Source organism: Falco rusticolus, chromosome 15, assembly GCF_015220075.1.
Source record: "Falco rusticolus isolate bFalRus1 chromosome 15, bFalRus1.pri, whole genome shotgun sequence".
Classification (NCBI taxonomy): Eukaryota; Metazoa; Chordata; class Aves; order Falconiformes; family Falconidae; genus Falco; species Falco rusticolus.
In genome coordinates, this window is record NC_051201.1 from 21,917,278 (window position 1) to 22,354,356 (window position 437,079).

General features: G+C 49.5%; 20 protein-coding genes, 1 long non-coding RNA gene and 2 other non-coding genes across 63 annotated transcripts; 12 read left to right on the forward strand and 11 right to left on the reverse strand.

The window, feature by feature from the left end:
- Positions 1-1,088: 1,088 nt before the first annotated feature.
- POLR2C (RNA polymerase II subunit C) lies at positions 1,089-8,889 on the reverse strand. Of its 2 annotated transcripts, none has more exons than XM_037408879.1 (9): positions 8,738-8,889; positions 8,410-8,459; positions 8,105-8,173; positions 7,871-7,923; positions 7,619-7,747; positions 6,514-6,565; positions 5,846-6,014; positions 2,250-2,324; positions 1,089-1,582 (listed from the first exon to the last, which is right to left on the reverse strand). In XM_037408879.1, the coding sequence occupies exons 1-9, from the start codon at positions 8,821-8,823 to the stop codon at positions 1,438-1,440; spliced, it is 828 nt and encodes a 275-aa protein (XP_037264776.1). In that variant the 5' UTR covers positions 8,824-8,889; the 3' UTR covers positions 1,089-1,437. The 2 variants fall into 2 exon arrangements, with proteins under 2 accessions (XP_037264776.1, XP_037264775.1); XM_037408878.1 differs by having other exon boundaries at positions 6,457-6,565; positions 8,738-8,878.
- Positions 8,890-8,921: 32 nt separating this feature from the next.
- COQ9 (coenzyme Q9) lies at positions 8,922-17,148 on the reverse strand. The gene is made up of 9 exons (XM_037408877.1): positions 17,064-17,148; positions 15,895-16,063; positions 15,163-15,298; positions 14,661-14,803; positions 14,317-14,401; positions 13,034-13,138; positions 10,900-11,055; positions 10,436-10,489; positions 8,922-9,037 (listed from the first exon to the last, which is right to left on the reverse strand). The coding sequence occupies exons 1-9, from the start codon at positions 17,125-17,127 to the stop codon at positions 9,002-9,004; spliced, it is 948 nt and encodes a 315-aa protein (XP_037264774.1). The 5' UTR covers positions 17,128-17,148; the 3' UTR covers positions 8,922-9,001.
- Positions 17,117-25,180, forward strand: CIAPIN1 (cytokine induced apoptosis inhibitor 1). 5 transcript variants are annotated; one of them, XM_037408870.1, is made up of 9 exons: positions 17,117-17,199; positions 19,490-19,665; positions 19,979-20,131; positions 21,511-21,587; positions 21,861-22,029; positions 22,239-22,312; positions 22,638-22,753; positions 23,280-23,349; positions 23,913-25,180. In XM_037408870.1, exons 2-9 carry the CDS (start codon positions 19,509-19,511, stop codon positions 24,021-24,023), a joined length of 927 nt encoding a protein of 308 aa, XP_037264767.1. In that variant the 5' UTR covers positions 17,117-17,199; positions 19,490-19,508; the 3' UTR covers positions 24,024-25,180. The 5 variants fall into 5 exon arrangements, with proteins under 5 accessions (XP_037264767.1, XP_037264766.1, XP_037264765.1 ...); XM_037408869.1 differs by having other exon boundaries at positions 17,138-17,217; XM_037408868.1 differs by lacking the exon at positions 17,117-17,199 and adding an exon at positions 17,201-17,219 and having other exon boundaries at positions 19,484-19,665.
- A 5,606-nt stretch (positions 25,181-30,786) lies between these two features.
- Positions 30,787-37,295, reverse strand: LOC119157705. 5 transcript variants are annotated; one of them, XM_037408866.1, is made up of 7 exons: positions 34,963-37,287; positions 34,283-34,570; positions 33,412-33,684; positions 32,986-33,039; positions 32,495-32,599; positions 31,944-31,990; positions 30,787-31,651 (listed from the first exon to the last, which is right to left on the reverse strand). In XM_037408866.1, exons 1-7 carry the CDS (start codon positions 35,021-35,023, stop codon positions 31,463-31,465), a joined length of 1,017 nt encoding a protein of 338 aa, XP_037264763.1. In that variant the 5' UTR covers positions 35,024-37,287; the 3' UTR covers positions 30,787-31,462. The 5 variants fall into 5 exon arrangements, 4 of the variants coding, with proteins under 4 accessions (XP_037264763.1, XP_037264764.1, XP_037264761.1 ...); XM_037408867.1 differs by lacking the exon at positions 31,944-31,990 and having other exon boundaries at positions 31,529-31,651; positions 34,963-37,289; XR_005107627.1 differs by having other exon boundaries at positions 31,578-31,651; positions 31,944-32,599; positions 34,963-37,295.
- Positions 37,296-37,735: 440 nt separating this feature from the next.
- On the forward strand, positions 37,736-52,733 carry GFOD2 (glucose-fructose oxidoreductase domain containing 2). Of its 6 annotated transcripts, none has more exons than XM_037408850.1 (3): positions 37,736-37,880; positions 43,291-43,634; positions 50,479-52,733. In XM_037408850.1, the coding sequence occupies exons 2-3, from the start codon at positions 43,376-43,378 to the stop codon at positions 51,375-51,377; spliced, it is 1,158 nt and encodes a 385-aa protein (XP_037264747.1). In that variant the 5' UTR covers positions 37,736-37,880; positions 43,291-43,375; the 3' UTR covers positions 51,378-52,733. The 6 variants fall into 6 exon arrangements, with proteins under 6 accessions (XP_037264747.1, XP_037264748.1, XP_037264749.1 ...); XM_037408851.1 differs by lacking the exon at positions 37,736-37,880 and adding an exon at positions 44,244-44,442 and having other exon boundaries at positions 43,528-43,634; XM_037408852.1 differs by lacking the exons at positions 37,736-37,880; positions 43,291-43,634 and adding an exon at positions 44,437-44,562.
- A 7,965-nt stretch (positions 52,734-60,698) lies between these two features.
- Positions 60,699-73,159, forward strand: ENKD1 (enkurin domain containing 1). 3 transcript variants are annotated; one of them, XM_037408858.1, is made up of 8 exons: positions 60,699-60,831; positions 65,262-65,386; positions 65,681-65,905; positions 67,170-67,342; positions 69,316-69,477; positions 70,598-70,767; positions 71,688-71,824; positions 72,321-73,159. In XM_037408858.1, exons 2-8 carry the CDS (start codon positions 65,302-65,304, stop codon positions 72,479-72,481), a joined length of 1,113 nt encoding a protein of 370 aa, XP_037264755.1. In that variant the 5' UTR covers positions 60,699-60,831; positions 65,262-65,301; the 3' UTR covers positions 72,482-73,159. The 3 variants fall into 3 exon arrangements, with proteins under 3 accessions (XP_037264755.1, XP_037264756.1, XP_037264757.1); XM_037408859.1 differs by having other exon boundaries at positions 60,701-60,831; positions 65,236-65,386; XM_037408860.1 differs by lacking the exon at positions 60,699-60,831 and adding an exon at positions 61,971-64,749.
- PARD6A (par-6 family cell polarity regulator alpha) lies at positions 72,786-81,172 on the reverse strand. 2 transcript variants are annotated; one of them, XM_037408847.1, is made up of 3 exons: positions 80,901-81,172; positions 79,457-79,679; positions 72,786-76,728 (listed from the first exon to the last, which is right to left on the reverse strand). In XM_037408847.1, the coding sequence occupies exons 1-3, from the start codon at positions 81,087-81,089 to the stop codon at positions 75,944-75,946; spliced, it is 1,197 nt and encodes a 398-aa protein (XP_037264744.1). In that variant the 5' UTR covers positions 81,090-81,172; the 3' UTR covers positions 72,786-75,943. The 2 variants fall into 2 exon arrangements, with proteins under 2 accessions (XP_037264744.1, XP_037264743.1); XM_037408846.1 differs by having other exon boundaries at positions 72,786-76,731; positions 80,901-81,170.
- A 2,390-nt stretch (positions 81,173-83,562) lies between these two features.
- LOC119157997 (skin secretory protein xP2-like) lies at positions 83,563-85,108 on the reverse strand. Its single transcript, XM_037409450.1, has 3 exons — positions 85,021-85,108; positions 84,292-84,897; positions 83,563-83,677 (listed from the first exon to the last, which is right to left on the reverse strand). The coding sequence occupies exons 1-3, from the start codon at positions 85,106-85,108 to the stop codon at positions 83,619-83,621; spliced, it is 753 nt and encodes a 250-aa protein (XP_037265347.1). The 3' UTR covers positions 83,563-83,618.
- HERPUD1 (homocysteine inducible ER protein with ubiquitin like domain 1) lies at positions 85,089-90,983 on the forward strand. Its single transcript, XM_037408856.1, has 8 exons — positions 85,089-85,238; positions 85,644-85,721; positions 85,808-85,882; positions 86,997-87,118; positions 87,466-87,588; positions 88,200-88,541; positions 89,279-89,384; positions 89,993-90,983. The coding sequence occupies exons 1-8, from the start codon at positions 85,107-85,109 to the stop codon at positions 90,155-90,157; spliced, it is 1,143 nt and encodes a 380-aa protein (XP_037264753.1). The 5' UTR covers positions 85,089-85,106; the 3' UTR covers positions 90,158-90,983.
- Positions 90,984-96,047: 5,064 nt separating this feature from the next.
- On the forward strand, positions 96,048-105,274 carry LOC119157694 (cholesteryl ester transfer protein). Its single transcript, XM_037408831.1, has 16 exons — positions 96,048-96,255; positions 97,263-97,377; positions 98,138-98,272; positions 98,790-98,860; positions 99,920-100,007; positions 100,136-100,205; positions 100,509-100,569; positions 101,191-101,282; positions 101,555-101,734; positions 102,153-102,203; positions 102,547-102,714; positions 104,214-104,281; positions 104,385-104,427; positions 104,513-104,582; positions 104,931-105,016; positions 105,110-105,274. Exons 1-16 carry the CDS (start codon positions 96,105-96,107, stop codon positions 105,182-105,184), a joined length of 1,524 nt encoding a protein of 507 aa, XP_037264728.1. The 5' UTR covers positions 96,048-96,104; the 3' UTR covers positions 105,185-105,274.
- A 1,457-nt stretch (positions 105,275-106,731) lies between these two features.
- NLRC5 (NLR family CARD domain containing 5) lies at positions 106,732-155,353 on the forward strand. Of its 5 annotated transcripts, XM_037408786.1 has the most exons (49): positions 106,776-106,829; positions 107,770-107,922; positions 110,411-110,576; positions 111,129-111,429; positions 113,362-113,424; positions 115,875-115,940; positions 117,208-118,957; positions 120,731-120,814; positions 121,172-121,255; positions 121,341-121,424; positions 123,101-123,190; positions 124,061-124,111; positions 124,932-124,997; positions 125,694-125,777; positions 126,761-126,844; positions 127,272-127,361; positions 127,964-128,029; positions 129,061-129,138; positions 129,867-129,950; positions 130,987-131,067; positions 132,301-132,390; positions 132,512-132,559; positions 133,120-133,194; positions 134,248-134,331; positions 135,129-135,212; positions 136,112-136,201; positions 136,304-136,366; positions 137,433-137,516; positions 137,995-138,078; positions 138,711-138,800; positions 139,750-139,815; positions 140,316-140,399; positions 140,476-140,559; positions 141,181-141,267; positions 141,722-141,802; positions 142,314-142,397; positions 142,777-142,860; positions 143,513-143,596; positions 144,258-144,341; positions 144,434-144,517; positions 145,220-145,303; positions 146,235-146,318; positions 147,173-147,256; positions 148,171-148,254; positions 149,235-149,318; positions 149,486-149,569; positions 152,118-152,201; positions 153,316-153,399; positions 154,533-155,353. In XM_037408786.1, the coding sequence occupies exons 3-49, from the start codon at positions 110,571-110,573 to the stop codon at positions 154,615-154,617; spliced, it is 5,583 nt and encodes a 1,860-aa protein (XP_037264683.1). In that variant the 5' UTR covers positions 106,776-106,829; positions 107,770-107,922; positions 110,411-110,570; the 3' UTR covers positions 154,618-155,353. The 5 variants fall into 5 exon arrangements, with proteins under 5 accessions (XP_037264682.1, XP_037264683.1, XP_037264684.1 ...); XM_037408785.1 differs by lacking the exon at positions 107,770-107,922 and having other exon boundaries at positions 106,732-106,829; XM_037408784.1 differs by lacking the exon at positions 106,776-106,829 and having other exon boundaries at positions 106,956-107,922; positions 111,129-111,433; positions 113,366-113,424.
- A 1,001-nt stretch (positions 155,354-156,354) lies between these two features.
- Positions 156,355-216,392, forward strand: CPNE2 (copine 2). 4 transcript variants are annotated; one of them, XM_037408817.1, is made up of 16 exons: positions 156,355-156,558; positions 173,315-173,511; positions 180,877-181,056; positions 184,295-184,369; positions 187,494-187,565; positions 191,605-191,688; positions 194,519-194,608; positions 194,850-194,948; positions 196,911-196,997; positions 197,739-197,798; positions 200,197-200,330; positions 201,164-201,218; positions 205,829-205,880; positions 207,049-207,182; positions 211,758-211,994; positions 213,027-216,392. In XM_037408817.1, the coding sequence occupies exons 1-16, from the start codon at positions 156,375-156,377 to the stop codon at positions 213,132-213,134; spliced, it is 1,848 nt and encodes a 615-aa protein (XP_037264714.1). In that variant the 5' UTR covers positions 156,355-156,374; the 3' UTR covers positions 213,135-216,392. The 4 variants fall into 4 exon arrangements, with proteins under 4 accessions (XP_037264714.1, XP_037264716.1, XP_037264715.1 ...); XM_037408819.1 differs by lacking the exon at positions 156,355-156,558 and adding an exon at positions 159,217-159,305; XM_037408818.1 differs by lacking the exon at positions 156,355-156,558 and adding an exon at positions 164,977-165,123.
- A 109-nt stretch (positions 216,393-216,501) lies between these two features.
- On the reverse strand, positions 216,502-231,232 carry PSME3IP1 (proteasome activator subunit 3 interacting protein 1). Of its 2 annotated transcripts, none has more exons than XM_037408882.1 (7): positions 231,149-231,232; positions 228,164-228,309; positions 227,874-227,972; positions 224,405-224,526; positions 220,431-220,561; positions 218,384-218,448; positions 216,502-217,251 (listed from the first exon to the last, which is right to left on the reverse strand). In XM_037408882.1, exons 2-7 carry the CDS (start codon positions 228,291-228,293, stop codon positions 217,034-217,036), a joined length of 765 nt encoding a protein of 254 aa, XP_037264779.1. In that variant the 5' UTR covers positions 228,294-228,309; positions 231,149-231,232; the 3' UTR covers positions 216,502-217,033. The 2 variants fall into 2 exon arrangements, with proteins under 2 accessions (XP_037264779.1, XP_037264778.1); XM_037408881.1 differs by having other exon boundaries at positions 231,059-231,160.
- Positions 231,233-231,412: 180 nt separating this feature from the next.
- On the forward strand, positions 231,413-270,529 carry RSPRY1 (ring finger and SPRY domain containing 1). 3 transcript variants are annotated; one of them, XM_037408824.1, is made up of 17 exons: positions 231,420-231,526; positions 236,711-236,827; positions 242,924-243,112; positions 245,233-245,730; positions 249,393-249,445; positions 250,899-251,011; positions 253,680-253,806; positions 255,225-255,283; positions 255,637-255,703; positions 256,414-256,545; positions 257,863-257,978; positions 258,743-258,886; positions 261,711-261,822; positions 262,822-262,924; positions 264,153-264,305; positions 266,706-266,810; positions 267,759-270,529. In XM_037408824.1, exons 4-17 carry the CDS (start codon positions 245,384-245,386, stop codon positions 267,853-267,855), a joined length of 1,728 nt encoding a protein of 575 aa, XP_037264721.1. In that variant the 5' UTR covers positions 231,420-231,526; positions 236,711-236,827; positions 242,924-243,112; positions 245,233-245,383; the 3' UTR covers positions 267,856-270,529. The 3 variants fall into 3 exon arrangements, with proteins under 3 accessions (XP_037264720.1, XP_037264721.1, XP_037264722.1); XM_037408823.1 differs by lacking the exon at positions 236,711-236,827 and having other exon boundaries at positions 231,413-231,526; XM_037408825.1 differs by lacking the exons at positions 231,420-231,526; positions 236,711-236,827; positions 242,924-243,112; positions 245,233-245,730 and adding an exon at positions 245,941-248,262.
- Positions 270,530-270,784: 255 nt separating this feature from the next.
- Positions 270,785-280,219, forward strand: LOC119157714 (ADP ribosylation factor like GTPase 2 binding protein). Of its 5 annotated transcripts, none has more exons than XM_037408888.1 (7): positions 270,785-270,841; positions 271,704-271,817; positions 274,064-274,125; positions 275,803-275,909; positions 276,587-276,672; positions 277,898-277,994; positions 279,116-280,219. In XM_037408888.1, the coding sequence occupies exons 2-7, from the start codon at positions 271,783-271,785 to the stop codon at positions 279,176-279,178; spliced, it is 450 nt and encodes a 149-aa protein (XP_037264785.1). In that variant the 5' UTR covers positions 270,785-270,841; positions 271,704-271,782; the 3' UTR covers positions 279,179-280,219. The 5 variants fall into 5 exon arrangements, with proteins under 5 accessions (XP_037264785.1, XP_037264786.1, XP_037264787.1 ...); XM_037408889.1 differs by having other exon boundaries at positions 270,821-270,891; XM_037408890.1 differs by lacking the exon at positions 270,785-270,841 and adding an exon at positions 270,858-270,969.
- Positions 280,220-281,515: 1,296 nt separating this feature from the next.
- Positions 281,516-286,572, reverse strand: LOC119157716 (plasmolipin). 2 transcript variants are annotated; one of them, XM_037408894.1, is made up of 4 exons: positions 286,482-286,572; positions 282,799-282,972; positions 282,240-282,359; positions 281,516-282,159 (listed from the first exon to the last, which is right to left on the reverse strand). In XM_037408894.1, the coding sequence occupies exons 1-4, from the start codon at positions 286,569-286,571 to the stop codon at positions 282,049-282,051; spliced, it is 495 nt and encodes a 164-aa protein (XP_037264791.1). In that variant the 5' UTR covers position 286,572; the 3' UTR covers positions 281,516-282,048. The 2 variants fall into 2 exon arrangements, with proteins under 2 accessions (XP_037264791.1, XP_037264790.1); XM_037408893.1 differs by lacking the exon at positions 286,482-286,572 and adding an exon at positions 285,251-285,414.
- Positions 286,573-286,660: 88 nt separating this feature from the next.
- TRNAL-CAG lies at positions 286,661-286,743 on the forward strand. Its single transcript has one exon. It is a non-coding gene; the product is annotated as a tRNA-Leu (tRNA).
- Positions 286,744-286,888: 145 nt separating this feature from the next.
- Positions 286,889-286,971, reverse strand: TRNAL-CAG. The gene has a single exon. It is a non-coding gene; the product is annotated as a tRNA-Leu (tRNA).
- An 8,970-nt stretch (positions 286,972-295,941) lies between these two features.
- Positions 295,942-302,615, forward strand: LOC119157699 (nucleoporin NSP1-like). The gene is made up of 2 exons (XM_037408849.1): positions 295,942-297,425; positions 299,055-302,615. The coding sequence occupies exon 2, from the start codon at positions 299,660-299,662 to the stop codon at positions 300,842-300,844; it is 1,185 nt and encodes a 394-aa protein (XP_037264746.1). The 5' UTR covers positions 295,942-297,425; positions 299,055-299,659; the 3' UTR covers positions 300,845-302,615.
- Positions 302,120-310,805, reverse strand: LOC119157721. The gene is made up of 3 exons (XR_005107633.1): positions 310,682-310,805; positions 302,609-308,801; positions 302,120-302,201 (listed from the first exon to the last, which is right to left on the reverse strand). It is a non-coding gene; the product is annotated as an uncharacterized LOC119157721 (long non-coding RNA).
- A 760-nt stretch (positions 310,806-311,565) lies between these two features.
- Positions 311,566-402,879, reverse strand: RANBP10 (RAN binding protein 10). Of its 9 annotated transcripts, none has more exons than XM_037408806.1 (14): positions 402,595-402,869; positions 401,567-401,678; positions 382,533-382,585; positions 359,452-359,619; positions 351,784-351,806; positions 344,597-344,781; positions 338,179-338,291; positions 335,396-335,504; positions 334,251-334,399; positions 332,922-333,117; positions 331,434-331,558; positions 330,530-330,675; positions 329,935-330,046; positions 311,566-315,890 (listed from the first exon to the last, which is right to left on the reverse strand). In XM_037408806.1, the coding sequence occupies exons 1-14, from the start codon at positions 402,797-402,799 to the stop codon at positions 315,841-315,843; spliced, it is 1,746 nt and encodes a 581-aa protein (XP_037264703.1). In that variant the 5' UTR covers positions 402,800-402,869; the 3' UTR covers positions 311,566-315,840. The 9 variants fall into 9 exon arrangements, with proteins under 9 accessions (XP_037264703.1, XP_037264701.1, XP_037264700.1 ...); XM_037408804.1 differs by lacking the exon at positions 311,566-315,890 and adding an exon at positions 320,046-320,617 and having other exon boundaries at positions 330,530-330,672; positions 402,595-402,879; XM_037408803.1 differs by lacking the exon at positions 311,566-315,890 and adding an exon at positions 320,046-320,617 and having other exon boundaries at positions 402,595-402,876.
- Positions 316,085-317,734, forward strand: CCL17 (C-C motif chemokine ligand 17). Its single transcript, XM_037408896.1, has 3 exons — positions 316,085-316,345; positions 316,953-317,058; positions 317,402-317,734. Exons 1-3 carry the CDS (start codon positions 316,279-316,281, stop codon positions 317,490-317,492), a joined length of 264 nt encoding a protein of 87 aa, XP_037264793.1. The 5' UTR covers positions 316,085-316,278; the 3' UTR covers positions 317,493-317,734.
- Positions 402,880-428,472: 25,593 nt separating the features above from the next.
- Positions 428,473-436,809, reverse strand: LOC119158044 (hydrocephalus-inducing protein homolog). The gene is made up of 11 exons (XM_037409564.1): positions 436,574-436,809; positions 436,136-436,250; positions 435,290-435,494; positions 434,704-434,933; positions 433,944-434,116; positions 432,793-432,985; positions 432,143-432,251; positions 431,294-431,557; positions 430,567-430,712; positions 430,008-430,229; positions 428,473-428,827 (listed from the first exon to the last, which is right to left on the reverse strand). Exons 1-11 carry the CDS (start codon positions 436,807-436,809, stop codon positions 428,672-428,674), a joined length of 2,049 nt encoding a protein of 682 aa, XP_037265461.1. The 3' UTR covers positions 428,473-428,671.
- Positions 436,810-437,079: the final 270 nt, after the last annotated feature.

Sequence of the window (437,079 nt, forward strand, 5' to 3'; positions counted from 1 at the left end):
ACCCTCCATCAAACAACCCTGAGCGAAACAGGATGCCAGCTGCTGTCACCCCTAGCCTCCAGCCGCCTGCGGCTTCAGGGATGGGCCAGGGCACTGGTGGCTCCAAGTCCTCAGGCAAAGGACTTTCAAGCCACTCCATCTCCCAGCTCTCCCAGAACTGTGCCAGTTCAGTTACTCACACCCTGACTGCCTGGCAGAGCACTGGCCTCAAGGTAAGACAGCCATGCCAGTTGGGGTGGCGCTCCCTCTGGGGACAGGGAAGGCCCGGGGAGTCATGGCACAGCCGGCTGTGCCGCAGCAAGGACACCAAAGCAGCAGCTCTTCCCTGGAGGAGAAGGCAGCACTCTCAGGCTGCTCCCTCCAGCTCAGCGTGAGCACCCATCCCCACTCATTGAGCCATCCCTGTGCCCCACACCCACCCTGGGACGAGCACAGCGGCACACACAGCTGCTCCCTCCCGGCCACCACGGTAAGGAAGAGGCAGGTCTCTGCAGGGAAGTGTCATAGAGGAACTGGTCCCAAGTCCTGCTGGGCACCGACAGAGGGGAGGGGAAGGGGAAGGGCTGAGCTAGGCAACTGCTGGAAGCCTTCAGCCACTGCCACGATGGTCACTCTTCGGGACCTGTACCAAGCTCCAGCACACGACCCACCTTGGGGCTGTGGGCACACTGGAAGCTATCAGCCAGGTGTTCCTCATGACAAACTCCCAGCCATACCATTCCAGCACCTAACATAAATATTGTATAGCACACAGGCAGAGTCTGCTCCAAAGGAGTTTTTAAATACAGCTAAGCCTGCCTGGCCCACCTGGGCTCCCCTGCAGCACTGCCTTCTGCAGCATCTCGCTTACCAGCCTGGCCTCAAACATCTGCGTTAAACATAGCACTGGATCAGTAAATGATGGGCTACCAGCTGGAGGGGGTTCTGGTCTCCTTAGGAGATAATGTCAAGAGCAGCAATCAGCGGCAGAGAGCAATGCCCCCTTCAAAGCAGATCTCATTAAGTTAATGTCTATTGGAGAGAAGTAAATGATGTGATGCCTCCTCCTGCAGTCCTGGACAAGCTTGCAGGGATGACAGAACACAGGGGTGTGTGTGTAAGGCTTTATTCAGCACAGTAAGAAACAGACATGCAAATAAAGTAGGGTTGTGTAACGGAGGCGCACACTTCCCAATCCCAGACACCACGTGGCCATAATCCAAAACTCTGGCCTAAACCCTGGGACCACTTGGAGACAAAGCCTGTCCTAGCAAAGACAATCACCGATTCCCTTCCTGCTATACCCCACACATCACAATGGCTTACCCTGGGAAGGAGGGCCAGGGATGAAGGCAGAGGGAGATGGGGAGGTAAGAGCCTCAGCTCAAAGCACTGCCGGGCAGAGGCAAGGACCTTCCGCATCACTCACAGCTGAGCACTCTCTTGCAAGAGGCCACCTCAGTTTATAGTGAGGACATCACTCTGAATTTCATGGCTCAGCTGGGTCTGCAGGTCGCTCAGTTTCTTCTTCAGGCCAGACAGTGCAGAGAGAACGATGGTCTCTGGGCGCAGAGAACCGCAGGACTCCACATTGTAATAAAACCTGAGGTTACAAGTCAAGGGATTAAGTCACCAACTGCTCAGCAAGGAGGTGCAAAACCAGAGAGCACTTGCAGAGCAGTACCAGCCTGTTGTGACCCACCACAGAGGGATCTGCTGGGAATCCCAACCATCAGCATCATTTACCTCCCCAACCACGCAACAGCCAGTGCTGCCCCTCTATAACTGTCACACCAACGCTTGTGAAATCACAGGCTGCAAGAGCACTTCTGAGATTTTTTCCTGTTCAGCACCATGACCTGCGAGTCACCACAGAATCTCTCACCAGGGACTAAGGCTGGCTTCAGGCACTTCTGCAGCACAAAGAACCCAGGAGAGAGGGGGTACCACCAGCAACCAGAGCGTGAGCCACCCACATGGGTGAATAGATATCCTAAGCCACTCTACCCCGCAGGCCTCACACTTCACCGAGTCCTGCACTGCTCTACTTGATAACATGAACTCAGGATATCTCCCAGAGGGGAAAACCTGCCAGGCCTGGGCATATCACCAGTTAACTCCAACTTGTGCGCTGCTTTTCAGGGAACACCAGCTCCCTGGGCTGGCAAACTTCAGCAGATAGTAGATACTCGCGTATTCACAAAAGCTGATGAGATGCACCCAGCTGGTTCTCTCATTTTCTAGCTGCAGCAGCACATTCAGCTTCCTACCTCTCTGGCTTCCCGTTGGGGTCATAGGGAGCCTGAGCATCCTCCTCATCAATCTCAGAGTACTCGCTCTTGGGCCTGGAATGAAAGAGCAGGAGCGGTTAGCACACAGCCCACACTCTAGCCTGGTCCCATGCAGCCCCGGTGCTGAGCGGCACTGTTTGGCCCCACAGAGTGAGCACTGGGGCTCACATCCAGCAGCAAAGGAGCAGTCATCAAACATCAAGTCACAGAAAAAAAGCTCAGTCCTACACTAACCTTTCTAGCTCCTCCTTAATGCCACACAGCACCCCGCAGTGCTGGAGGAAGAGGATCAGCCCTGCTCTGACCAAATTCAGCGAGCCCTGTGCAGGGTACCGTGGCCCTGTCCACCTACACTGCCACAATCAGCAGGTGGTCACAGCAAAGGGATGCTGATGCCTGAAGGGACTGTGTTTATGGAGTCTGGATGCTGTTTATGGAGCAATGGACCTTGTGTTATCTCTTCTTTCTACTCTTCACTGGGCCAGGAAAACATCGGAGCACTCCAGCACTCAGTCTGTGCAGTACAGCTGAGATAGGAAGGCCCAATCATCTTGTGCCCAGCAGGAAAAAAAAGTCTCCTGTACTTCAGACACCAGCTGCATCAGTGAGGCCCACCTTGATGTCCTGCATCTCCACTCCTCTACACACATTGCTACGAAAATCACTGCAATACCTGTGCATCTGCTAGGCCAACACATCTTTCTACCCGCTGCATCCCTTGGCTTATAGGGCATCCCATCAGAGAGACTGTTTGGAAGCACTTAATCCATGTAAGAAAACCCAAAGTCCTGAGCTGTCCGAGAAGCCAGCACAGAAAACCCTGTGCCCACCAAGGTCTCCTGCTGGCCTTCCTCTGCCCCAGAGACGTCAAGAAATGCTGATCCTAGCACCCTGTCGTCAGTTGCCTTAAACAAAACTCCACTTCTCAAACAAATCCTCTGTCTGTAACAATCCACCAAGAGAGATAAACTGTTAATGGAGTTGTGTCTTCATGTTACTTGCAGAACCACCCATGACTAAAAACAGGGCAGAGGTTTCCACCACCATGACAGCTGTTTTGAGAGTCCAGCTGCGTGCCAGTGCTCTGCCAACAGCCTCAAAAAGCAACTAGCATGAAAAACCAAACCAAAAATTATAGCTAGCCTTGGATAGCAGAGGACTTTGTCCTTGTATTGTCTTCATGGGGAAATCAGATGAACTTGGAAAGACAGACTTATCATCAGGGAACAGGCAGCTCCGACGTCAATCTTCCCTTGGGATTTTTCCAACTTTCACATATATTATGCCAAGAACTTCTCAAAAACTGTTTCCAGGTACCCAGCCTGTTGTGTAACACACCAAGTTCCTGAAAACGCAGCTGACTGCCACCAAACAGAAGATTCCCCATTAGCAGCTGCCTTGGGCCACCCAGCCAGGGAAGCACCTCATTGCAGAGGTACACGTGCTCAGCCATGCAGCTGGGGCTGTCTTCCATGACACCACCATCTCCTAAAGCGCACACTCTCCAGCAGTCACACTGTGACATTCTCTGTCCAAAAAGGCAGCAAGCCCAATGATACTTTGGCCAGCCTGGCACCTGCCTGTCCAACTTGAAGCAGTATGTCAAATGTGTCACTTCATCAGTGTCAAAGACTTACTAGCTAGCGTTACAGAAATTAAACCAGAGAAATTTTACAACACCAAATTGAAGCCTAAAATGATTTCAAATCCCAGTTTGAAATTTCACATCACAGAGATATTCCTGCTTCTCATGCATCCAATCTATCACTCAGACAATCAACTAAACTTTGGGGCAATTTATCTGCCACAAATAATTTGGAAACTTCAAAATTATCCAGTTCCACCCCCAAAACCGCTGGTGACGAGGGACAGGCCAGCACATCAACTCTTGTGATGTGCTCCTGACCACAAAACTGCTGAGCAGCACCCTCCTTGGCTCTGCACCACCTCACCGCAACCAGGCTCTCATGGACCTTCCCCCTGACAGCCCGGTCTGTAGCTGGCCATTCCCGAAGTCCAGCTTCAGTCCACACATACAGATCAGCAACACTAAGGAAAATGCCCATTTCCAGATTTCTGGCACTACCAGCCAGCCTGGTTCCTACGGCAGATCCCAGAGCACCGCCCTGACAAAGTGCTGAAGGAGCTGAACGCCTGGCACGTCCCGTTCTCACCCAGACTGACTGAACCGGACCTACGAACGCACCCTACAGAGCCCATCAAAGCCAAGCAGGGTACACTCCTTCCATCCATAAAATAGGGCTGGGATGGCTGCAGGCAGATCCCAGCCCATTTCACGCATGTTACGGATTCACTTGCAACTCCACACTCAGTGACAAAAGGCTTCTCAAGTCTCCTAGTGTGAATCCAGCCACACAGGATCTCTGTGACAGCTCCTGAGCAGAGAGCCCCTGGCAGTCCAGCTGAGGTGTGAAATCTAGGCTATCCCACCTCCACCAAGCTCACTTGGCGAGGGACAGCGTAAGGCCATGCTCTGCGACAGGCCAAGTGCCCAAGCTTGAAGCAGACAGTGTGGAGGTATGACAGCCCACCACTTGCCTGCTGCTGCTGGCAGCCATTGCAGAGTCAAATTCAGCAGCGCAGGGCCTGGCAGCAACAGGAGGAAAACCCACTGAGCCCCTTCTGCCGCTCAGCCGCCTCTCCAGCTGCAGCTCTCCTCAGGTCTTTGCTCCCGCTTGCTCAGCCCTGGCTTCCTGCGGTCCCTGCACCAAATCCTGCTCCTGTACTGAGGTCTTTCCGACCTTGAGCACAGCTCTGGCTGCTGCCCCGCTGTTACAGCAGCACATCCCTTGCCCCCTCTAGTCCCTGCTCTCAGCCTGCCTTGGCTAAAGTACCGGGTTTTTCACTCTGCTGCTGGCTCCAGCATGCTTGATGGGATGTCTACTAGGTGGTCACTGGTATGCTGAGCCAGCAGCAGCTCAGGTATCCACTTGTGGAAAAGTGCTGCTAGATGAAGTCCTCACCCTGGCCAAAGCAGGGCAGCAGCCTTCCAAAAGCAAAATCATGTCACTTTCAGCTCAGATGCAGCATGCTACCGGTGCAGAATGGTGCATCAGAGCAGACGCAAGGGCCAGAGAGGAAAACCCTGTTGCCAGAGCTCATGCTCCAGGAGCAAGATGTACAGGGGAAATCGGAGCCACACACCAGGCTTCCCCAAACAGGGCTGCAAAATCAGTTTTGCAACCTAACCTTCCGCTCTTTGCTCTTGTAGCAACATCTTCCACTTCACATGGATCTATCCCTTCCTCAGACTTTATCCTGACCTACATACTATTTGTTCCTGTTTTTTCTTCCTTGCACAAGTGGTGGGAAAGAACATAAAAGTGAGGTGAAACAGCAGTGACACTACGTGAGGGGCAGACAAGAGGTGGCCACAAACCAGGCCACCCTGTATGTAGCTGCAACCAAGTGACTGGCCTTGGCATCCTAACACAGGAGCAGAGTCTGTAAGGGGAAGCAACAGGCACGCTCAGGATCACTTACTGACCCAATTATCCCCAGGGCTGAGCGCCTGCTGGAAAATCTTTTCCATCTCTCCAAATATTAGAACATACCACTCCTCTGGTTTGGGGTACACTGTGTGCCTCAGCGCGTTGTCTGGGTCATACTCGAAGGCTACACCTGCTGTGGGGTTCCACTTGGCGTGCTCCTTGCCAAAGCCCTTCTTGGCATAGGCTCGCAGTCTCAGCTCCTGGCCCTTCCGCAGCTTCACAATGAGGATGTCTGCAGAAAAGCACACGCCCATTTGAGAAGGCTGCAGAGGAGAAATTAGTGTGCAGGATCACACCAGGGCAAAGGCAGGAATTTTCAGTGCCCAGGAAGATGTCACCAGAAGCCAGGGCTCACTTGGCTTCTCAGAAGGACTCATCTGTGTCCTCAGAGTAGCTAGGAGACATTCTGCCAGGTAAAAAGGAGTCGTGCAGGTTCCCAAGCAACAGCAGATAGCACAGTGTTTTGCATCTTTGCTGTCTCTAAGCTCTCACAAGGAGGGACAGAAGCACCCTCTGACCCAGGGTTGAGTTCTGGGGATGATCTTTAAGTGATATCAAGGCAAAATGCTAACCCTGCTGATGCAACAACACTGGTGTCCCTCAATTGCCAGTTTTACAGCTGCCTGTGTAACTACAATTACATACCTAGTAAAGGAAAAATGAGTTCAAAGAACCTGAAAGACAAATTAATTTCCTTCTCCAGCTCTTATTCCCAGTGAAATGCCGCTTACCGTCCTGCTCCACATAGTCATTGGGGTCATTGTCTCTGCTCCGAGACGTTACCTGCAGAAGAACAAAAGCAAGCAAATTAATGCAAAATCAGCTTTTCTCCCCACATGGAACAGCAGCTGCCCACAAAAGTTAAGAGACTGAAGAGGGCCAACTTGAGCAACTTACAGCAACAAATCCAGCCCTACTTAACGGAAGTAAAGCACAATTCAGGCAGCTGCAGGCAGGTATGCAATAACCCACTGCATCAGCCGGCTCACCTCCCGAGCTGCTCTCCCCCACAGGCTGGTGGGGAGTGCTCCAGCCCAGCCCAGCATAGCTGCTTGGTTCTGCAACGCAGCCCAAAGTCACTCCCACAGCTGCTGGCAGGTGACACACTGCACTCACAGCATCTCAGCTGGAGCAAGCAAGAGACAGCAGGCTACAGCTAGGCTTTAGCCAGGCAGAAACTGCCACTGGACATCAGAAGCAGCCCTCAGGTTGTGGTGACATCTGGATGCAGTAATAGTGTTTTAAAACATTCTCTGTTAAGTCTCTCTGCATCTGTTCTGCCTTGGCTCCACCAACCCTCCTCAAGGCGACTGAGCAAGAGCTGTTTGGCAGCCCTGGCCCGGCCTGGGGTCCTCACAGCTGCTGCACTGAGGGCCAAGAACCAGAAAACCAGAGGCCTTGGGGCTGTTGCCAAACCTTCAAAGAGGTTGACCATGCCAGAGCCCTGGCAGCAAGCAGGCAGGAGAACACAGCGACATGGCAGCAGCACACAAGTGCACAGGCTCCGAGTGTTTGAGGCGAGGTGGAGGGGCAACACTAAAGCCTCCCAAAAATTTGAAATGAAGGGTGCAGGATGAGGCTTTAAAAAGGCCATACAGCTTTGACACACGATCAGACAGCAAGTGAAGGATGACAACGCAAAGAACAGGACACTGGCACACACGACTGTTTCTGCAAACATTCCTGCTTTGCTCTCCCGCTACGGTTTAAGTGGGGCTTTAGGCAATGTGAAACATGCTCAGAGGCCTTATTTTGTCCCAGTCCCACGTGTTTGCTACCCTGGCCTCAATGGGAACGTAGAGAGGGCTCACTGACAAGCAGAGGGATTGCACTGACCGGTATGACCCGGGGGTTATTGGAGATCAGATCGCGGGATGTGACGTGACGAGTCTGGTCTTCGTTGCACCGGACATCAAGGGTGAATTCCACAGAGCACTCTGGACAGAACTCATCACATGTGCAGTCCTGGCACAGATACGGGTCGAGACCTTTATATCAAACCTCTCCCAGCAAGAAATTAGTAGTGCTTCCCACCAGATCAGATACCCACCACCACCAAAACAAGCACCCACATTTTGCTTTACTCACTCTGGAATATTGCATTTTATCCACAATGTCATCGCTGGTGAGTGGGATGAGACCTGTGGGAAGAAGGAAGTCAAGACAACGTCTGAGTGAGACCACAGGAGCACCGATCCTCCTGCCAAGATGGGTACAGGAACAGCAGCCTCCTGACAAAGGTGCATTAGCATCTCTGGACTGATTTTGCCCATGACCTCTGCCTTGCTGCATATCTTTGTCCTCCGCACACACGGCACTCACCCAGCCTGTGTGCAATGAATTCATCATGGAGCACAGAGGAGTTGGCGTCTATCTGGACCCAGTCAATGGCTGCAGAGAGGAAAAAGCCACAAGCTGAGAAGTATTTCAGAGGAGAAAAGCTGAGCAGTTTGCAAGAGCACAGAAAACATCCCAGAGACTGCAGTGAAGCTGAGCCAACAGCCGGTAAGACAGAGTACTGGCTAAACGTGGGTAAGGGGAGCTGACAGCCGCCTGAGCGTGCGGGAGGAAATGGAGAGGAAGCGGTGAGAGCAACGGGGCCAGCAGCCCAGGGGACCGTGCAGTACCTATGATGGGGACCTCCGCGATGAACACTCTTCGAATGGAGTTTGCCACCCTGAGGGAGAGAGACACCTGTGCCCAAGCCCGCGGCGCCCCATGGCCTGGGCTGCCCCTCGGGGGCCCGGCCGGGCCGCACCGGCGGCACCCCGCGGCCCAACAGGGCTGGCTGCAGGCCCCACCCGAGACGGGGCGGTCCCCGTGGGGCAGGCAAGGCCTCCGCGGCAAGGCAGAGCCCCCGTGGGGCAGGTAGAGCCCCCGGGGGCCGCCCCCGGGGCCTACCGCGGCCTGGCCTGCCCTGCCCCCCGCCCCGCCCCGGCCCGCGGCGGTGCTCACGCCAGGTCCGTGTTCTCGATGATGAACTTGACGTTCTCGTCCGTCAGCTCGGTGATGCGCACCGTGGGCTGGTTGGCGTACGGCATGGCCGCCCCGCCGCCCGCGCCGCCACCCGCGCCCCGGCGGCCCCGCCCCCCGGTCCGGCCCCCCGCCCCGCCGGTCCGCCCCCAAAAAGAGTCCGTGCCACGCTGGGGTCCGACTTTATTGGTGCCGGGGAAGGGTCGGGCGCGGCCCGTCCTCGCTCCCGCGCCGCCGGGTCCCTCCTCACCGGCGCTGGTTCAGCCCCGCCAGGTTCTTGATCTGCGGAGCAGAGGGAGAAGGGGGTTAGGGGCCGGGGCACCCGGGCACCCGCGCCCCCCGGGCTCCTGGCCGCAGCGGGTCCCGGCGCTGTTCCGGGAGAGCCCCGTGTGCCGCGGGGCCGAGCGGCACCGTTGGCGGCCAGCGGACAGGGGTGGATGCCAAAGGAGTGGAGCAGGGTGGCCCTACCCTGCCCCAGGCATCCCTCCCACCTGAACCTGCTCTCTGGGCTCGCAGGTGTCAGCTTGGTTTGACTTCTGCAGCCACGCAGACGCTGACAGTGAATTTAAGCTTTCGAGGCATTCAGCTCGCTCGTCCATTTTGCAAAGGCCTGGCAAGCTCAGCACACCTGTACCACAGCCCGCTCCATACACCTATACAGCACCCCGGGGTGCAAGAGGTTCCCATGGGTCATCCCCAACAGTGTAATGAGATGATTTTGCCCTAAAACCAGCTGGCTGCCAGGCACACACACCCCAGTAGCAGCCCAGTTCCTCCCATTGATCTGAGCAGCAGATCTGCTGCAGGGACAGACTCAGCATCTGGCAACGGGAGGGGTACAATCTGCAGGAGAGCAAGGTGCCGATGTCCAAGAGCACAGAGTTTCCTCTAGTGGAGCATCCTTTTGGCATATATGCAGGTGTGAAAGCTGAGAGAGGCTGAGAAACGCTAGAGATAAGAAACCATTCAACCACAGGGGAAAGGAGGTGGGAGAAATTCTTGAGAACTGCTTTGTACAGTAAAAATTATTTCTAAGTTATGCTCCAGCCTGTTTGTCTTGTACGGGGACAAGGAAACTATTTCTGATAACAAGGAAATCATTTTGCTGGGAAATGCAATGGGAGTTGTCCAAAAATAGAATCACAGGAGGCCCTGAAGCCCTTCAAAAATAATTCCTGGGTACACAAAGGTTTTTTATCCCAGAGGAAGTGCACCTCCCTCTGCATGGACACAAAGCAGTCCAGGATGCTACCAAGAAGCAAATGAATTATTGGAAGGCCGCTACTGTGGCTCAGGGACAGGTGCCACCTCCCAAGCATCCATGGGGGCATGGACCTTCTGTGAAGGTCTCCAGCGCAGAGGCTGCCAGAGGAAAAGATCCTGTGACAAGCGATGGAGAATAGTTGTGTTTATTCTGATCGCCTGTCTCTCATCCCTAAAGCTTACCCTGCAGCTTCAGACTTAATTTTTTATGATCTATTACAAGTTCTTTCACCACAAAACAGTGAACTAACTCCAAACTACCCAGAAAAATCATCTGTACATGTAGTTAAGTTATGAAAGACAATTCTTTTTCATGCTGCTCTCTAGATTTGGGGAGAAAAACATGCTGGCATTCAGCATGGAAGGGAACAAAACCAATTCTGCCCTTGCAGCACTGCTGGTTTCAGCATTACTTACAGTAACTGCAGCTCCCATCAGGCCCTGGACAAGTGCTTCTCCAGTTGACTGTACCTAGGAGACACAAGAACATTGACCTTTTGCTTTCTTCTGCAGTTACACTTGTGGCCACCCAAACACAGAGATGTAATGCCCAACAAATGTATTTGCTACAGAAGGGTGCTGACAGAAGCCAAGCACTGCAGACAAATGATAGCCAGAGATAAGAAACATGGAAGAGTTTTCCTGGGAATATACATCTCCTAACCATTGGGCCATCTGACAAAGTGAGCATCTACACATCATTTTTACTAGAAAATACATGTTTACTGCTGTTGAGCTGACAGCATTTATGCAATCACCTGCCAGTACAAGGTGGTCTCTCAGCAGATGTGTGGTCTGCATGACTGAAAAGCCAGGCCTGCCTGCACATGTATTTGGGGAGAAGAGGGACACTGCACGCATAACCTTGCCCGTAATGTTACCTGATGAGCTGCATTGCCCATGTTCATGGCATCAGCTACTCTGTTTTCCAGGAAGCGCCAAGTCTCCTCGAAGTCAGGGGATGAATCCTGCATCATCACCAGTTCAGTGGTGTTGTAGATGCCAGTGAGCACAGCCCGACGAGTGTACCAGTTAAACTGCAAGGGCATGAAATGAGAGGGAGAGAGAAAGGTGTGACCTGAATGCAGACCAAGAATGCAGCTCACGAAAGCAGACCAGAGAACGGCAAAGGAAAATAGCATACCGACTGCACATTCCTTCCCCACTTAAACTGTGTAACTCGTCTCTGTGATGCAGTGGGCCACCAGCCAACACTGACATCTGACAGCACAGCTGCTCCTGTGGTAGCAGACAGACGTCACAAGTATGGTGTCTAAAACTGCTGAACAAAATCCTCACCCCCTGCTTCTGGCTGCAAGCAGGCACCTGCAGCAGGCAGCAAGGAATTCTTCCTTGCCCAGCTAGCCTGTGTGCACTGCACAAGAGCTCATCTTTGCTTTACAGACTGCTAGCAGGCACTGCAAAACTCCAATTCCAGATCTGATTAAATGAGAAACAGCTACATCTAACACTGAACTTGAGCTTCAGTTGGCACCAGATGCAAGTATAAAGAAAGAGAACAGAGGATAGAACTGTGCAAGGCATCACACACAGATACAGAGATATACCTTTCCCAGAGCCTATCACTGAAATACCAGTACTGCTTGCTGAATCACTAAATGCATCAGTGCATTGCTGGCAGCAATGCTGTAGGATGCGTTACAACAATAGGTTACACAATGCAAAGATGCACAAATAACTCAAACTCTTCAGTTTTTCCAGTTGCACTTGAACCACTGGCAGACAAAACATACAAACGTTTTTAAAAACAAGTCTTCAATTTCATTTGCTGGTATTATCTAGAAAAAATTCTGGTTGTTCCATTCATGATTACAAAGCAAAAGAGAAATGAAAATACAGGCCTAGATTTTGAAACCAACAGTTGGATAGAAAGCTCTACTGTCTGCACCATGACCTGCAAGCTTTGATGAGGGAAGAAACATGAGGGATGTTGCCACTTGCAGCTGCATCTCTCAGGTGCCCAAGACCAAACTCTTTCTCTTGATTCCCCTCCTGCTCTGAAAAAGCCACCTGAAGGGGTCTCTGAGGCCTAGGCATACTCTGCCTAGCTGCTGGGGTTGTGAAAAGGGCTACACTGCGAGTGACATTAAACCCCTTTACTGTGAAAGAGGGAGTGGGCTCAGAATCACAGCTTCCCAAGAAAACTCGTAACCCATTGGAAGGCACAACAAAAGACAAACTTTAGAACCTCTCCTAATTCCTGTGTTGGTGAGGAGACATTAGGAACTGCTCAGTGCAGACACAGACTCTGACACGTCGATTTGACTTTCTTAACTCATAAGGGACTTGCAGTTCCTGATGCAATCACAGTCTTTCAGTTCTCTTCGGGTTTATTCCTTTAATTTTTCTGTCATCTTGTTTATTTTTCACTGCAGTAGCTTCTCTTTTATATACAGATAAAAGAAGCTTATTAAAGTAGTTTGTTAAAATGGTCCATTTAGCTCTTCCCATCTCTCCCTACACCTACATGAATTAAAGTAATTTATTAATTGCTTTAATTAAGGTTGTAATTTTGTTTTATTACCTGCCAGAAAGATGAAAGCTTTAATAAGCTACTGGTATTTTTAGGTCGGTTCTTTAAAGGTTTTCAAGTCTAATCTGTAAATGCTACTGCTGGGGAAGAGACAGCTGCTTTGACAGAGACAATGAACACCGGATCAACTTCTTAGTCTCAAAATCTCAACACTTTTCTCTGTCTTCCAAAAAAAAAAAAAAAAAAAAAAAAAGAGCGCTTAAAAGAGCCTAGGAAAATAGGTCCTTTTAATTTGCACTCATCCCATTGGCATTAATTTGCACTTAGTCCCATTGGCTCCTAAGTCCCTTTGGAAATTAGACTATAGTTTATAAAGACCCTTGGGTGCTTCTGAAATTATCTTCCTCATTCAACAAATGGGTCGTTTCAAGAGAGGCATGGCCCGACGCCTACTTCAACCCATCATTTTGCTCAAGTACAGAGGGGTGGAACCAGCCAGTCTGCAAAGCACAAAGACTTACGTCTGTGGACTGGTCTCCAGCATACTGCCATATATCATCAATCATGCTGGTGAGGAGGTTGAGGCTGGAAGGGATGTTATGTGGGAGCAACAAGATGCTCAGAGCCTGCAAAGGCAACACACAGATAAATGGGAGAGTTGAGGAGAGAAGGACATAGTATTACAGCAGCCCAGCAATGCTCTGCCCTATTATCTTTTCCCTGTTGCTGCTGACTTGCCTCCAACTCCTAGTGACAAGTCCTCCCAACTCTTTTCAGCTAGCACCACTCTTTCCAAGCAGCAGGATTTGTGGGGAACAGAGTGTGGCAGCCAAGCTCAGGCCTTGAGCTTGGCTGAGCCCAAAGCTCAGCTCAAACGCCACTGTGTTGTCTCTAACAAGCTGTCTCTCCAGGCATGGAAACAGCACAGGCTGAGCTGACTCACACTTGTGCTGTGCCCCTGTGGGCAGGGAGTCAAATCTCTCCTTTCTCTGAATTTGACTTTGAACTCAAAGTAGCTACGAAGGGCAGAACAGACAGCCATAATGGCCCTACTCGGATCCTGCAGCCTTTCAACATAATAACACAATGCCAGGAGAGTCACAAACCACCCACATCCTTTGCAAGACAAGTTATGCTAATTTAGAACAAAAACATGAATCCCATCTCTCTCTGCAAGGAGCGCTGGACTCAGCTGCCCAGAGGCCAGCAATGACTCTGTACAACAGAGGCTGACTGCGCAGCAATCTTTGCAGCCCAAGGTTGGGAACCCTTTGCTTCTTACTGTGGCCATGATTCAATTCCCTTCCTACCCTGGCAAGAATGGCTTGAGACTTAAATCTGAATTTTGAAGCATGGAGCTCTCTCTGTTCCCAGCTCTATCCTCAGGTTGTCGAAGGTTTGTCATTCGCCCACTGGGCAGGAGGTTTCCTGCAACAAAGCAGTAGTTGTGCATTTCCAGGTATCAGATGCAGCCAGAACAAGGCTGCAAGGAGACTGACTTGCAGTGACACTGCAAATAGGACTGAGGAGAGACACAGGTTATTCTCTGGGGATCCCACATGGGTGGAGTGAACAATGGGGAGGTTTGCCTTTCCAGAAATGCACAAAACAGTTGTTCTAAGGACATCTTTAACTGTCCCCTTCCAAGGTTGCTCTCCTCTTGAAGGCTACAAATCACTTGAAAAAGCAAGGGTTTCATTTACAACTTTGAACTACTCTGGTGGAGAGACTATGTTAAAGACCACAGGGTGTTTAAAATACACACACACACAAAAAAGAGACAATCTTCCTATTCATTTCATACCTGGGGCCATTTGTCAATATATGGAATCAGCATCCTCAGTCTGGCTTCCACAGCATCTCTCAGGAATTGATCTGTAGACTTCTTTCTGGGTAAACCCAAATATGAGGAACGTCCAAGTTAAACTCATTTCAGAACTTGAAAGATCAATCTCTTGCCTGCCTTGGCAACAGATATGCAAAGTATTATGTATCCTTCATGCCTCTGGTCCAAGTCTATCTGGGAAGGTGGTTTCATTTAGATAAATTACATTTTTTATTTGAAGTATCTGTGTCCCAGGTGGCCTCTCTGCCTATGCAGTCCCGAAAGTCTGCCAAGGAAGATGTCTTTTCATACCCAATACTCACTCTGCTTCACCCAACTGCACTTGTTTTTGTTCCTGCTCCAGCAGCTCTGTCAGCTTGGTGTTGCACTGAGATACAAAGTGCAGGATCAGTTCACCTCCATCACTGTGAAACATCCCTGCAGCAGCGGCAGAGAGACCCAGGGTCTGTAGGGAAGAAGGGAAAAGCACAGACCAGGTCATACGCTGCTAAGCAGGATCCAGCTAGGAAAAATCTTGTAATTGTTTCTTGAATGAAGTTATATGAATTTAAACAAAGCAATGCTGTGTTAAAAAGCGCTTCCTGTGCATGTTTTCCTCTCTTTAGGATCACTACTCTACATCGTGCCTTAGTTTAACTCTGTCAGGGTTATCCTGCAGTAGCCATGATGCATTCCTGCCCGGTACTATTTGCTGACTAGTGTGCATCACCCAAGAGTATGTGGGGGAAGCATGCAGGCCTGGCTGTCTTTGGACTTCAGCTCCATCCAGTTTTCAACTGGTTTGTTGCTTCTCTCCCCACATACCTTGGCTCCCTCTGCAATGGCTTCTGCAGTCCAGCCATGTTCAGGCACAAACTCCAGCGCTGCTGTGAGGATTCGGTGCTGCAGCTGCTCCTCGCTCTCATAGTCCTCAGACTCCTGGCCGCCCTGGCCAGTGTAACTATGAGAAGGTATTGTTACAGTGAGGGGAACATCACCATCAACCATCAGCAACCTGGACTCTGCCACCGCTGCTTGTAGGCACGCTTTGAGTTCTGCTTAGTATAAATCTCCTCCTGCTGTAAAATCCTTCCCTTTCCAGAAAAAGGATTCTTAATGAACCTTTGCCATGAGAGGAGAAGAGAAAAATAAGGGAGAGCTCAATCTAGGTGCCTACCTGGAGGCCAATCAGGCTTAGATTCCCCCTCTTTTACAAAAAAGCTAAACTATAAGCTTTTCCAACAGGGACTTTATAGCTATAGGCATAAGGACAACATATTGTCCATGCTTTGTGTAGATTTACACAAAAATCCAGAAGCCAAGGCTTGAGCTTTGCAGACCAGAGAGGTTCCTTCTTGAAAGCAAGTTGCATCCTATCTCCACAGCGGACAGTGGAATTTGCTCTGTGACAGCAAACCAACTCTCCGGCTGCTGCAGTCTGAGGCTCCGTTAACTCTGGATCACATTGTCTCCAAGTTTCAGGTGTGAGTTTCAGGAAAGCAAAGCCTTCCGATCCCAGTGTTGGTAGGACAGCACTAGAAATAGCTAGTGAGTTACCTGGGGCGAGGGCCCTGAGGTTCCTGTTCAGGCCGGTGATCGGTTGGATGTGAATTGAACTGCTGCTGAGAGGAAGATGCCAATGGCTCCTTCTGCTCATCAGAGACTCTCTTCAGCACAGCCGAGGCCTGGAGAGCACGCTGTGGTGGGTAGAGCTGGCACCTGACCACTGAAAGAGAAACCAAGAGAGTCAGATGTCTCCTTCCGACAACAGGAAGCTCAGAAAATTAAGGTGAAGACGACAGTTGTAAGAGCTGAAAAGGCACAGGAATTTGTAGAGACAGACTTTTTTTACATTTCCGACAAGCACCCCTCTCAGCTGAGCTCACATTTACTTGATGAAAATAAAGTGAAAATGTTTTGTGAGGAAAAGAACCATGCAGATGGCAAATATTGCAAATAGAAAGGAGCTTCCCAATCTCGTACTGGAAACCAGGCACACAAACATGCACTGACTCCCCTGCAGCACGTCCCCTCTCTTCAGTCCCTGATGAGGGAGAAGAGTTAAGACGAAGGCACCGACCCCTGAGCTCGGGGCAAGAGGTGAGCGATAGTCTGGAGAGCAAGCAGTCCTAACAGCTACAACACGCTGATCACGAGGTGTGTTTCTCAAATGACCCAAAGGCAACACAGCTTTCAATTACGGCTACTTTGTGAGAATTTCAAACTCATCCGCAGTGAGGTTTGGTGGGGTTTTTTTAATAAGCTTGGGTTGCGTGGCCCACACTTTAAAAAAGCCCGCCACCAAGCAGCCCCTGCCGAACCCAGCCCCTCCCTGGGTCCCCCCCACGCTGCGTGGGGCAGTCTCAGGGCCGGGGAGGTGTGAGGGGCTGGCCGGGCACCGGGCCCGCAGAAGGGGTCTCCTTCACCCAGGCGCCCCAAAGAGACCCTCAGGGCCAGGCTGCGCCCCTCCAGCCCCGCAGCCTGCCCGGGGCCCGCAGCCCCCGGCGCCCGAGCGGGCCTCAACCCGGCGCCACGGCCTGGGCCCAGGCGCGGAGCGGCCCCACGGCCCCGTGTCACCCCCTAGCGGCGGCCCGCCGCTGCCCTTCACCTCACCTTCCCCCGCCCCGCCAGGCCCCGCCCGCCGCGCGCGGGCACGGGCACGGGCACGGGCACGGGCACAGGCACGGACACGAGCACGCCCCCCAGCCGCGCCCCCCGCCTCTCACCCGCGCGGCCCCGCCACAGCCGCCAGCCCGCCCGCCGCAGGCCGCCCGCCGCCGCCGCCGCCATCTTGGAAGCGGGCAGAGGCCGATGACGCCACGAGGGCGGGACGCAGCGGTGACGGCGTCAGAGGGAGACGAGGCAAGCTGCGGCGCGGCGGTAGGGGGGCGCGGGGCCGGGCCGGGGGCGCCGGGGGCTCCGGGCCGGGTCGGGCGCGGGGGGCGCCTCCCGTGTTGGCCGTAACTCCCCTTTTTCCCCTTAAAAAAGGCTCTGCCGAGGCCTGGCCTGAGGCGGCCGCGGGGGGCGGGCCGGAGCGGGGAGCAGTCCCCTCAGATAGCGCTTCGCGCGTCTCGTTCCTAGCCCCTCCGCACCGCGCCCGGCTCGGCCGTCCCGAGGGCTGCTCCCTGCTGGGGGTGGGGGTGTCTAAGGCGTTCCCCTGCCCGCACCGCCGTGCCCGGCAGCCGGGGGTCGCGCTGGGCCGCGGGGGAGGCGCGGGCTGCTCGGGAGGCCCGGGCTCGAGGTCGTGATGTGCTTGTACGCGGCAGCTTTTTAATCTGTTGAAGCTGGAAAGCCCCGGTGTTGTCTATAGCCCCTTCTTTGCCCTGTTTTGGGCAGTCGCCTTCCTCGAGGACTGTTAAATGTGTGTGAAATTCAGACAGGGCTGGCCCAGCCCCAGCCCTTGGGCCTCCCCCCGGCGGGGCACCCGCCCGCGGTGGCTGAGCAAGCCCGGCCCTTGTGGCCTACAGCTGGAGACACTTCAAAGGAAGACGGCTGGTAAACAAAGCCTTTCATTTTCAATATATTCCACCTACCGCCGGAAAACGTAAGAGGGGGGGGGAAAAAATACCCTCCCAGTCGTTCCATCAGGAACGTGACTGCATGCTTTGATGGTAACTTAACTCCTACCCTTTACACTGACTGAAGGCAGATGTAATGTGTCCTTGAGGGCTACGGTAGCTTTCCACTTTTTTTACATTGCATCTGAAGGGGTCGATGTAGGCTGGTGTTGCTGTGATGTAGTTTGGGCTCTGATCTTGAGCCTGCTGTTCCAAGAGGAAGGTGTGACTTTGGATTTATTTTTTTCCGCATTAGCCTAGCAGCTTATTTATCTTTTGAGCTTTCTACCTGGGGAAGGTGACTTTTTAATGGGATTAATAATGTGTGTTTGGTAGTGTTGTTATCTGTTGCAGTTGCTTAGCTTGTGTTGCATATGCATGCAAGGCCAGCTGTGAGGTACTATAACCTACAGCATACATCCATGATCTTTCATGCTGTACCTGGTTGGCACTGTGGGCTGCGTTAGCAGGAATTCTTGCCAGAGTAGCTCAGACAAGGTGCAGGGTTGTCCAATTCTGAACTTGTTTGCAGTTTCCAGGAGAGAGGTGTCCATGGCCCATAGAGCCAGCGGAACAGTGGGTCAAAATCCACTCCATGCCTGACTGCAGGCAACTGAGTTAAATTAGGTACAGCATATCCATAAGCTGTGCTTTCGTGATGACGTGGTGGCAATAAGGCGTTACCCAGGATACCTGATGTAATGATTTCTGCTAAAGACCTTGCTTATAACAGGCTCTCCCGAAGCAAGTCTGTGGTTTGCAGCTAACTGAAGATACACTGGGCAACTAGCGTGCTTACTGGTGCTCTCTGTTGTCTGTGGTTGTATTAAACTAGAAAGAAAATAGGTTTGCATTGGGTGAGTAGAGTGAAAGAGGCTAGGTAGTTTCAGTAGCCAGTACTGCTATGAGTACAGGTGATGGTATGATACTATTGTGACACTTCTGTAGTGCAGATTTTCTTCAAAGTCTGTCAGGAATACAAGCTTTTATAAAACGTTAGTGCAGATGGGTTTCTCAAAACTGACTTCACTGTGCGTTCTGTTCCCCTCCTCGCTCTGTGTAATGGCTCGCCCAGCGCCACCAATGGTTAAGAGTTGAAAGATCCTCTCTGGAATGCTGGGAATGCCGAAGGTTACTTTTTTTTTCTTCTCATGTACTGTGGAAGCAAACTGCGATAGGTTGTGTCCTGAATAGGAGAGACAGGGCCGTGTTTAATGTTAAATAGTTGTCAGTAGTCTGGAAATCTACAAATCCTGTGTATGTGTCTATGCAAGTCTTTAAAAAAGAGACCAGGCAAGTTTTTTTGTTGGTTGGTTTTTAGGTTCTTTTTAAGCATGGCTTGCAGTCTCTCCCTGCAAAGCTAGTTGCTGAACTGAAGAGAAATTGAATTTTCCCTTAAGTGTAGCTATTTCTTAATGCCATGTTAATGCTTAACTTGTGGGAACTCTGTGGTGTCTGTCTCCAGAAAATAATCCCCATTTATTAAAACAAGTTGATGCTTTGCGATTCACAGTCCACAGAGGTTCATGCAGTGCTCGGTTCTTGCCCTTCTTCTTTGTGTCCCCCTGACCCATTTCTCTGTCTGCTGCTCTCAGGTTTGCTGCTGCTGTGGAAATGGGGGAGTATGGGGTCATGCCAGGCCAGCGCGTGGCCATCATCTGGGACAGCTCCTCACCAGTTGAAGCCCTGAAGGATTTGGTGGATAAAATTCAGACGCTGGTGGGAGCTGATAGTCGTGTCTCTGTGGAAAACATTAACCAGCTGTCTCAGTGTAAGAATGAGCTTAATTTTTCACTGTTTCATTTAAAGGGAAGAGGATGCTTCTGCTGTGTGAGCTGACATCTTCCCTCGTTTGTAAGTCGGCATTCAGAACAATAGCACCTACTGCTAGCTCTTGCCACGGGCAGTACAGCAGAGAATGTGATATACCCTGGTCATGCTTCCTATGGCTCGTGTCTCCAGTCAGTTCTTGCAGTTGTATGCAAGCATGAGAGATGAAGAGGGAGGTGGAACTGATGTAATGGGCAAAGCTGTTTATGTACATTTGTAAAAATTGTACCATCATCTTCTTTCTTTCTTTTCAGCGGCTCACAAGGAGTCCAGTTTTGACATGATTCTCTCTGGTGTGGTACCAGGCAGTACAGCACAGCACAGTGCGGAGGTACTGGCAGAAATAGCTCGGATACTTAAGCCAGGGGGGCGCGTCCTCCTGAAAGAACCTGTGGTTACAGAATCAGGTGAGAGAATCTGCATCAGCCTTACTTTCATGGCAACATAGCAACTCACAACTCTTGTGAGGATTAGGCCAAAGCGGAAAGGACAGGAACCCTGAATGATGCTCAGAGATTTTCATTCTCCTGACACACTAACCTGAATAGCAAGGTTTTCATCCTTTGTTTAAGCTGGCAGCCGTCAGATGTTTGCAGTCACTCTCTGTCTGTCAGAAATGCTGGATAGATAGTCTTGTTCTTAAACTACATTGTAAAGCTCAGTGGACACTGGTCTTCTCCTAGGGTGTGTAATGTTAAATGGTTGCAGATGTGTGTTTCTGAGGAGCTTCTAAAGTGATTTTAAAAATGGGCAACAAATGCTGAAAGAGCTTGCCCCAGAAGCCAGCAGAGAAATAGTTATCCAGAAAGGGTAGAAGTGTTTGGACTAAGTTTTAAGAGTAAAGCCAGAGCACCTGCCATGGGACAGCTGGAGGAGCACACAAGGAGGTGAACAGAAGATTGTTTTTCTGTCTTATACTTGACCTGCATTCAAGCCTTGCTGGCATAGGGTGGAAGTGGGAAATAATATGCCACCTGATAAGAAAAGAAGCATCTATGCTGACAGTGTTTCTATTGGCACACTCTACAGTGCTGAAAATAGTAGTGCAAGTGGCAGAAGAAACACCTTCTTCAGGCTGGGGAGGATTTGCCAACGTTTCAAAGCTGGCAGTGGCTTTGTGTTGCAAGTGGTACGTTAGGGGCAGTGGAGGAACACCTCTGGGACAGAACAGAGAGCATTGAAGTCTGGAGTAGATGACATTTCTTTTTTCCAAAGTCAGTCTGACAGGCTGGAATTTGGTGGACTTGGAATGAAGTGCAAGTGGGACTCATGAGAGAGGGTGAATGGATTCTGTTCAGCACAGTCCTGTGCCCAAGTGAATAAGCCTGTGATGAGTTTTTGATTGAACAGTGATTGTAATAGCTTTTGCCTATGAGAACAAGGCTCTTGAATGTTATGTTTCTGAATGTATTGTTCATTTAGGAGTCCGTGTTTTGAAAACTTCACGAGTTGTTCACTTTAATATGTAAAAATGTTTGGCGGGGGGTTTGTTGTTCGGGTTTTGGGGTGGGTTTTTTTCCCTGATTTTGATGGGTTGAGGAATGTTTTGTTGTAATATAGAACAGATCTGGAGGTAGAACGGCTTTGTGACCCTAGACTCTTGTTATAGTGAACAAGCTGCTTATGCATTTTCTGGTCTATTCCTGTTGTCAACTAGAAAGGGCCCAATTTTAAAGCAGAGGTTTGGCTTGAGTACTTCCTTCTGAAACTCTTGCACTTCCATGTTTTTCAGTGACCTCTATTCTTGTTCTTCCCTTCTCCTACTTCCTGGTTTTGTGTCTTCCAGGAAACAACAGCAGAATTAAGACAGCAACCAAATTCCTCACAGCTCTGACTCTCTCTGGGTTGGTGGAAGTGAAGGAGGTACGTATGTACTGACCACTTCCAGAAACTCCCTCATGCAGTTACCTTGAAATGTAGATGGTGATTCTGGTGATTGCTGGGTGACAAGGTGTTTAGCTACCCTAGTTAACTGTAAATGTGCATGGATACTGCCTGCCACAAACTTTCGTTACTGCAAGGGCAGTGTTTTTCTTCAGGATTGAAAATACTAATTGTCTGTGTTCACTGGAATGCTGGGCTGGGTGCTGAAATAAGAGGTTCTGTGTGAGGTTAACCTAAAATCTTGTGTTGCAGCTGCAAAAGGAAGTGTTGACCCCGGAGGAGGCCCAGTCTGTCCGAGAGCATTTGGATTACCAAGGCAATGACCTTCTCATCGTTCAGATAGAAGGCAGGAAGCCTAATTTCGAAGTGGGATCCTCGAGTCAGCTCAGACTTTCCTTTGCCAAAAAACTTGGTCCTTCAGGTAAGGAGTGGTGCGTGCTAGATGTCTGGATTGCCTGCCTCTCAGGTGACAAGCATCCCTTGGAATAGGGAGACAGTTCTGGGGTGGGGAGTGCCACAGTAAAAACCTGTGAACTGGGGCTTTCCACAGTTGTTTGAACTCTTATTTGATGGGAGTGGATGGGGCAAAGGCTGTAGTAATTACTATTTCTTCCTTTGTTTTGGCTCCAGGAAAACCCTCTGTGGACCCAGCCACTGCCAAGCTCTGGACACTATCTGCCAATGATATGAATGATGAAGAAATGGTATCTGGCTTTGTTTGTGAGGCTTTGCAGTTGTTCCTTCTCTCCTTTCCTATTCTAAATCGTTTCAGTCGTGCTTCTTGGGAAGCTTTACAACTTAAGAGGTAGAAAAGCATTCGTAGGGCAAAATATCTCATCTAGTAGGTGAGGTCTGGAGAGCCCAGAGGTGTAGTGAGGGCAGAGAGGAGGTATAAGGTAAGAGGGCACAGCTGTGGCACTTTAATGCTAGTGCTACAGAGGGCATCATGTCTTTGAACATAACGCAGCAACATCATTCTCTACTGACAGATCAGTTTCCTGCATGTTATCTTCCATGGTATGTTTTCAGGATCTTTTGGACTCTGATGAGCTGTTGGATTCAGAAGATTTGAAAAAGCCAGATCCATCATCCCTCAGAGCTCCATCCTGTAAAGAAATGGGCAAAAAGAAAGCCTGCAAGAACTGGTCAGTACTGCAATTAGCATAATGGTGAACCTTTCAACTGTAATATTAAACCCTAAGAGTTGGATGGATTTTAAAAAGATGGAAGGCAATTTGATGTTACAGAGCATAATTCTCTTGGTTCATGGCCTTTCTTATCTTTAACTACTTGAATATAAATCCAAATACTATGAGAATTAACTAGCCACGACAAAACTACAAATTACCACACTGATATGATCAAAAGGTGACTACACAGTTTATGCAGCCTTGACTAAAACCTTGTTTTCTCAGATTTCAAGGAGAAATAGCACACATAGCAAGTGCTGTAGAGTCCACTTCCCACTCAGTTTAAACTTGAGTGTGTTTCAACACTTGTTACACAAACCATGGTGTTGAAGAGCAAGGTGAAGAGCATGAATGACCCAGAGTGAGCTGTGTTATGTTGACAGAGTGAGGGCTGTTGCATGTGAGTAGGGCAGGAACAAGTAAGTGTTGGTGACTTACAGCCTTTAAGCAGAAAGGTGCAAGTGACTTTGTTTTCCTACAGCACATGTGGCCTGGCTGAAGAACTGGAACAGGAGAAGAAGAGCGCACAGCCCAAATCTGCCTGTGGAAATGTAAATGGTCATTTTTGTTTCTGTGCTGTGGTTTGCAGTGCATGATCTCTGTCTAAAAACTGTGTTCTCGAAGTGACTGCTTCCTGAGCTGGCTCGCTGCTTCCGAACACGGCTTGTGCAGAGCTTCAGCCTGGTGCCCTGTGCCCACGTGCTCCATACCAGTGTGCACTGTCTGTTCCAGCGCAAGTGCTGCCCCTGTAGAAGTCAGAGTGAACGGCGAACCTTTACTTCCCTGCTCGTGTGCTAACCAGCTATCTGTTCAGGGCAGATTACCTTAAGGGAGTCCAGGGGACCCCGCAGCGGTTGGGGGGCTGCCTCAGCCCAGCATGCGGTCATGTCTGGGCGTACTGGCTGGGATGGAAACTCACCTCTTCCATGTGAGCACAGGGCCCCTGCACAGCCCTGTTAACCATGCTGACCAGGCATGTTGAGAAAGGAAGCGGTTTCTGTGCTGATATGTGCTGGGGAGCTTGTCATCTCTTAAGCTGGAAAATCCCTGTGATGCGGGGAGAGAAGTGAAGGTTGCCCCTTATTACAGAAGGTGCTTCTGTTTCTCTTGCCAGTGCTATCTGGGGGATGCGTTCCGCTGTGCCAGCTGCCCTTACCTGGGGATGCCCGCCTTCAAGCCTGGGGAGAAGATTCTCCTGAAAGGGAACCAGCTGCATGATGCCTAACAAAGATCTCGATGTCCTGCGAAGGACTCCTCTGCTTTTCCATCAGTGTGAGGTTCTTCCTGCAGTCTTCCTCATCCTCTCAAATTCATGCTCTCCGGCCAATACTCCTGTGGGGAGGGACACTGTGGGCACTGACACTGCTGTGAGCTCATCACTTGTAATCAGCCTTGAGCTACCTGATAATCTTTGGTAACAGGTGGTGGTCTTGTATGTATCAGACTTCATGTTATGCCTTGTTTTAGCTGGCTTGACTTGATACTGCTGGGACGCTGGCTGTCACAGCACGTCACACCAGCAGAGGGAAGTAGAATCAAGTGTCAAGTTGACCTTGTGTGTCTGTGACAGGACCCATACTTCCCCGTGCCCGTTTCTCTAATTTGCCCTAATGAGCTGGCAGCTCCGGCTGAGCTCTGAGGGTGACGCTGGGCTCCTGCTCTCTTTGAAATTTGAACCTGCAGTTCCTTACCACATGATAGGTGGCTTGGCGACTCCTGTTGAAAGTCAGGAGTAGTGGGTACACTTAGCAGTATGTACTCTTAGCAGCATATGTGAACTCCTTGGTAAAGTCTGGCAGGCATGATGAATCTCCACGTGTTTTGGGAGCCTGCCCGCGATATCCCCTGCCCCCACCTATTTCTATCAAAATGACAAAAGATTCAGTCCCGCTAAGAAAACCCCTGCCCTTAAGGCAGGGAGCAGATTAAGCAAGATCTGTCTTGTCCTCCCCCACATTTCTGTCCGACATTAACTGATAACACAAGGGCAATCTGAGGCTGGTTGCCATGTGAGTCTTGTCTAATAAGTAAGAACATAGCAATAATGTAATTTCTAAATGATCTGTGATCACTGTCTGCTCCTGCTCCACAAGACTGACTACTCTTTATTTATTTGCATAATTACTGCTAGTGAAGCAGGTGCGGGATGAGAGAGCTGTTCATGTTCTGTGCCAGGCTTGCTTCTCACCCAGGGAGGGAGAGCAGGAAAACCCAAAGCCAGTGTCTCAGAGGGGATTGCTTTGTTTGGAGCTCTTGCTCTGCAGGATGTGACTGCTTGTTGTTGTGCTACCTGAGTTACACACTGAACTTGGAGAGGGAGCTGGGATGAAAGTGCTGTTCTTGAAATAAAAGTGACCAATAGTAAAGTGTTTAAGACTGGTATTAGTGGTGTTAGAAGTGTGTCTCTCCTCTTACTCAGCCTCGCAGTGACTTATGGAACTATTTAAATGTTGGGTTGTATCTTGGAGTTCTGCATAAATTGTGCTGTTGAAAACATGGCTTGAATACGTGATGCCCATTGGCAAGTACCGAATCAAGCTGCCTAGATAAACTTTTTTTTACTCAGTCTAGATTTCAGAAAGAGAATTTCCCCTGGTTAAGTAAGCAGAAGGCAGCCTGCAGGGAGAGGAGGAAAGGAGTCCTTGAGATGTGCAAAGCACCCTGTGTGGATCAAGGGGCAGGTGCTGCCATGTGAGCTGCTTAATACTCTCTGCTTACCTGGGAGCCAGAGGGGAATACAAGGGACTGCTGGCAACAGAGACCTCCGAGAGCTTGTATGTAGAGGGGTAGCTGCCCTCCAGTGAGAGCACAGCTTTAGACCCCTTCCTTGCCCCCCTCCCGAGTCCCTGCCCCTCATCAGCAAGAACAACTCCCAAGGAGATGCAAATCTTAGGGTAAACCTCCTGTCCAACAGACCTGTTGGCTCTCCTGTCTTGTGATCTAAAGAAATGGGTAAAAACCTCTGCACACCTGTGACCTTTTGGGGTTTAATTGCCTTTTTTCAGCCTCACTGGTAGCGAAAGATCAGATCTCTGCACATCTCCGTGTGAAAGCTCCCGTGGGGTGTGCGGGGCTGACCTGTGCGCTTGCATCTCTAACGGGGGTGCTGAGAGCAGAAAGGACAAGCAATCACACCGCTCCGCACACAGAGCAAGCCATGCATGTGCTGGAACGGGGCTTCTGGGTGCCTGCTGCCTTTAGGCCAGACCCCTGAGTACTGGACCTGGCCATCGTCTGCCTTCCATCATTCTGGTTGTGGACTTGCCCCTTGGTCTGCTACCATGCACTTTTTTTTGTAAGATCTTTTACTTTTTGTGCGATGTGTCATTCAGGTGGTTTTATTGCTTTTGGGGGATTGCATCATCCTCTGCAACGGATGAGATCTGGGGCTGCAACGTCTAGATAAGAGGGCCAAGGGTGTGGGACTTGGTGCAGGACTATAGACAGGAATTTGGTGAGCTCACCAAATTCCTATTTCCACTTCTGCAGCACAAAGATGGGTGGGGGAGGAGGGGAAGTTTCCAGCTGCAGAGGCACAGAAGGCTGTCCTAGGTGAGGAATGCGGGTCCTGAGCGCAAGTGGCTGTAAGCAGGAGTTGCAGGAGACTGGGAGAGGCCCTTGAGCAGGGGGGTGGCTGCGCGCCTCCTACCCTGTTTGTCTGGACAGGCTGTTCCCTGCCACCAGCCATGCCCAAGGGTTTTTTTGCCAGTTTTCCTGCTCCAGTGCCTCCCTCCAGCAGTTGCACCTACTCGGGATCACCTGGCCCTCATCCCACCAGCTCTGTGGACACTAGCATGCAGCAAAGTCCAGCGCCCTCAGCTTCTCCCAGCACCACTGGAGCCTGTCCTCGTGAGTGTCATCGTGGGGACATAAAAATAGTCTCATTTACAAAAAGGGGGGATTAAAATAATCGGGAAGTCTCCTCCAACCCTCCCCAGCAACAAAACCCAGTGAATTGCCCCAATTTCCCAGGGAGCCGTGAGATGCAGCCCTTTGTGCTGCAGGCCAAGTGCCTGGCCAGGCACTGTGTCATGGAGCTGGACGTCTGTTCCTTGTGTTCCTCTTGCCAGATGAGATCAGCAGGACTTTTCTCCCTTCTCTTCCTGCCTCTCAGCTTCCTTTGAATGTCCCTTTTTACCCTGGAGCCTGTTCAGGAGATGATTTACGGAGCCATTCAGGGAGAAACACCCCAGTGCATCTACCTCTGCTTCCGTGTTCGCACCATGGGATGTCCCCTTGTGTGGCTTTGATTTGGGGAGGCACAGAGAGCCATGGAGTTCAGTTCTGGCTCCATGTGCACGCCTAGCTTTCCTCCCCTTGGATTAGAGCAGCTGCTTTTCCTCCTGCTGGGAAAAGCATGGCCGCATTGCTGGCCTTCAGAGGCCCATTGGTGCAAAGACCAGGAAGCTATTTCTTTGCATCTTTGCAGCTTGCTTTGCATGTGCTACTTTGCTCTTAAATAAATGCGATGCCTGCTGGTAACCTTCTTTGCTGGAGAAATTTGGTCTCCTGGATGAGATGTGCTGCAAGACAGGGAGGCACGTATGCCCTCTGCAGAGCAGGGAATAAACCTCTCCTTGTACCTGGCCCAGATGACTGAGAGTTTCAGGGGTGTTAAAGTCCAATGAACTTACCAGCAAAATTATGATTAATCACCCAACAAACTAACTGCTCTTTTTTCCCACAGCAAAGTGAGGTCAGTGCTTTCCTTGGCCTGAGCCATTTTCCTCCCCCAATGTCTTCTGCTTTTTCTGACTCTTCAGTGTCTCCTCTCCTCCTCTTTCTCCACTCCACTTCCTTCCACCTCTCTCGGTTCTTTCTCTAATTCTCTTCTGTTTTCTCTCATCTCTTCAATGCTGGCCTCTCCTTTTTTCACACCGTCCAGTTACACTGCAGCCCTCCCCACTGCCACCCTCACCCATCCCCATCCTTTTCCCTTTCCTTCTCTTCTGCTCCTTGGCTTGTTTCTTCTTTTTCCTTTTGCTCTTTCTGGGTTTTCCCATTATAACCCAGGTCATGTCCCTGTTCTTTCCCTCATGGATTCCTGCTGCTCTTCTAGTGGGCAGGGTGCATTGTGGAGGCCAAGCCTCTCCTGTGTGCTCTAGCTGGGCTGCAGCTTTGCCCAGTACCTCGTGTCCTGCCGAGCCCTTTCTGGGGGAGGTCCAGCTGAGGGCCATGTAGGAATGGGGCCGGCAATGGCTGTGGCACTGAGGCCTTGTCTGCCAGCACGCAAAAGCACCATCACAGTGGACCTGAGGCTTGGGGACCACACTAGGCAGCAGCTCACAGGGAGCTGCAGAGACCTCCCTGGCTGCACCTGCTGGTACCCCTCTTCTCCAGGTTGGGTAGTTCCTCCATGGCCTCCCCAGGTGCCTGCTGCTATGATTCTGCCCTAAAAAAAATATGTAATTGACTAGGAGAAGCAGCACTTTTACTTCTGATTCGCTCTCTGAGCCAGGCTTCCTCCATGCAGCAAGCAGGGCTTGCAGGCCAGCGAGGGCACGCTCCGTGTTCCTGGCACAGAAACCCATCATGGACATCTTGCCCATCTGCTGTGAGCACACATGGGGACGACAGGGACTTCCATCCTTACCGAGGTGACACAAACATGTTTGGGACAATGAGGGCATTGGGTTGATTATTGCTTTATTTCTTGGTTAACCATTGTGATAGCATCTCTGTGAGAACTGAAATTCTGACGCTCAGCTCTGGCCACAGCCACTTCACCTTTCTAAAAATAGCTGATGCACAAGGGTGCTGCCCCCACCCTTCCTGCCTGCACTTGCAAAAGGCCCCGAGATCTTGAGAGACTGTCTCAGCGAGTTCCTTAAGCAGCCATGGCTGCATTTCTTCACCTCTTGCTCACTCGTATAACTGCTCTGAGGCTACCCCACAGCTTCTTTCCTGGTTCCTTGTTAAAAATGCTGTCCCAGATCTGATCCCCACTAACCCTGAGCGTAAGGGGGGATGCAGAAGCAGCACTATGAATGCCTCAGCTTTCTCCACCTCAGTTGGTTAACAACTCTTCCTTGGTGAAGCAATGGGCCAGACTTTTCCTTCCTCTTCTTTTTTAAGGCAGTTAAACAAATGCAGAGCCTTTCACAGCCCTTGTTAGTCTTAAATCATTCTGTACCTTAGCTTTCTGATTTTGCCTCTGCAATTTAGTGATGAAGTCATTCAGTTTGTGTCCTTTGCGTTTTTCCTTTCCTCATGGCCTTCTTTTTTGACCAGTATGATGCTGAAGAACAACTCTGCAGCTGTATTTACCCCCTTTGAAACTTCCCCTCTTGCCTCTGCAAAGGATAACCAGCTGCCAAGGCTTTTAATACAGGTTTCAGGCGTTCTGCTCAGCTCTTCCTGGAGTCACAAGCTGTCCCTTTTAGTGGAAGTCAGCTCTTTTTAAACCCTTTTCTCCTTAAAAAAACAACATTGGTCATTTCATGCTGTAGAAACATGAGAAGGGCTGTGCTGGGCCACCCCAAGGGCCACCCAGCCTGGCTATATAGAACCACAGGATCATTCAGGTTGGAAAAGACCCTCAAGACCATAGAGTCCACCCGCTAACCCAGTGCTGCCAAGGCCACCACTAGCCCACGGCCCCAGGCACCCTGTCCAGGCATGGTTTAAACACCCGCAGGGCTGGTGGCCCCACCGCCTCCCTGGGCAGCCTGTGCCAGTGCTTCAACACCTCTTCCCTCCCAGGGAAGAAACGTTTCCCGATACCCAACCTAACCCTCCCCTGGCGCAGCCTGAGGCCGTTCCCTCTTGTCCCGTCACTTGTTACCTGGGAGCAGAGACCGACCCCCCTGCCTACAGCCCCTGGCAGGCAGCTGGAGGGAGTGAGAAGGATCCCCCTGAGCCCCCTGCTCTCCAGGCTGAACCCCCCCAGCTCCCTCCGCCACTCCTGGTAGGACTTGTGCCCCAGCCCCTTCCCCAGCTCCGTTGCCCATCTCTGGACGCACTCCAGCTCCTCTATGTCCCTCTTATAGCAAGGGGCCCAAAACATCCCACAGGATTTGAGGTGCAGCTCCACCAGGGCTGAGTACAAGGGCATGATCACAGCCCCGGTCCTGCTGGCCACGCTGTTTCAGATACAAGCCAGGACGCTGCTGGCCATCTGGGTACACCAGTGTCTCACGTTCAGCTGGCTGCCAACCAAAAGGTGCCCAGCAGACACCCCCGCTGATCCCCTGTTGGACTTCTGCCCCAACCCAGCCTCCCTGGCTGCCCCGGTGCCATGCCAGGAGGGTGCAGGGTGGCCACCTCATGTCCCACCCAAGAGCAAGTGATGGCTCTCCTTGCCACGAGGATGGGGCAGGAGCTGTAGCTGAGCGGTGTTTGCTCTTAACCAAATCCTGTGGACCTCCAGGTGCATAGGTTGGAAACAGCCCCCAAGGAGTGATGGGCAGGGAGGTGCTCTGGAGTTCCTCCACCTTGCTTCCTTTCTGCAGCCAGGAGATCTGACACATCCTCAAACCCCAGTTCCTCCCCCAGCTCCTTCAGGAGCTGCTGCCAAGGTTTTGGCTGCATTTTGTACCCACCCATTTAACTTAGGCCTCCCCCTTTCCAAGCTGGGGCACCCTTAGGGACCCTCCTCCTCCTCTGTGATGGCAGGTAACCAGGAGGAGGCTGGTGAGGATGTCCTTGCAGGTTGGTGGAGTCTGGCTCTACTCTGCATCCCTGGGCAGCATCCCCCAGCAGCCTTGATGCTTCTGTGAGCCTCCCTGGTTCAACACTGACCCCTCTTCCACTGGTTGCTCCCCCTAAGTAGTTGGAATTTTTTCCCCGATTTTTCACTTTCTGTAGCCCTTGCCCCTGTCTTCCCAGCCACACATGACCAGAGCTCTACCACCACTGCTTTGGGGATGTCTCCCATGGTTGCTGCTCTGAAACTGGACTGAGTGGGGAAACCAGAGTCTCCAGGACCTGGTGACTATTCCTGCCGGACTTCAGCTGGGTTCCCATCAGCAGTACAGAACTGGAAACAATGAGGGAAAAATATGACCTTTTTTTTCCTCCTCCTCAAATTACAGGAAAGCTCAACATGCATGAGGACACCCATCCAGTCCCGGTACAAAGCAGATACACATAGACCACTGCAAGAGCACTTGTGTTGCACATCCACAAAGCAAATGATGCCTTTCCAGCCTTGCTCCTTGTGCTTTGAGTGAACCACAGCAAGGTCAGCCCATGGCATGGCAGGTGCCTCCTCCAAAGAAAATCCAGAAAATTGCTCCAGGACCTTTACTGTGCCGAGAGGAGCTTCCCATGGCCACCCTACCCAGCAAGTCCAGCACCAAGGAGATAAGTGCTCCCTGGATCACAGTGGCCACATAGTGCACAGTGACACTGCTGAAACACACAGCAAGTTGCTAGAGGGGCCATTGGTGACCAACACCATGAAAGGAGGACTGGCCTCCTTGCTGAGGCTTGGCGGTGCTTGAGGCTGCGGGAAGGCAAGGGGAAAACTGGCTGGAAGAGCCCTGTCCTCACCACGAGAGATGGCTTCTTCCAGGGGAACGTAAAGCACAGTGGTGCAGCCATCTGAGGGTAAACAAGTGGCTTTGGTTACCAAAACTGTGCTTCTGTATAAGCTAACACTTAGTTTTCGGGGATGATGAACCCAGCAGGCGTACAAGAAGCTGCCCATCCCTCCCTTCTCCCTCATTTGTCCTCTCCCTTGGGGGAGATAACCATCCCTGCGCTGGCAGCACCCGCATCCCTGCCACACTGCTTTTGCTGTGATGGTTTGATCTCGGTGTAAACAACGTCAGAGGAGGCGGGTTTCGCCCCCTTCTTTTCGAACTTCAGGTTGGCGTAGGTCAGGTCCTCAGTCCCTGTCACCGAGGATGCCTGCAGGGGAGAGAGCAATGAGGAGAGCCCTGGCTTTCCCTTCTGCATCTCCCCTGCTATTATTTTCCCACTGGCACAACTATTTGCACTGCCCAAGCATTATCCAGCTTGCTCAGAGGTGCCACCTATTCAGAAGCTCATAAGCCCCTATTTAATAGGAATTAACAAGTGTTTAGGACCACGTTTTCAGACAGCAAAGCTGATTTTACTCTGAAATCCTTTAAACGGGTATTCAACAGGCAGTGATTTTCAGCGACTTTCTTTACAGGGAGAAGGAAACAATATGGTTTACCATTCTGAGCTGATCCATCTCTACCACTTGCCTGCTTGTAATCTTTCCTGAAAAAGGAAACTTAGTTTAAATAGTAGTTAAAATAATGAAAACGATCATTTTTTTAAATGAAGAAAACATCTGCATTGGTCCTGCTTTTGTTGCAGGAAAGGATGGGGCTCTGCAGCTGGCTGGCTGGCTCTGAAGGTGGCCAAGGGGCAGGAGGAACTGGCAAGGATGTAAAAGCTCTTGGAGGGGCTGGAGAAGAGCTCTAAGCTGGACACTTCTGGAATGTGATGAGGTACAAGATCTGTTTCACTTGCACCACAGCTTGTGCCATGAGCAGGCTCTCAACCAGCAACTGGCCAGAAGAAAGGGAGGGGTGAACCTTCTCCCCACCCCGGGACAGTTTGTTCGGGACAGACCTGTGCAGGGAACCCCAAGTGAGCAGGAGCAGCAGGATATCAAAGATGGACATCTCCCAAGCCTGGGCTTGTCCAGGCCAGCAGGTGAGGAGGAGATGCTGACCAGTTCCCACAGCAGACGGAGGCTCAGCGCGGGCTCAGCCTTACCTTTTCTGTTCCTTCTGCACCGCCACACCAGAAGGCCAATTACCAGCATGTAAAGAAGCGTCGCCACTGCTAAGCTGGAGATGATACACAGGGGGAAGTTGAGTCCTGCACCAACACACATCACAGAGGCACCTGTGAGCCACCGTCACGCCATGCCGGGATGCATGGTGCCATTGCTTTTTTTGCAGAGGAGGGCAATTCTTTTCCAAACTTGGGCTTTCAGACCTCGAATCTTCCCTCCCTCCCCCGAAAAAATCCTGTGGGGAACAGTCTCAAAAAACTCATCTAAACTCAGCCAGGGGCGTGGTTGGAGCATCAGAGCCCCTTCCCAGCATCAGAGTCTCTGATCTGCTGGTGCCTACTCCAGTTTGCTACCAGCTCCCACCCACTCACAGGAAAACATAAGGATGTTTCCCCCCTTGTTGCTCCTCTTTCTCTCTGAGGACCCCTCCTGCCCACACCCTTGTGGCCATGGGGCTGTGGGGACTCACCTGCCCAGGTCTCAATCCAGGTGCCTTTGGCCTGAGGTGCCCCAGGGCTACAGCCTGGAAGACAGAAACACAAGTGAGAGACTGCCCAGAAGCAGAGGATGCCCTCTCCCCACTCCACTTTGGGGCAGGGACCTGGGCCCTACAGCCCTGGTGGTCCTGCTGCTGCCACCATGGCTTCAGCCACCCCAGCACCCAGCTGATGCGCCGCAGCTGGAGGATGCGGCAGGTCCTGTTTCAAGGACCCAATGGCCAAGCAGCTCCGTGGTGGGATGCATCTGCAAAAAGGGCCACGCTGGGTCAGCTCCTCCAGTGCCGGGGATGCTTTCCGGGGAAATGGTGCACGGGAGTACCAGGGGGGAGCGTTGGGCATAGCATCCTTCTCTGCCCGCTCCTCACCCCCATGAAAATGGAAGCAGTGCCACTTACTAGGAACTGTCCCTTGCGTACCATTTCCAGTGTCTGTCAAGTTTACTCTTGTGATGAAGACCCTACACCCACAGATTCCTGTGCTGGCTGCATGCATGCCAGGGCTGGTGAGGTTGGCACAGTTTTCTCCCAGAACGATGGTGTCAGTTTGATTCCCCACCTCCAGACCTGCAGGTCTGTACCACTTCACGTGTACTGTGAGATTCTCTGACCAAATCTTGAACCTGCACTCTGTGGTGATGACTGACTCTCTTGGCTGGCTGGCGACTGTCCCTGGAGGACAAAGAAAAATAAGTGATAAGTGAAGTCATATATATGACCTTGCAGGGCTCATATCCCACCAGCACATCACTCATGAAGGACATGGTGAAGTAACCATCCTTTCCTCCAGCTCTTTTCCAAATGCAGCTGCTAAATGTTCCTCAACACTGTATGCTGAAACGTTGCATGTTGGTCAGTGCCACCCGATTCTGTGCAGCGCACGAGCATTTCTCATCTCAGAAAGGACTGAAAATGGGAGGATCAGGGGGAAGATACCTCCTCCTGCAACCTAGGCAGAAGGATCTTCTGGCACACAAGCAGAACATGCCACCATGGCCACAGACTCAGGCTCCATGCTCCACGGACTGGGGGGCTAGCTGTGGGGAAATGGTCAGCCCTAGAGAAGCAAAGAAAATGCGGTAGACCCCCTTCAGCCTCTCTGGCTTCATCCCATCCCCTAATGCTTACTCTGGAGTAGTTCAGAACCACTCCTGAGCCGCCGGGCTGAAGTCGCTTCACACCTCAGCAGAGTCCTCCCTCTCTTCCCTCTCTCCCTTCCTCAGTCCTTTCTCTCTGCTCCTGTGGCTGTTGGTGGACTTGTGTCTCTTACCATGAGTGTTCAGTTTGGAATCTTTGTTCCTGGACGTGTTCCTCATGTTCTCCATCCTGCACGTGTACATTCCTGAATGTGCTTTGTTCACACTGGGGAAGACGAGCTGGGCAGAACCATTTTTCATCTCCACACCATCTTCATTCTGCTTTTCTCCATTGTTTTGTGTGGTATTAAACCATTTCACACCCCTGGCAGTGCTGTTTGAGCCTGCCTGGAGCAGGCACTGCAAGATGAGATCTAACCCTACCGACACGTCAATTGTGGCTGAAATCTGGTGAGACAGTCCTACCGGAAAAAACAACCACAGAGGGTTGAGTTCGTGTTAATGAATACCTGCATCCTCCACATGAAGCTGACCCCCTTCGCAGTCATCAGGCTTATAAGCATCTCTGTTTCCTTCCCCAACTGTTTTCTCTCCCTGCTGCTGCTGAAGGCGAGGCTGGTTCAAAGCCCCAGAGCCTGAAAGGGGGCCTTGTGGGCAGAGCCCACAGCCTGGGCACAGCATTGCCGGGGGGACCCCACTGCAAGGCACATGGCAAGGTGCTGGTGCAGAACAGAGGGGGTTAAATGCCGCAAGAGGAGAGGAAAAAGCAGCAGCAGCCATATCCCAAATCTCCTGCAGACATATGCAAAGATGGAAGAGTTCAGAGCAGAGGCAAGGGCACTGGGGAACTCACCAGCAGGCAGCCAGGCAAGGAGCAGCAGGGGCAGAAAGCCGCTGGCCAGCTGGACCTCCATGCTGTCTTCCTGATGGCCTTGTGGTGACGATGCTGGGCACCCAGCAGGACTGGCTGCGATGTTCCTGTCTCTCCCTGCAGCACGAGGGTCACTGCTCAGCTGGAGCAAGCTGCAGCCCTGCCAGGACCTCACCTCTGCGCCGCTTGGCCCGGCAGTTCCCTCTGTGCTCGCAGGCTTCCGCTCTTTTCCCCTTCTCTTGCTTCAGTCTGATTGTTATCTCCTCTGTTCACTACTTGATTCCTCCTGCAGTTTCATATTGCCACGTGCCCTTGGTCCCGAGAAGGAGCCAAATAACACAGCTGAGCACCGCTGATGGCCATTTCCCAGTGGCTCAGGTCACAGCCCAGCAGCTCCCTGTCACTGGCATGGGCGGGTGCAGGGGAAAGGGCTTCCGCAGCCTCCTACCGCGCTGCCTCCCTGTGCCACCCTGGTCCTTGTCTTACACCAGGGAGAGGACCCCTCACAGAAAGTGATGCTGCCATCACGGCGCGGTGACAGGGTGATGTCTGCCCTGTCCGGCGTGCTAGCTGAGCTCAGGCAGGGATCCACACACCCTGCCAGGCTGCAGACACTGAGGACAGCTGCGGCGTGGCATGGAGATGGGCTTGGTCAGAGCTTTCTGGTTGTTCACACATGGGATGTACAAGCCCCAGCCAGACAGGGACCCCTGCAGCCCCCTGCTCTGGCCGTGAGCACCCATGTCCCAGCTCCTGCCCTGCAGAGATGGGGTGCTCCAGGCATCCTGCCGCATCCCCCTGCCACCAGGACAGGAACATCCACCGGGCCAGACACGGCTCACGTCACCCCTGCCACCGAAGGGATGTGGGCAGCACAGGCAGCAGGCACAGGCCCCTCCGTCCTCAGCCTCTGTGGGTGCAGTCTCTGTTGCTCCCCACAGGTTTTCCACTGCCTGCCACTGCTTTTCCTCTTTTGTGCTCAGAGCAAAACCTGTTCCCACCTGCCATTTCCTCCCCCTTAGTTTCCTGTCAGCATTTCCAGTAATCACCCCCCTGCCCATTTTGGCTCCAGACCTGACATCCTCCCTTCCCTGAAGGCAGAACCCCACATCCCAAAACCTCCACACACACACCACCTGCCTGCTTCCATTTCCCTTCCTCCTACCCCTGTTTTCTCCCCATTTTGAGATGACAGAGACCAAACTGAGCATGCAGGGATGGGGGCCCACCACCACAGCCCTCCCCAAACAGTCTGGGGGGTAGTATCCTATTGGGACCATCTTCTATCACCAGTGAGCGTGGTCGTAACACCACCTTCATCACAGCTCAGGGAGCAGAAGGGCATGGCTGAGCCTGTCCCACAGGGATGCTCCTGGGTCAAAGACAAAAGGAAGGTTGCAGAAAGCTGGGAATTTGGAATGCTGGCATGCCCCCAGGCTGATCCTGCAGCTCTCCACATGGCGAGTGTGCTGCCAAAGCTCCACAGGCATCTCTGCCAGAGAGCAGGCACAGTCCTAGACACTTGGCTTTGGCTGCACCTCCCCGCACCCAAGGTCTCCCTCAGCCCCACTGCGCTGGGCACGCACAGCCCAGCCATGTGCGTCTCCTGGGGGAAAGGGCATTCACTGGGGCTCTGTTCCACGGCCAGTGGAACCTCCCAGCTGGAGCACAGCAGAGGTCTCACCTGGGAACCAGCCCACGTGGGGAAACAGCAACATCAGCAGGATACTTGCTGAAAGGGTCATAAAGCGAAAATCTCATGGTACAATATCCACCAGAACGACAAGCAAGAGGCCCTGTGCCTCTCTTGCTCTCCCCTCTGGACTTCATCTCTTCCCATGCTCTTTGCGGTGACGGTTCCTCTCTGCGTTTGAATCTCCCTCCCGCCGGCACAAGGATGTGCACCAGTTGCACCCTTCCCTTCCCTTTCCATCCCAGTTCTCACGGTCACTAGCACGGATGAAGCCGATCGGACAGAGCCCCCGCGGGCAGCGCCCCCCCAGGGGCACCCACGAAGCCGAAGGGTCACGTCGGAGCCCCTCCAGCCGCAGGGTCCCGGCGCCGCACAGGAGCCCGCGGCCCCGCAAGCCCCCGCGCTGCCAGGGCCGCCCCGCACGCACGGCGGAGGGAGCGAGCGGCGGCGGCAGCCCCCCCGCGGCCCGCGAGGGAAACGGGGGCGCCCGGCGGCCTCCACCGGGGTCCTCCTGCCCCGACCTCCGCAGCACCGGGCGGGCGGCAGCGCGGGAGCGGCGCTAGCCTCCGACAGAGCGCGGTGCTCGTACGGGGGCTCCTCCGCGGCTGCGCGCAGCTCTGCGCCCCCGCCGCCCCCGCAAGCCCACGGCCGGCCGGCAGCCGGGACCCTCGGCAGCAGGGAGAGGCCGGCTACCCGCCCCGCGGAAGGGCGAGGGGGCAGCCGCAGGGCTGCAGGCCGTGCTGCCCGGGACCCCCCGCGCCGCCCGCAGCGCTGCCTGGGCCGGGCAGCCACCGGCCTCCGGCGCGGCCTCCCAGCGCCGTCAGGAGCACGAGTGGGCGGGGCTGCCGCGGGGCGGGGCTGCCGCGCGGGGGCCGCCCCAGCACAGGGGCCGCCCCAGTGCGCGCCGCGCCCGCCCAGCGGACCCTCCGGGGAGCGCATCGTGAGATGACGAAGCGCCATGCTGGTCTCCTATTGGCTGTTGGCGCTGTCCGTCGGCCGAAGGCCCGCCCCCCGCCCCGCTCAGCGGCGGGATAGGCCGCGCTCCACACGGCCGGAGAAGCCGCTGCGGGCGCCGCCATTTTCGGAGCCGCCGCCCTTGCGCCTGCGTCGGCCGGGAGCGAGCGGCCGCCGCGGGAGCGCGGCTGGCGGGAGGATGCGCGGGGGGTGAGGCGGGGCGGTGGCGGCTCCCTCCGCCGGCCGGCGGCAGGTAAGGGCAGCTCGAGGCGCTCCTCGGGGCCTCCCGCGGGGCCGCTTAGCGTCGCGGAGGCCGCGGCCCTCTCAGGGGCGCAGGGCCGGGAGGGGCCTGGGTGGTCTCGGCGGGACTCCCTCCGTGCAGACTGGCGCCCTGGGGTGAGGCGAGCGGGGCCTGCCCGGTGCGGCCTCCCGAGGTGCGATGGAGGCTGCCCGGTGCGGCGCGGCGGGGCGGGGCCTGCGCGGTCCAGCCCGGTGAGGTGAGGTGAGGCCCGGCCGTGAGGGTCCCGCGCACACAGAGCCCGAGCCCCGCGCGCCCGGCCACCGAGGAGCCCCCCCGGGCCGTGCTAGAGGCGACCCCGGGGGTGGCGTGAGGGCCGGTCTGGCTTCCACGGTTTTCCAGCTGCCGCCGCCGCTGAGCTGGGTGGTGCTCGGCGTGCCAAAGGGGCCGTTGCCGTTGTGGGTCTCGACCGGGAAGGATGGAGCGAAGGTGGCGGTGGCCTGAGGCGTGGTGACGGTTCCTCAGGGCTTTGGACTCGTGGATTGTCACACAACCTGCCTGCACTGAATTAAAATAAAAGCACATTTAGTAAAGAAAGCGCGTCAATCTCTGACTTCAACACACGAGCAACGTGCATGCGAAGCATTACCTGCAGAGCAGAGGTAGCTGTGTGCCAGAAGGCTCGATGAATGGTTTGGCAGGAAGAAATGACCTCGCGTGGGAGGTGACCTCCAGCTTCTCAGGTCGGTTGGGTAAAGTTCCCTCAGCTCTGTTCATGCTGGCAGAAGAGACCTTGCTGGCTTTTGGAGTGATGCCTACGGCCTGCATCAGCGTTTCTGTCACCTCTGCTGGGGTCGTTGTAGAACTGACAGTTCTGAGGCTGCATCTCTTTTCACAGGAGGTCTCTGCAGTGTGTTATGTCACAGGTATAAGTCCTTCTGCAGAGTGACAATCTGAGTAGTGCCTGTGTAGGTTTTGTCAAAGATTCTCATGCGTCCCAAAGATCCGTGAGGATGTTGCAACCAGTAACAACTTTTATTACTTGTACAGCCCTTGTTATTTGTATTTGTTTTCTTTTCAAACTCAGTAGCAATGACCAACTGGATGAGGACAGTGCCCCTGTTGCTGGTGTGCTCTTCTTCCATACGCCTCACATTTCTGGGAACCAAAATGGAGCCTTTTAGGATGAGTTGGAGAAGCATGAATTGCTTTCTCCTTCTGCAGAGCTGGTGTTACTCTTTCACTATGTTTTGCCATCTGTAATGGTCCACAATGATCTTGGGCCTCTGTAGTCCTTGGCTGTACTATCTAGTTTTTGAGGGTTATGCTATCTGAACTCCCTGGCTGCTTCATTGTGGAATGCAAATAGATCTTGTAGGAATCATCAGGTTTTTCATTGCTTTGGGTCCCATAAATGCCTGTTGCTACGTCTACCAAAAGACTCAAACAGCTCTGTTCTGTGACTAAGATGGAACTTCAGACTCGCCATGAAATTCAGCAAGAATGGAAATGTTTTGTGGCCACTGAAAGTAATGGCAGCTAGCAACAAGATTAAAGAGCTTTAAATGCTTCTATTTGGAAATTTAAGTTCAGAATGGCATTGCAGGCATTGATTATTTCACCTCTCTTAAAAAGGAGATTGATTTGTATCTCCTGATGCCCAAGACACCTCTTTTGGTCTGTTTTTCACCTCCAGGTAAAAGCCCTGCCTTTTGTTTCTGTGGAAGGGTCCTCAGGAAAGTGTTCATTCCAGTGTTTGATCACCAGAGATATCAATGCATGAGGATTTTAATTTCTGAAAGATTGGTTTATGGAAGGCTTTTCATGGTTTACTCAACTAATTCAGTGAGGATTGTTTGAAGGTTTGAGGCTTGCTGGATCCTAGAGTAAACATGTAGAAATTGTACCTGATTTTTAGCTGGTGTTGGTCACAGTTTCAGATGTTTCTATCTCTGAGCTATTTCCATGCTCTGCTGGATGGAGTTTTTGCTAGTTTTTAAGCTCAGCTACTTGTCATGCTAGATGAGACTTCTGCGTATTTGGCGACCCTCAGTAGATTCCTTGAACGTGTATAGTTTCCCTTTTGACTCCTTGTAAGTGGCTAATGTCGTGTCCTGTGGCAAGGCATTTCAGTTTACCAGTCTGATGCAAGAACCACCACCTTCAGGTTGTTTTGATCCTGCCTTCTCTGGGCACCATTTGATTTGCTCTTGTATTGTGAGACACAGTGAAAAATTGTTTTTTCTCCATCCTAAGCCACTTCTCACTTTATTATCTTCTGTGATGTCTTTTCCAAACTTGGGAATCTTTGTTTGCTTAGGTCTTCCTTGTGTAGAAGATGTTGTATGCTTTTGATCGCCTTTGTCTGCATCACTTCCAGCTCTACTTTCCTGTCTGCCCTCAGATGAGAAGTATCAGAAATGCATGTAGAGCTCCAGAGAACGGTGCTCTGGGGGCTTCCATGGTGGCACAGTGCTGTTCTTTTGAGGTCTCTGTTAGTTCTTTGTAGACTGTTAATTACAGCTGCCTCTTTCCTCAGCTGTGGCCTCATTCTGATAACTGGGTTTTTAGATTGCTTCCTCGAGGTGGCCTACACTGGGACGTCTCCTCTACCAGCACTTGAGTGCATCTGCAAGGTCTATGTGCGGGAGGGTGGGATACCACTGTGTACCCCTTTTCAAAAGCTCTTGTTCAACCTCCCATCAACAGCTCTTTCAGCATTTACTCTAGTTCTGCTTGCACCACATACACTCTGTGACTTGCCCTGTGCAACAACTGTGTTTTCACTGCCCTTCAACACCCCCATCCATCCCACTGTGACTGTCCTGAGAAACCAGGACTTCCCAGTTGGTGAAAGACTGGAGAGGGAATAAGGGACTGTGGGTGGGCCTCGGGTGAGGGGAGAGAAACATGCCCTCTGGGCAGCGCCACTCTGCAGGGCCTGCTGGCTGCAGTGTTTGTAGGTTCTTGAGCCCTGCTGGGCCACATAACTGTGCAAGCCACATCTTCATATCCTGAGAGTGTGGCTGCTTTGCTATGAGCAGTTACTGAGGATGGGTTGGCTACTTGATTTGTTGTGGTAGTAGCAAGCTGGTGCCCTTAAGGTCCTGTATCATCAGGAGTTGGTCTCCATGGCAGTAAATCACTAGCTTTTGTGGGTTGTGGCAGCACCTTGTGTTTTGGGAATAAGTGAGGCTAAAAATAATTCCTCCTGAGTGGGGTTTTTAAGAGGAAGTTGGATAGGAAACAGAAGAAAGTAAAACTTAAAATGAGCAAGTGTTACAGAAATCAGCTTATTTGCGTAGCAGAAGTCCCCCTCTGCATGTGCTACAGTGTGCTCGTACTAGCATTTTCAAAGGATTCAAGCTTTTCTGAATTTTTGTCATGTGTAATTTTGATGTTGTTGAGCACATCTGTGCAATCTGGTGCAAGCAGGCACACACCTTGTCTCTATTCCATCTTGCTTAGTTTGTGTCTCTTCAGAAGAAGACGATGCTCTTTTTAGTGCAAGCATTTTTTCTTACTGCAGCCTATAAACTGCCAGATACGGATGTGTGGGGACTTCAACAGTTACACTTACTGTCCATCCGGTTGCAAGATTTTATTTTTGTTTGCATCACCTACAGAAAGCAAGCCTTGAATACAAGCCATCCTTCCTGCCAATAAATTACCCTTTTATGTAGAATAGTAAATATTTTTCAAGATTCTTTTAATACCATCGTTATTGGATTGTTCTGGTAAACGTTGGATAAAAAGTTAATTCAAATTAACTTTGTTTGTCCTGATAAAGAAAGGCAATGACTGTATCGCTGCAAACCTAACATCACATAGAATAATGAAAAAACATACTGAATTAATTTGGTAAATATTTCCTAAGGTGTTTTATAGCATCTGTAAGCATTTGTGTGTTTTGCAAAATAAATATTCACAAGTGCTGCCATTTCCCTAGTTTAGTGTCTACTACAAAAATACCTAGAAGGTCAGTCAGGGTTGCAGTTTTGTTATGCTGGTCAGTCTAAGCACCCCTAGACTAAAAAAACCTGCTGATTACACAGAAGGCATTTGCACTGTGGGTAGTTTGACTTTCATGCTGATACTTACTTCCCAGTGCTGTGTCAGGATTTGCTTTCACACATTGTAACAGCAGGAGTATTTTAGGATGGGGAGATGAGTAACTGTCTCCTTTCAAACAGATGGTGGTTCTTGTTGCTTGTGGGACTTTTTTCCCCAAGGTATTGATCTGGTATTGGTGCCAGTTCTCTCTTTAAACGTGGTCTTATAAACTTCTAAAGAAAACTGAATTTTAAGAAGAAAACTTTCTTCTTAAAAAAAATTAAAAATTCAAAAAGGGTCAGTAGTGGGTGTGGTAGATAAGAATTCAAAAAGGCACAGAACAAAAGCCAGATTGTAAGTTGCTGGGGTGCCACAGGTTGAGGAGACTTCTGACATCTCTCCTTGAAGCTGGCATTAAGGTGAATGCTAAAGGCAGTTTAGCCATTTGTGGCCAGAAGCAGTTCCAAGACAAACTGGCAAGTAGGGATCCGAAGGGATTAATTTACCAGGAAATACTTAACAAAAGTAGTGTGACTTAAACAAATGTTTTTGTCTAGGGAGTATAATTCTGTGCAAACTCCTGCATTCCTGGAGATTAAATGCCATGGGCAGAAGGAGGTATTTTTAACTGTCCTAAGTAAAACTTTTGACTAGCCATAGTGGACACAGAGGAGTGCCCTTTTCCTTTCTGAAAGCGGTTTTCTATGTATTTAAACACTGACATCATCTCTCCTTGTAGCCTTCTCCTCCCCAGGCTAAACAAGCTCAGTGAATCCAGGCTTTCCCCACAGGACATATTTTCTTGATGCTCTCTGGAGCAGCTTCACTGTTTGCCATAAAATTACTAAGCTTCAAGTAGTTGGTTTCAGTTTGTGTATTTAATTTGTAAGAAAGATTTACGTGTCCAAAAGCTTGCCTATTATTTCCAGTTATTTTAGTCGGTCTAGTAAAAGATATTACCTGATCTCACAAGCCTTTATCTCATTTAGAGACTTACATCATCACAACTACAGCAGCTCTGCTTTTACTGCTGGTGCGATAGACTCTATGTCATGTCCTCTTGAGATTTCCTGTCGCTCCCAGTTTGTGCCTTGCTGCCTCTGGTTTGTCCCAGTGTGTGTGTGTTTTTCTGTATGTGTGTCCTGAGTTTGGAAGCTCAGGAGATGCTCGTGACTTTGTCAAGCTACTTTCTTGCAATTGTTCTGAAAGGAATGTTAGACTTGTCCCTTTGGGGGGGGTTTGGATTTTTCATTAGGATCTTTGAAAATTTTGAATGCCGTTTTGAAGGATAGAAGCTAGCGTTCAGGCTAGATGTGTTTGATATCAAAATACACCTTTTGTTGATACTGATTTGTAACTTTTCATGTTTTAGGAACTGTGGATGGAACAGAAAGCTGAGGAGCCGAACATCTTATTGAATGCCTACATGTAGACCCTGATGCTTGAATGAATGCAGAATGAAAATGCTTCCTGGAGTGGGTGTGTTTGGCACTGGCAGCACCGCCCGGGTACTGGTACCCTTGCTGAGAGCAGAAGGCTTCTCCATTGAAGCGCTTTGGGGGAAGACTGATGAGGAAGCCAAACAGCTGGCAGAGGAAATGAACATCTCCTTCCACACAAGTCGGACTGATGATGTCTTGCTGCACCAGGACGTGGATTTGGTTTGCATCAATATCCCTCCACCACTAACTCGGCAAATTGCTGTGAAGGCTCTAGGTACCTTTTTTCTTTGGAGTGGGACCAAAAATCCATAGCTTGTTGGCAGATTGACATTTGAAGCCAGTACCCCAGTACAATTCTGGTTGCACCAACATGCAGATGTAGTGCTAAAGGTTTTGTGGAATTGGTAGCACCATCTGCAAGAGAGGTTACCTAGATTATTTTTTTTAAAAAAATACTGTTTATAATTGCTTACAGCTTTGCAAATCCTGAACAAATTGGGCTAAAATATCTCATGTCTTCTCCAGACTGAAATTATGGTGGTGGGGAGGTTTTAATAAAAACAAGCTGTTTCAGAGATAAGGGGGTAAAATGTTTTTATGCCCATATAAAAAAAAAAAAAAAAAAAAAAAAAAAAACAAACAACCAAAAAATCAACAGTGACAAAGCCCCCCAAAACCCCAAACAACCTAAGTTGTTTAATTCATTTCAAATCTTCCCATGTTCTTCAATAAGAAACCAAGATTTGCCTGGGGTGGGGGGTTGATCAGCTCTGCTTTCTGTTTTCCCCACAAATAAAAACAAACTTGTCTGTTAGAAGCCTTTGAAAAAATGTTTGCATGCACTCAGCAGAATCTTGTGAGTTAGGACCTAAATTCTCTGCAGGTGCTGTTTTCAGCCGAAGTGCTGTGACCCTGGCCACCACCTGGAGCTCTCTTTGGACATCTGTGTCCGTAGCAGGCTGGTATGATCCTGGGTGCAGACTGGCTGGAGAAGTCCTTCCACCTGATGCAGGAGGGCAGATGTTGGAGACAGCAGGAGGAATCCAGCAAGATGGGCTGGGTTGAAGGTTCTGAGACAAAAGGCACGACATCCCAGACTGGTTGGGCAGGGAGATGGGAGCCAGCTGCCTGGGCATCCTGACATTTCTTAATTCTCCAGCATGTGACTTTGTAGTGTTAAATGTCCTCTCACATAGTACAGGGTGGGTGTGAGTTTGCGTCTATTTTGTAAATAACAAGTGTGATAGTCTTACTGTGTTTACAGGAGATCCACATGAGTTAATTTCAGGCTGGGTAATATATCAAACAAACCAGGGTGGTTTGTTGCTCTTGGCCTCTTCCTTCTACAGTAATTTGATTTGGAAGTAAACAACTTCCTGCACAAACATTTGCAGTGCCACTTAGATGTGCAGAGGGAGATTTCGGGCTTCTCCCCCCCACTCCCTCTTTTTTACATTGTTAAATCTGTTTACCTTGAGACTACTGTCCTTTTGAAATTAAGGTATTCTAATTTTTTAATATTTGAACTGTAAGTTAGAATTAATCTCTTTAAATATGCTAAAAGTCCTTTTAAATGCTTGTTAAGTAATAAGTGTTTCACTAGTTCTCATGGTTTTTTGGTGGTGAAGTGGGCTAAAAGGAGAGAACTGAACCTTTTCTGGCAAGTTATTAACTGAAATGGATTGAGATTCTTTCTTCAAATGCTGAGAACCTGCAAGATGGTGTTATCCAGAGGAGGAAAGGGGGATAAAGGTGGTGCAGAAGTGGAGAGGCAATATGTATGCTTGACTGCAAGTATAGATAAGCGGAAAGCTGAAAAAGGTAGGGAAATGAATGGATGAAACAGCAAAAGGTGGTTTATTCTTCACATCTGTCTGTCTTGAAACGTTCTGATCTGCAAACTGATATAAGCATCTCCGACCCACTGTGGTACTGACTTTGTCTTTCAGCTTTCTAGGTTTGTCGCAATGGTATTTACAGATCCGCTACCAAGTATGTCGTGACATGTTTTAAGCCAGTGCTGGATGGCTTGCTGTCGTTGAGCCTTCTGAAGGAACACAAAGTCAGGGTAGGGCCAAAGATGGCAAGTAAATTTTCTCTGAAAGTTCAGATTGATACAGGGATGTTTATAATTGGAGAGTTATTGACTGTGAATTGTATATAATTGGTGGTTACTGGCAGAGAGATTGGGTTGAAGAAAAGATGTGGTGCAGTGATAATGGTCTTGTGTGTTTTGCTTTGTTGGGGTTGGTTGGTTTTAAAGTGCTTACACTTTTACTTATTTGTATATGTGTTTTATACTTTTTTTATTTAAAAATGAGCTTAAATTTTTATTTCTGGCAGAGAGAAGCGAGAGACACCCAGTTTTTCTAGGCAGTGCAATTTCCTTGCCCAAGTTTTACTGACAGACATCCATAAACAAGCCTAGGTGCAACTTTGTCATGATGGGGACAAAGCAGTAGCACTGGATTGAGTTCATGAACCAGACATAACAGATCAAAGCCCAGAGGATAATTCAAATTAAAATAAGTGTAATCTTATGGTTTATCTCCACAACAGGCAAAGCAAGAAGCTATCCTGAAACTTGTGCTGCTTTTGATCTCAGAGCAACTAAATTAATTTCACAAAATGTCTGTGTTGTGGTTCATGTCCCACAGTTAAAATGCATCCACCTTTGCATTAGGTGAGCACAGAGTGGAGTTACCAACTGGAGTGGAATGTAAAGTATGAGATGTTTGTGCATGAGGTGAAGTTCAGCGAGGCAGAGCATGAGAAGTCCTCGGAGTAAAATTTCTTTCGGGATGCTAAAGATAATGCTGCTGCGTGTACTGAGCCCAGCCATCAAATGGATGGTTTGTGGAATGGCTACAGAGGAACCTTTTACTTGTCTCTCTTGGTTCATGGTGGTTGACTACATCATTTAAGGCATCTTTGCAACATAGATTGTTTGGCCTCCTGATTTTGTGGAGTCCCTAAAAACTGTAGCATGTATATGTTAATTATGAAGGAAGGAGTCAGAAAGGTCACTGTCACTGCTTTGTGTTGTGACAAATCCAGATTTCCTGTTCTTGAAACAGGATGAACAAGCGTGCTGTGGCTGCTCTTTGCATACTGTGCTTCCTGTCTCTGTAAAAAGTAGCATGGAGGTCTTTTCAAACCACAGGCAAACAAGGAATGAGATGGAGTGTGTTTTGGAATGAGTCTTCATTCACTGTGAGGCTCCCAAAGCCAACTACATCCAAAACAGCCGGTTATTCAGGGAGACTCCTCAGACATTCCCAACTTCTTATGGTGGACAGAGCAACGGTCTGATATGCTTCAACAGCGGCCAGTTGTACACCTTCCTAGGCTCTATCTCAGGTATCTGACATTATTCAGGGGAGTAAAGATCTGGGGCTTCAGTTCAATGGCCATACTTATGTGGGACATATTTACCACGTACGTGGTTTGTACCCAGCCTGAGGCATAGAGGACACCCTGGCTCACGTGCATGTTGATTGCAGAGAGAGCCAGCTCTTCAAGGTCTGGGCTGTGCTGCTCCCATCTTTTCATGAACAGTCCCCCTCCTAAGGCCCTGGTGGGTTGCAGGGTCTCTTCTCCTCCCTCCGGCCCGTGCTGGCACCTTCCCTGCCAGGAGGGAGGAGTGGGCTGGGGGGTCCTAGCAGTTGCCGGGGCCTGTGTCCCTCCGCAGCACCTGTGATGGCTCTGAGCAGCATCCACCAGGTAGCATGAGAAAGCAGTGAGTCTTCTGTGCTTGCATTTTACTAACCAGGGCTGTAAAATACTTAACGTATGGCAAGTTTTGGATGTGGCATGGCTAAGCAGCTGCAGGGGAAGCTGATGCCTCAGTGCTGATGGACAGTGTGGATCTGACTAGAGATGTAAAATTCCTTTGGGAGAATTTTTTTTTTCTGCTGTCCAATAAGTCTCAACTCCACCTGTTTTTTTTTTTTTTATTACTTCCATAGGATGCAAACATGCTTTAAATCTGGCATTTCATTAAGTGAGGCTATGATTTGGCTGTATTACATTAATGAGAGTCAAAAGACTTCTGTTTAAATGTTCAGTTTATTTACTAAATCAGGAATTGGTTTGAGAATTCTTGGATCCTAGCAGGTACTTTTGTCCCTGAGCACAGGGAGTAGATTAGGTTTGTTTAAGGACTGCTGGCAATGGTGACCTCTTACTCCTTTTTTCACTCCCTCTTAGTGCAACAACCAGTTGAATAGCAGTAGATAGAAGGACTTAAGTGGAGCACTGGTCTGCAGATGCTGATGTGCTCCCTGCAGACAGGGTTCATTCTGAGGTGTGCACAGAGAAGACCATGAGGCATGTTGTTAGGACAGCCTGGAGCTGCTGTCACTACCTCCGAGGTGGGGAATCCCAGCTCCACATCCTTCCTTCCAGGTGTGTAGTGCCTTCTGTAGGGCTTAGTCATCTGTGAGCTGATTTAACCTGCCTGCTTGGAAAGAAAAAGCTTCCTTTCCTAAACTGAGCTCAGCTGGTGAGCTGAACTGGCTCACAGAGGACTCTGAGGAACACCAGAGCCACATGGTAATTCTCATGTCTCCTAGCTGGTGAGGACCTCAACAGAAAATTTTGTAGGAGTGATCTAAGAAAACAATACGGTTAAAAGTTCAGGTTATTCATTATCAAAATAATAGTAACAAGACAAGGGTTTTAAGTTGCTCTGCCTCAGAAGACGGAAGACATGGCCATCACATCAGCAAGGGACCTTGTAGCCATTTCCGACTTGGCCCTTGTCCTTGCTGCACGGCCGTCTCTGTGAGCCTGGGGCAGCTGGGGGGATGTCCCACTGAGGGCAGCAGCAGGGTTATCCCAGAGACTTTCTGGTGTGGTCAGCTCTCCATCCTGGCACCCCAGCGCTTGGCAGCGTGTGCTGAGCTGTTAGAGCGCTGCGCCGACTGCCATCCCAAAGAAAGGCATCAGTCAGCTTCAGCTCTTCAGGTGGCTCAGCCTGCACTGGCAAAAGGAGCGCAGTGCTGACATGAGGCTGCGTGGCAGGCAAGGGCAGCCTGCTGTGACAAACCAGGCTGGAACAGCTGTCCCTGGGTGGCAGGGGTGGTCACCTTTGGCTCAGCCCTCTCTGTTCCCAGTCCCCTGCTGCAGGGACGCAGCCCCTTTTGTGTGGACACTATCGGGCTCCCTGAAGAGCCAGCTTGGGGCAATAACCTGCCAGAAAAAGAGCCAAGATGAATGAATATTTCTGTGTTGGGTTTGTACCCTGAGCCAGGTCCTGTACCGCCAAATACGTGGTGGAGGACGGTGGGGTTGTGCAAGGAGGGGAGCGGCACCAGCAGAGCGCTGACTGCTGAGCTGTACCCTGCGCGTACACGGGTTGAGAGTTGCTTTTATTTTTCACAAACTTTGAGAACTGGATATCTGCTTAGGATGCTGTGAAGGTACTTTTGGTTTTTGTTTGTATTGTAATGTAACCTGGCTTGAGGTAAGTGCATTTAAACAAGGAGGCTGATAAACAGGGCACCAAAGCATCTCAAGATGCTTCAGCTGGCCCTGCACAACATTGAACAGTGTTGTGCCAATCTCAGCAGCAGAGACTGGGGACGAGGGAGTTGGAAATGGTCCCTGGAACAGGGGCTACCACTAGGCAGCCAGGGTGTCCCCAGGGAGTTTGACCTTACCCTCTGTTCATTAAAGCCTCTGTTGACTCGCACCAGTTTAGGGGGTATCTTTGGAAGAGGCCGCTAAAAACTGCAGTCTTGTCGTTTTCTGACTGGATTTTGCTTGTGTGTATTGGAAATGTAGGCTGTGAGTTTTCTCTAGCCGTAGTTGTCCCCTGGCTGAGCTGGGCACAGCACTGTGTCACTGAAGCTCGCTGGCCCCTGTCCCACTGGGAGGGTTCCTGAAAGGCTTGCTCAGTGCAGCCAGGAGGTGGAGCGCCAAGAGCAAGAACTGCAGCGGGGGATCTGGCTTCCCCTCTCCTTCGAGAGACTGATTTAAGTGCTTGTGCTGGTATCTTTTCATCGGGGAGTCAATTAAAAGCTGTTGTGAGCAGGGAGCGCAGTCTGCTGCTGGGTAAGAAGCAGCTTTCAGAGGGGCGCCTACCACTGTGTGCAGCAATTCCCACAGTTCTTAGGCAGAAACTGGTGTGACGTGACTGACCTTTCAGGTCTGACATCACCAGTTAACATCTGGAGACCTGTAGGTATGCCCCTGATTGTTACATTGAAAAATATATAGGTAAGTTTTATCGGTCATATCAGATGTATATGGAAAAGTAAAGCTGTGTCGTGAGAAAAGGGAAGATGGCAGAGGAAGAGGAAATACCAACAAAACATAAAACGTAGGATTTTGGTTGAAGCTTGCACTGGGATGCTCTTTTATATTACTTTCTTTCTGCTTTAAAGTTAAAATACGAGTTACTGACTGCCCACATTGATTCAGGCTGAGCACAATATAAAGTGCATCAGTAGGAATAAAAGCGCAGTAGGTCAGCTTGTGAGCGCAGCTCTCATCTGTGTAACTCTTTATCACCTTTGTAGTCTAATTGTACGAGTCAGCTGTATGTGCAGACCAAAATTTTGCTTTCCAATCAGCAATGCTTTTAAAACAATCCACTTAACAAGAATTAGAAATAATGCTTTGGTATTCTGTACACAGACCACTAAGTATCTTCTATGTCCCATTTAAAATAATGAAATTCTCAGTGATGGTGAAATGCAAAGCGTAAATCAGATGTCCCCTTCGCTCACCTCTTCCCTGCAGGGTACATGATGTTTTTTTCCTCTGGCAGTACAGGCATTCAAATAATTTTATAGCTACAACATGCAAATTGTGTCTTGTTTTGATGCCACGTGATGCCATTTGGCCAGTTATCTTTCATGATGTAAAAAATCCTGTCTTTATTTGGAGCCTCTCTCTGTGGGAGTTTGTCAGCTCTGCAACCGGAACATCTTGGAAGCAGCTTTGAGCCTTGCTGCACTTGGCATTCCTATTTTAGTTCCCAGACCTTTGCCTTTGAAATTGCAGCAGGAAAGCCTGACTTTTAAAAACATCACTTCTCGACAACCTTTGGGACATCTGAGCATGTTTTGCTTGTGTGTGCTATTTTTTTTTCTTCCCCATTTGTGCTGCAGGAATAGGGAAGAACGTGATCTGTGAGAAAGCTGCTACCTCTGTGGATGCCTTCAGGATGGTCACAGCTGCCAGGTATTACCCCAAGCTGATGAGCATTGTTGGCAATGTTCTCCGTTTTTTGCCCGCCTTTGTGAAGATGAAGCAGTTGATAGAGGAGCACTATGTGGGCAGCGTGATGATCTGTGACGTACGAGTTTATGGGGGAAGCTTGCTCAGTCACAAGTACAACTGGATCTGTGATGAGCTGATGGGAGGAGGTGGTCTGCATACGATGGGAACCTACATTATCGATCTCTTAACTCACCTCATCAGCAGGAGAGCAGAGAAGGTCCATGGTTTGCTCAAGACTTTTGTGAAGCAGAACACAGCGATAAGCGGGATCCGCCATGTCACTAGTGATGACTTCTGCTTTTTCCAGATGCTAATGAGCGAGGGTGTCTGTTGCACTGTGACTCTCAACTTCAACATGCCTGGATCGTTCATCCACGAAGTCATGATTGTTGGGTCTGCTGGGCGCCTCATAGCTCGTGGCACGGACTTGTATGGGCAGAAGAACACTGCGCTCCAGGAAGAACTACTGTTTACAGACTCTCTGACTGTCAACAAGGGCCTTTTGGATAAGGGGTTTAAAGACATCCCGCTGCTTTACCTAAAAGGAATGGTATACATGGTGCAAGCACTGCGGCAGTCTTTCCAAGACCAGGAAGACCGTCGGACATGGGATCATAAACCTGTTTCTATGGCAGCCTCTTTTGAAGATGGTCTGTACATGCAAAGTGTAGTAGAGGCCATCAAGAAATCCAGCAGGTCAGGGGAGTGGGAGGCTGTGGAGGTGATGACTGAGGAACCAGATGCCAATCAAAACCTCTGTGAGGCGCTTCAGAGAAATAACTTATGAACACTCCTGTTTTGGAAGATAGGGCAATTAACACTTCTGGCTGTAATGTAAAAAAAACCTCCATTTTTAAGATACGTAGATTCTTATTTAATAGTCTTGGTTTCTTGGGTTTTTTAAACATGTAACATGCCATGTTCTGATAGAAACTGTTCTGATTTGTTTAAATGTTTCTGGTTTTGCAAACATTTAATTTTTGTCTTGGAGACTGGTAGGAAAACTTGAATTGCCCTTTGCACTTGCAGTAGCTGAAGTGAAGCATGGGAGCTCTGCCATTGCATGGCTTGGAAATGGGACACAACCCTTGTTGCACAGGTTGCTTATTTTAACAATTTTAACATGAGAGCACGTAGAACAAGATCAGGGAGTATCTGTTGTTCAGATGCCTTTTCCTTCTCTCTTGGAGACTGATTAAGTTTTACTCTGTAAAAATTTATAAAAGAGTTTAGTGATGTAACAGGTCTCTAAACTCCTATAGGACAATAAGTAAAAGGAATGGATTAAAGTTTGTAACATAAGGGTCAGCCTTTTGGCTTCCTGCACGTGGCAAATGTCTTTCAAAGTCATTTAAACTGGTGTTTTATTTAAATGATGCTATGAATTCTGTTGACAGTGTCTTGGCAGGAAAATCTTCAGGAAGTCTGTGATGATTTGTGCTATTCTTTTATATCTGTAGGCATTATTCCCTCTACTCCAGAAGCTGCCTGCACCCAGCAGGTTTTTTCTCTAAGCTCTGTGTCCGTCGGTTGTGTTTACTGCCCGGCAGCACCAGTGCTGTGACTGCGGGGCCACGTTCCCGTTTCTGGGACTGTTCATAGGTGCCTCCCAGGGTCACGGGATTCCCACAGTGTCGTGGGCAATGGAGTTGTACAGCATTAACCTTCTGGGGACCTGAACATGGAAGTAAGGAGGTGTTTCCTACCTCTGGCAGCTCTCTTAATGTGCTGGCGGGGTGATTGTCACACTACATGCATCCTGATAGTTGAGAGAACGGGGACTGAACTGTCATGGGTCAGTCAGCTCTTAAATCTCAAACACTGGACACTGACCCTCTGGCCCTGCCCGTCCTCGTGCCCTCCTGCAGCTTGTGTCCAGTGGAGAGATTGGTTGGCAGATGGTGGGTGGAAGTTCCTTCCACCTGAGAAACGTTTCTCTCTGAGGCAGGTATGTGGAAGGAGGAGTCCAGTTTTACTACATTTATTTTGTGTACTTGAAAGTTTTTTTTAATGTATTTCCCACTAAACTGTAACCCTGTGTATTTATACATATTAACATGCCAACTGCTGTTTCATAAGCTGGTCCTTCCTGAAAAGGAACTTGTTTTCTACAGAAATAAAATGTTGTGTTTGTTGAGGGAAATTATGCAGCTGCGTGCTTGTGTTTGATCTGGTCAAGCTAAAACCATCTTCATAAGTGTGAACAGGAGACTTGCAGCTGGGGCTCAGGACCTGTGGGGTCCTTCCCTACTTTTGTGCTCTTTTGTTGCCAGCTGAGTAGCTCGGGGGTGGGAGAAGCTGTGTGATACCTGGCGATAGAGCTCTGTGCTATCTCAGCAAGTGTCATCTGTTTATCACCAAGGGAAAGACCCACCAGAAAACCTATTTCCCACCTCTTTGCTCTTTCCCTCCGACTACAGCTGCTGAATAGCTGGTTTTGGAGATCCTCTTGCCTACCTTGGACTCACAGTGTTAACTTTTGTGATTAGCAGGCTCTTTGTTTTCCTGCCTGACTCATTGTAGAAACTACTGGAAGACCAACTAAGAAGCAAAGCCCTCGCAGTATTGATGGGCCCACTTTCTTTGCTTACTGTGTAAATTGGGCATTTACCTTCAGGTATTTACTTTCAAAGCGCTAGAACTCTTAACAGAGAGAAGTCTGCTGACATGCTGTCTGAAAGGGCAGGAGCGTGGCTGCTCCTGTGCTCTGTGTGGTCTCATCTCTGCTGTGAGCTGGATGAAGGAAGCAAATGCTTGAGATGCGTCCACTGTTCCCAGGTGCAGCAGTGAAAGCTGCATCTCTGCAAACCTTCCTTTGCAGGTGGAGGGTGGGTGTTCCTGCGACAGCTCTGGGCATCTAACCTGTGTGCTGTGTGGAGCAGGTGAGAGAATGTCTCCTGAGCTCACCTGGAAGTTTCTGCCTGTGTTCAGACAGAACAGCTCTGGCTTCTTTCATGCCACTTTTGGATGTGTTGTGAAACTGTCCTCCTTGGACTAGCAGCTTTCCTTTGTGCCTTTGTCAGTGTGTCTGTACCAGGCAGAAAATCCTAAAGTACAGCTCCTTCTGCAGAAGAAGGAAGCACCAAACATCCCCAGGTGATCCCAGTAAAGGAAGGAGGGTGCCAAGACTGTGGAGATGTGACTGCAGAATTGTGCAGAGGGGTGAAATGGGCCTCTTGTAGGCTGGCTAAGCCTCCAGCTGGCCTGCACCGGCAGAGGGATGGTGGCCAAGGGAGCAGTCCTTTGGGCGAGGCAGTGCCTGTTGTGAAACCTCGACTCCCCCACGCAACCCCCGGCTGTCTAGCAGAGGTGGTGGAAGCACCGGCTGGTTAGCGCTGCTCAAGAGGGGGACTGACCAGGCTCTGCCTGCTGGACTGAAAGGCAGCGCCACACCATCCCCTCCTGCGTCCCCTGCGCAGGGTGATCTGCGGCAGCTGGTCCCCATCTTCCTGCTTCGCACACACGAGGAAGGAATGGCAACACATGCATTGTAAGACCAAGTGACACACAGCTTTTATTTTACGATGAAAAATTGCTCTTCCCTCGCCCCCTCCCTTTTATTTTTTTTCTTTTCCCAAGGCAAATCTGGTTTTCTGCAACCAGGGAAGAAAACCAGTAAGCCCGCAGCTGTTTGTATGGGTGAGGGGATGATCACCACCCTGCAGGTTGGGCAGTAGCCAAATGGGCAGCAGAAAGCTGCGTGGCTATTCATCCTGAGGAAAGAGCAGTGTCATGAGGTGATCTGCCTGTGCAAACAGCCTATCGATATCAATCTCCATGCATTCATCACCTTCCTCTGGGGCTGGCATCTCCAGAGCGCTGCTGGCCCAGGTGTCTGCAAGGGGAGTGAGTGCATCAACAGTTCAGCCAGCTCCTCAGAGACAGGCTGAGTATTCGCACCAGCAGGATGTCAGGTCCCAGCACCATGGGCGGGATGGCCACTCTGGGTCTCCAGCCTGGCCTCCTGCTTGGAGCAGGCCTGTCACCAGCTCCAGCTCAGGCTGGCCGTGGCTTTGGCCCACCATGTCTTGGAAAAGAGCTCTGGAACCCGGGGACTGTAGGAGTCACAACTGAAGAGTGCAGTCCTAGGGGAAAAGGTCCTACTCTGTTCAGCTGGGCCACCTAAGAGCTTCAAGAGAAAACCTAAGGGCAGAGCTGCTGCAAATGGTGACCCAGAGACATCCAAGCTGCTTCTCTAATAGCTGGGGGCAAGGGCAGAAGAAACACGATAAGGTGACAAAACCTGCACAGGCAAGGGCAAAGCCTTTGTTTCTGGGGGTCAAGCTATGGGGACCTGCAGGTCGCTGGCGGGATGAGGCCTGGGGAATATGGGGGCTGGGTAAACCTTGCTGGAGCTCACCCTCTGGCTGTGGAGCAGCTGTTCCCCCAGGGGTTGCAGGGCTTGGCTGTGCCAGCTCTGGGACTTCATCCTCTCCTGCTGACGGGTGCATCAGCTCTGGCACGTCGAAGTTGATATACGAGGGTCGCTTGCGGCGCCGTTGTTCTGGAGAGGTACAAGAAGAGCCCGATGCTGACAACCCCTTCCCTGCCAGGGCTTTGCTCATGGGCTGCAGCAGCCCTGGGAGGAGAGGAAGAGCAGCACCCCTGTGAGGAGGGGAACGGTGCCTTTGAGCTGAGGCCGCCTGGTAGGATAAAGGTCAGGGATACACGGCCACATCCCAGAGACAGAACAGCAGCTGGAGGGAAGAGCCAGGGCGAGCCTTCCTGGGAACCACAGTGCCCAGCTGAAAACTCACTAATGGCAAAGCCCCCATTGTCACCTGACCCGCGGGGAGGCTGCCAGGTCTGGGAGAAGCAGAAGGGCTGGGGACCACCCTGTTGTACTGTGGATCCAGCCTCAGACCAGCATCATTCCTGAGACAAGTCAGCTAAGGCACACACACCATGCCAGCCCAGCCCAGCTTGCGTGGCTCAGCCACCAGCGGTGCTCACCTGGCATGTCCGGGGACATGGCTTCTCTGGAGACATGTTTTGTTTTCTGCCTTGCCTTCCGCTGCTTGGTGGAGGGGCCAGCATCACCTCCAAGGCTGCCCGGCCCCTTGGCGGTGGGACGCGCCCTCTGGAAATCAGGGTGCCGCAACAGGAGCACTTGCACGTTGGCCCTGTGGGACAGACACGGGCTGCGGGGCATGGCCAGCTCAGGGTCCGGCTGCAGTGGGACACGGAGCCCTGCAGCACCTCGGTGGGGGGTGCTCCATGCCCTGGCACAGGAGCTGTGTCCGAGGCTGGCCGGCGCCTGGCTGCTCCTGCCCTGTCCGTGCTGGCTCAGCTCCCTGGCTGGACTTGGACGTGGCTGCTGGTTGCTGACTGTGGCTGACGGATGGCTCCAGGCTACTCACTGCCACAGGTGCTGTTTCCCTTTCTGCTGTGAGCCCCCAGCTCTTTGGGCTTCTCCCTTCCCACACTTCTCCGGTTTATCTGCTCTTTTAAACTCCAAACAGCTCTCAACATTACTACAAACTGAGCTCCTCGATTCTCAACAAAATAAAAACCAAATCAGAATGATATCCAGCCAGAAATCCTCAATACTAATAACTCCCATCCCATGCTCATCCCTTTTTCCCAACCTTGTTCCACCTTTGTGCAACGCAGCCCACCCAGGGCAGACGCAGACCTCACACAGCGAGCCCGGCAGTGCTGCCGCACGTCGGCTCCTAAAGGAGACGTGGTGACTTACTTTGCCTTACTGAGTTTGAAACCATAGGCTAGCATCCAGGCCTTCAGCGCCGCGACACAGCTGAGATCCGCCAGCTCCGGGAAGAGCTCTTTGCTCTTCGACATCTCCTCCTCGTACAGCTCAGCATGGACACGGACGCCTCGGCCATCCTTGGACCACTGCAGCAGACATGGAGGACAGCGCTGACAAGCGATGTTCCTGTCCTGCCAGTCCCTGCACCTGCTTTCCTTGGGCCCTGGTGTGGACGGCCCTGTCATTGTGGCTTGGACCCTCTGCTGGCCACTGGTAACCACCCGGATTTAGGGTTTTACACCCAATGTGGCCCCAAGTTCATGGAGGTGAGTCCGGCTGGCTGGTGACTGGGAGAAACGGTGTTGCTGCAGTGGCTGGAACTGCAGGGCTAGGTGGCCACACAAGTCCTGCTGGCCCTCCCGGGGCAATGGCTGCCACCTTGAGCCCCCACCCCCTCACCCACAGTGGCACCACCAGGCCCCAGACAGCAGCTGGGAACACCCTTGAGCATCCCACCAGGGCAGAAAATAGCTCTACAAGGAGCTGGCTGGCAATTACTCAGCTGCCATTTCATGCAGCTTAACCAGAAACTCACAGATAACTATTTGGGGTCATTTACTCCAAGTTTCAGAAAGACTTGGGAGTAACATCATGCTTTTTGTTTCTGGGGAGCAGATCCTGCCCCAGGGATATCCACCCTCTGCAGAAAGGAGCTTTTCCCGTTCCTTTCCCCTCCCCAAATTTTGGCACGCATCTGGGCCCCCTGTTCTCGCACAGGGGCAAGTGCTGTGCTTGTGGCACCTGGGAGCAAGGCCCGTGCTCATCACTACTCCCACATCCGACACAGCATCGACCTTCACCTCCAGAGCTTTGATGTCTGGGCTCTCCAGGGCTGCAGACAGCTGAGCAAGGATGTGCCCAGGCTCGTGGCCACCATGCTGTCCCTCCTCGGGGCTCCCCACCAGGGCAGGAGGCTCCGGCACCAGGGCTGACATGACAGATGCTCTAGGCTGCTGCTGGGGGCTGTGTGCAGGCCAACGTCTCCATGAGCGTTTGGTTTGGCATGGCCGCTCACCCCCATGTGCGGTGCTTGGCCCGGCCGGGCCACGGCGAGCCCCCACTACAGAGACACGGGCACTGGCTGCCTCTCCCTACAGAGCTGCCGGGGTGGGGGGTGGGGGTCGTCGTCCCACCACCCCCTCCCCACCCCTCACCCCCAGCCCTGGGTCTGGGCAGCGGGTTTGGAAGGGCTGAGCTCTACCCAGCACAAGACAAAGCAGCGAGCCCGAGGAGCTCTGCTGATACACCTGGGGATGCAGGGAGGGGAAAAGGCCAGCACATGGGGTGCTGCAGATCCCCACCCCACCCTGAGCTGCCAGAAGGCCCCAACCTCCCCAGCACACCTTGCAGCTCTGCCTTGGACCTCCTTCAAGCCACCCGTCAGCACCCAGCCCCTGCCCAAAGCCCTGCCGTTGCTCCCCTGCTGCTGAGGCGATGGTTGGCCCTTAAACCGGCGCCCGCAACCGACTTCAGCGGTGCCACTGCCCAACCGCAACCGCGAGAGGCTGCGGGCATCTTACCCGCCCCGAACGCCTCACCTCTGGCCTCACACGTGCTGCCTGCCCTTTCCAGCCAGCAAACCTCGGGCAGAGCAGCCCTGCGCCCGGCAGGCAGCGCGGGCCGGGCTGGCACAGGCCACCGAAAGCCGCAAAAGCCACACAAGAGGTGCGGTAAGAGGATGAGCAGTGTCACTTCGAGGTGTGAATCTTGCATCAATGTATGGACATATCTCAAATCAGAAAGAAGTATGCATTGTTCTAGGAAGTATTGACTTAAAAAAAGACACTTAATAGAAATAAAAGCTTAATATGGTCTTGGTGTATTAACAAGGGCATAATACTGGGAGGCAGGAAAGAAGTGATGTGTGAAAGGAGTAAGAGTTGCAAAACCAATCTGAGTGATAGTGGGCATCTGACATTGAATTAAGATTGGTTTAATCCAGATTTTTTGCAATTTATGCCTGCAGGGAAATTCTGATTCCGTGATAAATAAGGCTGGAAAAAAGGGGCTGGATAGGCTCATTTTCCAGTTGGCCTGGTCCATATGGGAGTTTTAGGAAAAAATGACAATACTGTTTACGAAGAAACTGAAATAATCAAATATATTTCAAAAGGTAATATCTTGCACTACTTACCAGCAGAGAAAACTTAATGGAAATAACAAATCATGTTTCTTAAGTTTAATGGTATTTTTACAAGTACCTTCAGAAAAAACATCCATATATCTCCTAGGAGACTGTTTCTTCAGACAGCCATACAGGTTTTGTTCAGCCTATGAAGCATTCCGTAGGAAAATAAATAATTTTTATTATTTTAATAATAAATATATTTTTATTTTTATATATAATAAATAATAAATATATAAAATAATACAAAATATTTCCATAGGAAAATAAGGGTCCTCCCCACCGCTCCCCTTAAGCCTGCTCCAGGCTCAGCTCTGGGGATGGGTTTGAAGGCGCCAGTTGGGCAGGAGATTGTAGAAGACCGTTAACCCTCTGTGAAGGCAACGGGTCCCCGCGTCGGCGCTCCTGCGTGAGAAGGGAGGCTGAGAAAATACGGAGGGCCCAGGGGATGCTCCCTGGCCCCTGGGGATGCAGTCAAGCCGGGCCAATGGGGCTGGCTGTGGTGGTGACAGATGTCCATGGCTGCTAGGGACGCTGCAGCCCTGGGAGGGGTCACCAGGAGGTGGGAGGTCTCCATCCTCAGGGACAGCAGGGCTCCCCGGGATGTGGCTGTGGCCATCCCAGCCTGGCACTGGTGACAGCCCTGCTCCGATGGGAACAAGGGACCCCTGTGGTCCTGGTAGAAGGCTTAGAAATAACTAGATTAATAGGATACGGAAAACTTAGAATAATTAAAACTCTCTTTGTTTTACAAAGAGGAGCTTCACGGTATGACTTTGCAAATTAGGCCCGGTCCTGGGGCCCTTTGTACTGATAAGATGGAGCTGGGATGCTCGCGTGCTGACAAGAAGACACTGGTATGCGAACACCTGTGCCTTGAGATAGGAAAACCGGATCTGTCCTGGTTTATGGTTTGGAAGAAACTGGAGACAAGGACCCCCATGACCATCACCAGGAGACAAGCACAGATGGGAGGAAACTTATGTTAATGACTTCTCTTCTCGGTAAACCCAACCTATTCTCAGGCATCTATTGAATATGTATGAATGTATACTTTAAATCACACGTGCACAGAGATGTCGGGGCAGCAGGTGCTTTTGGAATTGTGCACCCTGATGCCCACTGGTGGATTAAACATACCTGCTTTATAACCTATCCTGAGTTATAAAGTTTAATTCCGCACATCGGTCCCCTCCTCACAAACGCTGCTGCGGGGTTTGTGATGACCCACACCAAATCCCACCCCTCAAGCCAGCAGCCTGGAAAATGCCAGGATTTTGTTTGACTTTTGCACCCTGGAGCGTTTAGGAGGGGCTGACTGTGAGCGGAGAGGTGGCCTCTGTCTTCGTGGTACCATGGTGCGAGAAACATGCCCGCGCACAGCTCCTTTCTAAACACCACGGCATTTTATAGCCTGGAGAGAGTGATGAGGCAATGCAGGGGCTGCTGCAGGAGGCGAGGGCTGGCCCCGGCAGCTCTATCTCCTCCGCTCAGCAATAAATGCCCCGGTATTTGTTTAACCACCCAGGTCCAAAGCCACGGCAGCGAGATGCACTGTCCTGCGGGAGAAGTGTGGCTCTGGGCAAAAGCAGACCACGATGGTCTTCTCGTGCAGCAAACGCGGCCGGTGCAGTCACTGCGCTGCGCTGGTGTGGCTGAGCCGTGGATCATGGCCACAGGCAAATTGAGTGGGGGAAATCAAGAGTTCAGCTGCTTGAATTGGGAAGAAAATGGCAGAAAGGAGACGGAAGGTCACACTTGAGCCAAAGCCTGAGGAACCCCGTCCTGTAGCCACCCCGCAGCGCTTTCGCCCAGCGGCTGCCCCATCCTGGGCATCGCGGCTTTCCGGGGCTGCAGGGGGCCTCGCCGGGGCGCTGCCGCGGTGGCTGCGCCCCCCTTGCCCCCGGCTGCCGGGCACGGCCCCGGGCAGCGGCGGGGGGGCAGGCGGCCCCGGTTCTAAGGGGCTGGGGCGCCTGGGGGCCACTCGGCCGCCAGCGCCGTTCCGATCCTGCCCAGGACCCCGGTGCGGCGGAGGGCGCCGGCGGAGCGGGGCCGTGCTGGGGGGCGAGCCCGGGCCGCCCTGCGCTGGGGCGGCTCACGGCGGGGCCCCCGGGCAGCCCCTCGCCCCCGGCAGCCCCCCCCCCCCCCCAGGCACTCCCGCGCCCCCGGGCACCCCCCGCGGCCCAGCGCGCGCCCGGCCCCTCCCGGCGGAAGCGGCGGTTGCCGAGGAGCGCGGCGGGGACGGGCCTGCGGTTGCCGGCGGGCGGGCCCACGTTAGGCCCAGGCCCAGACCGCGGCCTCACAGGCCGGGCCGCAGCTGCGAGCGCTGCCCCGCGGGCTCCCTCGGTGAGTCCTCTCGGGGGGGCCGGAGAGACCCCCAATGGGCCCGGGGCCCCAGCCCGGGGGTGTCCTTAGGGCGCCCGGCGGGCGGCGGAGCACCGGGACAGGCGGAGGCTGCGGGGCGCCGGGCCGGGGGCCGCCGTGCCCCCATCCAGGGCAGCAGGGGCGAGGCCCAGACCCGTCCCCCGCCCCGAGGGTTGCGGGGATGGAGCGCCGGGGGCCGCCGGCTGCGAGGGCAGCCCCTGCCGCGGGGGGACAGCCGCCTGGCAGGACTCTGTGGGGGCGCCCCGAGCTGCTCGGTGGCCGCTGGGCTCAGCACGGGGCCAGGCCGGTGTCCCGCGGTGGCACAGCCAGGGTCCTGGGCTCCGCTGGGCCCGGGGCTGCACGTTGGGCTGGTGACCCTGGCACGTGGCGTGGGAGCAGAGCCCTGCGTGCCGTGGTGCCTCTCCTGCCTTCCCTGGCGGGCCCCTGCCAGCCCCTGCCAGTGCCAGCCCCTGCCCGGTGCCCTGTGCCTGCCGCCCCGTGCCTGGCGCAGCTGCATTCGCCTCCTGCCCGAGGCTGCTGCCGCAGCATGTGCACTTGGCTCCGTGGGCAGGCTGCACAAGCTGGCTTGGCTCCTGATGCCTGCCCAGCTCCGAGGGAGCGTGTTGCAGAGGCCAGCAGCACGCTTGGCTGGACCTGGCCCTCTTTGTTGTCCGAAAGGCAAAAGAGAAAATGGGCCTCTGAGGCTGGCAGGTGGGGAAGAGCTGGTGGCACCTGCGAGAACCTGCCTGGGGGATAGTATTAAAAGGAGAAAATCTCTCCCACTGCAGTCTGCAGGGGGGGGAAAGCGTAGGCATGAACGAACATGACTGGGTAGGTTTGTGGCACATTGACCTCGTTTCCTGACCCCCGATCCTGCAGGAGCTATGGACCTAGATCAGGGTGCCGCCCTCAGGCATGGAAGTTTCTCTGGTGCTCCTTTCCATTTCAGCTGAAACTACTGAGGAAGGAAGCAAACAACCAAGACCAGTTGCACAGAGATTAGGCCTTTGATTTGCTGCAGATGACTTGCTGCTCTGCTTATCACAGTTTATCACAGCTGTAGGACTCCGCTCCCCCCCCCCCCCCCCCCCGGCGTTTTGCAGAGGTTGACTCATAGAGGCATGAAGCTGGGCTTGCTTCAGCTCTGTGTGTGGTAGCCGCTTCTTGGCCAGGGACTCGGGCACAGTGAAAATGTGATCTGTGAAGAGGGAATGCTTCAAAGTCAGACACAGCAGGTTCAAGGCTGGGAAAAACACCTGTCAAAGCCTTGTCTGTTCCCGTTTTGTAGTTTCCTTAGCTACGATGCTAAAAAAGAAGCCACAAAAGGAAGCTGTGGTTCATTAAGGCTCTGAAAGATCTCAGTTTACTGGGGGGATAAGCAGCATTTTTACCGCTTGGTAAGCTGGGGCAAAGTGCACAAAGAGTGGAATTAATGGTTCTTAAACTTACAGGGACACTTTGGGAGAGGTGTGCCTGCAGCCTTTATTGTTTGGCTCCTAGGCCAGGATTAAACTGTGGTCCTGGTGGGGAAGCTAGCAGCCAGGGTAAGTAGCAATGCTAACGTCTGGGTTGCTTTGGCAGTTGCCCTGTGCCTCCTGTATCTGTGCAGGGCAGGGAACAGGGTTGGTGCAGGCCGGTGGCTAGGAGCAGTGTTGCTGCTTCCCTAGCGAGTTCTGCAGCCTAGCAGGGGGTTAAGAAGAGAGAAGAATTGCACAAGTATGTATCTGTTTACCTGGACTTAACCAGACTGCGTTTGCAGAGCTTGCCTGCATCTCATAGCCAGCGAATGCTCCAAGTAGTGCGTTTCTGGTGGGAACAGGTCAGAAACTATTCTCGACATTTAGGGTTCTAACATGGTGATAGAGAAAATTCTTTCCCAGGTACAAATGAGACAGTGTGGCCGAGCCAGCCATCAGGTCACTGCTGAAAGGGCTGACCCTGTTCCCTCTTCCTCTCTCCTCTGCATTCATAAACACGTGCTCTTGCAGTATTTCCCTTGTGCTTGCTCCAGTGCTTCTCTAACCCCCCCCGGAGGTGACAGCCAGGTTATTTTTGGACAGAAGGTTCAATGCGCAGAAAACTAAGCAGCAAAAGAAGTGGCTTGTTTCATGCAGGGGTAGTGAGTTGAATCGGCTCAGCACAGGACCATTTGCACCTTGGAGCTGTCACAAGAGATGAAGCAGAAGGATGGGAATGGCGGCAGGGAAGGTCCGCACATCCCCTTTTGGCAGAAGCGAGCCATGAGGTTCTCTCGCATGTGTCCCCCAGATACGCCCATGGTTGGCAGGAGCAGAGCAGCAGCTTGGGAAGTCTGTACTGATCACTGGTAACCGAGGCTTGGCTGCTGCTTCTCAGGGCTGGGAGGCTGACGCTAGGGGCTTGTGTCCCACGTTAGGTGAGTTTGTTAGATAGGCAAGATGCTTACTGTTGTAATAAGGTTGTCTGATCTTGCAAGATCGCAATCCAGAGGTGATGTGACTTGCAAATCAGGGAGTGGGTGTCATTTGCAAATTCCCTGCGGCGGGGCAGGGTGCTGTTGGGATGTGAAATGTGACTTGTGTGAAGGCATAAAACAATCCTTCCATCCCCCGCCTCCCATCAACTTGCCTTTCCTCCTTCAGTCTCCCACAGTAATTGTCTGCTCTGCTACAGGTCTTGATTTCAGCCTGTCATCCTGCATGTAAATTACTGGGTTTGAACTCGAGTTCAGATCAAGATCAGATGTGAACTTCAAGGCCAGTAGTGTGAGTGGAGTGATCTCATGGTGAACGCTTCTTTTTTTTTTCTTTTTTTTTAGAATAAGAGAGCCTGTTCTGGCCTAGTTGGATCCATTATCAAGGAGATTAAATAATACCAAGACAATGCCCTTTTATCTCAGGCTGAGAGTCTGTGTCTGCTCTTCAGAAACATCTTTTCCAGAGTAGCTGGGTACAAACTATACATGCATGCTGATGTGCAGTAGTCAGCATTGCTTACATTGCCTCTGCAGTCGTGTCTGGGAGATGAACAACAGCTTTTTGCTAATGGGTCTCATGTCAACAGGGGTGATTTAGCAAGGAAGACTGCAGTGCATTAGTTGCTATGACTCAGACTCACTCAGCCTTGTACTGATTTTGTTTATTGGTTTATAAATTAAACTGCAGATGCTGCGTCCCGTCAGTGCTGGCATGTCAAGGATCCTGAAAGGAGTTCTTCCCGTAGAGTTGTCTCAGATATATTTTAAATTACTGCCTCGGGAGTCAGAGCATGCAGGTTGTAGCCCCAGTTCTTACAGTTGTGACTCCAGCCAAGCTGCCCTGGTGCCTGTCAAAATCATGGTGTGACTCCTGGGAGGTATTGAGGCTCTTGTGGCACCTGCCAACAGCTTGCCAGCAGTCTGTGCCTGTTGGTGCAGCATCCTGCATCCTCATTTTCTGAGCAGGGAGCAAGTCCCTCCAGTTTCTTGTAGGCAATAAAATGCTGTCCACAAGATCTTTGTGAGCATTGCAGGGAAATAGATACTGGCTGCTTCGGTGCTGGAAGGATCTGTGATCCTGCTGTCGTGGGGAGGAGAGACACAGCATGGACCAGTGAGGGCCAGGGCAGCAGTTTGTGGGTCTGTGCTGGTCTGTTGTGTTGGTCCACATTGAGAAGTTCTTTGGAAATGAAACAGATATTTTTCTAAACAGGTGACTGTCTGTTCTCCCTGGGGCACGAGAGACCAGCTGGGCTCTTTTCATCTCGGGGCTTTTCCCCAGCAATCCCGCATCTGCCCCTGCCTGATCCTGAAGCATTTTGTCTTGGGTGCTTCTGAAGTTCAGCCCCAGCCTGCTCCCGGGTGGTGGCAGCCCCGGTGTGTCTCTTGCAGAGGACAGATCAGAGGGTTTACCTGTGTGGGGCAGGGCCTTCAGCTTGCGTTGGGTAGGTTGTGTTTGAACCACAGGTTCTATTCAGAAAGGGCTCAAGGTGCAAGATAATTCAAATCTAAGGCTAAAATGTGTATGATGTCCAGATACCTTGTGTTTTCTATTCACTAAAGGCACACAGGGCGGTTATAGCAGCTCAGCTTCTGTTTGCATGTCTCCATTAAATGTTCCCATATGGGAGAGCAAAGCCAGGAAGGATTTTCTGTACTGAAGATACCGATATTACAGCAGCCATGGACATGTCAGGTTCAGCGCTGGTAAAAATGCTGATTAGCCCCACAATAGGGACCGTGCTGCTGGATGCCTTGCCTCACCTGCTTGGAGTCCAACTTGGGGTGGTTTCCTACCTGCTGTAGGTACCTGCCATCCCTGTATCTGGGTGTGAGCTCTCTAATGAAGGTCAGAAGGTCACCTATTTAGATACATATATATATGTGTGTGTGTGTGTGTGTGTTTATAATGTCGCTTTTCGGTGGCTCAGCGAGCCCGGTGCATTTCTCTTCTCAGTGGTGGCTGGTTTCTGTGACGGAGGCAGAGTGACGGCAGGATGTGTGAGGGGCCATCCAGGATTTCTGGGCCAATTCCTCCAGACCCTACGCTCTTTCCAAACTATTACAAACGCCCCTTCTCGGGTGAGTCCTTGATACTTGTTATGGATGTGCTTTGTACTTTGGCATGGCACAGCTCACCTGTTAGATGTCCTTATTCTTTGGTGTCCTCAACAGTCTCCACTCAGACTGGTGCAGGTGATTCTGCTTCCTCATGGGTGGTGATCCTAAAGGTGGTCTATGGAGCTGGTTGAAAGATGGGAAAGCATGAGGTAGAGGTGGAGAGGGGGTCTTCAGCATTGTTTGTAGGCTGTGGGTGAGGAAAACCATGAGATAAAATAATTTCCTGATTACCTCCTCTTTTTTTTTTCTCTGTAGCTCGAGGGAGGTTGGAAGGGAATGCTCAGAAGCTGGATTTTACCACTAGCCCCCTGGACCCAGTTCCCATCCCATACCCAGCTTTGGGCAATGCCTGCCAGGTTCAGCCAGCCCCTCGCATTCGCCCCAGTGGGAAGGACTTCCTGGAGAAGGGACAGCAAGGGACACTCAGTCTCTTACTGCAGCTTGAAGGGGTCTCCCTTGATGGGGGGCTGCCAGTCAAGAGTAAGTACAGCTGAGTTGCTGCTGGCCTGAGTTGTGTCTGGGGCCAGGGATGAGGCATCAGGGATTTGGGTGGATTCCTCGGCTCTGCTGCCTGAGGAGAGGTTGAGCTCTGCAGGGCTGGTTGCCCCATCTCCTGCGTTTGGCCTGGCAGTGGCTTGGCCTCCAGCCATTGCCCGGGCTGGAGCTGTTGCTGCTGCAGCCTCCCTGATTCCAGTCGGGCCCACGTCTGGAATGGAAGAGGGACTCTAAAACAGATGCTGTTTAATTTGGACCTGAGGAACTAGTTGTGGAAGAGAGACTATTGAGAGATGCTGGAAATAAATCGAGCCCTTCTAGTTTGTTACCTCTGAACATAACCAGTATCTTTATAGTCAAAGATGGATCAAGTGTGTTCTTCATGTACAGAGGATGTTTAACCTGGGGAATTCCTTGTTAGTGAAGCCAGGCAGGATTTGGGAAGACTGTCTGTATATGTGGATACTTTGCAAAAGATGTTCCCTTTTCCAGAGAGGTCACCCAAAGTACGTTCAGAGGTCCAAGAAGGAGATAAGGCTGATGGCGGGGTGTAATTTGATTTATTCCATGTGCTGGCATTGTCCCTAGCCCTGCCTGGTGCCAGCATGGTGGTTGCCAGCTGCCACAGCTGCTGTTCCAAAGCAGAAGGGGAATGGAAGAGGGTCTGGTTGTGTAAGCTGTGATCTTCCCTGTCTTGGGGCGCCCAAGGAAGGATCATTTTTGATTTGAAAACAAAAAATACAATCCGTAGTCTTGATTATGTCCCCTTGAATGTGGGACAATGGCTGACACTGAAATCAGGAACAGCACAGGTTTAAGGCTTGGCAACTGCCTTTAACCAGCCCTCTCTTTGCTTCGGAAGCACCACAGGATGCTGAACTGGGAATTGACCTTGCTCTCGAGAGGATGCTGATATGGCTTGTCTGGCATAGTCCAAAATGGGACACATTAGCTATGCTCGCTCAGAACAAGGGAGTCTGTGGTCACCGGCAGTGTGCGCAGATCTGTGCCGGTGCTCATCTGGGCACTGTGGGATCCTCTGGCAGAAGAGGGTCAGTCTGGGAGCGCGCATCTAATGTGGGAGAAATGCACAGATTGTCTAGTCTGCAGGAGAGGGGAGAGCTTGCTATTTCCGTGGGCAGCTGGACCAGCTTTGGAGATGGAGCTGTAGGCTCTGGTGTCAGTGCTGCAGGAGCCTGCATGCCTTGGCAGTGTCTGAGGGGTGAAAGCTGTGTCTCCACTTGTGCAGGGAAAGAGTCCAAGGACCATGAGAAGGTAAATATGAGGCGAATAAAGGAGATTCAGAAGAAGTGCAAAGAGAAGGAGCGAGCCCGAGAGCATGGCCAGCCCAAGCCTGTGAAAGCTCTGTGGAAGTCCCAGAAATATGAAAATGTGGAGTCAAAGGTGAAGGCCAAACTGCAGGTCAGTACCCTCTGAGCTCCTGAACTCTCTGGGCCTGGGATGCAGTTCAGGGCAGATGTGACAGTGGGGCCATGTGGGAATGCGTGGTTTGGGTCCAGAGAGTGATTGCCAGAATAATCCCCATCCTGCCTGGCCAAGTGGACCCCCCATGCAGGGGAGGCTGAGAGAACAAAAATCCCATCACAACCCTCTGCCTGAAGGCTCCTGTTTGGCCCTTCAGTTGTTAGGGATCTACAGGCGGTTCCCCCTCACACCATATTCCCTGTCCAGAGGTGCATCCAGCTGGCTTTTCAGCTTCTCAGTGTGGGGGCCAATGCTTGTCTGGGGTTTGTGCCAAAAGGCTGTGGTGTTCTGATCATGGTCTTCAGAGGTGGGTCTTCAGGCTGCATCAAACCTCAGTTCAACCCTTAACACCCTGTGGACCCACAGTGGGCCGTATATCTCCAAATTCTTCTGCAAGCAATCATCCTGGTGAATAACCACTGTGCAGTGGCGGCACACAGACGTCTCTGGGCAGAGACCTCGTAGAGCAGCCCAAGCTGTGAGGGCATGCGTACCTCCTGTCCTCTGTACACGGCGTGCGTGCGGGAGAAGGGATGCGGGGCTGTGCCTTGTTTTTCTCAGGCTTTCTCAGCTGCTGAAGTGAGTGGGTGTCTGTCTTTGTGAAGGTTTTGTTCTGCTTTTGACTTCTTTCTTTCTTTGTTTAGATAATTTTTTTCTGCCCTGGTGAGTTTCTAGTGAGGGCTTTGCTAAATGCACCAAAGCCCTGGTAGAAGCATACCTGTTTGTACAGGAAGTAAAGGCCCACTGGGAGAGGGAAGGAAAGCTCCAGCACTATCTTTGGGTGAGCCAGTAGTCATCAGTCTGGATCTGGGAGACCCCCATCATCCAGGCGAACTCTGTGTTCGGTTACCCTCTTATTTCATCCAGAAACAGGCACTGCAGCTCCTGTGGATGGGGTGGGCTCCTGCTGCATGGCAGCAAGCAGAGGGGTGTTGTGCCTGTCCTTATCGTAGTGACCTCCTGGAGGAGCGGCCTTGGGGGTCCCTTCCAGCTCAGCCTTGCGTGGGGGAAGCTCCTTGAGGCAGCAGAAGCGCAGGGCTGCCGCTGCCTTTCCAGAGTAGCCTCAAACTGTTAGATCGTACATTCCCATTGGCCTCAGGATTGTTGGCTGCCAGGAGAGGGCTTTGTCCTTCCACGAGTGCCTGCTAGCCTTCATGGTCTCTGACTCTGTTCTGTTTTTGCAGCCAACCACAGATTTGAGGTACTGAGCAGAGCAGAGCAGCACTCGAGAACAGCTTCTCAGCAGTCAGCTTTGTGCCTGCCTCTGCCGTTTCATTAAACTCGCTGTAGCAGGGCTCTGCAGCATGCTCTGGATTTATGGAGGTGGGATGGCTTCTTCTAAGAGTTCGAGTCCTCTAGGTTTGCCAGCAAGGGAGACTGGCATGTGTCTCTTGACTTGCGGCACGCTTTCTCCACTCTGCCATTTGCCCTTTTCACAGGAAGATTTCTGCTTTTTAAGGAGTCGTGGTCACTGTCAGTATGGGCTGCCCATCCATTGCGGTTGTTCCTCGCTCTGGTAGGCATCTCTGCTGGGTTATCCAGCGTTGCTCTCCTTTCACACCTGCCAGATTAGTCAGTGAAGACGGATTCTCCAGTCAGTGTTACACACGAATTTGATCCAAAGGCACGTTTCTGCAGATTTTTTCCCCTTGTTTTTAGCGTTTCTTTACAAGGTTCAGTTTCCAGGTCTGGGTTTGTTGCTGTAGGCAGTCTATTTGGCCTTTGCTCGCTGAGTACAGATTGCCTTCCCCCAAGAGCTTCTGCCAAGTCACAGCAGGAAGAGCGTGCTGTCATCTGTCTGCTGGAAACTTGAGGTTGAGCTTGTGATTGACCACCCAAACTTTTTTGGGTGTGTTTCTCTTTGCTCCAGCCTCCTTCCACTAGTGGATTTTTTTTTTTGTCTTTCACAGGAGAGCTCCCCACCTCCAAATCCAGAAGCTCAGAAATTCCTAAAAGCATATTCTCGCTGTGGCCCTGGGATCAAGCCATGCAGATCACTCTCCCCAAGGCCTGCCAGAACGAAAGCAGGAGCAGATGCAGAGGCTCCAGAGGCACTGGGTGCTGAAACCAAGGTGAGTTGCGCACTAACGGCATCCGTCCCAGGTGTTTCTGGTGCTCATCCATCCTAAGGGTTTCTGGCATTTAACCTGTTGCTCCTGCTCTGAACATTTCATGTGTTCTTCTGAGGCTCTGGGTTGGATCTGCTGCGTGAGCAGAGAGATCTGTAAATAATGTTCCTGGCTGAAAGGAAGAAACAGGGTCTTGGTCACAGGGGCGATGAGATGGGCATTGAAAGATTTCTAAAACTACCTTCTGGCTTTGCCCTTGCTCATAGTTAAAGAGATAATGAAGTTCCCTTTGAAAATCCTGCCTCCTCATGTAGAAGTGCCAATAATCTCAAATCTGCTCTTCCTGGGGCTTTGCAGGAAGTCTTGGGGATTACTGCTCACACCGTAATTGAAGGAACTGTGGTTTCTGGACATTAGATAAAAATTTGGGAAATGCATGCGCTTTTTAGTAAGGAGAGTTGCTTACACTGCTCCATGACCCATGTCCCCTTTCTTTGGCAAGCGTAGGGTTGTCAGTTTCTTGGTTCCCAAGTGCCATGGAGGGGCTTATTTTAAACAGGGCATAAACTCCTAAGGAGGAAAACCCAAGAAAAACCTAAAACTCAAATCCAGTGACCTTCTCCCCTGTCTTGACCACCAGAAGAGCTGTGATAGAGGGTGCTGTCTCTGGTGAAATGCCTCCAAGGACTTGCTAGGCTCCTGCTCTGCCAGAGGTTCTGTTGCATTTACTGGCCCAGCGAGGGCTTGACCAGATTTTCCTCTGACTTTCTAGCTGGGCTCAAAATGCACCAGTAGGAGCCATGGGGACTATGTCACGCCTGGTTCTTTCTGTCCTTTTGGCTTTGAGGGCGCAGGGTCAGCTTGGGGACCTTAAAAAAGGCCGATTTTAGGCTTGGCTTTTGGTGCCTGACGTCTCAGACTGTGGCCATAGCTCCTGCCTGCCTGTGGCCTTGCACCTGAGATGGGCTGGGCTGGGCGTGCGCGGTATGCCTGTCCTGCTGCGGTAACCTGCAGTCCAGTGGCTTGTGCGGGTGCCTCTTTGCTTTGTCCCTTGTGGGGACAAGGGCAGCTGCCTGTGTGCATGCGGTGAGCCAGCTCCTCCTGCCGCCTCCTCTTCTTCCAGATCCAGGTGGAGGGCAAGAGCATTGACTTCATTAAGCACAACGCCTGCAACGCCAAGCGGGCCCTGCTGCGGCGCTCCCAGTCCCTGCAGGCGCTGGCCAAGCTGTTGGAACAGAAGCACCAGGAGCAGGAGGAGTACAACGCCAAGCAAAAGGGCCACATCCCCCAGTAGTATGTATGCCCCTCTCTGGTCCACAAGACTTTCTGTAACAAGCCCACTTCCCTTCACCACGTTCCCCAGCTTCTGGCGTAGAAAGACGGGGGGCTGGGGACAGAGGCACTCTCACCGTATGCAAGCAGTGCAGTTTACTGTGGCCTGGGAAATAAATGCAGTCCCTCTTGGTTTCTTGACTTAACAAGCATCCCATGGCTGGTGTGACTGGGCTCAGAAAGAATTTTGTCCCTTTTTCCCTTGTTTGCTGTCCTACAATGATGCTGACTTGTGGACGTTCTGTGTGCTCTGAGAAATGTGCTCCTGCCCCTTTGTAAGCCTTGCTCCACGTGGCGCAGCTTCAGCATAAAAAGCTCTGGTTACGGAGAGGCAGGTAGCTTGCTCTGCCTCCTAAGTGTTCATCCTGTCTTGGACCCAGAGTCTGAGGAACATCCAAGTAGTGGCTTGCATTTTGGGGTTCTGAGTGGAAACCAGTTCCTGGGTGACCCTGTCCTAGGACTTACGGCGGTGTCAGTCCTTTGGCTGTCTGCTGTGCCTGCTGTTCTCTGCCAGCATCCCTGCTGTGAGCAGTGTTGTCCAACTTCATTCCATCACCAGCACGCAAATGGTTTGGAAAGGACTCAGTGGTCTGGGCAAAAAGCAAGGAGCAGAAGCCGTTGTCTCCGAAGAGCTTGTGTAGGCCTCCGTGTGTCCCTTCCAGCAGCCCTTCAGGGCATGTAGAGCATGTTGACTAGTCCATGCGTGCAGGTGAAGCCCTCCACAGCAAGGGTGTGTGCCAGCAGCGTGGGTCTCTGTGGTCCTTGGGCAGTGACATGGAGACTAGCAGGGTTTGAAGGGCTCAGTTCCTGGCCCCTGCCTGCATCCCTGGGCGGCTCCTCCCGCCAGATGCGCTGACGCGTGCTTTCTTGTGCCTTGCCAGCCTGCTGGAGAGGAAGGAGCTGTGGCGCAGGCAGATGGAGGAGCAGCTGCAAAACCTGCCAAATCCTGACACGCCACCTGGTCATACCAAGATGCCAGAGAGCCAGCGGCTGGAGACCCTCGGCGATCTGAAGCAGAGTAAGAAGAAAAGAAATAGGGATTCCAGCTCAGAAAAATAGGTGATCCTAGCCAGGATTAGGGAGAAGGGGCCTGGGGCATGGATTCCTGCCACTTGAAGAGTTACCTGGAATAAGGCATGTAGCTGGGATCTGAGCTCTGTGTGAGGAAAGATCAATCTCCTTCAGGTTGGTGGGACCCGCAGGTTACAGGACTGGCTCTCTGGAGCAGGCTTGTCCAGTAGACCTGATGTTTGGGTTACTATTGCCTTTAAAGTGACAGATTTTGGCTGGAAGGGACCTTCAGAGGTCTCTAGTCCAACCCTTAGTTCTTCAAAGCTGGAGCAGGTCACTCAGGTCCTCCTCCAGCTGAGCTTTGAATTCAAGGACGGGTATTCCAAGCCCTTGTTCCAGTGCTGCCACCATTTTCATGACTGAGGATGAGGTTAGGAAAAGGATGGATTTCTTTGCACTTCCACTAACACAACTTGTTTGCTTCTTTGTTGTTTTTTCTGTAGGCCAGGAGCAGCTGATAAAGGACCTGGTGATGCTGCCAGTGGGCACAGACACCCTCAGAATGCAGAAGAGGCGGGTAGAGCTGGAGAGGAAGCTCTCCCAGATAGAAGAGGCCATCAAAATTTTCTCGAGGCCCAAGGTCTTCATCAAGCTGGACTCCTGAGCTGGTGGGGCCAAGTGTGTTGTGCTGCTCTGTGCGAACATCCTGCATCACCGGGAAGGGACGATCATCACCTTGGGAGGGAAGGAGAGGAAGGCAAGTTCAGAACCCTGGGCCCATGCAGGTGCCAATACAGCGTCCAATATGCAGCCGGCACCTCCCTGCCCACCCGCCAGTGGTGTCTTGTCCATGGAAAAGGGAGGGAGATGCCCTAACACACTTTCCACCCTGTGGTCTGGAGAGCAGTTGTCTCTCTGCTGTTTGACTTCTCAGAGATTAGTTCTCTGCTCTGGATCCATGGCATCACCTCCTATTTTCCTACTTCTGGAAACTGGTAGGGGATCTCCCGTGCTGCTACCAGTGGTGTTCCTTGTCCCCCTCGTGAGCTGGGCCATGGTCACGGCTCATTCCGGGCACCTGCACATGTCTGCCATGTGTGCCCTGGTCCCGAGCGCTGACCCAGCCTGCTCACACGGCTGGTGCCTCTGCACCCTCTGACCTGCTGGCTGGGCTCAGCAGCTCGGGGACAGCTCAGGGACAGTGGAGAAGTGCGGAGCTTCAGTCCTTCCTGCCCAGGGCGGAGCTGGGCTGGCTGCAGGGTTATCTGGCAGGTTGTCTGGAGAAGCCTTTGTTGTCTGTGAGGCAGGATGTGCTCAAGTAAAGCATCGTTTTCTTCTTTCAGTGTGTGTGCGGCTCCTGGTGGGCTCAGTAGGGCCGGAGGAGTGGTGGTGGGCAGCCGAAACCAGCAGCATTGACGTAGTGCAGGCAGGGGGAGAGCCGTGGGTCCTGGTCGCACGCTGCAGAAGCGTGACGTGCCCGGGGAGGTTAGGTCTCACTGGGCTGCGGCACTGGGACGTGGTGGGGCACTTGGAGTGGAGAATGCGCAGAGTCCTGCCAGATCTCAGTCTACAGGCCGGCAGGGCAGGGCTGGGCAGATGCCATCGTGGAGGTGAGCTCGCTGCCCCCTTGCCTTCAGGTGCTACACCGGGAGCCAAGCAGACCTTTTCAGAGATCCTGCTGTGTGAAGTCTAGAAAGATTTAAGCTGGAAGGGATTGCTGGAGGGCTTCGTCCCTCTCCTGCTCAGCACAGGACCAGCTCCTCAGCCTGGGGCCTCATCCAGCTGAGTCAGGAAAATCTCCAAGGATGGGGCTGCTGCCACCACCTTGCTGGGCCTCTGTCCTCAAGCTGTGCCACCCTCAGGGGGAACACTTGGCACCTTTTCCTTGAAGTCCTATCAAAATTTCCCTTGCTGCAGCTTGTGCCTGTTGCCCCATCTCCTTTTGCTGTGCAGGGTGGGGATGCTGTGGATGGTTGCCCCAAGCAGGTGCCTTGTTGCATGAGGTTACTCCCATTGCCGGCCGGATTTTGCGGGGTGGGGATGTTGCAGGGTGGTCCAGCCTAGCCCATGGTACCCTGGGATGCAGGGGGCGACGCTGCTGCCAAGGGCCAGAGAAGCTTTTAATGCTGGAGGGCTGAGGAGGTGAGGTGCCAGCCGGAAAATCACCCCACGCTCCCCTGGGGCCACCCTCAGGGCAAACGCTGCAGCCAGGCTGAGCCGGCTGGATGAGAGCGGTGCTGAGAGCAGCTGGGGGCCACGGGCGCCAGCCCCCATGCACCTCCCTGCCCTAAACAAGTCTGGACTAACCAGCCCTGCTGTCTGCTTTGCTCTCTGGCCTGTCTGGGCCCCAGCTGCGTGCTGCAAGTGTTGTGCTGCTCAGGAGTGACGGAGCTGCCAGGCTCAGCCCTCACTGCTCTGCCTGCCAGCCGCCGGCACGGCTGGGGCTCCGCAGGAACAGCCAGGACCTGAGCAGTCGGTGCTGCCCCTTTGGACCCCAAGAACTGTGGGTCCCCTTGCCCGGTCCCACCACATGCCACGGGCAACAGTGCCGGTGAGAGCCGCTGTTTGCAGGGCCCTTGGCAAACGGGCTGGGAGAGCTGCCGTGGTCAGGCCCTTGCTGCTGAACCAGCCCAGCGGCTCTTGTGCAGCTGCTGGTAAGGTTTTGGTGGTGCCAGCACGGGTGGTTTGGTTCTCAGGGGTCAGCGAAGGCAACAGGACACAATCCACCCTCCCCTGCCGAAGCCGCCAGCTCTGCCACCGACCTGGGTGCGAACCTGTGCCTGTGCCCAGTGTCACCCCACAGGAGCCGGGCCAGGGCACCTGGCACCACCTGTGCTCGCTTCCCACCGGCTCTAATCCAGGGGCCGTGGGGGAGCCCTTACGCCACAGAGGGCCCGGCACAGTGCCAGTGCCCTAGGTGCCCCAGCACACGTGACCAGCTCCGGGAGCGGGCTGGAAAAGCGCTGCCCCTGGGTGCATCCAACCTGCCGGGCCTTGTGCCTGGGCTGCTTCACCAGAAAACACTGCCAGTGGCTGCGGCAGGTGGGGTAGAGATGCTGGTGCTGAAGGCTGATGCTGTGGGAGAGGGGGCGAAGGACCACGGGGACAGCCAGCTATGGTCTGGCCAGGAGAAGCCATCACCACTGTGAGTGCAACAGAGCCAGCAGCTGCTGGGGCATCGCTCCATCCCTGCGGGCAGGAAGGTGCTGGTGCCGGGCTGGGCCAGGCCAGCAGCAAAGCAAAGGCAAGAGCTGCCACCAGCGTGGCACTTCAGCGCTGAGAGGGGGACTGAGGGCACGGGGAGCCCCAGGTGGGCAGGAGGAAGATGGAGCTGTACCACCCCGGTGGTGTTTACTGGGGCCAGGTGACAGCCAAGGTGGTGCTGCCAGCCCGGGTGCCACCCAGCTCCCTGCAGATGTCACTGAAGTGTCCCCTGAGTAGTGAGGGCACTGCAGCGGTGACAAGGTGGGAACTGGGGGGCCAGGCAAGGCTCATTGTGTCGGGCCACCACGCCAGGCTCGCTGCCCAAAGCAGCCTGGGCGTGTGCCATGGGACAGGGATGTACAGGGGGAGGGACGTGCTCCAGCATCCCTCCACCCCCCCCTTTTCCCCACAACGGGCCTTGCTGGGGTCCCCACCACCGCTGTCCCCCCGCTCCCAGGGGACCTGTAGAGCTGGTCACAGGGCTTGTGCTGGCCCACGGCATGTGGGATGGGGCAGTGGGGCTGCGGGACGGTGTGCCTGCCCCGGCCTGTGTCTGGGAGGGGGCTGTGCCCCATGGCTGTGGGGGGCCGACCCCTGTGGCGACATGGACCAGGGACAAGTGGGGTGCTTTCTAGAAAAGGTTTTACTGTCCATTGCAATATATTAATTGATAATGCATATTTCAATAAAACAATTAAAAAACCCCACTTGCTTGGAAGGAGGGGGGTAGGAGGCAAGAGGCTCGGAAGGGCAGTGCCCAGCGGGGGCCGCAGCGGGGCTCCCGGGGGCACGGGTGGCAGGAGGGGCAGTGGGCTGCCCTGCTCTGCCCCTGCGCGCCAGCCCCCTCATCACCCGCTGCGCACGACCAGCCCGGCTGCGCGGGACCCAGCCAGCCACCCTGGGGTGGCGGGGGAGCCGGCGGCTATAGGGTGAGGAGGGTGCCTTCCTCCCGCCCGCTGCCCCGGCCGGGGCTGCCGTCGTGGCTGCCAAGGGACTGCAGGGAGCCCCGCGAGCTGTGCGGGGACAGGCTCCGCTGCAGGGGTCTGTCCGTGGGGCCCCCGTTGGGGCAGCCCCCGGGGATGTAGTGGGGCGCGCTGTCGCTCTCGATGACCAGGTCACCCTCCTCGTCGCTCTCGGCCGTGCTGTAGTTGCTCAGGTACTGTGAGGCTGGGCTGGGGGTCTGCTGGCTAGGGGTGCTGTCCGTGGACATGCCCGAGCTGCCCGAGGCCTTGCTGCTGCGGATGACGTTGTTGCGCTGGTTGGCCGGCTTGACGGTGATGATGAGGTTGTGGCTGTTGGCCACCATCATGTCTGTCACCTGGTCCAGGGACTTGCCAGCCACATCAATGCCGTTGACCTCCAGGATCTCGTCGCTCACTGCCAGCAGCCCCGTGCTCTCGGCCAAGCCACCCTTCACTAGGCGGGAGATGAAGATGCCGGGCACCTTCTCGACACCCTGCGGGGCCACGCGCACGCTGACGCCGTCACGGATGTAGAAACCCAGCGGCTTGTCGGAGCCGTGCTTGTGGAGCCGCACACGGCGGTGGGTCTCCGGCAAGATGTCCACATCTATGATGGAGGAGATCTGGCGGAAGTCCTGGGGCATGCCGATGAGGAGGTGAGGCTTGGCTCGGTAGTGCGCGGGGCGCAGCAAGCCCTTCTTCTTCCGCTGCAGGGAGTTGGAGGCGAAGACACCAGCATCGGACTCTGCTGTCGGGAGCGAGGGAGAACACGTGTCAGGCACCACAGCTGCTGGGGGCATAACCATGTGCCTGTGGCCCCAGGTGTTGGGGGAGCCAGTGGGAGAAGTGTCCTGCTCATGGGTCTCGCCAGCTTTTCCTCCCCCGAGCATCACCCTGGCTTTTCCTGCAGCCTGTCTCCACCGGGCCCATCTCCCGGGATTACCCAGCGTACACAAGGCCAGGATTAGTGGGATCCAGGCGGTGATTCAGCCTTAATCACACTTTAAGCCAAACTCTGCAGCTTAACACTAGAACTGCCAGCCCTGCCGGCCCAGGAGCCACAGCCGTGCCCCACTTTGGGTCTGGGGAAAGGGACCCCCTGCACAAGGCGGTGCCGTGGTGGCAGCCAGCTTCCCGAGGGTGAGTCCAGCCCCGTGAGACAGCATTGGTATCCCCTGCCCGTGCTAGCGCAGGGCCATTGCTTGCACGGGATAGGGATGGCCACAGCTGTGTCCTGCAGAGCCCAGGGACAGGGACACCCCTCCTCCCCAGGCCTGCAGCATCCCCAGGGCCCCTGAACATCCCAAACTGTGATTTGTGCCACTGTCTTTTATCCCATCGTCTGGCACCACCATGGAGAGTCTGACTCCACACTCCTTGACCCTGCCCTAAGGCTGCTCCATGGGGCCCAGCTCCAGCATGTCCCCCCCTTGGCCACATCCACCAGGTGCCAGGGAGCCTCCCCTGGGCCCCCTCTGGTTTCTCCCCGTCCCTTTCCACAGGGAGCCCAGATCTGGATGCTGCATTGCTGGCACGTTCCCCACAGTGCCTCCCACCAGCACCCAGACCCTGCTCCAGCCACAGGGGGGCTGGGGATGCCCCCGGGCCCAGGGGATGCGGGGTTTCTCCCTAGCCAAGCCAGCCTGCCAGGGCTCCTGGGTTATAAATATCTCCCTGCACACGCAGCCCAGCGTATTTTTAGCTCGGCGAAGGGCGGTGGAGGCTTTCCCACAGCTATTTCAGTGCACGGCTCCTCTCCGAGGGGCACAGAGTAGCTGGGCCAGGCAGGTCCAGCACCCCAAGGATGAGCCCACCGGCGGCCCTGGTGATGCACCGGGCTTTCCCCTGCCCTCCCCGAGGGCCAGTGCCACCGTCCCCGACAGGCTGCCCCACAGGGGTGGCTTCTGGTGGCACCGAGAGGAACCAGGCTGCGGCCTTTGCTTTCTGAGCCCCCGTCAGGACCCGGGGAGCCCACCGAGGGGTGCACACCTAGGTACGCACGCGTGTGCACAGCTCCCCCACGCCCGGTGTGTGAGAGACACTGCAGCCGCATTCCTCACCGACCCGGACTGGTTCAACGACAGCCCTGCCTCGGGATGACCTGGATCCATTTTAAATCAGCTGTGACTCAACAGGGCTTGCTCCTGGCCTCTCCACTCGCCTTCTGTGGTGCTGCTGGTCCCATGGGCCCTCTCCTGCGGGCACGGCCAAGTGCCAGTGCTGCCTCCTCATGCTCCTTATCACGCTGCCCACAGTGCCAGCGCTGTGGCTGCCCGCTCACTGCACCTTTCCAGCTCAGCCCAGTCACCCACAGGCCCTCGCAGGCTTTTCCCAGCAGCAGGCAAGGCGGCTCTGGGAGCAGGAGCAACGCTCCCATGGCAGCCCTGGCACACTCAGCCCCATGCCGGCTCTCTGTGCCGCAGCCTGGGTCCAGGCATTGGTCTGGGAGCAGGGGATGGTTCAGCACCAGCATCTGTGCGTGCCACAGGCTCCAGCTCCTTCGCACTGACATCCTGGATCACCTGCCATCCCCCATGCTGCATGGCCCCTGAGGAAATGCACGTCCAGGGCATCCTGCACCACCCCGATGCAAGAACCCAGGGAAACTGGCACAGCAGCCGGGGCCAGCCGCCGGCATCCCTCCTTGCCCGGGGGCTTTGCACACCACTAATGTGCACTAGAAACACAGAGCCACCCCAGGCACTAAGCCAGGGAACTGGGGCTTTTAGATCAGGCTCCAACTTTGCACGCTGTTGCTTGATGGCGCTACTAAAGAGAAAGCCTTGGTGCTATTAAACCAAGTGGAAGGGGAGAGGCTCATCTCCCTGGCGAAGAGATGTACCCGGGGTGCGTGTCACCAGCAGGCTCTCGCCCTGGCTGGGACACTGCTGTCACGGTGATTTTGCACTCCTGGGCGAGGAAGCTGCTCTCTTGGAACGCACCACTAAGGTCAGGGCAAGCCCCTGGGCCGCCAGGGAGGAGAGGAGCCTCCTCCCACCACCAAAAACTCAGCAGCACCCAGTGCCCCAAGAGCTTTGCCAAAACCATGGTTGCCACCACCTCAGGGCAGGGAACCGGACTGGGCTCCCAACACGGCACTCAAGGGAGCAACATGGTGTTTTCTGGGAGCCCACGCAAGGCCAGCTGGAAAACACGACTTCAAAGGGGTGGATCACAAGGATTTGCCTTTGCTCGCTGGGTCATGCAGGGCTGGGCTGGGGCGGGTGCCCCTCGGTGCAGGCAAGGACTGGCAGGGAGAGCCCGTGGGGGGGCCACAGCCCCAGCAGGGCTCTGGGAGCCTCCCAGTGCCACCACCTCCACCTCCATCCACCAAAGTGGTGGCCGGAGAGTACGTGACTGGCCACATCCACCACCAGTACAGCCCAAACGTGGCACCAGCGATGCCACAGGATGCAGTTCCTCTCTCCTGGTGGGGAGGACAAGGCCAGTGCCATTCTCCAGATCCCGCTTACCCTTCTTCTGGATGATGACCCTGAGGAGGGGGTTGGCAGAGGACAGGGCTTTGTGGTAGTTGTCATCGTTATTAATGGGCAGAAGGTCACCGTGGACATCTGTGTAGCCCAGGAGCACATCCACCCGTGGGATCTGGTGCACCGTCTGCAGCAGGCGGTAGAAGTCCTGGAAGCTGCCCGCGCCAGAGCGCTTCATGGCAAAGCGGCGAAATTCGGCGTCGAACTGCAGAGGAGGAGGAAGAGGAGGAGGAGGGTGAGGCAGGGCAGGGCTGGCTGTGGCCGGCAGGACCAAAGCAGGCAGGGCACGGTGTGGAACCACCACAGGGCAGGCAGAGCCAGGCGCTGCCAACCCCAAAACCTCAGCAGCAACAAGGTGGCGGTGCCTGTCAGCTAGGGCCCATCCCAAAAGCAAAATGAGAGGACCGGAGCCGTTCTCCTGCCCAGGCACCGCAGTGGCGGGGTGGAGGGGTGCCCAGAGGCAGAGCCTCCCGGCTGTACCACCAGCCATGGCAGGAACCGCGCTGCCGGGAGGCCCTTCCCTGCCACACGGGCACTGCCATGTCACCTGGTGAGCAACAGCGTTAATTATGGCCTCCTCCTTCAGTCACGACGAAGGGGAAGCCAATTAAGAGCAGGCTGAGGAACGCTGCGAGGATGGCGCTGCCGGGGGTCACACCCTGGCTGCTGGGGCCAGCGGTGGCCAGAGCACCCGGAACGGGGGGCAGCAGCACCCACCTGGGGGTCCGGGCAGGCAGGGCACAGCTGGGCAAGGGTGCAGCAGGGGAGTGCACACATCTGGCTGTGCAAAGGGCTGGGTGGGTGGGCACAGTGGGCGAGGGTGCACATCTGGGTGGGGGTACATCAGGTGAGTACACATCTGGTTGAGCAGACACATCTGGGGGATTGCATCTGGGAGGGCATACAGCTATGTGAGGGTGCACGGCCGGGGGGGATGTCACCCGTGGCTGGGGGTGCACATCTGGGTGATGGCACAGTCGGGGACGAGCGTGCACATCTGGGCAAGAACACATCTGGGCGAGGTGTGTGCCCGGGATGGCCGTGCACCCAGCACGCCCGGGCCGGCAGAGCCAGCCTGCACACCGGGGCTACTGGCACGGCGCATCGCGCATCTGGCGGGCGCTCCCCGTGCCGGTGACGGCCGCGCCGAGCGGGCCCGCGGCCCGGCAGAGCCCACGGTGCGGGACGGCGCCGGGCCGGGCTCGGGGAGGCCCCGGGCAGCGCCGCCGCAGCGCAGCGCAGCGCAGCGCAGCGCGGGGGAGCGGAGCGGAGCCCCCGCACGGCCTGGCTCCCGCGCCGCTGCCCGGTGCTCGGTGCCGCCCCACGTGTGCTGCCCGGCGCGGGGGCGGCGCGCCCGCTCCTGACCCGGCGGAACCGGCCCCGGCATCGCGCCGGCGCGGCACGGCGCGGCACGGCGGGCGCTTACCTTGCTCTTGACCTCGATGACGGGCTCGGCGGAGCGCGCCGGCGTGCGGTGGTGCTTGGCCATGCTGGGGCCGCGCCGGGCCGCGCCGGGCCACGGGGCCGCGCCGCCGCCACCGCCGCTCCCGCGGCCACGGGGGATTTTCACCGGCCATGACGTCACCGGCGAGCAGGCCGGGCGCCGGGGCGCCATTGGCCCCGGCCGGCCGGGGGGCGGGGCCGGCGGGTTGCTGACAACGTCGCCGTGGCAACGGGGGCGGGGCCGGGCGGGCGGCGGCGCATCCCCCCGCCGCTCCCCCGCCCCGGGCCGGGGCCCGCTCCGCTGCGCCGCACGCCCGGCCCCGGCCCCGGCCCCGGCCCCCCCGCCCGCCCGCCCCCCGGTCCTCCGCGGCCCGCCCCCGGCCGGCCCCGGCGCTGCGGGCGGGCTGGACGGGACGGCCCCGCGCCCCGCTCCGGTAATCCCGGGCACCCCGCCGCTACCAGGACCCTCATTAGCGGCACGATCACGCCCCGCAGGGGCGGGCGCCCGCCCCGCTTCGGGGCCGCTGGGCCCTGCCGCCCGACCGGCGTCCCGGCGAGTGTCGCTGAGGGGGCCCCGGCTCAGCGCGCGGATGCTCCGGCGCGTCCCCGCGCTGGCAGAGGGGCCCGGCCGGGGCCGCCCGCTCCCCGCCGCCGCGGCCCGGTGGCCTTGTGGCCGAGGGCAGCCCCGGCAGCAGCCGCCGTGCCGCCTTCCCCGGTTACACGCTTCCTCCGGCTGTGCCCCCCGGCCGGTAGCAAGGGTTGATGGCACCGGGGTCAGCGCGGACCCGGGGGGGGGTCGGGCACTTCGGGGACGAGTTGCTTTACCGGGCAGCGGAACAGCCGAGCGGAGAGGGGGGCTGCTGGGGCACCGGCTGCACGGCAGAGCGCTCGCCTTCCCCTGCCCGCCCCGGCACCAGGCTGCCACAGCACGTGCCCCCGGTGCTGCCGGGCTGTGCCCGCGGGTGACGCCCTCGGGACGCGTCTGCGGCAGAACTGGCTCCGTTCAGGCGCGGTAATGCTCGAGAGGCGCGGGCAGCCCCTGCCCTGCAGAGCCCTGTGCGATGCCGGAGCTCCCTGCCTGCCCGCAGGCTGCCAGCACCGGGGCACCTGACAAGGCTGAAGTCCTCGCAGGCTCCGAGGGAGCTGCCACACCAGCCGAAGGGGCCATGACAACAGGGTCATGAAACGCTTTTTGAAGCCAGACACACAACACGCTTCCTACTGAATAAATACATCTGAACGCTATCCCAAGAATCAGCCCGGTTGTTTGGATCACGCTGTCCTCCAACCCTTACCCTATCCTGGCCTGTGGAGCAACCTTTGGACGGCACAAAATTGCATCAGACTCTGCTATCGCCACCACACCAGGCCTGCACAAGCTGGCCCGCGGCTCCTGGCAGGCTCTTCCCCTGCGTCACTGCACCTGGGTGAGCAAAGGGCTGCGAGGCCACGGGACACCTCCTTGTGTACCAGCAAATTCTCCACTGGCTTCTCCTGCTGTGCCGAGTGATTGCCAGGTGGTGAAAATGAGCCTGACTGCACACAGAACTGTAAACTCATCAGCAATTTCCCCCCACCCCCCTGTTTTTTTGTTTGGTTGTGTTTGGTTTTTTTAAACAGGGTAATTGTGTTGAGGTCAGAGAGATAATCCTGATTTACAACGGGGTTAATATTTACGCAGGCACCAGTGACAAAAGAAGCTTGCAGCCCTTCATCTCCAATTTTGGTAAATCAGAGCTAATTGTTCAGCGGGACTGTGGGGGTGACATGCTGGTCATGCCTGCTGTTTTGTGCCATGTCCCCAAATCTGCTGCTACAGAGTGAGACCTAAGCTAAGCAGACAGTATCAGGGCAGGTATTTGTTTTGCTGGAGTACCAAGAGCTCTGAATCAGCCCCTGGGACAAGAGCATGTGCTCCCAAATGTCCAGACATGTCCACTGACTCCAGATCCACTTCTGTGCTGCTTTGGGTGATTGGAAGTGAGAGCCTGACTCTCCAGGGGGCTCAGCACCCCCTGACCTGGAGGGGGGCTGCCAAGGTTTAGGACTCAGTTTGGCAGGCACCTCAGGAGGTCCCTCTTCCACCCCCTGCTCAAAGCTGGGTTGAGGCAGGAAATGGGCAGCGGGCAGTTCAGGCAATCTCTGCCTCTCTTATCCGTGGACACTGGGGAGAAACACAGGAATCTGAGCTCAAGGCAGGATTGGCACTGTGACTGCAGCTACTCACCTGGTCCATGGGCCAGCAAGCTTGCAGGGAGTCCCAGCAGAACACACACCTTGAGCCTGAGAACCTGGTTTGATACCAGTATCTCCACAGCTTTACCCTGTCCCTGCCACCCACGGAGCCCTCTGTTCACTCTGAGCAAAGGCTGCAACCTGCACAAACAGCAAAGTCACCTTGACCTTACTAGGGGACATTGGCAAGGGCAGCCTTGGACACTGTATTTGTCTTTCCCTCCTCCACTGCCATCAGGAGCTGGGGGACAACAGATCAAGGTCCCTGTCTGCAGAGGAAGAGCAGCACATAGCTCTGACAGTGCCACCTTGGCTTGGTGGGGATGCAGAGCTGAGGCTGGGGAGGGAAAGCCCACCTGAGCGCTGAGCCTGTCCAGCCAGGACAGCCAAGGGCAGAGCAGGCAGGGAGCACTGCCTCAGCTCGGAAGTGATTCTTGCTGCTTCGGTGCTTGTCATGGGGAGGGATTCAACACGGGAACGGGCTCTGCTGCTGTCCTCCATCCTCACAAGGACATTCCCTGACAGCTGTGGAGAGTTTGTTAGACCAGATGTAGGCTCACTGCATTTCTTTGTGATTTCCGTGCCCAACCCCCTTCCCCCCCCCCCCCCCCAGCTCCCAAGGCAGCAATGCCCTGTGGCACAGCTCTTCCCCAGGAAGCTGCAAGGTGATGCACCCCCATGGCAGAGTGTCTTTTCTGGTTGCAAAATCTGGTACTGGCTGCAGACTCATCCATGCCTTTGGGCAACAGGTCTGGCTGCCAAGGAATACTGAGCAGCTAATGAAACATGCAGGGTAAATATGTGATGCTGGCAGACAAAACTGACTTCTCACGTTCCTACAATATTGTTTTAAAGTACCTCCTGGTTCATCAGGATCATTACTACTGATGTTACCAGTGCTGGATCACATCTCAAAGGAAGATGGGTAAGGGGAGGAGGACTCAGAAGCTGCTGTTCTAAGTTTTTGTGTTTTAGGGGTTTGTCAGTGATAGTTTCTTGAATTACCACCTCTCCACAACACCCCTTCACACCCCTTTTGGCCCCGCACAGAAGCATGGTGGGTCCTGCCCCCAGCTCAGCAATAAACCTACTGAGGTATAGGCCTATCTGGTAAAACCACCACAGGGAAAAGGTTTCACCTGGATGCAGCGTGCGCAGGGCCCCACAGAGGGCTGTGCTGCTCCTGTGGGCGATGCGGGAAGAGTGAAGCCTGGGATCCCTAAAGCCGGCGTTGCTGCTGAAGCTGGTCAGGAGGTTGCCGCGAGGGGGGCCTGCGGGGAGCCCCCCTGCCTTCGGGGCTGGAGGGCCAGAAACACACGGGCACCCGCGCTGCCGGTGGTGGGCGCACGGGGCGGCGGCACGGCAGCAAGGCCGGGGCAGGCCGGCAGGACACGGGACGGGTGTCTGAGGGACAAGCCGCTGCCGAGCACCGGTTACGCATCCCCTGCTCGGAGCCCAAGCGGGGGCTGGCCCGGGCCCGCTGAGGCGGCCGGCTGCGGCCTGGCGGGCGGGCTCAGCTCCCCCAGGCCCAGCGCGGCTCGAGTGGGTCGGGCGGCCATCGCGGGGCGCGGTGAGGCCGCCGGGACCCGGGGGCCGAACGCGACGGCCGCCGCCGGGCGGGACGGAGGGCAGGGGCCGGGGCCTGGCACCGGCGGAGACACCGATGGCCGCCGGCCCCCCATGGCGGCGGCGCCAGGCATCGCGGTCGCCATGGTGAGGCTGTGCCGAGAGCCGGAGCCCCGCCCCTCATCCGGCGCCGCCCAATCAGCGCCTGCGCCTCTCGTACCTCCCTCACACTGATTCGCACGCGGGGCTGCGTCCTATTGGTCCACGTAGAAGTCCCCGCCCCCTCCCCCGCCGCGACCAACCGGCCGCAGCCACCGCGGCCCTGCGGCAGGGCGGGGCGCGCCTATAAAAGGGCACGGGCGCGCAAGCCCGGGCTGCCAGTCCCGCCATGGAGCCGCCGCTGCAGCTGGTCGTCCGCAGCCCCACGCAGAGGCACCGCGACCTGCGTCTCTGCGCCGCCCCCGCCTGGACCGTGCGCCGCCTCAAGGCCGAGCTGCGCGGCCTCGTGCCCGGGGCCCCGGTGAGTGGGCGGTCCGCTTCCCGGTGCCGGGAGCAGTCACCGGGTGGGCTGTAGCCGGCGCGCTTGGCGTTCCCGCCGGTGCTGGAGGGGCTAGTGGCGCTCCAGGCCTGTCTCTGGGAAGCACAGGTGTTTTTGTCGGGACCCTAGAAGAGCCGGCATGTCGCGGCATTCTTTGCCGAGGGGGTGTTTTAGGGCCTGCTGCCGGGTCGGACCGCGGCGGCGGTGATCTCGCGCTGCAGTGGCTCTCATCTCGTTAGCGGAGTTTAATTGCGCACGGCTGCCTGTGTGCCGTAACGCGTGGGGTGTTCCAGCTGTGCCGTTGGCTGCCCGCCAGCTGTGTCGGTTCCCGCTTGCATGTGCTCGGCAGAGCAAGTAATCCTGTTCCTTGTTTTTCTTTCTTCAAAGCCTGAAGAGGACCAAAAGCTGATTTATGCTGGGAAGCTGCTACTTGATCATCATTATCTCAGAGAGTTGCTGCCAGAGGTACAAAAAAGTCTTTTACCATGTGCTGAAATATATCCAGAAAAGTGATTTTGTTTTTTTAACATGTCTTCTCTTTATGTTTTTAGCATGGGGAGTTGCATGCTCTTCACTTGGTGTACAACTTAAAGACTCCTGCCAATGCGCAAGAAACCAGTGCAGAGGTACCCGTACCACGTTAACATACTGCTTTGAATTTTGGGGTAGTGAGTAAAACCAGGAAGTGTTCAGTGGCTGTTTTAAAACTTCACTGGTACCGCAGAATTTTCCTACTAGTGCAGTGGGAGCTTTAATTTGTGATAATTTGTTTAGGGATTTGGGAATGTATTTGCATTAAGCTGAGTAAAGAATTGACTCTATGGGTTCATCAGTAAAGATTCTCATGGCGTCTTAAGATTAACATCAAACCTATAATCTAGTTGTAACACACTGCTTGGAGTTGAAATGCTTTCTGGTAAATCCAGTTCTGTTAGATAGTGTGACTTGTCATGTCCCAGGCTCCTTTGGACAGAGGCTGTGCTCGTGGGCAGAAGACCTAGTAGCTCAAGTGGAAGTGGTTCTGACCTGTCTATCAGATGTGGGGCAGGAAGAAGGCTGTTAGCTGAAGACACTATAATTGCTCTCATTAATAACTCTGCTTGTAAAGAGGAAGCCAAAGCTGAGCTGTGGTGCTTGAACTGAGTACTTACAGGTCCTAAGGGCAAACGGCTAAAACCAGTTTTTACTTTCAAGTGGATGTGCTAATGTGTCTAGAGGTGTTTATATTGCCCATTATAGGCAATTTGAGCATATCCTACTGATGTCTGGTGGCTGCTAGATGTGAGCCAGCTTTGGTCTGGATATTATACAGATGTATCATCACAGCACAGCTCTTGAGTTCTGTGTATGGCAGTTTGTGTATGCTTAACCGTAGCTAAAGTCAAACTGTCTTGAGTGCAGTTCCATCTGTTTCTTCCAATTACACTTTTATAAGCAGATGGGACCTGATTACATGCATACAAAGTAATAAATACAGGTGTAGGTCTGGTGAAAGTGAAGAGTAACACCAAGTTAGTTTTACATGCCAGTCATTTTTTATGGAGCTTTAAAATAGTGATGGAGGTGGCTGTGGCATGGTGCCCAAGAGCAGTGTCAGTGTCTAGAGGTACTGTGCAGCGCAAAGGGCATGAACTGTGTAGCACTTATAAAATAGGAGCTTATTCTGTGTGGTGTAATGTTTTTGCATAAGGCTTGTTTAGTGTCCTGAATAAACCTCACTAATTGCATTGCTGTCCCTAGATTAAAGCTGATCAGCCAAAGTTCTTATCAGAAGCTAGACAAGAACCATCTGTATATTCCCCAAATAGTGAAAACCCAACGTACTCTTCTGGTGGCCAGTCGTCAGCAGAAGCCAATAATGGGTAAATACAACTTTTACATACGTCACTGAGATTTTTAAAATGTTGGCTTTGTGATGAATGCCAGTTCATGTAGTCTTTTAAGTAGACCTAATATGGGCCAAAGATGATGAGGTTATATATGGAAAAGCTTTAGTGAACATGGAAGAAGCTAAAGGAAAATGCACTGTTCTGACAGTTTAAAATCTTCCCTTTGTGTGAATAAAGAGATTTCTTTAATATACTGGAAGGAAGAATTAATTTTGCATTTGTATGCACAAAGTGGCAGGAGCTATTTACATTCTCCTGTAATATATGACTTGCTGTCTGTCCACTGTTTCTAACGAATGTGTTCAAACTTTTTAACCAAGGCTGGAAACATCTCGGCATCCCTTCCAAAGCATGACTCCTGGCTTCTCATCTTACACAACCTACAGCATGCTTCAGATGTCCTGGTTTCAGCAGATTTATGCAAGACAATATTACATGCAATAGTAAGTTTTCGGTCTAGAGATACCAGTAGGAAGTAGAAACTGTAATACAATGAAATAAAGAGCTTCTGGCAGTTCTTCCTCTTTTGATAGTGGTTGGAAGACTCATTGTAACTTACACTGGATGGTGTGGGAATGTACCTCTAACTCATGTGGTGCTTGGCTTACTGCGTAAGCCAGTGGTTTTGATTTTTGCAAATTGCAGATCTCTTGATTTGAAGGGCAGGTGTCTGTAGAGTTAAATGTAATCCTGCTGCTGAGCCTTAGCTCTTCACCACTTTTTTTGGCTGCTTAAAGCAGTGCATAGAGCACTGACTGAAATCAGTGACAGAGCCTCAGAAGCCTTCTAGATTACTCTGAAGACCTTTATTTTTTACAGAGTATTGAAATTATTAGTGAAGTGAGAGCTGCCTGGTTTGACTTGCTGAAGTCGCTATACAACTGGTGTTGTGGGTAGAACTGAAGCTTGTTCTTAACACTTCTGTAGCCTCTAAACTTGATGCTTTATGCTTGCATGTGATCTGATTCTATACTTAGGCACTGAAAATTTGTCCATCTGTTAAGTGTGGAAGAACTTGGCTAGCCTTATTCTGTACTTTGTTCTCTGGTTTCAGCTTGGCTTCTACTGCTGCATCTGCTGACCCATCCCACACACAACGTTCTCAGGAGATCCCAGTGGCACCAGTGACTCCACCAGCTCCTCTCCCAGACCCATTTCCTGCACAAAATCAGCCTGGAAACCAGAATGTTGCTGCCCAGGTTAATGCAGCGGCCAACCAGAACTTGCAGATGAACGCCCAAGGGGGACCCCTCATGGAGGAGGAGGGTGGCAACCGAGATTGGTTGGACTGGCTCTACTCAGCAACACTGTTCTATGTTTTTGTCAACATTATCTATTTCTACTCCAGTGTCAGCAGATTCCTTCTGGTCATGAGTGGCACTGTTCTGATGTATCTGTAAGTATGGTACTAATATTTACTATTGTATTCGAAATGTTTTGCTGAAGTACTGAGCGCTGTACTGTAGCCAGCTTTCTGACAGCTGAACTTCAGGCTCTTGTACCTGGAAAGGGTGAACCACTCTATCCTGTTATAACTTGGTATTTAGCTAATAATATAGCCTTGTGCCTAGACCAAATTATATGAATGAGTGGTAGTGGGTGATCTTACCGGTTCTTGTACTAATGATTCTGGTGTTGCTGGCTTTTTCTGCTTGAAACCTAAGTAGTTGTCTAAGGCCCCAGCACCTTGGCAGTGTAGAGCAGACAGACCCGTAGGGTGTTAGGAGGTGCAGGTGCTGTAGAAGCACAGAACTAGGAAGGTGTATGTGACCTGTTTTGTTGGTTTACCTGTTCTTTGTTGGGCCCCTTTTTTGGGGCTGGTACAGGGAAGTTACGCTGGGGCGTACATAACATGGCAGACAAGCAGGCTCTTAGTACCTCTGGCAGCATGCCAGATGCAACCTGGATGTAGTTCTGCTTATTTTGAGTGAGCAGATGCTCAGTCTTCCCCTCCTATGTTGTGGTTTGCTGCTAGCAGGCTTTGAAAGTACTTACTGGTTCAGGGCAGGAAGAGACCTTAATATGCCGAACTTGCTGTCTGCAGCTCTGAGCTCTCGGATGTTACTGGAACTGCAGTGGTAACAGGGAGTAATGTTTAAGCAGTATTAATAAAAATCTTCCTGCTTTCCCCAGGCACCATGTTGGATGGCTTCCATTTAGGCGAAGACCAGTTGAGCCCTTCCCAGGCAATGTTCCTCCTCAAGCTGCTATTAACCAGGACCAGAACAATAACTTACAGGTATTGCTATTTTTTTAAACCATGAGCATGAAGTTTTACTTCCAGTTTACTAATTACATGTAATAGCAAAGGCTTTTTGCTAAGCTTTTTGTTAAACTATTTTCCATGGGGGAATAATTGCCAGCCTGAGTCCTCCTTTGGTGTAGCTAATTCCTCTCCTACAAAATATTTCAGGCTGAAGTTACCTTTTGGATGCTGCAATGGAGAATGGTTGGTCACAGGCTGCGCAGATCTGTAACTGCACAGGGTTTAGATAGCACCTCGGTGGTAGGATTTGAGTATATAAGCAATCAGAGGCTTGTGTTTCAAGCTGACACTTATAGTTGATGTCAGTGAAAAGTAATCGGTTGTAAATGCATACCTAGTTCACCTGTCCTGGTGCTTCATGTTTGTCCTGAACAGTGTTCTTGGACACACAGTACTAGTGGACCACTAGTACTAGTGGTTAGCTTGTGGTTTTTTTTATTTTGACTGTTGTCTGGAGATACTTACAAGCTTTTTGTAGTCTGACAGTTACATCTGGGTAGTAATACAAACAGTTTGACACCTGATTCTTCTAATGCATTTGTGAAATGACCTCATTTACCAAATATCCTGTATGTTGACAGGGGGAAAATGCAGGCAGAGCAGATGAATCTGAGGCATCTCCTGATGAGGGACAAGTTCAAGAACTGCAGACGACTAACCCATCATTCATGAGCACAGCATGGGTTTTTTTCAAGACTTTCTTTGCATCCCTCCTTCCAGAAGGGCCTGGAGTGACCCACAACTGACTTGTCACCAGTCTGCTGGTCTGAAACTGCAATGGGCTTAGTCTATCCAAGCACATCATTACTAGTTCCAAATGAGGAGTGAAAGCAGATGGTACTTCCTCTGGCTTTCACTGACCAAGCAAAGCTGCAAGAAGCCTTAAGTCACTAAAGCCTAGAGAAAAGATGCTTGCTCTCATTCCAAAGAACTTTGTTCTGTAGCGTTTATTAGGTACCTATGTAGAGGTCTGGCATTATAAACTTGTGCACTAAATGCACAGGCTCTAAGCAGGTCTGCAAAAATGTGCAGAAGAAGCCACTTGCTTCTCTTAACAATGTGATTCCTGTTGGAATGTTTGAAATGCTATTTAAATTACACTGAGTGTAGGATCTCAACAAAATGCTAGATATGCATTAGCAAATTTTTAGGAAAGACCTATTAAGTTGCTTCAACAATAGCTTACATTTTCTGTGTAAATACTTTCCTGTGAAGGATCTATAGTGCAATTTACTTGTGGAGGACTGTAAGACAGTGACCTCTCTAAGCAGTTGCCTAGGTGGAGTTCCAGGCTAAAATTCATGTTGCCAAACTTGGAGAGTTTAAATGAGGCTTAATTTTTTTCCCCCCCGCTAAATGATGGGAGAAGTTATGTTCAGGTCTAGCAAGAATTTATGCAAGATGTGAACTTCACTGCTTTTGGATGCAAAGGTAAAGCAGTCTAATGCCTGTATTCAGCTTTGATGCATTCTCGCTCCAGAGCAACTCTTGTATTACTTTGTTGTGTTACTTTTAATTTCTAATATGGTTAAGGGCTTTGACTCCAATAAAATTTGCAAGCATTGATATCCATACTTGTGTATGTACAGCAATCAGAATACTACTTGTGCAAAGCACAGGGTGTGCTCTCACCTTGTTTTTATTGGAAAATCACAATGAATGAATTGGTATACGGGGGGAAAAAGGTGGTTGCAGAACCTTAAACTCATCCCTCTGACTAACCATATTTTTCAGCAACCTTCAGAATTTAAAGTGCCTTGGATAGCTTGTAGCTTGTGTTTGCTCACTGAAAGCTGCTGGCATGAAGGACATGGGCATCCTGATGCAGGAATCTGGAAGGTTTGGAGTTTGACCCCTTAAGCTCAGCATGTGACTCCTGGTGGCATTGCAATGCTTTGTCTTGGCTTAGGATTTGAAGTGGCTTGAAATGTCTTCTCTTAAGAACAACAGCCACTTGTGAAACTTGAAATGCTTTCCCTCAAAGCTACCTGAAGCTGGCAGAACTGTTTGTTTAGGAGTGTCTAGTCAAGGCTAACATACATGAACTGGTACAATCAGTTGTAAGAGCATAACTGGTAATGTTTGCTCTTGCCACGTCAGATCAGGCTGATGTAAGACATTGCTGGTGTTAGTTAAGTAGCAAATTTAATCTTGGTGATGTGCTCTTTGGCTTTGAACAAGCTTCCTTTTCAAGCTTCTTGCCAAGTAGTTTGTGCCACATCTTCAGTTTTGGGGAAGATGAGTAGGGCAGTGGTAAAAATCTAGTAATGAAGTCTTTAAATATGTGGAATTAAGTAATTTGAGAGGAGGTGAGTTTTCTTACTTCAGGTATATTCTGCATAAGCTTTTGAGGATGTTCTTGGAGGTAGTGTCCCCTCTTGCCTTCCTAGTGGCAAGTCTGCCTGTGTTCAGCACTTTTTGTGGATGGTGGATTTTTTTTCCCAGGTTGTGTACCTAATCATCAGTCCACTGTCTCAGCAAAGTGCCTGCATCAACAGATGTGCTTGTGTCCCTCTCTGGAGGAGAGGGTATTTCTTGGCAGCCAGAAATAGAGTGCCTTGGTCTGGCTTAGGCAGCAAGCACAGGGTGCTGGATTTCTTGTGAAATCTCTCATTTGAGAAGTCACTGGAGACAGCAGAACATCTGTTGTATTGAGGCTTTTGCTGCTCCCACAAGTGGGCAGATTGGTTTAAAATTAGCTGGAAAACTAAGTGTAGTTAATGCCACTGGAGAGATGTGGTGAGGCTCCTGGGCCTTGGAGAATGTTTCCTTAATGGCTTAGTGAGATGTGCAGCTCTGCCTTTGGGATGGGGGGAAGCTGTGACTGTAGCAGAGGACACTGGGCAAGCAGGAGGGTAAACGCCATGTAATTCTGCAGGGGCAGCTGCTGGTGCTGTGCCTGGGAGCATGAGCAGCGCCTGCCGGGGGGTGTGTGGGGCTGGGAGAATGGTGTGGCCCCCACTCAGCTTTGCCTGAGGCAGCCCAGGAGCGAGGGGCAGTGACTGCGGAGTGGGAGCAGTGGAAGGAACCGAGGCAGCTCACCATAGAGGAAGGGCAATGTAAACTGATACATAGTGATGCCAAGGAAGGGGATATAGCCTGTACCAGCTGTTGGTGAGATTGAGAGTGTGGGCCTTAAACTGGCTGAGGGAATTCAGGTTAGACATCAGGAAAGAGAGCCTTGAAACTTCCAGAGCTTCAGCATGGGAATCCCAGAGATGTTTTCTGGGAATAACATGACTCTGTGCTGGGGCAGAAGTTTCAGAGAACCAAGTGCCTTGAGGGTGTGGATTTAGGAAGCCAGGCTTGTCTTGGCTGGTGCTTCAGGCTGTGTGATTCTGCTGCTAGTTTGTCCTCCTCATGCAAGCACAGCTGCTGAGAAGGGTTGGGCAAGTGTTGGGAGATGCTGCTTCTAGGCCCATGTCTTGTCTGCTTGGCGGCTTGTGCTGCAGAACAACCCAGACTTCTTATATTAGCACTGAAAGTTGTATTTGCTGCTTTTTCAGTCTAGATTTGGCAGTGCAGGATTGCTGCTGCAGGAGCACAGCTGGCTGCTCTTCCAGGCTTTGACCCAGCTGCCCTTGGCAGCCTCAGCTGTGAAAAGCCTGAGCTGGCCTAGGGTGATCTGTGTGTGCCAGCTGGTTTTGGGAGGTTGTTAGGGGGGATGTAGGGAAGAGGAGAAGTTGGGTTGGTTACAGGAGAGTTCTGTGGAAAACCATGTGGAACTTCATTGTTCAAAAAAACCTTGTGGGTGGCTTACCTCCAAAGTGACAGCCTGTTGAAGTCTTGCATTTCACAAACTGGAGTTTATGATTTTATTTGCTGCCTAACACCCAAGCCTGTCATGGTCATAATTTTTAACTGTAAGAAATGACCTCTTGGAAGCTGAGTCTCTCTTCAAGCCCAGATTCCTGCTGGTGGGGCTTGACAGCACAATGTGGGACAACACAAGGCATGTGGTGGTGGGCTCCAAGGGCTGGTGCTGGATGTGTGGGGCTGAGCAGGGCGTTGTGCTGCTGAGCACTGGGGTCGCTGCAGGATGGGAACAGCTGGCTTTGGGCTCACCCTCCTGCCATCCTGGGGCTGACCTGCTGTGTGAGTGCCGAAGGTGGTGCTGGAGACCGTCCTGCTGACGGAATGGAGCGCAGCCAGGCTACCTGGAAGGCTATCTCAGGAAGCAGCTGCAGGGTAACACTGAATGTTTGGGTCAATGCAGCACAAAGATTAATGGCACTGTGGTGTACCTCCGCTCTGGATAGCGTGGAGAAAAACAACCCCAGTTACAAGACAGTTGCCAGCAAGGTGGTGAGCACATGTGTACGTGCAGAGCCCTCGTAAAGCTTTACACAGCAAATACTTATCAAAACATCTTCCAGCACCCCCTTTGCAAGCACTACATAGCAGCTTGGGCATTAACATTTCTTTGGGTTTTAAAGCCTGCTCTCTGCCTCCTGTTAACCAAATTTAGCCTTTCTTTGGGATTTTAAATCTGACCTGCCTGCTGCTAGCCTGACCTAGCACTGGGAGGAGGTTGGGCTACTGGGTCACTGCTACTCTGGCCTCTGCCTGGTTACTCCAGGGCAGGGATGCTTGCAGCATCTTCACATTCCGTGTGCTTTTGCTATTGTAGGCAGAAAGTTTCCAGCTTTCCTGTTCTCACTGGAGGTCAATGCCCGGCAGTCCCCTGTTCTCCCTTGCTCTCAGCTCAGGTCTGCCAACAGCAGCCTCTGAAGTGGTGATGGGGCTGGGGCCTGTGCCTGTAAATGTTTGGGTCAATGCAGCACAAAGATTAACCAGGACCAGCACATTGGGTCTGGGTTCTTGGTCTTTCTGCCCTTATCTACCCTGGGACACCAGTGGCAAATACCCCTGTACCAAAATGCTCTTGCCTGCCCTTTCCTTCGTGCTGGTAGGAATTGCTGCCCTGGGCAGAGGGGTGACTGTGGTCTCCTGGGTCCTGCTCTGCTTTAATTTACAGTGACTGATGCCAGCCTCAGTGAGGCTGCTTCCCTGCAGTGTCTCCTCCAGATCTGTCCCAGTAAAACTTTAAGTATACACGATGCTCCTGAGTTTGCCCCCTGCAGTAACTGGGAGTATGTTCCTCTGCTGGAAGCTGTGCTGAGGATGCAGGCAGATGTGCTCACATAACACACAGCAGAACTGTTCAGTGCTGTGATGCCTGGGGTACCCCCCCCAGCTGCAGGACTCCCTCATCCAGGGTCTTGGTCACTGCACCACTATCTCCTGAACTGTGAGCTGCTGCGGAGGGCTGCGTGTGTGACAGCTCTGAGCTGAAGGACAGGTACCAGAGCTGTTACAAGGTTAAAGCCTCTTGAATTTAAATCCTTTTGTAATGCATCTATACCCTTTGGAGCTGCCCTGTAAAGAGGCCTCCTAGCCAGGGCGGCCAGCGTGCCTGGGCAGCTGAGATGATGGGATTGGGCTGCCATGTGGGTGCTATGTTGGTCAGACGCCTGCTGTCTATATATTCTTCCAACATTTAATTGTCCCTTTATAATGTAGTAACGGCTTGCAGCAGGCAGCCTGTCCTGGGGCGCTGTGCTGTTTGCCTGGAGAAGTCTGTAGGAAACCTGCAGATGCTCAGTTTCCCTCAGCGGGTCAGTGACCGTGAGTGCCTCCCGTGGGGTACCCAAGGCCATTCACTTTCTCAACTCAGGAAGAAAACAGCACGGCAGGGTGGGGGCTGCTGGACGGCGGGGGCTTCCTGGAGGAAATGTGCTCACCTGGTGCAGGGAGGGCAAGGCATCTGCTGGGGAGGGGGGGCAAGCTGGCACCTTTTCTCACTCGGGGGCTCCTGTGGCATTGCCAAGATCTTGCCTTTCCTTCTGCATCAGTCTTTGCTGGTGAAATGGTTCACTGGAGCTGCTGTGAGCCTCACTGCTGAAATAACCTCACTGTTTTGTCCTGGAGCTTGTTTTGGGATGGGCCCCAGCACCACAACAGGGGTGGGGGGGGATGGTGGCATGCAGGGCAGGTGTGCACAGGGAGTGGAATGGGGTTTTAGTTTTTCCCAAATAGCAGCGGAGAGACTAGGTGCATGAAGAGCTCCAGCTTAGTGGGTCCTTCCCCATCTGGAAGGTGACATACCAAAGGTGGCCCACAAATGCAGCCAGGATGCAGACAGCATCCCAGCCCTGTGGTCAGGGAGCTTTCTAGGGGTAGCAGGAAGGGCCCCCTTTCCAGGAGCATGCCTCAGTTTCCCTGTGATGTGCCTAAAATCAGTGGAAAGGGGAGCAGTTATTAACATAGGTACCTTCTGAACAGGACTTTGCTTGGAAATTACTGCAGGAATGTGAAATATGGAATATTTCTGTGTGAAGAGAAAATGATGAACTGGCTGGAGACAGAGTGCAAGGCTGCTCCCTTTACTTTATCCCATCTCCATCTCCCCCCAGCTTTCTTCACCTGCCTTGATGTGTGCATGTCCTGAGTTAAAGCGGTGTTGGCAGAGGCACAAAGTCCTGCAGCCCAAGTGCCTGCTGTGGGAGGAAGGCAGCGTGTGACTTGAAGAATGTTAAGGAAACTGTGGGAAGATTAGGAAATGTATGATGAGTTTTGATAACCAGAGGAAGCAGGTCATGTCCTGCTTCGAATGAGCTCTGCTTGGAGGTATGAAAGCAGCCTTTGTCACAGTCAGGAATCAGTCAGTCGTCTTGGCACTCTCCACTCTGGATGAAGATGCTTTGTGCTGGCAGGATGAAGCTGGAGACCTTTGGGATCTTGCTAGTGCTTGTCCACACATCAGCAGCCTGTGAGTTTGGTCCCTTTCCTTACAGTGTCACAGGGATTGTCTGCAGGATGACCAAGCCTGCGGCATTGCTGTGTAAGTATCTGCTGTACGGGGCTGCATTTCCCCCCTCTTCACCAGGAGAAAGTATTGGTAGAACAACCAAGTGAGGGGGTTTCTTGCTTCCCCAGCTCCTGTGGAAACTGTTTACCTAGTAAGATGCATTAACACCTGCCTGGGAGCACGAGTTAAAGCATGGGCTTCTGAACTAAATGGGCACAACTTCTCAAAGGAGCTAGGAAGTGGTCCCCAACCCCTCTCCTTAGCCCAAACTTTCATCAGTGTTCCTCACCGGGGTCTGGCGTGATGGAAGAAATAGAGCAAATGTGTTTGATGTCTCACCTTGCTGCAATCTCATCTCTTGGGGTTGGTGTGCAGAAGGGGAAAAATCGGAGTTCTCTGCTGCTGTGGGTGTATTTGCAAGGGTTTGGGGGCTTTGCAGGTGGGGGAAGAATAACTAGTGCTTCTGCAAAGGCTGGGAACAGCTCTGTCCCATTCCCCTCTGACAGCGGTACATGCAGAGGATGCTGGGCCAAAATGAGAGAGGGTATTTCTGGAAGAAAAAAATCCTGTGCAAGCTTGTGCCTGAGGCTGAGGCGGGAACGGGCTGGATAACATTTGGAAAATGGGTTCAGAAACTTGAATCTCAGTTTTCCTTTGGAGACCCAACAGCTGACCGCAATACAAGCAAGCAGCAGCAGAGGAAAGCAGTGGGGTAAAGCCAACAGTAGCCTTGGCCTTTCCAAAATCTGTCCCGAAGGTGCAGGTGAGGTGTGTGACAGCTAGGCTCAGTTCCCTGGAGCCAGTCCTGCTGGTGACCATTGAGCCACACACGCTGCTGTCCCCAGCTGCCATCAGCTGTTAAAGAATTTTTATTTCTTAATTTATACTGAAGATACTTCTAGTGCTTCCTTAATCTAATGGTATTGCCTTGGATAAAGCTCTTCTGTAGTGCTTTAATCCAGGGTGCGGACCCAGCTTTGCAGCCAGGAGACAGACTAACTTTGCAGTTTGGTATCTTTGTCCTTTTCTTCCACTGACAGTGAACCAGGAAACAGCACAGGTCATCCAAGCTGCATTCAGAAATGCCAGATTCCCAAATATCACTGGGGAAAGGTCCATGCGGCTCCTTGGCAAGGTGGCTTATGGGTTGACCAAGTGAGTATCTCTGTGTCTTTGGGCCAGGGGAGGTATGGGCTGATAGAGGGGAATGGAAACTGGCCTCCGAGGGAGCTTTGATCCAGCAGTTCCTGGTGAAAGCAAAGGTCTGGGCTGGGGCAGATGCATTCTGACCTATGTCATGCAGGCTACTTGCCCGTGAAGGTTTAGGTTGCTGATCTATTATTTGAGTTTTTCCAGCTTTCTGGGCAGCCAGTGGTGCACCACGTTGAGCGTATCTCTGACAGCAGGGATGGGGGGTCTGCCCCTGCAGGCTGGAGCTCCTGGGGCCCATCGCCGACAGATGGTGCCCATGGAACGTTGAGCAGCAGAGGGGACTTGGCCATGGCTGCCATAGCCACCCTCATCAGCAGGATGTCACTTGGTCACGCTTTGGCAAACAAGTTGCTGATTCTTATTTGAGGACAACAAATGCAATGGTGCAAATGCAGGATGTATTTCCTGCTGTGGCACAGAGCACTGCGACAAAACGGGGCCGTTTCTGCAGCACGTTGCTCTGTTTCCTGTATAAGCATTACCCCTGCCTTGTATCCAGACATTGCAAGGAAGGAGCAGTGCACTGAGGCTGAGCAAAAGCACTGTTGTCCTTGTGTGTGGCCCCTGTGACCTGCAAAACTCCTGTGTCTGGAGTTGGCACAGGCCCCTTGGAGACCCCCTGTCCTCAGGAGCAAACCTGTCTTGCCTGGTCACAGAAAACAGCCCCGGGGTTGGGGACAAACTGGGTTTCTGTTGTTTCCAGCATCCAGGTCAATGACTTGTCCATAGAGCAGAGTGAGGTGGAGCTCAAGGAGAACGATGCCATTCACATTGCCATTAAAAACGTGACTGCCTCCTTCAAAGGGACCCTGACCTACGGCTACGCTGGGGCCTGGTTGTAAGTACCTGGGGGCTGGCTGCTGCCGAAAGACAGGGCTGGCCCACAGCAGGATTAGATGTGGAGGGGCTGTGGTCCTTTGGCTCTTTAGTGACGGCAGCATTGCTTACAGCCTAAGCAGAACAACATTTCATACACTAGCAGCACTGCTTAGCCCTGTTACTGCTACTCTCACCTTGCTTTCTGCCTTTCCATCCCCACTGTTGCCCCTTGCATGAGGAGATGGCCAGAGCATACAAGTTGACTTCTTCCCTCTCCTTTGCTGCCCCATAAACTCTGACTGGGGGGAAAAAAGATGCTTAATGCTCCTGTTCTCCAAAGTGCTCCTGAGGCAATGGTTTGGAACGATTTAAAGTCAGAGTACTTGAGGTGGGCTGCTGCATGCTGGGGTTTGGCACACCACAGTGCAAGGACTGATGTGAGAGGTGTTATAAAACCCACCCCGTGGCTCATGTGTGGTCAGGAAGAAGCTGCTCGCAGCACAGGTTGCTAAATGTCCTCTCTTCTGCCATTACAGTTTGCAGCTTTTTCATTCAGTTGATTTTGAAATAGAGTCCTCCATTGACCTCCAGATAAACATTAAACTGAGTAAGTAACAGCTGGGGATTGCTAGCTGCAGGGGTCTCCGTGTGTGTGCTTCCTCCAGAGCAGCGGGACAGACCGGGTGGGGGGCAGTGAGGTGGGGCTGGCTCTGCTCACCTCTGTGGGGATAGGATGGCATCTGGAGGTGGGTCTCTCCTACCCAGTGTGCCCAGGGCGGCAGGTAATGTGGCCCTTGAAGACCTCATAGTTTTAAAGGATCAAGCAGAGGAGGCTGGTATAAGTCTTTTCAGCAAATGCTGATCTACACCAGCAGCAAGTGAAGAATGGTCTGGCCTTCTGGACTCTCTTTGGGACCAGCTTTTCATGTCCTGCTGTTCAGGATGATTTGAAAAAAACAGGGGGATGTTTCGAAAGAGTGAGCCAAATGAGGGCTTTGGTGCAGGACATTTGAACTTCCTTTTAGTCCACTTTTTCAGCTGTCTCCAGATCAAGGCCCAAGGTGTGCTCTGGGAAGTGAAGCCTCTTCCTTGGGGAGGTCAGTGGACTTGGATTAGAAAGGGGCAGAGGCAAACTACACCCCTCTGCTTCCCATAAAGGATGAGAGGAATGTGGAATATCACACATGCCCCAAAATAAATTTCCTGCCTCAAAACACATTTTCCTGGTAAGGTCCCAGAGGGAGAGCAGCGTGAAGCTCTCAATGACAGTATATTGCAGTTTCCAAACTCTTTGCAATATGACTTAATTCCCTCCCCGCTCCGGTGTGTCGGTTGCACATACTGCCCAGGTTCTCCTGGGTGATGTTAGGGGACAACACTGTCCTTGATGACAGGAGCTAGCGAAACTGGCAAGCATCCAAATGAAGTGTGAAGAAAGGTGCCCAGTAGACTAGCTCAGCAGGAGTTGTTGAGCAGAAACCCTATGTTCAGGTGTAAGGTAGCCCATCTGCCCTGACTTTGCGGGGTCCTGAATCTTTTGGAAACATCACACACGAGGTATGGGGAACTCTGACTGGTCCAGGTCTGCAGTGTCTGTAAAGTACACTTGTCCTCCTCATCTCCATAGCAAATTAGCAATTTTTTTTTTTCCTTTCATCCCGAGCAGTGTGCCAAAGGGACCAAGTGGCTGCTGATGCCTCAGACTGCTACCTGACTTTCCACAAACTCACGCTTCATCTCCAAGGAGACAAGGAGTGAGTCTGTCCCCCTTCAAAATCAGGCTTTGCTTGCCCCACTGCTGGTCCCTGAGTGCTTCAGCCCAAGTGTCACCCACTGTGGGGACCACTGGGCAGTCCTTGACAGTGCTCCCTGTCTGACGCAGACCAGGCTGGCTGAAGCAGCTCTTCACAGACTTCATCTCCTTCACCTTGAAGCTTGTTCTCAAGAGTGAGGTAAGATCAGCCACTTCTTGTGGACGGAGGAAAGGTCGGTTTGTATGCTAGGCACTTCTCTGCTCACATGTGCCCACAAGATAATAGCAAGGTAACTTTAGTGCCTGCAAAAAATTAGACAAATAAATAGAATCCACAAAAAACCCCAGCTTGGACCAGGTGAGAGGCTGTGCTGACACTGGAATCTCTGACAGTGCCAGACTCTGACCAACAGCCCCCAGATTGCAGAACAAGGCCAGCTCTGCTCCACAACCCAAAATCCTAACCCCTGCCTTCAGTTCTTCCCCTCTTTTCCTCTTGTAGGTGTGCAGCGAAATCAATTTTCTTGCCAAGATGCTAGCAGATTTTGTACATGATTTGGCCGGTAAATATCCTTGATTTTCTGCTTTCTTTTTTTTATGTGCAAATTTTAATATTTGAGCCCCAGCAGGTCAGTAGCCATACCCATCAAAAAAGTCCTTTGAAAATGTGTATGGGATTCCAAGCCCTCAGAAAACAGCAAAATAAACCTTAGCAATGTTATGTGTTGAATTTTCTGCATTGGGCTGATTTTTTTAAGGGTGATTGCACTGGCTGAAATGCACGTTTCAGTTCATAAGGTATTTCTTCATTGTGTGTAATGACCAGAGGTACAGGATAGCTGCAGAAGGATCAATGTTGGCTAGGAACAGGAGCATGCATTGGCGTATTGGGGCTGAGATATTACAGCATCTGTATCTGCCTGTTGGAGGTTTTCCCATGGTTCCCAGTCCCACATACCAGGGAAAGGAGCAGAAACTCAGAGCAATTACTCAATTTCCCAGTGGAAAAACTGAGTCAGTGAGCAGTAGCAGGATCAGCACTAGCACGCAAAGGAGTGGGACACCCCCACCAGTCCCATCCCTGTGTCCCAATCATCTTCTGCAGCAAGTCCTAAAAGTGACTGTTGCAAGCTCTGCTTAAGGTCATATTTCTGGTGTGAGGTTTTTGTGTTTTCTTCCTGCAGCAAACTTTGTCCGGGATGAGGATATCAGTGTTGATATCTCCCTTGCATCAGCTCCTTTAATAAAAGCAAATTACCTAGAATCACATCACAAGGTAAAGTAACCCAGGCTGCTCAGAGACCAAAGGTTTTGTGCTCATGTTCACTGGAGGGCTGAGAGGGGCTGGTCCCTTGCTGCTGTGCGGTGCTGCAGCCAAAGGTGAGCCTGCAGCAGGGTCATGCCAGCCTTTCGCCCAGCCGCCCACCTTGCGCTCTGCTCCGAGGCCAGCCTGCCCGGTCTGCGCCTCGCAATGAAAATGCAGGTATTGACACGTGGTCCTGTCTCCCTACTGCTGGTTGTGGCCAACGTGCCTGCTTTCCTTTAAAGGGCCTTGTCCTGTACAAGAACTACTCTGATGTCTTCAGTGACTCCGTTTTCTCCCCGTCGCTGCTGACCGAGTCCCGAATGCTCTACTTCTGGCTGTCTGAACACAACCTCAACGCTCTGGCTTTGGCAGCTTTCTTAGACAAGCGCCTGGTATTGACCATCGGAGGGGAGAAGCTGCAGGTGATTTCAGGGGTGGTTTCCTCCTTACCTCATGCAATGTACTTTGGGGAGAGAGTAAAAAAAAATCTCTAAATGTTTTTTGGTGAGAGCTAGTTTCTGTAGAAGATAGAAATCTATAGTCAGTCATTACATGTGATCCTGGTTAGAAATCAGTACCTTCTTAGTGAGCATGTGCTACCAGGCAGTGTTACCCCTTAGAACAATAACACCAGCTGGCAGAAAACTTGTCTTCTGAATTGACAGGATTATCTGTGGGAGTACTGAAGTAGAAAAGCGGTGAACTCAGGAGGAACTCAGCCATGCCTCTGAACTGGCTGCAAACTACCTGTCAGCACTCTGGCCCATTCAGCTTGCACTGGGGCTGATCATAACCTTGTCTTTCATTTTTCTACAATCTATTTCTGGTTTGTTTCTGAAGGCGCTGTTTGAAATGGAAGACACAGAAGCTCAGCGGAAGGCAGTGCAGATGGTAATTTTTGCTCCTATTCAGAGCATTTTATGTCAAATAAGGAATTTTTCAAATGGATTCTGTTGCACTGTAACATCTCGTCCTTCCCTCAACAGCTTGAGTCTTGGGTGGGCCTGATGGGGAAAACCAGGGGCTGATGGAGAAACTTGTGCTTTGCAAGGAGGATTTCTGCACCATCCATGCTGGCACAGCTTCCCTGAAACCTGGCTGGGTTATTTGGCTTATGTGAACTGGAGGAGGAATTGGGGACTACAGAAGAGATGCAGCTGTGTGGCAAGTTTGCATGAAATTGGAATGTGGTATGGGAAAAGCCTGACTCTTCTGTTCCTCTTTACTTGACCAGATTTTTCAAGGCACCTCTTACAATGACTCTGTGGCCAAGGTGTGGAGCGTCGCCCACCCCCAAATCTCCTTTCAGCCTGAAGGAGCAGTTGTGAAGTCTTTGGTAGCAGTGGAGGTCAGCACCCTTTCTGCAGGAGAAGAGTCCCTGATGCTTCTATACATGGAGAAGGTTAGTTCTTGCTTCTTCCGACTGTGAAGACCTTGGGATAGGCTCTGTCCTGAGTCTGGACTGCTTCTGGTGTGCAGGGACAGTAATGGCAGGGAGCCCTTTGGGAAGGGTGGGTGGCTAAAGCACGCGAAGTGGCAAAGGTGCATCAGTTCCTTTTAACACTGCCTTCTATTCCCTCAGCATTCCCCTGGGAAAGGCGATAGTGACTGTGCTGACCCAGAGCCTCCTCTATTAGGCCAGCCCATCGCTGGTATGCAGGGGGATAAAAGCAGTGGAAAGCTCTGAGCCCCCACTAACCTGTATCAGAATGGTGAAACTCCTTTAGCTGAGGTATTTTAGGAGAGAATGAAGAGAGAATAGGATATTTAGGAGAGAATACATGGGAATGTATTTGTTTTGAAATCTTCTCATTCCCACATTCTGGCTCTGGCCCCCACTTAGAGGATGGCTGTCTACTGAAATGAGGATACAGCTCTGAAGAATGCAAAGCTCAACATACAACCTTTTCCTCTATGTATGCCTGTACAAAAGTTCCTGCTTACACTGTATTTTACCCCAAACTGCTTTATACTGAATCTAAGGAGGCAAAAAAAAACCCCTCAAACCCAAAACCCAACCAAAACCAGCCTTGCTGTTGTGGGTAATGTGCCAAACAATCAATATGTTTGTCCAACCTTGTAATTATGGGCTGCTATGGATGCTAAACATTGCACAAAAACAAATCCCTGCCTGAGGGTAGACCACACTATTTAAAGGGTTAAGCTGTAATCAAGAATAATGCCTTCCCTCTGCAAGTATCCCACCTTAGCAGGGTGTTACTAGGAAATACCAGGGATCTTTTTTGTGCTCCAGGAGGTACCTTGAAACAAATTGTTAGTGGGACTGCAGAAGCCCTGAACTAGAGATTGTCTCTAAAATTGTGGCTCTCAGGATGTGATCCGCTTCTGGCCTGCCAGTCTCCTGGTTATGACCTGCAACTGGATCACAAAATGTCCATTTTAAGTGAATGTTTGCATACAGGAAAAAGCAAGAAAATGAGCCTAAATGGCCGTAATTCAGAGACTGCTTTATTTTTTCTTTCGGTTACAAATGCAAACACTATGGTGACATTACCTGTGGTAGCCCTGGCTACCGCTGGGACTGTCTCTCCACACCCAGTCTGATATCTTTCCTTGTGAGATGGATGGTCGTTGGGAACCAACACTCTAGATAACCATTTCCTTCCTAATGCAGGATTTAGTTCACGAAGTGGCAAAAGCATCAGTCCTGTGGATGAGCCAGTCTAGAGCCCCACAGGCTGAGGCTGTGGGCATCAGGGGGGAATTAGTTGCGTGGAAATGGAGAAGGAAAATACTGACCTTCTCTAGTAATACCTGGAGGTAAAGCCAGCAGAATGTTGAACTCCGGGTCATAGAAAATAAACCAGAATGTCCAAATGCAACTCCATGCTACAAGGCAAGATGAGCTACATCCCAACCGTGCTGTTCATCTCTGTGCAGGAAATCACAGTCACCGTTCAAGCTGCCTACGCGGAAAAGAAACTCATTTTGCACCCTTTGGACTCCAGGTTGGTACTGTGGTCTCTTGTGGCTTTCACTGCCTCTTTTAGCTTATGTCTGAACAAAAAGAGGATCTCTCCAGCCCTTAATGAGTTTTTTCCTTCCCTTCAGGATAGACTTTAAAGTCTTTAAATGCACAGCTGATCCAAGTGGGGTAAGTCCTAAGAAAGTATTCTCTAGGCCATTTGTGGCTAAACGTTGTCTTTAAATCCTTTTTGTATGAATTTTCTGGCTTTCAGAATGACCCATCCATAAGAAACTTCCTGCACACAATGATCTCAGTTGTTGGGATCCCAGAAGTGATTTCAAGTGAGTTTTCCCTTTGGGGAAGTGCCAACCCACTCCATAAAGTATCTAAGATCAGATGTCCTAAAGTTAAACACTGACAAGATACATCAATAACCCTGACAGCTGGAGGGGGGTCGGGGGGGACACTACGTTACTGATGCAAGTTTCTGCTGGATTCACTTGGGGAATGGGGAAGCCTTTGTAAATGGCTGGGACAAAGGAAAAGAGAGTTTTCCATCAGGCCAAAGGTCATGGGGTGTTGAGGCACAATTAGCTTTTGGCAAAAGGCAGACAAAAGGCTGCAGTACATGACGAGCAGCAAGCCAGGATGGCTGTATCTGTAACTGGATGGGTTTACTGATTCCATAGAGATCGGAACAGCTTTGACTTCACTGATGAACAGCAAAGGGCTTAATCTATTTGAGATCAAAAATCCCGAGATCATCACAAGAAAGGTAAGCAGAGTTCAGAAATACCTGGCTCTCAAAGCCCTTCTTGGGAGTGTGGATAAACTAATATAATACTTTTTTCTCTTCTCCTTTTTTTAGGGATATGTAATTGTACAACTTGACTTTAGCTTCCCAAATCATTTGCTGCTTGATTTTCTTGAGAAGAGATTATAGAGCTGATCCCTTCATAAAGGAGCATAGGAACTCGTTACAAACAGAAGGGTTGTATGTGAACCCATTAAAAGATCAGCTGATTTAAATATGCTTCGGTTTAATTTTCTTTTCCTGAGAAATGCTCCAGTCTCCATGCAATTGCACTTGTGCAGAGCCTTTCTTCTGTGAAGATCCTGAAGTCCGCACCTCTACGCATGCTACTTTTTCCAGGATCTTTAAAGGACTTGTGTGCTTAGGAGTAAGGGTTAGACTCCTGAAGTGCATGGGCTCTGGGTTAGCACTCATGGAGATGGCAGAAATGGGCTTTGCCTACTTTTTTGGCATCTCTGTTCTTATGTTTTGGAAACGTAGAACCTTTTGTGCTGATCTGGGTTTTGTTTCTGCCATGGGCCAAGAGACCCCTGACGTTGACAGACTTCAGCAACCCAAATGATGTTACCAAGCTTCAAGTAAGCTCAGAACAAGTTATGCTACATGACAGGGGTATGGCTGAAGAAGGTAAATGGGACATGAATTTACAGTGCAGTCCAATAATGGAGTGGTCTTGTGCCCTGGCTGCTTTCTTTACAGAGCCTGTAGACTCTGTGTAGAGCTGTAAAGCAAATTGTTATGCCAGTGTTGTTGAGACTGTGGAAGCAAACTTGAGAAAAGCAATAACAATGATAAGGATGCCAAAACGATTGTAAGAGAAAGTGTGTCTGGTCAGACAGCAGGTTCCTGTTCCTTCCTACTTCAGTGCAGTAATTTCTCTGAAGTGGCTCCGTTATTTTCCTGTACCGATTCATGCTTCCCTTTTTTTAATTTGTCTCTTCATGTGGTTTGTGGCTCTGCATTGCCATGGATGCTGTCCCCTATCCCACTCAGCACCTGAGGCCACCAGCCTGTCCCAGCTGCTGGGTTAACGTCTCTTCAGTGGTCATGGTGCCCAGCGGGGGGAGAAGGACGGGGTGTGTGCGGTGGGCTGGGTTTGCAGGTTGCTCCATGGCAGCCAGGGAAGGTTTATCTTGCTGGGTCTCAGCTGGTTGTGTCCATTACAGATGGGAAAGGTGTGTGCCGTGGTGTGGCTAACAGTGGCCTGGAGGAAGCCCAGGCGCAGTGGGCAGCGTTCCCCCCCTTTCTGCCCCGCTCCCCTCGCTGGCTCCCGGTACCGACTTGGGCATTGCCCATACCCCTCACTGAGGTGACATTTCCCTCTCTGCACGGCGATGCCCGCCGGACACCGCGGGAGCTGGCTTCTGTCAAGCCACGGCCCTCTGGTATGGCGTCCCGCTAGAGGGATGAGCGTTAATGAAGGAGGAATGGCAGAGCTGCCTTGGGGCCGCCTCGCCCTGCCGGGGGGAAGGTGGCTGCTGGGGACCCTGGGGGGTGACAGGCTGCCCCTGCGCGGGGGCCGTGCCCAAGGGGCCAGCGGCCGGGAAGCTGCGGTGGCCCCCCGCCGCCCCCAGGGCCCGCGCCTCGCCGCCAGCCCCCGCCAGCCCCCGCCGCACGATGGCGGCGCAGCCCGGCCCGCCCGGCGCAGAGCGGGCACCGCCGCCGCCGCCCCACGTGCTTTCCCGGCAAGGCCTCGCCGCCGGCCGGTTTCGGTTTCGCGGCGGCGCGGGCTGAGCCGCGCTATGGCAGCGCGCTGGAGCGGCCGGGCGGCCGGGTGAGTGCCGCTGCAGGCGGGGTACGGGGCTGCGCGGCGCCTCGGCGGCCCCCACGAGGGGACCGTGCTGCCGGGCGCTGGCGGCTGGCGGCACCGCGGCCGGTGCTGCCTGGGGCGATGCGCGGCCGCCGGCCGGGGGATGCTGGGGGCTCTCGGGAGGGAGTTTGGCCGCAAAGGGGTTGCGAGGGCCACGCTGCGGCAGCCGCTGGCCTGGCGGGGAGGGAGGTGCGATGGGCCGGGGCGGCAGGCGCAGCCTGTTGCCTCCCCAGCTGCTCCCACCCGCCCATCGCGCTGCAGGCGAGACCCCCGTGGCACCCGTCTCTGCCCAGACCTCGTCATTTATTGCTTCGTGGGTTTTTTCTGGTAAACAGGTCATGAAACGGCACTGTGTGCCAGCTTGACTTGCCTGGGACTCAGAGACAGACCACATCCAGCTTCCCCGTGTAGCTTCCAGGCATCTGGAGAAATCCTAGTAATGTTTGCTTGTTGCACCTTACCTGGAGATCGCTGCATGCACAGTTCTATCTAAAAACCCGGGATTTTTCCTCAAATTGTTTACATCTGCTGCATTCTTACTTAAACCTTTTCCCCGCTCCAAAGGAAAGACAGGTTGCTTTTTTCGCTTAGGTGTGATTAGGCTAAATAAATATTTCCCCATGTGCCAGAATCATCAGATATATGCATATAAATAAAAATATTCTAGTTGCAAGACCATTAACAGCAACCCAATCAGAGTTTACTCCACAGGGGGTGTTTGCCTCCAGGTCCCGTTTCTTTGGACCACTCCCCAAAAGCTTCACCTAAATTATCTTTTAGCTATAGATTTTAGAGTAGTGTAACACTCATCAGTTGTTCTGGTCGGGTGTGTTTGCCACTGGTCAGTTGCAGTTGGGGAATTCCTGGATGTCTTCACTTTCAGTTTGCACTGTCTTTTGTTCAGCTGGTCCCTAAGGCGCAGGAGGGCTGTGTGCCTCGGGAGAACATGGGGGTGGCAAGCAAAGAAATCAACACCGTGGATGTTGTCCCCCAGTTCCTCAGTTTTGTGACACCCCCCCTTGTTTTTGGTGCTGCCGCTCTGTTTCTGGGCTTTCAGGTAAGGAGCATGTGATTGTCCCATTATGCAAGAAGTTGGTAGATTTGCAACAGGGAGCTTCACCTTTCATTTTTGTTTTCCCTGGCTGGGAGTGGTGTGAAAACCAAGTTGGGCAGGGGAGGTCTATTTTTGCGATGTGTTTTAATGATGTTTCTGCATTTGAAGGGTTAGGGCAAGGCCTAAAAGTTTTCTGGCTCTTCTTGGGAGTTTTTTGTGCTTGCTTTTGAGCTCAGAGGCATTTTACTGTAGGTTGCTGCCCGTTATTTCTGATGGTCTTATTTAGCAGACCTGTAGCCGCTGTGCTGTGCACTTTTGCCTGAGCATTCATCCAACTTTTCAGTGTTGTTTTGTTCTTGAATATGAGTCCTTAATTCATGTGAGTCTACTCTTTGCCTGAATGGCTTTCAGTCTTCATTAGCGTTAAGGTCGGAGTTATTTATATGTGAACGATTTCACTCTTGGTCATCAGGGGAATAAAGTCAGGGGATTTCTGGTTCTGGCTGGAGGAAAGTAAAGTGAAAGTTCCTAAAAGTTGACCCATTAGCCTACTGGGACATGAAGTTTGTTTTGCAGGAAGCCCTGTTATTTTGGCTTTTGCTTAAATTTGAGATGTTTGAACATTTTCCTTTAAGCTTTGCAGTTAATTGAAACATTGTTTCTTTTATTTTAATGCATGTGTTACTGTTAACATTCTTTATTTATATAATTGATAAGACAAGGTGTTACATAACATTCCTGCTATTTATACATTTTATAAAATGTTATATTTTATATAACATTTATATTATAAATATATACGTATATATAAAAAATACTAAAACATTTGGAATGAAAACTTGCAGACTCCTTTCCAAGAAGGTTCAGAATTTCAGGTTTTCGCATCATTTTTAGCCTGAGGAGAAAGCACCTGGTTAAGCCCAAATTTCTTGGCATTTCACCAGGAACTTTTTTGTTGTTCTTGTTAGAATATTGAATGACAGGCATTAAGAGAATTTTTGCAAACTGGGGCTTTTGCAACCCATGTTTTGATGGATCCTAAAGCTGCCTCACTTTTTATGTAATGCATCCTGAAAGCTTGATCTGGAATAGGAACCCTGGATAAAGTATTTCTTCTAGGGATACTGTAGTACAACAGTGTATGCTGAAACTGCATAATAACCACCCTTGACATGGTTTTGATCTGAAGAGTGAGAGGTTCGTTAAAGAGCATACAGTGTCACCAGCTGTGCTCTTATTGGTTATCTGCTTGGCTTTCAGAGCACAGGAACAGAAGAGGCTGATGAGGTCCCTTCCACCCATCTGCAGCACTCCTATCACATCCCTTTGCTGAATTTGCCTCAGTCTCAAAACGTGCAAGGTTGTTTGAAGAGGCAGTATGGAGAGGGCAGAGAGTGGTGCTGGATTATGGGGTAAAGGGGTATCCTCTTACACATGAGAAGGACAAATATCTTGAGGAATTTTACCTTCAGTGCTCCAACCTTTGTTTTGTCTTCAGCTTCTAGGTGCATTCCATGCCCAGCAGCGATGTGGGGAGGTGATGTTCTTTCCATGCAACGTTCCCCAGGGAGGGGCATGGCTGTGCTGTGAGGTCACCCCACCACGAGCATAACTTTCTGATGAATTAGGAGTTGTCCCTGCTCAGATGGGAAAGTCTTGACTCTTTCCATCAGAGCATCCTTCTGTCTTCCACTTCTGTTTTGAATTCTTCCCTTGGCTCCATAGGTGTCTCCCGCTTTCCTCTTTGGCCAGGTCAAGAAGGCAGTAAAAATAAAAAACCTGAAGGCCTGTGGCTTATTTTACTGTAGATTTGAATGGTTGGTGTGGAGGAGAGCATGTCTGATAGGTGAGGGTTGAACATTAGGTGGGCTCTCCAGCATGACTCCCCTGTCTTTCCTCCCTGGTTGTGGCTGGACAGGAAATGTGTTCAAAAAATGACAGCTACTAGGGAATGCTGCTGTGAGCACCAGCCTCATTAGCAAATTAAATTATTCTACCCAACAGGATGCTTCCACTCAACGGTGTTGCTGTTTTTTTGCTGGACTAGGTTGGCCGCTGTCCCGTCCCCACCCCACATAAACTCAGCTGTTACAGTAGCTGGGGGAATTTTTCCCACACCACACACAGGAGTCTGAGACCTACTGCCTGACTTGAGCAAGCTGCTGCATCAATGTCCGTGGAGGGGCTAAGAGGAGCAGGCTGGCATAGAAGACTAGTTCAAGTCGGGCAGTGACAGCAGGAAAGCTGTGATTCCCTTGAAGTGATCCTGTAAAGCTTGCCTTCACTTGCATCTTAGGGTATAAGTCTCAATCCTGCATTTTCATCGCATCAGTAGTGAATCCTCAAATGCCCAAACTTTGTGGTCACTGCTGGTTTGAGTTGAGGTTGCTAGAGGTGAAAAGCTCCACATCTCTGCCTTTGATTCCAGAATCAGCTTCTAGATCTGTGACCCTTTCATAGCTGCGTTCTGCTCTGTTGTTATCATCCCTAGGCTTCTGCACTGAGTGAGGCAACTGTGTATTGACATGCACCATGCGTTGGGGTGTCACTATGTGCTGAAATACTGCCATTAGCAGATCAGTTCTTCATTGAGGTATGGAGCAGAAGCCACATTTGCACTTGACAGCTGAAAGGAGGTGGACCGCACAACAATGCAGGTAGGAGACCATATGTGTGTGGCTTTGCTGAAGGAAAGAGGTGGAAGTGGAGGGTGACATTGTCACCAAAGCAGAAATGAGTTGTTCATCCCCACAAAACAAGCAGCCAGAACAGCTGCCTGACCCCTTTGTCTAGGGAAATACTCTCCTCTTAGAGTCCCATGCCCCCCAGAGGTCCTGCTGCATGTGAAAGATGCCTGAGGTGTTGTATTTGGCAGATGGCCACTGCAGCTATATAGATGTCAACAGCTTCTCCCTGACTGATGCCAAGAGAGAGTGATTCCTGTTGTTTGCTCCTGTCCCTTGCAATACCACTGCATTAGGGACTGTGCACGCAAGCACTGTGGTCCTTGCACCATGTAATGGCTGGGCTGGGTTTTACCGCGCAGCACTGTGAGAATAAGGCAGGTAAGAAATTCTGGATTAGACCAAGGGGCAGAAAAGCAGATCAGGTTGTCAAGGGCTCTGCTGGCTGCTCAACAGCAGGGCTGTGTGGTTGAAGAACTCCTGCTCTGATGCCCATTGCTACCCTTTCTGGTTTCATCCCTTTAGCCCCCACTTCAGAATGATGATCTAGACCTGGAAGCAGCTGTAGCAAGTGCCTGCCCCCAGCTAGTGGAGTTCCTCAGTCACCATCCTAACTGGCTGCTCACGACCTCCCGGCGCTTCCTCCCAGAGGTGGCCCTGAGTGGCCTGGATGGCATCACTGACCACAAAGAAAAGGTCTCGGTGCTCCTTGACCTGCTGGAGAAGGCTGGCCCTGCCACCTGGAAACAGTTTGCACAGCACCTCTGCATGGATTGTGACCTCCCCCTGGATCTGGAGATCCTGCTCCTAAGTTTTGCGGGAGAAGGTAATGGAGATCGGGCCAGCTTCCTCTGACCGTCTCCAAATACTGCCAATGCCTTGGCCCCCCACAGCCAACAGACCAGTCTAGGCAGTGAAACCACCAGTGCCCTTGCTTGTGCTGTCAGTGCCTCGGCAGTGAGAGGTGGCAGTCATCTCCATTGTGTCCAGGCAGCTACAAGCCTTTTTAACCAAGCCACTTAGTTTAAAAAATGATCTGACTTTCCTTCTGGTTCACCCTGTCTGTCTTTCACCATAATCTCTGCGGTGAGATCAGTCCCTTCAAAAATAGTTATTGCCAGCAAACAGCAATAGTTCACGTTTTCAGATGTGCTTTTTCACCACTGCTATGCCTTGCTGGTGTTGGTGGGAACTTTGTTTGCTTTCAATACAAATTAGCCTGATTTGAGGATGGAGGGTCCTGTGGACCTGGTGGGAACCTGCACAGTCATATCATCTGGATTCCTGAACTGGAAGCGTCCCCCAGAGCAAAGTTACTTTGCCCAGAGAGAAAGTAGTGTTCTTGAGTCTATTTGAAATGTAGGGGAAAATCTGTGCTGTGCTGTAGGGGTTCCCACTTGCTTTTTGTGAGAGTGAAGAGAGAGTGTCACGATAGCTGTGAGAGATAAAACTTTGATGCGATAGTAGCTCAGGAGTTTGGCAATAATTTTCCTTAATCAGAAAATTTAGCTTCCGTCCATATTTCCTGGTGAGCAAGTTTATTTTGCCAGGTTTTCTCTTCCAGATTTCTTGAAGGAAGATTTTGAAACTGCTGAAATTCGTTGTGGTATTTTTTTCTTGGAAGTAGAACTTTTGGCTTAGAAATATAAGTCGAGATAAAAAAAACCCAGACCCCCAGACACAAAAAGCCAAAAACAATAAAAATTGTGTACCCCTTCTCCAATAAAGCTAAGATGAAATTTTTTGATAATTTCAAGGTTAACTGTTAGATTGCCTTAGCTGGAGTGACTCCTAAGGAAAAGAGTTTCTGTCTGCATGGTGAGTGAGACTGGAGAACTGATGCAGACTAAAACCAATCCAGGGGGTGACCCAAGCAGTGCTTAGGCTGTGTAGTGGAGAAATAATGGGATCAAGTCTTCCAGCACCGGAACTGGCTTACTTTGCTTTGCATGGCACATGGGCCAGGAGTTGGGATATTCGAGCTGTGGAATGGATTTTGTGTGAGACTGTGGCACAGCAAGTGTGCCCATTTGGAGTCTTATTCTTTGTTGCTTTGCGCTGATGCTAGAGCTAGAAATACCAGCATACTGGCCCGCCCTCCCAGCTGGGAAATGCTGGAAACAACTTAGTTTCCAAAATGAATTAGCGTATGAAGGCTTCCCATCTGATATTGGAGAGCAACGCTTCCATTTTTCACTCTAAGCATGAGTTTATCTGAACAGAGTGTCCTGGTGGTATGTGGACTCCTGTTTGACCTGAGCAGGATCTCCCTCTGAAGCTCTGTAAACATTGTCCGTGGGGCTGGCTGTGCTGAGTGGGGTTTTGTGGCAGCCTGAGCCATGCAGTGAGTCAGGAAAGGCCCTTGACTGTGTTGCCAGTGGTTTCATCACAGAAACGTGATACAAAATCCTTCTTTGCAGAAATGGGGAGGAGTAGGGCTTCCCTTTTTAGCTACAGTATGGTTTTAGATTAGCCAAAGCCATGCATGCTCCGAGTTTGCATGTATCTTAGAGAAGAGTGGTTTCCCTCCTCTCTTGAAAGCATAGGTTAACTGTGGTTTAGAGCAAACTGAAAGCAAAACATCAGATGGGGAGCCTGAAACCTGGCTGTGTTGCATCAGCCCTTATACTGAGTCTTGGTCTGTGCCACTGTGTGTGTTGTGAGCTGCTTGCCCTTTGGCTTTGGCCAGCAGCACCCCAGTTTTCAAAAGCAGGATGCTTGCAGTAACTGTATTTAATTTCCAATTCAACTCCTTTAGATACCTTAAGCCAGGAGCAAGAAGCATGCAGAGATGTGAGTGCCTGCTCATCTGTGCCAAAAGGTAAGGCTGGAACAGAGCCTGGGGTGCTGTGTTTTTGGAGTTTATCTTCTGTGCCCATGGGCTAGACAGGGCTACAAGTGTCCCACGTATTGACCACAGTGCTGGCAAGTTGTTGGGAAGCCACTGCAACTTCAGGTTTGATATTCTGTTCTTGGTGCTTTCCAGATGAACCTCCTCTCTTTCATTTTCTCTCCCTGAATTTCAGAAAAGCCTTGTTAGCCCTGATTCTGCCAAGGAACTTGCTCATTTTAGCTTCTCTAGCCAAGGGAATCTCCCACATACTTTGCAAAATCCCCACTTGTTGCGCATTTACTGTGGTTGGCTACTGGTGAGTGGAGGAAGTTGGTCTGGTTTTTAAAGCAAGAGCACAAAGGCTATCCGGGAGTTGATTCAGCAGAAACCATTGCAGAGTTATCAGAATCAAAGCTTAAAAGAATGGATAGTAGTAATTCTGGGGCTTTCTTCGGGGGTGGATTTGGGACTGAGGCCTTCCCACTCAGTGCAGATCACGAAATGAGGGATTTGTTTTCAAGGTGCCTCCTCTTCCCCTGGCACTTTGCAGCAGCACCTGTCACCTGGATGTCAGTCAGAAGCCTTTGGTGCAATGTGAAAATACTGAAGGTATGTGCCACCACTGAGCGATGTCCCTCATGTGACAGCTGCTGGAATACCTGCAAGCTGCTGAATTCTGAGTCACCTCCTCAGTCACCAGATACTCAACTTCCAGAAAATGAAACATCAGCCCAGGTCCTCCCCATGGGAACAGCCTCACATCAGAAAGAGAGAGAAAGGGTGTGATTCTGGCATCCAGCTTGGCGAGAGGGTATACGGGGGAGGCAGTGGCAAAGGGAATCCAGATTATCCCAGAAAGCTGCCTTCAGTTTCCTGCGTCCTCCTGAAACGTGTGCTCGGGGAGAACGAAGCAGCAGGAAATGAAGCCTTGTGTTCTGCAGGCTGCAGCACAGAGGAGTCACTGAGCCAGCGCCCTGGCCATGCAGAGAGCAAAGTGCAGCCCTTGTCTCCGTCGAGGTGCTTCATGTTGGTGGCAGGGAGTGACTTGCTGCTGGACTGCCATTGTCACAGGGTAACGGAAGCAGTTCCTGTGTTCAAAGCAAGGCAGGTGCATTGCCCAGCCTACAAGAAGACTTACCACTGCGGTGGTTGTGGTCAGTCTTGGAAAATGCAGGGCAGCTTTTCACAGCGGTATATGTAGCTGCTTCACCCAGTGCTCCGGGGGCAGCTGAGCTTGTGGAGGCTGACCTGGCAGCTGGCTGCGCTCACGAGGAAACTTTTGGTGGAGCTGAGATATGTCTAGTCATTGATAGTTCCTGCTCCTGCTTTCTTTCAGGTCCATCACATGGGCTTATCCTGCTCTTGGGTGGACTAAATCCCGAGGAAGGAAATTGGACTGTAGGCTTTGCTGAGTGTAGCTGGGATTGGCGGTACTGCTGTTTGGTTTACCTCTGTCTCAAATGTGCCAGGCTTCTTTCACGTGCACAGAACCACTTCCTCCGTGCCCTGTGTAACTTTCCAGTGCTTGTGGTGTAAGTCTGATTAAGGCTGTCTGTAGCCCTTTGTGCTCTCTACTTCTGCATGCTCCTCTGAACCTAGAGTTGCATATACTTCATTTTTTTTCGCTGTGCTGCCAGTAGGGTCATTTGCTAGGATGCTTTTTGCTGGGCTGTTATGATAGTTTTTTGCTGAGGTTCTGGCACACTGTGCCTCTAAGCAAATGAGGGGATTCAGTAAAAGGGTCTGAGCATTGTTTGCTAAACCTGATACATTTCTTTCAAAACATGCCTTTTAAAATTAACGTGGTTTCCTGCAAGGATTTTCAAAGCCAGGCTTCCACCAGAAGCTTGTATCTCCCTGTTTCTGATGTCCTGGCTGCTGTTGGCTAAGAATGGTAAGATTTGGATATTAACAGCACTGTGAATTACAAAGTCATATTCCAGTATTAGATAAACATTGAATCCTTGTAGCTGATTGTGTGTCCCAGGGAGGAGGAAGGATCTGCTTGACTTCTTTGAAGAAACGCTCAAGTGGAAAGTAGTAGATCACACTGTGGCAGGCAAGATATATAAATAAACTGAAGTGTTGGAATTAATTGCCTGGAGAAGTTTAGGGATCTCCGTTACTGAAGGTCTTTAAACCAGCCCAGACCCCTTGGTCACTCCTGAGAGCTGTAGCATATTGGAGGTGGGACAAGAGGATGGATTAGCCTCATAAGGATCCGTCCAAGCTGTCTTTCTGTAGCTAAATGCAGCTCTGCTTTTAGTTCAACATTTGCAAAATCAGTTCTGTAAACCCAGCTTGAATTTGCAAATAGTTTTGTTTCTCTGATTTTGCCTCTTCCACCCCTCAAATGTTTTGCTGGGGAGTCTTGCCCAGCTTTAATAAGATGTCATTCAGCATGCTTTTTTACATGTTTCTGACTTTGCAATTTTCAGGCTTTGCTCGATGTCGCCATGACCGCGGCTCTGTGAGTGATAAGGATGTTAAACGGCAGCGACTAGGTATGTAGATGTTCCAGAAGCAGAGCAATGGTGTGCTTTCCTCTGAGGGAGGACCTATTTAACTGCTTTGTAGAAACACCCAAGAAATCAGCCTCCTCCATTGAGGCAAACTTTCGTTTAGTAGCTGCATAAACTCTTAATGCAACAGGTATAAAATATACAGACAACAGGACCTGGCAAATAACAAAACCCATCCATTTCCATTTCAGAGATACATTAAATCTACCTGAGAAGAAGGGATAGAGATGGCATAGGCTAAGAACTCCCTTAAAGTGTGATATCCAGTAAAGCATTCAGTTGCAGGTCATCCCTGTATTTGTTTGCTTTTCTTTAAGCAAGTCAGGAGGCCTACTGACAATTTAAAACCCCTTAAAGGCTCCACAGTTTCTCTGTCTCACAAAAAACTTGTATGATTTTAGCTCACTCCTAATTTAGAGATGTCATCACTCATCTATTCAGTTACAAAGTTGAGCCAGAGTAATTCCAGGAAAAGACTGGGTACCCTGAGCAGACCAGTGGGCTGCATGAAACCAGTGTCCACATCCTTTCCTTTATCATCTGCCCTTACTTACCCTTTTCTACCTCTGTTTTTAGCCTTGCAATCCCCACGGTCCAGTGCTGCCCAGTGCCTGGTGGGGGAACACAGAGAGAATGGCAAAGCTAGCAGCTGCAGCTGGGCTGAAGCCAGTTTTTGAATGAAAGTTTGCATAGAGAAAAGTTCATGAGGAGATGCTCACGGGAGGCCAGGTGGTCTTGTCCCTTGGCAAAACTTGGCAAAGGTAACAACAGTGAGGATAGGGTTCTTCAGAAGATGTTCAGCGCCCTTAATTATCACCACTGCTCTCTCTTCAACAGAGAAGGGCTGATACCATCAGTGATCTCAAATTCTTAAGAGCAAAAGCTATGTCTGTTCCCAGGTGCAAATAGCCGAGCAAGCATGGCACAAGGCCAGCATGGGTGAACAGGGAATTATATGCCTAATACACCAATACCTAATTAACATCTTAAAGAGATTATATGATTTAATATCGATATAAAACTGTTTCACATTTTCCCTGAATTTTCTTCTTCTTTAGCCCCTGTGCAAAAACAGGAAAAACTATGGGTTATTTTCATGTGTTTAGAATTCATCATCTCCACCTAGCTCTGTGGAGCAGCCTCTGATAAGGGCCATTGGTTTTTTGCATATAAGAGGTCGTATTTTGGGTCTGTCATGTCTCAGAACTAACTTTTTCACCCTTGTACTCACTCTGTTGTCTTCTATCAGATTCACCTGAAAAATACCGGCACCTCCTCATCAAATCTATCTGCCAGAGATATGGAAGCAGGAGACCAGCAGCAGCGCAGGAACAAACACAGCCACTAGCTTTCAACCAAGCCTTTGTCAACCTTATAATTCAGCAGAGCAAAGCCTTCCGCTTAAAAGAGAAAACAGATAAATCCCGAGAGGATGTGGCAGGTGCCCCTGAACCTGAAGAGCATGTGGATACAGCCATGAAAATGTCCGATCTGTTTTGTAATGTGGTCCCATCGGGCACAACGAAGGTAATCTTTTTGTTTGGTAAACCAGGTACAGGCAAGACCATGCTGATGCACAGGATTTGTCAGAAATGGGCAGAAGGTGCCTTACCTCAGTTTCTCTTCGCTTTCCTGTTTGAGTTTCGGCAGCTGAATTTATTAAAAACAAAATTCACTTTGAAGGAGTTTTTGTTTGACCTGTTCCTTCAGCCAGAAGACAGTCCTGATGCAGTGTTCCAGTACCTCCTGGAAAATGCCTGGCGTACGCTAATCATCTTTGATGGGCTGGATGAGTTTGCAGCTAACATGGATGTGTCATCCTCTTCCAGGGGAGGCCCAGCTCTTACCTCCCGTATGTCCATATCTGAGCTCTTTGCAGACCTCTGTCGTGGCAAGCTCCTGCCTGGTTGCACGGTGTTGGTTACTAGCCGACCTAAGAGACTGCCCAACTTCCTATTAAACACAGTAGGTCTGCTAGCAGAAGTTCGGGGATTTGATCATGAGAAGGTTGAGGAATACGTCGGCCACTATTTTCGTCAGCATTCATTCAAAGAACAAGCCATTGCTCACCTGAAAAACAACACCAAGCTCCTGAGCATGTGCCTCATCCCTGCTCTGTGTAACGTTGTGTGCATCTGTTTGGAGTATTTGCTCCTTAAACACCAGACGAGTGTGGAGCTTCCTCAGACTATGACACAGTTTTATATCAAAATGCTGCTCATCTTCATAAACAAACAGCAGGGAGAGTGTGCAGGTGGTGAGGAGACTCAGCTGAACTGTAACAAGGAGGCCATTTTGGGCCTGTGTCATCTTGCACTGAAAGGCCTGGAAGATAAGAAGCTTGTGTTTTATGTTGATGATATTCCAGAGCACGTGAAGGAATTTGCTTCCTTACATGGGCTGCTGACTGTCTTCGAGGTGAAGACAAGTGGCACTTGCCCAGAGGTGGGCTATGCCTTTGTGCACTTGAGCTTGCAGGAGTTTTTTGCAGCACTGTGTCTCATGGTGAGTAAAAGGGTGGACAAGAACTACCTGAAGAAGAAGTTCTCTTTGAAGTCAAAGTGGAATTTAAAGAATGAGGCAAAGACCGAATTCATGGAGAGTTTTCACATCTTCCTCTCAGGCTTGTCATCAAAAGAATGTAGGACATTTCTCATGCTGCTAGCTGAGCAAGATGAAGCTTGGGTGCAGGATAAGCAGGACACGATCCTGCAGTCTCTCAAGAAACTGGCAGCCACTCGTCTGACGGGGCCCAAGGTCATTGAGCTCTGCCACTGCACGTTTGAAACACAAGACCTCAAAGTAGCCCAGCACATTGGGAGCATGCTGAGTGTCAAGTACAGGTTTAAAAACTTCAGACTGACACCTCTGGATGTGGCGGCTTTGGTTTTTGTCATAAACTTGGGCCCGGATTTGAGTGAGTTGGATTTTGCAGGATGTCTTGTGGATGTTGACTGTTTGGAGCTGCTGGCTGGCTGTAAAAACATAGAGCACTTGAGGTAAACACACTGAGTGCTGTGAGCTGGTGGATGGAGAGGACTAAGGGGTTGGAAGGGCTGGCATAGTATTTCTTTAGAAGGGAGGGAAAGAAGATGTGAGAAATTCTAATCTGACCAGTATAACTTCAATACTGAAGAAACTGACAAAATAATTTATGAGGGATTAAAGGATATAAAGGTGATAAATCCATTCTGGCTGTGGTTTTTGGTATGTTGCTTTGTTTTTATTAAAACAATCAAATAACAGGGTAGTTAGTGCAGTAGATGAAACAGAAAATGATAGGCATTTCTTGATAATGCAAAGGCAGGGCGAATCCTGCAAGCAAATAAGAAAGCTGTGATCTACGTGAGATCACCATAAACCAGATGAACAGGAGGTGACAGCTGCACTCTCGGGTGCTCTCCATCAGTGCTTTGGTGTAATGCTGAAAGGACTTTTCCAGGAGGATCTCTTGGTATCCTGTTGTGGAACAGGTCTCATCCTGTATTCCCGTGAATGACTTGGAGGAATATGTGTAGAGTTTGCTAATGTGGAGAAGATGGGGAGCAGCCAGGGTGAGAATTGCCTTGTCCTGAAGGGAATGATGTTGTTTACTGTGGAGCAGAAACAGATACGTGAAAACTGTCATTCCTGGATAGTGATATCATTGTAAAAAGGACAGTAATCAATTGTTCTCTGCCACCATTGAGAAGAGTAGGAATGCTATTTAATTTACTGTTAGAAAAGCTTTCTGATGCTACATCCTAACTCTAAATTGCTAATGCAGGCACAGGGCAGTGCAAGGAGTCCTCTGCTTTCGGAGACCAGATTAGCAGATGCCTTTGCATTAGGAGAACAGAACAGGGGATTTTTTTTGGGTTCTTCCTCAGCTCATATGCACTTGAGTCCACGCCTGCTCTCGTTCATGGTCTGCAGGATACTATCTCTTGGAAGGGTGGGCAAAGGGCAGTGGGACCTCAAGCATTTCTTGTACAGAACCCATCTAAAGGAGCAGCATCACCTCAAGCATATTCCTAATGACTGTGGGCCATGTCTGTCATGCCACTGCACGTCTGCAGCTTGTTCCCGATCCCTCTGGTTCAGGGGAGGGTGGCACTCGGGCAACAAGGCTGTAAGTGAGTTTCTGCTTGGCCCCCAAACACATGGTGGGAGACAGGCAGCCAAGGTGGTTTGTATCAATACCTCCTGTAATCAAAACATTCTGCAGGTGATTCAAAGGAGAGCTTGTGTGCCTGAAAGCTTACCTGTTTGTTTGGTTTTTCCAGCACCACCGGTTCCTTCTATAAAAGAGGTACTTCCCTGAAAAACTTTGTGTCTTATATTTTGGAAAACTCTGGCTACTCTGCCATCCAAATTTAAAGTATCTGGCCTGAAATCAACCCTCTTGTAACTCATCAGCTCATCACATGGGAGCTGTTAGACACTCTTTGTTTGTATGAGTTTGGTTTGCCCCTGTGTGACCTCCCTTGTCTCCAGGGTCCTGACTGTGGTGGGACATGCGATAGGACTGACTCTTAGCTGTGGTGGCACTTACCTGTGGTGTCACTATACCTGCCTCTTGAGGTATTTACAGTTGATGTGCAAGTGTAATTGTTCATTTTTAAAAAAACCTAGATATTTGAAAAGATAAAGATGCTGCAAAAAAGAGCATGATACAATGGCTGTTAAGAAAGAAATTAAATGCTTTTTATAATCATGTTTTAACCTGCTCTGTGTGCTAGCTTATTTTGATTTTTGTTGTGTTTATGCTTTTCCCTTTTCTCATGTTTTAGCTTTCATAGTAGGAGATGCGGCAATGACTTTGCTGCTGCTCTTTCAAAGAGCTTACGAGGAATGGAGAGCCTGAAGAAACTAGAGTAAGTCTTTGCTGTAAGGTCAGAGCCTTCTCTCTTCCCATCTGTCCCGTGTTTCTAGCTTCCAGTTTAATTACACCTACTCACTCAAGGCTGATCTGCTCTGTGCAGCACTGTACAGAGTAATGCAGTGCTATGCAGAGCAGCAGGGATATGTGTGGCTCTGGTTTTATGCTGGCATCAAGTATTGCATTGCCTGCTTGAATAGGAACATAAAGTTGGTTGCAGGTGGCAGAATCGGGCCACCTCCTCTCTGTGTTGGTGTGCTGGGAGTGCAGTGCAGGAATGTATCTGAGACAGGCTTGCCATGTGCTGCACGGGATCCTTCTGCTTGGTTTGAATCATTCTTTCTTTTTCCAGGTTGACAGGTGGGAGCATCACAGCTGAGGGGATGACTGACTTGATCCAGGCTTCATCACAGTGCCTCCAGCTTGAGGAAATAAAGTGAGTGTGTTGTGGCAGTGACCCTCAAATCAACCACTCCTTCCTTGGGGGCCTGGAATACTAATGAGAATGAATCTGTGTACAGCTTGCAGGACAATTGGATACGGGATCCAGAGGTGAAGAGGGTGATGGACCTGTTTTCCAGAATGGAAAAACTGAAGAAAATAGAGTGAGTAAAGATGGCTTAAACCTATTAAAAATGGTAGCCCCTATGAAGCCAAGCATAGCATCAGAAAGAGTTATATCCTCATCAGAGAAGAGTTGCTGGATGTCCCTGTAAGGGGTGACACTTACTCTTAGAGATGCCTGTGGGGGACACGCGGGGCACTAAGCTGAGGCACAGACATTTAAGTGCAAGCAGGGATGTGCTGGAGGCCTGGGTCACTTTGAGATGGACTCAACCTCACAGTTCTTACCCAGGTGTTTTAAAATAATCTCAGGAGAGTCCTGACACCACTGACACCTCTCCAGGAATCACAATGCACGTGCTCAACTTGGTGCCTGGCATGACTTTTTCCTCTTCTGCCTCCTCAGCTCTCTTCCCCTTGGTCAGGCTCAGGTTGAGATGCCTCATCTCTGCATAAAAGAGGATGGCTCCATCCCAGTATTCCCAGCCTTCTTGTTAGCCCTCTTCTCCTGTACCGCTTGCAACACTCTTGTAACAGCACAGTGCTGAATGAGAGGGACTGATTTCTAGGAAAATGCCTGACATGGATCTGCATCTTTTTAGGTGGAGAGAACCAGCCTGATTTGTGAAGGGATTTCAAACCTTTGAAAAACTGTCATGGGCAGTTTAAGCAGCAGCAGCAGGCAGAGCAGAGCTGCTGCAAGTGTTGGAGTCTCAGCGTAGTTTGCATTACAGGAGAGGGATAGCCACACAGCTGTGCTGCTCCTGCAAGAAGTCAAAGCCACAGCACTGCCTGCCTACCTGTCAAAAGGGAGTGACTCTGCCTTTAAAGGTCTTCCACATACACCCAGGTGCAAGCAAGTGAATCCAAAAATACCTGCAGTTACTGCTGGATTCCATCCAGGAATTAATTACTGGCTTTGCAGTATGATTAGAAGTGTTTAAAAGCATGGCGGAAAGAGGGGGGAAAGGGGGAGTGTACCTGCTCTTCTGCTTTCCTGGGCTTGCTGTATAACAGCTTGTGGTACATGCCAGCCTGTCCCCAGTGAAGCAGCTTATCATATGGAAAAGGCAGGAAGCCAGTGCAATTTTTAAGCCTCATTCCTACATGCATTTCTGTTGCGCACATACAGTGTTGTCATGGATGATTCCTTTGAAGCTCACAGGAATGGTGCTTTGTGGCCCTGAAAGCCAGCAGGGGATTTGTAGAAGCAAGACCTTATGTTTTGTAGTTAATGAGGTCCAACAAGTAATGAAACAGATTAAACATTCAATTAAAAAATAAATCCTCAGAGGTTGCTAGTATTGTGTCTTCAGGGATGTTTTAAAATGTCAGGGTTTAGACCACACTAGCATGCTGTACTTAAATTGGATTTGTTATAGCAAGAGTTGTAACTGCACTGTGGATCGATTGTGTAATCATGCAGGTATAACGGACATCTACCTAACCCGAAACCAGTTAGTGATTCTTCTGTTGCACATAAAGGACCTATCTCTGATTCGAAATTCGTGGGAGCTCTAGCTGGCAGAGAACAACTGTGGTGTGATAATGCTTTTGTTGAGTCCTAAATGCAACATGCTGAAGTTTTGGAGAAATCCCCTGACTAAAAGAAAGTGTGCTTCAGGGCGTTTGGGGCGCACAGCAGAGGGCATTTGTGTAACCAAGTGTGTGCTGTTGGGTCCAGCAGCTGAGGTTGTGTTCTTCCTCATGTTTACAGTCTGAGCAACAATGATCTTTCCTTGAACGCTGTTGTTGTTTTGGCAAAGGAAGTCATCGCATGTCAAAACGCTACTGAACTGCATGTCAGGTACCAATATGTGAGAGCTGTTACAAAAGCCAATATCTTGTTTCTTTAGATGCTGACTTCTTAAGTGGACACTGTTTTACAGCTTAGTTGTTGGATAATCAAAGTCAACAAAACCTAATTTTACTCCTTTTTCTTTTCTGTTTGGAATAAAATTTGAATTCAGCATATTGCAGGCTTCCTCTTTGTATTTTTTTAATAGGTCATTTTATCCTTGGTCTATATTTGATTTGCAGAATGTAATATTTCTTCTTATAATAGAATTTAAACTTGCTTTTAAGCTCTGCAATATATCAACCTGGAAATTCTTTTACTAGCTAGCATAAATCTGCTATAAATCAGTTAAGTTTGCTGAAAAGGTGTGGATTTAAGTAGTTCTAGCTCTGTTCCTTCAAACTACAGGTTTTGGTGTTTTCATAGATCCAGGATGACAGAGAAAGGGTACAATTTTTAAATCCTAGCTCTTATGGTTGTCTTATGTTGTAAGTTTAACAGGCCAAAGTAAACCTTGGTGTAACTCAAGGGAAGTCAAATTGCATACAGCTTTTTCTTTTTTTTTTTTCTTTTTTTTTTTTTTTGTGCTGGAATGGAGTTTCTACCGAACCTCTTTCCAACAAACTGAAAAAAAAAAAAAAATCTCAGCCCAGTCTTCTTAACTGTGTTAGTCTCTTGTCCGTACTGCAGCCCCAGTTCAGCGTGCAGGGTGTCCTGCTCCCTCCAGCCCCATGGCTGCTCTGTGGCAGTGTGCTAGCATGACAGATGTTCAGGCCCTCTAGCATCCAGGCCACAACTTCAGTCCTTACTGAGCACCTCTGCTAAAGAAATGGTATCCTTCCACCTGTCCCCTAACATTGACTTGAATCTCTTTTTCAGGAGGAACACCGTGATTTTATATTTTTCTGGCCCATCTGGGAAAGTTCCACGGTGAGAAACTTACTTGGGGTTGTGCTGTATTTGGTTATGCTTATTCAAACCATCAGCTTGGTGTCACTGTAAACTACCCCAGCAACAGGGGTGGTTGCCTCTGCCCTTGCATCTGGCAGAGCTGGATCCACCGGAGCAAGGAGAGAGGTAACCAAAATAGCTGGTCTTTGCACAGACCTTCCAGCCACTTCCACAAAGGCAGCACCTTGGTGCCTGTGTAAGCTTGAAGTGCTGTTTTTCTGTTGCAAAACTGCTGAAAAACAGTTGAAAATGAGGATGAATGAAGGAAAAGACTGTTCTTTCTCTGGCTGGATCTTATTTCTCCCTGCTCCTGCATACGTTTGAGGGAAGGGTGGATTTTACCTTAATTAAGAAACTACAAAGCAATCTCTTGTTCCCTGGTAGGGAACTTATCTTGCCCTGTGTTGTGCAGTCCTCGAGGGACCTCACTGCCTGAACAGTCATCTTGTGCTGTTGTAGGCAGCCTGGCACAGATGGATATGTTTGTCCCTTCCTGTGGTGGCACAACCCCACATGGAGACAAAACATCCTGCATCTTAGTAGTGCCTTTGAATTGGAGCTTGGTTGTCAAGTGGATTCAAATATACAGTGAAATCCCGTGTGGACACCTGGTGTGCTCCCATCTCCTGACGGAGCTCTTCTGGATCTTGAAAATCACTTAACCTTGCATGGTACTGTTGGGCAGAACACAGAGCTTGTGGTTTCTTCCGGGAAACCTCCAGAAAATACTAACCAGTGTTCAAGTTGTCAGATATTTGGTGAAGGCATATTAAAGGCCATATATTTTGCTTGTTTGCAGATCTTTGGATTTGAAATGGGAAGAGAATAAGGAACATATAATTCCAACTAGATGTGTGAAGTTATGGTAAGAGAAGGCATTGAAATTCTTGCTGGTGAATGTGATTTTCTGATGACAGGTCCTACAGAAGGACAAGGATAGCAGATGTGTTGGTCCTTAAGGACAGAGGATATTTCCACATATGAAAAAGTTTGAAATAAATTTGAATCAGTAAATAAAAATAACAATAGAAATTCCTGTCTGGCCCAGCCAGTGGCTTTATTTCTTGTGTGTTGGGCTCTACAGCCCTAGAGAGGCAGAGGTCCCCTGATAATGCCCATCTTGCCCTATGTTCTTATAGCTACCAAAGGCATGAGTTGTATAGTTTTCTTTCTTGCCTGGGCTCCAAAAGAGAGTAGTGGCTTTCACAAAATAGAATTCAGGCTTGTTATCTGAGCATGGTAAAGCAAAGAAATGGCCTTCCCTTATCTGCTTCACTTTCCCTCACTACTCTGCACAGTGGGAACAATTACACCCGTCCCCTTCCCATGCATGGCGGTCCCAGGCAGCCCTTACACATGGTGTTGCACTTGCACAGCACCCTGCAAGCGCATCCCTCTGCACTCCTTTTGCAGCACTGGCTGCAGAGTAATGTGCCCAGGATTGTGTGGCAGAGCAGAGTTATACCTCCCTCTCTTGGTACGGCTGCTCTGTGCCCTCCTTTGGAGAGAGATGCCAGAAATGTCTAGGCCCTCACTGCTCCTTAATGCTTGCTGTTCACAGCTTGCAGGATTGCAGCCTGTCTTCCCAACATGTGAAGGAGATCGTTGCCATTCTCCAGAGCTGCCCCTGTCTCTCTGAAGTGGAGTAAGTGCCTCCTTTCTTTCCTGTTGAGTGGCTGCAGGTGGGTGTTGGGGGACAGGGGATATTACATGTAGAGGGCAGTGAGACGTGGGGCTTGACCACAAGGAATGGTACCAGCGCTCAGTTATCTCTAGTGGGGCCCTGTTTAGGGATTTTTGTGAGGTTCAGCAGGAGATGAATGCTGAGCAACCTTCAATTCCTGTGCCAACTGCAGCCTCTGGCTCCGAGACTGTAACCAGAGATGCCAGTTGCAGAGCAGACCCTGCTTATCAAGCAGTACTGCATGCTGGAGACAGGATGGGGCTGTCCCAGAGGCACAGCTCCTCCAGCAAATCCTCTGAGCCAGTGAAGTGACACAGATTGCTTTTGTGTTGTCCCTTTCGTCTTCTGAAACTATCTAGCTCTATTGGGAGAAATGAGTGGAGGGAGGCAAGATATCCACTTCATGATGTACACGTTGCATTGAGTATCATCCCTACCTTCCCTTATTTGCCTATATATGAGGCCACCTGGATTTGGCTGTAAAGCTCTCATAGCCTGTGTGCCCTGGAAAATGGAGGAATATCTGTTGCAAGACAGTTCAGTCCGGACTGTAACTTGAATTTAGCTACATCTCAAACCCTGTTTTTCTAACTCACTGATTTGAACTGGGATCTGGAGATCTTTGTCATCCAGTGTTTTCTGCCTTCCATTCTTCCTTCCAGGAGGACAGTAAACACTCACTTGTTTGGTTTGTTGGTTTATATTCCCACTTAGGTTTTCTAAAGTGAGATGGGTTTGGGGCTAAGGCATGAATCATATTGTCCTGGAGATAAAGCTCTTTGTCTGAAGTTGCTTCATGCAGAGATAAGCAGGGAAGATTGATCTGGGACAGAAAACCAGTCCAGGCAAAAAAGCAATTGTAGGAAAGGGAAAGCAAGCAGATTTTGAGGGCTTTGTTGTTTACACTGTTCAAAATAGTCCCCGCTAACTGGAAAATGCCTCAGTTTATCAGGTAACAACCTTGGAGATGAAGGCTGCAGTTACCTGCTGGAAAGCCTCCCCTGGATATCAATTTCAGAGCAGCTGGAGTAAGTGTTGCCTTGTACAAAACCCAGATAACCAAATTGCCCTCTTTTCTTGAGCCTGGCAAGGACCATACAGAGATGCTGAGCAGGTGTCTGGGTGAGGCCTTTTCCTCCTGGATTAGTGCTACAGAAGCAGCTCTGAGTACTCTTAAGGAAGGATGAGACTCAGCCCACAAGACTGTTCAGGCTGAAGTTAAGTCACTTGCTCAGAGCATCACGCATGGAAACTGGTATAAATGCACCTGAAGTGCTGAAGTACCCTTTCATTAAAACCCCTTCCCCAGGAGGAGTTAGTGGTCCTGTGTGTTTTCGGCCGTGCCACTTCTGAAGTGAAAGGGGATCAAGCCTGCAGCATGCTGATGACCGCTTCTGCCAGGGCAGTCCCGTGTGGTTTCAGTGACCAGCTAATTGCCTTTTTTGTCTTTCTTAGTCTCAGTCAAAACCGCCTCTCTGTTAACGGCATTTGCAGTCTGTTGAAATCAGTAAATACCTGCCAGACGATGATAGAGGTGCAAGTCAGGTATGTAGGTCTTGACTAATTTCTGAGGTTAATCCTAATATACAAGTCTGAGAATTAAGTTCTGAGGTTTCTGTTGAATCACCTCAGTAGCGGGGCAGGTGAAGAACATGTTCAAAGATGATTACTAACACTGACACTTGGTAATATTGTTGCTGTAAGCTGATTTTATCTGAGCCATCAACCAGAATTTGAGAAGGTACAGAATTGTGTACCCTTTCATGTGCGGGGGCAGTTTTACACTCTTTCCTGCTCTCTGCCCTGGGAAGTTTTGGAGTGTCTCTGTGGAGTCTGAGAACTGGTGACATCTGGAGTAGAGCTGGAAGTTCTCTCCTATTACTTCCCCTTGGAATCCTCCTGGCGTTCAAGTGTAACAATTTTGTCTGCACTTTCTCTAACAGTTCGGAGAAACTAGGTCATCTGATACTGCATAGTTTGATCCAACCAGGATATAAAACTATTGGAGATTATTTTTTGTTGCTTTGGGAGTGTTTGATGTGATTGGTGTCACCAAAGAGTTTTGCAGAGCAAAATCAAGCATTCCTAAAATAAGAAATCCTGTAAATAAGACAAATGTGACAGTGATTGATTCTTTCTCTTCACAGCCTTTGTCGTGAGATTGCAGTCCTGAGGTTTTCAGGAGACAGAGAGTTTGCTTCCCATCCTCCCAGGTAGAGTGTGTGCACACAAGTGGTGTTTTCTTAGCATCTCATTTAGTTCTTGCATCCTGTTTCAGTACCGAGGGTAATAATTCATCTCACAGTAGTTCTTTCCCCCTCTCCCCTCAATATAAATGTTGTACTTTCTCCTGGTTTTCTTAACCACTTTTGAAGTTCTCCACTGCCTTCTATAGTGTTTGATCATGTTTTATCTCTCTAGGGAACACTTCAACCCACAGCATCCTAAGCAAAGCAGGCTGTTTAATGTCAGCTGTGCTATCTGATAATAGCGAACAGTAAAACTAACAAGTGAACCCCACACCTCCAACCCACATTCCAAAAAGATTCACAGATCCGTGCACGTTTAAAGCTATCTAGTTCATTCCACTATGCATTCTGGATCATGGTACTCCTAAATCAGAATGAATTTGGAGGTTTATTTTCCCCAGAAAGTTATGGTTAAAGTTGCTTAACAGAGATGTTTTGACTGAGAAATCGTTTTCTGTTGCTCCTGGAGCTGTAGGTTCATTTATTTATGCATTAGTTCTCCATGGACTGAGCCCACTGTAAAATAGCATTTCCCACAATACACCTGCATCCCACTTCTTAGCCAGGGAGAACAGCAGGGCTATCATGGGATGCATCCCAGTTGTGCCTACGCTTGAAAGAGAGTGGCAGCCTGAGACACACGATCTGTGACTCCTTTAAGGCACCAGGTGACAATTCTAACTCAGCTATTTTAGAATTTGGATGTTCCATTTATTTATGAAGTCATTTTTTTTTACACAGATGTGGACTCTTCACAAAACGTGTTTAGGCAAAAGCTGAATTCTCCATCAAACTGTAGGTTAGATGGGAAAACTGCCTTTTCCCCTTCTCCCCAGTTGCCTGCATGCTCAAGTATTTGGCTAACCACTGAAAGAAAGAAGAGTTTGCTATTGGCAAGATACAGGTGTGGGCTAGAGCCAGGATAGCCCCAGGAACCTGCCAAATTGCTAAAGCAATGAAGTGTTTTACCCTTGTCTGGTTTTTTGGTCACTTAGGGAAGAGCCTGTGTTGTCTGCTGATGGCCAGCGATATGGAGAGGAGAACCAGATGCCTACTACCTCCCCCAAAATAAGGTACCATGGCAATTTTCATTGTATTTCACACACATCCTATCTCTGGATCCTATAGCTGATGTAACCTGCATCTCCAGGTTTGAATAGTGACTCACAAGAGAGCTGGTAAAGGTCCCTTCAGTCAGTCGTTCGTCACTGTGTTCACATTCCCAGCTTGCAGCTCTAGGAGCTCTGTGGTTAGCATCTGTGGTCTTCTACAGGAGTGAAAATAGGTTGTGGTTTGTGTATCTCAGCCACAGAACTGGCATGGTGATTGTACAGTTACTGCTACATCAGCTCCCATCATGTGGGAGCTGGCGGTGACAGACCTTGTGATGCTGGGGGGGGTTCTCTACTGATACTTGGAGGAATGCATCCTGAGCTGGACCTCTGTTCAGATGCATGTCAGATCTTGCTCTTACTCCAGCACAGAGTCCACCTGTCTGTTTTGTAGGCTGCAGTGAAGAAGGAAGAAGTGTGTAAACCCTGCTAACCAGGACCTTGGGGCTCTGGTCCTTTGTTGTGTCTCAAGTTTACTTTGTCTTTTTATTCTCTGTTTGCAGGCAAGAGCTGAAAGTACAGGTTATCAGTTGTTGCAGATGAAAACCAAAGAAAAGCAAGATATTTTAAGGGGTTTTTTAATTTAATTATTGTCTTTTCATTTCTTCTCTGTTTTTCTGAAGGATTGAAGTTTACAATCTTGTTTGCAGTCCTTCAGACCTGGCCTACTGATTTCTCTTTCCCTCTAGACTGACAGACAGTCATTTTCAAGCCAGTGACCTGGAGAAGTTGTGTGCAGTCCTGAAAGAATGTAGCAGCATCTCTGAGCTGGAGTAAGTCCTTCTTAACTCTTATAGTCTCTATCTGCAGTTCTTTGGGATGTGGAAGAAATGCCACTCGTTTGTTCTGCAATGTTATACGGAGAACAGGGTAGAGATGTAGCCTTCTGAAAGGCGTAGCTTCACATGGGCTAATATCCTTTGCCAAGGAGACATACGGTTCTAGTGCTCTTTTAGGGCAAAGGTTACAGGACATAAAGTCTAGAGAGGCACTGTTTGATCGCTTCGCCTGACTTCAGGTATTACAAAAGCTGTAAAACCTCGTCCTGCCATTTTTGTCTTTGGGTCATTTGGCAGCAAAGCTGCAGAGGCTGAGGAATCCCATCCAAATCAAGGGTGCGAGCCTGCGTTTTTGCTGGTGACCCCACATATGGTGTACAAGGACCATCAGCACCAAAGCGCTTTCTTCTGTTAGCGCTGCGTGCGGGGAGACATTCTGTTTGCTAACACCAAGAGGTGAGCAGGCCGAGCCCAGATGGAAAGGCTAGCCAACACCCCCCCGGCATCTAGGTTTTGAGGACAGAACATGGGCCAGCACTAGCATGTAGTATATGGACCACCACCTGAGGGCTGGCTATTCCTTAGGCCTGGCAGCCTGTGGAAAGGTTTTTAGGCTTTGCTCTTCTTAAGCAATCGTGTTCCTTGATCTCACGTGGGCCACAGCCCCCTGCAGTCCTTAGGCTCTAATATCAGAGCCTAATATCCTTTTCCAAGACTAACCCGTGGCTCCTCCGTAGGGCCTGTCCAGGTTGATAATTTCTGAGATTAATTCTGCATTAAAAGGCGCTGTCAGTCCAGGGGAGTCTCTTGGTGGACACGAGAAAAGGATGAGCCTTGACCTAAGTTTTTGGCTGTCTTGCAACGGTTAATTCCAGCCTCTGGCTTTAGTCTTCAGTGGTGAAGGGCAGTGTGTGTGTTGTTTTGATTAGGGTGCCCATGTTCTGCTTTCAGAGCTCTTGTTACAAAGAGCTGATTGTGCCTATTGGCTTTTTTTTTCTATTAAAATTAAATGCCTTTCTTTCAATCCTAGCCTATCACGTAATCATCTGGGAGATGAAGGTTTGCAGATGTTACAGTTCCTCCCAGATCTGAAAATGTTAAGTTCTCTCAAGTGAGTAGCTCCTGTTTCTCCTTACTCGTGGATGTTTTTTTATGGGAGTATTGATTGTGGAAGCACAGTCCACATTTGGGAAGGGCTCTTCAGAATCGAGTGCAGTTATATTCAGTATCTATTAAGGGTAGATCCCCACCTCTAGTCCAGAACAGCTTGACTCCACTTGAAGCTTGATTCAGATCAGTGCCCGAGAGCTTCTGTACTCAGTCCTCCATGAAGGAGACGGGAGTTCTGGTGTGCAGCCGTGGCACCTGGTTTCTAAAACAGGCTGAGTTCTTTAGCAAGCCACTGAATTTTTCCTTTCCTGGTTCCTCAACACGAGGGAGAGCAGTCCTTCCTCTCCTGAGGTGGGCACCTTTGGATGATAAACGCTGGGGAGCTCCAGTTTCAGCAGCAGAGCCTGCATTCAGCTGCAGTGGTGGTTATGTTTATCTGCGTGTTTTCCCTGACATTCCCATTGCAAGTGCACTGGACAGAACTGTGGCTTAAGGAGTATAGCACCATTCTGCTTTATTGAAAGAGATATTTATTGTTCCTGTTTGGTTAATTGAACTGTTCTCAAGCCAAGACCATTCCAGTTACTAAGAGTCTACACCCTCTTGTCATGTCAGTGCAATGAAACACGCTGCTGTTACTTCTCTGTTTTTTTTTTTTCCCAGCGTCAAGCACACTGCCCATGGTCACACTAGATACTGTGATAGACCCAACAGACCTGACCATGATCTTAATTAGCGTGGGTTTGTACTGCCATGACTGCAGTTACAGCTAAAGAGTTGTTTTCGCTTTTCATTGGTGTCTTGAAATACAAGGAATTCCATTTAACCATAAGAAAAACTTGTGTGGGAAGGAAGCTCCATCACTGGAACAGATTGCCCAGAGAGTTTGTGGTTTCTCCATCTTTGGAGATGGTAAAAACCCAGCTGGACACTGTCCTGGGTGGTCTGCTCTAGCCTAACCCTCCTCTAAACAAGGGAGTTTAAACAGATAATCTCCAGAGGTCCATTCCAGCCTCGTTATTCTGTGATTCTGTGAACCCTAAAAGTGAGTGACAAATTTTAAAATATACTGGGGTGAGTTGTGTTTGCAAAACTGTAGCTGGAAACACAGGCAGAAGGTGGCAAAGAAGCAGTCTCTGAGAGTGTTGCACAGCGATGGCTGTTATCAGGTGGTGCAGTGTAAATTGCTAGTAGTTTTGCTTGCAGCAGCTGATTTCATCTCTTCTTCCTGTAGGCTTAATGACAACCAGATCTCCCTGAACTCTGTGTTTTTCTTAGCACAGTCCTTATCTACACTGGAACACGTTAAAACAATGAACTTCAGGTATGACTCATACTTTTCCTATTTGTTTGCTATTTAAAACCTCAAAGTGTGGTTTTTGAGGAGTGATACAGGAGTGTGTGTCTTCAAACTCCACCCTAAATATGCTCTTCTCTGGTTACAGCTTAGGACACACACAAGTGGTTCATCTAACCTTTTGGGAAAGAATCAGGTAAAATCATACCCGCTCATCTGTCTAAGCCTTCCAGAATCCTCCTTATGAAATCTTAAACAGGTGGTGATGTGTCAGTCCCTGAGGTGTGCCAATTAAAGAGCCATTTGGCTCCAAACTCCAGCCAGGGTGGTGGAAGCAGGGTGAGCTGTTTCGTGGTCTAGTGGAAGGTGTTCCTGCTCATGGTAGGGGGTTTGGAACTAGGTGATCTTTAAGGTCCCTTCCAAACCAAACCATTCTATGATTCTGTGATTGATTCTTAGGGCTAATTGATTGACAGAAGCTTGCGGGTATGGAGCAGACAGCAGTATTCAACTGCTGACTGGAGCCGAGTGCTGAGGGGGTGCAGAACTCTCTGGAGGCTGGAAGAGAGATGATAAGGCTCTTTTTATTTCTGGAGATGATGTATACCTAATTCTGGCAGGTAGTGAGAAAAGACAGACTGGAGCATGAGGCCATTGCCACCACCTCACCCTGTTCCCCAGCTGCAGTGCTGGGAGTCAGCTACGTGGGGGCAATAGCATCAGCACAACTCACGGGGTAAACCGTTCTTTCCGCAGGGGCAGAAGTACCAGCAGATGGAGAAGTAGCTTCCCGGCATATCCCAAACATGACGCAAAAGGACAGTGCTTTTGGTATGGCACCCCCAGCTTCCTTTTGTCACCCAGGAGCATAGGGAGAGATGGCTGAGGGGTCTATATCTGTGGCATAATGTGTGGAACAGACCCATTGCTCCAACTGTGTCTCCTCAGAGAGCCGTCTTTTGCCTTGCCTGCCTTTGGCGGCAGGCTTGGCTCTCCTGGAAAGCAGATGTTCCTTTCTTCTGCTTGTATCCCATCATGACTGATTCCACATGAGGCACTTCTGGAAAAGGTGCATCGTTAATATATCTCTCTTCCATCCTCTTCCCTGCTGAAACTGGTGAGGGAGGCCAGTCCCTTCCAGTTACAAGGGAGAAGGTCTTGGGTGGTGTAATTTGGCAAAGCCTTGAAGAGATTGGGCCAGCTGGTGTCAACCCAGGCCAATAGGCGTTTGTACTTTGAGGTCACTGGAGGGGCACAATGATATGCCAGAGGTGGCTGGGTGAATAATACACCCTTATGGGATAGAGTTGGGATGTCCACTGCTATAAGCATATATGGGGAAATAGAGCATCTTTTGCTTGGCTAGGCTCAAGGGGATTGTCTGGCTTTCCTGCAGAGGAAGTTTCTACCTGTAAATCATGAGATACAGATCTGGCTGGCTAGTACATTCATCCCATGGAGACCTGCCAGCTTGTCAGCCAGAAAGGTTTCTGTGTTTTCCTTGTTAGAGAAGGACATAGAAGGCACCATTCCCGGCCTTGCTCTGGGAAAGCTGAGACACTGCTGAGCAGGGAGAGATGCTGTCCAGTCTCTGAGACAATTTGAGTACCAATGATGCGGCTCTAGGGAGGCAACACCCAAAGTGGTGTGGTATTTTGGTGGTGGACTGGCCCTCTTGAATCAGCTCAGAGCTGGTGAAATCATCTGGTTGTCACAGGTTTTGACTTCTCAGTCCTAGACTGTGGGTAGCAAAATATATATAGTGGAAGTGAGGGGGTTGTTATGGGCCTTCTCCTAGGATGGGAAGCTCTAGGATATGAAGGAGGTGTTGCCAAACCGTGGTCGTGGGAAATGTTTAGTTCCTGAGTGCTTTGTTTGCTTCAGTCTCAGGGATTGCAGAGTGAGTCCGGAGGACATGACCAGGCTGTGCCAGATACTGGCTCAATATCCGCAGCTGACAGAAATTGAGTAAGTGTTGTGCACTTGGCAACCCTGCCTGCCTGTCTGTGTCCCCAACCTGCAGGTACAGTCGGTGTTCAGGCTAGCAGCTAGTGTAAATTGGCTCTCCTCTAGCCTCCCAGAAATCCCCACAAAACTTCATCCAGATGCTTATACAAACCCACCCCTTCAACTGCCCTCTCTGTTTGGTTTGGCCTCTCCTAAGTCCTACCATGTCTGTGTTTAAACACCTCAGAACACGTATGTGTTCTTATAGTCTTCCTCAATCATGTGGCTAGACACAAGTGTTGTCACCAGTTCCTCGAGACCCCGGCTTGCAGTATAGCTGGAGCAAGAGCACCTGGCTGACTAAGCCATGAACCAAACTCCTGAAGAGCTGGTCACTCCAGACAGGAGCTGGGCACCAAGAAAATCAGAATAATACTAGTCAGAATAAAAAATGAGTAATAACAAATAAAAATAATGTAATCTTTTTTTTTTGCCACGCCATGCCATGCATGCCATACCCTTGGCGCATGCATGAAATGCATCAGTAGCATCATTTTATAAATTTACAGTAATGGAAAAGTAAGACTTTTAAAACTGGAATGTTAATTGGCTGTAGGATGTAGAGAAACATGGAGATCAACCTGTAAGGTCTTAAATCTTGCTCAACTTTCAGGGCATTTCTAGACATGCCCTTTCTCAGAATTTGCCCATAGCACCACCATGCACGTGTGTGTGTGCATGTCCATGTAGATTTTATAGAAATATGTACAAATTGTCCCAGTTTTTTCTTGGAATTTGTTTCCTTCCATGTTTTACAGTCTGTGTGGAAATTCATTGAGTGACCAGAGCATTGAGAAATTACTGAGATTCCTGCCATACCTCTGCCATCTGAAATTACTGAGGTAATGTTTGTGGTCCCTGCTTTGATTGCTGACATGAAACATTGGTTTGGAGAGTGCTAATACCACAGCATATTTTAAGAGCATTAATTAGTAATTGTAGATTAACACGCTGGGCAAAGAAAATGCAGAAACTCACACCCATTCATGTCTTGCTTCTAGAACCAAGGCAACACTGAACCTTTTTTCCTTTATGATCTATAGAGTGGGAAAAAAGGGACAGGAGGAGAAACACCCACCCTAGAAGGAGCATCCTGGGTAATCCTCACTGAGCAGGTCCCATGGAACATGTCTTCCAGCATCCATAACAGATGTAGGACTTGCTGGTTGACACACCGTGACAGCACACCACCTGTTTGTGTGGTCAGCATCTCATAGCTCTGCCCCTGCGTGGATCTGGCATCTGGCCACACTTGACACCAAGTGTTTCCTGGCAGCATATCAGCCATGTAGGCTGGGGATTTAGGCTAGAGAGGTGCTGTAAGGGACTAGGGCACTCCCACCACATGGACAAAAAGCCCAGAAGGAGCTTGACCATCTTTTACAAGATGCAGCATGGAGGAGCTGCAGTGTTTGGAGAGACCAGATTTACTCACTCAGGAGGTTGCTTCCAGTCTGGGGCATCTCTAGTCCAGTAGCCCTGAAGAGGAGTTGTTCAGTGTAAACCCTTGGTCTGTACTCCCTTTTTAGTCAAAGGAGATTAAAGTAGACTCTCCCTTAGTTCAAGGAACGCTGGGTGCCAATGCTCAAAACTTAGATCTTTGCTCACTGATCTTGAGTTAAACAGGGTGGGTTCAGCCTTTTGTATCTCAGAGTAAACAATGGGAAAATTGGGCCACGTGTGTCAGCACCTTTCTTCTTGGGAACTGATTTTGTTGTTCTTTCTTTCCCTTCCTTTTCAGTATTAGGAATAACATGTTTTCACCACATTGCACTGTTTTACTCATCAACTCCATCAACCTCTGTGAGCGAATCACAATAGTAGAAGTCCGGTAAGACAGACTGTTTGGAGCCCAGCTCGGCTTTAAAGGGTCTACAGAGCTTGTCATCCTTGAAGAGCATTGCTGAAGGACTGTCTTTTGTGTTTGCTTCAGGTCAAGTGAAAATGCTCTTTTGCATTTAGGAGCAAGCATGCAAAGCCGAAAGACATCCTGCAGGTACTGGCATACAGCATTTAATTATAGTTCACTTGTTTTGATTAGGTTTGAAACAGTAGTGCAGGTAGCCAGATCTCCTGTATGAAGAACTCATGGGCTGGTAGTCAAGGAGCTTGGGCTGGTAGCTGAAGCTCTGGGACTCAGTTCAGCTGCCTAAGTGCAACTCAGTACCATTTGGATGCATTGGGATGGCACAGTCCCGTGCCTTTCTTGAGTGGCTGCTGGACTACTCATGATCATCCTGAGTGGCACCAAATTCTGTTGCACAAGCAACTGAACTGAGCCCCAGCCACTGCATTTTCCAAAAGCGTGCCTCAAATTCTGGGTGATAATCTCCATATGGAGTACAAGTCTTATGAGGAGCAGCTGAGGGAACTGGGCTTGTTCAGCCTGGAGAAAAGGAGACTTTGGGGAGACCTTCTCACTCTCTACAACTACCTGAGAGGAGGTTGTAGTGAGGTGGGAGTTGGTCTCTTCTCCCAAATAACAAGTGATAGGACAAGAGGAAATGACCTCAAGTTGCACCAGGGGAGGTTTAGAGTTGACAAGCACAGGGCACAGGCTGCCCAGGGAAGTGGTTGAGTCACCACCCCTGGAGGCATTTAAAAGACATGTGACACTTAGGGATGTGGCTTAGTGGTGGACTTGACAGTGCCAGGTTAATGGTTGATTTGATGATCTTAAAGGTTCTTTTCAACCTAAATGATTCTATGATTCTATGATTGTATATGAGCACCAGTGTGATGTGTATACGTGTCTGCAGCTCTCTGGGAGTCATGGTTGCTGGGTGCCCCTGTAAAGACTGTAACATGTCTCCAGTTAGGCACCAAGGAGACGGCAAAAAAATGAAAAGATCTGTTTCTCACTTATGAAGTGGGGTTTGTCATTACTAACCTCAGGGAGGTGTTTTGAGAAGTACCAAACACTGGCACAGCTAAGGGCATTCATCTCAGTGCATGCTGCACAGAGACTGGTCTGAAAATGCAACTGCTGATGGGCAGCTCTCGCTGCTCAGGCCGAGCCTGGTCGCCGGCGTGCTTTAACTCTCTTGCTGTCTCATATGTAGGCTGACGGACTGTGCCATCGGTCAAGGGCAGATAGATGAGCTCTGCAGAGTCCTGGAGCAGCGTGGGTGGCTGGCAGAAGTCGAGTAAGTGGGGTTTGGGTTGTTTCCATGACCTTGAACAGGAGTCACTGAGGGAGAGCTGGGTTGGGGTGGTTCGGCATCGCTTGGGGTTTCCCAGCCTGTCCGTGCATGTGTGTGTTCTTGTTCAGACTATTTAGAAACAAAATTCATTAGTAATCATACAGGTCCTTTATGTATATGTTTTTTAAGAAGGCTTGAGCTGGTGGGACAACTTCCTTGGGTTTTTCACTCTGTGGCTCTTTTGAGGCATTTGTTGCTTTGCCTGAGCTCTGAGCTTGTGTTCAGAGCTCTTCATTTGAGCTTGCTCTGGAGCTTATGCACGAGGTATTTTGTAGGGTAGCAGTTTGTTTTATACAGACCTATTGGCCAAGCTGGGATTTAAGTCCAGGAATTTTAGCTTATTTCTTCAAAGCTGCTCAGAGGAGCATTGCTGCTTAAAAGGCTGAGGTTTGGTTGGCCACCTTGTTCTTCTGCCTTTCAGTCTCTCCAGGAATCAGCTGGGAGATGAGGGCCTGAGGTGCTTCTTGGACCACTTGCATCAAGTGCCTGTTACCTGCTCCCTCAAGTAAGAAAATATACCATGAATCTGACATGCCCTAGCAGAAAGGTGTTCACACAATCCCTGCTGAAGCTTGTTGTCAGGCTTCTTGCCCACTCCTGCCTTGGGAGGTAAGGTCTGAGTGATCCTTGAGCACAGCTCAAGACCTCCAGGCCAGGGTGACTCAGGGTCTGATCCAAAACCTGCTGAAGTAACTAAAAGTCTTCCTTTTGGCATCAGCAGGAGATAACGAGGCCCAGAGTGGGGTAGCGTGACAGAAGTTGGCCCAGTCCCCCAAGTTTTCCGTTCATCACTTTTCTGTGTATGTTGTCCTCTTTGAATAACCGAAGGGCCATAGGTGCTGTGAGCTTAGCTGTGCCCTATGTCAGCCTCTCCCCTTCCCTTTCTGGGGGGGAAGCAACTGCTCCAGCAGGTAGCTGCCTCTGCAGTGCCAGAGGCCAGTTGCACTTGCTGTGTCACCCAAGCTGTCAGTGCTGTGCCTTGGAGGGGTTTGGTGCATTTAGCGCAGCCAAAGGGGCCCAGCACCCCACAAACTGCTCTGCCTTTGGTGCCAGCTTGAATTCTGCCTCTGTGGCTGAGGAGCCTGGGGACAACCCTGAGTCTTAACACCTGAAAAACCTTCCTTCTCTTCTGTGCAGTCTCAGCCATAATAGGATTTCTCAGGATGGAGTTCTGCATCTCATAAATGCCTTTGCCACATCTGGAAATACCAGCGAAGTTCAAGTCAGGTGTGTGTTTCCCCTAAGTAATTTCTGATTATTCACTGCATGTTTTCCTCTTAATTATCAAAAGATTTTGATCTTCAGGTAATAATGACAAGGGCCATATTTTCATATAAGTGCATGCAAAGCTTATGTTCATGTCTGTTTCTACTGGCCAAATGTAGCTGCCAAGGAGGAAGCAAACAGAAGCGTTACTCCATGGGCCAAGTTATTTCTGTGTACAGACACAGGTATTCAGCTGTAGTAATTGTTGTCACGTATATATCTGTAAGTGAACCTCTTTGAGGCAAAAATCAGTGTTTGTTTTCTGAAAGTGTGGTCCCTGATTCACATCAATATATTGAGATTTCAGAGTGAGTCTGTTGAAAACAATTTCTGATGTTCTTTACTTGGATTTGTGTCTTTTATCTCCTTTCCTCTCTGGCAAAAATAGCCCATGGCTCCTGGGCTTGTTGCACTGGCATGAACTGCTTTTTCTCACAGATTCAATTCACAAGGCTGGGCCGCACTGCACATCTGCCCTTATCAATGTTTATGTTCATGTAGACCAGCTGGTCTGTCATGAATCAAATTTAGCCAGGTCATTTCCATTCATTCCTGCAGTTAAATGTGAGTGCTGAATCTTTTGGCTGGGCTATTTTAGAGCAGATCCGTCTCCTGTTTTAGCTCTCCCCATGGCTTGGCAGAGAGTGCAGGGACAGGAGGAGGCAGACAAAAGCAGATCAGATCAGGATTGCTTCTCCAACCACCGGTGCTGCTTTATGCTAATTTAGCATTAGCAAAACCTTATTGAAGCATTTTCCTGGGCTGGTAGGGGGAGGTGAGCTGGGTCAAGTACCTGTGTCACTGCTGCACTGTGTTGCTTGTGCAATTTGATGTCTCATTAAGTTCTGAGCACCGGGAGAAATAGTTTGAATTTCCCTCCAGATCTTACACTTGTGTCTTCTCTGTGCAGTTTGTGCTCCAAAGCAACTTTAATCATCAAGTTGACAAGCAGAGATGACCCAAGAAAGATTTTGAGGTAACAGTACAGATTTTTTTTGTATATTTTCTTTGACAAAGGCCATGTCCTTTTTCTAGGGATAAGGCAGACAAAACCTCTTGTAGTCCCTAGCTCCTGATGTGGTGGTATTTTACACGAATAGATGATACATTTCCTTTGATTCACATTTTGAGAAGAGCTTTCTCACATCACAGAGGATCCCACATCCCTTTTCTCTCACTGATCCCACACTGACTGTTCCTCACTTTGGAACCTGTACATGAGCTCACAGTCCCTGTCACAAGACAGGGTGCCACAAAAAGCCGCACCATTAGCATACACACATGCTGTATCAGAAAATCTCAACAGATGCTTTTGAAGTGTTGCCACAATCTTTTTTGAAAGCCGTGCAAGGCATTTGTTTTGCTGCAATCCTGCTTTCTCGGTGGGGAAAGGTGGTGATGCCTGAGATTTCTGGGTCAGAAAGCCTGAACTGTTTGTAAGGAACTAAGACTGTTCTCTCTCTTGCATCCTTTCAGACTCGCAGAGTGCAACTTTCAGCCAGAGCATTTGGAAAAGTTGTGCTTGCTCCTGGAAAAGTGCACTGGTCTGACAGAGTACATGTAAGTTAGTGGCTGCTTGGACCCATTTGAGTGGGCTCATTAGTAAGCCTTTCATTACAATGACCTTTGGTTCTAGATCCTCAAATAACAACGTGACAGTCCAAGCTGCAGAAAGGCTTTTGCTTTCACTGAGGAAAAATCTGCATCCTCTGAAAATCAGGTACTGTGTTACTGTGCTGTTTTAGATACTGATGTGGGGCTGGTCTGATCACCTAGGATCTCCTTTCATCAAAACCAAAAGTGAACTGTGCTTCTTCCAAAGATAGGTAGCACTGGCCTGAGAAATCCCCATGGATGACTCTGAGTTATTGGTATTTTGGCTTTATCTCCTTGATTCCTACTAAGCATCATGTAAAGCTGTGGCCATAAACTGTGCTGTCTCTGTAGACCTCTACCTGCCTTTACAAAGAAGGTTGCTAGTTCTGGGGAACACATTCCTACTGTGTCCTCACCCGAGGTCTTGCCAGAGCATCCCACAGTTTGCCTGGGTAACAAATTCTTTGCTTCTCCCAGAATGTGTTGCATTAGAGCACAAAGGGCAGGCTCCCTCTTATTGCTGTCAGTGGTAGGTGGGCAGAAGGGAAGCTGATGCTGGTGTCCTCTGCAGGGAAGCTGCTTCTTTGTTTGTTCCCAGTTTGCATCCTGTTTCCTATGTAGACATTATTGTGATGAGCAAAGCAGCTTTTCCATGAATATTAGAGTGCTGTGCCCTCAGCTTGCAGAGGCAGAGATGGATCTGTGCTTGTGAGTAAAGCAGAGCTGCCTGTATTCTGCTTTGCAGCATAGAAGAGCCATGGGTGTGTGAAGAAAGTGTCATGAACCTTCTTGAGCTGGCTGTGCAGGCCTGTGGAAACATTACTGAGATCACGTAAGTAGCACCTCAAGTTCTGGTATCTTTCAGATATTTTCTTTTAGCTCGATACTTTAAAGGGAATGCTATTCAAGCCAGCACTTTAACTCGATCTTCTGTTCTTTATTCACTGTCTCCAGTGCATTTGTAAGCCATTAGCCAGCTTGCAGCAAGTTTGACCCGAATGTCTGGCACAGAGAAGTGATTAGGTGTGTGGTTGCACACTTCTGAAGGTTTAGTGGAAGGGAGACCATGTTCCTGGTCTCCCTTGGGAGAAAGGGATGCCCAGACTAGGTTGGCTTTGGAACTGGTTTAAACATTGCAAACCTCTTCAGAGATGGTTGGTTAGGATTTGTGCACCAGCATAGTCCTGCCCCATCCAGTCCTCCTGATTTTTCTTATGAAAAATGGCATTTGCTCTCCCTCAAGAGTTCACAGGCTTATGATGTTTTCTGGTGCTCCGCCTTTCCAGGATATGTAAAGATAAAACCCTCTTCCAGCTAGGCGTAAGGTTCCCACACTGCCCGGAGAAGGTGGAATCAGTCGTTAGCAGGTGAGAAAGTGACTATTTGTCATGATTTTCTGCTTGTTCTGAAACTGGCCGTGGGGTGAAAAATATCTTGAGTGTCTGGGGCTCTGGTCTCCATAGGTTCAGTCTCTGAGTGCCTCTGTGCCCCACATGTGGAAGGAACCTTATTCACGTGCATGTGTCTTTCAGGCCACCCTTCTTCAGGCCTATACTGGACCTGCATGAGGTAAAAAATCTACCAGCCTCCCCCACAGGACCAGGAGCACTCAGGAGATATGAACGTGTACAGGGAGAACAGCATTAGTGTCTTATTCCCTTTGTGTGGCTGAAGAAGGCAGCAGCTGGTTTGTGCAGTTGGCGAAGGGTTGTTTCTCTACACTGGACTCTGTGGTGTAGGTGGAACATGGCAGGAGACCCCAGGGTGGGCATTTGCAAAGCTGTGATCTGTTCCTAACCCTGGCCCTAAGGGGCACCAGATGCTGCAGCGACCATCTGCTGGTAACTGGCAGTTGTGTTGTGTATTTGTATCCTGCAGATTGAATCTGTACGAGCCAGAAATCAAGCACGCTTGCTTCTACCGAAGAGTTTGCGAAAAATGTGCTCAGCTTCAGGAATTGAGGTGAGTTGCCAGGCATTGTAGAGGATTTTTTGGGGAGGGGAGTAGCTTGTCCTTGTGTTTGCAAGAGAGCACACAGCAGGACAGGGCAAGGTCCCAGTCCCTGCAGTCTGGGTCCCCTACTTAGAGTGTTTGGATGGAAAATAGAAAAGACACATAGACCTAGTGGCTTCCTGGGCTATCCTTTGAAGGCATCTAAATCTCTCCCCTGCGCCCAGATAACCCATACTCTCTTATCGTGACTGGGAGGTCCCATAGGACCTTGCCAAGTATCAATGTTGTGACACTTCTTTGATGTCCCAGTACTGGTGTGCTTTAGTTGTGGGCTTGGTACAAACCTTTAGTCATCAGTGGACATAACCCAGGTCTGTTGTTCTTGCAGATGGTCTCATGTTGAGCTCCACAACGATGAAGCAGAAATGCTAGTCAGGATTTTGCTACCTCTTCCAGAGCTGAAGAGGTTTGGGTATGTCCCCGTCTATGGTCCTTTCCACATCTTTATCGTTTGCTCCGCTCTGTGCCTCACCCCGATCCTCTCTGAAACACGCTGTCTGGAATATGGCCGTGAGCTCTGTGACCTCTCCTGAGCTGTGTCTATGTTGCAAACTCAACAGCTCTCTACAATTCACGCTAAAAGTGGTTGTAGGGGCACCATTGTGCATGTCTAGAGGTTTTTTCCTCTCCCCTTTTTTGGAGTGAAAGCAATTTGAGACTGAGACCTTGGCTGTTGCTTACATTGTAGGTAGCTTTATGCCACCCTGCTGTGTAAGAGGGCTTCTCCCGGTGTTGAATAGCATTTGGTGCTTTTCACAGCCCTCTTAACGGCCTGTAAGCGAGAGGCAGGCTTAGAAAGGGCATCTCTGCTGAGAAGTGCTGAGGGATGGCTGGCCTAGGCAGAGACTGTGCTGCTTGGTTCAGGTACATGTGAACATTTCTGAACTACCTAGTCCTCATAGTCCTGCACATGGGAGGTGTGGAAATATCTTCAAACTTACTGGTCCCCAATGCCTGTGCTGGCTGGGGTTTGGGATGGGGCAGCTGGCCTGTCAGTCAAGTAAACTCCTCTTTCTCAGTGTGCTGAGACCGGACCTTCTTACTTGACCCTTGCTGTTTTGCAGGCTGACCTCTAGCAGCATTACACCAACTGGAATTGATTACTTGATCATGGGCTTGCAGAACTGCCAGGCCATTGAAGAGCTCAAGTGAGTGTAGTGTTATTGAACTGTCCAGAGTCTGCCGGGTCTTTCTAGAAGCTTTACTTAAACTGCAGCCTCTCTTCTGCCTGTACTGTGAACAGATGTAGTTTTGCTGGTGGCTGGAGGACTTCAGAGAGGAAAGAAGAAACAATTCCTTTTTGTTTGCAGTGAACAATGAGTGAGAGAGATAAAGGGAGATCAGTAGTCTGGCAGGGAGTGTCCAGTGGAAAAATCAAGTGTTTTGGTAGTGTTTTTTGCATGGATTTTGTCCCAGCTTGGAGGCAGTGTTTCCTGTGCAGCAGTCCCAAAGCCAGCATTTCAGTCCTGGAGGGTGATCTGGTGGCCTGCACACAGGTGGCTTTTCCAGGCACCTACATCCTTCTGTTATGAAGTGCCTCTGGACCATGTGTGTCATTGTTGTGAGAGCTTTGCCATCTTGTGGTCACAGTGGCACCTTGCTCCATGCAGGGCTGGGTTCCTGCTCCAGAGGTTTGGGATTCTCTTGGTATTTTATCAGGATCCAAACATGCTGAGTAGAATTACATTAGAGAGCAAAACTGATAACTATTCACAGGGACTAGAATACACTCCCACTTCTCTTCCACCCTTGTTCTGATCTCCTCTGCCCGTGGGTAGTTAGTTGTTCCTGTGTTATTTCATCTTTCAGCCTGGGCTACATGAAACTCAGCAGTGCTGCCATTTCTAAGCTTGCGCTGGGACTTCATGGAATGCCATTTCTGAAAAAGCTTATGTAAGTATGTGACCGCAGCTTGCCTCTAGCCTGGGTTGTGATACTGAATAACAGGAGCTTAATGTTCATTTTCCTGGTGATGTTGTTTCCAGCTTGAACCATAACAGTATTGGTGATGATGGCTGCTCCAGACTCACAGAAGCTTTGAGGAATATGCACTACATGGAGGAAATCAAGTAAGTTCCTTCTTTCTTGCAGACTTTCACCAGCAGAGAGGTGACCACTAGTGCCAACATTTGGAGAGACCCCAATGTGCTTATATACAATGTTGTAACAAAAGCAGGGAGGTTGCAGGATACTTGTGTATAAGGTACCTTAGGCTCAAGGAAATCAGAACTCGATGTTCAGAAGAGGAGAATTTGGTCTAACCCCACTCTATGCAGTCACGTAGAAAATGGATTAAACAGCCTCTGGGTTTAAATCTCTGGAATCTCAAATCCAAAACAGGGCCAGAGGCCCCCTTCTTTCCTGGGAAAGCCTCAGACCCAGCACTTCCCCACTCTGAAAAGATCTGAATCCTGAGTCAACCCCAGGCTCGCTTTGCCTTTTTTTCCTCTTTCTCCAGCCAGATGCTGTCCATTCTCCACTGTAGTAATTTGGAAAATAATAACCACCTGTTGCCTGTCTTGGTGTTCTGGCTGAAGTAATTGCCCATCCATTTACAAGATCCACTGATTTTGATTGTTCTTTGCAATTTTTTTATAATGCCTCATTAACAGCTATTAGTATTTCACGAGATAGTTGAAAGAAGCAGCGATTTGATTCTGCTGCCAAGATGAGAGGTGTCATCCAGCAGATGGGAGATACTATAGAAGATCTTGTACTTTGTCTGGCACTTAGCATTTTCCTTTACAACAGCCTGCCTTTCTTCTTTAAAGTTTAAGCCACAACAAGATTGGAGATCCAGGCCTGATAAATCTAGCTGCTGTCTTGATGGAAAAGCAAAACCTGAAGAGAGTCGAGTGAGTCCCTCTGTTTTGTTTGCAGCATTTCAGTTATGGCCCCAGTTGGTGAGGAACCCTGTGTGGGAAGCCCTGTGCTGCCTTCATTTATACAACATCCTGCCTTCCAGTGTTTTCTATGTCGCGAAACCCTGATTCAAAATTTACTGAAACAATGGAAGGTGTTCCCTCCTCTGCCACCCCCACCTACATCTGGGACTGGCAATGACTTCTTCTGCCAGGGCAAAGAGTGAAGGTTATGGCCATGTCCTCATGCAGTCACCCCCAGAGACAGCGGTGGGCATGTGCCAGCTGTCAGTAGCTGTTTGAATGGAGAGGTCTCTGGCTCAGTTGTGTCCTGGAAAGTAAATCTGCAAGCTTGTGGGGAAATCATACACATCTCATATCCACACAGTGCCTTTCCTCGGGCTGTGTAGGGTTCCCACTGTGGCGGCACCCAGCATTGCTACACTGCTTTCTTTTACTAGCAGAAGTAGAGGTGAAATTGAGAATTTGTCAAAGCAAGGATGCAGTCTTTAGACAAGGCTGTCTCTCGGAGACATGGATTCAAACTGTCCTTTCTCCAAGGGAACAGAAATCAGAGCATCCAGGCTGTTTGTTAGGCTCAACTCTGGGGTATGCTTTGTAATTTTTTGAAATTAAATGACTCGAACAAGGAAAGGAACTTCCCAGTTGTGTCTGGGAGAGGGGAAACTTCTCCTTTCCCCCAGTACCTGCAGGGACAGGAGTGACAGCACTTGACAAAACCACACTACAAATCCCCGGGTCGTTTTCCAGACACCTGTGCCTCTGGACACACCATTGCAGCCCCATGCAGTCCGTCACTGCAGTGACCCAAGTCTCCCATCACACCAAGCAAATAGGGTAATATCTTAACCTGGCACATTCTGGTTCTTGTTCAGTCACTGAGAATCTTTCATGCTTATTTTAGCCTTTCAGGGAACAGTCCTAGTCCTGCTGGAGGGAAAAAGCTGATGGAAGCTTTTGCCTATTGCAAACACATCGAGGAGTTACTGTAAGTGTGTCATTTCCAATGTCCTTTCAGGAAGCTGGGCAAAAATCAAGGCACAGAAACTAAATCTAATATGGCTCCAGTAAAGCCACGATCAGTTTTACCACTGATTCTTATGAGAGCAGGGTAACCCCTCACAGCTACATGGGATAGGAATGTGTGGTGCTGGATGTGGGACACTTAGGGATTAGATGTTCATGGAATCTCTCAGAGATTCCCCAGAACCGTACAGACCGCATTAGTAGGGAAGAACTGAACCTGCAGTTTCATGGCAGTGTCATGGGCACAGGGGCTGCGCAGTGCCTGTGTTGCTGAAGAAATCACCATTGATCTATATAGCTGCAAAAATGAAGGGAAGATCACAGATAGAGGCTTTACTCGGCCAGATGTATAATCAGTCATTCCATTCCAGACCACTTCATAGAACGTACGTGCCCTGCCGTATTAAATAAATAAAATTTGAAAAACAACAAATGAGAAAAAGTTACAGTTAAAATCTGGAGCTGTTCATTTAACCTTCAGGTTACAGTGTACTGGACTAAGGGAACATATTTAAAAATGCAGTTTCAGTTTAATCCCAGCTCAGGACAATTCAGTCAGAAAGGGACATCAGCATGCTCCTGAGAAGTACAAGTTAGTTTTACTTCCATGTTTAACTTCTGCTGCAGGATTACAAAACCTTGTTTTCTTTCCTCCCACCCTCAGTGTCCTTTGAATCATGGACATGAGCTCCTTTCAGCATAGTCCCGTGCACGTGTGGGTGAGGAATGGGGGTCCTGTACACGTGTGGGTGACACAGGTGAGGAATGAGGCTCTGTAGTTCATTGCCAATAATACTTTATTTCTACTTCTTCCAGACTATCAAGGAATGGTTTTGGAGACGGGACGGTAATGAAACTTGCCCTCTGTCTGCCTCACATGACCAACCTGAAGATTCTGCAGTAAGTGTCATCTTCTGCCCCAGGAAAGCTGGATATTCTGGGAATATGTGGAATGGTTGAAAGAAGGCATGGGGAAAAGCATAGACTGCAGTAGTGCACTGGTCTCTTGTTTAGACATTATTTTAAGTGTCTCAGGATTGGGAAGCCCTCCGCAATTACTCTGCTGCATCAAGTCACATTAACTATTCTTGCATAATCTCTGGCAGCATTAACTTTAGAGATGAACCAGGTATTGTATAATTGTAAAATAATTGTAAAATAACCCTTAAAACTGGTTTTGAGTTTGTTAGCTTCTGATGCCTCTGGCTGTCCTCTCATTCTTGAGTAATGTAAGCATAAATATGAGCACCTTTTGTGGTCCCTCACTGTTTTGTGCAAGCACCTCTGATTCTTTTTTCCCCATGAACTCAGTGGTGTTATATTTTTAAACCTTTTATGGGAGTCTTTCCAGGGGTCTACAATGTAGGTCTTTCTCATACTGTTTTACAGTAGCAAAGCAAGAAATTGGTGAGCTAGAAGAGCTCGTTGAGCTCAGTTAGCCTGGTGGTGTGTTTTGCAGCCTGTGCCTAAGGTATTGGTGGTACTATGCAGCCTTTGCTTTTCAACGACTGGCTGACTGTGCTCCTTCCTTGTGAGCATGGGCAAATTCACTGAACTTACATGTCCTTAGGGCCAAGCGCAGCTGACAGCAACAGGAGCTATGTGATGTGCTGGCCATGTTGCTGGCCCCCCACTGTTGCCTCCCTGTTTTCCAGGCCCCTTTGTTTAGACTAATCCACAAGGTTCCCAGGTTATTACTAGCACTGGGCACTGGTTCAAAAGAAGTAGCAGTTATCTTCTTGGCAAGTTAAATGGAGCTTTTGTTACAGCTTCATTCTAAAATAATCTTCCAATGCTTATGTTTCTTTTGTTAGTTTGCAGAACAATAACATTGGGCCAGCAGGAGGGATGGAGCTGGCCAGAGCCCTGGTGGCATGTGGGTTGCTTGAAGAGATAAGGTAAGGCCATGGCAGGTGCGCTTGGGACGGTGCCAGATATGTGGACTGGTAACTCTGCGGGTGGAAATCATTTCAGCTCAGAGGCCTGAGGCTGTCCTGTAGGCTCTTCCCATGCTCAGGGTGACTCTGCAGAGGGCGATCCCTCCACCCATCCTAGACACCTTCCCTAGGATGAGAGGAGATGCTCTCTGAAGGCCACTGCTGCACCCAGCCTGCAGAGCAGCTTAAGTCACTTTAGATGTTCAACCTTGTCTGCCAGTGCTGTTTGCTGGGCTTACCTTTGAACTGCTGTATGCAGCAACCTGGGGGGTGATAGAATTCCTGACTGTGGAACTGGAAGGGTGGAGGCAATGTGAACTAACTCTTCCTGCTGCATCCTTGATGCCACCATTCTTTGTTACATGTTTATTGTTAAATAACAAGTTGGATTAGGGTGTTGGTAATTCAGGTGTGAGGTATGTCAGAGTAAGAGAGGTATTGCCATGGATTGCGTTTGCTGGTAGATGAGAACAGAGCAGCACACCCTGGTAAAGGCTGGAAGGCAGTTACTGCTGCCCACTGAGTCTTTGAGACCCATGTCCTCTTCCCACTCTTCCTTATCGTCATTTCCTCTCAAGTCACACCAGTCATTGACTCCAGTATAATTTCTTATTTCCAGTTTCATGTGCAATACACGATGTGCTGCAGGTCTGTTCATCTTAGCCACTGGTATAACCCTATGTTACCATCTGTAGGCAATTCACTGCTGAAGGGACTTATGTTGTGAGTTAGAGCAGGGCTGTTCCCATTTTACCAAGCAGGGAACTGACCCTGGGTTGCCACGTGCCAATCTGGCTTGTCCCTACTGTCCAGAGTCCTCACTTAGTCTGGGTACTAGTTATTGTCTTGCTAATTCACATAGTTACATCTCGGTGTTGGCTTTTCTTTGACTGTACCTGCTTTTTATGTGGCCACTCAAAGTTTTCCCATTACTCTTGCAGTTTATCAGAAAATGACCTTGGGGAAGGAAGCATCCATGCCCTGTCCAAGGGGCTGCCATGCTTTGAACACCTCCGGAGGATTGAGTGAGTACCAGGGCACCGAAGGCTGCTGGGCAGAGCATGGCTGGCTTTGTTCGTAGCATTGCCAGGGCGGGAGGGCAGCAGACAGTGCTGGTGCTGGTGCTCTATTTCCCACCAGTTCTGATATCAGCACATTGTGCCCTCTGTTTTTTCTCTCCTCTCTGCTTCAGTCTGAAACTCTGTGGAATCACGGATGATGCTTCAAAATCACTTTCTCATGGCTTCCAACAGTGCCCTTCCGTGGAGGAGATAATGTGAGTGTGGGATGGATGAGGACACCCTTCGACACACGTGTCACTCTTGCTTTAATGTCTGCTCCTATTTTCAACTGCACTAGGCTTGTGATCCTGCTAAAAACTTACTGATACTTACCACTAAGTACTTTTTAGTGATAAATCTAATAGTAATTTACCAACTGATGAAATTCACTGCCAAAAGTTTCCTTGTATAACTAACAACTTACTGGAAGCTGAATGTGAAGAGCTGAACAGAATATGGGGGGAAACACTCATCTTCAAATTCTGCCTGTTATCTTTGGTCTTTTAGCATCTGCTTTGCAAGGCAGGGCAATTCCCCATCTTGTTCTCCATGGTCCAGGTCTTATCTCCATTTTTTTAAAAAGGTGGCCACAGCTGGCTCTCAGGGAAGGGCAGGAGCTTCTCTGTGCGATTGTAGAGGCTGAATTTCGAGCTTGAGGCAAAGTGAATTCAGCCTGTAGCCGAACAGGGTGGACCGCCAGCTGCAATCTTGCTCTCCACACTGGAATAAAGGGGGTTGCTCTGATGCTTGGATGTTTAACATGTTTTCAATAAGAAGCATAGATGGGCTAACTACATTCTGACATGTTCATCTGCCCAAGAGAACCCCAGCAAAGAGTCTGCTGGGAACCTGCTCAAGCTCATGTTGGTTTAAAAGCAAATTGCTCTCGTGCAATTTGCCCCATTGCACTAGAGGTACCTTAAATTTAATTCTAGTACACAGGATCCCTCAGGGTCAGTAGTGGTCTGTGGAGTGGCTGGAAGACAATGGACATATTATGAGCAATCCAGACCAAGTAACTTTGTTGTAATAGCAGGCCAGAGCTGTAACAGGCTGCAGGTGTTGTGAAGGACATATGCAAGGCCAAGGGAGAGAAAGAAACTGTGTATTTGCAGAGAGATAAGAGAGTTGGACAGAAAGATGAGAAAAAGCAGGATGCCTGCACAAGGGGGGAGCAGCGTGTGGGCACCACACCGGGACCAATCGTAGGGGAGATGGAAGCGTGTGAACAAGTAGTTTAACCTGTCACCTTTTACATAACAAAGCCTGCGTTGAGTGTGTATTTTTAGCTGGGGATATAAATTGGTGTGAGCCTATTAATAGCATCTGTAGAGTATAAATTGCTGTGTATCCCTTAATGAAGTGGCACTAACTTGATCACATTGGTCGTATAAGTTGTGTCCAAGCCTTCTGTGTCAACAGTGGTCTCATCAATCCTGAGCTGCCAGTAGCTTTAATGCAGGCTAACAGTGACTGAGGTGCTGGCAGGGCACAGACCTCCTAGGCTGACATCACTCTTCTATCAGGATGCCAATCTACAAGACCTAGGCTCTCTAGGCATCTCTGCTGTGGCCAGCTGGGTGGCACTTGATGGTCATGCTGCTCTTACGTGCCTCAGTTCTGCGAAGTCCTCATGGATGGCTTGAGTAAAATGATCCATGGGTTATAAGCCCACCAGACTTCCCTGTCCCTACCCCAGAAGGTATTTGTGTGGGAAGAACAGATTCTTAGGGCTCAGGGCATTAGGTCAAAGCCAGGATTTTATTGCCAGACCCAGGAGAGGTATGGCAATAATCCAGTGAGTAATGGGATGAGTAAAGCAAGATTCAGTGCATAGGTGTGTTGCTTGCAGCATGGCCCTAAGACGAGTTAACCAGGTAGGTGCTACTCCTTCATTACTAACAGATAGGCAGATTCTCCTGTAATAGTGGTGTAAGGAGGGATCTTGTCGTGTCCATGGAGGCACAAGTGAGTTCTGTCATTGGGAAATCTGAGTGACATGGTGAGCTATGTGCAGATACCCATGAACTCCCAGAACAGGCTGTGAACTTGTTTGGTGGAAAGCCCCAGTTCTTGAGCTGGATCCTGTCCTACCTTTGTTTTGGCTCCCACATGCCATACAGAAATTCTGGAGTTCCCCAGTCTTTCATAGAGGAATGGCCCCAGGGTCATTCAGCCGAGTGAAGCACTGACTGGTACTGTGTTAGGTTTCTGTTTTCCAGGTGAGAGGGAAAAGGCCAGGCTGTTCAGCCATTAGCAAAGAAAGGATCTGAAGAATTTTCTCACTTGCTAAACATCAGAAAGTGAAAACTCTAGCCTTTCAAGAGCCCTGCAAGCTATCCTTCCAAAGAGCTCAGAGTCAAAAGGCACCTTTAAGAGCAGATCTGAGAGGCACCTTAGCTGTAGCAGCAACACCATCAGCACAAGGAGGAGTTGCCCTGGGATAAAGCTGTGTGCTCAGCATTCACTTCCATCTTTTGCATCTCATTCCCTCGGCCTGCAGGACTCCAGAGATAACTACAGTCCTCAGGCTCTGTGGTGACACTCCCTGATGCTTTACCATGCATGGAAATACATGGTGAAACTGAGGAAACTCCTCAAAATTACACTTGTAAAGCAGGGGAATATTTACCTTCCATGATAAGGGGGTGATAGGCTCTTGTTAACAGGCTAATCTATGGAGGGTGGTGGTATCACAATGCTGCTGTTGTTTCCCTTGTGATTATCGAGTGACTCACAGTTGGGATTTCTTGTCTGGTTTAGACTGTCTTGGAACGCCCTTGGAGACGGAGGAGCCCAAGAGCTGGCCAGTGCTCTTCCAGGGATGGAAAAGCTGAAGATGTTAGAGTGAGTACAGCCCTGAGAGAAACCCCAGGAAGGCTTGTTTTTCTGTCATTGAGCCTTCAGCCACCGGACTTCTGAAAAGTGGGCGTACATTAGGAACAACAGACAGACAGGCTTCTGCAGTTTAACTTCTTAGCCTGCTCCATGCACCGAGGGCCAGTCTTGCTTGGGTGATACCCAGGCATTAAAGTAGCACTTGTTTTATTTAAGGTGCTTGCAGCTTAGGTATCTAAGCAGAAGCTAGTCTGTGAGGCCGCCTGGTTGAGGTAGGGAAGACAAACTAGTATTTCTAGAACATGACTTGTTGTCACCTCATGACCTCCGCTGCGCAGCTTCCTGCAAGCTTTTATGTCTCTTCAGTGTCTGGGATGATCTAGGTGGGTACTGTGCTCAGAGAGCCTTCCTTTGTGAAAACCTGCAGCAGGGCAAGCGGTCCGTCCCCAGGACATGCTGGGTGTTCAGCCACAGGAGCTCACAGGAAGCTCAGATGCAGCTCCTGTGCTGGAACTGCAGGGACAGGAGCAGCTGGGGTCGATGTCACCAGCTTATGTGTTGGCCTGGTGGCAGCACAGCCCAGCACTCTTGATGGGAGAGAGTGTCATCTTCTGCTCAAGAACTGTCCATGGAGCTTTCCTCCCCTTGGCCCTTTGGAATTCGTGGTATGAGTGTTCTGTCTTTCAGGTATATGAAAATATTAGTCTGTGGGCCACAGGGTCAGGAACTGAGTTTTGTTTGTCTTGAACAGGGAAACCACGTAGCGGAGCCTGGCTGTTTTACAGGTGCAAGCAAGAAGATTGTGTCTGAGGCAGAAGAAGTCATAACTAGCATTTTTTGGCACCGAGCTTGCAGTAGGATCTGTTACAGTACTCCAAGGGCAAGAGACATGCTTACAAGTCCTGTTGCTAGGAGGAGGCCATAGGGAAAAGTGCACACACACTTCATGCGCAAATAGGTCCACAGTGTTAAAGATGAGGCTGGGGTAACTTGTATGGTATTGCTGTGCCTGTGCAGAAGTGTAGCTCTTTTGGGACAGGAGGAGGAGCCAGTGATTATTCAGCTATTTTCCACTCTTGGTTTGGTTTTGGATTTTAAAACTCTCTTTTTGTTTTCAAAACAGTCTGGAGAAGAATCGCATTGGTGCCTGTGGGGCCACGAAGCTTGCAGAAGAACTTGCCAAGTGCCCAGAAATTCAGTTCGTAAGGTGAGCGGGTGTCACGGGGCTCGGTGGCCGGGTATCGGCTCAGCAAGGGCAAGTCGAGTAGACCAGTCTTAGGACAGACATGATCCATGACCCGTGCCAGCCTCCTGCGCTGGCTTAGCTGGCGTGGGATAGGGTATTGCAGGGAATGCAGATACAAGCTGAGTCAGCTGAGGTGTTTCTAGGCCAGCTGTACCTCCTCAGAAAGTCCTGGGAAAAAGGGGTTGAAAAGCTTCCTGGCTTTAAATGAGGCAAAAATTAAGACCCAGTTGCATAATGGCCCCATCAGGAAGTTTGTTGCATCTTTTCCTGTAAGTTGTTTTTTTTTTTTCTCCCATTACATCTGGTTTCACTTCTGAGATAAATTCCTGCCCTGTCCCACTCTGTCCTGGGATTCTTATCTTGCAGGTACTTCGACACCTGATTTTTTTTTTCACTCTTTGTCATTCCATCTCCAAACCCTATCAAACTCCACTAGAAACCTCTCGTAGGAGAGATCCATTCATCCTTCACTCATTTGAAAATCATTGTTCTGAGAGTGCCTCTGATAACTTTCTGGTAACACGGGTCCCAGAGCCAGGTATCTGCTCCTACCTGACTTGTCTCTTTGGCCCAAAACTGGCCCTCGTTTTCCCAATAGTGAGAACAGCCCAAGAGCCACTGAGGAATGATTCTGGACGTGGCTGGAGCTTGGGCCCCCCTGTGTGCTTGCTCAGATTGGTGGGCACAGCACGCAGTGCCTTTGACTCCTTGGGGCACTCTTCCTCACAAGGTAGAGGCTCAGTATGGGCAGCTCTGGGGTAGATTCCACCAAATGAGGTAGATGAAGAAGGGTGTCTATGTAAATCAGGTTGCTTTTGTGGAACGTGGTTCTTCCTCCACTTTCTGAGATCCTCATGGCCTGAGGACTTTTCAGAGCCCTAATCTTTCTCCCAGGCTGGATGAATGAGTCCATCTCAGTGAGCAGACAGCTGCTGAGTTGCTGCTGTGTTGCAGAGATGTGGCCATACCTCACTCCTGTCTCGCTGTCGGACCTACTTTGACAAAACCCCAAAGCTGCCTCTTCCACTCTCTCGCATGCCACCTCCTCGCTCACCATACCAAGCCCTACAGTAACACGTTTGCTGTCATTGTAGGCTGTGGGACAATCCGGTGCCCAAGGGCCTCGCTGAGAATTTGACAAGCCAAGACCCAAGACTGTGTTTCTCCTTCTACCAGTAAAGAAGAGCCCTTGCCTGACAAGGAATTGCTCTCCATCTCCCACTGCCCTCAAAATTTGCACTGAAGAACCCAGGAAATCAAAGTTCCTATAACTAAAGAACTGTAACTGTTAGGTCTTCCTTCACTGCACTGAACCAAGCGTGAACACTTCCTGATGTTTTGTTTCTTGTGAGCTTTTATTGTACAGAAAAGCAAAAGACTGTAAAGAATTGCTGCTGAGCAGGCAATGTTCTTGGTGCAAAACCACTGAAACTCACAAGTAGATGAGATGCATCTGCTCAGGCATTCAGGAAGCCTGCAGAGTATTTAATTGTCTTTAATCAAGATTATAACACCTACAGGGTGTTCCAATAAAAGAACGTACATCCTCCGGGAGAGGATGTAAAATTATTTACAAAATTGTAAATTGCTGATGTGGTTACAAATGCACTCAGACATGTTGTTTGAAAATTGTGTATAACTGCGTGTGAAATGCCTCTGTGTTTTTTAGGCAAAAATGGTAATATGTGGGGGTTTTGTGCTTCATAGCAGGCTCCTTTTCATACAGAATTGCCTCAGTTTCTCAGTAGAAACTTCAGAACTTTTGAAATTTCAAATCATTGACCAAAAATGATCAGTATTTATACTGTGATAACATGGAAAGGCTGATATCACCATAAATTCCAGTGAGAAACTTTAAAGTACTGAGGTTGTAAAACAATTTGCAAGAAAGCTGTGACTATTCTGTGTGAGAGTATTTTCTCTACTACTGAGTGTTTTCATGTGGGGATTTTGAAGACCTTTGTGGGGTTTTATTTCCATCCTGTATTTTCAGATACAGTTTGCAGTTGTAATTCCTCCCAGCACCCATAAGAGTGTGGCACAAAAGCCAGTGAGACCATGTGCTGAACGTTAGCTCTTCACAGTTTTCAAACTGAACATCTTTGTCAGCTGGGCTCTTCTTGGGCCCGGGTCTCCCAGAACTTCTTTTGGAAATGCAGGAGGTTGGACAGAGTTTGCATTAGCTAATGGTCCGTTTCGATCCAGGCTGTGAGCTGAAAATTCATTTTTTCCTGCATGTTTGGAACACCATTTTGGTCAGACTGAGTGCTGTCCCCAAGCAGGTTCATTACCCAGTGTGCAGTGCCAGGTATTCCATATTTTTTTATTTTAGAGAGCAGGGAGCAAGCCAGTAACCCACAAGTGCCTAGCTCCCCGATTGCCAAAACGTTACACTATTTATACAGCTTAGCGTGCAAAGACATCAGTCCTCACTGGCTACAGATCACCCAGCTCCTTCACTACTTGGTACTCTGTTTCCCGTTTGTCAAATAATTCTCTGGCTTTTCATGTTACTGAGTTTGCATGCTCAGCCTCCAGTTCTTTTGGGTCTGGGGGGTTTCCTGAGTCAGTGGCAGGCGTGTTGGTGGTCGCGATCTCCCTGGGCCACCGTTGCCTTTCCCCTAGTTTTGCTGAGCTTATTGCCCAGGAGGTGCTTCCTTTGTGAAGGTCCTTTGCTGAAGGGAAGGCTTTGCTCTGAGTGTAGCAGGGCATGCAGAGTGCTTGTTGCTTGAATTAACCACTAACAACTCATTCCCTCCAACTGTCTCAAAGTCAAACTGCCACCCCCACCTTCAATTCCACCAGCCGCCCGGTAGCGTGGGTACTGCATGTGGTAGATAACAGAGGCTGAGTTTTACTCTGTCTGAAGAAGGAAAGTATTGGAATTGGACTTTTTAATGCATTTGAATTTAATTTAATGCACTTTTTAATGATTGATGGCTGTTTTGTCATCTCCGATGGCAACCACAGCCAAAGCCTCTTGCTGTTACCACAGGCCTGTGTACCGGGGGAAAACCAGAAAATATCACTGTCAAACTGATCTTTGTTCAGCTCCATCGTATTGCCTCCGGCTGCCCCCCCCTCCGGCTGCCCCCCACTCCTGCATCTGCATGTGTTCAGGTATCACGACAATTTACTTTCCTCCTTTAGTGGTGTGAAACATGCCTCCTTGCTTACTGTTTTTCCTCCTGTTTTGATGATGCTTTAGCTGAATAAATGAGAATGCTGCTCGGGTGGGTGCTTGACTTTTCAGGTCAGTTTTATTTTCACAGTCTTGGGTGCTAGCCCTGAACAGCTGCCTTGGGCAGCACAGCCACTGCAGGGAGAGCTCCGGGGTTTGAATCACCCCGTTGTTTCCCCCTTGCAATGAAACGCACTATTTGAAAGGAGATTGAGGTTCCTCCGTGCAGTTTCACCAACTCCCGAAGTTAGGAAGCTTTGTGGTACCACAGGGCATGCCACAAATACCGCTGCAGCGCTTCTCCTGACTTGAGGTGTTCAAGAGTGCCTCGGAAACCGAAACGCACGCCTGCATTTCTCGGGTTCTTCCCTAGATTCAGGATTAGCTCCCAGACACATCTGACCAGAGAGGGACCATCATTCCAGAGCGGGCCAGGGAAGGGAGCTGCGGGAAGCCAAAGCATCTTTTCCTGAACACCAGGTGTCAGCAAACCCCCAAAAACGGGAAGCGGGGGTCTCGTCCAGCGATTTAGGCTAAACCCGGGCTCTGTGCTGTATTTTGAGCGCGTGGGTTGCATTTTTAAACCCCAGAGATTTGGATGGAGTTGTATGTGAAACAGGACAACACAATCGGTTCCTAGTTTGTTCCTTACATCGAATGCCAAGGACTTTTGGGCCACCCTTCCCCAGCGTGCTTCCCATTTTGATTGCGCTGCTGATGTCCGTCTTCCAGCTTGTGCTTGTGTCTGAAAGTTTCCTAGGGGAACCGGGAGGCTTTGACCGGTTTTGAGGGGTTAAATGAATCTTCTGGCGTGCAGGAAGATGTGAGGCCGTTGGGGGCTGTGCATGATGGCTGAACACCAAACTGATTCCCAAATAGGTAATTAACGTGGGCCATTTTTAGAGTTGTTACTATTAGATTTCGCATTTATCATGGTCCAAAAATGGAAATGTATCAGGACGCTCCGCACACCCCTATTGTTTCAGGCTGCCTGCAGTTTCTGGGAAGACAATGTCTGAGCTAGTCAGTACTGGTTTCGTACACAGAAGGGATTTTGCCCCCTGAGACCGAATCTTTAGAAAGAAATACACTGCTGTAAGTAAACACAACTGCTGGAGGGCAGTGAAGGAGCCCGGATTTTGTGCTAGGGAACAGCCAGAGCCAGGCTGGGCCGTGATTTTGCAGATGATGGCTGCTGTTCTGTAGGGCTGGAAACGCAGCCGGCTGTTTCCCCTCGGCTAAAACCAGCTCCAGGTAGCGCAGAACCTGCTGTGACTTGGAGGCATCATGCTGGGCAGGAGACAAAACACAGGAAAAACTGATTCTAGAGAAAACAGGCACATTGGTATTCATGAAATACTGTCTGCCTCTCCCTTTCCCCCCCAAATTGACATTTTAAGCCACGGGCACAGAGGTAGGAGGGCAGGTCTGGGACAGACCTTACTTCTCCTACTGAATCCCTCTTTCACGCACAACCACGTCCCTTCCTGTGATGGTTTTTGGCTGGGTTTGCCCAGAAAGAAGGGTGTTGCTCCTGACACTAGGCTCAGTTTTTAGCTGGCTGTTGCCTGTGGTGTTGTCCGTGCTGAGCGTTTGTGAGCTGTGAGCCCATGGTGCGTCCCCAGCCCCGCTCCTGGGGTGCCGGGAAGGCAGTGGGGCTGGCGAGGGGGGGGCTCACTGATGCCGAAAGCTGACTTGGTGCCTTCAAACACCTCTGCCTTTAACAGCTCAGGCTGCAGGAGAGCGGAAAGCTGGCCAGGGGGAATATGGGACTTGCTTACTTTGCCTGTGATTAAATTTAAAAGCATGAACAGAGCTGCGTGCGCTTTGTTCAAATAAAGACGGTTTATTTAATCTGAAGCCTCAGAGGGAGGTTTCCGGTCTTATTACCCTATCTCCATATCAAAAACATCTATATAAATATCCCTGACGCCTGATGATGTATCTGCCAAGCGTCAGGTGAGGTTGCTAATGGTATGTTGGGTGCAAACCATGGTGGCACCGGGCTGGAAGGGAAAGCGTGCTGGTGCCTTGGGTCGAGCAGGGTGGTGGGAGGGTGTGATGCTGGCCAGCCCGGTGGCCTGGGCTCCCTTCCACCTCTGGGGTACTTGGTTGGGGCCCACCCGTTTTCCTTGTATAACCAGCTTTTCCCCATGGAAAGCGGTGCCAGGCACCCACCGTGCCTGGTCCTGGTGCTCAGGGTCCTGGCCCGGCCCCAGGCCTGGTTTGGGCAGGGTGATGGGCAGCACCCGCGCCAGCTGCGCAGGGTGAACCCCGCTGGCATCCCAGCAGCACAACAATCAGTGGTTTTGGTTCAGAGCGAGGGGGGTCGAGCCCACAAAGTTATGCTTTTGTTGTAGCTGGGTGGATAACATGGAAAATAATTTTCCAGCCTTTCCACGTGTTGTAATTTTTAATTTTTTTAAAAAAGGTTGTTTTTTTTTTTTCTTTTCTTGTACGAAGAGTGAAGCACAAGCAGCCAGCTGGGAAGTTCTGGGGTGGATCCTTTTCTTTTTAATCCGAAACGCATGATGCCGGCCCGGGGAGGGGGAATGACAGCGGGGGGGAGCCGGGCATGGCCGCGCCCGCCGCCCGCCCCCCGCCATCACCGCCCACCCGCGGGCGCGGCGTGGGGAGGCGCTGAGCCCGCGGGAGCTGCTCGGCCCGGCCGGCCCGGCCCGCGGCGGTGAGTACCGGGGCGGGGGGCGGCGGTGCGGAGCGGAGCGGAGCCGTACGCCGGGGCGCGGCTGGCTGGGCCCGTCCCGCGGCGGGGAGCGACCCCCGTGGGTCGGGTGGGTGGTGACGGCCGTGGGGGATGCACCGGCGGTGACCTCGGGTGTCCCGGCGGGAGGGGGGCTCTGGCTGGCCAGCGTAACCCCCGTGTCAGCCCCCGGACGGGGACCTGCGGGGACGCGTCGCCACCAGCTTCTCCCAGAGCCTGCGGTGTCCCTTCTGCACTCCATCCACCGGGACAGACCCTCCGTCCCTTGGGCAGACCTGCCATCCCTTGGGACACACCCTCCAACCCCTGGACCGGACCCTCCAACCCCTGGACCGGACCCTCCAACCTCAGACAGACCCTCCATGCCCTGGGGCAGCCCCCCCACACGCTTTGCACGCCCACGCCCCTTCCTCAGCCCCAGCCCCTCTGTTCGTGCATGGTGTGAAGTCGTCCCGCCTGCCCCCACTCTCCCTGCATCCGCATCCGCTCCTAGAGATGCCAACCGGACACACCGGGGCCTGGTGGCCTCGCCCCCCGGGGACAGGGACGGTTGGTTCCCCTGGCACTTGCCACAAGCGTCTCTGCTCCTCCTGCAGCCCCGTGGCGCGGGGGCACCGGCGAGCTGGAGGCCGAGCAGTGCCCAAGCGCTGCTTCGGGAGCCCGTTGGCAGCCTGGTGCTGCTCTGGCTGGTGATGCTGTCTTTGTGCAGTGCCTTTCGGGGGGGCTGCCCCTCTCTCCTCCGCGCCTCGGCCTCGGAGATGGCAGCGAGCAGCGCGTGTTGCTCAGCGGTGTGAGGGGCTTGGGGGATGGCAGGCAGGGGGGTGTTTTCCCATCAGCTCCACCAGTCTGAGGACCTGACGCAGTAAGGGTGAGTAGCCCTAATTTAGGTGACTGGCTGGAGGAAAGCTGGTGGGGCTGGGGGGCTTGGTGGGCTAACACCCCCTCTGGAGCTGGTCACCGTGAGGAGGGTGGAACAGGAGACAGAGGTGAGTTGAGAGCTGAGTTTTGGTGGCAGAAATGTCTCCGAAGGACTTGGTCCTTGCTGCTGGCTCCCCGACAGCCTGAACTGCTTCACGGGAGGGAATCCAGAGGATCCCTGTGAGCCCTGAGCCCCAGGTTTGAAGCCTCCTGGAGATACACCAGAACCTTCTGGAGAAGCTGGAGTCAGGATCAGGCCAGTGTGAGCACAGCCCAGGGGCGCTCAGTTTTGGGATGCCTGTTGCTGGCATTGCCTCCTCCTGCCAGCCCCGGTATCAGGGGATACCACTGTGCTTTTCTGGGGCTGGTAAATGTCTTATTATGGGCCAGAAAATGCACCCCATTGAAGCCCGTTGAGGGGCTCGAGCAGAGCAACGGGAGGAGGAAGGCTGGAACAAAAGCTCAGGGCACGTGGAAAGGATCTTTTCTGAAGAACTGAGATGGTGGAGGATGTTTTCCTGGAGTGGCCTTGGGGAATCGCTACATTTGCTTTGGTTACAGCTGTGTGACAGCCTGGGACATACATTTTCTGGTGATGTGTGTTTTTGTTTCTCTGCTGTTGCCTCTGGAGCATCCTGGCTGGGATAACGTGGAGGGAAAGCACCCCATGAGGCTTCCACATGTCCCCCAAACTGCACCTACCTGCCTTGCAGGCAGCCCCTCGCACTTGCCTTGGGCAGACAAGCAGTCCCGGAGCTGCTTTCGGAGAGCCCAGCATCCATCTTCATGCTGGGCCCGGGGTCTGGCAGCCGCCTGCCTCCCTGGTACCACTGGCACATGCCGCACTCATCCTGGGACCTGCTTGGTCAGGGACACAGTTTGCATCTCTCGAAGGCGTTGCAGGTGTTGCACCGTAGCAGTGTGAAGGTGGGCAGGGCCATAGGACTGCTAGTATTTGAGATGCTGGCTGTGACACTTCTCCCTCCTGAGCTCGACCTGAAGAGAAATGAGATCATCTGGAGCTGCATCAGCGCTTTGCCCCGGGGGGAATCCTTGCTCTGGGGTCTGTGCTGGTGGGCAGCGAGGGACCCTGTGCTGGTTGCTGGCAGGCTGGCGCAGTGTGTAGAGCCATTGCTTGCGGGGGTCAGGGGGAGCCCAGTGCCTGGCCAGTGTGTGCTGGAGGAGCGGGCACATGCCCCATGCACGGGGGCTTCCATTGCAGAGAAATCCTCCTAGTGTTCAGCCGCCCTGGCTGAGCTGTGGGTGGAAATGCTTTTTGCCCTGGCGGATACATCAGCCGTGCAGCCCTTGGCAGTCCTCATCCCTGCTGGTCCTCCAGCGATCCGATCCTTTCCCTCGCCCTGACAGCGGGCTCACGCAGTGCTGGAGCAGCCTCTTGCTACCCTGTGATTTACCAGTCTGTCCAGTTATATACTGGAATTGCACCGGCTTTTTTCACCTTTTAGCAGCCTCAGTGTGGCGTGTGAAGAGTCTGGGAGGAATAACTTCTCTCGTTCCCATTACACCCAGTGGAAAGAGTTTCCCACTGACTTCAGTGGAAACCTCTGCCCGGGGAAAGCTGGCCGGAGTCGCTCACACTGCTGTAAATCAGGGCTTGTTCTCCGGGAGCCGTTGGCGTGCCGAGAACGTAATACCCGGTTAATTGATGAAAAAGCAACGCTTGCAGTCTCCTGTCCTGGTTCTGGGTTGTCAGCTCTCATAAGGACCTCTTTATGTGAGAGTCTTGGCTTGTGTTCAGAGGCAGGGTGGGGGGGGGAAAGGAGAAGAAAAGGTAAATTTTCTGGTGCAGTGGAGTAGCCAGGCATTTGAAATGGTGCTCCTGGCAGAGCAAAACCGCAAAACAGCACGGAAAAAAAAAGAATTGAATGCTTCCCCCCCACCCCCCGAAATCTTACAGTTTGTCTTTTAAACCTCCGTAAAATATTTGTTGAGGGACCTGAGTCATCACTTTTTGCTGCTTTGACTCAGTTTCCTGGCTGCTGGCTTTGCAAGGTTACTTGTTTGGATCAGAGAAGCAGGGGCAAATAATAATTCCTGGGAACTCAGGTGAGCTTGGAGGTCATAACAGTATTGTTAAAATACCAGAAAAACAAACAAGTGTCGTATTCAGCAGGAAGGGCTCTACTTTTATTTGTCTGCTGCTTTTGCTGAGGCTTTGGGAGCTGTCAGATTTTCTGCCTGTAGCCAGCAGGGAAAGGCTCGCGTCTAAAATAGTCGCTTTCCCCCCCAGCCCTGGATTTTTCATCATCACGTGATTCCAGAAGCTGAGGATTTAGGAAGAAACATCAGCCATTGTGGGGCTGATTTTGAAAATTAGACAAGATGGGAATGCAAGTTTTGCTGTTAAACAGCGAGTCCAGTGCTGCGCAACCATTTGAACCAAGTTTTATATTCTTTCGAGTTGTGTCTAAAGCTGTTGGGAAGGGGTTGAAAATTTATCAGGCATAATTCTCGTATAAACCGCTGGATTTTTTTGTATCGCTGGCATACAAAACCATCTCAGAGTGAAGCTTCACACGTCGAGTGGCAGCATCTCTCTGCTGCAAAGCAGGCCAGTAAAATTATTTAGGAAAAGGTTGGATTGTAGCGATGAAAGTCACCTCTGTGCAGGGTAAAGGTGGGCACGTCATCCAGCCCGTGGGCACACCAGCAGTGCTCTGTGTGCCTCAGTGCTGGCATGCCTGTGCAAACCGGTGTTGCACGTAGCTACCCATGAATTAATATTTATTTATGTTTTTGGGGAGGGCTCTGAAGCTCTGGCTGCTATGGGGATGAGATGGCGCATGGGCTGGAGGGAGCTGCGTGCCTGTCCGCTGCTGGGGCCGCTGGCCTTGCTGGCTGCCATGCTGGTAATTTGGCGTGCAGTTACGTCAGCAGTTACAGATATTTCTCATCGCTTCAGTGATGTTTTTTTTTTTCTTCCCCTTTCACGTGTGATAGATGGTGTTGGCTGGAAATAGGAATTCAATTAAAATTCAGAAAGCCAGCATTTTTGTTTTCAGTAACTTAGAAAAGCCTTTAATAAGTTAAACAGCCAGTATACATTAAGTATAATTAAAATGCAGGAGGTTCACTCTGCACCTGTGAGGGAGCTCCACTGGCTGCATGTCCTTCGCAGCCCAGCCGCCCTCCTCACGGGGAAGCCCTGCTCCTTTACGTTTTGTTGGGTCCAGCTTTAATGAAGTCAACTTTTTCCTCCAGATCTGGTTGTTGAAACAGATCTATCCCCCCTCACGGTGACAGCGTGCCCAGCTCTTGTACAGCCGCTGCAGCAGCAGGATGGGACAGTTTTAATGCCTTGGCTGGATGTTAGAATCCACCCAAAACCCTGAGGGTGCCTCGCGATCCCTCCTCAGGTCCATCGCCCGCCGTGAGCATTGCTGCCAGGCGGGGGGCAGAGATGCCTGGCTGGCACTGGCCTCCGCTCGCCCACAGCCAGCAGGCACCATCGCTTTCTGCTCCGGCATGGCAAAGGGCAGCAGTGGCCCCGGTGGTTGGCAGCGCGTGAATGCGGCAGCCACAGAGCTGGCGTGTAAACCTTCGCCTTGGGTCTGCTTCGTGGGGCTGTTGTGTACAGGGTTTGGTGCCATTGCCAGGATTCGCTGCCGTGTCACCACATTTTCTGCCCTAAATCACTAAATCGAGCCCCAGAGGAAGCCTGTCGTCAAGCGAAAACGTGCGACCTCCTCCGTGTATCTAAGCCAAATACATGCCTGCCAGCGGGGACGAGAATGGGGTCGGTCTGTGCGCTCGGCTGTTGCTGTACGTCCTTCACGGGGGACGCTACTGCCTCTCGTCTTGCCCTGCCCCTCGCTTGCCCTTGCTCCATTTCTGAGCAACAAGCCCAGAGCCGCTGCCTCTCTGGAAACCATACAGAGATTTGCAAGCAGGGCATGCCGTAGGCACAGGACGTGCAGCAATCGCAGGGCACGCAGTGAGCACAGGATGTGCAGTGTGTGCAGGGCATGCAGCAATTACTGGGCACACAGCGAGCATGGGATGTGCAGTGTGTGCAGGGCATGCAGCAATCACTGGGCACACAGCGAGCATGGGATGTGCAGTGTGTGCAGGGCATGCAGCAATTACTGGGCACACAGCGAGCATGGGATGTGCAGTGTGTGCAGGGCATGCAGCAATTACTGGGCACACAGCGAGCATGGGATGTGCAGTGTGTGCAGGGCATGCAGCAATCACTGGGCATGCCATGGGTGCAGGACGTGCAGCAATTACTGGGCACGCAGTGAGCACAGGATGTGCAATGAGTGCCGGGCATGCAGCAATTACTGGCCACACAGCGAGCATGGGATGCGCGGTGAGTGCAGGGCATGCAGCAATCACCGGGCGTGCAGGAAGCACAGGATGTGCAGCGAATGCAAGGCATGCAGCAGTCACTGGGCACGCAGTGAGCACGGGATGTGCAGTGAGTGCAGGGCATGCAGCAGGCACGAGACGTGCAGGGTGTGCAAGGGAGGCTGGGCTCTGCCTCCCGCAGAGGCAGCCGTGGTACAGTTTGGTAGCAGCCGTCAAAGGCCGTTCAGTTTCTCTCCGGTTCAGAGGCGATACTCTGTGTGTGGTTTTTTGCCACTTCCCGATTTTCTGAGCGCTCCCCCAAAAGGCGCTCAGCCTCTGCAGCTCCTCCAGACCCCGTCAGCAATGGTGCTGCCTCCCGCCGCACGTCACCGCTGGGTGTGGAGGAGCGAGTTTTGCTTTCGTTTGCCGGGCTGGAGCCCTTGGCTTTCCGCCGGCTGAGAATCACGGAAACACCTTCGCCGCTGGGACCCGGGGCCCTGAGTCTCCCGAGCACTCGGCGCCCCTGCTCCGCGGGGCTTGCCTTCTCTCGCCGGTGAGCAGCCTGAGATACTTTGGGGACAGTGTAATGACTTCGTCGGGAGCGGGTGGGAGAACGGATCCCGCTGCCCGGTGCCGCCGCGGTGCCCGGGCCAGCTGTGCCCCCGGCCGCCGGGTGGGTGCCGGCCAGCGGGCAGACGAGGCTGCTGGCACGCTGCGCGGTGGTTGGTTTTGCTCTCATGCCCCTGGCTTACTGGGATCTCCAGTTTCAGTGCCTCGGTGGGTGTGAGCCCCTCTGCAAGGACACGGGTCCCATCCTCTGGTCATGGAGCACTGACTGTGGCTCTGGCCTCCCCCTGAGCAGGACGCTGGCACAGTTACGGGACCGCTGCCGGGGCTCGTGCCTTTGCCTGTGCCCCCCTGGGGGACAGGGCTCCCCGGCTGCTTGGGGCAGAGCAGCCCCAGGCCCCTCCAGGCTCTGCTTGGCTGGGGGAAGCAGCCAGGGTGGTACCACGGGGGGATGCGGGGGGACCCTTGGGCACATCACCGGGGTTACGGGATGGTGCAGGGGGGATGCGGGGCAGGGTGGGACTGTGTGGAGGAGTCTTGCTCCCACCCTGCGGGTCCCTCGTTGTGAGCTGGTTTCTTGACTGTTGCCACTCTTCCCCGGAGTCCAGCAGCTGCTGTGGCACACATGGGGATGGCAGAGGGGCAGCTGGAGGCTGTGGATCTCTGCTTGACATCTGCGGTGGCTGCCTCAGCTCCGGACCGGCCATGGGAAGTGCTTTGGAGTTGCTTTTCTGGTGGTGATGTTTGCAAACAGGGCCAGCAGCGGATGGTGCTGACACCCCTGGATGTCACGGGCAGCACAGGGAGGCCCTGTCCTGGCTGGTCCAGCTGGGGGGATTGTTACTCCATCCACCCAGCTGCTTCAGAGCATCTTCCCTAGCTCCAGCTGCTGACAGCCCTCTTCATGGTCCTAAATCCCAGAAGGCAGTGGTCAGCCTTGGGCTGGACCCCCGGGTGGGGGAGAGGGGAAGTGGCACAGAGCAGCGAGGGGCTTTGCCTGCGGAAAAGGTCTGTGGAAAGCAGAAAATGAGCTGGCCCCATCTCCAGCTGTGGGGGGATGGCTGTGTGCCACAGTGAGGTTGGGGCCGTGGTGCCTGCAGATCTCTCTGCCTCTGCTTCTGTAAATGGGAGATGCTGGTCTACAAGGGTCTCTGATTTAGTGAGAGCGCTGTCGGCTCCACTGCTCACCGTTTGCACCACACGACTTCCCAGGACAGTGTTAATGCTGCCATTGACAACTGACGTGGTCTGCGAGGTCTTCACAAGTGCTCATGCCATTGCAGGGGATGTGTGAGCAGCAGAGGACCTCTGCCAGCATGATGAACCGTAAATAATGTTGTCTCCTAATCCCCTTTCCCTTGAGGGTCTTATGTGCCAGACCTGTTAATGTGATTACACTGGTATTACGGTGTGATATATTATGCTGTTATGATACCTGTCAGCGTCCTGACTCCGCGGGGCACCAGGGAAGCTGATGCTCCAGCACCTTTGGGTGGATGGAGAGGGCATCCCACGGCATGTCCTGGGAAACAGCAGCTGGGCAGGGGATGCCCCTGTCCCCTGCCTCTTCGGCGGGTCATGCCCGGCAGCCCCTGCCAGGCCGAGCAGGCTGTGGTGGCTAAGCACCCAGGCAGGGCCACCAGGCAGTGGCACCATTGGTGGGACAGGCTGCGTTGCAGCCCCCCTCCACGCACCCCAGGTGCCAGCCGGCTGCCTGGCAGGGTCCCACAGGCAGGGCTTCAGCATCCCCGAGCAGGGAGCAAAGGCTTCACCCAGGGGCTTCCTAGGACAGGGGCTGCTGTCCCTCGTCCCCAGTGCCTGGATTGGCCCAGATGGTGCCTTTGCACCAGTGAACAAAGGAAGGGCCAGGGCTGTCGCTTGGCTGGTGGTGGCCACTTTGTGGTGTTGGGCATGGAGGGACTTGCCCGGCCCCTGGCCCTGACACAACCCATGAGACCAACTGTAGTTTGGGGAGGTCTTCCCGGGGTGGGACCTGCTCTTCGATGGACATTGAGGGTATGGGACAGGTTTGGGCTGCCCTTTGCTGAGCGATACTCTCTGGGGTGGGTACACGGGAGGATGGGGCTGCCTGGGTCAGGTGGGGGCACAGGAGCAGTCCTGCTATCTTGGCCAGCCCTGATCTGGCTAAGGAGCGTGATTCAGCCCCCCTGGGGACCCCAAGGAGTGGGCGGTCCTGCCGGCTGTGCAAGGGCTGGGGGTTGGGGTGGCAACCCCCCTATGCTTCTCACTTGCACCATGTGCTTTTAGAAAGGATTTTTGGGATGTTGGGTCAAGCCTCGTATTACTTTCCGCTAGACTGCCCCAGCTCCTCGCGTGTGCCCTGCCTGCCAAAGCTGGCTATTCAAACTCAAACTGATGTAGAGCTATGCAACCGCAAAAAAGGTGTTTGAATCCTGTCCCAGACCATTACAGCAGCCTCCCACTCTCTCCCCTGTGATAAATTCATTTAGCTACTGCCAAATGGCGTGGTACCATACCAACCCAAAGCAGAGATTGCAGTGAGGCGGGAGACGATGGGATGTTTCAACCCACCGAAGACCTCTTTCCCTTGAAAGTGCCAGAACTCAACAAGTGCCGCCAGGATGGGCTTGTGTTTGGTGCCTTGGTCTGGGACCCTGGCTCATCCTCCCTTCCTGCCTGTTTCTCCCTTGGGCTTTTATCCCTGTTCCTTGCATGAGCTGCAGGATTCAGGAGAACTCTCTTGCCTGTCGGGGCACGCTGGCTGGGAGGTTGTGCTCTTGCACAGCTGGTTGGCAGAGCCCTCTGGGCAGCATCTTCTTCTGCTGACTGGGAAGCGGGATGCCATCTTTCCGCAGGGGCTGAAATGTAAGCTGCCTGGGGAGCCCCCTCTGGTGCTGACGGGTTTGCCTCAGGGTTTTCCTGAGATTTGTGACTCCCAGGTCACCCCGAGCGACTTTGCATGGCTCCGCTGATCATCACCCACCAGGGAAGCTCGCTGGTGCTGCCCGTGTAGCAGCTGGCGCAGCCGCTTGGGGTTTTGGCAAGGAGGGCACTGCCTGCACCGGCACCAAACTGTGCCAAGACCTGGTGGACAAGGGCTTTTGTGGGGACAGCAGAGGTCTAAGAGGAGCTGGGCATTGGGGGTGACTATTGCTTGGGCACAAAATGAAGAAGCAGCCACTGTAGCACCAAGGTGGCCACCAGCCATCGTCACACCTCGCCTGGGACAGGGTTTCGTAGCACTGGTGCAAGAAATCCAGCTGTTGGCATGAGAGCATTGCCTTTTGAAGCACCTTTAGGCACTGTTTCTATCAGGAAGGGTTCAGTGGGGAAATTATTTAATTAATGTTGTCCCGAACCCCTTTTTCCCCGCTATATCAGCCACCTAAAATATCTCGGTACAGTCCCCTTGCCTTCTTTTATCAGGCAGGACTGTGGGACTTGCTCATGATGTGCCAGCCTGGGCATCCCCCTCGGCCAGGGCTACCCTACATCTCCTGGAATTTGGGAGAATTTGAGCTCGGTCCCAGCCATGCTGCCCACGCTGGGATGCTTGGAGGCAATTTTCAGCCTTTCCCTGCCTCGCAGGAGAGATGAAGATCCTGTGATGGCAGCAAGTACCCCAGGTACCCCGTTGCAGGGCGTTTTCATGTGCAAGCACCCCCTTTCTGCTTCCCCCCCGCCTGCTCGCCGGCAGAGGCATTTGCCGGGGAGGGGACCAGCAGCAGGCTGCTGTGTACATGACTAATTGCACGTGCATTCAGAAGGTAACGAGGCTGTTATTAAGACCAGGTGCAGGCTGGTGAATCCACCGTGTTGCCTAGGCAAGGCTGAAAGGCAAACATTTTTGCTTTGCAAAATAATTCTGGAGATGACTCTATTTGTTGACAGGAGGGAGCGCAGCGGCTGCTGTGGGTTTTGACGGTGTGGGGAGCTGCGTTGGGCACCCGTCACGGTGCATCCCGGCTTTCCCTGGTGTCTCCAGCTCGGTGTGTGCTGCGTTTCAGCTTTTCTGCTGCTCTGGGCAACCGGTTTGTGTCTTCCTGCTCCTCTCCTTCACTGCAATCTTCTGACAACCCGTTTTCACCTGCTCTTACATCCTCCCTCGGGTACCACTACTCTCCCGCTGCGCCTCCACTGCCTGTGGACTCAGCTGTGTGCTTTATGGGACCCCAAACGTGCCTGTTTGCTACTCACCTTTCTCATTTCCCCTTTCCAGAAAGGAAATTTGCTTCTACAATTGCATTAGGCTGCAGTGGGACAGCCCGAGCAGGTAAACTGAGTCACAGGTGACTTCTGTGGGGTACTACAGAAATCATGGACCATCCCGAAGAAGGGAGGGACCTCCCCAGGAGGGACCCAGAGGGACGTTGCATCATAGCGCTGCTGGCTAGCAGCACCTCTGGGGCTGTTTTAAATATGCCCTGTGAAAATAAGTCTGATTTCTTTAAGGAGAGGAGATCACTGATGTTTGAGAGCACTATGAACATTTTAAAAAGCTGCCAAAATGTGTCACTTAAAGCACAGCTTTATTTTTTTCCCCTCTCTGTTTTTTCCTGTTAATGCTTAAAATGGGGCCTTAGCGTGGCCTGAGCGACTGCTTCTGGTGGGGCTTCACTTCTGTGGAGGGGAGGGGACCCCCCCCAGGCAGCAATTAGCGGGCAAAACAGAGATCTCCTTCCCCTCCTCCTCTTTCAAATAAGTGAGGAAGAAGAGATCCCAGGGCTTCCAGACAGCCCTTCTGCGCGTGCCTGGTGAATCTGCTATAGAGTGCAGGGGAGGCTGTGGGGTGAGGAAGAGGAGGAGAACATCTGTGTGCATTGCTCTGGGTCTCCCAGGTGTTCATCTCAGATGTCCTGGGCCCAGGGCTTGTGCGTGCCCCCAGCCAGTGAAACCCCTCGCTGTGGGACATTGCAGGCACAGAGCAGCTTGGGGGGGGACCAAGCAGTGGAGGAAGGAGTACTTGAGGGTTACGAAGCGCAAAGATGTGTCTGGCTCAGGAGGTCCTGGAAGCTGGAGCCCAGAAAGGATTTGGGAACTGTGTCCCTCCACCCGGGTCCTGCTCTTGTGAGACCTCTTCAGGCATCTGCTGTGGCCAATGGCAGGGGGGACTGTAGGGCAGGGGGAGCTGTGGGGCAGGGGGGACTGTGGGGAAGATGGGCATTGGTGCGTGTCCCTAGACCTCTCATCGGTGGCCTGGCCGTGTTTCAGCAGGAGCCCACGTGTCCGCATGACCAGCACAGAATCAGCAGCTGGGATTGTCCATCAGGAGGTTCTTTGGCCACAGATGCTGAGCAAGTCACAGGACTCTGTTCAGGGTGGCAAATGCAGGGGGAGGAGAATAAAAAAAGGAGGAGAGACTGGAATACAGCCGGTGGCCCTTTCGGTGCCAGCTCAGACACCCCCGAATGTAAAGCACTTGGGGGTTGGAATGGCACCAGCTTGCTGAAGCCTGGCAGTGCCTTGGGTGGGAAGATGGGAAGCCTCTGAGACAGGGGGACCCGTGGCTGCTGCTGAGGCCAACCCCCTGCCCTGACTTTTTCATTTAAACCAATTACTTTATGGCTGAATCGGGACGGTTACGCTGCTCAAGGTTTTATACCGGGGCTGCGGCTGGGGGGAAGGAGTAGCCCGAGCGGTGATTCAGGAGAGCTGCTCATCTCTTTGGCATCTCCATCTCTGGTGAGCTGGCTGGACCAGCAGCTCCTCAGTGGAAAAATCATCTTTACTGGGATGGTGGGGAAGGGTTGGCAGCATCTTCCTGCTGACCTTTGCCTTCTGGGGGAGGGGCAACCATGGGATTTTATGCTTGGCGCTTGTGAGATGTTATCAAGCTCTTCAGGTTGGTACCTGGGGGAAAGGCCAGTGTCCCAGTCCCGGATTTTGGGTGCCCAGGTGGGGAGTGTGTCCATGCAGGGGATACGAGTCCCACCAGGTCTCTGTCCTCAGCTGGCCCTGGCTGGTGCTGGCCACCTCTCCTCTTCCGTGAGCCTGTGTTGACCATGGGCTCCCTGGGGAGCACAGCAGGCTGAGCGCAGGGGCTGGAGCACGGGCGATGCACAGTACACCGAGAGGATGTTCTAGTGCCTGCCAGCCCTGGGAAAAAGCTTTTCCACTGAGTCATCTGCTGCCTTTGGGTTTTGTGAGATGACGCCAAGATTTGGGGGAAGAGGAGATGGAAAAACCCAGCCCAGATCTCCCTGCTCCAGCAAGACCAGGTCCACGCCAGCACAGCTGCCCCGTGTTTGCTTTTTTGGAGGGAGCAGCAGACAGACAGCGGCATAAATAGAACAGGCTTGCCTATTTTAAGACATCAATTACATGATCCCTGCATTAAAGGAGAAAAAAATAAAAAAATATCTTAGTTTTAGCTGCAACTGGCATCATGGGCTTAGAGGAGCAGAGGCAGCTCCGGCAGGGATGGGTGTCTCGCAGCCATCGCCCCGGCAGCCGCAGGAGCTTCGTGGTGGATGAGCCATGAGGACTTTTGCTTTCACACGTGTTTCTCCGCGAAGTCATGGTTGATGGATGGTCGCCCACACATGCCACCGTTTTACATTGTGCTGCTGTGGACAGGGAGTGACGGCACAGGGTGGGCCTGGTCCAGGCAAGGGGAAACTGCGCTTGTGGGAGGGGTGTGGGTGCTGTTTCGGTGATGTACAGGTGTGTGCGCCACCAAGGATGGGGATTTTCTTCTTCTGGAGATGTTTCTGGGTTCTTATGGAGCTGAAATGATTGCCCCACTCTTGCCCTGAACAGCAGTCTGTGAAGAAGAGTTTGCATTTACTGTCAGGGATTAAACTCAGGCTTGTTTCTGGTGACTTGGTGTCAAGCAGAGATCTTGGCAGGCCGGGGTGGGGGGTGCTCAGAGCCTTGGAAGTGGGAGCTGTTTTCTGCTTAGTATGCATTGCAGCTGGGGCCGAGTGCTCAGGGTGGCCAGCGGCGAGCCCAGAGCTCCCTCTCCCACAGCCGTGCTGGGATAACCCCATCCCTGTCCATCCCCGTCCCGGCGCGCAGGCTGAGCCGCAAGGAGAGAGGGCAGCAGCCCAGCTCCCAGCAGCACAAGTGCTTCTACATACTCGTGCCACGGCAAAACAAACCAATAATATTAATTGGCATTTCAATGTCAAACAGCAGCAGATGGCTTGTCAGGGTGGGGGGAAGGGGATGTTTGGGGTTTTCATATAAAACCCTGAAAACTTGCGCTCTTGAAAAAGAGGGTGAACGGTATTGAAGCAGCAGCTGAAAAGAGCTCTCTCCACTAGCAGCCCCAGCTACAAAATGTCATTAGTATGAATTAATCTGAAAATGCTTTTTCTTCTCTTTTTCCCCCTCTTTCCTCTTCTCTGTTGAAGACCGTTGGTGGTTCTTGCTGAGTAGACAGCACATCAGAAGGCAAAACTGTCACGTGGGATGGGGTTTTGCACTAATAATGGTATAAAAGACATTTATCTCTGCAAAATGGCTTTGGTAGCGGACTTTTGCTAAGCTCTTCTTATGTTACAGGGTGTTTTATCAGGGCCCTGTAAATCATCCTGTGCAGCAGGTCCTGCAGGGGCTGTCACATTTCCCTTGCTCTTCTGCAAACCAACTGTGGCTGCTTTTTTATTGCTGCCAGAGCCGCTGCTTTCTGCTGGCCTGGTGAGCTGCATGGAGGCAGGGCTGGAGCTGCCCTCCGCCCCAGCCGTCCTTATAGCCTCACTCTCACATAGGGAGAGCCCTATGAAGGTTTGTGGGGCAGAGCTCGTTTGGCCCTTGTAGCTTGGTCCATGGCTTGGGACCAGCCAGATAACGACCACTTTTCACATTGAAAGATGATGTGGAAGTATAGTTCCTCCCCACAAAAAACCCCAGCATGCTGGAAGAAGAGGCTGGGGGACCCCCCAGTTCCTCGGGGGTGGGGGGTAAGCAGAAGATGTCACCTTTCCTTGAAAACCTGTTACTTACGGAGCAAACCCAAGGCAGCTTGTAAGTGCTGTGCTGGGCTCCCACTCAGGACGGCTGCCTGGTGTGGTGGCCACCACGTGGGTTGGTGGCTGGGCAGGGCAGGGCAGATGCTTTGGAGCCAGAAAAGCCTCGCAACATACCGAGTGTGCCTTGGAGCACGAGGCCGTGGCTGTGCCCAGCCCCTGCTGCCGCAGTGCTCGCTGCCCTCCCGCTTGCACTGAAGTCTCTCTCCGTTCTCGTACCCACAGAGTGCCTGGAGCTGCTGCCGTTGGTGTCCATGGCGTACACCATGACCCCCACACCGGCGGGACCCGTCGGCTCCCAGTACTGCGTCTGCAAAGTCGAGTTGTCCGTCTGTGGCCAGAACCTTCTGGACAGGGATGTCACCTCCAAATCCGACCCTTTCTGCGTCCTCTTCATGGAAGTCAACGGGAAGTGGGTGGAGGTAAGTCCTGAAGCTGCGTGGATCTCCTCCTCTAGTGGTTTGCCCATGCCAGTGCCTTCCCCCTCTGTGCTCCACTGCGAGGCCGGTCCTTGTTCCTCCCCGAGCAGGGGTGGGAGCTCTTCTGCTCCTCCCAGGGCTGCGCGCGGTGCCAGTGTGTTAATGATCCTGCGTTCTGCAGCCAGCCTTTTCCCCCGGACCGCTCTGCCTTGTGCTGGGTGGTCGGTGTAACGGCAGACTTCAAGTTGCCAGCCTCTGGCAAGGTGCGTGGCAGACGTGGAAGGATCTTGCCACCTTCAGGGCAGTCCCCACCCTTCTCAGGCTGCTGTGAGCTGCGTGTGCTTCGGCTTTGAGTGCCCAAAATGCTGATCCCATGTGACAGTTAGGTGTTGTGAGGTCCTGCTTGCAACAGGTGTGTTTCTAGGTGTGTGAAGATAAGCTGGTTCTTGGATCCTGAGTTGCATGGGAAGCTGCTCTTTGGGTTTTGCTTGAAGAGTGGCTCTTCCTGGGAGGCAGGAGCGTGCTGGATGAGGGTCTGGCCGGTCAGTCCAGTGGAAAAGCCCCATCCAGGGCAGCTTACGCTCTCAACACCCGTGGCCTCCTTCAAGAGGTATATCAAGGGCAAGAGTCCTTAAGCCAGATGTTTCATGGACTGGTGGTGGGGAGGTCAGGACCATGGGATGGGGAAGGAGACTGTCGGGAGCTGGGTGCATGGGGGGTTGGATCGGTTCAGCTGCAGAGAGACAGCACCCATCTGGCAAGTCCCATGTGAACCGTTTGCAGACACTGGCCTGTCCTTCTTACCAGATACCTCATAAATTGGTGCTTCAGCTGCCATGTCTGATACTGGGAGGCCCTGGAAAGAAACCGCAGGTGGTTTTGTTATGTGGTTGTTTTTGGAAACTGGCTCCTTACAAACAAGAGAGGTAATTCCTACAGGAAGGGAGGAGGAGGGGAGGCATCATGATGTATGCAGCAGGACTGAGCGCACCCTCAGCAGGTTTGCTGAGTGGTGGAGCTGGTTTCCTTGAGGGAAGGGACACCGTCTGGAGGGACTGGGGCAGGCTGTGCGAGTGCACCTCTGCCAGTCCGTGAAGTTCAACAAGGCCAAATGCAAGGTCCTGTGCCCGGGTCAGGGCAGTCCCCAGTACCTATACAGCCTGGGGGGTGGGCGGGTGGGGAGCAGCCCTGTGCAGAATGACCTGGAGATGCGGGTGGGTGACAAAGTGGATGTGACCCGGCAACATGCACTCATAGCCCAGAAAGCCAAGTGTGTCCTAGGCTGCATCACCAGCAGTATGGCCAGCAGGTCGAGAGGGGATTCTCTCCCTCCACTCTGCTCTCGTGAGACCCCACCTGCATCCAGCTCTGGAGTCCTCAGCGCTGGAGAGGTATGGACCTGATCGAGCAGGTCCAGAGGAGGCCACGCAGATGATCCAAGGGCTGGAGCAGCTCTGCTGTGAGGGCAGGCTGAGAGAGCTGGGGTTCTTCAGCCTGGAGAAGAGGTGGCTTGGGGGAGACCTCACTGTGGCCTTCCTAGATTATAAGGGGGGCTTATAAGAAAGATGGAGAGAGGTGTTTTACCAAGGCCTGTAGCGACAAAGCAAGGGGCAACAATTTTAAACTGGAAGAGGGTGGGTTTAGGTTGGACATAAGACGTTTTTTACAGTGAGAGTGGTGAGACACTGGCACAGAGAAGTTGCGGATGCCCTGTCATTGGAAGTGTTCAAAGTCCGGCTGGACAGGGCTTTCAGCAGCCTCACCTAGTGACCAGTGTCCCTGCCAGTGGCTGGGGGGTCAGGCTTGATGAACTCCAAAGGTCCCTTCCAAGCCAAACCGTTCTGTGATCCTGTGGCTCTCCCTGGCTTTGGGGTCCCTGCTGCACCAGGACACCCCACTCAGCCGATGTGCGCGCTGCTGGCAGCCTGTGGGCGCTGAGCCTGTGCACGGAACAGAGTGCTGGCACGCTCCCGCGGCGTGGGGCAGAGGCGTATTTTTATTTTCCTTGCACGCCTGAGGAGCGGAGAGCTGCATTCATTTCCTCTGCTTCCCTACCCACTCCAACACAAGCTTACCCTGGGGCAAGACCCTGCTGATAAAAGGCTGTGTAAGGACAGGAGGGCTTTCCATGGCTGTGCCAGCCCTGGCAGCGGGTGAACACAGGATAAACGTGCCCTCCCTGAGATGCAGAGAGTGCACAAGGAGCCCTTGTGTCGTACCCAGCCCTCAGCGGGACGAGGCTGCCGCTCACCAGGCTAATGGAGCGCGAGGGAACTGACCCTCCGCAGCTGTCTGAATTGTTTTGTAGCATGAGTAAGACGTTGGCTCCATCCCAAATGCTTGCTTTGCAGCATACCCACTGACTGGATGTGGCAGGGAAGGGGCACAGGGGTATGCCACATCAGGGACCAGGTGCACGCACACTGCTGGCGCCACGGTTCATCCGGGAGTGCCCAAGGTGGCTTCAGGCAGTGTGACCTCGGCCGTTGCCAGCAGCGCTGCTGCGGTGGCAAGAGACCCTGCTCAGGTGGGCCTCCCAGACAGAGGCACGGCTCGGGCTGGTTTTGCCATTGGGGTGTGCACAGAGCAGACTGGGAACTCCTGAGGATGGTTTTTGTGGTGCTTTGTTTGACTGTTCAGCATCCCACATGGAGAAGCTATAGTCCTCGTCATCTTCTGTGGCAGTCCAAGGTGCCCTCTGCGATAAAATCAGTTTTGTGAATCCAAACTCCAGAGTCTGTGCAAGAGCGTTTAGCTCCGTGCCTAAGAAAAACCTTTTGGCTACAGGTGAAAAGACTCTGGGCTTTATGAAATGCTTGAAAAAAAAAAATAATGGGGATTTAATTTTATAACTGCAGCTGTAGGCAGCGTAGGACCTCTTCATTTGGTCTGGGAGGGAGCAGGTAAGCAGAGCTTGGGGGTGTGATGGATGGATACAGGCACCGGTGGTAGGGTGCAGTACAAAATGAGCAGCTGAAGGGCATTAAATCATGTAAACCAAACAAAAATTGTCCCAATCCCTGGGAAATCAGGTGGTCTCAATTTTTAGATACTTGGACTAGTTGGGCAGCCTTTGAGTGCTTGGCCAAGGAGCTGCTGAGCGAATGGGCATCACCTAAGGTGTCCTGCAGCTGATCCTGCTGTCAGTGGGGAGGGTATAGAGCAGACCTCACCTTGCCATAGTCTGCAATTAACTTTGCTCAGCAGCCTGGATGAGCCTAATGAGCTTTCCAGCCTTGATAGGTGTCATCTCTTTGACCTGACTGTACTTTTCTGGATCTTTTCTTTCTGTCAGTAATGTCTCGGTCCAGCAGTTTTGATTCCAAAGCTTCTTTTACAATACAAATGTGTGGTGGTTTTATTATTTTTTTCTTCTTTTTCTCTGCTATTTTTAGCTTCTTTTTAATTGGCACAACAGGCACTGGACGTCAGCCTTGAGCAGCAGATTGCTCAGCGCTCCGCTGCTGTGGTTTCAGTGGAGATTAGTGTGTTGCACGAGCCAGCACGTGGTGTGGGGTGCTCGCACGCCATGGAGCTGCCCCTGTCAGCTGGCACGCCGGGGGCACAGCTGGCACCGGGGTCCCCCCGCTCCCACCCGTGGCCGTAGCAGGGGTTTGGGCTGCAGCTGGGGGACAGGGAGGGCCCAGAGAGGTGGGCTTGCCCACCAGAGCCTCTCTGGATGGGACCCTTGGTAGACCCTTGGCAGCTCCTGGCACCATGGTTTGGAGCTACCCGGGGGTGCCGGCGCTGTCCTGCGTGGATTTTGGCTGCACAGACATGCTCCTTGCCCTAATAAGACAATCTCTTTTCTTGCCTGAAAGCGGTGGCCTCAGAAACACGTCCCAGCCACCGGACCTGGGTTAGGAGGTGGGTCTCTCCTTCAGGACCAGCCCCCGCCGCTGTGGTACCAGCGTCTGGACTGGGTGGCAGGGCTGCGGCACCAGCTGATGCTGACAGAAAGATTTCTGCTTGTTCTTTCTAGCTGTCACACTTGTTCCCAAATACAATTATTTTGTCTTGCTGAGCTTAATAGGAATTAAGACATCTTCGTGAATCAGCCTTGGAGGGGGTGGGGAAGGGAGGGAAAATAAACCACAGGCTGAGAAGTGACACGAAGGCAGGTGACTAAGTGTCCTGCCGGATGCCATCGGCTTGCAGGAGCCATGCAAGACCTGGCCTGTGCGGCGGGGAGCGGGGACACATGACTCAGCTGTGCCGCTGCCTTTGACCCACTCAAGTGACATGGCCGGCCCCGCGCCTTCAGCGGGAGCTCGTGGGGGCTTTGGGGACCACCCCCCGTGTGGGCACTTCAGCGTGCTGGGGTGCTGCACCTCTCCAGCTGCCTCCCCTTGGGTGCTGCTGGAATCTCCGGAGGCACCCACTGAACACAAGGGCTGTCCCTGGCGGTGATCTCCCAGTTTCGTGCTGGATTTGCAGAATCAAGACTCTTAGCCAAACAGACCGCGTTAATTAGCCTGGTTGCCTCTGAGAAACCCTCGTGCTTTTCTGCTCTGGGGCAGCAGAGCCACCCCTGCAGCCCTGTAAGTGCTGGGCGAAGGAAAGGGCAAGAGCCCGTCTCCCAGCGGAGGGGGTGTGAAGAAGCCTCGTGCATGATGATCACTGGCAAGGTGACTGGTGCTCACCAACCAACCAACTGGTGCTGATCCAACCAAGGATCAGACCATGTGCAGCGGTCACCTGGGGCCTGTGATTTTGTTGTGCTTCACACTGCCAACAGGCAGGAGATCAACCACTGGCTTCTAGCTGGGTGTTGAAGGATGCTCCATCGCTACAAAGGGTTAGCTCGGGACACGGTGGCTGGGCTTTTCCTCCCCTTCCCTGGGCCACCCCTTCCAGGGCAAAGCTGGAGATGGGTCCTCAAGTCACCTCCTTCGAACTGGTGCCTGAGAGCGAGAGGACTGGTTTCCCTTGGTCCCTGTCTTCCCAGCATTTTGGGGAATAAGGAAGGAGCTAAAATCCATCCCTCTTGCCTGCACGGTCTTGTCTCTGAGCCTTGAAAGGGGATTTGCATGTGTTGTGCTGCCAGAATAAGGCAGCGCTCGTGGATGCCCACCGCTGCTGCCCACCGCAGCTCCAAGCACCTGGTGCCCCCGGGATGGGAGGGCATGTCCTGCGCAAGGCTGTGCACCCCAGCCAGCAGGCAGCCCGCTGGTGCGGATGTGTTTGATTCCCTGGTGTGTGGCAGGTGGCTATTCTGGGAACGCAGCATCTACTTTAGTCGTTTCTTGGCAATTAAGACAGACTAAGCAACCAACTTCACAAGACACTGCACAAGTCGGTATATATAGCAAAACCCCACATTTCCACTCAGTCCCTCCAAAACCTGCATCCTGTGCTGAAGGAGTTTCTTTGGGACTAAGGCATGTGTTTGCTTTTTTTTGTGCTTTTTGGGGGGGCTTTTTTTCTGCTCTGCCATGTTTATTCTTGGCTCCACAGCTCTGGCAGACATCCCACTGTCCCGTGGCCCGGCACTGCCCAGGGATGCCAGCGCAGGAGCTGCCTTCTGCAGGGGTCTGGCCCTGGGACCTGGGATGGCAGGTGGCTCAGCCTTGCCTAGGACCAGGTGCCCTGACTGCTGGACGAGCCGGGACGCTGGCCAGGGCTGCGGCATAGCTGGAGGCTCCATGCTGTCCCGCAGGCAGATGGGATGGTCTTTCCAGGCACCAAGGGCAGCAGCTTTTGATGAAATCACACTGGCGAGCACCTGCCTTTCTTTCTCTTTTAATAGCCCATTACCATCTCCTGGGATAACAGGGCAAAAGGCTGCCAGCTCCTCTGCCGGCTCTGGTGGGTGTGTGGCCCTTCCAGCTCGAATGCTCGGAGCCATCAGTGCTTCCCATGGGGCTGCCCAGGCAGGGAACCCTTCGTCAAACCAGCTGCCACTTCATATGATATCAATATGATCTCAGTAGCTGTTCTCCTGACAGAAGTCCTACTTGGTTTGCTTGCTGAAGGGTTTCCACCAGGCTGTGGGTGTTCCTCTTGTTCAGCACTCAAGCTGTGCCACCAGTGTCCTTTCTGCCTGTTTTGGCTTCATAAGGGAATGTTGCATGTTGGGCTCCAAACTTGCTGTTTCCTTGTATCTCTCAGGATGGATGATGGGTCCTGACATGAGAGTTCAGACCTTCCTTGGCCCAGGAAGTATTGACTCCCAGAAGTAAATATGCCAGCTTTTCTCAGCGTCAGTTTCTCAGTTTTTCCAGTTGCTGCCACTTTGGCTAAAATTCTGCATTGCTGCCTCTGTGCGCGTCTGTGCTGGGGCCTGACTGGTGCCACCATCCTCCCAGCCCTACTGTGGTCTAAGTTATGGGGTCTGGGACCACAGCTCCATTACTGGAGGGCAGTGTCCCGGGATCGCTGCTGTGGCTGTCCTTGGGATCTGCTTTTTGGCTCACGCGAGGCGTTCTGTCCACCTGTGCCATGCTGTGTTGTAAACCCACACTTCCACCAGCTGCCTGCCAGTTTCCTCTGCTCTTATCTCTGCTCTTGACTGTGGGATGCTGCAGACCGCTGTGGTGCTTCCCCTCCGACGGTGGGTTCCCCGTGTGCCTTCCAGTTGCCATCATCCTCTGTGTGCTTGCCCTTCCAAAAGCGCAGTTCATTTCTTCCAGATCATTTCTTCCAGCCTGTTTGCAATAGCTCAGGATGACAAAGTCGTTCAAACTTTTGTCTTCTGGGTCCTTCCAGCTTCTTGTTTCTCCTAATGCTTAATGAGATCTGTGAAAAATGGCCTGTAGCATGGTTTTTTCCCCTAGGGTTTTTTGTTTGGTTGTTTGTTTGGGTTTTTTTCCCCCATGGAAGGCCAAGAAAGAAGAAACCAGATGAATGGTTTGGTTTGAAGTCTAGAGGGAAATGCTGGAGGGTTGCTGTTCTGGCTGGTGACACTTTTTCTTCTTTTGCTTGTCCTTGCTGTTAGCTGCACGGCCTGAAAGAAACAAGCTTGGCGTTACAGCTGCGAGGGTCTGGTTGAGGATCAGAGGTGTGTGAGAGCTTCAGCTCCTGGGAGAACAGGGCTCAGGAGCAAACGAAATGGCTCTGGCTTCACCGAGTCTTGAGCCCCAGCAGGGTGGGCACTGCCGTGCCAGCTGTTGGCGGCGGTGGCCTTGTGCAGCCCCCCGTGCCAGGGCTGCAGCTCTCTGCCCGGTGCCATCACTCATTCAGGCAGATCCCACCTTGCGTGCACAGGTGCTGCAGCCCAGGGAGCGAGGGCTCTGCCGGGCGCCTGCTGTGTGCTGATGGGTGCTGCAGGGTCCTGGGTGCCTCTGGCTGAGGCCAGGGAACAGGTGCGGCAGTGACAAAGATGCAAGATGCGTGTGCCTAAATGCCTCTTTTTTTGTTTCTTTGCAGCTCGACAGGACAGAGACAGCAGTGAACAACCTCAACCCAGCTTTCGCCAAGAAGTTCATCGTTGACTACCACTTTGAAGAAGTGCAGAAGCTGAAGTTTGCCCTGTTTGACCAGGACAAATCAAGCATGCAGCTGTACGAGCATGACTTCCTGGGGGAATTCTCCTGCACACTGGGCACGGTGAGGCTCTGAGGTCCCTGCAGCTCGCTGCCTGCCAGTGAAGGGACCCCACATCACATCAGCCACAGGCGCACGGGGGATTGGAGCTGCTACTCTTACCTGCTCTGAAGTTTGCTGGGTCCTTCCTGGCAAAACTAATTTAGTTTGCTTGTTGTGCTGCAGCTGTTGAGGTTGAACTGTTCCATGTTTGGGCTGTTGGCTGTTGGCTAAGCCTGAGCCCGTCGCGGTGTGGGCTGCTGCTGGTGCCTGCGAGGAGGCAGCAGCTGGAGGTTTTGGAGGTACCTGTGTCTCACCATGTGTTATAGTCAGAGCCCTGATGGCCTGCTTGGATTTGGACTTTGGCAACTATGTTTAAAGTTAGGCTGCATTGTGGTCTACCTTTCTGTCTTGGTTTTGGGGTTTTTTTTGAAAGCCACGTCCATTGCCGTTGTGTAGCAAGTCATGTCTCCCACTTCAGTGTGCTGGCGCAGGAATGCGCCTTCTGCACTTTCTGCGGAAAAGCTTGCAGGACACAATGCCATTTATAAGCCTTTGGAAGGTCTTTGTGTTCATGAGCCCAGGCCCTGTTAGAAGCTGGCAGCTACATTCTCTAAATGCCTTTGTCCTCTGAGCTTGCTCTGACTCGGAGGCAGGGAATGAGGGGGATTTTTTCCATTCTTCCGCAGCACCCAGTGGCTCGGGGCTGCTGTGGTACCTGGCACAGGCACAGAGGCTGGGAGAAACCGTCTGTTGTGCTGGGTGCCGGGAACTGGGAGGAAGGAGGCACTGGAATAGGTAGGTCAGCATGGAGAGCCGGGCCCGAGGTGTTCCAGGAGGCTTGTGAATGTGGTGGCTTTACTACACAGACTGCGCTATGGCACTGCATGTGGCTGGGGGGGGCGAGTGACCTTGCCATTGCCAAGTCGAGAGCTTGACGTGTTAGAAGAGCACTGACATTTACAGAGTTCGAGGTTTAACGTCTGGGTTTTTGGAAGTGTTCTGTGATGACCTAATTCTGCTCCTGAAGAAGTTGCGAGGCAGTGCAGGCAACAGCCCTGGCAACAAACAGCAGGCAACAAACCCACCCTTTGCCTTTGGTCCTCCCGTCACTGAAACACCCCTGGTGTGGGGCAGTTCAGCAGTGCTTGCTGTGAAGGTCATGGTCTTGGTGGAAGCTGCAAGCAGAGAATTTATGGACATAAGGAAACAGAGCCGAAACCCAGCTGTTCCTAAACGTGGCTCTGCAGGCATCCAGTGCTCTGCAGGCTCATGCTGGAGAGGACCTTTGTCCATGTGCACTGCGAGGGAAGGGGGAAGAGTCTGACCCAGCTCATCCTGCTTGTTGGGTCCCCCAGAAGAGCCCAGCCCTTCTGGTGCTGTGAAAGGTGATTAGCTAGGAGTGTGAGATGGGACAGACCATCCTGGGCGGTGGGAGCGGTGGGGACGGACAGCTGGTGGCAGGTCGCACATCCAAGGGGCTGGCTCAGACCCCTTTGCTGGTTTAGCCGTGATGGCTGATGGGCATGGCGTCCCTGCCTGCTGTGTCTTTAGGCACAGCTGGTGGGCTTCATCCCTCAGAAAAAAGAGAGCTCTGAGCTTCTGTCACCTCATGCAAACATTTACACTCTGCAGAAGAGAACTTGGCTTATTGTGTGCCTGGTTTTTGTAGCGGTTCCCATGTGAGCTTCTTGGTGACCTTTAGTCCACAATGAGACACTGGCTCGGAATGCAGGGATCTTCTCATTTTCCTTTTTTCCCTGAAATTGTTCTAGCCCCCTCTGCCTGTGGCCAGCGTGGGCTGGTGGCACAGCCCGGCCGTGGGGCCGAGGGGGACTGGAGGGGCAGCACGTGCGTGAGGGCACCTGGCGAGGAGCGGGGTGGGACGGAGCAGGCAGGCTGGTGGGTGCAGCCACCCTGCTGTGCTGCACCCCTGGTGCTGGGGTTTGTCTGGGCACAGGTGTCTGTAAGCCTGCCCATTTCGGTTTTGAGGCACCAGCAGCCCTTAGAAGAGGAAGATTGCAGCTGCGGGCAGCAGCAACCACACAGCAAGCATCTGACATTTCAGTTTTGATTTTGCATTGGAGCTCTGTCAGATTAGCTGGATTGCTTCATCGCAGCTAATTAGGTCTGTGGTAAGATTTAGAAGGATAGTTGGATCATTCGCAAGCCTGTAATGACCTCTGTGGCCAAAGGAAAGGCAACAGGGGTCACACTGCAGGCTGGAGGGTGTCTGTGGTTTCTGCTAGCCAGGCTTGTGGGGAGATTTGGCTTCCCTGCACACGGCGTGGCACAAACATCTCGGTATGCTGGCTGGTGATTCCTGTGCATTTATGGGTCAAAAGCACCAGGATGTGGCTGGGTAGCCACAGCAGCAATGGGGTTTTGCCCTGAAATTGCAAGAATCATAGGATCACAGAATGGTTTGGGTTGGAAAGGACCTTTAAAAGCCATCTAGCCCAACGCCCTGCCATGAGCAGGGACACCTCCCACTAGCTCAGGCTGCTCACAGCCCTGTCCCTGCCCTTGGATGTGCCCAGGGTGGATGTGCCCATCCACCACCTCTCCGGGCAACCTGGGCCAGTGTCTCACCACCCTCATCAGAAAAAATGTCTTCTTTAGTTTAAAACTGTTCCCCTTTGTCCTATCGCTACAGGGCCTACTAAAAAGTCTGTCCCCATCTTTCTTATAAGCTCCCTTTAAGTACTGAAAGGCTGCAATAAGGTCTTTAGGCGTGGAAGCAACCAAAACTCAGTGAGCTGGGAAAAATCTCAAGGGGCTTAATTCAGCTCCCAGATCATCCTGTCCGGCCTCTTACAAGCCAGAAGTGCAGGGACAGACATGCCTTTGCGGATGCTGACCCCTGTGCCTCGTTACTGCTGGTGGGCATGTTGGAAGTGTTTAAAACGGGGTTTGAAAGGCTGAGTTGTGATTTTGTTGGGAACAAATCATGGCAGCTCCGGCTGTGTGAGGGCTCGCTGAGCCCCTCGGCGCCGGGGGCTGGTCGCTGGGTTTGGCAGGACGTGATGCCTCAGCTTCTTGTGTCACCGCTGCTCTGCGCTGCTCCACTGCGCGGCTCCACTCCACGGGCTTGGGTGACCGTGGCGATGCTCACAGTGTGGCAGTCATCCCTAAACAGAACGTCTCCTTCTACTGTTGTGAATACTTAATGTGAATTAACTAACATAAGCGATGATGAATTTCTTGAGTCTGCTTTTGATCACTTGTACAATCATGACTTTATTTTCTTTGGCTTCCCTAGATTGTCTCCAGCAAGAAAATAACAAGGACTCTCCTTCTGGGGAACGGCAAGCCAGCCGGGAAAGGGATGATAACGGTATGGTTACTCCTTTACATTACCTACTGAGTGTGTAAAGGCAGATGATAACCGAGGGGCAATGCAGGGCACTCACCTGGGTCCAGGAGACTGGGGTTTCTGTCATGAACATTTTCCCCTTTACCTCCCTGCTTTGGTCCTCCTGCCTGCTTTGGTCTGTTTGGAGGATATTTGGTGCAGGGACCACCTTGCCGAGTGTCTGCCTGGTCCCCAGCATGTGAACCTTCAGCCTCTGCTTCAGTCTTTGAAATCAGAAAAGCCCCAATCTGGAGAAGTACAGGATAAATCTACGCTGCTGCTGTTTGTTGTGTGCTACCACATGCCTGCTCAGCCCTCCCTGGAGCCGACGGAGGTGCGAGGGCTGGTTCCTTTGCTGGCTGATGGGTGGTTTTGTTTGTAGGAAGAGGATGGAGCTCTGCCGTAGCAATAACTCTCATAGCAACAGTCACTGCTCCTGATGCAGACCCCTTCAGGCAGTGGCCTTCCCGCTGTGGATCTCTTTGGTGATTTTTTTTTTTAAAAAAGAAAAGACTAAATTTAGGTGTGTTTCCCTCCTGCCACATCTCCCGTCCTTTTTGGCTCTCTTCTGTGTTACGGGTTTTGCGAGATGTGTAGCGGGGCAGCAAAAGTGTGGCAGAAAAGGCAAGCAAGGAGTTAAACTTCTGTCAGATTTGAAAGCACTGGAAAGGTTTAAAAGCCCAGGACCTGGCTGCTGCCAGGGCATCTCCACTGCTGTTTACTCTAGAGGCTGGGAAGATGCTGCCAGTTTTTCTCTCTTAATTGCTGCAGTTAGTCTTCAAATGCAAGAGGAAAAGCCGCAGTGAAGTTCATAAGCGGTGCCTGGAGCCATGTGCTGGCCCCAAGGAGTGGGCTCTCGCCACCCTGTCCCACATGTGACTGGGAAGGGCTGGATCAGATGAAAAGTTTCTAGTCAAGTTCAAAGGTTACACACTTTAAAAAAAAAGAAGGTCTGTCACTAATGTGTCATTCAAAATCAAAGGGTCTGAGACATCTGCTTAATTTTGTACCACTGATGAAATTTTTTGATCTGGGTAGGTTTTTGCCCTGGCTTGGACTGGGTGATGACACAGGGTTGTATGTGGTAGGCGCCTTTCCCTGCTGGTGGCATGGCACTGGAGCGTGGGCTGCGGGCACCACTGGAGGAGCAGGCTCCAGCTTTGGACTCACACCTATAAGACATGGAGTTTGGAGCCAAAGCCTGCCTTCCTCACCCCCATCCCCTTTGGATTTGCCTGAGTGTCCATTTTCTTAGCTGAGGTGCTGCAAGGATGGATGCAACAGAAGAACCTTGGCTGGGTCGACAGAGGTGCGGGGGGGGTGGGGTGGTGGTCCCTAGGTTTGAAGAGATGGGGAAAACTCCAAAGCAAGCCGCTGTGTTTGCAGAAATCAGTGCTGAGGTCTTGCTGCCTGCCTCTGCCGCGCACGGCGGTGGGAATGTCGTTCCTGGCCATGCTGGCCAAGAGAAGATGCCCCCAGCAGCCTACAGCAGTGTGCCACAAGGACATCCCTGGCGTGTCTGCACGGTCTGGCTTTTACGTAGCCTGCAGTGAGCCCTAAAATGCTGGACACCAACTGGACCTGCTTTCGTGGGGATCAGCCAAGTGCAAATTTCATTTTCTTCCCTACAGCTCCTCTTCCTCACGCTGATTTTGGTGACTGTATGCGCCCACCATGGACTAGACGGGAGAGAAAACTGATGCTGTGGCTTTGCAGCAGGGAACGTCTGGCTTCATGTCTATATGGAGCAGAGAGGAAAATGGGGTTTTGTGTGCGGTGAAAAGTTGTTCAGGAGCTGCGGCTCATCCCCTCACCCAGCTGCCCAGGCAGATTCAAAAGCTGCATCTCTGGCTCCTTGTTTCTGCAAACTCCCCAGCTTTCTTAAGTGCCAATAACCTGATTGCTCGTTCTGCAGAAAATTGTCCCTTGATTTCTGCAAGTTTTTCTAAAAGCCTTGCTGTAATTAGGCCGTGTATCTCCAGTGAAGGACAGCCTCCTTGTGAGAGCCAGCAAACGGCTGTCCGCACCGTGCTCCCGGCTGTGCTGGTGCCGGCTCTCGCCTGGGAGGATGCGGGATGCTGCGGCTGGGGACAGCTCAGCCCACCCTGGGGAGCGGAGCAGGGAGAGGTGGGGAGCAGATGTTCGAGCAGGACACAGGCTTGAGGAAAAAAATACGAGTGATTCAGAAAATGGCTGGTAACAGAAATGAATAAATGTGGTTTTTTGTTACAAACATTCCCTTTCTTAAAATACCAAGAGACTCATTAGACCACGTTCCAGACAAAACTGGCCCACTGGTGGTTGGCAGCCAAAGCCCTTCTGGAGCTTATGTGAGTAAAGTCTCTTAAACTGAAGTAATCTGGGCTGCCCTTCTGCCTGCTGTAGCACCTCAGGAGCAATGGTGGAGTTTTCATCCTTGGGGCCATCTCGCCGGGTGACCCTGTGGAGACGTGGCTTGAGTCCTTGGTGCCACCGGCATCTCCCCCAAGGGGTGGGGCAATGGCTTTTTGCCATGCCCAGCCAGGGACATGGAGGATGAGGTGACACATCTTGCTGCCAAGGGGTTTTATGGCTCCTGCTTCCTTTTTGCTTGGTCCTTGGAGGCTTCTCAAGGTCCTGAATGAGCCCTGGTACAGAAGAGCCTCGTGAGACCAGCTCAGGCGTGACACCCAAGGAAGGGAACGAGTTTGTTACCAGAAGCTTCATTGTAGAGCTGATGGCACACAGACCCAGTCCCAGCAATGGGAGGGTCGGAGGGTGTCCCACCATGCGTGGCCCTGTGCTGGTTTAAAGCCATCGCTGCCTCGGTGCAGGGTAAACGGCAGAGCCCATCCGGAGGGAGGCCTGGGCTTTTTCCATCCTTCTCCATTCCCGAGAGGAGCGGAGAAGTAGGCTTTGATCCCAAATTGATCTGCAGACGTCAGTTTAACCCCTCAGCTGTGCAGTGCTGCGTGTGTTAGCTCATCCAGCCCTGGCCGGGCCGCAGGCTGTGTGGGAGCGGCGCGGGCATCCTCGGGGTGCGTGTCCTCAGGGCCTGGTCTCCCCTGGCGTGGGGTTGGCCTTCGGTTTGTGCTGGAAAGGAACGCAGCCTTCCCTTCTCTTTCAGATAGCTGCCCAGGAGCTGTCGGATAACAGGGTGATTACTCTGAGCATGGCCGGCAGAAAACTGGATAAAAAGGTGAGTGGGGCTGTGTCTGAAATGTTAAACCTCTGTCCTTCGTCGGCTGAGGGATCTAACGATGTCTCTGCTTTTGGGTATAGCAGTGGCAGAAAGTACCGCTGCTGGAGAAAGCGTTGGGGTGAGGCTGGAGGGGGTTGCATCCCGGCGGTGCCGCTGGCTGCCGGCTGCACCCGTGCCTCAGTTTCCCCGTGCCACAGTGTTGCTTTCTTCGCCACATGCGTTGAGGTGGAAGGATGACACGTGGCACAGGATCTGTGTACTAGCACGTCTCAAAGGTGGCCCATTTGCTGCTTCAGCAGCTGTGCTGTGGAGGTGTCTCCTGACGGAGCTGGCAGTTCTCCTGCCCCTGGAAGCCAGGCTTGTCACCTTCAGCGCCTCTGGAAAGGGAGTGAGCATCTCCTTGTGTACCACAGAGTAGGGCCCGTCTTTTCTGAGGCAGGAGTGCTGCCCGCACGGAGGCGGGTCATGTTTGGGTTTTGCTTCAGATGTGGTATGTAGGAAACCGTGAGCCTTTCTGAACAAAGCCATCTGACCTTATTTACCAGGCAGCCAGAGCTATTCGTCCTAAACCAGTGCTGTTGCTAAGCGATCAATGGGAATATTATTTTTTCCTTCTTCCTAGCCTCTCCAGAGCTTGCGTCGGCAGGATGGCCCCCAGTTTTCAAACCAGCATAAAGCAAGCATCCCGGCAGAAGGGTCTTTGCTGGGGCACAAGATGTGGCTTGCCCAATCCCATTGCCCAAACCGAGTGATGCCTGGTTTATCCAAGTGTTTTTCCCACCTGTTGGGAATGGCTGCTTCCTCGCTCTCCTACTTATCCTGCCTAGTGCAAGGAGCCAGATGCCCCTGTTAAGAAGTCCCCAAATAACTCTATTTCATAAATGGGCTGGAAGATGTCCTTGAGCTGGTGGCTTCCTCTGAGATGGGGCCAGGGGCCACCCCCCTGCCTGTCAGTGAAGACGTCCCTAATGCAGCAGTTTTCTTCCAGCGCCCCAGGAGGCCTCTGCTGCCTTGCAAAGCAAGGGATGGGATTTCACAGCAGGCTCGGTGCCCGCCCTTTGTGCTTCGGGGTGGCTTTGCAGCTGTGGCCATTGTGAAGGGCAGGGCTAAGGACCTGGGACCTCCCTGCAGCGTGGGTGCCTTGGGCATACTCCCGCTTGTTGGATCGGCAGCATCAGTGGTGGCATCACTTGCTCCATGGGCAGAAGCTGCCTTTCTGATCTGGTCTGCGGGCAAGTTCCTCTGCCAGGTTATGCAAAAGTGACATCTTTTGATGTTCTTCAACTAAGATGTAACACCTGTGGGTCTGCAGCCCTTTGGACCCACAGTCAAGGTGTGGAAATTCAGCATCTACCTGGTTACACTGGCATAAAGACTGTGACTATTCCTGTTCTCTCTGGGTCTCCAGTTTATCGATGGGTGTCGGCAGAAAGCTCTGTCCTCGGTGACTGCCTGCTGTCACCAAGGGCTAACGAGGTTTCTTTGCCGATTCCCATGTCACAGTGCAGTGTTGCAGTGCTCAAAGTCCTGCTCATGGGCAAAGGATGTTCATGTCACTTCATGCACGTTAAAATGGGCTCTGAACAAGACATTGGACAAAACACAGTATTTTTAGGTCGTTATTGGTCATGGATGAAAAGCAACTGTGGGAGCTGTGTAAGACTCGTTTAAGCTTAGGAAACACAGCGGAGAGGTGGCTAAGCAAAACACCCATGGGAGTAGGGCTGCAGCCCTGGGGGAGTAAGGACCTCCTGCACCATGCGACACCTAGCTGGGGAGCACAGCCAGAGGCTCGGACATGGTGTGAAGGGATCAGATCTCACAGGATTCCGTGGTGGGGCTGTGGGATCATCTTGCTGCACACGCCGAGCCACAGCTGCGAGCATCCCGTACCAGCAGCTGTGCCACCAACCCAGCCTGGAGCCGTGCTCAGCCCCAGGCAGCTTCTCCTGCCGTGGCCACCCTGAGGCTGGGACCACTCTCAGGCTGCAGGCAGGTTCTCCTCCCCATCACACATCCATGGTTTCTCCACCTGCAGCTCGCTACCTTGCTTTAAATGCTGCAGCTGCAAAGCAGGAGCATGTCAGCAGGAGAGCCAGCCTGAGGCTCTTACACCTTATGTCAGATCAGCTCTTGGAAGAGTTCTTTTAAGAAAAAATATCTTGTAGAAGAGGAGGGGTTTTCAGCTGGGACCAGAGCCATGCGTGCCGTCCCTGCTGCAGGGATGGCAGCAGGGCGGCGATGCTTTGGCACAGCTCGGGGGGAGCGAGCGCTGGCAGCCAGGGTTGGTGCTGGAAGCTGTGGTTTGGGGTGCTGTGCCTGGTAGAAGTGCCACCTCCACCCTCCTTGTCCATGGTGTGTAGGGACCAGTTTGGATGATTTAGAATCTTGGACCAATTTGCAGGTCGGTCTGGTCTGCTGAGCTCCTTTGGTTGCTCAGTTTCCCTCTCCCGCCAGGCTTGCAGGGGTGAGACATTTGTGGTTTTCACATTTTAAAATAGCAGCCCACAATCCTGTGGCTTGGAGGCATCTCCCACCCTGCTTTGAATGGAGCAAGGCTGCCTGGACTTGCAAACTGGGCTGCTCTGCATGGGATGGCAGCAGGGATCCTTCAGAGCTCCCTGCTGTCATCTGAACTGGTGCCTCCACCAGCCCATGCTGGGCTGGCACTGGTGAGTCTGCGCTGTTTTGCAGGTTTGGCCAGCACAGGCGGGGTCAGGTACCCACCACTGGTTCTCTAATCCATCAGCGAAGCCTGCAAGTGCCAAGCCCCGGCCGTGGGTGAGCAGGATCATAGCTGTGCCATAATCCTAGCCCTGTGGAAAGAATGGCTTGGGTTCCTCTCCTGCAAACACGGGAAAAAGGGCAGAAGAAAAATAGCCTGGTCTCACCAATGAGTGCCCCTGCAAGCCTGTATGGTCTGCTCTTCTGGAAGAAGAATTTTGACTGAAGCAGGGTATAGTTTCTCCAAGCTGCAACATTTTGCAGCAATTTACTTTTCCAGCTGGCTTTGGAAACAGGTTTTGGATAGAAATGTTGCTGGGTTTTCTGCTGGGGCATCACTGGAGCCTGTGTCCATCCCAGCTACCACCTCCCAGGCTGGCTGTGGACAGGGGCTCCTGGCGCATCCATGCAGCCCTTTGCATCGCCACCTCATCACTTGGGAGCCCAAAAAGCTTCTGTTCAAACCCATAAGAAGTTCTTCCAGCTCTCTGCAGGACTCGGGCACCCACCTCCCTCTGGGAAGAAAACCGAGCTGAAACGGCTTGAGTTCTTAGTAGATCATCTGGAATATTTTGGGCTTGATTTCTTGTTAGCCACTTCTTAGCTTTTCAGAATGGGAAGTTCTGCTTGGAAATGCTGGAGTTCCCCGGTGACAGTGCCTCCTCTCCTGGCTGCGGGTGTCCCGATGTAGCCCCCATGCCAATACCCAGCAGGGACGTGCACGCGTGTGTGCATATTTCTCATAAAGCAGCAGCCCTTTATCAGGGGAATATCTAAGGAGACGCTGGCAGAGAAGGCAGCACGCACTGACTCAGGGCTGCGTATCTTGGAGGGTGTTACATGATCTCTGTCAACACCAGGGCAGCTTGCTCCTTAAAGATTTCCTCTGCTTATGCCTTACCGCTATGTGTAGGAGGGTGTTTTTTTTCCTTTTTCCCCCAAGACACTCGTGCACTTCATAATTCTGTTTTTCCTTTGAAGCTCTGGATGTTTTTCCAAGCCCAAACGCAGCTGCCTCCCAGCTGGGGTTGTTTTCCGCGGCATCTGCGTCCGGAGAGCTCAGCGGGTGGTGGGCGCCCGCCGGCAGCTCCCAGGGGTGCGCCAGGGTGCCAGCCCACCCACCGCCTCAGTGCCGAAATGGTGGCAGGGTGCTGCCTGTGGGCGCTGCCTGTCTGTCAGCGTGCTTGAGCCGGTCTTGTGAAGACACGAGGGTGCCTGCCGGGTTGGTACTGCCGGGGAGAGGAGGTCTCCCTCGGACCGGCTGCCGCCGCTTGCAGAGCACCGGGTAACCCATCCTGTTCTTCTCCCCCAGGACCTGTTCGGAAAGTCAGACCCCTTCTTGGAGTTTTATAAACCAGGTGATGATGGAAAATGGATGCTGGTCCACAGAACGGAGGTGAGCATGACTCTAACCCAAGCTGCTGAGACACCACCATCCTTATATCAGGTCCTCTGGCCTTTGTGGCATTACCTCATACATCACCCATAAAGCAGGTGGGATCCAGGCTGCCTTCCCAGCGTCCAGCTGAGGCTGCTGGACTCCAATGGATGAAGGTTTACCGAGGCCAGCAAGGTCTTGGGATCTTTTCTGTACTACTCACTACTGTGTCTTCCAAGCAGAGAGGTAGATGGTCGTCTAAGCTGTGTTAACCTCTAGGCTCAGCCTGGGCATGGGCTGAGCCTTGGACCACACTACCTACACTTGAAGGAGCAGCAGGATGAGCTGTGACCTGGTGAGAGGTGGTGAGAGGTGGCCCAGGGAATGGTAGTGGGGAAAGGTTACAACGAGCTTTTGCCAGATCCTCAGCTAGCCTGGGAGGGTGCTCGGGCACCTCCAGCTGCAGTGAACCAGCACTCAGCCTCATGTCTAAGTGCCAGAGCCCTGGCCCAGGAGGCAGACACCAGGGTCCCAGGGGGTAGAGGCAGGGGAAGCAGACCCCTCCCTGTCCCTCATTTATATCTGCTGTGATATTTTGGTCTGAGCTCCCTTCTGATTGTTATCAAGCTGCTAAAGCCAGTGATATTATGGTTAAGAGGCACAGCATGGGCAGGGAGAAGCAGGCTGGCTTCTGCTTTAGTACTTTTAGTACTAATAAGTACTTTTCAACAGCTTGGTTTTTTCCTTCCTCAGAGCTTGTTTCAAGGCTTTTTTTTTTTTGGCACGTAGCTCCTGGCAGCTGGCAGGAGGAGGAGGGGGTGGTCGCTGCAGGAAGGGCTCACAGCAGTCTCTGTGTCAGAGGGCTCTGTCCACCCCATCTCACGCCCCTTTTCCCCATCCCCAACTCCCACCTCTCCCTTTCTTCTCTCCCCCACCCCAGCTTGGTTAAGGAGCCCATTGTCCCACCGCAGCAAATTGCTGTAACAACACGCATAGGAACTCACGTGGAAAGATGGGGTGGTTTTTATTTACATTGGTTTTTATTTACATTGTTTTTTTACCACTGCTGTGCAGCGTCCATGAGGATTCACTTCACTCGCACACCCGCACGCACAGGAGCACCAGGACATGTCTTAACACCCTGTGTCCTCTGGTACCGATATGGGCCGTCCTTTTATCCCCAGCTCTGCTGTTTGTTTGTCGGTGCCTTCCCGCACACATTTCCATGCATGTTTGATTCATACCAACCTTCATATTTCTCTTGTATTTCTGTGCAGCAGGCTGGGACCTTGTTTGGTGTTTCCTTCTGGTTTAGCGTGGGTAGCTGGGCTTTGACTCACTAAGACGTGTTTCCCAGGCGTGGGGATTTGGAGTGACCTCCAGCTCTTCCTCCTGGAAGAGGCGTGGGAATTGGGAATGGGGGTGTGCCCCAGCCTCACTGGGATCTCTGTAAGCAGGTCAGGTGTATGGCGAGCAGGTGTATATACTGATTTTTCCTCTGGGTTGCTGCCCAGTTCCTTCAGTGTCCTGTCTCGCTGGAGAAGGGTCTAGCCAGGTTTTCATCCAAGTGACAGGTGCTCCGGCAGCCTCCTCCTGCCCAGCCCCGAACGTACCCAGCTGCCCTCAGAGGAATCCCACACCAGGTGACCTTCTTTGTGTTTTGAGGCTGGATATGAAGAAATAAGAAAATTCCCCATTCTCGCAGTGCTGGGTGCGGAGCTCCCAGTCCGATGCTGGCATTTTCCGTGCCAGGGGTGGGTTAGCGCACCCATCGCAGCCCGCTGCATACGCCCAGTGTGACCGCGCAGCTGGGCGCCCTGCGGCGGAGATGCCGGATCCCTCCCCACCCACCCTGGGTGCCCAGGCAGCGTGCAGGCACCACCTCGGGGTGTTTACAAATCCTTGACTGAACTCTGCTGGCAGTGCCATGGTTTGCCCCTGCCTCATGCGAGAGCCTGTCTGTAAGGCGAGGTGCCTGTTCCAGGTCCCACGCAGCTGCCTGTGGGAGCATCACCCACCCGCCTCTTCCTCACTGGGCTGTTGCTGCTCCAGGTGCAGAGGTCCGAGGTCCTCCCTGCCAGATATCCCCTGTGTTTGTCTTGCAGAGAGAAGGGTCAGTCTGGTGCCCGTGTCTGACTTCCCTAATACTCACGTGACTCTCTCTTTTCGAGCACAACACCTCCATGAAAGAGGGTCCCCACCTGCCCTGCAGGCAGCTCTGACATACGCAGTGCGTGCCTGGAGCCCGCTAGCGTTTGCTTGGGTTTCCTCCAAGCAATTACGTTCTCTCAGGAAATGTCAAAACCCATCAGTTAATATTTCTCCAGCTCAGGCAGCAGATGTTACCCATGAGGTGAGAGCTGGATGTGTCCTGGGCTGTTTGGCCCTCCCGGCTGATTGCAGCATCCCACTGCTCCACCTTCTCAGTGGTCAGAGCCCAGCTGGGTGTTGGCTGCTCTGGGGTGCTGGCGGGGAGTAAGTAATGAGTAGGGGGTAAGCAGTGGGATGCAGAGGGCACTGATAGTAGCGGCTGGCCTTGAGCTGGTGGGGTGAGTGGTTGCACCCGTGTCCTGGGCATGTTTGTGCCCAGGCTGCCCACTCTGCTGCAGCTGTTTTCTCAAGCAGGTTTGTTTAATTGCCCTGGAGGCGGGTAACTCGCCCAAGGTAATGGCTGTGTCTGACTTAAGGAGGCAGAAGAGGGCTGGGATGGGACTTTCTGCAGCTTGCCTGCCCTGCCCCCCTGAGGACCTGGTGAAGGGTCCCTCTGGGGGCCATGTCCCCACTTTGTGCCAATCTCCCCCTGCAGATGTGCCCATTGTAATGGCATCCCTCCGTTCCCATCCCACAGGTGATCAAGTACACACTGGACCCCGTCTGGAAGCCTTTCACTGTGCCTTTGGTGTCACTGTGTGATGGAGATGTGGAGAAGCAGATAAAGGTAACGGGAGACTCTTGGGCTCATATCATGGTGGTCAGCCTCTGGGACTGATCATTAGACATCTAAAACCCTGTGGCTGGTTTATGCAAAAAAACAGCCAAAGAAACCAAAGCAGAAGCACTCCCAAAAGAAAAAAAGACTTGTTTGGGGTCTCTGACAGGAGAGGTTGGGAACTCCAGTGTGTCTCCTCACAGGAGATAGTTACTGCATCTGAGGCTGGTTTGTGTCCCTTCCACCCCAGGTGATGTGTTACGACTACGACAGTGATGGGGGACACGACTTCATCGGGGAGTTTCAGACCTCAGTGGCCAGGATGTGTGAAGCCCAAGATGCCTCTCCAGTAAGTGCTGACGTGCTTCCAGGGAGGAATGAGGGAGGGGCTTCTCAGGGCTGGTGGTGGATTTTGGTGCTTGCACTGAGACCCTCAGCCTGTGCTGAGAAGCCACGGCCAGCCTCCTTTCTCCTTCCACCTGCACCATGAGTGACCCAGGCCATGGCTGTAGCTAAAGCATCTGAGCTAGGGAGAGGCTAAGGCAGCCTTGGCTGAAAGGGGGGTCTGTTGAGATGCCTGCAGCAGCACCTGTGATTCAGGGATGTCCTGGGTTTGGGGGAGCAGAAGGGGAGCCATGACATGCTGCTGGGGCTGTGTCTGCCACAGGGCAGCCTGGTTCCCAGGAATGCCAGCTCCCGTGAAACTCCACACCGGTTTTGTGGCCAAAAGTGTCCCCGTCTTCCCCCCGAAGTGCTGGCCAAAGCCTTGGCAGATGCCACCTGATTGAAGACATGTCGTGAAGACTCCTGGATAAGGAGCGCCTTGCACCGCTGTCATCACTAGGATTACAAAACTGAGAGGAGGTCTTGGCCAAGACGTGAGGGTGTGTGAAGTGCCACGCGTGCTGCAATGGGAAGTTTCCTGGCTGGGGAAACTGAGGCCAAAAGGCACGAGGTGTCCTGTCTAGGACTGCGCAAGCTGATGGTGCTAGAGGCAGGCGCTGAGCCCGTTTTTCCACTGGATTGGCAACCTACAGCCTAGGAATAAAATCTTCTCTCCTTCAGACCTTGGTTATGCCAGTTAGAAGAGAGTAAAGCTCGCCTCGTTGCGTGGCTGTGCTGATGTGCCCCTGCGTGTAACGTGGGTCTGCCGGGGGACGGGCGCCCTCCGCCTCTCCCCCTTGCTTGGCTTGTCACGAGAGGTCAGGCACCCACTGTTGCTGGTAAAGCTGGTCCCCAGCTGGCACCCCTCTCTGAGCGGCGTGGCTGTGTGCTCCGGGCAGAGGCAGGTGGCTCCAAAAGCAAGCAGCCACTGATGGCCACCGCTGCGCATCACCCCTCAGCATCCCTTCTCCCTGGGGTGGCTCCTTGTGACCTGTCCCATCCTTTTGCGTGGCTGTGCTGGTGAGGGTAGATACAGAAGCAGGGGCAGAGATGCTCTTGCTGTAGGCCAGGCCCCACGTGCTGCAGGCTGGGAGCAGCACTGTCCAGCCGCAGCCTGGCCGAGGTGGGGGGCAAGGCTCGTGGGCACCTGTGGGACCATCACCTACTGGTCCGAGCAGGGTGTGGGGAGAGGGGCACAGAAGCCCCCCACCACATGGGACCCATGTGGGAGCTGCCTTCTGGCAGGTCTGGGCTGGACCATCTGCCTGGGTTTATTCAGAGTTAGGGGATTTTGTCCATAGGTCAGTGTTGTGACATTGACGCAATCAATGTTCACATCCAGGAAACATAAGGATTTTAGTATTTAAAATTTTCCCATTTTTCTGCAGCTGTAAGAACAGACACAACTTTCTCTCCTGCCCTGCCCAGCCGTGCCCCCTACCTCAGACAAACCTACACGTAAACTTTCTTCTTTGACAAGAGTTTTAATTCAGTTTTAGATTAAAAAACCGATTGAAATACTGCAGTGATTTTCTGAATATTCAAAAGGCATGGTGTTTTCCCAGAGCTTGTGAGGAAAGGTGGTGGCCTGCCCTAACTAGTCATGTCTTTGACCCGTCCCATCCCATTCGCCCCCATCCCATCCTTTAGACCCCTGTAGCCCCGTTGGGGTGTCTCAGCTGCCACGTGCCGGGTCCTGGGCACAGTGAAAGCCCCAGGAAAGGAAAAGCAGCCCTTTCCCAAGCACGTCCTGTGCCTCCGTTTCCATCATTAGAGATCAGGAGCTCGCTGTGAATCGTTTGTGTCTCATCAGCGCTTGGAAGGGCGTGGAGGGAAGGTGGCCACCGCCGGACAAGGCTGCTGGTGGCATCTGCAGCCGGCTGGCACAGCCCGGCACCGCTCTCACCCCCCTGTCTGTGTGTTACAGCTCGAGCTAGAGTGCATTAACCCCAAAAAGCAAAAGAAGAAAAAGAATTACAAGAACTCTGGGATCATCATTGTCAAGTACTGCAAAGTGAGTACGACACTGAGATGTTCCCTTCTGCTCCCAGCCGAGCAGCCCCGCTCCCTCTGCCTCCAGCACCACTGCCTTTCCAAGTGCAGGTCCTGCAGGGCACGAGGGGAAGCGTGCTTTATTTTCTGCTTGGGTTTCTCTCCACTTGGAGCATCTGATGTACCAAGTTGCTGGTGCCACCCCGCACCTGGGTGGCCACAGAGCCAGAGGAGGCGTTCAGCATGGGCAGCGCCGCATGGAGCCCCAGCTGTGGGTGCTTACTGGCTGCTTGGTGTCTCCTGGGGGCATGGTTAGGGGCGGGTGGGAGAGGTCCTTCTACCCAGCTGAGGCACTGGTGAAGTCCTCCCTTTGCATGGTAGCAGCCCAGCGGGGAAGGCACCCGCACAGCTCTTCCCACACCAGATCTGAAGGTGCTGGGAGGCTTTTTTTGGCCACGGGGAGACGATCTTCCCTTCAGTTCACCGTGATGGACGCTTCTTGCTCACAAGGATCCCTGTCCAGGCCTCTCACCCCAGCCTTGGACCAACATGTGGCCCTGCTTGGCCCCACAGGACGCATGATGTGCCGGGACACTGCCGTGGGAGACCTGAGTGGTTCTTCCCATTGCTTTGCCACATGGCTGAGGGTCCCTGAAGACCCAAACACACTGGTCACAGGCTGGGGCACCTCCTAGGTGTTTAGGTTTTTTGTTCTGAAACAGTGAAGATTGCCAAAATGCTTTTTTTGTGGTTTTTCTTTCAGATAACCAGAGATTTCTCCTTCCTAGACTACATCCTGGGAGGCTGCCAGCTGATGTTTACTGTAAGGACTTTTGCTCCTCTTTGCCCAGTAACAGTAACGCACATGTAATGGTCAAAACTGGGGAGGGAGGTTCTGTGTGAGATTTGGCTTTTCATGGCGATGAGGAGATGCCCCATTCTGCTGTTAAACCATGTGGGTTTGGGTTTCGGGGGGGGCATTACTGTGATGCTCAGGTGTGTCCAGTAGCATGGAGGGGGCTGGCTGGCCTTTGGCTGAGGATCAGGCTCACACAAAGACCTTCTGACCCATCACAAAATGTTACTGACTTCTCTCCCCATCACAGGGTTTAACCCTCCAGTTTTTATGGAAGCTGACCTTATTTTGAAGCCAGCACAGAGGCTTTGGGCTGTTATTGAGATGCTTTTCTGCATTTTTACTGGCATTTCCACCTTCTTTCAAGCTGGACCGTGGCTTGTCAGGAGTAACTAATCAGGGACGTTACAACCGCAAGTGAAACTACCACAATGCAGAAGTGGGGTGTGCGGTTTCTGCAAACTTCCCTGGTGCGATATACGGAGGGGTGTGGGCACTCGCAGTATTTCAGTTTGTATTTTGTTGTTTAGTCTAAAAACATGATGGGGGAGAGTAGGAGGAGGAGGAAGAGTTGCCATAGGAACAGGAGCGACTGGGAGAGCTTTTTGTGTGCCATTCTGCCGCTGTGTGCTAAGGTCTTGGTGCTGGAGAGTGAATAGAAGAGAAAATCATTAAGTTTATTGGTAGCACAGAGCTCTTGCGTGAATTAGGCTTGAAAGCAGAAATCCTGCCCCCATCTACAGAGCTGCCAGTTATTGGAGGGGTTTTCCCCCTCCCAAGGCACCTTTGGTCCAAAAGCCTGGTTGGGTTTGCTGTGGGTGCCACGTTGCAGAAACGCCTGGGCTGGGAGGGGGAGGAGGGGGAGGAGGATGCCGCATGCAGCCCTGCGGTCTGGAAAGGCTGCTGGTGTCCTCCTCACCGAGGGAGGCTGTGGGGACAGAAGGGCCGAAGCCACAAAGAGAGGCGCTGCGCCCGGCCGCTTGCCCCTGCTGGAAGTGGGCTGGCTCTGCCTCTCTGATATCTCTTGCCCAAGTGCTGCTGTTGGTGGCTTTGCTTGCTGGAGCGGGACACGTGCCTGTGTGGCTCCACCAAGCCCCCTCCCCCTGCCTCAGTTTCCCTCTTGCTCTATGACCGTGCCCACGGTGGCTCGGCAGGAGCTGGGCAGGCAGGTGTTATAGCAGCAAGCCACAGGCTGGCAAGGCTGTAAGGCTGCTTGGCGAAGAAGTTGGGTTTTCGTCGAACCATAGGGTAGTTTGGTTTGGAAGGGACCTTTGAAGATCATCAGTCCATCCCACCTGCCGTAGGCAGGGACATCTTCCTTGGGACCAGGTTGCTTCAAGCCCTATCCAACCTGGACTTGAACACTTCCAGTGATGGGACATCCACAGGGCAACCTCTTCCAGTGTCTCACCGCTCTTACCATACAATATTTCGCCGTTACCTCCAGTCTAAACCTACCCTTTTCCAGTTTGAAACCACATCCCCTTGTCCTGCCAAGCCTGTTCTACCGGCCACCCTAGCACAAGGTGGTGGCATGTCCTTGGGCCCTGATTTCTTACTGCCCCAGCCAGGCCAAGGTCCCTTCTCAGCCAAATCACAGTTCATCCTCTCCCGTTACGGATACGGAGCAAAATCCCTTGCGACTCCCCTGAGCTCAGTTTAGCCGGCAGAGTTATTTTGGGGTTTGCCTATTTGCGAGGCAAACAAGGCGAGCGCAGCCACACTGCCTGCTCCCTCTCCCAGCTCTTCCTTCCCAAGTCATTTCAAATTGTGTGGCTCAGCATCTCGTCTTTTCTGACCAGATTTAACTGGGTCCGAGATAGGCGTTTCTACTAATGTCTTTATATAGAAAGCCTAATTGAGGAGGGAGAGAAATGAGTGTCTTGCTGACAAAGTCTTTGAAGAGCTCAGCATATATTGGTCCCTGGGGAAGCCAGGGGAGGATCTGCTCAGGGTTGTGACTCCTTGGTCAGAGACCTTGAGACCCAAATGCCCGGGTGGCCCTGGCTGCTTTGGTGTCCATGGAGCTACTCGGTTCCTGAGCTCCTGGGAGATGGGCAGCGAGAGTCCTGAGCTGGAGGTGGTGGTAGCTTGCTCCAGGAGCAGGGGCTGCTTCAGGACACCTCGTGTGATGCTCACTGGTGAAAAATGTAGGTGTAGTAGTGAATGCCTTTGCCTAACCTAGTATTTAATCAGCTTTTTTTTTAGGGAAGGTGAAGAGCTGGATTTTGTTGAATTTTTTCAGAAGGTTGAGGTTTGTGTCTTGACGGGACTGTGTCTGGGCCTCGAAGGCAATGGAGGCGGCCAGGTCTGTGGTGGTGTCTGCTAACAGAGGACAGGTCTCTGCTTCTCTTTTGTCCCCTAGGTTGGGATTGACTTCACAGCCTCCAACGGGAACCCACGAGACCCCACCTCTTTGCACTATATCAACCCCATGGGTACAAACGAGTACTTGTCGGCTATCTGGGCTGTCGGCCAGATCATCCAGGACTATGACTCGTAAGCACTGTGCCCTCCTGCCTCTGCCCTGTTTTGCAGGTGTTTCACTGGCTTCCTGAGGGGCTGCTGGGATTCATGCCCCTTGATTTCTCATCTGCAAAGCCAGGACTAAGTAATACCTTGCTTCTGAAAAGGTCCTTGAGAGAAAATTACCATATACACTGGGATGCAGGAGGAGGAGAGGGTAAGGACAGGGTTTCACCTCTCCCCCAGTCACCACTGTGGAGAGGTAGGCGCGTTAGCAGAAGTGGAGCATCCTTCACGGGGGCAGCTGGGCAGCACCCACTTTATTGGTGCGCAGGCAGCTGCCCTCAGCTCACTGGTGTTTGCCATTGACAGCCACACTGCCAGGCTGCCTTGTTCCCCAGCGCCCTGGGCTGTGCCACACAGAGAAACAGCATCTGAGACACAGATAAAGAAAACAAACCAGAAATCCGTTGGCCTCACCATGCTGGCTTTTGTGACCAAAATGGATACTGAGGGTTTTTGAAAGCTCTGGGGTTACAGGTCTGCAGGAGATTCAGGTGTTTGGGTAAGAGGATGCTCTGGATCCCTGTAGGTAACAAAGCAAAGCTGGACTCTTCCCACCCCCCCACCCAAAGATCAAAAGCCAAAGGGGAACATCTACGCTCTCTCTGTTCAACTCCCGTGATTTTTAAAGGCACCGTGTTGCTTTTCTTTGGGAGAAGGGAAGGCTGGCGCCTGTTTTAGCTGGCGTTTTCACTGTAGGTGGGCGTCCGGCAGCTGGTAGCACGGGGAGGCCACAGCAAGAGCCATGCAAGCCTGCTTCGTGTGTGTAAATACACCCATAGGTTGTTCTTCTTCTCTTTTAGGGACAAGATGTTTCCTGCTCTGGGATTCGGTGCCCAGCTCCCACCGGACTGGAAGGTGAAGTGTTGTGGCCACCTGCGCGTTTAGATGGGTTTGTCCTGCTGCTGCTGGGGCAGGATCGGAGCTGCCAGGCTCCCCAGCTGGCTCCGTCGGGAATGCAGTCAGGCAGAGGGGGAATGGGTAGATGTGGGATTTCAGCCAGTGGAGAGTGAGATGTGGCAGTGTGGGTGGGCGGCGAGGCGGGGATGGAGCACGGGCAGCCCGTTCCTCCCTTCTGAGCTGGCATGAAAGCAGCAGCTCCCTGGCATTAATGGGCAGAGCCAGGCGTTGATTCATTTTCCTGGCAAGAAGCTGGAACAATTCTGGGCAAAGGAAAAGGCCCCTGGATGAATGTGTCAGACGGTGGCAAGGTCTGGGAGGGGGCTGGGAGCTGGGTAGCCTCAACGTGATGTTGCAACAGGCAGAGCCTGCAAGGACTGGAGCAGAAGGGCTGTCCCAAGAGCCACCTTGATCTTTGGTTGGGATTAGGCGCCTGAAGGGGTTAAAGGCACCCTGGTCCTGCAAGGGCTGGAGCATCCTGCTCATCGGATGGGCAGGGGCTGAAGGGCTGCTCCCTGAGCTGGCTGCTGGGGAGCACCTTCTTATGCTGATATGTGCCAGGACCCCCCCTCTCTCATTACCGGTTGGGTCTTTTGGCCGCTCTTCGCTGACGCTGTTAATGCACACTGTCATTCTGCTCGCTGGTTCTGAGGCGTTCCCAGCACCGGGCTGGGGTTGAATCTTGGCAAGCCTTTAGTGTTCTTTAGGCGGGAGCTTGGCTCTGGGCTGTGCGCAGAGGGCACGTAAGCCATGAGTGACCGTGAATCACACCGGGATGCTCACCACTGTGGGGCCGCAAGGCTGGGGTGTCCTGCCTGCTCTGGCTTTGCGCTTTTCTCCGCTCTGCCGGCAGCCAAAATTTGTGTGACTCAAGTGGGAGCTCTTGCTGTTTGCCAGCCACAGGAGGAGATCCCTCCGTGTGCACTTTGGAGCTGATTCATCCTCCTTGGCCGTCAAATGTCTCTGGTCTGTCACTTCACTGCTTCGGTGGGGAGATTTCAGTAGGCAACTTCCAAGGACTAACAGCCAGCTGCCGTCAGGGATTTATTACTCGGGGAGAGGAATGCGAATGGAAAAAGCAGTGGGAATGGAAAGGGTACAGCAGCCCTGACTGCTGGGGCAGTAGGTGAACTGTCATGGTGAGCTGGCGATGCGTGTGGGTCAGTGCCCATGGGAGAGGCATCACCAGGCTGGAAATGGCCCTTCCTGCAAGGCTGGTGGTGGGAACTGGGTCAAGGATGCTGCCCTGGGGGCTGGGGGCTGGGGGGCGCGACTCCTCTGCCCCTGCCATGGCTGCCTCCCACATCTGGCCACAGAAATATTTCCTGTTGCTTCCACGGGCCTGGGGATGCTCTGTAAGCACTTCCAGAAAACACAGCTCGTGTTCCCCCAGAATGATGTCTAAGCCCATGTAAGCCCCAGTGGAGAGCAGCTCTCCCTCCCCAAGTGCTTGGCCCGTGCCTGAAGGTCGTGCATACTAACGCCTGGGGTGACCCGTTGGTTGTCTCACGTTAGCAGTGGGGACGTGCCCCATGTATCACCCCACACCGCCCGCCTGGGGCTGCATCCCTCCCTGGCCCGTGGGCTCTGCGTGCTGCTGGCTTCGCTTGTGCGTTAAAGGTTTGCCGGCCATTGAGGCTTGTTGGGTGGTTTCAAAGCCGGAGGAGCTGCTCTTTGCCATAGCCCTGTACCCTGTGTCGCAGCAGGATGCAGTGTGGCCAGCGGCGCTCCCTCGAGGGGCGGCTGCTGTACGCATGCACCGGAGGGAAAACCGGGAGGATTGTTAAGGGATGAGAGAGCCATAGAAATGGGGCTTTGTGCTCCTGTTGCCATGGCTCCCCAACGCTTCCCGGGCACCGTCAGAGCGAGATGTTTTGCACACAAAAGTCTCGTTGGAAATGTCAAAGAACATCTTGCCATGTAGCAGTTCCGCAGAGAGCCTGGAGTGGTTTCCCAGTAGGGAACAGGAGAGGGAAGCAGATGGGTTGCGGTTTCTAGGGGATGCGCAAAGGCAAGGCAACAGCGGAGAGGGTGATGCTTCATGTCGGAGCCCCACTGCTCGGGAGATGGGGTCGGCTCAAGGAAGCCGGCAGCTTCACCAATGTGCCACCCCCGAGGCTTTCCAGCCATTTGCCTTTTTTTTTTCATATATATATATATATGTAGGGAAACTGAGTCACGACAGTGGTGGGATCGCTCAGGGTGGTGGCAGGGAACCCTCTGCAGGGTCGGTTCTCTGGTACAGGCTTTGGCTGTGTGTCTGCAAGGCACATCCCTAATTCCTGATGGGAAAAGATGGCGTGGCGGTTGTTCCCATCCAGGTCTGGAAGAAGATGCAGGCTGGCTGCAGGTGAATGTCTTACCCTTTGGTGGTGGCTTGAAAGAGTTTCTGCCTGCGAGTTACTGGTGAATGTGATACCTGTAGGTGTTCCATATACATTTAATTGGACTCTACAGAAACTGTTTTTCGAAGTACGAGCTGAATAGGAAATGAGATCTTTTTTTGTGTGTTCTTATTTTGAAGCCCTCCTGTTGAATTTTCTAGCAAAGTTATATATATAATCCATAAAAACTCCAGAGGAGGTTTTGCAACACTTCTGCCACGCAGGGGGTCTGCTCTGTAGACGGTGAGGAGCACAGCTCCAAACCATTCCATTGCTGCTTAAAAGAAAGAGAAACCCCTCTTTTGCAGTGCAAAACATGGAAATATTTTTGCTTGCCTTGTCTATAAATACTTGTATGGCAGAATTTTGAACATCTTTGAACAGACTTGAACATCTTCAAAAAGGGAAAAAAAAAAAAAAAAGAGCCCTTTACAACTGAAAATCAAGAAATTTGAATTTGGATATATTGCCCAAAACTGAAGCTTCTGCAAGGAAGGGTGTATGAAAACACAGCCACGCGGTCCAGGCTGCACCTCTGACCCTGGGCTGGCTGGTGGCTGGGAGCGCTGCTGCTTGTGCCCGCCGGGCATGGGGACACCCAAGCAGGCGGTTGGAATTTGCTAGTTCAACAGCTCATCAGCTTTGTAGCACGGGGAGGATTTTCTGCTGCTTTTTTTTGGTTGCTGTTTCCCACCCCACAGCCTCTTGTGCCGCTTTCAACACAATGCCCAGTGTACTTGGAAAGTCTGAATCAGAGGCATGTTGCTTTTGCAGTCTCGGGAGGACCCTGCCTCACGCGGCGCTTCAGAGGACAGTCGTCCTGCCAACGTTATGAAAACGCGTGTCCCGAAGCGGTCCCCTGGCTGAGAAGTTCAGCAAACCTCCACCCTTCTGAGAAGGAGGAAAGAGCCTTGTTTTGCAACTCTGGCACGAATGGAGTGGGAGCTTTTTTGTGTCAGAGCCCTTGAGCCGGTGGCCTGGAAGCCCACATCACCCCCTCCAGCCTTTGGAGGTGCTGGAAGAGGCAAGAGCCTGCTTGCTACCCCGGGGCTGGATTGCAGGTGGCGGTGAGGGACGTGCCCCAGGCAAGCCGCTGACCCACACCAGCACTGCAGGGCTCACGCGACAGCTGGTGGCCCTGGCCCTCTCTGGCCCTCGAGCCGCTCTGCCCTTGCTGGCAGAGATGGGTTCAAAGCAGCTGCTGCCCGGCGATCTGTGGGTTCTGCCGGCAGGCTCTTCCCGTGGAAGCAGGTGAGGAAGGTTTTGTGGCCCGAAGTCAGCGCCGCTTTTGGTCTCTCTGGGTGGGCTAGTGCAGCCGGCCAGGGGTCGCGGTGTGCAGGGCTATCTGCTGTTGCCGTGTCCCACAGGACTGCCTCATGAGAGCATCTCCCTGGGCTTGAAGGAGATGGTGGAAAACCTGAAGGATCTTGCACCTGCCTTGGAGGAGGGATGGTTTTATGGTCAATGAAAACCAGCCCAGATTGTGCTGGGACTTGCTGTCCATCATGCCCAAGCGTTCACATCACCACTTCTGTGCTGCCTTTACCCTCACGATGACCCAGATGATGAAGCTAATCATCTGCCGGCTTTGTCGTGGTAGCTGACATGCCAGATCAGATCTTTGACCCAGCTCACCTGTGCCTGCCTCCCTCCTGCTGCACCATGCCACTTGCAGAGAGATGGGGAAGCGGGATGCTCTCAGAACTGGGGCTCCCTGGGATGACACTAATTGAATTTTCTCCCTTTATAACCTGCAAAAGGATGAAGTAATTTCTCCTAGTGACCAGTGAGACGGGCCAGCAGGTTGAGAGCATCCCTCCCGCACGCTTTCCCTTGGGGCAGCTAGTGGGAAGCCATGTCGACAAACCTGCTTCGATAGTTGTAGATGAATGTGTGATGGGATAATTTCAGGTGGCTCCATGATGAGGGGATTGAGGAACCAGTCCATCCCTGAATGCTGCTTAACCCTGACCACGTCCGTATTTGCTGCCCCTCGCCGTTCGGGTAGCAGAGGGTGGGGAGCTGTTGCTGACCCAGCAGGATGGACTGAACGTCTGTGGCCACTGGGTCCTGCCTCAGGGGAGCACCAGCCCCAAACCAGCCCCCCAGCACCAGCTGATCGCTAGTGAGCACCCTGCTCTGCGCTGGCCGTCCCTGTTAACCTGGGTCGTTTCTTCTCTGCAGGTATCCCATGAGTTTGCCATTAACTTCAATCCCACGAACCCATTCTGTTCAGGTAAGTGCCAGCTAGGTCTTTATGACTCCTTTGATGCCTGCAGTGTCACCTGTCCTTCCCTCTGCATTTCTCCAGTAACATCCTGGGGGGGGGTTCAAGGTCTGTTCAGAGACAGATGTTAATGGCAAAGCAGAGCACATGCTAAGGGGGCACTCAGAGGAGAGCAGAGAAAATCTGGGGATGTGTGTAGGAAGGCCCAGGGTGAAACGCAACTGGATTCAGACAGCATAAAATCCGCCTTCGCTCCGATGTCTGGTGTGTCCTACCAGCCGTCTGCTCCTCCAGCAAGCCTGCAAGAAACACTGGCCTGCTTAGCAGATGGGGAATTCAGCCTTAATGCTTCATTTAGCAACGGAGAGCCGGTCCCAGTCATGGCTGGAAAAGTGCTCACGTCCAAAGTGGTCAGGGCTACCGCGGTCTCCAGAGGCCGCCTGGTTTGGCCTCTGCCTCCCCCCTGGCAGCACGGGGGCTCGAGCCGCGCTCGCTGGTCCACGAAAGCTGAGCGCATCCATGGCTCAGCTGCCTGTGCTCTGTCCCTGCAGGTGTTCTGGGACACAGAGCCCACCTCCTGCACCTCCTGTCGGACACGGGTCCTTCCCGAGGAACTCGCTGTCAGCCGATGAATTGTGGAGCTGGTCGGTTCTGACTTGCATGCGCCCACGCAGCCTTCGGGGAGAGCTGCCATTTACCCCACTCCGGTCTGGCAGGAGCAGGAGGGTCTCCCGTGACCTGTGGGTCCCAGACACAGCTTGGGAGCTCAGGGGATGCTTCTGGGACTGTTTTGCTTCCCTCTGCAACCTCAGCTCCATGTCTGTCAGGTTTTTGGTTATGCTTAGAGACCAGGAGTTGCTTTTCTTTTTGCTCCTCCTCTTTGGTGGGTTCCAGGATTTTTGCAGAAACAGAGGGAAAGCCACCCTTGACTGGCCATGGCGAGGGCTCTCTTACCCCAGAAGCTCTGAGGACCCGCTGCAAAGTGACTGAAGGGCAGAGCCCTGGTATTGGAATGTGTGAGTGGGGGTGTGTGAAACCAGTAGAGCTGGATGAGTCGGGGAGGGGATAAAATAAGTGTAACTTCAGCTCCCATGACAGTTAATGATGCTTAATCGGACTTGTAGTGAGCCTGAGCTGTGGTGCGTTGTAATGCCTGGCTTCTCTGCTTTCCCCAAAGGTGTGGAGGGCATTGTCCAAGCGTACTCAGCCTGCCTGCCCCACATCCGCTTCTACGGACCCACCAACTTCTCCCCCATCGTCAACCATGTGGCCCGCTTTGCAGCACAGGCCACCCAGCAGGAGGCTGCATCCGTAAGTCCGTAAGGTCCCGTGAGACGACGGCAATCCTGACGGCTTTGGGCAGGGGAAGCCAAAGCCTGAGCTTAATTTCATCTTTCCCTTCTCTGCGGGTGTGGGAGCGGTGTGTCCTCCCATCAGCACCATCCCTGGGGTCCCTGCAGCTGGCGGCTCTCTGTTGGCTGTCAGCACATCTGACAGAGAACGTAGAGTCCATCGTAGGAACAAAAAAAAATGACTCAGAAACTTGATAGCAGTCAAAAAAACTGCATCTGTGGAAAGTCAGAAGTTACTGGGGAGAGGAATGAGGTGGGAGTGGGAGATGCCACGAGGTGGGTCTCCCTGGGATTTGCACAGATGTCTTGAGCGTAGTCTTAAATGCCGGTCCCCTTATCTCAAAGGTGACCCAGCAGCCATGGGAGGGGCAGATGAGGGAGAGCTGGCCAAGACGTGGCGAGCAGCCCCACTAAGAGGAGCGGTAAGGCTGGCACCTGCTGGCCCGGGAGGTCAGCTGGGAGTATCAGAGATGTGTAAAATCAGGAATGGTGAAAAAGTGATTGATTTCTCCCTAATTCTTAGGGGCAGGCCTGCGAGGCCCCCAGGAGCAGCTGGGTGATGGGTGTCCAACAGGCCAGTGCGCAGTGGTCAGGGAACTGAGACCCCCCCGGGGCAGTGCCGGGGGCTGAGGGCTGCAAGGGGGGGCAGAGGGATGGGGTGTGCTGCTGGCAGACCCGACTGTCCAGTGCCATTCGGCACTGCGCCAGCGTGAGCTCGGGAGTCCCCGACATGTGCCAGGGCAGCAGCTGGCGGGAGGCAGGAGAGGACAACTTTGTGCTCTCCTGATTTTTTTCCTAAAACATCCTCTGCTGAGCTCCAAGGGGCTTTGCTCTGAAGAGGCAACCTCTGTCCTTATGGATAAGTGGGGAATGATAGTTCTGAGGAGCATAGCTCTTGCTTTCCAAACAGGTTCCTGCTCCTGCAGGACTGTCCTGGGGCAGGACGTACCAGAAGCTCCCTGGGGAGCACCAGCACAGTGACGCTGCTGTTGCAGTGCAGGTGGGAGACAGGAGCGACAGGGAAGAGGTTGAGTGTGACTTCAAATCTTTGGCTTACTTCCCTTCAACACACAACAAAGCTGGAGGAAGCATCTCCCTGTCCTCCGTAAAGATCTCCTGGCGAGATCTGGGGGTGCACATCCAGCAAGCCTGTGCTGTGGCGTAAAGCGTGGTCTTTCTAAAGTGGCCGATGGCTGAATCTGAACCTTTTGCCAGGAGAAGGCCTTTCTGCTATTCCCCTTCAAATAGTTTTTTAGATTTCAGGGGGAGCTGCAGAAAACCACGGGATGGCTCAGTTTGATCATTGCTTTTCACACCACTTGGAAAAACAGTGGGCTCAGGGCCAGGCTTTGTTTTCCCGTGCAGCCGCTCCAGCTGCTCAGCAGTCCTGCAAGTCCCTGTTAATTAGTCCATCAGATTGTTCACATCCATATGTCAAAAAGCTGCTCATTAGCACAGGGGCCCTGTTCAACCAGGCTCCGTTGCACCGGGTCACAAGGCAGCCGGGGCCAGCGTGGCTTTGGGGGACGAGGCTGGTGGTTGCAGGGATGCAGGGATGCCCATGCATGCCAGGAGCTGCAGCTGTGGGTCCAGCCTTGCTGATAGGGACCACGTGTCCTCTTAGGGATGCAAAGAGCATCTGAAGACTTCAGGATGGAGCTCACTCGGGTCCCTGTGGCAGCAGGCTGCCCACAGAGGATGGCAGGTCTGGCCCCTGCGTTTCACTGGCCAAAACCAGCTCAGCTTGGGCATCAGCACATCGGCACAGGAGCTGCCTCGGGGTAAAAGCATACCCGATTCCTGCCTGGAAGCGGAGCTGGATCACACTCAAAGCTTCTTCCCCAAGGGGACCTTTTCCTGTCTTGCCATGAGCACTGTTGCTCTTCCCAGCCCCCGGCACAAGGAAATTCTGAATTTGGTTTAATTCAGCACAAATCCAGGTCGGTCCTCTTTTTTTTTTGTTTTCTCTCTTGTCATCAGTGGGGGAGGGAGAAGCCCACAGGCAGTGGCACTAATCATATGCAAATTGCACCCCTCCGTTGGCACTAATAGTTTAATCAAGGGAGATTTTAAATAATGGGCATTAATGGTGGCGTCAGAGGCAAGCCTGGGTTGGCTCAGTCTTTTTTTTTTTTTTTTTTTTGGAAGCACAAAGCGTTAGTGATGAGGGGTCTCACTCCCCCGGGGTCTTCTCCTCTGCCATCCCACCTTCAATCTGATGCTGCTGGCTTCGGTGGCTGCCTGGACCTGCCCTACTCTTCCTCCTGCTCTCACTCGCTCCCAACGTTTCAAGTAAAACAAAAAACCCTCGTAGTTTTTCCATGGCAACGCAGATCACAAACACTGGAGCCGTTTGCTTTTAAGAGATGGGAGGATGTCGGGGGGCGGGGGGTGGGGAGCGACAGAGGGATTACACACGATTTGATTCTCAGGAAGGATTAATAAGGATTAATAAGCTTTGGAGAATTAAAACCTACCTTTCCAGCAGCGTCCCTGCATCCAAACCTCCCCTTTCCTTACCCCGTGCTGTTTAATGCTGCCTAATCCTTTCAAGTCCTGCTCCCTCACGTGAGCCTAATTGCTGATATCATTAGCAAACAATCAAGAATCATCCTCAAAGCCCCCTGGATTCAGGGGCTGGGCATTTTAACAACAAAAAGAGGAGAAAGGAGGTAGGTGCTGCCAGGTTGGTGTGCCCGGGGGGGAGGGGGGGGTCCGGCCGTGGGGCCAGCCTGGTCCCTGCCCCTAGCAGCTTGGCAGAGGTGGCACCCCAGCTGGGGACCATGGGGGGGGGGATCCGGAGGTGCCACCAGCACCCTGGCCCCACTGCCATCTGTGGACACCACCAGAATTGTCATCGCTCCCTGGGGAATCTCCCCCTGATGCTCTTACCCGCTGCCTGCTCGCCCCACTGCAGCCCCCTGGGCTTTGGGGCTGACCCCTTCTCTTGGCCTCTGAAATATGTTGTGATAAAATGTATTTTGAGCTCTACTCCCCTCTCTTTTCCTGCATACTTTCCAGCATTTTTCTCTGTTCCCATGCTGGATTTCACACAAAAAAGGGAACAAAGCGAGCTAGTCCTTTCTGGGTTTCCTCTTTTTGATCATGCACAGAGGCAGGGGGAGGAAGGGGGAGAATCAGCTTGAAGTCGTTCCCATTATCCACTGCTCTCCTCAAGGTTTTACCCTTCCTCCTGTACTGGTTTCCAGACAGGGTCAGGCCCCAGTCACTTGTCCTGCTTCCAGTGGTGACCAGTGCTGGCCACCACAGAGGAGCACGCTTCTCCTGGAGCTTAGTCTTACCCTCCAGACTTGGATGCTGAGCTCCTGCTCTTCAGACCTATGTCTCCCCATGATGTGCTCTGAAAAGTTCAGATTTAGGGAGAAACTAAACCCCGGGCAGCACGCGGGAGTTAGGACTGGCACCCCAGAAGGGGCTGGGTTGGGAAGGGGCTGGCTGCTGGCCCTGGCTTGGGAGAACCTCCTCGCCCCTGTCCTGGGGCTGTTTAAGCTCGACCCAGCCTTGTCTGTGCTTGGGAGTTCAGCACCAGAGCGCCAAGAGAAGGTTTCAGGAGATGTGGGCTGGAGGAAGACCAAGAAAATGGGCTCTGGATGGCGTTCCATCTCTTGCTTTTCCAGGATGGCTGCGCTAGTGGTTTTCAGAGGAAATGGAAAGAATGAGGAGAGGAACAAAGGGCTTTAATGTGCTTAAGTGCTTGTCTTCGTCATTTCTCTAGCACACGCAAGCAGTGTAATGTGCCAAAATTGAACCATTACTTTCCCTGGAAGCAGAGGAGATGGGCTTTTCGGGGGTCCATGTGCCTGATTTGCTGAGCCGAGTCCAGCAGGACGGTCTATCTGTCCATCCCCCCCAGCTGGGCAGGATCAGCCCCATCACCCTCCTTTCCCTGTGGGAAGGGGAGTAGATGCTAACACCGCTGCTTCGGCATCCCCCCAGCTTGCTGGTACCCTCTGCATCCCCCCTCAGTGCCTCTGAGACCCACAGCTTTGTATGGGAGATGGACAAGCCCTGAGCATGGGACAGCCCCCCCGGCCCTGCAGCCCGGTGGTGGGATGCAGGAGCTGCTCCCCATTGGCACAGGGCCGTGTTAATGGGGACTGCCCTGAAATGTGTCCCCCTGGAGATTTCATCTCCCAGCTGGGCTTGTGTCCTGGCCCCAAACTCCTGGCTGTGACACGGAAGCTCTGCACAGGCTGGTTGGGTTTTTTTCCTGTTACTCAGTACAGTAAATCAGTAAATCAGCAAAATGTTTTGGCGTGGGAGTTGGCTTGTCGTTTGGTTATGATCTTTCAAAAAAACAAGGGGAACAGGAGCACCTGAAATTCCTGGGTGCTGCTAAAGGGGGTGGTGCTGGCTGTCCTGGGAAGCAGCGAACCTTGCACTCCCCCCGAGGGGACCTGCCTCCCCCCAACATGCCAAGCATCCCGGCTGCTCACACCTTGCCAGCGCTGGCTCTGGTGTGAGGGTGCACCGGCATCCCACTGGGTCTGACCCTCCGTCCTCCCCTCCGCAGCAATACTTCATCCTCCTCATCATCACGGATGGGGTGATCAGCGACATGGATGAGACGAGACACGCCGTGGTGCAGGCATCCAAGCTGCCCATGTCCATCATCATCGTTGGGGTGGGCAACGCTGACTTCGCCGCCATGGAGTTCCTGGATGGCGACAGCCGGGTGCTGCGCTCCTACACCGGCGAGGAGGCCGTGCGTGACATTGTCCAGTTTGTGCCCTTCCGGGATTTCCGCAATGTGAGTGTGGGCAGCGGGGAGGGGGTCACAGGCAGAAATGGAAGTGGAGCAACTCCAGTAGAGGCAGACTGAGGCAGGAGGTAGAGGGCTGGCACCTGCCTGCCTTACCCTGGCCCTAAAGTCCACCTTCCTCAGTGATGGGCTGGCACGGACCAGGCACATCAGCGCTGCGAGCAGGGGCAGCAGCGCTCCATATCTCCATAGCACTGCTCCACCTGAGCATCCCCCCATCTCCGCCACCCTGCCATTGCCAGGCAGGTGGGAGCAAACACCAGTTAATTATCACAGGGTCTGAGCTCCTGCAGCAAGCTGGGGTGGTGCTGGGCTCAGTGGTGGTCCCACGCTGGTGTCTCCTACTCGGGCCTCATCTGGCACCCGTGACGTGCCGAGGGCTTAATGCTGAATGGCCTTGGCCCTGGGGGTCCCACCAGTCCCTTCCTGGCACCGTAAAAAGGGCTAATGCCAGCACTGGCCTTGCACGTCCCCTCTGCGGGATGGATTGTCCTGCCCACTGCCTGACCCATGCATGTGTGTTGGAAAAAATGTTGCTGAATGGAAGAAAAAAAAAGGGGCGGGGGGGAAGAGAGAGGAAAAAGAAGAAAAAGAAAAAAAAAAACCAAGACAAAATGAGAGGCAGGTCCCTGCCCATCGTGCCCAGCCAGGAGTCAGCCCTGGGCCAGATGCTGTTGCTGGCACAGATTGCCAGAGGATGCAGAAAATCAGCCTGTGCTTATTATCTTCCCTCTTTTCACAGCTAATCAGAGTCTGTCCATTTCACTGCCTGTTACTCAATACCTGGTTTTTCTAACCTACCAAGAATGTTTTATTCCTCCCTACCAGTAAATTACCTCCTGGAGGGAAGGTGTAGTATAGAATATAATAATCCCAGGTGTATAAAATGCTGGCTGCCAGTGGACTCTAGAGGGTATTAAATGAAATGCCACAGTCTGGAGCTGGGGACAGCCCAGCCATGTTTGCTGTCGGTCCCCTATGGCCGTTCTTATGCCAGTGTTTGTTCCCTTTCGCCTGCAGGCCCCCAAGGAGACCCTGGCCAAAGCTGTGCTGGCAGAGCTGCCCCAGCAAGTCGTGCAGTACTTCAAGCACCAAAACCTGCCGCCCATCAACTCGGAGCCCGCGTAGAGCTGTGCCAGGCTGTGCCCTCTGCATGTTGCTGAAGCCTGTTGGTCCTACCAAAAGCACGTTCCACATGCTTCTAAGAGGAGACTACCCTCTCTGAAACACTTTGTACTTCTTAATTTAACTACTAAGTTCTTAAAACTTGTCCCAGAGAAGCGTCTGGATTCATTTTGTACAGTTCCAGCCCGAGGTAACACTAAGCGGCCAGGCCATGCCCTGGTCCTGCTCTGTTGGGTCATTTTTCGGTATTGAATGTACTTTGTATAATTTCAGTGGAACAGGATACGATTTTTACAATCAAACTTGCTTTTTCCAAGCAATGCAGCGCTTAGTATCTTATTATCATTCAACGAACTGGTCATTGTATAGTTCATGTATCTGTGTTGTACCTGTATGTTCATTTTTATACTGTGTACATGTTATATTTGTTATACTCAGGTTAATAAAGAAACTTGGACATTTAAAACAAGGGCCTCCTAGATGGGAAGGTCACCACCCTGGCTGACCATGCCCCAGGATCAGCCCCCGGCTGCGTGACAGAGGGCGATTCACTGAAGGCAGGAGTGCGCATGGATCTCCCACGGAGGGCAGCGTCCCTGCACTCCCTGCTCAGCTCTCAGCACCAGCTGGAGCCAAGGGCAGGGGGCTGCTGTGTGCGGTACTCGGGAAAACTCCGGTGATCCCGCAGCAAACTGGCAAAGGGAGCTCCATGGTTCGCTGCTGCTTCATTGCTAAACATTTTCCCAAGCCTGAGTAACAGAAGCTCCCTGGTGCCTGCGAGAAGAGGGGCTGGGTAACAAAATCCTGCTCTCCAGCAGCTCCTTTGAGCCGCTCATCTGCAATGTGTTATCTTCAGCACTAATTGCTGCTTTCTTCTGTTGTTAACTAGATTAAGGTCTTCTGAAGCTGGCAGGTAGAAAGGTGAATATGCTGCAGGGATCACCAGGCTTACTCCGAACTCAAGCAGACCTGACCTCCCTCTTCCCCTTCGCAAAAGCGCTCACGGCCAGAGGCTGGTGTCTCTATAAAGCCCGGAGACACCTGCGTGCACGTGCTGTGCTCATTGCCACCAGCCACTGCTACCACATGCGCGGTTGTCGCTGCTGCCACCGTGTCACCAGCACACAGGCTGCCCTGTGTGGTCCCGCAGCTTGGCCAAAGCATGGAGCCAAAGCTGGCAGTGAGGCCCCAGGTCACCTCTGTGCATGGCGCTGGGTGAGACCCCATCCCTTGGGAGAGGTGGGACTGCTCTGCGAAATATGTGCCTTGCAAAGCCCCCTGGAAGGGCCAAACACCACTACCCTCTTCCAAATGAAGCAGCAGCCTTTAAAGGGTGGCTAGTTTAAAAGTAACGCTGTATGCAGCTCGACTTCCAGATCAAAGTCTGTGGCTGGAAAAAAAATGGGTTTTTTTCTTTCCATAAGAGAACCTCACATGCAGCTGCACTAGCTCGTAAGCTCTTCTGCTAGTAGAGTGTTTGTGGGGGTTTGTCATTATTTTTTTTTAACACCTCTTTTAAGTTTTAACAACTAGCACTGACAACAAGCAGTTTATGAAGCTGTCCCTGGGGAGGGGATGAAGCACACACTATGCAGTCATGGCTTTTTTCTTAAAAAAAATTAAAACAAAAAAATAAATCTAAATCCACCACTGAATGACAGAGCTGCTGGAGCCAGCCGTTCTTCTCCAGCGTGCTGGCCTCGGGGCAAGGTTACTGCCACAGCTGCCGTTTCCAGAAAGTCTGATTTATCCTCCATCCCTTGCACTCTTCATGTCCCAGCACATGTCTCAGTGCACTCAAGTAACATCAGATGGCTTCTGACTGTAAGAAGGTAAGAAGGATGGAGTGATGAGCTAGGCCAGCTCTGCAGTTTGTTTACACAGCCCAGGCCATGAGAACAGCAGAGGTGACTCAGACTCAAAGGCTTGGGGAACGCCTTTAGCTCACACAAGCACCCTATCCCTGCTCTTCTGGGAACAAAGGAAAAAAAAGAAAAAAAAAGTGTAGAGCAGGGAGCTCTCATGCCTGCTTTTACTGAATTATGGCTCCCCCTGACCTTGCATGGTGCAACATAACCACCATCACCCCACCCTGATCTCACCTGCAGCTCCCATGGACCACCACCATGACTGCCACAACTGGCCGGCAACTCCCACTACAAATTTGTCTAAATCAGCCATTCTGCCTGTAGCTGTGCAAAGTATCGCTCAGGAAAATGGCCAGGCTACTGCGACTACAGACAGATTATTGATCTAGCTTGATGCCAGGGAAGGACACCTACATCTCTCACACCAACTTCTCAAGGCTCTCGCAAATGCAGCTTTCAAGAAAAACAGGCACTTTTTTGTGCATCACTTCCATTTTGTTCCATAACTACGATGAAAGTCATCAAAAGCAAAGCATTAGGGAGGCAGAAAGAGATCTTACTATTTTTCCACCTGAAAGTGCCACAATTACGGCAGCTAGAGCAACCCTGGAGCCAACACAAGATGTGCCAGGCAGCCCAAAACAGGGGAGGAATTGCAGTATGTTTGCAAAGATCTGATGGCAGAAGAGCACTGTTCAAACAGAAACGGTATTCGGCTGAGGACAGCTTCATTGTGAATGTAACTCTCCTTGTTTCCTCCTCGTGGTTCAACAGTCAGGCTAAGCCACGAATCCTGCTAAAGACCTTCAGCTTTCACTGCTTGTGTCCCAGTTGCTCTCTTACAAGTTGCTTCGTGTCACGTTCAGGTAACTTGCCCTTTGGTACACGTGGATCAGCTGTTTTCTCAGAAGCACCTACACTTCATAGTGGGTAGAGCAGGACTGCTGGGAGGGACTGCCACACAGACACTTCCACCTCTGAGCAGCTGAGCTGAGCGGTGCCAGCCCACCAACCTCCCAGCAGTGCTGTTCGCATGCAGAGGTGAGAAGGGTGGGCCCGCGGCTTCCACAGCCTACTTCTCACCCACACCTGGCTCACACCACCTATAAACATGCCCATGCAGGCTTCTTAAATCCAACATAAATTCAAAAGCCACCAACTGCAAAGAATAGTGGAGCTCTCCAGCTTGTGCACAAAGAGATATGCTTGAACTGGGGAGTCCCCCCCACTGTGGATACATGCCTTCAGGACACCACTGCAGAAAAGCTGAATGACTTGTCAAGCGCCGGTGTGGAAGCAATTGCCTCTGAGCAGAACAGCCAACTGCAGCTCCTCTGAACTCACTCAGAACAAGTTTTCCATCACCGTCTCTGCATTTGTAGGAGGCTGGCTTGCACTTCTCCTAGGTGGCAGTTTGAGGAAGGGGCTGGTTGGATAGAACAGAAATTGCTTAATGGAATAGGAACAATTATGAATGGCACAAGCTGAGATAAAAAAAAAAATGCATTCAGAATGTCTTTAATCATTTAACACTAAAACTTCTTTACAGTGTCATGGCAATCTACACTTCCCCATCTGCTTCATTTTTGTTCTGCCCCCATTTCTCAAATACAGAATAAAAATGACATTTTAAAACAGAACACATGGCTGTTTCTACAAGACTTCACTGCTTCAAGTGAGTATTTTTTGCCTGTTAGTCTTGTATAAACTTCTTAGATCACCAGAATGCTTTATTTCCGTAAGAATTTTAAAAGGTAAAAGCTCTCTCCTCTGTACCCTCAGACCTTCATTACATTACTAGCTGTGCCTTCTGGTTTAGGATGGCAGCCTTTCCTCCAGGCTCAGTATGCACCCCAGAAATGGAAAGGGGGGGACGGGACGGGGGAAGATATAATGAGTTATTTTAGGAGTATCTGAGTGTATTAAAGTTGAGAGGTTAGCTAGAAAGATTATATTTGGGGCAGAAAGATGCATCGAGCATCCATCAGGGCTTTGGAAGATACTCTGCACTACATTACACACGGAGCAATTTAATTATGGACCATCAAAGAAACTGTTGCTACGAAAGACAGAAGAGACAATCTTTCCAGTGGAATTAATGGTGCCTTCGCTATCCGAGCTGGACTCCGAATCACTGCTTCCTGAGTAGGCGCCCAGGCCAGGCAGGATCCCGATGCACACGGCTGCTGAGGGACAGTGGACTGTGGAGCCTCCCACCGAGCTGCTCCCCAGGGGAACACAGGATGGTTTTTCTGAAAGAGAGGTACCTCAGTCAAAATCGAGATCACAAGAAAGGGCTTTTAATCAACCCAGGAACTGCTGCATGTCATTCACCTGCTATTGCCACACAAGCAGCAGACGATTGCAGGATTTAATTAAAGCATAAGGCAGCTTTATGCTGCAATAAAGCTATTCCGACAGGAAGGACTTGCTACCTCAGGGGATTTATTTATTTTTTTCTCATCGCTAGTTTAAGCCCAGCTCTATGCTGATGTAACAGATATTTATTCTAAAGTTGTCAGTTTGATGCTTGTCAAGTACCAAACCCACTAAATCTGCTTTGTGTAATTGAGTACTTTTTTTGCAATATAACAGCCTCGTTGGGGAAAAGTTTTATTCCATCATTCTACTAGTCAACATCTTCTATCTTCCACCTCTAATTAATTATTTCCAGTGCTCTGAAAGTTTACTGAACAGAAGGAGATTCAGGAAGCGCCTTGGGTTGTCATTACACAATCACAGCTCACCCTATTTGTGTCAGAGTATCCTGACAGCAAGTCAATCGCAGCCCTGACAGCTAAGACTGAAATGCAATTTAATTTTTCTTCTAGTTCCCCATAATTTTCTGAAACAAATTGGTTTCAGGATGGACAAGATCACTTCATAGCATGAAAAGCTAATAGCGGATGTATACAAATAAACTAAATGCTGCTGTGAAAAGGAAGGAGATGATCTCCATGTCTCCTGTCAACTGAACAAACCATTAGGCTTGAAATGTAGCTAAGGAGACTCCTATTAGTTATCAGGTAAAACCCTTTAAGGGTAAAATCAGTTAAGCATTAGAATAAATGGCCTAAGGAGAGTACACAGCCTCTATCTGTGGAGATTTAAGAGCAGCTTAGACAAATATCTGTCAGGAATGGTTTAGGCAGGGGAGAGACTGATGACCTGTAGAGGTTCCCTCCAGCCCTACTTTCCATGAAGCCTGTCAGCATCTATAGTTACCATTTCTACTCCTTTAAGGGAAAACTTGCCAATTGCAGTCTGTGCTGTCTTGCATAATGAAGGAGCAGAAAAGCAAATCCTCTATCAGATTTAACACCAAGTCCATTGCTGTTCAGGTGAGAGACAGACAGCTTCCCACATGCAAAAATCAGGGCATACCTTGATTCTTTTCATCGTGATCAGTATCTAGTTTCAACCTCTTCACACTGTTACCACCATCTGAACTGTGGAAAAAATAAAAAAGTGTCTTGTTCCTCATAAGCAACCACTTAATTACCATGAAGCTGAAGTCACATCTTTGCCTCAAATGCTACAGCAAATGCCAGCAGGATCCCCTGATGACCATCGCCGCTTCTAACTGCTGTTAACTGGGGCTCCTTGGGGACCATGCAGGATCCTAGAAAGAATCAACACCTACACTGCAAGTATCACCTGCTGACCTCGGGAAACTGAAACACACCACTGGGAATCCACATCAGACCTCTTGCACAGCAACACAGAGCTGCCTGTTCATCTGGAAGTACCCCACAGGAGATCAGGAAGAACTACCTGAGCTTCAGCCACCCACGTGACCACAGGCTTGCATGTGTGGATGATTACCACGCTTGCTGGTGCAACATCCATGTGTTTTCCCTTGCAGGGTTTCCTTCCCCTCCTTCACGCACCTGAAGAGCCTGTTCTAAAACATCTAGGAATCTTGCACCCAGTAAGAAGCCCAATAGGTTTTGCAGCAATTCACACACCCCTGCAGTGTCTGACCTCAAAAAGACAGGGGTCCTTTTTGGGTCCAAAGTGGTGTTGGGGGAAAGGAGCGTTACGTGGACTTCTGAGTCTTCAGAGCTTCTACAGCCTTTCCTTGTCACTGCCCAGTTTCTTTTCCCCCTCTTGCATGTTCCTAATCCTAAGCCGTCCACATAAACAAATGTTTCCCAGCCTCAGCTGTGATGAACCAAAGCAATGAAGTATGAGCATTATTATGCATTAACTCTTTTCTGTTCCCGTAAGAACACACAGTACAGAAAGATTATTCTGTGTGGGGAGGTTTTAATAGTAATACATCCTTTACAGGAACTACAAAGCTCAGAGAGCAGATGTTGAGCTCACGCTACACTTGATTTTGGCCAGTTTGCAATAAAAGATAAGACGGCAAAAATAGAAGACTGCAAAGCAAGACTGTGATGGCACTGACATGTCAGTTAAGATGCTCTCTTCAAATAGATGCCATCTGCAGACTTTAGATGTGCCATTAAGCACATGCCAGCTCCTTCTCTACATCCTACTGGGCTAAGTACTAGTAGTTACACGAAAAAAAAAATTGTTGGCTGCTTGTTATCAGTTCAGCATTTTTCTTCTCTGCCTTCCAAAAACCCAAACAACTACCCAACCCCACACACATTAGGTGGAGGAAGTGCTTACTTAAGTTTTCAGACACGCAATTACTGCTGTACTGGGAGCTAAACATCACCCTACAAAAGCAGCTTCTAAAATAATCTCTTGTTCTCTGGGACAGATTCAAAAACACTGACTGAATTTTGAGATGTCAGTAATCATCTTAAGTATTAGATGACTCATCGGTGGGAAATAAGTCTTGGTCCCACATGCCTAGTTTCTCCATAACCTGTAGCACACCAGCAGCCGTGTTTGCAGGCCAAGATCAAAACAGCAAACAGATCACAAACCAGCTGCCATCTCCCTGGGATGGAAAGAGTGTTGATATATCAGTGCAGATGAGCGAGGAACAAGGGAAGTTTGCTTGGTACACAAACATCTTCTCTTGTAACCTGTGTCTCCCCTGTGTTGCCCCCAGCAGCAATTAAAACAAACCATTTTAGACACAGGTAAAATTGGCTGATAAACTATGCAAACCTTAGTAAAATTACATGAGTGAGGTGACACCGATATCTACAAATAGAGATGTAAAATAGATTCCCTCTAGATCCCCAAGCAGGATTGCCCAAGCCTGGCAGTCTAGAATGAAGAGCCTACCCACTTCTTTACACACACTTATCTATTTGAACTGCTTCATGTTTTTCCCACAGTTTGTGAGAGCCTATAGAAACAACGCTGGTCTTTTCTTATACCTCCCCCCTTTTTTCTTTAGGGCTAAGGTTCACACCTCACTCTCTGGAGGCAGTTTTGGCCTGCCTCCCTTTACACTGCTAACTGGGTTCCGTTCCTCATGAATTTATAGAGGTGTGAAACTAACCTTCTGTGTTTCACAGCTCCTGCCAACAGCTTTGCCTGAGAGAATTTGTTCTTGTTTTCCACTGACTTCATGGACAATTTCTTCTCCGTTTCCTTCTTTGGGTCCATACTGACTCCCACTTTGAGAGTGCTGTGAATTAAGGGTTAAGGATCAACCAGGAAGGAATGGGGAGAACAGACACTTCCTCTCTGATATATTTAGCCAGCTCTGCTGACAGCATCGACTGAACTTCATTCACGTATTCTAACAAAATAAACTAATTTGTAATGACACTTAGCTGACACCTTCAGCCAAGACAGAAAAGACTTCATGCTCTGGGTTCGGAGCTCTCGCCAGTATCAATTTGAGCTCTCTCTGTAAAGATATCCAGGCAGCAGACTAGCAACTGCTTTTCCAAAGCCAGAAAGGTGCAGTACACAACACATCCAGCACTCATAAACATATCCATCATCCTCCCTTTTCCTAAAGGTCTTACAAAAGCTGAAAGGTCAGGCTGGGGAAAAAAAACAAAAGAAAAAAAGAAAGGCATGCAGTATTTCCCCCTTTTATGCAGATCAACACATTTGCAATTAATATTTGCTGCTTCAAGCCCTAATCCTTACCAAAAAAACTAAGCAGCAATATGTGAGCTCATGAACTCCTCAAACCCTCCTTTTGCTGAGCCCAGCAGACTTCAGCCTACCAAAGCAAAACAGTTCAATTTTCTGGTTTGGTATTTATCACTCTAACTTCTCAGCTCATCTCTCTGTAAGGACCACAAGGCCAATTTAAACACCAGCCCCAAGAGGAAGGAGACAGATCTGATTAAGTGTGCATGTGGTCCAAGATTCATCCAAAAAGACTGCAACTGCACAGAAAAACTAAGTAGCTTAAAACAGTGTTAGCAAGGTGGGATGCAGCTGAAGCCTATAATGAGGTGGAGAAGCTTAAGCAGGTTCTCAGACAGAATAAGAAGCAGCTTGGTCTGTTATTAAGGCACACTCACTCTGCACACACACTAAACAGGTCTCCTTCTGTGGCAGGATCTAGTCCTGTCAACAGTTAATGACCAGTTGTATCTGATGAAGTAAGGTCTGTCAAAGATCCTGTTTGCTCATGAGGTGCCAGTAAGTCAAAAAAGCTTCTGCAAAACTTTTAAACTGCAATAGCAAAGACAAATCAACCTAATTTAAAAGGGTATTTGTTTATAACCCTAAATCTAGCTTTCTACCAGTTTCTTCACTGACTACAGTTCTACTGATAAGGTGGATCTGCTCCACGAGCTGGGGTTTCACACGTGCCCAGTTACTACAGACGAATATTGGATTGTGAATTTCACATTGATGGGACATGTATTTGGAGTCAGGGGGGTTTATTCCTCATGGAACATCTGCAAATCAAAACCTCAGGCCTTCCTCCGAAGTGACACACTCCAAGTCTCCAATCACTTTACAGTTAGGAGCACCTAGATGCCACTCCTTATTTGATTTTCCTAAGGATACAGCAGAAACCCAGACTGCTCCCTACCTCAACTGAAAGTCAAAACCAGACTGTTCAAGTCTATTTATTTTTTAGGATGGCACAGGAGTGCCATCCTGTGGCTATCAGAAGCAATCTGAAAGCTGCTTGTGTCGAACACAGTTTGACATCACAACACATGCTTTCACACACTGCAGCGTTCAACTTCCCCGTTTGGGTTTGCTACCTTGTTATATTCTAACACAGGACTACCCAAGCCTGGCTGATGAACCCAAAAATTTTTATTTTAAGATACCAAATTACAGGCTTTTCATTTCCATCTGGGATGCCATTCTTTAACACTCCTCAACTACCAGAGACACAGCACATTTTTAACAGATTTTGTATGTACTGTTGCCATTAGCAAATGTAATACTATACCTAGTCAAGAAGGGTCCCCTCTCAGGAAGACTACATTAGAAATAAACCTCTCAATCTTAAATATCAACTGCATTAAAAAAACCTGTCCTACAGTAAAGCCTGCTTCTTGGAGGGGGGTTTTTCTGACATCTACATAGGATTTAAGAGAGGAGGGTGTTGCCCTCAAACAGACTTCTTGGCACTGGCTTAGAAAATACCTGTAAATCTTTAAACACTGTCAGACCAGTGGAGCTGGATAGGGTAAGGAACAAAAGCCCCTAGCTGTTTATGTAGGGGGAAGTAAAATTCCTATGCATCCATGCACATGAATTTCTTACGCTCAAGAGCACATTAAAATATTCTCAGGCATGTTTATCATTAAGGTACAGGACTTCATGATTGTTCAGCCTAATAAATGAAGAAAGGGAAGAAAAAAAAAAAGAAGGGGAAGAAAAAAAAACTAAGGGGAAGAAAAAAAAAAGAAGGGGAAGAAAAAAAAAAAGAAGGGGAAGAAAAAAAAAAGAAGGGGAAGAAAAAAAAAAAGAAGGGGAAGAAAAAAAAAAAGAAGGGGAAGAAAAAAAAAAGAAGGGGAAGAAAAAAAAAAAGAAGGGGAAGAAAAAAAAAAAGAAGGGGAAGAAAAAAAAAAAAGAAGGGGAAGAAAAAAAGCTCTGTACGTGAATATTGACACAGGTATTACCATGAAATTAATGCTTCTGGGTAACTTAAGTTAGATATTATACCAAGAAAAAGACCAAATAACAAAACCCGCTGGGTCGACATTCCTCTTATGAGTTTGGAAGAGCGCTTGAATGGTATCTATAGATCCAGAGTATCTACCCAGTACCCACTGGTTTTTGTCACTGTATTGATAAACCATCAGTAACAACCTGCCGATGCAAAACCAACTTTTGCATTGTAAAGAATATCACCAAAAATTTCAAACAAAGGTGAGTCATTTTGCAAGTTGGTCTGAGGTTGCTTGAAATATTATGGTTAAATAAAAAAAAAAAAAAAAAAGAAAGGAAATGGAATGGGCAAAACTCCAGTTTCTCACGAGATGAGGCAACTATAAAACATCCTCCCTCCTTCCACCTCATCAGGAAGAAATTCTACGGTTTAATTTTCAGCAAGACTTCAGATACAGAGCCAGGTGATATTAGTAGGACTGCAAAGACTGAGGTTAGATGGCCTGCACGCCTTGAACAGGCCCTGCTCACTGAATTCAGGGATCAGTGTGTTATGTGGCTAATTGAAGACAACATAAGATTCCCTCTGGGCTGGTATGGTTCATCCCAGATGTATGTGACCTAACTAGAGCTGTCAGCTGCTTCCACAGCATAATCTTATACCGCACATCCCTGCATCAGCCAGACCCGCAAGCAACCACCACCGAAACTAAATATATCCCATGAACATCCCATTATTAGATCCAACAAATCAAAAAAATATTCCACATCCATCAACCAACTACAACCTATTTTTGAAGTAAAGAAAAGTGCCAGTATTGCTTTTTCATAAACACGTTACCAAGGTAACTTAAGATGCTCTTCACAGAGCAGACGCTCTAAGTTGTAAATCATTAACTAATACAAAGTAATGCAGATCTTCGTAGCACTGGCACCATTCAGCTTTATTTGCTGACTGGTTTTGGTCACGTCCTCATTTACACTAAAGTATCCTTGAGAACTTGTGTTTTGTTCACCAACGACTTAAAAGCAATTGTTTTCATTAGAAGGCAAAGAAACCATGAGGCTCTCCACAGATTCAGTAAACCTCAAAAAAACATTTAGCTTAGCACAGAAATCCTCAAATCATTCCAACCTCCCTTGACTGGCACTGATTAGAGAGAGAAAGCATCCTATATCCCAAATCCCAAACAATGTGGAGGGGGAGATGGAAAGAAAAGTACCAATGGCATGTGGGGCCTGGGGGCGGAAATATAAAAAAATTACAGTGGGAGACCCAAGCTACAATGAAAACATTAAAATTTAAAAATCTGTCATTGTACATGTTCTGTAAACCAGTTTTATAGAAAGAACGTCAATAACAGAATAGAACTACAGCCAGTCTCTTATCCTCCTCAATATAACTGCCAGCCCTTTTAATGCAAAGGATATTCTGTATTCGTTTAGTTCTTTCAGCTCTTCTTCTCTTCGTTGCTTTTCTAGTAGCTCTTGCTGCCGAGAAACCTCATCAAGGAAATGCGTCTCATCTTCATCTAAGCCTCTTACCATATTTTCTGAAAAAACGAAAAGAATGCATACTGATAAACTAAAACCACTTTGGGAGCAGCCATTTGTTTTGTGTTACTTGGCCCTCTCTTAGAACATTTTCCAATGATCTCAAATTGCCTCATAAATGTACGTAAGCGTCCACATCTCGCATATGGCATTTCTTAATACTGCCAAGGTAGAACAATTTGCACAAAGTCCCTGGGAATACAGGGAGTAGAGTCCTGTGTGGCCGAGTGAATTGGGTACTCCAGCAGTCACGCTGCTGTGCTGACAAAAGGGTACACAGCAAACTCCACAAGCTATCTGCTGGATTCTAGAACTAAGGAATAAAAATACTTCCCAGTTAGTGATACTGGATGCTAACAAGCTGAAACTCTTACACACTCAGGCACACAAACTACAACAAACTAACACAGTTTGAACACAACACTATTGCTAGAGCAAAAGTAAGGCACAATCCATAGGTAGCCATGAAATGCTGTATAATTAAGGAAAATCAACCAAGTCTTCACACAAGCAGCCTTTCTGCAGTTCTGAAACACCATTTGGAACAGGTTACACAAAACAAGGAATAACCACACTATGCAATGACATTATTTGTTGGTTTGGTTTCAGACACCATGTTTAAGCCTGTTTCCTTAGAATCTGTTCTTAAACCATTCAACAACTGGAAAAAAACACATTACTTCTCTGAATAAATCTTGCCTCAAAATAGGAAGTACATTTTCTTAAACAATTAGTAACTCACCGAAATTAACATCTATTTAAGAAAAAAGAAAAAAAAAGTGTAGTAGGAAGTCTTTTATTTTCTGTTCTGCAAATGTTCAACATCTCTCAATCTAATGGTTTAGTTAGAAAGGTAATAAAAATATTTTTTAGAAAAACCAACTCTTGCTATTTGTAGTTATCCTCAGAAACCTTAACCCAAACATCACCTTTAGGCTTCATTAGAGATTAATTCCATAAGAGGATTTTTTAGGCTTTTACATGAGGTTGCCATACTTTTTTTAATCTTCACCCACACAGTCAAGTTCTTCTCACTTTAATAGCAAGCTAAGAAATCCATTTACACTGATAATCAGCAAGCTTCTGCCTTTGACAGAAAAGCTCTAGGAATCACATATTATTTGAGGTTCCTTTTTAAAGGCTGATCCCTACTCTTTCCAACTCTAAGAACACAGAGCTCATTCATAAATCTTTAAATGGTAACTAGTAGCACTCACTACTACTGCTGAGGGCCCCTTCAAACAGCAAAAGTAGTGTAACTGTATTTTTTGAAGTGACATGCATTAATTTAATTTTCTGCCTGCCTGATCTGCAGACTAAGAGAAGCAGCCATAGTGATCCTTATAGCTGACATTATTGAGATTCTCTACTAAATCGTCTGCAGTAGGTTTTGTTCCCCACGCTAGCAGGATCTGTTATTCTGCAAGGGTTCCTTAAAAGCAGTAGTTTACTTCCCAGTTACCCTCACTCACGGATGCTTCTTATTCCAGTACTTGGCTTACAGGTTCCCTGAATGAAAGGAAAGTCCTTGCAGATCTAATATAACTGGGCAAGGGAAAAAAATCATTTAGATGGGTTATTAGAAGCCCTTCCAATCCAGGCTGATTGCAGTCAGTTTTCTGGTGGCTATTTGGATGAGAATTGCTTAGTCACATCACCAGAGATGATTTGGATCAAAAGTTTACTGAAGTAAACTCAAAAGTCTCCAGCTGGAAAGAATTCTTCCCACTTTTCACCACCAAAAATGCAAGAGAAACTTAAGAGACAGGAAATAACTTCCACTTATCCCTGTTTTGCTGAACATAATCGTTCAGAAATAAAATTTTTAAAGTTGCATTTTAGAGAATACTAGAATAATTTTTCATTTTAAATGCTGTAACAGTCTACTAAAATTACTTTACTTTGAAAAGGAAGACATTCTTGCAATGCTGAATAACCTAGCAGAAAGGAGAACTGCTGGTCCATATACTGGTTTTTATATACACAAAAGGTTTAGAGAAACTAAATTTGTGTGTTTATGTGAACACAATTCTTCAGCATTAAAGTGTTTCCCCTCCCAAGTCCCATCATCAATCCTGACTTATCAGAATGACAGTGCGCTGGACTCATTTTTATTCCTCCAAAATTACCATGGATAGGAAAAATACTTATGAAACTTTTAAGGCAAATTCAAGCATATTAGGGGACAAACCTTGTCACCAGTGGCCAAATCGAGCTGAACTCTGATGAAGTAAACTAAGTGGTCCACAGTCCACCCAACATTGATCTTTAGTCAGTGAATCCCACTTACCTTCTCCCAAAGACATTTGGCTACAGGAATGATTCTAAAAGCATCTACTACAAAACAGGAAAGACAATCAAGATAATCAATCATGTACTCGACAGCACCTGCAGGGGCAGGAAGTGTTGTCTAACAGAGCTCAGAGATGGTGCCATAGTTACAGGTAAAACATAGCTTTGATGCGTCACAAATACAAGAGAAATTCTAGACAGAATCCACTTCAGCAAACTGGAGCTTAAAGAACACAATAGTTTGAGGGTAACGCTTCCAGCTAAAGAACCAAAATCGATCAGAACCGACCTTAAAATGGAGTCCCACAGTATCATCCTCACTTCTCTTTAGATAGAGCTCATAACTCACTTTTTCCCAAAATGGTTGACTAATAACTTTCTAGTTCTCGTTATCATCTTTGCACTCAGCAGCACATATACAGGTGATACAATGCAAAGGATTTTTCTCTAAAACCAGAAATTCAAACATCAGTAGAAATTAGATTTCCATTTCATTAGCAGAGTTAAACATCTACTTTTTGAAGAATCAGCTGCTGTATCTCTACTTTTTCCAAATAGTAATCTTTGAGCCTCAAATCACTTTTGTGTCAACTAACTAAAGCTTGGAAATGTAACAGCTGCTGGAACAGGATTTCTTTTTATCGATTCAAATGGAATGGTCTTGTGTTAAAGCATGAGTTCCAGAGTCACAAAACCAGGTTACACATCCACTTTTCCATGGATTGGCATCAGGGTTTTTTTTAACGCAATGTGCAAAATAAGCCTATTATTCCACACTTTACAGGGATGCAGCTTCACAACTGTAGGCAACTTCTGTGTTTTGCATGCGTGGAGTGCTGCCTTGGTGCCCAGAACAGTATTACCTGCAGGAAAATCTACCATCCTTGATAAACACAAGATTGCAGTAACACTTTTCTAAAGCCTCTGTTTCTCTCTCAGAGAGGCAGACAAGACACACAGGTATCTCCTTTAGTCAGATGTTGTATACAGCTGTTGCACACAACACATGCACTTTGCTGGGTTTCAGTTCAAAATAGTAACTGCTGATGCTTACTGAATTTAAATTGCTCCTCAAACTCCTGCTGCTTCTTTTCTCTCTGTTCCTGAAGTCTTTCATACAACGAACGTGGGTCATATGCCTCCTCTGGGCATTCTGAAAGGAAGGAGTAAATCAGGAAATGAGACCATATGTCAGAAATACTAAATCACCAACAGCTCTTAGCTCCTTCACATAAAAACCTTTTGCAATTGTATAATACAAGCTATTATCTTTTATTTCTGTTTTACATGAAAGTGAAACGTTCTCCGGTCTCTTTCCTATAATTATTAAAATCTACCTCATACCTTCTGGATCCTCAGGTTTTCGGACCTTTTCCCATTCCTCCTGCCTTCTCTTTCGTCGCTCCTCTAGCTCTGATTCAGACACAAACCTCTTGTTAATCACAAGGTCAGCAGTACCATCTCCCCCATCCATTGTGGAACAGCTTGTCCTAAAAGCACAATATGAAAGACATCAGGGACTTGATTTCACTTGTCAGTGCATGAGACATTACTACACATCCTGAAAAACAGACCCACTGCATTCATAGAAACTTCAGTTCTCCAAAGACTACTACGTAGCAAGCACAGCTTGAGATACCTACTCACTGCATAACTGCTAAGACAAATAGCACCACCTTCTTACTCTTTTTCATAATATGTTCTCCCTGTCAGTTTTCTGCCTCAGGTTGCTTTTCTAAAAGTCATATTTTAATGGAATTTTCCCCACCACACTTTGGATTTATCTTACTCACATAAATATATGAAAAAATATTAATAAACCACACCTACATCCTTTGATGTCAGTTCTTACAACCTTCTGTTCCAGAGAAAGGATTTGACACTCTGCCCTCACTTTACCCAAGTTCCTTTCATCCATTCTGTGAAAACTCAAGATAAGTTTTCCTGTTTTCAGTGATTTGAATACCTGTATTTCTAAGTCATTAACAGTGAGACTTCAGAAATTAGCAACTAATCTCTCTAATCTTCAAAAGCATTCTGCACCTCTTTGCAGCTCTGGGGAGTGCTAGGCTTGGACAGCCCCGTCAGGGTTACAGAGAGTTCAAGAAGCGAGTGAAAGAGGGAATCCCTTGGGCTAAACCGGGGTGAGATTAGCCCCTTCTGACACAGTACACTTGCCTCCGCTTCAAGAGATCCTGAATACTGGCCAGGGCCCTATTTCAATACTAGGTGCAGGGTGGAGATGCTCCAAGGAGTCATTGCAAGAAGGAAACTCATGGTCTTGATACCTCTAAGCCCAGGATGAAACAAACTGCTTCTGCAAATCTTAAGTGGCTCCTTTCAAGATTTATTCTACCAGCTCTGTACTACAGAATGCAGCATTAATGCCTATTTTTGTTTCTTACATCAAGCCTCTGTATGTAAGTACAACATAAATACAGCTGTTCATTTAAAGTCATGCTAACCTCAGTCTTCTCTAGTTTCTTCTTATTTCCCTGGTATAACTTCAGCAAGAACCGCAAAGACTACAGACGATTGCCCCTGCACTGCCAATACTGCCAAGTATTACCCATTTAGGGTCTCACCCAGCCTGCATTTCAGCAGTGGAAGGGAACCCAGAACATTTACCCTTCTAGGGAGGGGGGGATGCAATAACCCAAATAACAGAAGGAACCTGTTTATCATTCTTCACTTGTACCACAAGGAACCACTCTTGCAGGAAGCAGAGTCCTGAAATTGTTACAAAAACTGATACTTTTGTGAGGTATTGTTTGCAATACAAATGACAAATTGAGGTCTCAGGAGAAATACAGGTTAGAGCACTGGCTAAATATTTGTAATAGCAGGATGAGTGCTTAAGGTGGGAATTGTCACAAGAAGACAAGACAAAAGGATTCTCTTAAGAGCTGGGGAAGGGAAGGACAGACCAAGGATTAGTGATCTTCTCTTTTTCTTTTCACTTTTCTTTCGTTTCTTTATTAATATCTAACAAAAATCCACACTAAGACAAGTGTACTTTCCAGAAAGCATGGAACACCTGCTCTTTGAGTGTCATTTCTGAAGGTGGCTCAAGCTGGACACCTATAGAAAAGAATGAAAATTGAATCTCCCTCCTGAATGCAGGTCCTTATCACAAGACCAGCTTTCCTACCCAAGTGCTGTATAAACCAGATAACCTGGTACTCCACTTACATCATCTCAACATCAATCAGAAACGAAAGGTTCCGATACAACGGTGAGAGAAAGTTGTAAAAACAAAATGAGAGGGATTCAGCAAGGGCACAGTATCACCTGGGACTAAAGCCTGCAAGAGTAAACCACCTGCCTTCTGGATCAGCCAGTTCACCTAAGACTATATTTTAAGATACTTGAAGGAGATTAAGGTTTATGAATTGACATACAGCTACAGTATTTTCACTGCAAACCTGGAAAGTAGCGTCTGATCAAACACATTCCAGCAAGTAACTACTGACAACCACATCCTGGGGCAAAAAGTTGTGGGGAAAAAATTAAAACTCAAGCAGTATCACATTTATATTGACTTGTACTTATAAAATTGTTAATCTCACTGTATTCTTTGCCCTCACCCATCCGAAACACACACACAAAATCTTCCAGACCAGACCAAACGCAGGTGTTTGGCAGCTGTCCCCTGCCCGGTGACTGCAGTCTAGCCAGTGATAAGCTGTCACCGTAAACGCAGGAGTTTGTGTCGCAGCTGTAAACTGCACCTTTCGATACTACCGGCGAGCAACATTGCCAGGACCACAAAACCTGCCACTACCCAGGCCGAACAGCCCTTGAGCCGAGACGATGCCTGGGCTACCGGTGCAGCCTCCGGCGCGCTCAGCCCCCGCTAAACAGCGCTCCCCTACCGCGCCACAGCAAACGGATCGCCGTGCGCCGGGCCTGGAGCCGCGGCGGAGGGTGCCCGAGGGGCGGCTCAGCCTCCCGGGCGCAGGCCTGGGCGCGCCAGGCCGGGGCCTGCTGCCAGCCCCGCCAAAGCCCTCGCCGCTACCTCCCCTTCCTACCCGCCCCCCGCCTGCTCGCGGTGGGAGCGGCCCCCCCGGCCCGGTCCGCCGTGCTCACAGGGCCCGGGTCCGGCCCTTGTCACCCTTCCGCTCGAAAGGCCCCGCAGCGCGGCCACGGCCGCTTCTCCCGCCGCGCTCACAGAGCCCCCAGCTCCCGCCTCAGACACTGCCGCCACCCGGGACTCGGGCCGCCACCGCCAGCACGTACCGCGGCCGCCGGCCCGCCAGAGCGAAAGGCGCAGCCCGGCTCAGAGCGCCGCCATTGATACCCCCCGCCGGCCCGCCCCGATTCGCTCACCGCCGCCGGTCGCCCCACTCCTTCCGCCCGCAAGAGCCAACCGAGTGAGTTCTTCCTTAGGCAGCCCCTCCCCTCCGATAGCCAATCCGCGCTGCTCTTGCAGAAGGCAGAGGGGCGCTCAGGAGGGTCGGCTGACAGGTGACGTCCACGCGGCCCAGCGCCTCGATTGGGCGAAGAGCGGGCCCCGGGGCGGGGCCGAGGCCAGGAGCGGGGCGGGGCGGGTCGCCCGGGAGACGGCGGGGGGCGGGGCCGGGCGGGGCGGGGCGGGGCCGGGTCGTGTGTGGCCTCCATCTTTCCGCCGTGCGCCGCCGCGGCACAAAGGAGTGGTGCCGTTGGGCTGGGGGACGCGGGCCCTGCAGAGCTCCCGGCGGGGCTGAGGTGAGCTGGGGCGGGGTGCGTTCCGCTCTGCCCTCCCCTCGGGTCAGCGGCGGCGGGGCGGGCGCCGCGGGGCTGAGGCGAAGCGGGCATCGGCGCAGAGGGGAAGGGGGCAGTGGCCGGCCGGGCTCCCGTGGCGGCGGGGGACCCGGGGGCCAGCCCTTGGTTAATGAGGGCCCCGCGCTCACCCGCATCCCGCCCGCCGCCTGAGCGGGAGCCGCGCTGTGCCGCTGCCGCCGGGACAGGGTACTGGCCGGGGCGGGGGCCAGGAGGCCGCCGGGCTTCGGGGCCGGGCCAGCCGGCTGAGGCAGCGGCCCGCGCCCCCCTGGGCGCCCCTGCTTTGTGCGGGCGCTTCGTTCGGCTTCCAGGGGAGTGGGCAGCCTCGCTAAGGTCCCCCTGCCCCCCGCGGGGGGCAGCCGCCGAGGGAAGGCGGGCGGCCCCGCTCCGGCCCCGCTTGCCGTGCGCCCGGCTGTGTGCTGGCGCTCCCGGTGCTGCGTGGAGGCCCCGGAGCGGCCGGGAGCAGGGCTCGGTGTGGAATCAGGAGCTCGCAAAAAAGAAAGCGGCAAAACTTGAATGGAAGGGGGGTCCGCTGGAGCTGGGCAGCCCTGGCCCGCCGCTGCGCCGGCTGTGAGCCGCGGCAGCTTGCACCGGTGCCGCTCGGTGCCCCCGGTACTTGTATGACTTGCAAAACAAGGGCTTTGGCACGGCCGGTTGGGGCGGGCTGGGGCTCGGTGTGCAGGGGCACGGTGCCGTGCCGCTCCCGGAGCTCGCGGGAGCTCGGAGGATTTTGTTGAAACCTTAAGTGTTGTTCCATTTGTGTAAAAAGACGGAATCCTCAAAACTGTTTGCCCCTCTCAATGTAAAAATACTTCTGCAGAGTAAGTTTTCTGTCTCTTACACAGAAGATACGAAGACGTGGGGCGAGCTACCAAATGCGGGTGCCTACCTGGGGTGTACCGGGGCAGGCGGCGGCGGCACCTTCCTCGCAGCGCCGTGGCACTGCGGGGTTGCTCCCCTCCGTTCGGTGCCTAGAGAGCACGTCTTCTCACTGCTTGTATTATGCTAATATCAACCATGCATTTCTTTCTCAAGCTATTTGATTTTGCCTTGCTGATCACTTTCTCTCTCTTGCCTATCTTCATTTTTCCTTTTTTTTTTTTTTTCTTTTTAATGTTGCTCCTTCTCATCTTCTGTGGTGCAGCAGTAGGTAGTGTCCTTTCTGGGTAACGCCTTAGTGTAGGTCCCAAGAATGACTGTAGTCATCCTGTTCTTCATTTTCTGTTTCATTATTGCAAAATCTTGCTCAGAATTGCTTGGTATCCACCCCAAGCCGGGAGTTCATTTGGGTGCTGAGCCTGTGTTTGTCAGTATTTCTCACACAGTGGAACTTTGGTTGATGGGCAAGCACAGACATAAGAGCTGCCTTTTCTAAATTTACTCAACCTTATATATACTGCAGTGTTTCTGAATGCTGGTGTGTTTGGTGGGTTTTTTCCTTTTATGTCTGTGTTGGTATTTGTTGTCTTCAATATAAGCAAGACTGTTGTTTTTTTTTTTTTCCCCACTTAGCACTGGCTTTGCCTTAGGTTTTTAATTTTTCTGTCCTTTGTCTCAAAGCGAATGCATGTATTTGTTTTGGTGCTGTGGTGGGTTTTTTTTACCTTATGCTTGTCCTCAGTTCAGTTGTGCCTTACTTGTAATTCTCTGCACATCCATCAGTGCTGTGATGTTATTGTCATCTGGAAAACTACATACATCTGTGTACTGTGACTGTTTTCATGTTTACTTCTCCATATTAAAATTTTTGCTGTTTTCCTGCTGAACTATTCAAATCTTTTAACAGTGGATGTTCTCATTGCCTATGAGCTGTTTGAAATATTCCCTTGCATCTTGTGTTGTCTTGAACTCCTGTAATTTAACTATGGTTTTCTGGAGGACTGTGCATTCTCAAAACTTGTAATATTATTTTAAGAGTCTAGGATGCTGTTAAATGGGTTTTTCTTTTGCAAAGATTTCCAAATGCAAAGAATTGATCTGTTCTTAGATCTAAATCTGGCCCATGCTTCTGCAAGTGCTTTTGTATGTGTCTTTGTTCTCTGCTGAAGCCCACTCAGCAAAAGAGGTCCTTTCTCCTGCTGGCACCCATTCCTGTGTCTCTTCCTTTAGCACATTACATTACTGTTACTGCTTTGTGCCCAGATCTCTGCTGTGTATTTCCATTTATAAGCCTGACTGAATAGGTTGTGTATTTCTCCTGGCCTGTTCTTTTTTGGGTGCTTGAAGCACAACTATAGTTATGTGGTTGCTTCTCATTGTTTCTCCCCTTTTCATGCGAACATTCTCCCATGAACTGAAAGTTTTCAGCATGCGCTGTCCATCAGTTGTGTAGGAAGATCCTCTGGGATATTTTAATGCAGTGTTTTGCATTCTGCGTAGCTGCTGTCATTGCTATTGCGGATTGTTAGCTGAGTCTGGGTTATTTACCTACTCTTAGTTTTCTGATAAATCTAATTCGGCTAGTTCACACACTTCCTTTATCTTCAGCTGTGATAATTGTGTGTGCTTCCAGGTACATACGGTTATTGGTTTCCTTGAAGTCTTAAATTTTCCCTTTTTCTTTTACCTTCAGCCACCTACACATGGAGTTTGATGGCAACGTTTCATGCTAGCCACTGGTATCCTATTTGCTGGCCTCATAATTCGGTGATTGCTCAGCGGCTCCCTTAGGCTCATTGTTGCCTTGTTCTGTGCTGTTCTTAATGCTCTTTTTTTCTCTTCGAAAGGCTGTGATGGTTTTCTGCACAGCTTCTCAGTGCTCCTCTTTGGTGCATTTTCAGTATTTTCACATCAGAGGTCTTGGCTCCCAGCATGTTTCACTTGCTGTGAGCCTAATGGATGGGCTGAAACAGATTACTTGCAGTATTTCTGTTCCCTCCTATAAAGTAAGACATCTCTTATACTCTGCCCATCAGGTGACTACAAAATCCATTTTCCTCAAGCTTATGGCTTGTTTGTTAAAATTGAGGAATAAAAGGGAGATATTTAGTAGTGTCAGCAATGAGTTAGTGATAAAGGTGGTGATTTGTCTTGGAATGCTTACTGGCCTGTTACTCTTTAGGCTTCTCTGTTCAACTTACCTTTCACATCAGTAGCTCCCCTAGCTGACAGTGTACCTACCATATTTTGAAATGTCCACTGTTGGTCTCTAAGTCACTTCAATAAGTGGTGGCATCTTCACAAAATGGAGCAGAGTTTGTCATGTGCGCTGTTAGTTTCCCTCTTGACACAGGCAGCAAACTAAAATGCTCTCACCTTGCAGTAAATTGAAGGCAAACTAATGGGATGAAGTTTGTGCTGTTCTGCTGCATTGTCTGTGTTGTGTTCAGCACTTTAAACTGCTGGGGTTTGGGATTTATTTTTCTCCTCTCTTGAGCTTGATTGCTCATTAGACTTTGAATTTATTCCTTGCTTTAAAGAAGTGCAGGCAGAGGTGCTGTGCTGGGGTTCATTGTCTTTCAGGTATCTCATTAGAATTGTGTTGTGTCACTTTGTGCTTTGCATTTCCTTGTGTTCTGACAATGTGTCCGTTTTCCTTTCTGGTTTGCATGTGGTGACTGTAAAGGTGGCATGACAGCGGCTGTGCCAGCACGATCTCTGTTGCCTTTTCTATTCCTTATTATGTTGCTGAGGTCTAATACAAGTCAAATGTTCACATGTGACTCATAAGGTTGGATGACTGACAGGCCAAACTTGTGCTTTAGAAGCACAACTCTGCCATGGAAACTTTGTGTATTTGATAGGTTTTATCCATTCAGTAGGGATACCTGACAGCTCAAAGTCTGGGATGAGATACTGCTCCTCATGTTTGTGGTGGTTTGGTGAGTTGCCATCAGTGACAAGAAATCCAGCCTTTTCCTGGTACATCTCTCCCCTTGGAGAAGCAGTGGTCTCGAAGCATGCAAGCCACTTCCAACTGTAGTTACTTTTCTCCCTTTCTAAGGCTTTTTTGCTATAGGAAACATTTCACTCTTGCTGTAAGCTTCTGAGTATCTTGGTGTTTTGCTGGATGTAAGGAGAAGGACATGGGTTTGAGGACAGTTTGATTTGAAGTATTGGTGTGGCTTTTTGGATTGCTTGCTTCAGTGCATGTGCACAAACTGATGTTAATATAGCTTAGAGGACAGCCAGTGAACTGCATGCCAGAAGGCTGTACTATTCATGCATATTTTATACCTTCCTGTAGACAGTGGGATGTGCTAGAAAGTGGTATTGAAAAAAGAAAATCCAGCAGATATGCTGATGCCCTTTTTTTTTTTTAACACACATCCACCCCCCTACCCGAAAACCAAAGCTGTCTGGTGGCATGGAGAAAGGTTAGAATTCTTCACTGCTTTTAAAAACATTTACCTAATGGCAAAGGAAGAGTGATGTGTTTGCACTCAAACTCTGGTCAGTCAGTCCTGGAGTGAAAGATTAAAAAATAAAATTGAAAAATGGGTGAGTTTCTTTCACTCTATAGCTTTATCTCTCTGAGTAACATTTAGTGAAGTAGTTTCTAAATGTAATTATCAAAAAAGCTTAAACTTAATTCTCCTGAAATTCTCACAAAGGTATTTAGTAGAAGCCCCAGATGACTGTGACCTTGTGTCCTGATATCATTACAGGTTTTTTGAAAGCTTTCTGCCTTTTTTGATGTGCAGCTGTAACAAACTACAATGGGTACTTGCTCTTGTTTAAACCATTTTTAGACTGCCTTGTGAAACCCATACATGCTTGTCTTTGTCCCGCTTCCTAACCCTCCTGTGCTTGTCGGAGTTGTCTCTCTGGTAGTCGGTTGTCACCTTCTTGGTTGCGGGAGCTCTGAAACCCATTGACCAACTTCCTCTCAGTTTCGTCATATAGGCTAAGACCTTAAAATGCTATTAAAAAAATATTGTAGCTCTGTGGTAGGAACAGTATACGTGTGAGACCTGGAGTCAGTCAATGGCTGCGCTGCTGACAGAAGCACTTGTTGAGTAGGTAGCCACATCTAGTGCATCAGGCTTTCTCCTGCAGTGTCCTTTCCTGGCAGACTTGTAGCAGGGCGGAGAGAAAAAGTCCTCAAGGCAGAACGTGAAGAGGCAAATGAGAAGAAATGAAGCTGGGTAGTTGTGTGATGGGGGTTTCTTTTTGTTTTCTTTTTAATAGGTGAGATAAGGGGTTCCAGTGACCTGCCCAGGGCTGTGCATAAAATTCTGTAGACTTCAGCTCTGGAAACTCCAGACAGATCACGGATCGTGCTTCCTGAGAGTGCCTCTCAGGCAGGTTTGCTAACCTAGTGACCTACATGTTGTATTTGACTTGGAGGACAGTCTCTTGAGTAGCTGTCACTGTATCCACTTACAGGAGGAAAGAGAACCATAAAGTCATCTCCTGCTCTGCTGGTACAGTCCTGAACTTAGGCTAGCAAGGAGCTGCTGGCTTTCTGTGGTTGGCAAGGATGGTCACAAAACTGGCTCTCAGCTTTGGCCACTGAAAGATTGGGCCATCCTCCAATGCTGCTTGAAATATCAAGAACTGGAAATTGCTTCAGCCTGTTTCCTGCTGTGCTGTTAGGTTTTTCATGTTTGAGATGATAACCTGTGTCATAGAGTGACAAATTTGGTGAGGCTGAGAATAGGAGGGTCTAGACATTGTCTGCTCTGTGCTCCACTCTCAGAGGCAGTTGTCAGACAGCCGACAATGCAGACTTCCAACTGAGGCATCGCTGAATTTTTCAGCAATGTTATCAAAATCTTTCATGCATCCAAAACTGTTTTCAGCATATTTTATGCATTCATAATAGCTTAGTTGTGCTGTCTAGTAGCTGGGCTCATCTCTGTGGTCTAGAGCAGAAGACTGTTCTGCCTTCTAGGGAGTAGTTCTGTACCTGACTTTCCTTTGAAAACAAGCCCAGCTCTGACTTTGAAGAAACAAAAGTGCTAAGATTAGTTTACAGACAAACATCACAACTCTGGGTTGTCACGATTTCAGTTCAGTTACATGGAGCTGGTGCTGGTGCTTTGCTGAAAGTATCTGCCCCTGCTTGTAGCATCCATCTTTCCGTAGCCCACGGTGCAATTCCTCAGGTGCCTCTGCTAGCCCTAGATCTAGTTGCTGTGGCAGGGTTATGCTGTGTGACTGTCTGAGCTGCTCAACGTCTTGACTTGACCCTCAAAATGCTTTTGTGGTTTATATTTTGTTAATGTATAAGGTGCTTTAAACCAAGTATGTGTTATTGCGGTTTACTACAAGGAGTTGATCTCCCTGTAATTTAAGACAACTCTTTCATTGGTTTCTGGTTAATAATATAGGTAAAGCCTTACCCTTTCTGATATGGGCTATTATTAAATCTACTTGAAAAATCTTTAAAAAAAACCCTACCACATTATGCTTTTGTGTTGTTTCTTTGCACTTCTGTACGTTTGCTTGGTACCTAAAGAGTCTACACTTCCTTCCCAGCACTCTGTTCTGTGCTTGTTCTGGGTTTGTGTATGTAGGGATTGTTTTGGGGTTTTGTTGGTTTTTTGGGTTGGTTTTTTTTTTAGCTTTAGCTCCTGATATTTTTTGTCCAAACTTAGCAACCTTGTTTATTATTTTTTTTTGTAGCATCTCTAACTTTCACGTCAGCAAGGAAGATTAACTTGAATTAATTGAAGGATTTATTTATAAGACACTAAATGAATGTCTGTGCCAAAACTTAATATGGTATAACTAATCGGTTTTATTTCGTGTGCTTGTATCCCTTCAGCTTGTAGGGTTAGTGTTCCCTGCCCATCTGTAGGGCGTTATCCTTATCATCCTGCCACTTCTATGGCAATGTGTTGTACTCTGCTCCTTGGGCAACTGCTGAGCTTGTACAGCCCTGCCTTGCCATGTCAGCCTGCTGGAGGCAATTCTTGTTCAACTTCACCGGAGCTGTCAAATACCACTATCTTTTAAAAGGATCGTTATCTCAGAAGTGTATTAATCTGCCTCAAAGCATGACTTATGGCTTTACCTCTGAAAAGAGATGTACAGTTTAGGGAGATAAGGATGGGAAGCGTGATTGGTATCAGCTTGATGGGGAAGCTTAGGTGGTAGTAGATGCTTCAGTTTCCCTTTCAGAAGGAGTGGTAGCAGAATGGTGTGATGCCAGAGGAGCCCTGAGCACTGGTGTCTCTGTATCCAGAGGCAAGGGAAAACCAGGGTGGGGGTGGGGTTTCTTTATTAGGCCTACTTCGGAGACGCTAGCTTGGGTGAGAAAGTTAACTTTAAATCCCTGTTGCAGTTTTAGTGTGTCTGTACCGGTTTAAAAAAACAGATCTAAGGGAAGGAAAAAGACAATGTAGTTCAATGTACAGGCGACTAAAAAAATCTGACTTTCACAGTGAGTCTACAGGAAAAGAAGCTACTGTGGTGGTAGTTAGTGTCCGCTGCTTCTTTCTCCTTTGATTACTGTCACATCAAGGATCTGATCTCTTGTTCAACTTTGACTCTCCATGTTTCTGTCAGAGCTGGGACTGCTTAGAGAAGGCTGCAGGGTTAGAGCCCAACTGTTTGCATAAGCTCTGCACAACCCTGGGGGTTTTTGCTGACAACCACTTGGGCAGAAGCTGGAAGGTTTTGAGACTTGATGGGTCTCTTTTGCTTTCTGTGAAACAAGTGTGCTCAAGGTCAGTTTAGGGTGCTCTTACTACAGCAAGAAAGCACATGATGGTGGCAATGGCTTTGTCCTGCAGATGGCTACACACTGCATGCCGGTAAATGCTGTTTCCCTTTGAGTTTTGACACTAGTCTTAACCCTCTGGGATATTTTTATTTAAAAATAGAATTGAATTAAGGGTTTGCTTCAGATTACACAATATGATGTTTGCTTACTACGTGCAAAAGAACCAGCATGGCATTTACTCACTCGTGAAGCCTGTGGTCTACTTACTGCCTGTGCTGCATGGTAGCCACACTGGATGCCAAGCAGCTCTTTCTTTTTAGCTGTACAAATCTAAGAGTTAAGAGATTGACCACGGAACTCAGTGCGATCTCCTTCAGATACAATTAACATGAAATTGAGACTTAACTTAGTGGGAGGTCTTGGTTTTCATCACCTACCCAATCATTTCAAAGCTCATATCCTCTCCATGTTGTAAAAGCCTGTAGTTGCAAACAGGCTTCTTCCGTGTTTTACTCCCGTATTGAAGTTCATTATCTTGCAGCAATTCATAGCTGTGTTTCCTTCTTGTGGTAGTTTGACACTTTTCATCCAACTGGCATCACAAGTATTTCCAGCTCTTCCTTTTTAGGAACATCACTTCTTTGGGAAAGAAATGCTGAGGAAATATTTCTAATTATTTTGTCTCCTTAATAGGAAGCTGCTGCCCAAAACTCTGTTTTGCATTTGAAAAGCTGTCTCCTGTGTGGTTTGCTGACTGAGCTCTTGTGGTACTCTGTTCTTGAGAGCAGAAATCGCTGGTCTTACTCTTGTAACTGTGGCAGAAGCTGGAAAAGTGATAACTGGCAGCTGAAACGCTCTCGGTTTTGTGCATGAGGGTTTTTTTTTTTTGTTTGCTTGGTGATGCGCTCAGCTTCATGGAAAGGAGAGGGATTTTCCATCATAAGGCAGTATTATGGTTGGCTGTAACCAAATATCTGAGGGGATGAATCACCAACTCTGGGCTGCGTATTGCAGAGAAAATGAGCCTAATGCCACGGGGAGCTGACTTTTCCATTGGCGCGCGCTGTGCGATGATCAAGAGGAGGCTTCTTCTGGGTAGGCTGGGCATCCATGCTGCCAGGCAGGTGCAAATCCACTCAAGTAGCAGTTGTTTCAGTGGATGATGATTTCATCTTTTCCAGTTCGACTTCCAGCTGCGGCAGGTTGGTCAGTGTGTGCAGCTTGCAACTCCTTTGTGCATCCATGCACGTGCTTGAGCCTGCCCGGCGAGCAGTCACTTTGCTGGGCTGGTGGCGATGGCTGCTGGAGGTGTGCAGAGGCAGGGCTGCGGCGGGCAGGGCTCCAGAGCTGCCCCGGAGGCCACTTTTCTCCTGTGCAGAGGAGGTGTCTGGCTCAAACTGCTTCGTTTAGGGCAAAATGTGCCGGGATGGCTGTTCAGCTGGTATCCCGCAGATGCACTCTGGTGTAAAAGAGGTGCTGGGCACTGGCATTCTCTGCTGTTCCCACGCTGTCTGTTCAGGGTGAGTTATGATCAAAATGTAAGTTTTTATTCTGTGTGGTTGGCAACTTGTAGTCCTGCATCCCAAAGCAACATCTGATGATCAGAATTCAGAGTGAATGGATGACCCTGCCTGTTGAAAAGCAGGTACTGGCTGCTGCCTTTACCACTTCTTGCACTTAAAAATGTGAGGTCAAGCTTTGAAATAACATTTTTATTTTACTTTTATTAAAATACCATCACTTCTGTAAATCTTGCTGCTGTTGTGAACGGGTTTCATAGTCTTGTTACCACTTCTAAAATGTGTCAAAGCATATTCCTTGGGCAAGTGCTAAACTGATGGGATGAAGTTTTCTGACACTGCAGTGTGTATGAATGACAATAATTGTGGGGAAAGGGGTCACATCTTTTAACATGGAGAACCTGTTTTCTTTCTGTCCAGTGGCTTAGCTGTTGCTGGTATTTTCGTGCAGGGTTGCTTCATCTGAAGACTCAGTTTCACTTCGACTTGCACTAATTGTTTAAGAAAATGGTGTTTGCATGATGTTGCTGTAGCCCTTGCAGGAGGCAATAGGTTTCTGTTCCAGCAGCCTTTCAGGGAAACTTACCTTTATTCTTGTGCTGTTGGTCAGGTGAATCTTAGCTGTTGGCTCACAATGTATTTGGGTTAAGGAGTGTTATGATACTAAAACACAAAAGGTGAAAGTCACAAGCTAAATTCTCCAATAGCATAATTTTTAAGAAAATTAGTACGCTTTGGTTAACAATTGGTCATGGCCTTGTAATGGAAGACTGCTAAATCTTAAAAGCAGTTGTAGAGACTCTTAGCTGTGTAACTACTGAAAAAGAATTTAAATGGATTATGAAAGATTAGTTCTTTGCCTTAGCTGTGTTTTAACAGCAAAACAAACATGTGGCCTTTGTCTCGGGAGACTGAGCTATTGACTCTGTGGTGAGTGCACCAGGAAAGAGCCTGTTTGTGGGTTGTTGTATACTTGCTCTTATGCCTGGCTTTAAGTATCTGATGCCAGGTAGGACAAGAGGCATATCTTGGCCTATCTCAGTACTGCTGTTGTGATGTTCTTATTTTGCTCCTTGAATTTTTTTCTTTTAGGCAAAGTCTTCAAAAACCTCCTTTCTCTTTTACTCCCACAATATTTGCAAGTAGACTTTTAAGTATTTTTGGAATTAAAAACACCTGTATTTTTGTCTCTAGGTTTTGTTGAGAGCAGGGATTTGTAAAAATTAAGCTTGAAGTTAAAAACTTTTCATTTCTGTATGCAGGGGTTGGTACCTCTTATTGAAACGATGTAAGTAATTTTTCATGATGTGCTAAAAGCTTTTGATTTTGTGTGTTGGTTGTGTCACAGAGGTCTCTGAACAGAAACAGAATGGTTCACTGTCACTTGCACCTCCCTTCTCTGCTCTTATTTCCCTGTTCCATCCTGCAGCTGGCCTGAAGTTTGAGGTGTCTATCCTCTTTGCTTCAGCAGTAGGAGTGTGGGAGTTGGGGTGGCCACCAGCAGCCTAATGATAAAGTCGCTCAAATACCATCTAGTACGTCACTGTTTTAAAAGACTTCTTAAAAAGCTTTTCCTTTGCACTTCAGAACCTCTCTTTTCATGCATGCGTACTCTATCCAGGCAAACTGGTTTATGAGGCGGATCTGTAGCAATCTCTTCTTCTACCTTAAGTTCCTAATTATTTAGCCTTTCAGTTTGTTTGAGGCTTGACAATGAATTCCTTGTACATGATGGTAAGCAACAGCCAAACAAATGCTGTCAGACTTGGCTCTTCACTAAATAAAGGGAGTTTATCCTGTCATTTCTCTCTTCCCTTTATCTACTCAACTTTTATAGTGTACTTGGCTTTATTTTCTGCTGTCCCTGTTTGAGGGTGATCTGGAGCAGATGATATTGGTTCCCATCTTTATCCTGTGAGCAGTGATTTGAGGGGAGGAGTTGGTCACTGCTCTGCACTGGGTGCTGTGGTGTGTAGAATAGCAAGGCTGTAAAAACAGATTGGATTTCCTGTAGCCGTGTCTAGTCCTAAACCTACTAGGTGGCAAGCTGGTTTTTGAAGCCTTGAGAGACTTTTCCCCCATAAAAACTGCACGTAGCTGAAAATAACAGCATGGCTTGATGTCATGGCAGGTCTAGGGAGGAGGTGGAATACATCTACCTTAGAGGCAGTTTCCAAGTGAATTGTGCTTTCTCTTTCCATCTGTCTTCAGGGACTCTTCAGCGTAGTTCCTAAAAGTGAAAGCAGAGTCAGCCGAAATAACTCACTGCCCACAGTAAAGGCTTGTAGAGTTCCGCTGTTCTGGATAGAACTGCGTCTATGCCCCGAAGAAGTACAGTCCAGTGCCGTTACAGCGCTTTGAGAGCAAGCCCAGCTGTTGCTGAACCAAACATACTTGAGGGTGAGTTAATCATCATCACGTGTTTTCAATCATGCTTTAAGTTGTCAACCAGAAAAACCTAGGTTTCAATAATCAGTTTTAATCTTAATTTATATCTATTTTTGTTTTCTTAGGTAGGTTCTTGCTCATTGCTAATCCCTAAATTACAGCTTTTCCTTACTCGTTTTGGCAAAGTCTGTATCAGTTTTCTGTATTCTAAATCTGTAACGGTTCTACATCTTAGTATTATATTACTAAAATGCCCTTAAATGATCTAGATTCATAAAGTCATGCCTGTTTTTTCCTTAGGAAGACAGGCTTTGCAGCTAATGTTAACTAGCTCTTTTTAAAAAGTAAAAAGAAATGTGTGCACACCCCCACACACCCTGCAACCATTTAAAGTTATTTGAACCAGTTGTGTCCTTACACAATTCTGTTTAAGATCCATGCAATCTGTATGGGCACCCGCACATCTACTTATTACTTGCTGACTGAGAAAACAGCTGTGTTGGCTCAGATGGGAGGACTCCTGACCCTGGTGTCCCACTTCTTGTGGTGGTCAAATAGCTTGGAGAGTAAGGCAAGCATGTTGTGATGCTGAAACCCTTTTAATGATCTGTAGTTTAGGAATTTCTGATGAGAAGTCAAGATCTTGTATTTTTTTTTTTTGCAATTAATATTCCTCAAGAGTTTTTTTCCTAGTTAGCCTTCAGTTAATTTCTTAGTACTGAACTTTTCAGTGTGCTGAAAGATAACGTACTTCAAACTATAGAAGGGTCTGTGACAGTTTGCAGTGCTTTTCCAGTGACAACTGTACATCCAGGGACTTGCTCATGTGACTGGCGTCTGGCTTCCCAAATAATGTTGTTGTGATCTTGTCCCAAATGGCAGACAGCAGTTGCACGTTTGCCAGTTGGCTCCGATGGTAGGAGCTCTTTCATATTTGAAAGGTGGGAACTGCCTTTGACTTTCTTTTAATTTTATGGTGCTACATGTCCACTGTTAAATAGACCATTTAATAATTGTAGAATAGTAATAACCTGTTATTCACCATAATATTCAGGATATTCACCATAACTTCTAGCTTAAATGTTACAGTTGATTCTTAATCACATGCATTTAGTCTTAGAAGTTACTTATTTACTTCAAGCATGCCAGAATAAATAAGTAGTGAAATGATGTCTTTTGGAGGGCTTTATTTTAGCTGCAACTTTATGTAATGTTCTATAGAAATACACCATATGGCTTGAAAAATAACTTGTAATGAAATGGAGTTTTGAATCCTTTTGTTCTTGCTAGCACTGTCAGTTTAATGATTTGGAGGGACTGCCTTACAATGTCAGTTGCTAGTGGGCCTGTATTTGATCTGAACCATTTGAATTAAGAACAAAAGAATGGTTGAATTAGTCTTTGTTCCCAGAAAGGGAAGATTGGTTTGACACTAGATGTCAACAAGCATACAACCCTCACAGAAAACACCCCTTCCAAAATCTCAGTTAAATTCGTAGGCATTAAAACGGTGTCTGGCATTCCTGTTTATTTCAGAGTCGGTACTTGGTGCCTTTTTGGGTGAGAATCCAGTTGATGTAGGCATGTTCTAAAACGATGTGTTTACGCACAGATGGACTAAACAGTTCACTGTTAAATCTAATTGTATGTGTTGAGATGGGCCATAACTGTAAGACTAGTTCTTCACAATTTTAGCTATGTTGTAGAGTCACTACACTAAATATTCCTGATGCAAAATGAGAATTCTAAATGTGCAACCTTTATTTGGGTGGCCTAAGCAGTATGTCTCTGTAAAGGGTAAAGAACAAATGAACCTGGTTCGTTAACACTTAGTACCTCAAGGGTGGCAGTGTGCTAGATTTAAGGACAAAGTTGGTCCTCTGCATCCAAAAACCATGGAAGAAAAGGAAATACTAGGTAGTGTGGAAAGGAACCGTGTGTGGGCAAGAGCTACCAGTGAACTTCCTCTTCCTTTCCCCCTCCCTGCAATAGACTTCAGGTACGAGACAAACCTTCTGTTTCCTAGGTGCTTTATCCACCAGGACTGATTCTGTTTACTAAATTGTTCTGATTAGGCTGATATTTTCTAAAAGTAGTAACACTGACTCTTTGTTTTGGGTTTGCTTTTTCAGACCTCCTTCTGGATGACCGATGTGTATTTTAACAGATTATATCGGAAACTAAGTCTCCTACTTCCTGTTCATTCCAGCTGGTAGCAACACTTATAATGCAAAAAAAGTCCCAATTCAGGATCACACAAACATTACTCTCAAAACTTTCTAGATGATTGTAGTTGCTTTGGTTGTGTTCTATGCTAGCAGAAGCCTTTTTCGAGGTTTACTGTTGACTCTAGAGCACCACATTCCCCGTTTACTGGGAGCCTTGGGGGCTAGCAATATGGGAAACTCATGTGTTTGCCGCGATGACAGTGGAGCAGAGGACAACGTGGAATCTCAGAGTCGGCATACGGAGAACAGTAGAGTACGTGTATCTGAAGCAAGAAGCCACCCAAGGGACCCTGTCCGTCCACCCAGGAGGGGTCGAGGGCCTCACGAACCAAGGAGGAAAAAACAGAATGTGGATGGGCTAGTACTTGACACACTGGCTGTAATTCGGACGTTAGTAGATAAGTAAGTACCTCCTCAAGGAATAATTCAACATGAATGAAAATGTTCTTGTCTTCTCTCAAACTGTGGCTCCATCCTCTCACCGATCTGCGCCTGACCCTCCCTGAAGCAGCCGCGTGTTTTCATCTGGAGGCTTAGGAGAGGAGCACCTTCCCTAGGTAACAGAAGTAGCTCCTGAGTGCCCAGGTACAGACTGTTCCAGAAGCTGAGGAGCTTTCTCACAGTTACCTGCGTGTAGGGCCATGCAGGTGGGATGAGGAGTTTGCTCAGTATTTCTTACCTGGCATAGATACGCAGTTAGGAGACAATGAATGCTCCAGAGGGTGGGAATTCGTGCCCTAAAAACTGGTTGTTGTGCAAGCTTTCTGTTTTCAGGCTGGATTTACTTCTTTGGAAATAGTTAAGCAAAACTGAGAGCTTTTGATCTTTGTTAGCTTGTATAAACAGACCAAGGTTTTCTTTCCAGTTATAAGTCTGACTACTTTTTAAAGACCGCATGTTGTGACTGTTGAACTCATGATCTCAGTATTGCATTCCTTGCATGTTCAGAACATCTATTAAGGGTGTGGGGGATATTTATAGATTCATCCTCTTTATTTTTGGTTTTGTGTTGCTTTCTACAAAGCTTTAAAAGGACCTTAAAAATGATGGGTTAAGTTAGTTTATCACCTTTTGGGTTAGGTGCAGGCTAGGAATTGGAAAGGCCAAAACAGAAGGAAAAACATTATTCTAGCTTAGCAGCTGGGCTTTGAGTTTAAGGTGGATTGAGGCTTAGTATGAGTGAGCCTTGATTCATATACCAGCATCCTTACTCTGGAAAGTGCCTGTAGAAGAGGAGTTTGCCCTCCTGCTGAAAATGCTTTAAATTAAAATACTGGGACATTTTTTCCTGAACATTTAAATCTAAGGGTGGTTTTAACAAGTTTTATTTCGTGATTTTTCTTGAAATCATTGTTAAAATCATGGCAGACTTTATTGAAAGTCTCTTCCTAATCTCACATGCCTTCCCTTTCCCCGAAGTTCAGCTCCTTAAGCAGTTTCACAATGCTTTTTTGTGTAGTTGATCGTGCAATCAGTTTTGTAATCTTGTAAGTGCTTTCCTATGCTAGTGAGGGACAATAAGCATAGTTATTTCACTGATCCTGGAGTCCTGATTCTGACAAATTCCTGAAGCTACTGTATTTTTTGTTTATACAGACTCCAGTGAAATACTTTGACCCACGTAATCATGTGGGTTGGAAGGGACCTCTTGAAGTTCACCCGCTCCAGCCTCCCACTTAAACCCAGGTCTAGCTGGGAGCAGGTGGCTCAGGGATTTATCCAGTCAAGTGTTGAACATCTTAAGAACACAGATTCTCCATCTCTTTGGGTCCTTGTTTTAGTGTTTCACCACCCTCATGGTTTAAAGAAGTAAATATTTTTAAAAGTTGGAATTCCCCATGTTCCAGCACCCCCCTGTTGCCTCTTGTCCTGTTGCTGTGCACCTGTGAGAAGAGCCTGATTGTCCTCTCTTCTCTTTCCATTTTTCCACTGCAGACAGCAGTATCACTACTTTCCACTGCCCCCCCTTAAGGATGAGCAAACCTATTTCTCTTAGCTTTTGCTTGTATGTCACGTTCTCCAGCTCTCAACCATCTTGGAAGCCCTCTGTAAGATACGTTCCCTTATAGCAATGTCTGTCTTGTCCAGGGGAGCCCAAAAGTGGGCTATACTGGTATACTGGTTTCCCTTGTGTCATATTAAGGCAGTTGGTAAGACACAGACTGTGTTGCAGATAAGGCAAAGGCCTATGGCTATGTGTAACGGAGGGGCCTGCTCATGAGGCATACTATCTAAGTGTGTCTGAAAAACATTTTAACAAGCCTTTCTGCTTTACTACGTGAAACCATCTAAGTAACAGCAGGTTGGAAACATGGGCTTCAGTGTGGTAGTGCAGCCTTAAAAAGTGAAAAATAGCAGTCTAAAGAATGGAAAGCAAACCCCTTTTTCTGACAGTTTTTTTCCAGACTCTGTACCGCAAGTAAATACATGGGAACACTCTGAGACTAATTGTAAATTGAGTTACTATGTTGTGATCTGCAGTGAACAGTTGCTTTCAATGTTTGCTCTTTGGTTTGGGTTTTCTTGGGGTTTTTTGTTCTATCAAATCTCTAAAATTGGACCTAAAACATGTCTGACAACTGCTTTTTTTCCTGTCTTATCTAGATATACCTCCTTTCTAGAAGGAAAGGGATTAAGTTTAATTTCCTAGTGTCAGAAGGATAAGTGCTAATTTTTTGGAGTTTATATGAAGTGCTGCTTTGCAAATTAAGAAATTGGCAAAATAACTGCTTTGTTTCCAGATGAGGAAGGTGTGTGCTGGAGCAGATGTTTGGAAATCAAGTGGTTGAAATGGCAAATCAGTGGGACAGGACTCTCCTTTGCTCAGTGCTGAAAATCTGAATACTGCTGAAATCTGCTACCCATGACAGAATCAGAAGTCTTGCTGTTAAAAATTTCATCCTCTTTTTATCGTGGCCTTTATTTGTACTTACGGTACTTTTTTCCCTCTTCTTTCTCTGAGCCTTTACATCCTTTCTCTTGAGATAATTCTGCCTGTAGTATAAAAACCCAACAAACTATTTGTTCCAAATGTTATGGCAGTATAAAAATGGGTTAAACTTCACTTTAGCATTTTCTTGTGGAAATATTTAAGAACATCTTAATTTTTGGGGTAAGAAAAGCATGTATTTACATCATATTTTTATGCAAAACTGAGATTTTTCCCTTCTTTTATAATTAAACCTTCCAAAGTAGGTAGTTTTAATATCTGCATGATTAATCTGTATTGAAATTTCCTAAAATTCATCTATATTTTGCAATTCCAATTTAATTTCAGAGCCGTGTGATAGAAATTGAATGTGGAATTTATAGTTTTAAGTCTGGGGTTAGTTCGCAGTGTCCAAGTTGCACTGAATAAAGCATTTAGGACAAGATGCTGCATAAGCTTTTACTGGACCTGGAGGTGCTTACTGAATAAGATTTTGAGATCTTGCTCAGATAAACAGACCTGGCCATAGCTTCTTGCCCTTGCTCCAGCAAACCAGACTGAGGAACTGACCTAATTGAACTTTGGCTTTTGTGTTGGGAAGGGGATTGGATTAGTATCTTCTATTACACTGCCTTAACTACTTCTTACAGCTCTTGCTACTGAGTTTGAAGTCTTTGATGCTATTAGGTGGCTTGCCTTTCAGTTTTGTTGGGGGTGGGGTGGGTGTTTGCATTTATATATTTAGCAGAGAATTTCTGGGGGAAAATGTGTTTAAGCTGTGTCCCTCGTGCACTGCTCTTGGTTCACTTCATGACCTCTGACATTATGTACTCTGAGGAGCCCTGCTAATGAATAGCACTAAGCCTAAGCATTATGGTCAGCTTTTAGACATGCAGATATGGATCAAAGTTTCGTTTATCAGCTATTGTAGATATGCAGATGTTGACTCTGAGCCAGAGAAAGGCTCAAAACCCATCTGTGTTTCAAATCTGAAAACAGCATTAGCAGTCTGCAGCCTATGTAATTTCCTTTTGTTAAATACTTACTGGATTCATTTTCCGTGTGTTATCATTTTAGTCAGTGTATTATGTTGATGATTGTGCATAAATTTTGACCTGTGTTATATCTCTTTCAGTGACCAGGAGCCTCCTTATTCAATGATCACATTGCACGAAATGGCAGAAACAGGTATCAAAGGCATTGTGTTGGGCATTTCAGCTATGACTCCAAAGGGAAAAAAACCAACCTCACCTCTCTTTGTGAAGAAAAATACATATAGCAGTTTGTGTTATGACTTGCTGTAGCTCTAGGGATGTGGGATCCAAAACACAGTTCTGCCCTTCAGAAGCTTCACTGAGCTTGTTGCATTTGCCTGAGTTTTTGAACTCCGTTTAACTTTCCACGTGAACTCTCCAGAAGCAGCTAACGGATGGCCCCAAACACATTGTGATGGCATTAAACCAGAAGCCACAAAGAATGTCTGTTTGCAGTAAGGCAGAAGCGACCTATATATGTATGTTGACATGGTTTAAACCCACGTGCTCCAGTGTTGGTAGATAGTACATACTTTTTGTTTTGGGTTTTGCTGTCTTTAGACTCTGCTTTATTGAAGTAGTTGTTTCAACCTTGTCCCTAAGTACCCCTGCAAGAATGAGCCGTGTTTGTGCAAGAGCTGTTCTATCTTTGTTACTGTATGAAAAATTCTCCCAGCTCAAGACCTCCACCAAATTTCTGGTTTAGGTGATTTTTTTTTTTTTTTTTTTTCTCTCTCCTCTCTTAGTGGAGTTGGTACTGGTCTTAGGAAATGTATTTCTATATCAGTCAATTAACTGATTAGATATTACAGCAATTTGGTAAAATGTTTTTCAGGGGAATGTGCTAGCAAAACTCAAACCTCGGGGTGTTACTTATATTGCCACTGTTGAAGGGAGTGCTAAGTCTTCTCAGCAGCGCTGGCTTGTATACAGATACAAACTCTGCCTTTATTTTCACTTCAAAGGGAACTGTTTTCTTGCAAATCCAAATCTGTTTACTTCATTAGTAGTTTAATGTCTTATATGTGGATTGTTGTTTACCACCAAGTAGAAGCCCTTGTCTACTCATTAAACAGCTGTCCCTTATGAAAGCAAATTGTCTTAAGACCGCCAGGCATAGGACAAGCTAATGCAGTTCCTCTGAGGCCCCTGTTCCCTGAGGGAAGAGGGCTCTGACTCTCTATGTCCTCAGTGTCATCGTGGATGCAGTTTTATTAAGTTTAACATTTGACACTGGACGCTGAACTCTTTAGTATCACACTGGAGCAAGCTTCTTGTCTATACGGGTCATGAGTGTTCCTTCCTAATACTGGTGGGAGCTAAAGGATGCTCTGGCCTGGGCAGGACTGCTCTCCAGACAGAGGTGTTCACTGTTACCCAAGCTGCTGTAAACTTTTTTTTTCCTCCTTGAATTTAAACTTCTGAACTACTGCAAACTAAGACATTGATACAAAAAGTAAGCTATTGGTTTGCGTTTTTTTTTCTTCATGTCTGTAAACTCACTGGGTAATTTTGAGGATTTTTCAATTTACATTTATGGATATATTTTGAACACTTCAGAATTGCAGTGTTAGTTCTAAGTGTTACTTCTGTTTTGTGGTTGACAGATGAAGGCTGGTTGGAAGTTGTCCAGTCTTTAATTAGAGTTATTCCATTAGAAGATCCCCTGGGACCAGCTGTTATAACGCTACTACTTGATGAATGTCCGCTGCCAACAAAAGTGAGTGTAAAGCATATGTATTTATCTGTGGCTGAATTTCAGTTATTTGTGGTTGTCACACCTATGATAGCTTCTGGGTGGGTTTCAGCCCTGACGCAAGACTGTTAGCTGTCCAGAAAATGGGTGTAACTTGCAACTTTCAGTAATTTGTGGTGACTGTATCTAGTTGCTCCTTACTGTTAGAAGCATTGTAGGGGATTGAAAAAAAAGAAAAAAATTAAAGATAAATTTGGTTCATGGGCAAGAAGAAGAGGGCTTTGGTCTTTAGCTGCTTTTCTTGCTGTCTGCCATGTGGTACATGAGTGCTGTGCAGTGAGGGTGTAGAGATGCTGCAGTACAAGTTCTGCTGTTTCGTTCTCAAAAGCTGCGTGTATACAAGGCATTGAATTTGTTCCTGCCCTGCACATGAGGAATGCAACACAACTGGGTGTGTTAAGTTCAACAGATGACATCTTTGAACTATGAAATATCTAGATTCAGTTTTGGCAAATCTGAATTCTTCTATTTTTTTACTGACTGCTAATCCATTTTTTGAATGGGAAAATGACCTGAGGTGTTCATAGCGTATCGGTACAGCTGCTTTAGTGAGAGCCTTAAGTGCTTCAAGAAGCTAATCACCATTGAATCCCTTTAAATGTGGTGATTGTATGGAGAACTTGTCTGTCTTCAGATGGTTGTGATGATCTCATTTCATCAGAAATTGATGATGACATCATTGCAGCTTTCACTTACCAAACTACTATTTATACTGCCAATTTTAGTTTTCAGTTTGCATGGTTAGGGATATAAAAAGCTGGTGGCTTTTTGACTTACATAAACGCATTAGTGGCTGGAGAACTAGTCAAGCTCTCTAATTACTTGAAGTGGGTTTGTTTCCTCTGGGCTATTGACTAAAGTCAGCTGAGACTTCTGAACAAGTGAAATGTTGTATGATGGCTGTCGCATAAACTGCAAAATGACTTTGAAAACAAGGCAAAACTTCTAGTCAGCTTGCTTTGAAAAAGTAATCAGGAAATGGAGACCACTGTGAATGCACCATATGAAGAGTGATTTTGTATTTTTTTTGTTGGGCTATACAGTGTGTACTTGGCGATTAAATTGTTACTTTTTCAAAAGCCACGGGACTTTTTTTAGGTATTTTAATTTTAAGGAGTTAGCTATGAAATAGTTGACCTTAACAAGACAAAACTAATAAGATGCCTGTTTCTGGAGTGCAACAGAGGTGGTTTTTTTCCTGTGCAATCTCTTTATGGCACAAGGGGCTGCAGTTGTGGGATCTGCTGGTCACATGCAGCCTAGGAAAGTGCTGCTGTTAATTTTCATTCTCTTCTGGGTAAGTTTTAAGTTTTTGGGGTCTTAAGGGTTTTACGTTGGTGCCCCATTTCTGTGGCAGCTGGCGAACAGCAGCAGGCTGTATTTCATTTTCTGTTATTGTAGGCTATGAAGTCCATAACGTTAAAATGGCAGTGGAGTAAAGTCTTTATTTAACTCAAAATAGCTGATTTCTGTGACTGTTCTAGTTATGGCTAAAAGCAGTATCAGAGTTTGTCAAGAGTCTGATTTTAGTGAGGCTTTTCCATCCCAAACAATGTGGCTCAGTCATCCTTTCTTCTTTCTCTATTCTTTCCACTTAGCGTCAGTCCTGTTCATCATTCTGGTTTTGTGGTTTTTCTTTTGGAAACATAACTACTTTTCAGTGTGATCTCTGTACAGACCTCAGACTCTAGTGAAGTAAACTGATTTGAGTGTGGCTCAGAACACAATTAAAAGAAATAAATCTACTTGAGCAGTACTCAATTTTTTTTTTTTCTCCAAATAGCCTGCTGATGACTTCAGTATGAGGAGTTCTTCTATTTTAATTAGATCCTAGCCTGAGATTATGAAGTTTCAATCTGAATCAGCTGGAACTTGCATGAAGTCTAGGAAGTTGAGGGGGATTTGGAACTTTGCAGGGTGGGGTTCTCCCTGTGGGATAACTTACTCTGCCTCTAGATTAACCCCCAACTACTTTGAAAATGGAGGGTATGCTCTAGAACTATCTTGAATTTTATCCATACCATACTGCCTGAAGGAAGCAAGTCAAAGCGTGGTGTTTTTAATTTATCACCCTCATAGATTACTTCCCAAATTAGTGTGACAACAGAAAGCAGTTTATGCTCTCAAGAATATAATTGATGTGCTGTAAAGTTGACAGCATCCTAAATTTATGATGGGGATGTGTGCTCTTTTTTTGGGGTATGTCTCTTTAGTCCTGAATTCTAAAGTCTAAACCAGGCCTTTTCTTTTGTAAAGGGCGTGAGTTTTAGGACACTGGAAGCAGTTAAGATGGCAGTAGTGCCCTATGTGCTGATTAGTATTGTTTGCCTCTACTGTTCTAGTTCCTATTGCTATAGGTAGTTCCTTTGTGTGTATCCAGAACTGTCCCAAGTTGCTGATCAGGACAGTGACCAATAATCTGGTGTTGATTTTAACTCTTGGGTATGTTGAACTCTTCTTCCCATCTGTTCTTTATTATCTTCTTACCTTAGAAGACAACCATCCCATGCTGTCTGTAGTGTAATGCTGACATTAGTAACACAGTGTAAAAATAACTTGTTGTGCTGTATTGGGTTAGGGGGGAAAACATGTCATGTCAATATCGAAGAGATTTCTGATTTTTCTTTTTCAGGATGCATTACAAAAGTTAACTGAAATATTAAACTTAAGTGGAGCTGCTGCTTGCCAGGATGCTTGTCACCCTGCCAAACACCGGAATACAACTGCAGTACTGGGCTGCTTAGCAGAGAAATTAGCAGGTAAAGCCGTGGGATTCTTCCGAAAGCTTGCATTTGGCTCACTGAAGCCTTCTGATTTAGCACCCGCAATGCGGGCTAGTTCAAAAAATGTTTTCTTAGAAGTGAATAATATTCTGCATCGGGGGAAGACCTTGTGCGACAGGTGTGACAATCTACTGCTTTATTAAGGTGTTGAACACTCACTAGCTTGGGTCTGATCAAGCCATTCACAGTCCCAGATAATTAAAAAGATCAAATCCTTCAGCACATGGTTAGTGATTGTGGATCAGTGTGTGTTTATGATGTATTGCCTTTGTGCTGGTAACTGGTCTTTTCTGTAGACTGTTCTGGTTCTGTGTGAATTACTGAGGACACATAGTTCTTTATAGCCAGTAGGCAGGAGTGTCAAATTAGTAGGCTTAGCGGCTGTAGAGAAACAAAAAAGATGCGCTTTCCGTTAGACATATGTTGTTCTATTGTAGTAAGCTGAAAAGATTCTCTCTTCTGTGTTACTTAAAAGAAACTTGTTGGGATTCTATTTTAAGGTGACTTTTATTCCCTGTCATTTCTGGTACCCTGCTGGAAACCAATGATTACATTTCCTTCCTGCCAATGGTTGATTTTGTATCTAGTTTTTTTACTCTTTTTCTGCAAGCAGACAAGAAAAGGAGGAAAAAGTGATTGTCCAATATCACCTAATGGTTATTAAAAAGTATCAGCAGAATTTCTGCCTAAAGTAAAGGAGGAGGGCAGGAAGCATTTTTGTACTATAGTACTTCCACCCTGTTATACTAAGTCACAATGTGATCCTGTATCCACTTTTGTCTTAGTGGACACAGATCTCATTGTATCAACTCAAGCAGCAAATCTGTTAATGCTGTGTTGGAACCCTGCAACTTGTTAGAGTTTGATGCCAGAGTTTGATTCCTGTGTATCTCTGCCTTGGTTAAGTAGACAGTGTTTCAGGCCTTTTTTTTTTTTTTTTTAAATAGGCTGCTTGCTAATTGTGTAGTTAACTATCACGTAGGCTATATTAGATGCTCAGTTTTGCTTATTTTGGGCTACTGATAAATGGAGCTACTCTTTATATTTTGGCCCTGAAAGTAAAGGGGAGCCAGTCTCTTTTTGAAAGTAAAGAGCATCAAAATGCTAAGCAGAGGCTTGTGGAGTCTTACTTAAAAATCTCAGGAGTGTGACTAGAACTTTGTACATGTTTACAGCAAGTAAACTGAATATGTTTCTGATTTGCCAGTAAGTGTGTAATTATCAAATGTGTAGGAAATACCTGACTGGGAACAGCGATAAATGTTCTCTATTATAGTTCTGCTTTGTTGTGAAATTCTTAGCTGTTCTTTAATTTGTTGCTTTCTGTTTAAAAGATCTGTGTGATGAGTGTTAGTGTTTCTCATAGATGGATTTAATTTTTAATGTACTTGTAGGTCCTGCAAGCATAGGCTTACTCAGCCCAGGCATATTGGAATATTTACTTCACAGCTTGGTAAGTGTCTTAGATCTTTTTGTATGTATCCATACATAGCAATTATAATGCAATTTTTTTGTGTGTTCCTATTGTGAAAAGTTAGGGTCATGTTTGGTAGATACTGGCAGAGTGTTATAGAAAGCTGAGATTCCAGAAAATCTGGAATCTCCATCCTTGGAGATAATTAATCAATAGGACAAGGCACTGAACGAGCAGCCTGATGTACTCGAACCAGCTCTCCACAGGAGAGTGGACTAGAGGAACTTAGGAGGTCCTTTTCAACCTAAAGCATTCTGTGACAGACTAACAGCTTTTCCTATCCATCTGTGCTGGGTATTTATTAAACAACTTTTCTTACTGCTCATGTTTAGAACTTCCAGTCCCATCCAACAGTGATGCTTTTTGCACTAATAGCACTGGAGAAGTTTGCACAAACAAGTGAGTATTAGCCTGATACTGCTCTTAACAATCATAGTATGGCTTCTACTGCATGATTGTCACTTGCTTCATCTGATAAAACTTGTGAGCATGAGAGAGTGGATTGGTGGAAACACGAATATGGAAGAGACATGTTTGTCCACTTACAGGCAAAAAGAAGTATTTATTGCTTTAGTGGCATCCCTCTACCCCTAAAAACCCTTGAGATATTTGCTGAAATTCAGTGTAGTTTTTCCCAACTAGAAATTTCTGTAGAAGGACTTATGACATGAGGCCTTTGTCACTGAAATATATCTGTATTACAGATGGATAACAGCCATTATTGGGTGTTTGCAGGCAGGAAAAAGTATTTATTGCTTTAATGACACCCCCATTCACAAACCCTTAAGAGATTTGCTGAAACTCAATCCTTCTCAGCTTAGAAATTGCTACATAAGGACTTAGGACACAAAACCTTTGTTACTTGAAAAGAAATAAATCTGTGTTGGAGAGATGGAGAACAGCTGGGATCTAATAGTCTCTTGATGCAGCTCAGTGCTGAGAAGTTGGATATATCTGAGTGCTAAGTTCATGTCTGGGCAAAAACTTTCGTGTTTGTAATACTGAGGTTTAAAGCAGGGGGCTTCTACTGCATTTGTATAATGTTACAATTTTTAACTAAACTTATCCTTCATTTATAGCAATAATATTTTTTTCCTCTTATATTGCAGGTGAAAATAAAATGACGGTTTCTGAATCGTGCATTAGCGACCAACTGATCTTGCTAGAGAAATGGACAAATAATCCAGACTATTTAAAACGCCAGGTTGGATTCTGTGCCCAGTGGAGTTTAGACAATCTGTGTAGGTATAATGAAGGGATGGATTCATTTAATACTAATAATTTCTCCAAAGAGATGGAGGACTACTTTGTTTTGTATAAGCACTTATTGTAAACATACCTGGCTGCATTTGTAATCGCTGTGCTTAAAAAAAAAAAGGGGGGGGAGGGGGTGGAAATCCAGTGTGATTGCATGGAAAGGAAATTTTGGCAAGGAAAATGTTTGAAAGGAAGTCATTTGTACTTTGCAAGTTGGAGCTGCAATGAAAATGCTTCTTTGCACCATATTTCCTGTAACCCACGCTTAAACAGATGTGCTGAGTAGCTAAATAGTGCAGCTCTGTGGAACAGCTGGATTACTGACATAGCCTGATGACAGTCACTACTGTGATCATACCCCAGCAGTGCACAGTCTCAAAGAATTATTAAAGATTTAAAGTAAAGATACTGTCTTGTGATCAAAAGTGAAAAGTGTTTGACAAAGCACTTTACTAGATCTATCTTTTTGGATGACCGATGATCATCAAATTCACTTGTTTAGCTGCACCCTTAAAATCACAACCACTCTAAGGACCTTGTAGTCTCTAAAATGCCTTTTAAATAAATTTGTGTAAAAGGTCTTGTTGGGCTTTATGGGGCTTTACCCAGCTTATGGAAGGCCAATGTTGGTTCTATTTAGTAAGCATCTGTGTAAGTGTTGTAGCAAGTTTGAGATATATGAAGGGTCTTAAGATAAGATCTCTGATATTGGAAATAAACATGCCTGTGTCAGCAGTTTGATACCTGGCAAGGTAAATGTTTCTGATCCTTCCATGTGAAAAGGGGATGCAGGGAATAAAGGGCTGCTTTGACTCAGTTAGTTTGTCACCTACCTGAAAACGAGAGGGTAAAAAACTTTAAATCCTTGTTTTCCCCTTCTTTCCTATCCCCAAGATCTTTTCCACTGTGGTGAATTAGAAAAACTCTACCCAACTGATTGCCCAACCAAGACAAATACAATGGTAAATTCTGGAACAGTGGCATCTTGGTATCAACTTGGATGCCTTACGTTTGCCTGTGAGCATTAATTAGCATAAATTATTTATATATAATTATTTTTATATATAATCCTAAAAGCATTGATTAGATTGTAGGAGCTTTAGTCAGAGGTGTAGGTTGTGTTCTTATGTTCAGAGGATATTTAGCACACAGTGATGCTGTTTACATGCAGGCAAAATGCCAGTGTCGCATTCAGTTATGCCAAAAACTAATAGCATTCTAGAGAGACTGATTGGCACTGTGTGAAATGTTTAAAATAAAGTTTTGCTGCAGCAGTGATTAAAACTAGTTTTATTTTGCAGTTTTAAAAGAAGGCAGGCAGTTTACATATGAGAAGGTTGATTTGACCAACATTAGGGCTATGCTGAACAGTAACGATGTCAGTGAATACCTGAAGATCTCGCCACATGGGTTAGAGGTAGGATATCTTTTCATGATTTCAACCTAAAAAAGAGCCTGAAGAAAAGGGCAGGCTTTAACTATTTTTGATTGCTCCTTGCCTCTGTGATTTCCTAGAAAGAATTGGTTCTCTGCCAGCTTTGTATAGAAAACTTGCTTTGTCAGAGGGTTGTAACATCGCTACAGTGATCTCAGTTGTAGGAATGTTCACACTAAAGCAACACCTGTATCTATGCCCCAGATTTTCAGAAAATTTGGAAGTTTTTTGAGGACAATGCTTAAGTCAGCTGGTTTTTCACTCAATTTCACTAAAATTGTTCACAAAGTATAATTCCTATTGTTTGTTCTATCTATTTTGAAAACCCCATAGCAGTAGGATTTTTGTCTCAGCCATGTGTGTTTTGGGGCTTTTTTTCTTCCTCTGTTACTTTTTTCTGAAACCTTGTTTGACTACTTGGAGATGAATTTTCATGTATTAACATTGAACACCTCTCTCCTTCATGCCAGCAGTCAACTAACAACCAGTGACTTGGGTTTTAGTCTTTAAATTGACTCTGTCAACTTTCTACGCTTTTTTTTTTTCCCCTGTGGTTTACCACTGGAATGTTTTTTTTAGTCCTGCCTACTCACTAGTTTGTGTGACAATTATTGCTCTATAGAGAGGTTGCTTTCTGTCTGAAGTGCCTCTAAAATTATGCTGGTGTATTCTTACATGCCAAAAAGAAAGGGGCTCGTTTGAATGCTAATTTTGTCAAAACTTAATTTTTGGATTTGTTTTGGTAGGCTCGATGTGATGCCTCATCCTTTGAAAGCGTTAGATGTACGTTCTGTGTTGATTCTGGAGTTTGGTACTATGAAGTTACAGTCATTACTTCGGGGGTGATGCAGATAGGATGGGCTACCAAAGACAGCAAATTTCTCAATCATGTGAGTACACGTAATGTCACCTAGCTGATGATGTAACTTCAGTATTTTTCTGCTTACACCACCTATGAAAATAGCTCTGATTATTCTGGGGTAGTAACTGAGCACTTGTGTTTCCTTCAATTTTTCTGTACTTTTGTGAAGCTATTTTTGCTGAATTTATTGGTACAAGAAAAGGCTGTACTGTCCTTGCTACAGACTGGCACTGTTCATACAAGTCATACATAGGTGCTAGCAGTGACAGCTTCTTATCTACTTGCTGTTGTCTGGAAGCTGCAGGATAATTTCTTGTGGCTTAATCTCTTGGAAATTCTTTAGGTAACAGCAGTGGTTGCTCTCTGTTTCTGGAAGCAAACAGTTACTCAGTAGGAACTAACAGATTATCATGCACGCACTTGTACGCAGGTCACGAAGCAGCCATTTGATTATGCTCTTTAACATACTTTCCTATTAAATTAATTATTTCTTTACCTTGTGAAAGTTATTTAAATTGACTCTGGGATACCATGGTATCATTGCTGCTACCAGCAGATTCAATGTGGTACAGTTTGGGTACATGATAGCCTTTAAATGAAAAATCAGGATTACAAAAACAATAAACCCTCTACTCTCTTGCCTTTATTCTTATAATAGAGAATAAGTGTGCTGTCTTATTTTAGTTTGCTTTGCTCTCCTTCTCATCCAGATAAGCTAGTATCTTATTCTTAATTCTAAGTATTCTTCTTCCCTACTGTTTTACTTAAAATTATTTTACTATTTTACTTAAATTATTACTTACTAGCATTAGAACAAAATGTGCCATGTGCACATGAAGTCCAAACTTATAGTCAATAATATCAAATGTTAGTAGAGATGTAATGAGTACTTTCTTAAATCTATAATAATTACTACCCAAAGAACTTCTCTGCTTCTCTTAGAGAGGACTTTGCATGTTATCTGCCTTCCAAACTTCCATTAAAGTTCATTAACATGCAAGCTAGGATTTTCATACAAAAAGCATGTATGGCCTAGCCTATGTCACTGACCAGAATGGAAATACAGTACTGGAATTTTAAGTTGGCAATTCTATGGGCTAAGCTTGAGTAAGCAATGTACCTGTAGCCCGCCCTTACTGTTGTAGTTGCATGGCTTTCTGTTCCTACTTGGAATTTAATGTAGGGGAAGAAATACTTATACACATATATATATAATGATTAGAGATAAGCAGTTAAAACTGCTCGTTTCTGGTTATTATAGAAAAAGTCATTCTACAGCTGAGTCAAATGCAGAAGCTAGTATGAAGATAGGCCAAATATGTGTGAGTAAATATTGATGGTGTGGGGTATGAGCGAAGTACATCAAGGAGACAAAACAAACACCAGTGGCAAGAAACCCCACAGGAATGGGAGAGTAGCTTTTATCACCATTTAACTTAAGTCAGCCTGTGAGTTCAGTGGTCTTGCTCCATTTCTTCTAACTATTCATGTAAATAGCATTGTCCTCTGCTTGTGTATAATATGCATATATCTCTACATTGCGTCCAAAGTCCAGTCCTGCATTTCTAGCATGGAATTGCAAGTGTGATTTTAAATTTAAAAACCCAACCAAACAGCAGCAACAACAAAATAAAACCAAAACACAACCAAACAAAAATACCATACAGACCTGTCCTGAGCACAGGCACTGTAGACTTGGAGTGTAATGGAAACTGTTTGAAATAAAAGGCTGTGTGTCTGCCTTCAGGCTGCTAAGAGGCTTAAATGATTATTTATATCCCCCCCCCCCCCCCCCCTTACTGTTAAGGAGCTTGATGTATGTGCAGTTTTCTATCTGTGCTTCCTGTACAAGGCATGACAGACAATAGATGTCACACCTCTGAGCGGGATGATTTCTCTGTTGCTGCTGTTTTGCTGGTGGCTAAATGCTACTGTTGTTTAAGTTCATCAGTTGTCTACCTGAAATACAAGGATATCTTCTGGGTATATCACAAACACAGTCATCAGAGTAGCCATATGCTCTTCATTTACAGCATGTGTAACAAAAAGACTAGTCCTAAAGATGACGTTAAACACCCATTAGATGGGCTTAGCTTTAATTTGGGACATCAGAGGCTTGTGTAATCAGACACTGTCTAGTACTTGCACTCCAGACAAACCGTGCTGAGCATGGGGACGTTATCTTCCATAATGCTTTCTGGTTTCATGTCTGGGCTCTCCTGCATGGCACACTCTTCTCCCACTCTGAAACTTAGTTTTGCATTTGTCTCGGACCTTGTGACTATCACTTGATAACCTTTTCACAAACTGGGGGAGGCTGGCACTGAAATAGACACAATATGCAACAAATTCAGTGAAAGAACTATGGGTTTGTTTTCCTTCTGTATACTCTATGTTCTGGTGGCTCTTGGATATCTTCTAGGGGAAGGTATTACAAGTTTGGGTTTTCAGGGTAAGAGAGTGGTTACGCTTCTGTGTTGACTTAAGATGTAAAAAGTTAACCTGGCTATTTGGGTACTAGCCTTCTCATTTTTAAATATTTCAGTAGACGAGAGTTTTGAGCTCACAGAGAATGAAAACATTTTGGAGACCGAAGTTGGACTCTATGATCTTAAGGCTTTTTCCAATCTAAATGATTCTATGATTTTGTCCCGTTCTTCCCTGCTCCTCATCCCAACAAAATTCCTTTTGATGTGAAAATGAAATGAAGATAGTTTGAAAAAACTATCTTAACAGCAGTGGGAGAAACCCTTCCTGCTCTTAGATGAATAGTTTAGTGGAATAAATGAAACTTTAGCTGCTCTGTGTGAGAAATGGCTGCAGATTGAAATGCTTTGCTCTTTTTTCTAAAGGAAGGTTATGGCATCGGGGATGATGAATACTCCTGTGCATACGATGGCTGCCGGCAGCTGATTTGGTATAATGCCAGAAGTAAACCACATTCCCATCCCTGTTGGAAAGAAGGTATTCGGTCCGCCTTCTGCTGTTTATCCTAACTGGATTTCTGCACAGGATTTTTTCCTTCTTGCAGGTGTCTAGAAGATGGTTTGTTAGTAGGTGTGAATAGAGCAGTTACTGTCTAATCCTGATAATACTAAATGTTTAATAATTATTGTGCCTTTACTAGTATTTGTAGTGGTTTAAACGTACAAGGTGGGCACCGCAGTCTTGTTCCACAATCTGTGTAGAGAGTCTTGTTCATTAAATGCTTTTTCTTTTCATAGGCAGAGTACAAATCATAGCGCTGACTAACACTGCTGGACATGTAATCATTAGACTTTTTTCCCAGATATTTGTAGTTCTATGGAACAGGGTTGAAATCTGTCTTTCTGAGTTTAAAGTTATTTTAGACTAGGAAAAAAACCTTGATCTCTTGAGTTAGATCTTAGTTTTTTTTAAGGAGGAGTTGCACTGTCTTGCTTGCTTCAAATTCTTGGTAAGACAAGGATAACTACTTGGACAGCAAAGTTCTGTTCTTGATCTCTGCTTTGAAATCTTGGTAGGAGTCAGCGCATGCTACGCTTGTGTGAACTGTGCTGCCTTCTCGTCTATTAAAAATTTCTCCCAAGGATGGCTAAGCTAAAACACCTTTTTATAATACACTTGTGCTAGTTATTTTTAACAAACTTTAGCAAGTATGTGTACCGAGGATATCTTCAACAGGTGCAAAATGGCCAAGGAGAGATGGAGTTCAGCTTTTCTTCTGGCTTTGGCAAATACTCTGCAATACCTCTACAACTATGTTGTATTAATGCTCTGGCAGACTAAAATACTTTTTTTACTATTTTCTTGTGGTTTTTTTTCTTTAGTTGCTATCTACATCAATTTTTTTCCTTTGTTTTTGCAATTTTGCAAGTAGTCCCTTTTAAGTGAGACAACTCAGCGAGATGTGTGATACTTGAAAATAAATGTTTCAGCTGTTGACATTTAACAGACGCAAAATCTTTTTGTTTTGCATGTAAGGAGACACAATAGGATTTCTACTAGACTTGCAAGAAAAGCAAATGATCTTCTATTTAAATGGAAACCAGCTTCCTGCTGAGAAACAAGTATTTTCATCTGCTGTGTAAGTATGTGCTCATTTGGAAGGACAGTGACCTGTATGGATAACTGTTTTAATTATATGAAGTGTTTCCCATTTGAGATGTAAATTCATATTTGCTTACCTGAAGCCATCGTGAAGCAGGTTTCCCAGTTGAAAGTTGCTTAGAAATCAAGGAGAAGGATATAATTTTACAGGTGGATTTCAGGGTCCATTTTTCAGGCCTTTCCAAAGGTAGATTCAACTTGCTGGCTTCTACTGTTGAACTAGTACAGGACTGAGGTAGAATGAGGCTATAGCAAAGATGAACAAACTTCTAGTAATGCTTGAGGAGTTTTTGATGTTCTAAAACAATAAAGCTTCAGTCCTGTAAATGCTGAAGAGTGCATATTAACTTACTGCTGTTCACTGGAGCCAGTTCCTGTAGTAGGATATTGAGTATTCATGGGAGGATGTGTCTTGGTAGCATTACAGAAAGGAGTTAGGCTTATTTTGCCAACTCCGTTAAAATTAACATGTGGCTAGCTCCTCTGACTCAACAGATTCCATTACTTGGTTGAAACTGAAGGTATTATGCAACTTGGGCCCTTTCAGTAAATAAGAGAAAGAGGTGATAGTTCTGGTGTTTTTACAAGGTGTCTGTGTGGCTGTGAAGACAAGACAGCTGTCCTGAGGTAATCCTGCAAGGGCAAGGAGGAACAGATGGGCATGGTGCAAAGAGAGCTCGGATCTGGCTTCATCCTGCACAGGTCCCACGGAGCAAGTGTATGAGTTGCAAGTTCCCTAGATTTGTGCCTGCTCAGATAAAGCAGGAGGAGTGGTGGACATGGAGGTGTCCCTTGCAGTTGGTACTGCTCCTCGCAACTCCACTAAACAGCAGTTGTTTGGAAGAAAAATACTTTTTTCCAGTGCTGAAGAAGATACCTGAGCTGATCAGTGTTAAGAGGATCGGATTGTAGGCTGTTCAGATGTATGTATCTACTCTTATAGTGTGTGACTAATCCTATTTGTAGAGTAGACAGCCTTTATTTGCTGTCTTGGTAGTAAATTCAGAAGTAGAGAACTAAACAGGGTAAGTATGGGCAGCTGAAACGGAATGTGTTTGAGTTTTTCACTCAATTAGCTGTAGAACACTTCTATTGAAGGAATTTGCCTCTTCGTGTATTTTTGTCTGGTAATAGTAGTAACGTGTCTGGGAAGCTCTATTACTGCTTAAGTCATTCTAAAATGTCTGGTGTTCATCATATTGCAGATCTGGCTTTTTCGCTGCTGCTAGTTTCATGTCCTATCAACAATGTGAGTTCAACTTTGGGGCGAAACCTTTCAAGTACCCACCATCAATGAAGTTTAGTACCTTTAACGATTATGCCTTTCTGACAGCAGAAGAGAAAATCATTTTGCCCAGGTAATCCTCCTGTCTAGTTTGAGTGTGTTTGCATACAGAGAAACATATATATTTATATAAATAAATCCAAGGGGATTTTAATCCATTTACCCTCCCTTGAGGCAGTTGCCATACTGGGCTGTTGATTTTATTTTCTATTCTTTGTGTCACAGTATTACAGGGTTTCTGAATGTTGTTGATACATGGGTTTGTATGGTGTATTTGTGGGTTTTTTTTCTTGACTCTTGAAAAGTACATAGATACAAAAACCCCAGTTTTTTTCAAGTGTTCAGCTGTGGGAGCTAGAAAACTGGCTTCTCTTAAGTTGCATAGTCTTGTATTGTACTTAGTAAAATTAATCTTTTATGGGGTCACACCTCCATGGGTCTCTTTCAGAAAAGGATTAGACCCATAGGCTCCAGTGCAACTTCATGAGTAGGGAAGGAGATATACAACCAAAATCCATTGAATTAATTTTTTTGTAATATTAAGTTAAATTAAAATTAACTAGTACTGTACAGTAAACCGTTCTTAGTAAACGTGTCTCCTGCTGTCTGAGAATTATTAGGTTGGTTGAGGAGGTATAGTCTTAATCAAAAAAAGATGGTTTGTTTAAAACTGACCTAATTTGTGATGTTGGCAGCATGGAGGTACTGAATGATTGTATGACTTGAAGTTGTCCTTATTTCTGATCCAGGTGAAAATTTCCCCACCTGTGAAAGATGGTACCAACACAGGTTATTCAAATTTGGAAGTGCTTTCCCACCTAAAAATAAATTGAGCCAGATAGAAACAGGTTTGGATACATTTTTTCTTAATGTACCAAATTTCTAGTAGGAATGAAAACTAAAGGCGTTTCTGGTTTAGGTCACTAGTAGTAAAAAAATCTTACTGGAACACAAATGTTAACAATATACAGTGTAATCTGGGATATAGGGTACCCCAGATTTGCAGCTTTATCTGAAGATGGCCCTCTAGAGTGGTGCTGATTTATGTGGTTGAAATAATCTTTTGTTGCATCTAATTGAGTGGCAGTGCAATTTGTTGGAGGTAGGTACCCTTGGCTATAAGAAAATGCAGAGACCGGTTTTGAATTATCTGTTTGATGAAGTGTATTTGAGGTACTTTAGTATTTTATTTTTTTAAAAAAAAACAAAGTACCTTAGTTGTGGATCAGTCATGCATTGGCAAAGTTTGAGGCTTGTGATACTGTGTTTATGCAGAGAAAGGCAAATGCAACTTGCAAGACCATTTTGTACTTGCCTATAGCCAGAATAATTTACACCTGCTTGTGACTGCAGGCGCTTTAAGTGAGAATCCAATTTAATCCCTTAAGATGATCTGTTATCATTCTTTGTCAGCCCCTTTTCAAATTAAATGTCCTTCTGTCTTATTAGTTTCATGCACTAGGTAAGAGGTTTTGCAACTTTTAGCTGATGATCAGATGTGATTGTTATTGATGTCATTCTGGCACTACTCTTGCAATGTTAAGCATTAGCTGTGAGAGCTGTTACTTGGTTGTGCCAAAAGGTGTGTTAGGCCACCTGAGAGAGACTGCTTTCCTGTTGATGCCTGGCTGGAGAAACTCAGCCTCCTGTGTTAGAGCCTATTTAATATGTGATAGTACTGAAAGGCTCCATTCCAGTTTGGACACTTGCTCTTTGTGTAAACAAAGATCATCCCTGCCCTGCAGTGTGAACTGTTTGGAAATGGTAAGCCAATCCTGATTTAAAAGACAACTTTGATCTTAAAAGTGATAGGAAAAAAAGGCAAGGGCCTGAGTGGACCCTGGTTATCCATCATGGGACAACATAAACTCCTGTAGAGAGTTGTGCTGAATTAAATACATCTAGTGTTGGTGCACAGTCTGGGCTAGACACATCACCCTGCCATTGAACGGTTTTGATGTGTAGTGTATGTGTTCCAAATCGGAAACGTCTTACTTGATCAAACAGGGGATTTTAATCCATTTACCCTCCCTTGAGGCAGTTGCCATACTGGGCTGTTGGGTTTATTTTCTATTCTTCGTGTCACAGCGTTACGGGGTTTCTGAATGTTGTTGATACATGGGTTTGTGTGGTATATCTGTGGGGTTTTTTTTTCTTGACTCTTGAAAAGTACATAGATACAAAAAACCCGATTTTTTTCAAGTGTTCAGCTGTGGGAGCTAGAAGAATTGTAATCTAACATCCTCTTGTCCCTTTCTGACAGACCAGAATAGGGAGTCAAAGACTGTTTTGAACATCTCTCCGTGTTAAGCCTTTTTTTTGGGGGTAGTTATGATTGATACTTGTCAGCAGTAGTGTTGAGTAGTGCAGGCAAGTGTTGCATTCATTGGTCTTGATGAATACTTGGCGTAGCTATGGATCTATCATTTTTAGACAAACTAATGTCGGGGGGTTTGCATGTCCCTTTCTTCAGACACAGGCGCCTGGCTTTGTTGAAGCAAGTAAGTATCCGAGAGAACTGCTGCACGCTTTGCTGTGATGAGGTAGCAGACACAGAACTCAGGCCGTGTGGACACAGGTAAAACCTTAAAAACAATCCCCCCTGAAAACCCAAACCCAAAGAAACGGGAAAATGTGTTTGACATTCAGCCTAGCTGAGACCAGATGCAGTCCCTGCTAATCTTGATTGACTCCCCAGCATAAAGGAAAAACCCTCCTTTTAAGGATGTGACAAAAATTAAGCATAGCATTCTCACTGCTCCTCTCATCCTAGACCTGAGCAGATTTAATCCCTAATTGTGTGTGTGTCTGGGTTTGGGGAAGTACTGTGGCTATGTACATACGTTACCTCTAGGCTGCAGAGTCTTAATTCCCTGATATCAAAGGTTTTACTAATGAGTGCTTGTTTAATACTGCTGCTGTGAAATCCAGATTGCATGAGGAGAGCAGAAGATTCATTATATACTCATTAAATGTTCAACAAATGGGTTGTCTCAAGTCACAAATTCCTCTAAAAGCTAAAAATGGGACAGCAGTATGAGTAATACAGTCATAGCACTTTCCTGTCTTTAAGCAGCATTCCAGGAAATTAATCCAGTTAAGTCCAGATCCGTAGTGATTTTAGAGCACTCCTGGAAGCAGTCTTCCCATGGGTCTAGATGGTGGAAAATTAAAAAGAAATGTGCCCGGTGTGTGTCAACAAGAAGTGGAGTCAGCTTCACGCAGGGTGCTAGGACTGCTGTTCTCCAGACCGGAGCAAGTGTTAAGATGAACAGAAGCATCACAAGTTAATCCTGGCCAGCTGCACAAGCAGTTTCAGGTTTAGAGACCCTGAGCAGCTGGAGTTCCTCTCAAAGCCTGTGGATCCACAACACCTGACTTGTAATTTCTAATCTCCACACTGAAGGACTTACCTTGACTGTGCTTCTAGCAGGCTAACTACACTGCTTAGTGCTTCTGGGCTTGGTGTTGGGTTTTTTCATACTGTAAATGCAGGCTTTAACTTTTTTTTTTTTTTCTCCTTCAGTGACCTGTGCATGGAGTGTGCCTTGCAGCTGGAGACCTGCCCTTTGTGTCGACAGGAAATACAAACCCGAGTCAGACAGATCTCTCACATTTCATGACACGCGTGGAGAAATACCACGGACTTGTTATTAATGAACTCCAACCAATACCGAAAGGGGAAAGAATCTAACCAATCTTTACGCACATAGAACCATAGCCATGGCCAGATTTCATGCTAAACTGTAATCTGTTTATCTTAAAAATGAAATCTTTAATAAGCTATTTCAAGTTGCCAGCAATGGGAACTGCCTTCAACAGTGAGGAGAGCTGGTAGGTCAGTGTGCTATGGCTATTGGTTCCTCCAGGCAAGACCATAGGAGAGTGTCTCTCTTCTTCCCCCTTTCCTTTTCGCCTGTCGCAAGTGCTGAAAAAATTTGCACTGGAAGTACACGTACAATGCATTTTAGAAGAGAAAAGAAACATCTCCTAAAACAGGGCCGTTCTCTCTTGTGCTCAAAAGTCTCTATTTTTGGCAGAAGTCAGTACTAAAAAGAGAATGCCAATGTTTTCCTGTTTAATGTAGCCTCCTGCTGGTCAGAGACTGTATTTTTCGACAGTGGGTATTAAACTGCTCAAGGACTTAATCTGTACACAGACTGATTTGAAAAGACAGTGTGGAGACTATAGAGAAACACATGTTTTAGTAACTTGGTGATTCCAAAGAATGTTCTGATTTGTTTTTAAACGTTAAAAGATCGGTAGTATTTTCAAGTACATGTTTCTGATGCTTTTAACTTCAGTACCCACATTTTTTTTGTGAGGATATAATTTTCAGGAGGTATTCTTAACTAATTATAATGCTGGACTGGAATTAATTTGATATTCTGGGTATTTTTTTAAGGTATCATCGAACATCTTTTTTAATCAGTGTTGTTTTTGAAAGTTATATTCACTTTGGAAATATTGAGCTATCTTAAAAGACTGGAGGAGAATTTGGGGCCAGTTTATTTAAAAAAGTTATTTGAATAGCAAATTCTGTCTTATTCTGTAACTCATTAAAAATGCACCTTGCTTGACACATGTCAGTCCTGCTGTGAGCAGGTTTGGGGCCACACTTCATATTTTTGGTAGGGATCATACAGTGGGAATCTCTGCTTCACTTTAATTACATGTTTGTGATGTTTGTATGTCAAGGATCCATTTCAGCAGGCAGCTTTTGACTGTTTTACTAGGTTTCTACAAGGAATCAGGGTTCACAGCTGGTGTCAGTGAAATAGCACAAAAATTGTTGGAGTTACACTTATTTTGCACCAACTGAGGATATGACTGTCTCTTTCAAGACTTGTACAGGTTGGGTTTTTTAAATTATCTGGCTACATAGTAGAACTTCACTAATTCACACACAATTCGCACCAAAACCATCCCACTTCTTGGCAGTGATTCTGTAGCAGAGGCTGTTGTAGTGAATTCTTGTGCTGTGATAAGTGTTATTTTTAAAATCGTTAATTATCTTTATTGTACTATCACATATTAACAAAGCAGAGCTGAGGCTGCTTCTTCCTGCTGAGCACTTCTGCTTCCTGCTGACCTAAATAGGAGCCGAGAGCTCTGCACACAGGTCCCAGAATCAAGCTCTCTAGCAACTACTTTCACCTTCTGCCTTTGCTAACTCAAGGGTGCTGATTCATCCAGAGATTTAAAAAAAAAAAAAAGAAAAAAAAGGAAAGAGGGGAAAAAAAAAAAAAAAAAAGAAAAAGTGTCTCCATTGTACTTCTAGGGTATAATGCATGAATTAAGAAAGTTCTATCCATCATTTTCTTATTGACTTTTTTTTCCAAATATGGACTGAATCCATAAAACAGTACTGGTTAGTCTTTTTGCAAAAATGTGAATTCTCTTCCACCTTGGATGCCTGTTTTGATTCAAGTCAGACTGGCAAATCTGTGCCACAGGGACCCCATTTCCTCACTGATTGTACTTCATGATGTTTTGCTGTAAGCCACGTTGCCAGTTGGGGCTGAGTCCCTTCCTGCTCGGTGCTGAATGAGCAAACCTGTGAACATCATCACTGCCACAAGGATATTAGAATTTCAGAATCACTTGAAATGAAGTTTTAAATGCTTCCAAATGCAATGATAGGCGTTTATCCCTAAGGTACAAAGATACAAACCATACTTTAGGGAAGAGGTAGGACAGAACCATTTTGAACTCTGCCTTAATAGATTCTAGAAACTTTCAGGGCTTTGGTTTCCCTGGCCAGGATTAACTGAGGTAAAATTTTCAGAAGTGCCTAGGACTCCTGATCTGTATCACCTGCTCTATGAGACTAAGCTCTTAAGGCCCAGGTCCACAACGGCTCCTAGGTGTCTGGTGTCCCCTGGAGATGGAGGTGACCGAAGAGCCTCACTGCCTTTGTGGACACGGGACTAAGTGCCTGCGTTCTTTGTGGAAAAGAGGTGCATGCTTTGGAAAATTTTGCCCCAGACCGTCTTCCGTGCAGCTGGTGCTGGGCAGAGGGAGCCAATGGTGCCGGAGGAGGGAGCTGCGCTGCAGAGAACGGTCCTGTTCATTTCACAAAGGGAAAGACTGTGCGGTTCGACTGGCTTTCTGCTGGGATCGGCAGCGGGGACAGCTTTGTAAAGCTCGATCCTCCGCGGCTGGGGCAGCGGCCCCCCGGGTTGCTGCACCCCTCCAGCGGCGCCGGGACTGCGGGGGGGCGCTGGCCCCGCAGGCCCTCGCAAGGGGACAGCAACTGTAGCAGCCCGTTCAACAATAAAAGCGTCTCGAAGGCTGTTTGTTGTCTGTTAGTTCTGTTGCTTCTGGCGAGAGCCGCTCTGGTGCCGGGGGTCGCGCAGGGCGGGGGGCCGGGGGTGCCCCTACCACCCCCCCGCCCCCCCCCCCCGCAAGGCCGCCCGGCGCGCGCTGCTGTGCCCCGGGCGCGTTCCTGAGGGGAGGGCCCGCGGGGGAGCGCCGCGGCGGAGGTTTCGTTTCCCATTGGGCCTTCGGCACGTGGGCGGGCCCTCCGCGGCCGGCTCCGCTCTCCGGTTGGCTGCGGGCGGGCGGAAGTAACCGTTTTCTGGGAGACGGGCGGGCCGCTGGCCGTTGGTGCGGAGCAGGATCGGGGCCGGGGTCTCTGCGGTCTGGGGGCGCGTTAGGTGCTCGCCTTCCTCGGGGGGAAGCGCTGACGGGGCCTGGCCGCCCGGCCCCTTCTGGGGAGGGCCGCCGACGGCGTGGTGCGCTGGGGCCCTTTGCGAAGGGGGATGCGGGGCGGGCCAGGGCCTGCGCGCTCCCCGGGGCCAGGCTGAGAGGAGGCGGCGGTGGGTCGCACCCGTCCCTCCTCCCGCGTTGGGGGTGATGCCATGGAGCCGGCTGCCCCGTCGGCGGGCTGCCCTGAGGGCCGGCGTCGGGAATAAGTCCGCTAGGGTGGCGGGGGCAGGGTGTCCCCAGCACGCCCCCAGCAGTCGGCTGGCCCGTCTGCCGCGGCCCTGGGTGCTGGGTGCCCTGTCCCGTGTCAGGGTCAGCAGCTGCCTGCGGCCAGGGCCTGGCGGGCGCGGGCCAGCGCAGGGCAGAGCCCCTGGCCCGGCGCGGGGTGTCGCTGGGCAGAGCCCGGCTTGCAGGCTCTCTGCAACACGCAGGGCCGAGGCGGCGTCTTCATCTTGTCTGGCTTCTTTATCATGTGTCTTTGTAATAGTCATAGATGCTTCAGTAGAACAGATGTAAAGGTCACCTGAGACCCCCTTTACAGACACTAACCGCAGGTGCGGGGCGGGGTTGAGCCTGTTCTTTGAGTAGGCAGAGGGAATTCCTGGTATTTCAGAAAAGAAGCAGCAATAACTTTGGAAGAACATGACTTTGAAATTCCTATGCCTAAACATTAAAGATTAATTCCTGATTTCGCTGTTTGAGGAGTGTGTGGTAATTTAACAACTGAATTTGTATTAATGCTGAATCATGTGTTATTCCTTAGCACTTTGTCAAGAAGAAATAACCACAAACAGCAGCAGTATAGCAGATTGTTTCTTCTCCAGCCTGGTTATGCAGTAACAATGGAGACTTCTGATGAAGAAAACTTCGTGGCCATGTGAATATGCTACCTTCTGTGTCAGATTTTCAATAAGCTAATCACTAGTTAAAATATCTTGATAGGAATATAATTACACAAATGAATTTATACCTCACTGATTAGCAGATTCTGCTTCTTAGGTGAACAGGGGTGCAGAATGCAAAGTTCCAGGAAGGAATGACATCAGTTCAGAGTTCAGGTGAAGCCAAGCTAAATGTAACTTCAGTGAGTGTGGCACCAGATAGCCCTGGCTGAGTGATCAAAATAAGTACTATAAGGCTGAAAAAGTCTTTCTTTTTTTTTTCCCCTGTTAATTGTAAATTCAAAATTTTTCCTTTTCAAGAGCATGTGTTGCCTTATATTGCAGATTCTAATAAGTGACTATTCCTGTGTGTTTGAATGTGCTCCTTCTAGACATGCGAGACCTTTTATAGGTGGCCTCGACTAAATTTTACACTGGTAGATGCTAAGATGCTGCGTCACCCCGTGTTTGTCTGCCGTACTCTTCTCCTAAAGCTTGTGGCAGAAGGGGATGTGTGCTGGTGCCTCTGTCACTAGTTCACAGATCTAGTTCTTTCAGTCTACAGACTTATCGTAGATGGCCATGTGCTGGGGCTGTTTCAGCAGCACAGGTTGTGCTGGCCCAGAGTAGACATGATGAGGCGACAGAAGCTTAAACCACGAGACTGGTGAGGATGTGTTTCTTCAGGTATGCGGATGCAGGTGTTGCATAGAGAGATGGAATTGCTCTTATTTTGAAACAGTTAAAATTCCATTATTTACCTTACAGGCTTAAACCAGGGTTTAAATTAATACTTTAACTTCTCTGTTGCTGTTAGAATAAGCTATAAAACTGGTAGCAGTTATTTGGAGGGGGGAGAAAAGAGTGGAAATTATCCGTGGCAAAGTCTCCAGTCCTTATGTGTAAATGGGAAGTGATGAGCCCTGTTGCCTGAAGTCCTAAGTGTGATGCTTAGGGTATGTAATGCTTCAACTGTGCTGTGCCAGCATCTCTCCTGGAGGTGTTGTGCCATGCCTGCTGGTGGAAGAGCACACTTTCCCAGTTCCTGGCCTTGGCTTTGCTCTTCTCCCAAGGTTTAACAGATGTTAAAGATGTTAGAAATGTTGCTAGGACATTGCTTTGTGATCAGATGCCTTTTTAAGTCAAATATCTTTTCATTTTTCCTGGACAGAATGAGCCCTGTGGCTCATTATAGTTGAACTGTTGCTGGATTAATTTCACAGGAGTATTATTCAATAGCAAAATAACTTCAATGAGTTTTCAAAACTTAGTCTGAAAGAGTGTTTTGCTTTCTTCACTAAAGAGAAATTTGAAAGAAAGAGGCATTTAATTTTATTTAAATAGTGCTTTCGCTGATCAAAGCTAATTTTTTTTTTGTTAAAAACAAATGTTCTGTGAGACTGGTTGCCCTCATGTGTGAGAAAAGCCAATCTTTCATCTCCTGGAGAATATAGGAGGAGTTCATCCCCCCTAAAAATGATCTGTGAATGCTGAGGAGATCCTGTGGATTATTTACTGTGTCTAAACAAGCTGCACAATAATAGATTTAGCAGAGGGATCCAAAGTCCTAAAACGTTGGTACCAAAGATTTCTTCCCTGGATCACTTCAGATCCATAAGTGTTTACTATTTGCTTGTGAGAGAATGACCTTAGGAGGTGATGCCATTTATTTGTAGCACGTAGGGATTTTTCCTGCATAAGAAAAAAGAACAATATTTAAATTTATTTGGTTATACAATACTTGTGTATACACTGAGTTTAAGTGGTTTCACAAAACTAAGTATTCCAAAATAATCTCTGTAGAGTGTTTAGAGTTCTTGATCACCATGTAGAGCTACGCAGGGAAGAGAGCAGGAGGAAAGCTTGTGGCTGCAGCTGGGATTTGTGGGTTGGAAAAGGCTTAATTTGCTGTTCTAATTAACATTCTTTACATCCTTCTGCACCAGGAGTAGAATTACCTTGAAAGTAATGCCAGTAAACCAACATTTATTTATTTATTTTTTAAATCAGGCACTTTCCTGGGGGGAAATACAGTAGAGGCCTGATGAGCATCCCCATTAAGTTGTTTCCTCATCAGCGTCATTAATTATTTCGTAGGTTGAAACTAGGAAATTACTTGGCTATCTTGTAATTACTGGGATTATTTGTGCTTAGGCTTTTGTTAACACTTCTTAATTTTAACTTTTATTTCTGCTGTGGTTGAAACATGTATTTGTACAGTATGGTCTTTCTTTGCTTTCAGATCCTCCCCTTCTGATGCAGAGTTTGATACAGTTGTTGGGTATCTGGAGGCTATCATAATAGGTAAGATCTACAAGTAGTTGTAGACAACAAGATTGGTGCTAAATACGTTGCAAATTGCTCTTCTGCTAGCAGACATACAGAGCTAAAATAACCCCTGCCTGCTTCAGGGAAGCTTTTCTTCCTTTGTTCCCATGACCCCTAACCTGGCAGCCCAGTAAAAATATACACAAAGGTCTTTTGTGTGCTATTTGCACAACAGTGTGCTTAGGAGTCTTGAAAATTATTCTCTGCACCACTGCAATACACTGCTGCTTGAGTAAAGATACTTGTAAATCTCACGTAGAAATCAAAATTTTCAGGGATTTTTCTACCCTGTTGTAAAGGGGATGGAAGAGACTGTGAGAGGTAGGCTTCCCTTCCCCAGCTCTTCCCGAACCTTGGCTAACGTGCTTGTCGGGACATTCTTAGAAGCTGCCATGGTTTGTCCAGGCAATTTTGCTGCCTGTTGCTAGTGCAGGAGCCTTTTGTAATCTGTAATATTAAGTGCCTGTGCCGCAGTTTTAAGCGTGCTGCTCCTTGTCCTGTCTCTTCGTAACGTGGAGTATTTCCTCTGTTTCAGCAGCAACATTGTGTAACTGGAGATGGGTGTCATCATGTCTTGCCACTTTTCACTTTTTGAGACTGTCCAGAGCTGATTTTGTTGCGTGTGTAACTCACACGTTTGCGTACAACAGTAATGTGGCAGGACCTGTTCATAGCAGGAACATTGAATGGCACCAATCTCATTGTATGAGCTTAGGTAATAAAAGATGCTAAATTCTCTGGATCATAATTTTATCTGAGAAGTCAGTGTGTGCAAGAAGTAGTTTACAAGATACCAAGACAGAATTCATGCTACTCGGGCATCGGGTGCTTCATAAGAACAGCATATAATCTTTTTTACTACATCCTTCCCAGAGAGATGTAGATTCTGCAGCCTCAGTTGCCTGGTAATGTAGTTGAATCTGGAGAAATTCTAACAAAACTAATTTTGAACGCGTTTGGATTTAGAAAGCTGAGGTTGGTGTATTTTAATACTGTGTGTAAGTAAACTTTCTACCTTTCGTGTTGAATTCAGTGGTAATTTTTATCGTGTTCATTTTTACTCATTTCCTTCCACAACTGGAAAAAAAATGCCCAGATTAATTTTCAATTGCTGAAGAATTTCACTGATATTTTTTAAATAAAGGAAAAAAATATTTTGAATTCTTGTAGGGAAGAGGTGTTCACTTGGTAAGAAAATACAGTTGTTTTGCTGACTTGGGAGGCTGAGCAAAAAGGGGTTCAGGATAAATAACCTTATTAAGTAAACATAAAGGAGGAGGACTTCGTTGCTAATACTGAGTGTAAACGAAACTTAACAAGTAACTGTAGACCTTGCTAGGTGGACACATTCGTCCCATTTCATTCTGAATACACAGTTGCGGTCAAAATGCAGGCTGATGCGCTGCTGCCCTGTTGATTCGGCTTCCTTAACTGGAGTCACTCTGCCCTCCAGTAGCAGCAGCCTCTGTCTTCTCGCAGATGGGTCAGAAATAGCGGCGCAGCAGCAGCTGCGGTGGTGGTGTGAGTGACTCTGCACGTGTACGGGGCTCTGTGATTACAACAGGCAAGCAGAGCGCTGGAGAATGGGGGGGTTGTGTTACGAAGAGAATGACTAAACTCCTAACTGTATGGTGCGTTTGTGTTGTGGCCCAGATGATGATTTCCAGTTAACACAGAGGACGTTTATGGAGAAGCACTACCGGGAGTTTGATGACTCGGAAGAATACAAGCTCATCTATACTTTTATTTTTAATGAATATGTGAGATACTTTTTCCTATTTTTCATACGTATTGTTTTTTTTATTAAGGCTGGTGTCAGGTCCCATATTGCCCCCTTTACGTGAGGTTTAACTGGAGCAGAGCCAACATACTGCCTGCTGTATTGCCTGCTGGCTCTTTCTGAAGCACAGTCGTGAATGTGCTGTGAGCAAGAAAAATGCTTTCTGGAGCATTAGGTTCCTTTCTCTTTGTTTCACCTGGAAATGTCTATAGATGTTTTGGAAGCTGTGTAACTCTCTTGAATAGAAATCTAGCCAATCACTGTCATAATACATTTAACATTTGGGCATAACAAAGTTTTCTTCTCTAGTTGTTTTATTTTCTGTATTGGACACTCCAATTACATTCTTCGTGCAAAGCATAATTATGAAACTCTGCTGGCCTACTAGTCAATAACATTAAATGAGTTTAAAATAATTTATTAGATACAAATAGTGTTAGTTCTCACCAGTATTCCCAGCAGAAATGTTCAGCTCTGTGCCTCAGCGGTGGTGTAATTGAATTAGCAATGCCCAGCTAAGGAATGTGCAGTTATTCGCCCAGTGAGGATAATACAAAGTGTCAATAAGGTGTCGGTGTAAGTAAGATGTGCTGTTTTGAAATCTGCTCCAGAAATTTGTTACGAAGTTATAGAGGTGGTTTGTTTGGTTTTTTTCAGATCTCTATAGTAAAGAAATACATGGAAGAAAAGCTGCTTGATTTGATTCCTGGTTTTGATATGACTGCTTTCACAATGTCATTGCAGTAAGTCTCTGCTTTGCTTTTGATTGGGGGGCGGCTTATGTGCCTTTCAATTATTTTTATCTAGACTAAAGCTTAGGTTTGACACTTCTTCCTTTAGAAGGAGGTTCCTCTTTAGTTAAAAAAAGAAGTGTTCATGCAGGCAATGACTGACCACTTTTCTTGACTTCAGTATGTCCTCATACTCTAAATTTCTGAACTGTCATGCTGAAATATATTGGGTTTTAAGGGGTAGGAAGAGAAATGAGAATGAGAACAGTGGAGGTGTTCATGATCATTGGCATTTCAAAGCCAGACCTGTAAAAGGTTAGGTCTCATTTATCTCCTTCAGGCTCCATGTTGGACACTTAAATAGCCTGGTAGTCTTATCCAGAGTCATGTGATGAAATGCCTTTAATGCAATTTTTGTACAAAGCATTCAGAGAAGAGTTTGGTTTGTCTTAATCTTTTGTATTTGATCACTTTAGCTTAACCAACTTCATTAAGAGATCACTTCTGAAAGATCACTGGTTTTCCTCTTGAATAAGAAAATCAAATGTAGTTGGGAACTGAATAAAAATTTCATTTTTAATTTTTTTTTTTAAATAAGACATTGGGAAGTCACTATGAATGCACACAGTACACTTAGAAGGTAGACTGTTTAAGGTAAAGCTCTTTTTGATAAGAATTAAATAATTTAGAATTTTAAAAGGCAAAAAAAGCCCCAGGCCTTGACTGTTAGGAAAGTCTTGTTAAAATATGCTGATACGGGAGCACAAGAGTCTTTCTTCCAAAATGTTTTCATCAAAAGTCCTCTACCAAGAATCATCAGTGCAATGCCTCATTCTCAAGGGATGTGTATGAGCACTCTGTGCCTCTCCCCAGCCTTTCTCACCTTCAAGGGACTGTCTGCCTGTTTCAGTGCTCAAATAAGGAGATAAATGCTAGTTGGGTGTTACTTCTGTTGACTTAAAGGTCAGTTTCTTTGTCTCGTTTCCAAGGACTGATGTGATACTCTTACCTCTTGGATTTAGACAAATACAATATATATTAATGCACTTGGATTGGCAATACTGCAAGGCAAAATTTGGCTCAAGTTTTGCTTTATGATAGACCTGTAATAACATTCTTGTTTAAATTTTGATATTGTTCTACTCGTGCCAGTATCCTTTTTGACCTCCTGTCATTCTAAAATAACAACTTTATTTCCCACAGAATTTTTTAATTCCCCAACTTCTTCTCTCTATAGACAGCACAAAGATGAAATGGCAAGTGAACTATTCGATATGCTTCTCACATTTACTGACTTTCCGGCTTTCAAAGAAATGTTCTTGGATTACAAAGCTGTAAGTATGTCACGTTGTGTATTTTCATTGGCATAATGGCTCTTGTTTTTCTGTAGCTCTGCCTGAGAGTACCAAAGGTAGTGTTACTGCAATAGGTAGCAGCATTTATTCAAAGGCTGTACTAGGATCAGAAGAAAAATAACTTGACTGACTGGCTATTTAAACTCAAAAGCCACATTTAATAATTTCTAGAAAACATGAATGAAGCTGGCATGTGGAGCAGTTCTTCAGAAACACATGCTTTCTGCGTCTTTGAATGTTGCTTTCCAAGTGAACGCTTTTTCCACTGTGAGGGTGACTGAGCACTGGCATAGGTTGCCCAGGGAGGTTGTGGAGTCTCCATCCTTGGAGATATTCACAAGCTGTATGAACACAGTCCTGAGTGGCCCTGCTTGAGCCCAGGATTTGGACCAGATGACCTCCAGAGGTCCCTTCCAACACTGACCATTTTTTTTGGTCATTGGGTGTGGGTTTTTTCCCCCAGTCAGTCCAAAATTAGCTTTTCATTTGTGTTTCTCCTCCTCTCTGTCCAAACTGGATAAACAAACAAAAGTATTAAGGTTTTTGGATGAGCTTTTTCCTAGGGAGAAACGCATAAATGCTCTCCAGTGTCTGTCCAGTCATATTTGACAAAGTAGAAAAAGAGTCAAAGTTGTTGTCAAGAGTTATGCCCTCTGCCACCTCCCCCCACCCCTTTAAGTTTTGTGAAATTGGGGGCAGGTTGAGGACAAAGAGACAGTCCGTGTCTTAGCAGCAGGAATCGTTTCAATTGGGGTTTGCACCTTTGGGGTCTCCTGAGAAGCAAACCACAGAGCTGGTTGTCACTAGTTCCTTGAGCGCTAGGCAAGCCTGCTGGCTGGGCGTCCTTGACCAGGTGTAACCAGACTCTGCTCTGACCTGGACGTACAGCTGGCAGAGGCGACAGTGGCCTTACTGCAGGGATCCCTGCACAATCTCTTCTTGAAGTTTGGGTTCACATTCAGTCACAGATGCTCAGGTAACATGTAATTTTATATTGATTTGATGCAACAAACCGAGTATGTATTGCCCATTTTGTTTTTTGAACTGCTAATTCCAAAGCAGCACTGAGTCACAGATTTCTTTTTCTTCTGTGTTTATAGGAAAAGGAAGGTCAAAGCCTGGATTTAAGCAGTGGACTAGTGGTGACTTCATTAAACAAGTAATCAATAATCTCCTAGAGCAGTTTATGCATTACTTCCCTTCTGCAGATGAGTGCTGCTGCTTTCGTTTGGACACTAAAACACTAAAGGTCATAAGAAGCCGGCACTTTTACATGATGAAAACTCCTTCACCCTCAAGACTATACCTTCACAGGCCTGATGCTAGAAACATCTGTTTGTGAATTCTCATTAGTATTGTAATTGTTTTTAGTAAACACAGTATTTGTACACCAGCCTAACTGTTGCACATGCTGAGAAGCTCGGCATACTGAGAGGACAACAGATAGGTCTGTGTGCCTGTTATTGGGGTTGGCATCTTCACCATCTCCCCAAAATGGAGAACTTCTCAGAATCAAAAAGACAGTGTAAGAAGAGTATGTCCCTCCAGCTCTTGGAAGGACAGGTGTGAATATATAACCTCAGAGTCCCTCATATGTTTGTTGGTTTGGGGTTTTTTTTAAAAATACTTTGGTATGATCTTAAGTGCTATGGGTTTCGAATGGAAGAACATGTTTTAATATTCTTAATAGATGTTCTAGCATAAGACTGGCTCTCAGCTCTGACAGCTGGTATGTCAGTGTGTAAATCTGTCTGCTTTCTGGCTTTTGAAGTCTTATCCCTAATGTGCAGAGTTCTCTGATTCACTTGTTCAGGCCCCAGCTATTCTACATTGTGGAAAATAACCACGATAAACCAAAATCCGACCAATGTATTGAAGTTGTTACTTCCTTTTCAGTAGTGGCACAGCTGCTTTAGTTCTAGTAATGCAAGCCTGATGGTAGGTTGGGCACAGACGTGTTTACCACTGTGTCACTAAATAGCATGCTGATGAAAAGGCACGGTTTTGCTATTAAGCTGTTAGCAACACTAGCCTAGACAGTAAAATTATGGCCTGGGGTTCTTCGGTTAACTCCTTACCTCTTTATATAATGTTGACTTTTTAATGTTGGGAACAGATTTTATTGAATTTTAAAAGAATCCTGTTGACATATTTTAATTGTTAATTGTTGAGCTAATATAATTACTTGCAGCTAAAACTAAAAATACTCATCATTTTTTTTCACTGAGAAAAGTTTTCATTCTTTTTTTTATTACAGTTGTTTCAATTAATTGCTTTAATGGTAGTGTAAGTGAATACCTCAGGCAGTTATATTCTGAAGGGAGTCCTGTTGTATTTTAAGCAAGGTCTCTTGTCATTTCAGAGGCTACAAGGTGTGGCTGGGGATGAATTCTTATTTGATGGGGAATTGTGTCTCAGTGTTTTCCGTTACACCTTTCTGCCTCTGCGCCGCTCTCTTCTGTCTGCGTTTTCTGTGGGCTGCTGGCCCCAGAGTCACTTGTCCCTCTGGCACTCCTGTCACTCGCCCCTGGCTTGATGCATTTTCAGTCAGGCAGAGGGGCTTTTTAAAGAGATTGATTTTTTTAATATAATGAGCTGTGTCTAAGTCTGGCTGCACATTTTCAGAGTTTTAACGTCATAACAATGCATGAAGAGGCTGCCTTTGTACTGCTACTGATTTATATATGGGTATGTTCATCATTGTGGAAACTGGCTTGCATTTAGCCCACTGAACACCAGCGGCAGGCAGATCGGTCAGTTTGGCCAGTCGCTTTCCAATTCACAGCATCCCTTAGTGCAGTTGCCTCTGTGGGAAGCTGTTGGAACCTTCCCCATGCAGACCGCACAGCAATTTTGGCAGTGTCACTTGCTGTACGCCAGCTTTCCTGTGTAGCAAGATCCAGAAATAAATTGAAGTCATTTCATCTGGTTTTATTAGCTTGTAGAAGGAGGATGTGAAGGGAAAAGTGGCGGTGTCTGCTGGGCAGCACGTTAGTTCTGGCAGACACCAGCCATGTCCCCAGGGAAAGGTGAGTTTGTCGACTGTGGTGGCAGGGAGCAGCGTGGTTCTGCGTTCTCCCAAGGCACCGGTCCTGTGCATGTTCCCAAAGCATCTGCAGGCTTAGTTTTAATTTTTGAAGACCACTTGTAGCTAATGGGCAAAATTGACTCATTGGTTAATTATAGGGGCTGCTATGAACTCTGTGGTGTGTATGGCACCAAGCCTCAAAGAGGGAGCGCACCAAAGCCTTGGCACCTCTGTCACGTTCTTGTGGTCCTGGATGCGTGGTCTATGCGTGTGTGCATGTGTGTGTACACACAGCAAAGCCAGGTGGCCCCTGGGGACTTGCCGTCCTGCCTGGGGCTGGGTGGCCATGCCCATATGCAGCGGGAAGGGGCAGTCGCCTCTGCCAGTGACGCCTCTGCTGCCCGCTCCACGCCGCACCGCACGTGCCACCTTCTTGCAAGACAAACTACTTTTTCTTGACAGACTCCAGAGCTGGATTTAGGAAGATTTTTATTTAAAGCATAAAATTGTTAGAAATCAATACAAGAACAGTTTAGACCTCTTCCTTTGCTTAGCCTTCATCTTCTAGCTCTGCCACCGTTCACGTATCACATTAATTGCAATTACTTACACTGTAGCTGTGAATGACCAGAGACAGGATGCTGGGCTTGGTTTAGTGAATTTTAGTATTGGAACATGCTGAATTGGCTGAGCCCCCTGAGTGGAGCTGCGCCAGTGAGGATCTGGATGAGCCCCAAGGATGAGCAGGAGCTTCAGCCTCCAGCCAGTCTGTGTCCTCCCGGTGAGGCTGTCGGTGTTGGCACCGGTGGGTTTGTGCTGTGGGCGCGTTGGCTGGAAGCATCATCAGAGACCCCAAAGCATTGTTGGTGCGACCTGGTACCGACCGTCACTGCCAGCACAGGCTGCTCCAAGAACATGAGACCTGGTGGCACGTGAGGCCTCGAGCCACCGAGCCCGGCACGAGCTGACCCAGGTGGCCTGTGGCTGGGCTTTGCTGCCTGCTCCTTATGCGTGATCAGTCACCTGGCTGGTGGCCGCGTGGCTGCCCAGCCCTTTCCAGGCACGGAAGCTGAAGGTGCTCGCCCCATAGGCGATCATCAGGAGGCAGGCGAAGAACTGGAAGACGAGCACAGCCCACACGTGAGTGTGGTGGCCACCCCAGCCCCATGGCCCTCACCTGCTCGCTCACTACTTACGGACGCTGCAGCTCTCCGGTTGTAATCCCACTGCCACCAGGACGTAGGCTGGACAGCAGCTGCGCATGTTACGAAGGCAGTGGTGTACAGGACAGTTGCCGTGGCGTTGAAGATCATCAGCTGGGGAAGGCAAAGAGGCGGTTGTGAGGTCTGGGCTCAGGCTTGCGCGCACTTGGGATGAGGGATGAGCAAAAGGCTTGGTTTCACATTCCTCCTCCTTCCCCAGAAACACCTGAGGAAGAGTCCAGCCCTCCGCGCTGGGAACAAACTTCAGGTTAACATCACATTAAATGCACCTCAGGCTGTGCTGAGAGGTTTCTGGTTGACACCACGACCGCAGCAGTGATGCAGTGGCTGTAACTTTCTGGATTGATACAGGGCTCCCTGTTTTGAACACTTTCTAAGCAATGGAGGGGCAGAATAAAACAATGTCATCGTGCAAAGTGCAGGGGACTTTGTTCCATCAGCCCAGAAGAGCCTGAAGCCCTGGTCCTCTTGGCGCACCTCCCCAGGATGTTTCCCACTTGGGCTCCCCCCTCGCTCCCTCTCGGCTATGCACCACAAGGGGCCAGGGGATCACGTAGAACTTCAGCTGAAGCTGCAGGAGGTAAGTCACGAAGAAAAGGACTGTTACTATCCAGAAGAAGATGGACACAAACATCACCCAGCTATATGCCGCGTGGAGGTAATACGTTGTGTTGGCGATGAGAGCCCACACCAGCAAGCCAAGCACCTGTGGGGTGAAAGGGGGAAGTGTCAGGTGGTGGTTCCTGCAGGCGGAAAGCAGAGCATCACCCACACCAGCATCTGCAGCAGTTGGGGCCCCTGGCTCCAGCAAAGCAGGGACCCCCCCAGAGCTGCAGGACTGGACTGAGATAGCTCAGGGCAGCAAGCCCACCTGAGATGCTCCTTGCTTGGGGATGAGCTCATCCCCAGTACCGCCGCCCCAGGAGCCGGTACAGGGATGTCACAGAATCAGGGAATGGTCTGGGTCGCAAGGCAGGACGGGTGAAACCGGGGCGTCCTCGCCACCAAAGGTTCCTCCTCAGCCAAGAAGCCCCCAGGGCCTGTCTCTGCAGGTGCTGGCTCAGTGTTAGAGCTGGGTGAGAGGTGGACGTGGGGGGGCTGTTGGGGCCCTGGGTCAGCCTTGACCACCCCCAGGTGCAGCACCATTAAAAAAAAAAAAAGAAAAAAAAAAAAAAGCAAGCTTCTCTGCACTGTTTGGTTAGGTCTGGTCTGGTTTGTACCTCCCATATATAGCGCTTCCAGAGCTCACCTTGCACTGTTAAGCAGGTTTAACTGCATAGCAATTGCAGCATCAGGTGCCTGCAAAGTGGTCCACAAAAAAATCAGGCAGGTGAGTCTGGTTTTGGACCTGCTCCAGGAGAAGGAAGCAGAGCCAGGGCAGAGCCTTTTTCTCCCCCACTGCAGCCCCCGGCGCAGAGGTGGCAGTAGGGAGAGGTGTCTCTGCCCTTGGATCCCTGGCAGGTAGGGATGGAACAGCCCAGCCCAGGCAGCATTTCATTTATTTTTTTTTTCTTTCCCCTGCCTGTGCTGCATCCACTCCAGATCTTTGGGCTGCGGAGGAGATACTGCCCTGCTTTGCCCACAGCAAGGGGGACAGGAAGCTGATCCTGTGGCCTCCCTGGGCAGCTCCCTGAAGGAGCAAGATTGTGGGTATTTTTTATTTAGAAAGCCCTGAATCCATGATGGAACCAAGCAAAGGATAAGGGCTCAAAGGAGAAGGGCTCTTTGGAAAGCTGCTCTGCCCCTGTGTAAGCCCTCATCATTTATTTTCATGGAAGAAACACAACAGCCTTTGTCCTGTCAGGGTGCAATGCCCTGGTGCTTGCTGTCCCAACAATGCCTCCTTGTCTGTCACATTCTTTTCTAACACTCGTGATCGCAAAATATGTGTTGGGGAGAAGCACATACAGGAAGAAGCCCAGTGTGCTCCTGGAGTGGAGGCAGCGTGTGCTCGCCGCCCTGCTCCAGCTGTGGGGGAAGGAGGAGCCCTTAGGAGCGCGGTTCTGGAGCTGTGGGTCTCAGTGGATGGGAGCTGCGCGGCGTATTTAGCAGTACAGCCCGAGCAATGGGCTGGAGAGGTGGGACTAGGGTGGGGTGGAAGGGTCCCTTCTGCTGATCTTGGTTCCATCTCTCTTTCCCGATGCTCCTGCGAGACACCCCCAGGCAGCATCCTTCCCAGACCCATTCCGGAGTGCTTGGTCGCCTGCCACAGCCAGCTCAGCCGTGCCCAGGGCTCAAAGCCTGGAGCAGGGAGCCAGGTCTGGGCCAGCTGTCTCCCTGCGGCTGCTGCCCCCCACGAGGCTGCCCTGGGGAGAGAGGGGTGCAAACCGGCTCCCCACTGCAGTGGGGCAGCACTGTGGGCCAGCGGCAGGGTGGGTCACATGTGGCCCCATGTGCAACTGAACGCCCTCCCCCCCCAGACGTGCACCTGGTGCGCGTGAGGTGCCAGCAGGAGCAGCAGCAGCAGTGGCTATCGTTGCAGTTGGCTCGGGTGCTGAAGCAGGAGCAGGTGATGCTGCTGCTGGGGTCACTGGTGCCAGGACCCTTGGGCTCGCCCAAGAGTGGCTGCCAAGGCCTGGCTGCGGGTGGACAACCTGGAGGGCTGGGAGCCCAGGGACAGCCAAAGCCCCACGGGCACCCCGGCAGCAAGCCCATCACCGCTCAGCTGGGGTCACCGGGCTTCGTGCAGCCCGCGGGCCCCCGGGCTTGTGCCCTGCGGGGGTGCCCAAATTGGAGCCGCCTTCAAGCGGCAAAGGGAATGAGGACGGGAATCCGCATTTTCCTTTGGCTTTAGGGAGGGAAGGAGAGGGGGAGGCCTGAGCTACTCGGGGTCAGAGATTAATTAGGGTCAGAGAGCGAGGCTGGGGTAGGGGATGGCAGCCAAAGGAGACCCAACTGCCCCCAGCCAGAGCGACACAGCAAAGCAATACGCGTGTGCGATGCGCTGGGACCCGGCCAAGCCCCCCGTGCCCCCCGGTACTCACGGCCTGGGCGCCCATCAGCCCCCCGAGCGGCGAGAGCAGGAAGGCGCCGTCCAGGGCGGCGGCGGGGCCCGGGGAGCCGCTCCGGCCTCGCGCCATGCCGCGCGCCCAGGGCCCCCTCGCGGGGCCGCCCCAGCCCGAGGGGCCGGGCCGAGCCTGCCCCGCGCCGAGCTGCGGCCCCTCCTCGCAGCGCCCCCTGTGCTGGCGGGGCAGCCCCCCCCCCCGGGCAGCCCCCCCTCCCCGGGCAGCCCCCCCCCACCGGGCAGCCCCCCCACACCGGCCAGCCCCCCCTCCCCGGGCAGCCCCCCCTCCCCGGGCAGCCCCCCCTCCCCGGGCAGCCCCCCCCCCGGGCAGCCCCCCCTCCCCGGGCAGCCCCCCCCCACCGGGCAGCCCCCCCCACACCGGCCAGCCCCCCCTCCCCGGGCAGCCCCCCCTCCCCGGGCAGCCCCCCTCCCCGGGCAGCCCCCCCCTCCACCGGGCAGCCCCCCCACACCGGGCAGCCCCCCCCCCCACCGGCCAGCCCCCCCTCCCCGGGCAGCCCCCCCCTCCACCGGGCAGCCCCCCCACACCGGGCAGCCCCCCCCTCCACCGGGCAGCCCCCCTCCCCGGGCAGCCCCCCCTCCCCGGGCAGCCCCCCCCTCCACCGGGCAGCCCCCCCTCCCCGGGCAGCCCCCCCACACCGGGCAGCCCCCCCTCCCCGGGCAGCCCCCCCCCCAGCTCGCTGCCCCGGTGCCGGGTGGTCCCTCCGCGGGGGCGGGGCCGTGCGCGTCTCCCCGTTGAGCCCTGGGATCACAGGGTGTGTCGGGCTGGGAAGGGACCTTCACGGGTCACCCAGAGCAGCCCCCCCGCCACCACCAGGGACATCTCCCGCCGGATCAGGCCGCTCGGGCCCAGCCTGGCCTTGGACGTGCGCAGGGACGGAGCATCGCCCACCGCTCGGGCAACCTGGGCCAGGGTCCCACCGCCCTCGGCTCCGGCAGGCTCCCACCGGCCCCTCTCCCAGCCCGGCAGGTCCCTCGGGGTGGCGGCGGGACCCCCGGTACCCCAGCCACCTCTCCCAGCGTGGTGTCCCCCGCCCCGCCCCCACATCGTCAGTGAAGATGCTGATGGAGCTCGGACCCAGCGCGGGCCGCGGGGCACAGCAGGAGGTGCCCGCCGCCGCAGTCCCCTCGCACGAGGTTTGTGGGGCCGGTCCCCCCCCGGGACGGAGCTGGCGGCTCTCAACGACCTTCACCTGCCTGGGGATGGTCCCGGGGGGCTTCGCTACCCTCCCGCGGCGGGGGCGATGCTGACCGGCCCGTGGCCCCCCACCGCCCTCGGGCATCTCCCCCTACCCTGTAGCGGCTCCGGGACCAGCGAAACGGCCCCGCGGGAGAAGCAGAAGGCGGCAGCGGGGGGCGCTGGCCGCAGACAGTCAGGATGGCCGAGCGGTCTAAGGCGCTGCGTTCAGGTCGCAGTCTCCCCTGGAGGCGTGGGTTCGAATCCCACTTCTGACAGCCTTTTTGCAGCTCTTTGTCTGCAGGGGGCTGGTACCGATTAAAAAACACAAACAAAAAACCACAAAAGGGCCACAATTAAAACTAACTAACTCCTTAGCTTTAATTAACGTTGCAAACGCCACATCGCAAAAGAATCGCCTATTGTCAGAAGTGGGATTCGAACCCACGCCTCCAGGGGAGACTGCGACCTGAACGCAGCGCCTTAGACCGCTCGGCCATCCTGACATGCTAGCACCGACTTTCCGCGCCCTCTGCTACAGCCGTGCCGGCCGCCGCGGCCTATGTTCCCCCACCTGCGGGTTCCCGCTGGCAGACGCCCCCCACGGCGGCACCGCGCCGCCCCTGCCCCGGCCGAGCCGCCCCGCCTGGGGAGAGGCCGCCCACGGCCGTGCCCGGGACAGGAGCGCAGCGGCTGCGTGGGGAGGGCGCCCTCGCCGCCCCGTGGCGCCTGCTGCTCAAGGAGCAAAACGGGGGCCGGGAACAGCCGGCGGTGTCCCCGCGGTGCCCCTGCGCGCCTGGGACAGAGGGCGGCTTCGGGCAGAGCTCAGCGCTTGGGCATCCCACGGGAAGCGGGCACCAGGCACTGCGGGGGGCGGAGGCTGCCGGGGACCCCCCCAGGCGGGGCCGCCCGCAGCTGCTGTTGCCCAAAATCCCGCATTACCGCACGTGGGTTTAGCATTTAACTGTGTGTTAAATATTTCTGTGCACAAAGCTCCGGCCGAGCTGATTCCCCCTCCCAAGCCACCGAGCGAAAGGCCTTGGGGCCGAGGGAGTCGGCCCGCGGCGGGGGGAAGCGCACCACATCCTGCATGGTGCGGGGGGACCCTCCCAGGGTCCTCCCAGGTGCAGCACCGCTAAGGTGCCACAACCCATGGAAAATGAGCTGAAAGTAGGACAAAGGCAACGGTGACAGTGGGCGATGCACCCCCCTCAGCTCACACAGAACCCCGAGGGAGGACAAACCCCACCTGGGAGCGTGGGGAGCCAGGTGGGAACAGCAGTGATGCTCACTGAGGGTGTGTGCTGCTTCGCGGGGGGGTGAGAAACCTGTATCCAGCAGTGTGCATGAGTAACAGTGAGCGTGCCACATACCGTGAACGTGCCACGTACCGTGAGCGTGCCACATACCGTGAATGTGCCATGTACCGTGAGTGTGCCATGTACTGTGAAGGTGCAAGTGCTCTGCTGTATGTAACGTGCACCCTCAGGCAGCTCGGTGCGTTCATTAGGAGGAAAAAAATCCCTCATGCACTTCGGTAAAGCACCATCGGATTTCTAAAGTAATACTCAGTTTGGAGAATTTTCCTGGTTACAATTTTTAGTAACCCCAGGCCGGGAGGGCAGTGGGGGTCCTGGCTGTGCATCCCACCCGGAGCCAACAGCAAGCCCCGCAGGGTCACCCTGGGTCCGGCTTGATGGCTGGACACATGATTCCCAGCGGCCTCTCTTAACCCTCCTCCCAAACCAGCTTTTCCTGGAATACTTCAGCTGCAATTTGGGGAGAGGTCTGTGCCGGCCCTGCCTGCCCCGGCGCGGCGTGACTGCTCCTGCTCCAGCCGCCTGCAGGAGCTGTCTGGGCTAGGAGGGCAGCCAGCCGGGGGAAGTGAACGGAGGCCAGAAAGGGAAAAAGCCACAGGCGGCAGGGAAAGCTATTTTTTGAACGTTTTGGTCAACCCATTGTCCCGCAGGGAAAGTCCCGCCAGCCTTGGAGCAGGGATGTTTATCTGTGCCCACGTGCTGCACCTCGGTGAGAAGGAAATGATGCAGCAGCGCTGAAATCATCTCCTCCCCACAGCCCCTCGCAGCGTGGGTCCAGCTCCCGTGTGGGATCCGAGGAGCCGGGGCCTGGGAAGTCCTTATCCGGTCCTCGGGAGAAGCCCGGGCTCCGGAGGTGTCCGGGATCGGGATCGGGATCCACACGCAGCTCCGTGTTTGGGAGCTCTGGACCCCCCAGAGCAGCCCCGAGTAACCGGCACCCAGCTAGGGGGTCTCCCTGTGGCATACAAACACTTTAGCGGGGCGGGGGGTGGGGTGGGGGCGGGGGGGGTGGGAGGGTGTTACTAATTAACTGTAATTAACTCCAGGACGGAAGCAGTAATTTTTGGCGCTGATGCTATCGCCGAGGACGCGGTAACGGCCGCACGATGGCATCGCCCGCCGCGGCACGGGGCAGGGCCCGCCAGCTCCGGAAGCCCCGCAGGACCCTGCCCTGGGGATGGGGGAGCGGGACCCTCTCAGGAGCAGGAACGGACGCGTGTTCCTTCCCCCGGCCCCATCATCCCCAGGCCCCGGCCGCGGGTCAGGATCTGGGGCACGGGGGAGGATTTCCCAGCCATCCGGTGCGCCCGGGGGAAGCTGCTCGGTCTCGCCCGGCGGGGGTCTTTCCTCCCGGCGGATGCCTGTCGGCACGGCCGGGGGCTCCCGGGGACGGCTGCGCCGCCGCCTTGCTCCCCTCCCGGAGAGAGCCTCGGCTCTAGCGCCTGCTGGTGCTCCCCCGTCCCTCCTGTCACAACTTTGGGGTCCTCAGGGGGGTCTTGCTGCCTCCAGTCGGGCTGTTGCCTAAATTTTGCCCCACTGGCCTGAGCAGGGGAGCCTGCGGCTCTCTGGAGGGGTGGGCTGAGCCTGGATGCGGAGGATGCCGGCAGGGAGGTCTCCGGGCTGTGGTCCAGCTCCGCGAGAAGGTGCAGGGGCATGTCGGCTCTCGCAGCAGATGGTTTGTTTTGTTTCGGCACACGGGCGTGTGTGAGCAGGGCTGCCTTCGGTCACAAGCCCTGGTTTGAGATCAGCTCTGTCACCGGAGGTGGGGGGGGTGACGGGGTGGGATTTGTTCCCCAAATAGCATTTTGAATCCCCCACACGCTGCATCCCTGCTTTCTTCAGTTCTCCCCAGCTGCCGCCTCCAGCTAACATGAGAAATTGTGGCCCAAGGCAAGAAAGTCCCTCACCCCCACCCCCAGCAACCTTTCTTAACTGTACCCAGCCAACACCAAGTGGCTGATGGCCAGCATCTGCAGCCTGGGGCTCTTCTAGGAGACAAGAGGCTGCATTGATCCCAAACCCACCCCGCACACCCACTGCAGCTGGCTGGGAGCCCAAGCAGCTCTGGCAGCAGGCAGCGGGGCAAGTGTGACATTGTCACCGTCCCAGAAAGAAAGTTTGGGTAAGGCAGAAGTGTGCTGCCCTGGGGCAGAGCGGACCCCGGCCATCTGAACACGCTGGGGAGGGAGCAGTTCGCTTTGGGTTGCAGCTGAAAGCCGGCAGGAGCGTGGATGCTCTGGGCAGAAGCAGAGGAGAAGGAGGTGCCCTGTTCTTACACCGTGGGGTGCAGAAAAGCTGGGGTAGGAGAGGGAAGGGCTCTGGTGACTCCCTGTCTCTCAGCTGAGCCAGCAAGGCTTGAAAACGGATAAGGGCCTGGGCAGAGAGCCATGTGTCTGGCTTGGTTTCCCTGCCCAGCCTGTGTGTCTGTTGTGCCAGTTTGTGTGGAGGCGCGCGGGAAGCCCTGCGGGCTCCCGGGGCTGTTTGCCGCTGCATCCCTGGGCACGGGTGGGATGCTGGGTGCGTGCCCCCGGCTGGGCTCAGCAGGGAGAGCTGCCTGAGTGAGGGGGTTGGCACCTCCGGTCTGGAGGGCTGCGATGCCCGTTTCTATAGGAGATTGGATGGGATCTGAAAGCTTGCGGGACAGGAGGGCTCAGCTCAGACCAGGAGGTGCCAGCGGCCCCAGCACAGCCCTGTCTAGTGGGTCACAGTGCTGCACGTGGCAGCTTGTCCTGCCCTTTGGGGCTGGCCCACAAGTGCCACTGGCTCTGATGGAGATGCTGAGGGGGTCAGCCCCAGCGGCACTGCCAGAGACAGTTTTTCTGCATCTCTTCTTCACCCAGCATCAGGGCTTAATGATAAGCTCAGGTCAAACTTGGTCCCGCAGCTGCTGTTGGAAGGCACACAGCCTCCTCCTGCCCTGAGGAGATGGGAAGAGGTGAGCCTTTCCAGGAAGGCAATGAACAGAGCTGCTTCTGGTAAGCTCCTCTCCTGGAGAGTGGCAGCACTCATGTGCAGACCCGTTGGATGGAGAAGCAGGACGTGGGGCGTGGAGAGGCAATGACTGTGCTGGTGGATGGGGCCGCAGGGCTGAGTCTGCGGCGGGTGGGAGCTCCCTGTGCCCCTGAGCAAAGTGCTGGGGCTGGGACCCGGCCGTTCCTGCCGGCAGAAGGACCTCTCCAGAGCGGAGCAGGGGGTCACTGGCACAGGCTCTTGCCACTCCTGCTGCCCCAGGAGGGAGGGCTGGGGGCAGTAACTGGGGCTGCTGCAAAGGGGCACATGCCTTACCGTACTCTCCCACAGCCAGGGCAGCAGGCGCTAGCCTAGACCTGGGCTCTGGCAGAGGTCAAGTGGCAGAGCTGTGGCACTTTGCTGCTCCTCACCTTCTGCCTGTTCCCATGGTGGCCCTGGTGGGACCCTTTTCCAGGATGCACAGGAGGGGAGACCCTCCCTGTACCACCCTGGAGTGAGGCACGGCTGTTCCAATGCCAGGAGACAGCCCGGCAGCAGCTCCAGCGGCAGCTCTGGTCTCCTGCGGCACAGAGGGGCTTCTCTCATGCCCATCCTGGCCGGCCCTCTGCTGTTCTCCCCTCTCCTCCCCGCAGTGCAGCGCTGAGAGGCCTCCCTTTCAGGGGTTATCTGGCTCCTTCATCGTGCCAGCTCTGTGGAAATGTTGTCTTCGAGGCCTGCAGCTCTGCAGGAGCATTGCAACATCAGGATGTCTCTACAGCTTCGCAGGGACTTAGCAGGACCCAGGGGACTGATGTGTTCAGGCAAGCCCATTCCCGCATCCTCCTTCCCCTTACCTGGAACACTGCCCTGCTTTCATCTGCGCCATCCTGGCACATGTCCCCAGAAGAGCCTTCCCTGTCCCCTGTCCTAGGGAAGAGCTTGTGCCTGGTGCTGCGTTGCTCTGCAGGGGGCAAGTGGCTCTTCTCTGTTTAGGAAGAGCTTAACTGTGCTGCGGACTAAACAGCTCTCTGTTTGTTTCTCTGCACACAATATTTTCAGCCAACTTATGCCTTGTTTATTGCAGCAGCCGTTGCAGTCCTTGGCAGCCTCCATGGGTGGGATGCGTTGTCCTCAGTTCTGGCTGCTCCAGTGGCCGAGGAGAGGCACCAGCTCCTGCAGCTCAGGTGTGATGCTGCCGGGGGAAAGAGCCACGTCCCACAGCCGGGATGGCTTGGGATGCTGACCGGTAGCTGTGGGTTGCCTCATTAGAAAAATACAGTGCATCAGCATTTTGCACTGTGTGCTGGAGCTCAAATTTGTCCTTGTTCCCAAGGAAGGAGGAAGCCCTTGTGTTCAGAGAAGTGAAAGCCTGTGTGATGTTCTCTGCTACTTTTGAAAAGGTTTTCTGAGTAAAGCGGTCCCTAAAGATGCACGCCCTGCACTGGTCGATGCTTCCCAAATTGGAGTTGTTCCATCCCCTGTAGAGATGCTGGCTGCAGACAGCCCCAGGCATCTGCTCCTCATTTCCTGCCTTTCTCTTCAATGTGAGAAAACTCAAAGCCATGCAGTGCCAAACAGATTTTCTGGATCCCCTATCATTTAATTCTCTCCCTTACTACAGTAATGGCTCAAGAGCCCCACAACAAGCATGGACTGAGGGCATCTCCAAAATGAAAAGCCAGCTGTGGCTCTAAGGAACTGTCTCCAGACAGTGGTTGCCTTGGCCAGGAGAGGTTGTTGGCTGGGCTTTGGACCGCTCTGGGTCGTAGGCAGTGCCACACCATTGGAAAAGCCCTGGGGGTTTCTCCAGGTTGAAGTCTGGGAATCGGGTTCCACACATTGGGAATGGGGTTCCACACACTGAGGACCGGCTGCACACGCTGGCCTCACCTGCATTCCATGCGCCGCCAGTCCCCCCATCCTGGCTCGCTGACCTGGTGGCAGGCACATGCCTGGAGAGCAGCGGGGGTCCTGTCCCGCTGAGCGTGAGAGCGCTGCAGCAGCGGGTGGGGGTGGGGGGTGGGTGTGCGTGTCTGTGTGTCTGTGTTTGTCTGTGTGTGCGTGTGTCTGTGTCCGTCCATCCGTCCCATGGCTCTGGTGCTCTTGGGCTGCAGCAAAGGGGGATGGCATCAGAGCAGTGACTGAGCTGCCAGCCCCGTGGAGAGGTGTGTGTGGGGCAAGAGTAAGCTTGGTGCTGGAAGTGTTAGCAGCGGATAGAGGACCTCCTCATGTGTCCGGAGTTGGAGTCTGGGGTCAGCTTGTCTCCTTTGCAGCACCCAGACCAGCTTGGGTGTTCCCCAAAGCTGGGTGTTCTTGCTGCCTCTTTCCAGCAGGCCTCTGGGACACAGATCGTGGACGTTGCGGGCAGTAAAGGATGCTGTTGATACCTGCTACCGGGGTACTGGGCTTCCTGGCTCCAGGAAGACCACGTCCTGAAGCCTTGGGAGCTCCTGAACAGACCATGCAGTGGAAATCATCAGCGTTGTCATCTGGTTGGCTCTGGCACCTCTTCCAGGTCGCATACAGCCTCCTAGGTCTCACTGGCTTTTCTTTTTCCTCCAGTCACCATCTGATTTCCAGGAAGGCAAACCTATTGTAACAAACAGCACATAGTTCTTCTTGCACAAGGAACCAAGAATAGCCAAGGGGCACAAATTTCCAGCATGGAAACACCCTGAAGGAGACGGGCCGGGCCATGCCTGCAGCAGTTTCCTGTTTGTTTCGGACACAGCCTCAGTTCTCTGTGAATTTTTTTGCATAGTCAAGTTGCTTTAGGTCTTCAATAGCAATCCCCCTGGCATTAGTCCTTTATCCCTTCCACCTGCAAGGACCTCGGCACAGCTGGAACACCTGCCTGCCACCAGCCCTGGCAAAGCTCCCATGGGTGGGAAAAGCTGGAGCTGCTTTCATGTCCCTCACCGGGCAGATGGGGTCCGACCCTTTGGCCCGTGGTATCTGTGGTTTGGAGCACTAAGCCAAGCTCCTGGTTAATGGTTACCAGTTAATCATTGCCAGTGAGCAAGCAAAGGTTAAGGGTATGGCACCACAGCGGTCTCCTGAGCACGCCGCCAGCGCCCAGCCGCCAGCGCCCAGCTCGCAGCAAGCCTTGCTCCCCTTTCCTCCGCAGCAGAGCCAGTGCTCAGCGGCCGGACACCCACATCCTGATGTGATGCTGGCCCTAAAGCAAGAGCAGGAACAGGAGCCGGAAAGCACAGACTCCAGCCGTGACACCGAACCGGTGCGAGCCACCGAGTCCTGCTGCGGGTGCAGAGGGTCACAGCTGGCACTGCACTGGGTGCCCCGCAGGCGGTGGGCACGGCCCCTCCACACGCGCAGAACCGGGTGCAGACACCTACGGGTGCTCATGTCTTATCCTTGTCCGTGTTTCGGATCAGCACAAGGTCATTCCTCATTCGTACTACAGTTAAAGTTACACGCAGGGGAAAAACCCAGCCCTCTTCCTAGTACCTGCTGCTTTTCTTTGGTGCTGTAGCAACCTTCAGAGAGCCTTTGGGTGCTAAGGGTCACCCGAAGAAGCCTCCTTCCAGGCCTTTCTCCTAAGGAAGCACAGGGAAGGGCTGTGATGAGCTACCCCAGCCTGTGGTTTCCACTGGAGGGATATGACCTTCACGGTGGACTTTCTTCCTCCTCAGCCTTGGTCTAGCTTGGTTTCATTTTCACACCTTTTCTTAGCCCAGCCTGTGTTCCCTGCTTCCCAGTTACCCCATTTTTCTGCTTGTTGTTTAGGCTCGCAGGGCTGCACGCTCCATTGCTTGGGTGCTGTGGTTCCCTCTCCGCCTGCCCTCGCCCACACTGCGATTCACTCTGCCGACCCACGCCAAGTAACTGCCTGCTATGGCTAGAAACTAAAGCAAAAGTAAATCAAGCCAAGACAACAGCAACCGCCTAGATGATTTCTATCGTAACTGAAGAAGCCAAAAGCAGCTGAAGCCAAGGCGAGCCCAGAGAGGTCCCGAGACCCCGCGCTGTCAGCTCGCTGTGCTGCCTGTGGTTTGTCGCTGGTTACAGCAGAAGCACCTCCTGGGCTACAGCAGGTCCTCTGACGTGGGAGTTTTCAGCTCTGCAAGACCTAGAAGAAGCACAGCAAGTGGCCAGCACTGGTGCACTGGAGCAGCTGTGCCATGGGATGAGGAGGATGCTCGAGGAAGCAGGTTGGCAGCGATGATGGCAGATTTCTGCCAGCAGCAGCCCAGGTTTGTCACCGCTCAGAGCTGCCTGCTGCCATCGGAGCCGACTGCTGTGCCTCATGTCCTGCTTTTGGTGGGAGCTGCAGCGCTTGCTGGTGGCTTAGACCCATGCTGCTGGTGGTGATGGCACTGGAAGTCTTGCCGTGTCCCAGGGAGCCACACTGGGCCCTCCGCCTGCCTGCTGTGGGACCCCTTGTGCAGGGGCCACCTCCAAATCCAGTTGTCGAGTTCACTGGGAGCAATGGGAGGTCTCCAAGTGTGTCCTGGAGGAGTCTCCTACCAGGTCAAACACCACCAGCCCAGCCTGCTCAGGAAAAGCAGCAGCGTTACCCTGCCAGAGAGCTGCTTTTTGATAGGGCCTGTGGCCAGAGGATGGGGGGAATGGTTTTACATTAAAGGAGGGTAGATTCAGACAAGATATAAGGAAGAAATTTTTTCTGATGAGGGTAGTGAGACATTGGCCCAGGTTGCCTGAGGAGGTGGTGGGTGCCCCATCCCTGGGCACATCCAAGGCCAGGGACGGGGCTGTGAGCAGCCTGAGCTAGTGGGAGGTGTCCCTGCTCATGGCAGGGCATTGGGCCAGGTGATCTTTGGAGGTCCCTTCTCACCCAGACCATTCCATGAGCCTGTGTTTGTGCCTTCAGCCACCAGCGCCTGTGGCCAGGCACACCTTTAGCAAACACGGCACTCACCCTCCCGCTTCATGCGCTTGCTGGAGTGCTCCCTCAGCTCCAGCCGTGGCTGGCAGCAAACCCTTTGCAAGTGGCAGAACTCGTTTCTTCAGGGGCGATGTGAGCATGTGTGGGCTGTGCCATTGCTGCCACAGCCAAGGCTCCCAGCAGCCGCAGGCAATGCCAGTTCCTGGAATAAAAGTTTCCTGCAAGGCTCTGCCGAGCCTGGGAAAACACCGTTTGAGGAAGGGGCCAGAAAACATCCCAATGGATAAAGCATGTTCTGTTCTGGCTGGAAAAACAGGCTATTTCAAGATCTTAACTTTTATTTTATTTCATTTCCTTGAAATGGGTTTTATCTTCCATTCCAGTATAAGCATAGGCTGAAGTTACAGGCTGGGAGTTTCACCAAATATTTCACAAATGCATCATATGGAAACCTGGGGGATTTCACTCCTTAGGAATCAAATCCTATCTGGAGCTGCTGGAATTTCCCACAGCACAGAGAGACCAGGTGATCTTTGGAGGTCCCTTCTCACCCAGACCATTCCATGAGCCTGCGTTTGTGCCTTCAGCCACCAGCGCCTGTGGCCAGGCACACCTTTAGCAAACACGGCACTCACCCTCCCGCTTCATGCGCTTGCTGGAGTGCTCCCTCAGCTCCAGCCGTGGCTGGCCGCAAACCCTTTGCAAGAGGCAGAACTTGTTTCTTCAGGGGCGATGTGAGCCTCTTAAATCTTTAAATCTTAAACAAGAGCAGCCACACTGTCTCAGCCTTGACCTTATCTTTGTCTTTCAGATGAGGGAGTTGGCAGGGGAAAATTGTTACGTATTCTGCTGGGATCTGAGATAAAAGAGAAAGTAAAGGTGCAGGATGTGAGCACTGCGTTGGTGCATCCGCTTCGGACCTGGCTCCGTGCTGGGGCCGGGCAGCCCCCCAGCCAGCCCGCTTGCTTGCGGGCCCGGGTCTGCGTACCCCCTGCTCTCAGCATCAGCAAGACCCCTGCGGCTGAGCCCCTGCCGTAGGAACAGGCACAGCCACAGGCAGCATTCCCAGGGACCAAGGAGCTGCCTGGGATGGCTGCTGTGTCCCTGCTCACCCCTTGCTCTGGTGATGCTCCGAAGAGATGGCCTGCCCGGAGCTCACCACTCTAGCCAATTAGCTGGTCACCTTGACGAGCAAATTCAGCCTCTTTTGCCCTAACAGCCAACGCTACTGTTATAAGACGGCTGCCAAAAAGGAAGGGAGTAGCTGCTTTTGTGTTCAGGGTCAATAATGAGCTCAAGGTGGCTGCAGGCTGGCTTTGGGCAGAGCTTTGACAAGCTTTACAAGAGCTTTAAGACCACCCTCACAGGTGGTCTGGCCGAGGGACAGGGCAGTGGGCGAGGTGGATGGAGCAGCTGGCTCCTGGAACTCCTTGCCCGAACAATTTGCCAAGGAGGCTGGCGCTGCTCTGCACGTGGTAAGAAAAGCTGATCTAAGTGCAGCTGGGGAATTCCAGGAGCTGTCTAGCTTTGGAGCAAATGACATTCCCTCCCCTGTCCTGCTCTTCCCTCCGCCTCCTGTCGTCACCCCGAGACGTGTGTGGGAGCTCAATAACAGCTGAAGCCCCGTCTGGGGGCTTCATAATCCTGGCGTGAGCTGCAGCAGCTCTGTTGCTCTGGAGGATGCAATAAGCAACTGGGAGCGGGAACTACTTCCAGTAATCCTTCCCTGCGTGCCCTTCCTGCAGCTGGCCACGGAACATGAAGGCTGGATCCCTCCAGGTCCTGCTTGTGCTGAGCGTCTGGTGCCTGGTGACCCCGGCTGGAGGTGAGCCGCAGCCCCCTCCCACCCCCGGGGCTGCCCGGGGAGCAGCCAGGCTCGGGGGGCTGGTGGCACGTGCGGGGAGGGTGGCGCTGGGTCGGGTCCTGTGTGGCTGTGGGAGATCTCCTGGCGGGAGCGGGCTGGCTTTGGGAAGGGGCAGGGGGAGCCTGTGGCAGTGACCCTGGCAGCAGGGAAATCCGAGCAGCCTCCTGACAGCATTTGTCGTGCCTGAGGGCTGGCAGGGAGAGTGTTGGAGAGACTTTTGGGTGATCCGTATTAGAACAGAAGTGTAATGCACCCCTCTTCTCATGGCCCCTGGGGAGGGGGGGCAGACCGCAGGCTGACCAGGGGTGGGTGTCTGGCCACACAGGCTCCCTGCCATGAGGGTGGCGGTGCTCCCATTGCTGCAAGGCACAGGGTGCTGTCACCTGCTGCTCCGTGCCTGTGTGCAGTGTGTGCAGCGCATCCCTGTGTGCAGTGTGCTCACAGAGTGTACGCAGTGCGTGCGAGTGTGTGTGTGTGCAGCAAATGCATCAAAGGAGCCGGGGGTGCTCCTCTAGCAATGCTCATTCTTGCACCCAGTGGCTGGAGCGTTCCCAGCTGTACTGTATCGAGTTCACCAGATTTGATGTCTCTCAGTAGAGACTGCCTGAGCTGAACCAGGCTGCAGGTCCTTTCTTCACAGGGAGCTCAGATAAAGCAGGGCTTGTTTTTCTGAGTCTTGCCCCCTGGGATGTCAGAAACAAATTGCCAAGCTGCGTTGTGCAAACTCACTTGGACGCTGCCGATGGTGGGAGGCTGGGGGTGAGTGCAGGAAATAAGGGTCACTGGTGGTGTGACTGGCTTTTCCCTATGAAGGGTTCAAGTGGGGTTTTATTTTTACACTTTGCAAAAGAAAAAACATATTTTCCAGTGGAGCTGGAAAAGAGGTGTTTGGTGAGAAACTGGGCTGTGGAATCTGGGCTGCTGAGATAGCTTTGGGAGCAACGCACTGGTCACGGAAAGGCTCTTTCACTACACCCTTTCTGAGTCCAGGTAGTGTTCAGAGACCACAAACCAGCAGACAGATCGCCAGGCTGCTCTCCTGGAGGAGAACTCCTGTGGGAGGAAGAGATATGACTAACCCAGATAAGGAGAGGACAAGCATCCTGGCCTCCGATCTGCATTGCCTGCACCAAGAGCCTGTGGGTGGTGGCTGCAGGAGGTCTTCTGGGGATGAAGAAATGCATCTTCTGGGGATGAAGAAATGTATCTTCTGGGCACCGTGCTGAGAGTGGTCCTCCTGTGACCCAGTGGGGAGAGGACCCACAGGTCCAGGTGCTCGCACAAAGGACTGACTGCCAGCACTTGCACACTCTCTAAGGCAAGCTGCAACGGTGTCCCAAGAGCCCTGCATTTTCACAATGCTTTTTTTTTTTTTTTTGCAGTTTTCTGGGTATCTTATCACCTGTTTGGGTGACACAAACAATTGTGGCCCTGATGGGATTTGTCTTTGTCTCATTTTAGCAGGAACTGGAAAGTTTCATGGCACGATTTGGACTGCTTCTCCCCAGAGAAGGGGAAAAAGAAACAGGGCTGGTTTTTATAGTACCTAATAAAAAGCCAATGTTTAATATATTGAAAATTCTATTTCAGGGCAACCCAAAGCACCTCTGAAGTGTTCAACAGAGTGTGGCCATTTTATATCTAGGATAGCGGTGAAGCGGATAAGGAGCTACCGCAGGACGGAGCCCCAGTGCAGCAGAGAGGCCATCATGTAAGCGCTGCCCCACTGCCACCTCCCTTCACTGCAGCCCAGCAGGCAGCTCCAAAGTGAACCTGCTGGGCTGACCTTGGGAAGTCTCATCTCACTAAATCAGAGGGTTTTGTCTTCATGTACACCTGCCCCTGGGTGCTTACTGAGCTGCTGGCTCTGGGCACCGGAGGCAAACACTGCATCCAGCATCAGGACAATGCTTTTGGAGGTGACAAACTTCCTGGGGGAAAGTCCTCACCCATGAATCATGTTCAGCTGCTCATTCAATCAGATCTCGGAGGTGCATGCCCTTCCTGAAACACATCATCCATCCAGTTCCGTGGTGTTTACTATGGGCTTGAGGGAGTCAGCGTTGACGCGCGCCTTCCCTCCCACGCCACTCAGCTAAAGCGGGGCTTGCTTTATCCAGTCAGTTTGAGATTTATTTTTAAGGTTTTTTTTTTCTTTATCCCTTTTTATTGTCAGATTTATTACTCTGAAGTCTATGGAGGTTTGTGCAGATCCAAAGGCAGATTGGGTGAAGATGATCGTGGCGAGGCTGGACAAGGAGAAGGCCACAGGCTCCCCGCTCCCAGGTGGTGCCACCCCAGCAGCGGTGCCACGAGAGCCTGCTGGTTTTGAGAAACAGATTGGTCTTACAGCAGCAGCTCCATCTCAGTCTCAAGCCACTGCTCCCACTAGTTACTTCCAAGGGACTGACACAACAGTTTTGGAGAGAATACGTGCTCCTGCTGCTGGGGTGGAGGCGTCCAGCAAGTCCCCACCATCCACAGAGGACTCTGTCCAGCTCCCTGCAGGATCAGCCCCCACGACAGGGGGTGCCACTGCCCGCTCTGAAGTCACTTCAGAAGCAAGCAGAGATTCCTTAAGATCTCCTGCACCTTCAGCAACCCTTGCAGCAGGCGTGGTCTCCAGCCAGCCCACCCTGCATCCCACAGCTCCGGTGCATGGCTTTGGCTCCACCACAGGGGCTGCAGGAGAACCCGTAGGACGTACTGCAAACACTGGGGCTGATGTTCGAGGCACGACTTCTCCTAGCTCCAGTTCAGACCCCATGGCCGTTCCTAAAGGATCAGACCATCCTTTGCTTTCTACAAATAAATCCCTGGGCCCTACAAGCACAGGAGCCAATGCACCAGACGCTGCTTCCAGCAATTTTAGTTCAGATCTCCCCTCCATCCTGGACAGCATGGACACCACCACAGTCCCAGCCACACCAGTTCCACCAGCGGCTGCTTCAGCTTCTGCTCTAGACTCCACAACTGCCACAGGCAAAGGTCCTTCTGTCCGTACCAACGAGGCCATCAGTTCCTCTGCAGATGCTTTTGGCACTAGAACATTTGATTATTCATCGCCAGCAGGGAAGCAGGAGCCTTCGGCTACGTTAGCCTTTGCTAGTCGAGCCTTCTCAGGCCAAGCCAGAGTGCAGCTGCCGACAGCAAACCCGAAGGATCTGCCCCTTCCCAGCTCCTTGTCAAGGTCTCAAATGTACCTCGTCATCCTGGTCTCCGTGGTGGTAGGTGGGCTGGTGGCTCCCAGCGTTGCTGCTGTGTGGCTGCATCTAAAATGTGGAGCCAAACCAGAAGAAATGGCAGGAGAAATGGTACAGGGCTTGCTCTACCACGAGAGGGGACATCAAGGCAATGTCTATTCAATGGAAGTAATCTGAATGCTTTATGGCGTGGACATTTTTGGCCTAAACTATATGTGTGTTGCTGTAGGAGAGTTCTGTTTATGCTGAACTGGTGACCAGTAGGAAGAAAGCTGGGAATAAACATACCAGAGAAAACTGATTTTTTTTTTTCAGAGCAGAATGTCCAAAAATAGATCTAATTTGTCATTGATCAATGACAGGATTCTGGAAATAAATGAGATGCTTTTTTTCTTCTGCCGCTGTTACATACAAAGGCTGTTGCTGTCCTAGAGCTGCTTGGTGGCTCTTTTCCGCTTTGCACCTGGTGGTGGGCAGAAGGGAGTTTCCCAACTGGTGTTGGGAATTTTTCTGCGTTTCATCATGGCCCAGCCAAGAAGCCACCCACTCACTCATGCTGCTGGACTTGGGCTCGGCCACCTTCAGCATCTTTAACACCAGAACCACACAATTTGCACTTAAAGTCTCTGCTGCTGCTTTCTTTGCACTTTAGGTCACCACTCTGTCAGACCAGTATGGGTGCTGGTGAGCAGCTGCATACTGGTTCACCTCGGACTGATCAAATACGCCATTTGCTCTTGCTAGAGATAAGGGGGGAGACAAAACCTGCCCTTGGTTAGGGGGTGGAAGGTCAGCACTGCTGATTTCGATCCAGAGGAGCCAGCAACCCCAAATCGATCTCCTCCTTGAAATCAGGCCACTCTCCTCCTTCTTGCATTTCTTCTTGCAGATTTAGTCTGAGACTTGGCTGTTAGCAAAATCAACGGGAAGAAAACCCTCCTGCGAGCTCACGTGCCCTGTGTCCAGCCGCATCCGACGTCTGGGCAGGATAATGCGGATGAGCCTTTGAAATGGGAGAAAACAAGAAGACACCCCACAATTTTTCTATTCCTGTAATAACTTTGGAGGGTTGTTGCAGTTCTCTGTAAGCACAAACCCCAGGAATTGTTCTCCTGGAGGAGCCAAATCCAGTTCTGGCTTTAGTCCCAGAAGAGCTGCTGCACCACAGCAGACATGCCATGCTTCTGGTCCCAGACTCTCTCCAGAAACAAGCGTGTTTGCTGATCCACAGAAAAGCACAAAATACCTGTTCATACTGCTACACTTCAGCAGCATTTCAGTTTTTCGGTTTGGGATAGCACTGATCACCAGACTGTTAAAGCACTGTACCAGGCCTTTTTTTTTTAACTCAGATTGGTCTTGATTTTTATCCATGGAGGCACTGCTGTATGTACGCCTTACCTTTTCTATGTGGTCAGCTCCTGAAATCCCTGGTTAAACAATGACTCTAGGACAAATTACTCTGGAGCGTGCACAGGTCTCCACATTGTGATGCTTTGTAGATAGCGCTATGTATCCAGGGTCAGATCCTCCTCTAACCAACCGCAGTGGATCAGATCCCAAAGTATAAATACACATGCAGGAAAAAAGAAAGCAAGACCACATAATAAGCAAGATAATCAAAGGAAAAATGATGGGCCAGCTGTAAAGCAGAGCTGGGGGAAGGCGGCCTATTACATCCATCAGATTGCACCTTCAGGGCGTCTATCCAGCCCTGGAGGCGGAGAGGACAGACTGCAGCAGCGCTGGTTTTCTGCCATCATTCCATCCCTTATTTCTGCCTTTTGCTGGCTTGGGAGAGGGGAGCCAGGGATTCAGCTCAGGCTTTGCAACAAGTACAGAATGCAATCAGATTAATTGTAATTAGGAATCTGGGGTGAAGCCCCCCTGCCCCCCCCCATGCAGCAGCACTCCTGTGCAGCCCAGCTGTGTAACACTTACCTGGAGGGTGGCTCAGGGGCTGTCAGCACCCCACACACCGCCGGCTCCTGCGTGGCAGGGGTCTGTGACCTGGCAGCTCATGAGGCAGTGTATTATGGCATTATTTTTATATGAAACACTAGAAATGTTATTTTTGTAGTAAAGTTGTGTAGCCGTTTGACTGTATGTAATGTTGTGTCCTTGCTGCTGGAGCATTGCGGAGCGGAGACCTTTCTGGGAACACTGGAACACACTGTGCCTTGGCCATTTCCTTGCTGGTTTTGGATGACTTGCGCATGCCCGTGGGGGCTGGATTGCTCTCCCAGCACTACGGCAAATGCAGTGGATGCTGGTCTCGTCTGGCTACAGGTGAAGTCCTCGGCTCAGAGCAATGCTGGGGAGATGAACGTGCACCAGGCAGATCTCACCCCTTTGAGTCCCACCACGGTATTTGTAAGGACAGTGGTTTCAGCTCCACAGCTCCCACCTTTTCCAGCTGCCCTGGTCATGCTGACACTCATCAGAGGGAGCTGCTCCTCCAGCCAGGATCCATCCTTGTGCTCGCCTTGCTCCCCTCTCCTGCCCGCAGGCTGCAGGCAGGCAGGGTTCTGGCACCCCTTGGGGGGTGGCAGCTAAACCCCAGGGCGGGACACTGCTGGCCCTCCCTGCGGGATGTGTGATGGGCAGTCCGGGAGGGCACCGGGCGAGTGCCTCCACAGAAGGGCAGAGCCTGGGGGTGTTCCAGGGGCTTAACATGTCGCTTGCTGTAGAGCACAGGGGCTGTTACAAGCTCTGATTAATTAGTGTAACGAGTATATATGAGCGTGTGCATGAGAGGCGTTCTGTCCTTTTTTTAGACATAAAAATTATAATAAAGTCCTTATGTCCAAAACTCTTGTCCTTGGGGGGGGTCAGGCCAGGGCTGGGTGACGAGCCTGGTCCCTGCGGGACTGTGGAGGTGAATGCCCGTGATTAAGCCCGGTCGGGGAATCCCAGCATCACCGCAAAGCCAGCGCAGCGGAGGCAGCTGGGCTATTGCTCCACCTCGTTACTGTTTAAGGGCTTCAGTCTTGCCAAAATTTGCGAGGAATGTATTTTCTCACAGGGAGTCACATTTCCCATCCTGCAATACTGAAAATAAACATTGGGGTTTTTCTTTTGTTTAGGCAAAGCTAAGACCAAACAGCACCCCAGAGAAAACAAACGTCATGCTCCAGATTGGCTCTGTGAGGGGGCGAGAGGCCAAAGGCTGAGCTAGGGCTGTCCCACCCTGGCCAGAGCTCCCGTGCCTCTCTCCATCGCGGGCAGGAGAGCTGGGAAAGGCAACACGGCACAGGAGTGGGTGCCCAGGGGCTTGCCTGGAGTGGGGAGCTGGAAGGAGCGAGAGGGTCAGGGATGAGCATCTCTCCTGCATCCAAGGAGCCATCATCCCGGCCATGCCCCGGCTCAGGCGCCACTGGCACGCTGTAGGAAGCTCTGTGGAAGGAAAAGCACTTCTTTTTTTTCTTTTTAATCCTTTTCTCCTCTCTGTTACTGGGAGTGGGCAGGGGATGGAGGGGGAGGCTGTGTAAACAAGGCAGCCCCGGCAGCAGTGAATCATTTCCGACAGGCAGCGTGAGCCCAGGCGCCGGTGTGGGGCTGCGGATCCGGAGCCCCATGGGACGACTCGGATGCCCGGCGCCTCGGCCAGCGGGGGCACAGGCTCCCTGGCTCTGCTGCTCCCTGGCTTCTCCATGTCTGACAGGGCAGGGAAAGACCCTGTGGGAAGGATGTCCAGCCATGCACCTTCCCACGCTTCTCCTGGAGGTCTGTGGGCTGCCTCAGGTGCAGAATTTGGCCCAGGAGGTAAGTAATGCCAAGCCTGTGATGCTCAAGTGGGGCAAGGCTTGCCTTCTGCCCCTCGTGTGCAAGGCGCATGCTTCTGCCTCAAGGTTTCCCTGCAACCCACAGGAGACATGGTCATGGTGGGCGCCTCCTGGTCCCTTGCTGACCCACAGCTTTGGTTTCCAGCGCCCCACCAGTGCAAAGCCTCTCTGCCACGTCATCAGCCAGCGGTTTCATTGACCTGAGGAAAATATGGAGTCACGCAGGATCCATCAGATAGCACGGTGGCAGGTCTTGAAGGCACTAATTTGCCTTAATCACACTGGCCAGCCTCACTTGTGGATGGATTCATCACCCCCCTCTGCAAAAGCTCCCTTCAGGCTCCGACTTGAGCCCCTGGTCCCCGCGCTGGGCACACTGTAAGAGCACTGCCCAGTGTCCTGCCTCCGGCCCCGGCTCTTAGGCAGCTCTGACCTGTGGCGTAGGTGTCTTGTCTCCTGGCTGACTGGGCCTTTTGGTGTAGCCCTGTCTCTGTCCCCACCCCCTGCTGCTGCTGAAGGGATGCCCCCTAACCCTCCCAAAAGGGGTCTGGGATCTGGTTCCTTGCTTTGCTGTGGCTGGGACTGTTGATGGACCCTGTTACCAGCACCTGGCTCTGCCCCATGCTCAGACCCCATGGGACATCCCCTTGCTGGTGAGGACATTGCCTGTGCTGGGGTCACTCTTGGTGCCTGGCTTGTCCCCTCTCACCGCTCCCTGCAGCCTGGACCTGGCAGCGAGACACCCATGCTACGTCTGCTCTAAACCCTGAGTTCTCTCCAGGGTGATGTGTGAGGGGCACGGTTATCCCTGTGAGGCAGAGACCCTGCAGTCTCCATCCTGCCTGGTTTGAGACTTGGACTGCACCTTGCGGAACGCCTGTCCCTGCTTGGCGTGGTGGTTTTTCTATGAAATGTTGCCTGCTCACACTTAGGGCAGCCTCTGGCCAAGCTAACGTACTGCCACTTCGTAATGCTGGCTTAGCAGAATGCTGGACATCCCCTTGGCTGCTTTGGTGCTCTGGATGCACAGCTGTGGCTTTTCCATGCTTTGCGTTTGCTTCATCTCCACTCCTATAATGATTGCATCCCTGTTTGCGTCGCTGCAAGGGCTGCCCTTGTAGCTGAAGCCCCCCTTGGGTAAGCACAGAGGTGTCAGGACTCCCCAGGTTGTACCTCTGCAGTGACCACCTCGGGTGATGGAGGAAGCTTCATTTCTGAATCACCCTTGAATTCTGCCAGGTAAGCTACAAGGCCTGTTAAAAACAGAAAGAAGTGAGAGGAGCCCTCCAAGGAGGCGAGCGATGTCAGCTGGCCAACGCAGACCATGGTCAGCACCAATACAATATTTATTACATTCTCTAGGGACCTTAATGCATCTTTCTCATCACATTCTTTCAACTGAATTTATTTTTCTGATCCCTGGGTTTTATCCTAATCAAAAACCAAGGAACAAGTAAATTTATAAGTTGTTCTACTTCTTGGCCTGTACTCCTTCTTGGAGTTATCAGGACTAATCCTATCCAGAATTAAATCACTAAAAAGTAGGCTGAAATTGCTTCCCTGTCCAATTCTTTTTCCGTTATCACAGCTTTGCTTTAAAAGCTGAGCTGAAGCAGCTCCTCACTGCTGCCTTTAATTCTAGGAGCTCAAGGATGGCCAGGGTTGACAAGAGGAGGCTGAAGTCCTCACCAAGCATCATTTCCCCTGGTTGCTACCTGACACAGATGCTGCTCCAGCACAGGGACTCCCTCGGGAGCAGCAGCTCCTCCTGAGACCCCAGATCTGTCCTTTACTTCGCCTCAAGGCATTTGATCGGTCTCACTGGAGAAGGATGGGAAACATGTCTGCTTTTCAGTGTATTTGAGAAAATTGGCATCACATACTTTTTTTCCCCTCTTCCTTAGCTAAGCGGTTGCTTCCAGGTGCATCCACCCCTGACTCTCTGCTTGGCCGTCATGGTGAGGTTCCCTGCCCGGCCACGGTGGGTTTCTGTGCTAACCCCCATGCTGGTGGGCGAGCTTGCCCTGTGACCCACCACAGCTAAGCCCCTGGGGAAGGGCTCCTGGTCACAGCCTTCATGTCTCGTGATGCTGAGCAGGACTTACCACACATAATGCAGCCTGTGTCGCCAGCCTCCCGTACCTGGTGGTCCCCCATGCCCAGCTGTGGGAAGCAGGCTTTGGAAGAGACTCTAGCTTTTTTCTTTGTAAAGTGTCTTTCCAGCTGTTGGACCTGGCACGGTTGTAGCTGGATTTGCAGGGTGAGCACCGACTCCAAGAAGGAACGAGAGCATCACCTTTGGTTTGTGATTGTATCCTGGGTCAACCAGAGCTTCAAAACGGAGCTGGGGAGACCCTTGAGTGAGCACCGCAAGAGAATGTGGAGGGGCTTTGCACTCAGAAAGGTGAGGTTTTCATAGAAGAAAAACTATTTCATATGGTAAATGGAGAAGACTCGAAGTGACTGGGTGGAACAGAAGATAATAGGGAAAAGCTTATTCCTAACCCTCCCACCGCTCCCTGGGGACAGGTTTCAGGTGCTCGGTGACACCCAGGTGATTGATGCTCAGCTCCCCCTCTCCTGCCATGGCAGCCCAGAACCTGTGCTCCCCCCAGCAGCACAGTAACTGGGGGGCTGTTTTCCAGTAAGCTGGGCATGCTGGGTTACCTGCTGAGACCCCGTTCCCAGGCATAGGGCATCTCTGCCCAGCTCCTTCCTCCTCACACTGGCACCGCTGCTGGCACAGGCGGCACCTGGGGTGTCCCTCAGGCTTCCGTCCTCCTCTTGCAGGATCGAGAGGATGCTGTTTAATTTTTATGTAAACAAGCAAATTATCCAGAGCCCTTTCAAATGAAAAGAGAACTTGAGCAAACTGTGGGGCTTTCCAGCACTCACCAGTGAGTTAAAGGCACATCAGACTTTTTCTTCCAAAAAAGTAAAAGAATAAACATCAAAAGGTCTCCATGGAGTCATGAGTTGTCTGGCTGCCACAGAAATGGCTTGAAAACTTGAGAAAGGGGAAGCAAAGCATCCCAGGCCAGATCTTCTGCCACATGAGTGAGCACAACTCCGCAGAAGCAAACCTCCCACTAGCGTTCTTACTTCTCAGCTCCTCTCCATCCAGGGCACTCTCTTCCCTGACCCTGGCTGCTGCGTGTCCCTGTGCTTGTCCAACACTATGTGCTGCCCTGGCCGCCCACCCGCAGCATCCCCCATAGCTGAAGAGTTGTTGGGTGAAGCCCGAGACTGTGGGAAGACATGCCAGGGGCTGGCAGCAAGGCCATGCCCATCCATGCCCCAAATCCTCCTGCGCTGCTCCGGGTCCAGCCCCCGGCGTGGTTAGGGCAGGCTGTGTGCTCCCTTGCTCCATGGCTGCAGGGGAGCCTGCGTGTCCCTGCCTGAGGACGTGCCACCGGTACGACAGCATCATGCCACCTGTGCTTGGTGGCCCTGTTCCTGCCACAGGGAAGACAAAACTGCATTGGGAGCTGCAATATGGCCCATGTCCCCAGCCTGGCGTTGCTGGTGTGGCTGCAGCTCTCCGTGTCACGGTCCCCAGCAGGCTGCCTGCTGGGCTGTCTCCGTGGGATGGGAGGCTGTCTGGTCCCAGCAGCCATGGCCCAGGTTTGGGGACAGGCTCCTGGAGAGGCACGAGAGTCTGCAAGAAGACAGCGTGGGGCAGAGCAGAGGTGGGGAGGTGGCTGAGAAGGGAAAGAGCACCCGCAAGGCTATGGGAGAAAGGAGAGATGCTCTGGGGGATCAGCAGGAGGGCACGGGGAGTTTATGACAGTCCAGGGGGACACTGAGTCACCGGGCTGAACCCATGGAGGAACGGACAGCACTATCCTTAGGGGCTGTAGGACTTGTTTAGAAATACTTTCCTTTTAGTCCTCTGGCAGCTACAGAGCATGGGTGGCCTCATGCCATCTCCTCCTGGGTCAAGTCATGCTTTTGAGACATAGGGACTCCATCTCTCCCCAGGAGCTGAGCCAAAGCGTAGCAGCCACAGGGGGCTGAGTAGGTATTTTAGTTATTTCTACTAGGTTGGGAAGAGCCTCAGCATACTCCGCCTGGGCTCTGTGAGCCTTCCTCAGCAGGAGATGCATCCCCTACTGCAGCTGGGGTTGGGGGCACCTGGGCATTACCGGAGCAGTCCTCAGCATTGGGCACCCAGGGACGACACAGTCCCAGGCAGAATGTCCTGCTCCAAAGGGTGGGGGGGCTGCGGGGGTGCCGGTGTGAGGAAGGGCTTGAGGTGGCCCCTTTGGTAGCTCACAGTGGCTGCGGGGGGACTGTGGTGCCCTGGGGAACTGCGTGGGACCCTGCTGCTCCATGCGCCCAGTTGCAGCCTGGAAAAAAAAAAAAAAAAAAAAAAGAGGGAATGGGGAAACAAGCTTCTGAGCAGGGGCTGTGCAGGCTGGCAAGGACCTGCGGAAGGGTCTGGGGGTCTGAGTGGCCGGGTGAGGAAGGGGGGGTCAGCACAGAGGGGAGAGGCCGTCCCCAGGTTAACACATCCAGGCTGACCCCTTTCTGCAGGTCCCTGCAGGGTCTGGGGGGCTTCAGGGCTGTGAAGGGAGGAAGGTCATCAAAAAACACCATAGAACTTTGAACACCAACTTTTCCTTCCACTTCCCTCAGCCTGATTCAACCTCCCACTCTGCCCCGGAGCCAAGGGGCTAAGTCAGCACCATCAGCAAGAGAAGGTTCAGCTGCATCTCATGCTCCTTCTCCCCTACGCTTCCCAGCTATAAATGGGGATTTTTGCTGGAGAACTCGTGTTCCGCTCCTTAGGAACAGCATGGAATGCGATGCAGTTTCTGGCAGTATTTGACATCTTGCAGCTTTTGAGCCGCAGAGGGCTGGTGGCCTCGGCACTTTCTGCTTCGTGCTCCCTGGGGAGTTCCCAAGCCTTCCAGCCCTCCCCGGCACTTCTGTGTTGGCTCTGGGGCTGGCGAGGGGCTGCATGGAAAGCCAGGCTTTGCCTTTCCTAATGCCGCAGGCCGGTGGGTTTGGGAGCCCTTGGGTTACGCCTGCGGGGAGGAGGATTTCACTTCTCCTGCGGGCCCTGCGGCTCTGTCGCAGACCTGCCTCAAATGCAGAAGTTGCCGAAGTCTGTTCTGTCTTTCTAGGTATCCTCTGGGTCAGTAGCGCTGAAGATCCCACGTGACGTGGAAATCCCCTCGGCCAAAGAAAGCAGGCAGGGCTTTCTCTAGAATCTGGTCAGAATTCTTTGAAAAAGGGCTAATGTGGGGAGGGGGTGGAGAGGATAAACTGCAGCATCTCCTGGCCTGAGCTCACCGCTGAGCCCCTCTGCAGGCAGAGCAGCCCCTGAGAGGACCCTCACGCTGCCACGCTGGGTGCAAGGATGGCCCTGGCGCCCACCATGCTGCTGCCCCTGTCCCCACGTGGTGCTGCACACAGGGCACCTGCCGGGGCACCGGCGCAGCCAGGCAGGGAGCCCCGAGTGGGGATGGGGCCGCTGACGGGAGGTGCAGCACCCTGGCCGGGGCAGGGTGGCATCTCCTGGCATGTGAGGTAGTGGCGGCTGCTCCTGGGGCCAGGTGGCTTCGGCAGCGCCGGCTGCAAGGCTCTTGGTGCTGGGTGGTGACCTGGAGCATCCTCCTGCCCCGCGAAGGAAGGAGGGCAGCCGGGGCTCCGCATGGCAGCAGCTGCAGGGCTGGGGGGCTGTTGTGTGCGGCAGCTTTGTCATGGGGGAAGGTCTACAGGGCTGCTTTCCAAAGCCAGCGTCCACCGTCCCTCGCTGTCTTCTCCAGCCCCTCATGCACAGTCTGAGTGCTGCTTCGGTTACACCAGGTTCCCTCCCCGGCTGGCTACCCTGGAGGGCTTCTAAACAGCTCCCAGGGAGTGTTTTATCCCAGCAATTGTCCAAGTCCTGGTAATTTCCTCACTGCCGTGTTGTGTCCTGGGCCACCAAGGGTTCAGTTCATCTATCCCATCTGGGGACAGGACCGGGCCAGGTCTGCAGAGTCTTCCAGCATGAAGAGGAAAGGACGTGACTGTCCGGCCAGTTCCAGGGCAGAGTTAAGGACATGAGTCCACCAGAGCTCCTGAAGGCTCTGCACAGGCTCCAGAGGCATCGGGCTGCAGGACGAGCTGCTTGCAGGACACCAGGTACCCGAGGGCAGCATGCAGGGCCAAAGGGGAAGGAGGAGTGCAGGGAAGGGAGCACAGCGTAGGCACAAGCAGGATTATAGCTGTTGTTTCTCACCTTTCATCTCAGCACATCTGAGATCAGGAATGGGACCAAGGGCTGCACAAACCCAGCAGTGGCTTGGGTGGAGAAAACAATTAAGAGGCTTCAAAAAGGAAGAGACGCTGTGCCCCATGATGTAGAGCAGGAGCCCTGGTTCAGGCTACTCAGCATCCTGGTGGGAAGGAAGGTTTATAGTCATGCTCCTGGAAAGGGCTGTGGAGGTGGCTGCTGCTAAGGGGTGGCACTGGCTCCTCAGAGTCCTGCACTGCATTGACCAGCCGGGCACCAGCTCCTGGGGCACTACCAGCCCCGCCAGCACCCGCCTGCTTGAGCACAGCCACAAAATAAAGGTTTACTTCATGTGGTCTTGGAGAGTGGTACCCTTCCTTCTCCCAGCCCCAGCAATGGTGCTGCTGACAGCTGGTCACGGCACGGAGCCAGCCAAGGGGCTGGGGTGGGCTGGGGGCTCTTCCCACTGGCTCCTGAAACCTCGTGGGTCAAACTGGGGCAGGCAGGGAGGGGGACAGGAGGGCACTGCACAGATGCTCTGCGTGTTTGGGTGCTCACTTCAAGGGGATCCAAAAGGGGCTGAAGGCTTTTAGGTGCAAAACTGCCATTGGATTTGGGCTTAGAGCTTTCAGCCTGTCCCTTGCTTTGCCCCCATGGACACTGCCTGGCTGCCCCAGGGCACTGGCGTATCCATCATCTGAGCTGTGCGGCTGAGGAAGGGTTTCTCTGCAGAGCTCCCTGGGCAGGTAGAACCGACATGGGATGCTGAAGCAGAGCAGGGATTCACCCGCATACAGCCGTGGAACTCCCCTCCGTGCCAGAGGCCATGGGGGACTCACCAGTGATGCCTGCCATGGTTTTGGAATGGGGAGGACAATTAGAAGGGCGAAAGTGAGAAAAGTCATGGGTTGAGATAAAGACAGTTTAATGGGTATAGCAAAAGCTGCGCACCCAGGCAAAGGAAAATACAGGATTCATTCACTCTGTCCCGCTGGCAGGCAGGAGTTCAGCCATTGCCAGCAGAGCAGAGCTCCATCACACACATCCATGACTTGGGAAGACAAGTGCTATAAAGCCAAACGTCCCTCCACCTACTCCTTTCCCTGAGTCAGTTTAAGGGGGGGGGGTGGGTTGTGGGGTGTGGAGAAAAAAAACACCAAAAAATCTCACTAAGTGATGCAAAAGCCATCAGTCGCCACCAGCCAGATGATGCCCGCCCGGTCCCCAAGCAACAGCCACCCCGCCAGCACGCCCAGCTCCTGGGGAGCAGGATTGTGGCTGCAGCACCTCCAGGGATGCTTTCACAACAGAGGCAAAGCCCGCCCTGAGCTGACGGGTGACCCTGACACACTGTGGGTCGGGGAGCCAGAGGCAGGTGGAGATCTCTGGGGTGCACCAGGAGGGGCTTCAGCTTGAGGGAGCCTGTGAAACTGTTGCCTTGGCTCTTCAGAAGCCTTCAGACCGTGAGACACCCATTCGCTTGGTCCGGGTGCCCTCTCCTGACGGCTGTGGCAGGGATGCAGCCCGGACCTCGGGGCTGGGGCTGGCTCGGGAGGTCCAGCCCGCATCCCAGGGGAGCACGGGGAGCCTGGAACGGAGTGAGGAGCAGCATCCCATCACCTGGAGGGACTGGTGACAGGGCTGAGCAGGGTCTCACCTCCATCCTGGTCCTTCATCCACCTTCCCCAGCACCAGCTCCTGGCAGACGCCTGCCAGCACAGAACCAGCATTGCTGTCACCTTGGCCCTGGCCGAGCCCATCGAGAGGCCTCTTGCCCCATCCCATGGCACCTGTGGGTCCCACCGGCTCCTGTCCCGTGGTGCCAGGGGCTGTCCTGTTGAGCAGGAGCAGGTCCCCACAGGACCTTGCCCTGCCAGGCTCCCTGGGAATGGCTGGCCCAGAGCATCCCCTCTACCACTGGCATGTGCGTGGAGGTGCTGTGCCAGCAGTGCAGGGCAGCCCAGGCCACCAGGAGCAGGAGGAAGCTGGGGCCGAGCAAGAAGAGGCAGCCGATGCTCCTGAACAGGCATCCGACACAGTAGGGCCGGGGACAAGGGCTTGGGCCATCCTTTGGAGCTGCCTGCTGTCTCCTAGGGACAGGGATGGGACCAGGGCTGCAAGGCCACCACCAGTGCTGTGATACCTTCATGTGCATCAGAAACCTCCAGCAGAGGGTCCAGACCTGGGACTGGAGAAGGGCACCTGGCTGGGACAATGACTGTGGGTCCTGTTGGGAGGTTGGGGCAGACTCCTGCCACAGCCGTCAGGAGAGGGCACCCGGACCAAGCGAACGGGTGTCTCCACGGTCTGAAGGGTCCTGAAGAGCCAAGGCAACAATTTCACAGGCTCCCTCAAACTGAAGCCCCTCCTGGTGCACCCCAGATATCGCCACCTGCCTCTTGGTGCCCATGAGACCTCTGGCTCCACGACCCACAGGGAATGACTGGCCCCACAAGCATCCCACCTCTGATCCACCCCAAGAAGGGTCCATGGAACCTGGGAATGGACACAGCAGGGACACCTGGGACCCCAGGGCAGTCTTTATACTTTTATATTAAAGAGCTGGGTTTCTTCTACTTCGATTTCTTTCTCCCATGCATTTGCATTGGCACCAGCTCTCTCCCTTGCTCGGTAATTGCCCGCTGCTCAGACACAGTCTCAGCACAACCGACAATTAATTTAACAGACACGTAGGTCACTATTACAGCCACCAGCCCTACACATATAGATTTGCCCAACGTTCTAAGTAGATTTCCAAACCTTCTGTCAGGGTCTGGTGTCCAACCCCACCTGCCAAAAGGCTGGGTTTTTTTTTCATTTTATGGAACACCTTTAGGTGGCTTTGGATTGTCATTACAGCTGTTTCCATTCTTTTATCTTGTTCTACACAGATACAACTGGTGTTAATGAGAGGGCAAACCCCTCCTTTGGCCTCTGATAGATCACCCCGTTGGTGATTGGGTTTGTATCACCGTTTGAGATCTAGATTTGACCTCTCTTTGTGAGGTCTTTCTGCTATCTACCGTGGCATTTGTAATGCTATTTCCCTCGACACATTCACTGTCTCCTTTTCTAATTCTGTTATCCTAGCCATGGCAAGAAGGCTTTGGTGAATTTATGAGTCAGTTACTGTTTTACCTTTGCCTTTTTGGATGTGGCTGGTGGTGAGAAGGGCTTCCTCCAGAGAGGGCTTTGGTGGAGTCAGTGTCAAGGACCAGGATTCCCCGTGCTCTTCCTTTTTCTTTGCACATTTATCATGTGCAGAGGATTTGCACAAAGTGCCTTGTGCTCTTCCATTTTCTTTGCCATTTATCATGTGCAGAGGATTCACATACCCTGTTAAACTACTATGTTTTATGATTACCTACTCAAAACCCAAAACACTGTATAAGTCAGAGGATATTTCCCATCACTACATCGGGGTATTTTTGTCCATGCCTACCCATTGTAATTTATAAAGTAGGGCTTTTCCTCAGTCAAAAAATTTGTAGCCAATTACAAATTATAGTGAGGTCGCAGCTGGTCTGGACATCAAAAAATCCTGCACACAGCCCATCCTTCCTCTTCTCTACACGGACACGGATGGCTGCTGGCTTTTGCATTTGCCCAGCCAGGCAAATCGGGGGGAGAACCTGCAGCTCCGCACCTGGAGAAGAGGCCGTGCCACTGGCGTGGGTGGCCCGGGAGGTCCCCAGGAGCACCCTGGCACAGCAGTTGGGAAGGGCTTGGAGAAGTCTAAAGCCAAGCCCGCAGGTCCACTGCTGGGACAGGGACACAGAGGAAAGCCCAGTCCCACAGAGACTCCCACGGGGCCTCATCAGCCCTTCACACACCCCACAGGCACTGGTTTGCTTTATGAAGAGCAGATAGTGGAGGCATCTACGAATGCTTCTGATAGGACCGGGGTCAGGATTAATTAGCTGGGGGACAGGAGTCAGCAACGATGCATATGCCTCAGACAAGCCTGCAAAGGCAGCTCAGAGCTCGGCACATGAGGTTTGCTGTATGAGATGTTGGCTGGAAAAAGCCATTAGCTCAGTTGTCCCTTCATTACGGCCCTTCACTTTCACCCGACGCCTAGGAGGTGGCGTGACCCTGGCGGCTTGTTGGGCCAGAGGGTCCGTGCATGGGGGACACGGTGGGTCCGTGCATGGGGGACACGGTGGGAGCTGTGAAAGGGAAGGTGGGGGAGCCTGGGGGTGCGGAGGCTGCGGGAGCGGCTCAGGGGCTGCGTGTCGGCTGCTTGCCTTTTGCAAAGCCCTTTCCTGGGAAAGCGGCATGAGAAACCAGTGGTGCCATGCCCAGCGCTCTGCATGGCCACCCTGCCACCGTGCCAGCCCACCAGACTCAGTATCCTCCAGACTACGTCTTCCAAACCAGAGGTGTCAGCACATTTGGTTTGCTCCCTTCCCCTTTCTTCTTCCAGAGAAGTCTTGAAAACATGAGGTAATTTTCAAGGGAGTCTGTTTCTACCTTTCTTTTCCTCTGGAAGCCCTGGCCTGCCTCACCCCCACGCCACGGCCAGGTCCCTCCCGTGCTCCCACTCACCGTCATCCCACGTGGGTTCCCACTGGGTCCTCACCCCCTCCTCGCATACAGACCACAGCTGCATCTCGCCTTCCTGGGGAGCAGGTCTCCACATGGAAGCTGGGCTGATGTCCACAGGGTGCTGCTGTTGGGGTCTGTGCCACCTGCCCCTCCTGCCCTCGGGGTCCTTTCTGGGATCTGGGACGGCTCTTTTGGGGTTGTGATAGGGTTTGTCCCATCTCCCCGAAGAAATGACCAACCTGTGCACTGATGACCACAAGCCTCCATCCCTCTGATCCTCTCATTTAGGTCCCATCGCCAATGTGGAAGGCAGAAGCAATGCTTGGGCTCAGTCAGACCCAGGCTCTCTCAGATGCCCCACTGCCATCGCTCCGTCTCTTCCCCTTCTGCAGTCTCCTGAACCCACCAGAAGCATTTCTTCCACCCCCTGCTCTGGAGTCCCTCCTAGTTTGGTCTAGTGTGGCTTTTTCTGCCTGTCAGCATCCCATCCCATCATGTCCCATCGCATCCCACCCCATCCCGAGTGCTTCACTGCCCAAGCCAGCACCCTTGGCACGGCCAGGATGGCTGGGGAGGCTGGTCTGGAGGGGACTCGTTAGTCACTTGCCTTTGATGGCTCAGGCAAACCAGCTAAGCCCATCCATGACCTGTTCCTGCGTTGTGTCTCCTGTTAGAAACAAACAGGCAAGCATTAGACTTGTCTTGCCTTCACATAAAGCTGTTTTTAATCTGCTTTTCTGGGTAAATTTCGTTTCCCCAAAGCCTCCTGGCAGCCCCTCATGGCCTTGTGGCTCTTCTGCAGAAAGCAGAAGTGGCTGCCCTGCTCCTCGACCTTTTCCACCCACTGCTGGACGTGCCCCCAAAATAAAAAATGTCGTAAGTCCTGGTGACCAGGAAGAGGCTTCTTAGAACGTGTCTGAAGTTTTCAGAAAAGCGGTCGAAGTGGGTGGCACGCAGAGGATAAATTGCGGCGCGGTGAGAGCCAAAGCTGCAGACAGCGGGCAGGTGGCGCGGAGCAGGACAGAGGCACCAGGAAGAGCCCTCCCGCAGCCACCATGCTCCTTGCACGGCCTGTCCTGCTGCTCGCCCTGCTCCTCACCCTCTCCCTGCACCACACCGCAGGTAAGGCGCCCGTGGGCCACCGCCGCAGGTCGGGGCTTGGAGCCCCCACTGGGGACATCCCGGGGCGGGGGGGGGGGGGGGCAGGCGAGAAGATCAGCAGGGAGCGGGGACGGGTATGGGGCGGCACGTCCCGGGGTGCAGGGAAGGGCGGGCAGGGTGCCAGGTGCCAAGCTGGGAGGGGGCTCCAGGCGCCCCAGCTCTCAGCTGGGCGAGCAAGTGGCTGGAGGTGGGGAGCACGTGTCACAGGTGGGGAGCTGTTGGGAGCCTCCCAAAACACCTTGGAAGTTGTGCTCCCACCTCGGAAACTCGCAGAACCTCGTCCCCAGACCAAGCATCCCAGCCTCAGCGTGCGCTTCGGCAGCTGCAGCAATGTGGGCTGGGGGTGCCGGGTACCCTGCCGTTCCCCTTCCCACTGCTGCCCACGCTTCCCAGTCCCACGCTCGCTGACACGAAGGGAACGAGCCCGCACTGTGGGATGCTGTGGGAGCTGCTGAGAAGCTCCACAGCCCCCGTCCCATGTTCAGTATTCTGCAGCATCACTGTCTGGCGATGCAATTAGTTGCAAAATGCTGCCGAGGGCATTCACATCTCTCCCTTCCCTTCTCAGCCCACTTCGCTCCCATCGAATGCTGCTTCAAGTACACGCAGAAAGCCATCCGACACATACAGAGTTTCTACGAGACATCCAGCGACTGCTCCTTGCCTGCAGTTGTGTAAGTACCCCCGGGGTTTGCCCCCCACCCCTGGCACAGCATCCCCCATCCCATCCTGCCCCACAGACAGCTCAGTCCCAGCAGGGACCACGTGCCAGAGGGGCTGTGGTAGGAAAGTAGCTCTGTGGGGTGGGCAGAGGGGGAAAAATGGTGCTTTCTGCTGCCAGAGGTCTGGGAAGACTCAGACACGCACCATCAGCCCAAGGAGGGCACGGGCTGCTGGAGGTGACTCCAAGCCTCCATCCAAGATGGGGCTGCACGCAGAGAGGGGAGTAGTGGTGCATGGGAAGGGAACAGCTCATGGTTCGTGTTTTCATTCTCTTTCCTCACTTTCTAACTGCAGGGTTGTGGCTGCGAACGGTGCCGAGATCTGTGCTGACCCCCAGAAGCTCTGGGTGAAGAGAGCCATGAAAAATCTTCCAAGGAAAAAATGAAATCCTCTTCCTGCTGTCCACCGTCAGACTCACCCATCCAGTCCTCCCATCTCCGGAGGGAGCAGACCATGCTCACAGCACTTCTCCAAAGGCTCCCGTGGTGGTGGGTGCTGTCACCGCAGGTGCAGCCAGCCCGTACCCTGGCAGTACCAGGTGTCACAGCAGCATGGACCAGCAGGCCACCATGTCCCTCCCACTGTCACTGCCCTGCCAGGATGCATCCAGTGGAGCAAATATTTATAATAAAGACTCATTGCCACAAGTTGCTTTTTTGAGTTTTTCCTGATTCTTCAGTGCAAGGAGCAGATCCTACAAGTCCAGGGCACGGTGCAGCCAAAACCCCCTTTGCCATGGGCACATGCTCCTCCAGGAGCAAACCGCGCCTGGTAATGGTGTGCTTCATTTGGAACAGGGTAGTGGGGCCAGGTCTTGACCCATAGGTCAGGGACCCACAGGTGGGGTTGTCCTTACCCATAGGTAAGGCTATACATCCTTGCAGCATGCCCTCAGCCCCTCGGGCTCTGCAGGCACTCCGAATTAGTGGGTGGCAGCAGAGGGTTGGGGAGAAGTTACCAATCTGCCAAACCCTTAGTACCTTGTCAGCTTCCAAACATGCTGGTGGCCACCGCGAAGTAAGCAAGGGAGATGAAAAACATCCGCAGTGCCAGGAGGGCGAGGACACAACCCCCTCAGCTGGGCAGCAGAAAGGGGGTCCCAGCTGCCGACCCCCCTGCAGGGCTGGGGCAGGGGGGAGCAGCACAGGACCCCACTGGTGACACCAGGCTGACGGTCCATCGTTTCACGCGAGAGGCACAAAGCCCATGGGAGAAAACCTCAGAGAGGTGCAGGCAAGGAACACCGGGCATGCCGCGGACTGAGCCTTAACCTGCTTCTAAAGCTTCTAAAGCTTCACCAGTGTTTTGTGCTCATGACCAGAAAACAGGGCAGGGCTGTATTTTCTAGGATATCAAATGTAAGCAGAGAACAGGAAAAAGCATCTCAGGTGACATTTTTGCCCATGAATTGTTAGTGCCATGGGACAAAGCAGTGGCGGAAAACTGAGGCAGAATCAGAATCTGGGGACAACCACCATGCGGATTGTGCTTGGCTGATTATGGACACAAAATTCCAGGTTGTGCCCTCACAGCACGTAGCACCGAGGGCTATGATGGCCACGTTGTCTTCTGGAAGAAAAAAGGGATGTGCAAGTAGCCACACAAAGTAGCCAGTTTGTGGATGGACAATCCCAGTCTGTACTTCAGAGACTCTTTCAGTATTTTACTTACTAAGCAGCCTTCCCCAATCGTTTGAATTTGAGGGTTGCAAAGATTATTTCCCCCATTTTTTTTTTTTAAAACCACCACCACTGAAAATCAAACCACGTAGGCCCACAACTAGAACACTGCAGGTAGACAACACGATGCTTGAGGAGAAAAAGTAGTTCTTGCCATGGCACACAGCTAATCCAGAAATTACTGACCTGCAGAAAGAGCTGTCTCGACAAGATGTGAAAGGTGTTACAAGATGCTATTGCCAACCAGAGGTGAAAACGTTGAGGAAGCCCAGCAGATCATGTCGGTATTATTATGGGGATGACGCATCACACCCTCTGCGAGAAAGGTGGTGATGAAAATGTGGGACAAATGTCACCTGCCCATGTTACAGAGCAGCCCTTGATGGAAAAAAAAAATTTTTTTACTAGTCACTATCTCTTCATCAACAACATAAAATGACACTCCACTGGGCATGTCAACGTTATCCCTGAGGGTTTCACCACGCCGGTGGCCTGTTTTGGCTCATGGGGAATGGAGCTGTACTGATGTTCTGGGCTGGTCTGGACTGGTCCAGACCCCAGGGACCGCTCACGTGAGGTGCTGCCAGGTGGGAACGTCACTGGACTCAAGGCACCAGGGCCCGAGATGCAGGAGGTGGGCCATGGGAAAAGGGCACCGGGTCTGCCCCAGGGGCTCCAGCGCAGGTGCTCGCCCTGCGCCGCTGCCGGCCGGGCTCAGCACCGCTGGGAGAAGCTGTTCCGAAAGAAGTTTTGTAGCACAGACATCACGTGCTTTCTGCTATGCTGAGACAAGAGCAGAGTGGAGATATATAGAGGAGTCAGCAGACATATATATAGGTGTCGGCAGCTGCTGCATCACAGCCTGCCCCTCAAACACCCTGCTAGCCAAGCTGGGTGGGACACACCTGAACATCTGGGCAATAACCGCTGGCTTCCCCCTGACAGCTGTATGTGAGGGAGCAACGCCCGTGCCCAGCGCCCACCGCCTTGACCACCGAGGGACCCACGTCCGCACAGGGAGCCACCGCTGCCGGCATCAGCTCGCCCCCGGACCGGCAACACACCCTGTAACCAGCTCATCCCCGCTGAGCTGGGGGTCCCGGGGCGATGGGGTCCCGAGCAGCCTGGCAGCCCGCGGGCAGGCAGCCCCACTCTGGGACCCCGTCCCCTGGGGGGACACAGGCTGCTGCCTGCGCCAGCTCCGCCGCTCGCCTTCCCCGGCCGGCAGAGCCTGACAAAGCACACTGCTCCACGCTAGCTCTTGCACATGGATGTGTATTTTAATAAAAATAATTCTGTCAATATACAGCAGAACGTCGATTTCTTTACCATATTTCTAGTATATTTTCATAGGCTTTTTCTCAGTTAAAATCCCCCCCTCCCCTTTTTAAAGTTTTCATGCGAAGCGTCAGATAACTTAATTCACAAATACTAAGCTTAGACTGAACCAATGTGCACACTCTGTGTTATGTCCGTTTAGCCCATGCTGTACCGCAGAGGGAGACCCCCCTCCCAAGGCAATGACAACCAGTCCAGAGCGACAGCGGGCGATCGGCGTGGTGGCAGCCGCTCCTCCGGGCTGGCTGGGGACCTGCGATGACCTGGCAGCCCGCGCCCCCGCCACGCGTGTCATACCTGAGTTGTGAGCAACCAGCAGAAGAGTTTGCTGCGTGGTGAGCAGGTCCCTGGGGGCTCGCACCGCTGACCAGCCTGCACCCAAGGGCTTCAGGGGCCGGCAGCCACCTCCTGCCTCCTGGCTGGAGAGCCGGCAAGAGGGTGCACAGGGAGCACCCAGCCCAGCCCCACCAAACACCTCTGCAGAGTCCTTGGTCTGGAAGAGTCACCATACTTGTATTTTTAAGATTTCCTTTAAAATCCTGATTATCCCCAGAGCTGCTGCTGCTGCTTCTCCTTTCTCTAAGTTTGAGCCCGTGAGAAGCCCAGACTGCAAAAACACGCTGTGCCCCCTCCCGGAGGAAGGATGCGGTGAAGATCCCCCAAGCACAGGGGTCAGAGCACACGCCCGGACCCAGGCAGAGTGCCCAGAGAAAAGGGGTCCACTTGGCCAGAGGAACTTGGACAAGGAGCAGAGGTTTGCATGGCCTCCACCAACGTTTCTGCGGCAATGTGAGTGCAAATCCCGCACGGGGCTTGGCCTCCTGTGAGCAGAAAAGAGTTACACCTTCCTCTTGGAAATAAAAGAGCTGGCAGGAGGTGTGCTCCTCAACGGGTGAGCCCTGGGCTTGGGGCACTGCTACAGCTCAAGGCTGCAGGCTCTGAGTGCTGGTGTGAGATGTGAGGAGGGGGACAGACATGCCACATTCACTCATCCATCACCTGCCACCTCCTGCTGCAGGGAAGGATGGTGGGGAGCAGCTAGTGCTCCCTCTGGAAGAGGTCTCCAGGCTCTCGGCTGCTCCCCTTTCCTCCCTGCATCAGCTGTAGCTCCCCACACCCCGCTGCCAAAGCTTCCCCTGGCTCTGCGACCTACGCAGCAGGTGGGACATGGCTCACAGCCAGCTTTTGGCTCCGAGCAAGAGCTGCTGGATCGCAGCTCTGTCCATCACTCTGCTGGGGCAGAAGGGTCCCAGCAGCACACAGCACACATCCCCTGTCCTGTCCCCGCCAGCCCTCTTGCAGAAACACCTAGGGACAGACCCGTACATGGAGTCCCAACACCAGCTCTCTACAAGAGACCTGCTCCCCTCCGGATCCACCGCTCGAGCTGTTCTAACACAGGCAGGGTTCGAAGGAAGTTGCTCCTTCTGCAAAGGGGACGCCCGGGTGACCAGGACCACGTTTCCAAGGAACATGTTCCTTCCTTTCTGCTGCGAGCAGCCCCACAGGGCCTCGCTGCGCTCAGCACCGCAGCGTGATGGACCTCTCTGCCCGCTACCCTGTGCGGCTGCCGGAGCCTGCACAGCGCTTCTTCATGGAAAGAACCTCCCAACACCACGTTGTGCACCGCGCAGCTTCGTGGCATTTACACGCTGCCGTACAGCCTGGCTACCATGGTTCACCTCCTCAGTCAACCCCATGATAGCAGAAGGAACTCCGAAACCTGCATCTGAGCGACACGTGCTACGTGAGCATTAAGACAGACAGGTACCGAAGCCCAGCAGCATCACAGCAATCCAACAAGGTATGCCTTGCTGGAGAAGGAGATGGTTCATCATCCCCAAGGCCTAAGGAGGAAAATGAAGAATTCAATCCCCAGAGCTAGTTACACCAGCTCTGGTTGTTCCAGTTGTTCAAGGGAGCCTCAAGAACAAAGCTATTTAAAGAATGGTAAAGATGCCTTAATAAGACTATGTGAAAAATAAGGACACAGCTCGAAACAGGTTGAGATGTCACTGTGTAAGAAGCAGATGGGAAAATTCTGGGTGTAAGCAATCACGAGAAACAAGACTCCTGAGGGGACTTGTTCTCCACACCAGTCACAACTGCATCTCCCGGTGTCCAAATCAGGTTGGCGGCAGCACAGCAAGCACCACCAGCACGTCAGAAACAGGAACAGGCTATAGCACCGATAACCACCTATCTTCCACGTGTCCCAAAGCAATGATATACATTCTGGTATGCACAGGGGGCTGGAGGCGATGGAGAGCAGCCACTGGACCACCTCTCCCCAAGAGCTGGATGCCATGTACCTGGTGCTTTGCTTTGGCAGTCCCTCTCCATTCTGCTGGCCACATGCAAAGGCTCAGTTTCTAACCAGACTCCAAAAGAAGGGCAGAAGTGCTGCAGCCAGCCCAGCTGCAGGCTGACAGGATCCTGCATGGTGACAAAAAGGGATCACTGCACGCAGATCTGCCCCTCTGGGCCAGCGCAGCAGAAGCCAAGTCAGGAAGAGCAGCTGGAGCTGCCACATCTCTGCTCAACAAACATATTGTTGGCACAAGCCGCAGAGCTGACCCTGGTCTCAAAGCAGCTCCATAGCACCGAACGCTGCAGATACCACTTCTGGTGGGCACACAGGTGGGAGAATGCTGGGATTGTGGGAGGTAAAGGAGCAAGAACAGAGACCTAATAGCAGTAAGTTTTCCCAAAACAAACTGGTTCTGAGAACACATCTAAGGGTGAATGGGTGACAGATTGCTGCCCTCCCTGCTCGAATCAGCTTTTGTTAAATACCAGCCAGGACAGAAACACAGAGCAGCAAAAGGAATCATCTGGAACAAGATGCTTCCAAGAGGAACAAAAGGAACCAAGAGGAACAAAGTTTGGCTCCCCTGGTACAGGGGAGATGCCCACAAACTGGAACACATCCAGCAGAGGCCACAAAGATGGTCAGAGGCTGGAGTACAAGGTGTATGAGGTAGATACACCTCCGCTTATCTCACATACTTCAACATCTCCATCTCCTGAGCTGATCCTTCATCTCACTCTGAAGTTCTCCCATGTTACTGCTGATGTGACTGCTCTCACTCACTGCTTGTGGGGACAGCAGGAACCCTTGTCTGCGGGGAGAAGCGCCTGCTGATGTAATTCAGTTCCACGAAGCTCTCTCCACAGAACCCTTGAAGGATGCTTTAACCAAGGCTTCAGGTCTGTAGTTCCCAAAATGTTGTTCTCAAAGGGTCATTTAACAGGCAGAGCATTAGGCTCAAAACCAAAGCTCATGATGGGCAGGGCTGCAGTTCCCCACCCCTGAAAACAGGCTTTCACCAAGTCCCTGTGAAATGTTATCCTTCTGAACGGTCCTTGCTGCGATGTGGAGCTTGAGGAAGGCAGGCAGAGTGGCTGGTGTCCAGAGCATGTCGCTGGAGTGTGCCTGCCACTCTGCAGACCAGCTCTTTGGTGGTGACTCTGGACTGATCAGTGGAGAGCCGAGATGCTCCAAGTGTGCAGACATGGAACAGCTGGAAGAGCTTTAGATGTTGCAGCTGCAGCATTTCGCATGTCCTGCGAAGGATGCCACGGCTAGAAAGCCTCTCTTGGGGCTGCTCACTGAGAAATGTCACCTGTGAGCACTGTCTGGCTGTGGTTGGGAAAATCTACTTCTAGGATCTGAAGTCAGCCCAGCAGAGAGCAACCTGCGTGTCAGCCTCGTGTGATGTCCAGCGCCCTCAGCATTATAACACAGGGCCATAGCTGAGACCTCGCCACCCTCACCAAGGAGTAGGAAGCCAAAAGTTTCTACTACGGGCTACACAATCATTTACGTGGCGCTACTGAAGGACTCTTGGGAGAAGGGAGTGCCTAGATGAAGCAGAGTCTCAGCTGGGGTGTTCATAGTTCACTTGTTTCTGAGCAAAGCACGAGGCAGTTGGAATAATAAATCCCAAATCGCTGTTAGAAAAGTAATTTTTAAACTGCACTAGCCGCAGGTTAGGTGCACAAACACATTCAGAATTAAAAACCCCATTTCAGCTTAGTGATGTTTGCTTTTTTAAATGACCACAACAATCCAAACCAAGTTTCAGCTGACATGAACCACCAAGGAGCTGCCAGGGACACTCAGAGACCAAGAGGCTTTGAAAAATAACCTGGGAAAACCAAGTCAGAAATCTCATCTAGGAATCAGTGGTAGGTGGAGGCTACAGCTGCACCCCACCACACACTGCAAACACACTTCCCCACACTGAGTCATGGCCATATTAGCCAGATTCTGAACAAAACAAGCAGAAACCACTAGTTCTTGCGGTTTCACATTTGAAATAAAAAAAACCCCTCAAGTAACAAGCATAGGACAGGTATGTCACAGCCGAAAAGCCTTTGCACTCCTCAAAGAACAGCATCAAGACACCAGGTACAAAAGCTGGCAGCAGTGATGGGTGTGGGTTACAGCTGTGAGCCAGTTAGGAACTGGGTCAAGTGGAAAGGGAAAAACAACTCAAGCTAGCACTATTGCTTTGAGTGCAAGAAGTGGAAAGCACCGCTGCTTGTCCAGTCCACAGGGATCTGCCGCCGCTACGTGACACACATCGTCAGTGGCAGAGTGGCTCACCATCACCATTAAGAGTGCGGCCTCTCAGCACTAACCATGGCACAGCAGCAAGATGGTTTCTACCGCAGGGAGGGTCTCCACGACAAGCCAGAGAGACCACCCCATCACGCATTTCCTGAATAACCAGGTATCTAGGAGCATCTTTGGTTTTTTTGTAGTGAAAGGGAAACCAAAACAAGAAACATGCTCTAGGATAGTCAGCACCGCTTTGCTGAGAGACCAAGTGGGGCATTAACATCACACATTGCGAAGAGTCTTGGCTTAAAGGAACCACAAAGAGAAGGAACAAAAAAAACCCACAACTCAGAAAGAGACAAAGATGGTGTTGGCACGGAGATGAGCAAGTGGACTGACTGCAGCCAGACAGCAGCAAGCTAAATGGTGACCAACAGAGCAGAAGTCGCCAAATGTGAAAGGCAAAGCCAGGTACCAGAGTAAAATTTCCAGCCTAAGTACCCACAATCAGCCCATCAGTGTGCTGCAAGCCTGGGTCTACAAACTGGAAAGCCTGCAGAAGACACTCAGGAGGCCAAGTTCACGTGCTGCCTCAGGGTCAGCAATGGCACCAGGGCACGACAGCTTAGGCTGGGCAGCCCGGCGGGTCCCACACCAGAGGCTTCAGAAAGGACTTCTGCCTGCCGGGGTAAAGGTCTCTGCAACTGCAGCAAGGTAAGGACTGCAGGCTGGGGTAACATCCACCACCAGGAAAACGAGCAGAGTTGGAAATCAGCAGATGAGCTTTCAGGCACGTGAGCTGTTCCCCAGAACTGAAACAGAAGCCTCAGATTTGCAAGTTGAATTCACCTGCTTACTGCGGTCCTCTGCTGCTGTCTGCCTAGAAGAACGGCTTCGACACACAGAGCTCCCTCTCTGCTTTTTTCAGACCTGATGCTAATAAAAATGCCTCCTCCATCTCTAAATCTCACCTTGCCTGCTTTCTTAGGCCACCATGGCTCTAGCACTGCCCCTATACATTGTATACGTTCACCAAAAGGTAGTCACAGGCATTCCCAACCACCTTCAACACCATCTGCACGTTCACTGCCACAGTCTTCTGCAGTGCAGGGGACACCTACCCCCTTGCTCTGCCTTGATTTCAGACATCATGCTCCAGGCGCAAGTCAAGCCTGCAAATACAGAAAATTCTTAAAGTTCTGGGCTACTGCACAGAAGTCACACACCACCTTCCTTTCCTCAGGGGCACACAAGCACTCTTGCTGCCCAAAGCCCTGGCACAGGCTAACATCCATTTTAAGGACAAACTTAAACACAATCTATTAATCTTTCGTTGACTCTTCCAAAAAAACCTCATGAACAGCAGTAAAATACATGCTGGGTCTGAGCTCCCCTGAGCCCTCCCTCCTCAGAGCTACTGACCTAAAATTCATTTGGTGCAGTTACAGTTCCTCCCATGCAGCCAGCCCCAACCTGGAGTCTCCTAACGGTGCCCCAGCAGATGCAAAGTGTACGCTCCTGCCACACAGCCTCGCCGGTTAAAAGTACACACTCAGCAACACTTAGAGGTCCGAATGCCAAAAACTTAGTAGCACTGAAGTCCCTGGGCCTGACACATGCTCCAGCACAGACACATTTGTCCATCTTTCTTGAAGGTTATTCGCCCACAGATCCTTGCTGGTTGCTTTTGGGCCTGAAAACTAAAATAATTTTCTTAGTTAAACCTTAAAGAAATATTGCTGCTCCCTTCTGAACAGCTCAGGCCTTGCAAAGCCAATACTGACCCTAACCCCCTACCTGACCTTGCACGTGTCACCTGCAGGGCGAGCACAGTTCAGCCTCGTGCTCTCAAGACGCTTCCAAAATTCAAAAGTGCTCATTTAGATCAGCGTTATGTGGGGAGGTCAGTACACACTATTATTACTTAGTCTTAGTGACAGTGCCCTCCTATGTGGAGAAAAAGGGGGATTTGTGATTTAACACAAAAACTGACAGCACAACCAGGCAGCACCTGCGAACTTTCTTGCAGGCCAACATGAGCTGCCCCTACCAGCACAGCGGGTAGGTGGCTTCATATTCATCAGTCCTGTCCTTCTAGCTGCTGCGGGGGCTGGATGTACCCATTTCTCAGGGCTGTGAGATACTTTTACAGTGTGGCCACTAACACAGGCACTGTCAGGTCTTTTACTCTCCCCACTCACAAAGACAAGCGTTTGAGAGCCTTGTGCTCTTAAAAGAGGCATGAACCATGAAGGACCATGCTCCTCCAATTCCCATCATTTGTGCGTGACATGACCTACCTCACCAGGTCTCCTGTAGGGCTGTATGATATGTATGGTTGGGACCGAGTCTGTGGGCAATAAATACATCAATGACTTTGTGGAGGTGGAAGAGACCTTTTTAATAAACAGGATTCAAATAAAATAAAAAAAAAAAAATCCCTCTGAACTGCCACAGCGAGAAGAGTTCAGATAACTAGCACAGCAGATGATGCCGTATGTGCACGATGGAGGGAGAAAGGAAGAAAAGAACAAACTGTCACCAACTTGATGAGCTTCCTCAGTAAATCAGCAGAAACCAGCTCAGCAAAACTCTCCAGATAAAATATTGGTGGATCCATGAGAAACAACTCAAATCAAAATAAAGAGAAATCCCTACATCGGAAGGCGCTACATGAGAAAAACCAGCGAAATACTGAGTGCCGCTGGAGCCGCAGCAATGGCAGGGAGACAGGTAAGATCTGCCAGTCTTTCCTGGGGTCTGGAATAGCCACACAGTGAGGGACTCACTCAATCCTTTCACAGGCAGTGTTTGTGTTGGTGTGCGTGCGTGTGTGTGTGCTAGAGGGGGTGTTGGTGCCAGGGAGGTCAGGCTATTGAACGAGGTGGTGGTGTAGAGTGGCAGCAACGGAGGGTGAAGGGCAGCACTCAACGATGTCAACTCCGTCTTGCTCTGGTGGCTAGTGCAAATAGTCGTCTACTCTGGCAAAGGAGCAGGAGCCCAAGCCCACGCGAGCCATGAGCCGCAAACACTCCGAGGCCTGGCCCAAGGCAAGCATCAGCGGGGGCTGCTTTGGCAGGTTCTGAGATTCTGTGGGGGCAAAAAAAGAAATCTGTTTAGAAGAGGTGACCTGGCTGCATGCCAGCTCACCTGCACTCGGGTCCCTCTCACCAAGCCCAGCATCCCTGGCAGAAGGCGCTGGCTCTGGAAGGAAGCTGCTCCTAAGTAGCGCTGGCTCCGCACCGCTGCTCCTCCGCACACCCCACCACCCACGACATGCCCCACGTGGGGCCACAGCGCAACAGGGTGTCTGAGAAAGTGCTGCTGTGGTGGCCACAGCAAGAAAAAGGAAGCGGATCTCCTGCTGCCTTGGTGTCTGCCAGAAAACCCTCAAAACGTGAGAGATCAAAGCGTGGAAGAATACGGAAAGGCAGGTGAAACCGGCACCAAGTGAGAGGCAGCCTCTCCACCTCTCCTCCTTGTGCAAGTCGACACAGTAGTCCAAGCCCCAGACAAACTCACTCACTGGTCAGTGCTTCTTCTGTTTCACATTTGCTACGTATGCAAGAGGGAATCCGCAGCTGGGCTAGCTAAGGTGTCTTGCGACTTGTGTGACAAAGCATGTCCAGACATCATCTTTCACATCTCCCTGGTGACACCCCTCAGCAACCCATCCACGCTCCTCAAGCACTGGACACACAATGGCCAGAACTGAGTCACCCTGCTGGACACCTGCCTGTGCTGACTGTCAGGGGAGGGGACGCCCCTTCCCAAGCCACCTAATTTCTGTTCCTTTACTCAGACAGAACTGGAGCCCTCACAGGTTTGTCCATCAAGCCGTTCCTTTCCCCTTATTTATTTCTTATTTAGATAACCTCTAAATCTCCTTTTGGCACACTTAACGTGAAGTGCACAGTCCCACCAGGAAGTACGTCTGAGCACAGTGAGCTAGACTGTGCACAGGAGTCAAGCATGGGTTTCCGAGACAGAGAAGCTCCCCAGCAGACAGTGTTTGGCCGGCTGTGGACGGGCTGAGCTAACCCAGACTGGGAAGTGTCCTGTGAAATTACCTGAGCAATGACACTGCATGTCTGATCGTGGTCTGGTGACAGGATCAAGGCTGCTGCCTAGAATGAATCAATCCCTTTCTAGCAGACTAGTGACAGGCCACAACCTCATTATCACCCATTTCTCCACCACGGGATTTTCTGTAGCTGAAGATACCAGGAGGGTCAGCAACATGGCAACTCACTGACTGCAAGCACAAGACTTGTATCGGGCAAAACTACTGCATGTACTACGCCAGGTTCAAGACAAGAGAGTAAACGACAACAAGCTCTTGGGCCAAGGAACATTCCTAAGGAAAATGGAAGAGCAGGCATAAACATTCAGCTCTGAGGACACAGAGGAGGGCAAGAGACTGCTCATACCTGGATCCAACCATGATCCAGGTATGACCTGCCAACACAAAGAGCGAAGCTCATCAGAAAGAGGAAGCTGTCCTGCTAGCTGAAGAAAACCAACCCATAACCGGATCTCCGAGTGTCCTCTCAGCACAGTTAAGACCAGAAGCAAAAGAGCAACAAGGCTGGACCATTACCACAGCCCCAAATCCAACACTGGACTGCAGGCTCTCTGGGCAGTGTTTGAAGGGAAGACAAACCCTGCCTGTGTTTAACTCTGCACGTTCAGCTTGAGCTCAAACGCAACTGGAATTATGGCTCCCCTCTGCTTTAGAGCCAACACTAAGGAAACCTGCTTCACTTACGAGATGCTGCCAACACAGCAACTGTACTCCCTACCAGAAAGATGGATGATGCCAGCACAAAACTCTGCCAACCCAAACAGCATGGAAAATAGCCCTGGTAATGCCAGCAAAGTGATTCAGGTGGGTTCAGAGCAAGAAGGAAGATGGGCAGGAAATGCGTCAAAGAGATGGTGGCTTCTTCAGTAAGTAGGGGAGGAAAATCCTAAGGAGCATCCTTGGAAGGAGCATTGAGGAAGACCCAAGGAAGGGAGCCAAAAGAAGATTAGATCAGGAGGATCCATTCTCTGCAGGCTTCCCTCCTGCCTCCCTTCCTGCATCACTGCCCTGTCAATCCCCACCAACAGAGAGAGAGAGGTAAAAGCTAAATGCAAGTGTTTCTGAATGTTTCCTAACACCTGCAGGCTTGCCCGCCACAGGACAGCCCTTGAGAGCAGGTATGCCCGGTGGGTAGCGCTCAACAGGAACCAGGCCTTACCCAATATAGCACTGTTAAGAGCAGCACACACAGGTTCCCTCTGGATCGGGTCCAGCTGTTGACCAACAGGGCAGTTCCAAGGGTCTGAGTAAGCTAACAAGCTAAATGCATCCTGTGTGAGAGAACAGAAAGGCACAGTAAGGTGACGCACAGCTGCAAACACACAGGAACACCACCTAGTCCATCAGCTGGGGCACCTCCTGCCATCGCCAAGGTGACAGGTGCCTACCTCCTGAAAAGAAATGGCCCTTTTCTTCTTGGCAGCAAGGGACCACACTGGGCCATCAAGATAGTGGATTAAAGAGGGTGCCCCCTCCAACTGGCAGGGGAGCCAGCACGGGAAGGCAGGTAGAGTGTCACCTGGAGAGAAGAAGCGCATGCAGTTGCTCCAGGAAGGCAGGTGGGAGCTGTATTTCTCTCCTGTGCTGAGAATTGGGTCTAGAGACGTTCTATGTTCACTGAGCTTTGACCTCTGCTGGCCCCCTCTTCCTCACCAGGTGCAGAAGCGGGGGCTACCCAGAGCTCTGCAAAGGAACCCACAACCCCAGTCTTGGCCCAGAGAACTGCTGCAATGCCGCACAAGGCCCAGGCTTACCTGAAGCATCTTTTTGTGCATTGTGTTCTTCCCATATTCTCTGCAAAGCTGCTCGCTCAGCATCTGCAGCTCCCGTCCAAACTGGATCATTCGCTCCGTGGCAGCATGGTTCCCTCCACAGAGCTGCCTCTGGGGGCAGCTGTCTTCTAGAGGAAAGGCAACGGAAAAGTAACAATCGTCTTTCGTTCCCCACCACTGCCCGCTCTGTCATGCTACCCATAACCTCCTTCCCCTGCTGGGGCAGGTAGCTGCTCCCTATTCTAAGTTTATCCCAGTGGAAGCTTTTTGTGATCCCTGCCACTACAACAGCCAGGAGTGGTTTCTTCATAGCACCTGTCAGGTACAGGGAAAACTTGAGCTCAGTTTGTTTAATGCCTGAAATACCTACAAATCAAATCTTCTGATAAAATCATGGGGGCCTGCAACTCCAGCTGTAGTACCCTTTCAGTATCAGAGGCAGTGTAGAGCTGATTCATCTTCCCTCTCCAGCCTAAAGCACCCACAAACAAGACAGTTGTGGCTGACCACACTGTGCTGAGGACACCGTGCAGCTGGGCATCATCCAGCCCTTCCCAGCTCCGTTCAGTTCCTCAGCTGGCAGAAGTGCCAGGACTGCTCAGAGTTGGATTTCATGACCAACACTGAACAAACCTTTTGAGTCCTACTGCTTTCCCTGTCCCACAACATCACCAGCATTGCTGCAAGACTATGAAAAGCAAAATCTAGTTTTAGTTCCAGGACAGATTAAATTTCCCCGTGAAACAGGCATCTTGAGAACTTCATTCACTGGGGTGGCGAAATAAACCCGAAGTACAAGTTTTTTCCCCAAAATCCAATCACATTTCTAAATCTCGGTACCAGCTCGTTCTATTTCCCTTTACCCCTCCTGCCTCTGAGGCCCTACCCATGCTGGATTCATCCGTCTGCAAGATCTCTTCATGTTTGTAGGTGCCATTCATTATCCTGGTGGATGAATTTTCCAGGACTCCATTGGGGTAATGCTCAGCCTCCATTTCCATCTCGCTGTCACTGAGGTAAAAAGGAGGAAGGAATAGTCAGATGTCTAAATTAGCAAGGGAAGAAATTAAGAGCTCAGATACCACATGGGGCCCAGCAATGGCCAGCAGACCAGGAAAGGTGCCAGTTGGACTACAGGGAGTCAGATGGTCTAATTCAGTGCAGTAAAAATTGTTGCAGGTTTCTGAAGTCAATTTATGAAACAGATTTCTGTTCCAAAGGCGCCTGTCAGAATTACAGGTGCAGCGTGCTTATCATTTTCCCTTCAGGAAGCAGTCACTTCTGGGACAGCAAACAGCAGCCAGACAACAGATAACATACTAACACACTACACAGGAGGGAAACCTTGGCTATGACAAGCCATCAACCCTTGCAAAAAGTGCAATACAGAACACAAGGGCGTTAGACTTAGATGTTTAAGACAGCAGTCTGAATGAGACTGCCAATTACCTGAAACGATGACAAAATCTTGCTGGGACTTGGGCTCTACATTTACAAAAAGCATCATAAATCTGGCATTACCAAATGATTCTGGTAAATTGAGTCTGAACAAGTGTTTCTCACTCCGTTACACGCTGTACAACTTTCAAGAGGTCATGACAGAGATTACAAACTGTCCTGCAAACTGTGCTCAGCACAGTACTCAGAGGATGAGTGCCAGCTGCAATTAGCAAGAGATTCTACTAATCACCAGGACATCCTCTGTTCCAGCAGGGCCTCAGACAGCCCTGCAACACCAACCTGGAAAGTGAGCCCGAAGGAAGCTCAGTTCTTACCACGGCCCCATTTGCTCCACACTCCAGTAAATGCAGCAGTAACTATACCACTCTCCTGGACCTCCTATGGATTCTTGGAGAAGGGAGGCTTTCTAAAAGTCTGACCTGCTGTCACAAGCATGAAAAAAATTACTGCTGATTCAGAGGCTCATCTGGAAGGAACTGGGCACCAGGTAGAGGTAGCCCAAGAAAATTACTCACGAGGGCAATGCAGCAACCCAGTGGTGACTTAGGCTGCTGCCTACCCGCTGAAGTGCAGGCAAGCTGCTTAGCAGCAGGAATCGACGGGCCGAGGCAGAAGTAACAAAACCAGGCTCAATGGGAGAGCTTCTATGCAAACCAAGCCATGCTGGGCTCAGCTTGGTGTTTGAAACGAGAGCATCACAATATTCCTTATGAGATAAGCCTCCAAGCCTGAGCAAGCAGGGGAACTGGAACAGGCTTGCGCCTGCTGGGGACTAGTAGTGACCTGTAGATAATGCAGTTACTCTGTTGTTCAAAAGGGCAGGACAGAAGCCCTTCTGGCTTCTCAGAAAGCAAACTGACCCTCTCTCCTCATCTCTCCCTCCTCAGGCATCTACAAACGTAAAAAAAAATACCTGGTTTCTTGGTTACTCGTACTACTGTGCTGCTGAGATTTGGTAGAATCTGTAGAATTGGACTCAGAGTAGTTCACAGATGAGGGGGAGGAGGAGGAGGAAGAGGAAGATGATGAACTCAGTGTTGGGTATTTACTGTGACTCTGTTTGCTTTTTGTGGACATGACTCCGTTGCTACAGGTTGGACTATCTGCTCCTGAAAGTCAAGAAGAAAAGGAAAAATGAGACCAGACTGACAATATCACTTTATTGTGAAGTCAACAATTTAGCGAGAGAGCAAGCCCCAAAGGAAGAAAGCAAAATTTGTATGGAGACAAATGTAGACCTATGAATGCTGCCCTGTGTTGCAGGTTGCAGCTGTAGACATCTGGTTGAAAACAGGTATTACCAAGAGATTTTATGGACTGATGGGATCATTCTGACTATCTAGTCAGAGAAGCATACCCAGGGTTTCTCACAACACAATACAGGAAAACAAAGATACTGGCTTGGGAAGAGGAGTGACAGCTTGGAGGCATGCAAGTAGCTGTCTGTCTTTCCCTTTAATGTTTGCCTGCCCACAGTTTGTCACATGCAGCAGCGGGAACACCGAAACAAAATACACTCAGATGGCTGTGAGCAGCTCAAGGCTCAAGTGAAACAGGCTTAGACTGTGTTCAGGGGCTCTGCAGGTCATACTCCCTGGCCCACCCCATCTTCAAAGCCATAGCCAATAATTACCTAGGGAAGATACCTTGGGTGTCCTGGTTTATCTTGTTCTTTCTACTTCAAATCCTAAAGTTTAGTTTCCAGAACTGCAAGGAGTTGATGCTCTAGAGATGGGTTTTGCAGGTACAGAACTGTTCCCTTCTCAGGTGTTTAGAGCTTGCAAGGTAAAAACCATGGGGAGGGAGAGGCTCTCAAGCACAGCATCCCACTAACCTTTCACTCAGTTGGCCAGAACAGTGCATCTTCTGCTTGGTTCTTACTGGAAAGCAATCCTTTTGCAGACCCCAAGGTACAGGAGAGAGGCTTTGTGCTCCAGACCTCTTACAGCTCGGTCAGTGAAGCACCGAGTCACTAGTGGCTGCTCTAGAAGGCCACCTTCAAAAGCTTCTTTATTCTGAAAAAAACCTGCTCTGCAGACTGTCTGTGGGAAATAACTAATGCAAAACCAGCTCTGTAGCTGTATAGACACCCATGATAAACAGTATGTCTTCTCGGCTGGGTATCATAAAGGAAAGGAGCATTTCACAGAATACTGCACAGAAAGTAGCAGGTCATGTAATACACAACCATGTCCACTTTTGACATTTGCTCTTCTCATTAGGAGACACAGAAAACACTTACCGGTACTATGAACGTGTGAGTTGCTTGATCCATGTCTAGGACTTAAGCTGGGGGACCCGGGGTAACTGTCCTGGGATCTGGGGCTGCGGGCACTGAAACAACGTACTTCACTGTCTGTCCCATTCACCATCTCCACAAACTGGCGACACCTGATTTCATAGGAGGGAAGGAGGAGAAAAGGGTGCATGACAGCCAGGATGCTCTGCATTGGAGGTTTCCTTAGTTACTGAGTGGACAAGTCCTAGAAACTGCATAGGAGCTACATTTTTTGGCTTTCAAAAAGACATTTCAGACTCCTGGTACCTTTGTATTGCAACTGCTCTGATAATGCTAGGGGAGGAAGGAGTTCAGAAATCGCACCTTTGATGCTAATGAATGTTGAGACATTCCCAAAAAGCAAGTTTATTTCCATTGTGCTAAGAAGAAACTGTTCCTTTACAGCATGCTTTCATCTCTACCACCTCTGCAAGTACGCCAAAAATCAATTGTGGTTTGTTTTTTTTTTCAGGGAGAAGATACTAAATCTGCCAAATATAGTTCCCTCACTACTCCGTCAACCCAGAAATACGCGTGGTCAACGGAAAATAGAGGAGGAAGGGTAAAAAAACCGCAATATCCACAGCAACAGTGAGGACTTCTCATTTAGCTTTACTGGGAATTGTCCTTATATGTTTCAGGAGGCTGGGGAGACCCACTCTGCATGGTTGGGAGAACTGGGACACACGAGCACCTTTCTCCTTTAGTCTCTGTCCCAGATAGCTTTCTTCATACATCTGCCTTTCTAGGAACCTTCACAGTGACTCCACAGGCTCCAGTGTTGCAACAGCTCCACCAGACAAGTACAGGCCGTCTGTGAAGGACCTCCTGGCAGTCAGCAGAGCTAAAATTTCACCCACCTCTGCCTGACCTCATTGGGCAAAGCCATACTGGGTCTGAGCAGCAACAAATGGGCTACATTTACATTGCCACATGCACCGTGCAAAGGGCTGAACGTACAGCCTTTCCCACCTGCCTCCAAAGGGATCTCAAACCAGTTTGAATTCAGAACAAGGTGTGCAGCCAGACTGGACGGCTGGACAGCCTCTTTCTTCTCTCCTTCATCTATGCATCTCAGCATTAGGGAGTATAAAGCTGTTCATACTTACTTTAACATGAAGAGCAGGTTGGGGTTATGATCTAGAAGGCCAGGATAGAGCTGCTGGGTGGCTTCTATAGCCTCTCCCACTCTGCCTGCTAATACTAGCTTCTGTATTCCTGAAAGCAGAAGGAAACCTATTGATACACAGGATCAGCTAACAAGAACAGCCAGAAGAGTGGTCTCACATAGGCCACACAGCTCCCCACTACCACCTTGCACAAGGGCTAGGGAGAACTGGGGACCACATTTTGTTTATTATGGAGTAGGGTGAGGAAAAAAAGCCTGTGAAAATGAGGGACAATCTGTCAGTAGCTCAGAAACACCAACAGGAGAAGGATCTGAAGGATGAACTAGGTGTGCTGGGGTGGGGTGCTCTGGGACTTTAGTCCTTTAGTCACAAAGCTATGCAGCAATGAAAAAGAAAGCAGGACAAGGTATCTGGATGGAAGCAAGGACACTGCTGGGGAAATGCCAAATTCAGAGGGGAAGCCCGTAGGTCAGTCTCATGTTATATCCTCTGGCTGGTTCATGCTTAGAAGCGTATGTATGGCTGAGCATTAGATAAGCAGAGTATTTATAAAGGGTCTGTGACCTGTAAAGGGTCGGTACTGTCTCCCCAGTATCCCTACTTCTAAGCAGAAGTAACTATACCAACAAAAGTGGGTTCCTGCAAGTCCCACCTCACTGTATTCCCCAAGAAGAGAAGTAACCTGAGCTTGGCCAGCAGCAATGACGTGGCACCCATAAGCTAGCTCCAAGAATCAGCTGTGACTAAGCCAGAAACAGCTCAACGAGTTGTACTCTTCTATGAGGTGCAAAGATACAAGGCAGAAGCCATACAGCACCCTGGATGTTCATGTCCCACATATGTTCCTTCAGTGGGTCCGAAGACAACAAGTGCAAGACTTGAGATCCCATCCCTGAACAGAAAAGCTGCTGATCTACAGAGGGCCACATTTTACTTTTCTAAGTGTACTTAAAACTAACAACTAAATGTCCTTAAAACTAAAAATGCATTGCACTTCCTTCTCTGTTTTTCCAGGACTTCTTACAAACAACAGAAAGAAGGTTCTGAATCGCCTGTGAAATGCTTTGCAAGCAAGCAGGGGCTCTAATAACAACAAGCTGTGACTTTTGCGAGTCATAAGCAGTTGAAAGCCCAGCCTGGTAATCTTCATTAGCAATCCCCAGTAACAATCTGCAGTGACTTGTCTTGGCTGCCACTTCTCAGTGTCTATTTGCTTGTTATCATAGCTGAAAGCTAAAACCAAAGACGTGGCTCTCACACCAACGTGTTGCACAGCCTCCTTCATTTTGCTCTGTTTCTTCTACTGACTTGCACGTCCGTTTTCATGTCTCTCTGCTTTTGACAGCTCTCTTCTTTGCCTTGTTTGGCAACTCTCACAGATGTCACTGCATTTTAGATTTTCCCCTCTTTTTGTTTTCCCGTCTGTATTTTCCTGACACCTTTTATTTAAGCCCCAACTTCAGAGCTCCATATTCCTTCCCTCCATCTGCCTCGTCACCTGTCCTCAAACACACGGGGCTGCACTGTCTCGCGTGCCTCCTGTAAGGCTTTACACCAATTAAACCCACAGCAACAAGAACGCTGGCTGGGGTCAGGGTTGCATTATGCATGACCTGGAAAGCACAAAGCCCATCAGCACTAACAGGCAGCAACTACAAGTTATTTTGGGTACTAAGCAGAGTCCCCAAATGAACCTGAATGCTGGCTAAGCGCATGTAATGTATGAAGAGCGAGCTACAAAGGGGCACGATGCTCCTGATATGTAACAGTCACATGAGAAACAGTTGACAAAGGGAAGGGAAATGTACAAAGTGGGATGTAGCATGTATTCAACAGCCAGGAGAATGCAGAAAACACACCAATGTTCTGTGACTCTGCAGGCTGTGAATAGGAAAGCTAAAAACCCACAAAAGTACAGCAGGAGAAAGCTGCAAGCCTCGTTCTGCTGGAACCAAAAGCACGTACAGCCTTACAAACTGACACATGAGCCACTTTGGTGGAAAGAGCCGTAACCAAAACAGACATAAAATACAAATTCTTCTCCTAGTGTGAGCTACATGTGTTGGCTGTGAATGTGCAAAAGCCTCAATGTGCAAAAAAAATCTACTGGAAGACAACATGTGCAAAGGGACTGAAAGACTTGTAACTCTGGGAGCTGTAGTCAAAACAGATTGATGTGTCTGGGTCCCTGTGGACCATGCTAATGAAACTACCCCTGCTGCACAGAACGTGTAGAAGAACCCAAATCCAAATGGATCCCTGGTGCACTGTGACCTCAGTTCAGGCAAAGTCCAAGGTAACCATTCTATTCTCTACCAATTCGGTACTACCTCCAAGAAAGCACCTCCTGCCCTAGATATTACGTTTAGCCTGATACGTGAAAACTGCTGGACTCAAAGCGGAGTCACCCCATCTCTTCCAGGATTCAGCTATTAATTTTCAACGCGACTGAGGAAATTAACAAAGTTGTCAGAAAAATTAGTATATTCAACACTGCCAGGCATGCAGGTCATTTGTCAGAGCAGACAGGCAAAGACAGCAGAGGGTAGAGGGGACACAGCACTGATGGAAAAGGTCTCCCAGCAGCGGTCCCTTAGCTCCACTGACCCCAGGCAGCAACACCAAGTCAGCAGTGTGCTGTGGACAGCTTTGTGAGCCACGGAGTAACTTTTTGACTTCCACAGCACTTCATTCCTCTGTTACCTGAAGGTAACACATGGCCTGCATGCCACACTTTGGGAACAACTACCCAAGAGACTTACTTTGTCTATTCTTTATTGAGGTCTGTTCTTCCTGGATTGTGGTGTCTGTGACTCTGGCAAAGGCAGTTGCTGTTGAACAGTACCCATGATGAACCAAATACGATGAAACCATACTAGAAAATAAGAAAATACAAACAGATGAAAAGACACTTGCAAAACAGGGTGATCACACTGGAGAAAAAAAAATCAACACAACAGAAGTTGCAGCTCCAGTGACCCAACTCAGCTTGCTTAGGACATAACCAGGGTCCTACTTGTGGGTCCAGACAATTTACAACACAGGCACCTGGTCCTCAACAAACAGAAGGGAAACTCTAAACTCACCTTACAGGGAAAAAAAAATAAAACATTGAGTCCCAATGCATACATGGTATTTATTTATTTAATGACTGCTGTGTAAAGGTCACTTGTAAGGGCTCAGAACTGTTACTGCCAGTGACACCCTACACAGGTATAAAATCTGAACATCAGAGAGGCTCACAGCTTTCAAGCAGACCTCAAAGAAAAGGTTCTGGTCCTGAATTTCTTCCAACATTTACTTTGCCAATAATTACATTTTTGGTAGTTGAATGTCCTTATTAATTCTACACATTCATAGATAGTTTTATCTGCTGATCTACGGAGTAGACTTAGCATTGATTTTTCAAATACACATTTTAAAGTTGTATTTTCAAAAAATGGGGGAGGGGGTAGGTAGTGTCATTGTCAGAAAATGAACACAAAACCATCTTTCTGAACACACCATTTCGGAAGGACTTGTGCCTTCCCAGGATGGTGGGTAAATGTTAACGCTCACTGGATTTTAACAAAACCTAAAAAGCCAGCAGAGGATTTCAAAGCTTCTAGTGAAGAATCTCAAAATAGGCTTCTCATGATGAAGCTGTATTAATCCAGTCAAGTCACAGCTAAAAACACACATTCAACTTGGCTACTTTCAGTACGAGAAAAGTATTTTATGAGTCAGCAATAATCTTCAGGCACAATGTTGTAAGCAGGTGTGTAATTTTTAAAACTTGTTTCAGAAACAAGTGCTTACGTACCACAAAGGGTACAAGGTGTGCCCTTTGCCCTGGCATGGTACAGACAGGCGTGAAGAAGCACATCCCCTCCCCGCCAAGCACAGCAGCCAGGTCATCCCGGCTCAATCAGGCTGAAACGCTGAACACAGCGATCCAGGCTGGCAGGAACGGAGGAGAAAAGCCAACTCTTGCTTCAGTGTAATTCAGTAGCCGGAGTCAGAGGCTGCAAAGATTTAAATGCTTTACAAAGCTGCACAAAACCCGAGCTCCTTCCTAGGGCACTTCTGCCTGTGGCACCATGGAAGCATCCCTGCGTGGGTACGCAGCAGTGTTACATGCTGGTCACTATGCCAGGCCAATTTTCAGCAATGACTTATCAGTTCTGCGTCTCAGCTACTTACTACAGCAGTGCTGCACACACTCATACATTCAGCAGCATGTCTGCAGCCAGAGGTATCTCTCCTGAAGTTCTGGGAGAAGTTTATCGCACTCCACTGTGACCTATCTTCATGCAGACAAAAACCTTTCAGAATCCCAGGTTCTCCAATGCTTTTACCACTTGGGAGCCATGGTTGAAACTTGTTGAGGGCAGCAGAAGTGCTCAAATCACAGGTGCAGCTACCTCTGTGCTGCATCTAAGGGTGTTTCTCTCACCTAGAGCAGTCATGGTGGTGATAGAGGTTTGTACTGCCTGAGGCTTTTCTTCAAAACAGAACTTGACTGCACGCTTCTCTGTACAAGTTGCATGAAGTTGTCCTCCTTCTGCATGGCATCACTTAGCTTCTCAAACAAACAATGCCAAGTCCTCCCACTTTACCAGAAATGGGGATCTACATCGTTCCTTCTCTCATAATCAATCACACCAGCTGATCTCAAGTCTCAGATGACTTCTACTCAGATTCCTCATGGAAAAGCTAAAAAGACTAGAGCTCCTGTAAGACTGTAACAACACACAAAGAAGAGGAGTGATCCATGTGAGTCCCTTTCAAGGTTTCAGGCACTTGAAAACCCTGTCAGAGCAGCCTCTCTGGTGACAACATATCCAGGCACGTAACACAGATGAAATACTCTGCCAGGCTAGTTCCTCCTCTGCTCTCCAGGGAGGCACTCCCTACAGCAAACCTTCCCCAGTGACGGCCTCTCCAAGATCGTGCCTCTCAGGATCTGTCAGGGAGGAGAGTCTCTGAAGGGAAGGAAATTGCTTAGCTGCACGGTTAGAGATTAAATAAGATGCTATGAATCCCAACAAAGCCACAGGACAAGAAAACATTGGCCCAAAAGCTTGGAGCTCCAAGCCGAAACAGCTGGACTACTGATGTGAGGTACAAGCCCTGCCTTAAACTTGCCTTTGGAGAGGGGGAAGATGGGAAACATGATGCTGATTCTTAAAAAGAAGTCCAAAGAAGTAACGAGGAACTCCAGAGCAGCGACTCTGACCCCTCCACCATGCACATCAGAAGCAATTCTGGAGAACACAAGGAAGAAACACAGGGATAAACCGGTCCTACTGCAGAAGAATCAACAGCTTGTGTAAAGGGAAGCCATGGCACTCTGGTGACATTTTTGGAGGGGCTCTGGAAGCAGGCAGAAAACAGATGTTTTTGCAGTCCACTTGGTTGTCCAAAGATACTTTACAATCTGTCAGCGAAACCTCTCAAAGAAACTGTGTCACCATGTGATAAAAGGAAAGGTCCAACATGGCTAAATATTCAGGTTAAGTAATAGGGTGGCAAAAAATGGTCAGTTTTACCAGGGAAAGGAAAGAGCACTAGCGCTGCAGGAACCTGTGCTATTAACATATTCATAAAACTAAGCCTGACAGACCAATGCTCTCACCCAACGCAGGTGCTTTTATACTCAAAGATGCAGGGCATTTTTCTGAGCAAGTTGCCTTTTGAGCACTATGAGCTAAGGATTTCCATTTACGTATCAGTGTACCTCTTCATTCTCTTTGGCTGCTAGGCAAGCTTCCCAAAAGCGAATCCCGTCTTTCCACAGCCTGACAAAAGGTGTTGCAGGGGGTGAAATGACCCCATAAAGTCAACAATCCAGTACATCAGAATGAAAATTAATGTGAAAGTCAATGCCAGTTGTTACATCTCATCCTGTGCTGGGTCAGACCAAACATCCAGTTAGCCCAGTACTCGTACCTCCCAACTGGCAAAAGCAAATGCCTAGAACAAAATAAAGGAACAAGGCACATATGAAATGATACCTTCCTCCATCGCCCTCCCAGCTTCCACTGATGAGCCAGATACATCCTGTCCTAGAGGTATCTCTCTACATCATAGCCCTGATAATGTCTCCAGTCGCTTTTTTTAATCCATGCCATTTTCATGGTATCTTATGGCAGAGAGTGTGAAAAAGTGCCCTCCTTTATTTCTTCTAAATGTGCCATCCGGTTAACTTCACTTAGAATCGTAGAACCACAGGATCATTCAGGTTGGAAAAGACCCTCAAGACCATAGAGTCCACCCGCTAACCCAGCGCTGCCAAGGCCACCACTAGCCCATGGCCCCAGGCACCCTGTCCAGGCGTGGTTTAAACACCTGCAGGGCTGGTGGCCCCACCGCCTCCCTGGGCAGCCTGTGCCAGTGCTTCAACACCTCTTCCCTCCCAGGGAAGAAACGTTTCCCGATACCCAACCTAACCCTCCCCTGGCGCAGCCTGAGGCCGTTCCCTCTTGTCCCGTCACTTGTTACCTGGGAGCAGAGACCGACCCCCCTGCCTACAGCCCCTGGCAGGCAGCTGGAGGGAGTGAGAAGGATCCCCCTGAGCCCCCTGCTCTCCAGGCTGAACCCCCCCAGCTCCCTCCGCCACTCCTGGTAGGACTTGTGCCCCAGCCCCTTCCCCAGCTCTGGACGTGCTCCAGCTCCTCTACGTCCCACTTGAAATGAGGGGCCCAAACCTGAACCCAGTACTCGAGATGTGGCCTCAGAGCAGCCAGTTTCTCCAGGAGAATGCTGTGAGAAACAGTGTCAAAAGCTTTACTAAAGTCTAGGTAGACAACATCCACAGCATCTCCCTCATCCACTAAGCTGGTCACCTTGTCACAGAAGGTCACTTGATACCCTGTAATTCTTGCAGTGCAATTGTTCCTTCATCACCTTCTCAAGTCTATTCAAGGTATTTTTTTCATGCTTGTTTCACCCCTCACGATCACATCCTTCAGCACTGTACGTCTATATATTTGCTCCCTGCCTTATTCCTACCCCATACCTTTGCACATTCTGCCTTTTTTTTATTCAGGCTTTTCTCACTTCTACTACATACTTTTGGAGAGAAAGAACCAAAACATCACATGGTATTCACATTAAGGATGCACCACATATTCACACAGTGACAGAATTATTTTTGTCCTGTTTTTCTCCTAACAAATCCAAGCTTGGTGTTTTCTTTTTTTTTTTGGCTTACTACCAAAAAAATGACCTGATATTTCTGTGCAATGATTCACCATAATCCGAAGATCTCAGTCCTTCCTGGAGGGCCCCTTCTTCCCAGCCATTTCTGAACACCCTCAACACCACAGATACTACAAGCACGTGTTCAAGTCTCCTCCTCCCAAGGTGGAAACCCCTTACCCACTCATTCCCTCTCTTGTCTGTCTTGTAACTCATAATCCACATCAGATGTGCCCTCAGCCTCTGGCTGCATAGTCCCCCCTTAGTTAGCAGCAAGGAAATTTCTCAAAAGCCTTATGGACTTCCAAGACAGAGACAGCAGCCCAAGAACCACATCCACGTGTCTGCTGGCTCCTCTTTGCAAAACCCACGTCCTATTTCTCCATGTGTGCAACGCATCTACCCTTCAGCAGTGCTTCTACAGATTTGTCAAAACCAGATGTTGAGGCCCTCTCTGCCCATCACTGCCCTTCTAATGAAACCTTTCTTGAATCATGGCACCATACACACCATCCTCTCCTCTTCACCCAAGGCAGTTTGGAAAGAAACTGCTCCACAGCCACAAGCTTACCTGTTTTCTCCTTGAGTCCTGCTAGGATTTTGGGTAAATATCTGATCCCAGAGACTTTCTCCGCTTCCCCTCACCTATTTCTTCCAGTGCTTTTTTGAGAGATATTTCAGTCCCAGACACAGCCTCTGCCAAGCCCCTCACAAAGAAACGTCCCAACATGACAACCTATCTGATTTCTGGACACAGAGGTAAAGAATTAAATTGGATACGGTCTTATTTTCTCCAAGGTCTCTTTTTATACTGCAGTCCTCTACAGACCCTACAAACTTTCTGGCAGGCCTCCTGCTCCTTATTTTCTTGAAGAAAGAGACTATTTTCAATAGCTTCTTCTACCTGCTTTTCACAGTTTGGCCCGTTGTCCTGAATTATCTGTAAATAACTAAATACAAACCAGCAGACAAGAAGAATGATCACATGGATGCGATCATTCCTGCATCTATATCTCCTGGGGGAGATTGACCAGTATCAGGTGTTTAGGGAAAGAATATAATAAAAAGGTGAAACACAGAGCTATCTATAATCAGAGAGAGAGGAGCAATCAGAGATAGAAGCAACAGCCATAGACCTGAGGGTTCAAAATATAACTATGGAATTGGCCTCCAGGAATTACTGTGAATATTTAAATGTGTATCTTTTAAAATCCACTTAAGCCACCACAACTTCTTGCAGCAGCAAGTCCCTCAGTTTTATGTATTTTGTGGGGGGAAAAAAAAATAAATAGTATTTTGTTTTTCAACCAGACGGTGCTTTTTCTCTAATTCTTGTGTTTTGAGAAACAGTAAATAATCACCTTATAGTAATTTCATTAGAGTGGTGTAAATGACTGACAGGCAACTACAGTCCACCTCCCTCAGTTACCTGCTTCCAAGCTGTGGAGCCTTAATCAGCTCTGTCTTTCTTCAGGCAGAAGATACACCTGACCTCTGACAACTCTTTTCAATTGTTCTCATCATGCTCTACTCAATACTTTTTTGCAACGGGAAATGCATTCAACATTCAGAAATTTATAAAGTGCCATAATTGTGTTTTCAGTTGGTTGGGTTTGGAAGCCTTTGGTTTAGGCTGTTTCTTGCTTTTTCATTTCTGAACTCAGCTGACTTACATACTGGCTTTTCTCCTATGTTAGTTTTTATGGTGTCCTCTCCACTCCCCTTCCTCCAATGCATCACCTCAAAGTGTATGTTCTTCCATTCCTACAAGCTTTCATGCAGTCTTTGGCTGAAAACTTCTCCCATATCTTTTACATTTGAAACAGCAGCAATCTACACAGGAAAGACTATTAAACAACAAAGCAGAGGGTATAACAATTTGAGCAAAATGCACTGAACTGGCAATTTTTGCCATAAGAAAGCATAAATTAGCATAAAAAAAAGTATTTAAAGCCTAACAGAACATGGAAGAAGCTGAACACCGGAACAGTGACTTACTTCTGCAGCATGGCTTGCCACTCGCCTAGTCTGTCTCCTATAGGAAACCGCTTAATGGTGCTCTGAATCTTCGCTCGCCACTCCCTCATGTAGTCCTCAATGTCGAACACAAATGGCTGCTGCCCAAAGTTGGCATCGACTATCTCTCCTGGAGTCTGGAGACCCACTGTAGGGTAGAGATTTGACTGGGAAGGAAGAAAAAGAAACCTGTATTAAACCCAGCTTTCTCTTTCTGGTTCCAGTTACATAGTTTGGTAAGACAAAAGAGCTGCTCTTTAAATTGAAAAATGGCATGGAATAGGAAGGGGCAACAGCCCTTTAGGTACATCTCAAGGAACCCCATGACTTACTGTGCAGTTATTAAAAGTTATTGCATAAAACCAGAACAATGGGTTCGATCCCCCAGCAGCCTATGGTCAATGCCGTGACTGCTGTCTGTGGAGCCTTCACCTTCTGGCTTCGTTTTCTGCAGTTCTACTAAAGTTCAAGACCCAGCAGATAACAATAATAAAAAAAATGAAAGGGGCATCATCTCAATCAATAGATCTATGCGTCCTCCCCTGTTTCAATTGAATTCTCTTACTCCTTGGAAGATACCACCTGAATATTTTACATCTCTGTAGGATGGTAGTGGAGCTCTGAGGTTAGGTCTTTGACGATCTCAAGACAGCAAGCCATCCACACAAGAAATTCCACTACTGATAGACAAATTTAATTTTAAGAACAAGCATATGGATCCAAATGGAAGCTTTGACTCGACTCGCCACCAGAACATGGGGAAAAGAAAAAGGTGACCACTGTGAAAATACCTCTAAAATTCAGCCAATAATTCAGCTTCCAAAGATCTAATTGAAAACAGGTGGTCAAAGTCTAGCTTAGAAGTTATCTGAATTCAGGCTGTTTTAAGAATAAGCTTATGGATACGAACTGAATCCCTGAGCCTACTGAAATGGGGGAAGAAAAAGAAGTGCCATCAGAAAAGGTGCAGGGGTGCGTGGTTCTCATCATTCTGGATCACATTTTCAAAGAGAGTGTTCCATTCGCTGACATGTTACTTTTCTGGAGAATAAGTTACTTTTCTGTTTGCAACACAAACTTCATTAATTCTCTGCTTCAGAGCACCTGCTGGTAGCTTGCAGGGTTTAGGAAGAAACCTCTTCATGCCACTCACAAACTGTTTGGCATTGGTTTTTTTCACTTTGCTTTAACACACTGGAGGCTGACACAGCCAGAAACCAGGCGCTAGGCAAGGCACACAGATGCACACAGTGAAATTGAAATCTGGAAGGTGCCTGGTTGTGGTGTCTTGCTCACGGCTGAACCCATGTCAGAGGTTAGATCAGTGGTGGTGCAGATCTCTCTCTAGGTCAAATCAGACAGAACTACTACAGGTGGTTAGACAGTCATCCTAAAGAAAGCTAGGATGATTCTCTCCTCTATAGCAAGAGGCATGGGCTTTCCTTAAAATTATCTGGAAAAATTATTCAACTAATTCTTCACTATTGCAGAGACCTGAAATGTTGGCAATGTCTCCCCTTGAGACCTACTGCAGTTGTGAATTTTACTTTTTACTAAAGGTATTAAGATTGTTACGAGGCAGAACTCAGCAGAATCCTAATTACATTGGCAAAAATAGAGCCAGCATGTCGTGGGAAGTGATTACTTCTCTCTGCTTTCACTGGCACAGCTACATCTGCAGTTCTGTACTTGGCTCCCCTCCTCCACATCCTCAGGACAAGAAAAACTTTCACAGATGGGGTCCAGCAGAGCTCTGCTAAGATGGTCAGTAGGGCTGGAGTGCATGGCATAGAAGGAGAGGGTGAGCTTGGAGAAGAGAAGGCAAAAGGGAAAATTTAACTGTGTCTTCCACTCCCAAAAGGGAGGTGAGAAAAAAAGATGGAGACAGATTCTTCTCAAGGGTGTTCAGAGAAAGGTGCAAGCTGCAGCCAGGGAAATTCTGACAGGACATAAGGAATAAATTCTTCTTTGTGAGGATAGTTAAGGACTGGAACAGGTTCCCAGAGAGTGCAGCATCTCTATCCTAGAGATTTCCAAAGCTCAGCTGATATGGTCCAGACCAACCTGCTCCACCTTTGAAATTATCAAATCTCAAAAAACAAAGAAAAAAAAAGAATCTATAAATACAGGCTGGAAACTGAGATCAGAATTCAGGATGACTGTATTGCTGCGGACTCAGCACACCACCTCCTGTCCTATTCTCACACCAAGGAACTCACTGGGTTAGAGAGGTGTGCAAGGAAAATACAGCATGATACAGGAAAAGCCACCAGAGGAAAATGCCAAATATAAAGTCAGTCTCTCCCTTCTTTCAAATCTAGCTGACAAGGAATCTGAGAGATCAGATCTTTTCCACAGCCCACACTTAAGAATTTTTTATTAACTTAACTTTTTAGCATTATGAACCCAAGGACTTCCAAAGCCAGTAATCAGACACCCAAAATACTTGGAAGTTACAAATAAAAAAATCCTGTATTTTTCAGCCACTCTTGGGTATGTTTGTCTTTGAAGGGAAGCTGCCTACCCCCAATTTCTCTCAAATGATCTCAGAGTTAAAATTCCATTTTTCACATGTGGGATGTGTCTTCATTGCTCAGCAGCTGTTGGGAACTACATGTATCTCCACCACCCTGCCAGATGCAGGGAGACATCACCCCAGAGCCCACTGACCAGGGCAGGTGCTTTCCCTGCCAAATTCTTATGGCACACCTTGCCCATGACATTGGGGACCTCTTGCCTCTGATGCTGGTGGCCAGCTGCTCACAACCCCCTAGTTAATCTTGACTTATTTTTTAACTCACTTGACCCTTTGCACCTCTGTAATTCCACCCGGGGCTCTTCCACATTCTGCTTTTTTACATTCCTTATTGTTTCAGCAAACCGCCAGGCAGGATAAGCCTGATACGGGCTTGTGTACATAAAGAGAGTTTGGTCTAAGCATTGACTTAAAAAGTGGAAAACTCCCTCTGTGGGATATTCACTTTTGCAAGCAGTTACTTCTGTATTAACTTCAGCCCGTGCTCAGCCAAAATCCAATTTTTTCCCCTCACTACATTTTCATACAAATGCAAACACTCTTTAGAGGGAAATGAAACAAGCTGAAGCAAATATGCTTCACTGCACGGGATCAATCCCAACAAAATGTGGTTTTAAACTGGAAGTATCCATTTCAACTTCCTAATATTGCAAATACTGCAAAATATTGTCCTCATCATTTGCCTCTGAAAGGGAAATTTTGCACTAAGCGCTGCAAGGAAACAATTTCTAGACTGGTAATGTTTCAAGGGTGAAATTAATTCCTTGTGTAATCTCACTGACATGCCAACCCTAAATGTTACTTAAGCTTGAAGGGTGTAAAAGTAATGGGGCTTACTGGCCGAACTTCTCACTGACGTGCTCTACCAGTTAGCTTCAAAATCACACAGGCTGTAACGCCAGAAAAAGCTTCCACCCTACAGCCCCTCCTGAGGTGTTTCAGCAAGGAGGTGTGGGACAGAGCCAGAGCCAAAAACCATGTCAAGCTGCTCAAACCAGAGAACCTCAAGGGTCACTCGGGTAAGGCTGCTGCTTCCACTCCCGTCTGCAGTTAACACTTTCAGGCTGCAGCTTTAGCAGGTGAAGAACACGGAGTGCATTCTGTATCTCTCACATGATAGATGTTTTCTCTCCTTTACCTTATAATGAATGGATACTGTGTTTGAGCCTGCATCATAACGGTATATTAAAAATATCAGTTGCAAGTTTCGTCAGCTTCAAATTTCCTACGACCTCCAGACTTTTACAATATCTGACAATAGTCATTATATTTAAATCAAAAGTCTGTCTTGGGTTTGGCACCCCCTTCTTCAGGGAAGAGAAGTAACCCCAACCGGCTAGAAGAAAAACCAAGAAGCCATGTACCGAGGGAGCAAAAAGGGCCAGAAAAGGAGAAAGAATACACAGGTGTCTGAAAGAGTGAGGGAAGAAGGCAGCAATTCAAGAGAAGAATATTGAAAAAGGAGGATGAGAATGATGGAAGCTGGGTGCAGGCACCCTTAGGATGAAGCTGCCAACACGGCAGCTGAGCCGGTTAGCACATGGAGAGGAAGCTCACCTCAGGAACAAGGCCAGGTGCAAGGTCCTGCACATGGGTTGAGGCAATCCCAGGCTCAAATACAGTCTGGGCAGAGAACAGGTTGGGGGTGTTGGCTGATGAGAAACTCAACATGGCCCAGCAATGTGCGCTCACAGCCCAGAAAGCCACCAGTATCCTGGGCTGCAGCTCCAGCAGCGTGGCAAGCAGGGTGACGGAGGGGATTCACCTCTGCTCTGCTCTGGTGAGACCCCCCTGCAGTGCTGCATCCACCTCTGGGCCCCAACATAAGGACGTGGACCTGATGGAGCAGGTCCAGAGGAGGCCACACAGATGGTCCGAGGGCTGGAGCAGCTCTGCTGTGAGGACAGGCTGAGAGAGCTGGGGTTCTTCAGCCTGGAAAAGGCTCCAGGGAGGCCCTAGAGCACCTTCCAGTACCTAAAGGGACCTACAAGAAAGCTGGCAGGGGGTTGGAAGTAGATGTCTTTAAGATCCCTTCCAATCCAAACCGTTCTACGACATGATTCTATGATAGGAATGTCCAAGATCTACACAGAGGTAGAATTCTTCTGCCCTTCCTTGCATCCACAGCTAGGTGGTGAAATGACCCAATGAAGCTTCTCCTGCCCTCTTTTCAAAGAGAAATTATCTCATGGAGGATAGTTCTCAATAGCAGGAAGCCTATAGGGCATCCACTGTTCTCCTTCCTGGGCCAGAAAAAGTGTTATGGATTAGCTGCTGCTGTAAAAGCCAGAAGGAGACTTCCACGGAAAATAGCTCAGCAAACTGGCTGGTAAAAGGCACAGAGATGCCATTTAACCATTGGAGACCCCACCACAACAGCTGATCCCAAAACCCACTTAACTAAGACTTCTTCCAGTTTAACAGTAAAACGTCTCCTCTGCACAGAACACACAGAAAAACAAGCATGAGATCCTGTACAGATGATCTGGTGAGATCAAGAAACAACAGGATGGGGAGATGCCCTGGGCTCAGGAGGGTTTTGAAGCATTTCAAGCATTGGAACAGGCTGCCCAGGGAGGTGGTGGAATCACCAACCCTGGAAGTGTTTAAAAAACATGTAGATGCGGTGCTTAGGGACATAGTTTAGTGGTAGACTTGGCAGTCCTGGGTTAATATCTGGACTTGACCTTAAAGATCTTTTCCAACCTAAAGGATTCTATGATGCTATGAATTCAAGCTCAGCAGCACTGCAAGACCCCATTGCTGCAACAGCCCCTCTGCTTCCCCAACTGTTCATCCCCTATTTGTGACAGAGACTCAACACTGGGGTGAACAGCCTACAAGTGCACATTAAATGTATACATCAACGCACTGTGCACTCCTGGATCAAAAGGATGCGAGTTAATCTAAGCAGGACAGGTAACTTCAGCCTGCCAAATGTGTGCTGCCAAGCTCTATGGCAACGCTTTAGCTGTAAACGACAAAACAATGGTATGTGTTTCAGATAGCTATTTTTGATTGGTGAGCCTAAACAGTAATTATCTATCCCAACATGAAGACTGCTCTCATCTCAGAAAGAGAAGCAGTCTAGCCAAAGGAGAAGACCAAGTGGTGAAAAAATTAGAAGGAATATGGTAAAACTGTTGACTTCTAATGCAATCTGTATCCAGAGGGGAAAAACAAAAGAGCACCTAAAACTAAGGGGTATATCACAGCAGCGGCTTCTTGGTATGGATGCAAAGTTGCCACAAGATCTCACTCTGAAAGGTTAATACTCATGGACAGATAAAATATTCTTTCTGTGAAACAACCCACAGAAAGAGGGCTTCTAGTTTAGAATATACCGCAGTGTTAGCAAGTTCAGAGAGTCTAGGAATCAAAAAAAAAACCCCAACCCTGTATTGATAGCAGATGTGAAAAGGCAAATTAAATAACTCTAATGTCCTTCAGCACAGACACTGGCTGGGATGCAGGAGAGATCTGTAAAGCCATAAATTCCATTGGGAAGATGAGCAGGGAGTGCTAGTCATTATTTCTCACAACACAAAAATTAGAGGAACAAAATAAATGTTTTGGCAGGAGGTGCAAAGCAAAGAAAAGCAAGCTAGCTTGCACACGAGCTCTCTTGGAAGTCAGCCAGAAAATCAATCACTTTGGAGACCTAAACAAGTTATGGAAACCAAGAAATTTCTCAGAGGAAATTCCTTGGAGGAAATTAAGTACAAAGACAGGAGTGAAACCTCAGGGACAAGAAGTTCTATATATGAGAGAAATGGATGCAATGGATGTACTGGTGTATGCCTGACGTGGCTTTACCTTCTTTTCCTAAACACCGCCACCTTGTCCAAGAACACTTGGCTCTGAAAAAGAGCAACTCATGATCCAGCGTGGAAGTCATGCTTTCATAAGATCCAACTAGACGTTACTGTCTGGTGTAACTCAGCTGGTGTCCCTGCATTCAAGACTAACTCAGTATTGGGGCTGGTGAATCAGAGGAGTAACTATCAGCTACACATGGATGCCAAATACATTCCTCCTGCAATTCCATGAGCTGTTTAGTCATCATGGGTGGAGACTTTTCAGAAACCTGTGCAATGAGCACACACACTACAGCCAGCTAAGCCTGACCTTCATTCTCAGAAATACCCTTCCTTAACCACGCTGTCGTAAGGGAACAACTCCCACCATGGCTGCAAAACTTGGAGGAGAGAGGAAGAAGCTGAGAATAACACCATCATATATTTTGGGGCTTTCTGATGATGGGACATGAGAGGCTACCCAATGACTTTGCATATATACTCCCCACAGTTGAAGATGCATTTCCGAAGACATTGACCTGTAACGAAGTTTGAATTCTTGCTTTAATTCTAGGAGAAGGAGCAACATACTCTTAGAGGTGGTGAGGAATGAGATGAGGCACGTGAGCAGACCACAAACCCAGCCACAGGATTATGAAGTTTCCAAAAAAGGAGCATCCACATCAATCAGTAACGTGCATTACCATTTTTTTAACAGGGCATCAAACTGGGGGGGGGGGGGGGGGGGGGCGGGGGGAGGGAAAATCACACCCCCACACTTCCCCCTCCCTTCTGCTTATATCCTTAGTTAAAATACTGAAAATATGTGTACTTACAGGGAGGTCTGTAAAGGCTATACCTGTGGGGGGAAAAATATTAGAATTAAAAAGACAAAGGATTTTTCCCCTGCTTGGCTATATCTTCAACATGCTACAAAATGTTACTGCATTTCAATAAAACCCAGCTCTGACCCTGTATTTCACCATCTGTCATATTTAGAAGTAACTTCCCTCCCTAGTCCCCTCCCCTGTAAGGTTTTGCATCCGGAGAAAGGTTCAGGGAAAATCGTAAATGTTTTGACATCTCTTCCAGAAATTTGATTTTCTAAAAAGCAGCTCCTCTTTTCTTTGCTTCTCCCTCTGTTACTATGATGGAGTTAGTTTTCAAGAAAGCTTTAGAAACAGAGTTCTACTGTAACATTACTTCAGTTTAGGCTGTAACTAGCTCTTCTTACCATCCAGAGAGACGGGAATGAACGAACATTCAACGCTTTGCATTACAGCTGGGGAACAGCCTTGCAACAAGACCAAGCTGCAGGCAGGAGCACACTGTGCAAAGAACAGCTTCATCCTCAAATGCATTGCTACAGCTCCAAATATAAGAGATGGGGGAAAAGTGGTATTTAAGCAGAGCCAGCCACGGCTGAGGATGGTCAACAGAGCTGTGGCCAGAGACAATGCTCAGCTCAGGCAGGCCACCCCTGGGCACAGCTCTGCGCCTGGCTCGGAGGGAGCTGCTGTGCAGCGGAGGTACCTCTCCTCCCTCTCCCGCAGCATCTCCCACGGGGGGATCCAGCAGCCGGGCAGCAGCACAGTGAGACGGATGGGCCAGCGACAGCAGCTCTCACCCACAGGATTGGGGCCATCCTCACAGGTGGAAACTGCTCCGTGCCCTGCTCACCTCAGCAGGCCGGGCTGAATTCATGTGCTAAGTAACAGCATCGCAGGAGTCAGTCTGGGAGCTGCAGTCCTGCCCCACGCGTGATCCCAGCAATGCTTTGTGTCTCCAGCCAGCAGACAGCTGGTACCCACACCAGTATGCCCGGTTCTCGCACACATCCCACCTCTCAGCCACGCAGCAGTCCCTCCTGCCCGGCACTTGAAAACACACTACAGCTGGCACAGAAGCAAGAGCACAGACTTCTCCGTTCTTAATGTTAGGACTATTTTAACCAATACCTGCAACGTAATGTCACCAGATCAGCCTGGAATGTTGACTTCAACCAATTTTAGGAGTCAAGGTAGGAAACAAATAGTTACTATTCAAACCAGGACAGATCCAAAATCAAATTCTCGGAGAAAAAAATTCTGAATATTTTAATAAATAAATAAATAAATACATAGGCAATATGGTTTAATTAACATCATGGCAGTTTGGACCTTGTCTGTTGAGTACCCTCTCCACAACCCAACCAAAAACTGGGTATACAGGCGATGCTGGAATACCTGGCTGAGAAAAACATTCAGTAAGCATTACTCTCACTCTGCCACTTTTCCCAAACATCGCTCCTCCCTCAAACCCATTTTTCACTTTGCACTTGTTTTGCTCAGCTGGATGTTACACCAGAAAGAGGCCAACCTCTTTGAGTCTGCCATCCAGTGGAGCCCTTCTTGGCCCCCCAGCATCACTCAGAGCCAAAGGTGGCCCAGCTTGTGCAGCGGTACGGCTGGGAGCTGTACCCAGCACATGGACAAGTGTATGATTTTTGAGCAGACTGGATGGGTGGAAAATTGGCTGGACTGTCAGGATCGAAGGGCTGTGATCAGCAGCTCAAAGTCCAAGTGTGGCCCCTCAGGGATCGATGGTAGTGCCAATACAGTTTAATGTTTTTACTGATGACCTGGATGATGGGACAGCATGCACTTTCAGCAGGCTTACAGATGTCACCAAACAGGACAGGGGACAATACACTGGAGGGCACACTGCTATTCAGAAGAACCACAACAGACTGGAGAAATGGTTCAGACAAACCTCACAAAGCTCAACAAAAGCAACTGAAGAGCCCTTCCACCAGGCTGTAATATTCCCAGAAAACAGGACAAGCTGGGCCTGACTGGGGAGAAAGCAGAGCTGCTGAAAAGGATGCAGGGGGTCCTGCTGGGCGGCAGAGCAGAAGTCAACAGTGGATCCTTGCAGTGAAGCTGGTCAACCACGTCCTGAGCTGCATTAGTAAGAGTGTAGGTTAAAGGAAGGGATTGCTCCCTCCTCCACAACACTTGTGAGTTTGAATGTGGAGTGTGATGTCCACCTTTGGTTCCCCAATACAAGACAGACAGCGAGACTGGAGTGAGTCCAGCAGAGGCCAACAAGATGAAGAGAGGCTAAGGGAAAAGACGTTGTCCAGTCTTAAAAACATTAGGGAAGACACTTATTGCTGCCTACAGCTACCTTATGAGAGGGTACAGAAAGGACAGAGATAAACTTTTCTCAGAGATGCATAGTTACAGGAGACAGGAGGCAAAAGAGACAATTTACAACATGGGAAATTCTCATTAGATATTATTGGGAAAAAAATCAGTATGAATGTGGTCAAACACTGAACCAGGGAACTAACAAAAGCTCCCTGGGGGATCTCCATTCTTGGAGACAGCAAAAATTTGATGAGTTTGAGTAATGTGATCTAGTTGGTCCTGTTTTCAGCAGGGTGTTGAATGCATGACCTCCAGAAATCCCTCTCAACGACAAGTACTCTATGATTCTATAAAGAAACTTACTAGATTCCCTTTAAATTAAGGCATTGTATGCTTTAATCCCTGTTACCTTTGTGCGTACAGAACTAGATCTGTTGCACAAGTATGTCTGCCTAGAGAGTTCATCCTGAACCTGCACTGCTACATATCTGCATCCAACAAAGTCAACAGCAGAAAGTGAAAGAATCACAGCTCTAACTAGGCAGATGAATTTGAAACTGTATTTTTTCTCTGCAGCACCTCCAAAGCCTGGATCCTATTTAAAATAGGAAACTTCATAAATGTAAAGACATAAGAACCGGACAGCTCAAGAGGTCAGGAAGCAAGAGCAAATGTGTGAAAAGCCTCTCCTGTAAGTCCACGACGTTAACGCGATTATCAGGGCAGTGATATACAGACATTCAATGGAGGTTCAGTGCTGGGGCACAGTGTGATCAACACCTTTACCTGCCATCTGATCAAAGGACTTCCACCTTTCCATGACTTAACATGTACTTATACACATTCCCATGCATACAACATGCTCATGGACCTTCTAGCCCAACTCTATTCTCCACCCAGCAACAATCCTGTCTGCCTCACAGCTGGCTATCTTCTTCACAATACATTTCAGAATTCAATTTGCCCAAGACATTACACATTTGGGTGATCAGCCACAGCACTCCATTTCCTATATGGCAGGGTACTCCTCCAACAGCTGTTCAGGTGACTGTAATTAAGAGAACACATAAGCAGTGCCGATGGATTGCAATAAACAGCAACACAATGAACAAGATGGGCATCCTAAAGAGTAGACTAGGAAATGTCAGCCCATGAAATACTTGAACACTTCTACAACTTGCTGCTGAGGAGAAGCACTATAAAACGTACACAGCTCGCTGCGTGCTCTTGGAAATATTCTCCAATCAAGCCACTTGGGTAACATTGTTCTTACAGAGACAAGGCTACAGCCAAGTTTGATATTTTCCATTCATTTCAAATTCAGTTCATCTTCAGTCTTGTTTTAAACTTCCCAATGCTTTTGCTCTCTGCAAACTCTGAAGGTTTAGGGACAAACCTATTAAACCCAGCATGGACATCTATGTGTCTCTGTTACAGGCAGATTTCTTCATTATCCCTAATGTTCCTGTTAGTCTCTAAACTGGTTGCAGAAATTTTACTTTACAGGTTAACTTGGTCTTTCCCAGTGCCTGCACTAAAACTCAGACTACAGGAAGCTTTCTATGCCAAGACTTCAGACGGTTGCATGCTCTTTTTATAGCCCTGCTGCTCCATTTACCACGGTCTGCTGTCAAAGCCCGAGACCTGAAACACTCCTACATTAGTTCCTGAGCAAACTCATCCACTTAATCCCAGAGGCCTGTAGCAGTCATTCCCTCATGTCCTGCATCCAAGAGTCTCTGCTTAATGGCTGGAGCCCCAACATTTCTCACATTTCTCTCTCTCTCTCTCCTAATTCACTCTCACCACACTTCTAGCCACACCTCATCATGGTTTTACTGTCAGGACTCTGCTCAGAACTTGTCAAAGGCGTTTTGTCAGCAGTCAGAAGACATTCAAGGCATCTTCCAGAACAGAGAATTAAAACTATATTCGATGTTAAACCATCTTCATGTGATGTCTCCAAACAAAGTTCAAGACTTAGCTCCAACCAGAACATGCAGAATTTGTGATGGCCAAGAAAACAGCTCTTATACAGTGCTCCTCATGGATCTGATTAAATGGAAAAGTACGGAGACAATGGAAGTCAACATTAAGCAACAGAAGAAACTGCAAGGACAACAAAGAGGGAGTGTCTAATGAACAGATAAAAGGAGAGGATTGAAATAGTGAAGAGAAAAATGGTGAAGAGGTCTCTTTAGGGAAAGACAAAGCTACGATAATTCCATTAAAAGCAAGACAAATTCAAAATGCCCAGAGGCAGGGCCCTGAAACCCTGCTGTCAAACTAACTGGCAGCACAAAGGGGCCGATTAGTCTCATGAATATTTTTGGTATCTGCAGCAGGATTACACAATGACCTCATTTCCTAAGAGGAGATATACATAGCTTCTGTGGCTTTGTCAGGGAAGATGAAGAAAAAGCACATTCATTCCCTTCCTGGTAAACCTTGGGTTTGCACAACACAGAAATGAGATTCTATTCTCAGGTTAGCATCAAGTATCATGACGGTCTGCTACTCTCTAGTACTTCCATCACTGTCTCTTCTAAACACATCATCTCTCCTCTTTGAATACAACCATTATGCTACTATAGCTCAAAGAGAAGCTGGTAGACAAATAAACCAGTTGTGAACACTCAGGAGAGTCTCTTACCCGCAATTCTCTCATACATCTCATGTCTTGTACTCTACATCTTGAAGAGCCCAAGAGGAGGATACTCAGGAGACAGCAATGCTTATATCCAAAGCTGTTCTCTAAGCATGGTGTAATTTAATTCCCTTCCTTTCCTGTTTCTTCCCACTGGCACTGTTCAGTGCTGGGGTAGACTGCTCCCCTAGGGATCATTCAATGTCCGATTAGAAAACCCAAGCCTTCCACCCAACCCCCCCCCCCCCCCCCCCCATCTTTGACGGAAGAGGGGTGTTAAAAATCAAGAAAGGAAGATCAGGTAACTTAGTTCTGTAAAGACCTCCGAATGTGTGTGTCCCCAACAAAACAAATCTGAGCAGGACACGAGGCAACGAGTCGGTGGAATGCGTTACAGAAGCTCCTTGTTTGGCTCCACACAACACAGTCCAGGGAGCCCTGGGAACCCGGGATGGAGCACAGTACAACTTCTCAACCAACACCCCTTCTACTCTGCAGACTCCTGGTCTCTAAAAAGAAATTAAATTTCAAATGAACAAATTTGTATTGATTAAATAGAAGACCTGGCCTCTTCCTGACTATTAGGCTTTTGTTGTGATGAAAAGTAACAGCACTCTCAGGCTAAAAAAATAGTGAAGCTGAAAAACCATCCGCGCAAACAAAGGAAAACAGCCAGAAAGGCACAGCAGAAATCACTACACTACTTCTGTGTAAATACACACTAAAAATCAAGGACAGCAACTAAATGGAGAGAAGTTGTGAAACCTTTTTAACTATTTCAGCACCTTAGTCACTGTTGTATGATGAACTTGTCTCATTCCTAAGCAACAACTGCTCTAGACCATCAGCTGTTGCTTTCACACCTCTGCTTATCTTCCAAGTTCTGGACTGACAAGGGCAATGTCCACAGATGAGTTAAATTTAGAATAATCCAGCTATTAGAAAACTGGGCAATTAACTAATACCTATGCACTACAGATGACTCCTCATGTCTCCACTAGTGACTGGTCTTAACTAGGAGACCCCCAGCATCACGCATGGTCTGGCTGATACAGTTATTTCAAAAAAAGAAGCCAGATCAGACACTCAACTCTGAGAAGCTCCTCACTGGGTTTCTGATCAAGACTTCATTTATAAAATTAGAACGCTAAAAAATCTCAAAGGATGCTCAAAGATTATTTTTTTCCATTCAGGGCTGGAGACCCCTTCACAGAATCACAGCATGGTCGGGGCTGGAAGGGACCCCTGGAGCCCCCCCAGCCCAGCCCCTGCTGAAGCAGCTCTCCCAGAGTGGGCTGCACAGAGCTGCATCCAGGCAGGTTTGAATGCCTCCAGAGAAGCAGACCCCACAGCCTCTCTGGGCAGCCTGTGCCAGGGCTCCGTCACCCTCAAGGTAAAGTTCTTCTTCCTCATATTCAGAAGGAACTTCTTGTGTTGCCGTTTGTGCCCGCTGCCCCTTGTCCTGTCGCTGGGTGCCACTGAAAAGAGCCTGGCCCCGTCCTCCTGACACTGGCCCTTGAGATATTTGCAGGCATTGATGAGGTCCCCTCTCAGCCTTCTCTTCCCCAGGCTGAACAGCCCCAGCTCTCTCAGCCTTTCCTCCTAGGACAGATGCTCCGATCCCTTCATCATCTCAGCAGCCCTTTGTTGGACTCTCTCCAGTATGTCCGTGTCTCTCAATACTGGAGAGTCTAGTACTTTTCTCCCCGAGAGCTCACTAGAAATTACGCATTCTCCAGGCACACTGCACTCCAATCCCACTCCCTCCTTCAGCCCAGCCAGTAACACAGAAAAACTTTTTTTTAAAAGTTAGGTTTTTTTTTTAAAACCTTAAGTTTTTTGTTTTGTGTTAAGTGTTTTGAGTGGGGTATTTTTCTACCAGATTCTTCATCTTGAATTCAACAAACTAGAATCGATACAGCAAAGAGAAGCAAAGGAAAGGAGTGCTCGTCCCTGCCAAACCAAATGAGTTCCAGCACAAAAAGTGAGATGAACTTAGAAATTTACTGCATCACTTCTGTGACAAAAAAAAAAATAAAAAATGACAAGAATTTATCTGGGGTGGAGAGTATGTCATCCAAAGGAAGGATACTTCAGGTGAAAATGGCCACAAGTTTCTATTTTAGACAAATCAGGTAGGACTGGAAAAAAATTGTGAGGTATTCCTTTGGGTAAAATTTTGAAGTCTGCAACTTTAGGGGAACTGCTGAACAGCTGTGGAATGAACCATATTATAGGTCAGTGCTCAAGTAAGACTGCTTATGCTGAACTAATGTCTGTCTTTGGGAAAGCCTGGACCAACATGTTAAGGCTTACAGATGGACAAGTCCCTTTAAAAATGAGAAGACAGTGGCTTTGTAAGTAGTTGAGTATTACACGAACTAAACTTCCCACTTCTTTATTTCCCTGTTGCCCAGCCATCACCCATCTTATCCAACCTCCCACTGGTTGGGCAGCAGCAGAGGAAAGGAGAAGCAGCTGGGGATGCAATCCTAACCTGCCTAAACAAATCAAGCAGCATAGAAACCATTTTGCATACTGGAAGTATTTATGTCTTGGAGCCAGTTTACAACTCCTGACAGCTGCTGAGTGCTCTTTTTCTCTCTCCCATTTCTTAAATCTTACCCACAGATGTGGGACAAGAGTTACAACACGCAATAAGTATTGAACAGCAGCAATAACAAGGCAGGAGCATCCCCCTCCTGAGAACACCCTGCTTTGCTTACCTAAACTGTGGCCATTTTTTGTGTAGAAGCAGGTATTGTTGATAAGGTTGACACAGCAGCCGATCACATCTCCAGTGGTGAATGTAGGGCCATAGGGCTGTCCTGTCCCCGAAGAACAGAAGGAGTGCCCATCGTCACCGTGGTACCCATAAGAGTGTTTATCCCATCCTGCGAAAGACAAGACAAAAGAACAGGTCAGCCGCTAAGCCAATTAAGCAGAAAGACATGGTAACTACAGCTCTCAGGTCACAATTTTCTGGTAGGAAATTTGAAATTTTGATTCCCACTCCTGATTCATCGCAGTATTAATTTTCACGTACCAGTAACTGAAAACAGATTAATGGTCATCAATCATAACACACCATTTGGATTTTAACCTCATTTGTCCCTTACAAGAAGTAATAAAAAGAAAAGATTGCCAAAAGTAATTTTGACAAAGACAAATATTTTTTTGTTTTAAAAAAAAACATTAAACCCCTGTTTCTGTTTTACCTTGCCTGCGGTGAAACAAGCTCTCTTTGTAAAACATTTGTGTTTGCCACTAACACAATCTTCCAGCAAAAGCATTTAATAAAATAATTCTCAGCTAACTGCAGCTTCGTCTGTAAGCACAGCTCACAGGCATAACCAAATGACTAGATGCAAATTTTGATAAGGATTTCTGTGTTCCCCTTGGGCAACAACATTTCCCATTCTGTGGATAGCTTAAAACACAACCCTTAAATGTCAATGGACAATTTTCAAAGTGGTCAATTCTAACAGTATCTTATTTCTTCTGCCAGAATCACTGTGCCTAGAGTTAAAGCCAGGCTCAGAGACCACACCCTGCCTTTTCTTATTTTTCCATGAGGTGCCTTATTGCACCTTGCTCTTTTCTACATCTCACAGTAACTCCATCATTCTGAGTTCCCAATTTTGTTCTGTTCTACCCCAATTCTGTTGTAAATTCCTTTGTGAATTTCCTACATTTAGAAATTCCAGATAAAACTGGTAACTATTGCGAAGAGGAGAGATTAATCCATCCTTTTAAAGCTGAAGTGTTCCTCAGGCAACAGACTGGTCTTCTCTTTTCAGGACTCTGATCTCCTTCTTGCAGAGGAGAGGACAGGGCTCCCTGGTTGTGGCCACAGAGTGATTCACTGAATGCCACCTGAATCTACTAACCTGTGCTTGCCAACTTCGGTTGCCACTACTGCTCAGGATGGCTTATCCTTGTCTCTTAGGAGACCAGCTGTGGCAGGTGGAGAGTCATGAGGAACAGTCCTCTTACCAGAGAGTTTAAAGAAAGCATGACATGCTCCGTCTTATAAGACTTCCAGAAGAATCTGGATTTTCTCCAGCTCTTTGGAGCATTCCTATAAATTGCACAATGAAAACCACATCTCACAGAGATTTACTTCTATCAAAAAACCTGAGGCAGACACAACATTAATAACAACCACCTGTGTTTTAAATAGATATGGTTGGATCCTTAGGTAGACTGTGCCAACCGAAGGGGAAGCAAAAGAAGGTGCTTTGACCATCTACTGACCTGATACAGCCTAAGGGTAGTGCAGAATCTGTTAAATGTGGAGCAATGGTTTTGGCAAAAGGACTATAGAAGAAATGCAAAGACCATGAGAGATGAGGGGTTAAAAAATAGAAAGCGCACATCCTGCAACAAGCCAAAAAAAGTCTGAGCACGCTGCAAACCACAGAGAGAAGCCCTGGGGAGGTGGGCTGGAGCACTTCTGCAAGCCGCGATTTTCCTACAAAAAAAACCAACATGAGGGCACTAGAAATTTGATCCTGTAAAATGGTGCTCAGCTACATGTACTCAGGTACCTTACCATCAGTGGACCCACATGCTCAGGGTTTCTCAGAAAAGTGTGAAACATTTGGTGTATGCTCAAGGCCCTCCGTTTATTGCACCACACCACATGAATGCCAATGGGGAAGTCACAGAATGGAGCGAGACTGAAACATGCCACGGTCCAAGATTTTGGACCTCAGGGCAAAATTTGGGAGTGAAAAGTGTGCAGAAAATCCTAGTCTAGCAATGGTGAATCATCTCCTCTGTTAAGTCCCACACATGCACAGGAACAGACTGAGATGTCCCAAGAGCCAGCTCTGCCTTCCCTCGGACCAGCTCCAAACCAGCTGTTGACAGTAGCACCAGTCCTGTTCAATATCTACATGAAAGACAGGGACAACAGCACAGACAGCACCCTCAGCAAGCTCAAAACCAATGCCAAATTGGTTTGCCAAAAACAAAGGAGGGAGTGATAGGGGCTCTAGAGTCTGTTGTCAGACTTCCACCCCTATAAGGCTCCATCCAGTAAAAATATCACTGTAATACTGAGTTTTTAACACCGTGGCTCTCTTCCACAATCTCTTTTATTTTCTCTGCTGCTGGCCTGTGAAAGGCTGCCATCGCTGGTCTATTATTTTAGTTTCCCCAAAACCAGATCTGTAACATGTGTGTCAGTTCAGAACTTCTCTAATGAAGCTGTTCGTAACTTCAGATGGTAACTCTAATCAAGTTATCTCCTAAATTACTTAATAGTACAATCCAAGTACAAACTTCTAGCTCTTCAGCATACAAAACATTCCTGGCACTACAAAGCATTAATAAGAACTTGTCATCAGATCCATGTAAGTAGTTAGATGCTTACACGCCATGCATTAGGTAAGGCTACCATGAGAAATGCAACAGCACGTCCAACTGTGAGGATAATTTCACAAAATACTTGTGCCAATGCAGACACTACAGGTTCTGTAGTATAAGAAAAAAAGGTTTCATTACCTACAGATCACAACGGATCCTACTGCAATAAACCCTCCTCCTGCTCCTGTAAGACTTGCGCTTCACAGTATTGGTACTTGCTGTACCACCAAAGTTAGCAACAAACGCATTGATGAGATAAACTCCAATGAGAAGTGACTGAATAAAGGCTTTGATGACAGTGTGGAATTTGCTACAGTACCTGGAGAAAGCTTTATTTGAATCTTAATTCTCCACAGTCAATGACTAACATCACTGGTAAAGCAAATCTCGCTCACCCATCACTTCGCTAATGATATACAGAGTTAACTTTTTCAACTCAAATGTTGTATAGTGCTGTACCTAGACCTGACACAACACTAAGTGCTTTAAATCTAGACTCAGCCTTATCAAATCACCATGGTAATCTTAAAAAAACCAAGCCACATTCGTTTGAGAGAACTTACTGTATTCACCATAAACATAAGTTGAGCGGTGTTAATTACATGTCCAACCTTTAGTTATTTATTGATCAAATGATGTATCGGTATTTCTAAAATTCTGTCCAGAATAAACATGAGGGCAATAGCATACAAGTCATTCCAGCACTGGCTAGCTTCTGCCAGTCTTCTGAAATTTCCTAATAATCTGGATTAAAAATAACAATCAGCATTTCTAATAGTTCTAGGTCAATGTTATCTGGGCCTAGTGATTGAAATAGAATATCCCTATCAAACGCGTTTGGCATTATCTTGGACCACCGGCAGAGTGGGGAGTAACTCACCACATGCATTTGCAAATCCATCCTCCAACTTCTGCCAAGTACAAAACCACTTGCTGAAAACTTGGGACTTTTCTGCATCATTAACAATTTACTATCGCCACCTAGTAATAGGTCTGTGACATTACAACCTTTACTTTGACTCCTACGACACTGTTTGCACCTTCAGTTACTCCTTTGCAAAAATCTAATGCTGCTTCAACAAGGGCTGAATCAGCCTTCCTATATGCCTTCCCCACGCTTCCATCTGCAAATTCTCCGGACGTTTCAACCTTTGTACCACTTGTACTCAAGTACTTCCAGAAGCCACTGTTGGGACCCAGAAGGCAGAGATGAGATGCTATTGACATGTTCTTAAAAAGGCTGGCCATATGGGACACGAGGTCAACCCGTAACCTCTTCAAGAGGTGAGACAGCACAAGGCTACGACGTGCATGGCGTTACCACCTCACGACCACCCGCAGCACACAGACATGCTGAGCCAGATGGAGATTCTGTTCACTTGGTACTCCTCAAAGGATTTTCTTTCCATGAAATGGTTCAATCTTCCTTCAGGCACATGTAAACATTCATACCATCCACAGTATCCTGCAGCAAGGAGTTTTACACCATTACTGCAAGCTGCCGGAAAACATGCCTCTGCTACTTGTATTTAATCCACTGTAGCTCTTGCGCTGGAGGAGATGGCAAACCATGTATTCAGACTCTCCAGAACATACATCATTGTATAGACCTCTACAGAATCCCCCATAACCATACTTTTTCCAGACTGATGACTACTGGCTTATTTAGCTATTTCCTCCATTTCTGACCATCATCATCCAAACCTTTTCAGGATTTACAGTGTTGCTTTTGAGAACGCAGCTGAAGGTGCACCATGGAGAAGGGAAGCTGGCTGTAGTTGCTCTCTGTACTGTTCCCTAGCCCTCCGTGAGTTAATCCTAGCATTTTCCCCTTTACTAGCCTTTGTACCACTGAACTGATGTTTCCACAGAGCTATTGTAATCACTCCAAAATGCATCATCATTCTTGTGACAATGCTCTCTCTGCACAGATTCTCATCTGCCGTCTCGCTGCCAGTGCCCTCAGCCTCAGCTCGCTCCCACAGCTCCTCTCCAGCACCTCTCACCTCAGCACCCTCAGCAGCTCACAATCCTCAACTGCCCGAACCGTCCATCCAGGGCTAGTAAGGTGCAGGCAGCTGCTTCTAAGAAAACCCTAGGATGGCCCATGCACGAACAGTTTCTGACCAGTAACTCCTTCCAGCAAGGCTGTGTGGTTTAAATAACAAACCATTTCAGTCTCTTGGCAATAGCTGAAATCTAGAGCAATGGACACTTCACACCTACGTGCAGCTGACCAAGACTAAAAATTCTCAAACGCAAGCGCAGATTCCTTACAAAATTTCAGAAGTCTGAGCAAGATTGGAGAATGCTTTTCCTTTTCTTATAAAAAGGAGATCACGCACCCCTGAAGTACCATACTCTATAGAATGAAATCTAGTGAGCGAGAGTGACTGGAAAGTCCACTTAGCACAGTTCTCTCATTCCTCCCTTTTCCTTCCCCATCCTCTCTTCAAAAGCATGAAAATAATTTTGAAGAGGGGAGACAGGCACAGAACAGAGAGGATTTGGTCACCTGGCCAACGGCAGTGATCAAAGCAGAACCTGAACATCCTGACTCCTAAGGCTCCCATTTTGACTACTGCTCATTTTACCACTGCATTTTGACCATGCAAATACACAGCCAGAACCAGGCAGGACCACAGCAGCTAGTGAACAAAAAGAGGTTAAAATGACATCCCTCCGAATCGAACACTTTGACTCCCAAACCCCAAATATATGTATAGCATTTATTAACAGCCAGACAGATACAGAACAGCTCAGATCGATTGCACAATCAGGCAATGGGAAGACAGAAAAACAGAAATCACAAGGTTCTGGGCTTGGGAGGACATTTTCATATGTTCAGCACCAAACTGAAGTTCTGTTTGGCCTGCTAACAAGACATAGCAGATATGTTGATCTTCTTGGCAGACTATCTTGTTCCCAACACACAGTGAAAAAAAATGAACAGCAAGTTCCATCACTGCTGCTTGATAAACAGGCCAGAATTATGCAATGCCAGACCACGTGGCAGAAAAGACTTGAGTTACTTCAGGACACAGTTACAGGGTCAACTCATAAATGTTCACTCTTAAGTGAGTATTGGTGTTAGATGAAGTGTGCTACCAGTACCTGAACTGTCCTATATCCATTCCTGTCCAATCCCACCTCGCCCATGCAATGTCAGCCCTGCTTCACTCTTGACTTTTTGGGCAGACCCCATGATGGGCCCAGCTTCTCTATCTGAGATCAGGCTCTGCCTCACAGCACAGCAACTGGGAAGTGCCACTCTTGGGCTGGGACACCATTTTTACCTCCTAGCACTGTGAAAATAACACAGCATTTTAGCTTTCCATGTCCAGAGTGCCAGCGATGTACACTGAACTCCTGGTAGGCACTAGGTACAACTGGCATCATGGCTACATCGCACATTTAGGAACACCAGGACCGAAATACACTGCTCAACTTCGGAAGCAGTAGCATCAGCCCATATACAACACAGAGGCAGAGCAATGCAGATGCCCTGATGGAAATAACCAAGAGCAGTACTTTCATTATATCTTTGCTGGCCTGTGGCTTCTTCTGCAGAGCACACGGAAGAAAGCAAACTGATGACATGCCCCTGTGCATCAAGGTTCAAACATGCCAGACTTGCCAGTGGGCACAGGAGAACAGAGAAGGCAACATTCACAGGGAGACGCACTGAGCTCTCTTCTGACGGCACACCAAAGGACAGACGTGCAAGGCCTAGGGACCATGGAAAAGATGGTTGTTCCAGTAAATTGATGCCTCAGACTTTTCCTACTCTGCCACTTGCCAGGCTTAAAATGATGGCAGACAGATGGGCTTTATCATTGACACATGGACCATGCACATTCCAGGGGAGAAACATGTTCCACTGCAGCTCAGACCATACAGTCAAGGTAATCAGTACCTGGTGCACAAGCTGCTGCAAAGGGCAGGGCCTCGCTCACAACAAATTCAGTGGTCACCTGTCCTGCAATTAAGAAAACCTGAAACACGAAGTAGTAAGTAATATTGGTGAAGTATCCATTCAGCCATATGAAGAGCAGGTGGAAGTTCCTCAGAAAGAATCTGAAGATTTGTAAATAGGGTTTGCACCTACTGTATCCTGAGTAATGTGATAGTTTGGAAGCTTACTCTTCAGGACAGACTCCAGAGACTGCTCAACAGTCCACACAGTGTCTACATCTTTCTGAATTTTACTTACTTTCTTTTGTATTTTGAAACACTTTTCATTTCTCTTCTTCATTTCCCTGTTCTTGTCCAGTATTTTGCTGGTGACATTCCTCTTCCCACTCCTCTGGCCAGCAACACTAGCTTCCCACAGCTGCCCATGCAAGGGCAAGTAGTGTGCAAACACTACTGCAGACGGACAAGAACTTGTGTCAACACACCGAAATAAACCAAACAAAATACTTTTAATAAGATTTATTGAATCCAAAGTCCAGCAGAAACAGGCGTACAAACTTTGCTTGTTAGAGGGCTTGGGGAATGGGATGCTGAGGGTGAAGCCAGCTCCAGAGCGCAGAGTCCCTGCTGGACCACATTCTGGCTGGAGGCTGGACCCCTTCCATGCACTGTGCAGCACAGGCTGCTGTTGCTCAGCCAGCTACAGGTCTTTGGCAGCAGCACAGCACATCAGTGGAGGGGAAGGTACATTAAACAGAGGCTGAACAGATGAATATGGTGCAAGGAGAAGTAGGATGCTGCTGTTCAGAGCTGCTCCTACAATGTCCTGGGCAGAGCAGCCCCAGGCAGGGACTAATGTCGGAGAGGACAGGACAAAAACAAGTATGGGGAAGAAGCTGTTACCACAGCAGAAGCAGAACCACCCTCTAGTGACTGCTCTACCCACCTTCCAGCAGACTGGGTTCTGCCAGTGGACGTGCCGTTGGTGTATGCTAGCCCAGAGCAGTGAAAGCATGCCTTTGCCCCTAGCAAAGAGGAGGATGAGCAAGCCCCTGTGCTCCTACAGCCTCAGAAGCTAAAGGCCTGGGCAAGAAAAGCCTGTTGCCCCAAGAAGCACCTGAGGTGCTGCAGAATCTCTCAGCTGTTGTTCAGTTTTATACATTTGTGCCAAACCATATAAAGTTGCATAAATATCAGATGCTTGGGTGAAAGCAAGGAGGTAGCCTGTATTTCTTCATTCAACCATGCCTCAGAATCAAATCAACTATTAATGTTGCAACATCTTTCTGTTTCCATCACCAGCCTAAAAAAATAGCTGCTCAGTGGCCACAGCAACCTATGCTATAGATTTGGGGTGGTGGGAATACGAGAAGCACGGTCCTGGCATGGAACAACTGTCTAGGTACAGTCACAACACCAGCTGCAGGACAGGAATAGGACCAGCAAACAGCGTGCTTAGCATACTACAGCATCTTCCTGGCAGAACTTCAAGGGACTGGACATCTGCCCAGAACATGTCAAGGAAAAAAAAATAGTCCCTAAACCCCACTCACCTACAGACACCAGGAAATGAAGAAGCCCTAGCCAGTAATACCCCATTTTTTTTTCTTTCTCATAACAGCTTCTTCTTCTTCTTCTTCAAGGTGGCAAAATGACTTTGGATGCAGAAGCAGCCCAAACACCGTACTACAGGACCAATGCATACACAGAAAAAAACCCTCACTTTACTCCATGGAGGACAAACTTCCTAAAGCAGGGGCTGGGCATGCTCAGGTCCCATAGTCTTTGTAGTAGCACATGGAACCATGTACAAGGTGCTGGTGCAGTGTACCACACCACTGCACAACACTAACGAGGCACTGCTGTACAGTGGCCTCCCTTGCACCCCAGTTCCCAGCAGATTAGGCAGATCCATCCAGGGCCAGCTGGGACCCTACAAAGCAACATCAGATGACGCTAATCAAAAAGCGCAGAACTTCTGGCAGGCCTGGCTATAGGTTTGGCTCAGAGACTCTTGCATATTTTTGAATAAGTATGTGCAACAATAAAAAAGACAAAGCTCAGGGAAAATCATCATGGCAGGACGACTTAATGTGGCGAGCATCCAAAGGAGAGGGGAAAAAAGGAAAAAAAAAACCCAAAAAAAGAAATCACAGCATCTCTCTCATATTAACAGAGAGCAGGAACAAAAGGACACAGTGACCCCAAAGATCAAAAAGACTCCAAGAAAAGACAGCTAAAAAGGCCTGCAAGAGTTTGGGAGATCCAGTAGCACACAGGCACTAACAAGCACTGCCTGATCCACCACAGAAAGTAATACTGTAATATTTCCCTTTTAACAATATTGATTTGGCATGGTGATTTTTAAACCAGATCAGCAACTCCTGCCATTAGACAACTACTGCATGTTAACTAGCCTTCAAAACAACATCAAACCACAGTCTACGCTTAATTATATAAAGTGACACTACCCATTGACTCATAAGAGGAAAAACAAAACCAGAAGGCTCTGGATGGCTGCAATACAGGGAATACCTTGTCAACAGGAATGGTCTGTTCCACCTGCCCAAGAGATTTGTTAATGAATCCATTTCACTATTACTTAGCATGCACTTCACCACAGAATAATCAAGAGAAAAATCCTACCTCCTTAAATGAATAAAGATGGCAAGCCCTCCTAATGTATAAGCCTGATGTGTCATCTTCTGCCAGTCAACACACGATCAGTTTTTCCTATACCAGAGAGGTCAAGATGCACTACAAGCCATTTGTAGCTCCATAAAGGGCACAACGTGGTTAAAGTACAGCTACAAAATATGTTGGTTCTATCTATAAAGGCAAGGCTCAAAAAGCTCTCTAGCATGATCAGGTCACCACTGTACTATGATATCTACTATATTCCCTGACACACCACACTGGGGGGAGTAGGGAGAAGAGCAGTGGTGCAAAACAATGTAGGACAGGGATGAAAAATAAAAAGTCAGATGAGTTTTGCCATTTATCTATTAAGTGGCAGGGGCAAAGAACAAGTTGGATACAAAAGCTTATCACATACACAGGCTTCAAATCTCATCACAAAAAACAATTCACATGTTCATTTACAGGTCAACTTTTCAAGTTTAGGCTGATGGGCAAGAAAACCTTTATAAAATATTAAGACACCTCCAGAAAAATCTTGCAAGGTAATGGGCAAGACTCAATTTACAGAGACATTGAGGCAGAGCAGCTAAGTGACTCAGCCCAGAGCAACATTAGAGCTCACTGTGGAACGCAGAGGGCTAGCATCCAGCTACTGTTTAAAAACATTCCCTAAAATGGTATTTAATGAGGTAAGAAAATTATGAACAAAAAAAAAATTATATAAACACAAAACCTTACAGAGAGAGAAGTCTTCCAGAAGAAGTGCTTCTCATGATGTTAATGGGTTGCAAAAAGGCATTCTAGATTCTAAACTGCCTTAAACACTTTCCACATCAGTTAAGGTAAAGCAACAGGGCCTTCTGAAGAGGATCGTATTTATCCATCAGTAAAAATAGCTGCTATCCATCAGTTTGAGTTGGAGTGAAACTTAGCTTTGTGGTGATGTTACCTTTTATTCGAAAGGCTCAAACAACGGGTATGGCCACTGTAAAAAAAATTTTTAATCTAAAAACAACCAGTGCCGATTACAACTCTTGTTGACAGCTAAACTGCAGTCTCTAAATTGCTAGTCGACTCTTAACTGTCACCAAGATTAAGTAGATTGTCAATAGCCTATGCTACAGCTGGAGATGCAGCCTGTGGTACCGCTGAAGGCCAAGTTGCAAACCCCACTACGCAATGCCATCTCGGCTCCGCTTTGGAAACTGTTTTCACATGGCACAAAACCAACAGAACCTGCTGGATGACAGAAAGCTCCACGCAAAGGCAGGCTCTAGCATATCGTGTCACACATTTCTGGGAACACATTGCCTGAGAAAAGAGGGCAGAACCTCTACGAGAGGTCAGCCCATCTCCAAAAGAGTTAGAGCACAGAAATCAGGGCATGGAAAAGCACAGGACAGCCACACCCCCAGAGTAAGCATCACTTGTTCACCCACAGTGATGCTGAGCACTTAATAGCCAGTGGAAACACTTTCTTTGATTAATCTTCCAGTGCCAGGGTTACTGCCTTGAAATACTGATTCACGGTTTTGTTCAGCTTGAATGATGTGGCTAAGCGCTTTCCCAAATATTCCAGGGTGAAGCATGGTTACTGAAAGCTCAGCTTCCGGTCTGCCTCCTCCATTCAAACCTGAAGTCTGTGTGCCCAAACGCTAGTCTAATTGAAAAGAGCAAAAGAAAAAGGAAAAATAAAAAAAAAAAAAAAAAAGGAAAAAGAAAACCAAGGGCTCCCTAAAAACCTGACTAAATGGCTGACAGCAGTTTTTCTGGCTGCAAACAGGGCAATCGATACAATCAATACAAGCTAATACATGAACTGAAGTGGGTCTGAAGGGGAAAAAGGCAGTTACTTCCACTTTATACGATCCTAATTTTCACGTAAATATGAGATTAAATTTAACCTTAATTCAGTAGGTTATTCACTCCGGTTCTGTGGTTCAGGAGCTGGTTTTGTTACTCTCTAGCTCTGAACACATCTGACACTGTCATGTCTAACCTCATTTGACTTGACCATCACCACCCCGGTGCCACTCTTCAGCAACTGTCATGCAGTGCTCTAAGACATCTGTCCAATTCCTCTGTGCCATGCCAGCTCACCCAGTATCAGCTCTTACCAGAAGGCTCATGTTTTAAAACATGTCCCACCTAAACATGTATCCAGCTGTGTGCAAGATAACCTAATTAGGGGAGGCACACCTAACGAGCACAGCACAGGAGTGCATGGGGAAAGGAAGAAATTGCACATGCCTCCAGGTACAAACGTAACTGACAGTTCAGCTCTTCTTGTTTTGCTTATTCTCAGCAGCTTATAAAAACTGTGCGAGTCCACCCACAATGAATTACAGATCCTACATACCACACTTCATCACCAACAACTCCAAAACCCAAGACCTGTCAGGAAGAAAAAGGGAACGGTACATAAACTAACGTACAAGTTTGTGCAATTCCTGCACAGCATGTTTGCAGTGAAAGTTGGTTCAGGATGCACCCAACAGGACAGCTCAGGCTTCCCAAGCTGCCTCCTCCATGTCCCTACAACTTCCCTTCTGCAGGTGTTGTAGGCATCAAGCCCTTTTTCCAGTGCTGACATCGGTAAACAAGACCTCAGCTTCTGCCAGGCTCCATAAAAGCAACTTCCCAGACAAGGCCAGCCACGTGCAAGCCATCGTGCGCAGACAAGGAGCAGCAGGAAAGATAAATGCTGCTGCCTGAAGACCAACAATATTTGCTTGCAGCTACTGATTTCAAAGACAACACATATTTTAAAAGAATGGCTGATCTGAAATCAGGTTACTCAACCGCCCTAACACAATCTAAAATACCAATTCACATAACTCAATGTGTAGTTTATAACAAAACCATCACAGCCATCCTTGTACACCAATTCAGTCCATAACCTTCCCCTCCTGTACCACAGTGTGCCCACACACAGTACACCCAGTTAATTCTTTTAACCATATACTGTTAAGTTTTAACTTCGGATGTCTCCAAAATTTAGATCTTGCAAATCCAAACTTTTTCAGAAACCCCGCTATTGATATGTGGAAAACTGAAGCACGTGTTAAAATTAAACTCCAGTTCTTCCAGGAGCTGAAGAAGGGATATGAATGAACTCCGTGCAAATGCATCAAATCTATTTCAATATCCAGGCTGGAATTTTCATACAAGTTAGGTGACCTTAGCACACAAACTAGGATTGAGGAAACTGACTGGAAAGTGAGATAGCTTATGTGGGACAAGGAGAAGATGATTGAGCAATTAAGCAGAGCTCAGCAGACCTCAATTGGTGGTAGACAGGTCAATCATAAACCACAAGATTCACAAAGATATGTAGAATCATTTTTTAATAACGATCATACAATTTTGAGAAAGAACCACCTTTTTAAAGGGTGTTTACTGATCTGCAAGGAGTAGAAGGACAAAGAGAATACAAGATGAGGGCGAGTTAAGTAATGCTAAAGGAACCCAGAGACCATAATTCTTCAACGTAGATGCAGCAGGGCACCCATGCTGCATTTAAATCCATTTAAAATTCAGCCAGGCACCGCACATGCATAGAATTCAGAATGAAGATGAGAAAAGAAACAACATAAATGAACCAGTTATACCCAAAGTAACAAAAAATTAGTATTTCTCAGGTTACTGCCCTATGATGAGATTTTACATACACTGAACACAGGATTCCACGTAGGAAAAATTCTCACACTAAAAATATGTGAAAGCTTAAGTTAAAAGGAAATCCTTTTGGTTTATTACAAAAAGCCCAAATTTATTACCCATTTCTTCAGTATGACCCTCATTTGGACTTAAAACTAAAAACAAAGGGAAAGCTATTTTCCAAATAGCACATGGTACAGCACAGTAAGAACAGATCTGAGAATGAAACAACCAATTTCAACCAGTCTCAGCACACTTTCTCCAGTATGAGACTTTTTAAATTTCCCACTGCTTTTTTTTTTTTTTTTTTAAATGGGCACAGGTATCTTGTATTACTTTGCCTTGTCCTGTGGACTGAACAGTTAGTAGTGGCTGGAGTGTACTAACTGTGATCCTGGAGCACGTCTTTCAGTTTAGTTAGAAGAAAGAAGGGTAGCACAACTAAAGATGCAAATAAAAGCACAGCAAGCAGGAACAATCAGGAGATTCACATCAAAAAAAATACACCCCACTTCCAAAAATAAGACTCACGTAGACAAATCCAAAAGGCTCTGACAGAGGCCAGAAATCTTAAATCGATTGTAATGTGTATCTTGTTCTTCGCAGGGCATGTTTATTGGGGGGCTTAGAACAGTGGTGGATAAAAAACTTCACCCATCCAGATGAGCACTTGAGTGGTAAGGAAATCCTCCAAAAATCCATTTGGCACAAATGGATCACTAACTCCAGAGCTGAAACAACACACTGACCACTTTGCTCTTGTTTCTTCCATTACACAGCACTAAAAATTGTGATTTCTAAACATACCTATAAAGTCTCAGGCTGTTGAAGATTGATACAAATTACATTTTCAGGTCAAAACACCATTAAGTTGGCAAAAACAAGGCCACACAAGAGAAGTTTCTGGAGCAGTTCTCAGACTTGTCCCCTCAGCTTCTATTGAACCTCTGATTTTTGGCATTGCTACCAGCTCCCAAGTAACCTGCATTTAAGCAACAGGACACTACCCCAGATGCTGCAGCATTTCTTGCTCAGAATGCACCTGTAGAGTGTGTCAGCCTGGGGAGGCAGAGACAGCAGCAGCAGGATTGCAGCCCTGCTCCCGCAGCCGCTGCAGGTCAGAGGCTCTCTGCTTTGACCTTTCATGTCCCTTTGTATTTTGGGGTGATTAACAGCATCCCTCTTGGTTTCCTGTGAATGAACGTCTGCTGGGCTCTACTTCAGACCACCACTGGATTCTTGTACAATACAGTGTCTTTGCAAGAAGTCACTGTCCTTTGATTTCAGGTAACGTCCTCCACTACCACCAACGTGATTTCTGTAGATGCTCTTGTCTCATTATACTCTAGGGCATTAACAGCCATGACATAACGCACATCACAGCCTCCTTAAGCTATCACCAGCAGCAAACCAGACACAGCTAGAAGGCATTTGGCCCAGAAATTTCCCAAGATAAGGTTCTCCTCCATCACCCACATCCGAGCCTTCCTCATGACACTGTGCCATAGACCAGGCATTGCCACTACTAGCACACAGCCCTTCTAATAATAGCTAATAGCCCTTCTGACCTCAGTAGCTTCACAAACCTTGATCATTTGGACTACAAGGTATCAGAGAAGTAACAGCAAAACCAGCATATGGTTTTGTTGACATTTGTTTTCAATGCTTTACTATGTAACTGAATGCAACAAAGCTCAGTAGAAAAAAAAAAAAATCAACATCAAGTTCAAGTATCACCTGACTAATCACCAAAATAAAAAGTTTACAGCCATCATCTTCAAACAACTTGAAAAAAGGTAGATACGCGTAAAAAACCTAGACACACAGCCAGCCAAGCTAGCTTCCTACCCATAAGCCCTAGGAAGATACTCCTTCATAAAAAATAGTCTCCAGGATTGGCTGGACAACTATTAATTGGAGGGAATGCTCAGTCTTTAATTAAGGTTTTCAGCACATACCTCAGGTGACAGTAATATTTGCTATCAAAAATAATCTCAGACCACTGTTACCCACACATTTCTGGAGAAAAAAAACTTTCACAGAAGAGTTGTTTCAACCTATACTACCTGTGTGATCAATCAGGCAACAGAAAGGTTCAAGTTAGTAACAACCCCAAAATCAAGCAGTGCCCCCCCCCCCTTATTATTAAGGCAATTACATGACCCAGTTCTCACGCAGCCCCACAAACTGGTTTGTTAGAATAAATGAGAGGGTACCAGAAGCATAAGCAAGTTTGTGGATAGGAACTGGCACAGCCAGCTGAAAGACTGCATGTGTAAGTCCTAGAGGTGTCTGTAAGTAGTTTTGGGGGAACACATATTTATTTTAAAGAAATAAAAATCTGTATCAACCCTGTATTTTCCTTAACCTGACATACAAAAATGAATCACCATACTCTATAATTTACGCAGGTACTAAGTAAGTGATGCCTTTATAAAATTCCTTATGGGTACTAGAGTTATCTATACACAAACCACACACCAAAATGATGATCTGGGAACTATTCAATCTGGGTTATACTTACTGCACAAATAAAATAAAGCTCCCGACAAGTTAAATCTCCTGGCTAGCAAGGGGAAAGGTTTAAACATGGAGTGGCAAGCAGAGCTGGGTTATATGCTAACTCTCAACTGAACAACTTCCAGCACGACACAGCATAGACTGTATTGCCATTACCAATCCAGAAGAAGTAATGTTAACAGATCCAAATTACCATTAAAATATTACATGTTGAACCAAGTATACAGTTTGGTACCACTCTGATGAAATTACTTAAGTATCCACTTTTATCCCAAAACTCTATCAAACAGTACTCAGAGGTTTCCATGGTGCTTAGTCCCGAAGAGGACCCAACAAAGCAGAAGTAGAAAATAAAAGGAAAACAGGCAAGAAAAAGAGGACTATAAGCAATGATCATGTAAAAGCAAGTGCTCAGATCCCTTCTAAGAAATCACAAGGCTTCCTTCAGCCATTCTTGAATAATTTGAATGGTTTAATTAGAAACCTCAGTGGTCTCAGGTTCTCCATGAAGACCCACAGCAACTTTAGGAAAAAACAGGGGATGAAGGGGAAGTAAATTGAACGTCTCCATACTTCTTTACAGCATTAAGCTTTCCTTATGGATAATAATGGAGGGGAGGAACAGAATTCAGGTTTCTCCATGGTGCTTCCAAGGTTCCCTAGACACGCCACAGGCATTGCCCATGAGTAGCTTTACTTCAGCCTGACCTGTACTGAGCACAACAGGCAGCCTGCCTGATGGCAGGTCGCTCAGCCTGAACTCACGGAGACTACGCTGCCAGCAGCCTGGATGCCACTGCTTTCTTGTCCTTTCTTCCACCGATCTGCCTTCCTAATATTGCAACTTATTGACACAAGGATAGACTACACAATCAAAATTACATATAAACTAAAAGCAAAACTTTGATTTGCTCTGTTTCATCAACACAGCAAATAGAGTAGAAGAAAAGTTAGATCTGAGGTATATTTTACTAAAGAGGCAAGGAAGTGCGGGTAGCATTGTATAAAACTTTTACTAAGAGACCATATGGAAATCCCATGAGCCATTTTTGTCAACTATTTTTAAGGATAGTTCTGGAAAAGCTTTGCAGTAGGATAAATACCGTGAGGTGTTTTAAGACAGAGCTTGGTCAGCTGCAAGAATAGTTAAACAAACTTAACAGAAATCACTTCTAAAGATAGAAAAATCAAGCTGGGTGCCCCAAATACCAATTTAGCCAGGAGGACTTCAAAGCAGACTGAGTCACAATTTGTTTGCCACATACCATTCATATATTTAATCCTATACTTCCTGGCTTTTGCTGGTTGCTCTAGAAGCCAAGGAGGAAGGCCCTTTCCCTAGTTAACCATCTAGCTTCTTTCCCTGCCCTCCCCTCTTTGCTTAAGCCTTTGAAATTGTGAAAGCTTGACATGGATTTTCCTTTGCCCTTGTCTGCAGCGTGGGATAAGAGCCACTTCCTGGACTTGCTCTGAATTTAAATGTTTTCTTTTACTACAGAGAGTAAGACACTAGTGCTTGTGAGGCATCCAGTGGTTAGAGTTCAGAAAAGGTCAAGACAACTTGTCACAAATCAAGAGAAGAGCCAGGGATGTTTGGTCTAGAGAGAAGACCACAAAGCAGTGGTAGAGGTCTTCATGTACACAGCTACAGAGAGGAAAGAAATTAATTATTCTCAACCTCCACATGATCCAAGAGTAATGGACTTAGGACTACATGGGATATTCAGCTTAAGTCATCAGGAAAAGTTTCCAACACAAGGACAGTGTTGGAAGAAGTTGCCAGAAAGATAATGAAAGACTGGTTTAGACACACACCTGTCAGGCAGGACTAATGCATAATTAAATTAGCTTCAGATCAGATGAATTGGTGAGGTCTCATCTTCTATAATTATTATATTTACCACTGTGACCAAGTCCTTCAGCACAGGTCCTTCATTTGTCATTGGAGTCACAGAAAGTGACAACCCAAAGCATGAGCTGATACATGGAAATGAACATCTTTAAACACATTTGAAGTAGAAAGATCCCTGGCAATCACCGAATGCCCCCCCCCCCAAAAAAAAACACCCAACAAAAACCCAAAAAAACACCAACCCCAAAACAACAACCAAGCAAAAAACCAAACCAAAACAGAACTGGCTGGAAGGAACATCTGGACTCTAGCCAAACTTCCCACTCAGAGTAGGGTTAACTTAAGAGTTAGATCAGGCTGCCTAGAGCCTTGACCAGTTGAGGTTTGACAATCTCTGAAGATTGAGCCTCTGCAGTAATGCACCCCCAACTCTGGTGAGAAATAATATCTTATTTCCCATAAGAATTTTATTTGTTGCAAATAGTGCCCACTGCCTCTCTTCCTTGCGTTGTGCACCTCTGAAAAGAGCCTGGGTCCACGTTCTCTGCAAGCTCCTTTAGATAGTGAAAGGCTGCTACTTGATCCCTTCTCTGCCTCTTCTCGTCCAGGCTGCAAGTCCAGTTCTTAGAGTTTATCGCTGGTTCCTACAATACAACATCTATCCAGCCTCCCTTCTCTGGTGCCCCACAAAAGGGAGCACACTTGCCTGAAAAAACCTTGTGAACATCCCTAGGGAAGAAACCAGTATCTTTTTTCTCAAAAAGGAAGGAAAAGGAAGACAAGAGTAACCAACAGCCTTGCTCCCCTAGTTGCATCTTCTCTGAAAACACGCAAGATAAGCTGAGAAAAAATTAAAGTCCTATCTACAAACATCAACAGAAACCTATCAGCAAGAGAAGAACGCAAAGGAAAGAAAGAGGTCTCTAAACAAAGCTAAAATAGAAAGCCTGCTCATCGTGCTGGTAGCTTAAAGAGGAGGACGCATGGCTTTCACAGAGGAGGGAAGCATGGGGAAAGTCTTAATTCCCCGTGGTCAATTTTTTTTTTAATCTACATGTCTACAGAAACAGATCACTCACAACAACCCTTTGCTGAACAAAGACACAGGACAGTTGGACAAACTGTTTCTGGTTTTGCTGACCTGGCTTAAGGCATTACAGTCCCAGAAGCCAAACTCCAACACTTCTGTACACCAAATTCTGCTGGGTTATCTGGCTGCACTCTAATTCAAGTCCATAAAACATTCTTGAATTGAAAGCTTGTTCTTTTAATAGGGAGTTTGAAGCAGGCAGATAGTGAATAAGCCAAGCAGCATCCTTTCATCTGAAAAGGTGAAAAAATAATCACAGTTTCATAAAACAAAACAATGGTGAGTGAAAGCTGGCACTCCCTTTCACATGCACAATGCTTCATAGCCGGGCAAGTCAGTTATTAACCAGGGGGTGTCTAAAGTCTCTAAAAGCAATTGGTCAGATCCTGTCCATGCTGTTTCAGAAAGTGAAGCAGGTATGCCTAACGGTACGGTTTCACAACATTTTAGGCTGAATTACCTTGCTGCTACTGTAGCAAATCAGCCTCCCCCCCTCTCCACCTGGCTGTATGTTCCTGCTGAGTTCCACTCAAAGAGCTAGAACAAATGAAATGTTATCTCTCAACAGCACGAAGGACTCGAACCAACACAGGCCACTACATGCAGGGCAGAATTATCTCCAGCTGCATGTCTCATCCATATTAAAGGCAGGAACACCTGTCTTCCCTGTTTTATGAATGTTAGGTGAAACCTGTAGCAAGCCACCAAAACATTTTCAGCTGGGCTCAGAAAAACTTACTGGATTGAGGGCTAAATAATCTTACAAAAGGATGTTTCACATACTACACTCAGATGCAAAGGTAAGAGCACTGCTCCGTGAGTTCTGGAGCAACCAGCCTTCCACAACCCCAATACAGCAGAAAAGCAGGCAGGTTCCTGCCAGGCCTGAAAGCTGGCCTGCCAAGGGAGGTGACAAGTGCCAGAGCCAGGGGCTCACACAAGGGAAGAAGAGGGGCTGTGCAGCTGTAGGTGGGGGGGAGGAAGGGTTTGGTTTCTCTCCTTTGATGACAGGGAGTTAGATCAGTTCAGCTGTAACATGTAATTTCATCCTCAGATACCAAAATGCTGAGCACATGTAAAAAAAAAAGTTGTATCTGGGTAAAGAAGCAAGCAGGCATTTTGATAAAAGCCGCCAGTTTAGAGCAGAATGTTTATTAGTAAGTGTTCTAAATGTCTTTTAAATATTTAAAAGACAATAATAAGAAAACATCAAGATATCAGGGTCACAAAAGTTGGCACTTCAATAAAAATCTCACAATAATTTCAGGCCTGCTGATTGAATTTCAAAGCCCAGCCCACAGGAACCTTGCACTGAACAGGGACAGGGCACTCTCCTTTTAAAAGCAGTCTGCTTGCAACACAGAGGGGTAGTTTAAGGAAACACTCAGGTTGCTTCATCCAGCTTCCAACCTTTAGCGAATGCTCAGCACTACCCCCACCAGCACCAGGCTGGGCTGAAGCCAAAATAAATGTGGCATAAAGCACAAATGCCCTGACTTGGAACTGGATATGGCCAAAGTGTTCTCGGGGGGGAAAGGAGCTTGAGACAGAACCCAGCAGCAAGATTGTTCTTTGAATTAGGGCTGACAGGGTGCCACGGATGCCCACTGAAAGTGGGAACACAAAAGGCACCAACTTTGGCTCCCATACCAGGCTTTAGGCTCCCAAACCGTTACTTGTCATACACTGCCCTACCAGCACACCAAGCGAAAATGGATCTGTTAAAGCAGAAGTGACTTAGAAAGGGAGACAAACCTGGCAGGGTTTCAGGTCACAAAAAGTTAAAATTACACTTTGACATGAAGCCAAGACTCCAAAGTCTGTCACCTCTTTGTGAGCTCTCACTCACTCTGTGCTGTGAAGGGCCTGATAACGGTTAAGCCTGATACATGTTTCTCACTTCAGTTATTGAGCAACATACTATTAAAAAAAAAAAAAAAAATAAAAATCAGACTTACTCTCCAAAAGCCAGGAAGATACTTATTGAGCTATAATACAGAGCCATGCAGTTCTCTTTACACAGGTGATGGGAGATGTACCTAACTATGCCTGCAGAATCACTCTTGGCAGCATAATCTGCATGTGATCAAACAAACAACAGGTTCATAGGATCAAATTTGTACAATACATTGCTAAACAAGCAAGTCTCAAGTTCATTTTATGTTTTATTTCAGTCAGAGAAAAGAACTCCACATTTGCCACATACACTCTAGAAATAATAGCATATAGGCACTTTGATTCAAACTGGCCACAAAATACTGCCCATGTAGCTCTTGGGCTTTAAAGCCAAATTATCACAAGTAGTTTGGGTAATTTTCAGTCTCCAAAGGACAGAAAGAAAAAAAATAATTACATTGGCTGTTCAATTTCAGGACAGCACACCTATAACATTCAGTACCTACCATATCAGATTATTATTCAGCCGTGGGGGTTTTTAGGTATCTCTATTATTATCCCAGGAGAATCCCAGATCAAGCATAATCCAACCTGCAGTCTGCAGGCCAAGCCTACAAGACAATCCCACCCATTTCTCCATGGCACAAACCAGAGAGCCACTTCATGAACAGAACACGCTCCCTCAATAGCCAAACCCTCTTCCAAGCAGCCAAGCACTCTAGCCCTGGGAAAAGATCGTAGGACTAGACTCACGCTTCATCTTGTACGTGCACACAACCCACGTGGGTCAGGAGGACTGTGGGAGAGGGAGTGCAGAGAGAGGAGTCTTCAGACTGAGACTTGGATACTCATTGACCCCAGATCATCTTGAGCTACACATTCCCCACCTTTTCACAACCAAGCATCAACTTGAGAACACTGGCAGCATCCTGCCTTCCTCCTTCCCTCATCTAGTTCAAGCAGATAGACCTGGGACCTTAATTCTCCCTCCAATATGCATATGCTGTAGTCATCATAATTATTAACAAATATAGTTTACAGTAAGATGCAAATTCTTTAAAACACAGGTGTCACTGAAACTATTCTCCCAAAACCAGTTATCATACAAGTGTAGAATAACAAAGGAGAGAAGGGACCTCCTGCAGTCACCTAGTCCAACCTGCTCAAAGGAGGCCTAATTAAATCCGGTTGGTCAACACCATGTCCAGCCGAGTCCTAAATACTTCCAAAGCTAGCAGTTGCACAAGCTGTCTGGGCATCTCTGAAATCACCAGAGAAAAAGCAGATGCAAGGAAGGCTGCACCCCAGTCAGACCAACAGGTCTTAGGGCTTCCCTCTGACAGTAGCCAAGACTCAAGGGTGATCAAACACGGTCTAAGTGGTACCTGGAAAAGGAAAGTCTGCCTGCAACTGTTAACCACAGCTGCGATTTATGAAAGGGCCACATGCTGCACCGTCATTCGTCACTGAAACAACAATGCTTACTGTTTCACTGGTGAAATTTTAATGGAACTAATTGACTAACGCAATTAGCCTACAATTCCAAATTTCTTCTTTATCAATGTAAAAGGTCCCAGATGCTCCCTCATGAATTCCAAGATCTCCATGCAGCTGTTCCATTACAAAATTTAGCAGCAGATTTACAATTAAAACAATGGGCACCAGAAAGATGGCTATTTTCTGAAATCATCCAAGGACCCTGGCTGTCTTAGTCTCGTTTTCATCTTCTTGCTGAGACTCCATCTGTAGTCTTCACAGAATTTCAGAGACATAGGTACAGAAATATACATTTCAGCAATGGGTAACAGAGCTCGAGAATCACACAATTTGCTCACAGCACAGTCTGAGATTTTGCTCCAACATTTGCCGCAACATTTTCAATTGGACGTTATAAGGAAAAAACCCAAACACGTTCCACTCTCTGAATATACAAGTTACCAGTGAAGACAAAAGCAAAATCCTCACCAAGAAGTGAATTCACAAAGGTCTTAGTGCAAACCCTATGGAAGCTCTTCCTTTTGTTAGGACATTCAAAAAACATTCTCCTTTGGAGATACCAAGATGCATAATAAGGGTTGAACACACACTTCAGCTTTAAAACAACTCCACCAGAATTAAATCACACTTGAGACCAAAAAAAGCCCCCACCACTGGGAACTAGCTGTCATTCAGTCTGGCACTCAAAGAACATTCACTTTCTACTCAACACAGTCAACTTCTAGTTTCAAACCCAGCTGAAAGAATTCCTGCTACAGAAGTCACGATGTTGATCCAAATCTAGAACTTACAATTTTACCTAACAATTGGATATTGTTAAAGAAAGATTACAAATTATTTATTTTTTAAAAGAAGCTACTTAACTAACTTAGATAGCTAACCTAAGACATTTCAAACAACGGAAGCCACAATAGTAATTGGAAATACTACTCATCACATTTTTCTAGTTTTTTGGTGGGAAGAGGGAAAGAAAAGAGGAGAGATTATGACGGGCAACATTTTCAGATTCTTTCATGTAAATTAGTCAAGTGGGACATACAGATCAAATGTCAAATTATTTTGCTACTTATTTTTCAGATGGAAAGAAGAGGTTGCATGTCTGAAAGCTCATGATCTTACCCATTAGTCATTAGTTTAACATTGATTTCTATTATCTGCTAAAATCATCATGGATACATTAACAATACTAGTAACACAGCTTAGGTTAACAATGGTTCAAAACTTCCAGATGTAAGACACTTACAGTCATGACATTTTATTAATAGAAACACACATTCACTGACTCGTCTATATAAATGAAAACCTTTATTTCAAATGAACATTTAACAGACTGTAAGCCAAATCAAACCTTAACAGTGACTTACCAGGAAGCCTGTTCATGTTGACCCCTTGAGCAGAAAGTCCTATTCCCATGTACCTTCAAAAAAACCAAACAAAATATCAGTCAAGCACAGAATGGCCAAGCCACAAGATTTCCTGCAGCAGAAACATCGTGGTAAAAGAAACCCCAACCCATAAATCATTTAAGGTAAGAATGCTGAAATCGCTACTGAATTTCCATTACTTTTTTTAGTCTTTTCTTGAATCTAAGATAAAATGTCAGTCTGTTTTAGTGACTGACAGCTTTCTGATATACAACTACAACTACTCTTCAGCTCTTAATTGGTAGGAAAAGGACTAGAAAAATGATCAGCAACTACATTTCTGGTGTTTTGTTTTCATCTATCAGAAAAAATTTATATAGGTGATTAACAAGAGAGTAAAAAATGCAGGCATAGTATAGGAGAACAAATGTCTATCTAGCCTAAGACATTGTCTCCGAGAACAGCTGGTAGTGGATGCAAGGACAGAGCAAACAGTTGTCCTTTCCAAGAACATTCTTCCATTGTCCAACATGTATTTACACAATTTCCTAAGGAAAAGGTGGTATTCCTGTACTTCACACCTCACCAGATTTTCCTGCAATAATCTGATCACTTTCTGAACCTTTGCAAGGTCTCTGAAAAGGCAACATCCTGCAGCTCCACCATTTGATCACTGCCCAAGCTAGTTTTGCTTGATACTTGCATTTTTTGAATTGTAAGGTAGAAGAACAGAATTTCTCTGTTAGCTTTCTCAAGGATTTTCAAGTCCTCATTCATACCCCACTCCCCAACAGTCTCTTCTCAGGGTGCTCTACTCAGGATTGAGTCTACTCAGCTGTTCCTCTTATGGAAGTTCATCTATACCTCTTAACACTCTAGTACACTCCCAGTTCTGTATCTTCTTTGAGAAGCAGGGGGAAAACAGAACCACCAGCATTATTCACAACACAAACACACGGTGATTATTACAGAAAATAATGATGTTCTCCATTTTGGTTTCTATTCCTCTCACTCCTGGTCTCTATTATTCCATTTATCTTTTGACTGCAGACGAGAACTGAGCTGATTTTTCCATGAAACCTAGAAAAAAAGAACTTGTTCCTGCACTGTAAGAGGCGGTTCAGAGACCATTTTTCATGTCAAGTTTGGATTGTTTATTCTCCCTTCATGAGAAACATTTTAAATCTACCCAGCCTGAACTGCATCTTTCATTCTGTCATCCATAGTCAGTCCCTAATATTACAACTACAGTTGGCTTCACATAATCAGCAAAAAAATACAGTCTTACTAATAAATGACCTGGAAGTAAAATTAATCAGGTAGTGAACATCAGAGGTATAGCACACACCCCCACAGAAATCCACCAGTCAACATCCTCAGCTGCAGGGAAGAGAAGGGGCATGGGTGTGCATACATGGGCCATTCATTTCTCTGCCCTTCTTCCTACCTGTTAGCTACTTGTCTAACTGGTCATTCAACCACACAAGATCCCTCACTTGATCCCACGTTTCCTTTACTTTCCTCAGTTTTTGAGGCTGGACCTTGCCAAACAGCTTTTGTAAATCCAGGCAGACTGATCTTCATCTACTCCTGCATTCAGCAGGACTGTAAGGCATAGCCAGCCTTCACAAAGGCTCTTCTTCCTCACTGCAACATTTATGCACATACCCGTTTTGTTTGTTCTATTTCTGTTAATTTGCATGGTCTGTAATTCTCTTAATGTCCCCTGGAACCACAGAAACAGGTACCCTGCTCAGTTTGTTTTTAAAAAGCTAACATGTTTTTAGGTTACTGCACTTTAAAATTAACAGTTACTGACTGTGGGGCTCTCGTTCCTGTAAATGTAAAATCTGAACAGGCTACACCCAGTATCCTGCTATTCTTTCACAGGTTCAGTTTTCTTCCTGTAGCTTCATCTACCACCTGCTCCATAAAACATTAACCACGTCTAAAAATATTATTTCAGAATCTGACCCTAAATTTACATGTCTCCAAGCTACATGGGTTAAGTCTCCTGGAGCCACTGTTCCCTGCCCTTGACTTCTCCATCTCAATTGTTGTCACCACCCCAATCAAATTGCACAGAAATGGTAATAACTGATTTTTTTCCTCTTCATGCAGAAATTTATTCCTCAGAGATCTGTAAGTTTCAGACCTCAGACTGTGATCTCTTTAATAGCACCACATCTTCACAAACATGCCCAACTTTGTCTTTCTTGTACACTTCACATCTTGGTAACATGACCTTCCAGCTTTTAAGCTCAAGGGCACCACCTTCCCTACCACAGCCTAAGCAGCTTGCCCAGTACAAACTGGGATCATTCCACCTGTGCTCAGGGAGCTGTCAGCCAAAGGTCAGCTAGCATCTGCCTGGGCATGCGCTCCCTCCAAGGAGGGATTAGAGGCTGCCAAGATACAGCCTAACAAAGGACATCCCAAAGGTTTCTGCTGCCACATGCCAGAGTAGCCAGGCAAGATATAATGAAAGAGTGGCATAGGGAGCAATCATGCAAAATTAAGCCCAGCATAGTCTGCAGTATGTCCTAAAGGAGAAAGCTCAACGGTAAAGACCAGCACTGCTCAGGAAGATACATGAGCTGGGCAGAGAGGAGGCAAGACTTTGGGGGCATTCATCCGAAAACCTAAACTTGCAGAGGACTATAAGGGTGACAGAGCCTATTCTCTTAGACTCTCTACTCCTCAGTAACAGTATAAATAGAAAAAAGCCCCGTTTCATCTGAGGAGGGATACCGTAACAGCTAGTACCTTTGTTGCACGGAGTCCAGAGAAGATGCTGTTTCATCTTTGGGCTAGGAACTCCTCTGAAACGCACCTGAGTGGAGATGTGAAGGACAGCATCGTGGCAATTACCAGCTAAGACAACAGCAGCTGGTCACTATCCTGATCTTATGTATCAGTGAAAGCTTTTTATGTACAGAGATCAATTGCTGGTTTCCCCTTCCTGATCATGATAGAAAACAGTCTCAAAACCACCCCTACCCAAGGGCCCCTAGCCTCAACAACTGCCACGAAAAGGACAAGGAAAGACTCTGGAGCACCAGGAGCAAATTACCATTGCTGGAATGCAGAGGGGTTTTGATAAGGTCCTGCACCAGAAGATCTTAAATTATATTGGTATAAAAAGGAAGTTAACTCACAGACCAGTAACCAGTTTCAATGATAAAAGACCAAGGGTAAGAGAAACGCTTGCAGGAACACAGACATCAGGTAAAGACATCCTATTAGAGGCCCAGGACAAATACCTGTGACTTGAAGAGGAGATTTGGGAAAGCCAAGAAAAAGAAGGGAGAAAAGAAATAGTGTGGGGTGGGGACATCATCATGATTAAACAACGCAACAAAGAAAAACTACTCCCACCAGCCACATCCTGCAGCAGCAGGTCAAGGGAGAAGATCTGCTCCTCTCTATTCGACACCTGTAAGTACTGGATTCAGTTTGGGGATCTCCAATAAAAGGAAGAGTAACAAACCAGAGTAAGGGCAGCAAAAGACAGTTAGGAGGCTCACACCACGTGGTGTGTGAGACAACACTCAGGGAAATGTGTGTGTTCAGTCTTAGGAACAAAAGACAAAGCAGGGATCTCACTGCTGCCTACAGCTACCTCATGGGAGAGCACAGGGAAGGTGGAGCTGGGCTTCGGGCACAGACACCTCACACACTTGCCCAAAATCATGAGAGAAAACAGACAAATTTAACAAAGAAGACTCCAACTAGACATTACTAAAAATAGTTTAACTGTAAGGGTGATCAAATACTGGAAGAAGGCTCCAGAAATACTACTGCATCTCCACTCTTAGAGATGGTCAAAAACTTGGCTGCACATTGTCCTGAGGAACCTGCTCTAACTTTGAAGTTGGCCCTGCTTTGAGTGGGGAGCTGAACTGGATAACCTACAGAGACCCTTTCCAACCTAAATTATTCAATGATAACTTGACTTCAGGACAGTTTTGCTGACAGGCTGCAAACTCTTGGCTAGCAGTACATAAAGACAGACATCAATCAAGTTGAGAAAAGACAGAACTTCCTGAGGCACACACATACACCACAAGCTAAGTCCTGATCTGATTGCAGCAGCTGAACCCAGCTTTCTTCCTTGTCATCAAGGAGAACAGAACATCCAGGAAAGACTGGTTCCTGACCTACAGAACAACCCTGAACTCACACACAAAACATGCCACGATGACTGCTGCCTGGCACGTCACCATGATGAACACTTGAAGAAAAGCAACAAGGAAGGTTCTGCTCTGATACAGAGATCTCAACGACGGAAGAGACTTCAAGAGAAAATACTATGGGATCTCATTCCTTTGGATCCCTTAAAAAAAAAAAAAAAAAAGCAGCCACACACACACTTCTCTGTATCAGATAAACCCCAATGATTTGTTCCTGTGTTCTATGGATAAATAATACTGCTGTATTAACCCTTCAACAGGAGACAGCTAATTTAAAAACAAAGACTGGCATGTGTTCTACTGACAAATGACGCTGTTGTTGAATTAACTCTGACTTGTACTAGACAATTCTTTAATAGCAAAATCTAGTATTTGGGAGCCTTAAGCTTTCTTACTTTCTCAGATCCCTTCATAAAAAGTTCTCCTGAACCATCTCCTGGTTTTACAGACTCTCCAGCCTGCTTCCTAACCCTGATGTTTTGGGAGGGAAAAATACTCTTTTAACGTTTCAGACCTCGAGCCAGATGTCTCTCAAGTCATTTCAGTCAACCTTATTAATTTTTTTTAAACCTAAAGGTTTGTTCTTTCCATTTTTCTCATCTAATAAAATTTCAGCTTTTGGAGGGTGTATCCCCATCCTCTCTCTCCCTCCTGTCTAATTATGCCAACTACCAGGTTGTTTTGAGTGTCTCCAACAGTTCACGCACTATTACTCTGATCCTCCAATATGATGATTCCTTAAAGAGTCTCCACACCATCTGAAAGCATTTTACCTTTTTGATTCCATCTTTTTTATTAACTCTTCTTAAGCTTCTTCAATTTATATAGGTTTGTTTTCTGGCTTTGTTGTTGTTGGGTGATGGGGGGCGTTTGATGAACACTGAAGTGGTTGGGTTTGGGGGTCTTTTTCTAGTGCTCTTCAAAGGAAGCACATTACTTATGGTCAGTGCTGCAGAACAACTTACAAACACACATTTTTTGTAAACATTTTCTGCACTGCTCAGAGCATGAGTCAGAAGTTACATCCCTTCTCATGAGTTTCCCGACTAGCCTCTCTGAAGCAGTCATTTATGGCATCTAAAAATTCAGTCTCATAGTCATATGACATATACACATCTATTAAAAACAAACCAAATTTTAAGGATACATTTACGGCCTTCCAGGGACAATAGAGAAGTACAGAAGATTTCTCCCTTAATCTGCAGGGAGAGCTCTAGCTCTTCCTCTCCATCTTCCTAGCGCATTGGCAGGTAAGACAGCATGCTTGTTAGCATTTCAATTTTCTTATTTCTACTGAGTTCAGAACCCTCTGTTGCTACAAAGTTTTCCTTGCTACATGGTGGGGTTTGCTATTTTGATTTTTTTTCAACTATTGTGTGAGCAGTCAGGATCACAGTTCACAGCTAGAACAACATTTCAGGTCTCTCTTGCTTCAGAGACCAGTGAGAAGAGCCACCTCTGCCAATTGTTCAAGCCTCAGGGGAGCTGTGATTCAAGGTCTCAAACTGTTTGAACACACAATAAAGGCACATCCAAGCCTGGTGCAATAATAGCAGAATGCTTGGTCCTGACACTGGCAGGCCCAAAAACACTTAGCTGGAATTTTAACAGAGAAAGCTGACACTGCTTCTGCACGCAACCTTGGCACACAGCTTCATCAGAATCATGGCTGCAGCACTTTGACGGCTTCCCTTCTGTCCCCAATCCCTTGTTGGGTCGCTGCACCAAGCAAACTGTTGGAAGTTATAAGAAATCACCTAATTGTTGAACTCTGATAAAACAGGTCATCTCACACTTCAGTTTATCCTGCTTAACTTTATTTTCTATGTAGATTCAACCTCCCTCTTTTGTGTGCTGCAGCAAATCCTGTGCACATAACCAAGGGCAAAACTGCATACAAGTATCTTTCCATTTTCAGACAACACAGCTTTAAATTAGGGCTAGAGGCTTTTTTTATAAAAAGTAAGTACTACAAATCCAGAAATTCTAAATTTAAGATTACACTTTCATGTAGATAAACACCACCATGGAAACGCATCACTTAAAAAAAGAATTAAAACAGTGAACATGACCATCAGCCTTCCTGGTTCACAAAATTTTGCTCTTCAATTTACACTCCCATTTAAAGCCCAATAAAAATTTTAAAAATAAGACCATAATAACTGTAGAACTGTACACAGAATTTGCAGACAAACTAAAATAAAATGAGACTCTCTCACTATACTGGGTTTCAGCTCCACAGCCTAGAGCCAGAACATCAAGTTGTCACATACTTGATTGCTGGTTATTGTTTTAGAAGATACTAGCTACTTTGCTTTTCCCATCTACTAACAAGTAACATATCAGAAATAATGGATAAAATGAGCTTTAAGACCTACAAAACCTCAGATTAAAAAAAGAAAAACATCAAACCACATTCTGTTCTCCTGAAAATAGAAAGAAAAAAAAATTCACCTTCAACACTACCACTAAAAGCATTAGCTGCTTTCTGAACTTCTTGGTGCAGAACAGCTTCTCACTTCCTCGATTCCAAACGCTTCAAACCAGTTTTGTGTATACAACAAATTCAGAACTAGTCAAACGGTATTTATGGGCATCATCAAGCACAACCTACTGTTTGTTTTTTAAAATGAATGAATTATAACATTCAATATCATTTAACATAAATCTCTATAGAGTCTGCCTGCATCATGCCTGGTTTTGGAGATTTCAGGCCTGGACAGACTCCATATGGAGTATCCATTAACCGGAGTCTCTTTTACAGGGATTCAAAGCGCCTCTTACAAGAGGGTGCACAGAAATGTTAGCACCTACTTTCAAACAGGATTTTTTTTTTGGGGGGGGGTGGGCGGGCAGTTGGGTAACAATACATTTAAATCCATCATCTATCATATGCAAGACATATACCTTAACTAAAGCCAGGCAAAAGTGACCTCCTAAGAACAATCTTCTCAGCAGTGAACACTGAATACTTGGAACTGCGCCCCCCCCCCCCCCCCCCGTCAGAAGCTTCAGAAATGCTGCATCAGTAGATCAATTCCAAATAGAGCAGACAGACAAAAATAAACGCAGACACATGTTAGTGATTCAGTCAGGAGAACAGTCTTGTTTCCACTTACCAGCAGCCTGAGCAGTTACCATAGCACCAAATTCTTCCAGACTTCTACTGCAGCACCTCAGCCCTGCTCAGTCAATACCAGTTGCTTTTTAAAGTTTGAATAGACTGAATCAGCAACACTTACCACCAGCCGCAACATCAGCTCTGCCTCTTTTCTCCATGCACTGGCTCTCCTTGGCCACAGCAGATGAATTTCAAAGGACCCTGGTAGCAAGCCCTTGTGCCAAAAGATTCTGGCTCCACACACGCCTCTGCACAACACACGACCAGCAGGATTGCCAGTATTTTTCCCTCTAGATATAATCCTACCACAGTCACGGTGCTGTTAAGTTCAAAGAGACAAAGCTTTTCAGCTCCCTCCCCCAGTTCCCAAGTACTTCAGCAGTAAGTACCAGCCTGTATGCCACTCCAGCACAGCAACATTTAAACAGGACACCATTCACTTCTCGCTCCTAAGGGAACTTGTGTGGCAGATTCTGCAGTGCAGAAGTTTTCAAAGTTGCAATTTAAATCTGTAACTTTCAAAAACAATTTTTTTCTTCTGCCAATAAAAGGCTTTCCCTCGAAAAGTGATGGAAAGAGTCAAAATGGTGACTGTACTTCTAAATTAAAACCTGTTACAGATACAAAAGATCTCAGATGCACTGACTCAGCCAGGAAGCACTGTATATCGTCACTGGGCAGAAAGTATTCAGAGAGCTACAAGAGAAGTTACTTCAGAGGAGTGACAATATGTGACTAACCTAAATTAAAATAAGGGGATCTCTTAAAAAGGCGGTTCTAAGCATTACACAGTCATATGAGTAGAGGAGTACACTGATGGGTGGATTCCCCTTCTGAGGACAAACTAAACGCAGCCATGTGACAAGCAATTCTTTGAGTCAGAAGTTGTTTCTTGAGAACAAACATACCCACAGAGCCTGCCAAAAAGTCAATGTAAGAAAAGTTTTTTGGCTAGTCTAAAGCTACTTTGTGCAAGCAACCCACAAAAATCCTCATGAACCCAGCAGAAAAACTTAAGAACAGACCTGCCCTTTGACAGCAAGTAGCTACTGTTGAAATGGCAGCACTTGGATCTATTGGGCTTTTCAAGTGCAGGAACGAAGGATTCATTGGGAAGAACAGAGAAGAACACATCAGCAGAACTCACGTGTAACTGGACTTCATATTCCTCAGTTTTAAGAATTCCATGAGCAAAGAACATCCCTCTCTGAATGCCTGGAAAGCACCTAGCACTTGGGAGGCACTGCTACATGCAAAACCAAGGTGGGGCAGAAGAAGGGAGAAAGCAGTTAAGTCTGTGGTCCTAACTAGACCAGGGCAGTATACTGCAAACATATTTCATCTACAAGACTTTCTCCAAGAAACTTAAGAATGCTCATCTCAGATGCTAGTTTTGACAATTAGCAGAGCAGATTTATTAAGGCTCTGCCATGAAAAGAAAGATATTATGGTTCCTCTATTTATTTCTTAACCTGTTGAAAGGTACCTAGCCAGGATGGTGAAGCAATCCATACCACTTTGCTTCCAAATGCCTGTGAAGTTTACACAGAAGGCAGACAAAATCCACTCCATCTTAAAGCTGGGGAAACGAAGGTGGAAAAAAAAATACATTAGTTTAGCACTGGTTGGCTATCTAATGGTCACAAACCTAGAATTCTTCTTTACCACGCCAGTGACACCCTGACATCGTAAAGCATGCTGTAAGGGCGGGCTGCTATGTATGCCGATACACCGAGGCCCAAACATGAAGAGTTAAACCCAGAGACATTAAATAACCTGTTTTGTGGGCCATGACTTCTAACCTGTTTTGTGGGCCATGACTTCCTGTAAAGCAGTTGTTCCTTGCTCAGTTAGCAAGCTAACAATATCACTAACGTGCAGTAGAAATTCCTGGGACTGGCATTTTATTACGTGGCTTGGCCAAGACCAAGGAACCCAGCCGAGCCTTGAGTTAAACAAGGGATGCTCTTCTCTTCCAGAGTAGAGTTTGTGATCCAAAGGCTTACTGCATCCTGCAATTTTTTTTTCTAATAACCACTCCTATCTGGTGGGAATCCTGTCCTCCCAGATATCATGCACACCACTCTTTCAACACACACAGCTAAGTCTAAAATAATCAAGCTACATTATTCAGAGAAAAATAATACAGCCCATCGCACTGGTTGCATTTTAGAGGCTTCCATAGCCTCTTGCGCAAAGCTCTGAACTATCATTCTTGTTGTCTGAGGTGGGCCTTGACTTTGTGCCAGGTTTAAAGAGTGGCAAGAAATGATAATCCATATCAGTTCACCACCTGAAACCACATTGTCACAGTTATGGTGGGGGAAGGGGCACGTTATTTTAAGGCAGTGAAAAAACAAGTTACACCTTCTTAAAAAAATTACCTATGGTACATAAAATACTGGATTCCAACTGTCTCTGACTCCTCAGTGTAACAACAAATATTTTAGCACCACTTCATAATGAAATATAATAAATCTCTAAAGTGGAAGCAGTTCTGGTTTTATTTGTGGATATTGCACTGTTCTGTAACGGTGCTTCAGAAATAGCACTGACAGACTCCAGAAAGAATCCCAATTCCCCAAGCAGAGGCTAGTAGAGACAAATAACACAAGGCTGAAAAAAGGTAGATAAAAGGCAAGAAAACAAAATTCTTAAAGAGTTCATTAAAAACAACTACAAGTATCCTGAGGCATGGAGGAGCCCACTGCACATCAGCCCTTAGAAAGGCAGAGAAGCTCTAAAAGCCAAAGAGCATGGAAGAGAAGGTGACTGAGCAGAACAAAATTAAGAGGCAGCAACCTGGTAATACAACATCTTCTCGGTCAATTTATGAGTGTAGCATACTGACAAAACTACAAATGAAGAATAAAAAACTATTTTTGCTAGACCAAGGTATCAGAGTCCCAGCTCCCTTCCAATTTTAGGATCGCGTTCAATGTATCTGTCAGCTGTAGGAAGCTGTAGGAAGGGTCAAATCTGTCCCTTTTCTGTGTTGTCTTCAGGAAGGGACAAGACTGATGATGTAGATTGGCAACATATGTAGGAATACTGAAAGACCACAAATACAGATCAGAGAAGACGACTTGACTTGAGCACCATTTAAGAAAGAAAAGTCGAAACACAAGCCTCTCCAGGCTAAAGTCACCACTAGGATCAGGCCAGAATAACCAACATCTCTATCTGTCACCCTAAGCACCATCACATCCAAATCCTGCAACATACTGTGGTCGAAAACACCTGTAGCTGAAGCTAAGCTGTCCCACCAACTTAGTTTTACAACTTCAGATTTTTACACTCTTGACAGCTGACTTGTTCTCCAAGTCTGCTGGTATTTAACAAAGTTCACATAAACTGTGTTGGTGGCAAATGGTGCATTCACCCTGGGAACAGCATAAAGCATTACTGATATTAATTCTCTGATTATTTATTCTGGTTACACCCAACTGAGTAAGTAGAACTTCAGTTTGTCCTGGTGATTAACAAACCTCACTTCCAAATGCACTGTTCAGAGTTGCTGAAAAATTTTATCCAACAGATGGGGAAAGTTAAAACAGGTTTCCACGACTGAATGGACTTAAGATGGTTAGACTGGCAGTCAAAGCAACAGGCCATTTTTCCTGGTGTGAACAAAGCCTAGAAAACAGTAAAGTCACTGGAGGTACTGCTAATATCTCACAAAGGCATCCGAAAAAGGGTAAGTTATACAAAGACTGCAAGTTTCACAACGAAGACTAATTTTGCATTTCAGTCCATCATGCCAGACAGTCAGCTCCAAACAGCAGCATGAGTTCCTGTTTTCTACACTAAAACCCAGGGAAAAACATAAATGCAATACCCAAACCAGAAAAAACACACTCTGCTGCCAGGTAGCTGGTTTTGTTAAGAGGTACTGTCCCATCCTTACAGGCTCTTTTGCTCTGGTTTAGACTTTGATCAGGAAATGGATGGTAACAATCCTTATGAAAAGATGGTTTTTCCTGAGAACACAAGTTTTCATAAAATTACAGAAAGAAGTAACTGCAATATTTATGCAAGATCTATTTTTTTAAATTATGTGGAAAACATTACAGAAAAAATAAACACAAAGTCTTAATACATGTATTTATGAAACAAGAATACTTTCTCTTTAAAACAGCGACGGCCAGAGTTAAGAGTGAGCACCGGGAAAGCAACACACACTGAATTCACACATTTTTACATGCTGCCACCTCCCCAACAACGAACAAAGGCTAGATGTGGAACGCATCAATATCAAGAACTTCTAAACAAGAAGGAAGATCACATCTCTAGGACTGAAACCATAGCATGTGAATAGAGATCCAGTCTTGTACCACAGGTACAAACAATGTAAATCCCATTCCTAGAAAAGCAATTAAGAAAACGAATCTGGCAGTGCCATCAATAGAACACAGTTAATGCAACTCAGCTTTACAGGGTCAGTGGTGCAGCTGAAGAGAGTCAAGCTTCACAGCAGATGATAAATTCTTTAGCTGTTCATCATCCCAGAGCTTCACAAGGAAAAAAGTTCCCCTCTCTGTAGAAGTTATGCAACTTGTGCAATTTAATTATGAAACAGATAATTATTTAAATGTTCTAGGCGTATAGATCTAAGCAATCAGTTCCCATTATTCTACGATTTGACTTATTAACTGCAAACATATTCTGAAGAACTGAAGCATAACAACGTTTAGCACATATGGCAAAAGTGAACTCTAGCGAAATCAACTGAACATCCTTAGAATATTACTACCTTTTCTATAGCAGACATTCAGAAATAGCAGGGGGAGGGGTGCGGGAAAACACAAAACCAGAAACCACCTTTCCCCGAAATTTTTCTTCTTTACTGTGTAAAAATCTCACAACTCCAAGTAGACAAAAAACAGAAAAAAGAAAAATGAACACACAGACAGACATTATTACAGCCTGATATCTAGATCTCAGACTTTAGATATACCTAAATGCACACTTCACAAGTCAAAGTCACACATTTCCATCACTACTTCAATTTTGTTTCCTAATTTCACAGATTAATGAGAAACGGATATTCTACCATTACAATGGATGGACCCATGACACTGCTATAAAGCACCGAGTTTCACTTTCCACTTAATTGAATTTTTTTTTAAGTGGCAATTAAAAAAACAGTTATCAACTTCAAAATCACATATTCACATCTCAAAACTTGCTTTAAATCGAAAAAGTTGCTCTTGGTTTTGCAAGGGTTTAGCAGAACAACGACAAAAAATAACTAATATGAGATGCCATCAATTGATGCAAAACCTCCACAGAAAATGAGTGTCTGTACACTTCCGAGCACCGAAGGGCAGTCAGTCAGTGGCTGAGCAAGCAAGACTGGCTTGGGCAAGACTGTTTGCAGATGGGAACAAGGTGAGAACTGTTTACTGAACCTACTTGGGGGGGTTATTTATGTGTTGGTTTGTTTAAATGAACGTCTGCGGAACAGCATAAATTCAAGTAAGCAGACATACCTGCAAACTGAGTAACAACCCCCCTCTCTGTGTTGGTTTTGGATTCTTGGAAACCAGGATGGAAAAAATCAAAAGGGGGAGGGAATCAATTATTTACAGGCTTATCAGATACAAATAAGGGATCACACAGCACATGCAGACACTAGAAATCCTCAGCTCCCACAGAATATCCCTTAGCCTTCCCTAAAAGCCACATCCAGACACACATGACATTATAAGGTGTCTGCAGTATAACCAGCTGATGGGTCCACAGAACAACTGTGCCATTAAAGCCACTGACAGCAGAGCTTCATGGATAGTCCTTCTATCAGCATCTGGAAAACATTAGAGTACACAAGCAAAAAGCCTTTCAAAGAGCAATCACACTCGCCATATGCTGAAGACAAATGGAAAGTTGGCAAGGAAAAATGTAAGCAAGGAAGAGAGGGGCAGATTACTTGTTACAAATGTAAAGACTGCTAAACAACCAAGGCATGTGACCTTTATTTTTCTTTTTCAGTCAGAAAGAAACCAAGCTATTTTTAAGTCTGGGATGTGGTGCACTTGTGTGCTAAAGGAAGACTTTAAGTAAACTACGGTATGGACTAAGCTCAATCAGCTCTTTGGTAACTATCCTCAAAGTACTTTCCCCCCTCTCGCAGAAAAATGCCCACAACCCAAGCCAGCATTGACCGACACCTCTGGACAACCAGCAGCACATCTCAAAGCAACTACAGAACAGTGCTGGAAGAGGCATACCACCACGCTCTGTTGCACAGGTCTTCCCACCCTCCCTCTTCTACCTTTCTGGATCTCCTCTCCCCCACTCCGCACACAAAGCACTGTACCAGGGACTGATCCAGCAAAAAAGAGTTAACATGATCCAGCTCATTACAGAGTCATCAGTGCTGGCACAAAGGAAAGAGGGTTAAAAAAAAATAATCATGGCAAGAAGAAAAGCTAGACTGGCTTTCAGCAGCCTTCCCGAGACAGCTCAAAGTCCTCGTGAAACCATCTGGCTCCCCTGGCACAGAGGGCTGTGCCATTGGCACCTCCTCTGCCCACAGACCACACTTGCTGTTTGCACAGAGCACGCAGAGCCACTATGGACAGGCAGCGGGCTCCGTCACTGCCAGAGAGGTCAGACTTGCTGCAAAACACCAGCACGCCGAAATATCGGTTAGTAAGCCGCTATCTAAAAGCAAACCATTACCAGAAAAGACTCTGTTGACAGCAAACTGCCATTGCAAAGGCAATCCACAGGCCACTGGGCTGTCTTTCCCAGGAGCAGCTCAGAAATGGCGAAGAGGCTACAGGACAGGTGAACTTTTGCTAGAATCAGGAATCTGTGCACAGTCAGGATCAATCTTGGGGATGTCCTCCCCGGTCACACTCCATCACAACCCACTGTGTGGCTGGGGGAGGTAAAACAGGTCAAGAAACTGAAGTGGCAGTCAGGAACAAGCACTGCCACCCATGAGACAACTCACCTTGCCCCAGCATAAAGAGGACAACAAAGATGAATTGTCCTGAGTCACAACAGCCTGTAAGTTGTGGGTTGACTGCCTTGCCCTAATGAGTCTTACACTGTTCCTGTTTACCAAGCAGAGATCATCTAATGGGGAAACAGAAGCTGTGAGATGCTGACAAATCAACAGCAAACAGAAACATGTATTTACGGGAGAGAGAATAAAAGTTCAGTGCCTCCAATATAGTTAAGGTTGAACTGTTATAAACACCACTGTGATAAAAGCATGAGTTATTTGCGGCAGCTCAGGAACAGAAGAGTCACGTACATATCTGTGAGTCTGCTCATCTGAGGAATGCTGGAAGTCAGCCATCCACAGAACCATGGAGGGGTTTGGACTGGAAGGGACCTTGGGACCTTCCTTCTTCATCCTTCTGCCCAAAGGATAAGCAACTCTTACAGTTTTATCAGGCAGCCTATGTTTGAAAATGCAGATGCCCACAGATGCTCCGTGCAGACTGTTCTGGTGCTTAACCATTTTCACAAGTAAAATTCTTTATATCCAGCTGGCATTTCCCTCGCCACAACTTGTGACCCACTGCCTCTTGTCCTCTCATTCCACTGGACAACACTCAGGAGACATGCACACAATGGCTCAGGAATTAAAGAGACAAAACTATTCAACAACACTTTGAATGGAACTAAATGAGGATTGTGGCAATCCTACCTTTCCTTCTCCCAGCTCAGCCCTTCCCTTTACTGACTTGCCTTCAACCCATGTCAGTGAGCAGAACCCCAAACAGTTCTCAATTTAATTAAAAAAAAAAAAAAAAAAAGCAAAGCAGCAATTTCCGACAATGATGTCAATAGATTAAATCATCATAATTATTCTGATGTGGCCAGCTTTCAAACAGTTATCTCCTTGAACCAGCTCACCATAGGGCCAGGCAGCAGACTGTCAGCATGAGGGAAGGCACAGAAATATAGGATAAATGGAAAGGCAGAATCCCAGTCTTGACTTTTATCATCTGAAAGTGTTGTGGAACCACTCCCTGCATGTTCAGCACAGACAAGGAGGTGAGAAGAGAGCTGGAATTAGGGACTGAAGCAGAGTAGAGTTCTCCTCTTACTCTCTGAGGATAAGAACCATCTTCCCAAACAAAAAGTAGTACAGACAGCAAATCAGATCTGTCAGTAGATAGATCTGTTATATGTTACCTAGCCTCCCTGTCAAAACAAGTTTTCAATGGTAGCCTGGCAGCCTCCCCTCCCCCAGAAAAAAACCCCACCAAACAACAAAACAAAACACAAAAACACCCAAAATCTCCGCAAAAACCACACCCAGTAAACAAACATGACCTCTTATCAATAAAGACTAAAATTACCAGGATGAGAAATGACCGCCATTCAGCTAAAAGTAAAGTCTCTATCATCTTTAACTCAAAGGATTGTGGTTGTATCTCAAATGCACAAACAGTGGAAGATCCAAAGCTAATGAAAGCTGAGTTTACCAAATGGGCTTTTTGCATGCTGTAATTGCTTTGAAGTATCTGCCAGGAAACCAAGCTAGACTTTACCAATGCCGAGGCAGAAAAGTCTAGTGATGGTAAAGACAGCACTTTCATCAGTCGTCTCTTGAACCAAAGCTCCTTTATGGAGCAGGTGTATTAAGGGGCAGGGGAGAAAGACACTGCAAAAAAGGAAGTTTTCTGCCAGCTACAGGCCTAGTGCCGTGGCAGTCTAAAGCACCTTGTGTCTGAGCTGCTGCAGTCCCTCCCTCTTTCCTTGCACTGGGGTTTGCAAAACCGAGCAGCAAAGTAACTGCCTGAAAAAGTGGGGGAGGTGAGAGTGTGTGTTTTTACTGCTAGGATACAATGTGCTGGGAGGAAACAAAGGACAGAACCACAGCATACATAATCACCTTAGCCCCATGAAATTATCAGAATGGAGAAGTCAAAAAGGTGGTACTAGTACCTCATTTGTCTCTATAGCTCAGGTGTCTCCACCACCATGACACCACCAATCCAGAAGTGGCACAGTCTGATGCCAGCTCAAGAGCCCTCTTATCACAGCATATCATATACAGGCAACATACACTTGACAGGCTGTAAAATGCTATCATGTGAGCTTCAGGATTCTTCCATCTCCAGCAAAAACCACTGGGAGCTTCTATCCCATTTCTACCAGAAACCTTTGTTTCTGTTGCTTATTAGCAACTGCCAGCATCTAACCAGAGTGCAGAGTGCTAGACTAACAATTATTAGCACAGAAAGATGATACATTTGAACAAAATCAATCAGAACTCCTCAAAACGCCTTTCCCAATATTTGTTCCACCAAAAGTATTTTTTTGGTTTTGTTTCAAAAGCCAAATCACTTGCATTTTAAACCTAAACATGAAAAGCTATCACAAACTCCAGCAAGAGAGACACAGTGAATACCATCACACTGTTCTTACCTCACTACTCTGTACAGCATAAATTTAACAAGCTACAGATCAGAGACTTTACACCTGAGGTACCATTCTAGAAATGAGCTCAGAAAGATTCCTCTTCCTCTCCCCTTGCTCAAAGGCTTCCAGTCAAGCTCCTAGGGACATGCTTTGCCACTTTAAAACTTCCTCTCATTCCCTCCAATCCTTTCTTTACATTTCCGGACTTTTATTCCTCTAAACTGAAGCCACCATGGCATAATAAACACTGCAGAGCTTCCTAGGAAGAGACTTCTCTGCTGCAGTTTACTTAAAGATACCAAGGCTCCAACGGGCAGACTTCAAACCATTAAGACACGCAAGAGTACCTTCTTAAGTGACACACAGGCAGCAGCTACAATATAAATTCACAATTACAAATCCCCAGTACCACAGTGTGCAAGATAAAAATCGGAGTGCTCTCTACCAGCAGAAGAAAAGGCAGAGGAATGGCTGGGACATCAGACAAGCTCTCACAAGCTCACCACTGCCCTGACTTCAGATCATAGCTATCAACATCTCATGTTCCTACTGCTATAATGTTAATACACATGGTTCCATATCTTTGAAAGTATTCCTGGAAAGTAATTGTTTTTACTGTTTTCCGTAATCACAACAATGGACTATTAATACAGAAAACTCTGATCTTGGGCAACAAGCGGCAAATTTCATTACCTCCCTGTAAGACTGATCTAGAATGTAGTAAGGATTAAGTGCTGTTCAGTGACCTTTCATAATGTGATTTCTTTGGAAAATTGTTTCGAAGTTCACTATAAATTATTTCAATTTTAGCAGTTACATAAACTAATCAAGTGCAGGGTTTCAAAACAGACAAGCAGTTAATCGCCAAGCCAGCAAAATGGAAGAATAAAGACTCTCTTTTCCCTACATTTCTAAAGCATTCAGCCCAGCATCCACCTCTGCACGGATAACCTAATAATTATTACAGGCCTAAATGCAGCACAATTCAAGATTCTTTGCAAGTCCCTTTACAAATAGGCCACCTCTCAATTCAACTACGACAGCAAAAAAATTCAAATGGTAAGAAGTTATTGACTTCAGTTTGGTTTTTAGTAGGAACAGTTGCTGCCCTTCCCTACAACCACTAAGCCTGACAAAGTTCAAATGTTACTCTTGAAGGACTGGATTAATTAATCACACTCAATACCTTCTCCTGTGTGGCCTTCCCTTCTGGATAGTTATACCCACGATATTCACCCTTTAGCAACAAAAAATGCCAAACACACACACAGCATGCTGATACCTTTACAATGATTAAAAATTACATCCATGCTAGCAGTAGAAACTCAGACCTTGCCAGAAATGCCCCCTTTGTTCCTCTCCCACACTTCCCAAGATCCTGAATATTGCTTTAAGGAACTCCATGTAATTCCTGGTTCCGTTACATCTTGCATCAAAATACTGCCCAATACAGTGACCGCAGGACTGGATGAGATCCAAAACCCATTGCCAGTTCAGTTCACTGAGATGCTGCCTAGTAAGGGATGGCTGCTTCTAATGCCACCGATAGGATTTGCTGCTTTTGCAGTTCTTCCACTTGCTACTGTTCAAAGCAGTATAGACCGATAGGGCAAACACAGTCTCAACAACAGCCTAGAATATTAAATATTACCACAAAAACCACGACTGGGTCAGGAAAAACGCTCTTGTATTTAGCATTCCAGTTCCAGCACAGCCTCCCGAGTTTCCACAGTTATCAGTCATGATACTCTGTGGTGCAATCTATCCTGAGATAATGACTTGAGTCCAAGTTCAGGGCCTAGAGATGACAGAAGTAGCACAGATTCCAGCTTATATTTTCTTGTCCTTGATCGTGCATATGGGGTTTCTAAAAAAAAAGTTTCAGAAGTTCTTCTTCCAGCGCTCTAGTACTACCATGACTGCTCCTCACCATGCAAACACCTAACAGTCCAAAATTAAGTTCAGGGTTCCTCCCTTATATTTCACTCCACTTCTGAGGCATCGTAATTCCAGAAATCCAAGCAACCAGACCTAGCTAGCAAAAAGGATAAATTATTTCAATTCAAATTGCACCAGAGACCCGAAGTTTCCTGAATTTTTAAAACTGCCCATACCAAACAGCACAGAAAGCAGCTGTGTAAGTGCTTCTGCTTCCACTGCATTCTACCACATTTACATCTATTAACCAAGAGAATATAACCTCCCCATGATGCACCTGCCTGTTACACCCAGCAGCCACGGGACCTCTAACCCTTCTAGAAGGGAGGTCAGAGTACAGCAGAACTGCTAAATACACATCCCCAACCACTGAACTGGAATAAGGCACTTACCCATCTCTACCTTTACTGACGATCTTCACTTCAAAGTAATAAATGCCACAGGCTGCAGGTATAGGGTGTGTAGCCCTGACCGAGGCAGCATCTTTGTGATTCTTACCGTGACCTAAGAAAGAACGGAAAGGTAAGTACTGATGGGATTTGAACTCTCCCACATTTTGATCTACAACACCACTATCTGAACGCAGTGGGGATCTGTTTCTTACACATATCCAACAATTTAAAGCACGCTTTTCAGAGAACTGGGATATACGATCCTGCACCGCCACCATGAACAACCCCTACGCTATTAACACTGTATTTTTTCCTTTGTTTTCACCGGGAAGTTACTGAGAAAGGCTCACCGTACTACCTCTCCCCCTCCCCACATACATAACTTGAAGACCAACATACACAAACAGAAGAAAGACAAAAATGATTACACAAGAGGGGAATGACATCAGTGTTTACTAACCGGGCAGGAAAAGGAATAATCAGTTCTCCAATGGGTGGGTTGGGAGAACGGCCTCCAAGAGCGAACAAGAAAAACATCAGTGTGATTCCCCCAAGTCCTAGAGGTCTTCGAGCATCTATTTTGTGTAAACCCAAGGAGCCAAAGCCCTGGCTGCACAGCGCACCGATGCCACCCGCCCCTCGGCCAGGTTCTAAGGAGAGTGATGGAGTAAATGGAGGCGCTGGCCGCACGGCCGGGCCGGTGACACTGCAAACCGTTCTATAAGGCAGCACACGCCGCAAGGGAAAGGGCCGTCGACTCCGTGCCCCCAGCCCCGGAAAGCGCCGCGCCGGGCCGAGGGCCGGCCAGGAACCCCAGGACCAGGTGCACGGCCCACTCCGGCGCGGCTCCCCGGCCGGGCCGCCCCTTCCCCCGGCGCTGCCACGGCCGCCGCCGCGCTCCAGCGGAGACCCGGACCGCCGGCCCAGCCCGCCGCCCGGCCAGCCCCGAGGAGCGGCCGCGCCAAGGGCCGCGCCGGAGCCGCCCCGCGCCGAGGCCGAACCCGGCGCCGCCGCCCCCAGCCCGGCACCTTTGTAGTGGACGCGGAGGTTGCCCTGCGAGAGGCCGATGTAGTTGTACTTGTCCTTGGGGCTCCAGGACCGCGGCAGCGGCGTCTCCTCCTGGTTGACGGCGGGGTAGAGGCGGCGGAGGCGCTGACTCAGCTCCTGCTCCTCGGGAGGGCACAGCGGCGCCGCGTCCCCCCCGTGCAGGCTCCCCGCGCCCGCATCCGCCATCTTGGATTCGCTTTGTGTCACCGGGCGGGGAGCGAGGCCCGGCTCCTGCCGCCAGCCAATGGGCTGCGAGCGTGGCCACAATGGCGCCGCGCTGCCCGAAGGGAAGCGGAGTCCGCGTCGCGCCCTCTCGCCCGCTCCTCGCCCCGTCCGGGACTGTAACTCCCAGCAGGCTCCGCGCCCGGCGCCCCGCCCCTCCCCCCGCGCCTTGCGCGCCGGGAAACGCGTCCGCTCCCCCCCGGGCCCGGCGACCGCGGCGGCTGTTGGGACTCGCATTCCCAGCGTGCTCCGCGGCAGCGCCGTGCAGAGGGGCCGCCCAACGTCCGCCGCCGCGCAAGGGCCGGCTTCCGCCGACCCGTCGGGGCAACGGGCAGCGCCGTTCTGGAGGCCTCGGTCCAGACGCTGCCGCTGCGCGGAGTCCCCCTCCTACGGCGCCGGGGCTGGGCTGCGGCGGCGCCAGCGCGGCTGGCGAGAGGCACCTGCGTGTCAGGCGCCGCGGGGACAGCTACGGCGGCACGCGGGAGTGGGGTCCTGAGGGGAAGCGTCTCCATGGCGACGGGCGTACACAGCGCGGGCCATGGCGGCGCGCCGCGCTCCGCCGGGCGGATGGGGGCCGGGCTGGGCGGCACTGGGCCAGGGGAAGCCGAGCCCTTCCTGCAGGCCTCCCCGGCCCTGCCGCAGCCCGCGGCCCGTAGAGGGCTGAGCAGGCGGCGGGGGACAGTCTCCGAGAACCGCGCTTGGGGCGAGCGCCGCGCTCAAGTGACTCTCGTAGCGTTTACTTTGCCATTGTTACTGGTTACAGTTAGCCAGAGTTAGTTTATCGTTTGGAAAGCAGTGCCTCTCCTTACTAGCTGTTTTCCCTGCTATTCCTTTCTCAAAGGAATTTACTCAGAGTATTTACTTTGCCTCTACCACCAACACCTTGTTCTACTTAGTCTGAATAGTTCAGACTAGTTATAAAAGCAGAGTGGTCACCTTTCTTTTCCTTCCCTGGAAAGGGATGGCATCTTCTAGCACATGGGTCTCTGTATTTCTGGCCTTCTGAGACACAGGGCTGCTCCCCAAGGGAGGGCGAAATGGCTGCTGAAGGTGACACCAGCACAGGGGAAGCCTCCCCCGCAGCACTTGCTTCTAGTCCCGGAGGAAACCAAGTGATGAATCAGGGCCTGAGCAAGGCCTGGCAACAGGGCTGCAGTGCAGGTCCAAGGCATGTCCCAGAAAGAGGGCTGAAGGCAGAATTACCAAGTAGCTCAGGCAGGGTGTAAAGGCCCAGGCCTGAGCTTAAATGGAGCTCCTGGACCAACTGGCAAGAGGGTGTGTGGGTGAGGGTCTCAGCTGGGGCTGGTCAGGGTAATTAAGGCCTGTTGGAGGCCCTGACATCTACCTAGGCTGCCTCAGAAGGAAATTTGTGGCCAAGCCTACTTTTCTCTGTATGTCTTGAGGCTCCTGCCAGCACAGTGAAGGCCTAATTTATACCCACAGATAGGTTTTTACCTTCAGATCTCAGAGTTATATGATGCAGGTAGTCTAAAAGTGTGCTATCACTCTCTTTTCTGCTTGAGAGCTCCAACATGGACAGCAATGCATATATCCATTCAAGAAAGTTTCTACATAGTAAAAGCAACTTTGATTATATTGAAGGTGTATGTTTTGCACTCCTGGGAAGTACCTTTCATCAAACAAGGAAGTTTTTCTTCCTTCAATTTTACTAGCTTTTACAACGCTGAAAAAATCCATTCGTTCCAAGTGCAGGCTGCCTGTAGCCCCGTCCAAGTAGCAGTCATTTTTGCTCATGGGAGAAGTTCCAGGCACTTCTTTTTTTCACTTAATGTGGTTACCTGGGAACAGGGACCTTTCAGTTTCCAAACCAGGGATCTTGAGGTCCCTTACAAGACCCTGCTCTTGTAAGGTGTTGTGGTGGGTAGTGTACTGACAGCCTAGCAGACTGATTTGACTGTAAAAATTGCCATTATCTTAAGATCCTATCCTGCAAGAAAAGAAGGGACATCTGCTCTTGGGTGGTAAGTGCAATCAGTTCTTATGGAAGCAGTACTCTGAGTATCAAACTGGTTGCAAGTTTATCTGCAGATAAGAAGATGCATTTCTGGATAGCTAGGAACCTTATTTTAAGTGCATGAAAAGTGCCCTTCAGATTCTAAAACATGAGTTACTATACATTGAATGGTCTGTTATATACTGGAGACTTTCAAAACACTCTGCAATTCTGACCGTAGGCTACTCCGTATTTGTCCTGCTCTTTGGTTCTGAGTGTCCCTGGCTAGCCGAGTTTGGTCTTTGCAGGCATGGCTCCCAGTTGCCACTGCTTTTCCATACCTCCCTGTAGCCAGGCACACAGCACAAGCTTCCATGGCTTGCTTCCTCGTGCTGGTGGGACTGTGCAATGAAAGCATGTTGTGCCATGTACAATCTTCTCTTGTCTATGCCATTGTGCTGATCGCTAAGCAAAATTAAAAGATGACCCTGGGTTAGTTTTCTGCTGAGGTGATAACTCTTTTTAATGAAGTTTATGAAGAGGTCTGATGAGCAGTGGCAGCAGCACAAGGCAAACAGCAGGAGGAGACGACTCAGAGGAGATGGTATGGCTTTTCAAGAGCTGTAAGCTGCTAGATCAGCTCACAGTGTCTCAGGGAACCTCACCCAAAGGTGCGGTTCCTTGGGCAAGCTGCTTGGGGTTTCTGTCTCCATCCTCACTGCCAGCTGCAGAATCACCCCCCGCACTGAGGGGTGAACTTCCATGTTATGTTTTTAGTCAGCCCAAACCAGCTAACTGCAGGTTTTCCCTTGGTTTAGCAAACTAGAACAGCTCAGAGAGTTGTCCAGCAAGCTGTAGAGCTAGCACTACCTAGGGCATCAGGAGCCTGTTGTGGTGGGGGAGAAGCAGGACCTCCCCTTTCAGCAGTGCTGAGCCCTTACCATGTTTCACAGAGCTGCAACTTGAGGCTGCCATTGTGCACACTCAGGTGGGAGATCCAGCAGCCCACCAGATATGATCTCCCACCCCAGCGCTGTGCTGGGCTCCTGAAGGCTAGTGCAGCTCGCCCTGTGCACACCTGCCCTGGCAGGCGGCAGGTGGGAGGGTTAGAGCTGCTTGCGGGGTAACAGCTACCTGCCACCCGAGCATGAAACCGGGCTGGCAGCTGAAGCCGGCGCTGGGGTAGCAAGCTGGGCGCGTGGTCATGCTGTGCCAGTGCAGCACTGGCGTATTCGCTGAGGTCTCTGGATTGCTTTACCATATCATGGCCACCCTCATTTTCCCTAAAATACACGTGCAACTGTATGTTTACTTCTTAAAAGGCCTTTCACCTATACACTGCAGTTTCTAGGCTAGGAAAGACAGTTCCTGGTTATATTTGTTCCATGGTTTGCCAGTTCATCAGTCCCTCCCTTACATTGTACATTAGCCTACTGGATATTTTCTTCCATCAGGCACTTCATAATTCACTGCTTGCCTTAAGTACACATGAGCCAGGCTCTCAAGCTGCACTGTATATTTAGTTAATTCTGTGTATTTTGAAAAGTTTCTTTATTGCCATTGCACAGGACTGCTCCTGAATCTTCCTGTGAGACTCCAGATTGTCAAACGTATATCAAGAGTCTGACATACATCCTGTCCAAGAAACAGAAGACTCCGGTGAGTTGAAGAATTCCAGTGAAACTTCCAAACTTTAGCTAGCTCGGTCAACTTTGAATCTTACTGGAAGCCCAGGAACCATCTCAAACTATTAGAAAGTCAATCAAGTTCTAATAATTTTAATCTTTCTTTATATATATATATAAAAAATCTGTATGTTGCTGCTAACTCTTGAATTTCAGATTCAGATGTCATCTTTGTGAATTAATTACTGCATTTTTAAGGGTGGAGGAAAGAGGAGAGGAATATAAAAGTTGTTCTTGGCTACAACTTTATGAGTGGACATACATGCCAAATACTAAGGCCAGAATATGACCCATGTAGTTTAAAAAAAAAAAATAATAAAAGAAGCTACATGCTGTTTAATCATAGGCTAAGAGCATCCTGCAGGAACATCTGCTCCCTGGTATTTATCAGTCTGAGTAAGTAAAATAAACTACCATGGGAAAAATCTATATCCAAATTACAAGAAAATGAATTCCAGGAACAGATACACCAACAAACTAATGGGAGGTTAAGGTCTATAAAAATCATATTTATTTTGTTGGGTTTTTTTTTCATTAGCATTTTGCTTGTATTTCAGGAATGTGCCACTTCTATGACAAGCTGTATGTGCTACATTTGCACAAGAACTTAAAGAATTATTTTGTTCCTAGAGCGGGGGCAGTCTGTAAGCACTTTCCTCATTGTATAGAAAATTTTCAACCCTCAGTAAATTCGAATCTTACTGTTTCTCCAATGCAATCTTCCTGCTTCTTGCATTGAAATTAGGACATTTAAACTTCTGAGGCTTTATATTTGACCATTTCAAGGCTTGGTCAGTCTGAAGTTTGGGTTTTGAAAGTCAAACTCTCCTGTTTGCCCATGATTAATTTTTTGTAAATTTTACAGACAGAATAGACAGGGATTTGTATTGCGCAATTGCATATGAATTATTTGGTTGTAATAATGAATATAAAGTAGAGAAATCCAGCACAGCTGGCTTTTCCCCTGCAAAGAAACACTGAGACAGTTCCAAGACAGAAATGAACAGACCCTTAAAGTTAACAAGAAGATTTTGCTTTCAGAAGAGCTTGCAGCTTCTGAAGGAAAACTGATTCATCATGTTCTTTTTACTGTTCCTAAGACCTTATTTTCACTACATTCTATGCTGGTGCAAATTCAGCTGGTTTATGTAGGGTCACCAATCTGCATTCAAAACTCGTACTCTGTGAGTTAACCTAACCCAGTATGCCCTTACTGTGGGACACACACCCCAGTATGAATCTCCCTAGTGGAAAAAAGACCTAAGTGAAACCTGTTATTTTGGGTTTCATCTGGATTAATGCAAAATTCTGATTGTGTGATGCTTTATTTTCCAGTGGTCCCCGTATAGACCAGGAAACCATTTTTCACCCAAAGATGTGAACACTTTTCCAGAATCGTGTAAGCTATGCAGTATGAACACTGGGTAGAAGGAGATTGTTCAGAGGTGTTTAACAAATGGTACCAGTCTGGGAAGATGATCTTTTCAAAGAACAAAAATGTTTATTTGTTTTTTAGGTGTGGTCAGTCCTGGCTGAGAAGAGTTTCAGGGTACAGCCTTTGTCTTTCATAGGCAGTTGTATTGATTCTGGATTTTGGCTCTTTGTTGTGAGCTTGTAGTGCCTAGATACAGCAAGGGTATTCTCTCCTTTCAATATTTTCAGCTTTCTGCCAGTGGTCCACGTGGCCTGCATTTGTATCTGGACAGAGAGTCCTAAAGAATCACAAACCCTGCTGCACCCCAGATGAGAGATGGTCTAGGTAAGCTTGGCCTGTACTAGTGGTTAAGTCACCAGGATTGCTGGACGCAGTTTTTGAAAACTAAGACCTTACAGAGCAGAACAAGTGTTAGTGAGAACAATGATGCTGAGTTACCCCACAAGAGCTCAGCCTAACAGAGTTGTTGGTTCTGACTAGTAGCTCTACAGGAGATGTCAAGTATTTATGTAGTAGCGAGTCATGTTCAGTACAAACATCACCATAAAATGCTATCATTTAATGATTCATTGGCTGGCATTATATAGGATCCGGTCAGGGCCAAGTGCAGCAACAGGCTCTGCAAGCTCTTCTCCAGTCCTAAGCAGTGAGGTGCCTTGTCTCACGGCTGGTTTTCATGCAACACAGCTGGATAACCCGGAATCAGGTGCTGTGAAGAGAGCTATGTGAGAAAGAGGTGTAAGAAGCCTTCACTCAGGCTCATGCACCTTTGGTTTTTGCTGGAGCTATGGTGTTGCCCTGTGTCTTGTACCTGACTGACCCTAGCCTGCTGACTTGTCAGCGGACCTTCCTCACTGTTGCGGACCTGCCTGACTGTCGCTGACCTATGCATGACCCTGGCTACCATCAAAGGACCCGCTCCACTATTTTTGTTCAAGTCCTGTGGCATTGCACCCTGCTGGGCAGGTCACTGTCCCTGATGTCCTTGCTGTCACCCTGTGGGGTCTTGGCTCCCCTTGAGCACAGCCATCCAAACCCCCAGGGGCAGGGAAAGAGGGTGTAGAGTCTGTTGGTGTACTCAGGGGTCTGACAGGCTGCAGGACATGGTTGTGGATGATATAATCAGGGCTTTTAAGTTTTAATATGGAATATGAAAGATAACATCTAGCAAAGGGACACTTAGCCTAGAACCTCCTGAAACGTAGTATATTATTGGTTCTCTTTTCAAATGGCTGTTTTCCTTGATCCATTTCAAATAATATCATTAGTATTTATTCTTCTCTGATACAGAGAACCCACTCACCTGTCTTCTTACACCAAAATCCATTATGAAGTTCTTAAACTGAGGAGTAGTAATAGCAGGATGTTTTGAATAGCCTCCTGCTCCATCAAGGAATTTTAAATTCTCCATTGTATGTTATATGATCTTCCCTTACCTGACAGAATATGTACCTACCACAGTAAAAAAAAAAAAAAAAAAAGAAAAAGTCTGGCTGTGAAGCAGCAGGCAGTAGGAAGAAAACAAAGATCCCTGAGCTGATTTATTATGAGTTCATTCTTATGTGTATGACACATACAAGTCCATGCATCCATTCTTTTCCTGTGTCACCATTCCAAAGCCACAATACTTGAAGCAACTGGAGTCCTACTTAAGGAAAAAGCTGCAGTCTCTTCATCTGACTCAAGAGAACTCCCAGGAACTGAAGTTACAGGTCTGATATAAGGTTCTCTTGACTTGAAACTAAGCACTGAGATGGATTACTTAAATTTGCCATCAGAAGGAAAAAGTAGATTAGAAGAGTAGGCACCTATGGGTAGCATTGGATGAGTGGGATGCAGCTCGCGTCAGAGAATTTACACAGAAAGCAGTTTGTTTATATGTTGGGTTGTTGTTGTTTGCATGCTGTTGGGTTGTTCACACCTTCTTGTGTACTCTACATCTTCTATAAGAGTTTCCATTTTCAAATGAAAGCCCAGGTCTTCAAAAAGACATAATAATCTAAAGTGGATGTGAAACAGAATTTACATGCTAAACTCATGAAGATTCCTGCCTAAACTCATAAAGCAGCAAGTGTGTAGGTTCCCAGATTTTCACTGCAAAACCTCTCATTTCTGAAGTTAGGTTTCTGCAGGAGACAAGAAGAGGCTTTCTCATCTAGCTCTTGCCTGAGCCTAATCAGGATCCCCCAAATCCTTAATTTCTAATGGGTCTGATCCTGGGGGGGCGATCTGTTGTGAGTGTTAGAGGACACACCTCGTGGAGACTTTGAGAACCACCCCTTTAACTTAAAACACAGAGTAGGAGCGGGTACTCCTGTTGTTGATTAGAGCATTTATGCAGACCATGGAAAGTCTGGATTTGATTTTCACTGCACTAATTAATTCAAATTCTCATTCCCAAAGGAATCTTGTAGTGATGAGGAAAGAAAGTGGTAGATGGAAGATAATGGAGGGAAACAGAGTGACTAATAGCGAGAGAAAATAGAGGTTTCATAAACGTGTTCATGCTTTGGAAATATTTTTTACTGTCTTACATGACATGTTTTGTTTTATTTAATAGTGAGGCACAGTCAGTGAGAATGTTACTGCTAGTGAAGTCTTCCCATGGCTCAGATACGACACAAGAGTTTGACTGTCCTCTCTGAACAAGTTTTATTCTGCTGAGAAGGGCATCTGCAGAGAGGCGCCCTCTGCTCTGCAGAGCTTGGCAGTTTAACTTAACAAAATAGGCAACGAAAGCAGCAATATGATCTTGTTACACACCTTTAGCATGCATATTGTTATGTCCATATTGTAACTTGAATCCCAGTCAGCTCCATCTGAACAGTATCATTTTCATTTTGGGGCTGTGCCCTGACAGACTCGATCAAAAGCTTCCCTTTGTTTGCTCTTCATCATGCTGTGGTGCCTATCAACAGGTAAGAGAACTCCACCTTCGTATGAGGTATTTGGGGTGGCAGACAAGAAATGGAGAGACAAAATACATTGTAGTAGCAGTATTTTTATACTTATTCTCACTGTTATTAGATGGCATTTGTGTCAGACAAAACAGCTATCTCTGAATTCTGAAAAATGTGCCACTGAAAGTTTTCTCAAGCTTGCTTTCTTCTCTCAGCCCTACAGAGAGGTCTTTGAATTCCTCATAGACAAGACCTGCAAGCCCTTGCTGTCAGCTATAAAGAATGAATATGAAATTACTTTGGGTAAGTTCTTGGACTTTGACCTGTGGGGAAAAAACACTAATAGAGACATATTCTTGCACAGCTTAGTTGTGTTGGATGCATATAGCCTATATAGATGTCAGCTGGTAACACCATCTTTCTAGTCCACTAGATCTATTTCCTTCATGCATAAGATGAAGTTGTTGGAGGCTTTTTTTCCTATCATATGTTAGATTTTTAAATCTTCATCACATACAGAGTTCAGGCAACAGCAGCGTCTCAAGGTTTTTCTAGGACAATCACAGTTATAGTGGAGCCTGTCATGTTAATATATCTGGATGCTCTTGCACTGGTAACTTGAAGTTTGAATTAATCCTGAAGCAAGGCAGACAGAGAACTGAACTGGCTGTTCCCCGGCTGTTCTTAGTGTGTTTTAAACCTTGCTTGGCATTCAGATGCCACATTGATGCCAGTACTTTGTAAACAATCACAGAGGGCTAGAAATAGACTGTAACCAGGCACTCATTTCACACCAGGCACTGAGCAGCTACCAAATGTCAACAGTCTTCTACTGGGACGGTCTCTTAAAGGATATATATTGTTTACCCCAGTACCTGTTAACCTGGACTACCTAATCACAGTCCCTTATTACAGACAAATCCTTCAAGCAGGTGAATAAGTCAGTTTTAATCACTATACAAAAACTTTTCTTTTAAAATCAGTTTCATTCCAGAACTCTTTACTACTTTACATTTCCTTGCTTCAGCTCCCAGAGACATTACTGGTGTCCGTGCTGTAGCTGATATTGAACTGGTCTCTGAAGCTGCTTTTTTTTTTTTGTCTCCTCTGGAGACCGACCAAAATGTATCTTTTATGATAGCTTTATTTTTGGAAATCAGCTGAGTGCCAGTAAACCAGTGTGCCATGGTAGCAAATGTACTTGAAGCTCTAAGAATAAAAGAAATAGAGTATTTTTTTATATTGTTAGAATTGGGGTTGGCATCCTCCCACCTTTCTGCATACTGGGGACTCATTTTCCTATTTACAGATTTTACCTTGCTAATGAGGCCTGCATGACATCCATCACCTTTTAGCTAAGGGTATTGGATGGGGTTATCAGTAAGTCATTTCCAGGCCTCCTCCTCCTCCTCCCTGTTCTAGCACAGGCAACAGCTTACCTGCCTGGCCAAGGATGCAGAGATCTAATCCAACCCAACAACTCGTGGCCACAGATGCAAGAATGCCCCACTTCGCCAGTCCTGATGGTGCGTTCCTACACAGCGCTGCCACTCGCTGGACACCTCTGTGAGCTGAGTCAGCTCACCCAGCAGGAAAAACAAAGCTGCAAAGTTTCCTGTTGGTTTAGTGAGTTGACTTGGTCATGAAAGTGGCTGAGCTAGGGGAGAGACAAAAGCCAGCAATGAGAGCAGAAAGCAAACAAAAGAAAGAGAAAATGAAGGAAATTGATTTGCAGAACTGTGCTCCTAAATATTTATCTTTATTCTTAAATTATGTCTGGCTGTGCTTAACAAAACCAACAACTTTAAAATGTGTGAGAAGTGGCCGTTCTGAGGGCTCCTAACATCAAAATTTTATATTCTGTTGCACTTGGAGTTGTAAGGTGCAGCTTTGGAGCTGATAAATGGGACAGTTTGCTTAGAGGGATGTCTCATCACTCCACCTACCGTGTGTACTCTATCTGGAGCATTCCAGCTCCCTTTGAAACTGAAACTAAACCTCCTTTGCACCACAGCATTGTATTTCTGAGCCAACTGGCTGTTATCCTTGTGGTCTGATTTAGCAGCCTTGTCTTACTCTGGTTTTTCTGTCCTAAATTGTATATCCTGTACTAGCTTAGCCTACATCTAAGGTGCTCACCTTTGCACCCACCGCTGGGGTGGGTTCTCCCCTTAAATCTACTAGCATTACAGCATATTCCTGGTTCAGTGAGAATAATCTGGTTTAAAAACAATCAAACAAATGATATTATTACATGTTGTCCTAAAACTGTACTGCTTACACTGTATATTTAGCTGCATCATTTTGGCAGCATGATGTTTGAAGTAGCACATGCATAGCTGAGCACACACACCAGAGAAGGCAGCTGCCTCTGATGGGTGCAGGGGTGTGCAGCCTGTACTGGCTGTTTGCAACCATTTGTCTTCTGCCACAACTGGGTATACAACAGTAGCTGTAGCTCCTTTGGGTGTTAATGTGCTGAGCCAGCACTGAGGCTTTTATGTCATTGTTTCTGGAAGAAATCCACATGAATGGGAAGATACTAAGCAGAATTTGGAAAATACCCTTGTGGAGGAGAGAGCCATCAAATCCCTGCATCTGTTAGCTTGATCCAAGATAAAGGTTGTGTTGCTGGGAGCTCCTCTAAGACAAAGCTGAGTAACAGGGTAGGTCTTCACGGTGATGTTACTCACCACTGAATCCATTTCTTGATTAAAATAATGCTGAGGTTGCTACATCCGCAAGGCCTTCACAGTCACTCCTTTGTGGTGCTAAGACTTCCGGGTCTATCCAGCAATTCTGTATGTGCAGTGAGCTGCACCACAGCCAGATTTTTTTTGAAGTGGGAGAATGTCTGTCCCTCTTGGCACGGGGAGAGTTATGAGAGGTCATCAGAGAGCTAATGTTCTCAAAAGGCACTGGCCAGTGCCCACACTAAAAAATAATCACTTTGGCAGCCAGCAAGTTGTGCTCCAACTTCTGCCATACTAGGCAGCTACAATCAAAAATACTGTTGCACTTAAAGGGATTTGCTTGTGGTCAGGAGTCAGTTGTGAAACAAACTATGCCTCAAAACAAGTTTGCTGAAGTTTTAATGTGGTGTTCTTAGCTCACACAGAGCAACTAGACAGCACAGTGGCAGAATCCCTGTGCTGATGCTCTGGGTTTTGCCATCTTTTGTCCTGACACAAGTATCACAGCGAAAGAGTCTTGCAAAACCTTTGGTACAGTTACAGCGTGGGAAGGAAATTCACACCCAAGTATAATAAGAAAAGTAGTTCTTGGTTTTAGATTTATGTATGCGTTTAAACTTCTAAAATGCAAAATCTGTTGCATAGTGTTTGTACACAAATACTAATACCAGGTTAGTATTTGTATTTCTGCAAAATCTTCCATTGCAGAACTCCATACACGGGGTTCTTCAGCACTCTATTGAATCTCATGTTGCGCTCTCCCAGACAAGTACAACTAGCCAGTCGTCCTCTTGATAATCCAGGAAAATTGCTATAGAAAATGTTTATGAACTTCTCTCCCAAAACAACTAACGCCAGCTGTGTTCTCACCCTGCTCCAAGCAAAGCGGCTGCCCCCTTTCTCCCTGGGGGCATCACACAGTCCCCCCTCGCTCTCCCTGCTCCCAAGCAGAGTTCTCCAACAGTTACGGCCCAACCCATTCCCCCAAACCGCTGCTTTAGGGAAAACAGCTCCATCTCCAGTCCCACCTCAGCAGCAGGCACACACCGAGCTCAAGCAGCACAGACTGTCGGGGTGATCCTTTTACTGCCTAGATTTTACAGACAAAGCTCTGTTCGACAGGAATAACTTCACAAACTTCCTTCAAAAGTTTAATAGGCTCAAGATTTAACTAATAAGGCAAAAGGTAGTAAAAAGACATGTGCAGCATCAGGGTCTGCATGCAGCAGGAGCTGCTCCCACATTACCAGCCAGAGGACGAGGAGGTACCTGAGCTAAAAGGCAGCGAGTCCCTCCTTGCTCCGTGCCACAGACAGGGGAGAGACGCTGCTGGTGCTGCTCTGCGATGGGTTTTAGCTGGTCTAAGCCTCTGTATCTGCAGAAAGGGTTGGCTCTTGCCTTCCTCCTCCTCATACCTTTCCCAAATTGGGCTTCCAGTTCAATCAGCTGAACCTTCTGACCCCAAACCAGACTTTGGTTGGTATAAACCAACAACAAAACCCTAATCCTGGGGCAGAATAACTCAGAGCAGAGCTGCTTAGACACGTCGAGGAGTATCACCCCTCACAGTGGCAGCAAAGGGGCAGTTACTGAAGTATCCCTGAGGCTGGAGTTACGAGGACAGTGCAGCACACCTGCCACAACCCACACTTCAAAAACTACTCCTATAATGAAGAGAGAAAACAAGAGAAAGGTAAACACACAGAACAGAAGGGAGTAACTGAGTTGAGTTTCTCCCTGAGCACGCACACACCCCATCTTAAGAGCCATTTTTCTCTGCTGCCCATGTACACCCTTCCCACGCAGGACACTCATGTTGAAGGCACACAGTTCCCACCCCAAATCCCTCCCACCAAACCCTCAGCACAGTGGCTCCATCCCCACGTCCCTGGCTGCATCTCCCACCCAGAATTCAGCCTCTCCGGCTTCAATCATGGTTCCCAGCAGCTGCCCGGAGGGGATGCTTCAGATTGCCTCCATCAGTGGAGCTCTCAGGCAGTACCCGGGGAGTACACGGTCCTTCCCAGGCAAAGCTGCGGACCAGAGCAGCACAAAGCACCCAGACCAGCGCAGGAAAGGCGTGCAGGCAACACAAGGGGGCACGGCCATGCCAGCAGGCACCTGCAGCCCTTTGGAGAGGAAGGCCTGAGCTCCATCCAAACAGCGGTGATGCAGAGAGAACGAGGCAACACCCAGCGGCCAGGGATGACAGCAGGCGTGTTCCCACCTCTGCAGCTGGACCGAGAGCAGGACGAAGGACGGTGATGACATGGAGAAATAGTGCAAAATAGGGACAATAAACATCGATTGTGATTGTATGTGTCTGCTCAAGGAGTGTAGGTATGGTGATTGGTCACCTAACCATATAGTTTTAAGGAAATACCTGTTCAAGGAGTATAGGTGTGGTGATTGGTCACGTAACCATATAATTTTAAGGAAACACCTACTCTTCTTCCTCTAACAAAGGGGCTATTTATAAAAAGGATGAGAAACATTCCAATGTTATCTAGAGATCTCCTTGCTAAAAGAAAACCAGATGATCGACAAGGACATGAATTAGCTGCAAACTTGCAAGACCACCACATTCCAGGAAAAGGACTGATAAGCTAATTAACATACGAAGAAGTGAGAGTATGTGGGTTTGGGTTTAGGTAACGAATATGTATAGGTGTTAATTGAATATTCATTTGTTTTATCGTATAAATACGTGATGGTTCGTCACTTCGGGCATGCACACTTGTGGTGGAGTGATCCCCTGTGCATCTGTGCACAATAAACATACCTACTTTATAACTTTCGAGTTACAGAGTTTAATTCTGTATTTCATTTTGGCGAGCCAGGCAGGAGGATTTCTGCTCGGCTGAGGGACCAGCTGCGGAGCGGACGCTCCTAGGCGCGCCCTGGGAGATTTCCTCGGAGGAGCCTCCTCTTCTCAGCTGTTCACCCGGGAGCAGAAGAGAAACCCCTGGATCCACGGATAAAACGGTATGTTTAGAAATGGGGCGGCTGGTGAGACACACGGAGACGTCTGGCGCGCAGCGTAGTCCCCAGGAGGAAAGGTACCTTGGGAGGGGGTTTGCTGACCAAGGGGTGGCCGCTAGCGATCTTGAGGGCAGATCGAGCAAACCTGAGGTTACTGCCAGATCCTAAAAGCCCGGAGGCCTCGCGGAAAGCGGGGGCGGGACATAAGGCGGAATCTCACAGTAACAAGTTAAGAGGGACCTCATAGTAAAAGTAAAAAGGAAACTTTTGCGTTGGAAAAAAAAAAAAAAGGGGGGGGGAAAACATGGGAGTAACAAAATATTAAATACTTCATAAAGATCTGGGAAGCTAAAAACTTCCTTTAGGTTGTCTTATGAATTGGGGAATTCCTAGAATGTAACAACTGAAATAGCGCTCTGTGTTTTGTTTGTTCTATGTGTTGTCTTGTTACATGTTCAAACTTGGGAGTTATGAAATGTATGTTGAAAATAGTAATATTCTGGTAATTCTAGGCAAATAGCGGAAAACTTCACCCTCCTTGCTCCCCGCGTGCTGCAAAAGGACGGCAGCAGGGCAGTGCTGGCAGAAGTGGTTGTCCCCAGGGTTTGGGGAGCCTGTGCAGGGCTAAGCACAGGGGTCTCTGAGCCCCCCTGGGCTGCACAGGCAGGGACCAGGAGCTGCACAGAACAAACCTTATTTCCTGGACCTTCAGAAAAAACAGCTTTTTAGGTTAGCTGCTCCAACACGTTCAGTGGTCAGCCCAGACTTCCCACCAGCACTTTTCCCTATGCCTGGCCTCTAGCCACCAAGAAACCCAGCTTCCAGCATAGATCACAGGACAGTTTCAGCTTGCGCAGGACCTGTAAAGGTCACCTCGTCCAACCTCCTGCCCAAAGCAGGGCAAGCCGTGAGGGTCACACTATGAGGGTCAGCATGCTGGCACAGCGCGCTTACCTGATGCTTCTTATTCTCAGAGCTCACGGTCAGGGGGTTCTAAGTGATCTTGCAAGGCTTTTTTTGTTGATTGGCCTCTAGACGGAAAAATTCAGGCCCCTTCCAGTGTTCCCCCTCAATGACAGGTTGCACGGTCCAGGCCTCGTTGCTTGGGTTGGACAGAGAGATGGTCTGGCTGCGCTGCTCGCGCACCTTGCATGAGAAAGTCAGTACCTGCAAGAGAGGAGCACAGAGGCTGCTTGGTCACCCCGAGGAACCCTTCCCACTCCCAGCCTGACTAGCTCTGCACCAGCACCTGGAGCGCAGGGAGCAGCTTCTCCTTGCCATATACGTGATTTCCATTTGGGAGATAGCTTTTTAAGTAAATCAAGTTGTTTGGCCTTAAAAAAGGGAGAGAGCAAGTCTTTTGCATGCCAGGTGAAAGAAAACAGGGAGTCCTGAAGGAAACTCTCCTGTGCAAGGACAAGAGCTGCAGCCGCGCACCATCTCTGCGGGCAGGCTGAAGAGCAGCTCTGGGCTGTCTTGGCAGCAAGAGCCAACACCTCCCGGCTGCACGCTCCTGCAACACCTGTGAGGGCCAGGAGTCCTCCACGCCACACCCCCGCGCACCCCAGGAGCTGGATGCAGTTGCCTTACCCGCTCCTAATGCTGAATGCCCTCCCCTGCCCTGACAGGGAGGGAAAGTGTGGCTGCGGGTGCAGTATCGGGGGTATAGCTGGGTGGCTCTGTGGGGAGGGTCTCAGAAGAGCCCTGCAGGGCGTCCCCACAGCAAGGGTGCTGCAGTGCAGAGCCAGGACAGCTGAGGCGCTCACTGGAGAAGCAGCACCTTTAACAGGGGAGGAAGGCAATTACAGGGCTCAGAAACTTTGGGAATCCTGCCCAGCAGTTCTCTCAGCTCTCTGGGACACCCAGGCAGGAGGGAGGCTATGCACATAAGCGTCCTCCAGTCCCTGCCTTGGGAGCGACGTGGTGCAAATGGTGGGGTAAGGGGGGGACCCATCCTCTGTGCTCCGGTTACCTCTTTGGTCACAGGGGTCTCCATGCAGCACCCTGCCAGCGTAAGCCGCAGCGGCTCACTGCCCTGGATGAAGCACTGCACACCCTCGTACTGGATGGCGTGGCTCAGCTTAGAGGGGCGGAAGGTCACAACAAAGGGGACATCCATTCCTGGGGAGATGTAACCCTTTGTGGGGCTGATGGAGAAATCTGGCTTGAAGCTCTCGACATCCCACTTAAACCTTGCCAAAGAAAACACAAGGACAGGGAGGAAGGATTAGCAATCGGAGGCTGCAAACGCCATGTGCTGTTTCTAAGCCTCCTTTCCCAGAGGATCTCAGGCATGATGCTGAGCCACCTGGAAATAAGGCTTCAGAGGGTGGGTAGGACTCAGCTGTACCATCTGTAAACAAGCTTTTGGTTGCATCCCTTGCTAACTTCTAGGGCCTGACTGCACAGCCTTGGCTACACAACTCTCCACTGGGATGGAAAAGCCGACAGGAGCTAGCTGGCTAAGCTACAGCTCCATGCAACCCTCATCCAAGCTCTCAGCCTCAGAGAGGACAGGGTTCTGCATTACTTGACGCCTATGTCGCCCATGCTCTGCATGACAACGTGCTGGGATGTGTAGCTCTGCTGCACCACCGCTCCAAAGCTGAGGTGTTCCTGGTCCAAGCTCACATGGATGCCCTGGCAGGGGCCCTGCACTGTGAAGAGGGAGCGCACCAGGCCGCTGCACTCCAGCATCACTTCTTTGCTGAACGGCTGGATGCGGCATTTTGGGGAGAAGGTCACCTCCACCTTACAGGTGCCTCCTTTGGACTTCAGACTGAGTTTGCTGGTGGGGTTCAAGCAGAGAACCTGCCCAAAGAAACGAGGGGAGACTACTTCATCTGGCAAGCAAGCTGTGAAACCTCCATTGCTAAAGTCAGAGAAGAATCTTCCGATTCCTGTTCCGTCCCCACCAACACTGCCCCAACCCCATTCACTCTCTCGTATGCATTCCCAGGTACCAAAGGGGTTTTCCTGTGGTGTGTCCACCTGGCCATGGTGAGCTGAACTATGTCTTCTAAAGGAATTTCTTGTAAGCTCCAAGACAGCTGTAATTCTTAAGTCTTTAAAGATTCATTTATCTCCCTTACCTTTCCAGATCTGAAGTACATGGCTGCATCCTGATGTAGTTGTGTCTAAAACACGTCAGGGGAATTGTACCTTCTCACTTCTGGCTACTAGGGGAGCCCCAACACCTCGCTCAGATGAGGTGTTCACATCGCATCTGCTGGTGGAGCAGTCCCAGCAGGGAGGACAGGACAGTGTACAGGCAGCCAGGACAGCAGACAACTGTAATTAGCTACTAGCTCCTGCCCAGAGCAGCTCACAGCTACCTGCAGGCACACTAAAGTGCTCTCCAGTGAAGGAAGGGGCCTTACCCCAGCTTCTTGCAGCTCTGGCGTGGTGGACGTGACACTGAGCTTAAAAGCGAGAGGGGCAGCACTGTTGTTTGCTATGGTGACATTCTTCACTGTCTGTCCGATGGAGAGGGCTCCCAGCTTCACCACTCTTTCCTTGTAGTTCCACAACATCAACCTGAGGCAGCAGCAATTAATATGAAGAGAAAGGAAAGGAGGAGAGAAGGGGTTTTCTGCCACAAAAGTGGCAGAAAACCAAAACACAGTAGGCTGGGGAAGAGATTTGGCTGGAATTTTAGGATTTGGATTTTTATCTCACCTTCATTTCCACGCCCCTTCCTCGGACCTCAACGCTCTGCTGGCAAAGACCATTGATTTCAAAAGGGATGAGCTCACAGTAAGACACGGCCTCTCTGGGACAGAAAGCGACGGGCACCTCCACTGTCCTTCCTGAACACAGGATGTACCCTGGGAAGTCCACCTTCAGGTGTGCTGTGCTGGTGAACAAACAGTTCAAACCGGCAGAGAGCAGAGCAAAGAGGTGTCGCAAGGCTGTGCATGCTGAGACACCACCATCAGGGCTGCTTGGGGCTCTCCTGCCTCCTCTCCCTGCGCCTTCAGGATTTCACCCACAGTGGCCATGAGGACGTGGATCAGGCATGTGCTAAGCAAGGGTCAAAGGAGCATGTGGAGGCGGCCTACCTCACGTCCTTCTCTGCCTTGTTTGTGATGACAAGGGTCTGCTGGGCAGGTGACATCCCAGCACGGTAGATGAAGCAGGCTCCAAAGTTGAGTCTGGTGGTGGAGAAGTGGACAGCGGGCACTACCACGGTGGCCAGGAACACACAGGTAAATGTGGGACCCTTGCTGATCTGGTAGGGTAAAAGGCAGCATAAGCCAGCTGAAGAGATGGGAGTTACAACCGCAAGCACCAGAGACGGCTGAGGAAGAGGATGGGGGACAACTGGCTGCAGCGACAATAAGAAAAAGCAAGTGCCAGAGGATGCTAGAATGGAAACAGAAGGTGGAAAGGCTCGGTCTGAGAGGGAAAGTTTTCTGCCACGTGTTGTCAAGACCACTCCGAGCTGTGGGACCCAACTCAGGAGGGGCCGGGCAAGGAGGAACAGCTCCATCCCCATGCACATCGAGCCCTCCCCTGGCCCCAAATCAGGGACAGAGAGGGCCTGGGGGCTATGTCCTGCCGCAAAAGCGCTTCCTAAAATGGTCCTAGATGAGCACTCACTAAAACATGCCATTCAGAAGCTGTGAGGCTCTATTTCAGCAACAGGAGCCTCTTTGCCTCATTCAGACTCAGTGACAGAGCTCAGCACTGGCTCTGGGCTCCTGCCGCCCAGGCGCTGTGCAGGGAAGGCAAAGGTCCTGCGCTAGACGCTGCTGCCTCACCTGCAGCATCAGCTTTGTGTCCTTTAAAGAGCACATCTTCTGTGGGTGAAAAACCAGCTGGGTCTCTGCTTTCCCCTCCGCCTGCACAGTGCCCATCTGAGGGGCGACCGTAAGGACCTGCTTACGGGCTGCAGGGCCGCTCAGCTCCCACGAGAAGGTGAAGCTGAACTTGCCATTATTGTGGATGCTGAAGATGTGCTTGATGATCTCGTTCAGCTGTACCTGTGGGGAGAAGGTGGTGTGGATTAGGGGCTGGAGCACACGCAAAGCGCTGGCCAGCCCAGCAAGTGTTCCTTGCTAATGTGCTCCTGCATCTTTCATATTCAGCTGATTTCCTGTGTGAAAGATCCAACTCCCTCCCTCTAAAGACCCGACTGTAGCCAGATACAAAGAAAAACATTCCCTCTTGCTCAAACGTATCTGCCAGGCTCCTGGTTAAGGGCCAGTCTGGGAGGGCTTTGTGGGGCAAAGGGTTCAGGGCACCAGCACTGCTCACCTCCTTGAAGTCAATGACGTTGATCTCTTGTGCACGGAGCTCAGCGGCACAGCTGTCACTGTCCTCGCACCTGACAGACACGTTCAGACCATAGCTGGTGGCTTTGATATTCAAGGAGAGGGGCTGGATCTTCCTCTTGACATTGCACTTGAGGTCAAAGACCACCTCTCCTTCTAGTGTTGGTATGAAGGTGACTAATGGGAAACCTGAGGAGAGAAGACCCTTTTTGTCCCGTTCACTGTCTCTTAGCTTTCCTGGCCCCATGTTGCCTGCTCTGTGGGAGAGCAGCTGTGCAGTGGCTGTGGTGAGACCTCAGGCCTGGGAGATACCAGGAAGAGCCCTCTGCCCTTCAGGGCTCCCATTACGGAGCAAGCCCTAGCGAGAACTGTTGAGGGTGTGACGATCCCATGTAATGGGACAGCAGCGGATACAACAATAGAGCAGCAATCCCTGAGCTAATGCTGGCCTTGCTGTCCTCTCCACACGCTACAGGGCTGCATAGGTTCAAGACCCCATTTCTGTCCCAAACACAGAAGGCGGCACTCACGGAGACCCCCAGTCTCTCCGATCTACATGACAAGGGTTAACGTCCTCTTTGCAAAGAGGAATCATCCAGCTCCCGTGACAGCAGGACCACGTGGGTGTCACCAAAACAGCTTCTTTGTAATTTCTGTGGGTAATTTCTGTCTACATGATCATACACAACCAGACTACAGAGATTTAAGGAATTACCACTTCTCAGGTGAGTCACAGTAACTGACACAGGATGCTCTCTTATCTGGCACCCCATGGCAAGCCAAAATTCAGGATCTTTGAAGCCACAGCAAAGCTGCCCAGAGCCAACATGGTCTCCTTACACCCAGACAGGCTATGAGTGGGCAGAGGGACGTTGTGGTGGGTCAGCAGATGAGCTAGTGACCTGCTGTACTACCTGAACTCAGGATCATGTCTGATCCCAAGTCCTGCAGTTTACAAGGAAAGCACACGCATTTTCTGACAGGAGATCCTGCAAAACACAGCTTGTGTAAGCCTGTTGCTGTCCTCCGTGATGGGCTTAAGTGCTGCCTGCAGTGCTGCTCATGTGCTTTGCTGCTCTTGGTGGCTTTGCACAGACCACACGCGGTGGACTCTGTCACTAAAGGAACACAGGGAACAGCCTTGCACACTTAAGGCTGCTGGCTCAGGGGATCATGGGGTTAAAACCCCCAAACATGCTTTTGTTGTCACAAACAGAAGATCCAAAGCCTGAATTTCTCCAGAAACGGGGTCTAGAAGACCAGGGTAACCTGGACACAGCTACTTTATGAAGAAACCTGCAGTTTTGTGGTGTCTCCTCGGGAAGGAACAAATGAAGGTATGCTACTGCTGAAAGTCACCTGGTGACTGCCAAGGGACAAAAACCTCAACAGCAAAATGATGGTGCAACATCTGGCATGCAGAGGAGGGAATCTGGCCTGCGAGCCCCGTTACCTTGACAGAGAGTGATGGAGCCTGCTAGGGCTCTACTTTCACAGAGGTGTTGCATCCCTCTGAAAAGAGAGAGCTTTCTCTGAAAGCAAATCTGAACGCTTCTTTCTCATTGTTGATCATATAGATGGTCTGATGTACCTCGTGCCCTGGGGGAGAGGACAAAGCAGCCACTGAAAACATTTTGTTCCTCTGGCCACCAGGCCAACACTGCCCGCTGGCTGAGCCCAGCAGGCTACCTGCAGCAAGGCCCATTGCCTGCAGCATGGCACGCTCAGAATGCCGACATGGAAACATGCCCCTGACCCCCTGCACTCCCCTGCATTTCCCCCAGATCCCCTCCTGGAAACAGCCTCAACCACATGCCGTGTCCCTCATGCCTTCCTCCCTTCCTCTCCCTCGTACGCCTGGGTGCCAGGAGCTGGGTGACTCCCAAGTGCCTGTTTCCATTTCCAGCCTCCTTGTTGGAGCCTGCTGGAACAACGGGAGCACTGGACCGCTGGAGCAGTCCACATACGAGGGTGCAAGGTACTACCACAGCACTCACCAGTTAACAGCAACTGGAAGTTCAGGTGGGATCTGTCCAGAGTCACTAGTGGGTTGCTGGCATTGCCCACCAACAGGAACGGGACTGAAATGCTCTGCTCGGGGATCGTAAAGACCCAGAATGATTCCGTCATGCCCAGGTGCCAGGGGATGAATTCAAACTTCATCTGTGGGAGAAAGAGGCAAACAAAGGAAAAAGTTGTTGCCCTTGGCAGGGTAAGGGGCGGGGGGTACGGTCTATACCACTAAGAAACCCCAGGAACCTCCACCTTACATTGGTCTGAGCTCGGAGAGCTGCTGTGCCACTTACAGCCCCGAAGCATGGCAGATGCGGGCTACAGGGTGAGAACAAGTTCGCCTGCCAGTTCATTTACACTGCAGTCAAAGGTTTCTTCAAGGTCTTGGCAAGCTCACAGTGAGACGGGACACCCAGTAAGTGTAGGCTTAGCCAGTGCTAAACTGGCACACATGGGTACTGGATCTGCCTTCATAATTTTCTGCACCCACCTCTGCTGTCTTCCCTGGCTGGATCTGACCTCCCTGCGTGAGGCAGAAGAAAGCCACCTGTTCTGGGGGCGCTTCAGGATCTTGGCAAGTCCAGTGAAAGGAATACGCAGAACTGGTTGGGTTCATAACCACAAAGGTCCTGGGAACACCAAGCAAAAAGGACTACTAAGGCGGCATTGGGATGTTCATGACTCTGTCCTGTATCAGACATCAGGCACTGCCAGTCCTGGACACCATCTGGAAGGAGTTATTTGGTAAAGGGGAATAACGCCGGGAGCACAAACATTTCACCTGCTTTCTAGGGGCCCTCTGTCTCTCAGGTGCCTAAAAATTAATGGCTATCAACACAGAAATTAGCAAAGAAATTAGCCAAACTCTCACACATAAAAATGGTAAGATCAAGTGAGAATGGTAAAATGGAGTCTAGTAAGACTCCTTTGGAAAATGGTGTTCTCTGTTGCGGTGGCAGCCTTCGCTGACCTCGTCCACCTGGTATTTGAAAGGAGCAAGGATGTCCCAAGGATGCTCTTCAAAGGGACAAAGGTTGTACTGGCCACAAAGCACAGGCTGGGGATACGTGGTCCTCCCAGACTGACCCATACCTTACTGAAGAAAGGCACAAGGAGAACAAAAAATTAGCAGTTGGTCTTCACTGACCAGCTTGTTCCAGCCCCAAAACAGCCCGGTGGGCACATGTCAGCAGATCACAGACGTGCCTCGGGGCTTGGAACAGTAGCTGGAGAGGTCTCTGGGTAAGGGGGATGGCTAGGAGACCATCAACAGGAGAAGCCGCGACCATACCTACCTGCTGCTCCTGCCACACACTCCAGTTGCTGCAAACTCAACCGCTCTCCTGTCGAGATCCAGCGCTGCCCCCCGTGCCCCCTGCAACTCTGGGTCGCGCCTTTTTGCAGTGCTGTAGTCAGAGTCCTCCAGTTCAAAGTGGCACTTTGGCATCAGGCTTCTACCCCTCACAGCCACCTCCGGGCCCTTCTGATTTGGATTCAGGTTAGGAATACTGGGAAGAAAGGGATTTTATTAGTCTGGTATTAGCCAGACTAACATTTCCAGACAGCCAGCTGCTTGCCTGTCTCCTGTGACAGCACGCAGCGTTGGATCCTCTCTCTGTGCAAGCACGGAGCAGCAAACGCTACAGAGCTGCGCTCCTCGCCACGGAGGCAGCAGAGGTGGAACAGCAGAAGCGTGACAGCGATGTGCCTGCAGACCAGCTGCAGCACACAGGTTTCTATGTAGACAAGGAGACCGTGCTTGGCTGATACGGAAGCAGAGCTGGGGACTGGCTGGCCTCTTAACAGCCTTTCTGGATCATTCCTTCCAGATTTTGCAACACTTCAGGAGCTTTAGATTTCATACAAGGTCTTTTCCCAGTGTCTCTATACCCGCCACTTCTACCAAGGCTGGATGATCGCTTTTCGTTGCTCCCATGTGTTGGAGGTTTGTGCTGCCCCTCTGGGGCTGGCTGTCCCCAGGTCTGCACTCCCACTGCCCCAGGCAGAGGTATTACCGTGACTACCCAGTGGCAGCAAGAGTTGAAGAGTGCCTGGGCTTTTTTCCTACCTGCAGAGCATAGAGGTCTCCCACGGACAACGGAGAGAACTTAATCTGGAAGACCTGGTCCTGGCCAGCAGGAACAGTGCCGCTGCAGGGCTTGGGGTGGCACTGATGGTGTTCAGAGACGTGCTCAGGGAGGAAGAGACATGCTCCAGCGTGTGACCTACCTGGCTCGAGCAATGGCTAGACTGGAGCTTCAAAGAGGCACCCGAAGAGGAGGAGAGGAAATCCCCTGCGGCAAGGAAAAGGGGATAGCAGGACATCTTTCAAGGGGAAAACACTCGGTTCCCAGAAACTCTGCCTCCTGCTGCAGGTGGACGGAAGGGAGCTGGGATGCACTCGGAGCATCTCTGGCCAAGTGCTTTCAGGAGGACAACTGCCAGTGCAGCACAGGGAGAGCGGTCAGTTTGCTTTTTGCTTCTGTGTTACCGCTCGCTAAATCATAATCCCAACAAGTCCTGGGGACGGGTGTGAAAGTGAGAACAGACGGGAGGGAGAAGAGGGTGGGGGCAGCAAATACAGTAAAAAGGCCCAGAAGAGACCCAGAGGACTGCCTGAATCAAAGCACACTGCTGGGCATCACTCTGTAAGGATACTCGGATGATGGACAGGAAGGCTATGTCTATGGTAGCAAATGAATGGGCCCAGGACTGAAGTCAGCTGCGCCAATCCATGCTGTCAAACTCTCTCTGTCTCCAGGACTGAGAAGCTAGAGGCAAACCTCCTGCAGAACAGTTTCTGGCCAGCATTCATTCCCAAACCATGTCCAGGAACTAGCAGTAGAGATGTCTGTGTAACAGCCTCTGGGAAAGTTTCCGGGTGCTGTTTCGCACCCCAATACGGCCAGACTCGGCACTCAGCATGAGGGACAGCATTAAGCCCTGCTCCCTCGTGGCCTCGCCTGCAGAGCTGAATTTTGCTTGTGTGTGATGAGAGAAGGCTTTGGGGAACAGCGCTGCTCTTCACGCCCTTTCCTTCCTTCCCCTTTGCCAGCTTCCATAACTGACGGCCGGACAGCTGATGGCACAGCCCGGCTTCAGCACGAGTGTGCCCTGTGCCGGGGCAGAGCCAACGCCAGGACCCACAGCCGAGGGAGATGAGCACACTCGGAGCGTGACGGGCTTTGGCTGGGCTCTGCCACCCTGACCATCGGACAAGCTGCCTGTGCTAGGAAACACGAGGGTTGACAGCTCTCCGCGCTCCTCTTCCCAGTAAGACCCCTTGGACACAGAGCCCGGTTTCCCCGCAGAACCGCGCTGCTCCCAGGGAGACCATGTGCTCAGGCACGATCAGGTTAGCGCAGGTTAACGAGCCACGGCCCCGCCGCTGGGCTCCGGCAGCTGCTGTGAGCAGGGTCTCTGCCTGCAGCAAACACTCCTGCGCCCGAGTTCGGAGGGTTCGTTTTAGACAGTGACTTTGCGTTCGCCCTGGGCTGGGGGACTGCACAGAGACAGTGACTCAGGTCAGCTAACGCGTTGTTACACCATCAGTTTTCCCAGACTCAGAGACTTCCCCAAGTGGTGCCCTGATGTCCCCTTGCCGGTCCTGATCCACCACGTGGCTCCCCCCTGAGCCAGGTCAGCTCCTGCGCAGAGCACACGTGTCAGAGCAAGCACAGGAGGCTCTGAAAGGCCCTGAAAGCGGGCAAGGAGAAAGTCTCCAGCTGCAGCTGGGAAGATGGCAATGAAAGCGGATGACAGTACAGGGATGAGAAAGCAATCAGTGTTTTGGGGTGAAGTGGCATGTTCTTCTCCCCATGCCCTCAGCTACCAATTGAGACACCCCGGGCATGCCTAGCTGCCACACTGAGGCAGCACCTTACCATCCAGGCTGGGTGGAAGCAGCTCCCCAGTGTGGCTCAATGCCCTTTCGTCCTCCACAGCCGCCATCCAGTTGTATTCCAGGGCCACATTCCCTGTGTTGGACAGCAGGAAAGTGAAAAGCAAGAAGGAGGAGTGAAAAGACAATGACCAATAAATACAAAGCAAGTAGAAAAGTAACACTGTATGGTGAGCTTCTGGCACCCCTTCCTTGATGCTCAGGAGTATCTTTGTCCCCAGGCAACTCTGCCACGTCTAGACCACTGCCCTGGGCTGCCCCAAGACAAAGTGTTTCAAAGTTTGGAGGTTAAAGAGGAAAGGGCAGGCATGGTGCCCAGGAGACTTAATCCAAGGGTCTTATTCTGGTCTTTACATCTCAGTTTGACATTATTTTGACTGCAAACTTGTCCTCGAGCAGATGAGGACCGGCAACACGCAATGGAAGCAAACCCATGGTTGTTGTCAGCAGAAAGGCATGGCAGAATCGAACCTTTCCTGGCACGTCTTGGCAGGATGGTGGCCACCATCTCCTGCTTGGCTTTACGTGCAGATACGCAGGCCCCAGCACCCTGCCAGGACTTGGACAGGATGAAACAATACATGACTTGTTTAAAGAGAAGAACAGCAGGTGAGACTGAACACAAAGCCCTAGAAGGGACTCGAGTCCACATGTGAAGCATCTCCAGGCGCCCAGGATGTGTGGAAGCTGAAACCTCAGAACCAGCAGGCAGCAGCACACACACCCCTGCCCCCAGCCCCTGCCAGGGCTAATCACCCAGTTAGAAATTAGAAGAGGTTTATTAAGTGGCCAAGCAATAAACACGTCAGTGTTTATTTTTTTGCCTTTATTGGCACTTTATTGCCTTTATTTTCACCGGACCACGAGTAGAAGGAGAAGCAGAGTCCACCAGAGAGCACGGCACGGCTCCGGCGAAGCAGGCACCGGGTCAGCCCTGGGCAAAGGCAGCTCCCACGCACGGGTCCCTGCCTGGCCTCTGGCTCTCACGTGAATGTCCTCATCTGGAAGAGCAAGGTCTCCTTGAACTTCCTTGAATCGTGTCCGTATCCAGCTTGAGCTCAGCGTAGTCGACAACAGCACTGAGGCAAAGCTCCACCTCACGGCTGCTCTCCTCCAGGACAGTGTGAGCTGGTTCTGGGTCTGTCTCGATCACCTCCAAACAGGAAAGGGAAGAATCACTGAGCAGAGCCTAGAAAGCCCGGCTGAGCAAGAGGAGGCTTTTGGCCTCCAAGATCAGCCACGTACAGGGGCTAGAAAGGACCATTCCCATTTATTTCCCCAGGAAGGTGACAAAATTTAACTCTTCCATTACAGTGTTTGTTTCTACCGACTGAACACCATAATCACCACCATGACTGGGAATACACCCGTGGGGACAAAGACTAGGTCATAGGTACCTGTCCCTGTGTTTCAACCCTGTAGAGTGTCAGACCTTTTTCATGGCCCGCTACAGATCCAGCAGGCCTCTAAATTAGGATTAAGTTCCCCTGTGGGAGGTCTGTGGATGGAGAACCCCAAGACTGAACCAAACCAGAAAGCACCTTTTCCCTCTTGTCTTAGCGGGAGGTGCTTTCCAGACACCATGTGTGGGGCAACAGCCACGCTGGTGAGGGCTGGGGACGGGCATTTTGGAATGGGGACGAACTCACTAGGAAAGCCTCCGACTGCTGCTGCTGCTGTGTTTTGTGTGGTTTACAGGTCTTAAAAAGGCTCAGAAACGAGGGAAGAACCGTCACTCCAGGTACGTGTGTGGGGCAGTTTCTGGAGCGATGCTTCTCCAGACTGCTGCACGACTGCCACGCAGCGCCCGGGCTGCTCCACAATGAGACATCCCACACAACATGGGCACCACCACCAAAATCTCTATCGGTGTAGGCAGAGCTGACAGCTCACCCACCATGTGCCGGTGGGCTGGCCAGCGCACACAGAAGAGCACTAGTGTGGCTCTCCACTCCAAAACAAGAGTCAGAGTGCAGTGCCTTAAACTCCTTGTTGGTGAAATGCACTGAATTCGATGAAGAAATTTTAACACCACAAAACGTGATAAAATCATAAAATGTGCCCTCCCGTTCAACACAGGTTGCAACACTTCAGCTTTTGGCAGAGGCCGGTAGTTTGCACGTGGCTAAACGTGTGTTGTCAAAAGACCTCCCCATTTTGTGTTGGTGTCACAGGTCACTGCATCTGCCTCTCCCCCAAAACGCACTGCGGGTGAACCTCACGGATGGATTAAACGTCAGGAGGATGCAGGAGCTGCTCAGCCAGCAGAGATGGTGGCCTGCCAGGGTTTTTTTGTAGCAGCTCCGTTAGCTTTTCCTGTTTGCATTTCTTACCTTCTTCTTCACAGGCCACGTGGCTCCTGGGCCCCTCATGGTGGTATCCACCCACTTGATGGTGCGCAGGCAGTCATCCCAGTCTTTAATCTGCTCCGGCGGCAGCGGGAAGGTGATCCTAGCCACCTTGCACTTCACAGGGTGCATTTTGAAGGTGACCGCGACATCCGATTTCAAGGTCACTGTGATGGCCTTAGCACAGCCAGCATGGAGGTGTCCCACCTAGGGAGAACCAGAGAGCCAAGACCAAACTGGAATCACTAGCAAGGGCAGGACTGACAGCAAAGAGATCGATGTGGTGAGCAGCTGTGCCAGGAATCTGCCTCTTACCGTGTATTCATCTGAGGTTTGACAGAGGAAAATACAAAAGATGCCACCTCCTGTAACACTGAGCCTTTTCTGTGGGGTTGACAGCCCCATGCCAGCTAAGCCAGGGATTGCAGATCCTTTGTGGCACTGAAACAGGCTCTCACCGGTACGTGGTGACTCCCTGCCAGCTCCTGGGAACCCGCCGGGCAGGGCTGGAGCAATGGGAAAAGGCAGAGCCATCCAAACTCACCTTGGGGGAGAAGTGAAATGGGGTGTCTGCCAGCCACTCAAACCGCATCGCCTCCGTCCTGCTGCGGTTGGTGATGGTGAAGGTCACACTGTAGGGTTTCCCGATGTGACAGTCCCCGAACGGGATGTGATTCACTCTGGCAGCTGCTAGGAATGAGAGCAGGAGGTCTCAGTGTGCCTGAGGTCCATCCACCCCCCTCACATCCACAGAGACAGGCGTGGCCAACTCTTCCTTGCTCCGAGCCTTCCTCCCTGGGGAGATGCAGTTCCTCATCCTACCGCTTCCATGGAAACACCCTGCCACATCCCTAAACCCGTGGCTGTGGCTGTGCAGAGCCACGCAGCACAGCATGCACTGCCCCTCTGCACAGAGCCAGCACGCTCCCAGACCGCCAGGTCAGGGGGTGACAGCACAGGCTGCGTGTATCGAGGGCACAAATCATTAGGCACAGGCTTCATCTCCATAGCACACCATGGGCTGGCAGCCCTCCTTTTGGAGATACTCAGCTGAACGTGGGTATCTCTGACCCTTCCCTGCTAGCCTGCAAGCTTCTCCCTTGACAGAAGATCTTCTCTTCTGCTCTCAAGCTGCCTCTTAAGCCTCTGCAGGCTACAAAAGGCAGCAGGATCTGGCTGCTGAAGCTGGACCGCAGGTGCGCGGCACAGGGTGAGCAGAAACGTCTGTTTTCCTGTTCCTTGATCCACCTGGGCAGCCTTTCCTCTCTTACCCTCAATTACGTCTTCCTCTAGATTGCCCTCAGCATTCTCCTCCTCCTCACTGTCTGCCACCAGTCCGTGGATGTTATCTAGCATGAAGTCATCCTCGTAGCCTTCGCCCACCAGCTGAATGTCGGTCTCCTCATACGGGTTGTTCACCACTGACAGGTGGATCCTGCCTTCCACACGTTGGGCCAGGGTGGGTTTGAAAAGCACGTCAAACTCTGCTAATTCCCCACGGAGCAGGACCAGGAGAGCGGTGTGAGGCTTTCTCTCTGCACAGCAATGAAATCAGCGACAAGTGATACAGCTGTACCGCTGAAATATTTCCGTGGGGCGTAAGGGGTTGAAACCCAGCTGCCTCCAAGCACAGGTTCTCCCACCAATGGTGCCAGACCATCCTCATATGTTCACAAGGCTACGACAGCACCACGCGTATCACTGCTGAAGTGTCTTAAACACAGGTTAACACCCAGCGCTCACTCAAACTGCAGTCAGTCAGCTCCTGCCACACGTAAAGCTGAGCCAAAGAATGGGTTTGGCTTCTGTTGGCTGGCTGTGGGCTCAGGGGCTGCCTCCATTCAGGCTGCTACTCCCACACGCAGCAAAGACCTCAGATGGTCCGTTGAAGTGGTAATAGCCCCCCGCAACTCAACCCACCATGTCCAGAGGAACAGAAAAAACTTCCAACCACTTTCTAGGAGGAAGCCCTGTGCAGAGTCCACATGAAAAGCTGGGGGTACAGAGAGCCCCAGCAAAGAAACAACATCTAACATTTGGCGGCTGCTTGGCCAAACCAAGAGCAGGGCACACATTTCTCCCCTGTGTGGATGACCGCGCTTCACACTGACAGGATTTACCTCCTGCAGGAGAGTCCTCCTTCACGCCCCCAGCTTGGTAGACGCATTGTGTGGTGGGCCTGGCTTTCAAGAAGAAAACTCCCGCTTCATCCAACAGGTCTATCGTCAACTGAGAAAAAGGAACACAGAGCATAACCACACTGGTGTGGGTACAGGGTGACACGTGGGTTGGCACCGTACTGGTGCTGGTCCAGCACGGGGCATCCAGCATGCGTCCCCGCTTCAAACACAGCTCGTAGCTAAACTTACAAAGTTCAAGTAAAACTAGACAGAAAAAAGAAGTGTTCAGAGGCGTTGGGATACAAAAGTAATGAACAGAATTTTTCATTCAAGTGTAGTAAAATGGGATCAAATACAATCTAATGCAACTAGGACATCACACGTGCCCACCCGAGAATCAAAGCGTGAGAAAAGAGATGGGGGGAAAACACCCCACCAACTTTCTTGCATTGTATTTGACTGAAAAGGATAGGCTGGTCAGAAAAATCGCATTTCCAAGAGGAACTCTCCTCCCGGAAATTACAAGTCAGTCATTTGCTTAAAAAGAATTTCTGAGAGCTGTTTCCAGGTCTGCCATGCTTCCTGGGACCTTTTCTCCACGAGACAAGCACTTGTTCCCAGACCAGAGCATTCCCTGAGCAGGTCCTCACCTGGACAGGTAGGGTGCCACCATTACGAAGGACCAGAGGGAGTTTTTGTGAATCACCCAGCAACAGCTTCTTAAAGACCAGCAGAGGGTTCCCTCTCTTACTGTGAAGTACCGGGCGCAGGACTGTCACCCGAGGCAGAGTCCCATCTCCACTGACACGGAAGGTCAGGCTTTGCGCTTTAATTGCTGCAGGGCTGCAGGAAAGGCAGAGGAGAAATCATGACGGCTGGCACTAACCAATTTCCCACCTGGCAAGCAACAAAGCAGGGGCCACCCACTGCATTTCCCCTGGCTGGTGCTCCTGTACCCCACGACACAGGTCTCCTCCACCCCCCTCCTCCCAGTCCGATCAGGGCCATTCACAAGAGCTCTGAAGAGCCAGAGCCTTCCAGAGTAGCATTTAAAGAACATGTCACTGAATCGAATCACGCAGCACAGCAGGTAAATAATGAGGCGACAGGTGAGACACGGCAAATTCACTGGCTGCGATGATATGAGACACATGTAAAAAGCATGAGCGCAGCATGGAAATAGTATAAAAGCAAGAAGGGAAAAACAAATAGCACCATCAGTAATGATTATTTCCAAGGACGCTAAAAAAGGAATTGCGTACTAGAGCAGAAAGCTGACTTGTCCTGACTCAGCCACTAAACGGCTGGGGAAGAGCCGGTCAGGGCCCTGGTACGCACGTCCCAGGACAGGGGAACTGGGCTCCTCTTTTAGAAGGGCTCCAGTCGCTCCTTTGACAGAGAATAGCTTAACATACCCCAGGTAATCACATACAATCATCTCATTTTCACAGAAACAAGGAGGAAATAATGCACGCTGGCTGGCTGGCACAGAAACGGCTTCATCTAAACCTTTGTCCTTGGAAAGCCCCAGCTCAACAGTCGCACATCTCCATTTCTTTCTGATTCACTAACTCCCAGTTGGCTGCCAAATGCTGCACTGTCTTCACAGTCACTCGAGGCTAAGCTATAACCCCTTCTCCTTCTACTCTGTCTAGTAGTTACCGCCTCCTCTATTCTCTAATGCCAAGCACTCTGCCTAAGGCTACTGAGAGCATCAGGGTTAACAAGAGGTCGGGGTCCTCCCAGAGGAGGGGCAGCCATCAGGCAGGTCCCCCCGCCCAGATTTCACAGGGGGAGTTACCTCGCCAGGACACCGAGGGAAGCCTCAAAAGTGCACTGGTAGCTCCGCATCATCTGTGGAGTGAAGGTCACCGTAGCAAAGGCGTGGGAGCAGCTGGGCACGCACATCCGAACGGGATCCACCTTGAAAATGTCACTGATGGGGCTGTGAAACTTGGGGGAACCCACAGAGCCCTGTTAGGAGGAAACATCCTTCGGTGTTTTTACGCAGTCTTATTCTTATAGGCGTCACCGGGAACAGCCCCAGACAGCGTGTCTCCCTTCCTGCTTGCCCCGGGCAGGCTCCTTCCATCGCAGGGGGTGACTCCAAAGCGGTGCTGACCTTGCACAGGGAGCCCAGGAGCACAAAAGCTGGCTTCGAGCACTGGGCAGCCACCCCAGCACACAAGGGAGGGGGGCACTGCACGGAAACCCCGCGACTAACCTCAAACTGGCCTTTAAAGAGAAGGAAAAGGCCAGGGAGCCTGAGGGAATGGTCTGCTTTGAGCCCAGGCACGTCAGGCCAGTAAAGGCCCCCTCCGAGCGGGCTTCCAAGAGATGTGCAGAAGGGTTTGGGTCTCCCACCAAAGACCCAGAGCGGCGAGACAAAGCCTTGCTTGAGACGTGCCAAATTCAGAACTGCCACCCTGGCACTGCTGCTCCCCCCTGCAGCCTGACCTGCACGGAGCTGGACTAGTGCGGGCAAGAGGAAGCAGCGAGTCTGGAGAACAAGGCAGCGCAGCCTGTAAAGAGCAACGGTCACCTTGGCCTCTTGTTCTTACCTCACCGGCGATGGGTTTGATGGAAAGGACCACATTGCAGGGGACTTTGTTGACATTGTGGATCTTGAAGCGAGCTGTGGCCCGGTGCCCAACCCGAACGTCGGTGAAGATAAACTTGTTCTCATCTCTGACATACACACCCTTGTCTCGCACCGTCTGCGGGGTCTGGCAGAGGTTGACGTTGCTGCAGATTCGGTGCTCCTCAAAGATGGACTCGATGTCATCAAATACTGCGAGCAGAGCAGAGGGAGGGCTGAATGCTGAATTCCTGCTGAGTTTCTCGGGACCCTGCTGGCCTCTCGGAAGGCTTGATAAACCCTTTTTGCCCAGGTCACTGCAAAACCCAGCCTTGGGCGGGGAGTCGGCTGCGAGGATGGAGCTCAGTCCCAGTCAAGGAGTATTGCTTTCCTTTTATCCTTCCATGCATCCCTCCCAGCCTCTCCCCGCTGGCTGACTTGAAAAGAACTGGAACCTCTGAGGATTTTAGGGTTTAGCTTCAAGGTCAGGGCGCCTCTCTAACCAAGCAGTAAGTTCAGGTGCTGACCAGCAGCAGGTCTGGCTGCGGGAACCTGTGGACGGGGCGTACCTGGGAGGCAGGACTCAGCCAGCAGGGTATAGGGGATGCCGAGGGGATTGTCCTGGGGGTCTCTGTCGCTGATATCGATGCGCAGGTGCTCCTCGCACGTCCCCAGTGATTCCGCAGAGCAATCCACCGTGATCATCTGCTGGCCCCCAGGAGGGATGGAACCAAAGCCAGGGTACACCGTGAACATGCCTAGAGTGATGCAAGCCTGCAGAAAGAGTCCCAGGAGAGGCTGATGTCCAGCAGCCCAGCCTTGAGCATCCCCAGCAAGGAGTACGCCACTGCTCAACCTCCAGCCAGGCCGAGCCCCCAGTCCCAGGGCAGGGAGGGATGACTCCACGGCCCAGAGGCAGCCCCAGGAGGAGAGGGACAAGCCAGGAGGAGCCGCAGGCCTGTCCTGGCTGGCACAGAGGAAGGAGTTTGGGTATAAAAGGTGAAGGTGCTAGCTGGGATCCTCCAGCCTCAGGGGTAAAACAGGAGAGCAGAAATAACTGTGAGAAGTGATGGGAGGGAAGAGAGGGACTGGGAAGACGAAAACACAAGGTCATCTGGTATCTATGGACTGGGACTTCAAACAGGAACGTGCCCACATCTGTGGTATTCACAGACCTATTTTGGCTAGCAGCCACCAAACACGGGACCTGCTCCTCTCTCTTGACCCCACAACTCCAAGTCTGAGCCAGAGCACGGGACTGTCAGTGCAACTGAGCAGCTCCTGCCTCTGCTTGTGGCTGGGAGATGACAGACCTCCATCATGCAGACCATGTCCCATCCCATGGTGATGAGCCCCCATCAGCGTCCTCCCACAGCACCCACAGCAGTGTGTCTTGGGGAGCGGGAGCCACCCACCTGCATGAAGGGGTTGGCAACCTTCTGCAGCGAGCGCTTGCTTTTCTTGGCTGAGGAAGTCCTTTGGTGTAAGTTCTCACTCTTGTCAGAGTGGGCAGATTTCATTTGACATCCACTAAGAGGAGAAAGCAGAAACATCCATCATGCTGAGCCCCCGCCCCATCTTCCTCTGAAGCCAAAGCTGACCTTCCCCTCCCCACAGAGGAAAGCCTCCCTGCCCCTCGCAGCCCCCGGCGGCACCTCCTGCAGCTTACGGACAGCTCAGCTGTATCACCAGCTTTGCCCGACACACGGGGACACTGAGGCATTTTTCCACTCCCTGTTCACAAGCAGGTGACGTGAACTGGACAATAACCCAGGTGTCTGGGCTGCCTGTCACACACCAGCCATGCTGTCGTGCCTCCTCAGGCAGGGCAGGTGGTGCAGGTCTTCTCTCACCTTTTCTCTTGCAATCGGGATGCGTCCTGGTCTGCTCGGTAGATGAGGAATTTAAAGTCAAGGCTGCCTTTGTTCTCCAGCATGAAGGTGCAGGTTTTCCTGCTGCCCTTCACCATGGCACCGAAGCTGATGAGCGAGGCGGGGTGAATGCTGTACTTGCTGAACACAGCTTTCGCCGACACCCTCACTGGGATGACGGCGACGGTCTCGCCTCCTCCGCAGATGCTGGGCTCCATCACCTGCAGCCAGAGGAGGGCTTGGTAAAACCAGCAAAGAGGCCAGCCTCTGACTCTGTTCCCTGATCCCACCCCAGGTCCCCACCAGCTCATCCTCCCTGTTTCAACGCCTCCTCCGGAGCCAGACTTTCAGCTCCGCTTAGGAAGCATCACAAATGTTTTCTGAGACATTGCTGTCACCTACGAGAATTACCCAGCTAAAGCCCTCCTTCCAGAAGGCACCTGTCCTGCTCACGCTCCCAAGACGTGCTGTGCCACCACTGCCTGGCT

Bases quoted from the DNA above. Each gene is read 5' to 3' on its own strand.
- POLR2C (XM_037408878.1), bottom strand. From the start codon at position 8,823: ATGCCGTACGCCAACCAGCCCACGGTGCGCATCACCGAGCTGACGGAC. The intron at 7,748-7,870 runs GTGAGTAAAGCA...TATCTGTGCCAG, and splicing joins ATAAAATGCAATATTCCAGA to GACTGCACATGTGATGAGTT. The intron at 1,583-2,249 runs GTAGGAAGCTGA...TTGTAACCTCAG, and splicing joins CCCAACGGGAAGCCAGAGAG to GTTTTATTACAATGTGGAGT.
- COQ9 (XM_037408877.1), bottom strand. From the start codon at position 17,127: ATGGCGGCGGCGGCGGCGGGCGGCCTGCGGCGGGCGGGCTGGCGGCTG. The intron at 14,402-14,660 runs GTGAGTATTGGG...GGGTTTACCCAG, and splicing joins GTGCAGTTGGGTGAAGCAGA to AAAGAAGTCTACAGATCAAT. The intron at 13,139-14,316 runs GTATGAAATGAA...TTGCCTTTGCAG, and splicing joins ATATTGACAAATGGCCCCAG to GCTCTGAGCATCTTGTTGCT.
- CIAPIN1 (XM_037408870.1), top strand. From the start codon at position 19,509: ATGGGGGAGTATGGGGTCATGCCAGGCCAGCGCGTGGCCATCATCTGG. The intron at 21,588-21,860 runs GTACGTATGTAC...CTTGTGTTGCAG, and splicing joins GGTTGGTGGAAGTGAAGGAG to CTGCAAAAGGAAGTGTTGAC. The intron at 22,030-22,238 runs GTAAGGAGTGGT...TTTTGGCTCCAG, and splicing joins CAAAAAACTTGGTCCTTCAG to GAAAACCCTCTGTGGACCCA.
- LOC119157705 (XM_037408864.1), bottom strand. From the start codon at position 35,023: ATGGAGGTCCAGCTGGCCAGCGGCTTTCTGCCCCTGCTGCTCCTTGCC. The intron at 33,685-34,282 runs GTAAGAGACACA...TTTGTCCTCCAG, and splicing joins TTCCAAACTGAACACTCATG to GGACAGTCGCCAGCCAGCCA. The intron at 33,040-33,411 runs GTAAGTGGCACT...TCTGTCTTCCAG, and splicing joins TACGCAAGGGACAGTTCCTA to GCTGTAGCCCTGGGGCACCT.
- GFOD2 (XM_037408850.1), top strand. From the start codon at position 43,376: ATGAAAATGCTTCCTGGAGTGGGTGTGTTTGGCACTGGCAGCACCGCC. The intron at 43,635-50,478 runs GTACCTTTTTTC...TTTGTGCTGCAG, and splicing joins AATTGCTGTGAAGGCTCTAG to GAATAGGGAAGAACGTGATC.
- ENKD1 (XM_037408858.1), top strand. From the start codon at position 65,302: ATGTGTGAGGGGCCATCCAGGATTTCTGGGCCAATTCCTCCAGACCCT. The intron at 65,387-65,680 runs GTGAGTCCTTGA...TTTTCTCTGTAG, and splicing joins TTACAAACGCCCCTTCTCGG to CTCGAGGGAGGTTGGAAGGG. The intron at 67,343-69,315 runs GTCAGTACCCTC...TGTCTTTCACAG, and splicing joins AGGTGAAGGCCAAACTGCAG to GAGAGCTCCCCACCTCCAAA.
- PARD6A (XM_037408846.1), bottom strand. From the start codon at position 81,089: ATGGCGCCCCGGCGCCCGGCCTGCTCGCCGGTGACGTCATGGCCGGTG. The intron at 79,680-80,900 runs GTAAGCGCCCGC...CCTCCTCTGCAG, and splicing joins TCATCGAGGTCAAGAGCAAG to TTCGACGCCGAATTTCGCCG. The intron at 76,732-79,456 runs GTAAGCGGGATC...CGCTCCCGACAG, and splicing joins GGTCATCATCCAGAAGAAGG to CAGAGTCCGATGCTGGTGTC.
- HERPUD1 (XM_037408856.1), top strand. From the start codon at position 85,107: ATGGAGCCGCCGCTGCAGCTGGTCGTCCGCAGCCCCACGCAGAGGCAC. The intron at 85,239-85,643 runs GTGAGTGGGCGG...CTTTCTTCAAAG, and splicing joins GCCTCGTGCCCGGGGCCCCG to CCTGAAGAGGACCAAAAGCT. The intron at 88,542-89,278 runs GTAAGTATGGTA...TGCTTTCCCCAG, and splicing joins GGCACTGTTCTGATGTATCT to GCACCATGTTGGATGGCTTC.
- LOC119157997 (XM_037409450.1), bottom strand. From the start codon at position 85,108: ATGGCGGGACTGGCAGCCCGGGCTTGCGCGCCCGTGCCCTTTTATAGG. The intron at 84,898-85,020 runs GTTGGTCGCGGC...GCGCCGGATGAG, and splicing joins GGCCGCGGTGGCTGCGGCCG to GGGCGGGGCTCCGGCTCTCG. The intron at 83,678-84,291 runs GTGAAACCTTTT...AACTCTCCACAG, and splicing joins CCTGCGCACGCTGCATCCAG to CTGTCAGGGAATGTCCTTGT.
- LOC119157694 (XM_037408831.1), top strand. From the start codon at position 96,105: ATGAAGATGCTTTGTGCTGGCAGGATGAAGCTGGAGACCTTTGGGATC. The intron at 101,735-102,152 runs GTGATTTCAGGG...TTGTTTCTGAAG, and splicing joins TCGGAGGGGAGAAGCTGCAG to GCGCTGTTTGAAATGGAAGA. The intron at 104,282-104,384 runs GTTGGTACTGTG...CCTTCCCTTCAG, and splicing joins TTGCACCCTTTGGACTCCAG to GATAGACTTTAAAGTCTTTA.
- NLRC5 (XM_037408785.1), top strand. The intron at 148,255-149,234 runs GTAAGGCCATGG...TTACTCTTGCAG, and splicing joins GGGTTGCTTGAAGAGATAAG to TTTATCAGAAAATGACCTTG. The intron at 149,319-149,485 runs GTGAGTACCAGG...TCTCTGCTTCAG, and splicing joins GAACACCTCCGGAGGATTGA to TCTGAAACTCTGTGGAATCA.
- CPNE2 (XM_037408817.1), top strand. From the start codon at position 156,375: ATGGCTGTTTTGTCATCTCCGATGGCAACCACAGCCAAAGCCTCTTGC. The intron at 191,689-194,518 runs GTGAGCATGACT...CCCATCCCACAG, and splicing joins TGCTGGTCCACAGAACGGAG to GTGATCAAGTACACACTGGA. The intron at 196,998-197,738 runs GTGAGTACGACA...TTTTTCTTTCAG, and splicing joins TCATTGTCAAGTACTGCAAA to ATAACCAGAGATTTCTCCTT.
- PSME3IP1 (XM_037408882.1), bottom strand. From the start codon at position 228,293: ATGGATGGGGGAGATGGTACTGCTGACCTTGTGATTAACAAGAGGTTT. The intron at 220,562-224,404 runs ATATCCTTTGCA...CCCTTAATTCAC, and splicing joins AAGAACTAAACGAATACAGA to AGCACTCTCAAAGTGGGAGT. The intron at 218,449-220,430 runs GTTAGTTTCACA...TTTTTTCCACAG, and splicing joins GGAGCTGTGAAACACAGAAG to TTCAGATGGTGGTAACAGTG.
- RSPRY1 (XM_037408823.1), top strand. From the start codon at position 245,384: ATGATTGTAGTTGCTTTGGTTGTGTTCTATGCTAGCAGAAGCCTTTTT. The intron at 245,731-249,392 runs GTAAGTACCTCC...TATCTCTTTCAG, and splicing joins ATTCGGACGTTAGTAGATAA to TGACCAGGAGCCTCCTTATT. The intron at 251,012-253,679 runs GTGAGTGTAAAG...TTTCTTTTTCAG, and splicing joins AATGTCCGCTGCCAACAAAA to GATGCATTACAAAAGTTAAC.
- LOC119157714 (XM_037408887.1), top strand. From the start codon at position 271,678: ATGCTGAATCATGTGTTATTCCTTAGCACTTTGTCAAGAAGAAATAAC. The intron at 275,910-276,586 runs GTGAGATACTTT...GGTTTTTTTCAG, and splicing joins CTTTTATTTTTAATGAATAT to ATCTCTATAGTAAAGAAATA. The intron at 277,995-279,115 runs GTAAGTATGTCA...CTGTGTTTATAG, and splicing joins TGTTCTTGGATTACAAAGCT to GAAAAGGAAGGTCAAAGCCT.
- LOC119157716 (XM_037408893.1), bottom strand. From the start codon at position 285,346: ATGGCGCGAGGCCGGAGCGGCTCCCCGGGCCCCGCCGCCGCCCTGGAC. The intron at 282,973-285,250 runs GTGAGTACCGGG...TTCACCCCACAG, and splicing joins GGCTGATGGGCGCCCAGGCC to GTGCTTGGCTTGCTGGTGTG. The intron at 282,360-282,798 runs GTGCATAGCCGA...TGCCTTCCCCAG, and splicing joins TGATCCCCTGGCCCCTTGTG to CTGATGATCTTCAACGCCAC.
- LOC119157699 (XM_037408849.1), top strand. From the start codon at position 299,660: ATGGAGGTTTGTGCAGATCCAAAGGCAGATTGGGTGAAGATGATCGTG.
- CCL17 (XM_037408896.1), top strand. From the start codon at position 316,279: ATGCTCCTTGCACGGCCTGTCCTGCTGCTCGCCCTGCTCCTCACCCTC. The intron at 316,346-316,952 runs GTAAGGCGCCCG...TTCCCTTCTCAG, and splicing joins CTCCCTGCACCACACCGCAG to CCCACTTCGCTCCCATCGAA. The intron at 317,059-317,401 runs GTAAGTACCCCC...TTCTAACTGCAG, and splicing joins TGCTCCTTGCCTGCAGTTGT to GGTTGTGGCTGCGAACGGTG.
- RANBP10 (XM_037408803.1), bottom strand. From the start codon at position 402,799: ATGGCGGATGCGGGCGCGGGGAGCCTGCACGGGGGGGACGCGGCGCCG. The intron at 334,400-335,395 runs GTAAGTATGAAC...CTATGAAATCAG, and splicing joins AACCTGCTCTTCATGTTAAA to GTGTCGCCAGTTTGTGGAGA. The intron at 333,118-334,250 runs GTAAGTGTTTTC...CTTGACTTTCAG, and splicing joins CTCACACGTTCATAGTACCG to GAGCAGATAGTCCAACCTGT.
- LOC119158044 (XM_037409564.1), bottom strand. From the start codon at position 436,809: ATGGAGCCCAGCATCTGCGGAGGAGGCGAGACCGTCGCCGTCATCCCA. The intron at 435,495-436,135 runs GTGGGTGGCTCC...CTCTTTCTGCAG, and splicing joins TTGCCAACCCCTTCATGCAG to GCTTGCATCACTCTAGGCAT. The intron at 432,252-432,792 runs GTGAGGACCTGC...CCTTTTTCTCAG, and splicing joins GTGGCACCCTACCTGTCCAG to TTGACGATAGACCTGTTGGA.